This window comes from Chrysemys picta, chromosome 5, assembly GCF_011386835.1.
Source record: "Chrysemys picta bellii isolate R12L10 chromosome 5, ASM1138683v2, whole genome shotgun sequence".
NCBI lineage: Eukaryota > Metazoa > Chordata > Testudines > Emydidae > Chrysemys > Chrysemys picta.
The window spans coordinates 2112063-2688778 of record NC_088795.1 but is presented as its reverse complement, the minus strand read 5'-3'; the positions used below and the strand labels follow the sequence as shown (position 1 = coordinate 2688778).

Sequence of the window (576716 nt, the reverse complement as noted above, 5' to 3'; positions counted from 1 at the left end):
CTTCCAAACTCCCTTGTGAAACTCCCTGTTAGCAGCCCCTGGTCGCTTGTGCGCTGCTTTATAAAACCCTGGCCTGTATGAATGCCCCGCCCACTGATGAAGGCTCAGCCACTTACCAGAGGCTTCTAGCTTTCAAACCTTCCAACTGCCAGCCACAGCACACGGTCCTTCAAACAACCAAAACAAACAAACAGACTGACAAACACAAGCTCAGCACACAGCAAGTAACCCTCAAACACAAACAAACACACACTACAGACAGTCACTTACCCCAAAAGAGTGCTGTATTGCTCCTCCTTCACCTGGAGAACTCCCTTGTGAAACTCCCTGTTAGCAGCCCCTGGTCGCAAAGCTCCCTGGTCACTTGTGCGCTGCTTTATAAAGGGTTTATGTTTCAGGGCCTCAGCTTACTACATTGTCCTTTGTTCCAGTTTCTTTCAGGCATCCTTTGGGGTGGAGAGACTATCTGTTGAGCCATCTGAAGACAAAATGGAGGGGTTTCCAGGGGCTTATATAGTCTCTCTTGTGAGTGGAAACCTCTCTCTCCCCCTGTGTAGAATCACAGCTACAAGATGGAGTTTTGGAGTCACATGGGCAAGTCATATGTCCATGCATGACTCAGTTCTTTACAGGCCAACGCTATTGCCCACATGCTAGTTTGAAAGTTCCCAGGAAAGCTCAGATGTGGATTGACGTCTAGCAAGATCCATTGTCAGCTAAGTACTCCCAATTACTTGAATAACCCCTTCACACTATGTTGACCAAATCTGTCTTACGTGCTTCCTACAGCAAACACTTTAAATACAAGCACAGAGCCAACGCTCATAACTTCAGATACAAAAATAATATATGCATACGAATAGGATGAATAGGATGAATACATTCAGTAGAGCATAACCTTTGAAAGATATGTTACATGGCATATGTAGCATAAACATATTCCAGTTATGTCATATTTACATTCATAAGCATATTTCTATAAAGCATTATGGGGTGCAACGTCACAGGGTGCATGGCCCCTTTGGAGGCATGTAAGTCTTCCCTAGGTGTCCCATCCAGGTGGACTTAGTGCAGCGAGCTCATAGGTTGAACAGGGGGCTGAATGTGCCGAGGTCAGACCCAGGAAGCGCCAAAGCTGAGCGGGCTTCTTGCCCTGGTGAAAGAGTGCCCTGAGGGGGACATGCTGCACCAGAGTCTTGGCTGATTTCCTTCAGAGCGGTTCCAGAGCACCAAGACTATGACTCCATGACAGATGTCTTTCTAGAGGCCTTAGAGAACTGGCACACTGTGGAGAAGAATCTATCTTGCATCAGTTGTTTTTGCTCATGCCAGAGACATTAGGGTTACCATTCGTCCGGATTTACCCGGACATGTCCTCCTTTTTGTGCTAAAAATAGCGTCCGGGGGGAATTTGTAAAGCACTCACAATGTCCGGGATTTCCCCCAGGCAGAGCAGAGCGAGCGGCTGGGAGGGCTGCAGGGAAGTCCCGGGCTGGACTCAGGAGCAGCTGTAGAGGAGCCGGATCCGCCCTGCATTCTGAGCCGGCAGCTCCCTTGCAGCCCAGTCCGGCAGCACTGTGCAGGACCAGGGACCGGGTTTTGTTGTGCTGGGGAGCTCAGCCACGTGTCCGGCTCGGCTGCACAGAGCCCAACACTCTGTTCTGAGCAGCAGGGTAAGGAGGTCAGGGGGCAGGAAGGTTCTGGAGGTGACAGTCAAGAAACGGGGGGGGGGCTTTTTGGGGGGAGTGGAGAAAGTTTTGGGCAGTCAGGGTACAGGTAGGGGGTAGGGTCCTGGGGGGCAGTTGGGGGGTGTCTTAGGAGGGGGCAGTTAGGGGACAAGGAACAGGGAGTCTTAGGTAGGGGGTGGGGTTCTGGAGGGCAGTTAGGAGCAGGGGTCCCAGGAGGGGGCAGTCAGGGGACAAGGAGCAGGGGGGGAGTGTTTGGGAGTTCTGGGGGGGGCTGTCAGGTGGCAGGGGTGGGGACATGGATCGGAGCAGTCAGGGGACAGGGAGCAGAGGGGTTTAGATGGGTTGGGAGTTCTGGCGGGGGGCTGTCAGGGGGTGGGGAGTGGTTGGATGGGGCGTGGGAGTCCCAGGGGTCTGTCTGGGGGTGGGGGTGTGGATAAGGGTTGGGGCAGTCAGGGGACAAGAGGCAGGGAGGCTTAGATAGGGAGTGGAGTCCTGGGGGGCAGTTAGGGGCAGGGGTCCCAGGAGGGGGCAGTCAGGGGACAAGGAACGGGGGGAGGGTTGGGGGTTCTGGGGGGGCGGGAAGTGGGAGGGGCAGGGGCGGGGCTAGGGCGGGGCTCCTCCCGTCCTCTTTTTTTCTTGCTGAAATATGGTAACCCTACGCAAGAATCCAGCCTGGGAGCTGAGAACCAACAGGGGCCCCTGGGAGCTGTAGTTCCTTGGTTAGCTCCCTGCCTATAGAGCCAGCCCTGGAGCAGGGAAAGAACTACATTTCCCAGCATTCCCTTGGCCACTAGCAAGAGGAAAGGGTGGGGGAAGGAGTATGGAACTGAAATCTGCAGCTTGCTGTGAATGGTAGGAACAGAGACGCTCTAGGTTTTTGCCGCCCCCCAACCCCTGTATTGCCCCAGCCTGGACTCTCCCCCGCCCACACCCTCTGCCGCCCCAGCTCTGGCCCCCACCTGCACCCTCTTGCTCCCCCAGTCCTGGGCTCTCCCCTGCCCACACCCCCTGCCGCCCCAGCTCTGGCCTCCACCTGCACTCACCTGCTGCCCCAGTCCTGGGCTCTCCCCTCACCTGCACCTGCTTCTGCCCCAGTTCTGGGCTCTCCCCCACCCGCACCCCCTGCCGCCCCAACTCTGGCCCCCACCTGCACCCTCCTGCTCCCCCAGTCCTGGGCTCTCCCCCTCACCCGCACCCCCTGCCGCCCCAGCTCTGGCCCCCACCCGCATCTCCTGCTGTCCCAGCCCTGGGCTCTCCCCCAAAGAAGGAATTGGGGGGACTAAATGGACAGTGCACCTCTCTATCTGAAGCCTAGCAAGGGAGGTATGTGGATCCCAGTAGAATTTAAAATGAAAAGTAAAGGAGGGGAGGCTCTGGACCTGGGCAGCTTTAGATACAGTACCAGGCACTTCTGAGCCATGGAAGCAGAAATTGACTTTTCCTTTCCAGATTTAGCTAATATTCAGAAAGGGAATCTAGCACCTGCCTTCCAGATTTGAACACCTCAAAATTCAGGAGTGCTCAAGCTCAATTTGGGCAGCTGTTACTTCATTTCCCCCAAATCAAATATACTGATCCACTGTAACTTGCTGTAGAAAAAGTAGAATAAATTGAGCAAGAAATGCTTCCCAGTGGTTATTAGGACTGGAATTGCTATTTTCAACAGCCATTGCTTTTTTTTTTTAAGTTTTAGTTTTATTTGTTTAAAAGGAAGACCGTGATAGTGCATTCCCCATAGAAACAAAGAATGGAACAAAAGAATAATAAAGGCACCTCAACTTTTTCTCATTTATGTAGGACAGTCTTATAATATGCATCCAGATATCCTCCAGTCACACAAGCTGAAAATTGTTCCACTTTACTGCAGTTCTGTAACAATATGGGAACCAATCCTGTCTGTGTTCTGTGCACATCCAAAATTCCTGCTGAATGACCCGCCCTGGGAGCGAGTTACCAGTGACCCAGGCCTGGGGCGGCAGGAGGATGCAGTTGGTGGGGGGAGAGGGAGAGAGCCCAGGGCTGGGGTAGGGGGCAGCCAAAATGTTTTTTGCTTGTGGCAGCAAAAAACCTCGAGCCGGGCCTGTCTGTATGTATAAATATCTTCTGTGTGTTCCATTCTATGCATCCGATGAAGTGGGCTGTAGCCCATGGAAGCTTCTGCTCAAATAAATGTGTTAGTCTCTAAGGTGCCACAAGTACTCCTGTTCTTTTTGCGGATACAGACTAACACGGCTGCTACTCTGAAACCTGTCAATAAATTCTAGAAAATACTCTCTGACGGTCACCATTGCAGGGACATTTTCACTAGGTTCTGTTGTTGTTACAACATGCACCATTAAAGTCAGTTGATCCATATGGCTGATGTCAGGTGTGCAGTCCAGAATAACAGAGTAATGACTTGCTGACTTCAGATTTGCCACAATCTTCTGTTTGACTTTTGTTGCCAGTAACAGTATGATGTCATTTTGAATTGTTTTTCCGAGGTCGTGGGGTGTGTCCATTTCTTGGGTGGTGACTCTTCTTAGATGCTCCTGGAGTACAGCATCAACCTCAGCCATCAGCTCCACAATTTTAAGGAAGTTTCCATTGTTTGGCACATGCAGCTGATCTGAAGTGCCACGCAGTGCTAGGTTTTGGGTAGCAAGCATTCTCACAATGGCAACGAGCCTTTTCAGAACATTTTGCCAGTGAAGAGACTCTGATGCAATCTTCTCTTGATGCTGATCATCTGTGGTGGTCTTTAACCTTATTCTCATCTCAAGCTCTTTCCACCTATGGAATGCTCTCTGGTGAATTGCTGCCTTCTCATGGCATGCCAGATTTCTAGCCCGATTTTTCCAGTCCTTTGTTCCTGTAGAACCCAATGTAGCTGGAACATTAGACTGGAAGGGTTTGCAACAAAAACAGGATGCAGCATTCTAGGTTTTTGAGTACATAAGCCATGGCCTCTTCACTTTGTCACCATTGGGGATTCCACACCAGTAATGTGTTGGATGGAAGCTACTATTTTCATTGTCTTTGAGGAACATGAAGTTTTTCACTTGCTGTGGGCCATGCAGTACAAGGAAGACCCTCAGGCTCCTGCTCAAATGGGTCCACAGTCCTGGATCATCTAGATTTAACGAACTAAACTCAGCAGCAGCTGTTTCTTGCGCCTCCACCACACTCTTCTCTGATCTACACTTTTCTTCAGGAATGGGCATGGTTACACCCATTTGAGATGGAGATATGGATGCTGCAGTAGCTGCCAGGTCACCTGCACTCTGACTAACTGGAAGATCAGGCATCTCCTCACCACTCACATCCTCACTGGGGCTGGAAGGCTCATCGTGAACATTTGTGTCTGTGTATCTCAGGAGAGCTCCTTCCTGCTTAGATAGAAAAGCTTCTTTTGCTGGAACATTAGATTGGAAGAGTTTTCAAGAAAAACAGTATGCATCATTCTGGGTTTTTGAGTACATAGAAAGCCCTCTTCACTTTGTCACCATTGGAAATTTCACACCAGTAATGTGTTGGATAGAAGCTTCTATTTTCATTGTCTTTGGGGAACGTGAAGTTTTTCACTTGCTGTGGCGCATGCAGTACAAGGAAGTCCCTCAGGCTACTGCTGAAGTGGGTCCACAGTCCTGGATCATCTAGACTTAAGGAACTAAATTCAGCAGCAGCTGTTTCTTGCACCTCTACCACACTCTTCTCTGATCTACACTTTTCTTCAGGAATGTGCGTGGTTACGATATGGATGCTGCAGTAGCTGCCAGGTCACCTGCACTCTGACTAACTGGACGATCAGGCATCTCCTCACCACTCACATCCTCACTGGGGCTGGAAGGTTCACCATGAACATTTGTGTCTATGTATCTCAGGGGAGAGCTCCTTCCTGCTTAGATAGAAAAACTTCTTTTGCTTTCTTTCTTTTTCTGAATGCTGCCCCAGAGAGGTGTTTTCTTCTTTCACTAGGACAGCTGTTCTGTGCCAGCTAGAGTGGCTCTCAACACTCAGTTGAAGGGGACAAATAAGCAGACTGGTAGCAGAATCTGAGTGAGGGAAGATATCAGCTTCTTAAGGGCCTAACTGGCTCCTACTATTTCAGTTGACTGCCTGTTCTCCTCAAGTGGGTTCAGGGAAGCAGCAGGAAACAGGAAGCTCCCTGAGAAGCTGGTGTTAATCAGTCCAGGCTCCTGGGGGTGCTGGAGAGGTACACAAGAAGCTCCTCCTCCTCTCTCTCCCTGCAGCTCCTGCTGCTTTCTGTTATTCCCTCTCACCTTTTCGCCTGCCTGTTCTGTCTCTTGTGCCCTCCTTCCTCCAGCACAGCACTCCACCATCTCTGTGCATCTCGAGCACAGAGAATACATAGGCACCTGCAGCAGACACAATTTTCTGCACTCTGGGTCCTAGTGGCGCCCCCCCCACAGTCTGGCACCTGAGGTGGCCATCTCAGTTTGCCTCATGGTAAGACCAGCCCTGTCCTGTGGGCACGGAGAACCTAACTCCCATTGAGGTCAGCCAGGGAGGATGGATGTGCACATTACAGGAAATAGACTGTCAGGGCAGCAGAATCCACTGAAAAACCGCGTATTGCGAATTGCAACGCAGGCTCTCACTGGGTGGCTCTTTGTCCTGCCTCTGTTGGCTAGAGCGTGAGCAGAGCTTTATGAGACAGCTGCTGCGGCTGTAGCCAGCCATCGAAGGGAGTTTCCCATCGTCTCTCTTCTGGCCGTGGATGCTCGACTGCAGCAGCTCCGCAGAGGTCCCAGCCTCCCTCTTTAATGCCCATTCTCCCTGTGCTCGCATGGCGCTTCATGGACCATTGAGTAGCCTCATGACAACATCCCAGTTGTGGACACAGGCACCAGCAACCGATTCCCCAAGCCAAAGTCCCCTGGGCAATCCAGGGAGCCTTAGCCTGGGTTGTCTGGAGCGCAGGGTTTGGCCCCTGGTGACTGCAGACACTGCACCTGCTGCACAGCCGCCCGGTGACTCCTGTGACCCCTCTGCCCATCAGTACTCGGCTCTCCCGCATTCTGCTGAGCGCCTGAGATCTGGGGGAACAGAAACCCTTTGTTAGAGACGGAAAATCTCCTCCCAGGAACACTCTGTCAGTGGCTGCCAGAGGCCTTCCCTGTGAAACCCCAAATGCGCAGCCCCTCGGTTTCCCACTGCGGAGATCTCTGCTCTTTCATTGGTCACCTGTGGCTGCAGTCTCTGACGGGGGAATGTGGAGGGGTTTTGCCAATGATCCCTTCTACAGCGCCCATAATGGGAGGAAGTTTGGCCTTGTGATGTGAGGCCTGGGTCTGAGAATCCGGGCTCCTGGGTTCTGTGACTCTGGAAGGGGGCGTGGTCTAGTGGGTGGAGCTGGATTGGTTGACAATGAGTGAGAGGGGCTTGTGCTGAAGGACCCTGGTTCAATCCCCTCCAATTCCTGTGGTGTCTACATGTGGCCATGACTTTACTTACCTATCAGTGTAGGTTGTTTAGCCTATTCCTGGACACATTCTTACATCTGCTGCTGGCCATCCTGAGATGTAGGTCCTTCATCCACACAAGGACATGGCTCATCAAGGTCGATCCAGCAGCTCCCATCTGGTCTTCACCTCCGCAATGGATGGTGAGCTCTAACCTGACCAGAGAAAGACAGGGTGGTGTTCTTCAGGGGAATCTATTGGAGCTCTTGTATCACCTGTTCCATCTCACACCCCAACACGCTTAGGGTTTTCCAAAGATACCACTAATCTCGGATAAACAAAGCAGACTGGTTCTAAAGGAAAAACAGATTTCTCCCCTGCTCTAGGAAGATTCCCATAGGAAAAGTCTCTGATGGTGGGAATGGGGGCAATGGAAGCCCCCAGCCACTTGAATGGCAGGAAATCAGGACTCAGGGAGTGCATCAGCACTTCTCGGCATCATTGAAGCACCAGTTCTGGGCGCAATACAGGTTAACAATGCCCATGGTTCTTTCCCACTAGAACCACATCTGAACAGAAAAAGCCCTTCAGCCAATTATTTACTTACACTTTGAAGGGGTGAAATCCAGCCCTGTGCAAACAGCCAGGACAAGGTCTGTGCATCACAGCGGGTTTCAGTGGTACTTCACTGCACCGGTGCTGTGAGTTCTCCTCCTGGATTGGAACAGCCAGTGGGAATCCTGTGAGGTACAGAGCAGAGAGAGGTTTGGGCCACAACGTTCACCTCAGAGGCTGAGCTTCTGCAGACTTTTGGGATGTTCCCATCTGAGGAGGATGATTTTGGCCAGCCCTAGTTCAGACCTTTCAGTCACCTCAACCGGTGATTCTCTGGCACAATTGATCTAATGTAGCTGAACTTTTCAGGCCTTGCCCCCACCTCCGACACCCCTTGTACCTCACCATTGCCCTCTAACAGCCCCTGTCCCTTCTCTTGATCCCTGCCAAGCCCAAATACAGAGCCTAGCTCATGCTCCTCCTCTCCTAGCCCTTCTCCTTACACCATCTTCCCCTACCTCTGACAAACTGATCACCGTGCCCTTCCCCAGCTCCTGGAGGAATCATGGCTCCTCGGGACAACCTGGGAATGGGTGGCTTCTACCTCTGGGTGGGGTGTGTGGTTTTCCATCTACGCATCAGTGAGAGCCAGTACTTCTCCATTTTACAGGATGAGGTTACGGCTCCCCAAGCTGGGCCAGCTGCAGGCTGCATTGCTGTAGGCGACATGGACAGATCCCAGAACCTGGAAGGCAGAGGGGGGAGGAAACCCCTGCTCATTTCCCTGTCAGAGCCCCCTTCAAAGACGGGCCAAGAGGGGAGGAGAGGACGAAGGGCAGAAAGTGAAGCTGCCCCTGTGGAGAGGGCACTCCTGTAGAACCCACTCCAGTTCCCAGCTCTCCCCCACATTGATAGGTGTGACCTTGGAGAGGTCACTTCATCACCTTCATTCTCTATCTGTAAAATGGGGGTACTAGTCCCCGCACAAGGAGGAGAAGGGAGGAGAGTCCCATTGTCTGTGAGGGGCTCGGACACTCTGGGCCTGGATTGTGCAGAGTGAGGGAAGAGACCCAGAGTTTGCTCCCTAGACCCAGAGGAGGAGGATGGGATCAGAAGGTCAGCCAAGGGGGATGGGTCAGGAACTGCTGCAACAGATGGGACTTAGGGATTCAGTGAGTGCCAAGGGCTTTGTACCTCCCTTCAGCAAATGGCTTCCCTCTTGTCATCAGCAGACTGGACACTACCTGAACTCCTTCCTAGTGTCCTCGAGGGGCTCCCTTCATTCTTCTTGACGGTGACCCAGGTCGATAGCTGGGAAGTTCGGAGAGGCCGTTCGTAGCATGGCATGAAATCAGTGGGAAAGCTACATTTAGCAAAATAAAGGTGTCATTGGCCTTTGCAAACTCGGAACTGATCTGTCCTCTCAATCGACGGTACACGTTGACAAGGGGATGAAGCGCGCCATCGTGGTCAGGTGATCTGTGAGAGTCAGTTCCATCCTGTGGCCATTTGAATCAGTGAAATTCCTGGCAATGGTTGCCCATGGCCAGGGCAGGGTCTCCAGAGGCCTCCAGAGATGCCAAGAAGTTTGATGCGTGGTGCCTTGGTGAAAGCGCAGAAGTCACGTCAGTCAAGCTAAGTCTGAATTTCAGGCCACATCTGGCACCACCAAATGAAGCAGGCCCTGGTGGTCATAGTAGATGCGTCTACTTCCATGATGAATGCTGAGCCTCCGAATAGGTGCAGTGAGGAAGGCAATTCTGAGCTGTTTGCGGGCTTGTTGGAACTTGGGTGACCAAATGATTGTGGCCGTTATGTGGAGGAGAGCTCTGGTGGGGGTTACTGGCTCTGAGAACCCTGGGCGGAAGCAGCAGTAAAGCGGGTGAAGTCTAGGCAGCGCTGCTCTTCTTGAGGACCTCAAACTTCGTCCCATCGATGAATGGCTTCCACTTTATTTGGATCAATCGTAACACCTTCTGGGGAGAGGTTGTATCCCAAAACCTCTGAGGAGAGTTGGCCGGAGGTACGCTTTTCCAATTCCGTGTTGAGACCATGCTGCCGAAACCTCTCCAGGTTCGGGTGTGGTGCGCGTGCTGCTCTGGGTTCTCCAGAAAGAGAAGTCTGTCACCTGAATAGATGGCACTGTGTGGATCCACAATGTCCCCAAATACATCACTGATGATGTGTTGCAAGGTGAGGGGACCGTTAATTCGCTCAAATGGCATATCAGACAGTTAAAATGTCCATAGTGTGCTTTGAAATCTGGTTTCCATTTGTCCCCTGCCCAAATGAGTATTAGATTGGAAATCCTCGCAGATGAAGTTTGAGGAACAACTTTGCAGATTTCCTGTGAGCCAACAATTGTGGGATTCACAGCAGGGGGTAATGGTTCCAAACGATCACTTTTTTCAGGGGCTGATTGTCTAAAGAGAGGCGTAGTACAGTCCCACATTTCTTCTTCCCAAAAAAGGCCTGGGCACCCGTGGGAAACGCATGTTTGCTCATAAACTCTTAGGACCAGTTTTTAGAACTGTACGCAGGGAGAGCCACTAATTCTGGTTCCAACAATGTGTAAATACTGGTGAAGGCAACTTTCAACCAAGGCTGTAGGTCAATAGGGCAGTCATAGTCCCGGTGCAGAGGTAACGATTCCCTATTTCTTTCAAAGGTATCCATGTAATCCGGGCATTTATCAGGAATGCCGGGTGTCTGAGTCAAGAATGGTGGAGTAGGTCCAGGGGCGGAGGCTGGTTAAAGGAACTCCAGCATTTTCAGTCCTTTCCATTGCACAATTCCAGTAGGGGCAGCATCGGGCCAGGCTCAGGTAGTGAGGTCATTGTTCACACCTGCTGTGGTGTGAGTAGTATAAGGGCCCTACCGTAAATCAAACCATAAACCTGCCCTTTGACCCCTTGGTCCCCCCCACCTGTCACCGGAAGTCCCACCCATGGGGGTATTACTTCTGGGGTCAATAAACCACCTGACCGGAAGCAAGGTGGGTCATGTGACCCCTCTATGAACTCCCCCCACCACCCTCTACCAATCAGGAGGGGTTTCGTCCCGAAAGGACCTCCCCGAGAGGAGATTTTGACCAATCAGGGTGACTTCCAGGGCGGGGGTGACCCATCCGGAAGTGGATCGTGTGACCCCTCTAAGAACTCCCCCCACCGCCCTCTACCAATCAGGAGGGATTTCGTCCCAACAGGACCTCCCCGAGAGGAGATTTTGACCAATCAGGGTGACTTCCAGGTTGGGGTGACCCCTCTGGAAGTGAGTCGTGTGACCCCACTAAGAACTCCTTCCAAGGGCCTCCGCCAATCACAGTGCAGCACCATTACCCCATAAGTCCCAGCGCCAGACAGAGGAGGCGGCCATCTCTTACCAAGGACACGTGTTTTCGAAATCGCGGAAAGGCTGCTGAGAGGAAACATGGACTCCTTCACTACCCCCGTGAGAACTTCGGATTTTGTTTTAGCCCCAAGCACCTTTGACCATTCATGGAGAAAACGCTACATCAGCGACAGTTCCGAGGAGGAGGAGGGAGCGACCGAGGGGAGCCCTTTGGCCCAGCCGTTGCTGGATATGCCGGAACCTGACCCCAAAACCCTCGTGAGACACCCCGATGAGCGAGACGGTCTCTCTTTGTCCACCCCCTCAGAGGTGGAAGGCGATTGAGGCTTGGGGGAGTCACCGGCGGACAAGGCAAACGGAAAAGACGGCGCTCAGGTAAATGAATGATTAAGAAGCGGCAGTCGAGGAGGGGTGGGTAATGGGGTAGGAACCGGGGGTTGCGTATATTAAAAAACAAGCAGTGGGGGTACTTACACGGTTTCTTTTCTAAAAATTTCTCAACAGCTCGACGATGCCTTTCTAGAGGACCCGCAGGCCCTGGACAGCGTTGCATCAAGCGGCGAAGATGAACCGGGCCCACCATGTTTTTGCTCAACGCCGATACAAGTTGTTGAAGAGGACTCTGAGGATGATGGCTAGGAGGAGTTTAGGAGGCGGCTTGGCATAGAACTAACTGAGCCAGTGCCACGTCATGAGCGTAAAAAAGTCATGCGGACTATTGTACGCGTTGCTGTTTATGCTATCCTTAAACACTGCCTTAGGGAAAAGCTTTCTGAAGATTGTGAGGGCTGTGTCATAGATGTGCCAGGCCAAAGGCACCATGACTGTGTGACTTGGACTTCAGTGGATATAAACTGCAAGCTCCGGGGCCTGTGTGCTGAGCTGTGTTTGGAAGCTTATTAAACACTGTTATTGCCATAGGTTCTGCTATGCAATGTCTGTGCCTAACCCAAGAATATTTAGCGCAAGGGGTGACCTTGATAAATGCTGTGCAATTCAGTGCAGACCCTGACCGTGTTCTAAAGAATAGGACCAAACCGGAAGATGCCTGCTTACAGCGTTATATTGACCATCTAGTCCGCACAAAGAGTTACAGAACCCTGCTTAAGAAAAAAACTATTGGTAAGAAATCTAAAAGGATTAAGTTAGAGAATGGTGAGGGGACAAACATGCGATATAAAATTTGGTAGCTGTAAATTTTTGAAAAGGGGGTTTGTGACTATCTGTGTTTTGTTAGAAGGCCTTTGGCATTTAGGTGAGCTAAAAGGTTTTAATGAAGCAGTTTGGTTTGTTTTCAAGGAGCTGTAAGTTTTTTAAATACAAAAATAAATTGTTTGTGAGAAGTAGCTCTTGTGTTTTTGTGTGTGTATAGCAAAAAGCTGAAATGTATGTTGTGGTGGGAGGGGGAAAAAATCCTAAAAATGTGCTTACAATAAAACAAACAAGGCTAGTTCAGACAATAGAGTTAATATGGAGATATATCTATCTCATAGAACTGCCTTTACTAGCAGGACCAAATATTGATTTTTCCCCAGATCCCTAAGTAGTCCTCTCAAGACTTAAACTCACAACCCTGAGCTTAGCAGGCCAATGCTTAAACCACAGAGCTATCCTTAGTCTCTTGACCTGAATGGGTTTAACCACACACACACACCCCTCACTGAATAGCCAGGGTGACTGCAATTACTTACCCTCGTTGCTATAGGGTTACATTTGATGGGAGTTCACCCATAGTAAGGGGTGGGTGGGGGTGGATGGTGAGTTCTGCTTAATATGAAATGAAATTAAACCTCAGGAATTCACAGATGCTATTGGACAGTTTAAATATAACCCCTGGGGTTGGTGGAACGCTATTGGACAGTTTAAATATGGCCCAGGAGTTGGTTGAATGCTATGGGTCATTCTTTCTAGGCAACAACCCCACCCCCCAAACTTTAAGCATGAAAGAAACATGTTTTAAAAAACAACCAACCCCCAAGACATTCATTGATATCTGCAAAGGGCCCCCACTTGGAAATGGGTACTGTTTAATACTGTAAGACAGCCACAAATGTATTTTAACTTAAAGCGGGGGGGGGAAGCCCTGTTGTGCAGACAAAATGGTTTCACTACCCCAGATCACAAAAGGGAATGCTATGGGAGGGGTGATTAAATTAACCGGTTAGCAACTGTGTTGAAGTCTGTTGGAAACAATGGGCTAAGATGGTATAAAAACCTCAGGTATGCTGGAGCTTGTTCTTTTCAACAGAAAACTTTCTTGAATAGCTGCTGGACTGCAAAAAGAGGTAAGACTTGCTGTTTTTAACTCTGAAACTATATATTATATAATGCCACTCTTTGCCCAGGCTGTCTTAGTAAATAATGGTGCCTATGTTTATTGCAGTGTGATCTGTTTAGCATGGAACCAGTAACTTTAAACTGCATTTCACCACCAGGCCAAGGTTAAAACCATTTTAACTATAGTTGTGCTTAATACTGTTGAATTAAAAAAAAAAAAAAGTACTCCACAGGCTGTATAGGGATTAGGGTAATACTAACTAACATTTTTCCTTGTTCTTGAACCTGAAGGCCCAAACACACACGAGGGGGAACAGAACAAGCATGTGCCTGCAACACTTTATCCCATAGTGAAAGGTAACTTTATTTATTTATTTTTTTGCAACAGGCTTTTAAATGCATGTGGGTTTTTGAAAAGTGTCTGGCTGCAAACTTGGTTTGGTGTGTTTTATAAAGCTGCTGTTTTGTGTGTGTGTGTGTGTGTGTGTGTATGTGTGTGTGTGTGTGTAATATGTGTATGTATGTTTACAAGACGGTTTCATGTGTTTTATAATAATGTTGTTGTTTGCTCCACAGTACAGTCAAAACATGAGATCTTTAGACAAGAGGGAAAACAAGGTGAAAAGAAAAAGGAAAGACAGCTGAAAAGGAAAATTCACCAGCATCAGTCACTGATGGATGGATGAAGCCCGGTAAATATATTTTGCTTATTGGTTTGGTTGTTCTATGAGGTTTTGTATTTTAAGTAAATACAGAGGTGTGGGTGAGAGATGGTAAAGTTCAGTTTTGTAAAATGTTGTTGTTGTTGTTTTCCCCCTCATAGGCCTGGGCAACTCTTCTGACAATGCAGTAGTCAGAGCTACAAGGACATCTCCTCCAGAATTACCAACGAACCAGGAATCTGCTTTGAGACCTTTAACAACGCAAACCAGCATAGGAGTGCAGCTGAAGCACCCGGGCGGTCCAAACTTTATATACATCAAACCCAAGGACAAAACAAAAGACTCTGGTAAAAAACAACCATTCCACCACAACTCCAGTTCCTCAGTGGCCACTACCACACCAAGCCCTGAGGAAACTGTGAGCAAAAACACCCACATTCACAAACCCAGAGAACGCACTCTAGGGGTTCTGAATGTGCGCAAACCCGGAGCATGCGCTCTAGGGGCTGCCTTTAAAAAACCAAGGACTAAATGCTGCTGCGATGCTGAGGTAGCGCAATCACACAATCAGCACTCTAGTTCCTCAGCGACCACCACCACACCAAGCCCTGGGGAAACTGTGAGCGAAAATGCCCACATTCACAAACCCGGAGCATGCGCTCTAGGGGTTGTGACTAAAAAACCAAGAACTGACAAACCATTCTCCCAAAACCATAAGCTCGTCACAGCTTCCCCATATTCTAGTATTTGGGGAGGGTTTGATGCTTCCCTCAGAAAAGTGATGGAGGCTGTATCCTCGGGTAGTCTAAAAGAACGGGATTCTAGAAAGAAATGGGAAAAATATGATGCTTTGTTCAGAACCATGCTGAAAAACATGAGGGCTGGAAAGGGTGGCTCTGAGCAGGGATGACTAGTCGTGAAAAGGGGCCTGGGTAAAAGGGGCACCCTCCAGGGTACACATCAGCTCATGTGTAAACAAAAGAGGGGACAGTGCTAGGGGGATAAACAGATGGCTGCCAAAAAGTTCCAGGCCTGGGTTGTTGTAAAAATTTTAAAAAGGGCTAAAGAGGTAATGAGGAAAAAAAACAAAAACAAAAAGAGATGCCCCCGACTGGAGGCTCTCATACTGGCTTGTCTGAAAATGGGGAGGCGGAATCAGACTCTGGTTTAGCAAATTCCCTAGAGGGCTCTCTAGACAGGTCCCGTTCTACTCCCAATGACCCTCATGGAGGCGCCTCAGAGTCTGACTCTCAAATAGCATCTGATGTAGAAGATGCCGCTAATGATCCCGTAGAGGAACCCCCAAGTAACCCCGAAAATGCCGAGGTGTATATGGAGAGAGTTAGAAGTTGGCAACGTGAATTATCCAGATTTGGGGGGTCGGTGTATTGTGAGGAATTTCGTTTTGTCAATCTTGAGCAAATAAATTCAGCTCAGCAGGTTGTTGAAGCCATACAGCGGGGAATACAGTTAGTGCGCGATGACATTAATGGTAGAGTAGGCCCTGATGATTATGTACAGTTACGTTTAGAGAGCCGTAATTTAACTAACTCTGTTTTCGGTCAAAAGAACTAGGGATGAGCTGTCTGCTGAGGATTTCTTAAATCAGACCTCAAAGCTGCTACAGAGCAATAGAGAGTTGCATATCGATGGGACATTGTGCCTCGTTGTGACAGCTGTAAAAACAGGGGTGGGGGCGCTCGTAGAGTTTTTTTTTAATTCTATCCTTAATAGTCAAATTATTCATTAAAAGAGACCGTGTTTAGTAGACCTGACTTACACCGGTACCAATTTGTGTTTTGCGGATGGGCTCTTGGCCGTCATGTCCGTTGGTAAACCTACGGACTTGGAATTTTTAGCGGAGGCGAGAAAGTTACATGAGAAACTGGGGTGGTCAGATCAAAAAAAGGTTATGCTCAGCGACGTAGCAAAGTGTGAACAGCATTTAGGAGTTAACATACAGGTGGTGCTGTATACGGCGAAAGGCGGCTGGGGCTTTTTTAAAACGGGGGGCACAGTGTACCCCGAGACTTATTTTATCCTGTTGCACGATGAGCATTACTATGGGGTTCTGGATGTAAAAAAGTTGTTCAGAGCGAGAAATTGTGAGTTTTGCCACACAGTGTACAGCCATGACCACTCTTGCAGGTATCGTTGCCGCCTCTGCTTGAGCGTAACGTGCTCAGACGGCGTGGGCGTGCAGCAGCGGTGTCCTAGCTGTAGACTGTATTGTCGGTCCAAAGAGTGTTTAGACAGACATATCGACTGTGCATCAAAAAACCAAGTTGAATGCCTGTCTAAAACTTTGTGTGAGAAGTGTCAGTCTTGATCGGTGGTGATGTAGACGGTCACCTCTGTTTTATGGACAGCCTTAGAAAGCCCGAATCTTCAGAAAAGTATATCTTTTTTATGATTTCGAATGCACACAGGAGACCGGGTTGCACACTCCCAATTACATTTTTGCTATGTCCCTAAAGCCAGAAAAATCCTGGGAATTTAAGGGCGATGAGTGTCTTTCTGTGTTTAAGACCTTTATTGGCAAAGAGTTTCGGGACTACACATTCCTAGCACACAATTCTAAAGGTTATGATGCGTACTTCGTTGTTAGACAGTTACTCAAGGAAAAGATGGGCTAGAACTGATCACTCATGGTAGTAAACTAATGTGCGTGGAACATAAGGCCCTGGGCATTTGTTTTATAGACTCTTTAAACTTCTTGCCCATGAAGCTTAGCAAGCTACCGCAGGCGATGGGGGTTTGAAGGGTGCAAAGGGTATTTTCCACACTTGTTTTTAACACGTTCGAAAATCAAAATTACGTGGGGCCTATGCCCGGTATGGAGCACTGTGGTGTAGAAAGCATGATGCCCAGAGAAAAAGCAGAGTTTCTCGACTGGTATCGAGACCATAGCTCTGAGACGTTTGACTTGCAGAAAGAGCTCATATATTACTGTCAGCAGGATGTAAAAATTTTGAGACAGGCCTGTATCCTATACAGAAAAGAGATTATTAAAATGACGGAGAAGGGAGATGTAGTAGAGAAAGAACCTGGTAAACTCACTGAGATAAAACTGTATAGATCCATTCCGGTACATAACACTGGCATCTGTCTGCATGGCTATGTACAGGTTTGTTTTTTGGAGCCTAACACGGTAGCTCTTCTCCCTCCGGACAAGTATCACAGGCAGAAAAGAGATATTTAACCCCATCTAGTTAGTGGCTGTTGTATATCTCTCACAAAGAAAATATACAAATATGGTATGCTTTACAGGATGGGGAACTACAGGTAGGGCCCTACTTTTTAGACGGTTATGCCGATGTTGATGGGATACACACAGCCTGTGAGTTTAACGGGTGTTTTTTTCCCACGGCCGTGTCACTTGTTATTGTGAAAAAGCACAAAATCCTATGACGGGAACATCTTTCGGTTTCTTTATTACAAGATGCAGCTCAAGACCGACTATCTGAAACGACTTGGTTTTGTAGTGAGGACTCTTTGGGAGCACGAGTGGGAGGTGATGAAAGAAACAGACAGGGAGCTTGCAGACTTTTTAAACTGAGCCCAGTTACCCCAGCCTCTCGTGCCTAGGATGCTCTTTTTGGGAGAAGGACAAACGCTATCCGCCTATATTACAAGCCTAACCCCGGGGAAGAAATCCACTATTATGATTTTACCAGCCTGTACCCTTTTGTAAACAAAACCAAAGAATACCCTCTCGGACACCCCAATATAGTCTGACACATTTGGACCCCTTGCAAATTATTTTGGAATTGCAAAAGTTAGTGTACCCCCCACAAGGCCTCTTTTTCCTATTGTTACCTGTCAGCGTGGGTGGCAAGCTTATGTTCTCGCTATGCCGAACCTGTGCGGAAACCGAGCAGCGGGAGACATGCACCCATACTGACGAGGACCGGGCCATCCTGGGGACGTGGAGCAAGGTGGAATTGAACGCGGCCATAGCGAAGGGGTACGCGGTGGCTAAGATCTATGAAATCTGGAAATTTTAATGAAAAATCTGAAACTCTTTTTAGAGTACATAAAATTACACCTCCACCAGAAACAAGAGGCTTCAGGGTATCCCAGTTGGTGCACAGACGAGGAGAAACAAAATAAGTACGTTAGCGATTTCTACCAGAAAGAAGGCGTGCATTTACGCCAACACGAGATCAGATCAAACCCTGCCAAACGCCAAATCGCTAAACTGTTTTTAAATTCTCTGTGGGGTAAATTCGTCCAAAGATCCAACCTACCCAACACCAGCATCGTGAGAGACCCTGACGAACTCTTGCAGTACCTGTTCTCCCCCAATTATGAGGTTTCATCCTGCGAGTTTATCGATGATGAAACAGCGTGCATGGCGTGGAAGCACGCAAAAGAACGGTACTCTGTCTCTGGCAATACCAATGTTTTCATAGCCTCTTTCACCCCGCTTATGCCCGCTTAGAATTATACAGCCTCCTAGAAGGTTTGCAAGAGCGGTGCCTGTACCACGACACTGACTTGGTGATATTTGTGAAAAGGGAGGGTGACTGGAATCCCCCTTTGGGGGATTATTTAGGGGACCTCACGAGTCAGATCCCGCCAGATCAACACATCACCAAGTTTGTGTCGGCAGGCCTGAATACCTATGGGTATAAGCTGTTGGGTGGAAAGGCCTGTATGAAAGTCAAAGGTATTACCCTAAATGTAGCAAACTGCGAAAAGATCAACTTCGACAGTTTGAAAGATCTAGTCCTGGACTATTGCACAGGTCTGCTTTGACTTCATTATTGGTAACAAAATGGTGACCGCGCCGAAGCTCCCAACTTCCCCGGGGGCGTAATATATTTTCTTTAACGGAGCCATCGGTGTAGACGTGACTGTTACTGGTACCGTCTTTAATACCACGAGTATGAAAGGGGACACATTCATATTGACACATTTAAATAAGTTTTATTAATCGCCTGGTTTAACACAACCTTTTACAGCCACCTGTAGAAATGGATGCCATGACCCCTACCATCAGGGAGTCTCAGATGGTTCATTCTTCCATTTTGTCCTTTTCGCCTTGAGATCTGTGTCTCAGACATGAGGAAAAACAGCTGACGCACGATATATTTACTCCCACAAGGCTTCCGATGTGTAAGTTCTTAAAGGCCTCTAAAAAGGCATCGTCGACCTGTTGAGAGATTTTCAGAAAAGAAACCGTGTAAACACCCTCACTGCTTGTTTTTTAATTTACGCAACCCCCGGTTCCTATTCCATTACCCACCCCTCCTTGACCACTGCTTCTTAATCATTCATTTTACCTGAGCTCCGTCTTTTCCATTCGCTTTGTCAGCCGGTGCCTCCCCCAAGCTACGATCGCCTTCCACCTCTGAGGGGGTGGATAAAGAGAGGCCATCATGCTCATCGTGATGCCTCACGAGGGTTGCGGGGTCGGGTTACGACTTATCCATCAACATCTGGGTCAAAGGGTCCTCCTCGGAACTGTCGCTGATGTAGCGCTTTCTCCACACAAGTTCAAAGGTGCTCGGGGCTAAAACAAGTCTGAAGTTCTCACGGGGGTGGTGAAGGAGTGCATGTTTCCTCTCAGCAGCCTTTCCGTGATTTCGAAAACACGTGTCCTTGGTAAGAGATGGCCGCCTCCTCTATCTGGCCCTGGGACTTACGGGGCAATGGTGCTGCACTCTGATTGGCAGAGGTCCTTGGGAGGAGTTCTTAGTGGGGTCACACGACTCACTACCGGAGGGGTCACCCCAACCTGGAAGTCACCCTGATTGGTCAAAATCTCCTCGCAGGGAGGTCCTGTCGGGACGAAACCCCTCTTGATGGGTAGGGGGGAGGGAGTTCTTAGAGGGGTCACACGACGCACTTCTGGACCAGTCACCCCCTATCCTGGAAGTCACCCTGATTGGTCAAAATCTCCTCCCGGGGTGGTCCTATCAGGACGAAACCCCTCCTGATTGGTAGAGGGTGATGGGGGGAGTTCTTAGAGGGGTCACACGACGCACTTCTGGACTGGTCACCCCCCAACCTGGAAGTCACCCTGATTGGTCAAAATCTCCTCTCGGGGCAGTCCTATCAGGACGAAACCCCTCCTGATTGGTAGAGGGTGATGGGGGGAGTTCTTAGAGGGGTCACACGACACACTTCTGGACTGGTCATTCCCCGCCCTGGAAGTCACCCTGATTGGTCAAAATCTCCTCTCGGGGCGGTCCTATCAGGACAAAACCCCTCCTGATTGGTAGAGGGTGATGGGGGGAGTTCTTAGAGGGGTCACATGACCCACCTTGCTTCCGGTCAGGTGGCACCTTGACCCCGGAAGTAATACCCCCGTGGGTGGGACTTCCGGTGACAGGTGGGCGGGACCAAGGGGTCCAGTGGCGCGATTAAAGGGGCCAAGGGGCGGGGTTAGGGTTTGATTGACGGTAGGGCCCTTATACTATTGCTGTGTCCCTGTTGTATATGGACCACTTACTTGCGGAGAGCCTGCTTTTCTGCAAAAAGTTGCACCACCTAATGTTACATGCTGCATCTGGTAATTAGGCTCAGTGGTTGGAGCGTAGGTCGCAGGGAGGTGCAGGATTGTGCCTAGGCTAAGAGTGGTGCTAGAATCATGGTCCAGGGACACACCAGGGTCAAAACCGAGATCAGAGTCCATCGACAAAGCAGAAGCAGAGATAGTGTCCAAGTCCAGGCCAGAGGTCGTAGCCAGGTAGTCAGAGACCAAAGATCAGCCAAGTCAATGTCAAGCCAGAGTCCAGATACAGGCCGAGAGTCAAAGCCGGGTAGTCAAAGTCCGAGTGCTTGGGGAAGATCAGGAGGAGAAGGCAATGCTGGAGCGGGTCGGTGGGGTGCCTGGAGCAGGACTAGAGAAGGGCAAGGAGAATATGGAACCAGGGTGGGTAGCCAACATCTGAAGCCAAGAAGGGTCACGCCGAAGTCATAACCAGAGACCGGAGCCAAGGGTCAAGCCAGAGTCAACAGCGAGGAACCGGAGGGCAGGGCAGGGCAGGGCAGGGCAGGGTGGTGCATGCAGGCGGGAACCAGGATGACTTACAGGTTCTCCTAGGCACTGCCCAGCTGGAGCTCTAGAGCCCCCACATTGGGGGACTCCCTTCCTAGGAATAAAAGAAAGAGAGCAAGATGACAAAGATGTCTCTTACTCTGGGGTCCAAGCCCAGGGGAGCTCCCACCCCGGCATTGTGCCAGGACCCCATCACCCTCCTGGTTCCTTTCACACTCAGAGACCCCCTAGCAGGAGGGGAGAATAACGGGCAGAAAGCGAAGGTGCCCCTGGGGGAAAGGGACCAGCCTGGGACCCAGTCCAGTTCCCAGATCTATCCCCAGGAGTGTGTGACCAGGAGCACAGCCCTTCCTCTGTGTTTCATTCACCACCTGCCAGATGGGGAGGAGCTTTCCTTGTCCCAAGGTGCTAGGGGGGAGTTTCATTCCTGGCTGGGAAGGGTTCAGATACCGGCTGGGTGGCTTGGGCCCCAGGTGGGGGATGGTCAGACATTCACTGCGGCAGGGTGACACGGGCCATGGGAAGGTCTGAGCAGTGACGGCAGGGGAGGGGCTCCACATCGGGCCACCCCTCCCAGACTGCAATGGTTCCTGAGGATAACCCCTGGCTCTGCGGATGCTCTCGTTTCTGGGCCAGCCCCACGGCCCTGACAGCCTGATGCTTCCGAAACTGGCCTCTGGGCATGGGGGCAGGGACCGTAACTGGCCTGGCCCCAGCTCCAGGGGTCGGGGAGGGGCATGGTGGTGAGAGCGAGGTGCTCGGCCTGGGTATCTCTCAGTGCTGTGGGGTTTATGTCCACTCCCGCCAGCCCTTCTCCCTCAGGCCCAGTGAGACAGAGCAGTACCTGCGGCAGGGAGTGGGAGCTTCTGGTCATGCGAGAGGGGACTTCAAAGGTGTCCCACTGCGCACAGCCCCAGCAATGCTTTGGGGACCTGGCGCAAGCACCGGATGTAGAACAGGTGCGCCATGATCGTTGCGCTAACATCCTCCTGCTGAAAGGGAACAAGAATCAGTCAGAGACTAGACACCCATGGCAACGAAGGGCATTAACGGCAATGGGAACCGGCAGAATTTCCATCCCACCCCTCCCCATGTCTGAGGGACGGATTCCCGCACCCAATCCCCGAGACGAAATCTTGTCTCCTCTCTAGTGACCTCCAACCCCTCTCTCACCATTGTGGAATGAACTCCTGCCCCCATTCCTCTCAGGCCCCCCATGAGAGCTGTTCTACCTCCAAACCCAGCTGGGGGTTCAGCTCCGCTCCCCAGAATCCCCTCAGCCACCCTCGCCTCCTCCACCTGAGGGGCTGGGAGGCTCTGGGCAGTAGTGCCGGGGGGTGAGAGGATGTGGACACCTTTTCCCAAGGGACGCCCCTGTTGTTAAGATGACGTCATGGACAGTGGCTCTGGGGCATGGGGCACTTGAGCAGCCTCTGCTGACTGACTCCTCCAGTTCTCCCAGAGCAGGGGGTGGCTGGGATAACACGATCCCAGAGCCCTAGGAACCGGCTTGAGGCCCTGAGCGGTGGGAAAGGCTCACAGTGGTCACATGGGGAATTGGCAGCCCCTAGTATGAGCAATGGCAGCGTGTCGTGTTGATGTGATGAATGTTAGGAAATAGCCTTGCTGGAGAGCTGGGTCTGCTCTGCTTTGAGCTGCTCAGGGGACAAGCTGGCACCGACCAATGGCACCTGCCTGGGTTCATCCTCTCCTTGCTCCCAGGTCAGCGCGTGGGGATGGGATGGGAATGACTTTCAATGGCCTGGAGGTGAAAGACCCTGGGGCTCCCTCCCGAATTGATCCTTCTTTGGTTACCTCATCCCCTATCAGTTGGCCGGCTTCCCCCAGGATGGAGTATGTTAGCACCAGCGCAGCCTGGCTGATACGGATCTGGGGGTCATGTATTGCCAGAAGCGCCGCCTGGATGAACGATATTCTCTGGCCTTCTGAAAAGATCTGTCCAAAGACCTAAAACCAACAGCACCACAGCCCTTGTTAGTTGCCCAGAACCAGGCTCCAAATCCCTCTAGTATCTCACAAGGTGAAGAAGAGTCCTGGGGCAGCCAACCTTTGGGGTCCCATGGACCAAGGAACCCCCGTCAGTAAGAGGTTGCAGGCACTGAGGAATAGCTCTTTCTGGAGCAGGATTCACTGCAGGTGCCATGACATGCTGGGAATGTGTCTGCGCGCTCTGGAACCAGCTCACACAGACAATAAAGGATCCCTACTGCTCCCAGCAGCGATATCTCCTGCACCTCACCCGCTAGAGGAAAGGGCCTTTTAGATCTCCTTCCATTCCCGCTCCTCTCCCCACTGACATTCCCAACACCAACTAAATCATCCAACAGATTTTTGCCCCAGATCCCTAAATGGCCCCCTCTAGGATTGAATTCATAATCCTGGGTTTAGCAGGCCAATGCTCAAACCACTGAGCTATCCCTCCCTCTCCATAACACACTAACTGCAGGGGGAGACAGCTCCACACCTGAGCTGCTGCAGTGCACCAGCGGAGAGTCCTTACCTCTCCCACCCTGGCCATATTTCTGTAGGCCAGGCGCTCGGTGTCCTGGAGCCTGTCCTGGCACCACAGATGGCTCGCCTCTTGGATGTTCAACCCTGGGAAGAGAGACACACCCATTGGGGAGGGTTGGCATCCGGTTTTAGTGCCTGTTTCCTTCTGTTCCCTTTGCTGGGTGAACACTGGCCGGGGTCCTCGGGGCACCCAATGGACCAGGCGGCTAAGTAGCTGAAGGGGGATTTGTCTCATTCATCACAGCAATCATGGACCCTTATGGCCATGGTGCTCTGGGAGTGGGCGCCTGTTAACAGTGGTGTCTAATACTGAGAACCCACCCACTGAAGTCAGGATCTGGCCCTAGCTACCCAACTGGTGACCCAGCTGCAATACAAAGTTGCCCGCCTTAGGGAAATCGGAGGAAGTCTGGTGGGAGGAGAAGAGGGGAATCCATCAACATTGTCCCTTCAGCTCCCCAGCTCCTCTGGGCCAGAGCTCTGCTCCCATCCATCTGTAGGAGGCGCTGAGGGAGAGGAACTAGAGCCCTCTTTCTCTCTGACCCCAAAGGAGCTTGAAGCAAAGGGACCAGGGAAGGGCCCTCTATGAGCACTCGCTGCCAGGCTGCTCCAGAATAACAAGGGCCTTGAGGCCAGGCACGACCCTGCCAGCCCGTGGCCTGTGGAACACAGTCCCTCACGGACCCAGGCGGACCAATTAGCCAGGGGATGAGGAACTTGACTCAAGCCCTGACTCTGCAGGATGCTGGGGTCAAAGGTCACTTACGTCAAATCCGGGCAGGGAGGTGGCAAATTGGAGCAGGGCAGCGCTGCACCGTAAGGCTCTAACTCTCTCCTGTCTGTTTTTGGACTGGAGCCAGGAATGGACGTGCTGCGGGAGAAGGAGGCAGGGGAGGGTCAGCGGGCAGGCGTACATGCTCTACAAACGAGCCTCTCCCCCTCCCATGGGTCTGAGACATTGTGCCCAGGGGGGAATAGCTGACTCCTCATGTGGGGGTTCATGACACTGCCCACGTCTTGCTGGGCACAAGCTCATTATCTCTCCAGGCTGGGACAATGTTTGGTCTTGGGGCTGGTCTATTTGCTCTGAACTCCTGATCCATGAACAGCACGTCAGGATCAAGGCACATGCCCTGGACCCCAGACCCCGGCTGCAAAGGCCTTGGTAAGATGGATGGAGCGGCCGTGAGGACAATGCCTCCGGGAACTGCAGTGTCCCTAGGACAGAAGAGCTGATTCCCTGAGGCTCCTCCTGTATCTCAGGGTCTCCCTAGAAAGGAGCCAGAGACTTTTCTCAGAGGCCCATGTCCTGCATCTCACAGGGGTTTCAGTCTCTCAGTCCCCAGCCAGGCCTGGTGCTCACTGTTAGTGCGTAATGCTGCCATGCAGAGCTCTGGCTGACACTCCCAGCTCCTTCCCCTGCTCCCCCGCGCCCCCGCCCCGTGAGGCGTAAGGGTCCCAACATGGCACTGCACTGACAGCTCTGGGAACGTGTGGCCGCTTGGGTCCAAGCTGGGAGGACACAATGGAAATGTGACTCTTCTAGTCTCTCCTTTGCAGCCCTCCCACGGGGTTCAGGGGAAATTCCGCCCCAGACCCTCCCATTCTACTCACCTCCAAGAGGTGCTGCAATTTGTCTATGGTGGGGGTCTCGGTGAGCAGGCACCCGAGCATGGTGTCCAGGCCCTCTAAAAAGGTGTTGTGCAGAGCCTGCAAGAAGAGGGAGCACCCGTCAGTCATGGGACATGGGGCTACACCAGTCAGGGGACCAGGGGGGTTCTCGGGGGAGCCCTGGCCAGACCCAAAAGGCACATCCTGGCCTCTGCCATTCCCATCTCTCCAGGGACACTTAGCAAGAGTTCAGGGCCGGATGCCTGCTGCCTCTTCAATCCTTGCTCTTAGCAGTTCTCTGCGCAGGGCCTAACACCCAGCAGACTATGGAACAGCCAAACCGCAATGGGTGGGAGGTAGGATCCCCGGGAGAGTCCAGGCAGCAGAGCAGAGAATGAGGAGAGGGAAGGCTGGGTTCAGCCACAGAGGGGTAACACAATCCCCCCTGGAGGGAAGGGGCCCTCCCTGAGAGTTTGTGTTGTCCCCCCTACGCCCTGCCTGGGCCTGTTCCCAGCTCTGCTCACCCCTCCCCTATTCTCAGCAGCTCCATCAAACCGAGGGAGCAGGGACCAGAGGTGGCTCCTGCTTCTGGGTCGGGAGAAGTAGGATCATGACCTACCTCGAAGTAGGGGTTATACCGCTCAGTGGTCATGGTGAATATGGAATACATAAGAGCTCGCAGGAGGCGTGACTCCAGCTCCAGGGCAAGCGGCGGCTTCAGTTTGCTGGCAGGAGAGAGGAGCCCGTGTTATACTTGGCAGCACCGGAGTGGCACTAGCACTGACAGGGACATGACCCCCCTCCCCCGCAGTGATCCCCTCCCTACGGCCACTCTAACGTTATGGGAGTGAAATCACCCCGCAGCCAGGAAAGAGGGGAAGTTCCCACCTCCTCTGCTGGGGGACGCGAACAGCCACAGCTGGGGGTAATCTAGAACAGAGAGGATCTGGGACTCCCGGCTCCGGACCCGATCAGCACCAGGGTTAGGGCAGCTGGATGGGAGGGTCCTGGTACCTGAGGCTGCAAACTGCGGCCATGGAGCTGGAGATGACGGAGGTTGGCTCTGGCACCAGGGGCAGATTTTCAATCAGCTCCTGAGAGACCCCAAGAAGATAAAATCGCATGTGAGACTCAGGCCCCGCAGACCCACAGGCGCTTCCCAGGGAGGAGACCAAAGTGCTCTGCAGAAACAGCCAGTGTCACCCCCACCCCCAACCAGCTGGGCCCCTCATTCTGCCCATACATCAAACTTCCTTCCCCCTCTCCCATCCAATTCCTCCCTCCCCTTCCCTCCGGCCTTACAATTCCCCCACTGCCAGCTCCCGATCGGTGTCAGAATTTCCCCCTTCCCTGCTCCCCAGCCCTCAGCGCCAGGAACTACTGTCGTCTGCTCCCCACTCCAGCCCCACTAACTCTTCCTCCCATATCTGGGTCCCTCGTCCCAGGGGCCAGACACGGGGTCCCACTCACCGCAATGCTCTCCACGAGGGCCACCTTTGAGAAGGGCGGCTCCAGGGTGTCCCGCCGCTGCTGCTGTGCGAAGAAGCACAGACGTGGGATAGCATTGAGGAAGCAGAGCTGTTTGGCCCTGTCCTGCAGCAACTAGGAGTGGGGTGGGGGAGAGAGAGAGACGGTTAGGTAGGGACCTCCCCACACCACCTAGAGCAGCTCCAGGTCTCAGGAACCCCATGGGGTTGGACAGGGAAAGCCGCCCCGCTTCCCGAACCCAGTGTCGCCCTGCGCAGACTGGGGTTGTAACTGGGACAGTGTCTGCGGGGAGCGGACACCTTGGTCTGCGTGAGACAAATACCCCCACTTTGGGGTGCCAGGTAACAGGGGAGAAGTGCCCCCCACTGGGGGTGAGGGATTCTCTGGGACAAGACCCCCCTGCGTGGGTGGGGATGGAACAAGGGGCAGGACAGACTCGGGGGCAGCGCAGCTGGGGGATTTTTGTACCTCAGCTCTGCCCTGGAGGTGCCCCTGGATGACCCTCATGATCTCTTGTTCAGGGGACTCATCCTCCTCCTCATCCTCCGCCTCATCCTCCACCTCCTCTTCCGCCTGCTCCGCCTCCGTCTCCTCCTCCTCCTCCTCCGCCTCCTCCATCTCCACCAGCTGGGCACTGGGGCTGGACTCCTGGCTCCTCTGCTTCCTGTAAAGGAAGCCGCAGAGCCACCTTGCCCGGCTCCCGCCCTCTCCTGGGTTCCTCCGACGTAGCATGACCCTGGGCCACCTCCGTTTGGGACCAGAAGGTGCCTCAGGGTCTGCTAAGGGAGCTGGTGTTTTATTCTTCCTCCAGAAGGTCAGGGAGCTCCTCTGGTTTGCCAGTCCACAAGCCTCTTCCCCGCCCGTGGGGACAGAGGGGCCGCTCTCCTCCCGGAGAAGCCAGACGCTGCTCCCTGCTGGCTCTGGAGCCACCTCCCCAGCCTTCCGCCTCAGCATCCGCTTCAGCCGCTTCATTCTGGAACCGAGTGGGGAGCAGCCGTGAGTCTGGGCTCAAGGCAGCCTCTCCTTAACGGGCCTGCCTGCTCCCCTGCCCACCTCCCCTCCGCTGAGGCAACTCCCCCACACCGCACACCCCACCCCAGGGCATGGGGCTGCCGTCCACACACAGTGGCAGCAACTCACAGCACAGGCAGCTCCCAATGTTCCCCCTCACCAATGGGGCCCTGTGATACTGGGAGAGTCTCGTCCTTTCAGAGCAATGGGGCTCTCCGTTAGTTTGGACAAGCAGCTCCCTCCACCCCAGTAGGCCCCGCTCCCTCCCAGGCTAGAGAAAGAGCAGAACCCGGAGAGTCCCCAACGAAAGTTCGTTCACAAGGTGCCAGTCCTAGGAGGCAGGAGTCACCCTCAGTTCCCACTGATTTCACTGATTGCGGTTGTGGGTGTTCAGCACCTGGCAGGTTCTGCCCTTCCCAAAGGCTCTCAATGTGGGGAACAATCTCCTGCAAGGGAAGGGCTGGGAGCCCTATTGTTGGGCCATTCCCACCACACTGGGGATGGCTCTGGAGAACTCCACTCACTTGCTCTCGATGGGAAAGAGTTGGATGGAAGATGCTCTCTTCCTCAATATCCTGCACCCAGGTGGGCAGAAAGGGTGCTGCCCAATGCCCTGCCCGCAGGTAGGGGGTAGAAGCCAGGAGATCGAAACTGGCTGTGAAAACAAGATGATGGTTTATTGCCAGGCGATGGATAAATTCAGCCTAGCAACTGGGGTTCACAACACTGACCTACAGCCAGCAGGACACCTCCCATCTCCAGGTCTCCTAGTACCTCACACACATTCCTGTAGCATGATGGTCTAAGGGCTCTAGGGCAGTGTCCCCAGCCCCACTGATGGAAACAGAGGTCTTGGCAGGAGAAGCCACTGCCTCAGGGTCGCCGAGGGAGTCAGGGATAGAGTCGGGGACGGAGCCTTTGTCCAGGCTCCCGCACTAGCCACTAGAGGAACACTCCCTTCCAGAGCTGGGAAGTGCCAGCGGGACTCTATTCCCAGTCTCCCTGGCTCTGAGTGTGACTGAGGAAGGGGGTTGGGAGTCTGGACTCCTGGCTTTCATTGGCGGTTTTGCTCTATTCCCAGTCTCCCTGGCTCTGAGTGTGACCTATGGAGGTGGTGGAATCTTCATCCTTAGAGATTTGTAAGGCCCAGCTTGACAAGAAAAAAATCATCTATTTTAAATTAAGGGCAAAATTTATGACAATCTCTTAAATAATTTAAATAGAAGAGGAAAAAATAACATTAAGTGGAACATGTTCACTGCCAAGTTTTTAAGGCAGTCACACCACTGACGTGATAGCTAAGGCCCTGGAAGCAAAGTTAGCTGAAAAACTAACCCAGCTTTGGACAGCAATAGCTTCCTTGAAAGGGGTAGAAAATATTTCCTTCAGTTCTTCATTGCAGTTTATTCAAATAGTTCAGTTCAATTGACTAGTTCGTTGAAATTCAAGAAAGCCATTGGGAGTTCACAAAACAGGCAAACTGGTTTTCCTCCATCAATCTATGCATAAAAACGAGGTGTGAGGGGATGGATCTACTAGTTCATCAATCTAGTGTTGTATCCTTGGGGGCAGCAGGTTTAGGAAGAAATTACTGGAGACCAGAGAACTGTAAGCCTTAAAAAGCAACCATTTATTTACACACACTGAACTAACCAAACCAGGCAAAACTTTCCTAATAATCTAACTCAGTTGCCATAGCAACACAAGATGCTATTACCAGGGCAACCAAATCCACAACATCTAGAAACACGTGGAGACCAGAATGTATCATTTCAGTTCACTAACCACCAGGGCCGGCTCCAGGGCTTTGGCCGCCCCAAGCAGCCAAAACCAAAAAAAAAAAAAAAAAAAGCCGCAGCCGCGACCGCAATCACGATCTGCGGCGGCAATTCGGCGGGAGGCCCTTCACTCCGAGCCGGAGTGAGGGACCGTCTGCCGAATTGCCGCCGAATACCTGGACCTGCCGCCCCTCTCCCAAGCGGCCGCCCCAAGCACCTGCTTGAGAAGCTGGTGCCTGGAGCCGGCCCTGCTAACCACACATCAAATTTCCTTTGTTCAAGAAATCAGTTAGTTTGAAATGCAAAACATTTGGATACAACTTTTTTCTTGTGCTTCTCTTTCTAGCTCTAGCATGACCTCGGTGTGTGACCAAAGAGAAGTCACTTCTTTTCTCTTTCCCTCTGTATCATGGGGATGGAGAAAATTCTCTAAGTCCCAGCAGGAGAGAGATTTGAGCATGTCAGGCGTGTTAGAGCCCTTGTGCTCTAAAGGACAATGAGTGATTGTTGTTGTTTGGGGCATTACCTAGGGAGGTGCTGGAATCTCCATCCGTACAAGTTTTTAAAGCTCAGCTTGACAAACCCCTGGCTGGGATGATTAACTTGCGGTTGGTCCTGCTTTGAGCAGGGGGGTGGACTAGATGATGTCCTAAGCTCTGTTCCAGCCCTAGTCGTCTATGATTCTATGAATAGGTAGCCATTAAAACATGTTGACTTGCTGGTTTTGCAGGATACATAAAAACAAAAAGGTTGACTGAAACATTTCTTTTTTCATTTCAAACAAACGGAGGTAAAGACGTATCTCTAGTCAATGGATTGAACTGATTGTTCCTGGTCATAATTGTCCAACCAGATTTTCGAAGTACTGGTTTACATCTCCTTCTCTCTAGTGTTTATTCATATATTACAAGAAGAATAGAAGCCTTCATCCTTTTTCAACTCCCAAACAGTTTTTTAAATTGGAATGAAGTAGCTGCATCAACTGAAATGAAGAAAATATTCTTTCTGCACCTGCAGAAGAAGCTATTGCTACCAAAATCGGGCTATTTCAACAACTTCTGGACCCCCAGGTGCTTAGCCAATGACTTCCAACAGTTCAGTGATTTGACTTCCTGTGAAACTTGGCAGCAAACATGGACTCCTTTATATATGTATTTATTTAAATGAGTTTACTAGGCTAGAGCAACTCTGGGCCTTAACATAGCTTGTCATAGTTTCAAATTTGATCCCTGATAGGTTTGTTAAAGAAACAAACTGTTTTTAAATTTACATTTTAAAAATCCAGGATAAATAAAAAAAAATCCCTTTGGGGGTTTTTTGGTTTTGAAATAGCAATTGATTGGTATTCCCCTTGATTTTAGAAGAACTACTTCATTCGAGAGAATCATAAACTGCTCATATTCTCTTAAAGGAGAGGAGGCAGCAAAATTCATCTCAGTAATTTATTGTGCCTTATTGCTCAGTCTTAGGCAAACAGGTGTCCGGAACTCTAGTTAGTCTCTTTTATGGAGGCCAAACTAAGAATCATAGAATCTTAGAAGATCAGGGTTGGAAGGGACTTCAGGAGGTCATCTAGTCTAACCCCCTGCTGAGAAGTGGTAAGAGGAGCAGGAATATTGTCTCCATCCCTGAACCACTAGCAATTGCACCGGATATTGCCACAAAACCTACATTTTATTGCCAAATTGTCTAAGCCATTCCTCTTCTGCGCTTCCTGGTTTCTACGTTTCAAATCTACAAAACCTTCCCCTTGACAGTCCCCGCCCAGAAGGTGCAGCAGGCAGAGGAACCTTAGCAGTACCACTGTGGCACCAGAGGTAACTCAGCCACCTGTCGCTCACTCACTCCACTAACCCTGAGCATCAATCCTAAGCCTGAGGCCTGCCTTGGGCATCGCTCCCACGGAAACCTGCAGGTTCATTTACTGACTCATGCAAATCACCTGTGGAGAGTTCGCACTGACTGGCGGAATTCACTCTCAAGTCACAATGCCCTTCAGCTCACAGCACCAAGGTAAGGGGCACAGGTGGAAATCAGGCTTTTCTGGTGATGTTATTTTCCAAATGTCACCAAAATCAACAAGCTTCTTCCCACTGATGCCTAGAAATTCCCTGAAATTTTGGATTCAATTGGATGTAGCCTTCAAAAATTATCGCCTTAGCGACAGACAAACAAATCCCATTGAATTGAGTCTTAGGCCTCACTGCACTCAGCCAAGAGTGCCTGAGTCTCCTCCCTATTAACTCAGCAATAGCCCCACACTTGGCCGATCAGTGTGGAGACTCTCAGACCTGGAGGCGGAGCATTCTCAACACACAGGCAAAAGCATTAGTTGCCACAGGAGATCACTATGGTGGAGATCACCATCAGTGCACAATTCCAACCCCATCTCTTTGTGAGGCCTCCTACAATGACAGCTGGAGCACAGCCCCACCCTCCCCAGGAAGAAGAGCAGAGGAAAGAAATGAAAGAAAGAAAAGAGAAGAAGAGTCAAGAGGGAAGGAGGAAGAGGGAAGCAAAAAGGGACAAATTCCAAATGCCCCCAGCAAGTCTCAGATTCATAAATTCCAAGCCCAGAAGGAACCACGCTGGTCTGAATTTCTGTTTCACATCGGTCATAGAACGTCCCTCAAAATAATTCCCATAGGAATTAGAGCAGATTTTTTAGTAAAACACCCAATCTTGATTTTAAAATAGGCCAGTTGTGGAAAATCCAGCACAACCCTCAGTGAATTGCTCCAAACTCTGATGTTAAAAATGCTCGCCTTATTTCCAGTGTGTATTGGTCTAGCTTCAACTTCCAGCCATTGACTGCTCATAACCTTTATCTGGTAAAGTGAAGAGCCCATTAGTAAATATTTGTTCCCATAGGCTCACCGCTTAACCTTCTCCTAGATTGAGCTCCTGTAGTCTGTCACCACAGGGCAGGTTTTCTAATCCTTTCATCATTCTTGTGGCTCTTCTGTGAACCCTCTCTGATTTATCAGCATCTGTCTCAAATTGTGGACACCAGAAATGGACAGAATATTCCAGGAGTGGTTGCGCCAGTGCCCAGTACAGAGATATCAAACCTCTCTACCACAACCTGAGAATCTGCTAGGACAGAGTCCTCTATCTCGTACATAGAGCCTATATTTTTTCTTACCTTCTACACAGATGACGATTTCTTTCCAAAAAATCCACACAGAATGGAAAAATATCCAAAAGAATCTCAACACCAACTGTCTCTTGGTCCTCAGGGAGAGACCACGAGATGGAGGCTTGCTGCAGCAAGGCTACAAGGGTCTCCGAGGTTCCCCTGCCCCGCATCCCTGTCCTGCCTGGCTGTTGTCAAGGGAGCTCTGTGAGGTTACAGCCACCTCATCATCTTTGCCCAATAGGCTGAGTTCCTGCCAGAGGCCTTTGTGAAGTCATTGCCACACTCACCATTCCCTGGCAGGCCTGATGCCTGCCCCCGGCCAGCCCGGTTGGATGTTTGAGCTGCACCCTGGATCTCCCCACTTGCTCATTATTGATTCTGGAGAGCAACCAGGCCACCCAGTAAAACAGCAGAGTCTGTTCCTCACCCCACACTGAGTTTTCATAGAGGCATCAGTTGTGAAACAATTCAATCTCTTAATCTGGCCTCCATTTCACGGGCTATGAAATTTCATACTCTCAGCACCCTATTAAGCCCAATTGCTTGTAACACACTAAAAGGCTCCTTCCAGAATGACACCCAGTTGTGATGGTAGGACACCAGGAAACAGAGACTCCAGCTCTCCCCTGGGGAATTTGTTCCAGTGGCTAGTCTCCCTCACTGTCAAAAATGGGTGCCTTGCTTCTTATTTGAATTGCTCTGGCTGCAGCTGACAGAGGTTGGTTCTTGTTGTGCCTTTCTTGGCTAGATCGAATTAGCCCTGCCCCGTGAAATCCGATCTCCCTGTCCTGCTGGGATCCCCCCAGCCAGAGAACCCAGTACGGGCCTCCTAGCTGTTTGTCTGCCAGGCTGGGGACAGGACTTCCTCTCCGTGGGGATATCAGATGCACCTGCAGAGGCAATGCAGAAGTGAGTGCGCTGCATCAGCCCGGCGTTGGGCTCAGGGCTTTGGCCTTGGCAGCTTCTGCTCCAGTCACATCTCTGGGCAACGGCAGCTCCAGGCACCAGCACTCCAAGCGCGTGCCTGGGGCAGCAAGCCACGGGGGGCGCCCTGCTGGTCCCTGAGAGGGCAGCAGTCAGGCAGCCTTCGGCAGCACGCCTGCAGGAGGTCCGCCAGTCCCACGGCTTCGGCGGTAATTCGGCATGCCACCAAATCCACAGGACCGGGGACCTCCTGCAGGCGTGCTGCCGAAGGCCGCCTGACTGCCGTGCTTGGGGCAGCAAAAAAGCTAGAGCCGCCCCTGCTAAGAAGATGCGACTAGATTTATTTCTGTTTATTTCTTATTGGCTTGTGGACTCCTCTGAGCTAACCTCAAATGCTTTTTGTTTTGCTTGTAACCTTTAAGCTGGACCTCAGAAGGTTTTCTTGAGGTTTAAATTTTGTAAATGGGTTTTCTAAATCTAGCAAAAGCCTAAGTTCCTGATGTATTTCATTCTTTTTGTTTTTAATAACATTTATCTTTTTTTAAGAAAAGGATTGGATTTTTGATGTCCTAAGAGATTTGTGCAGGTTGTTTAATTAGCTAGAGCAACAACTAATTTCCTTTTTCTTTCTCAGCTCTTCCCCCGAGGGGGATGGGGAGGAGGAGGGGTGAAAGGGCTCGAGGGTACCCCACAGGAAGGAATTCCCAAGTGAGCCTTCCTGGGGTCCCAAGGGTTTTTGTTTGTTTGTTTTTGCCCTTGGGGGGGTGGCAGCATCTATCCCTCCAAGGTCAGAGAGAAACTGTGACCTTGGGAGTTTAATAGCAGCCTAGAGTGGCCAGTATCAATTTTTAGAATCCTTGTGGGCCCCCATCTTCTGCACGTGACGTGCCAGAGTGGGGAATCAGCCTTGAGAGAGCTGCTCTAAAATATGCCAGTTGCAGCAGCCCCTAAAGCACCATCAATCAGCAGGGCTAGCCAGAGCCACAACACGCTCTGGCCATTTCTCACCCTTGCACTCTAGTTTCTCATTGTCGTTATTATGATAGGGCCTAGAGGGTCCATCGGAGATAGTAGGCTCTACTCACATCCACATATTCAATGACAGTGCTCCAAAAAGCACACCGTCTACATAGACAAGGCAAAGGGTAGAATGGGAAGCAGAGGCACACAGATAGAAAGTAACATGATTAAGGTCACTCAGTGAGGTAGTGGCAGAGCCACGGTTAATATTCTGGACTGAGATCCACAAAAGTATGTAGATGCTTAGCTCCTTTAAAATCAATGAGAGCTGGGGGCCTAAATACCTTTGAGGATCTGAGCCTTGATCTCTCGACACCCAATCAAGTGCTCTGTTCACTAGATTATGTCTCTACCACTCCTCTACACTAGGGCTGCAAAGGAGAGGTGGGGCAGAACTGGCTATGTCAGGTTAGCACCAACTGCTAATTGGGAAGATGCAGGTACTTCTCACCACCTATGTGCCACCTGCATAGCTCACTGAATCCAATGTCTCCTCATTAGGACAAAATATGTATCAATCTATTATACCCAGAATCACCCTAGAAATATATATTTTAAAAAAAATTTAAACCCACGAATGGCCAAAAAAAAAACCACAGAAAACCACTGTCATAGTGTGTACCACTCACCACTGGTCTGGCACCACTTCCTGGTCACTCTGGAGACTAGGTCTTGGGGAAGACACCCCCTTCCATGGTTTGTACATCAGCGCTCGGATTCTCTCTCTGGTCTGCAGCCCCTCTTTCAGCCCTGGAACTGCAGCGTCCTCTTCGTGACTCCACCCTCCAGGGAGGTCACTCAGTGTTCCCCTCTTTTGGGGTTCAGTCCTTCAAATCCTATGTCACTCCCAGAGGGTCCCAGACTGTCTTCCTGTTCCCTGCTCCACTGGTCGAAGCCATGCCCTTGGTGAGCTCAGTCCTGCCCACTACTCTATGTTCCACTCCAGGGAACCTCCATCCAGCATTTGGGGGCTTTCCTCTCTCTGCCCTCATTGCTCTTTCCCTGGACTGCTTTACCACTCCTGGTTCCCCTCCTCTCTCTGTGGGAACCAGCTCCAAACCTTCAACTCTCTTCCCAAGGAGTGACTGCAGCTAATACACCTCTGCAGCACCTAAAACACTTCTCCTTCCCAGGGAGTGACTGCCCTTTCCCAGCAGCAGCCCACTTGCAATCGATTCCTGCTCCCTGGCTCTTCCTCCAGGTGTGGCCTGTGGAGTCCATATGCCTACCTGGCTACCTTAGCCTCTTCCAGTCCTGTGTCGGAGGGACACCCCATCACAACCCCCAACATCTGTAAAAAGAAAAATCCCCTAACTGAAAAAGCTATTTTCAGAACCTACTCTGAATATTAGCATGTTCTCTCATTACTCTAAATGCAAGTCACCTTAATTTCCAGTTCAAACACAGCTGACACACACATATATATAAGGGGGAGGGCAATGCTAAGATACTGCAAACAGTTACAGTTCACCCAGGGATAAACCTTCAGGGTATCACTCAATTCAGTGCCCCAGAAAATTCTAACTTTCCCACTGAGGTTAATATCGGGGACTCTGGGGTCAGCTTGTGTTGTCTCATAGACTCATAGACTTTAAGGTCAGAAGGGACCATTATGATCATCTGGTCTGACCCCTGCATGCTGCAGGCCACAAAACCGTCCCTACCCTTTCCTTGACTCTGCTGATGAAGTCCCCAAATCCTGTGTCTTAGTGACTTCAATTTGCAGAGAACCCTCCTGCTAGAGATCCCTGCCCCATGCTGCGGAGGAAGGCGAAAAACCTCCAGGGCCTCAGCCAATCTACCCTGGAGGAAAATTCCTTCCCGACCCCAAATTGTCAGTTAAGCTGGTGTAAATGCAACAACTTTAATGAAGTCACTCACTTCAGATTTATGAGAGCAGGATTTAGCCTTGTGTCTCCTTGTGCTTGATGGCAACTGAGGTAATTGTCTGTGCTCTGATAATTTTGTCGCCAATTTATAAGGAAAAACGATCCTAAATAAGTGCTCATAGGGAAAAAATGTATTAAATTAACCATAAAGGAGTGAGAATGAAGAAAGGAGATAAAAAGCCCGAGGATGCACATTTACAGGTAAAACCTTCCAAATAAAGGTATTATGCCTAGTAGAATTTTTCCGACATTTTCTGATGAAACTTAGTTGAAGTGAAATGTTTTGCCAAATTTATTGCAGAGTCGAGAAAACATTTGGGGAGACATAGGTAGGGTTCCATTCAGTGACTAGCAAACATAATACTGCCAAACATATCAGTTTCACATGTTTCACTTCAGGAGCAACTTAATAATGGTGTTTCTTGACATGAGTGTGCTTGAATTAGCAATCTTAAAATTCTTTATAACAAAGCTTGTGTGTAATTGTCTAGGGTTTCTAAAAAGCAAACAAATGAAAAAGAAAACCCAGAATTCTATCATGTAGTATCATATTGCCACTCACATGGATCATCAGCTGGTGTAGAAACTTTATATCCATTGCAAGGACCTCTGCCATTTGAGCTAGTGGTCTAATTGACAGCATTAGCAGATTGTCATATTTAATGTGGCCCAGAGCTAGAAGGGGATGGGACAAACCCTTGGCCAGTGGGCTGCAGAGGAATGGTGAGATTCGAGAATCATGGGTTCCATTCCACGCTGTAGAGAGAAGTGTGCTCTAGGGGCATGGGCCCTTCTGACAGTTCCTCACAAGCTTGACCCCTTCTGCTCCGTCCCCTCTGACCTGTCTTGGTTTCTTTCCCCCTCCAACTCCTTGTCACAGTCTTTTTGCCTACCTACCCCCAGTCTTCCCCTCCAGGCCTTCCATCTGAGCCCCAAAGTCCTCCCACAGTTCTTCATCCCAGTCTCCTTGTCCAGGAAGCCCTAGACTTGCCCCCGCCACCAGTTCCCTGACCTAGTCCCCCACCCCAAACTCCTTTTCCTAATCTACTAAGGGCAGCACTTGTATTTTCTTCACTGGAGTCAGGAATCTTCCTCCTCCATGTTGTCTGGTAGCCAGCAAGAGGATCATTGAAAGCACAGCAAAGGGCATTGCTCCTGGTTCCTGTGCTTGGCTCCACAACATCCCATAGCAGCCAGGAAAAGTAATCCCAGGGAAAGTGCTGCTCCGCCCCCATTGCCCTTGACTGTAGCGTGGTCAATCACTGTGGGGGGTTTGCATATGCACAGTCTGGTTGGCATATAGGAGCTGTGAGCAATTGGAGCGTGCTCAGTGCAGACAGGATCTTCAGAGGATTGATCTGCAAGCTGTAGTCTCTACTAAGCAGATGCAAATGGAGATTTTTCAAACCTTATAACTTGGCCAAATGTGAGTGGTTTTTCCACAAAAAGAGTGAAAGAACACATTTTTGACAGCAGGGTAACACCGCCTCTCCCCAGCCATATTTAAAGTCTATTCTCCAAAGTATGGAGGCATTAGAATTTCTCAAAGAAAAAGGCTGCCGATTTTTTAAATTAAAACATGGGCGAACCAGTGTATTTTTTTACTAACCTCTCTTAGAAATGGCTGAACTGTTTTGGCTGAAACTTCCCCTCTGTCATTCACTCTGTGGCAGACACCCAGCATGGAAAATTTCAGCCTGAACAATTAAGTCTGGACAAGTTATAAGGAACTGAAGACAGGAACTTTTAATGGGAAATGTTGGGTGATCTTAATTGTAGATCATGCAATCAGCTCTGTCTAGTATTGGAGAGTTGTAAATCTTACATTGTTTGCCTTTTTGACTATTGCTGCACACTGAACTACCCACAATGGGCCCTAGGCCATTTTCTTGCACAGTTACAGAACCCAAGAGCATATGTGAGCAATTGTTCCCTTCAGCGTTACCGTTTTGTCACCATTGTGAAAGGAATGGTGAATTTCACTCTGAGACGAGTGTATCACACACCTAAATTATATAGCTCATCACGGTTGTACATTTTGATTTTTACTGTATAAACGGTGTATCCCTTTTGTCTCTGGTTGCTAGTGGATATCTTTGATCAGTATATGTTGGATGGTATTTAGTACAAGTCTTCTGCTCTGATGCTTATGCAGAGTGGTTTGAGTTAGTGACAATGAATGGCTGACACGGGCTTTAAAATATTAACATAAATATTCATTTGCTATGTAGGTTTTTGGAGTAGTGGTAACTCACTGGTAGTAAATGTTACAGGTTCCCCTCTGGTCTCATCCACAGAGGATGGGAGTGTTCGCAGCCTTCGGCTTCAGAGCCTTGATTCTTTAGTTCCACCTACAATGGTGCATGCTTTTATCTCGAGAAGTCCCTAGTGTGCCAATCACAAACACCACGGGAATCTGAGGTATAAACTGCAGAGAAACAATCCAAGTGAACATGTGAGAAATTAGAAATCATAATTTATCCATTGTGGGGTGCAGGTCCACAGAAATGAAGGGGTATATTTTCAGTTGCGCTCAGCCTCTCCATCGGCATCTAACAGAAGAGACCATGTTTTCAAAAAAAAGTCTGATAACCAGCAACTCCCGCTGAGTTCGATGCTGAGGTCTTTTGAAAATTGACCTCAAGGTAAGTAGGTCCCTCACCTCATAAGGTTTCATAAATGCATGTTGTTCAATTCAGCCCTCTTTCTTTATCATCTGTCTTGCCTGATATCTGGGTGCATCTGAACGAGTCCCTTCTTTCCCCATTTCTTGCTTTGCTCAGATTCTCATTTTTGTCATCTACATTTTTCCAGAGATGGCCCAGAACAGCAATCTAAATCCCAAATCTCCAAAGTCTGAGGAAGTCTAGTTGCAAATTCAGATGCTGGGTTAGATTGTGGCATTAGGCAGAACCTCGAGCAAGGGACGGTATGTAAGCTGCAGTAGCCCGCCTGGTGACTCAGAGCTGGAAGGCCCACACCAGCAGCATGGCTCCGAATGGCTCAGCTGTGTTAGCTGGTCCACCAGGGGTCAGAAATAAAACTCCACCCATCCCCTAATCACCATCTGTGGCTGTGCCAGGCAACTGGCCTCTACTTACTCCAGCAGGCCCAGATCCAAGGAGCCCCCTTCATGTCACCCCTGAAGCACAAAGGGGCCACAATGGTCCCTAGGGAATTCCACTGTAGGATAAATGCAGACGGGTGATACTGTTTGCAGGTCATAAGGAGCGGTAGTAGGAGAATGAAGATCAGACCAGCCCCCGGCTGCTGTAGCCTATGTTGAGTCCTCTCCAGAGATGAAGATATATCAAAGCTACCTCTGTCTTCCCCTGTCCTTCCTTCTGGGCTGAGCTGAACTCAGCCTGGCCAGGGCACAGAATTAGGGCCAATGTACCTGTTTTGTGGTGAAACAGAGGAATTGAGTGAGCAGGGTTATAAAGCCAGCACCTTTAACAGACACTACATTCCATTAATTTAGAAAGAGAACGCCTCATGAAAACAGCTTTTTGCTATAAACCATTGAGCAAAGGCCATTTCCATCTCCCTGAGCAGCTCTGTGGGAGCCCAGAGCTCAGTAAGATTTCTGGGCTCCAGCAAATGACACACTCGGACGATCTTCTTCCTTCCAGGGATGCCAATCCATCAATGAGGTGCTTCAAAGTGGACTTCAGAGTAACTGACAATGCATAAAGTGCATATTTCCCTTCCCCTTCTCCTCCTCTCTGGCCTCAGGAAAACAGCTGTGATCTCCCCATCCTTTGCTTTACTTTAACCCATAACTATGTTAAGCTCGTTTCTGAATATTTTCTTCCCTGAACAATGGCATCCTTGGACTAAGCATTCACTGCAATTCACTTTGAAGAAGTGGGTTTTTTACCCACAAAAGCTTATCCGAAATACATCTGTTAGTCTTTAAGGTGCACCGGACTCCTTGTTGTTTTTGTTGATGTGTTACTCTCCTACATCATACGATCCTCCTTTCCCCCGATGTTGCATTACCTCCCAGGTGTTATTGCCCAAAGAGAGCACACAACAGTAATTTGTTACTGGATACAAGTTATTTTGATACCAGGATATTTATTTGCACCTCTTTCCGAGTACCTGCTAAAGCAGGAGAAATAGATCCTTGATTCTATAGGTCCCTGACCAGGTTTGCCTCTGCAGCGCCCCCTGTTGCCCACCAGGGTATGACTCACCCAGCATAAAATCTCTGCTAGCTGGACACTGTCTCTCATGGGGTCCACTGTTGCAGTGCGTTAGCCCTCCAGGCAAGACACAGTTCAGTCCCGCCCTTTCCAGGATGTTGGTCCCAAAATGTCAGGAGGAGCCACAGCTCAGAACAGGGTCAATCAACAATCCTTTAGTGGGACCCCATCGTTCTCTTCAGGGTGGGCTTAGTCCCCTCCTTTGAACTCCCCTCTCCATGCCTAACATCTGTTGTACGTGGAGCAGGGCAGGTCCAGTTGGCTCCACATCTCACATTAACCTTCTCCTTGCCACTGTGGGGCCTGTCTGCCATGATAGTCCCAATTGTACCAACCCATATGCACAAATTGTTTAGTTTAGGAACTGAGGCAGAGAGACATTAAGGTCAATAATGTCAACTCATTTGAGATTCCTTGGACCCGACCGCTCAGGTTCTTCACATTTTATAGCAATTTATATGTTCAAAGCACATCCACTCATAGACCAAATTTAAATTTTTCAGTGCAATCCACTCTGGTACCTGAGCAATCGAATGCAATTTACAGAAATCAGCATCATTCCATTCCGCTCTATTTCTCCATGGAATAATCTTTCCAGGAAAGTGGGAAGAGCCCCACAGTTTGAGGCCTTGGACTGGAATAAACACTCAGAAATAAACTGAAAGGAACAATCCCGTTCTGCCAGGATTAAGGATTAGGTCATTTGACATGCTTTTTTCTTTCCTCTCAGTGCTGTGACTCAGTGACTCTAAAGAAGGAACCACCAGCAAACAATGTGTCTGTAAGACTATTCCTTTCTGTCCCCACTTCCTTTCACCTTATCTCCTCACTTCTTCTATCTCCTTCCCCATGCAATCTCCTCATCCTCAAGAAGCCATCCCTCCATCTACCTGCCTCTCTAGCTCCAGCCCCAGCTCCTTCCCCCCTATACTCATCCAATGAACCTTTAACCACTGTGCCCTGAAGTATCCCACCTCCTGTTCCAGGAGCTCCTTGCATCAGGCTTCCACACGCTTTCCTCCACTGATGCTGCTTTTGCCAAGGTTTCTAATGACCTCCTCCAGGAAAATTCTCAGGATCTGTACTCTGCCATCATGCTCCTTGAACATTCTGCTGCTTTCTCAATCATCCTCCCCTCCTTCGTGTCTTGTGCTCCTTTGGCTTTTGCCAAACTGTTCTCTCTCGATTCTCCTCCTTCTCTGGTCATCCCCTCAGCATCTCGCTTGGTAGCTCATCTTCTCTCAGGCCTGGTCTACACTGGGTGGGGGGGTGTCGATGTAAGATACGCAAATTCAGCTACGGGAATACTGTAGCTGAAGTCAAGATATCTTATACCGACTTACCTCCCGTCCTCACGGCGTGGGATCGACGGCCGCAGCTCCCCCGTAGACTCCGCTACCGCCGCTCGCTCCGGTGCAGTTCTGGAGTCGACGGGGAACGCGTTCGGGGATCGATATATCGCGTCTTAACAAGACGTGATATATCCATTCCCAATAAATCGATCGCTCGGACATATCCTCACACTCACCATGGGAGTTTCAAAAGGCTCTGTCCTCTTTCTGTTTTAGACTCTCCTGCTAGGTGAGCTCTTCCACTCAGGTGGCTTCAGTTACCATCCTTACACTGATGAGTCGCAAATCTACCTGGCTTGCCTCTATCAATCCAATCCCACATCTCTCTGTGTCTCTCTAACACCCACACCTCAATAGAGATGCTGTCCCCGAAAATTTAACATATCCCAATCTGAACTGCTTATATACCCTCCTTAGATGCTGCTTTATGCCATTTGACAACAGTGCCACCCTCCTTGCACTCAGGCATATGTTTCCTCTCTATTGTGCTAGGCACTGTACAAGCACACAGTGGGAGAGAGTCCTTGCCCCCAAAGAGCTTCCAATCTAGCTAGCTTAGCCCTGGTCTACACTACGAGTTTAGGTCGAATTTAGCAGTGTTAAATCGAATTAACCCTGCACCCATCCACATGACGAAGCCATTTTTGTCGACTTAAAGAGCTCTTAAAATCGATTTCTGTACTCCTCCCCAGTGAGGGGATTTGCGCTGCAATTGACCCTGCTGGGTCGAATTTGGGTAGTGTGGAAGCAATTCGACAGTATTGGCCTCCGGGAGCTATCCCAGAGTGCTGCATCGTGACTGCTCTGGGCAGTGCTCTCAACTCAGATACACTGGCCAGGTAGACAGGAAAAGGCCCGCGAACTTTTGAATTTCATTTCCTGTTTGGCTACTGTGGCGAGCTGATCAGCACAGGTGACCATGGAATCCCAGAATCGCAAAAGAGCTCCAGCATGGACCGAACGGGAGGTACTGGATCTGATCGCTGTATGGGGAGATGAATCCGTGCTATCAGAACTCTGTTCCAAAAGACAAAATGATTAAGCTCAGCCAGACACCAGGGTGGTTAGACGAGCGCAGCAGGGCGCACTGTGCATCAGAGAAGCTTTGAAAACCAGTTTCATGACTGGCCAGGCTACGGTGTGAAAGTTCTGTTTGTTTCTCCCTGAAGAAAACCTGCCCCTTGGTTCACTCTACTTCCCTGTAAGCCAACCGCCCTTCCCTCCCCCCTTTGATTTCCGCTTGCAGAGGCAATCAAGTCATTGTTTCAAATTAATGCATTCTTTATTGATTCATCATATAACTGGGGGGATAACTGCCAAGGTAGCACAGGAGGGGTGGGGAAGGAGGGAAGCACAGGGGTGGGGTAGTTATAGGGGCACCCCCTAGAATGGCATGCAGCTCATCATAGAAGCGGAATGTCTGGGGCTCTGACCCGGAGCGGCCGTTTGCCTCTCTGGTTCTTTGGTAGGCTTGCCTGATATTCCAGGAGAACTGAATCTCCATTAGACAAAATTTAAAGAAGGGAATGACCTAGAGTTACTCCCATTTATGTCCAGGCACTCCCGACCGACCTCACCAAGGCCGGCCAGGAGGAACCAGGAGACAGCAGCAGACGGTACAATACAGCTGCTAACCGTCTTTGCTAACTTACAAAGGCAAGGAGCTGCTGCTATGTAGCACTGCAGTACCGCGTCTGCCAGCAGCACCCAGGAGACATACGGTGACAGTGAGCTGAGCGGGCTCCATGCTTGCCGTGGTATGTCGTCTGCACAGGTAACCCAGGAAAAAAAGCAAGAAACGATTTTTTCCCATTGTTTTCACGGAGGGAGGGGGGGGCTGACGACATGTACCCAGAACCACCTGCAACAATGTTTTTGCCCCATCAGGCATTGGGAGCTCAACCCAGAATTCCAATGGGTGGCAGAGACTGTGGGAACTGTGGTATAGCTACCCACAGTGCAACGCTCTGAAAGTCGACGCCAGCCTCGGTTCTGTGGACGCACTCTGCTGACTTAATGGTCTTAAGTGGGGACACACACAATCGACTGTATCAAATCGATTTCTAAAAAATTGACTTATATTAAATCAACGTAATTTCATAGTGTAGACATACCCTTAGACAAAGGAAGTAGTATTGTCCCCATTTAACAGATGAGGTACTGAGGAACAAAGAGATTGATCAATTTTCCCTAAGTCACACAGGAAGTCAGCGGCAAAACCAAGAACCAAATTCAGGTCTTCTAAATCCCAGAGCAAGGCCTTGATCATGAGATCATTCCTTCCTCTGAACTTAGGGTACTCTCTATGGACTTTACACCTCATGGGTTCATCCACAACAAAGACCACAAACGCTGTTGAAGCAAATTCATTTAAAATATCAGAAAAGACATTGCTGTTTTCTCCTATCTGTATTACTATCTGCACCTCACATCTTTTTATTTGTAGGGGTTTAAAAGAGACTTTCTGGGTTGTGAAGTGAAATCAGTTGGGAGTTGAATGTATAGCCACAAACACAGAACACCTGCTACACGTAGTAAAAACGTAGTTGATAAAATTCAGTGCCGTGGCATTTACAAGGACTCCTGCAATCTCTGATCCTGCAGGTTTTCCATCTTTCATCTGACACTGTCAAGGAGGAAATTCTTAACATTTGGCAGTCCACATGTGTTCGATGTTGCCTATTTTCTAAGGCATGTATATATTTGTTTCCTTCGCTTCAGGGCCGGCTCTGGGTTTTTTGCTGCCCCAAGCAAAAATTTTTTTGGCTGCCCCCCCCCCACCCGTACCCCCTGCCACCCCAGCACTGGGCTCCCCCCGAAACATGGGATCCGCTACCAGCACACAGCGGCCAAGCCCTGGCCCAGCCGTGACTCTGTCCCCATGCGGGTGGAGCTGCTGGGCGGCGCGGAGTGGGAGTACTTCCAGGTGGCAGTGCGGCTGCAGGGCGGAGAACACGGCCCCTCCCTGGGCTTCGCGACGCTGCTGGTGACCAAGGTGGATCAGTTCGTGCTCACCGCCCTCACCCCTGACATGCTGGCATCCGAGGACCTGGAGAGCCCCCCGGACCTGCTGCTCTTCGGCCTCACCGCGCCCTGGCCCAGCCCCGGCGAGCGGGAAGGCGAGGATCTCCGGCTGCGGGGCTACCTGCTCAGCACCGACGAACCCAGCCGGCCGCTCACCTCTTCACACACTCCGGGAGCCCCTCTCGCCGCCGCCGCATCCCGGGCTTGGCTCCAGGGGACTCCGCTTCCCTCCCTCCCCGGCTCCTCACACACTCTGGGCAGGGCTGCCCAGAGAATTCAGGGGGCCTGGGGCAAAGCAATTTCGGGGGCACCTTCCATAAAAAAAAGTTGCAATACTATGGTAACATGTATTTGGAAATGTAAAAAATAACTAGTGAAATAGATTCAAAAATTAATTTGTAATAATTTGAAAATACACTAAATACATTATTTAAAAACATTCAGTGCTTTAATGGTATGTATACATTTGCAATTACATAATGGGCTGTCGCTGGGTGATGGTGATGGTTGGTGCCAATGGGCTGTCGCTGCCTGGGGGTGGTGCTGCTGTTGCCCAGGGCTGGGTGGGGAGCTGGGCTCTGGGTTGGGGGGAGATGGGGTCGGGGGGTGCCCGGCTCAGAGGGGCTGGGCTCGGCGCTGGGGGTCAGGGCTGTGGGGGGATGGGGTCGGGGGGTGCCCAGTTCAGAGGGGCTGGGCTCGGCGCTGGGGGTCAGGGCTGTGGGGGGGATGGGGTTGGGGGGGTGTCCGGCTCAGAGGGGCTGGGCTCAGAGGTGGGGGTGAGGGCTGTAGGGGATGGGGTCGGGGGTGCCCCGGCCCCTTACCATGCCGCTTACCCCTCTCCCAAACATCGCTGCAGCCGCCTGGTGTCTCCAGCGGGGCCTGAGTTCCCGCCGCTCGGCCGCAGGTTGCAGCCCCGGCCCCTTACCGGCTGAGATGCTGGGGGATGGGGGAAGACGGAGGCGGGGGGAGCCTTGGACATACCCGGGGCCTGGGGCAAATTGCCCCACTTGCCCCCCCCGGTGGCTTTGACTCTGGGAGCTCCTCACGCCTCCACCGCAGCCCGGGCTCGGCTCCAGAGGGTGCCGCTTCTCTCCCTCCACGCTCCTCACGCGCTCCGGGAGCCCCTCTAGCCCGGGCTGCAGCAGCCGCGAGAAGGGCTCCCGGAGTGAGGGGGGAAAGGGAAGCGGCGCCCGGGATGCAGGGAGGGAGATGGGGTCCTGCTGCCGCTGCCGCGCCAAGTCTCCCCAGGCAGCGCTGTACAGGGCGCCGCCGGGCTGGGCAGGGGGCGCGAATCCCAGCTACCGCTGGCAGAGCGAGTGGCTGGGCCAGGGCCAGCTCCCGGCAATGCCGCCCCAAGCGAAAAAAAAAAATAAGAAGCAGGGCTGGCACTAAGCACCAGCAAAGGGAGGCCGGAATGCCGCCTCTTAGAAAGTGCCGCCCCAAGCACGTGCTTGGAGGGCTGGTGCCTAGAGCCGGCTCTGATGGGAACCCATTCTATCCTAAGAGGACTGGTGGCAGGTGGCCAACCAGCACACCAAAAGGCTCTGGTGTTGGTTGCCATTGCCAACCCAAGCAGGGGCACGGCCACAGGGGACATATGGGGATATGCTTAGTGCCACAAATTGTCCTGGGGAATGGCCAGGAGGAAATTCTTACTCCCACTGCAAGTTTTCCTCAGGGCTCTCTTAATACTAAGTACACAAATCCCATGCAACCGCATTCAAGTGTTCTTGCAAAGGGTTTCAGAGTAACAGCCGTGTTAGTCTGTATCCGCAAAAAGAAGAACAGGAGTACTTGTGGCACCTTAGAGACTAACAAATTTATTAGAGCATAAGCTTTCGTGGACTACAGCCCACTTCTTCGGATGCATCCGAAGAAGTGGGCTGTAGTCCACGAAAGCTTATGCTCTAATAAATTTGTTAGTCTCTAAGGTGCCACAAGTACTCCTGTTCTTCTTCTTGCAAAGGGTGCGAGTCAAGGCAAAGTGTGATTGCTTTTAAAGCAGCTAAATTCTCCTCTCTGTTCCCCACCACATCTTTTTGTTACTAGGGCTGTAAGAGCTACCTTCTCTTTTGCAGCCTTCCTCCATCTCATCCATTCTCCATCTATTTTCCGGTCTCATCTGACAATATACCCTTCATTCCTTGCCTGTACTGATAATCTCTGCTATTATTTGGTATTTAACTGCTAAGCATTTAGGAACCGAACTTGTATAAATAACAGTGTATAAAATCAGGCCTCCCCAAAAACCTAGGCATGTGCTGAATGGTACCCATGTGAGTAGAGGCATTGAAGTCAACATGTCTATGTAAAGTCAAACGTGCATATATTTTTGCTGGACGGGACCTACGGTTGTATCCAAACTGTATCTGCTAAAGCCAAGGACTCTCAAGCTGGGAATTGCAGCCCCAAGAAAGGGATGTGACCAAGTCCAGAGGGGCCATATGCCTCCTCCCTTACTGCAGGGTGAGATGAAGAGGCTTGGAATATTTTTCAGTTGTGACACGAGGTCACAGTATGGAAAAGATTGAGACGTTCTCCTAACCTTTAGAGATTTGTCTATCGCTAATTGTAACTGTGTTTCTGTCTTGTGTGATTTGGCTATTTCAATAGCCAACCCTTATTTGAACTCTGGGATGTTTGAAGACGTCAATACTTCATGCCACTGACCTTTTGTTACCTTCTTTTTTTGGTCCATACTAAATGCTTTTCAATCAGATTTCAGTACACTTCCAATGTCATGTAGGCTCTGACAAAGTTTAGCTGCCACAAATTTAATTTCAGATTCCAGCACAAAGCCATTGTAATTAATGTTAATGAGGAAATTAAATATTTGAATTTTGATCTTGGTCTTCAGACATAGAAGAGATGTAGTGTTCACATAGGGGAAATCACAATTAACATTCAGGTCAGACAAGACCTACAAACGGTACTGAATGTTCAGCTCTGACACATTCGCAGAGGCTGCTGGAAGCGCTAGGCATAAGATCCGTTTGCATATAAACATATGTGACAAAACTGACAAGCCAATCATGTATAATTTAAATAGTTGCAGATTACTACAAGGTGTTTAGCACTGGCAGAATTGGCCACATGGAGGCTGTTGCTATAGGAGCTGGAGTGGTGTTTACATGATGCAGAAGAAATCTGAATCAACACACATGCAAATGTATCTGCAGTTACTTTATAGGAGTAAAGTTTTATTGTCCATAAAAGAGTCTTTATAAAGCAATAGACCAGATTATCTGCTGTGGCCAAATTGTGCTCAGCACAGAAGAGAAGGAGAGGCCTTCAAGGGGCCAGTTATAGTTTCCCTGACTCTTAGCCTGGCTTTGATCCCAGCTCAGGCTTTGGAACAGGTTAGAGTAGCCTCAGGGATTGTTATAAATGAGAGGGGGGGGGTAGCTCCCTTTTGTGGACATGCAGCCAGCCAGTTGGCTATGGAATCCCTCTTGGTGGTTGTTCTCTACTTGCTTTACCTGTAAAGGGTTAACAAGCCCACAGGTAAAAGGAAAGGATTGGGCACCTGACCAAAAGAGCCAATGGGAGGGCTAGAACTTTTTAAAATGGGGGGGGGAACTTCCCTTTGTCTGTGTGTTCTGGTTCTCCAGGAAAGAGGGGAACAGGGAGCAGTTATTTTGTGAGAAGCTTAAGCCAGATATGAAAAACCATCAGATCATACCTAGAGATTGCGTATCTGAAACCCCAGATATGTAAGGAAATTAGGGAATGTCTAAGAAGCAGGGCCGGCTCTAAGCACCAGCAAAGCAAGCAGTTGCTTGGGGCGGCAGATTTGCAAGAGGCGCAAGAATCCAGCCTGGGAGCTGAGAGCCAACAGGGGCCCTGGGAGCTGTAGTTCCTTGGTTAGCTCCCTGCCTATAGAGCCAGCCCTGGAGCAGGGAAAGAACTACATTTCCCAGCATTCCCTTGGCCACCAGCAAGAGGAAAGGGTGGGGGAAGGAGTATGGAACTGAAATCTGCAGCTTGCTGTGAATGGTAGGAACAGAGCCGCTCTAGGTATTGCCGCCCCGCGACAACCCTTGTATTGCCCCAGCCTGGACTCTCCCCCCACCCGCACCCCCTGCCGCCCCAGCTCTGGCCCCCACCCGCATCTCCTGCTGTCCCAGCCCTGGGCTCTCCCCCAAAGAAGGAATTGGGGGGACTAAATGGACAGTGCACCTCTCTATCTGAAGCCTAGCAAGGGAGGTATGTGGATCCCACTAGAATTTAAAATGAAAAGTAAAGGAGGGGAGGCTCTGGACCTGGGCAGCTTTACATACAGTACCAGGCACTTAGGAGGATTTCCACTTCTGAGCCATGGAAGCAGAAATTGACTTTTCCTTTCCAGATTTAGCTAATATTCAGAAAGGGAATCTAGCACCTGCCTTCCAGATTTGAACATCCTCAAAATTCAGGAGTGCTCAAGCTCAATTTGGGCAGCTGTGACTTCATTTCTCCGAAATCAAATATACTGATCCACTGTAACTTGCTGTAGAAAAAGTAGAATAAATTGAGCAAGAAATGCTTCCCAGTGGTTATTAGGACTGGAATTGCTATTTTCAACAGCCATTGCTTTTTTTTTTTTTAAGTTTTAGTTTTATTTGTTTAAAAGGAAGAGCGTGATAGTGCATTCCCCATAGAAACAAAGAATGGAACAAAAGAATAATAAAGGCACCTCAACTTTTTCTCATTTATGTAGGACAGTCTTATAATATGCATCCAGATATCCTCCAGTCACACAAGCTGAAAATTGTTCCACTTTACTGCAGTTCTGTAACCATATGGGAACCAATCCGGTCTGTGTTCTGTGCACATCCAAAATTCCTGCTGAATGACCCGCCCTGGGAGCGAGTTACCCGTGACCCAGGCCTGGGGCGGCAGGAGGGTACAGTTGGTGGGGGGAGAGGGAGAGAGCCCAGGGCTGGGGTAGGGGGCAGCCAAAATGTTTTTTGCTTGTGGCAGCAAAAAACCTAGAGCCAGCCCTGTCAGTATGTATAAATATCTTCTGTGTGTTCCATTCTATGCATCCGATGAAGTGGGCTGTAGCCCATGAAAGCTTCTGCTCAAATAAATGTGTTAGTCTCTAAGGTGCCACAAGTACTCCTGTTCTTTTTGCGGATACAGACTAACACGGCTGCTACTCTGAAACCTGTCAATAAATTCTAGAAAATGCTCTGACGGTCACCATTGCAGGGACATTTTCACTAGGTTCTGTTGTTGTTACAACATGCACCATTAAAGTCAGTTGATCCATATGGCTGATGTCAGGTGTGCAGTCCAGAATAACAGAGTAATGAGTTGCTGACTTCAGATTTGCCACAATCTTCTGTTTGACTTTTGTTGCCAGTAACAGTATGATGTCATTTTGAATTGTTTTTCCGAGGTCGTGGGGTGTGTCCATTTCTTGAGTGGTGACTCTTCTTAGATGCTCCTGGAGTACAGCATCAACCTCAGCCATCAGCTCCACAATTTTAAGGCAGTTTCCATTGTTTGGCACATGCAGCTGATCTGAAGGGCCACGCAGTGCTAGGTTTTGGGTAGCAAGCATTCTCACAATGGCAACCAGCCTTTTCAGAACATTTTGCCAGTGAAGAGACTCTGATGCAATCTTCTCTTGATGCTGATCATCTGTGGTGGTCTTTAACCTTATTCTCATCTCAAGCGCTTTCCACCTATGGAATGCTCTCTGGTGATTTGCTGCCTTCTCATGGCATGCCAGATTTCCAGCCCGATTTTTCCAGTCCTTTGTTCCTGTAGAACCCAATGTAGCTGGAACATTAGACTGGAAGGGTTTGCAACAAAAACAGGATGCAGCATTCTAGGTTTTTGAGTACATAAGCCATGGCCTCTTCACTTTGTCACCATTGGGGATTTCACACCAGTAATGTGTTGGATGGAAGCTACTATTTTCATTGTCTTTGAGGAACATAAAGTTTTTCACTTGCTGTGGCCCATGCAGTACAAGGAAGTCCCTCAGGCTCCTGCTCAAATGGGTCCACAGTCCTGGATCATCTAGATTTAACGAACTAAACTCAGCAGCAGCTGTTTCTTGCGCCTCCACCACACTCTTCTCTGATCTACACTTTTCTTCAGGAATGGGCATGGTTACATCCATTTGAGATGGAGATATGGATGCTGCAGTAGCTGCCAGGTCACCTGCACTCTGACTAACTGGAAGATCAGGCATCTCCTCACCACTCACATCCTCACTGGGGCTGGAAGGCTCATCGTGAACATTTGTGTCTGTGTATCTCAGGAGAGCTCCTTCCTGCTTAGATAGAAAAGCTTCTTTTGCTGGAACATTAGATTGGAAGAGTTTTCAAGAAAAACAGTATGCATCATTCTGGGTTTTTGAGTACATACAAAGGCCTCTTCACTTTGTCACCATTGGAAATTTCACACCAGTAATGTGTTGGATAGAAGCTTCTATTTTCATTGTCTTTGGGGAACATGAAGTTTTTCACTTGCTGTGGCCCATGCAGTACAAGGAAGTCCCTCAGGCTACTGCTCAAGTGGGTCCACAGTCCTGAATCATCTAGACTTAAGGAACTAAATTCAGCAGCAGCTGTTTCTTGCACCTCCACCACACTCTTCTCTGATCTACACTTTTCTTCAGGAATGTGCGTGGTTACGATATGGATGCTGCAGTAGCTGCCAGGTCACCTGCACTCTGACTAACTGGACGATCAGGCATCTCCTCACCACTCACATCCTCACTGGGACTGGAAGGCTCACCGTGAACATTTGTGTCTGTGTATCTCAGGAGAGCTCCTTCCTGCTTAGATAGAAAAACTTCTTTTGCTTTCTTTCTTTTTCTGAATGCTGCCCCAGAGAGGTGTTTTCTTCTTTCACTAGGACGGCTGTTCTGTGCCAGCTATAGTGGCTCTCAACACTCAGTTGAAGGGGACAAATAAGCAGGCTGGTAGCAGAGTCTGAGTGAGGGAAGATATCAGCTTCTTAAGGGCCTAACTGGCTCCTACTATTTCAGTTGACTGCCTGTTCTCCTCAAGTGGGTTCAGGGAAGCAGCAGGAAACAGGAAGCTCCCTGAGAAGCTGGTGTGAATCAGTCCAGGCTCCTGGGGGTGCTGGAGAGGTACACAAGAAGCTCCTCCTCCTCTCTCTCCCTGCAGCTCCTGCTGCTTTCTGTTATTCCCTCTCACCTTTTCGCCTGCCTGTTCTGTCTCTTGTGCCCTCCTTCCTCCAGCACAGCACTCCACCATCTCTGTGCATCTCGAGCAGAGAGAATACATAGGCACCCGCAGCAGACACAATTTTCTACACTCTGGGTCCTAGTGGCGCCCCCCCCCACAGTCTGGCACCTGAGGTGGCCATCTCAGTTTGCCTCATGGTAAGACCAGCCCTGTCCTGTGGGCACGGAGAACCTAACTCCCACTGAGGTCAGCCAGGGAGGCTGGATGTGCACATTACAGGAAATAGACTGTCAGGGCAGCAGAATCCACTGAAAAACGGCGTATTGCGAATTGCAACGCAGGCTCTCACTGGGTGGCTCTTTGTCCTGCCTCTGTTGGCTGGAGCGTGAGCAGAGCTTTATGAGACAGCTGCTGCGGCTGTAGCCAGCCATCGAAGCGAGTTTCCCATCGTCTCTCTTCTGGCCGTGGATGCTCGACTGCAGCAGCTCCGCAGAGGTCCCAGCCTCGCTCTTTAATGCCCATTCTCCCCGTGCTCGCATGGCGCTTCATGGACCATTGAGTAGCCTCATGACAACATCCCAGTTGTGGACACAGGCACCAGCCACCGATTCCCCAAGCCAAAGTCCCCTTGGCAATCCAGGGAGCCTTAGCCTGGGTTGTCTGGAGCGCAGGGTTTGGCCCATGGTGACTGCAGACTCTGCACCTGCTGCACAGCCGCACGGTGACTCCTGTGACCCCTCTGCCCATCAGCACTCGGCTCTCCCGCATTCTGCTGAGCGCCTGAGATCTGGGGGAACAGAAACCCTTTGTTAGAGACGGAAAATCTCCTCCCAGGAACACTCTGTCAGTGGCTGCCAGAGGCCTTCCCTGTGAAACCCCAAATGTGCAGCCCCTCGGATTCCCACATGGGAGATCTCTGCTCATTCACTGCTCACCTGTGGCTGCAGTCTCTGATGGGGGAATGTAGAGGGGTTTTTGCCAATGATCCCTTCTACAGCGCCCATAATGGGAGGAGGTTTGGCCTTGTGATGTGAGGCCTGGGTCTGAGAATCCGGGCTCCTGGGTTCTGTGACTCTGGAAGGGGGCGTGGTCTAGTGGGTGGAGCTGGATTGGTTGACAATGAGTGAGAGGGGCTTGTGCTGAAGGACCCTGGTTCAATCCCCTCCAATTCCTGTGGTGTCTACATGTGGCCATGACTTTACTTACCTATCAGTGTAGGTTGTTTAGCCTATTCCTGGACACATTCTCACATCTGCTGCTGGCCATCCTGAGATGTAGGTCCTTCATCCACACAAGGACATGGCTCATCAAGGTCGATCCAGCAGCTCCCATCTGGTCTTCACCTCCGCAATGGATGGTGAGCTCTAACCTAACCAGAGAAAGACAGGGTGGTGTTCTTCAGGGGAATACAGGTTAACAATGCCCATGGTTCTTTCCCACTAGAACCACATCTGAACAGAAAAAGCCCTTCAGCCAATTATTTACTTACACTTTGAAGGGGTGAAATCCAGCCCTGTGCAGACAGCCAGGACAAGGTCTGTGCATCACAGCGGGTTTCAGTGGCACTTCACTGCACCGGTGCTGTGAGTTTTCCTCCTGGATTGGAACAGCCAGTGGGAATCCTGTGAGGTACAGAGCAGAGAGAGGTTTGGGCCACAACGTTCACCTCAGAGGCTGAGCTTCTGCAGACTTTGGGGATGTTCCCATCTGAGGAGGATGATTTTGGCCAGCCCTAGTTCAGACCTTTCAGTCACCTCAACCGGTGATTCTCTGGCACAATTGAGCTAATGTAGCTGAACTTTTCAGGCCTTGCCCCCACCTCCGACACCCCTTGTACCTCACCATTGCCCTCTAACAGCCCCTGTCCCTTCTCTTGATCCCTGCCAAGCCCAAATACAGAGCCTAGCTCATGCTCCTCCTCTCCTAGCCCTTCTCCTTACACCATCTTCCCCTACCTCTGACAAACTGATCACCGTGCCCTTCCCCAGCTCCTGGAGGAATCATGGCTCCTCGGGAAAACCTGGGAATGGGTGGCTTCTACCTCCGGGTGGGGTGTGTGGTTTTCCATCTACGCATCAGTGAGAGCCAGTACTTCTCGATTTTACAGGATGAGGTTACGGCTCCCCAAGCTGGGCCAGCTGCAGGCTGCATTGCTGTAGGCGACATGGACAGATCCCAGAACCTGGAAGGCAGAGGGGGGAGGAAACCCCTGCTCATTTCCCTGTCAGAGCCCCCTTCAAAGACGGGCCAAGAGGGGAGGAGAGGACGAAGGGCAGAAAGTGAAGCTGCCCCTGTGGAGAGGGCACTCCTGTAGAACCCACTCCAGTTCCCAGCTCTCCCCCACATTGCTAGGTGTGACCTTGGAGAGGTCACTTCATCACCTTCATTCTCTGTCTGTAAAATGGGGGTACTAGTCCCCCCACAAGGAGGAGAAGGGAGGAGAGTCCCATTGTGTGTGATGAGCTCGGACACTCTGGGCCTGGATTGTGCAAAGTGAGGGAAGAGACCCAGAGTTTGCTCCCTAGACCCTGAGGAGGAGGATGGGATCAGAAGGTCAGCCAAGGGGGATGGGTCAGGAACTGCTGCAACAGATGGGACTTAGGGATTCAGTGAATGCGAGGGGCTTTGTACCTCTCTTCAGGAAATGGCTTCCCTCTTGCCATCAGCAGACCGGACACTATCTGAACGCCTTCCTAGTGTTCTCGAGGGACTCTTGACGGTGACCCAGGTCGATAGCTGGGAAGTTCGTAGAGGCCGTTCGTATCGTGGCATGAAATCAGTGGGAAAGCTACATTTAGCAAAATAAAGGTGTCATTGGCCTTTGCAAACTCGGAACTGATCTGTCCTCTCAATTGACGGTACACGTTCACAAGGGGATGAAGCGCGCCATCGTGGTCAGGTGATCTATGAGAGTCAGTTCCATCCTGTGGCCATTTGAATCAGTGAAATTCCTGGCAATGGTTGCCCATGGCCAGGGCAGGGTCTCCAGAGGCCTGAGATGCCAAGAAGTTTGGTGCATGGTGCCTTGGTGAAAGCGCAGAAGTCACGTCAGTCAAGCTAAGTCTGAATTTCAGGCCACATCTGGCACCACCAAATGAAGTGGGCCCTGGTGGTCATAGTAGATGCGTCTACTTCCATGATGAATGCTGAGCCTCCGAATAGGTGCAGTGGGGAAGGCAATTCTGAGCTGTTTGCGGACTCGTTGGAACTTGGGTGACCAAACGATTGTGGCCGTTATGTGGAGGAGAGCTCTGGTGGGGGTTACTGGCTCTGAGATCCCTGGGCGGAAGCAACAGTGAAGCGGGTGAAGTCTAGGCAGCGCTGCTCTTCTTGAGGACTTCAAACTTCGTCCCATCGATGAATGGCTTCCACTTTATTTGGATCAATCGTAACACCTTCCGGGGAGAGGATGTATCCCAAAACCTCTCAGGAGAGTTGGCTGGAGGTACGCTTGTCCAATTCCGTGTTGAGACCATCCTGCCGAAACCTCTCCAGGTTTGGGTGTGGTGCGCGTGGTGCTCTGGGTTCTCCAGAAAGAGAAGTATGTCACCTGAATAGATGGCACTGTGTGGATCCACAATGTTCCCAAATACATCACTGATGATGTGTTGCAAGGTGAGGGGACCGTTAGTTCGCTCAAATGGCATATCAGACAGTTAAAATATCCATAGTGTGCTTTGAAATCTGGTTTCCATTTGTCCCCTGCCCAAATGAGTATTAGATTGGAAATCCTCGCAGATGAAGTTTGAGGAACAACTTTGCAGATTTCCTGTGAGCCAACAATTGTGGGATTCACAGCTGGGGGTAATGGTTCCAAACGATCACTTTTTTCAGGGGCTGATTGTCTAAAGAGAGGCGTAGTACAGTCCCACATTTCTTCTTCCCAAAAAAGGCCTGGGCACCCGTGGGAAACGCATGTTTGCTCATAAACTCTTAGGACCAGTTTTTAGAACTGTACGCAGGGAGAGCCACTAATTCTGGTTCCAACAATGTGTAAATACTGGTGAAGGCAACTTTCAACCAAGGCTGTAGGTCAATAGGGCAGTCATAGTCCCGGTGCAGAGGTAACGATTCCCTATTTCTTTCAAAGGTATCCATGTAATCCGGGCATTTATCAGGAATGCCGGGTGTCTGAGTCAAGAATGGTGGAGTAGGTCCAGGGGCGGAGGCTGGTTAAAGGAACTCCAACATTTTCAGTCCTTTCCATTGCACAATTCCAGTAGGGGCAGCATCGGGCCAGGCTCATGTAGTGAGGTCATTGTTCACACCTGCTGTGGTGTGAGTTGTATAAGGGCCCTACTGTAAATCAAACCATAAACCTGCCCCTTGACCCCTTGGTCCCCCCCACCTGTCACCGGAAGTCCCACCCATGGGGGTATTACTTCTGGGGTCAATAAGCCACCTGACCGGAAGCAAGGTGGGTCATGTGACGCCTCTATGAACTCCCCCCACCACCCTCTACCAATCAGGAGGGGTTTCATCCCGAAAGGACCGCCCCGAGAGGAGATTTTGACCAGTCAGGGTGACTCCAGGGCGGGGGTGACCCATCCGGAAGTGGATCGTGTGACCCCTCTAAGAACTCCCCCCACCGCCCTCTACCAATCAGGAGGGATTTCGTCCCAACAGGACCTCCCCGAGAGGAGATTTTGACCAATCAGAGTGACTTCCAGGTTGGGGCGACCCCTCTGGAAGTGAGTCGTGTGACCCCACTAAGAACTCCTCCCAAGGGCCTCCGCCAATCACAGTGCAGCACCATTACCCCATAAGTCCCAGCGCCAGACAGACGAGGCGGCCATCTCTTACCAAGGACACGTGTTTTCGAAATCGCGGAAAGGCTGCTGAGAGGAAACATGGACTCCTTCACTACACCCGTGAGAACTTCAGATTTTGTTTTAGCCCCAAGCACCTTTGACCATTCATGGAGAAAACGCTACATCAGCGACAGTTCCGAAGAGGAGGAGGGAGCGACCGAGGGGAGCCCTTTGGCCCAGCCGTTGCTGGATACGCCGGAACCTGACCCCAAAACCCTCGTGAGACACCCCGATGAGCGAGACGGTCTCTCTTTGTCCACCCCCTCAGAGGTGGAAGGCGATTGCGGCTTGGGGGAGTCACCGGCGGACAAGGCAAACGGAAAAGACTGCGCTCAGGTAAATGAATGATTAAGAAGCGGCAGTCGAGGAGGGGTGGGTAATGGGGTAGGAACCGGAGCAGTGGGGGTACTTACACGGTTTCTTTTCTGAAAATTTCTCAACAGCTCGACGATGCCTTTCTAGAGGACCCGCAGGCCCTGGACAGCGTTGCATCAAGCAGCGAAGATGAACCGGGCCCACCATGTTTTTGCTCAACGCCGATACAAGTTGTTGAAGAGGACTCTGAGGATGATGGCTAGGAGGAGTTTAGGAGGCGGCTTGGCATAGAACTAACTGAGCCAGTGCCACGTCGTGAGCGTAAAAAAGTCATCCGGGCTATTGTACGCGTTGCTGTTTATGCTATCCTTAAACACTGCCTTAGGGAAAAGCTTTCTGAAGATTGTGAGGGCTGTGTCATAGATGCGCCAGGCCAAAGGCACCATGACTGTGTGACTTGGACTTCAGTGGATATAAACTGCAAGCTCCGGGGCCTGTGTGCTGAGCTGTGTTTGGAAAGCTTATTAAACACTGTTATTGCCATAGGTTCTGCTATGCAATGTCTGTGCCTAACCCAAGAACATTTAGCGCAAGGGGTGACCTTGATAAATGCTGTGCAATTCAGTGCAGACCCTGACCGTGTTCTAAAGAATATGACCAAACCGGAAGTTTCCTGCTTACAGCGTTATATTGACCATCTAGTCCGCACAGAGAGTTACAGAACCCTGCTTAAGAAAAAAACTATTTGTAAGAAATCTAAAAGGATTAAGTTAGAGAATGGTGAGGGGACAAACATGCGATATAAAACTTGGTAGCTGTAAATTTTTGAAAAGGGGGTTTGTGACTATCTGTGTTTTGTTAAAAGGCCTTTGGCCTTTAGGTGAGCTAAAAGGTTTTAATGAAGCAGTTTGGTTTGTTTTCAAGGAGCTGTAAGTTTTTTAAATACAAAAATAAATTGTTAGTGAGAATTAGCTCTTGTGTTTTTGTGTGTGTATAGCAAAAAGCTGAAATGTATGTTGTGGTGGGAGGGGGAAAAAATCCTAAAAATGTGCTTACAATAAAACAAACATGTCTAGTTCAGACAATAGAGTTAATATGGAGATATACCTATCTCATAGAACTGCCTTTACTAGCAGGACCAAATATTGATTTTGCCCCAGATCCCTAAGTAGCCCTCTCAAGATTTAAACTCACAAGCCTGAGCTTAGCAGGCCAATATTTTAAACCACAGAGCTATCCTTAGTCTGTTGAACTAAATGGGTTTAACCACACACACACCCCTCACTGAATAGCCAGGGTGACTGCAATTACTTACCCTCGTTGCTATAGGGTTACATTTGATGGGAGTTCACCCATAGTAAGGGGTGGGTGGGGGTGGATGGTGAGTTCTGCTTAATATGAAATGAAATTAAACCTCAGGAATTCACAGATGCTATTGGACAGTTTAAATATAACCCCTGGGGTTGGTGGAACGCTATTGCACAGTTTAAATATGGCCCAGGAGTTGGTTGAATGCTATGAGACATTCTTTCTAGGCAACAACCACACCCCCCAAACTTTAAGCATGAAAGAAACATGTTTTAAAAAACAACCAACCCCCAAGACATTCATTAATATCTGCAAAGGGTCCCCACTTGGAAATGGGTACTGTTTAATACTGTAAGAAAGCCACAAATGTATTTTAACTTAAAGCGGGGGGGGGGGGGAAGCCCTGTTGTGCAGACAAAATGGTTTCACTACCCCAGATCACAAAAGGGAATGCTATGGGAGGGGTGATTAAATTAACCTGTTAGCAACTGTGTTGAAGTCTGTTGGAAACAATGGGCTAAGATGGTATAAAAACCTCAGGTATGCTGGAGCTTGTCCTTTTCAACAGAAAACTTTCTTGAATAGCTGCTGGACTGCAAAAAGAGGTAAGACTTGCTGTTTTTAACTCTGAAACTATATATTATATAATGCCACTCTTTGCCCAGGCTGTCTTAGTAAATAATGGTGCCTATGTTTATTGCAGTGTGATCTGGTTAGCATGGAACCAGTAACTTTAAACTGCATTTCACCACAAGGCCAAGGTTAAAACCATTTTAACTATAGTTGTGCTTAATACTGTTGAATTAAAAAAAAAAAGTACTCCACAGGCTGTATAGGGATTAGGGTAATACTAACTAACATTTTTCCTTGTTCTTGAACCTGAAGGCCCAAACACACATGAGGGGGAACAGAACAAGCATGTGCCTGGAACGCTTTATCCCATAGTGAAAGGTAACTTTATTTATTTATTTTTTTGCAACAGGCTTTTAAATGCATGTGGGTTTTTGAAAAGTGTCTGGCTGCAAACTTGGTTTGGTGTGTTTTATAAAGCTGCTGTTTTGTGTGTGTGTGTGAGGGGCCTGTGCAAGACATACTTTTTTTGTTTTTTTTTAAAGTACTTGGTTTGTTTCAACCTAACGGGTTTTTTTTTTTTTTTACTGTGCATAATGTGATGGGGTTTGAGGCACTTGGGTAGAGGGAGTGCTACTAACTAACCCAAACACACATGGCTGGGGGGACACAATAACCATGTGGCTTTTAAATGCATGTGGGATTTTTGATGAGTATTTGGTTGCAAACTGTGGGTTTTAAACTGGTGGTATGTGTGTTTCAAACTAACAAGGGTTTCTGTGCCAAATGGATTTTAAAAGCAGTTTTAGTTTTTATCCTGCAAAATGAGATGTATTTAAAAAACCTGTGTTTGTTGTACAGCCTGAAATGGATTATTTTGTTGTAAAGCTATGACTTTTTAAATAGAAAAACACCCTAATGAAGTAAATGTGTGTGTATGTGTGTAATATGTATATGTATGTTTACAAGACGGTTTCATGTGTTTTATAATAATGTTGTTGTTTGCTCCACAGTACAGTCAAAACATGAGATCTTTAGACCAGAGGGAAAACAAGGTGAAAAGAAAAAGGAAAGACAGCTGAAAAGGAAAATTCACCAGCATCAGTCACTGATGGATGGATGAAGCCCGGTAAATATATTTTGCTTATTGGTTTGGTTGTTCTATGAGGTTTTGTATTTTAAGTAAATACAGAGGTGCAGGTGAGAGATGGTAAAGTTCAGTTTTGTAAAATGTTGTTGTTGTTGTTTTCCCCCTCATAGGCCTGGGCAACTCTTCTGACAATGCAGTAGTCAGAGCTACAAGGACATCTCCTCCAGAACTGCGAACGAACCAGGAATCTGCTTTGAGACCTTTAACAACGCAAAACAGCATAGGAGTGCAGCTGAAGCACCCGGGCAGTCCAAACTTTATATACGTCAAACCCAAGGACAAAACAAAAGACTCTGGTAAAAAACAACCATTCCACCGCAACTCCAGTTCCTCAGTGGCCACTATCACACCAAGCCCTGAGGAAACTGTGAGCAAAAATGCCCACATTCACAAACCCGGAGCATGCGCCCTAGGGGTTGTGAATAAAAAACCACGAACTGACAAACCATTCTCCCAAACCATAAGCTCGTCACAGCTTCCCCATATTCTAGTATTTGGGGAGGGTTTGATGCTTCCCTCAGAAAAGTGATGGAGGCTGTATCCTCGGGTAGTCTAAAAGAACGGGATTCTAGAAAGAAATGGGAAAAATATGATGCTTTGTTCAGAACCATGCTGAAAAACATGAGGGCTGGAAAGCGTGGCTCTGAGCAGGCATGACTAGTCGTGAAAAGGGGCCTGGGTAAAAGGGGCACCCTCCAGGGTACACATCAGCTCATGTGTAAACAAAAGAGGGGACAGTGCTTGGGGGATAAACAGATGGCTGCCAAAAAGTTCCAGGCCTGGGTTGTTGTAAAAATTTTTAAAAGGGCTAAAGAGGTAATGAGGGAAAAAAACAAAAACAAAAAGAGATGCCCCCGACTGGAGGCTCTCAAACTGGCTTGTCTGAAAATGGGGAGGCGGAATCAGACTCTGGTTTAGCAAATTCCCTAGAGGGCTCTCTAGACAGGTCCCGTTCTACTCCCAATGACCCTCATGGAGGCGCCTCAGAGTCTGACTCTCAAATAGCATCTGATGTAGAAGATGCCGCTAATGATCCCGTAGAGGAACCCCCAAGTAACCCCGAAAATGCCGAGGTGTATATGGAGAGAGTGAGAAGTTGGCAACGTGAATTATCCAGATTTGGGGGGTCGGTGTATTGTGAGGAATTTCGTTTTGTCAATCTTGAGCAAATAAATTCAGCTCAGCAGGTTGTTGAAGCCATACACCGGGGAATACAGTTAGTGCGCGATGACATTAATGGTAGAGTAGGCCCTGATGATTATGTTCAGTTACGTTTCGAGAGCCGTAATTTAACTAACTCTGTTTTCGGTCAAAAGAACTAGGGATGAGCTGTCTGCTGAGGATTTCTTAAATCAGACCTCAAAGCTGCTACAGAGCAATAGAGAGTTGCATGTCGATGGGACATTGTGCCTCGTTGTGACAGCTGTAAAAACAGGGGTGGGGGCGCTCGTAGAGTTTTTCTTAAATTCTATCCTTAATAGTCAAATTATTCATTAAAAGAGACCGTGTTTAGTAGACCTGACTTACACCGGTACCAATTTGTGTTTTGCGGATGGGCTCTTGGCCGTCATGTCCGTTGGTAAACCTACGGACTTGGAATTTTTAGCGGAGGCGAGAAAGTTACATGAGAAACTGGGGTGGTCAGATCAAAAAAAGGTTATGCTCAGCGACGTAGCAAAGTGTGAACAGCATTTAGGAGTTAACATACAGGTGGTGCTGTATACGGCGAAAGGCGGCTGGGGCTTTTTTAAAACGGGGGGCACAGTGTACCCCGAGACTTATTTTATCCTGTTGCACGATGAGCATTACTATGGGGTTCTGGATGTAAAAAAGTTGTTCAGAGCGAGAAATTGTGAGTTTTGCCACACAGTGTACAGCCATGACCACTCTTGCAGGTATCGTTGCCGCCTCTGCTTGAGCGTAACGTGCTCAGACGGCGTGGGCGTGCAGCAGCGGTGTCCTAGCTGTAGACTGTATTGTCGGTCCAAAGAGTGTTTAGACAGACATATCGACTGTGCATCAAAAAACCAAGTTGAATGCCTGTCTAAAACTTTGTGTGAGAAGTGTCAGTCTTGATCGGTGGTGATGTAGACGGTCACCTCTGTTTTATGGACAGCCTTAGAAATACTTTTCTGAAGATTCGGGCTATCTTTTTTATGATTTCGAATGCACACAGGAGACCGGGTTGCACACTCCCAATTACATTTTTGCTATGTCCCTAAAGCCAGAAAAATCCTGGGAATTTAAGGGCGATGAGTGTCTTTCTGTGTTTAAGACCTTTATTGGCAAAGAGTTTCGGGACTACACATTCCTAGCACACAATTCTAAAGGTTATGATGCGTACTTCGTTGTTAGACAGTTACTCAAGGAAAAGATGGGCTAGAACTGATCACTCATGGTAGTAAACTAATGTGCGTGGAACATAAGGCCCTGGGCATTTGTTTTATAGACTCTTTAAACTTCTTGCCCATGAAGCTTAGCAAGCTACCGCAGGCGATGGGGGTTTGAAGGGTGCAAAGGGTATTTTCCACACTTGTTTTTAACACGTTCGAAAATCAAAATTACGTGGGGCCTATGCCCGGTATGGAGCACTGTGGTGTAGAAAGCACGATGCCCAGAGAAAAAGCAGAGTTTCTCGACTGGTATCGAGACCATAGCTCTGAGACGTTTGACTTGCAGAAAGAGCTCATATATTACTGTCAGCAGGATGTAAAAATTTTGAGACAGGCCTGTATCCTATACAGAAAAGAGATTATTAAAATGACGGAGAAGGGAGATGCAGTAGAGAAAGAACCTGGTAAATTCACTGAGATAAAACTGTATAGATCCATTCCGGTACATAACACTGGCATGTGTCTGCATGGCTATGTACAGGTTTGTTTTTTGGAGCCTAACACGGTAGCTCTTCTCCCTCCGGACAAGTATCACAGGCAGAAAAAGAGATATTTAACCCCATCTAGTTAGTGGCTGTTGTATATCTCTCACAAAGAAAATATACAAATACGGCACGCTTTACAGGATGGGGAACTACAGGTAGGGCCCTACTTTTTAGACGGTTATGCCGATGTTGATGGGATACACACAGCCTGTGAGTTTAACGGGTGTTTTTTTCCCACGGCCGTGTCACTTGTTATTGTGAAAAAGCACAAAATCCTATGACGGGAACATCTTTCGGTTTCTTTATTACAAGATGCAGCTCAAGACCGACTATCTGAAACGACTTGGTTTTGTAGTGAGGACTCTTTGGGAGCACGAGTGGGAGGTGATGAAAGAAACAGACAGGGAGCTTGCAGACTTTTTAAACCGAGCCCAGTTACCCCAGCCTCTCGTGCCTAGGATGCTCTTTTTGGGGGAAGGACAAACGCTATCCGCCTATATTACAAGCCTAACCCCGGGGAAGAAATCCACTATTATGATTTTACCAGCCTGTACCCTTTTGTAAACAAAACCAAAGAATACCCTCTCGGACACCCCGATATAGTCTGACACATTTGGACCCCTTGCAAATTATTTTGGAATTGCAAAAGTTAGTGTACCCCCCACAAGGCCTCTTTTTCCTATTGTTACCTGTCAGCGTGGGTGGCAAGCTTATGTTCTCGCTATGCCGAACCTGTGCGGAAACCGAGCAGCGGGAGACATGCACCCATACTGACGAGGACCGGGCCATCCTGGGGACGTGGAGCAAGGTGGAATTGAACGCGGCCATAGCGAAGGGGTACGCGGTGGCTAAGATCTATGAAATCTGGAAATTTTAATGAAAAATCTGAAACTCTTTTTAGAGTACATAAAATTACACCTCCACCAGAAACAAGAGGCTTCAGGGTATCCCAGTTGGTGCACAGACGAGGAGAAACAAAATAAGTACGTTAGCGATTTCTACCAGAAAGAAGGCGTGCATTTACGCCAACACGAGATCAGATCAAACCCTGCCAAATGCCAAATCGCTAAACTGTTTTTAAATTCTCTGTGGGGTAAATTCGTCCAAAGATCCAACCTACCCAACACCAGCATCGTGAGAGACCCTGACGAACTCTTCTCTCCTGTTCTCCCCCAATTATGAGGTTTCATCCTGCGAGTTTATCGATGATGAAACAGCGTGCATGGCATGGAAGCACGCAAAAGAACGGTACTCTGTCTCTGGCAATACCAATGTTTTCATAGCCTGTTTCACCCCGCTTATGCCCGCTTAGAATTATACAGCCTCCTAGAAGGTTTGCAAGAGCGGTGCCTTTACCACGACACTGACTCGGTGATATTTGTGAAAAGGGAGGGTGACTGGAATCCCCCTTTGGGGGATTATTTAGGGGACCTCACGAGTCAGATCCCGCCAGATCAACACATCACCAAGTTTGTGTCGGCAGGCCCGAATACCTATGGGTATAAGCTGTTGGGTGGAAAGGCCTGTATGAAAGTCAAAGGTATTACCCTAAATGTAGCAAACTGCGAAAAGATCAACTTCGACAGTTTGAAAGATCTAGTCCTGGACTATTGCACAGGTCTGCTTTGACTTCATTATTGGTAACAAAATGGTGACCGCGCCGAAGCTCCCAACTTCCCCGGGGGCGTAATATATTTTCTTTAACGGAGCCATCGGTGTAGACGTGACTGTTACTGGTACCGTCTTTTACTACCACGAGTATGAAAGGGGACACATTCATATTGACACATTTAAATAAGTTTTATTAATCGCCTGGTTTAACACAACCTTTTACAGCCACCTGTAGAAATGGATGCCATGACCCCTACCATCAGGGAGTCTCAGATGGTTCATTCTTCCATTTTGTCCTTTTCGCCTTGAGATCTGTGTCTCAGACATGAGGAAAAACAGCTGACGCACGATATATTTACTCCCACAAGGCTTCCGATGTGTAAGTTCTTAAAGGCCTCTAAAAAGGCATCGTCGACCTGTTGAGAGATTTTCAGAAAAGAAACCGTGTAAACACCCTCACTGCTTGTTTTTTAATTTACGCAACCCCCGGTTCCTATTCCATTACCCACCCCTCCTTGACCACTGCTTCTTAATCATTCATTTTACCTGAGCTCCGTCTTTTCCATTCGCTTTGTCAGCCGGTGCCTCCCCCAAGCTACGATCGCCTTCCACCTCTGAGGGGGTGGACAAAGAGAGGCCATCATGCTCATCGTGATGCCTCACGAGGGTTGCGGGGTCGGGTTACGACTTATCCATCAACATCTGGGTCAAAGGGTCCTCCTCGGAACTGTCGCTGATGTAGCGCTTTCTCCACACAAGTTCAAAGGTGCTCGGGGCTAAAACAAGTCCGAAGTTCTCACGGGGGTGGTGAAGGAGTGCATGTTTCCTCTCAGCAGCCTTTCCGTGATTTCGAAAACACGTGTCCTTGGTAAGAGATGGCCGCCTCCTCTATCTGGCCCTGGGACTTACGGGGCAATGGTGCTGCACTCTGATTGGCAGAGGTCCTTGGGAGGAGTTCTTAGTGGGGTCACACGACTCACTAACGGAGGGGTCACCCCAACCTGGAAGTCACCCTGAATGGTCAAAATCTCCTCGCAGGGAGGTCCTGTCGGGACGAAACCCCTCTTGATGGGTAGGGGGGAGGGAGTTCTTAGAGGGGTCACACGACGCACTTCTGGACCAGTCACCCCCTATCCTGGAAGTCACCCTGATTGGTCAAAATCTCCTCTCGGGGTGGTCCTATCAGGACGAAACCCCTCCTGATTGGTAGAGGGTGATGGGGGGAGTTCTTAGAGGGGTCACACGACGCACTTCTGGACTGGTCACCCCCCAACCTGGAAGTCACCCTGATTGGTCAAAATCTCCTCTCGGGGCAGTCCTATCAGGACGAAACCCCTCCTGATTGGTAGAGGGTGATGGGGGGAGTTCTTAGAGGGGTCACACGACACACTTCTGGACTGGTCATTCCCCGCCCTGGAAGTCACCCTGATTGGTCAAAATCTCCTCTCGGGGCGGTCCTATCAGGACAAAACCCCTCCTGATTGGTAGAGGGTGATGGGGGGAGTTCTTAGAGGGGTCACATGACCCACCTTGCTTCCGGTCAGGTGGCACCTTGACCCCGGAAGTAATACCCCCGTGGGTGGGACTTCCGGTGACAGGTGGGTGGGACCAAGGGGTCCAGTGGCGCGATTAAAGGGGCCAAGGGGCGGGGTTAGGGTTTGATTGACGGTAGGGCCCTTATACTATTGCTGTGTCCCTGTTGTATATGGACCACTTACTTGCGGAGAGCCTGCTTTTCTGCAAAAAGTTGCACCACCTAATGTTACATGCTGCATCTGGTAATTAGGCTCAGTGGTTGGAGCGTAGGTCGCAGGGAGGTGCAGGATTGTGCCTAGGCTAAGAGTGGTGCTAGAATCATGGTCCAGGGACACACCAGGGTCAAAACCGAGATCAGAGTCCATCGACAAAGCAGAAGCAGAGATAGTGTCCAAGTCCAGGCCAGAGGTCGTAGCCAGGTAGTCAGAGACCAAAGATCAGCCAAGTCAATGTCAAGCCAGAGTCCAGATACAGGCCGAGGGTCAAAGCCGGGTAGTCAAAGTCCGAGTGCTTGGGGAAGATCAGGAGGAGAAGGCAATGCTGGAGCGGGTCGGTGGGGTGCCTGGAGCAGGACTAGAGAAGGGCAAGGAGAATACGGAACCAGGGTGGGTAGCCAACATCTGAAGCCAAGAAGGGTCACGCCGAAGTCATAACCAGAGACCGGAGCCAAGGGTCAAGCCAGAGTCAACAGCGAGGAACCGGAGGGCAGGGCAGGGCAGGGCAGGGTGGTGCATGCAGGCGGGAACCAGGATGACTTACAGGTTCTCCTAGGCACTGCCCAGCTGGAGCTCTAGAGCCCCCACATTGGGGGACTCCCTTCCTAGGAATAAAAGAAAGAGAGCAAGATGACAAAGATGTCTCTTACTCTGGGGTCCAAGCCCAGGGGAGCTCCCACCCCGGCATTGTGCCAGGACCCCATCACCCTCCTGGTTCCTTTCACACTCAGAGACCCCCTAGCAGGAGGGGAGAATAACGGGCAGAAAGCGAAGGTGCCCCTGGGGGAAAGGGACCAGCCTGGGACCCAGTCCAGTTCCCAGATCTATCCCCAGGAGTGTGTGACCAGGAGCACAGCCCTTCCTCTGTGTTTCATTCACCACCTGCCAGATGGGGAGGAGCTTTCCTTGTCCCAAGGTGCTAGGGGGGAGTTTCATTCCTGGCTGGGAAGGGTTCAGATACCGGCTGGGTGGCTTGGGCCCCAGGTGGGGGATGGTCAGACATTCACTGCGGCAGGGTGACACGGGCCATGGGAAGGTCTGAGCAGTGACGGCAGGGGAGGGGCTCCACATCGGGCCACCCCTCCCAGACTGCAATGGTTCCTGAGGATAACCCCTGGCTCTGCGGATGCTCTCGTTTCTGGGCCAGCCCCACGGCCCTGACAGCCTGATGCTTCCGAAACTGGCCTCTGGGCATGGGGGCAGGGACCGTAACTGGCCTGGCCCCAGCTCCAGGGGTCGGGGAGGGGCATGGTGGTGAGAGCGAGGTGCTTGGCCTGGGTATCTCTCAGTGCTGTGGGGTTTATGTCCACTCCCGCCAGCCCTTCTCCCTCAGGCCCAGTGAGACAGAGCAGTACCTGCGGCAGGGAGTGGGAGCTTCTGGTCATGCGAGAGGGGACTTCAAAGGTGTCCCACTGCGCACAGCCCCAGCAATGCTTTGGGGACCTGGCGCAAGCACCGGATGTAGAACAGGTGCGCCATGATCGTTGCGCTAACATCCTCCTGCTGAAAGGGAACAAGAATCAGTCAGAGACTAGACACCCATGGCAACGAAGGGCATTAACGGCAATGGGAACCGGCAGAATTTCCATCCCACCCCTCCCCATGTCTGAGGGACGGATTCCCGCACCCAATCCCCGAGACGAAATCTTGTCTCCTCTCTAGTGACCTCCAACCCCTCTCTCACCATTGTGGAATGAACTCCTGCCCCCATTCCTCTCAGGCCCCCCATGAGAGCTGTTCTACCTCCAAACCCAGCTGGGGGTTCAGCTCCGCTCCCCAGAATCCCCTCAGCCACCCTCGCCTCCTCCACCTGAGGGGCTGGGAGGCTCTGGGCAGTAGTGCCGGGGGGTGAGAGGATGTGGACACCTTTTCCCAAGGGACGCCCCTGTTGTTAAGATGACGTCATGGACAGTGGCTCTGGGGCATGGGGCACTTGAGCAGCCTCTGCTGACTGACTCCTCCAGTTCTCCCAGAGCAGGGGGTGGCTGGGATAACACGATCCCAGAGCCCTAGGAACCGGCTTGAGGCCCTGAGCGGTGGGAAAGGCTCACAGTGGTCACATGGGGAATTGGCAGCCCCTAGTATGAGCAATGGCAGCGTGTCGTGTTGATGTGATGAATGTTAGGAAATAGCCTTGCTGGAGAGCTGGGTCTGCTCTGCTTTGAGCTGCTCAGGGGACAAGCTGGCACCGACCAATGGCACCTGCCTGGGTTCATCCTCTCCTTGCTCCCAGGTCAGCGCGTGGGGATGGGATGGGAATGACTTTCAATGGCCTGGAGGTGAAAGACCCTGGGGCTCCCTCCCGAATTGATCCTTCTTTGGTTACCTCATCCCCTATCAGTTGGCCGGCTTCCCCCAGGATGGAGTATGTTAGCACCAGCGCAGCCTGGCTGACACGGATCTGGGGGTCATGTATTGCCAGAAGCGCCGCCTGGATGAACGATATTCTCTGGCCTTCTGAAAAGATCTGTCCAAAGACCTAAAACCAACAGCACCACAGCCCTTGTTAGTTGCCCAGAACCAGGCTCCAAATCCCTCTAGTATCTCACAAGGTGAAGAAGAGTCCTGGGGCAGCCAACCTTTGGGGTCCCATGGACCAAGGAACCCCCGTCAGTAAGAGGTTGCAGGCACTGAGGAATAGCTCTTTCTGGAGCAGGATTCACTGCAGGTGCCATGACATGCTGGGAATGTGTCTGCGTGCTCTGGAACCAGCTCACACAGACAAAGGATCCCTACTGCTCCCAGCAGCGATATCTCCTGCAGCTCACCCGCTAGAGGAAAGGGCCTTTTAGATCTCCTTCCATTCCCGCTCCTCTCCCCACTGACATTCCCAACACCAACTAAATCATCCAACAGATTTTTGCCCCAGATCCCTAAATGGCCCCCTCTAGGATTGAATTCATAATCCTGGGTTTAGCAGGCCAATGCTCAAACCACTGAGCTATCCCTCCCTCTCCATAACACACTAACTGCAGGGGGAGACAGCTCCACACCTGAGCTGCTGCAGTGCACCAGCGGAGAGTCCTTACCTCTCCCACCCTGGCCATATTTCTGTAGGCCAGGCGCTCGGTGTCCTGGAGCCTGTCCTGGCACCACAGATGGCTCGCCTCTTGGATGTTCAACCCTGGGAAGAGAGACACACCCATTGGGGAGGGTTGGCATCCGGTTTTAGTGCCTGTTTCCTTCTGTTCCCTTTGCTGGGTGAACACTGGCCGGGGTCCTCGGGGCACCCAATGGACCAGGCGGCTAAGTAGCTGAAGGGGGATTTGTCTCATTCATCACAGCAATCATGGACCCTTATGGCCATGGTGCTCTGGGAGTGGGCGCCTGTTAACAGTGGTGTCTAATACTGAGAACCCACCCACTGAAGTCAGGATCTGGCCCTAGCTACCCAACTGGTGACCCAGCTGCAATACAAAGTTGCCCGCCTTAGGGAAATCGGAGGAAGTCTGGTGGGAGGAGAAGAGGGGAATCCATCAACATTGTCCCTTCAGCTCCCCAGCTCCTCTGGGCCAGAGCTCTGCTCCCATCCATCTGTAGGAGGCGCTGAGGGAGAGGAACTAGAGCCCTCTTTCTCTCTGACCCCAAAGGAGCTTGAAGCAAAGGGACCAGGGAAGGGCCCTCTATGAGCACTCGCTGCCAGGCTGCTCCAGAATAACAAGGGCCTTGAGGCCAGGCACGACCCTGCCAGCCCGTGGCCTGTGGAACACAGTCCCTCACGGACCCAGGCGGACCAATTAGCCAGGGGATGAGGAACTTGACTCAAGCCCTGACTCTGCAGGATGCTGGGGTCAAAGGTCACTTACGTCAAATCCGGGCAGGGAGGTGGCAAATTGGAGCAGGGCAGCGCTGCACCGTAAGGCTCTAACTCTCTCCTGTCTGTTTTTGGACTGGAGCCAGGAATGGACGTGCTGCGGGAGAAGGAGGCAGGGGAGGGTCAGCGGGCAGGCGTACATGCTCTACAAACGAGCCTCTCCCCCTCCCATGGGTCTGAGACATTGTGCCCAGGGGGGAATAGCTGACTCCTCATGTGGGGGTTCATGACACTGCCCACGTCTTGCTGGGCACAAGCTCATTATCTCTCCAGGCTGGGACAATGTTTGGTCTTGGGGCTGGTCTATTTGCTCTGAACTCCTGATCCATGAACAGCACGTCAGGATCAAGGCACATGCCCTGGACCCCAGACCCCGGCTGCAAAGGCCTTGGTAAGATGGATGGAGCGGCCGTGAGGACAATGCCTCCGGGAACTGCAGTGTCCCTAGGACAGAAGAGCTGATTCCCTGAGGCTCCTCCTGTATCTCAGGGTCTCCCTAGAAAGGAGCCAGAGACTTTTCTCAGAGGCCCATGTCCTGCATCTCACAGGGGTTTCAGTCTCTCAGTCCCCAGCCAGGCCTGGTGCTCACTGTTAGTGCGTAATGCTGCCATGCAGAGCTCTGGCTGACACTCCCAGCTCCTTCCCCTGCTCCCCCGCGCCCCCGCCCCGTGAGGCGTAAGGGTCCCAACATGGCACTGCACTGACAGCTCTGGGAACGTGTGGCCGCTTGGGTCCAAGCTGGGAGGACACAATGGAAATGTGACTCTTCTAGTCTCTCCTTTGCAGCCCTCCCACGGGGTTCAGGGGAAATTCCGCCCCAGACCCTCCCATTCTACTCACCTCCAAGAGGTGCTGCAATTTGTCTATGGTGGGGGTCTCGGTGAGCAGGCACCCGAGCATGGTGTCCAGGCCCTCTAAAAAGGTGTTGTGCAGAGCCTGCAAGAAGAGGGAGCACCCGTCAGTCATGGGACATGGGGCTACACCAGTCAGGGGACCAGGGGGGTTCTCGGGGGAGCCCTGGCCAGACCCAAAAGGCACATCCTGGCCTCTGCCATTCCCATCTCTCCAGGGACACTTAGCAAGAGTTCAGGGCCGGATGCCTGCTGCCTCTTCAATCCTTGCTCTTAGCAGTTCTCTGCGCAGGGCCTAACACCCAGCAGACTATGGAACAGCCAAACCGCAATGGGTGGGAGGTAGGATCCCCGGGAGAGTCCAGGCAGCAGAGCAGAGAATGAGGAGAGGGAAGGCTGGGTTCAGCCACAGAGGGGTAACACAATCCCCCCTGGAGGGAAGGGGCCCTCCCTGAGAGTTTGTGTTGTCCCCCCTACGCCCTGCCTGGGCCTGTTCCCAGCTCTGCTCACCCCTCCCCTATTCTCAGCAGCTCCATCAAACCGAGGGAGCAGGGACCAGAGGTGGCTCCTGCTTCTGGGTCGGGAGAAGTAGGATCATGACCTACCTCGAAGTAGGGGTTATACCGCTCAGTGGTCATGGTGAATATGGAATACATAAGAGCTCGCAGGAGGCGTGACTCCAGCTCCAGGGCAAGCGGCGGCTTCAGTTTGCTGGCAGGAGAGAGGAGCCCGTGTTATACTTGGCAGCACCGGAGTGGCACTAGCACTGACAGGGACATGACCCCCCTCCCCCGCAGTGATCCCCTCCCTACGGCCACTCTAACGTTATGGGAGTGAAATCACCCCGCAGCCAGGAAAGAGGGGAAGTTCCCACCTCCTCTGCTGGGGGACGCGAACAGCCACAGCTGGGGGTAATCTAGAACAGAGAGGATCTGGGACTCCCGGCTCTGGACCCGATCAGCACCAGGGTTAGGGCAGCTGGATGGGAGGGTCCTGGTACCTGAGGCTGCAAACTGCGGCCATGGAGCTGGAGATGACGGAGGTTGGCTCTGGCACCAGGGGCAGATTTTCAATCAGCTCCTGAGAGACCCCAAGAAGATAAAATCGCATGTGAGACTCAGGCCCCGCAGACCCACAGGCGCTTCCCAGGGAGGAGACCAAAGTGCTCTGCAGAAACAGCCAGTGTCACCCCCACCCCCAACCAGCTGGGCCCCTCATTCTGCCCATACATCAAACTTCCTTCCCCCTCTCCCATCCAATTCCTCCCTCCCCTTCCCTCCGGCCTTACAATTCCCCCACTGCCAGCTCCCGATCGGTGTCAGAATTTCCCCCTTCCCTGCTCCCCAGCCCTCAGCGCCAGGAACTACTGTCGTCTGCTCCCCACTCCAGCCCCACTAACTCTTCCTCCCATATCTGGGTCCCTCGTCCCAGGGGCCAGACACGGGGTCCCACTCACCGCAATGCTCTCCACGAGGGCCACCTTTGAGAAGGGCGGCTCCAGGGTGTCCCGCCGCTGCTGCTGTGCGAAGAAGCACAGACGTGGGATAGCATTGAGGAAGCAGAGCTGTTTGGCCCTGTCCTGCAGCAACTAGGAGTGGGGTGGGGGAGAGAGAGAGACGGTTAGGTAGGGACCTCCCCACACCACCTAGAGCAGCTCCAGGTCTCAGGAACCCCATGGGGTTGGACAGGGAAAGCCGCCCCGCTTCCCGAACCCAGTGTCGCCCTGCACAGACTGGGGTTGTAACTGGGACAGTGTCTGCGGGGAGCGGACACCTTGGTCTGCGTGAGACAAATACCCCCACTTTGGGGTGCCAGGTAACAGGGGAGAAGTGCCCCCCACTGGGGGTGAGGGATTCTCTGGGACAAGACCCCCCTGCGTGGGTGGGGATGGAACAAGGGGCAGGACAGACTCCGGGGCAGCGCAGCTGGGGGATTTTTGTACCTCAGCTCTGCCCTGGAGGTGCCCCTGGATGACCCTCATGATCTCTTGTTCAGGGGACTCATCCTCCTCCTCATCCTCCGCCTCATCCTCCACCTCCTCTTCCGCCTGCTCCGCCTCCGTCTCCTCCACCTCCTCCTCCGCCTCCTCCATCTCCACCAGCTGGGCAATGGGGCTGGACTCCTGGCTCCTCTGCTTCCTGGAAAGGAAGCCGCAGAGCCACCTTGCCCGGCTCCCGCCCTCTCCTGGGTTCCTCCGACGTAGCATGACCCTGGGCCACCTCCGTTTGGGACCAGAAGGTGCCTCAGGGTCTGCTAAGGGAGCTGGTGTTTTATTCTTCCTCCAGAAGGTCAGGGAGCTCCTCTGGTTTGCCAGTCCACAAGCCTCTTCCCCGCCCGTGGAGACAGAGGGGCCGCTCTCCTCCCGGAGAAGCCAGACGCTGCTCCCTGCTGGCTCTGGAGCCACCTCCCCAGCCTTCCGCCTCAGCATCCGCTTCAGCCGCTTCATTCTGGAACCGAGTGGGGAGCAGCCGTGAGTCTGGGCTCAAGGCAGCCTCTCCTTAACGGGCCTGCCTGCTCCCCTGCCCACCTCCCCTCCGCTGAGGCAACTCCCCCACACCGCACACCCCACCCCAGGGCATGGGGCTGCCGTCCACATACAGTGGCAGCAACTCACAGCACAGGCAGCTCCCAATGTTCCCCCTCACCAATGGGGCCCTGTGATACTGGGAGAGTCTCGTCCTTTCAGAGCAATGGGGCTCTCCGTTAGTTTGGACAAGCAGCTCCCTCCACCCCAGTAGGCCCCGCTCCCTCCCAGGCTAGAGAAAGAGCAGAACCCGGAGAGTCCCCAACGAAAGTTCGTTCACAAGGTACCAATCCTAGGAGGCAGGAGTCGCCCTCAGTTCCCACTGATTTCACTGATTGCGGTTGTGGGTGTTCAGCACCTGGCAGGTTCTGCCCTTCCCAAAGGCTCTCAATGTGGGGAACAATCTCCTACAAGGGAAGGGCTGGGAGCCCTATTGTTGGGCCATTCCCACCACACTGGGGATGGCTCTGGAGAACTCCACTCACTTGCTCTCGATGGGAAAGAGTTGGATGGAAGATGCTCTCTTCCTCAATCTCCTGCACCCAGGTGGGCAGAAAGGGTGCTGCCCAATGCCCTGCCCGCAGGTAGGGGGTAGAAGCCAGGAGATCGAAACTGGCTGTGAAAACAAGATGATGGTTTATTGCCAGGCGATGGATAAATTCAGCCTAGCAACTGGGGTTCACAACACTGACCTACAGTCAGCAGGACACCTCCCGTCTCCAGGTCTCCTAGTACCTCACACACATTCCTGTAGCATGATGGTCTAAGGGCTCTAGGGCAGTGTCCCCAGCCCCACTGATGGAAACAGAGGTCTTGGCAGGAGAAGCCACTGCCTCAGGGTCGCTGAGGGAGTCAGGGATAGAGTCGGGGACGGAGCCTTTGTCCAGGCTCCCGCACTAGCCACTAGAGGAACACTCCCTTCCAGAGCTGGGAAGTGCCAGCGGGACTCTATTCCCAGTCTCCCTGGCTCTGAGTGTGACTGAGGAAGGGGGTTGGGAGTCTGGACTCCTGGCTTTCATTGGCGGTTTTGCTCTATTCCCAGTCTCCCTGGCTCTGAGTGTGACCTATGGAGGTGGTGGAATCTTCATCCTTAGAGATTTGTAAGGCCCAGCTTGACAAGAAAAAAATCATCTATTTTAAATTAAGGGCAAAATTTATGACAATCTCTTAAATAATTTAAAGTGGAACATGTTCACTGCCAAGTTTTTAAGGCAGTCACACCACTGACGTGATAGCTAAGGCCCTGGAAGCAAAGTTAGCTGAAAAACTAACCCAGCTTTGGACAGCAATAGCTTCCTTGAAAGGGGTAGAAAATATTTCCTTCAGTTCTTCATTGCAGTTTATTCAAATAGTTCAGTTCAATTGACTAGTTCGTTGAAATTCAAGAAAGCCATTGGGAGTTCACAAAACAGGCAAACTGGTTTTCCTCCATCAATCTATGCATAAAAACGAGGTGTGAGGGGATGGATCTACTAGTTCATCAATCTAGTGTTGTATCCTTGGGGGCAGCAGGTTTAGGAAGAAATTACTGGAGACCAGAGAACTGTAAGCCTTAAAAAGCAACCATTTATTTACACACACTGAACTAACCAAACCAGGCAAAACTTTCCTAATAATCTAACTCAGTTGCCATAGCAACACAAGATGCTATTACCAGGGCAACCAAATCCACAACATCTAGAAACACGTGGAGACCAGAATGTATCATTTCAGTTCACTAACCACCAGGGCCGGCTCCAGGGTTTTGGCCGCCCCAAGCAGCCAAAACCAAAAAAAAAAAAAAAAAGCCGCAGCCGCGACCGCGATCACGATCTGCGGCGGCAATTCGGCGGGAGGTCCTTCACTCCGAGCCAGAGTGAGGGACCGTCTGCCGAATTGCCGCCGAATACCTGGACCTGCCGCCCCTCTCCCAAGCGGCCGCCCCAAGCACCTGCTTGAGAAGCTGGTGCCTGGAGCCGGCCCTGCTAACCACACATCAAATTTCCTTTGTTCAAGAAATCAGTTAGTTTGAAATGCAAAACATTTGGATACAACTTTTTTCTTGTGCTTCTCTTTCTAGCTCTAGCATGACCTCGGTGTGTGACCAAAGAGAAGTCACTTCTTTTCTCTTTCCCTCTGTATCATGGGGATGGAGAAAATTCTCTAAGTCCCAGCAGGAGAGAGATTTGAGCATGTCAGGCGTGTTAGAGCCCTTGTGCTCTAAAGGACAATGAGTGATTGTTGTTGTTTGGGGCATTACCTAGGGAGGTGCTGGAATCTCCATCCGTACAAGTTTTTAAAGCTCAGCTTGACAAACCCCTGGCTGGGATGATTAACTTGCGGTTGGTCCTGCTTTGAGCAGGGGGGTGGACTAGATGATGTCCTAAGCTCTGTTCCAGCCCTAGTCGTCTATGATTCTATGAATAGGTAGCCATTAAAACATGTTGACTTGCTGGTTTTGCAGGATACATAAAAACAAAAAGGTTGACTGAAACATTTCTTTTTTCATTTCAAACAAACGGAGGTAAAGACGTATCTCTAGTCAATGGATTGAACTGATTGTTCCTGGTCATAATTGTCCAACCAGATTTTCGAAGTACTGGTTTACATCTCCTTCTCTCTAGTGTTTATTCATATATTACAAGAAGAATAGAAGCCTTCATCCTTTTTCAACTCCCAAACAGTTTTTTAAATTGGAATGAAGTAGCTGCATCAACTGAAATGAAGAAAATATTCTTTCTGCACCTGCAGAAGAAGCTATTGCTACCAAAATCGGGCTATTTCAACAACTTCTGGACCCCCAGGTGCTTAGCCAATGACTTCCAACAGTTCAGTGATTTGACTTCCTGTGAAACTTGGCAGCAAACATGGACTCCTTTATATATGTATTTATTTAAATGAGTTTACTAGGCTAGAGCAACTCTGGGCCTTAACATAGCTTGTCATAGTTTCAAATTTGATCCCTGATAGGTTTGTTAAAGAAACAAACTGTTTTTAAATTTACATTTTAAAAATCCAGGATAAATAAAAAAAAAAATCCCTTTGGGGGTTTTTTGGTTTTGAAATAGCAATTGATTGGTATTCCCCTTGATTTTAGAAGAACTACTTCATTCGAGAGAATCATAAACTGCTCATATTCTCTTAAAGGAGAGGAGGCAGCAAAATTCATCTCAGTAATTTATTGTGCCTTATTGCTCAGTCTTAACCAAACAGGTGTCCGGAACTCTAGTTAGTCTCTTTTATGGAGGCCAAACTAAGAATCATAGAATCTTAGAAGATCAGGGTTGGAAGGGACTTCAGGAGGTCATCTAGTCTAACCCCCTGCTGAGAAGTGGTAAGAGGAGCAGGAATATTGTCTCCATCCCTGAACCAGTAGCAATTGCACCGGATATTGCCACAAAACCTACATTTTATTGCCAAATTGTCTAAGCCATTCCTCTTCTGCGCTTCCTGGTTTCTACGTTTCAAATCTACAAAACCGTCCCCTTGACAGTCCCCGCCCAGAAGGTGCAGCAGGCAGAGGAACCTGAGCAGTACCACTGTGGCACCAGAGGTAACTCAGCCACCTGTCGCTCACTCACTCCACTAACCCTGAGCATCAACCCTAAGCCTGAGGCCTGCCTTGGGCATCGCTTCCATGGAAACCTGCAGGTTCATTTACTGACTCATGCAAATCAGCTGTGGAGAGTTCGCACTGACTGGCGGAATTCACTCTCAAGTCACAATGCCCTTCAGCTCACAGCACCAAGGTAAGGGGCACAGGTGGAAATCAGGCTTTTCTGGTGATGTTATTTTCCAAATGTCACCAAAATCAACAAGCTTCTTCCCACTGATGCCTAGAAATTCCCTGAAATTTCGGATTCAATTGGATGTAGCCTTCAAAAATTATCGCCTTAGCGACAGACAAACAAATCCCATTGAATTGAGTCTTAGGCCTCACTGCATTCAGCCAAGAGCGCCTGAGTCTCCTCCCTATTAACTCAGCAATAGCCCCACACTTGGCCGATCAGTGTGGAGACTCTCAGACCTGGAGGCGGAGCATTCTCAACACACGGGCAAAAGCATTAGTTGCCACAGGAGATCACTATGGTGGAGATCACCATCAGTGCACAATTCCAGCCCCACCTCTTTGTGAGGCCTCCTACAATGACAGCTGGAGCACAGCCCTACCCTCCCCAGGAAGAAGAGCAGAGGAAAGAAATGAAAGAAAGAAAAGAGAAGAAGAGTCAAGAGGGAAGGAGAAAGAGGGAAGCAAAAAGGGACAAATTCCAAATGCCCCCAGCAAGTCTCAGATTCATAAATTCCAAGCCCAGAAGGAACCACACTGGTCTGAATTTCTGTTTCACATCGGTCATAGAACGTCCCTCAAAATAATTCCCATAGGAATTAGAGCAAATTTTTTAGTAAAACACCCAATCTTGATTTTAAAATAGGCCAGTTGTGGAAAATCCAGCACAACCCTGAGTGAATTGCTCCAAACTCTGATGTTAAAAATGCTCGCCTTATTTCCAGTGTGTATTGGTCTAGCTTCAACTTCCAGCCATTGACTGCTCATAACCTTTATCTGGTAAAGTGAAGAGCCCATTAGTAAATATTTGTTCCCATAGGCTCACCGCTTAACCTTCTCTTAGATTGAGCTCCTGTAGTCTGTCACCACAGGGCAGGTTTTCTAATCCTTTCATCATTCTTGTGGCTCTTCTGTGAACCCTCTCTGATTTATCAGCATCTGTCTCAAATTGTGGACACCAGAAATGGACAGAATATTCCAGGAGTGGTTGCGCCAGTGCCCAGTACAGAGATATCAAACCTCTCTACCACAACCTGAGAATCTGCTAGGACAGAGTCCTCTATCTCGTACATAGAGCCTATATTTTTTCTTACCTTCTACACAGATGACGATTTCTTTCCAAAAAATCCACACAGAATGGAAAAATATCCAAAAGAATCTCAACACCAACTGTCTCTTGGTCCTCAGGGAGAGACCACGAGATGGAGGCTTGCTGCAGCAAGGCTACAAGGGTCTCCGAGGTTCCCCTGCCCCGCATCCCTGTCCTGCCTGGCTGTTGTCAAGGGAGCTCTGTGAGGTTACAGCCACCTCATCATCTTTGCCCAATAGGCTGAGTTCCTGCCAGAGGCCTTTGTGAAGTCATTGCCACACTCACCATTCCCTGGCAGGCCTGATGCCTGCCCCCGACCAGCCCGGTTGGATGTTTGAGCTGCACCCCGGATCTCCCCACTTGGCCATTACTGATTCTGGAGAGCAACCAGGCCACCCAGTAAAACAGCAGAGTCTGTTCCTCACCCCACACTGAGTTTTCATAGAGGCATCAGTTGTGAAACAATTCAATCTCTTAATCTGGCCTCCATTTCACGGGCTATGAAATTTCATACTCTCAGCACCCTATTAAGCCCAATTGCTTGTAACACACTAAAAGGCTCCTTCCAGAATGACACCCAGTTGTGATGGTAGGACACCAGGAAACAGAGACTCCAGCTCTCCCCTGGGGAATTTGTTCCAGTGGCTAGTCTCCCTCACTGTCAAAAATGGGTGCCTTGCTTCTTATTTGAATTGCTCTGGCTGCAGCTGACAGCGGTTGGTTCTTGTTGTGCCTTTCTTGGCTAGATCGAATTAGCCCTGCCCCGTGAAATCCGATCTCCCTGTCCTGCTGGGATCCCCCCAGCCAGAGAACCCAGTACGGGCCTCCTAGCTGTTTGTCTGCCAGGCTGGGGACAGGACTTCCTCTCCGTGGGGATATCAGATGCACCTGCAGAGGCAATGCAGAAGTGAGTGCGCTGCATCAGCCTGGCTTTGGGCTCAGGGCTTTGGCCTTGGCAGCTTCTGCTCCAGTCACGTCTCTGGGCACCAGCAGCTCCAGGCACCAGCATTCCAAGCGCGTGCCTGGGGCAGCAAGCCACGGGGGGCGCCCTGCCGGTCCCTGAGAGGGCAGCAGTCAGGCAGCCTTCGGCAGCATGCCTGCAGGAGGTCCGCCAGTCCCACGGCTTCGGCAGTAATTCGGCATGCCGCCAAATCCACGGGACCGGGGACCTCCTGCAGGCGTGCTGCCGAAGGCCGCCTGACTGCCGTGCTTGGGGCAGCAAAAAAGCTAGAGCCGCCCCTGCTAAGAAGATGCGACTAGATTTATTTCTGTTTATTTCTTATTGGCTTGTGGACTCCTCTGAGCTAACCTCAAATGCTTTTTGTTTTGCTTGTAACCTTTAAGCTGGACCTCAGAAGGTTTTCTTGAGGTTTAAATTTTGTAAATGGGTTTTCTAAATCTAGCAAAAGCCTAAGTTCCAGATGTATTTCATTCTTTTTGTTTTTAATAACATTTATCTTTTTTTAAGAAAAGGATTGGATTTTTGGTGTCCTAAGAGATTTGTGCAGGTTGTTTAATTAGCTAGAGCAACAACTAATTTCCTTTTTCTTTCTCAGCTCTTCCCCCGAGGGGGATGGGGAGGACGAGGGGTGAAAGGGCTCGAGGGTACCCCACAGGAAGGAATTCCCAAGTGAGCCTTCCTGGGGTCCCAAGGGTTTTTGTTTGTTTGTTTTTGCCCTTGGGGGGGTGGCAGCATCTATCCCTCCAAGGTCAGAGAGAAACTGTGACCTTGGGAGTTTAATAGCAGCCTAGAGTGGCCAGTATCAATTTTTAGAATCCTTGTGGGCCCCCATCTTCTGCACGTGACGTGCCAGAGTGGGGAATCAGCCTTGAGAGAGCTGCTCTAAAATATGCCAGTTGCAGCAGCCCCTAAAGCACCATCAATCAGCAGGGCTAGCCAGAGCCACAACACGCTCTGGCCATTTCTCACCCTTGCACTCTAGTTTCTCATTGTCGTTATTATGATAGAGCCTAGAGGGTCCATCGGAGATAGTAGGCTCTACTCACACCCACATATTCAATGACAGTGCTCCAAAAAGCACACCGTCTACATAGACAAGGCAAAGGGTAGAATGGGAAGCAGAGGCACACAGATAGAAAGTAACATGATTAAGGTCACTCAGTGAGGTAGTGGCAGAGCCACGGTTAATATTCTGGACTGAGATCCACAAAAGTATGTAGATGCTTAGCTCCTTTAAAATCAATGAGAGCTGGGGGCCTAAATACCTTTGAGGATCTGAGCCCTGATCTCTCGACACCCAATCAAGTGCTCTGTTCACTAGATTATGTCTCTACCACTCCTCTACACTAGGGCTGCAAAGGAGAGGTGGGGCAGAACTGGCTATGTCAGGTTAGCACCAACTGCTAATTGGGAAGATGCAGGTACTTCTCACCACCTATGTGCCACCTGCATAGCTCACTGAATCCAATGTCTCCTCATTAGGACAAAATATGTATCAATCAATTATACCCAGAATCACCCTAGAAATATATATTTTAAAAAAAATTTAAACCCACGAATGGCCAAAAAAAACCCCACAGAAAACCACTGTCATAGTGTGTACCACTCACCACTGGTCTGGCACCACTTCCTGGTCACTCTGGAGACTAGGTCTTGGGGAAGACACCCCCTTCCATGGTTTGTACATCAGTGCTCGGATTCTCTCTCTGGTCTGCAGCCCCTCTTTCAGCCCTGGAACTGCAGCGTCCTCTTCGTGACTCCACCCTCCAGGGAGGTCACTCAGTGTTCCCCTCTTTTGGGGTTCAGTCCTTCAAATCCTATGTCACTCCCAGAGGGTCCCAGACAGTCTTCCTGTTCCCTGCTCCACTGGTCGAAGCCATGCCCTTGGTGAGCTCAGTCCTGCCCACTACTCTAGGTTCCACTCCAGGGAACCTCCATCCAGCATTTGGGGGCTTTCCTCTCTCTGCCCTCATTGCTCTTTCCCTGGACTGCTTTACCACTCCTGGTTCCCCTCCTCTCTCTGTGGGAACCAGCTCCAAACCTTCAACTCTCTTCCCAAGGAGTGACTGCAGCTAATACACCTCTGCAGCACCTAAAACACTTCTCCTTCCCAGGGAGTGACTGCCCTTTCCCAGCAGCAGCCCACTTGCAATCGATTCCTGCTCCCTGGCTCTTCCTCCAGGTGTGGCCTGTGGAGTCAATATGCCTACCTGGCTACCTTAGCCTCTTCCAGTCCTGTGTCGGAGGGACACCCCATCACAACCCCCAACATCTGTAAAAAGAAAAATCCCCGAACTGAAAAAGCTATTTTCAGAACCTACTCTGAATATTAGCATGTTCTCTCATTACTCTAAATGCAAGTCACCTTAATTCCCAGTTCAAACACAGCTGACACACACATATATATAAGGGGGAGGGCAATGCTAAGATACTGCAAACAGTTACAGTTCACCCAGGGATAAACCTTCAGGGTATCACTCAATTCAGTGCCCCAGAAAATTCTAACTTTCCCACTGAGGTTAATATCGGGGACTCTGGGGTCAGCTTGTGTTGTCTCATAGACTCATAGACTTTAAGGTCAGAAGGGACCATTATGATCATCTGGTCTGACCCCTGCATGCTGCAGGCCACAAAACCGTCCCTACCCTTTCCTTGACTCTGCTGATGAAGTCCCCAAATCCTGTGTCTTAGTGACTTCAATTTGCAGAGAACCCTCCTGCTAGAGATCCCTGCCCCATGCTGCGGAGGAAGGCGAAAAACCTCCAGGGCCTCAGCCAATCTACCCTGGAGGAAAATTCCTTCCCGACCCCAAATTGTCAGTTAAGCTGGTGTAAATGCAACAACTTTAATGAAGTCACTCACTTCAGATTTATGAGAGCAGGATTTAGCCTTGTGTCTCCTTGTGCTTGATGGCAACTGAGGTAATTGTCTGTGCTCTGATAATTTTGTCGCCAATTTATAAGGAAAAACGATCCTAAATAAGTGCTCATAGGGAAAAAATGTATTAAATTAACCATAAAGGAGTGAGAATGAAGAAAGGAGATAAAAAGCCCGAGGATGCACATTTACAGGTAAAACCTTCCAAATAAAGGTATTATGCCTAGTAGAATTTTTCCGACATTTTCTGATGAAACTTAGTTGAAGTGAAATGTTTTGCCAAATTTATTGCAGAGTCGAGAAAACATTTGGGGAGACATAGGTAGGGTTCCATTCAGTGACTAGCAAACATAATACTGCCAAACATATCAGTTTCACATGTTTCACTTCAGGAGCAACTTAATAATGGTGTTTCTTGACATGAGTGTGCTTGAATTAGCAATCTTAAAATTCTTTATAACAAAGCTTGTGTGTAATTGTCTAGGGTTTCTAAAAAGCAAACAAATGAAAAAGAAAACCCAGAATTCTATCATGTAGTATCATATTGCCACTCACATGGTTCATCAGCTGGTGTAGAAACTTTATATCCATTGCAAGGACCTCTGCCATTTGAGCTAGTGGTCTAATTGACAGCATTAGCAGATTGTCATATTTAATGTGGCCAAGAGCTAGAAGGGGATGGGACAAACCCTTGGCCAGTGGGCTGCAGAGGAATGGTGAGATTCGAGAATCATGGGTTCCATTCCACGCTGTAGAGAGAAGTGTGCTCTAGGGGCATGGGCCCTTCTGACAGTTCCTCACAAGCTTGACCCCTTCTGCTCCGTCCCCTCTGACCTGTCTTGGTTTCTTTCCCCCTCCAACTCCTTGTCACAGTCTTTTTGCCTACCTACCCCCAGTCTTCCCCTCCAGGCCTTCCATCTGAGCCCCAAAGTCCTCCCACAGTTCTTCATCCCAGTCTCCTTGTCCAGGAAGCCCTAGACTTGCCCCCGCCACCAGTTCCCTGACCTAGTCCCCCACCCCAAACTCCTTTTCCTAATCTACTAAGGGCAGCACTTGTATTTTCTTCACTGGAGTCAGGAATCTTCCTCCTCCATGTTGTCTGGTAGCCAGCAAGAGGATCATTGAAAGCACAGCAAAGGGCATTGCTCCTGGTTCCTGTGCTTGGCTCCACAACATCCCATAGCAGCCAGGAAAAGTAATCCCAGGGAAAGTGCTGCTCCGCCCCCATTGCCCTTGACTGTAGCGTGGTCAATCACTGTGGGGGGTTTGCATATGCACAGTCTGGTTGGCATATAGGAGCTGTGAGCAATTGGAGCGTGCTCAGTGCAGACAGGATCTTCAGAGGATTGATCTGCAAGCTGTAGTCTCTACTAAGCAGATGCAAATGGAGATTTTTCAAACCTTATAACTTGGCCAAATGTGAGTGGTTTTTCCACAAAAAGAGTGAAAGAACACGTTTTTGACAGCAGGGTAACACCGCCTCTCCCCAGCCATATTTAAAGTCTATTCTCCAAAGTATGGAGGCATTAGAACTTCTCAAAGAAAAAGGCTGCCGATTTTTTAAATTAAAACATGGGCGAACCAGTTTATTTTTTTTACTAACCTCTTTCTTAGAAATGGCTGAACTGTTTTGGCTGAAACTTCCCCTCTGTCATTCACTCTGTGGCAGACACCCAGCATGGAAAATTTCAGCCTGAACAATTAAGTCTGGACAAGTTATAAGGAACTGAAGACAGGATCTTTTAATGGGAAATGTTGGGTGATCTTAATTGTAGATCATGCAATCAGCTCTGTCTAGTATTGGAGAGTTGTAAATCTTACATTGTTTGCCTTTTTGACTATTGCTGCACACTGACATACCCACAATGGGCCCTAGGCCATTTTCTTGCACAGTTACAGAACCCAAGAGCATATGGGAGCAATTGTTCCCTTCAGCGTTACCGTTTTGTCACCATTGTGAAAGGAATGGTGAATTTCACTCTGAGACGAACAGGAGGACTTGTGGCACCTTAGAGACTAACAAATTTATTAGAGCATAAGCTTTCGTGGACTACAGCCCACTTCTTCGGATGCATATAGAAGAATGCATATTATATGCATATATGCATCCGAAGAAGTGGGCTGTAGTCCACGAAAGCTTATGCTCTAATAAATTTGTTAGTCTCTAAGGTGCCACAAGTCCTCCTGTTCTTCTTTTTGCGGATACAGACTAACACGGCTGCTACTCTGAAACTCTGAGACGAGTGTATCACAGACCTAAATTATATAGCTCATCACGGTTGTACATTTTGATTTTTACTGTATAAACGGTGTATCCCTTTTGTCTCTGGTTGCTAGTGGATATCTTTGATCAGTATATGTTGGATGGTATTTAGTACAAGTCTTCTGCTCTGATGCTTATGCAGAGTGGTTTGAGTTAGTGACAATGAATGGCTGACACGGGCTTTAAAATATTAACATAAATATTCATTTGCTATGTAGGTTTTTGGAGTAGTGGTAACTCACTGGTAGTAAATGTTACAGGTTCCCCTCTGGTCTCATCCACAGAGGATGGGAGTGTTTGCAGCCTTCAGCTTCAGAGCCTTGATTCTTTAGTTCCACCTACAATGATGCATGCTTTTATCTCGAGAAGTCCCTAGTGTGCCAATCACAAACACCACGGGAATCTGAGGTATACACTGCAGAGAAACAATCCAAGTGAACATGTGAGAAATTAGAAATCATAATTTATCCATTGTGGGGTGCAGGTCCACAGAAATGAAGGGGTATATTTTCAGTTGCGCTCAGCCTCTCCATCGGCATCTAACAGAAGAGACCATGTTTTCAAAAAAAGTCTGATAACCAGCAACTCCCGCTGAGTTCGATGCTGAGCTCTTTTGAAAATTGACCTCAAGGTAAGTAGGTCCCTCACCTCATAAGGTTTCATAAATGCATGTTGTTCAATTCAGCCCTCTTTCTTTATCATCTGTCTTGCCTGATATCTGGGTGCATCTGAACGAGTCCCTTCTTTCCCCATTTCTTGCTTTGCTCAGATTCTCATTTTTGTCGTCTACATTCTTTTTACCTCGTTTGCCCTAGATTTCCCCTTCCTCCACCCCAATATCAATCAGGTACCTCTGTCCAGAGATGGCCCAGAACAGCAATCTAAATCCCAAATCTCCAAAGTCTGAGGAAGTCTAGTTGCAAATTCAGATGCTGGGTTAGATTGTGGCATTAGGCAGAACCTCGAGCAAGGGACGGTATGTAAGCTGCAGTAGCCCGCCTGGTGACTCAGAGCTGGAAGGCCCACACCAGCAGCATGGCTCCGAATGGCTCAGCTGTGTTAGCTGGTCCACCAGGGGTCAGAAATAAAACTCCACCCATCCCCTAATCACCATCTGTGGCTGTGCCAGGCAACTGGCCTCTACTTACTCCAGCAGGCCCAGATCCAAGGAGCCCCCGTCATGTCACCCCTGAAGCACAAAGGGGCCACAATGGTCCCTAGGGAATTCCACTGTAGGATAAATGCAGACGGGTGATACTGTTTGCAGGTCATAAGGAGCGGTAGTAGGAGAATGAAGATCAGACCAGCCCCCGGCTGCTGTAGCCTATGTTGAGTCTTCTCCAGAGATGAAGATATATCAAAGCTACCTCTGTCTTCCCCTGTCCTTCCTTCTGGGCTGAGCTGAACTCAGCCTGGCCAGGGCACAGAATTAGGGCCAATGTACCTGTTTTGTGGTGAAACAGAGGAATTGAGTGAGCAGGGTTATAAAGCCAGCACCATTAACAGACACTACATTCCATTAATTTAGAAAGAGAACGCCTCATGAAAACAGCTTTTTGCTATAAACCATTGAGCAAAGGCCATTTCCATCTCCCTGAGCAGCTCTGTGGGAGCCCAGAGCTCAGTAAGATTTCTGGGCTCCAGCAAATGACACACTCGGACGATCTTCTTCCTTCCAGGGATGCCAATCCATCAATGAGGTGCTTCAAAGTGGACTTCAGAGTAACTGACAATGCATAAAGTGCATATTTCCCTTCCCCTTCTCCTCCTCTCTGGCCTCAGGAAAACAGCTGTGATCTCCCCATCCTTTGCTTTACTTTAACCCATAACTATGTTAAGCTCGTTTCTGAATATTTTCTTCCCTGAACAATGGCATCCTTGGACTAAGCATTCACTGCAATTCACTTTGAAGAAGTGGGTTTTTTACCCACAAAAGCTTATCCGAAATACATCTGTTAGTCTTTAAGGTGCACCGGACTCCTTGTTGTTTTTGTTGATGTGTTACTCTCCTACATCATACGATCCTCCTTTCCCCCGATGTTGCATTACCTCCCAGGTGTTATTGCCCAAAGAGAGCACACAACAGTAAATTGTTACTGGATACAAGTTATTTTGATACCAGGATATTTATTTGCACCTCTTTCCGAGTACCTGCTAAAGCAGGAGAAATAGATCCTTGATTCTATAGGTCCCTGACCAGGTTTGCCTCTGCAGCGCCCCCTGTTGCCCACCAGGGTATGACTCACCCAGCATAAAATCTCTGCTAGCTGGACACTGTCTCTCATGGGGTCCACTGTTGCAGTGCGTTAGCCCTCCAGGCAAGACACAGTTCAGTCCCGCCCTTTCCAGGATGTTGGTCCCAAAATGTCAGGAGGAGCCACAGCTCAGAACAGGGTCAATCAACAATCCTTTAGTGGGACCCCACCCTTCTCTTCAGGGTGGGCTTAGTCCCCTCCTTTGAACTCCCCTCTCCATGCCTAACATCTGTTGTACGTGGAGCAGGGCAGGTCCAGTTGGCTCCACATCTCACATTAACCTTCTCCTTGCCACTGTGGGGCCTGTCTGCCATTATATTCCCAATTGTACCAACCCATATGCACAAATTGTTTAGTTTAGGAACTGAGGCAGAGAGACATTAAGGTCAATAATGTCAACTCATTTGAGATTCCTTGGACCCGACCGCTCAGGTTCTTCACATTTTATAGCACTTTATATGTTCAAAGCACATCCACTCATAGACCAAATTTAAATTTTTCAGTGCAATCCACTCTGGTACCTGAGCAATCGAATGCAATTTACAGAAATCAGCATCATTCCATTCCGCTCTATTTCTCCATGGAATAATCTTTCCAGGAAAGTGGGAAGAGCCCCACAGTTTGAGGCCTTGGACTGGAATAAACACTCAGAAATAAACTGAAAGGAACAATCCCGTTCTGCCAGGATTAAGGATTAGGTCATTTGACATGCTTTTTTCTTTCCTCTCAGTGCTGTGACTCAGTGACTCTAAAGAAGGAACCACCAGCAAACAATGTGTCTGTAAGACTATTCCTTTCTGTCCCCACTTCCTTTCACCTTATCTCCTCACTTCTTCTATCTCCTTCCCCATGCAATCTCCTCATCCTCAAGAAGCCATCCCTCCATCTACCTGCCTCTCTAGCTTCAGCCCCAGCTCCTTCCCCCCTATACTCATCCAATGAACCTTTAACCACTGTGCCCTGAAGTATCCCACCTCCTGTTCCAGGAGCTCCTTGCATCAGGCTTCCACACGCTTTCCTCCACTGATGCTGCTTTTGCCAAGGTTTCTAATGACCTCCTCCAGGAAAATTCTCAGGATCTGTACTCTGCCATCATGCTCCTTGAACATTCTGCTGCTTTCTCAATCATCCTCCCCTCCTTCGTGTCTTGTGCTCCTTTGGCTTTTGCCAAACTGTTCTCTCTCGATTCTCCTCCTTCTCTGGTCATCCCCTCAGCATCTCGCTTGGTAGCTCATCTTCTCTCAGGCCTGGTCTACACTGGGTGGGGGGGTGTCGATGTAAGATACGCAAATTCAGCTACGGGAATACTGTAGCTGAAGTCAAGATATCTTATACCGACTTACCTCCCGTCCTCACGGCGTGGGATCGACGGCCGCAGCTCCCCCGTAGACTCCGCTACCGCCGCTCGCTCCGGTGCAGTTCTGGAGTCGACGGGGAACGCGTTCGGGGATCGATATATCGCGTCTTAACAAGACGTGATATATCCATTCCCAATAAATCGATCGCTCGGACATATCCTCACACTCACCATGGGAGTTTCAAAAGGCTCTGTCCTCTTTCTGTTTTAGACTCTCCTGCTAGGTGAGCTCTTCCACTCAGGTGGCTTCAGTTACCATCCTTACACTGATGAGTCGCAAATCTACCTGGCTTGCCTCTATCAATCCAATCCCACATCTCTCTGTGTCTCTCTAACACCCACACCTCAATGGAGATGCTGTCCCCGAAAATTTAACATATCCCAATCTGAACTGCTTATATACCCTCCTTAGATGCTGCTTTTTGCCATTTGACAACAGTGCCACCCTCCTTGCACTCAGGCATATGTTTCCTCTCTATTGTGCTAGGCACTGTACAAGCACACAGTGGGAGAGAGTCCTTGCCCCCAAAGAACTTCCAATCTAGCTAGCTTAGCCCTGGTCTACACTACGAGTTTAGGTCGAATTTAGCAGTGTTAAATCGAATTAACCCTGCACCCATCCACATGACGAAGCCATTTTTGTCGACTTAAAGAGCTCTTAAAATCGATTTCTGTACTCCTCCCCAGTGAGGGGATTTGCGCTGCAATCGACCCTGCTGGGTCGAATTTGGGTAGTGTGGAAGCAATTCGACAGTATTGGCCTCCAGGAGCTATCCAAGAGTGCTGCATCGTGACTGCTCTGGGCAGTGCTCTCAACTCAGATACACTGGCCAGGTAGACAGGAAAAGGCCCGCGAACTTTTGAATTTCATTTCCTGTTTGGCTACTGTGGCGAGCTGATCAGCACAGGTGACCATGGAATCCCAGAATCGCAAAAGAGCTCCAGCATGGACCGAACGGGAGGTACTGGATCTGATCGCTGTATGGGGAGATGAATCCGTGCTATCAGAACTCTGTTCCAAAAGACAAAATGATTAAGCTCAGCCAGACACCAGGGTGGTTAGACGAGCGCAGCAGGGCGCACAATGCATCAGAGAAGCTTTGAAAACCAGTTTCATGACTGGCCAGGCTACGGTGTGAAAGTTCTGTTTGTTTCTCCCTGAAGAAAACCTGCCCCTTGGTTCACTCTACTTCCCTGTAAGCCAACCGCCCTTCCCTCCCCCCTTTGATTTCCGCTTGCAGAGGCAATCAAGTCATTGTTTCAAATTAATGCATTCTTTATTGATTCATCATATAACTGGGGGGATAACTGCCAAGGTAGCACAGGAGGGGTGGGGAAGGAGGGAAGCACAGGGGTGGGGTAGTTATAGGGGCACCCCCTAGAATGGCATGCAGCTCATCATAGAAGCGGAATGTCTGGGGCTCTGACCCGGAGCGGCCGTTTGCCTCTCTGGTTCTTTGGTAGGCTTGCCTGATATTCCAGGAGAACTGAATCTCCATTAGACAAAATTTAAAGAAGGGAATGACCTAGAGTTACTCCCATTTATGTCCAGGCACTCCCGACCGACCTCACCAAGGCCGGCCAGGAGGAACCAGGAGACAGCAGCAGACGGTACAATACAGCTGCTAACCGTCTTTGCTAACTTACAAAGGCAAGGAGCTGCTGCTATGTAGCACTGCAGTACCGCGTCTGCCAGCAGCACCCAGGAGACATACGGTGACAGTGAGCTGAGCGGGCTCCATGCTTGCCGTGGTATGTCGTCTGCACAGGTAACCCAGGAAAAAAAGCAAGAAACGATTTTTTCCCATTGTTTTCACGGAGGGAGGGGGGGGCTGACGACATGTACCCAGAACCACCTGCAACAATGTTTTTGCCCCATCAGGCATTGGGAGCTCAACCCAGAATTCCAATGGGTGGCAGAGACTGTGGGAACTGTGGTATAGCTACCCACAGTGCAACGCTCTGAAAGTCGACGCCAGCCTCGGTTCTGTGGACGCACTCTGCTGACTTAATGGTCTTAAGTGGGGACACACACAATCGACTGTATCAAATCGATTTCTAAAAAATTGACTTATATTAAATCAACGTAATTTCATAGTGTAGACATACCCTTAGACAAAGGAAGTAGTATTGTCCCCATTTAACAGATGAGGTACTGAGGAACAAAGAGATTGATCAATTTTCCCTAAGTCACACAGGAAGTCAGCGGCAAAACCAAGAACCAAATCCAGGTCTTCTGAATCCCAGAGCAGGGCCTTGATCATGAGATCATTCCTTCCTCTGAACTTAGGGTACTCTCTATGGACTTTACACCTCATGGGTTCATCCACAACAAAGACCACAAACGCCGTTGAAGCAAATTCATTTAAAATATCAGAAAAGACATTGCTGTTTTCTCCTAACTGTATTACTATCTGCACCTCACCTCTTTTTATTTGTAGGGGTTTAAAAGAGACTTTCTGGGTTGTGAAGTGAAGTCAGTTGGGAGTTGAATATATAGCCACAAACACAGAACACCTGCTACACGTAGTAAAAACGTAGTTGATAAAATTCAGTGCCGTGGCATTTACAAGGACTCCTGCAATCTCTGATCCTGCAGGTTTTCCATCTTTCATCTGACACTGTCAAGGAGGAAATTCTTAACATTTGGCAGTCCACATGTGTTCGATGTTGCCTATTTTCTAAGGCATGTATATATTTGTTTCCTTCGGTTCAGGGCCTGCTCTAGGTTTTTTGCTGCCCCAAGCAAAAAAATTTTTGGCTGCCCCCCCCCCCCCCCAGCCCACCAGTGGCCCCCCCCACCCGCAACCCCTGCCATCCCAGCACTGGGCTCCCCCCGAAACGTGGGATCTGCTACCAGCACACGGCGGCCAAGTCCTGGCCCAGCCGTGACTCTGTCCCCATGCGGGTGGAGCTGCTGGGCGGTGCGGAGTGGGAGTACTTCCAGGTAGCGTGCGGCTGCGGGGCGGAGAACACGGCCCCTCCCTGGGCTTCGCGACGCTGCTGGTGGCCAAGGTGGATCAGTTCGTGCTCACCGCCCTCACCCCTGACATGCTGGCAGCCGAGGACCTGGAGAGCCCCCCGGACCTGCTGCTCTTCGGCCTCACCGCGCCCTGGCCCAGCCCCAGCGAGCGGGAAGGCGAGGATCTCCGGCTGCGGTGCTACCTGCTCAGCACTGACGAGCCCAGCCGGCCGCTCACCTCTTCACACACTCCAAGAGCCCCTCTCACCACCGCCACAGCCCGGGCTTGGCTCCAGGGGACTCCGCTTCCCTCCCTCCCCGGCTCCTCACACACTCTGGGCAGGGCTGTCCAGAGAATTCAGGGGGCCTGGGGCAAAGCTTTCGGGGGCACCTTCCATACAAAAAAAGTTGCAATACTATAGTAACATGTATTTGGAAATGTAAAAAATAACTAATGAAATAGATTAAAAAATTAATTTGTAATAATTTGAAAATACACTAAATACATTATTTAAAAACATTAAATGCTGTAATGGTATGTCTACATTTGCAATTACATAATGGGCTGTCGCTGGGTGATGGTGATGGTTGGTGCCAATGGGCTGTCGCTGCCTGGGGGTGGTGCTGCTGTTGCCCAGGGTTGGGTGGGGAGCTGGGCTCTGGGTTGGGGGGTACCCGGCTCACAGGGGCTGGGCTCAGGGCTGTGGGGAGATGGGGTCGGGGGGTGTCCGGCTCAGAGGGGCTGGGCTTGGAGCTGGGGGTCAGGGTTGTGGGGGATGGGGTCGGGGGGTGTCCGGCTCAGAGGGACTGGGTTTGGCGCTGGGGGTCAGGGTTGTGGGGGATGGGGTCGGGGGGTGCCCGGTTCAGAGGGGCTGGGCTCGGCACTGGGGGTCAGGGCTGTGGGGGAGATGGGGTCGGGGGGTGCCCGGCTTAGAGGGGCTGGGCTCAGAGCTGGGGGTTAGGGCTGTGGGGGGATGGGGTTGGGGGGTGCCCGTCTCAGAGGGGCTGGGCTCAGAGGGGCTGGGGGTCAGGGTTGTTGGGGATGGGGTCAGGGGGGTGCCCGGCTTAGAGGGGCTGGGCTCAGAGGTGGGGGTGAGGGCTGTGGGGGATGGGGTCAGGGGTGCCCCGGCCCCTTACCATGCCGCTTACCCCTCTCCCAAACATCGCTGCAGCCGCCTGGTGTCTCCAGCGGGGCCTGAGTTCCCGCCGCTCGGCCGCAGCTTGCAGCCCCGCCCCCTTACCGGCTGAGATGCTGGGGGATGGGGGAAGACGGAGGCGGGGGGAGCCTTGGACATACCCGGGGCCTGGGGCAAATTGCCCCACTTGCCCCCCCCCTCCCCCGGGGCGGCCCTAACTCTGGGAGCCCCTCTCGCCTCCACCGCAGCCCGGGCTCGGCTCCAGGGGGCGCCGCTTCTCTCCCTCCGCGCTCCTCACACGCTCCGGGAGCCCCCTAGCCACCGCGGCAGCCCGGGCTGCAGCGGCCGTGAGAGGGGCTCCCGGAGGGGGGGGGGAAGGGAAGCAGCGCCCGGGATGCAGGGAGGGAGATGGGGTCCTGCTGCCGCTGCCGCGCCGAGTCTCCCCAGGGCAGCGCTGTACAGGGCGCCGCCAGGCTGGGCAGGGGGCACGCATCCCAGCTCCCACTGGCAGGGCGAGTGGCTGGGCCAAGGCCGGCTCCCGGCAATGCCGCCCCAAGCAAAAAAATAAAAAATAAAAATAAAAAACTGGGGCCGGAATGCCGCCTCTTAGAAAGTGCCGCCCCAAGCACGTGCCTGGAGGGCTGGTGCCTAGAGCCGGCCCTGCTTCGGTTTATCTGAAACGCACTCATCATACATATATCATTGCCGACAGTCATTTTAGAAATGATCTTTCATACTGTGTCGGAAATGACTGAGAGATAAACAAGAAGTGGGGGTGGGGGATGAGATTCTGATTTTTTGATTTGCCATTTGAGAGAGAAACTATAGGAACACTGAGTTTCTATAACAAAATTTTACGCATTGGGACTGTAGCTTTAATTCTTATGCTTTTACTTTCAAAAAGAGGAGGGTGGGTGCAGCAAAGAAATATGTGTTAATGTACTGCAGAGTAAAACAATATCAACTCACTTTGCTAGCAGCTTCAGTACCTTTTAGGGTCTTTTCTTGTACCCACTGAAGTCAATAGCAAAGTTCCAAGGATAATGCCTTTAATGAATATTCACTAGAGTAGTTGTGAAAAACAATAGCATTGCTAACAAATACTTGTGTAAATATTTGCACTGGATTTGCCCTAATTGGGCTAGATTCGGCCACCCTCACTCATGATGACTGAGTAGGACCCTACTTTGCAAACTGCCCAAAGCACTCCACTCAACTCGCTCATTTTACGGGGCTGGCACAAACTAAAGAATGAGGCAACAGAAACCGATCTGATTATGGCTCCTCCACTTATTCACCCATCCTCTTGAACATCTGCACTGCACCATGCAATATTATTTTCCTGGATTATTGTTACCAAATTGCCTCTTCATTTCAGAGCTTGATGTGATGTACATGCAAAATATCATCTCACAGGAATGAAACAACAGCTCAGAACCGTCTTCACCTCTAATAATGGTGGCACTCCATTAAAGAGCCCCATAGAATGTTCCAGTACTGCAAAGAATAGCAAACATTTCTAGTCCACAAGTGTATTGTAAAATACTTTTCAGCAGAAAGGTAGTTTAGCTAGTTGAAATAACAGATGGGATAAATAGGTCCCTTGAACACAGTTTTGCAAATATTATCCTTGCTCTGTTAAAGCTTCTGTTTTGCCATAACAAGTCACTGTCTGAATTAGCAATGGTTTTCTGAGTCCACAATACACACGTTCCTTAAAATATTAGTAAGAGGAAATATGATTTTGAGGATAAAACACAGGAAAGGTTGTCAGGAGTAGATCTGAGCAAATAGTTGAATTTTCAATTTGATGAGGCAACTAAACAAACAAAAAAAAAGGTTTGTTTTGACCCCAAATTGATTTTTTTTTCTCCTTTTTTTCTCCCACACCAACATGAAAAACTGGAGCAAATTCATTTGGGCCAAACGAAACATTCCAAATATCAATTCAAAATGATTTTTTTTAAATGAAATGTTGATTCAAAACAAAATGTTAAAACAGTTCATTTTGACAGGTTTAAAACAAACTATTTCAACATGACTGAAAATGTTGTTTCCTTTTTTTTTTTTTGCCAAAATACTCAACAAATTTGACCAAATAGTTATGATGCCCTGAAAAATGCAATTTTTGGTAAATTTACTATCCCCTCCCATAAAAAAACCCAAACCTCTCTCTAGTCAGGAGATATGGGCGTTAGTCCCACTTTTGTCTCAGTTTCTTCATCTGTGAGATGGGAATAATAATTGGAGCAGGACAACCTCTTCCCCCCAGATAAAGGGAAAAATCAATTTTTGTTTGAAATTTTCAACAAACCCCCCAAAGCTTCACTTTTGTAGACGTTTGTCATGGGAAAATGCAATCATTTCTCAACAGCTCTAAAAATAACACCTTGCTACTTTCTTGGGACGTGTGAGGCTTACATCATTTGTGTTTGAATCATACTTTGAGATCTCTGGATATTTGGTGCTATAGACTTGCAAAGAGCTAAAAGAAGAGAGGGCCCCAAACTTGAGCCTCTAAACCGGACACATTCAAATTTCAGATTGTGCCCACCCCAAGTCTGTCTTGTAATAATACATCGCCCTACTCATACTAGCTTTTCCTCACAAACAGAGTTGGGGCCTTACTAATAGAAGCAAGCCTAGGGTTAGCTCAGGTGGACCTACCAACATCATCTCCAGCAACTGCTGACCCAGGCTGGGGACTGACATCCATGCTTCTGCTCACCTTCCCTGCATCACAAGTGAACACTGGATTACAGTAGCGTGTTGGATGGCGTGAAACACAAAGGAAAAAGGAGGACATCAAGGATTGAGAGTATATGTGTTAGAGAGAGTCAATAAATGTAATGGAGAAAATGAGGAGTAGGGAGGGAAGAAGCAAGTGGGAGAAGACCGGATCAATGGGAAAGGAGAGGAGGGAGAAAGTAAGGAAAAAAGAGAACAAAAGGATTGGGAATACGAGCCAGACGCAAAGCCCACTGAATTTAAAGGAATAACGCCCATTGACTTCAAAGGACTTTGAATCAGGCCCCATCAGAGGAAGTAATGGACAGCCTTTTACCTCTATGGTTGGCCCCCCACAGCTGGCAAACCCCTTTGTGCATACCTCCCTGACCCCTATTAAATCTATCCCCTATGAAACCTCCGGTCCCTGGTTTTCCACCTTGAAAATCTGGTCATTCTGTCAATAAAACCATTTTTATCTCGAAACAATAGTCTCCAACTATTAAATCATTGTAAACAGTTGCGGCAACCAGGGGCTACCACAGTGCAATAATAATAATAATTAATAACGCAAAGTCAGGCAGAGCACTCTTTCTGAGGTACCTTTCTGTTTTTGTTTGTGTTTGGTTTGGACTACAAATATATGCCAGAGTCTTGAACCTGAAGCTTTTCAACAGGTTGCGTTCCACTGATACCACTGCAAATCCAGAGAGTCTTCTTTGGATCACTGAAAAATGCCTGTCATTTTTATCAGGTTAAATTTCAATTACATCCTGCAGAAGTTCCCGTAGTCAAGCAAAGACCCATTCTATACTGTGCTGTGGGAAATCTAGTGCAGTCTGCTCTTTCCAATAAAACTAAGATTGTTCGTGGGTGACAATGATGTTGCCACATTCGCTTATCAGTGCCTAATCAAAGACTTCACTGTCACATTAGGATAAAGATTATACCTTTAGAAAGAGTGAGACTCCAGAATAGCCAAGATCCCAGTGGTCAGGGCCCGCACTGAGGGTGAGGGAGTCAAGGTTCAAATCCCTCTTCTGAATCACTCAGAGCACGGTCTTGACGCTGGATCTACCACGGGCTAGCTGAATACCCTAACCACTGGGACACTGGCTATGCTGGGGTAGGCCTCTCTCTCTGGTTTTGGACAGAAATTTCATCCTGGACCTGAAAAAACTTCCCAACAAAGTTTGCATCAAACAAACAATCCATTTCCAGAAAAAGTTTCAGTTTGGGCAAACTGATATTATCCAACAACAAAATGTTGAAAAAAATCCTGACCAGACCTAGTTCTCATATTATCTAGTCCATCCTACTATCAGAGGATAGAATTTTCCTTCATACCATTTTCCATTGATTGGATTTTACCTATTTCTGAAAGTCTTTCTCCCAAGATTCTGAGAATTTTCTGCTTTCAGATGGCTGGCAAGAACCACAAAAACAACATAACCCTTGTCATATTTTCATGCTACCAATTCCAGGAGCAATCCCTGCTGTGTATCAACACATCTTTGGTTATATTCCCAACGGGACAACAACATTATTGCCATTTATTAAATCTGATGATGTACACAGGGAAAAAAATACAATTTCATAGCTTCTCAGTTCAAAAAATGTGATAAAGTCTTCAGTGATAATTAAGACAGAATCTAGTTCCTGATGTAGGAAAAAATTCCCCTGTCTGTCGCTTGTAGTTAAGGGTGATGTAGATTGTTCTACCAAGCTGCCCTTTAAAGTGTAGTACACCACACTTCTGAATACTGATATTCAACTGCATTTTTTTAATAGTGTTCCATCTGGAACAATAAATGTATGTAGCCTCAAACATTAAACCTGCTTTAATCCTGCAGACTAAACAAGTGGTAGATTATTTTGAGAATTAGCAGCCAACTGCTAGAGCAATTCACAACCCAATTACTTTGGTTTGAGGTTTACATTTCACAACTTAACAGCCGGCCAGGTTTCCCAACAGTAGAGAGGGGAACCGGCCCTCCAAGAAGTGTGTCCCCGTCTTTCTCATCGTTCATGAACTAAGCCTGCTTGATAGTTGTCCCTTATTTAAAAGTAAAATGCGGCATTCTAGGGTAATAGCACCAAATGGAGGATTATTGCTATTGCAGGGTATAGGAAGTGTTTTTTGAAAGTGCTCACCATTGGCCTAACTTTCTTCCCATTGAAATCAAAGGGAATTTATCACTAAACTTAATGGGAGCAGATGTAGGCCAAAGTTCCTACTCTAGCATTTTGGGTCATTACCCTATGACGACAGATGTATATTATTAGAAGGGCCGGTTTCCACACAAATAGCCATTATAGGTGCTGCCATGGGAACCGGAGCATGTATGATTTCTACCCAGAGTAAAGAATACCATTTTCCACTATGGCTCCCAGCTCCAGAGGAAGATAGGGAGCGTTTAGCTGAACGATGACTGTGGGCTGAGACAAGGGCATGATGAGTCAGCATGTGTGTGATGTCTGTACACTCCTGGAAAGGCGAGGAATGGTTTGAGGGGGGTTAACTAGAAGCAATGGGTTAAAATTACGGAAGGGAAAAATGTGGCTGAATATCAAGAAAAAAATTCCTAACTTTGAGACCTATCCTGCTGTGGAATAACCATCACTTTGAGCATTTAAAATTAGTCTGGACAGTGCTCTAAAAATGCAGTGAATGGAGTAAATTTGGCTGACCTCAAAGGTCTTTCCCATCTTTTGCATTTATGATTCTGTGCTTCACAGCACTAAAGGACAGGTAGGCTTAGCATATCCTCAGATATTATTTGAGAGAATCATCTGCCTTTAGAGTTCAGCACAAGATTCATGGATTTATTCTAAGTATATTTAGACTTAGATATTTAAAAGAAAAAAAAGCCAGAACTACATATTGAATGCACTAATTGAAAATCAGGGACTACGTACTTACCATTAATTAGCAACTGTTTAGTGTTTACTTAGATGCTTGTCTTGCTAGAGCTTGTTTAGCTTGTTGCCAAAGATACTTCTGCCATGAATATGTTGCATGTTTGTTTAGAAAAGCGAGGATCCGACGTACTGCCCAGGAATGAGCCGGAAGATAATATGTCAGATATCATTTTCAGTGCCGTGCTGGGCTAGGGAAAGGAGATACTCAGTTGCCATTGTTGTTGAAGATGGGACAAGGATAATTTATTGCTAAGAGTATCATAGAATCATAGGGTTGGAAGGGACCACAAGGTTCATATAGTCTCACCTTTGCCAAGATGAAGGATTTGTTGAGTCTACACTATCTGGGACAAGGGCTATCTAGCCTCCTTTTGAAAACCTCCAATGAAGGAGCTTCCACAACCCCCCCAAGGCGTCTGCTCCATTGTCCTACTGTTCTTACAGTGAGGAAGTTTTTCTGAGATTTAATCTAAATCTGCTCTGCTGTAGTTTGAACCCATTGCCACTTGCCCTGCCCTCTGTGGCAAGAGAGAGCAAGTTTTCTCCATCTGTTTTATGGCCGCCTTTCAAATATTTGTAGACAGCTATCATATCCCCCCTTAATCTCCTCTTTTCCAAACTAAGCATACCCCATTCCTTCAGCCTTTGCTCATCTGGCTGCATTCTATCCCTCTGATCATCTTTGCCGCTCGCCTCTGGATCCTTTCCAGTTTCTCTACATCCTTTCTATATGTGACCAAAATTGGACACAGTCCTCCAGCTGAGGCCTAACCACCGCTGAGTGGAGCAGTCCTATCACCTCCCATGACTTGCATGCTGTGCCTATCTTAAAGCAAACTGAAATTGCATTTGCTTTTTTTTGTTTTTGCAACAGCATCGCATTGCCGACTCATGTTGTGACCCACTACAACTCCCATATTTGTGTCAAATATGTATTCAGGTTTTTAACATGTATTCAGCCAGCCAGCTTTCTAAGATTCTGTATCCTCTCTTTCTCCAGACTGCTTAAGGTTTTGTTCATATTCTCATCCCCTCACATCTGGACTACTATAATCAACTCCTCTCTTGCCTTGGTTCCAGCCACACTACCCGTCTCCAATCCACTCAGCAAGCTTCTGCATAGGGCCATCGATTTGGCTCATTGCTGTCACCACATCATCCTGTTCTTCACATCCATCCATTGGCTCTCCGTCCTCTTCCATACTAACACATGCTCTTTGGGTTTGCCTTTATGGCCATTCATCCTTTTGCCCCACCCTGCTGCCAGCTCTGCTAGCTGATCAAGCTATCCCCCCCACTTGCACTCTGCCTGTGGTGTCATCCATGATCACCTGCCTGTTTGCTTCTTCCTCACTTTCTCCCAGTTGGTCTCCTATACATGAGAAACACATTCATATTCATAAAGCTCAGGGCCGGCTCCATGGTTTTGGCCGCCCTAAGCAGCCAAAACAAAACAAAACAAAACAAAAAAAAGCCGCACTCGCGATCTGCGGCGGCAATTCGGCAGGAGATCCTTCGCTCCCAGGCAGAGGAGGGACCATCCGCCAAATTGCTGCTGAATACCTGGACGTGTCGCCCCTCTCCAGAGCGGCCGCCCCAAGCACCTGCTTGAGAAGCTGGTGCCTGGAGCCGGCCCTGATAAAACTGCATTTAAATCCCTGCCCAAACCTATTTCTGCCACGATGCCCACATATCACACCCATAATGCACTACTTCGGCAAGTTATAACCTGCAACTTCTGCTTTTTCGACTCAAATCTCATCATTTTGATCCCGCCCATTTCCTCTCTTTCCTCCTCCTATTTGTCAGTTGTGTCCTCCTGTTGCATCCTTTCTCTCATTTAGATTGTAAGTTCCTTCAGGTCAATGACTGGCTTCTCTGTTACATGTCTGATCTTTGACTGGCATTCCTAGGCAACACCATAGCATAAATAATAATGTATTCATCAATTGGATTTGTGATTCTCACACTACATGTTGGCTACTACTGTCTACATGTTGTCATTAATTACGTAGTGGCATGGATGGGCACCAGGTAAGGGAATTTGCAGCCCCTGTTTTATTGGAATCAGTTGTTTATTCTGGACAGGTATCTGTAACCAGAAATCCACCATCTTTTGGGCACTAACTGTCACTCATAGTGGCAGTCTCAGTACAGAGAACAAAGGCTGAGCTGGCCTGGAGAATGCTCTAACCTTTGGTGTCATTCGTCATTCCTTACCCTCCTTCCTGGATTTTGCCTTATTGTTAACAAAAATAAGAAAAGGTGAACCTCAGGCTCAGAGTTAGCAGAAACATAGCTTGTTCTGCAAAACCCTTATTCCTCTCACCCCGTTCCCTCCTCCTCCTCAGAGGGGCACACAGATTCTTGTCTAGCCTGGATTTGAGCTAATGAGTCTCATCTGATCTGGTTTCCAACATAAGTTAGCAAAGTAGTCTTGCTTCTCCCTGCAGAGAAAGCTAAACTTAAGGACAAAATCAGGGTAATTTATTCTCTAGGCCAGTTCTGTTCTTGGCCTCTCTACTGAGACCTGCAAGGAGTTTGCCAGTTCGTAATGAAATGGCTGTGAATCACCACTAGATTACTCCAGTTTTATGCCACTAATTCCAGTGATGAATTAGGCCCATAGATTCTAAGCCCAGAAGGGACCATTGTGATCATCTCGTTTGACCTCCCGCATAACACAGGCCAAAGAATTGTATTCAGTTACCCCTGCAATGAATTCAAGGCTCAGGGTCACAACATCAAAGGAAAAGTGTTTTCTCCACTTCTATAGCCAATTCTCCTCAAATATCTCCCCTTAGAGGATGAGTCTGGGTTATTTGAAACATAACAGCAACAATAATTATTCAATGCCTTCTTTATAGAGCATGGACTTTGTCTGTGGCTTTTCGAGACAACAGCGCTAAGTTTCTTTCCTTCATTTTTAATTTTAACCTTCGGTGGCAGCAAACGGCAACAACAGCATTAAAAGCAAACAAAAAACCACAGGAACAATTTTCAATTCATTTAAATGCCATCTCATTTGTTTTCCTTGGTTCTTGGCTACTCTAGCCTCAGAAATAATGGGCCTCTTGTTTAGGCAAACACAAGCTATTGGCTTTTTTTCTGAAGCAAAAAATTGCTTTCTTGCAGCCAGCATTTCCAATACGCAGTGTCTTTTATTTATTTATTTATTTATTGGTAAACAGAAAGAAGAAAAGGGTATTTATTTGGAAAAAAAATTACCATAAAAAGTATCATCTTCAAACCTGACAGAAAAGCAAACAGTGCAGCACCCAGATTTGTGTAGAAGTTGTATAGACCTCAGGTAACTTTCTCTGTGGCATAAAGTAAAACCACAGTTGCTAGACAGGGGAATGCTGCAAACATTCTGTGCTTTATCCCAACGATGTATTCACTACTGGCCTGATCATCATGGACGGGGGGAAGGAGAAGTAACCTGGAGCCCCACCCGCTGGAGTTCACCTGTGCAGAGGAAAGATATACTACGACTGCCCCTGCTTGCTAAGCAAAAAAGGAGCCGTCAGATACTCGCATGGCTGGTGCTGCTCAGAATTTCAAAGGGGGAGAAAGGGGCATGGCCTGTCCCCATCCTCATCTACACTGACTTGCAAAGGAGTTCCAAAGGTCACTGGAGAGTTGTCTGCCCCAGTGTGCCTGGGGACATTACATCTGCTTCTGGACGCCCACAAGTACCATGCTTCCAGCCGCCACGCTTGCTACAGCATGGGGGAGATTTTCAACAGCGTTCAAGGGATTTAGGAGCAGAAGTTCCACTGGAGCTTTTGACAATCTCCTATACCTTCTCCTGTGTGCACATATACACACACATCTCCAGATGAAGCTCTTGTTAATGACCACAACTGTGCTCACAGCATCAAACACGGAAGCCCTGACGTTTTCACTATACCTGATAGTAAATATTATTGCCTTTTCGGTGAAGGGTTTATGTAGTATTTATTTATTCTCATTGCTTGCTTGGATAGGCAATATTGGACTTGTAATGATCAATTACTGGCACCCGGGGACATTTACCAAAGAAACTTTTGCATCAGAAACTAATTCAGAACCATGCCATGTTTGCAGCACAGCATACAACACCATTTTACTAAATTAGAGAAATAAAATATTTATATTTGGTGACCTTGAAAAGAAATGCAGGCCACTAACTTGGCATGATTTTCCTCAATAAATATTAATGGCATAGAACTAGTAAGGGAGCGGAAAAGGAATGACTGAAATACCCATGATAAGTGTGGTGGCATTTATTATTTAAATGACCATTAGGAACACTTGTAGCCTTTTGAGCAACTGTAACAGCCCCACTAGACAGATGCTCCTGTTTGAAGCAGCTGAATGATTCTCTTTGCTCAGTGAGGAGCCAATTAATTCATCGGTGTTTCTCAGCTGTAAAGAGGAGTGAATAAAAGGAGAAAAAAATGCAGTTAGTAAGTGCTCAGTTCAGACTATGTCCAGATCTATACTAAAAAGTTAAATCAACCCAGGTACGTTGTCCAGGAGTCTGAAAAATCCACCCCCCCGAGCAATATAGTTAAGCTGAAATAAGTCCCCATGTAGACAGCGGTAAGTCAACAGATGAATTCTTCTGTTGAGCTAGCTACCACCTCTTAGAGAGGTGGACTGCCTACGTCAATGGGAGAACCCCGCCCATCAGCCTAGGTAATGGTTACACTGAAGCTCTACAGTGGCTCAGATGCAGTGTTTCAAGTGTAGACAAGTCCTAAGGCATGACTCCTTTCCTAGGTGCACAGGCTATGCACTTTGTTCTGGGTCTAGTGAGTAAAGAATACTTTCGTATACCATCGTAGCTACCCCTGCTTGGAGTAGCCTTGCTGCTCCCAGAGCTGTGCGAATACCTGAATTTTTGGTCACTGGCATTGCAAAAGAAAAAAAAAAATCAGAGAACTGAAAAGGCAAAAAAAAATGGGGTTGAATTAAATATTTTGGTTCATTTTTGAGCTTTATATTTTAAATATTTGTATTTAAATAACATTGAATACATTTTGAAGCAAAACGTTGAAACATTTCCTTTCAAAAATGTCAAAATGAAACATGTTGGTGTTGTTTTGTTTTAAACCATGAGAACTGGGCAAATTCCGTACAAATTTGTGAAAGGTTTTGGTCGAACTAAATCTTCATTTTTTGGCAACAATAATACACCCAGCTCTCGTTTCTGCTTGCAATCATCCCCACCCATGAGTGAGGCAAATGGTCAGAGGTCCCATCCTGCCTCCCATTCCCAGTTTGCCCACAGCTAGGGTCTGCTGTGTGCTGGAGGAACACACTTCCTGCATGAGCTCTCAGAATCCAGCCCAGTCCTGCTGCACATAGACCCTCCATATTTGTGGAGGCTGAGGCAGGATTTGACCACCAGGGGAGCTGTTAGCGTTCAGCACCTCTGACAAAACAGGCCACTTACTTACACTAAATATTGACTTAGATTAATAATGTTTGCCACTCCAGTTTTAAAATCTCATGCCAGATCCTCAGCTGCTGTTCATTGCATAGATCCCTTGAAGTCAATGGATCCCCACTAATTTACACCAGCTGATGATAGTACTCTTTGACTTCAGCTGACACACAGTTGATTACATTTCAAATGAACAACTATTCATGGCCTGATCCTTCTACTGTTGACTTCAATGTGCGTACAACTGGCCCTAGAGTACCATGGAAGAATGCCAAGGTAACCTAAAGATTCCAGATGAGCAAATGATATCAATAATTGACCTTGAACCTGCTCCACCATAGACTTCCTGTGTGTCCTTGGGCATGTCGCTTAGCCTCTTTGTGCCTTCTGGAAGCCATGGATAATAGTCCTGCCCAATCTCAGAGGAGTATTGGGATGGCCATGTAAGTACCATCTATAGACAGAATAACATGTCAATTAACAATGGCTTAAACAGGACTTGAAATTACACACACGTTTTATCCTCTTCTTTGTGCATTAGTCTTTTTTTTAAGTTATGGGATATTTATGGCAACAGAATTCTGATCCTGTTTCCAATGAAATTCTGATTATTATCAAAAGGTGTTAGTACTAGAGATGAAAAGCGGAACAAAATAAATTATGTCAAATGTTGTGCTTACTGGCACACAGGACAAATGGGGGGGGGGGAGGGAGCAGTGCACTCTATTGATATAATTAGTATTGCTCTCATCTCACGAAATAGTTTCCAAAATGAGAAATTGCTATTTTATATAGAAGTTTTTCAAATTGGGGGGGGGGGGGACAAAATAAGCTTCTTTGTATATATGGAGTTAGAAGACCCCGGGCTTAAAGCCACTTGCTGCTGATAAATCTTCATGAGAGAGAACAGAAAGCTGAACTCTCAGACTTTAAGATGAACAGAGAAGAGGCACATGTCTTATCGCTCAGTGCTGCATCTTCTTAGATTTGCATCTTGATTTGTGGGATTGTAAATAAATGGGATGTATTTATAAGTGGATGGTTTGTAGAAATATAAAAAGAAAAAAAAAGTAAAGGTTCTGAAATGACAAGCTTGGTTTGAAGCTGTCCAGCTCATTCCCAGAAAGTGAGCAGCAAAGTTACATGGGATAGCTACAGACTCTTCCCTTTCCCCTCCAGAATGCTTTTGATGTAGACACTGTGGCAAAATGAGGACAGGCACATGCATGGAACTAAGTGGCAGGCCACAACTTTTATTAAACTTTAACTCAAGGGAGGGTTGCTATCTGGCCATCACCCATACTCTCCTATACCAAACAACACCCCCTAAAAAGCCCTGTGGCAATGAGGGAGAGACCAGATCCGGTGCCTTAGGATCATGGTGCTTACACTATGGATTTGCAAATAGCAGTGTCGACATTCTCGCTTGGGTTGGAACCTGAGTTCTGAAAGCTGGCGAAGAGGGAGGGTCTCAGAGCCTCAGACTGAATCCATCTACCCTGCTACACTGTTCAGAGTCTGTGCTCAGGCTCGCTGATAATGGGTTTTCCCCCCTCCAGTGTAGATGTACCCTCTGTGCCTCATTTCCCCATGTGAACAATGGGGATGCTAGCATTCCCCTACCTCACAAGGGAGCTGAGAGAGCAAACACGTTAAAGATTGCAAGGTGCTCAAATACTATGGTGAGAGGAGTCAGATAAAGATCTACAGTTAGAGCTGGTTGGAAAATTTTAGATGAAACAGTTCTCTGTTGGAAAATGCTGTTTGGAGGAAAACAAAATGTTCATAAAATTGTATTGATTTTGACGAAATTTCATTTAAAAACATTGGGGGGAAAGGTTTTGAAAATGTCTTTTTTTTTCACAATTTTGGAATGAAAACTTGTAGTTTTTCATTTGGAAATGACTTTTCATTTAAAAATGTACTTTATTGTATATAAAATAAATAAATAATGGTCAAAACCAAAATAAAACACTTTTGAGATATCAAAATGAAATGTTTCAATTGACCTGAAGCTTTTTTTAGCATTGTTTTTTCATTTTGTGAAAAAATGTCCAAGTTTTGAAGTTTGTCCTGATTTGGTACAAAAACAATTCAAAATTTTGAATTTTTTTCACAGGATGGAAAAATCTGTTTCCTGAGCAGTTCTACCTACAGACCAGTTCTGCATCTACATCAAAGGGCTACCCAGCCAAAATGATCATAGACCTGGACAGCGTTTCAAAAATATAAAATATTCTGGGGTGGCTAATCTTGTAAAGCATCTCAGTTATTTTCTGTTTATATTATATAATTTAATATATATTACCCAAAGCAGTGATAATTTCCTACAATAATACAAGAGGAAAATGATGTGATACCACAACTATACCTCAAACCAAAGGATATTTTAAGGACTTATACCACACTGGGTATTTAAAGTGTCATGGGGAGGAAGAGAATTCTTAGTTACTACTCCATTTAGCCAGCCATGTGGCAGGATGACAACTTCTATAGATGCATAAAGCATCCAGAGTCTATGAGTGAGACGTCATCTTTAGGGTTTGATTTACACAAACGCCTAAGGAAGTTAGGTTACCATCTGCTTCTGATTTCCCATGTGCTCCTAAATCACTTGGGAGCACATTTCACTCATTTTGAAAATCCCACCCTTTGCCATTAATCTCACACAGGTAGCAGGAGTACTAGGGATCCCCAAGCACATAACTGTGACTTCACAACAATGCAGCAGAATGGAAAAGGCAGCTTTCTTTCCGCAGCTATACCCTCCAATACCTGCTATCTATATAAAGGGTAAGGAAGTTCTAAGTACTCCCCAGATATGCATGGAATTTGCTGCATGTCTCTGTTAGCGCTCTAAAATCCACACACAACTTACAACTTTTGTATTTCTTTAGGACTAAAATAACTGAGGATGCCCACAGATTCTGGAAGGACCAGCTTGCCACGCCCTGACTGTATTCTTGTACTGTTTGATGCAGGTGTACAGGAAAGGGAGATGTTCGGTGTTTGATGGGATATCCATCCTCAGCATCATTGCATTTGTTCTGCTGTCTGAGTCAATCACAGATGTGCAGTGGGCTTTATCACTTGGCTAGCCTTTTAACCAGATAAAAGCACATTCAGGTCCCTCCATGGCTCTCGCCCACACTCTCAGTCACAGCAGGGAGAAGGGATGCACTAAGTCACTTTCTAATGAGGCATGACAATCATTTCACATCAGTGATCAATTCCCCCTAACCAATCACCAGCTGATTCTGGACTAGAAATTCTCCTCCCAGTGCACAGCTGTGGCTCATATCAGAGATCACAGTGGAACATCACTCATTCCACATACCAACACGGACAGATAGATCTATTGTACCGTTAACTGGGAATTCTCTCCTCTGGAGTTTCTTGAGCAAGAAACAGATGAAGACACGCCAGGATGGATGTTTTGACAGTGGAGTTTTCCATCACTAGCATTAATCAAGACCTGGTTTCCTGTAACCAAAGGCCTGCCTCTGACAAATATTGGCCCATACAAAAATTGCAGCTGGGGTATAGCTATATTACCTATAGAAATAGCTCACTGCACTTTCTCTGCTTCTGCTAGTCTGTGACCAACGAGACCAGTCTTCACTGGTTTCCTGACTGCCTCTGGGAATGAGGTCTAGTTTTGCATTCATAAAGTAATGCACTGTTCACCTATACCCCATAAATGACAGTTTACGTAACTGGCGCCTATGGCCAGTGAGAAACCACCTGTTCAGATACTTCACATCTTTATTCCTCCAGATGCTGTAATTGCTGGGTTAATTCTCCTCTCTCTACAACCCCAGGAGCTTGTGCTTCAGCTATAAAGGTGGTATAAGATATTTTAAAACACAAGATAAAAAATGAATAAGGGGTATAAGGTCTCATGACATAAGCCAACCTCTAACTGCATGGGGTTAGGAAGAAAATGTATAGACCCTTACTTACAGCCTCCGGGAAATCAACCAGACCAGAGTTGGACGCCATACTCTGTTAGAGGCTTATGAAAATCTGACCCACAATTTTCATCTGAGTTATATCACAGCCCTATCAAGGAAAGGGTGTGCATGCACTTAACCTTCCAGGTTCTTTGCTTGTTGTTTTCATTTGATGTTCTGGGGAGACTCATGAGTGACTCATCTATAACCATTTCAGGCAGATCTCAGGCACAGGCAAACATCCTGCCTGTGATTAACAACAGCAGAGAATTGCTAAACCCCTGTTGCTCCCTGTGATTTAAAAGTAAGTCTACTTCTCATTAAGAACAAATGGTCATGACTTTGCAACCGGGCAGTGTGATCAAGAAAAAGGAAGGAAAATATCTTTTTAAAAAATTCTCCCAGTCTTCGGCACCTGAAGTGTGAAAGAAACTATGAGTCTGATTTGATTAATATTTTGACAACAAAAAAAGGTCGATTGAGTTCTTCACTTGCTGTTTTGTTAGGAAAACCAGTTTTGAGGTCCTATTTCAACAAGACACTTCAGTATGTGAGTACTACCATTGAAGTCAATGGATCTAATCACATAGTAAAGTACCATGAATTGGAGTCAGTAGGATTTCTAGGGAAAGAAGACACTACATCCCACATTCTTATTGCTGTTTTACTTGTTTTCTTTCTGTGAAACATGCAAGTGTCGTTAGGATTTTACTTTCTTAACTTCAGTGAATATTGTTTTCATTCACAGTACAGGTGAATATGCTGATTTATTAGTCAGATTTGGAAAGCAAAGAGACCGATTCTCCATTGCTTTCTTTGCCATTTGTGTCGTCAATTGTAAAGAGCGTATAAAATTCTGTACTTCTGATCTGCCCTGGGCAAAGCAGGCAAAAAACAAACACACAGTCCATAAGATATTGAACTCCATCGATAAAGCTGATTGAAATATTGTTACCACGTTTTTATTGTTCTTGTAAAATGCAGCGTCATTGCAATGTTTTGTAAAAACAACGCTCTTTAGAAATAATTGTTGATTTTTAATGAAAAACAAAAAACAACATGAAAAATTCATTTCCAAAATAATTGTTTAATATTGTTTTGTTCAAACTTTTTTAGGATAATAAAATTGGATTTTTCAACCACCTGTGCCCATCACCTTTTAATTACCTGTAATGAGTATAAAAAATAAGCTGTATAATAAAGAAAAGTTTTAAAAAAGTACTTTGACATTTTTTGTAACTAAAACCCGTGGGTTAATTGATCATTCTATTTTAAAGTCTGTGATGACACATTTACTTTGACTGTACCGAGACTGAAATAAATACCTTTAACAGAGAGTGATTCAGAGATAAATCTATACATGTATATTTCAGAGATGCTTTTGTCCTAAAAGCCTGTGGGAAAAAAAAAATCAAAGGATTTTTATTCTTGAATTATATTTTTTCCCTTATTCCGCATGAGCATGTTAATTCTGATGACACTCCAGTAACTAAAACATTAAATTGCAGGCAAATATGTGAAATTGTAGAATAGGCAATTTAAAACTCTTCAGAAAATCTGCCTTGATTGAAGCATTTGTGCATTGGTTATGCAGGTGACACTAAAATCAGGTTCTTGGTAAACATAGCTACTTGCAGAACTATTTATTTCAAGGATACTGTACGATTGAACTCTGTTTTCAAATGGAATTGGGCTGAACATCTATTTAGGTATTTGAATTTATCCGGAACAATCAGTTTTCTTTTGTGGTTTTATCTTACACCAAATAAAAAGGCAGTTGAAAAGCAGGATAGCCATTAAGTAGAGCCAAAAAGCATATTTCCTGCTTTAAGCACATCATATATATAAGAAAAAGAGGTGCTTCTTTACATTTTTTTTCTATCTCTGCCTTGCCTCTTTTGTCTTTCTTAAACCCTAATTCAACAAGCACCTGAGCCTATGCTTATCTTTAAGCATATGCTTAAATCCATCCCTGTTCAGCCAAGCATTTAAGCTCATGAGTAGTTCCATTGAAGTCAATGGAACTATTCACAGGCTTAAAGTTAAGCATATGCTTACATGCTTTGCTGGATTTGACCCTTGGTGGATTCATACTGATTCAACAGAGAACTCCAACGTGACACAAAAAGCGTGGCCTTCCCAAGTCTTTAAAGTGAATTCTACAGGGGAAATTCTGATTTATTTTAATAGACTCCATCTATGGGGGTTAATTTCTGACAAAGAGTTCTGTAATGACTTTCATGGTGCTTGCCAATGCAAACATAGAGCAACCCAAGTAGCTTTGCAAATGAGGGTTAATGAAACCCAATGATATACTGTATAGGACTGGCCGGTTTTAAACAAAGATTAATCCATGAATGCCCCAATAGCGGAGAGGAAAAACATTGCCTCTCAGATACTTAATTATCTTCAATGTATATGCAAATATTCAGAATTTGATGAGGTCTTTACTTTTCACCTCTAAGTACCACATCAGTAATTCATGTTCATCAGTAACTAATGTTACTGTTGAGTGCAGGCAGCAATGGAAAAAATAAGCAGTAATGATTTCAAAGGTGGAATAACTGTGCCCCTTTGAGGTCATTTTTACCATTTGAATGCAAATTGTGGAAGAGGGAACTTCACCTACTTCAGATTTCTAAAAGCCTCACTAATGAAAAGGGCAGGGATTTAGGAAATAGGAGAGCAGAACTAAACATGGTGGGTGTGTTTGTCTGGAAAGCAGGTGGCTGAGAATTAGAAATCATCAGCAATCTGGGGATGAGACTCTGGCTCTGAAGATTGGAACCATTCAAGATACTGACGGAGTTTGGGCCTCAAGACCACTTAAGATGACTTTCCTCCGGTAATTTGAACAGGTAATCAGTAGTCAGAGTAAATCAGTGACACGTAGGTAAATCACTAATGTGTTTATTAAATTTGGAATCAGCTGGAAATCTATCTAATCCCTACACACACACACACACACACACACACTGTTCCTAGTCAGAAACCATCAAGAAAAGTCTGATCATGAGAATCATCCTATTATAAGATTTTGTAAAATATTAAACAAAAGCAAGAGAGCATACCCAGTCTGGTAACAGTTCTTTTTGAAAAGGATGAAGCATTAGTTATTTAACATCTCTCCTAATAACACAATGCTAATTAAACCGCCTATCAGATGTAATATGACAGTTTGATTCATTTTCCACCTTGAAGCTATCTTTCACAAGAGCATTTCATGTAACAACAATGAAAGGAAAAAATAAGTATTCGGAAGCTAAAAAGATGGGGGTATGTCTGTTATTCATGACCTGATGGTCTCCCTCAGTTTCTGATGAATGAATTATTTGAGAATCATTCCATGCATATGACTGCAATGTATAAATGCGTCAAAACACTGGCGGTGCAAATCCGCAGCTGGTGTAATGTATGGAGCTCCGATAATTTATACCTGCTAAGGTTTTGCTTCTGTGGGTCCCCACTTTGAAGATCTGCCTTGTCCATTCAACGTGGGTGTGTTGAGAGCATGCCTCCCCAAAGATCTTTGCTCACATCTTTAACATTAAATTGGAGCATGACAACAAGTGGAATATTGCAACAAATAAACAAATGTTCCTAAGAATGGATGGGGGTAAATGACAAACCCATCTGCATGAGTTCTGGGTGGAACTGTTCACTGAATATAAGCAGCAGAGAGAGGGACAAAATGGGGAAATTGCATTTTTTTAGAGCTCTGTAGCTCTCTAAGTGGGCTCACACTATGAAACACATCACAGTGGATTTTAAGAATCACAAACACAGATGCTACAAAAATGAGATCAAACACCACTTTTTTTTTAAATAAAGGCAAAAGAGACAGCTGCACCATTTGCAACACTCGGAGATTTATCGTTCATTACGGGTCTGGCGGAAAATGCTAGGGCAGGATAAAAAGACTGCTGGCATCAGACCGGCGCGCCTGCGTTTAATAAAGTAAAATTCCTGTTCATCTGGAACAATGAAATGATCAGGGTCTGGAAAGCTCAGGGCCGAGCAAGTGGGAGCGATTTACACTCTAGTGACAAATTTTACCTTTTTCAGGACTTAAGGACCGTGGACCTGACCCTACGGCTGCTTTCTTGGCAAATAATTCAGCCACCCTGGCCAGCAGAGAGAGATCCTGGGTGTGAGGGCTGCACAGTCAAAGTTTCCAACTCCTTGTCCTTCCCTCCCAGCGACAGATCAAGGATTGCAAAGAGGGGAGTGTAGGCAAGGTGTGGGTGCAGCCATCAGACCTGGATTCAGCAACCAGCCCACAGGGCATCCCTGCAGTTTTCTCCCACCCTCTCTTGTTCTCCGGGAGGTTTTGACAGCAGTAAGTGATACGGCAGGCAAGGTTATAGGAAGGAGATCTTTGCTGAGCACGCTGAGGGACCAGGGCTTGCTCAGAAGCAGGCAGGCCTTCAGCTTGTACAGCTGCTGTCACACTTACTGAGGTGCCTCCTGAAGCCTGGCCCTCTTTGTCCAGTTCCACTTGCCACACTACACAGTGGGTGAGTGGGATTCTTGTATGGGCAGGGGTTTCAAGAGTCCCCTTCCAGATCTTCCAGTTCCAGCAATCTGTCCCTTTCCAAGTAGGGGGAGAGTGTTTCTCACGCTACTCCCAGACTGCTCCAGCTAGAGGTGGGTGGGAGTTTGTTTTCCTGTTTGTGATGATGCTGGTGCCACTTAGTGGCAGGCAACTGGGTCCCAGCTCCCTCCCGTCTCCTCTGTCCCTATCCAGCAACTGCTCTGCCGCTGTGGTGGTCCCCTTGTAAGTAGGCAGCAACTCGACCCTCCAACCAGATCAATCAAGTCCGCCTTCTTATGGGCTAACAGAGTCCAACAAAATATATACAGTGCAATGTCCCCACAAAAGAAAGGGTTTTCTACCCACCTGTATGCCCCTGTGGGTTGCCTGGCCTTGCCTCAGGGCTTACAATGTCACTATTCTCCCTTATCTCCACGGGGTATGCAAGAAGGTGTTTGTGCCCCCTTCGTGAGAGGGTAGATGATAGGGGAATCTGGGGCCTCCTTCCCCACCAGACTCCAACCTAGAGCTCTACAAGAGGCAATGATAGCAATCACCTCAGAGTACTTCAGGGCTGCATCTGTGGGCCACTTCTTACCACCTACCTTTCCAGTCCAGGGCATGCTCAAGAGATAAGGCCCAGTGGATAGAGCACTGAACTGGGACTCAGGATTTCTGGGTTCTATTTCTGACTCTGCCAACAAACTGCTGTGTGACATTAGGGAAGTTAAGTATCAGAGGGGTAGCCGTGTTAGTCTGAATCTGTAAAAAGCAACAGAGGGTCCTGTGGCACCTTTGAGACTAACAGAAGTACTGGGAGCATAAGCTTTCGTGGGTAAGAACCTCACTTCTTCAGATGCAAGTAATGGAAATCTCCAGAGGCAGGTATATATCGGTGTGGAGATAACGAGGTTAGTTCAATCAGGGAGGGTGAGGTGCTCTGCTAGCAGTTGAGGTGTGAACACCAAGGGAGGAGAAACTGTTTCTGTAGTTGGATAGCCATTCACAGTTTTTGTTTAATCCTGATCTGATGGTGTCAAATTTGCAAATGAACTGGAGCTCAGCAGTTTCTCTTTGGAGTCTGGTCCTGAAGTTTTTTTGCTGTAAGATGGCTACCTTTACATCTGCTATTGTGTGGCCAGGGAGGTTGTATTAGGGAAGTTGCCACCCCACCCAGTGCCTCCTTTTCCCCCTCTCTGCAAACACTTTGACTAGTCTGTTTAGACTGGATGTGCTTCAGAGATGGGACTGTCTCCACTGTGTGTTTGCACAGCATTTAACACAATGGGGCCCTGGTTAGGGTTACCATACGTCCGGATTTCCCCGGACATGTCCGGCTTTTTGGTCCCCAAATCCCCATCCGGGGGGAATTGCCAAAAAGCCGGACATGTCCGGGGAAATAGGGAGGCTAGGATCTCCGAATCTGTGTGTGTTGGTCGCCCGCTGTGACATCATCTCAGTGCAACACGCGGCTCCTGCCCAGGGCATGCTGGGGGCTGTAGTCCGTCCGGGCCTCACGCTCCAGGGAGAGCCGGGAGAGGGGAGCGGCCGAGAACTACAACTCCCAGCGGCCCCGGCGACGTGACCAACCTGCCCCTGTGAGGCAGCAAGCCGTCGGGGGAAGGGGGGCGCAGGCCCCTGTCCTTTGGGTGGGGGGTGTCTCTGGGCGCCGCTCGGCAGCCATCGCAGGGCTGGGGGGTGCCCCAGGGGGGTTGTGGACGCCAGCGCGTTGCGGGGAGCCGGCACTGTCCGGATTTGCGTCCCCCTGGGGCTGGAGCTGCGCCCCCGGCCCCGGGCACCAGTCACGTAGGGTTACCATACGTCCGGTTTTTCGGCAATCAAACCCCCGTCCGGGGGGAATTGCCAAAAAGCCGAACATGTCCGGGAAAAATACCGGACGGGCACTTCCTCTCCCGCGGCTGCTCTGCTCCTCCCCGGACTCAGACTTCGGCTCTGTTTAAGAGCCAAGCTGCCCGAGCCAGCGCTACCGGCTTCGGGCAGCCCCCGTGCCTCCGGACCCCAAGCCGCCGGCCGGGCACTTCCCTTCCCGGGCTCCAGCTGCTCTGCTCCGGCGGCTGGGGTCCGGAAGCACGGGGGCTGCCCGAAGCCGGTAGCGCTGGCTCGGGCAGCTTGGCTCTTAAACAGAGCCGAAGAGTCAGGGGAGGAGCACAGCAGCTGGCGCCCGGGAGGGGAAGTGCCCGGCCGGGGGCGCAGGGTCCGGAGGCATAGGGGCTGCCCAAAGCCCGAGCGCTACCGGCTTCACGGGTTTGCCGGGCAGCCTCCAGACCCTGCGCCCCCGGCTGGGCTCTTCCCCTCCCGGGCTCCAGCTGTGCTGGGGAAGCGCCGGCCAGGGGCGCAGGATCTGGCGGCTGCCCGGCAAACCGTGAAGCCGGTAGCGCTTGGGCAGCCCTTTTCGCGTGGCTGGGAGAGAGGAGGGGGAGTTAGGGCGGGGACTTTGGGGGAATGGGCGGAGTAGGGGCGGAGTTGGGGCGGGGCCGGGGGTGGGAAAGGGGTGGGGCCAGGGCCCGTGGAGTGTCCTCTTTTTTTAAATATGGTAACCCTAAGAGACATGGAACTCAAGAACACAGCGTAAGACTAAATTGAAGATTGTATCAGCTCTGAACCCAAAATAACATGGACCATGATATCCATTTTTCACAGACAGCTGTAAAATGTTGTGTTTAACCAAGTGAACCCTCTTTTCCAAGCAGCCAAAAAGCATAATAGAGCTTGGAATAGAAGCCAGGTAACAACATGGCTTTCAGACCAGGATGCTCACGTTACACAAACTGGCACGAGTCCATTTAAAAAGAAATAAGACTAGAGTATCAGATGTGGGTGCACAGTGGCAGGCAGATTTGGTGGACGTGCAGCGGTGGTTTTAAGTACAGCTTAATGATGATAGACATTCGGTCTAAGCATGGCTGGGCCTTAGCCCTAAAAGACAGGGCAGAAGGCGCAGTACCTGAGGCCTTTAGAACTATTTTGATGAAACACAAATATACCCCTAAGATTACAGACTGATCATGGAAAATAATTTTTAAATGACTTTAAGCAAATTATTAAAATGGCGTAAGAGTGGCTATTTTGTTACTAATAATGTTATGGCGGGGATCGTGGAGCAGTTTAACAGAACTGTAACATCTAAGATGTGGTGCTATTTTATGATCCGCAACACCTTTTGCTACTTTGATGTGTTCCTGCAGTTTAAAAGGAATTACAGCCATACCATAGCATGCCAAACCTGTTGAGGTTAACCGCTCAGAATCTGAAGATGTGGAAATGGTTTATGGAGTCAGTTTTAATATAAAGCAGTGTCCCCATTTAGGTAAGCACCCATTTAGATATATATATCCTCAGACGGTTCCTACCCCTGATATCCCTCAGCCCCTCAATATTTTATACCCAATTCACCTACTATGCGGCTCCATGGTTCAAATAGTGTGACACAGGCTCCCCAGTCTTTTATGAGGCCTCCCCTTCCATGGGTTCAGACAGCGGGTGGGCATCACACTTGTCAGATGGTCTAGGGTCTCTCTCGGACAGGTTCCAGAGTCTCCAGCAGTGGCTGGGCCAAAGTGATCCTCTCCTGCTCCTCCGAGATGTTGCTAATGTAGCGCTTTCCCTACAAGTCCCCAAGCACTGTCAAAGCTGAAACGAATTCGGTTGTTCTCACGGGGTGGTGACAGAGTCCATGTTTCCTTTCTCAAAACATGTTGTTTAAACAAGATGGCCCCTTTCATACCTAAAAGGCTTGAAGACTTCCAGGGTGCTACTACTAAGCAGTCAATGGCTTAGCATTAGATGCCAGATTTCTGGCCTAGAGACCCTCTCCATTTGGCCTGGGGCTTGGTGGTCCCACCACCCACAAGGCCCCACCAATTGTTTCACACTCCTAATTGGGTCTGTGTAGAGGCCTAGATTGAGACCAACTGGCAGAGGGGAGCATAGTCAGGCTGCAGGAGGAGTCATGGGGGCTGGCTCACCCCCAGAAGTAAAAGCAAACACATGAGGCATGTGCCCTGGTCAGTGGGGTCTCAGAAGACAGAGAGTTGTGATTTCTGGACCCATCTGAGGCCTGGTCTACACTACGGGTTTAGGTCGACTTTAGCAGCGTTAAACCGAATTAAGCCTGGACACGTCCACACGACGAAGCCCTTTCTTTCGACTTAAAGGGTCCTTTAAACCGGTTTCTTTACACCACCTCTGACGAGGGGATTAGTGATAAAACCGGTCTTTGCGGGTCAGAATTGGGGTAGTGTGGATGGAATTCGACGTTATTGGCCTCCGGGAGCTATCCCACAGTGCTTCATTGTGACCGCTCTGGACAGCACTCTCAACTCAGATGCACTGACCAGGTAGACAGGAAAAGACCCGCGAAGGTTTGAATTTCATTTCCTGTTTGCCCAGCGTGGAGAGCACAGGTGACCCCGCAGAGCTCATCAGCACAGGTAACCGTGATGGAGTCCTCCCAGGATCGCAAAAGAGCTCCAGCATGGACCGAACGGGAGGTACGAGATCTGCTCGCCATATGGGGAGATGAAGCAGTGATAGCTGAACTCCGTAGCAGTAAAAGAAATGGAAAAGTATTAGAAAAGATCTCCAAGGCCATGAAGGACCGAGGCCATAACAGGGACACACAGCAGTGCTGCGTGAAAATTAAGGAGCTACGGCAAGCTTACCACAAAGCCAGAGAAGCAAACGGAAGGTCCGGGGCAGAGCCGCAAACTTGCCGCTACTACGCGGAGCTGCATGCGATCCTAGGGGGTGCAGCCACCACTACCCCAACCGTGTGCTATGACTCTCTCACTGGAGAAACACACAGGGAAGACGGTTCGGGGAACGAGGAAGATGACGATGGAGGTACTGTAGGTAGCTCACAGCAGCAAGGAAGCGGAGAAACCGGTTTCCCCAACAGCCAGGATATGTTTGTGACCCTGGACCTGGAACCAGTAACCCCTGAACTCACCCAAGACCCTCAGGGCACACAGGAGACCTCTGGTGAGTGTAACTTTGTAACTATTTGTAAACATTACAAAAAAAAAGCAAGCGTGTTTAATGATTACTTTGCCCTGGCAATCGCGGCCAGTACATCTACTGGAAAAGTCTGTTAACATGTATGGGGATGGAGCGGAAATCCTCCAGGGACATCTCCAGAAAGCTCTCCTGGTTGAAATGGGGTGATTTTATTAAGGGGACATTCAGAGGCGCCTGTTCCTGTTCTTCTGACCAGAAATGTTCCCCGCTGTTAACCACGCGGTGGGGGGAGGGGTGAAGTGATCATCCCAGAGAATCGTGTGTGTGTGTGGGGGGGGGGTTTACTTGTGTTTGTGCCGCATGTTAACCGGGAAACCGCAGCCCCCTCCTTTTACATTGAAACCCCATTTTAAATGGACAAACCAATTCATCCTTGATATGGGAAATGCGCTGCTGTTTGCAACCTTTCCCGCATGTTAAGAAGGTTAAAAAAGCCAAAACACTGTGGCCTACGATGGCTGCCTGCAAGCCGAAATATGCCACCTTGTAATGAAAGAGTGTACCCATTGTTCTCTAAAATGTGTCTTTTTTAACCACCTCTCCCTTCTCCTCCGCCAGCTGCAAATGTTTCTCCTTCGCAGAGGCTCGTGAACATTAGAAAGAGAAAACGTAGGACGAGGGACGAGATGTTCACGGAGCTGCACATGTCCGCCCAGGCTGATAGAGCACAGCAGAATGCGTGGAGGCAGTCAATGTCGGAGATGAGAAAAGCCCAATATGAACGAGAGGAGAGGTGGCGGGCTGAATCGCGGGAAGAACAGAGCAAGTGGCGGGCTGAAGACGATAGGTGGCGTCAGCTTGCAGACAGACAGCAAGAGGCAATGCTCCGTCTGCTGGAGCATCAAACTGATATGCTCGAGCGTATGGTTGAGTTGCAGGAAAGGCAGCAGGAGCAGAGACCGCCGCTACAGCCCCTGTGTAATCAACAGCCCTCCTCCCCAAGTTCCATAGCCTCCTCACCAAGACGCCCAAGAACACGGTGGGGGGGCCTCCGTCCACCCAGTCACTCCACTCCAGATGATCGCCCAAGCATCAGAAGGCTGGCCTTCAATAAGACTTAAAGTTTTAAAATGCAGTGTGTCCTTTTCCATCCCTCCTCCCCCACCCCTCCCAGGCTACCTTGGCAATTATCCCCCTACCTCTGTAAGGAACTAATAAAGAATGCATGAATGTTAAAAAGAATGACTTTATTGCCTCTGCAAGCGGGAGGGGAGGGTGGGGTGGGGTGGTTGGTTTACAGGGAAGTAGAGTGAACCGGGTCGGGGGGTGGGGGTTTGGAGGGTTCATCAAGGAGAAACAAACAGAAGTTTCACACAGTAGCCTGGCCAGTCACAAAACTCGTTTTCAAAGCTTCTCTGATGCGCACCGCGCCCTGCTGTGCTCTGGCTGCGCGCACCCGCCCTGGTGTCTGGCTGCGCGTAATCAGCGGCCAGACGAGTTGCCTCAACCTCCCACCCCGCCATAAAGGTCTCCCCCTTACTCTCACAGATATTGTGGAGCGCACAGCAAGTAGCAATAACAATGGGGATATTCTTTTTGCTGAGGTCTGAGCGAGTCAGTAAGCTGCGCCAGCGCGCTTTTAAACGTCCAAATGCACATTCCACCACCATTCGGCACTTGCTCAGCCTGTAGTTGAACAGGTCCTGACTCCTGTCCAGGCTGCCTGTGTACGGCTTCATGAGCCATGGCATTAAGGGGTAGGCTGGGTCCCCAAGGATCACGATAGGCATTTCAACATCCCCAATGGTCACTTTCTGGTCCGGGAAGAAAGTCCCTTCCTCCAGCTTTCGAAACAGAGCAGAGTTCCTGAAGACGCGAGCATCATGTACCTTTCCCGGCCATCCCACGTTGATGTTGGTGAAACGTCCCTTGTGATCCACCAGGGCTTGCAGCAGCATTGAAAAGTACCCCTTGCGGTTTACGTAGTCGGTGGCTTGGTGCTCCGGTGACAAGATAGGGATATGGGTTCCGTCTATGGCCCCGCCACAGTTTGGGAATCCCATTTCAGCAAAACCATCCACTATTGACTGCACGTTGCCCAGAGTCACTACCCTTGCTATCACCAGGTCTTTCATTGCCCTGGCAAATTGGATCACAGCAGCCCTCACCATAGATTTGCCCACTCCAAATTGATTCCCGACTGACCGGTAGCTGTCTGGCGTTGCAAGCTTCCACAGGGCTATCGCCACTCGCTTCTCAACTGTGAGGGCTGCTCTCATCTTGGTATCCTGGCGTTTCAGGGCAGGGGAAAGCAAGTCACAAAGTTCCATGAAAGTGCCCTTACGCATGCGAAAGTTTCGCAGCCACTGGGAATCGTCCCATACCTGCAGCACGATGCGGTCCCACCAGTCTGTGCTTGTTTCCCGGGCCCAGAATCGGCGTTCCACGGCATCAACCTGCCCCAGTGACACCATGATTTCCACATTGCTGGGGCCTGTGCCTTGTGAGAGGTCTATGTCCATGTCAATTTCCTCATCACTCTCGTTGCCGTGCTGCAATCGCCTCCTCGCCTGGTCCGGGTTTCGCCTTGGCATGTCCTGGCTCTGCATATACTCCAGGACAATGCGCGTGGTGTTCATAGTGCTCATAATTGCCGCGGTGATCTGAGCGGGCTCCATGATCCCAGTGCTAGCTATGGCGCCTGGTCAGAAAAAAGGCGCGAAAGTAGTATCTGATGGACCAGGAGAAGGAGGGGGGGAGGGCCGAGTGACGACATGGCGTACAGGTACAGGAACAGGGAGAAACACAAACAACTGTCACACAGAATGGTCCCCCCAAAGATTAAACTGAAAACCCTGGGCTTAGCAGGCCATTGATTTCACGGAGGAAGGGGAAGCAAATGAATACAGAACAAATCTATTTTTTACATCTTAAGCTGGCAGCCGACGGTGCAGCATGAGTGATAGCCTCTCCAGTACGATGACGATGGGTACCAATCATAAAATACCATCATCTGCCAAAAGGCAAGGGGCTGCTGCTGTGTAGCAATGCAGCCCCACGTCTGCCAGCCCCACGTCCGCCAGCACCCAGCATCGCCCTCGGCCTCTTCTGGGTGCTTAGCAGACAATACTGGGCAATTGGCAGAAAATAGTATATTACGACTGGTAGCCATCATCATCGAAACAGTAGCATGTCTGCCCAGGTGGCCATGATTGACAGCCACACCAATACGACGATGACGGGTACCAGTCATAATATACCATCGCCTGGCAAGGGGCTGGTGCAATGCAGCCCTACGGCTGCCAGCCCCATGGCTATCACTCATGCTACACCGTCTACCGCCAAAAGGCAGTTAGCAGCTGCTGCTGTGTAGCAATGCAGTCCCACGTCTGCCGGCACCCAGAGGACATATGGTGACGGTGAGCTCAGCTGAGCTGAGCGGGCTCCATGCTTGCCGTGGTATGTTGTCTGCACAGGTAACCCAGGTAAAAAGGCGCGAATCTATTGTCTGCGTTGCTGTGACGAGGGGGGAGGGGCCTGACGACATGTACCCAGAACCGCCCGCGACACTGTTTTGCATCATCCGGGCATTGGGATCTCAACCCAGAATTCAAAGAAAAGGCGCGAACCGCTTCTCGGCTCTCTGAGCTGTGGCGCAAACGTAGTATCTGACGGACTAGGGGAAGGAGAGAGGGCGGGCCGAGTGACGACATGGCGTACAGGCACAGTGAATTAAAATAAAGAACGGTGGCTGTGCATCAGGGAGAAACACAAACAACTGTCACACAGAATGGTCCCCACCAAAGATTAAACTGAAAACCCTGGGCTTAGCAGGCCGTTGATTTGACGGAGGGAGGGGGAAGCAAATGAATACAGAGCAAATCTATTTTTTACATCTTAAGACGACGGTGCAGTGTGACTGATAGCCCTCGGCATCTTTCTGGGTGCTTGGCAGCAAATACGGGGCAGCGTATGACGATGGTCTTCAGGCCTATTGCACAATCGGCTGCTCGGGGAAGACTCTGCTAACGTGTGATGACCCGACTTGTAATAGGACGGCTAATAGTCGTAATACACCATTTACTGCCAAAAGGCAAGCCCCACGGCTGCCAGCACCCAGATCGCCGATGAAGGCTACCAGTCTACTGCACCGTCTACCGCCAAAAGGCAGTTAGCAGCTGCTGCTGTGTAGCAATGCAGTCCCAAGTCTGCCGGCACCCAGAGGACATATGGTGACGGTGAGCTCAGCTGAGCGGGCTCCATGTTGTCTGCACAGGTAACCCAGGTAAAGAGGCGCGAATCTATTGTCTGCCGTTGCTGTGACGGGGGAGGGAGGGGCCTGACGACATGTACCCAGAACCGCCCGCGACACTGTTTTGCATCATCCGGGCATTGGGATCTCAACCCAGAATTCAAAGGGGCGGCGGAGACTGCGGGAACTGTGGGATAGCTGTGGGATAGCTACCCATAGTGCAATGCTCCGGAAGTCAACGCTAGCCTTGTACTGTGGACGCGGTCCGCCGACTAGAGCATTTTATTGTGTGGACACACACAATCGGCTGTATACAACCGATTTCAATAAAACTGGCTTCTATAAATTCGAACTAATTTCGTAGTGTAGACGTACCCTCAGTGTTAATTGGTCAAGGGGAGGAGAGATGCTACCATTGGAAGTCCTGACTTCGCCCCAATGCATGCTTAGGGGCAGGACCTATGTCACATCCCTCTTAGCACCACCCCGACCAATCAGCGCTAAGGAGTGTGAAGAGTTTGACACGTGGTTTGAAGAAATTTGCTTAGGGATGTGAACATTTTTAACAGCTTGTGTAGTCCTAAACTGCTAACATATATATCCCCTGAGAGGAGGTATCCCATGGCGGAGTGGAATTTTGTTAAACTAATCAATGTAAAAATGGTTTAAAATGTCAAGGGACTATTTTAACATTTCATTCCAAATACACAAATAATTGTGTTTTCCCCTAGCTTTTCAAACTGCTGTCATTTTAGATATACTTTGCTAATGAAGGCACTGTCTTTATCTTCCTTCCTGAAGAATCCCTTCTAAACCTAGGGAAGACACACTAGATGCCACCCAGGAAGTAATGCACATTAGCAGTCTGTACTGTAATCAATACACTGAAGAAATTTTGTTAGTGATGCATTCCAGAGTGTGTGGTGCTTCAAATACTTCTACTAACATCTGGAAGAGCTTCTCTGCCAGCCAGCCATCAGGCCCTCACATCACTTAGAACAAATAGGAACAAAAGCCTAGTTTGTTACAAGCAGTGATTTGACTTCTATTATGAATGTATATTAAAGGTGATTTTGGCACGATGGATGAGAAAATAATTGAGACTTCAAAACTGTGGTGCTCTCATCCAGTTGCTGCCCTGGGAAAAAAACCAGCAACATTACCCTAAACTATAGCGAAGAGTTTTCTACACAAATAGCATGACTTTGCTAAGGAACCTGGTGGGTAAAAAAGCAAAGAAACATGGTATGTTGGGCCCAACCCTCCAATACCTTACACCTTAGATATTGCATAGCAGATGTTTGGTTTCACTGGTGCAGCATAGAATATCAGGGTTTGAAGGGACCTCAGGAGGTCATCTAGTCCAACCCCCTACTCAAAGCAGGACCTAATCCCAACTAAATCATCCCAGCCAGTGCCTTGTCAAGCCTGACCTTAAAAACCTCTAAGGAAGGAGATTCCACCACCTCCCTAGGATTACCATTCCAGTGCTTCACCACCCTCCTAGTGAATTTTTTCCCCCTAATATCCAACCTAAACCTCCCCCACTGCAACTTGAGACCATTACTCCTTGTTCTGTCATCTGCTACCACTGAGAACAGTCTAGACCCATCGTCTTTGGACCCCCCTTTCAGGTAGTTGAAAGAAGCTGTCAAATCCCCCCTCATTCTTCTCTTCTGCAGACTAAATAATCCCAGTTCCCTCAGCCTCTCCTCGTACATCATGTGCTCCAGCCCCCTAATCATTTTTGTTGCCCTCCGCTGGACTCTTTCCAATGTTTCCACATCCTTCTTGTAGTGTGGGGCCCAAAACTGGACACACAGTACTCCAGATGAGGCCTCACCAATGTCGAATAAAGGGGAACGATCACGTCCCTCGATCTACTGGCAATGCTCCTACTTATATAGCCCAAGATGCCATTAGCCTTCTTGGCAACAAGGGCACACTGTTGACTCATAGTGCATACATTGCGATTGTGGTCTGTGACAGATTTTCGTTACCAATCTCCCTGGGCCACAGTTGATCAGGCTGGGCCACAGGATCTTTTTTGGGGGAGGAGATGATGAGACACACCAAGTGTCTAAATTTTAAAACTTTATTGATAAAATAATAAAATAACAGCAGAGAGTGCTAGGAATGCTCCCACATCACTCAGGGGAAGAAAGAAAGCATTAATGCCCCAAGCCCTAACCCACTTTCATACTCCCACCAGTACGACCCAGACTGGCCAAGTCTGAGTGTAACGTCAGAAGAAGGGGCGGGGGGGGGGGGAGGTGTACGGGAATGCTGTCCTGGGCCCAGGCTGCCCAAGAATCTGCTGTGCTCTCCGAGTTGCTTCAGCTCTCAGGAGGGTTTTTAAGTCCTGGGTTCCTAGGGCAGAGGTCGGGGGGCGGAGGAGTGGGGGAAGGGTTCGTTCAGGGCCCTCTGTTCCTGGTGCTCTTTGTACCAGTCCAAACAGGTTTGCTGTGGCCTCTCCAGTTTCCCAAAACATCCTGGCTCCAGAGACTGTTTTCCCTTCTGTCCACCTTTGCTGTTGCCGATTCATTCGCTCTCACTGTTCTCGTGTTATATCTGCAGCTCTGCTCAACTTAGTTCTTCTCTTCGCATGGCTGGGTGTGGGGGTTGGACTTCCCCCCTTCTGTCTTGGCAGGTAGCAGCTGGTCTAGGGCTAGAGTCAGCTTCTTATCTTCGGACTGAGTTTGCTAGCTGCAGCGTTGAGTTAACCCGTTCTCTGCTTTCTTCTTTCTCCCGCCTTTCCCCTCAGCCTCTCGTAAACCTGCAAAGGAATCTTCCACTCTCCATTCACACACCTTTAACCCTCCCCAAAATGCTTTGCGATGCTTGCAACAGTGTTAGCAATATACAATGCTGATCTGCCTTCCCAAGGAACTCCCTAGAGGGAGAGGGGCCATTGGGTTGTGACAGGTCCACATCCACTTTTGTATTTGTAAATTACTAATGAGGTCAGGTGCGTTGTAATTAAATGTCAGTCTCTTCTATACTGTAACTATGACGGATATGCTCTTCTTGTTTGGTGTATGAAAGTTAGAGCTGATCAGGACATTTTGAATGACAGTGTGCGCGCAGGGGTGTGGCAAGGGAATTCGCCACAATATTTTTTGCCTTTTCTCTCACTCTTTGACCAGTTCTAATTATACCATTTTAGTTTGATTTTTTTAAGATGCTAAAGAAAGGAAGGAAGTACACTAAATGGATTTCACACTAAGCTGTAAATCGCATTCAGCTTTCACAGTGATCTGACAATGGGGAAAGTCCTACTGTTTAAACACAATGTTCTCCCCCAATTGCTATACGGTGTGGGACTTGACTCGAGCTGGAGGTATCATGGTGGTGGAGTTGTAGTACTGCCAGTGTGGTCTACTGCTCCAGGAAGCACGTATGTTCATTAAAGAACAGGACCAGGAGCCAGCTGATCTGGGTTCTCTGCCAGCTCGGATAGAGCTGTGCTGTGTGACTTGGGCCATAGGGAACCACATTCCCGGTGGTAAACGTATGCTTCTCTTACTTTTATTTCACAACACTAAGTATTTATTTACTGCTTGTCAATAAATGTTTAAATTATTCTTTCTAACCCAAAGCATTATCAGGGACACAAGTAGAAATGTCCATCATCAAAAATGGTAAATGTCCTCTTTGGGGACTGGCAAATTACCCTTGGCCTCTGGTGGGGGACTGGCTGGTAACTCTAAGAGTGTGTGCAGGGAGCATTCCTAGGCCTAATATTCTCAGTGTTCATCAACCAGAAAAAAGGGATAGCCCCAGTGACCAGCAAACATTAACTCCTGTGTAAGGACAGGCTTGGGCATAAATGCTGATGTTGGGGGTATGTGAAAGATGAGACTCACCATTTTCCGGTGTGTACTTCTACGCTCTTCAGGTCAGTGGGGAACTCCCTTCAGTTGGAGATCAATGGGGATAATTCTGTCATGTCTACAAAGCACATTCTGCAGATCCCTATAATAAGGCCAATGGCCCCAGGAGCAGTGGGCCAGGATTCTTGCCCCTTTTTGGTGTGGAAAGGCCCAGAAGGCCTACTTTGATCTGCCCACCGAGGATGCCATTGATTATTCCTGGCTGAGGGCAGAGATCCTAGCACAATCAGGGGTGACGGTAGCCGTACAGGCCCAGAGGTTCCAGGAGTGGAAGTACCAGGAGAACAAGCCTCCAATTCCCAACTATTCAACCTCATACAACTCGCTCGGAAGTGGTTATGGCCTGATGCATGCAGCCCAAAGGAGATTTTAGAGACTTTGGTCATAGACCATTACATGCGGGGACTGCCGCCAGATCTCCGCAAGTGGGTCTGCCAGAACAATCCATCCACCTACGACGAAATGATCACATTGGTGGAAAGACGGATGACAGCCAGGGAATTAACCCAACTACCCAAGGAAGGCCCCTCATGAATCAAACACTCAACCGAGACTGTGGAGGGTCGAGCGGCCAAACCCCCGGGAAGTCCTAGGTGGAAGAAGAGGGAGGCCAAAAACCAGGGCCTTATTTTGTGATCAAGAGGAATCCAGTCAGATGGTCCGACGCAGCGGAGAGAGCATTAACAGACCTATGGACTGCCCTCTGCAGTAACCCCGTATTGATAGCCCTGGATTTCACCAAGGAATTCATCCTACAGACAGATGCATCCGAAGGGGGTTAGGGGCCGCCCTGTCGCAGATGGTTGGGGAAGAGGAACACCCAATTCTCTACCTTAGTAGGAAACTCCTTCCGAGGGAACAAAAATACACAGTGGTAGAGAGAGAGCGCCTCGCTGTAAAATGGGCCATGGAAATGTTGCGTTACTACCTGCTTGGGCGCAGATTTGTCCTTGGGACCGACCATGCCCCTCTTCAATGGATGCAACGGAACAAGGAAAAGAACACAAGGGTAACCAGGTGGTTCTTATCCCTCCAACCTTCCCAGTTCCGCATAGAGCACAGAGCAGGGAGTCGCCATGGCAATACCGATGGCTTATCACGTGTACACTGTTTGGCGTCCCAAGCTGCCCAACCCCTTGGTGTTGAGCAGGGGGGAGGGATATTTGACCCAGACCAGTTGGGTACAGCAGAGTAGCAGAAGGCAGATATACTTGCCACAGGATTAGCAGTTTTCTGTTCCCTGACTGACCAGAGCAGGGGCTGCTCCAGGCTAATGAGAACACCTGACTCCAATTAATTTGCAAAGAGTCAGGTGAGGCCATTGAGGTAATGTGAACACCTGACTTTAATTAAGGCCCTTTTTGATACTATAAAAGGGCTCACTCCAGTCAGGCTGAAGAGAGCCAGGGAGTCAGAGGAGAGGAGGTGCAGCTGGTTAATGAGGACCATGGTCTGGGGAAGTGGCCCAGGGAAATGTAGCAACTCTGGCAGTGAAAGGTCAGCTGCCAACAGCTGCTGCCATTAGGGTCCCTGGGCTGGAACCCAGAGTAGAGGGCAGGCCCAGATTCCCCCCAACCTGCCACTACAGAAACACCTCCTTGGGAGGGGAAGTCAGGCCCCTGTCAGGACAGGAGGCTCAACTGAAATAACCCCCTAGGGACAACAGAGACCGTGGGAGTTCTCTCACCAAACTCCTTGCTGGCTTATGATGAAAAGGGCTCAGTAGACTGTAACCCTAGCCCTAGAGAGAGAAGGGCCACGTGGAGGGTCACAGCAAGCCACTGAGGCTAGCATAAACCACCTATAAGTGCAGGACCCACAGGGACAAGGTCAGAGCTCTGCCACTATATAGATATATATATAAAATTTTCTCCGTTTCCAATTTTAGGGGTTGTTATAAATATTGAACACACTTTATATATATACACACACACACCAAAGTTCCTCCTCTATCTTGGTGTGTCTTGCACTTATGAGGCAAGAAAATCTGCCAAGAGATTCACCATGTGGGTTGGGGAACAGCCGAGAGACCTTCCCCTCTGGGAGAACCCACAGTCCAGGTCAATTGGGAGGTTTGGGGGGAACCCAGGCCCACCTCTACTCCGGGTTCCAGCCCAGGGCCCTGTGGACTGCAGCTGTCTATAGTGCCTCCTGTAACAGCTGCATAACAGCTACAACTCCCTGGGCTTCTTCCCCATGGCCTCCTCCAAACACCTTCCTTATTCTCACCTCAGGACCTTCCTCCTGGTGTCTGATAACGCTTGTGCTCCTCAGTCCTCCAGCAGCACACCCTCTCAGCCCCTTGCACCTCTTGCTCCCAGCTCCTCACACTCCCACCACAAACTGAAGTGAGCTCCTTTTAAAACCCAGGTGCCCTGATTAGCCTGCCTTAATTGATTCTAGCAGCTTCTTCTTAATTGGCTCCAGGTGTCCTAATTAGCCTGCCTGCCTTAACTGGTTCTAGCAGGTTCCTGATTACTCTAGTGCAGCCCCTTCTCTGGTCACTCAGGGAACAGAAAACTACTCATCCAGTGACCAGTATATTTGCCCTCTACCCGACTCCTGTACCCCACTGTTCTGGGTCTGTCACTCTAGATAATGACAATACAAACCTTTTTCGGCTTTAAAAATCTGGTATGACTATATTCTGATGTTAGAAAACTGATGCAAGAGCTATTTTAGGGCCCAGCCCCCCCCCAAGTTCCTATGGCCATTGTGCTAGGAACAGAACCTGACGTGTCCAAAGCTGCTTAGAATTTTTGTGACTGCACCCAATAAATACATACTATCACTTTGAATGCAAACCATATTTTTTATAGAACCAAAATAAAATAATTAAGTGAAGTGACTTACTATCTATACTACATTAAAAATTGACCTATTTGAGAAAAGAGCAGCCAAAAGGGATCAACCGATTTTTAAACATTCATTCACAGAAATTTTATAAAATCAACATTAATACCCATTAGAATGTGTAAACTATAATTCTTTACATTCTGTATTTGCTCCCTCTTTCAATTCTTATGTAAGAATATCAACGATTCTGTTTATCTTTTTTTAAAGTCTCATATTTGCCTTCTAAAAACCTTTAATAAAATATATAATTCTTATATCACAGATTATTATAAAGTATCATTATAAATACCTAGGTCTTCACAATCCTCTCTCCAATTATTCCTGTGGGAAAACATGCTGGGAAGTTTTTTACTGACATTTTGATTTATGAACTCCAATTTTCCTTAAAAATCCTCACATATTTCACAACATATTTTTCCTCTCTCTAGCTTTGCATTTTAGCTTCTCCATGCATCCCAAGGTATTTCTTTATCATTTCGAGTTGTGGTGCTATTTATCAGTCATTAGCTTAGCTGTCCTTGCTCTGACATGAAATCCTGCTGCTTCTTCCCCTCCCAACAGAAGATGTTGAGGGTCAGAGGGCAGAAGGAATCAGGTTGGGCCCTGGAAGGGAAAGGGTTTGGGTTATAATATCACATCTGGACATCCTCATTTCCTGTGATGTCATCATCCTTATTTTATCTCTGGATCTATCTCAATTTCACTTTGACAGAAGCTGGGCATTTGCTACTGGCACGCCCTTTAGCATGCTAATCTCTGTGTTGCCTCTGCAAGATACTGGCAGATATCACAGTGGGTTACCTTGGATTCCAAATCAGCTGCCAAACCTAGGCACAGTGTTGGAGAACGTGGAATCCTTGGAGAGAAACTGCTCCCTATGCAGAGCCTTCCACATCTCTGCGTATGCACATCACATCTCACCTGCGTCACACTGCAGCATGGCTCTAATGAAATACGACAGGGCTGTTCCTCCAGCCCTTTACTGCCACTCAGGCATCACACTGAGAATATTTTAGGGAGAAATCAGAGAGACTTCATATGGAGTTCAGTGCTTGGCTCAGGAGAAAATAAGCAGGGCAGGTGCTGGAGGACCTCCAGCTTCAAGGACATTTTGAGCACATTCAAGGGGAAGTGCAATTATGCAAGCTATGCGCCTTAACCTCTCCGATTGCGCGTTGCCAGCTGCACAGCAGCAGAGGGTGGGCAAGGGATCTGGAGCAGGGCACAGCCAGGAAGGTCAGGTGCAGAGGGAGGCTGGCTAACAGAAGGAGGTTGACTGGGAGCCATGTGGGATAGCAGCAAGCACCAGTAAGAGCTACAGAAGGCACTTGTATGTGGAGCCAAGTGGGTGTCACAGCTCCACAGGATCTGTGCTAAACCCCAGCTTGTAAACAGTCCCTTGGAGGAACCTCTTCAATGTGCCGCCCCCACCCCCCAAGGGATCTCACTCTTCCTTAAGGGTAAGCCAGGCAATCTCAACACCTCCACAACTGAGCCTCTGGGCTCCAACAGCCCTGCGTCACACCATGAGCTCTGCCCAGTGAGTCCAGCTGAGACAGACTCCTGGTCGGAGACTTTGACACTGTTCAGGGACCAGTGCACCTCAGTCAGCACTTGCAGTGACACCAGGCAACCTTTTCGAAACAGAGCCAACTGGAACACAGCATCTGGAAGTCCTTAGGTTAGCATAGGCAAATAAGGATTACATCATAGTCCGCTCTGGCCAAGCCAGTGCTCCACCCAGTCAACTGGCCATGGAACGGCCATATTGACCGTTGTGGCTCTGCTTCGCCATCTCTCTGTCAGTCTCAGGTGACAGCTCTGTGTTGCTCCCAAAAGTCAACTCTTATTCTAGCCCCTGACACCTCTCAGGCCATTGTTCAATTCCTGCAGACCCATGCTGAGTTCACATGTCTGCCTGCCAGAGCTTCCCCTGGTGAGGTGTCAACTCTGCAGTCCTCAGGGGCAACCACTGGCTTCTCCATTGATATGAGTGGGTTTCAGCCAGTCCTTTAACAACCCCCGACAGTCATGTGACAGACACACCTCATGTCTCCTGCTGTGCCCAAGAATAGCTTTTTAGCCATTTTGCATCCATTGGGTAGCAATGTAAACTACCGAGGGAAACTGAGGCACACTTTAAAGCCATCATTACAATATTACAGAAAATTCCCACTTCGTCACATCAGGTTGAACCAAACCTGAAATTTTGGGGGTTCTCAATGAAAGAAGAAAAATTTTTGGAACTCCACCATATGTGGTTTTCAGACCAAAATTTGCTTGGTAGAACTGGCAGCAGCTGAGTGAAATTGACTTTCTTATCAATTTCAATCACCAGTCCCCAGGGCTCCCAAGTCCATGTGTCAGAGGCTACCTGGAAACCCTGGTGTCTCCAGCCCCAGGGCAGGATGCCACAGGCCCTGGGAGCCCATCCCAGGAGCTCCAGGTTCCCAGCTTCATGGCAGAGAGCCTGGATGCCCTGAGAGCCCCAATTCCACTCAGGGTTCTCAGGGTTTCCAGGTTCCCTGCTGCAGAGCTGCCAAACCTTTGTTAGAGTTGAGATTCCAGCCTGGAAACCCTGGAGCTCTGGCATGTCAGGCTGCCCCAGAGCTGCAAGCCCTAGAAGCGCTGGGATCGCCTGCCCTTGGGCAGTTTGCCTCATTGGTCAGTCCCAGAGCTGCGGAGCAGGGAACCCAGCAGCCCTGAGGCTGGCAGGCTTCCTGCCCTAGAGCTGTGGGCCCTGGTACACCTGCAGAAAACCTGCCAGTGTTTAGGCAAAAGTTTTCTCAAGTCTGCAGTAGATTAGATGAAACATTTCGGTCCAGCAAATCGGCATTTTCCAACTGGTCTAGTTGTGTGGCTGGTCATGCAGGGGAAGGACCTGGAGGGTGAGTCAGTGCGGAGTTTAAAGGCCAAGGGAAAGGAGTAGAAGTGGGTGGATCTCAGATGGCAAGGGAAGGAGAGGAGAGATTAATAGCTTCTCAACCCAGAAGGGACCATCGTGATCTTCTAATCTGACCTCCTGTACAACAGAGTCTAGAGAATCAAAGACGTGCAGCGCTACAAAAGATTTTCAACCCTTTGGTTACATACCCCCACCCCCACCCCAGGGTTAAATAACTCTCTCTTATAAGGTAAAGATGCAGTAGCGAAAATGAAGGAAGAAATACCTCCGTATTTTAAATATAACCTAACCCTAGACGTAAGAGTGGCTGCGATTTCCAGTAAGCTAATGCAGTATGACTGGGAAAGGATACAGGCCAAGCCTAGGGAATGATTCACAATAAGATATTTATCTGACAAATTTGACCTCATTCTGCTTCTAGAATATCATTTTCCTCCTGTGACAATGCGGTTTTGGCGGAACCCAACTGACAGTGCCAACTCAGGACAAATTGCTCAAACAGGGCAGTTACAGCCCAAGGCTGGGGTTTTTTCCACCTCTAAGGCAAACCAAACCAGCCAGACTAAGAGGACTTCGGTCTCACCCCACTGGCTAACCGCGAGTCTCACAAGCAATCTCCTTAGACACTCCAGTTTCCCAGTATTACCACCAGTACCACTCGTTATGGGGACAAATGGTTATGGAAACCAAGACCCCAGTAAAAGAAAAAGGTTCTCCTGATCCCAAAGGACCAAGCCCCAGACCAGGTCAATATACAAATCAGATCTTACCCACAAATCACGCTGTTGCCAATCCTTTAGAATCTAAAATCTAAAGGTTTATTCATAAAAGGAAAAAGATAGAGATGAGAGTTAGAATTGGTTAAATGGAATCAATTACATACAGTAATGGCAAAGTTCTTGGTTCAGGCTTGTAGCAGCGATAGAATAAACTGCAGGTTCAAATCAAGACTCTGGAACATCCCCCGCTGGGATGGGTCATTCAGTCCTTTGTTCAAAGCTTCAGCTTGTAGCAAAGTTCCTCCAGAGGTATGAAGCAGGATTGAAGACAAGATGGAGATGAGGCATCGGCCTTATATAGTCTTTTCCAGGTGTAAGAACACCTCTTTGTTCTTACTGTGGAAAATTACAGCAAAATGGAGTCTGGAGTCACATGGGCAAGTTCCTGCATACTTTGCTGAGTCTCAAGGCATATTTTCCTTCTCTCAATGGGTCCATTGTATAGCTGATGGTCCTTAATGGGCCATCAAGCACGCTAGGCAGAGCTAACACCAGTTTGTCTGGGATGTCACCCAGCAGCATAGCATAAGTTTGAAATACAGACAGTATAGAGCCAATATTCATAACTTCAACTACAAAATTGATACACACATATAGACAGCATAATCATAACCAGTAAACCATAACCTTGTCTTAGACACCCCATTTGACCCCCTTTATACAAGATTTGCGTGCCACTACAGGACCTTGGTTGCAACAATGATCTATATGGTCCCAGATTATATCAATAACGTCACACCTCCAATACATCCTGGAGTCACAGTTAGATAATAGGTTTTGGTTTACAGATGGATCATGACTATTTGAAACTCAAACTGTGTGGCTTAGATGTGATTTATCAGATCAGTCAGAGTATTATGTCAGGCCTAGCTTTTCCAGAATGGGAGGTTGAGCTCTGGTGGTCATGTCAGGCTGAACACGGCTGTATGTTGCTGCTGCGGAATGCATGCTCCCTCTCTGGAACAGCAAGCAGACTCTATGGTTACAGCTTGTGTCTCTGTGTGGTCAGAGAAGCAAGCAGAGGCTGGGGACAGCCCTAAGGCACTGCTGGGGCTGTGCAAACAGGCAACAAGCTGAACCCAACTGGCCATCAGAACATCAAGGAGCAGCAGTAGCCTTCATTCGGCTTCAATCAAATGTAAACACTGAAGATGCAGTTGACAGGCACAAGTACTCTAGTGGCCTCTTTGCCAGCCACTGATAACTGGTTTCATTTGGGTTGGATTTTTTTAATCTTCAGATACATTCTTCTTGGAAACCTTCACATATCTGTCAACAGGAACTTTGCTCAGAGATTTCATGGTGATTTAACAGAGCATCTTCTATGCCTGAACCTGATTTACAATTCAGAGTTCGTGCGTTATCTGCTAATTACACTCACTGGTGCACAGTCAGGTTAGTTTGGGGTTTGGGGATTCAGTTCATAGAAACAGAGCACAGCATCTAATGAAAGTCTTTGTGGATGTAGAGGGGATCAGCGAAACCATTACTGCATGCTGTGTCCAGCTCTGGGGTCCACATTTTAAAAAGGCTGTTGAAAGACTGGAGAGAGTGCAGAAAAACACGACAAGAGATTTGATATTTTAGGGTTACCATATTGAACAAATAAAAAAAGAGGACCCTCCACGGGCTCCTGGCCCCGCCCATTTCCCCACCAAGCCCCGCCCCAACTCCACCCCTTCCCCGCCCTAACTCCGCCCCCTCCTCCCTCCCACTCCCAGCCATGCAGAAAGGGCTGCCCGAGCGCTACCGGCTTCACGGTTTGCCGGGCAGCCCCCAGACCCTGCGCCCCCGGCCGGCACTTCCCCAGCGCAGCTGGAGCCCGGGATTGGAAGCCCCCAGCCGGGGGCGCAGGGTCTGGAGGCTGCCCGGCAAACTGTGAAGCCGATAGCGCTCGGGCTTCGGGCAGCCCCTATGCCTCTGGACCCTGCGCCCCCGGCCAGGCACTTCCCCTCCCGGGCTCTGGCGGCGCAGGGTCCGGAGGCATGGGGGCTGCCCAAAGCCCGTAGCGCTCAGCTCTTAAACAGAGCCGAAGAGTCGGGGAGGAGCAGAGCCGCCGCGGCCGGAGGCTCTGCTCCTCCCCTGACTCTTCGGCTCTGTTTAAGAGCCGGGCTGCCCGAGCACTACCGGCTTTGGGCAGCCCCCATGCCTCCGGACCCTGCGCCGCCAGAGCCCGGGAGGGGAAGTGCCTGGCCGGCGGCTGGGGTCCGGAGGCAAGGGGGCTGCCTGAAGCCCATAGCACTTGGGCAGCTCGGCTCTTAAACAGAGCCAAAGAGTCAGGGGAGGAGCAGAGCCTCCGCGGGAGGGGAAGTGCCCGGCCAGCATTTTCCCGGACATGTTCGGCTTTTTGGCAATTCCCCCCGGACGGGGGTTTGATTGCCGAAAAGCCGGATATGTCCGGGAAAAACCGGATGTATGGTAACCCTATGATATTTGAAATTCTGCTTTATAGTGAGAGACTTAAGAAGCTCAAGCTATTTATTTTTCCTAAAGAAAGGTCAAGTTAATCATGGTCCACAAGTACCTATTAGGGGACAGATTTCTGAGAGTAGAGGTTTCAGAGTAACAGCCGTGTTAGTCTGTATCCGCAAAAAGAAGAACAGGAGTACTTGTGGCACCTTAGAGACTAACAAATTTATTAGAGCATAAGCTTTCATGGACTACAGCCCACTTCTTCGGATGCATATAGAATGGAACATATATTGAGGAGATATATATACACACATACAGAGAGCATAAACAGGTGGGAGTTGTCTTACCAACTCTGAGAGGCCAATTAATTAAGAGAAAAAAAACTTTTGAAGTGATAATCAAGCTAGCCCAGTACAGACAGTTTGATAATAAGTGTGAGAGTACTTACAAGGGGAGATAGAGTCAATGTTTGTAATGGCTCAGCCATTCCCAGTCCTTATTCAAACCGGAGTTGATTGTGTCTAGTTTGCATATCAATTCTAGCTCAGCAGTCTCTCTTTGGAGTCTGTTTTTGAAGTTTTTCTGTTGTAATATAGCCACCCGCGGCTGGAAGCTGAAGCTAGACAAATTCAAACTAGAAATATGGCATAAATTGTTAACAGCTGATGGTGACTATCCACTGGAACAGCTTCCCAAGGGTTGTGGTAGATTCTCCATCACTTGAAATCAGGGCTGGATGTCTTTCTAGAAGATGCACTGTAGTTCTCACAGAAGTTATGGTGCCACAGATCTGGTCAAGCTCCCATTGTTAGCAGGGGAGCTGTGTATTGTAGGGGTGCTGAGAGCCATTGAACCAAACTATAAACCCTGTATATGATGGAAACCACTCCAAGCCAGGGGTCCTGCAGCACCTCCAGCATTTCTAGTTCCAGCACCTATGTTGCTAAGCCAGGGATAAGCAATATTGAAAGCCAACTGACACAGGGTTAGCAAAAGGTTCCTAACCCACTTACTCTGTACTCAAGAGATAAAGCACAAGAGAGCACAGATGATTTGGAAAACAAACTCTCCTGAGTGGCATGTGCCTCTCTCTAGCTCACCCTTCCCTTGGGAGTCCTTGGGGACCATCTGTGTTCAGGTAGGCAGGGCTCCCTGCAGCAGCTCCCCTCTGCTTGAGCTGGTGAAAATGGACAAAGATCCACAGCAGAACAGCTCCCACCTTTTTGTAACCTCCCAGTGTCTTTGGTCATGTGACTGCCTGATCAGTCGCAAAAGATGACCACAGTCCCCTACCAGGTGACATTGTTTCCAGGTGACTTCTCCTGATAAACCAGCTCTCCTAGGTAGGAGCCAGCCTTTTGTCTATGTGAACAGAGGGCCATCCAGATTTAACAGCCCTTTATTGTTAGCTCTGTGCCTCTATCCCTTGGTATTTCAGCCTGATGTGGAGGTAGAAGGACAATAGAGAGGGTGAACGAACCACCACATTCAAAATGGAGCTTGCAGTCTGACATGGATACACATAGACAGCCCCCAGGATCAACCAGTATTGTAAGCTGTATATTGACAGATTCCCCAGATCATCACATATGGGCATGCTGAAGATATTACTGGGTGAGGTTCTCTGGTCTGTGCTATGCAGAAGATCAGACAGGAGGATTATAATGGTCCCTCTTGGCCTTAAATCTATTCATCTGAATCACCACATGAACGAAATAAAGCCGTTCTGGGGCTTGCCATTTGCTGCACAGCTGGAAGTGAAGAAGTCCCCAGATTTGGAAATGACACCTGATTTCATAAAAGATTGTTTCCCATGTATTGGGCCAAATCTTCAGCCAGTGTAAATAGGTGTAGCTCCATTGACTTAAGCAGAGCTATGCAGATTGCAACCAGCTGAGGACCTGGCACATTACATTGTTAATGTAGGCCTGAAGGAGACAAGAACAATCCCACTGAGAGTTAAAGAAAACTAATACCTTTCAACTGAGCACTTTGCTAAATCCCCTCACATCAGAATTCTCCACCAGCAAAGAGCTACAGTGAAGTCTCCTATTACTAGGACTTTATTGCTCTTACAAAGTACACTGCCGTGTATAAAATAGAGGCCATGTAAGTATATGCTAAATAATTAAACTGCACTTACCGAATAAATGAGCAAAGTATGTTTAATGCATTATGGTCTCAATTCAGGAAAGATCTTAAGCATTTGCTGAAAGTTAAGTATGTGCGTAAGTCCCATTGAAGTCAGTCCATATTTTCTGAACCGGAAAGCTTTTCCTACATTTGCTTTTGAATCTGGGTTTAACCTATTTGCTAATCCACAAAATTCAATAATTTGCAATGAGTCATATTCAGGCAAATGAGCAAGAGTCCTTTCTAATTGCATTTGAATCCATTTCCTTTAAAATAAGAAGTGCATTTAACAATGTCACCAGACAGGACAGATATCACCACAAGGTGGTCTATTCAAAAAAAGCATCATCTTCTAAGTGGAAGGGAACGCTTATTTTGTGCAGTTTATGCACACTTGCTGTTTTGATCTGGATTAACCAAGAATCATCTTATTTTCTGGATTCAAGTATCTTTTGATACCCAGAATGCAGCCATGTTCTTTGGATGCAAAGATGTCATCCTTGTTTAAACATTCCTAAATTCTGTCTCTGTATTTCTGACTGTGGACTACCCTAGCCAGGGGATAGGGGCAAGGGGGAGTGCAGGGCAAAGCAGCTTGCCCTCTCCTGCCAAAAGCAGACAGAGAGCCTTAGAATCATAGAATCATAGAATATCAGGGTTGGAAGGGACCTCAAGAGGTCATCTAGTCCAACCCCCTGCTCAAAGCAGGACCAATTCCCAACTAAATCATCCCAGCCAGGGCCTTGTCAAGCCTGACCTTAAAAACCTCTAAGGAAGGAGATTCCACCACCTCCCTAGGATTACCATTCTAGTGCTTCACCACCCTCCTAGTGAATTTTTTTTCCCTAATATCCAAGCTAAACCTCCTCCACTGCAACTTAAGACCATTACTCCTTGTTCTGTCATCTGCTACCACTGACAACAGTCTAGATCCATCCTCTTTGGAACCCCCTTTCAAGTAGTTGAAAGCAGCTATCAAATCATTCTTCTCTTCTGCAGACTAAACAATCCCAGTTCCCTCAGCCTCTCCTCATAAGTCATGTGCTCCAGCCCCCTAATCATTTTTGTTGCCCTCCGCTGGACTCTTTCCAATGTTTCCACATCCTTCCTGTAGTGTGGGGCCCAAAACTGGACACAGTACTCCAGATGAGGCCTCACCAATGTCGAATAGAGGGGAATGATCACGTCCCTCGATCCTTCTTTCTCTCTTGGGCTTCTGCGAGTGCAGCTGATGGTGAAGAATAAACTGAACATGAAGATGTGGTCAAAAGATCTAATGCAATCTTTGGATGTATGACTATGGGAATATCAAACAGGAGTAGGGAGGTGGTTGTACTGTACTGTATATGGCACTGGTGACGTTATCACTGAAATACTGTCTCCAGTTCTGCTGTCCACACTTCAAAAAGGATGTTGAAATGTTGGAAAGAGTTCAGAAAAGAGCTACAAGGATGCCTGGCCTCTCAGTTGATTTCCAGAATCTAAGCTTTCTATGATTTAAAAAAGCAAGTCTCTAGCTGTTATGGTGGTAAAAAAACCTCTGCAAAATCTGACTGATTCAGAGATACCTCCACGAGTTTGCAGAGAGTGTGAGGTGTGATCTGCTCTATTCATTTCAATGAGGACTAAGGCAGATGCCAATGAAGATACCTCACATGTCAACGTTGTGAACTATTGCACTGCTTACCACAGCACGTAAGGAAGGAGAAGGGTCATACCATGAAGATGGGAGGGAGGAAGGGGGGGTGACTTTAGGTCTTCTCATGGAATGGAGAGAGAAGGGTTGGGGGAGCAGAAGGAGAGAATTTGAGACTTGGGGGATGAAGGAAAGGTGTTTGGGGAGAAAAAGTGAAGACTGGGGGAAAGGGCATTTGCAAGAGGGAGTCAGGAAATATGCAGGGAGGAAAGAGTTGCTCTTGGATGCTTAGTACTTTTGAATCTGCATCCCGGATCACTTCCGCTGGCAGAGCTGCCATTCTCCCCAGGAGGAATACATCATGGTTTACATGGCCTCCAACTGGACACTTATTTTCACAACTGGCTCCCAGAGAAACATCCTGTGCTCAGAAGTGTCTAGCAAGAGGAGCAAACCTCCTGCCCCTGACAGCTACTCCTCACCCCTTGTCCCACTGGGCCCCTTCTGCCCTAATCCCAGATCCAGCACTGCGTGAGCAGGTGGCTGCTGCCCAACTGATGCAGACAGGCCTCTACCATCCAGAGCCCTCGATTCCCAAGAACAGATGGAACATAGCACCACAGAATCTATGTGGGATGCACCATTATGAATGCAGAGTCTGACTCTGATTGGACAAACATTGCCAAATAACTTTATTCGTTGAATTCTGGGGGAAGAGCAGGTCCTGGGTTCTACGGAAACCAGCACCTATGAGTTCATAAAAAGTTTTGGTCTCAAAGTCTCCTTCCTTGTTTCTCAAGCATTTTTATTAGAGGCAGTCACCCTGCAGCATGTCTAATGGGACCTGGCAAATCATCACACTTGGCATCCATAAGAATGAGTGCTTTGGAGAGATGATCCAGAATAATTATCGTGCTCCATGATAGCAGGTTTCCCTTTAGCCTGGATGCTGTGACCATGATTTACATAATCTTTTTAATAGAATTAATATGTTGGAGTCAAGAGGGGAGAAATAAATTATATCTCCAGCTTTCCATGAGCACTAATTTAAGTTCACAAAAGAACAGAAACGACGGCGAAAGTTTAGGACACATGGTGTTGGCACCTGCAGCAATAAATTAGATTGTATGAATAATGCAATGCTTGTCAGTGTCATTGCAGACCCAGTTAGAAAATAAAGAAGAACTGCCCTTGGTTACACCTACAATTCAGTTACTCTCCATTAACTTGAATAGGGTTATATTTTGCTGTTGCAACTTCAGATCAGTGGGGTTGCACAGGTGTCACTGGGGGTGGGATATGGTCCATTGGTTCTGTCACCTTCCTCAGGTTACTTCTTAAGACTTCTGAATGGTAAAACTCCAGAGAGAGAGAGAAATTGTTCTGAGTGCCACAAGGGAATAGAACTAGGAGTGGATGAAATTAAATCAAGAAAGACAGAAGTCTCAATAACTGCAACATCTTTTTCTCTGGCCTTGACAAATGCATTCTTGCCCTACTCACAACCATTCAGAATGCTGCTGTACAGACCACGTTCCTAGCTCAGTGCTTTGATCATGTCACCCTTCTCTTCTTCTCTATCTTATCAAACATAAGCTACTTGTCTTCACTTTGAAGGCCCTTCACAGCCTGTACCCACCTACCTGTCATCTCTCACTCAGTATCAAAAAGTTAACTCTTGTCTCCAGTCAGCCCATGGTGTCAACCTCTATTGCCCACTTGTTCCATTCACAAGCACCTTTGTACATTCCCTCACTCCGCCCCTCATGCTTGGGAGGAGCCATTTCATTATCCTCCTTCAAATGCCTTCTTAAGAACTTAAGAACAGCCATATGGGGTCAGACCAATTGTCCGTCTAACCCAGCATCCTGTCTTACAACAGTGGCCCGTGCCAGATGCTTCAGAGGGAATGAATAGAACAGTGCAATGATCAAGTGATCCCTGTCATCCAGTCCCAGCTTCTGCCAGTCAGAGGCTTAGGAACACCTACAGCAAGGAGTTGCCTCCCTGACCATCTTGGCCAACAGCCATTGAGGGACCTACCCTCCATAAACTTATCTAGCTCTTTTTTGAACCCTGTTATACTTTTGGCCATCACAACATCCCCTGGTAACCAGTTTCACAGGTTGACTGTGCGTTGTTTAAAACTCTCCTCTGCCACAATGCCTACAAAAACTTAACAGTTAGGCTGTTGAGACCACAGCTGAACATGGTGACCAGTATTGTCTCATTGTTTCCTTGTACTTCCCCATCTGTCTGTATATATCTGTTGTCCCTTATCTCTGGGAATGTCTACACTTAAACCGCTACAGCAGCTCAGCTGTACTGCTTCAGAGCTTCAGTGTAGACACTACCTATGCCAAGGGAAGGCTTCTCCTGTAGTGTAGATAATCCACCCCCTAAGAGGTGGTAGCTAGATCGATGGATGAATTCTTCCATTGACCTAGCACAGTGTACATGGGGGGTTAGGTCGGCATAACTACATCTCTCAAAGATGTGGATTTTTCACCCTCCCGGAGACACACAGCTATTCCAATGTGAGTTCCCAGTGTAGACCAGCCCTCAGATTATAAACTCTTTGGACATGAACTGTCTTTCTGTTCTGTGTTTGTACAGCACCTAGCACAACAGGGTCTTGGTTCATGACTGAAGCTCTTAGTTCCTATGATAACACAAATAATAAATAATAATAATCTGCAGGTGAGAGTTACTGAGGTGCTAATGAATCAGAAGGTCAATAACAAGGAGAGGAGCTGTTGACAGAGAATCACATTGGTTCGAGTGATCATGAGTTAATTCAGTTTAAACTAAATGGAAGGATAAACAACAATAGATATGCAACTAGGGTCCTTGATTTCAAAAGGGCAAACTTTAAAAACCTAAGGGAAGTAGTCAAGGAAGCAGACTGGACTGAAGGACTCAAGGATCTGAATGTAGAGGACGCTTGGAATTATTTTAAGTCAAAGTTGCAGAAACTCTCTGAAGCCTGCATCCCAAGCAAGGGGGAAAATCATAGGGAAGGGTTGCAGATAGTGGCGTAGCCAGGATCTAAGAGCAGGGGGAGCAAACATAAAAAAGGGCCCCCACCCCTTTGGATCCTCCTCTGGCCACGCCCCCCTTGGATCCTCCTCCAGCCGCTCCACGCCCCCCCCCTTGGCTGGCTCCTCCGGCTGTGCCGCCCCCCGCATTGGCTGCCAGCCGCCATGCTGCACCCGCCCCCCCGGCTCTCCATCCGCGGCTGCCGGCCGCGCTGCAGGCCGCCTTGCTGCGCCCCCCCCACCCTCGCTCTGCCAACTCCGGCCGCGACCGCTGCCCTGGCCCATTGGCTGCGGGCCGTGCTGTGGGCTGCCCTGCTGCGCCCCACCCCTCGCTCTCTCGGCCGTGACTGCTGGCCGCGCTGTGCGGGCTGCCCTGCTGTGCCCCCCTTGCTCCCTTGCGGCTGTGGGCCGCCCTGCTGTACCGCCCCCTCGCTCCCCCGGCTGCGGCTGCCGGCCGCGCTGTGCGGGCCACCATGCTGCGCCCCCCCCCCATGGCTCCTCCAGCTGCGGCTGCGGGCTGCGCTGCGGGCTGCCCTGCTACGCCCCCCCTCGCTCCTCCGGTTGTGCCGCCCCCTCCCCCGTGGCTCCTCCGGCCATGCTGCCCCCCCTTGCCTGCAGGAGTTTAGCGCTGGCCGGTAGGTGCGCCGCTTTTTGAAAACGTGCTGAGGGGAAGCAGCTGCTTCCCCTGCACCCCCCCAGCTACACTACTGGTTGCAGACCAAGCTGGCTGAGCAAGCATCTCAAACAGGGTATTACGAGAAAGCAGAAAGCCTACAAGGAACAGAAGATGGGAGGGATCAGCAAGGAAAGCTACCTCTTGGATGTCAGAAAATGCTGGGTTAAAGTGAGAACTGCCAAAAGCCCGAGTGTTAAAGTCCCCTCCCAGGACCAGGCACTCGTGAGGATCCAAGGAGCCGAGGAAGGCGGATGCCTGGTGAAAAAATGCAGCCGCTCTGGGCCCGATGTCAGGGCGTAACCGTTGACAAGGTTGACCACTAGCCCCTCCATGCAGACCCAGAGGTGCAGCAGGCAGCCCTGGCACAGCCTCAGCAACCCCCAGCACCTCGGGCGATAGCTCAGGGGAGAACAGGGCAGCCACCCCAGCTGCCAACTTACTTCGGCAGCTGGATCTGTATGGGTCTCCTGCAGGAAAACCACAGAGTACTCCACCTCCCGAAGGAAGGAGAGCGCCTGGCACCTGCAGAGACCCATCCTACAACCCCAGGTGTTTAGTGTTGCGAAGATGATGGGTGCCATGAGGAGGCCTGGAGGGGATCCTCGCCGGCAGGGACACTCACGGCCCCCATTGGGCCACGCAGCAAACCGTGACCTACCCCGTAGGTGAGCAAAGAGTCACAAAGCTGCGGGCCCGCTGGTAGGCTGAGGCAGCCAGCCTCCCAGTCCCTTTACCCTCCCCCGGAATGGCCCTTACGGCCTGAAGGATTTGATAAAAGTCCCCCCAGAGCTGGAGAGCGAGCAGCACCTTGTTCCAGGACTCACTGACTCTCGCAGCTCCTCTCACAGCCTATCGGGGGGGGGGGGGTTTACAGGCCCCTGGCCATCCTGTCGGAGCCCTGTGGCCTACCGAGATGGGCAGGCAGGGGGCAGACCCCCGGCGTGGCGCCCGATGTGCCAGCGCCACAAAGCCCGCCCCAGACCCCAGCTCAGTGGGAGGCGGCGGAGGGAAAATAGCAGCCCCTATGGGGTCGGGACAGGGAAACACGAAGGCCACTCCCTGGGGGTCATCCTACGGGAAGGGGAAGGGGACGGCTCCAGGGGTGGCAATAGCAGCACAGGAGGTGGAGGGGAAGGGGCCGGGGTTGGCATCAGGGGCAGGGCAGGGGTCAGGAGCAGGGTTGGGGAGGGGGCGGAAGTGGGATCGGGGGCCCCAGCAGCCGAGCCACTGGGGGGGGGTGGCACCTCTCGATCAGGCTCAGAGGTCCATGGAGTGGGAAGGGGGCCCTCGACGATACCAGGCTCACGCTCCAAGGCAGGTGTTGTGGCCACGGCATCAATAGGTGGGGAAACAGCAGTGAGGCCCCCACCCGGGAAGGAGATCGGCTGCCCCGCGTCAAAGAGAGATGCCCCTGGTGACTCAGGCTGTGTGGCACTGGCTGTCGCCTCAGTAGGCTCATCAGCCGTTAGCGGGGGGCCATCCATGGCCAGGCTGGTGGAAGAGTCCAGGGGTTCCTCTGAGGTGGGAGCAGAAGCAGCAGTTAGGGGGAGAGAGCATGGGGGAGGTCGCCCAGATCGAGGCCCACTGGCAGAGAGTCGTCCTCCCCCTAGGTCACTGGGGTCAGACCCAGGGCCTCAAGCTCCTCAAAGATGGAGGGGAAATCACCACCCACCACTCCGGGGACATCCTCACCGGCGCCCAAAGCGACTCTCGCCTCGGAGCATGCAGGGAGTCCAGGTGGCAAGGGGGCAGGGGGGGTTCCATCGGGAGTCCCCCAGGGAGGGACTCCGGAGGAGGGGCAGTGCTACCCTCCATTGCTGCCACATCATCCCCAGCCGGCTCTAGCAGATGGGATATACCTGGGGACCAGGCAGAAGGCTCAGTGTTGGTGGCCCCCTTCCTGGTCTTTCGGAGGGCCTCCGCATCAGACGGAAGGAGCAGTGCTTGTGCCTTCTGCTTGCCCCTCTTCCCCTATACTTGGACCCAGCCCTCCATGGCATCATCCGTGGGCTGGTGGACAGGGCCTAGGGACGGTGGCACTGGAGCTCGGGGAGCTAGTGGTGCGGCAGCATGGGGGAGGGAAGATTCCCCCTGGCCCTCTCCCACGCCCGGTGGTAATCCTGCAACACCTTCCTACATAGGCCCTGCCAGACTACACGCAACGGGGCGGGGCTCTCCCGCTTGTCTGGGCGTGCTGGGGGAGGTGCCCCCAGCACCTGAGCGGAAGCAGTGGTGGGCTGAAGAGGAGGAGGGGTGGCTCCGGGCAGCTAGGTGCCGAAGTGCCACCGAAGACCCGGACTGCCGCCGGGTGAGTAGCCAGGGAAGGGATTCTCGGCCAGGGCTGCCCGGGTCCTGGGGCAAATTACCCCACTTGCCCCCCCCCCGGGCAGCCCTGGAGGAACAAGAGAACATGATGGAGGGCAGGGTCTTTGCAGCCCAGCGGGAGAGGGCTGACAACACAACAGAAATTGGTTTCCCCAGGGCAGAGAAGGCAGGTAACAAGGCAGCAGTAGGGAGGAACGGAGGTCAGGACCAACCGAAAGCCCAGGTCCTCCAGCAGCTCTAGGGGCTACAAACATGCCCCTCACCACCAGGCTCTTCTCCACTGCCTCCTGGGCGGCGGCCTCCAACACTAGGAAGAAGACGACCTTCCCGTACATTTTGGAGGCCGCCACGATGGCCATGGGCCCCACCACCCTCGCCAACGCCCGCATGTAGGTTTCTACGTGGGGCGAGGCGGGCCCCAGGAGGCAATGGGCTGCAGCAGGAGCAGCAGCAACTGAGGGTTGGGGGGTCCAGCAGCCAGCCAGCAAGCAGGTAGCAGAGAAGCGGGGGGAGTTGTCTGGGCTAGTCAGGGGAGTTGCTGGAGAAGGAGCAGCAGTTGCCTCCCACCTCCCTCCAAGCCAGAGGGCTATAGGAGAGTCACCGAGGGCCGATCTACTGGCCACTGGAGAAGCAGCAGTTTCCTGTTCCCTGAGTGACCAGAGCAGGGGCTGCCCTAGAGCAATCAGGAACCTGCTAGAACCAATTAAGCCAGGCAAGTTAATTAAGACACCTGGAGCCAATTAAGACCTTACTAGAATCAATGATGGCAGGCAGGCTAATCAGGACACCTGGTTTAAAAAGGGACCTCCCATGAGTTAGTGGGAGACACACGAGGAGGGAGAAGGTGTGCTGTTGGAGGATTGAGGAGTACAAGCATTATCAGGCTTCAGGAGGAAGATCCTGCAGTGAGGATAAAGAAGGTGCTGCGAGGAGGCCATGGGGAAGTAGCGGAGGGAGTTGCAGCTGTCATGCAGCTGATACAGGGGACATTGTAGACAGGTGCTATCCACAGGGACATTTAATATTAATGAGTAGGGTTGCCAGTTTTGGTTGGACATATTCCTGGCGGTTTCATCACATGACAACCTTTAATTAAGGATTGATCTTTAATTCCTGGAGACTCCAGGGCAATCCTGAAGGGTTGGCAACCTTATTAATGAAGCACGTGAAAAGAAGAAATTCTTTAGCTGCCTATACACCAATGCTGGGAGCCTGGATAACAAATGGGAGGAATTGGAATTGCTTGTTTAAGTTCAATCTAGCTGGTATTACTGAGACCTGGTGGGATGATTCCCATAGTTAAGATCAGTGATTATCACCTTTTTGGGAAGGACCTTGTCCTAACGGATAAAGAGGAACTGATCACAGAACTAAAAGTTAATGGTAGATTGGGTTTAAGTGATCATCACTTTATCACATATATAACATGCAAACAGAATAAAGTCCAGACCAGTAGTGTGTGTGTGTGTGTGTATATATATATATGTGTATATATACCCACCCACACACACACAAAGTGGTGCTTTAATAAGGCCAGTTTCACAAGGCTGAAAACAATTATGAGCTGTGATGGGGTGTATGAGGACAATTAAACTTAGACTGCACCTGAAGGAAACCTAGGGAGGGCTAGGGCACCACTGAGATTCTCAAAACTCCTGCTCAGCCTGTAAGCACCTCCACTTCTGCTGGTAAAGTCCCCAAGCTGCCTATGCTTCTGCCAGGCGCATACACTACTTTGTGTACGTGCAAAGTCACTTAAGGCCTGGTGCTGCCAAGCTGCTTGGCACCTCACTTCTGCCACGGGATTCTCACACTAGGCATTCCCTTGCCTATCTCCTCTCCAGTAGGCACGCTCAGAGCATGTCTACCAGAGCAGGCCTTGCACAAAGGCAGCAAGGTGTGACTGGATCAGGCACTTTGGCATTTGGCTGCATGTATCCCTTAGCACATGAACAGCCCAGTGGTTAGGACCTCAGCTGAGATGTGAAAGGCCCAGTTGTGAATGCTACACTGCTGGATTTGGAGCAATACCATCTTCAGGGGAGCACCCTAATCCCCAGGCTATTGAGACTCTCTCCTGTTGAAGCGATTCCACTTTGTGTTAATAGTCAGTCACAGTGCCTTAACCACCAGGCTAAAGAGTCACTCACCTGGGATGTGAGACCCAAGTCCCTGCTCTACTGAATTCAACGGGTGCCCAACCCCAATACAGCTCAGGGTCCCATTGTGCTGGACACTAGACAAGCCTCCAGGGAGAATTCTCTCTGCCCTGGGGAACTTTACTGCCTGACTTAAAATGAGTGACTGTAACAGGGAAAGGTGAGGAGGGAGCACAAGGGCAGTAGGAATAAGAACATGCTTTCATCTAGGCTAGCTCTGTGCATAGCTTGACTGCTTCCTGTCTTCAGGGTGGTTAAAGTTCCCTTCTGGCTCTGAGCTATGCTGCAGCAGCGCGATTGCCGAGACACTGTATAATGGCTGTGTGAGTGTCCAAATGCTTGCTTGCATTTACTTTCTGCCTGTTTGTCTGTGTGTGCACCTCCTTTCATTAACTCAAGCTGGAGCAGTAGGCAGGCACAGGTTGGGCACAGAGATGAGACAGAAGTCTCAGCATTCTAATCTGGGCTCAGATGCCAACTCCTTCTGTAGCCTTTGGCAAATCATTTAACCTCTCTGCCTTAGTTCGGCCATCTTAACATGGGTGTAACGATACTTACTTACCTGCCTACCTCACCAGGGTATTGTGAGGATTAATTAATGTAATACAATTACTTAAGATGAAAGGTGCTGTAACCTTACCAAGTATTTTTATTAGCTAGAGTTGATCCAATACAGCAAAAACAATGTTGAGTGCTTATTAGAACTTAGTTCTGCTGTGCTCATGGTACTTTTATGAGCATTCCTGTCAATGGTTTTTTGTTTGCCTGAATATCTGGAGAATGGCTGATCTTTGCATGAAGAGCCATGTTCAAATGAGTGTACATGCACAAATGAGTATTCACTCTTCTCCTGTTTGCAGCATTTCAGTCCTGCAGTCAGACAGCAAAACAATACCATGTGAGTTAGGTGGACAATCTCATTCCATGAACAGCAAATAGTCAAAGTAAACAGTTTGCAAATAACCCAATGGCTGACATTTATTTGCATAAATGCAAATAAATTCTTTAAAATCAGTCTCTGTGGCTAAATGCATGGAATAATTTCTTCACGGTGAATAATCTGAACAGCTCTATTTAGACTTGTCATGTCTATCACCTGGCTTCCCTTTCATATTTTATGATTCCATAATGACATGGAAGAAATACGGCGTGCTCCCAGACCCTGAGGGCACACAAGGGACCTTTGGTGAGTATACCTTTGTAAATATTACACATGGTTCAAAAGCAAGCATGTTTAATGATTAATTTGCCCTGGCAATCGCGGCCAGAACAGCTACTGGAAAAGTCTGTTAACGTGTATGGGGATGGAGCAGAAATCCTCCAGGGACATCTCCAGAAAGCTCTCCTTCATGTACTCCCAAAGCCAGGGCCAGCTCTAGGCACCAGCAAACCAAGCACGTGCTTGAGGCAGCACATATTCAGGGGCAGCATTCCGGCCATCTTTTTATTTTATTTTATTTTATTTTTTTGCTTCGGGCAGCAAAAGTCTAGAGCCGGCCCTGGCAGCAGCAGTGCATCGTGCGCGGGGGGCGCCCTGGGGCCGCTGAGGTTCGCGCCGCTGGGGAGCAGCGCCTGCACCTTGTGGCTGGGCCGGGCGGGCTCCGAGAGGGGGACACTGTGGCGGGGGGCCGCCCTGCGGGCCGCACGGAGCCACCTGCAGGTGCCGCAGGGCAGCCGTCCTCCAGCACCACAGCCGGGACTGGGCGAAGCGGCCCAAGCCGCCCAGGGGCTGCGGCAGGGTGGCCAGAAGCAGCAGCAGTGGGGCCATAGAGGGTGGGGTGCTGCCGTGCGGGGCCCGGGCTGCGTCCCGCTCTCCAGGGCTCCACTCCCTCTGGGGCTGCCCTGCCCCGGCTCCTCAGGCCCCTGCCAGGGCGGTCCCCCGGCTGTGCCCTCCCGGGTCCCGGTTGGTCCTGGACACGGAGCCCTGGCTGGAGGGATCCTGGGCGGAGGCGCAGCCCGAGAGCCCTGCTGCTTATCCGGACCAGCTGGAAGTGAGGGGGGAGTGGGCGGAGTCAGCACTGGTGGTGGGGAGCCCAGGGCTGGGGCGGCAGGTGGGGTGGGGGGGAAGAGAGAGCCCAGGGCTGGGGGGGCAAGGGGTGCAGGTGGGGGAGGGCACTGGTGGGGGAGTTGAGAGCCCAGGGTTGGGGTGGGGGGCAGCCAAAATTTTTTTTGCTTGGGGAGGCAAAAAACCTAGAGCCGGCCCTGCCCAAAGCCTTTGCAAAAGGTTTCTGGGGAAGGCTGCCTCATCCTGACTGCCGTGGTAGGACACTTTACCGCGCCAGGCCACCTTTATAAACAGGTAACCAGAGCTGTGGTGCTAGACTGTCACTAGACTATTATGGATGGTCCTGATCCAAAGCCGAGCAACTGCAATCTTTCCATTGACAGCAATGGACTGTGAAACAAGCCTGCTATGCTGGAATAACCCCTCTGGTTCACGTTCTAGAGCTCTGCTTACACCTCTCCCCGGTCCCATAGTCTGTCCAAGTTTTAGTCAGTCCCAGCCCTTTCCCAGATCTTTGCCTACTCAGTGTTTTGAAGCAAGGAACTATTGAGAATATTTTTTTAATGGCTTGGAATGTAATTACTGAACAATATAGCTCTACAGAGTTCACAGAACAGTGAATAAAGGAGAGCCAGTCGGTATGCTGTCATTAATCACCAACCTTTCAGAAAGGTTACAGTTCCTCCCAAGAGGCCATTAACTAGGAAACTTGGTAGTCACGTACCACACTCCGTGGAGTGATTGCTTAGATATGTGTTTAATGTGTCTAGAAATATAGGTGCTTTTTATAATAGTCTTCATATGTTCTTAGTAAAACTTCCTAAAATGAATATGCACATCCATTTGTATGCCCTCCTTTAAAAACTGTCTAATCTGTGTCTCTGTGGGTTTTCTATTGTGTCTGTCAATACAGTGCATGTGTGAACCTGTCCCAGTGTTAGGCAGGCAAGTATGTTCTAATACCTGAACACAATCCCCTTTTCTAGCACTGTCCAGAAAACCACAGACACTGAGCGCTGTTCTGGAATGCATGCTTTCCCTCTCCTTAGTTCTGCCCTTGAAGCACCAGTCCGTGGTTGGTTGAGTGATAGAGCGGATGCCATGGCCAGAGTGGCATTATGTGGGTTCTGAGATGTCGACCTAGTTAAATAACGCACAGGGGTTGGCTTGAACCCCAATCCTGGATCCAAACACTGGAGAAATTGGCACTGGATCCACATCCTGCCCCGAACTTTAGGGCGGATCCCATCTCTTTTCCACCCCGTGGCCCGCTCGGTGAGATTTCTAGGTGATGCTGCAGTGCCACACACACCACCATCTTGATCAGGATCCAAGAGGTCAGAGAACACAGTTCTGCACTGGCACCTCATTTAGGGATTAGTTCCGAGTGGGGGAGATAATGACGTGTGGCTGAAAAGGCTAGATCTGTGCTTTCTCTAAGTTGTTAATGAGCTGAGCAATAGGTGATCTCGGTTGAGGGCTTGTTCCTGTCCCTGCACTGAAAAGGATACTGAAAACCCCCTTGGAGAGGAGCCTGTCAAACATAAGTATATCCAAGTGCTGCTCAGAAGAGTAGAGACAAATTTTATTCCCCCACCCCTGAACCAGCCTGCCCAGATTTCATTCCACAGCTGTGTCTTTGCACGTTGCCACTGTGCACATAACACTGCACATTAGAGAGCTGTTTCATAAAATGAGCCTTTTATAAATGCTTTTGGGCAGCAACAGGAGAGCGCTATTCAAGGTGCTTATTACTGGGGTGTCTCATTCTGTAATTAGCAGAGCCCTCTGTGCTGCTGCTGAATGCCAAGTGGGACAAAAAGCAGAAGGAATGCTGCAGCCTGACCAGAAAAGTCAATTTATCAGGTGCCTCAGGGGGAATGAAAAGAAGAGGTACTCATTAAGTGATCCATCCCTGGTCGCCCATTCACAGCTTTTGGCAAACAGAGGCTAGGGACACCATCCCTGCCCATCCTGGCTGTGATGGGATCCCCGGGGTGCAGCCTGGGACTGTGGGACTGCTGTGCCCCCTGAACTCTCCAGCCTGGGCTGTCTCCCACAATGCCTTGCTAGTGACAACAGCACCTGGAGGGGTTTGCTGCTTATCACTCAGCACAACAGCATGTGGAGCCCCACACCCAGCTGGATTGCATGAATTCTCCCAGAGCCACTCATGAATCACACAGGGAAAGGCACCAGCCAAATCCCCCCAGCTCCCCGTCTTGTACCTTGGGAATGTACCATCTTGCGCTGCTCAAGATGAGCAGTGGAAATGTATTAATTGGTTCACCGCTTCATCAATGGAAAGTGGATATACACCAGCCTCTGTCAAACCTGAGCAGATTTGCCACACACTTCATACAACCTCACTGGTAAAGATAAACAGTACAAGAAAGATTTTTAAGTAATTATAGGTGATAGGCAAAAAGTCAGAGTTAGTCACCAGAAGAAATAAAATATAAGCGCTCAGTCTAAACTCTCAACCCTATTAGACTGGGCAACATCTAGATTAAGCAGTTTTCTCACCCCACTGCATATTGCAGTTCATAGTACACAAGTTTCACCCTTGAAACCTGGGCCAGTCTCCTCCGCTGGAGTCTTCAGTGAGTGTCCTTGTTGCTTACAGCATAGGCGGGGGCAGGAGAAAGGCCCAGCATGTGGCCACTCCTTTCTGTTTTATACCCTCACTACCATGTGCTTGGAGAACACAAGTCCAGGCATGTCTGGTTGGCAGAGCTGAGTCCACAGGCAAGGTTGATCAATTCTCCTGGTGTGGCCTAATTCAAGTAAGTCATTGCATTGTAGCTCCCTTGCAGGACAATGGCTGGTTAAGTCTGGTCAGCACCCACCTGGATGTTGGTTACCTCCCTTGTCATTGTCTCTGGAGAACTCGTATCTGGGCATGTCCCAAACCCGCAGCATATTTTAGTGACAACCATACAACACATTCTCATAACTTCAAATGCATGAATGATATACATATTTAGATAGAAAAATGACTTTCAACAGGTCATAACCTTTCCCCTGATACCTCACATGGCCTGCTTTATATGCAATATCACCATTACATATAAATGAGGAATAGGGGGACTACAGGGCACTCTCTCAAAGTATAGAATGTCACACTGGCTAATAGCCATTGATGGACCTATCCTCCATGAATTTATCTAGGGTTTTTTGTTTTTTTTTATCCTGTTATATCTTGGCCTTCACAACATCCTGGGGCAAGGAGTTTCACAGATTGACTGTGCGTCATGTAATCACTCCTCCTTCGCCTAGAGAACTCCCTCCCAAAACACCCCTTCTAGCCGCTCCTGTTCACTAGCTACTCTGGTCGCTTAGGAGCTGGCTTTTCAAAACCCTGGTCTTCCAGAGTAACCCCCTGCCCTGGTTAAGGGTTGATGGGTGTTATAGAGTTTTTTTGGGGCAGAAGGCTGGGGCGCCATTTCAGATTTTGGTGGGGAGGGGCAACTTTAACTGTGATTCCAGGGGCTACCTAGGCACTTGAAAACTCTAGTTTTTTTGGCAGATAACTTAACAATTAGCTGACAGGAGCACTGTATCTAATTCCTATATATAAGAAAGAAAATTAAATATTAGACCCACTCAGCTCGAATACTAACACTTCTGACATCTTTTGGCAAGTCACTTAAGGGAAACTGGTTAGGTTTAAAATTTTAATGTATATTCTTACTTTATTAACTCTGCAGAGAGAGAGACCCTGTCAGGACTCCTGGGTTCTATCTCCTCTCTGGGAAGGGAGAGGGGTCTATTGGGTTACAGCGGGGTGGGGGAGAGGGAAGGGGAGGAGGGCACGCAGCTACATCTCAGTTCTATATAAGAACATCAGAACTTATGTGTAAGACCAAAGGTCCATCTAGCCCAGTATCCTGTCTTCCAATGGCAGCCAGTGCCAGGTGCTTCGGAGGAAATGAACAGAGCAGCCAATCATTGAGTGATTCATCCATTGTCGTCCACTCCCAGCTTCTGGCAAACAGAGGCTAGGGATACTCAGAGCATGCGGTTGCATCCCTGACCATCCTGACTAATAGTCATTGATGGACCTATCCTCCATGAACTTATCTAGTTCTGTTTTGAATCCTGTTATAGTTTTGGCCTGCACAGTATCCCCTGGCAAAGAGTTCCAGAGATTAACTGTGAAGAAATATTTTCTTTTGTTTGTTTTTAAATCTTCTGCCTATTAATTTCATTGGTGAGCCATAGTTCTTGCGTTATGTGAAGGAGTAAATAACACTTCTTTATTCAATTTTTCAACACCATTCATGATTTAAGAGACCTCTATCATATTCCCCCTTCCCCCCGGTAGTCATCTCTTTTCCAAGCTGAAAAGTCCCAGTCATTTAAATCTCTCCTCATATTGAAGCTGTTCCATATCCCTAATCATTTCTGTTGACCTTCTCTGTACCTTTTCCAAATCAAAAATATCTTTTTTGAGATGGGGCAACAACATTTGCACGCAGTATTCAAGATGTGGGCATAGGATGGATTTATCTAGAGGCAATATATTTTCTGTCTTATTACCTATCCCGTTCCTAATGATTCCCAATGTAACCCCTCTGCCAGGTGAAGCCAACAGCAACCAGGGCCAGGTTCAATATCTGGGGGTTCCTTCCCATTGATGCAACACAGAACTAGCTCAAGCCCCCACCCAGTAATCTGGGAAATTTACACACCACCCCTGGGCACCTCTGAGATGCAATAGTTCCCCACTACCAAGCACAGAGTCTGAGTGTAGAAAAGAAACTTTTAATAAAAGTAGGGAAGTAACTCGGAGTTAATTTGGGAACACACCACGAACAGGTTCATAAACATAAACCATGAGTAAAAGACCCACCCAAGTAGGTTGGGCAGCGTCCTTTTCCCCTCAGGTGCTTAAGTCCAGCCACCCAAAAGTGCCTTTCACATGCCTGACCCTTCTCTGCACCCCACTCACAGTCGCTGTCCTTGGTCACAGTGCAGACCCAGAGTTCAAAGGTGCATCTGCAGAGTTCACCTCCCCCACCCCCCATGTGGGGTAAAGGGTACCTTACTCGCTCTGCTGCTCAGGCACTCGCTCACCAACCCTTTCTGCCAGCCACCCTGCCGCCCACTCACCAGCTCGCTGCTTCCTCCAGCCACCTGCTCACCGCTCTCACCATGCCTCTCCACCGCACCAGCCACTTGTTCACCGGCTGACTATCAGTCGCCTTCTGCTGCTACCTGCCTTTCTGCTGTGACTTCTGCACATCAGTCTCTTAGTGATTTTCATCTCTTTACAGGCTGGGCAGAAACATTGCTCTATCTCAAGTGATCTCAGCTCTGATTGGGCATTTAACATAAAGAGGCTCCTAATGAAGCCTATTTAACTCTATTCTTTGAACAATGGGGAGGAACAGATTAAACCAGTCTAGGGAGGACCCTTGAGGGTGTGCAGCTACTGGCTGGTATACCTGTCCCCACCCCTCTTACTTTCCAAAGGACTCTGACATTCGAGCCCCTGGCTTAAAAAGGTTCTTTCAACTGAGGGTGCCCCACTCATTTGGGACAGGTTAAGCACAATCCTGCTTTTCTGTATTCCTATAATAATTACAACATTGGGAACCATATTTCACTATCCCTGCATTCAGTACTAAGGTGATTTGTACCCAACACCAGCCAAAGTTGATCACTTTGACACCGCTGTATCTGCTGAATATGTAAGCAGAGCAGGAGCAAACTGTAGTTACATAAACAAACCCAAAGTCTCTTCCCCCTCCCAGCTAGCTGTCAGGGAAGCATTCATTCAGACCCTGCTTACACTCGCATGGTTCAAAAAGATACCTGAACATTTTTTGTTACAACCATTAACCACAGAGAAGTGTGAGAGATGATGTGTACATTGCTTTTTTGACTGCCACTGCACATTGAGCAGATATTTTCAGAGAACTATCCATGACTCCAAAACCTTTCTTGATGGGTAACAGCTAATTTAGACCCCATCATTTTATATGTATAGTTGGGATTATATTTTGCCATGTGCATTTCACTTTGCATTTAACATTCAATTTCATCTGCCATTTTGTTGCCAAGTCAACCAGTCTTGTGAGACCCCTTTGTAACATTTTGCAGTCAGCTTTGGACTTACAAAATTACTCAAGATAGTTTATCATCTGTAAATTTTGCCACCTTACTGTTTACCCTTTTTTCCAAATCCCTTATGACTATGTTGAACAGCACTGGGCCCAGTACAGGCCCCTGGTGAACACTGCTATTTAGCTCTCTCCATTCTGAAAATGGACCATTTATTTCTACCCTTTGTTTCCTATCTCTTAACTGAGTGCCTAGCCATGCTTTCAGGATCATCTAATGATCCTTACTTTTATTTCATGACAAGCCTTTTGTTATCTTAATCACCCTGTCTCTGTTATAAACAAACTCCCTGCCCCAAGGGCGGAAGCTGGGAGCAGTACAGAACTCCTCACATATCACACTGAAGCTGTGTTGCAGTTAAGAGCTTCATCTGGGGCTAGGGCATGGGCTGTGAGCCTACCTCCACTACAAAACTCAGGGGGGCAAGAGTCTCCCCCACTCCCTCAAATTGCACCCCTTGCAGAAGGGGTATTGCTGTGTGAATTCCATGTGTCTGGTGGAAAGGCCTTTCTGAAGAGGAAGGTTTACAGAATTTTCTAAAATCAATCAGACTCTGGCTTCACCTGGATAAGATTGATTACACTTGTATAGGAAATGTGAATCTATTAGGTTAATGTTCAAATAGATAAATATCCATATAATCTACGTGACTACATTTTTTGTCTATGCATGTTAAGAATCAGTTTAAAATGTTTTAAAAATTATCTCCAGGAGTTTGTTCCCTGGCCTGATCCCACTAATCCATTTTTTGCTGCCACAAAGGATGTCAATTGCATTTCTGTCTGATTGCACCCACCTGCAAACTGCTGTGCCTGGAAATACTTAGGAGTGCAAAATAGAAAGCTAAATGAGGCCCCTCTGAAAATGCTCTTCTTTGTGTATGCAAACAGCTAACTAGCCTGTCCATTTTCATCAGAAAACAGACCTATTCAGTTAATGTAAAAGTCTCAGGCAGGGAATTTAAGTCAATATCTGTCATGGGCAAACATTTCTAATTTGAAAGATTTGCCACAAATGAGGGTCAAATATGACTTTCTTTGTTTGATTACTAAAAATGTTTACATACAGGCATGCCAGCTATTGTGATGACCTCATTAGAAAGGCCTAAACATAAATAAATGGGATGATCACATTTGTTGAACACAGCACTTCTTCCATATTTAAAGAAGAAATACAAGGTTATCAGAGGTACCCAATAAAATTAAATGCTTAGCCATTCTTGCACTTTGCAAATTACATGATGTTATGCATGGAATTAGTTTTAATTCCAGCTGTAATTATTATGGCAAATGATCAGCCAAGGTCTTTGCAACGCTATTGAGTTCACCTTGGAAGAACCTGGCTACTCTTGGCTTTCAAACTTGCTTGGAAAAAATTCCTTGCTAATACTGTCGCCTTACTATATAGTTTGGGGCTGTTTCTCATCTAGCCATAGTTTTTCAGAGCTCCATCGGCTCTCAGTTCTGCAGGTTGTGATGCTGCTATCCATACTATTTAACACACATGCAGAGTTGTGCAGGCAGAGGGTGAAATATGCACCCTTGAAGACCCATTTCAGCCTTCCTCATCTGAGGACTTTAATGGGACTATAGTAACGCAGAGGTCCTGTGCTGGCGTTTTACATGATGATAACTTTTCATCCTTAGCACTTGGTGATGGGTTCTCTAGAACCCCAGCCAGGTACTGAGGTGCTCTGGGCTGCTGCACCATCTGTATGCCACTCCATCCAGTGATGCTTAAGGAGTGAAGTGTCTTGAGGGCATGGTGGGGTGAGGCATGAGCCTATTGTTGGATGTGTTTGCATACTTTGTAACCAGCGTTTTGCAATTTGAGTGTGAGCTGCTCCTGGGTTTCCAGCTGGTGGCAGTGGCCAGAAAAGTTTTTCCATAACTACCCGAGGAAGCATTTGTGCCCACTGCTCTCCACTCCAACCTCCCCAGTAATCCATGACTTTGACTTCTAGAACAGTGGTTATCGATGAGGGGTCCAGAGCCCCCTAGGGGTCCTCGAGCAGCTCTCAGGGGGGCCTCCAAGCAGGACCAGCATTAGACTAGCTGGGGCCCAGGGCAAAAAGCCGAAGCCCCACTGCATGGGGCTGAAGCCCAGATCCCTACGACCCAGGGCTGAAGCCTGAGAAATGTAGCTTTGTGGAGGCCCCTGTGGCATGGGGCCCCAGGCAATTGCCCTGCTTGCTACCCCCTAACACCGGCCCTGGCTTTTATATGCAGAAAATCAGTTATTGTGGCACAGGTGGACCGTGGAGTTTTTATAGTATCTGGGAGGGGGGGGGGAAGAAGGAAGAAAAACATTGAGAACCCCTGTTCTAGACTACATGACTGCAATGCATTCTGCTTTGTGATAGACCACTCCAGAACAATAGCAGCACACAATGCTTCTCCTTGCCTTAGCTGCAAGTAGCATGTTAGCCCTGTGTTGTAGAGACAGCACTGGCTTCCTATTGACTTGCAGATGCAGTTCATGGTGGTGACACTGATCTATAAAGTACTAAGCCTGGGCCTTAGCTATGAGACCACCCTTCCACCCTGTGCTACAATGGGTGTGGTCAGCTGGGATGGTTTTACTGACAAAACCTAGATTTGAATGGCTGAACAGCTGAAGAGATCTCTGAACCCTTAGCAATTATCTTTGAGAACTCATAGAGGATGGGAGAGGTCCCAGAGGACTGGAAAAGGGCAAATGAAGTAGCAATCTATAAAAAGGGTTATAAGGACAACCCGGGGAATTACCGACCAGTCAGCTTAAATTTGTTACCCAGAAAGATAATGGATCAAATAATTAAACAATCCATCTGTAAGCACCTAGAAGACCAAGTGATCAGTAACAATCAGCATGGATTTGTAAAGAACAAATCATGTTGAACCAACCTAATATCCTTTTTTGACTGGGTAACAAGCCTTGTGGATAGGGAGAAAGCAGTAGATGTAATATCTCAACTTTAGTAAGGCTTTTGATACTGCCTTATAAGCAGATGAAGGAAATATAGCCTATACAATCCAATTATAAGGTGGGTGCACAACTGGTTGGAAAAATCACACTCAGAGTAGTCATCAGTGGTTCACAGTCCAGCTAGAAGGACATATTGAGTGGGGTCTCGCAAGCATCTGTCCTGGGTCTGGTTCTATTCATTATCTTTATAAACGATTTGGATAATGGCATAGAGTTTGCAGACGATACCAAGCAGGGAGGGGTTGCAAACTCTTTAGAGGACAGGATTAGAATTCAAAATGAGCTGGAAAAACGGTCTGAAATAAATAGGATGAAATTCATAGAATATCAGGGTTGGAAGGGACCTCAGGAGATCATCTAGTCCAACCCCCTGCTCAAAGCAGGACCAATCCCCAATTAAATCATCCAACCAATTTTTGCCCCATATCCTTAAATGGCCCCCTCAAGGATTGAACTCACAACCCTGGGTTTAGCAGGCCAATGCTCAAACCACTGAGCTATCCCTCCCCCATAAGGAGGAGGGATAGCTCAGTGGTTTGAGCATTGGCCTGCTAAAGGATAAATACAAAGTACTCCACTTAGGAAAGAACAATCAGTTGCACACATACAAATGGGAAATGACTGCCTAGGAAGGAGTACTATGAAAAGGGATTGGGGATCATAGTAGATCACAAACTAAAACATGAGTCAACAATATAACACTGTTGCAAAAAAGAGTGAAACATTCTGCGATGTATTAGCAGGAATGTTGTAAGCAAGACACGAGAAGTAATTCTTCCACTCCACTCCACCCTGATAAGGCCTCAACTGGAGTATTGTGTCCAGTTCTGGGCACTCCACTTTAGGAAATGTGCACAAATTGGAGACAGTACAGAGGAGAGCAACAAAAAGAATTAAAGGTCTATAAACATGACCTTTGAGGAAAGATTGAATGCCAATGCCAGGTGCCCCAGAGGGAATGAAAGAACAGGTAATTATCAAGTGATCCATCCCTTGTCACCCATTCCCAGCTTCTGGCAAACAGAGGCTAGGGACACTATCCCTGCCCATCCTGGCTAATAGCCATTGATGGACCTATCCTCCATGAATTTATCTAGTTCTTTTTTGAACCATGTTAGTCTTGGCCTTCACAACATCCTCTGGCAAGGAGTTCCACAGGTTGACTGTGCATTGTATTGGGAGGGAAAATACTTCCTTTGGTTTGTTTTAAATATGTTGCCTATTAATTTCATTTGGTGAACCCTAGTTCTTGTGTTATGAGAAGGAATAAATAATACTTCCTTATTTATTTCCCCCAAGGGGAGAGGGATAGCTCAGTGGTTTGAGCATTAGCCTGCTAAACCCAGGGTGGTGAGTTCAATCCTTGAGGGGGCCACTTAGGGATCTGGGGCAAAATCAGTACTTGGTCCTGCTAGTGAAGGCAGGGGGCTGGACTCAATGACCTTTCAAGGTCCCATCTAGGAGATAGGATATCTTTATTTATTTATAACCAGTCATGATTTTATAGACTTCTATCATATCCTCCATGAGGTGTCTCTTTTCCAAACTGAAAAGTCCCAGTCTTATTAATCTCTCCTCATATGGGAGCTGTTCCATACCCTAATTTTTGTTGCCCTTTTCTGAACCTTTTCCAATTCTACCAATATATCTTTTTTGAGATGGGACAACCACACCTGCACGTAGTATTCAAGATGTGAGCATACCATGGATTTATACAGAGCGAATATGATATTTTCAGTCTTATTATCTATCCCTTTCTTAATGATTCCCAACACTGTTCATTTTTTTGACTGCCACTGCACATTGAGTGGATGTTTTCAGAGAACTATCCACAATGACGCCAAGATCTTTCTTGAGTGGTAACAGCTAATTTAGCCTCCATTTTATATGTACAGTTGGGATTATGTTTTCCAATGTGCATTACTTCACATTTATCAACATTGATAAATTTTTATCAATTACCATTTTGTTGCCCAGTCACCCCTTTTTGAGAGATCCTTTTGTAGCTCTTCACAATGTGCTTGGGACTTAACTATCTTGAGTAGTTTTGTATCATCTGCAAATTTTGTCACCTCACATCTTACCCCTTTTTCCAGATTATTTATGAATATGTTGAATAGGACTGGGCCCAGCACAGACCCCTGGGGGACACCACTATTTACCTCTCTGCATTCTGAAAACTGACCATTTATTCCTACCATTTGTTTCCTATCTTTAACCAGTTACCAATCGATAAGAGGACCTTCCCTCTTATCCCATGACAGCTTACTTTGCTTAAGAGCCTTTGGTGAGGGACCTTCTGAAAGGCTTTCTGAAAATCTAAGTACACTATTGTGACATTACTGATCTAACCTGTGACTGCATAGATCATTGTTGCAACCACTGTTATATATTTGCAGCAAATATTGTACAAAGGTTATCATGTAAGGTGTCTGTGGAAAGGTTATAATTTACTGGTTATGATTATGCTATCTGTATGTGTGTATCATTTTTGTAGTTGAAGTTATGAATATTGGCTATATATTTGTATACCAATGTGTTTTGATTCTAAGTAGTCTCAGTGAAGCATATGGTCAGCTTCTTAAGAAGGGACTAGTCTCAGTAAGTGCCCAGTCAGGAAACACTTAACTTTGGAAGACGCCAATCCACATCTGAGCTTTCCTGGGAACATTCAAACTAACATGTAAACAATGGCATCGGCCTGTAAAGAACTGAGTCATGCATGGATATGTGACTTGCCCATGTGACTCCAAACTCCATCTTGCTAGTGTAATTTTCCACAGTAAGAACAAAAGGTGTCCTTCCATGGGCAAGAGGCTATAAAAGGCTGCTGCATCTCCTCCATCTTGTCTTCTATTCCTGCTTCTTGTCTCTGGAGGGACTTTGCTACAAACTGAAGCTCTGAACAAAGGGCTGAATGACCCATCCCAGCTGTGGATGTACTCCAGAGACTTGATTTGAACCTGCAGTTTATTCCATCACTACTACAAGCCTGAACCAAGAACTTCACCATTGTTGTATGTAATTGGTTCTATTTAACCAATTCTAGCTCTCATCTCTATCTTTTTCCTTTTATGAATAAACCTTTAGATTTTAGATTCTAAAGGATTGGCAACAGTGTGATTTGTGGGTAAGATCTGATTTGTATATTGACCTGGGTCTAGGGCTTGGTCCTTTGGGATTGGGAGAACCTTTGCTCTTTTACTGGGGTATTGGTTTTCATAACCATTTGTCCCCATAACGAGTGGCACTGGTGGTAATATTGGGAAACTGGAATTGCTTGTATGACTTCTGGATAGCCAATGGGATAAAACAAACCAGCCCAATGGAGAAGACTTCGAGTTTGCCTTGGTGTGCACAGGAACCCTAGTCTTGGGCTGTAACTGCCCTGCTCTGAGCAATTTGTCCTGAATTGACACTCTCAGTAGTGTTCCACCAAAGACCGCATCATTACAACTATAGCCACTGGAACTCCCTTTTCCACATGCTTGTTGACCCCCTCAAATAATTCTAGTAGATTGGTGAGGCATGATTTCCCTTTACAAAAACTATGTTGACTATTCCCCAACAAATTATGTTCATCTATGTGTCTGACAATTTTGTTCTTTACTATAGTTTCAATCTATTTGCCTGGTACTGAAGTCAGGCTTACTGGCTTGTAATTGCCAGGATCCCCTCTGGAGCCCTTTTTAAAAATTGGCATCACATTAGCTATCCTCCAGTCATTTGGTACAGAAGCTGATTTAAATGATAGCTTACAGACTACAGTTAACAGTTCTTCAATTTCACATTTAAGTTCCTTCAGAACTCTTGGGTGAATACCATCTAGTCCTGGTGACTTATTACTGTTTAATTTGTCAATTTGTTCTAAAACCTCCTCTAATGACACCTCAATCTGGGACAGTTCCTCAGATTTGTCACCAAAAAGAATGGGTTAGGTTTGGGAATCTCCCTCACATCCTCAGCCATGAAAACTGATGCAAAGAATTTAATTAGTTTCTCCGCAATGGCCTTATTGTCCTTGAGTGCTCCTTTACCATCTCAAGTGTCCAGTGGCTCCACTGGTTGTTCAGCAGGCTTCAAGCTTCTGACATACTTAAATTTTTTTTGCTATTACTCTTTGAGTCTTTGGCTAGCTGTTCTTCAAATTCTTTTTTGGCCTTCCTAATTATATTTTTACACTTCATGTGCCAGACTTCATGCTTCTTTCTTTTTTCCCCTCACTAGGATTTAACTTTCACTTTTTAAAGGATGTCTTTTTGCCTCTCACTGCTTCTCTTACTTTGCTGTTTAGCCACTGTGGCTCTTTTTTGGTTCTCACTATGTTTTTTAATTTGGGGGATACATTTAAGTTGAATCTCGATTATAGTGTCTTTAAAAAGTTTCCATGCAGCTTGCAGGGATTTCATTTTTGGTGCTGTACCTTTTAATTTCTGTTTCACTAACTTCCTCATTTTTGTGTAGTCCCCCTTTCTGAAATTAAATGCTGCAATGTTGGGCCGCTGTGGTGTTTTTCCAGCCACAGGGATGTTAAATTTAATTATATTACGGTCACTATTACCAAGAGATGCAGCTATATTCCCCTCTTGGACCAGATCCTGTGCTCCACTTAGGACTAAATCAAAAATTGCCTCTTCTCTTGTGGGTTCCAGGACTAGCTGCTCCAAGAAGCAGTCATTTAAGGTGTCAAGAAACTTTATCTCTGCATCCTGTCCTGAGGTGACATGTACCCAATTTGGGGATAGTTGAGATCCCCCATTATTATTGAGTTTATTTTAATAGCCCCTCTAATCTCCCTGAGCATTTCACAGTCACTATCACCATCCTGATCAGGTGGTAGGTAATATATCCCTACTACTACATCCTTATTATTAGAGCATGGACTTGCTATCCATAGAGATTCTATGCTAAAGTTTGGTTCATTTAAGAGGGGGAACATGATAACAGTTTTCAAGTACATAAAAGGTTGTTACAAGGAAGAGGAAGAAAAATTGTTCTCCTTAACCTCTGAGGAAAGGACAAGAAGCAATGGGCTTAAATTGCAGCAAGGGAAGTTTAGACTGGACATTAGGAAAAACTTCCCAACTGTCAGGCTAGTTAAGCACTGGAACAAATTGCCCAGGGAGGTTGTAGACTCTCCATCACTGGAGGTTTTTAAGAACAGGTTGGACAAACACCTGTTAGGAATAGTCTAGTTATTACATAGTCCTGCCTTGAGTGCAGGGGACTGGACTAGATGGGCTATTGAGGTTCCTTCCAGTCCTACATTCCTATGACTCTCAGTTGGAAGCCGAGCATTTTCAGCACAGGTCCCTGAATTTGGGGATTTGCTGTCTGCGTTAGTCTGTAGTGCTCAGCCTGTTGACCTCCAAAGTGTGGCACAAATCTCTTCCCTGCCCTTGGGCTTCAGTCTGGAGAGGCTTAACATGTGATAAGGATAGTTAGGCACTGGAACAGGCTAACTGGGGAGGTTGTAGAATCCCCGTCATTGGCGGTTTTTAAGAACAGATTGGACAAACTCCTGTAAGGGATGGTTTAGGTTTACTTGGTCCTGCCTCAGCACAGGGACGTGGACTAGATGACCTCTCAAAGTCCATTTCAGCCCCCCTACGTATCTATGATTCTATAAATCATGGCCTGTATTCACATATCATAGAACACCCTCTCACATCCCAACATTTCATCACTACACACTTCATCAATCAAACATGAAATAACATTTGCAGGTAGGGGATGGTGGGCAGTCTATTTATCTCCATTCACCCAAGTTCTTACTTCTCCTTTGGATGTGATTTGCAGGAGAGACACATTACTAGAAAGCTTGCATTTTCAGAAGCCTTATTTGGTACAAGCCTGGGAGCTCAAAGTTAGGCCCTTATAGCCATATTTAGGCACCAAAATAAAGACGGCCTGATTATTCTCCAGTGGCGCTGAGCATCTGCAGCTCCCATTGACTTTGAAGGGACTTGTGGGTTCTCAGCATCTATAAAAATAGGGTCACCCATTTAGGAGCCTAAATATGGATTTAAGAGCTTAGCTTTATGCTCCTAGGCTTGAAAACTTCGGCCATGTGTACTCAACACACATTACTGCTTAAAACAGAAGAAGAGAAAAGGAGAGGCAAACATTTTCCAAGCAAATAATGTTCCTCATACTCCAGCAGGGCCGGCTCCAGGCACCAGCCTGGCAAGCAGGTGCTTGGGGCGGCTGCTCCGGAGAGGGGCAGCACGTCCAGGTATTCGGCGGACGGTCCCTCACTCCCGCTGGGAGCAAAGGACCTCCCGCCGAATTGCCGCCGCAGATCGCGATTGCGGCTTTGGGGGGGGGGGGCTGCTTGGGGCGGCCAAAACCCTGGAGCCCTGTACTCCAGTCAAGAAAGTATTACTATTTAGCAGCTTAAGTTTAAGCATGTGCCCAAGTCCCATTGGGGCACAAACAAATGCTTAACGTTAGGGATTCAATAATTTTCCTGAACTGCGGGCCTGTATTTGCAAAAGCTTCTGAGATCATGTGAATGTCACCTAGTTTGTGGGCAAAAAAAAATCACACCCCAAGTTTTCCCAATCTGTTAACAGCCCCTTCCTAAAATTAACACAATTATTTGACACTATGAAAATGTCAGAACTGGCTAATTCTCTTTATTGACAGTTTGTTTGATTATCAAGATAATATAGTAAAATTAATATCAGTTTAAAAAAAGAGAATCCAGAAGTTAATGGCATGAAGACAAATGTAGCAAGTCTTGGACGGCCTAGATAAGGCAGGCAGACGGTTGTAAAACTCTAATTATTAGATGAGCAAGAAAATTGCTCACTACGTTCATTAGTAGAATTAATGTTCCACATGGCATTTCTGCTTTTGCTTTTCCAAATTAAAAATGATAATTAATAGAAAAGTATGTTACAGTAAAGGACAGTGTTTTATGAACTCTTGCCAGTATGCATGCAAATGCAGACTAATATTTAGTAACCCTATTTGCCTGGTTTGTAGCCAGGCTACCAGCATTTCCGAAAGGATGCTTTGGGGTCTGCCCTCCCATGGCCTGGTGGGTGTGTAGGAAAGAGAAAGGGATGCAGGGGCCAATTGGGAGCTGTTCCCCACCTTTGGATGCATGTGGGTGGAAAGGGGGCGGGAAGCAAGCAAAGCTGCATGGCGGGGAGTATGCTGCAGCCTTTAAAGGGGTGTGATAGGGTCTGCCCCCAAGCCACCAGTGCAATAGGGGACCTAGGAGGCATGGTGCCTCTCAGATCTCCCTCTGGGGTAATGGCCTGCAATGCCCCTCACTGTGGGCTCTGTGCTAAACATACAGCAAGCCCTATGTAACTGAAGAAATATTGTTTTCAGTGTATTTGTGGGTGAGACATTGCAAATAGCAGGAACTATGAAAAGAAAATACAAAAAGCAAAACTCCACAGGCGATGGTGTATGCACAATAATTGCCCACAGACATACAAGTGCTATCACTAACCATTGCTGCTTCTTAGCAGGCATCAAAAGACGACTCTCCTGCTTCAAGGGGTATTGGACTAAAGAATAAAGAAGTGATGCCAAGTAGCAATAGTACGGTGGCAGTAATGCTCTTGTTGTAACAAAAAGAGATGCTGTCTTGCAGCTCTGAAAGAAAAACTAAGGGAGTTGGTTGTTGTAATGGGAACACTGGTCTCAATGGCTAAGGGTATGTCTCTATGTATAGCTGTACCGATACAGCTGTGCCACTGCAGTGCGTGTGGTGAAGACGCTCTATGCAGATGGAAGAGAGCTCTCCCGTCAGCATAAAAATCCCACCTTTGCAAGCGGCATAAACTATGTCAGTGGGAGAAGCTCTCCTGCCAACAGAGCGCTGTGCACACAAACGCTTGTGTCAGTGTAACTTACATTGCTTGGGCGGGGGGGGGGGGTGCGCCAACACAGGCTGCAGAGTAGACATGGCCCAAGATACACTGGATAGGCATTGTGCCAGACAAGGCCAATGGAATCCAGCCCAGGCACAGGACTGTTATTTATGGACCAGATTTTGAAAAGTTCAACATCCAGTAGCACCCAATGTTCATAACGGGGAAGAGGAGGCTGTCCATCTCCATGGGAGTGGCTGAGCTCTGACTCAGTGCTTTTGAAAACCTGGCCACTTCAGTTAAGTGTTTAAATGGGAGTGGAGCACTTTAAAACCTGGCCCTGCAGCACTAGGGGTAGCATCAGGCCCTCAATGACATCTGTATGGCAAGCACAACATTCAGCCTGTAAGCACCATCTTGGGCCAGTCTTAGAGAAGTGAAAACTGGCTGAAGAAGCAGTCCGAGGAAAGCTTTGGTATACACAAGCATGTGGCAATGGGTTCTCAATGTCTATGTAGGACAGTCAGAAACGCTGGGCTGCTGTAAGTGACACCGCTGCCATGAGATAGTCCAATATGGAGGGATGACTTTGCAGACCCAGTATTCTAGGGAGAATAAGGGTAATCTGACAGATTCACTTACAATTAACTTGAGTACTTCAGGGTAAATTATTAGAACCAGCTTTATTAGTATCCAAGGATGTGGGGATGATATAACTTGGGAATTCTTGTCCTGCAAAAAAATTCAGTAGTCATGCTTTAATAAATGCCAAAAAAGCTAATTTTTTTTTCTGGCTAAAGTGACCTCAGTCTGCATCCTCTGAACCAATGTTGATTCTGGGCCATGCTCACTGAACCATGCTTCACAAACTGAAACTGACCCATTACCATGCTCTGCAATGAAACATGTGAGCCGGAAAACAGGCACTCCTGACACCAAGAAGGGAGAACGTCTAACAAGCAGGCTCAAGTAGTGCAGAACCTGGGGACAGCAGCAAGAAAGCTAGAGAACAAAGATGAAATGGGGGGTAGGGGAAGACATTGGGATGTACCAAAGGCTCCAACAAAGCCTTATAAATAAAACACCTAGTAATTGTATTGATCAATCAGGAATTAAAGTGGAAGTCAGAATTTGGGGTTTATTGGACACATCCCTATTGGCTATTTCAGTATTGTTTGTGGGGTTACACATAGTTTTCTGGTCTGTGATTGGCTGACATCTTTCCTGTGTCATTTAATAGAAGATACACCCTTGTTTCACCATCACTGACATGCACACATATGGCTTGATGGTGCTCAGCTCCTGGCAGTGACTGGGATCCTCAGCCCCCCAGCAATCACATTCTAGGGAGCTGAGTGCACTCCACTTCACCCTGGAGGAGCTCAGAGCCCTTCAGGATCTGGTCTGTAGGGAACCACTGCTCGAGTGGTTACAAAGCATTGTGACTGACCTGCTATGTGTTATTGTGTGGCAGGTGGGCCTCACCCCATGTGCTAATAAAGCAGCCAGCAGCTGTACTGAACTTAGAGAAACAGAAGTGAATGCTGGCTGTTCAGGGAGAAAGCCTCCCCTCTTGGCATTGGTTGTATATGCCCTGGCAATCCTCCCCATTTCCCCAGAAATATCAAGGACCTCTCTGCTGACTACAAAGGAATCCCAGTTTGTAATATGCTCTACACACTTGTGGCACTACGTGACTATAGAATAATACAACTAAATGCATCCGCTGCAAAGGAACCAAGTGAGGTTTGAAAGCAAGGCAGCTCTTGAGACAAGGCGTGTGTTCTGGTCTGCTCTCTCCATGGGAAGAACAAGATGCCTTGGGCAAACATTGACTGAGATGCAAGCTGGGCAAGAGAGTCCTAAACAAGTTCCTGATTGACAGTCCACCTGTGAGCCACAGCAATCTAGGCAAGAACCAGCCTGCACGGAGGCTACACCTATGGGGGACTCACCTTGATGATAAATGATCTTATGAGCCATGGGGATTAGAGCAGAAAATGCTTTATCCCACTGGAGAATTAGGACCCCCCTTTTCCAGTGGGAAACAGCACTTGTTAGTCTTGCGAGAGCAAGAGTGACCACAGCTTGAAAAATGGAACACTTTGTACACAAACAATTTGAGGGGTCTAAAAATGTATTCACCATAGTTTCCTCTCCTTCCGAGTTCTATGCGCTAGGACCCATGGTGCCAGAGGAGCTCAGCTTTGCAGGTGGAGGGATATGAAAAACAATCCAATTAAATGGTTTCAGACTCACTGAAGCATTTTAACAAGTTTATTTTTCTTGTAACGTAGGTGGAGCAAAATCAGTCTGACTGTGTGTCTAGTCTAGGTGTTTGTTGTGGCACATTGATTTTATTGGCACACATTTTGATGAGCTCTAGCTCAGGACTCTTACTTGTGCATAATGTCCCACCCCAAACTCATGCCATTAAACCTTTACGTCATATCACACACTCATTCTTTCATTCTGTATATTTTGTGTACCTAGGAAACAATGTGACTTTTGAGGCATAATTTTAAATGGATTGAGGTATTTTACAGTCACTTGGAGTGGTTTTGTCTCTGTATTTTAAAGTAATAGAAAGAAATGAATAGTGAACATTAAGCATTAACTACCAACTGTGCCATTTATATCCATCATTGTGCAATTAGCTGAGTGCTGCACAGTGGAGCTCCTGCTATGACGATTTCAGTACAGTTGTGGGAGGAAGTTCACGTGTAGCTCACTTGCTAAATGTCCAAGTATTGAAGGGAATGAAGCAGTACGTTTAAACGAATGGTGATAGCAAGACTTTTTGCAACGCATTCAAGACTGCATTTGGGATGTAATTTTTAGTATACCCAGTAATCTGTGCCAAGGCATGGTCCCAGAAGAAAGATTCAGAGCACTTTCTACAAAGATTGAAGGGGATATCAATTGGCAGCTCCTTCACGGGGCTGTGGGTATGGGCGTGTTCTTGGTGTGGTTCACCCCCATCCTGGACAGCCTTTTGCGGCATGATGGAGACCCTGGCGCACCCAGGTTGCAGCTCCTATTCCAGCTCCTCCAGAACCTCCTGCTGAGGTTCTGGCTGCACTTCTCCCCACACTTGTTTATATTTTCACACCCTATCCATGGCCCCACTAAGTCACGAGACCTCCTCATCAACCTCCTCCTGGGCCTAGCCAAAGTAGCCATCTACACCACCAGGAGGAGGATGTTAGACAAGGGGGTGTTCTGCGACTGTGGGGCCTATTTCCATTCCTCCCTAGTCTCACGCGTCTGGGTAGAGTTCCTCTGAGTGGCATCCGCTGGCTCCCTTGACGCCTTCGAGGAGCAGTGGGCGCTGTCCGGGGTTCTCTGCCTGGTGCCCTGTCAGGTTCCCTTCGTTTAGCCCTATGATCTCACTCCCGTCCCTGTTATATCTTTAGTTGTCCCCCATAATTAATTGAGATCCCGGACCTTGTGGATCCTCCCTTTAGGCTTCCGCCCGCCCACTTCCAGGATCCCAACAGGACCACTCTCGTATATCCTTCTGGTCTGAGTCCGTCAGAGATGATACACGCAGGCTGCAGATTCTTAAGGGGCAAGCTGCACTTGTTTTACAGGTTGGAATCCCCAATTATTTCATTCACTGGCTAAAAATCTCTTTAGCCTGGGTCCAGCACTTGCCCCAGTTCAGTCTTTGTTCCTCAGGTGTTTCCAGGAATCTTGTGTGGGGAGGGAAGAACACCAGATGATGTCACTCCCTGTCTTATATAGCTTTTGCATAGGGCGGGAACCCTTTGTTCCCAAAGCTTGGTTCCCAGACCAGTCTGTGGAAAAACACTGACATCCCAAGATGGAGCCTAGATGGTCTGGTCATATGTCCTTGTAGAGTCATAGCAGCCATTACTTGGAAACTGTCTGGAGCATTCTGAGGAAGGCTTGCCAGGTGGAAGATAAGCTTCTCCTAAGGCTTATTTTTTATTTCTAATGCCCATTTTCCCAAATAGGCCCTTCCCCACCCACTATCTAGACTGAAAACATCTTGTCTAGTGGGCGTTACCCAGGTTTAACTACATTTGAAATACAGAGACCTAGTCAATATTCATAACTGCAGATACAAAAATGATACATGGATACAAATAGGATAACCATATTCAGCAAATCATAACTTTTCCAATGACATCTCACATGACCCATCTTGCATAAAATGCAACATAATTATGCCATAATTATATCATAATAAGATCACTGTGAAGAATATGGGATGCAGTGTCACACAAGTACAGTACTCCTGAGTTGGTGGAAGGCCCTGAATTATCAAAGGCTGTTTATAGGCTGACTCTGGGTTCTGCTTGATCCAGTGCTGCAGATTCTTCAAACCCTGCCTGCCTCCAAAGATGTTTGAATTTCAATGGTGGGAGCTTCTTGACTCATTTAAATTCCTTTTCTGGTGTACCAAAAGGCAACATGTGCAAACACATGAAGTCATTTGTGACAGGACAATGAGCTCAATCCACCTGAGTGAAATATGCTCGCTCATTTCAGTGTCAGAGCAACAACAATGAGCTATTCTAAAGGCCAGCTCCTCAGAAAGTGTACATCTGTTTAGCTTTATTGACATCAGTGGAGCTATGTAGACATACACCAGCTGAGGGTAAGCTCCAAATGTATGCACACATTGGGTGAGATCTTAATGCTCAAGTGGTCAGTTCCCAGCAGCTCCCATTGAAAGTCATTGAGAATAATGGGAGCTGCTGGGTGCTCAATGAGCACTTGAAAAGCTGGCCCTTTGTGATTTAGGGCCCTTGTAGGCCCTTTAGCCTGCCCTTGTAAGGATATCTGTGATTTCCACTGACTTTAATGTAAGCTGGGTGGAGATGACAGACTTTGGCTCATAATTTTTTTGTTAAAAGATCTGAATTGTTAAAAATTCTGCCTTTTTCTGAAAGGTTTGATCTCCTCCTTACCTTGGGCTCCCATCCTTTCTCTTTCACCATCTCTGCCTCACCATAGTTTATACCTAGGGCGTTACATCTCTTGCATAAGCAGACTGAAGTCAGCATGGTTTCTTTTCAGGGAAACAAGAGTGCTATATACCAGATACCTTCAAATCTGTATTTTCTGTGCAGAGTTTTGTAAATAAACGAAGTCAGAATTTATGTAAGCATCATGATCTAGTGGTTATAGCAGTGATGCTGGAAGTCAGGAGTCTGGGTTCTAGTTCTCCAGGGTTGTCTACACACATTTGCACTGGTTTAGTTAAACATTGTGTAACACATACACCTCCTGTGTGTGGTGTTCTGTCTCCAATAGTGGCACCAAGACCACTTAGAGATTAATGAGGCTGTTCTACAGCCTTAGCTAACAGGCAGGTGGCTTTTAGCTCATGCAGTAGAGACTCATACACTAAGCTCTAGAGGTCCCAGGTTCAATCCTGCCCGCCGCCAACCAGGGTCTGTCGGTGTTACAGTTGCACCTGTAACGTTCTGTTTGTTTGTGTTGGTATCCTGTAATAAAGGTGTGGCACAGCACTGCTGGTAAGAAAACTGGTCTGTTTTTGACATAGGCCAGGGTTACAAAAAGTAAACTTCCTTGTCACGTGATGAGGGTTAGCACTAGCACCCTCTAGCTCCAGGTGGTAGATTCACCTCAGTAGCTAGACTGACTCCTGCAGAAAGAACCCCCCTGAGAACAAGACATGTCCATGTGATTGGATCGGGGACCAGTGATACTAGTGACTGACAGATGTCTAGTAAGAGGCAAAATGATGCTTTGCCATCAGGGATTTTAGGTTGACAAACAGGAAAGAACTGCCTCAGGCTGGAAAGGGTAAGCTAATAATTTAGCCCCTGATCCTGCAACAAGTTGTTTGTTTGTGGGTGGGTCCCTGCACCTGTATGTATTCCTATTGAAGCCAATGGACCTGTGTTCATTGCAGCTTCAGGATCTTGGTTTATACCTTGTTTAAATAATATATTAATTGAAGAGTATTTAGTAGGTTGTTTACCTTTTTTAATTAATTGTAAATATGAGGTTTTTAGGAGGCTGGGCGACAGGATGGCATTAGCTCTTGAATCCACTATGTCTCACCCCACAGTTCTTTGAGGGAGACTGCTAGTTCTTTTTTGCCACTCTTCTTATACGAAATTACAGCAGACTGGACTATTATGTTACTCATTAGATAGTATACGGACATCCTAAAGTTGGCAAATGAAACAACAAAGGTATAGCCAGGCAGTCCCACATAGTTTTGTGTGAAGGACTTTATGATCCATACAGAAATGAAACTTGAGGTTAAATGTGAGTTGGTATCAGAACACGTTTCCAAGCAGAGAAAGCCCCCAAACTCCACCAAGCAACAGTAATTGCATTCCCTAAGCCTATAATGGAAACCACTTACTTGTTAGCAGTAGGATAGCTCCTGTTGCCCCAAGCAGTAAAGCAGACCATGACTCTATGTCCCCCATCTCTTGCTGCTTTTGCCTGATATTTTTATGTATATTTTTTTCAGTTAGTTTTCTGGCAGTTTTTAGGCCCTGATTCTGCAGAGACTTACACACTTGCTTAACTTTACACAGTGTTGCCTATTGATGTCAGTGGGTGAAGTTAAGCAAGTGCATAAGTCTCTGTAGGATGCAAGTCTTGTAGGGTTATCACATTCACGGGACACCAAAAAAAGACAGGTGGAGAGTGGAGCCCAGGGAAACAATGAGACAATATTGGTCAGCATGATGGATAGTTTCAGCACACCGGCAGCCAAACCGTTATCAAGTACTTTGTAGACATCAAGGAAAAGGAGCGATTAAGGAAGGATTTGAAGGTAGCTTTGCTGATGTTTATGGGAAGTGCCTCTCAAACAGGAGGGAGAGCATGGGAGAAAGCACAAAGTTGGACAGATTAGTGTATGTCACCTGGAAAGAGGTTTAAGCTCAACCAAAAAAGCCCCATCTTATAGTGGAATAGAGTGTCTACGTGGTGGGGGGGAGGTTGTGCCAGTATCACTGGTAAAACTTTCCCATAAGATAAGCCCTTTGCCCACTAAAAAACAGGTACTGTCCAATATGCTTATTGTAAAGCTAAATCATGTTGTTATGAAGAACTCATTAAATTGCAGTCTGTAAGCACTTTGCATGACTTCAATGGAACCTCATGAGCAAAAGGTTAGCAGCATGTATGCAAACACAGACAACTGTACTTTTGAGGTACACTCTTCCTTGGAATATGGGGCTGCAGCCAGAGATAAAAATGAACAGCAGTGAATGTGAAAGTTTTCAAAATGTTATTGTCTTTTTAAGTATCAGAGGGGTAGCCGTGTTAGTTTTAATCTGTAAAAAGCAAGAGAGAGTCCTGTGGCACCTTTAAGACTAACAGAAGTATTGCAGCATAAACTTTTGTGGGTGAATGCCCACTTCATCAGACGCAAGACTAATGAAGTGGGCATTCACCCATGAAAGCTTATGCTGCAATACTTCTGTTAGTCTTAAAGGTGCCACAGGGCCCCCTATTGTCTTTTTAAACAATAACGGTCCTTTAGGAAATAGTGCAGTTTTTGTGCACAGATGCATCTCATAAAAAGGATGCTGTTCATTACCTTGAAGAATATGATAAACAAAGTCAGTAGGCAGGTGTGACAGAGTGCTGAGAGCCAGTAGCTGAGCTAGCACTCTGATCACTTAAGCAATCATGAGCTCTACCAGGAAACGCCTGATTGCCTAAGCAGTCTGGGGGTTGATGAGCTAAGGAGCTAAATAATCCCACCATCTGGGGAGGCTAGTTAAAAGCACAGGAAGGCAGTGCAGAGGGAGAGGGAGTTTTTGGGTTAGTTGAGATCAGAAGCTAGTTTTGTTTCTCCCTCGCCCTGTAGGAAAGGACAAGAAACACCAAATACTGTGCTCAGTGGTGTAGCCAGCTTCTCAGTGCAGGGGGCGGGCAGCATGGCCGGACTCCAGAGGAGCCATTTGGGGGGCGGCGGACGCGGCCAGAGGAGCGAAGCGGCCAGGCTTCTCAGCCATCGCACCCAACGCTCAGCACGGCTGCCTCTTGCGGTGGCTCAGGGCTCGGCGGCTGAGCGCTCCACAGCTGGTGGGCAGATCCTCTCTCCCCGGCAGCTTCCTGCTTCCCTCGGCCCGCTGATCCCTGAACCGCCGCAGGAGGCAGCCATGGCGGCGATGTTGGGGCCGCGCTGAGCGTGGGGTGCGATGGCCGAGGAGCCGGCACCTTCGCTCCTCTGGCTGTGCCCGCCGCCCCCCCCAATGGCTCCTCCGGAGTCCGACTGTGCTGCCCCCCCACTTGCCTGCAGGACCCCAGCGGTGGCCCAGCAGCCGCTGCTTTTGAAAAATGTACTGAGGGGAAGCGGTTGCTTCCCCTGTACCCCCCTAGCTACGCTACTGACTGTGCTGTATAAATTGATTGATGGGAGTATAAATAAATTCATGGGAAGTTGCTACCTAATGACAGTATCTGAGAGGTTTCTGCAGCACAGGGGAGAGGGATAGCTCAGTGGTTTGAGCATTGGCCTGCTAAACCCAGCATTGTGAGTTCAATCCTTGAGGGGGCCACTTAGGGATCTGGGGCAAAATCAGTACTTGGTCTTGCTAGTGAAGGCAAGGGGCTGGACTCGCTGACCTTTGAAGGTCCCTTCCAGTTCTAGGACATAGGTTAGGCTATCTCCATATATTAAATCAGAGGACAGAGAGGGAGCATGCCCTGTTACTGAGGGGATGTTATTCTAGTTTTGTGGACTGACAATGTCTCTCAAGCATTAGGATGTTGAAAAAATGTGAGCTGTGGAATCAGAATGGCAGGCTGAGTGAGTGCATCCTAGCATTGTGGCCTCCTTAATGCTTTTCAGAGGCAGGATGCTGTGGGCCTGACAAGGGAATGAAATAGTTATGATGGAAATAGTATGCCAAGGTCCATTGAAGCTAATAGGATTTTGCATAGTATAGACCTTGTGATGAATTAAAAATCCTTATGGAACGAAGCTGTTCTGCATGTTGAAGCTTTCTGAACTAAAATTACTTGGCAGCTTTCATTTAACTAGCAAAAGGCAATCAGCCAACAGGCTACAGGCTGGGGACCAACTGTCTAAGCAGCAGTTCTGCAGGAAAGGACCTAGGGATTACAGTGGACGAGAAGCTGGATATGAGTCAGCAGTGTGCCCTTGTTGCCAAGAAGGCCAACGGCAAATTGGGCTGTATTAGTAGGAGCATTGCCAGCAGATTGAGGGAAGTGATTATTCCCCTCTAGTCAGCACTGGGGAAGGCCACATCTGGAGTATTACATCCAGTTTTGGTCCCCCCACTACAGAAGGGATGTGAACAAATCAGAGAGAGTGCAGTGGAGGGCAATGAAAATGATGAGGGGGCTGGGGCACATGACTTATGAGGAGAGGCTGAGGGAACTGGGGTTATTTAGTCTGCAAAAGAGAAGAGTGGGGGGGGGGGGGATTTGATAGCAGCCTTCAAGTACCCAAAGGGGGGTTCCATAGAGGATGGAGCTAGGCTGTTCTCAGTGGTACCAGATGACAGAACAAGGAGTAATGGTCTCAAGTTGCAGTGGGGGAGGTCTAGGTTGGATATTAGGAAACACTATTTCACTAGGAGGGTGGTGAAGCACTGGAATGGGTTACCTAGGGAGGTGGTGGAATCTCCATCCTTAGAAGTTTTTAAGGACCAACTTAACAAAGCTTTGGCTGGGATGATTTAGTTGGTGTTGGTCCTGCTTTGAGTAGGGGATTGGACTAGATGACCTCCTGAGGTATATTCCAACCCTAATATTCTATGATTCTGATGCCTGACAACAGACCAAAGTGAATTTTGGATGAGTAAAAGGGATAAGTCTATAGAATCATAGAAGCGTAAATTGTTACAGCTGAAGTTAACCCCTCTAATTTTAAAAAATCAATAAATAAAGAGCACTAATGTCCTAGAGAACTCACTAATACTCTCTCTCTATCCAACCTTATATGATAGCCCTAGTCTCATAGTGTTGTGTGTGTGTGAGAGAGAGAGAGACCCTCAGTTTTAGTTTATGGCCAGATTTTCCAGATCCCACCATGTGTTCAGCAAGCCATTCCTGCCTGCATTGGTTGGGTGTGGTGTGGAGCCATTCAGTCTGGATTCATCATAGGAAAGTAGAAAAAAAAATACTCTCTATAGCATGAAGAACTACCCAGACGCAATCACATGCATGACAATGGCGAAAACACATTTTGCCAAATGATTTATCTTGTTCCTTCTGCCATGAGACCGAGGGTGACCCTTGAGAACCTGGATCGACACCCCAATAAAGAATCCTCAGACAAGGGTGCAGCATAAATGCACCACTGGAATGGTTATAAAGAGGGCAATTGAACTTCTCCCAGTGAGATTCAAGTGTCTGCATCAGACAGCTGTCATATTACAGTAGGCACTCAGAAAGATTAAGGATATTTTTTTCTAAGCAGCACAGGTACTATTGTAATAAGGCATAACCTTTGACCACCTCTATTCATGATCAACAGGACTAGTACACACTTTGTAAATAAATTACACTAGAAAATATCCTGACTCCGTTTCACCTAAATTCTCTACAAACAGGAAACTGGCTTCTGGTAAGTTCCGCGTCTCTCCCCCTCACACCCCAATCTGCTACTATTCAACAGAAGGCAGCAGCCTTCTCCACTTCTGCAGACATCTGAGTTCTACAAAAAGAAGAGGAATCTTGAGTGACTGCATCTCTGGTAGTTTCCCTCCAGAGACCAGATGGACCAGCAGATGTAAATGTATCTGTCACCCAATTTAAGCCATATTTATTGCAAAACAAAATGCATGCATTCGAAAACTCTCTCCAGTGAAGTTTGTCTGATGTGTTTCACAAAAAACACATCCAAGTTATTGTTAAACTTGAAAGATAGAGACACATTGTGATGGGTACAGCAGGGCTGGCCTGAGCTATGACAATTTAGATAGGTGAATTTTCAAAAAGTAACCAATGATTTAATATGTCTCATGGCATGGCAAAATCCTTCATCACAAAGGAGATCCTCTAAAATTAACCAAAAATAATATGGGAGTGTCCCTCCCAGGGCCCAATCCTGTGAGGTACAGAGCAGCTCTTATTATAGGTTGTAATGCCCTAAACTCCCTTCCCAGTCAGAAGGTGCACAATGTTTTAGAGGATCAGGTCCTAAATGAGAGACGTCTGGCACTGCGAAGAAGAAGAACAGGAGCAGTAGAGGGCAGGAGGAAGAAGTGTCATGAGATACAAGCAAATCTGGGCCTCCCTGCATAGCTGTTGGGTCCTCCACCTGGAGTGCCCAGGGTTCAGCGTGGCACCTGCCCCGGAATACTGTGCTGTGATGATGCTGGTTGTGGATTTAGTCAGGGTGATTAGGTGTCCTGCGCTTGTGGGTATTTCTCCATGAAATTAGGGGAATGGTGAAGGGAGGGATTCTGCTGAGTAGAGGCAGTTGAGGGAGGGTGCATGGAGGGACTCAGTGATGTTCTCCCCAAGAAGGCCATGACAAAAATGAGAAGCTGCCCTGACTCACAGAGGGAGTTATCACCACAGCTCTCAGTCAGCGCACTCCTCTCTAAACAACACACCCACATTTCAATTGGTCCTTGCTAGAGTGGATAGGTTTGGCAGCACTGCCTTGAGGGTGCTGAGAATTGCTGTAAAAGGAAGTGGCTCAGGAACAAGGGTGCGATGGAAAAGGGGAGAGACAGAAAGATACAGGGGGGGCAGGAATAGCAGGGAGTCTGAGCTGGGCTCAGGGCCAGCCTTGTGTTTTATGTTGTCTGAAGCCAAAGTGTCTCTGTAAGGGGGGAGGTAGTGAGAGACTGTGATATTCTGGTGTGCAAGCCAGACCAGTGAGGGCTGTGTCATCACTTCTCTGTAGCCTGGGGTGACTCTCAATGCTTTGCTGCTTTAGCTCCCAACCTGGCTTCTGCACCAAGCTAAACAATGAAGGTTGATGTGTAGCTACAGCCCTAGTCCAACAGCTCTGACCCCAGCAGCCGGCCAGCAAACACCAGCCACATTCTAGCTCCCACAGCTTTGGTTACTATTTGCAGGGTGACCCCAACACACTCCCACTCGTGAATTTTCCCAGAAAAATATGTGTTCTGCACTGTCCAGTCCTCTTCTGGACAGTCCAGGTAGATTAGGTCAGTTGCCCCTTTAAGGGGATAGAAATACAACAGTTTGCTACCCTAAATGGAGTTACCCAAACAATTCAAAACACTGCATTAGTTTTAATTAAAGACAAAAACAAGTTTATTTACTTACAAAGTGAGAGATTTTAAGTGAGTACAAGTAAAGAGGCATAAAGTCAGAAATGGTTACAAGAAAAGTAAAGAGAAAATGCTTTCTAAACTTAACAAATTAGACTTGGTTCAACGTGAAGTACCTGACCACATTTTCAGTACGTTGATGACCAAACTCTCAGGCAAGGATCTGGTCCCAAAGTCCAATGGCTGTTTCTGTTGTCTTTTTAGGTGAAAGAGGGAGGGAGAATCTGGGGTGTTTTTGCCGCTCACTTTTATAGTTCAGTCACCTTTTGAAATGCATTTTCCTGACTGTAACCCCTAGATAGAGTTTTGAGAACACGGAGTCTGGTGGGGGGAGAAGTTTCATGCTGTTTGCTAAGATCAGATCTGTTTGTTCCTGCCCACCTTCCTTGCCAAAGAATGTCAACTTGATAGGTGATGGCTCATCAGCTTTGCCACCTGGTTGGGGTATCAACTTGTCCTTTGTCTTTGAGAAACAGATTTACCCATTCCCCAGACTTGTAAACACACTGAAGTCATGATTTCAGCTTATGTTAATGACTTTACATCTAAAATACACGTACAGCTCTGCAATGGGGTCAGGAAGGCATACGTGTCCATGTGAGTGTGCAATAGGCTCAGGTGTGTGGGGTTGTGAGTGTGCAATGGGCTCAGGTGTGTGTCCAATGAAGGCAGGAGCGTGGGCTTGTGAGTGTGCAAGGGGGCAAAGGGCACAGACTCATAGAAATGGAAGGGACTTCAAGAGGTCATCTAGTCCAGTCCCCTGCACTCCTGGCAGGACTAAGTATTATCTAGACCATCCCTGACAGGAGTTTGTCCAAGCTGCTCTTAAAAATCCCCAATGATAGAGACTCCACAATCTCCCTAGGCAATTTATTCCAGTGCTTAATCACCCTGACAGGAAGTTTTTCCTAATGTCCAACCTTTGCTGCAATTTTAAGTCCATTGCTTCTTCTCCTATCCTCGGAGGTTAAGAAAAACATTTTTTCTTCCTCCTTGTAACAACCTTTTACATACTTTAAAACTGTTATCATGTCCCCTCTCAGTCTTCTCTTCTCCAAACTAAACAAACCCAGTTTTTTCAATATTCCCTCACAGGTCATGTTTTCTAGACCTTTAATCATTTTTGTCGCTCTTCTCTGGACTCTCTCCAATTTGTCCACATCCTTCCTGAAATGTGGCACCCAGAACTGGACACAATACTCCAGTTGAGGCCTAATCAGCATGGAGTAGAGCGGAAGAACTACTTCTTGTGTCTTGCTTACAACACTCCGGCTAATACATCCCAGAATGATGTTTGCTTTTTTTGCAACAGCATTACACTGTTGACTCATATTAGCTTGTGGTTCACTATGACCCCCAGATCCCTTTCCGCAGTACTCCTTTGTGGGGGAGTCAGGGCCCTGCACCCTCCATTTCCTGCAATTTACTGTGACTCTCAGCCAGCCAGTAAAACAGAAGGTTTATTACACTATAGGAACACAATCTAAAATAGAGCTTGTAAGTACAGAAAACATGTTATACCAATAGAATAAAAACCAGCAGGATCTTATTAAGAGGGATAAGGCAAAGATGCCATATTTATTGTAAATATACTGATAAAGCAAAAGATAAAAGTAAACAACGTTGTTTGACTACCTATTTCTTATACACGCACATATATATATATAGCGAGAGAGAGTGAGAGGTTCATTCAAGTTCTGTATAGGTGTTGTAGTTACCAGCCTAGAAGTTGCTCATGCCAAGTTACTGGCCAGGTATCTTGGTCATGAGGATGGAGCCGAGTCTGTGTCAGGTGCACCTGATGCTCCTGGAGGTTGGCAGCAGAACCAGAGACTCAAAGTCATCAGTCTTTAGAGTCCATTCTTATAGGAATTAATTCCTATGTTAGTCTATGGGAATTGTTTCATCCTGCTGTTGCTGACTCAATCAGCAGATGGCACATTCCTGTCCAAAGTGGCACATTCCTGGTGGCTCCACACTGTCCAAAGTTTGTGTTTCATCCTTCCAGGTGATGGGGTTGATCCCAGTTTACCCTCAGGGGGTTGTCTGGTGGTCCTACTTGACACATTCTTCGGCCGATGGATACTCCCTTTCTAGGCTGGCACCTCCCTAACCATTTATGTACATCAAACATTCATCAACATACATTCCATATCTTAACCATATTTTAATGTACTGTCTCCACCACTTTCGGGATGTGTGCTAATTCATTTGAGACTCCCGGCCCTTTAATCACAAAGGGTGGGTGTCTGTCCTAGGAGCCGTTGAATGAAGTGAAAGTCACTTAACAGCTTATAGTGTTTGTTTACATTGTATCAATTACTTCAAGAACAAAGTCAATTAACTTGTTTGTAAGTTTTACATAGTAATAAAGTATCTTTCACAGGATAGATATAATCAATGGTTTCTACAGACAGTAGCTTACAAGTTTTAACAGAAGACCCAAGAGATTTTTGTACTTGGTGAAACTGTTGGATTTTAAAGTGTGGGGGACAAATTATGAGGGGGTCACTGTCACTTGGGGGAATCACTGTTAGTACCTTCTTTTATATCCCTACAAACAGGACCCCTCAGTCAAGTCCCTCTTGGGATGTGGGGAGCCCAGACCCAGGTTCTGGGCCTCCCCCCCCCGTCTCCCCAGCCAGCTCCAAACTGAAACTCCCTCCAGCAGTCTCACCCAGCCACACACCCAGGATCCTCCCCCAGCCTTTGTCCAGTTTCACGGGCAGAAGGTGTCACCTGGCCCCAACTCCCTCCTGGGCTCAGGTTATGAAGGGCAGCCGTCATCGGTATGTGCTGGCCATCAAGTATCATCCCTCAGTGAAGTCACACCCTTATTTCCCATCCCCATCTAGTATTGGTGCAGTACCCCAGGGAAACGGAGGCATGCCCCATGTTAGCAGAAGACAGTAAGCTAGTAAAACTCCCATGCAACATTACCAGGTTAATACTCCCTAATCCATCCCATCTCCACTATGACCCCCAGATCCCTTTCTGTAGTACTCGTTCCTCGGCAGTCATTTCCCATTTTGTATGTGTGCAACTGATTGTTCCTTCCTAAATGGAGTACTTTGCATTTGTCCTTACTGAATTTCATCCTATTTACTTCAGGGCATTTCTCCAGTGTATCCAACTCATTTTGAATTTTAATCCTATCCTCCAAAGCACTTGCACGCCCCCCCCCCCCCCAGCTTGGTATCATCCGCAAACTTTATAAATGAACTCTGTATGCCATTATCTGAATCACTGATGAAGATATTGAACAGAACCGGACCCAGAACTGATCCCTGCGGGATCCCACTCGTTATGACCTTCCAGCATGATTGTGAACCACTCATAACTACTCTCTGGGACAGGTTTCAGAGTTGTAGCCGTGTTAGTCTGTATCAGCAAAAAGAACAAGGAGTACTTGTGGCACCTTAGAGACTAACAAATTTATTCGGGCATGTCATAACTATAAAGGGAAGGGTAACAGCCCTCCTGTGTACAGTACTATAAAATCCCTCCTGGCCAGAGACTCCAAAATCCTTTTACCTGTAAAGGGTTAAGAAGCTCAGATAACCTGGCTGACACCTGACCCAAAGGACCAATAAGGGGACAAGATACTTTCAAATCTTGGTGGGGGAAAGGCTTTTGTTTTGTGCTCTTTGTTTTGGGGGTTGTTCGCTCTTGGGACTGAGAGGGACCAGACATCAATCCAGGCTCTCCAAATCTTTCTGAACAAGTCTCTCATATTTCCAACTTGTAAGTAAACAGCCAGGCAAGGCGTGTTAGTTTTTATCTTTGTTTTCTCAACTTGTAAATGTACCTTTTTGCTAGAGTGTTTATCTCTGTTTGCTGTAACTTTGAACCTAAGGCTAGAGGGGGGTCCTCTGGGCTCTTTAAGTTTGATTACCCTGTAAAGTTATTTTCCATCCTGATTTTACAGAGATGATTTTTACCTTTTTCTTTAATTAAAAGTCTTCTTTTTAAGAACCGGATTGATTTTTCCTTGTTTTTAGATCCAAGGGGGTTGGATCTTGATCCACCAGGAGTTGGTGGGAGAAAAGGAGGGGGATGATTAATTTCTCCTTGTTTTAAGATCCAAGGGGTTTGGATCTGTATTCACCAGGGAATTGGTGAAGAGTCTCTCAAGGCTACCCAGGGAAGGGAATTAGCACTTTGGGAGTGGTGTCAGCGGACCAGATCTAAGCTGGTAGTTAAGCTTAGAAGTTTTCATGCAGGCCCCCACATTTGTACCCTAAAGTTCAGAGTGGGGAAGCAAATTTGTTTGGACATAAACTTTCATGGGCTAAAACCCACTTCATCAGATGCATGCAGTGAAAAATACAGTAGGAAGATAGATAGATATATATATACACACACAGAGAACATGAAAAAATGGGAGTTGCCGTACCAATGCTAACAAGACTAATCAATTAAGGTGGGCTATTATCAGCAGGAGAAAAAAAATTACAGAAACTAAAAACTATTTCCCCTTGCTAATTTTCCCCCTACTGTTACACACACCTTCTTGTCAACTGTTTGAAATGGGCCATCCTGATTATCACTACGAACGTTTTTTTTCTCCTGCTGATAATAGCCCACCTTAATTGATTAGTCTCGTTAGAGCTGGAATGGCAACCCCCATTTTTTCATGTTCTCTGTGTATATATATCTTCCTACTGTATTTTCCACTGCATGAAACTGATGAAATGGGTTTTAGCCCACGAAAGCTTATGTCCAAACAAATTTGTTGGTCTCTAAGGTGCCACAAGTACTCCTCGTTCTTTTTACTCTCTGGGAATGGTTTTCCAAAGAGTTTTGCACCCACCTTAGCTCTGTCTAGGTTGCATTTCCCAAGTTTGTTTATGAGGTCATGCGAGACAGTATCAAAAGCTTTACTAAAGTTAAGATATCACGTCTACTGCTTCCCCCCATCCACAAGGCTTGTTACCCTGTCAAAGAAAACTATCAGGTTGGTTTGACACGATTTCTTATGTTAGACTCATAGACTTTAAGGTTAGAAGGGACCATTATGATCGTCTAGTCCAGTGGTTCTTAACCTGGGGTTCACGCACCCTCTGGGGGTGCAAGATGCCCTTTCTGGAGGTGCGAGACATGCCAGATTTTTTTAGAAGGTAAATCATTGAAACCACAAATTAAGCACAGGCACGTAAGTACAACTACTTTGTTTCATCAAACCTATGTATTTATTAACATTATACATTTTTTAATGATTACTGTAATATACAAACAAAAACATATCTAGGCTTAAGGGGTGTGAGAACATATTTTTTAGGTTTAAGGGGTGCGAGAACATAGTTTGATTTTTGATAAGGGGTGCGAGAACATATTTTGAGAACCAAAGAGGTGCAGGCTGCAGTAAGGTTAAGAACCACTGGTCTAGTCTGACCTCCTGCACAACGCAGGCCACAGAATCTCACCCACCCACTCCTGTAATAAACCCCTAATCTATGTCTGAGCTATTGAAGTCCTCAAATCAAGGGGTTTTGGTTTGAGCATTGATCTACTAAACCCAAAGTTGTAAGTTCAATCCTTGAGGGGGCCACTTAGGGATCTGGGACAAAAATCAGTACTTAGTCCTGCTAGTGAAGGCAGGGGGCTCCAGCTCTATGAGATAGGTGTATATCTCCATGGTTTAAAGACTTCAAGGTGCAGAGAATCCTCCAGCAAGTGACTAGTGCCCCATGCTGCAGAGGAAGGCAAAAAAACCTTCAGGGAATCTGCCCTAGAGGAAAATTCCTTCCCAACCCCAAATATGGCAATCAGCTAAACCCTGAGCATGTGGGCAAGACTCACCAGCCAGACACCCAGGAACAGAATTCTCTGTAGTAACGCAGGCCATTGGCATATTTACCACAATAGTCAAAGATCAATTAATTGCCAAAATTAGGCTATCCCAACATACCATCCCCTCCATAAACTTATCAAGTTTAGTCTTGAAGCCAGATATGTCTTTTGCCCCCACTGCTCCACTTCACTCCTCTGATGGTTAGAAACCTTCATCTAATTTCAAGCCTAAACCTCCTGATGGCCAGTTTATATCCATTTGTTCTTGTGTCCACATTGATACTGAGCTTAAATAATTCCTGTCCCTCCCTAGTATTTATCCCTCTGATATATTTATAGAGAGCAATCATATCTCCCCTGAGCCTTCTTTTGGTTAGGCTAAACAAGCCAAGCTCTTTGAGTCTCCTTTCATAAGACAGGTTTTCCGTTCCTCGGATCATCCTAGTAGCCCTTCTCTGTACCTGTTTCAGTTTGAATTCATCCTTCTTAAACATAGGAGACCAGAACTGTACACAGTATTCCAAATGAGGTCTCACCAGTGCCTTGCATAATGGTACTAACACCTCCTTATCTCTACCGGAAATACCTCGCCTGATACATCCCAAGACCGCATTAGCTTTTTTCACGGCCATATCACATTGGCGGCTCATAGTCATCCTGTGATCAACCAATACTACAAGGTCTTCCTCCTCCTCCTCTGTTACTTCCAGCTTATAACAAAAAATGTTGTTATTAATCCCTAAATGCATGACCTTGCACTTTTCATTATTAAATTTCATCCTATTACTATTACTCCAGTTTACAAGGTCATCCAGATCTTCCTGTATGATATCCTGGTCCTTCTCTGTATTGGCAATACCTCCCAGCTTTGTGTCGTCCACAAACTTTATCAGCGCACTCCCACTTTTTGTGCCAAGGTCAGTAAAAAGATTAAATAAGATTGGTCCAAAAACCAATCCCTGAGGAACTCCATTAGTAACCTCCCTCCAGCCTGACAGTTCACCTTTCAGTATGACCCGCTGTAGTCTCCCCTTTAACCAGTTCCTTATCCACCTTTCAATTTTCATATTGATCCCCATGTTTTCCAATGTAACTAATAATTCCACATGTGGAACCATACCAAATGCCTTACTGAAATCGAGGTAAATTAGATCCACTGCGTTTCCTTTGTCTAAAAAATCTGCTACCTTCTCAAAGGAGGAGATCAGGTTGCTTTGGCACGATCTACCTTTTGTAAAACCATGTTGTATTTTATCCCAATTACCATTGACCTCAATGTCCTTAACTACTTTCTCCTTCAAAATTTTTTCCAAGACATACAACAGATGTCAAACTAACAGGCCTGTTACCCAGATCACATTTTTTCCCTTTCTTAAAAATAGGAACTATGTTAGCAATTCTCCAGTCATACAGTACAACCCCTGAGTTTACAGATCCATTAAAAATTCTTGCTAATGGGCTTGCAATTTCATGTGCAAGTTCCTTTAATATTCTTGGATGAAGATTATCTGGGCTCCCCGATTTAGTCCCAGTAAACTGTTCGAGTTTGGCTTCTACCTTGGATGTGGTAATATCTACCTCCATATCCTCATTCCCATTTGTCATCCTGCCATTATCCCTAAGCTCCTCATTAGCCTCATTAAAGACTGAGGCAAAGTATTTGTTTAGATATTGGGCCATCCTTAACCTCCACTCCATCCTCAGTGTTTAGCGGTCCCACTTTTACTTTCTTTGTTTTCTTCTTATTTATATGGCTATAGAACCTTTTACTATTGGTTTTAATTCCCTTTGCAAGGTGCAACTCTACATGGCTTTTGGCCTTTCTCACTTTATCCCTACAAGTTCTGAGCTCAATAAGGTAGCTTTCCTTGCTGATCCCTCCCATCTTCCACTCCTTGTAGGCTTTCTGCTTTTTCTTAATCACCTCTCTGAGATACTTGCTCATCGAGCTTGGTCTACATCTCCTTCTTATGTTTATGTTCTTGATTTGTTTTTGACAAATCCATGCTGACTGTTACTTATCACATTATCTTCTAGATGTATGCAAATTGATTGCTTAATTATTCGCCCCATCATCTTTCCGGGTACAGAAGCTAAGCAGACTTGTCTGTAATTCCCTGGGTTGTCCTTATTTCCCTTTTTATAGATGGGCACTATATTTGTCGTTTTCTAGTCTTCTGGAATGCCTCCCATCTTCTATGACTTTTCAAAGATAATACGTTTGCGCCACAGCTGGCTCAGATATCGCCTCAGTCAGCTCCTTGAGTATTCTAGGATGCATTTCATCAGGCCTGGGGACTCGAAGACATCTAATTTGTCCAAGTATCAGAGGGGTAGCCGTGTTAGTCTGAATCTGTAAAAAGCAACAGAGGGTCCTGTGGCACCTTTGAGACTAACAGAAGTATTGGGAGCATAAGCTTTCGTGGGTAAGAACCTCACTTGCATCTGAAGAAGTGAGATTCTTACCCACGAAAGCTTATGCTCCCAATACTTCTGTTAGTCTCAAAGGTGTCACAGGACCCTCTGTTGCTAATTTGTCCAAGTAATTTTTAACTTGTTCTTTCCCTATTATAGCCTCTTCTGAGCCTACCTCATTTTCACTGGCATTCACTACGTTGGATGTCCAATCGCCACCAACCTTCTTGGTGAAAACCGAAACAAAGAAGTCACTAAGCACTTCTGCCATTTCCACATTTCCCGTTATTATTTCTGGCCCCCCCATTGAGTCACAGGCCTACCCTGTGCTTGGTCTGCCACTTACTTCTAATGTATTTGTAGCAAATACATGGGGCTGTGAGCGTGCAACGACGTGTGTGTGCAAACGGGTGGCAGGGGAGACTGGCAGCGGCAGCAGGGGCGAGTGTGCAAGGGGGAGGCAGGGCGTGGCGTACTGGTCCCTGCTCTCTTCACACGCTCTCCTCTCATCGCTGTAGGCGGCCTGAGGGGGCGGGGCCAGGCCGCCGTCGGGCTCGAAAAGCTGTAGTCAAACCCCGCCCCGCGTTGTTCTTCTCTGCCCCCCCCTTTTCCCCGTTCCCCACCACAACAACATACGTCACGTCCGGGCGCCCTGAGCTGCGATTGGCTGCGCCGGCCGGAAGCGAGGGCGGGCGCCGCTCCGTTGCCGCAGTGACAGGGCTGGAGTGGAAGATGGCGGCGCCGCGTCGGTCCCAGCACCATCACCACCATCACCCGCCGCCCCCCGCGCCGGCCTCTCCGCCGCGCAGCCCAGGCCTCTCCCCTGCGGGCGCCGCGCCCTCTCCGCAGCGGCACAGCCTGGCCGGGCCAGAGGGCGAGGCCCCCCCTTCGGGCGGCGGTCGCGACGCGGAGCGCGCTCTGTCGCCGGAGCAGCCGGAGAGCGCGGCCGGGGCCGCCCCCCCGCCGGCCTCCGGCTCCAGTAGCAGCAGCGTGGCCACCAGCAGCGGCAGCGCTTCATCGTCGTCCTCGGCGGCCTCCAGCCCGGCGGCCGAGAGCCCGGAGTCGCCTGGGCCGGGCGCGGGGAGCGGCGCCTTCCGGGAGCTGCTCGAAGCCTGTCGCAATGGAGACGTGACCCGGGTCAAGCGCCTGGTGGACACGGGCAACGTAAACGCCAAGGACATGGCGGGAAGGAAATCCACCCCCCTGCACTTCGCCGCGGGTGAGCGCCGCCGCCCGGCGGGGGAGGGGGGTCACTGCGCGGGAGGCGCTCTCCGTGGTGGTGGGCGGCCCGGCCCAGTCCGGGGGACCTGTCCCAGTATAGCTGCTGGGCAGTGGGGTTGGTGAGGTGGCTAGGTCACAGGATGGAGTTGAGATCCCCATGGGCTCAGCTAGAACAGATAAAGCTGGCTTGTGAGCTTGGGGAGAGCACTTCAGACTGCTGCCTTGGAGACTCTGAAACCACCTCTGACCCACCCGCCCCCATTTAAAAAAACCTTAATGATTTTTCGTCTGCTCGTGACTTGACAGGGATGTGTTAATGTCAGGTTAGCAGTGTTACAGATTGGCGAACAGAAGTTTTTGGTTATCTGTGGATGACTCTTTCTTTCCTTATCTTCCTGGTGAATGTTACAGGCCCTTTTCCTTGTAACGCAAACATTAATTTAAAAAAAAAGTTTGTAGCCCTTCAAAACAAACTGTTGAGTAGGTGTATGTCAATGGCCTTTTCCTAAAGGAAAGCAGTTTAGTAACTGTAAGCACTACTGCATTCTTAAGGTAAGCCCTCAGTGATGTCAGTAATTGCTCTCTGCCTAAGCTCTTACTTCAAACTCATATTCCTGGTGTCCGTGTGAGCCACTCTCTTCTGATTATTCTTGCTTGGAGAGATGTAGTGTCTGTGTCCTGTCATCATTTCTGGTTGTTGAGAAGGGACAGATACTATCTCCACACTGTTTGAAGAGGACTTGTGTGAAAGTAGCTCTCCAGTGTTTCAACGCCACAAGGTCCAAGACATCTTGTTCCATCTTTGTGTTAACAAGGGTCTCTTGAGCACAAAAGTTGCTTTAGTGGTGGAATCTTCACAGCACTTGAAGGTGGGGAGGCAAGTGAGAACAGACTCTTCAAATGTGTCGTCGTCCCCCCCCAAACAAGGGCAAAAAATAATACTTTGAACTTACTGGGTAAGGAGAAAAAAAAGGCAATAAAGGATCATGGAGAAACAAAATAATGATAGCCCATGAAAATGTTCTTCATTACTAGTTATACAAGAAGTTAATCCACTAGCGTGCATATAATTAGGGGAGAAAGTAACATTGGGGCACTTTTGGAACACAGTTGGGCTCCAACTTCCTTTGGGGGATGATGATCTTTGTAGTACAGTAGTTCCTAGGGCATCAGCTTGGGCCCCATTCAGCTGTGTCTGTGTGGGCATGAAGTAAAAAGCGAGATCCTGCTCCAAAGAACATAGTCCTGGTTATTGAAAATGACACAAGTGTGTAAAAACACACAAATAGGGAAGGGAATAACAATAAAATGTGCAAGATATTCAAAATAAGCCATAGCCTCAGCCCACTAACTAACATGATTTCTGGACTTGGCTCTTGTGCAGATTGTGAATTCTCTGGCACATCCTGTATTTCTTTGTACTAAGTGCTGTACATTGTGGCCTCTAGGCATTACTCTTAATAATACAAAATCTATTTGTATGTGTACACCATGATCAATATTTACATTTTAAAATGTAGTTTGGACTAACCACACTAAAATGACTTGCTTAAAAAATCAGCCCTTTTAAGGAATGTGCCCTCAAAGACTTCAAAATGTGTCCAGCTTCCTTTCCCACTAACATTGCTTTGGTTATTCTGGATATGTCAATGTACAGAGTCAAAAAGTGGTTCTCTGGGGAGCGGAGCCCACATCCTGAGTCCCCAAATGCTGCCATTATAGCTCCTGAGCTTCATATTAGCTGAATTTGTAAAAGCAGTTTATCCCCAAGGAGTATGCAGATGGAGCTTAATTCTAAAGAGCCCTGAAATGTGGGGCTTATCGTTTGCAAACTCCTTAAATTCTATAGATCAAGTGATAATTCCAGAGACCTCAACCAAGGGCTTGTCTACACTTAAATTTTATAGCACTCTAACTTGCTGGTTCAGGGGATGAAAAATCACCCCCCTGAGCGCAGCAAGTTTGAGCATGTTAAAGCGTTAGTGTAGACAGGCTCCAAGTGCTGGGAGCTAATCCCCTTGTGGAGGTGGATTACCGGGAGCGCTGGTGACTGCACTCATTCCTGCAGCAGCGCTTTGAAGTTTCCAGTGTAGACGTACCCCAAGGGTCAGCAGCATGTCCGTACACGGACACAAGTGTCCATGGTAAAAATTTTGAAGTCTGTGGTAATTTTTCAAAAAATTGAATGACTGAATGACATAACCCCCCCCCCCCCCCAATGTCAATCACTAGGTATGGTAATTTTGTCAAGTGTCCTTTGCGTGACATGGTGGTACTGGCCTCAACGAGGTCCTACTTATCCTGAATTCAAGCTTATAAAAGCTTCACCAACATACTTCATGCATGCCTAAACTCTTGAGCATCACTGGTGAAACACAGGTGTCACTAAAGTTACAAGCAAAACTCATTCGGCCACTTGGATTGTGACCATGAAAAACTCTTTTCCACTTTAACTGAGGGGGAAATGAACAAAACTTATGTGAGAGAATGTTGCCCTTTAAAACAGTTTTAACAATACTACATTCTAACAGAAGAACAAAAACTTGCTTGAAGTGCAGGACACTTACTATTGGAAGATTCAACATCAAACTTAACTCTGTTTGTGCCTGTATCTATAGACTGAGAACTGCTGGTCTAAACTGTGAGTCTAACGCCAGCCCCGATGACCCCATTAAAATGGGGTCGTGACCATCTGGGGCCCAAGGCTTCGGTGTCAGCCCTGAGCAGTGGGGGTCAGGTTACAGGCCCCCTGCCTGGGGATGAAGTGCTTTGAGCCCCCCTGCCCAGGGTGGTGGGGCTCGGGCTTTGGCCCCTTTGCCCAGAGCAGCAGGGCTTGGATGGGCTCAGCCTTCAAACACTCCTCCTGGGATCATGTAGTAATTTGTGTTGTCAGAAGGGAGTTGCGGTGCAATGAAGTTTGAGAACCCCTGGACTAGACACGTTTTAGATGCCATGTAAGTTATCATAGTTTGATAAGAATCACATCAGGTACTAGTGGATCTCGTTTATATGTTGGGAAGGTGTTAGGATAAACTTCTGTATTAGGGGGTCCTGCCTTTGAAAGTGTCGGCAAATGTCAGTCATGGACATCTGATTTCTGATGGTGATTGTGCACTAAATGCCCAAGTACTAACTATGTGGGTGAAACCAGACAGTCACTATACTCTCTTATTTTCCTGGAAAATAAACAGGAAAATAAGAGAAAAACACCAGTGGCACTGCTGATTAACATAAAAGAGAAAGAAACAACCCCCCCCCCCAAAAAAAAACAACAACCAAAAAAACCAAATCCAAAACCCAGCCTGCAGTCACTTGTATATGGATTTTGCCTCTGGCTGTTGATAAGGCTCCATTCTCCAGTCATTTTTTTCTGGGCCTTGGTCTTTTGTCCCGTCCCTGCTCTCCCCCCGCTGCCCCCCCTTCACAGTCCTGTTGACTGTTCAAATTCAGACATTGCTTCTTTAGCAACAGTGACAAATTTAGAAGAATTAATTTATTACAATAGTAGTCTTTTGGCTTCAGGTTTTTTAGTAAAAAGCATTGAGTGTTTTTTAACTTTATAAAGTTTTAGGTTCACAAATCTTTCTCTGTTACAAGGGAAAGAGAAGAAAAATAGCCCCTGAGAAAAGAACATTAGGAATCAAAATGCTTTTTTTCTTTCTCTCTCTAGTGCAAAGATTGCACAATACTCTGGAGCAATTATTTGCAAAATTCAAGATACACTGTTGAAACAATTATGTTTAATATATCAGCTTGTTTAATCAGCAAAACTATCTTTAGAGGCTTGAGATGAGTTTAACAGCTCCTTTCATCAGCAATCAATAGGGTAAAAGTGACTTTTTAGGCTGTATCTGGATGGTGGAGTCTTTCTGACACGTCAGGAGGATGGATGGTGAGTAAGGAGTCACATTTATTTCCTTATTCAGATAGCACAGGGAACATTTCTTTCTGGAGCTGCCTCTTTTGGGACTATGGACATCTTCATGGACAGGAGATGCTCTTCTTCCCACTCACCATTTGAGGAACTTCATCTCCCTGAAAGGGGAGTATGCATTTGTAGGGGGGAGCAGCAGTGGTGGCTAAGGGGCTGGCTGGGGGCCTATTAAGTGGGCTGTTGAATTTCACAAGCAGATATTCAAGAGGAGTGCATGTGGGAGTGAAAGTGAATTTTATTTGCCTGTGTTCTCTGCCTCCATTAGTGGGGAGGGTGAAGATTCTGGCTGCCAGAAAGTAGAGAAAGAATAGCTGGCAAGGACTGGATGTTTCTTAGATTATTCCTTCTGGTTTTTGTTTAACTTCTAAAATCAGATGCCAGGATAGCTCAGTGGTTTGAGCATTGGCCTGCTAAACCCAGGGTTATGAGTTCAATCCTTGAGGGGGCCACTTAGGGATCTGGGGCAAAATCAGAACTTGGTCCTGCTAGTGAAGGCACAGGGCTGGACTCGATGACCTTTCAAGGTCCCTTCCAGTTCTAGGAGATAGGATATCTCCATTAATTTAATTTAATTTTAAAATTTGTAAGCCTAGTGACAGGCTTATGTTTTGAAGGTTATATTTTTTTGCAGCAAGATGTTCTAGAGCCGAGGTGGGCAAACTATGGCCCACGGGCCACATCCGGCCCTCCAGACATTTTAATTCGGCCCTTGAGCCTTAAGGGAAACGGGGTCTGGGCTTGCCCTGCTCTGGCCAGGGAACAGGGTTGGGGTCTTGCCCCACTCCGCATGGCTCCTGGAAGCAGCGGCATGTCCCCACTCCAGCTCCTACACGTAGCGGGAGCCAGGGGGCTCCGCATGCTGCCCCCACCTCAAGCGCCGCCGCTGCAGCTCCCATTGGCCAGGAACCACAGCCAATGGGAGCTTCAGGGGCGGTTCCTGCGCTCAGGACAGTGCACAGAGCCACCTGGCCGTGCTTCCACATAGGAGCCGGAGGGGGGACATGCCGATGTTTCTGGGAGCTGATTGAGGTAAGCGCTGCCTGGAGTCTGCCCCCCCGACCCACTTCCATGCCCCATCCCCTTGCCCCAGCCCTTATCCCCCTCCCACCCTCTGAACCCCTTGGTCCCAGCCCGGTGCACCCTCTTGCACCCCCAACTCCTCAGCCCCACCCCAGAGCCTGCACCTGCACCCCAACCCCCAATTTCATGAGCATTCATGGCCCGCCATACAATTTCCATACCCAGATGTGGCCCTCGGGCCAAAAAGTTTGCCCACCCCTGGTCTAGAGACTTCATTTTTTTTTTTTAAATTAAAGCTTTAGAGTAGGTGTAGGGGAGGTTGTGAAAATGTGTATCCCTTTTGTTTGGGAACACTTACAATGTGTTTTGGTGGTAAATAGTGTGCTGGTTCTGACTGAGAGATAATATGTAAAAACAGACTTGAAATTTTTACAAGTGGTTTCTTCCCTCCTCATTCTTCCCTTAGTATGGGCCACATACAGCTGCTTTTTGAGATTGGATGTTTTCCTAAAAGATGTAAATCAAACTAATTCAGGGAAGTGCTCTGGCCTCTGTTATACAGATGGTCAGATTAGATGATCACAATGGTCCCTTCTGGCCTTATCTATGAATCTAATATTACTTGCCACTCATCAACTGAAAACCCCACTGTACCTGTCCTGTTCATTCTTGTAATTGAGCTGGAAATCCTGTTCTTTGTATACAGCCCAAAGAATTCCCTTTTAGCCATTGTGGATAGAATGAATGATCTAGAGACGGTCAAAGTATCACATAAATTTGAGCAGGGGGAGCTTTTATTTTGCTCCAACTTCCATAAAGGAGATGTATTGTGTGACTCTTTCATGGCAGCCTCCTTTCCTCTCTCTCAGCACAGAGCTGTCAGTTTGTCTGCTCATCACACTTTCCCTAAAATCAACCAAGTTAGTAGACCATCATAGGAGATACTGCTATACCCATTCATGTTGCTGCTTTGGTCACTCTAAGGTACTTCACTGTCTAACAATTTTGGAGTTTTTTTTTTTTTCCAACATATCTGTTTCCCAGAACACAATAACTTGCTGAAATCTTTTGTATAACGTGCAGAGAACTTTGCTCTGTTAACTATAGGAATTAAAGCAAAGTTCTTCATGGCAACTGATGAGGGCTTTCACTTGCTAGGATGGTACACAGTGATAGTAGGGCAGAGTTAAGGTTGGTATTTGAATCTTTTCACAATTGGATTTTCAAAATCTTAACGGAAACAAACTTTCTAAGGACATGATTCATTTGAAAGCCTCCACTATTTGTGTGATGGGATATTAATGTGGAGCTGAAAGCTACTTTTTGAGCCACTTTAACTGGGAGCTCAGACTTCTTAGGTGGGGGAGGCCATTTTTGTAGAGGCACTGACTTTAGCATGTAATATGAATGAATTACAGGCTGCAGCGATCCATCTGGTATTGAATATTTACAAGGGTAAGGTAGTGCTACAGACTCATGTGAGATTCCTCTCTAAAGTGGTGGTAGTTTCATCTCAATGAGTGTTGTTCTGCCAGCATTCTTACCACATCCATGTACCCATTCTGATGGGGCCTTATCCCACATGATCAGTGACTGGGGCTGTGTTTTAGGTGGATTCAAGTGCTTAAAGTCCACCCAACTTTATTTCTATTCATCATCTTTTTTTTGGCAGTGCTGTCACTAAAAGACCATGTCAAATGGCTGGCCATAACAAGACTCATTCAATTCATTGCCTAATAGGGGTTTTGATTTCAGACATAGGAAAAATAGCCGGGTAATCTTCACTCTGTATACTCTACAAAGCATGATTACTTGGCTTGGGTTTGGTCTGTTTCTGAAGCAGTGGTGCTCAAACATTCCTGCCCTCTAGAATATCTTTTTGGTGATCAGTATTTTTGAGTTGGCCACGCTGTAGTATTTTGCTTTTGGATGCAACTTACGGGCTATAAAAGTACCATTTATGGAGGTGTCTTCTTACCCTTCTTCTATATTTAGCATTTACTTTGTTGCCATTGGCCCTGTTCTTACTGTTTGTCAGAGTTGTAATGCTTGCTTTCTTAAACATTCACCAAGATAGTTCCCTTTGAAGAGTAGAAATCCAGCAGAAATGGTGTCTTCAGAGAAGGGAAAAATACCTTGATTCTCTGCTGCTCTGGTGAGACCTCCTTTAGAAATTTCCTTGGAGTTTGGCAGTAAACAATGTTGAGAGGAGCTGGTTAATTTTACACTGTTTTATTGCAGTGTCTCCTTGAGGCATTGAGGTTGGTTTTTTTATTTTTTATTTTTGGAGTCTTTATTTTCTGCTCTGTTATGAAGTGACACAGCACACAGTCAACCTGTGGAACTCTTTAAATATAAATATATGGAAATATACCTCTCTCATAGAGCTGGAAGGGATGAAAGGTCATTGAGTCCAGTCCCCTGCCTTCACTAGCAGGATCAAGTACTGTCCCTGACAGATTTTTGCCCCAGATCCCTAAATGGCCCTCTCAAGGATTGAACACTCAACCCTGGGTTTAGCAGCCAGCGGTCAAACCACTGAGCTATCTGTGCGCCCCCCTCCCTTTGCCAGAGGATGTTGTGAAGGCCAGCAACAGGGTTAAAAAAAGAACTAGATAAATTCATGGAGGATAGGTCCATCAATGACTATTAGCCAGGATTGGGAGGGATGGTGTCCTTCGCCTCTGTTTGCCAGAAGCTGGGAATGGGCGAAGGGATGGATCACTTGATTAACTGTTCTCTTCATTCCCTCTGAAGCACCCGGCATTGGTCACTGTTGGAAGACAGGATACTGGGCTAGATGGACCTTTGGTCTGATGCAGTATGGCTGTTCTTATGACTGTAAGGATTCAAGGGTAGTGCATCCCTACCGTTAGGGGATATCACATGTTCTTACCTGCTATCGCTGTGCTTGGATCTAAAAGCCTGAAGAACTTGGAGTACTGGATTTCAGCTCCCTGGTGCATGACAAGCAGTAGTGAAAAATTTTGCCAGAAGGTACTTTGTAATTCCGTTTCTCTGAAGATCAAGGAAAAGAAGTTTCTCTTCTAAAACTGAAATAGCTTGAAGATGAGACATACTCTTCCCCTCCCCCCCCTTTTGTAAGTGCGCTTTCACAAATGAATGAAGACGCTATAGTGATTCTGTTCTTATTAGATGGTTTACTTCTAGCCGTGTTAACTTACTTTTTGCGGATACAGACTAACACGGCTGCTACTCTGAAACCTTACTTTTTAAGGCTGCCTCTTTATGCCGAAGAAGGCCAAACAGTCGAAACCTTTTAGATCAGTATTGCAACACTTTATTTGGGCTGAGTGACTTGTTTTGATGGAATAGGTGATAGGATACCACTATTGTGGTAAGGACGGGTGAGTAGACTCTGTGCCTGGGCAGGTGAATTTTCATGATAACTTTCTGAAGTTTTCTTTTTAAGTCTTAAGATATGAAATGGACCTGGGGAGCAAACAGCTGTGCATATCTATCAGTGTTATAGAGGGCAGACAATTTGAGTTTACCCTGTATAAGCTTTATACAGAGTAAAATGGATTTATTTGCGGTTTGGATCCCATTGGGAACTGGGTGTCTGGGTGCTGAAGATAGGTGACCTACTGTGAAGTTTTTGGTTAAAGTCTTCAGCTTTGGGGGTGTGGACCAGACCTGAGTCTGTGCTGCAGCAGGCTAGCGTGTCTGGCTGAACAAGAAAGGATTCTGAAATCCCAAGCTGGCAGGGAAAACGGGCTCAGAGGTAAATTCAGCACATCAGGGGTCCCTGTACCTGAACCCGTCACACCTGCCACTCCAGAATTTGTTCTAAAATATGTCTGAGATATGATTCAGAGGTCTAAAACCTGCTTCCTTCTCTAAGTTGGAGTTCTGTTTCTTACTATGTTCCAGGATGATGTTGCACATGATTTTTGCAAGCACTGAGTTATGCAATAACTGAGGTGTGAACACCAAGGGAGGAGAAACTGCTTCTGTAGTTGGATAGCCATTCACAGTCTTTGTTTAATCCTGATCTGATGGTGTCAAATTTGCAAATGAACTGGAGCCAGGATGGGTTGTAGATCTGGACAATGATCCCTCACTTTCACAGACCTTGGGAGGCAGGCCAGTCCTCGCCCACAGACAACCCGCCAACCTTACCTCTCACCAGCAACCACGCACCGCACCATAGCAACTCTAACTCAGGAACCAACCCATGCAACAAACCTCGATGCCAACTCTGCCCACATATCTACACCAGCAACGCCATCACAGGACCTAACCAGATCAGCTACATCATCACCGGCTCATTCACCTGCACGTCCACCAATGTTATATATGCCATCATGGGCCAGCAATGCCCCTCTGCTATGTACATTGGCCAAACTGGACAGTCACTACGCAAGAGGATAAATGGACACAAGTCATATCAGGAATGGCAATGTACAAAAACCTGTAGGAGAACACTTCAGCCTCCCTGGCCACACGATAGCAGATGTAAAGGTAGCCATCTTACAGCAAACAAACTTCAGGACCAGACTCCAAAGAGAAACTGCTGAGCTCCAGTTCATTTGCAAATTTGACACCATAAGATCAGGATTAAACAAAGACTGTGAATGGCTATCCAACTACAGAAGCAGTTTCTCCGCCCTTGGTGTTCACACCTCAACTGCTAGCAGAGCACCTCACCCTCCCTGATTGAACTAACCTTGTTATCTCCACACTGATTTATCCCTGCCTCTGGAAATTTCCATTACTTGCGTCTGATGAAGTGGGCATTCACCCACAAAAGCTTATGCTCCAATACTTCTGTTAGTCTTAAAGGTGCCACAGGACCCTCTGTTGCTTTGTACAGATTCAGACTAACACAGCTACCCCTCTGATACTATGCAATAACTGAGTTATTGCAGTTAGTAAGGACACCCTTTTTGGCAATTTTACTATAAGGTCTCTTTGTAGCTCTTCACAGTCTGCCTGGTACTTAAGAATGTGAGGGATAGCTCAGTGGTTTGAGCATTGCCCTGCTAAATGCAGGGTTGTGAGTTCAATTCTTGAAGGAGCCATTTAGGGATCCGGGGCAAAAATCTGTCTGGGGATTGGTCTTGCTTTGAGCAGGGGGGTTGGACTAGATGACCTCCTGATGTCCCTTCCAACCCTGATATTCTGTGATTCTATAACACTAATAGAGAGGTATGCTCAGCTGTTTGCTCCCCCAGGTATTAATCACTTACTCTGGATGGGTTAATTAATAAACAAAAGTGATTTTATTAAGTATAAAAAGTAGGATTTAAATGGTTTCAAGTAATAATAGACAACAAAGTAAGTCTCGTGTTTTTGCTTTATTTTGCTTGGCAAGTCTAAGCCTAATACATTAAGAAACTGGTTGCAGGTAAAATCTCACCCTCAGATGTTCCAATAAGCTTCTTTCACAGACTAGACTCCTTCTGAGTCTGGGCCCAATCCTTTCCCCGGTACAGTCCTTATTAGTTCCCGCAGACATCTTGTTGTATTTAAAGTACTGCACAGGATCTTTTCGGGGGGGGGGGGGGGGAAGGCAAAGTGCCACATTTATTGGTAATACATATGTCAATCAACACTGTATCATGCATATGATATGTATTACTCTCATGCACTCACATGCACACTCTGTCTTGTTGTTGTTACCAACTAGTTGCTCCCCTTAACTTCACTGGCCAGGTGAGTTAGATGGGGGAGAGGTGGAGCTGGGCTTCTGTTGATTCGGATCCATGCTCTGATGTTGACAAGACGAGACCTGGGGTCCTCTGCAAGACACCTCACATTTATAGCAGCTTCCCTCTCATGCAAATCTATACCTGTCTGTGTCTGTGTCAGTTGGTCATCTGTGGCGCTTCCTTCTGGGTGTTATCTTAATGCTGCCACATTTATTTTCAAAGAGGGTGTTTTCAAAAGAAGGTGCTCGCTTCTAACTCCCAACACATCACTTAAGGGACAAAAAGACCCAGCTTTTGGCATATAAACTATTAGTTCATCAATAAAGGGAAGACAAAATATATGGCTATCAATGTCCCCAAAGCAACAGAGTAGACGGAGAGACACTAGAAGTAGCAAATCACTTTACCTGTCTAGGGAGTGAGATGTGTAAAGATGGTGTCAACATGCTATATGGCAAGCCATGTATATTGAAAGCAGCAAACAACTTTCCAAAGCTTGAAAAGATTTGGAAAAGTAGCATGGCTGACAGTGATACAAGTATGAATTTTTAATTTGTCTGTCCTCCTTTGTGGAGCAGAGTCATGAGAATCTCCAACAGAAATGGATAAGATCAACTCATTCTAAAGTAAAAACCTGGAAAAGGTCTTCAGAGTTCACTGGGAAGTGTCTTGCAACATCAGAAATTATAAGGAGAGCAAACTAACCAAAAGCACCAAACATGGTCAGACAATGATGGACATATTTAAGACGTGCTTTAAGGATGCCACCAGCCTGAATTCCACATCAAGTAATGTGGACACCACCTGGAAAGAGAAGAGGGTAACCTAGAGAAGCATTATGCAGAACAAGAGAGAAAGAAGCCGAATCCATCAGTATGACACTCGGAACAGATCAGCACCAAACCGAAATCAATGGTGGAATTTGGATGCCCTATGCACCGATGGTGTGGGAGGATAAAGAATATTTGAAGTATGCCTTTTTACGGAGGCTAAAACACTTCTAGAAGCCAATCCACGTCAGCAGACTCATGCCCCTATGGAGTGGACCCCGTTGCAGGATTAGGGCCTGTGAGATGGCAAAATCCCAAGGACAAATTTAATAGATCCGACAGACTTCCATTTTAAACATCTCTGATCGTTCTCAATATTTAAGTTGTATGAATTGTATTAACTTCTAATGACATGAAGCATTCTGTGCTTCAGCTATGGCCTATTTTTTGATTTCTCTGAATAGTGTGGTTTTGTACAACAAAATCATGTTTAAAATGTGTGAAGGAGGAGAATGAGAAAATACACGAACATGAACATAGAACTTAAACTCAGATTATTTATTTAGTGAAACCTGCAATTTTACTGGAAAGCTTGTACACTGCAATGAAAATATCTGATTCAGTTTCTAGATATAGGTTTCAGAGTAGCAGCCGTGTTAGTCTGTATCCGCAAAAAGAACAGGAGTACTTGTGACACCTTAGAGACTAACAAATTTATTAGAGCATAAGCTTTCGTGGGCTTCGATGCATCCGAAGAAGTGGGCTGTAGCCCACGAAAGGTTATGCTCTAATAAATTTGTTAGTCTTTAAGGTGCCATGAGTACTCCTGTTCTTTTTTCTAGATATAGTTAAGTTAATGCACTTAATTTCAGCCAGTGGGCTTAATTCTCTTTTTACACTGTTGTGAACTGGGACTAGCTTCATTTAAGTCTGTGGAGTTGTGTTGATGTAAACTAGTGTGAGGGGAAAATCTGGCTCTCAATATGCTTAACTGGAAAGACAAATTAAACTAGCCTGAAGTACCTGCATACCACGGAAACCATTCTGACAATAACATCCATTTTCTTAATAAGATGAGTGCTTGGAAATGGAGAAGTGCACATGCTCTGATGTGAACTAGGTTTGGTCCTCTAAAAAGTAATAAAATGGGATTACATTTATTCAGTGCATTTTTGCTATTTCATCTAACATAATGACAATGTTCAGATACGGATAAGCTGTACTTTTCCATTTTCTTGAGGACATATTCTTATTAGACTTTTTTAAAGAAGTGTTGGGACTATGACGGGGTTGGGACTCACCACTGCAGTGCCTCCCGCTGGCACGTCTGGGAATTAGCTCTGTCCTCTGTCGGGCGCCCTCTGTAGGTAGGGTCCCATCCGTCGTCTGCTCTCCTGTTGGTGTCCGGACCCGCGTTGCTCCCCGCTTGGCGGCATCCTCTTCAGGACACTGCCCTCCAGAAGTGCCCACTGCTCTGGTGTTATCAGCAGTCCTTCGTCTGCACCTGTTCTAGTGGCTGGCTGCAGCCTCACAGTCTAGCCCCTTTGTCACGGGGCCAGCCACAGTCTGTATCAGGCCACGCTCCTTGTCAGCCCGGTGTAGTACAAGGAGGAAGGGGGGGACCCAGGCCAACCTGCTACTCTGAGTCCCGACCCAGGGACCCTCTAGCGGCAGACTCCCTGCCCTCCTTCTCTCCCCTTGTCAGACTTTGTCCCTGAGCTGCTTCCCCTTCAGCCCTGTGCACCTGCTCGGCCCTTTGTAGCAAGGCCTGCAGCCTGGGGTTTTCCTTGGCTGGAGCTCCTCAGCTCCTTTTGCCCTTCCCCAGCCCTTCGGGGGGAGGGATAGCTCGGTGGTTTGCGCATTGGTCTGCTAAACCCAGGGTTGTGAGTTCAATCCTTGAGGGGGCCATTTAGGGATCTGGGGCAAAAATCTGTCTGGGGATTGATCCTGCTTTGAGCAGGCGGTTGGACTAGATGACTTCCTGAGGTCCCTTCCAACCCTGATATTCTAAGATTCTATGACTGCTCTGTCCAAGGTGCTACCTTTCAGCCCAGGAACCCTCCTCCTTTGGCAGTCAGGGAGAGAGGGCCTTTCCTCCTGCTAGGCAGCCTTTATATAGGGCCTAACCCAGCCCTGATTGGCTGCCTCTGCCCTGCCCTGATCGGCTCCTAAGAGGCCTCTGTTGATTGGCTGCCGGCCTGCACTGCCTCAAAGGCCTGTTCCAGTCTTTTTCTTAGGGGGTTGGGCACTGCCCCACCACAGACTAGCACAAATCTAAGAGCAAGTAATCTGTAATGTGGGAGAGACGGTAAAAGATGCAGTGAAAGTAATTGAAATAAAAATCTTTCCTAGAAAACTGAAAACCAGAGTTTATGGAAAATTGTGATCAGAGTAAAACTGAGATTTTATAGTTAGTTTAAAAGAAAATAGAACTAGCCAGTTTGGCTCACATGTTCCACGAGTTGTGCCAATGGCTCAGCCAAACAATTTGACACTCCCACATTACCTGGGATACCTGTCAAAACTAGATAGAAATTTCTGCTTTTTAGTAAGACAAGTGAAATTATACAACTACATTATCTGACTGTGTGATATAACTAGAACTTGATATGTAGCTAGTACTCTAATTGCGGAAGACATATTCTTCTTACTTCATGCAAGGGTATGGATATACTGTAGTATTTTATAACTTTGGTCTCTTACCTGCAGAAAGCACGAGGGACAAGACTTAATGACAAAGCCTAGTTAGTCACCTAAATAGGTAATTAGACTTTCAGAAGTGCTAAGAACCTACCAACTCCCACTGACTTCATTGCCTAGGTGAACTTGGTTAAAGCAGTGGTTCGCAACCTGTTTACTGTTGTGGGCCGCATATGCAGCTTTCTGTGTTATGTGGGTCACATCCACACACTATACCTGTATACTACCTGTATGGCCCCGAGGATGTCACATGGGCTGTAGCTGTGTGCTGATTGGGCCGTAAAGGGCCACAGGTTGAGAACCACTGGTTTCAAGTGTTGTTGAAGGTTCATTTTTCTTAATGTTTTGCCTGATCATCTGTGCAAGGTCTTTTAAATGGAAGATTTTGAATTAAAGCCTCAAGTTTAGTAAATTGCTAGATGGATCAACTTTCTTTCTGGAGATGCACAAAGATTTAAGGTTTAAACAAAACTCTCAGTTCAGGGCAACTGATCCTGTATTCCTCTCTGTGATGCAGCGACAGTACCCACTCTAGGCTCCCAGCTGCTTAGTTTTCACCTCTCTTGGGTGGAGACCTGTGTGTGTGTGTGTATGCGCGTCTGTCTCCCTCTTCTCCCACCATCTTCTCTGGGGGTACTTCAGGCTGCACAGTTCCCTGTCTACACTATTATTGCCAGCTAACCAGATTGCTTAATGAGGATGGCATCTGTGTTTGCTTACTCTTGAAAGACTATGAACAAAGTAATTGCCAGCAGCTATGCGTTAACACGACCCTTTTTATGCAAGCATATTTATTCTTAAGGTGAAAGCATTACAAAGAAAACATTACAAACAAATAAAGAAACCTACACACATGCTAATAAACTTACCAAAGATCACTCTTCCCCCTTCCAACTCTAGCAGGAGTCTGTCTTTCTAACCCTTCTCTAAAGTTTCGGGCTCTCCCTTGAACAGAAGATTCTGTCCATTTGCTGGATCAGAAAGAAGGCCCTGAAGTCAGTTTAAACTCGAGCTGTTTATCCAAAAGATTTTTCTTTGTCTATTGGTCTCTAGAGAACTATCTCTTTAACGATTCCAACTCTGACTCATGTGTTTTCTGAATTAAAAAGCTTCATTGATAGAACTGGAAACAGGACTTTAAAAAAGTACTAATTAGACTCTTGTTTTTAATCTTCATTGTTTAATGCAATCCATTAATTCTTGGCAAAACTGAGTGAGGGAGATGGATCTCCAGTTTACGGATTGAGTGGGTTGAGGAAGGAACTTTGCTTTGTCCAGGTGCTTGTCATAATTCGCATGTGCAAGGGAGGCTCCAGCAACACTTCCTTTCCTTTTTGTCTAACAGCGATAACTAGATTAGTCAGTGTTGACGTTAGCCACATTAAAATTTTGTCAGTTGTGCTCTTTGAAAAGGCATCGTAACATTTGAAAAAGAGTAGGATATGACCCAGGAGAGAGGTTTCCAGACCTGTTGCCCCCAATGAGAAATGAAGGAAAAGGTTAGGATTTTGACTTTTACCTTCTTAAGTTGTCTTTGGAAGGGTCCTAATAATAACTGCTATCTTCTTGCTGGGGTATACTACCTGTGTATGTGCACTTGGATTGGTGCCTTGGATTCTAGAGAACAAACCTTCTGATTGTCCATGATTTTGGGATGTGTGATGTAATGATGAGCTCTAGAAAGACGTGTTAAAATCCTCAATTAGCATTCAGTATTAAGGCACTTTGTTTCCCCTTTGATGCTGTTTTCACAGAGCCCATTGTAGGAGTCCTGTGCCCAACCTCAGAACACTTCTGAGCCATACTTGGCAGTTATGATTGCAGTTCCATCAGGTCCTCCATTGACTAGACTGCCACCTTTTAATGGTCCTTCAGTTTCTCTACCTTTTGGAGTGGTCATAGAACATATCTCTCCCTTCATCCAATATTAAAGAAACACACTTAACTATAAATAGTTTTTTATTTTGACGATAGGGTTAGGTGGAAAAGTTTTTGTTTTTACTATTTCACTCTGATCATTTCATTGAATCTTTAATTTAGGCCTTGCCCAAGATAGGGGACCCATCTAAAAGAATGGGATTATTGCACCAGCTTCAGATGAAGAGCGCTAAAGGCTGTGATGCCTACAAGGTCTTCGCAGAAAGGGCTCCAAAGGGCAGTAAGACTCTGTGCTCCAGAACCTGTTTCTGCAAGAGCTCTGGAAGCGCATGAGTTTAGGGGACATTCTTTTGATTATCTGAACTTATTTTAAATATGTCCATTGTCAGTCTAAGTGCATCTTTCAAGTGAGAAATTTGACTGTACTGAACATTCCGTGTTTATGACCAAACGATTGAAATGCTTTTAAAAATGGATTTACTTCTCATGTGGTTGTTCCTATCTCTAAAACATACTTCTTAGCCTGCATAGATATTTAACAAAGGTTTCTTTCTTCTCATAGGTTTTGGAAGGAAGGATGTAGTAGAACACTTGCTGCAGACAGGAGCCAATGTTCACGCTCGTGATGATGGAGGGCTAATACCCCTTCATAATGCTTGTTCCTTTGGTCATGCTGAGGTGGTTAGCCTGTTACTATGTCAAGGTGCAGATCCAAATGCCAGAGACAATTGGAACTACACTCCTCTGCATGAAGCTGCTATCAAAGGGAAGATAGATGTGTGTATTGGTAAGTATTTATCATTAATTGCATCAATTTACTTAAAAATGCAAACACATTAATATTGCAGTGAACTTGTATTGCTTGCAATTGTAGTGACTGTTTCCATTCCACTTGATAGATAAGGGACCAGTTGCTTTTCTCTTCCTTGTTAAGAAGTGTCTCTTTCTCTTCCCCCCTTCCCCTCTCCCAAACAAGTAAAGAGATGGTAACCTAAAATTTAGTGACGTACAGGATTCATAACACGGTGTTTTCTGAGCTTGCGGTCTGGAAAGCTAAACTGGCACAGGAGCTAAATTTTGATGGAGGAGTAATCTAATGCAGTTAATTTACCATTTTGGCAGAAACATAACATGAGAACTCTGCCAATAAAATGGAAGATTTGACTTCAGATAACATCATGGCTTTTTGAGGCTGACCCTGGCATTTGAGGTATTTTTCAAACTGTGAAGACAGGTATTTCCTGTGTTATAAGAAATGAAAGGCTAACCATTTTACTATTGTTGGAAAGCTTTGAGGGACTAGTTACGAGAAAAAGTTGTTCAGCACAGTTACATATTTTCTGCATGTGCTCTAGCCTAGAGCCAAAGTAATTTGAAATAAAATTGAACATTTCAATCATTTAAAATGTATGTAGGTCATAGTAAATACTCTTCAGTAATATCTTTCATTTTTATATATTTTCAGCCTGCTTAGTAATACTTTCTTCAAGCAGAGTTCTTTATTTTTAATTTTTAAATGTGCAAACTGGCTTGAAAGTTCCTTCTAAAGTAAGACATGTGAAATTGTCTGGTCAGTATTTCAGATCCAGAGGGGAAAAAACGTGATTATGTAGCCACATCATATTAATGATCATGGTAACAAATTTGAGATCTTAGTTGTAATCTGAGAGCACTTCATTTTATTATATGGACCAATTTTGAAAAATCTCCAGTGTTTGCTTAAAGACAGTCAACATAAAAATTTAGTAGGGAGGTTATATTACCAGTGGATATAGCACTAATGAGACCACTAATGGGAATCCTGTGTCCAGTTCTCAGTCAACATTCCAAAAAGGGTGGTGGAAAAACTGGAGAGGGTTCAGAGAAGAGCCACAAGAATGACTTGAGAACTGGAAAATCTGCCTTGTAATGAGACCTTAAAAAGAAGGTTAAGAGGTGACTTAATTGGGTCCATAAATAGCTACACAGGAAGAAGAGACCTGATGCTAGAGAGCTCATTTAGCTGACAATGGCATGACAGGATCCAGTAGCTGGAAGATGAGTCTAGATGTGCACAGGAATGCATAACAAATTTAAGTGAGGGTAATTAATCGGGGGAATATTTTGCCTAGAATCATAAAATATCAGGGTTGGAAGGGACCTCAGGAGGTCATCTAGTCCAACCCCCTGCTCAAAGCAGGACCAATTCCCAACTAAATCATTCCAGCCAGGGCTTTGTCAAGCCTGACCTTAAAAACCTCCAAGGAAGGAGATACCACCGCCTCCCTAGGCAACCCATTCCAGTGCTGCACCACCCTCCTAATGAAAAAGTTTTTCCTAATATCCAACCTAAATCTCCCCCACTGCAACTTGAGACCATTACTCCTTGTTCTGTCATCTGGTACCACTGAGAACAGTCTAGATCCATCCTCTTTGGAACTCCCTTTCAGGTAGTTGAAAGCAGCTATCAAATCCCCCCCTCATTTTTCTCTTCTGCAGACTAAACAATCCCAGTTCCCTCAGCCTCTCCTCATAAGTCATGTGCTCCAGCCCCCTAATCATTTTTGTTGCCCTCCGCTGGACTCTTTCCAATGTTTCCACATCCTTCTTGTAGTGTGGGGCCCAAAACTGGACACAGTACTCCAAATGAGGCCTCACCAATGTCGAATAGAGGGGAATGATCACGTCCCTCGATCTGCTGGCAATGCCCCTACTTATACAGCCCAAAATGCTGTTAGCCTTCTTGGCAACAAGGGCACACTGTTGACTCATATCCAGCTTCTCGTCCACTGTAACCCCTAGGTCCTTTTCTGCAGAACTGCTTCCTAGCCATTCGGTCCCTAGTCTGTAACAGTGAATGGGATACTTCCGTCCTAAGTGCAGGACTCTGCACTTGTCCTTGTTGAACCTCATCAGATTTCTTTTGGCCGAATCCTCTAATTTGTCTAGGCAATCCTCTAATTTGCCTAGGGTTAGGGTTGTGGTAGATTTTTCCATCGCTTGACATTTTTATATCAAGAATCATTGTCTTTCTCAAAAGTCATAGTCTAGTTTATGCCATATTAAGGACTTAACTGATTCCTTAGAAACCTGCAGTGTACACTTTTCTACATGTGTGTGAAATGATTCTGGTGTAGTTTGATCAAAATGTAGACAATTTAGTGTCTGGCCTGTCTGTTTTTCCCATTTTAGTACGTCCGTGCCTATTTTTATATGGGGCCCTATCTCTTCAAGTCCTGTAAGTAAATAACTCTGCAGAGCAACTTGTATACATTTATTTATAATTTAATTTTCTATGTATGGCAGAACGCTTGAGTGTTAAGAGGACATACAAATATCAGTCTGTGATACAGGTTGGAGTCTTGTTCATGCCTTAAGCAATATTTGATGGCACAGCAAGGATTCAGACTACTTGAAAATATATTTCTGCAATATTCTTAGGCTTGGAAGGATTAATTTTTATTGATAAATGTTGATTTCACTATAAACACAACAACAAATGTTTAGATGATCAAAGTTTGAAGATAGGAAAGGTAATAAAAATGCTGCTTGAGAATTTTAGTTAAAATCCAGTGATGATTTTTTAGACTTTTGAATTAGGCTTCTTATGAATGGATTCATGAATGAATAGTTTACAGGTATGCCTTGTTGATTTAACTTTGTATATTTTGACATGTAATGTTGACAATTTGTTTTAACGGCATATAAAGATTTAACTTACTTATGCTGTCATTAAATTATTCTGACATCCTCCCCCATAATTTCCCACAACTGTGAAAATTTAAACAGAAAAAATGCTTAAAAATAAACTTCAACTGGCATTATACAAAAAAATGCTGACATGCATAAAAATGGATTCTTCCAAGCCTAAGTATACTGTATAATAACCATTTTTACCCAAAGTGTAGATTACTAATATAATTGCTATATAAGAAATGGACTTGAACAACTCAAAGTGTCAGGTACTAGACTTAAACAAGTCAGGTATGCTTTATTATAAAGCATGGATTTGACAGTGTCTCGAACACTGGCACAACATATGAGAATTTATTGTTGAACTCCACAATATCTGCTGAAAACCAGCAACTTAACTTTTTAGAAACTGTCCACTGCCTTTTTTCCCCACATGCTTCATTTTGGTTCTTGTTTATTTTGAACATCATCCAAATGCTAAAATGGGAGACACTTGCCATATTTGTTCTTTTTCCTCCCATCTGCATGTCTTTGTCCATATCCTCCTTACCATGAGAATGCTGCTTCTGTAATATGGCTGGAGAGTAAACTGGTAATTGAAAAGTGTAATGAGCCAGGAAACATGGAAAATTTATTAACAGTGGTCTTTCAGAGCCACAATAAAAGCTACAAGATAGGAAAACTGGAAAACTAGCAAAAACTGGATAGTCATTACAATAGATCTGAAGATTGCTAATGGTCTCTGGGTTTTAGTTATTAAATAGTTTTAAAATGGTAAATGCACACTTCTACTGCAAATAGTTTTTATATTGCTTAATTGTCATCAAAATTATTTGCATCTAACTGGACAAGTGTGTGCACATATGAGATGTGCGCGCACACACTTCACACATTTCTTTCTCCCTAGGTAGAGGATGAGAGAGAACAAACCATATGTGGCAAGTGTAGTTCATGTTGCTTAATGTGGACTGGAAGGTGCTTGTTTACCATGGTAATAAGATGGTATAAGAATCTGTATAGAACAGAATGGAAAGGTGCACCTGTTTAGCTCAGAAAATCTGGCCCATGACTTGTAGTCTGACCTGGTCTGTCCCTTTGTCGTCTTTGTGCTCTTTATCTTGGAACACCAAGGATCCCTGAGGATGGCAAACACTTAGCAAAAGTGAACGTGGCTGGCCATTTCTTACGGGATGACTAGGCATTGAAAATTTGTTTTCATTGCTTAGTAATCAAATGTATGTTAAGTTTTGTCTGTTAACTCCATTTAATGAATGCATGTGTTTTTCAAATTGACTCAAGCATTCGAAACAAAAAATAGTTAGACAGCAAGTTGGTGATATTTATAGATCTTTGTGTTGGCTCATCTATTACTAAGACACCTGTTTAATGTCTGAGTTCTGCTCCCAGAGCTAATGAGAAGCATTTTGCTCTCAAGTATTGCTATTCAAGATCGAACACCATTTTGTTTGCTTAAGGAAGAGCCAAGCAAGAAACATTTTACTATAATTCAAGGATGAGCACTAAATATTCACGGAAGAGCACTGTAAAGTCATAGAAGTGATTGTCAAAGCTAAGATAGGGAGAACCAAGGTTTCTAGTTTGCTATGCAAGACCAAATATGAGGGAACATGAGCATAATAAGAATTCAACCTTTTTGTTTCTGTACAGTCTCAATAAAACATTGCATCTAGCTTAATATTAACTGTTTGTAGTGCTGGGTGTAGGTGTAGAGCACACATGCTTATGGCCAAAATGTAGGAAAAGCTCCTCCCCCTCCCCTTTTTTTTTCTGAAGCAAAATACTGAAAACTAACCTTGATTAATAGTCTTTGCATGTAAATCTTGATATAGATTAGGCAACTGAAATTGTATGAATTTACCACTTCTGTATGCAGCTTTTTTTTTCTGTACAACTCCAGACGCTATGGATGGAGACTGAGCATCGTAACTTGTTACAACATCCTTTGATATCTTTGCCTTTGTCTACACCAGACATATTTTCCAAAAGCTTCGCATCAGTGCTGCTAACTATTGTAAAGAGAATTCCGTTATTAGTCTCAGTAGGCATGCTTGAGAAATCTTTGGATTCTTATAGAACCCTTCTGTATGCTGGAGGCAATCAAAGTAATGAAAAGGAAGAAGCTAGTTTTCTGCTATTGAGGTACTCCTTGGTTCATTATTATAGCGGGACTTTATGTATGAGGCTTCAGCCATTCAAAGGTCCTTGCACCAAGTAGCTCTCCTAGGGTATGTCTACACTATGAAATTAGGTCGATTTTATAGAAGTCAATTTTTAGAAATCGATTTTATACAGTCGATTGTGTATGTCCCCCCTAAATGCATTGTCGGTGGAGTGTGTCCTCACTATTGTGGCTAGCATCGACTCACGGAGCGGTGCACTGTGGGAAGCTATCCCACAGTTCCCGCAGTCTCCACTGCCCATTGGAATTCTGGGTTAAGCTCCCAATGCCTGATGGGGCAAAAACATTGTCGCGGGAGGTTTTGGGTACATGTCGTCAGTCTCCCATCCCTCAGTGAAAGCAACTGCAGACAATCATTTTGCACCTTTTTTCCTGGGTTACCCATGCAGATGCCATAGCACGGCAAGCATGGAGCCCGCTCAGCTCACTGCTGCTGTTACGAGCATTGTAAACACCTTGCGCATTATACTGCAGTATGTGCAGAACCTGGCTAAGAAACGGCCGCACAAGGGCGATTGTGAGGAGGACATGGACATAGACGTTCGTGAAAGCAGAGGCTGTGGCAATTGGGATATCGTGGTGGCAGTGGGGCTGGTTGATACAGTGGAACGCCGATTCTGGGCCCTGCAAACAAGCACAGACTGGTGGGTCGGCTTGGTGTTGCAGGTATGAGATGATTCCCTCTGGCTGTGAAACTTTCGCATGCATAAGGCCACTTTCCTGGAACTTTGTGAGTTGCTTTCCCCCGCCCTGAATCGCAGGAATACCAAGATGAGAGCTGCCTTGACAGTTGAGAAGTGAGTGGTGATAGCCCTGTGGAAGCTTGCAACGCCTGACTGCTACCAGTCAGTCGGGAATCAATTTGTAGTGGGGAAATCTACTGTGGGGACTGCTGTGATTCAAGTAGCCAATGCAATCACTGACCTATGAATGTGAATCTTTAGTGCATATGGCACATAAATATCTTGCGACGCTGGTTACAACAATGCCATGCGAATGCCTGTTCTCACTTTCAGGTGACATGTAAACAGTATCTCCTGCAAATGTAAACAAACCTGTTTGTCTGTGTGACTGGCTGAACAAGAAGTAGGACTGAGTGCACTTGTAGCTCTAAAGTTTTACATTGTTTTTTGAATGCAGTTATTTTTTTGTATATAATTCTACATTTGTAAGTCCAACTTTGATAGAGATTGCACTACAGCATGTGTATTAGGTGAATTGAAAAATACTTTTTCTTTTGTTTTACAGTGCAAATATTTGTAATAAAAAATAAAATGAGCACTGTACACTTTGTATTCTGTTGTAATTGAAATCAATATATTTGAAAATGTAGAAAACATTCAAAAATATGTAAATTCATGGTATTCTATTATTGACAGCCCTAAAAATTTTCTTTAAAAAAAATCTGATAGCATGCTGAATTTGTGGTTCCTGTGATGTCACAATCTATAATAGCAATTTAATGGTAGATTTACTGGGTGTGTTCTGACCAGAGATCCCCACAGGAAGCAGCGCTCTTTGAGTGCTACTCTTTTCACTTAATCTGTCTGCTCGAATCACAAAATAAAGATTACTCTTTTTTTTCACCATATGAAACCCATCTTACAATGAGTATGAACTAATATTCTAAATGTTTCAGTTCTTGTTAATATGTGAAAGCAACATTTTTCTTGCAGAACTTTAATCCTACTTGTTAGAAAGTTGTATCTGTGGATTCAGGGAGAGTGGGAAGGAGTCACCATAAAAATAACATCCCCACTTATTTATAGAAATTGGGGAATGGAAGTGGAGGAAATTCTATGATCTGACTAATACAGTAGACGTGACTAAGACAGCATGGTTCTTTCTGGCTTTAAAATCTAACTAAAATCTAAGCTTTAAAAACTAACTTGAAAATCTAAAAGTTGACTAAACATGGAAATAGTGCATAATAAGCATTAAGGGCAAATATAGAAATGTTAATATGCCAAATAATTGAATTACATGTCTCACTGACAAACTGTTGAGAAATAGGCATGTACTGGAATGGAAGCATCAAATGACCACAACGTGAATTTAAAGTAGATCAAAGATGGCAGCACTGATTGTCATTGTATAAGAAACCACTTTACTTGGAGAGTAGATATGTCAAATTTGGTGACACTGTTTGAGTTTTAAACTGTTCTGAGCACTCTTAAAGTGGGTTTAATTCTAAAGTTTCATCACTGGCTTTCAAAAAACATTTTCTACCACCTACCTTATGGGCTTTGTAGATTTCTAATTTTGTTCTGATCTTTTTTTGAGTGAAATGTCAAGTCAGACCCGGATGCCATCCAAAGAGAATAGTTGACGCCTGTTAAGTAGAACTTTGTGGAGCATGGGTGGCTAACTACAGATCAAGGCACTCAGAATGAAAATGGGTCTATACACAGAGCAAGACTGGTTTCAAATGTAATGCTATAGTTGTGGGAAAACATAAGCAAAACATCAAAATCGTTCAAGCTTTTACAAATATTCAGATTCCTTGAAGGAAAGTGATACTGAAATACTATCTGATAACAGTGACAAGAGAATAGTGTCTTTACAAGCTATGCTTCTTGGGTGATTGTCTACACTGATTCCACCCTTGGTGCATATGTGCCCCATGTGTATGAAATCAGATTATTTTTTGAATAGCAGTACCAGTTGTGGCTGTGCCAATGCCCATCCCTCCCTCCAGAATATCATAGCTCAGGGCGTAAGGGGCAGGGGCATCCATTGCTCAGTTCCTCTGAGCTCTGGTGCAAGACAGAGTACTAGCAGTGCCCATGTTCCTTATCCGACATAACCATTTCCTAGGTCACTATTATCGGAAGGTTCAGACAAGCACACACTTTTGGGGTCTCATCAGATTGCTGAGGGGATCCAGTTGCTGGATTCCATGTACATTAAGCCTCTGGAGTCTGAATCAAGTTCAAGCATTGCCCCTAGCTTGGGGTCTCTATACGCACTCTTAGGGTCCTGTGGCACCTTATAGACTAACAGATGTATTGGAGCATAAGCTTTCATGGGTGAATACCTACTTTGTCAGACGCATGTAATGGAAATTTCCATTACATGCGTCTGATGAAGTGGGTATTCACCCACGAAAACTCATGCTCCAATACATCTGTTAGTCTATAAGGTACCACAGGACTCTCTGTTGCTTTTTACAGATCCAGACTAACATAGCTACCCCTCTGATACTCTTAGGGTGAAGATCCTCTGTCAAGTGCTCCCTTCTGAGGGTTGAGATGTCGTGGTTAATCTGCCTAGCCTGTTAGCAGTGCTGGCAACTTAGACTTCACCATAGTTTAAATGCACTGTCTCCTAGAACTCAAGCCATGTGGGTATTCTGGGCCTACAGTTTCCCTCTTCAAGGGAAATGTGGTTGTGTAGCACATACCTCACATACTTTGGACAGGATTCTGAAACATCACTGCTCTTTCCTTAAGCACCAGAAATAGAGTACAGATCATATAGAATATAAGCCTGAATGTAGTGTATGTAATGTAATGCTGCTCAGTCTTGCTCACCCTTCATTTGTGGGGCAGGGGACAACTGTCTGAATTGAGGTAGGCAAGGTTCCCCAGTCTCGTATTCCTGCATTAGCTTCCTTTTTCTTGAGGTGGTGAAATGGCTGAAGATGCAGAACTGATGTTCCTGCCCTGTATATAACTACCTTGTCTCTGTGTGAGGTGGCTCCCAGGTCAGCCTCCTCAGGTGATCCCAGATTCTTACCAGCTGATTTTGCTGCCTGGCAACCTCTTCCCTGACAAACCAGTTCTCGTGGGTTGGAGCCAGTCTATTGTTTAGGATGTTTGTGTTAGAATAGAATCATTAAATTAGGATGGTCTTCTGTCAGCCTTGTATCACAGCCCTTTGGAATTTAGGTCCAACATGATGGTGAAAGGACAACAGAAGGCAATGTGCTGCACCTTCAAAATTTAGTTTGCAGCTTGGTAAAGATACATACAGAGTTCATAATCTCAGAGTTCAGAAATTATTGCAGATTCCCTAAATCTTTCCACTACGTGGACTTTTTCAGAGTTATTCTTAGATTAATATTAGTTTGGTTATTAGTTTTATTCTTTTTACCTGTTGGCCGCTTTTTTTTTTAGTAGCTGTCTTTGGGCTGGTCTACACTATCACTGTAAGTCAATCTGAGTTACACTATTTGTTATGTAACTTATGTAACTGAAGTTGATGTAACTTAGGTTGGCTTATGGCGGTGTCGATACTGCACTATGTCGATGGGAGATGCTCTCCCGTCGACATAGCTTCTGCCTCTCAGGGAGGTGGAGTACAGGTGTCGATGGGAGAGTGCTCAACAGAGCCACTAAATTGACACCACCACATCGATCGCAGCGGGGCCGATTTAGCTGGTAGTGTAGACAAGCATTTGAGTGGGTAAATATACCACACCCCCAGTAAAGGGGGTTATTCCTTCATTATGGGAATTCCCAAATCTCCTGGTTTCAAGACCTGCCAGTTGTGTGACTCTGCCATGCCTGTTAATGATAGGTGTTCGAGATGCCTCATCTGCCTGCCTGGGAGACAGGCATGTGCCAGATTACAGCTCTTTCTAAGATGGACCCTCAAGAATAGAGAAATGAGGCTGAATTTCTTGCTGCTGGAAAGATTAATGCAACGTCCATCTCTGTCCCTGAGAAGCTTGGGAAAGATCCACTGCACCCTACCTCTGCACTAGCAAGTTGTGCCTCAGCCTCTATTTTGAAAACTGCTTCTTCTCTTAGAGCACACTGCACCTGCTTGTGTTTTTTAAAGAGGGAGGACTGAGTACCATGCCAGTCAGGCTTCTAGGTGCAGAACACCACCCCTGACCTGAAGTAAGAGGCTTAAAACTTCTCCTCTGCCTCCAAGATCCATGGCCTGGAGTTCCTTCCCAGTGCCGTGGCACTGATGGTTCTTTCACCCACAAGGACTCTGCTGCTTCAGTACCATACCTGCATCAGGCGCTCTGGCTCTGGCATTGACACAGACATATTTTGTGGTGACCACTTCACCCCATCACAGAGCACCATCTCAGCACTGACTCTTCCCTGGCACTGAAGATCCCAGCACTGAGACTCTTCTTGCTACTGGCTCACCTGTTGTCTGTTGGTCTGTTGCCTGAGTCTCAGATACTGGATTGTTTTGAGATGTTGTCTCCAAGCAACTATCTGCTACAGTCATACCTCATTTGGAACCATGTGGACCCAATACTTTGGACAGGAGTGCCCCCTCTAGAGGAGACATATTACTTCTTGTTCTCTTCATCAGCATGCTCCAAAGGCTGTCCTCTCTCTTGCCCCCAATATTCACCTTGTGTGGCCCAATGGGTATCTGGTATGGAACCTAGAGAAGAGTATACTGGAGAACATGAGACAAGTGGACTTCAAGGAGCACCTTTTGTGATATCCTCCCCTGAGTCTGCCACCCCATTTTTCTTACCAGCCCCTGGGATGTGAATCCCCACTTCAGAAGACCAATTTCTTCAATATGTCAGCTAGGATCTCCTTTACTGATGGGGCAAACCCCAACCACTCAGCCCTGAATCCTAGAGGGTGAGGAGTACATAGAATATCCTACTCCTTATCTTCGTCCCTTAATGAGGCTGTCGAACCACCCTCTTTTGTGTCTCAAAATGAATTTAAAACCCTTCAGGATCTCTTGAGGAGGATTGCAGGGACCCTCCACATTCCATCTGAGATGATACAGGAGAAACAGACTATTAGACATTCTCCACATGGCAACACTGGGTAGACCAGCAATGCCCATTAACCTTGGTCAGCTCAGAGAGATCCTTGTTATCTGGCATACTCCTGCCTCCATCCTACCTAGCTTGAAGAGGGTGGACAAAGTATCAACTCCCCACAAAGTGATTTGAATATCTTTTTCCAGCACCTGATCCTGGTTCCTTAGTGGTTTAAGCAACTCAGGAGAAGTCCAGGTAACAGGCTTTCTAAAGCACCCCTCCTGAAACGAATCCCAACTCAACCCTTCAGGAGGGACCTTTCTCCAAAAACTAGTTTTGATGTGAGTTGAGTCTGACAGAACTCTCCGTGGATCTTCCTTCTCCTTCTCCTCTGTTCATCCCTTTAGGAACTGTATTTCCTGCTTCCGAGACAATTGGATGAGGGCCCTCGAGATAAAGGGGAATCCCATTCATTTAGAGGTTTTTAAGGACAGGCTTGACAAAGCCCTGGCTGGGATGATTTAGTTGGGGATTGGTCCTGCTTTGAGCAGGGGGTTGGACTACATGACATCCTGACGTCCCTTCCAACCCTGATATTCTATGATTTAATAACAACCTTCTTGCCTCCTTTCCCATCCCTCTTCAGCTACCAGTCTCATGAGTCTCTTCAGGAACAGGAGGTGAGCTCCCTAATACAACACAGAGCTCTTGGAATAAGTACCCTTAGTATTCTGAGGGAGTGACTTCTATTGTCATTTACTTTCCAGTCCCAAAGAAAGGGAGTTGGAGACCCTTTCTTGACTTTCAACATCTCAGTGTGTTTATCTGTCATTTTTTTTAGATTCCAAATAGTCATCCTAGCTTTCACAGTCCTTTCCCTAGATCTTTTGGGCTGGTTTGTGGCTCTCTAACTTCTGGATGCATATTTTCTCCTCTCCATCCATGTGGCCCACAGCTGATACCTCAGATTCCTAGTAGAGACCTCTTTATTGATAGAGTACCATCTGTATTTTTAAATAACCTTTATTAAGGCCTAAACTGCCATCTAATTCGTTTTTTAAAATGTAAACACATGGGCTGCTAAACTAGTTGCAATCACTGGCTAAGCACTTGGAATTAGGATTTTAGTTGAAGTGCCAAACCAGTTTTTGTCAGCAGTAACCTCTTCTGTGGGGGCAGAGAAAATATTTTCTTCAGCTAATTAAATTCAATGAGTAGTTTGTTCAAAGTTTAGAAATGGATAGGAAAGCTTGTTGTCCTATTTAAATCTATGAATAAAAATGGGGTATGAGGACTATCTATTAATTCTTGAATCCCGAAGGACCTGGTGACCAGAAACAATCAATTCAGATAATTAACTATAGGTACTTCCTTTGTTTAATAAATCAGTTTTAAATGCAAAACATGTTTTGATAAACTTTTTTTCTTGTGTATCCAGCACGTTCAAAGTAGTTTAGTTAGCAGTTTTAAAACTGTATTTGTTAGTTGTTTTTGTGCGTTTTCAGTTGAATTCCAGTTTATATCACTAGACTCCAGTGGCATAAAATAAATGTAAAATTGCATGTGACACAAAATGCAGTATGCAGGACAAAAATGTATGTAGAATTTTGTTGCAGCTTGCATAAAGGCTCTTTTCATAATAGAGGTGAAGGATTTAAAAAAATAAAAACAAAACATTGCACTTTGGGAGCTGTGTCTAACCTACAAGACTGTTTTAGTCAGGGAGTTGAACTGTTAAAAAATTTGGTTCAGTTCTTGTTCAGGTTCATCAATATTTCCTAACTCTCCAGTTTGGTTCCAGTTCAGTATCTAACTTAGGATGATGGTTTGGTAACTGGTTCAACCACTCCTGTTTGAACCGGTTCAGATACATTTCTTGTAGATTAATATTATATGCTTTTATGCTTGCTTTGTAACTCCTAACAAAATAATATTTATCATTTGTATTCTTTAGGAACTTTCTCAACAGATTTCATTTCATTAAAAAATTTGTTGTCTACTAAAATGTATCACATTTCCAAATTATGAGCTGGGTTGGTGGGTTAGGATATGTTCCAGGTCATATGATATCCATTTTTCCTCTGTCACTGATTGATCCTACTCTTGTCCTCAAGGACACATGTGAGAGACTAGGTAGGCACAGCCTCAGGTTGGGCAGGGGTGAGTTAGCAGTTGGTTCTGGCTATGCTGCTGGCCTGAGCAATGCACTGTGTTTTGTTGGCTCTACTCGTTTAAGCTAATCAATTCAAAGATTTAATGCAACTGAAACATTTCAACATTTTTTTAAGATTAAGAATGAAAGAGAGCTATTAAGTAGTTAATTTTGAAATAAAAGAACCCAAAAAAGTAGCAAAGGAAAGCAACAGGCCTTAATTTTTTTTACTAATATTTCTTTACCTATATTAAACAATAAAAGATTCTACACCTTTTAAGAACTGCAAACCTTAAAAATAAAGTCAAGCATAGGGTGACCAGACGTCCCGATTTTATCGGCACTGTCCCGATATTTGCTTGTTTGTCCCGTGTCCCGACCGATGTGCGGTCGGGACACTGGACAAACAAGCAATTTTGCCCTCCCGGAAGGGCTTGTGCCCCACCCCCACCCCGACTCCACCCCCTCCATCCCCCATTGGCTCCCACCCCAAATCCCCGCCCTGGCCCCGCCTCTCCCCCAAGCACGTGGCATTCCTCCTCCCTCCCAGGTTTGCCGCTATAATGGCAGCAAGCCTGGAGGGAGGGGGTGGGGTGGCCAGCTTCCAGTTCCAATGCTGGTGAGTACAGGCACCGGGCGGGCCACGGGGCTGCTCCCCCAGGAGGGAGACGAGGGGGCTTCGGACCCCGGCAGCAACAGGGGAGAGCGGCTCGGGGCCGCACAAGTGGCTATGTAAAGTTTATCGGCTTGGGGTGGACCCCGGCTGGTCCTCGCCCCTGTAGGGGGGTGGTAAGGAGCTGAGTCCCTGCCGTCCCCCCTCATCCTGGCTCCTCAGCTGAGCCCCCCCATCTCCCTACTGGGGGAGCAGGCCCCTTGCCTGCCCGCCAGGTGTTTCCAGCTCCAGGAACTGGAAGCCGGCCACCACCCCCTCCCTCCAGGCTTGTGCCGGCATTACAGCTGCAAACGTGGGAGGGAGGAGCAATGCCGCTCAGCTGAGGAGCCAGGATGCGGGGGGACTTGGCTCCTTACCTGGCCTGCGGCGTCCGGCAAAACATGCTGGCGCGGGGCGGGGATGCTATCCCCTACAGGGCAGGGCGAGGAGCCGGCCGGGGTCCCCCCCCAGCCAATAAACTTTACGTGGTCACTCACGCGGCCCTGAGCCGCTCTCCCCCGCCGCTGCCGGGGTCCAGAGCCCCGTGCCTCTCCCGCTCCGCTGTGCTCTAGAGGCTCCTTCCCCACGGGCAGCGGGATGCGCCGAATGTGGCCATGGTGCTGCTGGGGCCTGCTAATTTCCCCAGTACCTGCAAAACGGCTTTTTTTTTTTTTTGCTCCGGCCCCTCCTCTCCCTCCCGCCCCCTCCCTCCCCCCCGTGTCCCGATATTTCATGTCAGTGATCTGGTCACTCTAGTCAAGCAATATGCAGTGTCTAGTCTAGAAAAAGACTCCTCTGTCCTAGTGGACAGAGGGGAAAAGTTCTGGACCCAACCAGCTGTTGAGGCGAGGTGACAGTGGGGTAATTAGTCAGAAGAACTGCTACAGAACCTTTCCCCCTTCAGATTGAACTCCCTTCTCTCCCTCCTCAGTCCCCTCCCTTCATTCCTCCTTTTTTCAGGTCCCCCAGAGACATTTCTTTCTTCCTTTTGCTGTCCCTCCTCTCCCACGCCCCCAGCATAACAGAATAACTTAGCCTGTGCAGGGTGGCTGGTGGAATGGCAGAAGGAAGGAACTTCAGCACCAGGGAAACAAAGCCAGAAAGACAGTGGAAGAGCAGGGGAGCTTTGCAGCCTCAAGTCAAAACAAAGGTCCTGTTTCTCTCACTCCTCCTGCCTCACCCCCAGGTCTGAGGCCTGAGTTATTGACTGCTAACAATCAGCAGGAAGTGGAAGGGGAGGGAGGTGTTCCCTTCTGTGGGCAGTCCTCTACCTGGGCATAACAGGAGAACTACCAAGCCTAGAACACCTCTCTCTGCCTCTGACCTGTCTTCTCATCTCCTCCAGTGGCTTCCTGGGAAGTGTAGCGTCTATCTCTCTCTTGAGGGTTGGACCAGGGAGAGACCATTCCTTAGCACCTAATTATTAAATCTGATTCTTATTGTTTGAACCAGTTTTTGTTTTTTTCTGGGTTCTGTTTCTATTCGGGTTCAATGCAACTCAGAGGTTTTCAGTTCGGGTTCAGTTCTGGTTCGGTGAAACATCCTCTAAACTGGTGTTCAGGGTTCAACTCGCTGCTTTTAATTTCTAATATTTTTGTTTCCTCTCCTTCCTCATGGGCTTTGAAACTCTTTATTTGGCAACTGTCTCAAAGATAGCAGTCTGAACAAGGCTGCACTCTTACACTTTAAGGCGTTTTGCCCTTCACTGTCAGTTAGTAAGGTGAGTTAACTTCAGCCTCTGTCTAAAACTTTTAAAAATAACTCCTCGACAAACAGTTAGTTTGGGGCAGCAAACCTGTACTCTTTTTAAACCTGCTCTTAATTGTCTGGCATGTCTGTGTTCTCTCTTCACCTCAGAAGGATGGTCGCCTACTTCCTCCCCCTCACCCCCTCGACTTCCCCAGCTAAATATTTTTCTCTGGGACCTTTAGCATCTACAGCTTTGTATTTGAATCCTAGATTAGAACGACAAGCCAAAGGAGAATCAGATCAAGGACAACCTTGGTTCTAGTCTTCATCCAGGGTGAAACCCTTGGGATCTCAGCTGATCCCCCAAGAACTCTTATTATGAACTGGATCTACACGTGGATTATCCGTTGGAATGGAGAAGGCCACTGTGGTACAGACTGCCTTACTGGCAACCCCAACCTTTCATTATGAATCCACAAATAGAAGGCGGTAGCTACAGCACTGTTGAAACTGACTCTCTTACATCCACATGTAATGTAGCTTGACAGTTATCTGGTGAAGGGGTACAATCTCCTTTGTGTCTACTAGAAGTGTTTCAGAGGATGAAGAGCAAGTGGCCTTTCGGGAGTTTACTGATTTGGACCCTGAAACATATGTCCAGCAGTTGCCTGTTAAAAACATGAGGATTTCATGAGCCACGTCTCTATATAAAGATACAGTAGAATTCCAAGAACTAGTACAGAAGATGGCCTCTACATTGGAACTACCTACTTGCTCTCTGAAAGAAATGCATCTAATTTTTGATTATGTGCTCAGTCTTTGGGAAGAGTATCATTACCACTTTCAGACAACCTATTGCAACTTGCAAAATTAATTTGGTTAAATTCTTCTCTGCAACCTATGTCCAAAAAAGTGGATAAAGATATATCATTTATCTCAGGATGGCTTTTATTATGCCCCGAACCTAACTCTAGTGGTAGAAGCTGCTATTCAGAGAGCCAGAGATCGGTGCTTGCATTCTACACTGTCAGACCAGGATGATAACTGATGCTTTAAGAAAGGTCTCTTCCTCCTCTACCCTGAGCTTTAGTCACTCTTACTGAGTGGACCATTCTCCATCGGTTCTGTCTTCGGGACAAAATGTCTAATTTTACTAAAATGTTACCAGATGAACAGAAAAAATTGGCTAATGTCATAGTCTTTGAAGAACAGCAGCTAGCAAAGCTGCCTTTGCATACAGTATTTGACTCTTCAGTTACAGCTGCCAGAACTCTTGTATCTGCTGTCTGTGTAGATATGCTAGGTTCATATCTTTGGGGTTGCCCCTGGAACTAAGGTGGAAGACATATCTTTTAAGGGAGAGGGATTATTCAGCGCCAGGACAGATGAGGTTTTAGAGAATAAAGGAAACAAGGTATATGGCTAGATGACTGGGTTTCTACAAAGCACCCAGAAGAAGATTGTTTAGGTATTAGAAGTTTGCCTTCTTTGTAATTTAAATGTAGAAGGAGAGGGGAGAACCAGTCTTATCGCCAACATCAGTAATCTCCTCTTCCATATCAGTATGGGAGAAAGAATAGTAAGTCAAGAGCTGCGGGCAAGGAGATGTCTTCAACGGCAATATTTTTGAACGTGCAGCTTCAGATTTGACATGCTTCTTAAGGACTGTAAACCATTCCTCCCAGATTTTCATTCACTTTCTTTCTTCTGGAAACAGACCGAGGCAATATTTCCACCAATTGTCATCCTTGACATCGGACAAATGAACATTAGAAATTGTCCACACTGGATACTCAATTCAGTTAAAAAAATATTCCTCCTTCCAATCCTTCCCTCCCTCTTCAGAGACCACCTCATTAGTCTACCAAGATCAGAGTGTTTCAGGCTTTCAGGAATTGGGAGCTATGGAGGAGGTCCCAGAAAAGTTAAAGGACAGAGAGGATTTTATTCCAGTTATTTCCTGATGCCCCAGAAGAGGGGAGTCTTTGTCCAAGTCCCAGACCTAAGAAAGCTCAACAAATCCACAAGTTCTGTTTTTGAATGTTGACTTTACCTTCCCTAATTCCCAAGCTTTCCCAAAAAATCTGGTTTGTAGCCCTCAACATGAAAGATGTTTTCACATTGCTGTAAGCTGTTCACACATCCTTCTGGCTCACCTTGGGAAATAACCATTTTCAATACAGGTTCCTTCCCATTGGACTGTTTGTTGCCCCCCTGAGTGATCACAAAATGTTTGTATACCTCAGGAGACAAGGCATTTGTGTTTTTCCTATCTGATAACTGGTTAATAAAGTCAGTGTCAACCTCTGCTTGCCAAAAGTATTCTCGATACATGCGCCCTCTTCCAGACTCAGGGATTTACAATAAATCAAAATGAATCATTTCAGTTACTGCAGAGAATCCTGTTAATAGGTGTGGTATTGGACTCCCAAGAAAACAAAGCGTTCCTACCTTGACAGATTTCAGAGTGTAACACTGGCTGTACATACCTTGTGTGAGACTAGTGTAAGAAGTGGTCTTCTGTCTCAAATCAATGGGCATGTTAGCTGCAACAACATATGTAACCCCATATGCTTGGCTAAAAATGAGGCGCCACTGGCTCTCAACAGTTACATGGACAGTATGAACAAGAGTTACTATTCTAAAGAGTGGTCTAATGCACCTATAGGGTGGACAACCACTCAGAATGTACTGGAAAGGATGGCATTTTGTCAATAGGGGTGATGTCGAATGCTTCCAAAACAGGCTGAGGAGGTCATTGCAGCAGCCTCATGGCTCAGTCTTTGGAATAATTGAGAGGAAGTTGCACATCCATAAGAGCTAAGAGTTGTCAGATGGGCATTGTGAAAGCATTCTTGCACCACCCTGCCCTTCAGATGGGTAAGTGGTAACAGAAAGAAAGAAAGAGAGCCTGAGACATAAGCCTTTGTATCGGAGGTCTGAGCTAACATAGTGGGCAAGCTTTGCTGATATAAAGCAAAGTTAACAAAAGTCAGGCTGTAAGCAGACATCAGGCTCTGCCTGCGTGCAAGTTCACAGAATCTGGCAAGAACAGGGCTGGTATTGCAAGTTGGCAGGGCGTGACGTCTGCTCACAGCCTGACTTTTGCTAACTTTTTGCTTTATATCAGCAAAGTTGCCCACTACTTAAGTTCAGGCCTCTGATACAAGGGCATATGTCTCAGACTCTCTATTACAACTACTACAGTGTTCTACGTAAAAAGCCAGGTGGTGCTTATTCTCCCCAATTTTGCAGGAAGGCTATCAAATTATGGCAATGGTGCATAGTCCAGGATGTTCACCTGATAGTAATACACCTTACCAGGGATGCAGAACACAACACACCAGCTAAGCAGAGATACATTGGATGATCACAGATGGTCTCTGAAGACCTCGATTCAATAAATTTTCATGTTTGGGTCAGCAGCCATTATGTTGCCGTCAGTTACAATGCAAAGTGTCTGAGCTCTTACTGAAGAGCAGGGAGAGACAGACTATCAGTCTCTGATGCCTGCCTTATTAAATGAAAACCTTTCCTTCTGTACGAATTGCCTCCAGTTCTGCTCTTGCAGAGAGTAATAGTAAAAATAAAACAGGACAAGGTGAAGGTCATCTTTAACTGCCTGCTTGGCCCAGGCAGCAGTGGCACCTTTCCAAGGAACAGCCTTTCTATCAGTGGTCCCAGACCTAATAACAGAATGGCAAAATTTTTTACCTAGATTTGAACTCTCTTCACTTTACAGCATAGGCAATTTCTGACAGATTTTGAACAGTCATGTTCAGTTGCAGTTCAGACCATTTTAGAGAAATCAAGAAAAGAATCTACTAAATCTATTCTAGCCTAAAATGGAAAAGGCTTTTGTGGGCAAAGAATAATCAGATATAACCTGTCTCTGCTCCATTTCAGGCTTTGTTTAAATAGTTGTACCTTTAAAGAGTCTCATCTATTCCTTTGATTTAGAGTATGTATATCAGTATTCCATCTGATTTTGAGAAGTCTGTTTAGTCATCAAACAGTTTTTAACAGGCCTTAATTTATTTCCCCCAGTAAAACACCAATCCCTAATTTGGACCTGGATTTAGTACTTCCAAGATTAATGTTCAAATTGATGTCTCCATTGAACAAGTTTTGTTTTAATTGGTAAATAAAATAGCCTTCCTTATCACAATCACATCAGCATGGCGGATAAATGAATTCAAGCTCTAATGGGTAATCTTCCTGTGATGCTGGCAGATGAGCTGCCAGCTCATGCATAGATCCCAGGTCTCACTGAACACTGACAAATGGATAGCTGGAAACCAGCCTGGCTCACCTGTTAGTATAGCTAAAATAGGTATTTGAGTTATAAGAATATGTTTAGACTTCATGGAATGCTTGTAGGATTCTGCATGTATTAATCCTACTTAAAATATCTGTATCCCATTGTCACAATGCCTGGTATGGGACACAGCTAAGAGCACCAATCTCGGGTCAGACTGCCAGAATACAGGGCATATATCCTAAACTGGTAGTATATTCTGTCATAAGATTTCACTAAGCCAGTAACAAATGTGTGCTTCCAAAATACTATACTAATTATTATGAAGCTGCAGACAGTCCCTTTTAGGCCCTGTAGCCTCTCATGCACCATCCAGACAAACCTGACTTCTGTGAGAAATAATTATTAAAACCAAAAATCACATGTATTAGGTTCTTCCAGTTCCAAAGAACCAGTCACACATCCCAGGTCAAAATGTACTTCAGATCTTACCTAAAAACTACCCACAAACTATGCTGAAAGCCAATCCTTTAGTAAACTAAAGGTATATTTAATATAAAAAAGGAAGTTATTAAAAGGTTAAAATGAATCATATACATTACTGTTGATTTCAGAGTTTGTAGATCAGGATAATAGCAGTGATGTTAATCTGCTAGCTTGTAGTAAGTCTCTCTGGATCACCCAAAAGCTTGGGGCTCCTCAGTCCATTGTTCAGAGCTTCCCTTTGTTAGAAATCATAAGCCAGAGATGTGGAGCAGGAAAGAAGCAAAGGGTTGATGTCAGTCTCCAATTTATACACCCTTTTTCCCCCCAGTCCATTTTCCTGGAAAGTTACTGTCTCAAACATGGAGTCAGGGATCACGTGTTCTACGTGCCCTGATGAATCACTGGGCCTCCATTGTCCATATGCTCACAGGGGCATCCTCGGGATGGGCCATTAAGGAGAATCAACTCTTCCAATGGGCCTATCTACCATGACTGGCTAGTCTTGATGTAAATCTGTCTTGTGGGTATTGCCCCGGAACACAACATGTTTGAGATACAGACACATAGCAAAGATTCATTACTTCATATGTAATGATAATACACACATATAAACAGGATAATAATGTGCAACAGATCATAACTTTTTCAATGATATCTTACAAGGCATACTTTGTATAATATTTATCGCAATTATGCAACAGTGTTGATACCTTAGTGTAAGCATGGTAATCTTTCTTTTTCTACAGTGTCGCACCCATGTTATAAGGTAATGTTTAAAGTTAATTTGTTCTGTAACTATAAAAATGTTCGTAAGAATGTAAATTCCTCACAGGCCAAGGAGAAGCCTTACCAAGTGTGAAATGCTAGTTCATCACAATAGGTGTTATCTTCTCCCCCAACAAAAAGGATTACAGACATCAGACAAGCCATTGTAGACAAAAGACTTTGTTTGCGTCCCCCACAGCCCTGAAGAGGGAATGCACCCAAGCCCTTGTCCCATCACAACTTGAATGCTGTTGAGAGGGAATAAAAATGCCTGTTAAGGAGAATTTATTATTCCTATGCTGCTTGAACTCTGAGGGGTGAGGATTTCTAAGCATAAGCAAGGAGTCCCCAGCAGTTTTGCCTGGGTTAGCCCTAAAGGATGTGCAATCTACTTACTATTGAAGTTTCTATTCCCTTTTGAAACCTGACACTAACGCATTTGTGTGTGTGTATGCTTACCTGTTTTAATCTTGTAAAAAACCGTCTCATTTCATTTCCTAGTTAATAAACCTTTAGTTAGTTAGTTTGTTACCAGATTGGTTACAAGCATTGTCTTTGGTTTGAGATATGAGTATAATCAACCTGTGGTAAATGACAAGTCCTTTGGGATGGGGAGGAATCTGAATATTATTGTGGGTATGGTGTGGTTTTTGTTTTTTGTTTTTGTTTTTGTTTTTTGGTGTAAAGTGATCTGTCAGCTGTGTCTGACCCTATGGCAATACTGTTACAGTGCTTTAAGAGTTCACACTTGTTACTGGGATGGTGAAATCTAATTATAGAACATACAACCACTTTGGGGTTTTTGCCCTGCTTCTTGACAGTCTGCCCTGAGGTTGGCACACTCAATTGAGAGCCATGCCAGACAGCATGACACCTCCATTCAGTTTTTCATAAGGATAAAATGGTCCTCACCCTAGGCTTCTTCCCAGGATGGTTTCAGACATCCACCTTAGTCAATTCATAAACTTATTTTTTTCCCCTTAAACCACATAAGGCCAAAGAGGGAAGCAAGTTTGCATTCATTAGATGTCAAAGGGGTTGTAACATATAATCTCGATAGAATCAGAAAGCTTATGGTTCCCCAAGAGTTTGTATCTTACCATTATCTAGATAGGTTAGATCTTGTATTTTAGAAGTGTATACATTTAGCTAATATTTCCCTTCCTGTTGGCTTAAGATCCCATTCTACGAGAGCTAAGGCTAATTCAATTTCTTGTCTTAGATATATTCTAATATTTGAGATAGGTAGAACACAGAGTTCCGTTCATGAAGCAGCATTTCCTGGACCAAGAGTTCAGATCAGATGACCGCTTTTGGAGAGCAGTATTGCAGTTGCTTCTTAATTAATGCTCCTTGTCCCACCTTTGCGATAACGCCGGCATTCTTCAAATGGACTCCACATATTCACACTCCCTGTCCACCTTCCCTTCTTTGGATTCTTAACTACTTGTGTTCTGAAAAAGCTGTAGGAAGGAAGTGAGGGCGTCTGAGTGCTATGCCTTCCCTTTTATAGCCATGCCCTTAGAATTTTCAGGAACAGATGGGGAGGGATACGAAGGGTGTGTGAGTGCTCTAATGGGCACTGCTAGTTAGGTTCCACTATCTGAGCAGCACCCTGCCACTGCATCCCAAAAGTGTGAACATGAAGTGTCCATTTAGAAGAACTCCGATTACAAGCAACCTTCATTTGTTACCAATTATAGATAAGAATTCAGGTCTTGAGTGTTTACTTAGTTAAGTCTCAAAAAAGACTTCCTTTAAAAAGTGGAAGTCAAATCCTAGTGAGGCAAATAGAAAGGAGCATAAACACTGCCAAATTAAGTGCAAGAATGTAATAAGAAAAGCCAAAGAGGAGTTTGAAGAACGGCTAGCCAAAAACTCCAAAGGTAATAACAAAATGTTTTTTAACTACATCAGAAGCAGGAAGCCTGTTAAACAACCAGTAGGGCCCCTTGATGATCGAGATACAAAAGGAGCACTTAAAGACGATAAAGTCATTGCGGAGAAACTAAATGGATTCTTTGCTTCAGTCTTCACGGCTGAGGATGTTAGGGAGATTCCCAAACCTGAGCTGGCTTTTGTAGGTGACAAATCCTGAGGAACTGTCACAGATTGAAGTGTCACTAGAGGAGGTTTTGGAATTAAGTGATAATGTTGAGTTTAACAAGTCACCGGGACCAGATGGCATTCACCCAAGAGTTCTGAAAGAACTCAGATGTGAAGTTGCGGAACTATTAACTAAGGTTTGTAACGTGTCCTTTAAATCGGCTTCTGTACCAAATGCCTGGAAGTTAGCTAATGTAACGCCAATATTTAAAAAGGGCTCTAAAGGTGATCCCGGTAATTACAGACCAGTAAGTCTAACGTGGGTATTGGGTAAATTAGTTGAAACAATAGTTAAAAATAAAATTGTCAGACACAGAGAGAACCATAAACTGTTGAGCAATCATCGTTTCTGTAAAGGGAAATCGTGTCTTACTAATCTATTAGAATTCTTTGAAGGGGTCCACAAACGTGGCCAAGAGGGATCCAGTGGACATAGTGTACTTAGATTTCCAGAAAGCCTTTGACAAGGTCACTCACCAAAGGCTCTTATGTAAATTAAGCTGTCATGGGATAAAAGGGAAGGTCCTTTCCTGGACTGAGAACTGGTTAAAAGACAGGGAACAAAGGGTAGGAATACATGGTAAATTCTCAGAATGGAGAGGGGTAACTAGTGGTGTTCCCCAAGGGTCAGTTCTTGGACCAATCCTATTCAACTTATTCATAAATGATGTGGAGAAAGGGGTAAACAGTGAGGTGGCAAAGTTTGCAGATGATACTAAACTGCTCAAGATAGTTAAGACCAAAGCAGACTGTGGAGAACGGGCCGAGGGATGTGCTGGCCGCCGCTTCCCACCGCCCCCATTGGCCTGGAGTAGCGAACCGCGGCCAGTGGGACCCGCGATCGGCTGAACCTGTGGATGCGGCAGGTAAATGAACGGTCCCGGCCCGCCAGGGTGCAGTGTATTGTTTGGATGCTTTCAAAATGCTGAGAGAAATATAGTTTGGGAATATATGATGCTCAGAGCTAGTACCTAGATTTATGTGCTACCAGGTCCTGGGTTAACAAAGTACAGCATCCCTTGTAGGTATTATCTTCTAGAGAAAAGTAGTAGAGAGTAATTTTATACTGTGATTCAAAATGCATTTGGCAAAAATGTCACCACCTTCACAGATCTACAGGGAGTAGGCTAGATTGCATTTTGACAATGCTGTTTCCCTGAGTCACCATATTGCATTGATGGATAGGGGAGAAGACACCAATTCTAGTTTGCGTGAGAGAGCTGAAATAGTCACTAGGCTGTAAAGTGATTTTAGTTTCTTGTAAAATCTCAACCTGTTATCTGTAAATGTGATTAATAGATTATAAAGCCAGAAGGGACCAATGTGATCATCTAGTTTGATCTCCTGTGTAACACAGGCGATAGAACTTCCTTCAGTTAATTCCTATTTGAACTAGAGCATATCTTTTAGAAGAAAAATCCTATCTTAATTTAAAAATTGCCAGTGATGGCGAATTCACCACAACTTTTGGTAAATTCTAATGGTTAATTACTCTCACCTTAAAAAATTGCATCTTATTTTCAGTCTGAATTTGCCTACCTTCCATTTTTTTTTTTAATATGGAGATATCTCATAGAACTGGAAGGGACCCCAAAAGGTTTATTGAGTCCAGCCCCCTGCTTTCACTAGCAGGACCAAGTACTGATTTTGCCCCAGATCCCTAGGTGGCCCCCTCAAGGATTGAATTTACAACCCTGGGTTTATCAGGCCAATGCTCAAACCACTGAGCTATCCCTCCCTCCTGGAGCTTGTTATACCTTTGTCTGCTAAATTGAAGAGCCCATTAACAAATTTCTGTTCCCTGCGTACAGACTTACAAAATGTGACAAGTCACTCTTTAAATTTCTCTCTATTAAACTGAATAGATTGAGCTCCTGGAGTTAACAGAGTGATGTTGTGGTGAAAAAGGCAAATATTTTGGGATTTATTAACAGATGTGTCATAGGTAATTGTTCTGCTATACTCAGTACTGGTGAGGTCTCAACTGGAGTATGGTGTCCCAGTTTTGGGCACCACTCTCTAAGATCTGAACAAATTGGGGAGAGTCCAGAGGAGAGTGACAGTGAAGAAAGGCTTTGAACACATGACCTATGGGGAAAGGTTGAAAGAATTGGCATGTTTAGCCTGGAGAAGAGAAGACTTTGGGGGTCATGTGGCATGGTAACAGTTTTCAAATATGTAAAAGGCTGTTAACAAAGAGGGCTGTGATTGGTGTAGGTCCACCAAGTGTAGGACAAGAAGAAATCAGCTTAATTTGCAGCATGGGAGATTTAGGTAGATATAAGGGAAAACTTTCTAACTATAAGGATAGTTAAGCACTGGAACAGGCTACTTAGGGAGGTTGCAGAATCCTGCCCTTGGAGGTTTTTAAGAAAAGGTTAGAGAAACATCTGCCAGGAATGGTCTAGGTCAGTGGTTCTCAACCCCAATTAGCACACAGCCTAAGGCTTGGTCTACACTACCCCCCCTAATTCGAACTAAGGTACGCAACTTCAGCTACGTGAATAACGTAGCCTGAAGTTCGAAGTACCTTATTTCGAATTAGTTGAAACTTACCTTGGTCCACACTCGGCAGGCAGGCTCCCCCGTCGACTCCGCGGTACTCCTCTCGGCGAGCTGGAGTACCGCAGTCGACGGCGAGCACTTCGGGTTCGACTTATCGCGTCCAGACTAGACGCGATAAGTCGAACCCAGAAGTTCGATTTCCAGCCGTCGAACTTGCCGGTAAGTGTAGCCAAGGCCTATGTGACATCCTCACGGCCATACAGTTAGTATATACATTGTGTGGATGCGGCCCACATAACACATAGAGAGGTGCAGCCCAAAATAGTAAATAGATTGAGAACCACTGGTCTTAATCCAGCCTCAGTGCAGAGGAACGGACTAGATGACCTCCTAGTCCCTTCCAGACCTAAATTTATTATTGCTGCTTTATATTTAGCTGTTAATTATAGATATCGCTTTAAAAAGTTTTTTTAATAAAATAATCTTTGCTTAAAACTTAATACAAGGCCTCATCCAATTAGAAAGCATTTTAAAGAAATAGCTTTAAATTGGATTTTAGTATTAAAAATATTAAGCAAACAAAGATCAGTGGCTCAGATTCTCTGTATTGCATGAAATTAGAACGTGTTGCAGTCCCTTTCCCAATCACAGTTAGAAATATGTTCACAGTACTTGCTGTGGTTGCCATAGTGTCTCCAAACCTCAGGGTGAAACTGGCCCAGATTATTAGATTAATATTTCTCTCTGTCCTGCTGGGGAAATAGGGTGGCTAGAGAGAGAGGTTTTGGGAGGGGTGGGGTAGATGGGAAATAGGATGGAAGTAATTAAGGAATGCCTACACAGCAAGAGAAAGACCCACGGTAACGAATCTGAGCCCAGATCAACTTACTTGGGCCACTTACTTGTGTTTGTGTTGTGGAGCTAAAAAATAGCAGTGTGGACATTTGGCCTTGGGCTGGAGCCCAGGCTCTGAACCCAGCGAGGGGGGGATGGTCTGGAGTACAGGCTGCAGCCCGAGGTCGAACATCTCCACTGCTGTTTTTAGCACTGCGGCTTGAGTCCCGTGAGCCAGAATCCATTGACCTGGGCTCTGAGACTCGCTACCACGTCTTTTTTTTTTTTTTTTTTTTTTTTGCTGTATACCCTAAGAAGAGAAAATCCCCTCCCTCCATTGCTCCCTCCCACCAAGGAAAAAATGGAGAGTAAACTAAAGGTGATGGGGAATGGGAAGGACATGAAGCATTGACCAAGATCAATACTAATGAAATTAAAATATTTGAAAAAGAGAAATGAACAAAATCAAAAGGAGCTAAAAGTGTACAATAGAAAAACATGCTGAAGACTAATTTAATTAAATCCATTTAATGAACAATAAAACTAACTCATTTGGAGTAAAATTACTTCATATGTATCCCAATTAAGGAAAAAAATACTGTAATCTGAAAACCTCTTGAGCAATAACCTTAGGGACTTCGGTGTTCCTGGATCACGTATCTTGCTAAACACTAACACTTTGTTGGCCAGTAGCCACTTCTGTACTTCCAGACATCACCTGGCTCAGACAAAATCCTCATGAGAAATATTGGTACTAAAAGAATGCAGAGGACAATAAGAATTTATGCCCATGACGTGTAAATACCTGTTCCTCTCTTGGCTAGTATCCCCAGTGCACCAAAACCATCACTTCTCTGATGTCCCCATTAGTTTTTGCAGGATTGTGGAAATTCTTTGATAGTGAAGATAACATTCTGAATGAGTCAATGCTGTATTCCTGTACTGAGACTGCAGATAGCTCTTGGATGCTGTGAGTGATCCAATTGTGTATAACTTTGTTCCATTCCTGGCTGGGTCACAGACTTTCTAGGGTGTGCTGGATGAGTCATTTAGATCAAAATTTCACAGTTGACCACTGTCGGTTCCTTGTTTCTGGTTGCCCAACACATGGAACATCTGATGCCTGATTTGCAGAAGTGCTGATTGCTCACAGCTGTAGCTGATGTAAATAGTAGTTGTGGATGCTCAGCAGTTCTTGACAGCAAGGCGGTGCATGCTGGTAGAATGAGCATAGGGTTGAAATTCAATTGGCCCTGACTCTGCCACTAGTTCACAATATGGCCATGGGCTCTTTTCTTTCAGGTTGAGGGTCTTAAATAGCTTCAGCTTCTATTGATGATAGGGTGAATGAAAACAGATTATTATTTTGATGAAAGTCTGTGTGTACAAGCCCGTAGATATTCTCTTCCACCGTATTGGAAGACTACTTCCATTTCTGTTGTCTTGTAGTTACTCGGGAAAACTTTCATTGTATCTTGCCAGGGAAAATTTGGAAAGGTAAGAATGCTTTATATTTAAATGTGAAACTATTTACTCAATATTTGTTAAAGGAAAGACAATTTTTGACAGCAAAATGATCAAGTTCAGTAGTTTTGAAAAACACCATGCCAAGTGCTTAGGCCATGTCTACACTTACAAGCTTATAGGAGCACAGCTGTACCGATACAGCTGTGCCACTGTAAGAGTGCTCTTATAAGAGTGTTATGCTGATGGGAGACAGTTCTCCTGTTGGCATAATAAAACCAGCTTTTCAGTGGGAGAGCGTCTCCCACTGACTTAGTAATGTGCACATGAGTGCTTATGCTGGCAGAAGTTACGTTGCTCAGGGGTGTGTGTTTTCTCACCCCTGAGTGACAGAAGTTTTGCTGACATAAGTGTTAGTGTAGACGTGGCCTTACTGTCATGGTTCATTCCTGCTATAACAAGTTGGGAGTAACCTGATGCACTTAGCAGCAGTTGTAATTCATGCTCTATGTAACCTTGTAACTCATTTGTTGAGGGGGAGATAGTTAACAGAAAGGTCAGATTCCTATCTGTTCTACTGATTGCTTTAGTAACAAATGTAATTAAAACAAACTTCTTATGTGTCACGTGAAGAAATGTGAGGCATCAGTGAAGACCAGGAATCTGTATAGGTTAAGGATCATAATGGTCATGAATGCACTTGAATTCCATTTTAAGCTTTTGGATAGTTAAGTTTACAGGATTTTGATTTCCTCATATTTTATATCAAGGATCAGTTAAAAGAAAACAGTTCTGTACGTTTTACAAAAGTTTGTGGAAAAGGTCTAATGGCTAGGTAATGGTATTGTTTATACCTGTTGTATTTTCACTGCCAGACTTTAAAAAATGTTTGAATTAAATACAAATTTGGAAGGGGATACTGTCTAGTGATATTTCTGTATTGTGGAGCTACAAAATGGGATTTTCACTCAGCAGTAATTCTGCATTATGACGCAGTCTTTAATTATGTGATTGCATACTAAATTTTTTCCCCACAGGACCCCTGCCTCATACAGTGCACAGGATGGGACCTGCTCTGGGAATGAATCAGGGTTGTGTAGTAAAAGAGGCAATTGTCTGTAGGACCCCTGCCTTGTGTTGCTGAAATTGGAAGGTGTGTGGTGAATGAGGTAGAAGACTACAGGAGGATGGTCTCATGATTAAGGCACCAGAGGGCAATGAGAAGCGTTTTGCCAGTGGGTTTCACAGATGTCAGCTGGTAGCAGAGCAGACTCAGACTTTGTATTCCATTTCAGGTTCTAGAGGCGAGAATAGGGAGTATACTCCAGTGGTCACAGACCCTTCTGCATTTGTCACCTCCAGTCTGTCTCTGTTCCAGTCTCTCAATCAAGTCAGTCCTAATCTCCATACACCCACCCCACCCAACCCCCGACGACTCCACCCATCACACTTTTGGGGTATGTCTACACTGCCCACGTTACAGCGCAGCTGCGGCAGCGTGGTGACATGGGTAATGTAGATACGCTTTATCGCCAGGGGAGAGCTCTCCCGGCAATAAAAATAAAAAAAAATAACCACCCTGAACGAGCCGTGGTAGCTTTATCGCTGTCTATACTGGCGCTTTTCAGCGCTAAAACTTTTGTCGCTCAGGGGGGAGGGGGGGTTCCACACCCCCCCCCCCCCGAACTACTAAAGTTTTAGCGCTGAAGGTGGCAGTGTAGACACAGCTAGCCCTTTTCTCCCATAGCAGACGCCCTATTAGATTTCCACTTGCTTCCCCGCTCCTCCCATTCCCAAACCCTGACTACCAGTCTCCCTCTTTGGGGTCTTGGTTTTGTGTCCCCTCTAACCCCTTTCCAATCTCTTCCCGCTCCCCTCCCCCCAGCTCCTTGTCTCAGTCTTCCTGCCTAGTGAGTTCCAGTCCCCTGCCCCCAACCTCCTCATCTGACCTCTCTCTCTATCTCCCCGCTTCTTAGTATTCTCCCCTCTGCTTCTCCCCTCTAGCTCCCAGTCTCGGTACCCTTTCCCTGGCTCCTTGTACCAATCTACTCCCTTCCCTAGGTCATGGTCTTGTGTCCTCTGCATCTGAGACAGGTTGCTTTTTCTTCCATGATACCTGGGCCTAGTGGGGGGAGCATTGACAGTGCAGACTATCTCTTTCCTCATTTTTTCTGCCTGGTGCTACCAGAATCAGCAGTTGCAGAGAAACGCTAAGAAGTTTCTTCTGAGCATGTGCTAAGATTATTCAAAGGCTCATAATGTGGCCAAATTTTGAGTTTCCTGCCCAGAACAGCAAAAGGCACATCTGACACCAGGACCCACACTCCCCTGCCACTTTTCAGGTCCCTGTTCTAAAGCATGAAAGTACTAGAGCTTTTCAACAAAACAGCTGTACGGGTTTAACATGGGCAAAACAACATCTTTTTTCAGTCTCATTCTTTGATACAGACAAACTATTTTTGTTGAAGCTTTCACCCAAAAATTAAGACTGAGGCAGAAGCCTGGCATAGGAAATTGCTAAACTTTAATTATTTAGGCTAAGTTATAAACAACTAAAACCGGGGTCGTCTTATGGGGACATGTCGGACAAACTTCAGTGTAGGTGGTGCTCCTAGCTCAGTCTGTAATAAAGCAGGTGTTTTCTTTGAAGAATCTCTCACTGGTTAGATATGATTATTACTGACTAGTTGGTTTAGTGCTGGATCAGTTAATTTTCTCTTTCTGGAATCCTGTCAGTTTAATGTTTGGCGTTTTATCAGTTTCAAGATGAAATACCTCCCAGTACTTTTTCATCATAAATCCATTGTAGTCTTGCAGCTTCATGACGAGCATTGTTGCTTGAGCTGCCCCAAATATCTGCCTTTCTTCTTACCTATAAGTGTCCTTGAGACTGATTCTTCACTGTCTTGGACACTCTACTATCATTCACACCTGTGTAAAGTGGGTATAAAATGGTCATTCAGAATTGGTAGCATTTTATTTACTTTGTGCAGTATGCAGGGCAGTGGACAATTGGGCTCCTGGTATTTAATACTTGATGTTGGTGTGTGGACTTCACTATTTGTCATCCCATTCTTTAGGAAATGTTTTGGTCTTGAAAGTAAATGGTCCAAACTGTAAAAAGCAACAGAGGGCCCTGTGGCACCTTTAAGACTAACAGAAGTATTGGAAGCATAAGCTTTCGTGGGTAAGAACCTCACAAGTCTTGCATCTGAAGAAGTGAGGTTCTTACCCACGAAAGCTTATGCTTCCAATACTTCTGTTAGTCTTAAAGGTGCCACAGGGCCCTCTGTTGCTTTTTACAGATTCAGACTAACACGGCTCCCCCTCTGATACTTGGTCCAAACTGTATTATTGTAGAGTTATTTCTGTTTAAGATTGGTTAAGTGTGGAATATCCATTTCTAGTTTCTTGCAAATGCTCTTATATGTGGTAATTCACTGTTGCAATATCCTACATGCCATATGGTTGTATGCTGCTCTCTGCTTCAAATATTTTTATGCAATTGAATTTTTGTTTCAGTAGAAAAAAATATTGTGGAGGGCAGTAACTTCTGAGTATCCAGACTGCAGGGTACCAGAGTAGCACATATTACCCTACTTATTACATTTTTTGGACACAGAGAGTATGTTGTGGTAAGATTTCTCTGTAAATGGTGAGCCACTAAAAGACTTGAGCATTACTACTGTTCTGAGATAGAAGGATCTGGATATTCAGCAGTAAAAGGAGCAGCAGCAGCAGCAACAGCGGTAGTAAAGACAGAGCAGGTTCCACAGTGAGCATATTTCACAGTGTGAGTCAGTGTGTACACAGCTTCCCAGATAGCTGCCTGTAGGAGGGAACCACACTGTATATTGAAAAATATTCAGGTTTCATGATTATGATGCTAAATCATGTGATTTTTACTATACCTTAAGTTGCCAAGTTAGCTTTACTCAGGAGAGGATCCTTTGCTGCAGTGTATTTAAAAAAAAAAAGGGGGGGAAATTGTGCAATGTGTGTTTATGCCTACACCATGCCGAGGAGACCCTTACCAGTAAATAATCTGTGTATCCCTGAGGTAAGATATTGTTTCTGCTTTCCCTGCACAGTGCTGCTGCAGCACGGAGCTGATCCAAACATTCGAAACACCGATGGGAAATCAGCGCTGGACCTGGCAGATCCTTCGGCAAAAGCTGTACTCACAGGTAAGAGACATAAGTTTCTATTGAATTGTCTTCTATAGTTCATTGGGTATATAACACTCTTAAACCTTGACTGCCTTTCATTTTTCTTTAGCATAAAAACAGCAAAAATGTGTGTGTCATTATCAGGTTCCTTATTGAGTTGATATAACTGCCATTAATTGCCATGCCTCCAGAGGTTTGAATTGCTTATTCCACTTATTTGAGAGAATTATGTAATTAGAAAACATCATTCATTATTCACTGCATTTTTATCACTAGCCTTCATATGGGTTGAATTGCAGCCTCCATCCCCTGGAAAAAAAAAAAAAAAAAAGTCAATTACTCAACAGTGAAGGTCTTAAAACAATCAAGGACATTTGTATTACTGTAATAGTAGCTGTGATCAGAAAGGTAACCTGCTACCTTATAACTTAAATCAATATTTGCTATGGATTTGTGTGCTGCTGTTTCTCCTCATCATTAGCCATTTAGATATAAGTGATGGGTGACTCTGAATTCTGTGGGCTATTAATCATTAAAGAATACTTTGCACATTATTTTTTACCAATGTAATGTTATTTTATATACCTGTATCTTTATATGTAATACTTATTAATTACTTTAAAAATCAATGAACATGAAAAATTAGTATCCTATGGAAGAGTTATATGTCCAAAGTTCATATGCATTTTGTGCTGGTTTTGTTTTAAATGAGTTTTAGGAAATAGAGGTTAGAAGGAGATAATTGTGGCTATAAAAGCATAATTAGGCTGGGGATGAGATTCAGCAGTTGACCCTCACTGTCAATGATTAGCTATTTTTTCCCCTAGTGTTTTATTTATCTTTGCCCTCTTCCCTCCTCTTCTGTATTGACCAGTTAATTTGTAGTTGATATGCTAATACAAAACCTGTCTCTCTCTCTCTCTCTCTGCATCCTTTATGTTTAGGAAGGGAGAATACAGCTCCCATCACATTTGGTCAGAAAACATTTCCCCCCTTTCTTTTTTTTCTCCCAATACACTGTTATGCATTATTATCTGAAGCTTTGAAATGAACCAAGTGTGTTTGTGGAACAAAGGCTCTTTAAACTCATGACTTAGTTTAATTACTCTGCCTCAAATTTAAAGAAACTCCTGTACTGTTAACATTAATGTTAACTGTGCTAATCAGCAAAAAGAAGAACAGGAGTACTTGTGGCACCTTAGAGACTAACACATTTATTAGAGCATAAGCTTTCGTGGACTACAGCCCACTTCTTCGGATGCATATAGAATGGAACATATATTGAGGAGATATATATACACACATACAGAGAGCATTCCCACCTGTTTATGCTCTCTGTATGTGTGTATATATATCTCCTCAATATATGTTCCATTCTATATGCATCCTAAGAAGTGGGCTGTAGCCCACGAAAGCTTATGCTCTAATAAATGTGTTAGTCTCTAAGGTGCCACAAGTACTCCTGTTCTTCTTTTTGCGGATACAGACTAACACGGCTGCTACTCTGAAAGCAACACTGAAAATTTTCTGCTTTGGGGCCACTGACTAATGGCAGCTTTTCAGGCTCTCCCTAAGGCCAGCCTCAGGTGTCAGGTCACCTTTGCAAAAGCTCTTCCTAAATTTACTGCTAACTATGACATGCCCCATTATCCATTTTAAGTACATGGGGATCTTTTCACAGATTTCAGTGGGCATTGGATCAGGCCCATGTGCCTTTGGAAAAAGAGAACAGTCTGTTGTAGCAAGTGTGTATGCTCTGGAAGTGGCCTTCTGGAAGGCTGTAGACTCTCCCTGGGTTAAGCATAGTTTGAAGTATGGAGCTTTCAATTGTTCTTCCTTATCTCCTAGCACAGGAGTGCCCAATTGTTGCAGTACTGAGGGATACCTTGACAAATGGATGGAAGCTAAAGGTCTGCACTGAAGCTGCATATAAACTTAAAATATAAATAGAACCAAATTTGCTTGTACTCTTCCTTTTTAGATTAATAAAATGAGTTTTTTGTTTACTCTCACTAGCAGTGAGAGCTTGCAGTTCCTCAGTTTTGTCCTGAAGGTGGCTCTTGGCTACATTTTGGCCCTTAGATTATACAAGGTGCCACAAGTACTCCTGTTCATTATACATTGTGTATCTGTGCCCTAGCTGTATACACTGGTAATGCATCACACCTTCAGCTGGCATACAACAGACTTAATAGGTTTAAAAATGTTGTAGCTGGAATCCACCTAAATCAGAACTTATTAGTGACTTTGTTTTGTGGAGACTATTCATCTGCATATCTTCTCTGTTAAGTGTCTGCTTTCCCATGTATTTCCAGTGTGCTACATCTTTAGGGGCTCTCCTCTGACTTAAAGGGATTTGACAGAAAATTTTGGTGGCTCGAGCTTCATGATAGCATTTGGCAGTGGCATCCTCTCTGAGATCAGATATAACAGTGTTTTAGAAGGTATTGTTTAGTGAGATGAGTACTAGATTATACTTCATTTACAGTATTTGTATGTTGCATGGTGATATTTTTGGAGGTGCTCAATGTTCGACTAACACTGCTACTCTTAAAGACAATGATAAAAGTCCTCCTGACTTTAATGGGAGCAGAGTTAGACTAATGCCAAGTGTATTTGAAAACTCAGCCAAGCCTTCATTATGCTTGTACCTTTAGAGAACTCACTTATTAAAGCAATGTTGATTTATTGCTGTTGTTCATGTAGGGTTTAAGTGTCCATGTGTGTAATATGGTCACTGCTGCATAGTTTGAGAGACTGAGATTCCTCTTACAAGCTCATTTATTTACCCAATGAGTTTTATGCATTGATACATGCTTTGGGAATAAACTTCTGTGGTGAACTTTTTGTGAACTACAAATTAAAGAGAAAAAGTGAATAGAGAAGTCATTAATACAGTGGCTAAGTCATAAAAGAAATACTTCAGCCAGATTTATGAAAGAAGAAAAACCCTACATTTGCTCAATAATGGAAGTTTAGTACTTTCTTCCCATGTAGATTGCATTCCCAGCAATATTAAGCACAGTGGCGGCAATTATCACATCCACAGTGATTCCATTTTCTTCATCTTCCAGACTAGGAAAATGTATTTACCACCCCGTCTCTCAGACTGGGGGAAGGGTATATAATGCAAGGCCTTCAGGGAAGACTTCCAGCTTCTCTTCTAATACATTTTCTTAAAATTGTTTTTGTACAAAGAAGACACAATGCAAATAAGGGACCAATTTTATGATGGAAATGGCATTGTAAAGTTTGCTCTAAAATTGAAACTGAGTCTAAAACTGTTTAATTTCTCTAACATCAGTTAATAAACACCCAGTTTCGGCTCCTGAAAATAGTTGCATATTCATCTAGAGGGGGGAAATGGTGTTCTGATACCTACACTCAGAAACAAGCATCCCTTCCTTCTGCAAGTAACCAAGTCATCCCTGCAATGACACACATTTCATGCCAGTAGTTACCTCATTTTTTTTAAACTCTTATGCCTTTCTTAGGAAAGTACAGCCGTCTCTATCTGTTCCACCAGGTTGACTGAAGAAGGGTTTTTATCACTCTGACAGGGTGTACCTTGCACCAATCCCAAAAAAGTTCATTTGGCTTTGCAGGCTGAGGAAACCCACCCCTCCGACTCTGCTGAGCATGCTCAGCCTGGAGGCAAAGTATAAAAGGAAGCAGCCCAACTCAGTCTGGGCGGGCTGCTGAAGGGGTAGGATGCAGACTGCAGGCTCTCTCCAGGGAGCTGCTACAGGCCCTGATTACAGAGCCACGGCACACAGAAGTCCAGGCGGACTCCAGGCTGCCTAATGAGCCCAGAGAAGGGACTGTGCCGGCAGGAGCTACGCCACTTGACGACCCCAGACACCCTGGGGAACAGTGGAGCATCGCTGAGGGAGAAAGGGGACTTAGACTTTTCTCCAGTGAGTGAACTGGGGAGCCAGTTAGCATGTTATGGGAGGATCCCCACTGACTTGGTGGTGAGCATCCCCACCATCGCCAGGGCCCCGGGCTGGGACTCGGAGGAGCTGGGATGGCCCAAGTCCCCCTACCCTGGGCGCCACATACCCCTAAGTGGTGCCCCACTTCCCCAACGGGCCATGCAATCCCACAGAGGTGGGTTACTTTAATGACTCAGGCCGTTAGGCCATGCTGCCCTGCTGGAAGGGCCGCTTATTGTCACCGGCCATTGGGCCACGCTGCCCTTAGCAAAAGGGCTGCTTTACTGACTCTGGCCATCATGCCACGCTGCCCTGAGTGGAAGGGTCACCTGTATGGATTCTAGCCCTTAGGCCACACTGCCCTGAGCAGAAGGGTTGCTTTATTGACTCAGCCACTAGGCTGCACTACCATGTTTTATAGTCAGGATCATGAACACAGGACCTAACTGGCTGCTGTGCAGATTTTTCCCCTTCTTCTCACCATACGTGACCCGGCACCTGGGACAGAGTGTACCTACCCTGCAACAAACACACCTTTCTTTTGGGGCTAACATTTCTGTATTGTCTTTATACCAGTATTGCTATAAAAATTAAATACCCATGTCTAAACAACTGGTAAGGTTATACACATCCTGCAGCCTTTTAAAGAAGCTTTCTAGTTACCTCTTCCTTAAATTGCTAAACAGTTTTTAGATTATTAACTCTTTGGAACAGGGACTGACTCTTAATCAGTGTTGGTACACTTCCTAGCACAATGGGCCCTAATAATGAATGCGACTTCTGGGAGATGTATTGCAATACAAGTCCAATAAGTAACAGCCTCTAATTATTGCATTGTTCTACCTATTTCCATTTTAAATGTTAATATGTTTTTATTTTTCTTGTATGATGTCATATAATTAAAATGAATAGTGAATTTTCTCAGTTAAAGTTGCTGGTGTTATGAGCTTCACTACTCCTACTCCTACTCCTACTGCTTGCTATTCTGAGTTGCTTCTTGCATATGAATTGCCCATCAGTGCACTTGTGCAACTTCCAAAGCTATTAATGGGAGTTAAATACGCAATGAGTGGAAAGTATACACTTTGATAGGTGTGGGTTCCCCTAGAAATGAAAAGCCCAAACCTGAATGCCTCAGACCCTTTCCCCAGAAAAAAGGAATAATATTAGGGAAAACAAATTTCTTGTTCATGAACTGAATCAACTTTCCAAGTTAGAACAAAGACAGTACTTTATTATGGAAATAAAAATACCCCACTTTTCTTTAAATAAATAAAAAAAAAAGTGTTGCTCAAATCATATATTCAGCTTTTCTCACCCTCAGCTATTTTCTAAAAAGATGTTATGTTAGGGACACGTAGATTGGTAGTGATGAAGCTGGGCTAACACTACAAAAAAGTGTTAATGAGCATTTATATGAATAAGCCTTTAGTTTATTTTGGCATTTGATCCCTTTTTGTTAGTTTTCTATGAACACTCACAGGAGTGATTTTTGTTTTGTTTTGTTTCAAAGAATGTACATAAATGTTCATATGAAGATTTGCACCAAGTGTTTGTGCAGCCATTCTGAAATCCTCTTTGATTCTTTTATTTATAAATGTTTGTCAGTCACTCAGGGAGCAGAAACGATGACATGTGCTGTGTTACCTTCTTAGTGTAAGCAAGTAGTTCACACACAACCTATAGGCTGAGATATGTTTACATAAAATGTACACATTTGTACAAAGAAATCCCATCAATGGATAATTTATTATTAGAAAAAAGGGCAAAATCTGCTGGATATTTTACTGCAAATAATTTACCAAGGTTTGGAGAGTTGGAGAAAGGACTTGTGCACAACCTAACTGACTCTTTCATTTTAAGTAAGAAGCTTCAAAAGAAGGGGATACATTGTCATTTCTTCTTCGAGTGCTTGCTTATGTCCATTCCATGGTGTGTGTGTGCGCGCGCGCACCATTGCCGGAGATTTTCCCCTCAGTGGTATCCGTCAGGCTGGCTCTAGCACCCGTATGTTTATGCGCTGGTTTAAGGAGCCTGACTAGCCCTACATCCTCTCAGTTCTTTCTTATGTCCCGTGAGAGTCGCTGGAACAACTTCTCTTGTTTCAGCAATGCGTTCAATCAGTGATTCTGTAGAGGATGCTTGCTGGAACCGAGAAAGGATAAGGAAAGGAAGTTCTGTGGAGTGTGACCTGCATTGTGCCCCTCCTCTAGCCCCGCTCCATAAGTGGCACTGTCGATTCTACCCTGCTTGTAGGTGCCGTTGAGTCCAGTGCAGGACCATCCATTGACACTGGGGCGGGGACACAGGGACATTGTGGCATCACCGGGAGTGCGACCTGACCTTCTACATTGAAAGAACCAAGCCATTCCATAAGTCCACACAGTGTTTTGTATCAGTAGCAAACAGGATGAAAGGCCTACTGGTCTCGGCTCAGAGAATTTCTTCCAGGATCTCTTCCTGCATTCGTGCTACGAGCAGTCGGGCGCCCTACCACCTATCATCTTGCTAGCCCATTTGATGAGAGCTCAGGCTTAATCAGCAGTGTTTTCTGGACCAGGTCCCGATTCAAGCTATCTGCAGAGCAGTGACCTGGTCGTTGATACATACGCTCACCTCTCACTATGGCATCACCCAGCAGGCTAGGGATGATGCCTAGTTTGGTAGCAATATTGCAATTCACATGTCCGTGATCTCCGAGCCCATCTCAGCAGGTACCACTTGGGAGTCCCCTAACGTGGAATGGACATGAGCAAGCACTCGAAGAAGAAAAAACAGCTACCTTTCTATAACTGTTGTTCTTTGAGATGTGTTGCTCATGTCCATTCCACGACACACCCTACTGTCCCTCTGTCAGAATTAGCTGGCAAGAAGGAACTGAGAGAGTCTGGGGCTGGCTGGGCCCCTTATACTGGTGCATGAACACGCAGTAGAAGAGGGCGCGAGAGCCGGCCAGATGGATACCACTGAGGGAGAAATCTCCGGTGATGGTGCATGTATTATTTAGCATCTGTTTATAAGAGTTAAAACTTTGCAAAAAGGTTGATCAGGTATTGTATGTTTTGTCAGTCCCATCTGTTGTGCATTATGAGTGTATGTTAGATTAGCAAATAGATTCTTTGGTATAATGGAGCCATGCAAAGCACAGCTTTTGATATAGTGAGTGTTCGTTCATATCCATGAGTTACAATAGCACCAGAGCTTTGCAAGCTTCTTATTTTATATATACTTTATTTTACTTTGAATGCTAACACTTTATTTTTAGGTTTCAGAGTAGCAGCCGTGTTAGTCTGTATCCGCAAAAAGAACAGGAGTACTTGTGGCACCTTAGAGACTAACAAATTTGTTAGTCTCTAAGGTGCCACAAGTACTCCTGTTCTTTTTACTTTATTTTTAAGCCTCGATGGTTCTTTTGTTGCTACCATACTTGAATAGAGAGGTACAGCAATTAACTTTTAATAATACACATACATTTTAACAGTCCAAACCATCTGTTCAAGAGTGCCTGCCTATTTTTGCTTGCTCTCTGGTTCCACCTTCATTTTTTTCACTGTATCTGTTACTCTTTGCGCTCCAAGGAGAGGAGAGGGACTTTCTTTTGGCATCAGTTAGGCTCTTAGCCCTGGTCTACACTACGAGTTTAGGTTGAATTTAGCAGTGTTACATCGGTTTAACCCTGCACCCGTCCACACGACGAAGCCCTTTTTTCCGACTTAAAGGACTCTTAAAATCAATTTCTGTACTCCTCCCCCGATGAGGGGATTAGCGGTGAAATCGACCTTGCTGGGTCGAATTTGGGGTAGTGTGTTCGCAATTCGACAGTATTGGCCTCCGGGAGCTATCCCAGAGTGCTCCATTGTGACTGCTCCGGACAGCACTCTCAACTCCGATGCACTGGACAGGTAGACAGGAAAAGGTCCACGAACTTTTGAATCTCATTTCCTGTTTGGCCAGCGTGTCAGTCTGCAGGTTAGTGCAGATCTCATCAGCAAAGGTGACTATGATGGAGTCCCAGAAGCGCAAAAGAGCACCAGCATGGACAAAATGGGAGGTACGGGATCTGATCGCTGTATGGGTAGAGGAATCTATGCTATCAGAACTCCGTTCCAAAAGACAAAATGCCCAAATATTTGAAAAAATCTCCAAGGGCATGAAGGCTATAACAGGGACCCGCAGCAGAAACTTTAGGAGCTCAGGAAAGCCTACCAAAAAACCAGAGAGACAAACTGCCGCTCTGGGTCAGAGCCCCAGACACGCCGCTTGTATGATGAGCTGCATGCCATTCTAGGAGGTTCCCCTACAACTACCCCACCCCTGTGCTTTGACTCCATCAGTGGAGTAGCACGCAACAGGGATGCGGGTTTTGGGGACAAGGAAGATAGCTCACAGCAAGCAAGCGGAGAAACAGTTTTCCCCGACAGCCAGGAGCTCTTTCTCACCCTGTACCTGGAGTCAGTACCCCCCAAACCCACCCAAGGCTGCCGCCCAGACCCACCTGGTGGAGAAGGGACCTCTGGTAAGTGAACCTTTGTAAATATTATACATGGTTTAAAAGCAAGCGTGTTTAATGATTAATTTGCCCTGGCATTCGTGGCCAGTACAGCTACTGGAAAAGTCTGTTAACGTGTCTGGGGTTGGAGTGGAAATCCTCCAGGGACATCTCCATAAAGCTCTCCTGGATGTACTCCCATAGCCTTTGCAAAAGGTTTCTGGGGAGGGCAGCCTTATTCCGTCCTCCATGGTAGGACACTTTACCACGCCAGGCCAGTAGCACGTATTCTGGAATCATTGCATAACACAGCGTATGGTCCTGGTGTTTGCTGGCATTCAAACAACATCCGTTCTTTATCTCTCTGTGTTATCTTCAGGAGAGTGATATCATTCATGGTCACCTGGTTGAAATACGGTAATTTTATTAAGGGGACATTCAGAGGCGCCCGTTCCTGCTCGGCTGTTTGCCTGTGGCTGAACAGAAATGTTCCCCGCTGTTAGGCATGCAGTGGGGGGAGGGGTGAAGCGATCATCCCAGAGAATTAATTGTGTGTGTGTGTGTGGGGGGGGGGGGGTGGGAGGTGTTAGTTGGGTTTGTGCTGCACGTTAACCCGAAAACCGCAGCCCCTCCTTTTAAATTGCCAACCCATTTTAAATAAAGAGTCTACCCATTGTTCTCTAAAATGTCTTTTCAACTACCACTCTCCCTTTTTTTCCCTCCACCAACTGCAAATGTTTCAACGCTCAGACTATCTTCTCCTTCCCAGAGATTAGCGAAGATTAGAAGGCGAAAAAAACACACTCGCGATGAAATGTTCTTTGAGCTCATGCAGTCCTCCCACACTGAAAGAGCCCAGCAGAATGCGTGGAGGCAGACAGTGTCAGAGTCCAGGAAAGCACAATATGAACGCGAGGACAGGCGGCGGACTGAAGATGATAGGTGGCGTCAGCTTGGTAACAGAAGGCAAGAGGCAATGCTGAGGCTACTGGGGAACAAACTGATATGCTCCGGCGTATGGTTGAGGTTCAGGAAAGGCAGCATGAGCACAGACTGCTGTTATAGCCCCTGTGTAACCAACTGCCCACCTCCGCAAGTTCCAGAGCCTCCTCACCCAGATGCCCAAGAACGTGGTGGGGGGGCCTCCAGGCACCCAAACACTCCACCCCAGAGGACTGCCCAAGCAACAGAAAGCTGGCATTCAATAAAAATAAGTTTTAAAGTGCAGCGTGGCCTTGTCCTTCGCTCCTCCCCCACCCCACCCGGTGCTTCCCTCCTCCCCCACCCCTCTGGGGCTACCTTGGCAGTTATCCCCCTATTTGTGTGATGAATTAATAAAGAATGCATGAATGTGAAGCAACAATGACTTTATTGCCTCTGCAAGCTGTGATCGAAGGGGGGAGGGGAGGGTGGTTAGCTTACAGGGAAGTAGAGTGAACAAAGTGGGGGAAGGGGGTGTTTCATCAAGGAGAAACAAACAGAACTTTCACACCGTAGCCTGGCCAGTCATGAAACTGGTTTTCAAAGCTTCTCTGATGCGCACTGCACCCTCCTGTACTCTAACCACCCTGGTGTCTGGCTGCGCGTAATCAGCGGCCAGGCGATTTGCCTCAACCTCTCAGCCGACCATAAACGTCTCCCCCTTACTCTCACACATATTGTGGAGCGCAAAGCAAGCAGTAATAACAATGGGAATATTGGTTTCGCTGAGGTCTATCTGAGTCAGTAAACTGCGCCAGCACGCTTTTAAACGTCCAAATGCGCATTCTACCACCATTCTGCACTTGCTCAGCCTATAGTTGAACAGCTCCTGACTACTGTCCAGGGTGCCTGTGTATGGCTTCATGAGCCATGGCATTAAGGTGTAGGCTGGGTCCCCAAGGATAACTACAGGCATTTCAACATCCCCAATGGTTATTTTCTGGTCTGGGAAGAAAGTCCCTTCCTGCAGCTTTTGAAACAGACCAGAGTTCCTGAAGATGCGAGCGTCATGTACCTTTCCCGGCCATCCCACATTGATGTTGTGATCCACTAGTGCTTGCAGCAGCATTGAAAAGTACCTCTTTCGGTTTATGTACTCGCTGTCTTGGTGCTCTGGTTCCAAGATAGGGATATGGGTTCTGTCTATCGCCCCACCACAGTTAGGGAATCCCATTGCAGCAAAGCCATCCACTATGGCCTGCACATTTCCCAGAGTCACTACCCTTGATATCAGCAGCTCTTTGATTGCGTTGGCTACTTGGATCACAGCAGCCCCCACAGTAGATTTGCCCACTCCAAATTGATGCCGGGCTGCGAGTAGCTGTCTGGTGTTGCAAGCTTCCACAGGGCTATCGCCACTCGCTTGTGAACTGTGAGGGCTGCTCTCATCTTGGTATTCTTGCACTTCAGGGCAGGGGAAAGCAAGTCACAAAGTTCCATGAAAGTGCCCTTATGCATGCGAAAGTTTCGCACAGCATGAACCTGCCCCATTAACACCATGATGTGCACATTGCTGGGGCCCGTACTTAGAGAGAAGTCTGTGTCCATGTCCTCATCACTCTCGACACCACGCTGCTGTCGCCTCCTCGCCTGGTTTTGCTTTTACAGGTTCTGGTTCTGCATATACTATTTACAGTGCTTGTGATCTGAGCGGGCTCCATGCTTGCCGTGCTATGGTGTTTGTACTGTAAAAAGGTGCGAAACGATTGTCTACTGTTGCTCTGACGGAGGGAGGGACGACTTGGCTTACAGGGAATTAAAATCAACAAGGGGGTGGGTTTGCATCAAGGAGAAACACACAGAATGGCCCCCTCAAGGATTGAACTCAAAACCCTGGGTTTAGAAGCGCAATGCTCAAACCACTGAGCTATTCCTCCCCCCCCCCCCCCCCCCCATTCAGGGAGAGAGAGAGAGAGGTTGGGAGCAAATGAATACCAAACAAATCTGGTCTCTTTTTTGTTTTGATCCACTCCATCTCTCTTTTATACATCTTAGACTGGCAGCAGACGGTGCAGTACGACTGCTAGCCATCGTCGTCTCCTGGCTGCTCGCCAGTACGACTGCAGGCAGGACTGAATCTCCATGAGATGAAACTTAAATAGAGAATCACCTGGAGTCACTCCCATTTACCTCTAAGCGCCCCTCACCGAGGTCGGCTAAAAGAGCACCCAGGAGATGACGACGATGGCAACCAGTCGTAATGCACCGTCTGCTGCCAAAAGGCCATGAGCTGCTGCTGTGTAGCAATGCAGTGCCATGTCTCTCCAGCACCCAGGAGACGTACAGTGATGGTGAGCTGAGCGGGCTCCATGCTTGCCGTGGTATAGGGTCTGCATGAGTAATCCAGGAAATAAGTCTCGAAACGATTATCTGCCATTGTTTTCATGGAGGGAGGGAAGGAGGGGGGGGGCCTGATGACATGAACCCAGAACCACCCGCGACAATGTTTTTGACCCATCAGGCATTGGGAGCTCAATCCCGAATTCCAATGGGCGGCGGAGACTCCGGGAACTGTGGGATAGCTACCACAGTGCAACGCTCCGGAACTCGACGCTAGCCTCGGCACTGTGGACGCACTTCACCGAGTTAATGGTCATGGAGTGGGGACATACACAATGGACTGTATAAAATCTATTTCTAAAAAATCGACTTCTATAAATTCAACCTAATTTCGTAGTGTAGACATACCCTTAGCTTCAGTTGCCTTTCTTGGTAATTTCACTCTGTTTGAAATAGTTCTACCTCCAGTGTGAACCAGCGACCTCTTGGTGCCACCTGGCAGAGGGCACAGAGGGTTTGGTAAAGTGTGTCATGTAAGGTCTCTAATAAGAGCCTGTGTCAGATTTGTCCTCATAATCGCAATGAAATATATGTAGGGGTAACGGGTAAGGATTTGTGTGTATAAATAGTGAAAATTATGTTCTTAAGATCTGTGACTTGGGGCTGGTCACCAGAAAAGGTGAGAAACAAGTTTCTTTCAGGCAAGAGATATTTATCTATCTGCATGTACATTGAGTATAGTATAGTTCTCAATGGACACCCATTTACAGTCTGAACAAAATGCTAATCAGGTGATTGTAAAATCTCCCTGGAAGACCCTAGAGAGGAAAGCGCAAAGCAATGGAGGTTATCCTGTTTATTAAGGCACACAATAGATTTTTAGGCTATAACTAGAGACAGACAGATTCTGGATCTTTCCACTGAGGAGGCAAGAGTGTGATGTGCTTGTTTCCTGAACAGAAGATCACAGCGAAGTCTGGCTATAATATGTTTGGAAGGATTTTGGGTGTGCTTTTGCTCTGATGACACGACAGGGGCTTATTGGTTAACTTTAGGTTCTTGTATGCTTGTTTTATTTTGTGCATGTCCCTTCTTTCCACTATTTCTACTTGCTATCATTTGAATCTCTGTTCTTTGGTAAATAAGCTTATACTTCTTTTCTCTATAAACATATGTAAGTACTGTGTGTTAAGCGGAGCTCTGTTCTACAGTATAACTGATAAACTGTGGTGTTGTGTTCCTTTGGGAGCAGAGGATCTGATAATTCTGTGAGAGTCTAGTGGATTAGGGGCTGGGCACTCCAAGGAGATGTTCAGAGGATTCAGGGGTTGGAGTGCACCTATTGGTTAACCTGTAAAGAGACAGTGGGGCCTGTGGCAGCCTAGAGGGCCGCTCTAGTGTTGCCAGAGACCGATGGTGGTGGTGGGGAACTGACCAACAGCAGGCACAGATGAAGATTCCTCATGCTAAGAGCAGGTGGTTGTGAGGTGCCTCACAACCCTAATACCTCCAAAACATCACAGTCAGTTACCTTTTGCTCGTAATGTTCTGACTTTTAGATGGTCCTATATTTCTTGATTACCGTGTACTTCTCTGAATTTTATAATTCTCTTACAACATAGAAGTTTTCAATTCTTCAGAGGTGTAAGTTGTAATAGAGTTCTCATTCTTAGGTTCTAGACCTATGCCGTTAGCTGTTGAAGCTGACTAGCAATCTTACTGAATTTAGGAGTGTCATTTTTGTGACTCAGGTGGGCAGAGGCTCTAAATGGTGTTCCAGTACTTAAACTCACACATTTCCATCTCTGGCACTTTCAGATCTTTAAAAAATATTTTTCTAGCATTTTAGCCTCTTGTGGGTGAATAAAATATTTTTTTGCTATTCTGTTATGTTGTGGGGGGAAGGGTAGAAATGGGAGGGTGGGTAGGTGGACAATATGAATTTTCTTCCCACAGCTCATTCTAATGATTTTCTTTAAAATCAAATATAAAAAGGGGAAATAATAGAATTGTCTAATGTACTTAATAAACTCTCTTAAATAATTCATTTGGTAGCACTTTAAATTCCAGTAATAACCAATAGGCCATTATTTTCTTTATCTCACAGTCCTTAGTTGGTCAGCATAGTATCTAAACTGGGAGGAAGCATTCTTCCTTCAGATGTAGATAGTTTCCTCCTGTGTGACCAACGATAGGGCACAGTGCCTATATGGAAGCAGATGGCAAGAAGAAGTTTGAATGGAGACTTTTAGATGGCCTGAGAGTGGCCTTTGACTACAGTTGTTACTTTTGTATGGTATTAAATACAGTGTATGCTTCCTTAATAACCCTCTGGCTTCATTCCTAGGCTAAGAATGCAGGTGGTAGTATTACAGGTATGTCCTAACCACAGTTCTTGACCAAGGGGAAGTAGCTGTAGCTCTTGGATTTAGGAACGTAAAGGGGCTGTGAACAGAATTTCCAGTCCATTTGCAATGGACAGTGAGGCCACCTCCTCTCTGGTAAATTCACATTCTACAAAAATAATGATGATTTCAGTGGCCACCCTCACATTCAGGGGCTCTTAATATGAACTATATATATTTTTTTAAAAGAGCGTTGGTTGGCTTGTAAGGTCAAGCATTCAAAAATGAGCAAATGCCATATTAAGGTTTCCTGTGCAATTGTAACTCATACCCCTTGCACCCATGCATTATGGTACATTCTGTGTTTACATGGTCATGTACTGTTTCCTCAACAGAATCCTTGCCTCATGTGGTGCACAGAATAGATGTTGCTCACTTAATGATGCAGGCAACTTTCACTCTATGCATCCGAAGAAGTGAGGTTTTTACCCACGAAAGCTTATGCCCAAATAAATCTGTTAGTCTTTAAGGTGCCACCAGACTCCTTGGTGTTTTTGTAGATACGGACTAACACGGCTACCCCCGATACTATTCAATATATTGTTCAGTGTATGGCCCCAGGTCTTATTTACTGCACACTACACACTATTCAAACCCTATGTTGAATATCAAATTATTAATTTCCTCACTGGCTTTTCTAAATTGCTTATCTCTGTATTATCTGAGTTCTTCACAAACACGGATGAATTTATCTTTACAGCACCCCTGTGAGGTAGTATTACTCCCATTTTATAGATGGAGGAACTGAAGCAAAGAGAGATTAAAGTGCCGCCCCTTTCCATTGACCGCCCCAAGCACCTGCTTGCTGTGCTGGTGCCTGGAGCCAGCCCTGCTACTTACAGACACTGCTCAGCACTGATAAATGTTTAGGGCTCTTTGCACCCCTCCAGCGCACAGTATAGAAGGCTGCTAACGCACCTGAGTGCTAGCAAAATGCAGTCAGGGAGGAGCATGGGAGGAGAACAACCACTGTGCAAAATGCTTCCCGAGTCCTGGAGCCAACAGCACCTCCTTCAGATGACAGAACAAGGAGCAATGGTCTCAAGTTGCAGTGGGGGAGATTTAGGTTGGATATTAGGAAACACTATTTCACTAGGAAGGTGGTGGAATCTCCTTCCTTAGAGGTTTTTAAGGTCAGGCTTGACAAAGCCCTGGCTGGGATGATTTAGTTGGGGATTTTCCTGCTTTGAGCAGGGGGTTGGACTAGATGACCTCCTGAGGTCCCTTCCAACCCTAATATTCTATGATTCTATGAACTAACTGTGTGCCCAGTCTGAGACATCTAAAGTCTGATTTTGCAGATTTTGCGGTATATTTTTAGCCCTTTCTGTTCAAAGTACAGCTCCCATTGACTTAACTTGCATTTCAGCACTTCTACAAATCAGGCCCATGTATGTCAAGTTTGGCACAGAGAAAATGAGGAATGCAATTCGTGGCTACCTGTGAAAAGCTTAGTTTTAAGTGACTTGCCAAGCATCAGAAATTTTGTGGTAGAGCCTGGGAAGCACTGGCGTTCTCCTGTGTGACAATGCGTTATTTTAACCACGACACCATTCTCTCTTCCTACAGTCCCTTTGAGCCTTCCAACTTCTGCAACAAATGATAAGGGTCCAACTGACAACAGCCTCATTCACTGCACAATCCAGATTGATTGCTTCAGCACTGTCCATTGCGTGCAGCGAATGAGGCAGATGTCCTATGGGGGAAAAATGTCATCAAAATTGTATCAGAGAGCATATGCACAAGATATTTGAGTTAAGGTTGCACAGACACCATATTCTAGGCTTTGAAGAGGAGTGTACTCTAATAGCAACAGACTCTGTGCTTCTCTCTGTTAGCATGTCTCCATCCCCCTTTACTTCTGTCCATCTCCTCACTCAGCCTGTTCCCCAACCAGTAGAGCCCTGTACGGATACACAAATATGTATCTGCATCCGATCCATTATCTGCAGATATCCGCGGATTTTCAGGGCTGTACACTGGGGGCCGGGCTGAGGCTCCGAGGCATCCCCCGCTGGAACCTGGTCGGGGAGAACCGGGTGGGAAGCTGTAGGGAGCCCGCACGGAGTCATGGACCCCCCAGTTGTCCTCAGCCAGGCGTGGAGCCTCGGGGGTGGGGACACTGCCGGGGGCTGCTCTCAGCCCCCCTCCAGTTCCCCTGCACCTCAGGCAGGTGGCGGGTCTGCTGTGGCTCCCCATCTGGGCTCAATGCTGGCCTGGCGGGGGGAGAGGGGAGACCTGTGGAGCTGCCTGGGGGCTGCTTGGGCCCCACGTAGGGCAAGTGGAGGGTCCGCCGTGCCCATAGCTGCCTGTCCGGCTCTTACCATGGCTGGGCTGCAGCTCCAAGCCGTCCCCCTCCCCCGGCCAGACCCAGGTCGGGGAGAGCCACGTTGCCAGCTGTGGGGAGCCGTGACAGACCCTCCACCTGCCCTGGGCAGGGGGCCCGAGTAGCCCCGGTTCCTGTCCCCCATCCAGGGCAGGTGGGAAGGACCCAAGTTCCCCACAGGTGCCAGTGCGGCTCTCCCCAACCTGGCTCCGGCCAGGGGAGTGGCTCAGAGCCACCAGGTGAGCAGCTGTGCGGAGTTGTGGCGAACCTTCCACCTGCCCTGGGCGGGTGGCCCGAGCAGCCCCCACCCAGTGGCCCTGCCCTCCCGGTCCCCCCTACCCCCCAAAAAACCCCACTCTTTCCCTTCTAGCAGTACTCTGTATGTTTGTATATTCTCTTTATATTTGGGATCTGCAGCATTCGGGTTTAAGTGCTTCCAGAATTTTTGATCTGGATGCTTTGATTTATAAATCTTCAGTCAAAGGGTATACCCCATACAAGATTTGAAGTAGGCGCTCCAGGTAAAGAGTAATGCATTTCTGACATATGCTTTCTGATTCTGGAAGAAGTTGGGTTGACCTCTACTATACTGAAGGTGTGCCACACTTCTTAACATTGTCTTTAATACACAGTTAATCAAGGAGGAGGAGATAATACTACTGATTTTTATGTTTGACTTAAAATACTACTACTCATGTATTTTAAAAGCCTTAAATTACTATCAGAAGAGCTGTTGATTTCTACTAATGTGTGAAGAGTCGTCTTAATCTGATATCACTGATTGAATGGATTTTTTTAATAGCTGTGTCTGAACTGACTACATTTTCTACTCAAGTGGATATTTCAGTAGTGACTATAATTATGCATATTAAAACATTGTAACAGGCACATTTTAAAAGTCAGATTTTAATGTAATTCACAATGAAAGCAGCATGATTACATTGTAATACAAAACCACCTTAAGACGCAAGTGGAGGAAAAATGTTGTTGGTAATTTCCTGTTATAAGAGTCAACTGAAGGTAATGAATGGGGGGAGGGATAGCTCAGTGGTTTGAGCATTGGCCTGCTAAACCCAGGGTTGTGAGTTCAGCCCTTGAGGGGGCCACTTAGGGATCTGGTGCAAAAATCAGTACTTGGTCCTGCTAGTGAAGGCAGGGGGCTGGACTCAATGACTTTTTGAGGTCCCTTCCAGTTCTATGAGATAGGTATATCTCCATATATTATTATAACTTCTTGAATACTATATATTTTTGTGCAGTTCTAATTTATAGAATGGAAATTTGATGGGGGAAAATTCACTTACTTTTATCACACGTCACTCACTGACAGCAGTTCTGGGGAAACGTCAGATTTCTCATATTCCATCTTAAGAGGTGGTTATTTATCTTGGGTATGTGATGACAGGTTATGATTTCTTACATGGAAAAAGAAACATGAAAGTCAGTAGGCCGTTTTACTATAATGTACATGTTATCTTATTTTATCTCTTCTTCAACCTGCCAATCACTAAAAACAAACAAAAACCTGGTTCATAATGTATAATTTAAAAAAATCCACATAAATTTTCCCTTGGTGAGAAGAAGGGAGAAAGAAGGAAAGAACTGCCCATAAAGATGCTTTATGCAGAAGAGTTGTAGCTGTGTTGGTCCCAGGAGATGAGACAGACAAGGTGGGTGACGTGATATCATTTATTGGATCAAGTTTGGTTGGTGAGAGAGACAAACTTTCGAACTTACACAGAGCTCTTTTTCAGGTCTGGGGCCTGGTCTATGCTACAAAGTTAGGTTGACAGAAGCCATGTTAAGTCGATCTAATAATGTACATGTCTACACTACCTAGTTCCTTCCACTGACCTAAATGGCCTGTAAAGTTGACTTCTATGCTCCATCTCCACAAGAGGTTTAGCACTTGATTCAACATCCACAGGTCGACATGGAGATAGTTTAGACACTGCGTTGTGTAATTCAAATGAAATTGGCTTCCAGGAGGTGTCCCACAGTGCTCCGCTGTGAACGCTTTGCAGAGCACTTTCAATTCCATTGCACGTCAGCCAGGTACACAGGAAACAGCCGCTCCCCTGTTAAAGCCCTGGCAACTTTTGATTTTTCATTTCCTGTTTGATCAGCATGGAGAGCTCGCCTGCACAGCTGATCATGGGGACTTAAGGCTGCAAACGCGTTCCAGCATGGAGTACACAGGAGGTGGTGGATCTTATTGCTGTGTGGGGAGAATTGCCTGTGCAGGCAGAGCTCCGATCCAGCAGAAGAAACACGGACATCTATGCCAAGATGGTGTGGTGCATAGGGGAGAAGGGCTACATGAGGGACATGCAGCAGTGCCGCATAAAAATAAAGGAGCTTCGGCAAGCGTACCAGAAGACAAGGGAGGCGAATAGTCGTTCTGGTTCCGCCCCATAGACATGCCACTTTTATGAGGAGCTGCATGCGATTCTCGGTGACGACCCCACCACTATCCCAAAACTCTCAGTGGAGACCTCCCAGGAGCCCCGGTTGACCTTGAGCAACAACGAGGAGGACATTGTTGATGAGGAAGAGGGGAATGAGAGGCAGGCAAGTGGAGGATCCATTATCCCCGACAGTCAAGAACTGTTTTTAACCCTGGAGCCCATCCCTTCACAGGACTAGTTGGCGGCTGGGTATTAATGGGTAGTGTGTGATGCTGGGTAATGTACCTCTGGTGAGTACACATTTCCAATCAAACTGTAGGAGTTACATGCTATTATTTTTAATGTTTAATCTGAACAAAAAAGTAGGTGTAGTGGGTATTGGTGGCCACTCCAGCTATGTCTCGGAAAAAAACTGTTTATGTTCACGGGGATGGCCTGGGAATCCTCCATGGAGATCTCTAGGAAGCTTTCATGGAGGTACTCTGCAATCCTTTGCAGAAGGTTTCTGGGAAGGGCTTCCTTATTTCGTCCACTGCGGTAGGACACTTTCCTGTGCCACTCCAGTATGAACTCTTCTGGCATCATTGCAGCACAGAGCATTGCAACATAAGGACCAGGTCTGTACCAAGACGCTTGTAGCATCTGTTTCCTTTCTGCCTCTATTCCCCTCAGGAGAGTGGTATCGCATAGAGCCACCTGGAAGAAACGAGGTAAGTTTTCAATGCAAGCCCTTGAACCACAAACAATTCAACAAGTAATCCGACCCCTTTGGTGAAATCTGGGTCACACACCCACACTTCTCCAAACGTGCCGTAGCTGTGGTTGGAAGGGATCGCCATGTATTGCAAGCAGCATGGGGGTGAGGTGGCTTCCTGTTTGTCTCCCTTCCCCCCAAAACCCGGTGCCACTTTTGTTAAAAAAATAAACAAACCTATTTGGGAGGCTTTAACTTTGATAGACACTAAAAATCATGGTCTGAATAGAGACACTGGACTTACGGCTTATTACAACAATCTGTGACCAAACCTCCTCCTCCTCCCCTCCCCCCTCCTCTCTATGAGTGGAGGGATATTAACAGGGCCACTTCACATCAAATGGTCCCTTGAAATATGTGTTAACTACTTATGCTAAACAATCTGTTCAAATCTTGTATTTAGCTGTGACCCTTGGGGTATGTCTACACTGGAATCTTCAATGCTCCCGCAGCAGCACTTTGAAGTGCGAGTGTGGTTGTGCGTGAGATCTGGGAGAGAGCTCTCTCAGCACTCCTGGTAATCCACCTCCACAAGGGGATTAGCTCCGAGCGCTGGGAGCTTGTCTACACTAGCGCATTTAAAGCGCTCAGACTTGCTGCACTCAGGGGGGTGATTTTTCACACCCCTGAGCCAGCAAGTTAGAGCGCTATAAAATGTAAGTCTAGAAAAGCCCTTTGAGTTAGTTTCCCAAACCTGAAGAAGAGCTCTGTGTAAGCTCGAAAGCTGGTCTCTCTCACCAACAAAATGACAGGTTTCAGAGTAGCAGCCGTGTTAGTCTGTATCCGCAAAAAGAAGAACAGGAGTACTTGTGGCACCTTAGAGACTAACAAATTTATTAGAGCATGCTCCTGTTCTTCTTTTCACCAACAAAAGTTGGTCTAATAAAACATATGACCTCACCCAGCTTGTCTCTCTCATATAGTTGCTTGTCATGTTGCTTAAAACTACTGGAAGGCCCTTCAGGTGCTATGGTGATAGGGGTGGTGTGAGAACCTGAATACAATAGAGTAGAATTTATTTTTGGTGATATTGTTTAGAGATTTTTAGTACTGTTTTAGCAATCTAGCCATGTTCTGTGGCATTTCAGTTCTTATTTCTGGGAAGACATGCTTAAAGTTTAGCATGCTGGTGCAGAAGTGCTTTGTTGGGTTGGGCCGGAAACTAACTGGAGGTGTTTAGTGCATTAACTAAAACTTCATCTTGTTTCTTCTGTGGTCCTGCAACATGGGGAAATGGGATCCTGGGAGGAAGCACAAGCAGGAGAGCGCAAGAGGGGAGGACCCCTGTCTCATGCTGAGAAAGAGGGACGATCATTGAGTTATCTTAAGTGCCTATACACAAATGCAAGAAGCCTGGGAAACAAGCAGGGAGAACTGGAAGTCCTGGCACAGTCAGGGAACTATGATGTGATTGGAATAACAGAGACTTGGTGGGATAACTCACATGACTGGAGTACTGTCATGGATGGATATAAACTGTTCAGGAAGGACAGGCAGGGCAGAAAAGGTGGGGGAGTTGCGTTGTTGTATGTAAGAGAGGAGTATGACTGCTCAGAGCTCCGGTATGATACTGCAGAAAAACCTGAGAGTCTCTGGATAAAGTTGAGAAGTGTGAGCAACAAGGGTGATGTCGTGGTTGGAGTCTGCTATAGACCACCAAACCAGGGGGATGAGGTGGACGAGGCTTTCTTCTGGCAACTAGCAGAAGTTGCTAGATCGCAGGCCCTGGTTCTCATGGGAGACTTTAATCACCCTGATATCTGCTGGGAGAGCAATACAGCGGTGCACAGGCAATCCAGGAAATTTTTGGAAAGCGTAGGGGACAATTTCCTGGTGCAAGTGCTGGAGGAACCAACTAGGGGCAAAGCTTTTCTTGACCTGCTGCTCACAAACAGGGAAGAACTAGTAGGGGAAGCAAAAGTGGATGGGAACCTGGGAGGCAGTGACCATGAGATGGTCGTGTTCAGGATCCTGACACAAGGAAGAAAGGAGAGCAGCGGAATATGGACCCTGGACTTCAGAAAAGCAGACTTTGACTCCCTCAGGGAACAGATGGGCAGGATCCCCTGGGAGAATAACATGAAGGGCAAAGGGGTCCAGGAGAGCTGGCTGTATTTTAAAGAATCCTTATTGAGGTTGCAGGAACAAACCATCCCGATGTGTAGAAAGAATAGTAAATATGGCAGGCGACCAGCTTGGCTAAACAGTGAAATCCTTGCTGATCTTAAACGCAAAAAAGAGGCTTATAAGAAGTGGAAGATTGGACAAATGACCAGGGAGGAGTATAAAAATATTGCTCAGGCGTGCAGGAGTGAAATCAGGAAGGCCAAATCACACTTGGAGTTGCAGTTAGCAAGAGATGTTAAGAGTAACAAGAAGGGTTTCTTCAGGTATGTTAGCAACAAGAAGAAAATCAAGGAAAGTGTGGGCCCCTTACTGAATGAGGGAGGCAACCTAGTGACCGAGGATGTGGAAAAAGCTAATGTACTCAATGATTTTTTTGCCTCTGTCTTCACGCACAAGGTCAGCTCACAGATTGCTGCACTGGGCAGTACAGCATGGGGAGAAGGTGACCAGCCCTCTGTGGAGAAAGAAGTGGTACGGGACTATTTAGAAAAACTGGACGTGCACAAGTCCATGGGGCCGGATGCGCTGCATCCGAGGGTGCTAAAGGAGTTGGCGGGTGAGATTGCAGAGCCATTAGCCATTATTTTTGAAAACTCATGGCGATCGGGGGAGGTCCCAGATGACTGGAAAAAGGCTAATGTAGTGCCCATCTTTAAAAAAGGGAAGAAGGAGGATCCGGGGAACTACAGGCCAGTCAGCCTCACCTCAGTCCCTGGAAAAATTATGGAGCAGGTCCTCAAGGAATCAATTATGAAACATTTAGAGGAAAGGAAAGTGATCAGGAACAGTCAGCATGGATTCACGAAGGGGAAGTCGTGCCTGACTAACCTAATTGCCTTCTATGATGAGATAACTGGCTCTGTGGATGAGGGGAAAGCAGTGGATGTGTTATTTCTTGACTTTAGCAAAGCTTTTGATACTGTCTCCCACAGTATTCTTGCCACCAAGTTAAAGAAGTATGGGCTGGATGAATGGACTGTAAGGTGGATAGAAAGCTGGCTAGATCGTCGGGCTCAACGGGTAGTGATCAATGGCTCCATGTCTAGTTGGCAGCCGGTTTCAAGTGGAGTGCCCCAAGGGTAGGTCCTGGGGCCGTTTTTGTTTAATATCTTTATTAATGATCTGGAGGATGGTGTGGACTGCACTCTCAGCAAGTTTGCAGATGACACTAAACTAGGAGGCGTGGTAGATACACTAGAGGGTAGGGATCGGATACAGAGGGACCTAGACAAATTAGAGGATTGGGCAGAAAAAAACCTGATGAGGTTCAACAAGGACAAGTGCAGAGTCCTGCACTTAGGACGGAAGAATCCCATGCACTGCTACAGACTAGGGACCGAATGGCTAGGTAGCAGTTCTGCTGAAAAGGACCTAGGGGTCACAGTGGACGAGAAGCTGGATATGAGTCAACAGTGTGCTCTTGTTGCCAAGAAGGCTAACGGCATTTTGGGCTGTATAAGTAGGGGCATTGCCAGCAGATCGAGGAACGTGATCGTTCCCCTTTATTCGACATTGGTGAGGCCTCATCTGGAATACTGTGTCCAGTTTTGGGCCCCACACTACAAGAAGGATGTGGAAAAATTGGAAAGAGTCCAGCGGAGGGCAACAAAAATGATTAGGGGTCTGGAGCACATGACTTATGAGGAGAGGCTGAGAGAACTGGGATTGTTTAGTCTCCAGAAGAGAAGAATGAGGGGGGATTTGATAGCAGCCTTCAACTACCTGAAGGGGGGTTCCAAAGAGGATGGAGCTCGGCTGTTCTCAGTGGTGGCAGATGACAGAACAAGGAGCAATGGTCTCAAGTTGCGGTGGGGGAGGTCCAGGTTGGATATCAGGAAAAACTATTTCACTAGGAGGGTGGTGAAACACTGGAATGCGTTACCTAGGGAGGTGGTGGAGTCTCCTTCCTTGGAGGTTTTTAAGGCCCGGCTTGACAAAGCCCTGGCTGGGATGATTTAGCTGGGAATTGGTCCTGCTTTGAGCAGGGGGTTGGACTAGATGACCTCTTGAGGTCCCTTCCAACTCTGATATTCTATGATTCTATCCAGTCTCCTGTCATCAAGCTGACTTCCACTTACATACAAGCATGGATTATACTGGTGACAACATAGATACCAGAGACCTCTTCTGGAGCGTTTACAGTACCTGACCTCATCTAGGTTGACTCCATGCTTTAGTGAGATTTTAATTAATTATGACTGTCAAGCTATCTGGAATAGCTCACGAGTGTGAGTGCCAACCTCAGGGCAGACTGTCAAGAAGCAAGACAAGTCTGTATTCAGTAAGTATTCAGGTTGCTCCCAGTCCCAAAGCACCAGGTCACTTGCACCTTAGATCTCACACCAAAGACCGTGCTTGTAGTCAATCTTATTATAAACTAATTAAAGATTTATTAACTAAAAAAAAAAATATGAGAGATATCTACAAGGTTAAAACAGGCAAACATAGCTACAAATGAGTTAGTCGTAGGTTCCAAAAACTAATAGAAGCTGCTGCGATATGCAAGCTTTCTGTGTACTTTAGCGCTAACCCAAGCCAAGTGGCTTGGGATTACTTGCTTATGCTTAGAAGTATTGCCATCTCCAAATTCCAAGCAGTATAGTAATACAATTCCTTCTGGATTTTTTTCCTCCTTACCAGCGAGTTCAGACTGGTGGGACAAGTGTTTGTGTCCATCTTCTCTTCATGGGTGTTGGGGGGGGGAGGGGGGAAGAGGGCGCAAATCAATAAAGTCTTTGTCCTTTGCTGTTTCACACTGGCTCATTTAGTTTCAGTGGACCTTCTTGTGGGCAGGACCAGCACTTTACATTAATTAATACTTTCCTGTTTGGGGAGTTACACAGAGAGGTTTTCAATGCAAACACTCAATATAACTTTATACCATGGGCTACAGATATTATATGCAACATCCTACAAGCATTTCATCAAGTCTAAGCACTAAACACATTCTTACAACCTTAACGTCTGTTTTCACAATGCTAACACAAAGGAGGGCCAGACTGGTTTTCAGCTCTGCATTTGTCAGCGTTCAGTGAGGCCTAGGGGCCTTGTCATGAGCTAGCACCTGGTCTGCCAGCATCATAACGATATCACTGGCATTCTGGGGATGTCATGTTAGAATAGTGTCTTGATATCAGTGTCGTGTGTGTAATTGGGTAACTTTTACTTCGTTCTGAATATCCTCTTTATTCTAATTAGTGTGGGTATTCAGCATCTACTGCTAAATGTGAAATAATTTTGTTAATACTATTTTCAGCTCCTGCTCCTCAAAGCATTATAATTGAACAGAACTGAAATGTGGTGTTAAGTGGTCATATTTGATATAATACTCTGGCTGTCTACACTACAGACCTTACAGCGGCACAGCTGTAGCACTACAGCTGCACTACTGCAAGGTCTCCAGTGTAGCTGCTCTATGATGACGGGACAAAGCTCTCCCGTCGGCATAATTCAACCACCCCCAACAAGCAGTGGTAGCTACGTTGGCAGGAGAGCCTCTCCCACTGACATAGTGCTGTCCACACCGGCGCTTTTGTCAATGAAATGTATGTCAGTCAGGGGTGTGGTTTTTTTCACTCCCCCCCCCCCCCCCCCGACTCACAAAAGTTTTACCGACAAAAATGCTAGTGTGGACATAGCCTGAGTGTGTCTTGTATACTTTATCTTGACAACAGAAAACACTGCCTCTAGTGGCAGATGTAGAGTTAAGTAATTGTTTACAAAATCAATCATCTTTGAGAAAATTGTACACTCTGCAACACTTCTAGGGTATGAAATCATAAGTCAAAAACTAAGGCAACTAAAGTCTGAAATATAGTTATCAAACATATAGGACTTGGGGCTGCAGGTAGGGATGATTTAATAATGGATCAATAAAGCTAAAAGGTCAAGACTATAATTTATTTTCCTTGGTATTACCCAGTTACTCCAATGCATATATTATGATTATTTCAGCTAAAAATAAGTTTGTGCATGCAAACAGACAAAATATACAATAGAAAATGATGCTATTAATAGTAAACTACTAGGGACAAATGGTTGAAAACATATAACTTTAGAGAATACAGAATTCTTCAAAGATGCTCATAATTATAACTGCCGTATATACTCATTCATTAGCCCGTTCATTTATAAGCCGACCTCTCCAAGAGGGATAGGTAAAAATAGCAAAAACTGTATGACCCTTTCATAAGCCGACCCTATATTTCAGGGGTTGGCAAACTTTGGCTCCTGGCCCGTTAGGGTAAGCTGCTAGTGGGCCTGGACATTTTGTGAATGGCATACCACGGCTACTGGGAGCTGAGGGGCTCTGTGCCTGTGAACGCTCCAGGTAAACAAAACGTCCCAACCCACCAGCAGCTTATCCTGACGGGCCGGGAGCCAAAGTTTTCTGACCCCTGCTATGTTCTAAAAGTTGGCATCACAAGAAACCCTCAAAAGTTTTGCTAGAATTATTTTAATGTAATCGAACGAAAAACCTGTTATAATAATTGAACAAATATGTATTCACCTTTAAAATTACAGTCAATATTTAAAATCAGTAAATGCATATTTAAAACCAGTAACTTAGAACAATAGGAGACTTTAAAAAGTCTTAAAATCCTTCAAAGTCTGAATCAGTCTCTGATTCACCAAACAGTTCATTAAACTCGGCTTCAGTCAGAGCTGCACCTGCATTGTCATCGTAGATGTCGGCAGTGTCGTCTTCAGACTCAGATTCCTTCTCATCATCAGCCTCTGTTGTGTCATCATCAAATATGGCATCATCTTCTGACCCATTGAGTGCATTGCTGATACAGCATTTCCGAAATGATTTTTCTATCATTTCCAAGGGAATGGACACCCACTGGACGACCAGATTGATTTCGGGCTTCATAAGATTCCCGCCTTTTGTCAGCTTCGCCATGCCTGAGCACATCCATTCAGACCACATTTTGCGTAGCCTGTCTTTAAAGGGTTTGTTCAGGCAGACATCAAGTGGTTGTAGAACTGAAGTTAAGCCTCCAGGTATTACAGCCAAAGTAGTTTTCATATTTTTGGCAACATTTTTCATCTCATCTGTCTTGTGTGCCCTGAACATGTCTCAAACGAGCATAGCAGGTTTCTTGAAAAGTCCTCCTGGTCTCGTATTCCACACTTTTTCCAGCCATTCAATAGTCCCACTTTCATCCATCCATCCCTTTTTGTGTGCACGTACGATGACACCAGCAGGAAATATCATGTTTTTAGGCAAGGTTTCTCTTTTAAAAATAACAGGAGGGAGCTTTGATCCATTTGCCAAATGCGATAAAACTACTGTAAAATGGCTTTTTCCTGGTCAGTGGTTTTTTCACCAACACTGGTTACTGTTGCTCGGGAGATGGAATGTCATTGGTGTTTCGTCCATATTTCTTATTTGTGACTGTTCAAATGCATATTCCTTTCAATATTTTATAATAAACCTTTGGAAAGATTCGATTTTTTTCTTCCAGATCTCTCGGCAGCTTTTGCGCTATCTTTGTTCACTGACGAAGACAGAGAGGATGATGGTTCATGGAGCGAGTACACCAACTCGCTGATGCGACAAACATTAATGGCTTTACTGACTTGTATTTAGTATCAGAGGGGTAGCCTTGTTAGTCTGGATCTGTAAAAGCAGCAAAGAGTCCTGTGGCACTTTATAGACTAACAGACGTATAGGAGCATGAGCTTTCTCCTACGAAAGCTCATGCTCCTATACGTCTGTTAGTCTATAAAGTGCCACAGGACTCTTTGCTGACATGTATTTGTCGTCTTTTGACATTTGCAGAGCACGCAGATGAATTCCAGTTCTAGTGACAATGTACCCATTTTGTCAACATTCAACAACCCAATTACTGAGATCTTTCTCCAGCTCAGGAAATGAAGCACACCTCATTGGACATTTTCTCTTGCTTCTTGGCATGTCTTTTAGTGTTGTTTTATTTTTTCGCCATTCTCTTACTTGCTTCTCATTGATACAGAATTCACGAGCAGCAGCGCAATTATTGTTTGCTTCTGCATATTCAACAACTTTAAGTTTGAACGATGCATGATAAGCAGACCATTTTCTTTTGATTTCACCATTCATGAAAATAGATGATTTTTTATTATTATTATTATTATTATTATAGTTATAGATTTTGTAGGACTTTATATAGGAATGTCACCTGCTTTATCACTGTCTTATTATGATTGTTCTTTGTTTATTTCAAAGCAGCCCTGTAGATTGGCATGCTGTGGCAATAACAGGCTATTTAAATTTTATTAGAGATTCCATCGATTCTGCACGTTATATTTTCATATTGGCTCCAGACTTATGAGGTCCATTGGTAGAAATGCATGAAGAGATCAAATTACACAGTAGCGGACTGACACCAGTGCTATAGTATCATTCATTGTATTTTTCTGATTGGCTTGTAAGGTGTAACATTTTGTGAAATGCATGGGTCAAATGTCATGCAGATCTGCAGCACTGCTTTTTTAGTATTCATTTCAAGCCAATCTAGTCCACTAAACAAAGCCTTTGCAATTTTAAAAGGCTGCAGTATTGACATCAATAAATGGGTCGGCAAACTTTGGCTCCCGGCCCGTCAGGGTAAGCCGCTGGCAGGTCAGGACATTTTGTTTACCTGGAGTGTCCGCAGGCATGGAGCCCCTCAGCTCCTCCCTGTGGCTGCGGTTTGCCGTTCCCAGCCACAGCTCCCATTGGCTGGGAGCGGCGAACCGCGGCCACAGGGAGGAGCTGAGGGGTTTCATGCCTGCGGATGCTCCAGGTAAACAAAACGAAACTTCCACTACATACATCTGACGAAGTGGGTATTCACCCACGAAAGCTTATGCTCCAATACATCTGTTAGTCTATAAGGTGCCACAGGACGCTTTGTCGCTTTTTACAGATCCAGACTAACACGGCTACCCCTCTGATACTTGACAATGTATTAGATATTCAATCCACAGATTCCATGGAGTTTAAAATAATCAAATTTTGGTGTAGACCCATTTATAAGCCGACTCCCGTTCTTTGATGCATCATTTTTTTACCAAAAATATTCGGCTTATGAACAAGTATATATGGTAATTATTTTTTTCAGAGGAGAAATGGGAAATTGTTTTCACTCTAGTTTTCAGACATTTACCCCAAATTTTCTTAGTATAGTTTTAATTTTCCAGAAGTACTTTGCTAATTATCAGTTGTCAAATCCACAAACCTGATAATTGCTTCAAACCCAGTGGACTTGCCCAGTTTCTCAGCAAAGATTTAACAGCATAGTGCTGTAGTGAGGTGCTAGATTGCTGAGACTTGATTACTGTTGTAAAATATCCTTCACTAAATTTAATATTCTTCATTGTGAAGAACTCTGAATAATTAAAACTAATCTGAACTTGTGCAAACTATAAAATGAAGTATGCTTGGTATGTCTTCCTTGAATTTGTTCTTAATAACACACTAATTTCAGTATTGAAGTAAATCTTCGTCATTTGTGTACATTTAAAATTCGCAATGCAATTTCTAGTGCAATGACTGTTGTTCTTGATGATTAATAACCAAGTGTTAAGATTACAAAGGATACAAAATCTGTAGAATCAAAATATAAAATATATTAATTAGGCTGTCAATTGCAGTTAACTCAAACGATTAATCAAAACAAATTAACTTGATTAAAAATTAATCATGATTAATCGCAGTTAAACAATAATAATGCCAATTTCAATTTATTAGAAATATTTTTGGATGTTTTTCTACATTTTCAAATATATTGATTTTAGTTACAACACAGAATACAAAGTGTACAGTGCTCACTTTATATTATTTTTGAATGCAAATATTTGCACTATAAAAAAGATAAAAGAAATAGTATTTTTCAATTCACTTCATACAAGTACTACGGTGCAATCACTTTAATCGTGGAAGTGCAACTTATAAATGGGTTTTTTTTGTTGCATAACTGCTCTCAAAAACAAAAAAAATGTAAAGTTTTAGAGCCTACAAGTCCACTCAGTCCTACTTCTTGTTCAGCCAATCGCTAAGACAAACACGTTTGTTTACATTTACGGGAGATAATGCTGCCCATTTCTTATTTACAATGTCACCTGAAAATAAGAACAGGCATTCACGTGGCACTTTTGTAGCTTTCATTGCAAGGTATTTATATGCCAGATATGCTAAATATTTGTATGCCCTTTCATGCTTCAGACACCCTTCCAGAGGACATGGTTCCAGGCTGATGATGCTGGTTAAAAAAAAAAAATGCATTAATTAAGTTTGTGACCGAACTTCTTGTGGGAGAATTGTAGGTCTCCTGCTCTGTGGTTTTACCAGCATTCTGCTATATATTCTATGTTATGGCAGTCTCAGATGACGACCCAACATATGTTCGATTTTTAAGAACACTTTCATTGCAGATTTGACAAAACGCAAAGAAGGTACCAATATGAAATTTATAAAGATAGCTAAAGCACTCAACCCAAGGTTTAAGAATCGGAAGTGCCTTTCAAAATCTGAGAGGGACAAGGTGTAGAACATGCTGTCAGAAGTCTTAAAAGGAGCAACATTCTGATTCCGAAACTACAGAGCTTGAACCACCTAAAAAGAAAATCAACTTTCTCTTGGTGACATCTGACTCAGATGATGGAAATGAATGTCTGTCAGGCCTCACTGTTTTCGATCGTTATCGAGCAGAACCCATCATCAGCATGGAAGCTTGGTCCTCTGGAATGGTGATCGAAGCATGAAGGTGCATACAACTGTTTAGTATATGTGGCACGTAAATACCTTGCTACACCGGCTACAACAGTGCCATGTGAACACTTTTATTCTCATTTTTAGGTTTCATTGTAAATAAGAAGGGGACAGTATTATCTTGTGTAAATGTAAACAAACTTGTTTGTCTGGGCGATTGGCTGAACAAGAAGTAGGACTGAGTGGATGTGTAGGCTGTAAAGTTTTACATTGTTTTATTTTTGAGTGTAATTATGCAAAAGGAATAATTCTACATTTGTAAATTGCACTTTCACAATAAAGAGATTGCACTACAGTACTTGTGTGAAGTGAATTGAAAAATACTATTTCTTTTGTTTATTTTTACAGTGCAAATATTTGTAATTAAAAATAATGAGCTCTTTGTATTTTGTGTTGATTGAAATCAATATATTTGAAAATGTAGAAATATCCAAAAATATTTAAATAAATGGTATTCTATTATTAACAGTGCAATTCAAATTTTGATTAATCGCTATTATTTTTAATCTCACGATTAATTTTTTTTAAATAGTTTGACAGCCCTAATATTAATTAATATTAGGTTGAAAACTATTGGATCGTGTAGGTAAATATGTATCTTAGGCAATAAAGTAATTTTAAGTTTTGCGGAACATGCATTGTCATTTTACTTCATGTATCTATAACATCTAGCATAGTTGGACCCTGGACTCTGATTGGGGCTCTAGACTGTCCTTGGTTAAAATATTACTTATTTGTTGCTTTCAAAGTAATTTGTTTACTTTCAGCAATACCTAATATGTCTATTGAATATATTTTTCTCTTTTCCTAACTCTAGTAATTAAAATTTTTATTTAAATCCTTTATTATACTAGAGTGAAGACAAACCTTTAATTATGTAGATAAAGTAGTCTCACTGTGCCTTTCATTATAACTTAGATTTTTCTAGGCCACCTAAAATTAAACAAAACTAAACCCACCTGCCAGGGAATTCTGACTTTTTTTTTAAAGACTGGATTGTAATCAGATACAGCAATATTCTGAGAAGATTGTTAAAAAGGTTTTCCTTTAGGAAAAGTTTCCTAATGCGTTTGTTACCTCATAACATGAAAACTCCAAACTTTACTTACTGTGTTGTTTATCAAGAAGAATTTTTAGCGGGTTTAGTAGAGGAAGTTTGCAGACTCATGGCTTGAATTTGTTTAATAACTCTTCAGAAATGGATGCACCCGCTGAGTCAAGGTAATTTGCAGACTTTATTAATTCCATAGAACGAGAGAAAAACACTGGGAATGAGACTTCTGTGATATGTGTGCTTCACAAGAGAATGATTACAGTTGGTGTCTTCTCAAAAGTAGCCAATAATATCAGGCCACGTATTATGTAGCTTCCCAATTATGGATTTCAGTTCCTGTTTTGAAAATTTGGGCCCTTTTTCTTGTCGAAAATCTTTAGGCTCAACAGATACACTTTCAAGTTTTCCCACAGTGATTCATTGTGATCATTAAATAATAATCAGGGCTATTTTTGTGTCAAGAGATCACTTGTTATACTTAATTTTTCCACTCAGAAGAATAACTGTTAGCATTGAAATAGCTAATTTCTGACTGCACATATCCTTAGGGCTCAGTCCGGCCAGATGTTAAGCACTCTGCTTCAGATCCAGCAAAGCTCTTGAAGACAGTGTGTCTACTAACATGCTTAAATGCTGTGCTGGAGTGGAGCCAAGCGTGTTCATCACCTTGTAGTATCAAACATTGGGATAATTCCCCTGGGGGTCTCTGTAGGCCCTGCCGTGATACACCTAATACCTACTGAAGCCAATGGGAATTACTCATATCTTGAGCAGAGAGAATAATGTCCCAGAGGTTTAAAAAAAAAAAAAAAAAAAAAAAAAGGCAAAAGCCATAGCTGTTTGATTAATGTGCTTTGCTCTGCATACAATAATTTTAAAATAATTATCCTGTACAGTATAATCTAATAAAACACCAGGATTGTCACTGTGTGTCTCTCTGAAGCCTAGAATGTGTGAGTCAATGTGAAGTGATGGAAGTATCTACACTACGGTTACCATATGTCCGTTTTTTCCCGGACATGTCCGGCTTTTTGGTAATCAAACCCCTGTTCGGGGGGAATTTCCAAAAAGCCGAACTGTCCGGGAAAAATACTCCTTGGCTTACCTTAGAATGTGCGCCGGGGACTGCTATGCTTCCTGACTCCTGGGCTCTGTAAGAGCTGACCTGCCTGAGTGCTACCGGCTTCGGGCGGTCCCCATGCCTCCGGACCCTGCGCCACCAGCCGGGCGCTTCCCCTCCGGGGGAGCAGGGTCCCTAGGCATGGGGGCTGCCCGAAGCCTGTAGCGCTCGGGCAGCTCGGCGCTTACAGAGCCCAGGAGTTCAGGGAGCACAGCAGCTGCCGGAGCCCGGGAGGGGAAGTGCCCGGCTGGGGGCGCAGGGTCCGGAGGCAAGGAGGCTGCCCGAAGCCCGAGTGCTACCGGCTTCACAGTTTGCCGGGCAGCCTCCAGACCCTGCGCCTCCAGCTGGGCGCTTCCCCTCCCGGGCTCCAGCTGCGCTGGGGAAGCACCGGCTGGGGGCGCAGGGTCTGGGGGCTGCCCGGCAAACCATGAATCTGGTAGCACTTGGGCAGCCCTTTCCCGTGGCTGGGAGGGAGGAGGAGGAATGCGGGTGCTCAGGGGAGGGGGCGGAGTTAAGGCGGGGACTTTGGGGAAGGGGCGGAGTTGGAGCGGGGCTGGGGTTGGGAAAGGGGCAGGGCCAGGGCCCCGTGGAGTGTCCTTCTTTTTATTTTATTTTTTAAATATGGTAACCCTAATCTACACGTATGGTTAAGCACTCTTTTTGTTCAGATCAGGTTCAATAATCACCGTCTGTTACCATAAATTTTTAAGTTCTCAGCCATTTTGACTTTATAAATTACACTCATACAGTGTACAGACACAGTAAGGCATGTATCAATGCCATGTCCAGAGTCCTAGACCATTGTGATAAGACTCATCCAATTACCATCCTTACTCTGCAGCTAATTTGCATGCATCAATGTAATAGTTCATAGATGGGAGACTGCACATATGAAGGATTGCTTGCCCCAACTGCCACATTCGTATGACAGTATGGGCTTTCAGCTACTAGATTAATTGCAGTTTTAAGCGCATTGTTAAACAATAGAATACCAATTGAAATGCATTCAATATTTTTGACAGGTTTCAGAGTAGCAGCCGTGTTAGTCTGTATCCGCAAAAAGAACAGGAGTACTTGTGGCACCTTAGAGACTAACAAATTTATTAGAGCATAAGCTTTCGTGGACTACAGCCCACTTCCTCGGTATGCATCCGAAGAAGTGGGCTGTAGTCCACGAAAGCTTATGCTCTAATAAATTTGTTAGTCTCTAAGGTGCCACAAGTACTCCTGTTCTTTTTGTCAATATTTTTGGATTGGTTTTCCACATTTTCAGATATATTGATTTCAATTACAACACTAAGTGTACAGTGCTCACTTTATATTATTTTTTATTCCAAATATTTGCACTGTAAAAATAAAAGAAATAGTATTTTTCAGTTCACCTCAGACAAGTACCGTAGTGCAGTCTCTAGCGTGAAAGTGCAATTTACAAATGTCGATCTTTTTTGTTACATAACTGCACTCAAAAACAAAACGTAAAACTTTACAGCCTATAAGTCTGCTCAGTCCTACGTCTTGTTCAGCCAATCCCCAAGATAAACATGTTTGTTTACATTTACGGGAGATAATGCTGCCCGTTTCTTACTTACAATGTCACCAGAAAGTGAGAACAGGCATTTGCGTGGCACTTTTGTAGCTGGCATTGCAGAAGATAATTCTCACTTTCAGGTGACACTGTAAACAAGAACAGGCATTTGCGTGGCACTGTTGTAGCCGTTGTCGCAAGATATTTACATGCCAGATGCGCTAAAGATTCATATGTCCCTTCATGCTTCGACCACCATTCCAGAGGATATGCATCCATGCTGATGATCGCGCTGACGATAGATTCTCCTTGATAACAATCCAAAACAGTGCGGACAGATGCATGTTCATTTTCATTATCTGAGTCAAATGCCACCAGTAGAAGGTTGATTTTCTTTTTTGTAGTTTGGGTTTTGTAGTTTCCGCATCAGTGTGTTGCTCTTTTAAGACTTCTGAAAGCATGTGGCACATTTCATCGCTCTCAGATTTTGGAAGGCACTTCAGATTCTTAAAGCTTCGGTTGAGTGCTGTTGGTATCTCTAGACAGGGTCGACTTTAGGCGATACTTTAAAAAAATTACTGTTACTCTTCCACGTAGAGGGGAAAAAAAATAAATTCATGAACTTTAGCTAGCATATTTAATGTTTGAGGAAAACGGTGCACAGTGAGACTACATATTGGAAATTTTATTTCCTGGTGCTCTTCCATTATTGCCCCCTCTACAGTGATTTTCAACAATTTCCAATGGTTTTAGAGGGCCTAATGCTTAGCAAATGATACTCAAATCCTTTAGCATCTCTAGCATCACAGCTAGAGCCAACCTTAGAATTGTGGATTTATTTGGGCATAAGCTTTCGTGGGTAAAAACCTCACTTCTTCAGACGTATAGAGTGAAAGTTACAGATGCAGGCATTATATACTGACACATGGAGAGCAGGGACTTACTTCGCAAGTGGAGAACCAGTGTTGACAGGGCCAATTGAATCAGGGTGGATGTAGTCCACTCCCAATAATAGATGAGGAGGTGTCAATTCCAGGAGAGGAAAAGCTGCTTCTGTAATGAGCCAGCCACTCCCAGTCCCTATGCAAGCCCAGATTAATGGTGTCCGTATATAATGCCTGCATCTGTAACTTTCACTCTATACATCTGAAGAAGTGAGGTTTTTACCCACGAGAGCTTATGCCCAAATAAATCTGTTAGTCTTTAAGATGCCACCAGACTCCTTGTTGTTTTTGTAGGTACAGACTAACAATATTTCAGGAGTGGGCTGAGCAATGTTGTATAAACAGATAATACCGTCCATTGTTTATACATGCAAGGATCACATTAACTCTATTAGAGTCTGCACCACAGTTTGGGTAGGCATATCTGTGCTTGCTTTAGTCTATCCAGCACAGCTAAAAATAGCAGTAAAGATGCAGCAGCATTGGCTTTAGTGCAAGCCTGCCCAAAACCCAGTATGTACTTGCCTTGCTAGCTCGGACTTAAGCCCATACCGCTGCATCTTCACCACTCTTTTTAGCTGTGCTAGCTAAATAGCAGTTCAAGTAAGGCATACCCATGCTAGTTTTAATTGTATCTCCAATTTTCAGTGTATACATAGCCTTTTTAGATACAGTAACTCGCTTAACGCTGTGGTTATGTTCCTGAAAAATGTGACTTTAAGTGAAACGATGTTAAGCAAATCCAATTTCCCCATAAGAGTTAATGTATATGGGGGGGGGTTAGGTTCCAGGGAAATTGTTTTCACCACACAAAAAACTATATATTATATAGATATACACATGATATACATTTTAAACAAACAATTTAATACTGTTTACCGCTATGATGATTAGTATCAGAGGGGTAGCCGTGTTAGTCTGAATCTGTAAAAAGCAACAGAGGGTCCCGTGGCACCTTTAAGACTAACAGAAGTATTGGGAGCATAAGCTTTCATGGGTAAGAACCTCATTTCTTCAGATGCAAGTAATGGAAATCTCTAGAGGCAGGTATAAATCAGTATGGAGATAACGAGGTTAGTTCAATCAGGGAGGGTGAGGTGCTCTGCTAGCAGTTGAGGTGTGAACACCAAGGGAGGAGAAACTGCTTCTGTAGTTGGATAGCCATTCACAGTCTTTGTTTAATCCTGCTCTGATGGTGTCAAATTTGCAAATGAACTGGAGTTCAGCAGGTTCTCTTTGGAGTCTGGTCCTGAAGTTTTTTTGCTGTAAGATGGCTACCTTTACATCTGCTATTGTGTGGCCAGGGAGGTTGAAGTGTTCTCCTACAGGTTTTTGTATATTGCCATTCCTGATATCTGACTTGTGTCCATTTATCCTTTTACATAGTGACTGTCCAGTTTGGCCAATGTACATAGCAGAGGGGCATTGCTGGCACATGATGGCATATATAACATTGGTGGACGTGCAGGTGAATGGGCCGGTGATGTTGTAGCTGATCTGGTTAGGTCCTGTGATGGTGTTGCTGGTGTAGATATGCGGGCAGAGTTGGCATCGAGGTTTGTTGCATGGGTTGGTTCCTGAGTTAGAGTTGTTATGGTGCGGTGCGTGGTTGCTGGTGAGAATATGCTTAAGGTTGGCGGGTTGCCTATGGGTGAGGACTGGCCTGCCTCCCAAGGTCTGTGAAAGTGAGGGATCATTGTCCAGGATAGGTTGTAGATCACTGATGATGCGATGGAGAGGTTTAAGCCGAGGACTGTAGGTGATGGCCAGTGGAGTTCTGTTGGTTTCTTTTTTGGCCCTGTCTTATAGCAGGAGGTTTCTGGGTACACGTCTGGCTCTGTTGATGATTGTGAAGCTTGGTTGTGGTGGTGAAGTTAGAGGGTGGAAGAGGGAGGGATATTTCCCAGGGAATGCCTTGTTGCTAAATGATGAACTAGCACTCGCTGAGCCCACATTATTGTTAATGTAGCCTCTCACACAAGGCAGCACGAACATGAGGGAGGGGAGACAGCATAGCAGACAGAGATAGACACACACCAGAGATGTATACTACCCCTTATAGTAAGTTGACCCACTCTTAAGTGCATTGTCTTTTTAAGTGGATCAGGAAGTTGACAGCAGCTGGTGCCCCAAGCTCTCTCTGTCTCTCTCCGTCAGTGTCCCCTCCCTGCTCTATATGGAGAAGGGTTAAGCAGGGTGCAGGACCAGGGGGATACCCTGACATTAGCCACCACCCCTTCCTTCCCTGCACAGCAAGCAGGAGTCTCTGGGAGCAGCTCCAAGGCAGAGGGCAGGAGCAGCACATGGCAGTGGGGGGAGGGACAGCTGAACTGCCTTGATAGCCTGCTGGGCAGCTGCAGCACACGGAACTTAGGGGAGCGGGGAGCTGATAGGGGGGCTGCCAGTCCACCCTAGTTACAAGCCCCCACCAGCTAGCTGCAATGGGCTGCTCTTCCTGCAAGCATTGGACAAAGCAGGCAGCTGCCAAGCGACGTTAGAAGGGAGCATTGCACAACTTTAAACTAGCATGTTTCCTAATTGATCAGCAACATAACAATGAAACAACATTAACCTGGACGACTTTAAGTGAGGAGTTACTGTACAGCATTCTATTGAGAGCTCTCCTTATTTGACGTGACTCTTAAGTCCTTTTCAATGTTCCTAGTTTCCAGGATACAGTTCTCCATCCTGTAACAATAGCCAACATACTTTGTTCTTAGATGTATATCCTAACATTTGACTCTACCAAAAGTCTTACTCCTTACTCAAGAAACCTCAAGTGGAGATAGACTATATGATGGCGGCTGAGGGCACCAAAGTCCTTATAAAGGGGGATACCACCTGTAAAAGTCTGACTTTCAAGTAATAAAACTCTCCTTTATTCCAAATACTCTGAAATAGTAGGGGTACTCCAGAATCATGTGCATTCTTCTACAGGAGACATAGCACTTTCACTTTGATACACAGGAGATGTGTTCACCCCTGGGCTGAAGCTCTTGTTTTTCTGCTTTAGTACCATATTGTCCTAATGTTACTTCTATATTTTAGGGGTTTGTCACAGCTCTTTACCTCACTGTCTCCCTACTCTGTTCAGACTTTTCCATACACTTGGCAGTTACTGATGTAAGTCTGTGAATGTAAATACCTTCCAGATCCTCTGTAATAAGCAGCGCTGCCTGAGATCACTGATGTGTTTGTTTGTAACAGTTTTTGCTCTCCTTTATGAATACAGACAAAATATATTTGAATATAAATTCCTCCAAGAAATGTTACCAGAGTGAAACATATAGATGTCAGTGTATTAAAATTTTTCTTTTACAACTGTTACACCCTCTATCTCAGGAAAAAAATTACAAATAAATCATAATCACTGTACTAGAACAAGCTTTTAGGTTCCTTATCTTGCTACTTCCAAATTAAGTTGCATGAAGAGTAAGGTATTTAGGTTGGAGAATTTCTTAGTTGAATGACTTACATCAGTATAGTGACTGACTTAGCTGTATTTCTTCTGGGCTACACAATTTCTCTAGGTATGACTTCTTGGTCCTTCCTGGAAGACCCTTTAAACCTGTCAAGAATCTGATTAAGGATTAAAGTAACTGAATAATTTAATTTTTTCTTGATTGTAACATTCAGGCATTCAGTAAAATATTGCCTTGAAAATATTCCTGGGTCAGATTTAAAATTCATTTTAGATGTTGTATATTCATTAGCCATTAGATTGAAATTCATATTGACCCAATACACCTCTACCCCAATATAACGCGACCCGATATAACATGAATTCGGATATAATGTGGTAAAGCAGCGCTCCGGGGGGGCTGCACACTCCGGAGGATCAAAGCAAGTTCAATATAACACAGTTTCACCTATAACGCAGTAAGATTTTTTGGCTCCCGAGGACAGCGTTAAATCAGGGTAGAGGTGTATATCCAGTTTCTTTGATCTTTGAAAAGGTCTTTTGTGCTGGTTGGTGTCTACGTTGGCGTCTGAGACAGGTGTTTTAGAAAAAAATCTAATTGTGTAGATTGTAAGCTTCTTTGTTAGGTAATTGGTTACACTCCACATACGAAATTGTCCCAAATATTTATATTTGAATGACCTGCTTCCCTGCTGTACTCAGAATATTTCTGAGCTGAGCAAACAGGGTGCAGTTTTCCTTTAAAAATGCTTTCTTTGCACATATTGTCTTCTCAGTACCCCTTCTGCATACATGAGACGTCTGTATTTTATGCATTGGATATTCTCACACGAAAACTTTATTTTAAAGTATTCCAAAGCATTAGTTTGTCCAGTAACATTAGTGCAGGATAAATTTGTCACCTCCCTTTAGGCGATAGGTAGCTTAACCTTACTGCGGTCAAAACAAACAAACAAATCAATTTTAATGCTTGCTGTAAGGCAATTGGAAGCTGTTTTTTAACCAAACTTAGTCCAACTGACACTTGCTCAAGGTGGTCCTCTTCAAAACTTCATTGGGCATATAAAGAGTGACATTTGTCACAAGGCCACTAAGGAGTCTAGATTGAGATTCAAGTAGGCACACTATGTAATCTACAGAGACAATTTCTGAGAATGCTTTATATCTGTTTTGAGCCTCTCTCCTGTTGACTTAATGTTCCCATTGCAAGTAATAGTGCTTCAGATTGTGCTTTGTGATTGTCAGCCCCCTAAATGCTTGTCCAAGTGATGAACATTAAGCTCAACAGATATGGTAGTTAAGAGCAAGGAAATGTCATTGTGCAATGCTGTTTAAAACCGGGTTTCCTAATGAGGGTGTTCAGACTCACTTGTTTAAATACAAATATACTAACAGCAGTTCACAGTCTCATTTCTTCCTTCCCAATCTTCACTTGCCTATGGACTCAGCAAACAAATTAAACAAGCTGAGAACCAGAATTGCCCTGTTTATGCTCTGAGATTCAGTTACTAACACTTTGTTTAAATGTACCATAAGACATCTCTACACATAAAGTTAGTGTATTTATTACAGTTTGCTGCTTTTCTCTTTGTATATTTATAAAACTGAAATTTGGCTTGGAGTTGTTCATTCAGAACCAAATTGTGCCTGGTTCTTGTGCGTGTTTCTGTGTGCTTATCCAACGAACTCACCCTGAACCAGGGACCAAACACAATTGCAGTCTCTGCGTCCTGTGTATGCTAAGCATTCTAAAGGGGAAATGAAGGAGATAGGGCTATGGCCTCCATAAACACTCCACTGTCCAGCATCTGCCTAAGGGAGAGTGCATTGTGCACATTTGTGCTTAATGTCAGGAAGCTTTCTGGAAGGCACAGCACTTCCTGGAACTCCCAATGGATGTTATGATGCTACACTCCTGCCGATGCAGGCGTGTGCCTTAAAGACACAATCTGTTCTTCAGTGTCTACAAAATTGTACTTTTTGGTCAAGCGAAGTAAGGTCTTATGCTCAGCTTGATGGCATTTCTCAGTCATTGCACCTGACAGCTTGGGTTTTGGCTGATTGAGCACTGCTGACAGAGACTGCTTGGTACAGGTTTTAAACATTCGCATACAAAACAGGAAATCCTCCACCAGGAAGACTTATTGCTTGAAGTGGAAAAGATTCTGTATTTTTTTGTGTGCAAATCAGAACAGTTTGATCCAGTGGAGACCTTGATACCATGCTATATCTGAATCAAGAGGGACTAGCATTTAGCTCTCACAAGGTCCAGCTGGCAGCAATATCAATGTGTCACACTTTGGTACAGTCACTCTTTTTTATTTTATTTTATTTTTTTACATCCAAATGTATCAAGTTAAAGACCCCTCTGGTTAGTGTCTAGACTTCCTCATGGACCTCAGTGATGTCTCTCCATGCCCCATCTTACCAACAAGATGATCTTTCTGATTGCCATTCCCACAGCTCAGAGAGTCAGCCAGTTCCAAGCTCTCATGGCCAGACTGCTATACACATCCTTCCATGGGGGACAAGGTGGTGTTGAGACCATGCCCCAAGTTCATCCGTGTGTGGTCTTGGGCCTTCACTGGAACCAAATGATTACCTTGGCAGACTTCTTCCTGAAGCTGCACTCAGCATCATGAGAGAAGCTGCATACTCTGGATGTATGCAGAACTTTACTTTATTACCTTAATACGATCAAGTTGTTTCAACCATCTCCCTGCCTTTGTGTCCTTTCTGGTATGTCCAAAGGCCAAGCCATCTTGGCACAGATTATTTCCAAATAGATGACATAATGCATTTCCAGCAGCTAACACTTGGCTCGTGAGCCTCTCCATCTGAATATCAAGACACACTCCACCAGAGCACAGGCTAAATCTGTTGCCTGCTTTAGAACCATTCCACTGTCTGAGATCTGTAAGGCTGCAACCTTGAGTAAATGACTGACTTTTGGGAAACATTATGCCCATGATGTAGCAGCCAGAGCAGATGCCAAGTCTGGGAAAGCAGTACTTCAACTGCTTGACTAATTCAGTTAATATGCCTCACTTCCACCCGCTTGCCAGTTACCTGTAGTGGAATGCACACTGACATACTCAAAGAAGAGAGAACTGTTACCCTATAGTAATTGTTCATGTGGCACTTGCGACCCACATGGGAGTTGGGAAGTTTTTCTCTAGCAATGTCCTCTAGGGGTAGCATCCCTCATGCTCTCCTGCTCCGCCTCCTGAGAGCTTAAGGGTCACTTAACCACCAGCCGCTTCAACCTTTTGGTGTTCCTTCTTACTACTCATTCTTTGACTCCCTTAAGGAACTGGTGGGCAGGATCCCCTGGGAGGCTAATATGAAGGGTAAAGGAGTCCAGGAGAGCTGGCTGTATGTTAAAAAAGCCTTATTGAAAGAATAGCAAATATGGCAGGCAACCAGCTTGGTTTAATAGAGAAATCTTCGGTGAGCTTAAACACAAAAAGGAAGCTTACGAGAAGTGGAAACTTGGACAGATGACTAGGGAGGAGTATAAAAACATTGCTCGAGCATGCAGGGGAGGCCAAAGCACAATTGGAGTTGCAACTAGCAAAGGATGTGAAGGGTAACAAGAAGAGTTTCTACAGGTATGTTAGCAATAAGAAGGTGGTCGGTGAAAGTGTGGGACCCTTACTGAATGCGGGAGGGAACCTAGTGACCGATGATGAGGAAAAAGCCGCAGTCTTCACAGACAAGGTCAGCTCCCACACTGCTGTCCTGGGCAACACAGTATGGGGTAGAGGTGAGCAGCCCTCAGTGGTGAAAGAAAGGTTAAGGACTAATTAGAAAAGCTGGACATGCACAAGTCCATGGGTCTGGATGCAATGCATCTGAGGGTTCTGAGAGAGTTGGCTGATGTGATTACAGAGCCATTGGCCGTTATTTTTGAAAATGCGTGGTGATCGGGGGAGGTCCTGGACGATTGGAAAAAGGCTAATGTAGTGCCCATCTTTAAAAAAGGGAAGAAGGAGAATCCAGGGAACTACAGAGTTGTCAGCCTCATCTCAGTCCCCGGAAAAATCATGGAGTAGGTCCTGAAGGAATCCATTTTGAAACACTTGAAGGAGAGGAAGATGATCAGGAACAATCAACATGGATTCACCAAGGGCAAGTCATGCCTGACCAACCTGATTGCCTTCTATGATGAGATAACTGGCTCTGTGGATATGGGGAAAGCGGTGGACGTAATATACCTTGATTTTAACAAAGGTTTGGATACAGTCTCCCACGATATTCTTGACAGCAAGTTAAAGTAGTATGGATTGGATGAATGTACTATAAGGTGATGTAACACTGTGGACTCACCCCTGCGGCGCCTCCTGCTGGTTGTCCATGGGAATTAGCTCTTCCAGCATCCTGGAGCGCCCCCTGCAGGCTGGTGATCCGCCTTACCACTGGCCCCCGTGTTCCTCCCAGGACCCCAGTGCCCCTTTCTCTGTGTTGCTGCCCCCCTGGCAGTACCCCCACACTCTGGGTCTCCCCACCCAGGGGAACTCCAGCCCACTCACCCCACCTCGCCTCAGTGTAAGGCTACTGCCAGTCACCATCTAGCTCCACTCCCTGGGGCAGACTGCAGTATACGCCACTTATCACAGTCAAGGTTGGGTTGGACCTGCTGCCTCTCTCTATAGCTGGGCTGCCCCTCTGCAGCCCCGGTACTGGTCTTAGGCCCTCAGCTAGGGGCTGCCCCTCTGCAGCCCCGGTACTGGTCTTAGGCCCTCAGCTAGGCCCACAGCCTGGGGGTTTTCCAGGCTGGTGCTCCCCAGCTCTCTAGCCTTCCCCCAGCCCTGCTCCACTCCCAGTACCCTGCTCAGCTCCCTTGCAGCCAGGCCCTTCTCTCTCTACAAGCAGAGAGAGATTCTTTGCTCCTGATTTCCCTGGCCTTTATAGGGCCAGCTGGGTCTGTTTGGGGCATGGCCACAGCTGAGGCTGTTTCCTCCAATCAGCCCAGCTTTTCCCCCTGCCACAGCCCTATCGAAGGGCTGTTTTAAGCCCTTCCGGGCAGGGGAGCGGGTGACCACCACGCTACAGGTGGATAGAAAGCTGGCTAGATCGTCGGGCTCAACGGGTAGTGATCAAAGGGGTCGGTCCTGGGACCGGTTTTGTTCAACATCTATATTAATGATCTGGATGATGGGATGGATTGCACCCTCAGCAAGTTTGCAGATGACACTAAGCTGTGGGGAGAGGTAGATATGCTGGAGGATAGGGATAGAGTCCAGAGTGATCTAGAAAAATTGGAGGATTGGAACAAAGGAAATCTGATAAGGTTCAACAAGAACAAGTGTGGAGTCATAGAATCATAGAATATCAGGGTTGGAAGGGACCTCAGGAGGTCATCTAGTCCAACGCCCTGCTCAAAGTAGGGCCAATCCCCAACTAAATCATTCCAGCCAGGGCTTTGTCAAGCCTGACCTTAAAAACCTCTAAAGGAGTTTCCACCACCTCCCTAAGTAACCCATTCCAGTGCTTCACCACCCTCCTAGTGAAAAAGTTTTCCCTAATATCCAACCTAAACCTCCCCATCTGCAACTTGAGACCATTACTCCTTATTCTGTCATCTGCTACAACTGAGAATAGTCTAGATCCATCCTCTTTGGAACCCCCTTTCAGGTAGTTGAAAGCAGCTATCAAATCCCCTCTCATTCTTCTCTTCTGCATACTAAATAATCCCAGTTCCCTCAGCCTCTCCTCATAAATCATGTGCTCCAGCCCCCTAATCATTTTTGTTGCCCTCCGCTGGACTCTTTCCAATTTTTCCACATCCTTCTTGTAGTGTGGGGCCCAAAACTGGACACAGTACTCCAGATGAGGCCTCACCAACATCAAATAGAGGGGAATGATCACGTCCCTTGATCTGCTGGCAATGCCCCTACTTACACAGCCCAAAATGCCGTTAGCCTTCTTGGCAACAAGGGCACACTGTCGACTCATGTCCCGCTTCTCGTCCACTGTAACCCTTAGGTCCTTTTCTGCAGAACTGCTGCCTACCCACTCGGTCCCTAGTCTGTAGCAGTGCATGGGATTCTTCCGTCCTAAGTGCAGGACTCTGCACTTGTCCTTGTTAAATCTCATCAGATTTCTTTTGGTCCAATCCTCTAATTTGTCTTGGTCTCTCTGTATGCTATCCCTACCCTCCAGCGTATCTATCACTCCTCCCAGTTTAGTTTCATCTGGAAACTTGCTGAGGGTGCAATCTATGCCATCTTCCAAATCATTAAGGAAGATATTGAACAAAACTGACCCTTGGGGCACTCCGCTTGATACCGGCTACTAACTAGACATGGAGCCATTGATCACTACCCGTTGAGCCTAATGATCTAGACAGCTTTCTATCCACCTTATAGTCCATTCATCCAGCCCATACTACTTTAACTTGCTGGCAAGAATACTGTGGGAGACATATCAGAAGCTTTGCTAACGTCAAGGAATAACACATCCACTGCTTTCCCCTCATCCACAGAGCCAGTTATCTCATCATAGAAGGCAATTAGGTTAGTCAGGCATGACTTGCCCTTGGTGAATCTATGCTGACTGTTCCTGATCACTTCCCTCTCCTCTAAGTGCTTCAAAATTGATTCCTTGAGGACCTGCTCCATGATTTTTCCAGGGACTGAGGTGAGGCTGACTGGCCTGTAGTTTCCTGGATCCTCCTCCTTCCCTTTTTTAAAGATGGACACTACATTAGCCTTTTTCTAGTCATCCGGGATCTCCCCCAGTTGCCATGAGTTTTCAAAGATAATAGCCAATGGCTCTGCAATCACATCCTCCAACTCCTTTAGCACCCTCGGATGCAGTGGATCTGGCCCCATGGACTTGTGCTTGTCCAGTTTTTCTAAATAGTCCCGAACCACTTCTTTCTCCACAGAGGGCTGGTCACCTCCTTCCCATACTGTGCTGCCCAGTGCAGTAGTCTGGGAGCTGACCTTGTTCGTGAAGACAGGGGCAGAAAAAGCATTGAGTTCATTAGCTTTTTCCACATCCTCTGTCACTAGGTTCCTCCCCCATTCAGTAAGGGGCCCACACTTTCCCTGACCACCTTCTTGTTGCTAACATACCTGTAGAAACCCTTCTTATTAGTCTTAACATCCCTTGCTAGCTGCAACTCGAAGTGTGATTTAGGCTTCCTGATTTCACTCTCGCATGCCTGAGCAATATTTTTATATTCCTCCCTGGTCATTTGTCCACTCTTCCACTTCTTATAAGCTTATTTTTTTGCGTTTAAGATCAGCAAGGATTTCACTGTTAAGCCAAGCTGGTTGCTTGCCATATTTGCTATTCTTTCTACACATCGGGATGGTTTGTTCCTGCAACCTCAATAAGGATTCTTTAAAATACAGCCAGCTCTCCTGGACTCCTTTCCCCCTCATGTTATTCTCCCAGGGGATCCTGCCCATCAGTTCCCTGAGGGAGTCAAAGTCTGCTTTTCTGAAGTCCAGGGTCCGTATTCTGCTGCTCTCCTTTCTTCCTTTTGTCAGGATCCTGAACTCGACCATCTCATGGTCACTGCCTCCCAGGTTCCCGTCCACTTTTGCTTCCCCTACTAATTCTTCCCAGTTTGTGAGCAGCAGGTTAAGAAGAGCTCTGCCCGCAGTTGGTTCCTCCAGCACTTGCACCAGGAAATTGTCCCCTACACTTTCCAAAAACTTCTTGGATTGTCTGTGCACCGCCGTAGTTCTCTCCCAGCAGATATCAGGGTGATTGAAGTCTCCCATGAGAACCAGGGCCTGTGATCTAGTAACTTCTGTTAGTTGCGTGAAGAAAGCCTCGTCCACCTCATCCCCCTGGTCTGGTGGTATAGAGCAGACTCCCACCACAACATCAGCCTTGTTGCTCATACTTCTAAACTTAATCCAGGAGAGACTCAGATTTTTCTGCAGTTTTCATACCGTAGCTCTGAGCAGTCCTACTGCTCTCTTACATACAATGCAACTCCCCCACCTTTTCTGCCCTGCCTGTCCTTCCTGAACAGTTTATATCCATCCATGACAGTACTCCAGTCATGTTAGTCATCCCACCAAGTCTCTGTTATTCCAATCACATCATAGTTCCTTGACTGTGCCAGGACTTCCAGTTCTCCCTGCTTGTTTCCCAGGCTTCTTGCATTTGTGTATAGGCACCTAAGATAACTTGCTGATTGTCCTGCTTTCTCAGTATGAAGCAGGAGTCCTCCCCTCTTGTGCTCTTCTGCTCGTGTTTCCTCCCGGTATTCCACTTCCCCACTTACCTTAGGGCTTTGGTCTCCTTCCCCTGGTGAACCTAGTTTAAAGCCCTCCTCACTAGATTGGCCAGTCTGCTTGCAAAGATGCTCTTTCCTCTCTTCGTTATGTGGAGCCTGTCTCTGCCTAGCACTCCTCTTTCTTGGAACAGCATTCAATGGTCAAAGAATCAAAAGCCTTCTCTCCGACACCACCTGCGTAGCCATTCGTTGACTTCGATGTTCTCTACCTGGACCTTTTCCTTCCACAGGGAGGATGGACAAGAATACCACTTGCGCCTCAGACTCCTTTATCCTTCTTCCCAGAGCCACATAGTCTGCAGTGATCCACTCAAGGTCATTCTTGGCAGTATCATTGGTGCTCACGTGGAGAAGCAGGAAGGGATAGCGATCTGAGGGCTTGATGAGTCTTGGCAGTCTCTCTGTCACATCGTGAATCTTAGCTCCTGGGAAGCAGCACACTTCCCGGTTTTCCAGGTCGGGACAGCAGATAGATGACTCGGTCCCCTTGAGGAGGGAGTCCCCGACGATCACCACCCTCCTCCTCCTCTTGGGAGTGGTGGTCGTGTAACCCCCATCCCCGGGACAGTGCATCTAATGCCTTCCAATCAGTGGAGTCTCCTTCTGCTCCCTTCCCTCAGATGTATCATCTAGTCCACTCGCCGCATTAGTACCTGTGGAGAGAACATGAAAATGGTTGCTCACCTGTATTTGCATTGCTGGTACTTGGACGCTCCTCTTTCTTGTTTTGGAGGTCACATGCTGCCACATTTCTTCACCGCCCTTCTGTCCTTGCTGCACAACCTGCTCTGATTCTTCAGAATGTTGTGCCCGTAGAAGCATATCCTGATGTCTGTCCAGGAAATCTTCATTTTCTCTTATGGAACGCAGGGTTGATACTTGTTTCTCCAGACGTTGAATCTTCTCTTCCAATATGGAGACCAGCTTGCACATTGTACAGACAAAGTCGCTTCTGTTCTGTGGAAGAAAGACAAACACAGCACATGCTGTGCAGATCACAGCAACTGATCGCTCACCATCCATATTACCTTCCTTCTAAGAGCTTCCTTAGATGTTGCAGTAACAACTCAGAGAAGCCTGCAAGATGAAAGCCTCAGTGGGCTCTCCCCAGGCGAACTCCCAGACAAACTCCCTTTGTTAGGCTCTCTGCTGTTCGCCACTCAGCTCATTCGCAACTGGCTGCCTTTTTATAACAATCAGGCCCACCAGCACAGCCCCCCTAATGCAGCACTTAGCATACCTCCTCTCAGACAGATCCCAGTCAAACTCCCTCTGTTAGCCTCTCCGCTGTTTGCCGCCATGAAGATTAGAATTTAGGATGGAAGAATCCTATGCACTGCTACAGGCCTCCTTGCTTGGAGTGTTCCCCTGTCTTCTCCCTTCTGGTCCCAGCCAGCAACTGATCTGCTCAGGCCCTGCAGCTCCTTTTATGTGGGCTTGCTGCGCTCTGTTGGCTACTTCCTTGCTTCTGGGGTGGGGTGTGACAGGACTGCAAGATCTCCAGGCGGGGGCCTTAAAGCCTGGTGCACCCCATCACAGTTCCTCAGCACTTTGATGAGAGTTTCAGCAAAGGTGCCATTGTAGACAGCTATCCACTAGGAACTGGACTGAATTACTAATGAATGCATTCCAAACAGGCCAGCCTCCGGAATTCACCAATGAAGCACCTCTTCCAGGAAAACACTCTCCTTACTCTCCTGAAGTTGAATCTCTTCTATGGCCCTTACTTTGTGGATTCAGGGAATCCAAATCTGTATCTCCACTGTGTGACTGCAGAGTGAATCTGCCCTATTATTGATAGACTTTTCTGGGGTGAAGTTGAACCAGTGATCTGGAGGTGAAAGATCCTGTATCTCATTATTGTTTCCCTCAGTCATCCAGTCTACTGGAAGTCTAGTTTAATGGGAAAGAAACTCTCTCTTTTCTTGCTTTAAGTTATTAGCCCAAAAGATAGTATCTTGCAAAGATGCCCTGGATAAGTGAAGAGAGATGACTTTCTCAGCGATATACTTACCATTTCACGTGTGGTTTTGTTACTAATTTCTTATCCTCTGCTGCACTGGAAATGAAAGGTATATTGTCTATGACAGGACACAGAAATGAGTCGTGTTTTAAAAGGTTATTGAAGTGCCAATGACAGTGACTGAACACAGAAGCAATCTTTTCTCTGAAAGCAAAACTGCAAATGCTACTTAAATTCCTGCAAACATAACAAAAAGTCTCTTATCAATAGCGTTTCCAGTCTATAGCAGATAAAGGGAGATGGTATTTTTCCACAACTAAAAAAACAAAAGGAAGAAAATAAATGTTCAATAATAAACTTTATCACTCAAAATTTATTATGTATGAAAGAACAGAGTGAAACATATTGTGGAATAATCTACAGTAATTTATACATTAAATTTGATACTCATATCAGAATGCAATGTAATAACCGTTCTCTGTTAATGTTCTTATTCATTTAGCTCACTCACACAAATTTAAAATACAGAATGTAATGGAGATTCCTTTTCATTTGCCATAATATCCTTATGGAATGTGGTGGAAGCTCTCTACAGGGTTCCAGAAATGTATTCCAAAGCTGTTGGTCTAGTTATTGTCCAGTAAACTCCATCTCCCCACCCTTCCCTGAATCACTTTACTTTTGACTGAAACTGGCCATACAAAAAAGTGCTATCCAAAGCATGAAATAACCAGCCAAAGTAACACAATACCTTTTCTCTAACTCTTTCAGTGATGATAATCTCAATATTATAGGGTCTTGTGAGAGTGTGTGGAAGGAGGACTCCCCCTCCCCCATAGCAACCTCAGCATCATTGCCTATGCGTCCTCTCCTTGCCTCTTCATTCCCTTGGTGTGTTAATGCACCCAGCTAGTCACACAAACTCACGTTCCTGCTTAGTTGCCAGTGAGCTAGTGTGGGTTTCGAGCCTTGAAAAGGAACTGTTGCCTCTGCTTAACAGAAGAGGAGGCCAGGAAATGTCCTGATGAGCAACCACTGCTAGCCAAACAAGGAGCAGATCAGGTGCTGCACAGCAGCAATGAAGCAGATTCTGATCTTGCCGGAGGATGGGAGATGCTTCCCAGAGGCATGGGAACCACCCAGCAGGAATGCACCGCAAACCTAATTGGGTCATAGCCAGACTCAGCTCCTCTCACATCCCTTGAACACAGCACTGCTCAAGGTTCCAGGGTTTAAACTTTCCCTGGATTAAATGGGAAGTTTGCTTGGCAAAGGGTACTAATATAAAATTAAAAACAAATTTTTAAAAAGGTGTTTTTCAACTTCTAGTTTTTAGTTGTTTGAAATCACCAAAATTCAGGTTAAAAAACCTAACAAACCTGCTTTTTTCCCTTTTCTATTCCCCAGCCAGTGTTCTCCTTTCCTGGGCAAGAAGTCTAGGTGTAAAGGTATTTATGAGGCTTCACCTCTTCAGGGGAGTCTACTGAGGCCCATCAGTGAACTCTTCCTTTGCGCCCCAAGAGGAGAAAAGGGCACAGCAAGTGCTCTGCCAACTCCTAGTCTCCACAGTAAGAAATTTAAACCTTTGCCAAGCTCCTCTCCCTCCTCCTTTTCATTGCCATCAAAAGGGGGCAGGAAAAAGAGCAGCACTTAGGAAAAAGACCCCCTGTTGCCAAGAAAAAACATCCCAGGGTCAGCAGGAGGGATCTGCTTCTCCTGTAAGGAGTCTGGCTCAAGGGATCATGTTACAGAGCACCTTGAGAAATGCAGGACAAAATCTGTTTCTTGTAAGCAGGATGAGTCTCACTCCACTTGTTAGGAAGATGGCTAGCTATCAGACTGTTGCAGTGCCCAAGGAGAAGGCTCAAGACAAGCTTTTTCAAATTGAATACTGAAGGCCATACTCAAAAAGTGCAGCCTCAGTACTTGACTAGGCTCTGCAGGACAACCCCACGGGTCACAAGGAGTTAAAACAAGCTAGTAAAGAAAACAACACCACAAAGAAGTACTATCCATTTGGTTCCAAACTTGAACCACGTGTCATGTACCTTTAAAAACAATTATCACAGAGGACTGGGATTTCCTGACGCATCAAAAAGGCTAAATAAAGTGCCCAAGCAGTGTTACAGTGTGTACCAATGTAAATCAAGTCTTGTCTCCCTTCTTAAGGTTGTTGCAGCCTTGTCATCTCTCATAAAGGACACTGCTGTTCCCACAGATGGAGTCTTATCACTTAAAACTCCACAGTTAGGAGTGACAGCCCTGAAAAATGTTGTTTCCATCAGGCCTACTTAGGGCTCTATGTACTTTCCAAGGCAGCATCAGCCTGGGCTGCCAGTATGTCTGACTCAGTGTTCCTGACATCTGGAAAGGCATCCTTTCTGTGTCTGGATGCATTGTTAAAGAAGATTTCTGTACCTGCGACCTCAGGCTATGGCTACACTAAGGGTATGTCTACACTACGGGATTAATCTGAATTTACAGAATTCAATTTTTGGCAACAGATTGTATAAAGTCGAATGTATGCGGCCACACTAAGCACATTAATTCGGCGGTGTGCGTCCATGTACCAGGGCTAGTGTCGATTTCCGGAGCGTTGCACTGTGAGTAGTTATCCCGTAGTTCCCACAGTCTCCTCTGCCCATTGGAATTCTGGGTTGAGATCCCAATGCCTGAGGGGGTCAAAAACATTGTCGCAGGTGGTTCTGCTTACATCCTCTCCCTCCCTCTGGGAAAGCAACGGCAGATAACCGTTTCACGCCTTTTTCCTGGGTGAACAGTGCAGACGCCATACCGCGGCAAGCATGGAGCCCGCTCAGCTCAAGACAGCAGTCATGAACAGTGTAAACACCTCGCGCGTTATCATGCAGTTTGTGCTGAACCATAATCTGCAAAACCAGGCGACAAGGAGTAGGCTATGGCAGCGCTTCGACGAGAGTGATGAGGACATGGACATGGAATTCTATCAAACCGCGGGCCCCAGCGCTTTGGAGATCATGCTGTTAATGGGGCAGGTTCATGCCATGGAACGCTGATTCTGGGCCCAGGAAACAAGCACAGACTGGTGGGACCGCATAGTGTTGCAGGTGTGGGACGATTCCCAGTGGCTGCGAAACTTTCGCATGCGTAATGGCACTTTCATGGAACTTTGTGACTTGCTTTACCCTGCCCTGAAGTGCTAGAATACCAAGATGAGAGCAGCCCTCACAGTTGAGAAGTGAGTGGCGATAGCCCTGTGGAAGCTTGCAACGCCAGACAGTTACCGGTCAGTCGGGAATCAATTTGGAGTGGGCAAATCTACTGTGGGGGCTGCTGTGATCCAAGTAGCCAAAGCAATCACTGAGCTGCTGCTACCAAAGGTAGTGACTCTGGGAAATGTGCAGTTCATAGTAGATGGCTTTGCTGCAGTGGGATTCCCTAACTGTGGTGGGGCGATAGATGGAACCCATATCCCTATCTTGGCACCGGAGCACCAAGGCAGCCAGTACGTAAACCGCAAGGGGTACTTTTCAATGGTGCTGCAAGTACTGGTGGATCACAAGGGACGTTTCACCAACATCAACGTGGGCTGGCCGGGAAGGGTTCATGACGCTCGCGTCTTCAGGAACACTACTCTGTTTAAATGGCTGCAGCAAGGGACTTACTTCCCAGACCAGAAAATAACAGTTGGGGATGTTGAAATTCCTATAGTTATCCTTGGGGACGCAGCCTAACCCTTAATGCCATGGCTCATGAAGCCATACACAGGCAGCCTGGACAGTAGTCAGGACTTGTTCAACTACAGGCTGAGCAAGTGCAGAATGGTGGTATAATGTGCATTTGGACGTTTAAAAGGTTGCTGGCGCACTTTACTGACTCGCTCAGACCTCAGGCAGATCAATATTCCCATTGTTATTGCTGCTTGCTTTGTGCTCCACAATCTCTGTGGGAGTAAGGGGGAGACCTTTATGGCGGGGTGGGAGGCTGAGGCAAATCGCGTGGCTGCTGATTACGCACAGCCAGACACCAGGGCGATTAGAAGAGCACACTAGGAAGCGCTGCGCATCAGAGAAGCTTTGAAAACCAGTTTCAGGACTGGCCAGGCTACCGTGTGAAAGTTCTGTTTGTTTCTCCTTGATGAAAATCCACCTCCTTGATTGACTCGTTCTCTGTAAGCAACCCACCCTCCCCCTTCGATCCCAGCTTGCTTTCAAAGGAAATAAAGTCACTATTGTTTAAAAAGTGTGCATTCTTTATTAATTGATTATAAAAAGAGGGAGAGAACTGACAAGGTAGCCTGGGTGGGGTTTGGGAGGAGGATAGGAGGGAAGGAAAAGGCCACTAAAAAAATTCAATATAATGACAGCCTTTTGGTTGGGATGGAGTGGGAGGGTGCACAGAGCCTCCCCCCCCGCGTTCTTACACGTCTGGGTGAGGAGGCTATGGAATATGGTGAGTGGGGAGGGAGGTTATACAGCGGCTGCAGCAGCAGTCTGTCCTCCTGCTGCCGTTCCTGAAGATCCACTAGACCCTGGAGCAGCCCCAGCGTTGCAGCCTGCCACCTCTCATCTTGAGCGTCCCTCATGGCCTCACGTTCACTGGCATCTTTCCTGTACTTTGATACCGTGTCCTTCCACTCATTCAAATTAGCTCTTTCATTGCGGGTGGATTCCATGATTTCCGAGAACATTTAGTCTCGCATCCTTTTTTTTTGACGCCTTATCTGAGAGCCTTCGGGACAGAGGAGGGAGGCTTGAAAAATTTGCAGTTGCGGGAGGGAGGGAAAAAAGGGAGAGAAGTATTTAAAAAGATACTTTTACAGAACAATGTTTATACTCTTTCTCGGTGAGCAACACTATTCACATTACATAGCACATGTGATTTCGGTACAAGGTCGCATTTTGCATCTTAATATTGAGTGCCTGCGACTTTGGTGTTAGAGAGCACAGACGCAGGTCCGGCCAACAGAATTCGGCTTGCATGCGACCATGGTAAGCCATTGTCTTTCGGCTTCTGCAGCTTTCCTACAAGCAGCGCCCTCCTTTCCCACATACCAAGCAAAGCCCGTTGAGTGCTGCGGTTTTCCTGTTAACGTGCAGCAGCAGAAACCAAACTAACACCCCCCCCCCCCCAATCCAATTCTCTGGGATGATCGCTTTATCCCTCCCCCCCCACCGCGTGGCTGGTATCAGGGAAGATTTCTTCCCCCCCCAGATTACTTGCTACCAGCATGGCGTGGTCAAGTGTCCTACCATGGAGGACGGAATAAGGCTGCACTGCCAAGAAACCTTGTGGAAAGGCTTTTGGAGTACCTCCAGGAAAGCTTCATGGAGATGTCCCTGGAGGATTTCCGCTCCATCCCCAGACATGTTAACAGACTTTTCCAGAAGCTGCACTGGCCGTGAATGCATCCCAAGTCCTCAGGGCAAATTAATCATTAAAAAATGCTTGCTTTTAAACCATGTTTTATATTTACAAAGGTACACTCACCAGAGGTCCCTTCCATGGCCTCATTGTCTGGGGGTTGGGAGGGTGCTTTAGTCAGGCTGAGAAAAAGATCCTGGCTTTGGGGAGAACGGAGTGCTGTGTGCTCTCCGGAAGCTCATCGTCATCCTCCTCCTCCTCATCTTCCCCATCCGCAGAATCCTCAGGCATGGATGAGATTACCCCCGCCTCGGAATCCACGGTCAGACGTGGGGTAGTGGTGGCGGCCCCCCCTAGAATTGCATGCAGCTCAGCGTAGAAGCAGCATGTCTGCGGCTCTGACCCAGAGTGACCGTTTTCCTCCTTTATTTTTTGATAGGCTTGTCTGAGCTCCTTGACTTTCATGTGGCACTGTAGTGAGTCCCTATTGTGGCCTCTCTCCATCATGCCGTTGGAGATTTTTTTCAAATGTTTTGGCATTTCGTCTTTTGGAAAGTAGTTCTGCTAGCACGGAATCCTCACCCCATATAGCAATCAGATCCAGTACCTCCCGTATGGTCCATGCTGGTGCTCTTTTTCGATTATCAGCCTGCATGGTTACCTGTGCTGATGAGCTATCTGTGGTCACCTGTGCTCTCCACGCTGGGCAAACAGGAAATGAAATTCAAATATTCCCGGGGCTTTTCCTGTCTACCTGGCCAGTGCATCCGAGTTCAGATTGCTTTCCAGAGAGGTCACAATGGTGCACTGTGGGATAGCTCCCAGAGGCCAATACCGTCGAATTGCGGCCACACTAACCCTAATTCGAAATGGCAATACCGATTTCAGTGCTACTCCCCTTGTCAGGGAGGAGTACAGATATCGATATTAAGAGCCCTTTATATCGAAGTAAAGGGCTTTGTTGTGTGGACGCGTGCAGGGTTAATTCAGTTTAACGCTGCTAAATTCAAGATAAACTCCTAGTGTAGCCCAGGCCTAAGAGCTAGGGGTGTAATTCCTCTGGTAGTTACATATACTCAGCTAGCTCTCACTGAGCTAGCACCAGTATTGCAATGTTGCCATGGTAGAAAGGGTAGCAGTTGTGGTGGCATGGTTTAGCTGTGCCAAGTACATACCCACTGCATGTACATCCTGCTAACCTCCCCACTTCAGCTGCTGGGAAAAGGGAGGATCTTGCTTGAGGGACTCAGTCTTTTGTATCTGCTTGTGGCTTGTAGGTGTCTGATGAATCTGAAGCTTGTCACCCCAACCCAATTTGGCTGCATGAAGCATCCTTTCTTTCTATTCCTCCCACCTTGGAGCCTCTTGTTTTCAGTAAGGGTAGTGAGCTTCCACTACTTCAGCCCTCCCCCAACTTTGAGTCCTTAATAGCGAATAGCTTCAGTACTGGTCATGACTTTCCCAAGCAGCAGAAGAGTAAAATTGATCAGAAGAGCAGCAGGGAAAACTAATGGGACATCTTATAAGTTTTTACTCTGCAGCTGTTGGAGAAGCTCTGGGCTGCGTGAGAGGCAAGGGAGCTGACTGCACATTGCACTGCATCACTACACTTGGTTCATATTTGGAAGTTTATCTTCACAACCATAAGGGATAGAAATGATTCTGCAGACGCTGATGGCACTCTTTTGGGAAAGCTTTCTACTCACTGGTGTGAATGGCCTTTTCAAGTCCTTGTTTGGAGTCAGTTTGAACCTGGAGTTTGCAAGGATCTAAGTCCCTTTCCAACATTAATCTTCCTTCTGCATATTGTACACAGAAAACAGTTTTGGGTGAGTGGTCATGTAGAAATAATTAAGGTTCATTGTATTTTAACAGGGTTATGTCAGCATAATAAAAAGACTCCGATACGACTTACATTATAGGCATATGCTCAGCTAAGCAGAAGGAAGTTCATTTGCTTGGAGAACAACATAAATGTGACTTTCTTCAAATTTTATTTTTTACAGTAGTAAGATGGCATCGTAAATATGTTTTGATAAACTCAGATATTAAGTGACATATTAATTGAAACCTAATTTTGTTTTGAAACTTGGAATTTTACTGCTAGAACAAGTGGCTATTTCTGCATCTTTTTCTTTACAAAAGAGAGACTTCATGTTCATTTTTATACATTTACACTAAAATCAAATTATGGATTACTGCTTACCTATCTTTGGTTGGCATAAAGGCTGAAAATGTGTGACTTTTGGAGCCCCACATGGAAGCTCCTTATTGTTTGTTTTTGTTTTGTTTGCTTTTTTAGTTTAAAGTTTTCATAGTTACGGGGCTCGTTGCAACCCTGTCCTGTTTCTGGACTCTGAGTGCACACCCTCCGGTATCAGGCCTCAAGCCTTTGCCTCTCCTGTGGTGGAACTCAGCAATTCACCCATTGTTAGACTGAGCCCTGGGCTACAGTACCCTGTCCTTAACCAGCAGGTCCAAATGGATTCAACACCCGTGGTTCATTCTTTCAGGAGTCTGACTGGTGTTATCTAGTGACAAAACAGTCTTTTAAAAACAAAAATATTATTTATTTTAACTGTAGAAATGGCATGTAGAGAAAAAGGATTTTAAAACAGTCTACATGTATGATCATCTTATCTAAAGGTTTTCCATCACCTGATGCTTATGTAGGCAGGCCTATCTTCTTCAGACATCTCAGTGAGTGCCTGTGTCTTAGTCTGGTTCCCCGCAACAACTCTCCTTCTCTCTCAAGAGAGAGGAGAGTTCCTTTTAAAACTGCTATAGTCTTCTTGATCTTTTATTTCCTGTTCGTTTCCTGTCTTGGCATTGTCTTTTAACCCTCAAGTGGTTGCAGAGAAGTGGCTTTATCTTGTCATTCTCTTCGTGCTTGTTTGTCTTTTGCAGCCTGTATTAAACTAACCCAATATATTCATACAGTAAACATCCCAGTAACCAGGTCTACAGTATTCATACATTATTACAGGTTAGCTCCACTTTTGTTGCAAAAGTTATCCTCTGAAATTGCTGGATCTCTGCAATTCACTTCAGGGACTCCGTATGGTTCTGTGGTGATGTCTGAATGTGCAGAGTTCCTGTAGAACTACATAGTTGCCTTCCTGGACTTATTTCAGGGCCCATGATTGCTGCTATTTGGACACCTTCAAAATAACCCATTTATGGACTGGAAGAATCTTCTAGTCCAAGTTTTAGCATTTGAAAAGATGATTAATCAATTAATGCATATATAATATGATGATATCACTATAGAAATACCTAAAAGGCAAAGGAGGTTGAAATGGTAGCTGGCAATAGATTTTCATTGTTTTGAGATGGGGGAAATACTATAACTCTTGGGCTTTTAATATGAGTATTATAGATTATATAATAAAAATGTATTGTCAGATCCACATACTTGGAAGTGTGAAAGCCATGGTGCATCAAGGAGGACTAGGAGGGAAAATCTGAAAGAGAGCTCTCTATCTCTAATTCACCATGTGACCTCACAGGAGTTAATGAGAGTTGGCATGTGAACAGTTTAATTTCATTAGTCTTTCAGATAATTCAGACTTGCCATCACCTTCACTCTAAAGCTCTTTAAAATTGGGGCATTACAACATTTTAAGGATAGGTTTTGTATGATTACTCTGGGCTATAAATTCAGTTCACCACCACTATTCATTAGAGTGATACCCAGAAATAACTCAGAAAAAGCTACTTTCTAAAACTAAACAATTTTCTTTACTCTCTTCTCTGGATTTTGCTGGCACTTCTCATCCCTCTGCCCCTTTTGTGTGTTTCAGGGGCTTTTTGTCCTTTGAAGGCACATCTATCTGTCCTTACTATTGGCTTGTATTCTGCCAGGCCAGTAATCACAGAGACTATAACTGAAAGCTGTTACTTGCAAGTGGGCACCCATGGCCCCATCCGTCTGCATTCCTCCTCAGTCGGGGCTGTTTGTTTGTATTGCAGTTGTGCCTAGAGGTACAAATCAAGGTCCATTGTTCAGGCACAGTACAAGAACATAGTGCTTCCCTTGAGTCCCTGCACTGAAGAGTTCACAATCTAAGGATGGGATTTTCCTAATGGGTTTAGGAGCAAATTAAAAACCTCATTAGCTGTTGCTATTAGTCATTCAGAACTTCAACACAATTCTTTGTTCAGTGGCTTTGGTCTCCAGAGCCTTCCAGCCTATAGCATGTCTGATCTTCAGAAAGGAAATCTCCTTTTGCTTCTCCCCTCAGGGCTTGGCTTGCCACTGTAGGATTCACTGAACTAGAATGCCTGACCCAAGTATTTGGGAGCAGAGACCATCAAAGACGATTTCAACAGAAGAGGAAGTTCACATGCAAGAGTGAATTTTTTCCCCATGTCTTCCAAGGAAACAGTTCCCCCTGTAGTTGAGGAGTTACATGTTATCAGCATAGATAAGTCAGATAACCCAAATGGGGGGCACTACCTAAATGGGCAATGTTTTACAAAATACATGGAATAAATACTAGCAGATCTTGTGGGTAGATTATTTATTATATTCTGTGCAAGTGCACCAGGCTCTTTATAGGATATGTGAATGGTCCTATTCTAAGTTATGCAAACATTCTGTGAGTTTTTCTCTCTCTCTCTCTCACATGCGCGCGTGCGCGCGCACACACACACTCTAACATGTATACTAGATTAAATTGTTTGCTTGCAGGTAAAGGAGCCATTCAATTCTCTACGGGTGACTTCTTTCTAAAAAAACCTTCATGGATAGAAAAATAGAAGCATCTCTGAGAAGGCACTCTGCAGCAGCTACCATACAAACCTTCCCCGAACTGTGGTTGGATGGTATAATGAGATGTCAAGCACAGAAGATGCATTAAAATCCAAGAACTGCAAGACTTCTCCAGCTGCTGCTTTGTCCCATATGCTTCCATGGACATTGGAGTTTTCCTACAAAATAGTTTCCAGGATATAACTATAACCCTTGAAAGTGAACAAAACTTAGCAGCTTCAAATTTCTGTAATAGAGAAGAGGCCTTTAGAAAAAAGATGGCTGAATTTGTCTGTAAGGCTAAGCACATCTTGTCTCCTACAAGTGGAATAGCACATAGTGGGAGGAGACTGGAACTTTCACCAGGAAAAAAAAATCCTTTTGTTCTTATAACCAAAATGTCTTGAAAAATTGTGTGGCCCCTCCGCTACCCCAACTTGTTCTTCAGGATTGCTGCTGCTGCTTTGGCTTACAGCTCAGAGGTGTCAGCTGATTAAATGTCAAGGTGGCCACTTGAGCTTAAGACATACTTTTTACCAGTCACAATACCATCTTGTCCTCTGATGCTGAGGATGGCAGAGTGGTCCCATTGTGCTAGAGATGTTTTTGAAAGAGTAGAGGTTCTTCTGTTGTATCTTTCCTCTAAGTTACTTCTCTTTCTGGGACATCGCTACTGCTCACTTCTCAATGGGAAGGCTTGCCAGAGATGCTTTATAAAAAAAGAAGACATTCTAAGTTAAACAAGTAACTTCCTTTGCTCAAGAATTTATGCCTGACAGCCCATCCCTTTTTAGTCTTCAAGCTAGCACTTCAGCTGGAACTGTTTTTTCATACAAGGTTTGCCTGGTTGCTGTCGTTTTTCTATATTTTACAGCTTCAGATGAATTCTTCTGAGGAGGAAATAGAAGAGAGCAGAGGGCCTATCCCTGCTTGACAACTCGAGCTGAACACAATCAAGGGTGAAGATTGCTTGATATATATGCCTCTTGAAGAAAGTACAATGAAAAATAAGATTTTCTTTTCTCCCTCTTTCCCTGGCTTATCTTGCTTCAGACTTTTTGTTGTTTTTGTTTGAAACCCCTTCCTTCCTTTCTGAATTGGGGAGGGAGGGAATATTTATTTTGGGATTTCTCATCTCTCTTTTCCTCCTTAAAGCATCTTCTGTTTTGCACTTTGGCATATTGTTTCTCTCTGCCAAATTTAGACACCTTTCAAGAATAGTGAACCATGTAAATTATGTTATACTGAAGGATTGCTTTAATGGTAAAAAGGCTAACATAAATAAAGTATGTTTTGTATATAGATAGTGGCAGCACGGTGGAAATAATCTGAGACTGATTCCAATGGATTGATCTGCATGTAACATATGCTGGGAATGGGCAGCTGTAACATGTCAGATAAATCTTTTCATGCAGAAATGGAATGTTTAATAATGCAGTTCTTTGGCATCAAAACTAAATCACAGCAGCTTAGTAAATTAAAGGATTTTGTCTTTAATTTATTAGCTTGTTTTTTTTCCTCCTGCCAGTCTGTTTTCTGAGGAGCTAAGCTTTTATTTATACTAATATTTTCAGTGAAGTATATTGTCATACAGGATAAAGTTTAAAAAAAAATGATTGGTTGCCTTATCCTGATATATATCTAGCCTGTAAATCACTGTACATTTAACAAACACAAAACAACATTTATGTTAATAAGTAACTATGGTGCGTACTGGCACGCGGGCCTGAAGATGTTTAGGCAAGTTCAGTTGTAGATACGAGAAAAGTCCTTCATTCTCTTTCCAGTGAAGGATGAATTACATAATCCTTTACAGCTAGATCTTAAGCACACTTTTATCCCATATTACTGTAATATTAGCCACCATTTGCTGTATTTCTGCAGCAGCATCAAATGATACCAGTATTTAAATATCAGGCAAATTTTATCATTTTCTGAGCTGCCACTTGAATAGAATACTTTTTTTTTTTTAAAGTGAGAATCAATAGGTTGTAAAGAATCTAAACTTGTGAACAAAATTCTCGAAGTCTTCCCTACAGAGCTCTCTCAAGCATATCTAGTACATATTACTTTATGTTCTTTTTTTTAACTATGATGTAACTTATTTGAGATATGAAGAGGGGTATTGGGTCCAGGTAATATGCAGTGGTAATTGAATATTAGATACTGTAGCAAATAGTCAATCAGTGTTATACCACCTAATCTATTGCCTGTTCTCAAAAAATATTTTGTTCCCAATTCTTTTCCTATTTGTTAATGGCATGCTTTTTGGCTTGTAACTGACAAATATCCTAGTTAGCCAGAGGGAAGAAAGGTTTAATGAATCATAGCTGCAGCTAGGAGGTAAAATTACTTTTGAGTTTTGTGGCTTTTAAAATAAATGTGGAAAAGCTGTTTTGTTTTTTTCTTTTGTTTTTTACTGTGGGAAGCATAATATTTTTCTAAATACTTTAGAGAACTGATTTATCAACAGTTCAGTTTTTCTACACAGGATAGTCAGTTATTCATTATAGCAAAAACTATTACCTTTGTTCTGACATTCTTTTCATGATAAATTGCTTGCTGTAGTTTGCTGTAAATGTTACATAAAAATATGAAGTTGTCTTTTTTCTTAACAATTCCAGCAACTTGGTAATGAGGACATGATGCAGTCTATTTTGTTTCTGATTTTCTTCAGCTTCCAAAATACCCTGTTAAGAAGTTTTCATTGTGACATGCATCCTAAGTTAGAGAGATCTCCCTTGTATATTTCTCCTCTGGCAAAACAGAGGAAGATCTTTCCAGTTTTTGACCAAGGTGTTTCTTAACCTTTTCTGTCACTGTATTAAAGAAAGACACATAACTGTATTTCACTGATAATTGGAAGTATCTGGAAGACTCTCTAACAAGAAGGTTCTTGAACTATTGCAACAGCAAAGTGGAACTGATTTAATTCTGGCCAATTTTATGGTGTAGATTTTGGTGAATCACTCTGCTGCTGATGTTTGGATGACATTCTTGGCAGAAGTGGGAGTAGAGACTAACATTTGTCTTCCCTCTCACTTTTAATAGGAGGAGATTTTTCAGGTGCTGCTCCTGCTGAGCTACACCAGAGAATTAACTAAATTCTTATTGGCTTCTTACTGTTTTTGCTGGGTTATGTGTTAAGGGCAGCTGTGGCCACACAGGTGCAGTTCTGGGGAGGCCACTTAGTTCTCCCAAGCTATAAGTATGTGTTCAAATACTAGAGATGTCTCCAGATATACAGGAAAAAAATGACTCTTCAGTAATAGACTTTTAAGATTCGAAAAAGGCAAGCATGTACAGTACTTGTCCCAGTTGTATATATTCCCCAGTAAAGATTACCTTTTACCTTCCAACCCTTCAATTTGTATAAATTACTAGTTCCAAGTCCCCCAAATTCATCACATACTGCTGTTTTTATATTTTAATTTAATTTAATATATGTAGCTTTTTATGTAAAAAACAGCAATTTTGAAGCAAGCTGCATGCTTAAAGCAAAGACCCTGTAACCAGATAGCTAACACGTTTTCTAACACAACTCATTTTTCCAGTGTAGCTGAAGCCTATTTCATCAGTGTACCATCTGTTCCTATTTAGAAGATTATTGTAACTAAAAGTAGAGCCACAGTTTTTTAAATGAAAGATTAGATGCTGGAGCACAATTCCTTGGCAAGGGATGGGTTCTTCTGCAAATTCTGTTGTCACAGAATCAGAGTATGCAGGAGTCCTGGTTTAAAGTAATAAAATATATTTTAATGTCAGTATTAAAAATTCCTCATACAATAAGTACAAACTCCCCTTTTTGTATGTGACAGCCCTCCTAACAGTGGATAATCCATTGAAATAGTCTTCTTTCTCTCCCTGAAAGTCTGTAACACAAGAATGCCAGATATGCTTTTGGAGCAAGGAAGAGTGAGGGCAGAGTGGGGAATAAGAATAATCTGCTTATTCTCCCTCCCACCCACCACCCACCCCCGTCTTCCCACTGCTTGCTGCAGGTGTCAGTTAGGAGTGTTGTGTCACTGGCATGCTGTACACTGAGTGAGGGAGGCAACCTAGTGACCGAGGATGTGGAAAAAGCTAATGTACTCAATGATTTTTTTGCCTCTGTCTTCACGCACAAGGTCAGCTCACAGATTGCTGCGCTGGGCAGTACAGCATGGGGAGAAGGTGACCAGCCCTCTGTGGAGAAAGAAGTGGTTCGGGAATATTTAGAAAAACTGGACGTGCACAAGTCCATGGGGCCGGATGCGCTGCATCCGAGGGTGCTAAAGGAGTTGGCGGGTGAGATTGCAGAGCCATTAGCCATTATTTTTGAAAACTTATGGCGATCGGGGGAGGTCCCAGATGACTGGAAAAAGGCTAATGTAGTGCCCATCTTTAAAAAAGGGAAGAAGGAGGATCCGGGGAACTACAGGCCAGTCAGCCTCACCTCAGTCCCTGGAAAAATTATGGAGCAGGTCCTCAAGGAATCAATTATGAAACATTTAGAGGAAAGGAAAGTGATCAGGAACAGTCAGCATGGATTCACGAAGGGGAAGTCGTGCCTGACTAACCTAATTGCCTTCTATGATGAGATAACTGGCTCTGTGGATGAGGGGAAAGCAGTGGATGTGTTATTTCTTGACTTTAGCAAAGCTTTTGATACTGTCTCCCACAGTATTCTTGCCACCAAGTTAAAGAAGTATGGGCTGGATGAATGGACTGTAAGGTGGATAGAAAGCTGGCTAGATCGTCGGGCTCAACGGGTAGTGATCAATGGCTCCATGTCTAGTTGGCAGCCGGTTTCAAGTGGAGTGCCCCAAGGGTCGGTCCTGGGGCCGGTTTTGTTTAATATCTTTATTAATGATCTGGAGGATGGTGTGGACTGCACTCTCAGCAAGTTTGCAGATGACACTAAACTAGGAGGCGTGGTAGATACACTAGAGGGTAGGGATCGGATACAGAGGGACCTAGACAAATTAGAGGATTGGGCAGAAAAAAACCTGATGAGGTTCAACAAGGACAAGTGCAGAGTCCTGCACTTAGGACGGAAGAATCCCATGCACTGCTACAGACTAGGGACCGAATGGCTAGGTAGCAGTTCTGCTGAAAAGGACCTAGGGGTCACAGTGGACGAGAAGCTGGATATGAGTCAACAGTGTGCTCTTGTTGCCAAGAAGGCTAACGGCATTTTGGGCTGTATAAGTAGGGGCATTGCCAGCAGATCGAGGAACATGATCGTTCCCCTTTATTCGACATTGGTGAGGCCTCATCTGGAATACTGTGTCCAGTTTTGGGCCCCACACTACAAGAAGGATGTGGAAAAATTGGAAAGAGTCCAGCGGAGGGCAACAAAAATGATTAGGGGTCTGGAGCATATGACTTATGAGGAGAGGCTGAGAGAACTGGGATTGTTTAGTCTCCAGAAGAGAAGAATGAGGGGGGATTTGATAGCAGCCTTCAACTACCTGAAGGGGGGTTCCAAAGAGGATGGAGCTCGGCTGTTCTCAGTGGTGGCAGATGACAGAACAAGGAGCAATGGTCTCAAGTTGCGGTGGGGGAAGTCCAGGTTGGATATCAGGAAAAACTATTTCACTAGGAGGGTGGTGAAACACTGGAATGCGTTACCTAGGGAGGTGGTGGAGTCTCCTTCCTTGGAGGTTTTTAAGGCCCGGCTTGACAAAGCCCTGGCTGGGATGATTTAGCTGGGAATTGGTCCTGCTTTGAGCAGGGGGTTGGACTAGATGACCTCTTGAGGTCCCTTCCAACTCTGATATTCTATGATTCTATGATTCTTTGTGCTGAAAGTTCACAGCCCCTGTTTGAATGACTGTGATTAGTGTTTTCAGGAGGGATGAGGGTTATTTCTCTCCTCCACTCTCTCCTTAAAATCTGGTGGAAATACTGGATCAAATTGGCAAAACAGCTCTCATCGGCCTTTCTGGCTTTCAACAGGGCAGTGGTCACAGTTTCTCTGCCTACTGACTGACCTCTGTATGGTCAACCTTCATATAGTTTTTTCTGTTCCATCTGCCAGAGAGGAACATCTTGTCACTTTCAGAAGTCTAGGGTGCATATTACTGAATGTGGCCAGAAGCTTGTTTTTGTTGGTCATTTTTGAGTCTTTTAATGTCCTCTTCATCCACTTATTCCCCCACCTTTGAACAGCCAAGTGGGAACAGAATAAGGTAAGCAAGTTCACAGCGAGTCCCCTGGAGTAGATGGAATAAAATAGAGAAGTAATTTCTATTCCTAATTTCAAAGGTCGGTTCTCATTCTGAGGAGATATGCAGATCATCTATGCATTCTACTTACTGGCAGCCCTACATATTGGTGCACTCACCTTGCTGTCAACTGACTGTCACTACTGTAGCATGGTTTCACAATAATTCCAGGACATTATATATGTGTGTTTGTCAAATGCCAGTAACTCCTGTTTGATAGTACAGCTTAAAGCAGAAAAGTGCATTCATCAATTAAATTGATCCAGGTCTCTCTCCAAAACTCGCAAACCTTCTCATGGCTATACTTGTCCATTCCTCTGCTCCCAAAATTGCATTCAAAGTTGAAAAGCCATGAATGAGAAGTTTACCTTGAGGTTACTTCACTACCTGTCTGATCCACCAGGGTTATTTGGGCATTGATCAAGAATATGCATGTGGTCATAGCTGCCATTATCAAGCAAATTTTCCCAGGGAGATGCCAAGGTCTGAGTAGTTCGTGAGAGTTCACAAAAGACCTCAGTTAAATGTGGGGGTTGGGGGAGGAATGATGATGTTTCTGGTTATCTGCACAGTGTGTTCTTGTTTAACCAAAATAACATGGTTGGGGCGCATAAGAATTGCCAGACTGGATGAGACCCAAGGTCCGTGAAGTCCAGTATCTAGCTTCTGACAGGGCTAGCACCAGATGCTTTAGAGTCCGGTGCAAGAACCATGCAGTAGGCAGATGTAGGTTAATAACAGCCAACCCCCCTCTCTCCCCCCCTCCCCCCATTTAGGTCTCAAGCCAAATCCTGATCTCTCATAGATGGAATAAGTCCTGAAGCACATGGTTTAATATCTTTTCCAACTTTTGGTTCATTGGGATGACTCTGGAACAGAAACTATAACATTCCAGTTGCATTCTTCACTTTCATGATGTGACTTTCCCAAGGGCTATATATTTTGCTTACTGTTTTGCTTCCAAATCTCATGCCTGTGGTTTAACCCTAAAAGTGTTCACTTCCCTTTTTAGAGAACCTGACCTTACTGTGTGAGAACAGCTGATTGTGCCACTTGAGAGGCCTGCTCAGGAATGGGCTGTTCAAGAGGACATGTTAACATGAGAACTGTTTATTGCTTAGTTCCTCAGGAGCTATTCCAGCCAGCTGAGGTTGAGAATCAAGTGCTTGCAAGCTGATGCATTGATGGACGTGTAGCAGGAGAAATACTTACGTAACTCAGGGTGTGTCTACATGTAGGGGGATTCTGAGGGGGGCGGGAAGTGGGAGGGGGCAGGGGTTAGGGCAACACCCCATGTCCTCTTTTTTGATTGTTGAAATATGGTAACCCTAAGGTTGGGCCTTTTAGTGATTCCCATATCCATGTTAAATGGGGGACTTAAACTGCATCTGAGTATTAATAGTAATAATATTGTCACATCTCTTATACATAGTAGATGACATATATGCATTATGTAGCAGATTGGTAGAACACTATTACAGAAATCTCTTCTTGGCAGTGTGTGCAGAAGAGGCCTCTAGCATTGCTTCCTGTTAGGCCTTAGGTGACTTCTGACTTTCAATTTTTTTAAAGCTAAATCCGGAGCATTGAACTGCACTTGAATTCAGGTTCTGTATAAGAAACTAAAGGTTATTAAAAGTACCTGTGCTACCAACAAAGTGGCTTGGCAGAACTGTGGAGTAAAACCAGGCCATGACTTTTCCTTTTGAAGTCTGTTCTCAACAGTGCTTCACTGTTAATTGAGCCATATTTTATATCAAGTTTCAAAACGCTTAATTAAGAAGCCTTTTAAATTACTCCCTAGTCAGCTTTGTCAGAAGAGACTAAAAGTTGAAATACTATGCAAGTGTTGTTGCAGGCAGGGGAAACGTTTTGAACTTGCTCTTCCAAATGCTATCTGCATTTTTCTGCAATTCTTAAAACAAGATTAGTATTGGCTATTTTTTGGTTACAAAGCTTAAAATGGGGTGCTTACTGTACTCCTGATCTAGCCTATTAAATAAACAGTTTATAGTAGCAGCCCAATTGCCTGTGAGAAGGAGAGGGGGCAAGAGATATGATGGAATATAGGAACCCAAATCTACATGGGGAGGAAGAAATGAGGTAATTTCTATACTATATATGTCTTCCTCTACTGCTTCCTTCACCTCACTTGTTTCTTGCATTTTTTCACTGAGAACTCTTTTTCACACAGAGAGAGGATATTACCCTAAGACACTTTTTACAAGCTGTTATATTTTTAAAGTTTTCACTAGGGCTCTAAGGTGATTTAAAAATTAATCGCTATTAATCGCACTGTTAAACAATAATAGAATAACATTTATTTAGATAGTTTTGGATATTTTCTACATTTTCAAATATATTGATTTCAGTTACACCACAATACAAAGTATACAGTGCTCACTTTATATTTATTTTTGATTACAAATATTTGCACTGTAAATATGATAAAAGAAATAGTATTTTTCAGTTCACCTCATATATATACATTAGTGCAATCCCTTTATCATGAAAGTTAAACTTACAAATGGAGAATTATGTACAGAAAAAGACTGCATTCAAAAATAAAACAATGTAAAACTTTAGAGCCTACAAGTCTACTCAGTCCTACTTCTTGTTCAGCCAGTCGCTCAGACAATCAAGTTTGTTTACATTTGCAAGAGATAATGCTGCCCGCTTCTTGTTTACAATATCACCTGAAAGGGAGAACAAGTGTTTGCATGGCACTTTTGTAGCCAGCGTCACAAAATATTTATGTGCCAGATGCACTAAAGATTCATATGTCCCTTCATGCTTCAACCAGCATTCCAAGGGCCATGCGCCCATGCTGATAACGGGTTCTGCTCGATAACCATCCAAAGCAGTGCAGACTGATGCATGTTCATTTTCATCATCTGAGTCAGATGCCACCAGCAGAAGGTTGAATTTCTTTTTTGGTGGTTTGGGTTCTGTAGTTTCCGCATCAGAGTGTTGCTCCTTTAAGACTTCTGAATGCATGCTCCACATCTCATCCCTCTCAGATTTTGGAAGGCACTTCAGATTCTTAAAGCTTGGGTCGAGTGATCTAGCTATATTTAGAAATCTCACATTGGTACCTTCTTTGTGTTTTGTCAAATCTGCAGTGAAATTGTTCTTAAAATGCACAGCATATGCTGGGTCGGTATCCGAGGCTGCTATAACATGAAATATATGGCAGAATGCAGGTAAAACAGAGTAGGAGACATACAATTCTCCCCCAAGGAGTTCAGCCACAAATTTAATTAATGCATTTTTTTTTAACGAGCATCATCAGCATGGAAGCACGTCCTCTGGAATGGTGGTTGAAGCATGTAGAGGCATATGACTGTTTAGCGTATCTGGCAGGTAAATACCTTGCAATGCCGGCTACAAAAGTGCCATGCGAATGCCTGTTCTCACTTTCAGGTGACATTGTAAATAAGAAGCGGACAGCTTTATCTCGTGTAAATGTAAACAAACTTGTTTGTCTTGGGGACTGGCTGAACAAGAAGTAGGACTGAGTGGACTTGTAGGCTGTAAAGTTTTACATTTTGTTTTGTTTTTGAGTGCAGTTCTGTAACAAAAAAGTCTACATTTGTAAGTTGCACTTTCCCCATAAAGAGATTGCACTACAGTACTTGTATGAGAAAAATACTATTTTTTTTGTTTGCCATTTTTACAGTGCAAATATTTGTAATCAAAAATAAAGTGAGCACTGTCTACTTTGTGTACTTTGTTGTAATTGAAATCAATATATTTGAAAATGTAGAAAAACATCCAAAATATTTAATAAATTTAATTTGGTATTGTATTATTTAACAGTGATTAAATTGTGATTAATTTCTTTGAGTTAATTGTGTGAGTTAACTGCGATTAATCAAAACAGCCCTAGTTTTCAGCCATGTAGTATTAGAACACTACCACAGCCTCATGCTTCCTGGACTATTAAAACACCTTGTCATGATTTAATGCTGTATTTTACTTTCTTTGCTTGCTTTAGAGCAGGGATAATCATATGGGGAAATGGAAATATTTTAGTGGACTGGTTTCCATCTCTCCCTGAAAGAGGTTACAGAGAGAATAAACTTTGAGGTTTTGTGGGAAAAAAATAGATTTTTATTTTTTTTTCTAAAAAGCCAGCTCGTAGTCTGTGTCAGGGCAGTAATTACTCCCATATTTAAGAAACTAACATTCATTAAAAGAATGTTGCATGTATATTTGCCCATTACTCGCATCTAGGTCTGCAAGATCCTGAGATATCAGACTCTAAAGTTTATTGCCTTTTTGGGTTTTTTTGTACGTATTGGTATGTCTTCTATAAGCCCTGTGTTCTTGGACTCATGGTAACTAAGACTAATTTACGGGTAGAGAGACACAAATAATAGTTCCAATAAATCTTTTTAAAACTTTATGAAAAATTCCTAGAATACTTTTACACATATGATATACCGAATACATGAGTTGTGTAAAAGTTTTATCATCACTCATTTAGGAATAAGCAACAGAGGGTCCTGTGGCACCTTTAAGACTAATAGAAGTATTGGGAGCATAAGCTTTCGTGGGTAAGAACCTCACTTCTTCAGATGCAAAGTGAGGTTCTTACCCATGAAAGCTTATGCTCCCAGTACTTCTGTTAGTCTTAAAGGTGCCCCAGGACCCTCTGTTGCTTTTTACAGATTCAGACTAACACGGCTCCCCCTCTGATCATTTAGGAATGATATGCATAACTCCTTTGTAACTTCAGCACTTTTGAATGGTGTCCATTCCAAACTGTGACTGATAAATACTGCTTAGACCAGGCCTGCACAACTCGTAAAGCGGCAAGGGCCATATTACTCCAAAGAAAACAGCTGAGGGCCGAAACCCCCCGAACGTCGCCAATGCCCCCCCCCAGCGCCACCCAGCCCCCCCGAAACACAACACCCCCCCCAGCGCCACCCGCCCCATGGAAACAACCCCCCAGCGCCGCCAAAACACATCCCCCCCACGGCGCGCCACCTGCCCCGTGGAAACAAACCCTCCTTCCTCAGCGCCCGCCCCACCGAAACAGCAGTATATGTTATAGCAGGCCCCTAAGGTAGTATAATTAAGGTAAAAGAAAAATGTCTTTTTGCTAGAAGTAGAATAAGATCTTCCCCCCCACTTTGTAATCAATTGCCCTGTGAATGAATGAGGTGTGAATGAGGAAGGCAGGCACCTCCAGACAGCTGCAACCCTTGAAGAGTACAGGGCCGGCGCTAGGATTTTTGCCGCCCCAAGCAAAAAAATTTTTGGCCGCCTCCCCTTTCTTTTTTGTGCCCTTCTGCCCCCAGCCCCACCCCAACTCCACCCCTTCCCCAAATCCCCAGCACCGCCTCCTACCCCGGCGTGCCACATTTCTCCCCCCCCCCCCCATTGCTTCCTGCGGGCCCCCTGTGACCTCCCGCCCTAGCTCACCTCTGCTCTGCCTGCTCCCCCGGGTGTGCCGCCGCTCTGCTTCTCCCCCCTCCCTCTCAGGCGAGGGAGGAGGGAGAAGCGGAGCAGCGGTGCGTTGAGGGGAGCAGGCGGAGCAGAGGTGAGCTGGCGGGGGGGGGGGGGGGGGGGGGCGCAGGAAGTAATGGGGAGGGTAGAGGAACCGCTCCCCGCTCCAGCTCACCTCCGCTCCAACACCACCGCCTCCCCCGAGCGCCCACAGCTCGGCTTCTCCTCCCTCCCAGCCTTGCTGCGCAAAATAGCGGTTTCACACTGATTTCAAACCTGGAAATCCTGGACATCCCATCATCTCGGGCATTGGCACTCTCACTGAAGGACTGTCTGGATATGTGGACTCCCTACTCAGACCCTACGTCACCAGCACTCCCAGCTATCTCCGTGACACCACAGATTTCCTGAGAAAACTACAATGCATAGGTGACCTCCCAGAAAACACCATCCTAGCCACCATAGATGTAGAGGCTCTCTACACAAACATCCCACACACAGATGGAATACAAGCTGTCAGGAACAGTATCCCTGATGATGACACAGCACAACTTATTGCTGAGCTCTGTGACTTTATCCTCATGCACAATTATTTCAAATTTGGTGACAATATATGCCTCCAGACCAGTGGCACCGCTATGGGCAACCGCATGACCCCACAATATGCCAACATTTTTATGGCTGACCTGGAACAACGCTTCCTCAGCTTCCGTCCACTCATGCCTCTTCTCTGCCTACGCTACATTGATGACATCTTCGTCATCTGGACCCATGGGAAGGAGACCCTGGAAGAATTCCACCATGATTTCAACAGCTTCCACCCCACCATCAACCTCAGCCTGGACCAATCTACACGGGAGGTCCACTTCCTAGACACCACCATACAAATAAGCGATGGCCACATTAACACCACCCTATACCGAAAACCCACCGACCGCTACGCCTACCTTCATGCCTCCAGCTTCCACCCCGGTCACACCACACGATCCATCGTCTACAGCCAAGCTCTGAGGTACAATCGCATCTGCTCCAACCCCTCAGACAGAGACCAACACCTACAAGATCTTCACCAAGCATTCTCAAAACTACGATACCCACACAAGGAAATAAAGAAACAAATTAACAGAGCCAGACGTGTACCCAGAAGCCTCCTGCTACAAGACAGGCCCAAAAAAGAAACCAACAGAACTCCACTGACCATCACCTACAGTCCTCAGCTTAAACCTCTCCAACGCATCATCAGTGATCTACAACCCATCCTGGACAATGACCCCTCACTTTCACAGACCTTGGGAGGCAGGCCAGTCCTTGCCCACAGACAACCTGCCAACCTTAAGCATATTCTCACCAGCAACCACGCACCGCACCATAACAACTCTAACTCAGGAACCAACCCATGCAACCAACCTCGATGCCAACTCTGCCCACATATCTACACCAGCAACACCATCACAGGACCTAACCAGATCAGCTACAACATCACCGGCTCATTCACCTGCATGTCCACCAATGTTATATATGCCATCATGTGCCAGCAATGCCCCTCTGCTATGTACATTGGCCAAACTGGACAGTCACTACGCAAGAGGATAAATGGACACAAGTCAGATATCAGGAATGGCAATATACAAAAACCTGTAGGAGAACACTTCAACCTCCCTGGCCATACAATAGCAGATGTTAAGGTAGCCATTTTACAGCAAAAAAACTTCAGGACCAGACTCCAAAGAGAAACTGCTGAGCTCCAGTTCATTTGCAAATTTGACACCATCAGATCAGGATTAAACAAAGACTGTGAATGGCTTTCCAACTACAGAACCAGTTTCTCCTCCCTTGGTGTTCACACCTCAACTGCTAGCAGAGCACCTCACCCTCCCTGATTGAACTAACCTCGTTATCTCCATACTGATTTATACCTGCCTCTGGAGATTTCCATTACTTGCATCTGAAGAAATGAGGTTCTTACCCACGAAAGCTTATGCTCCCAATACTTCTGTTAGTCTTAAAGGCGCCACAGGACCCTCTGTTGCTGATTTTCAAAAGTGGCTTATCATGCAATAGCTCCCATTGATACATGTAAACACTCTTGGGTGCTCAGCCGCTCTTTAAATCAGGCTCAGGAAATTATTCCTGTTTCGGGCAGTCAATGGGACTTTATGCACTCATTTAATTTGTGTGTGCGCTTAAGCTTGTAAATAAAGCCCTTAATTCAGCAAAGCACTTAACTGTGAAGTGAGGAGTCCAGCGTTAGGCATCTAAGTTTGAAAAATCTTACCCTTTTATAACACCAACACATCCTATATTCTCAATAGATAAATGCATGTCTGTAACAAACCACACAGAAGTGATCAAATCCATGCTGCTAAAAGCCAAAACAAAGTCATCTTTATTGCAACATTACAAAATCAAGAATTCAGATTTGGGAAATAAGGAAGGTCCTGAATCTACAAGAGCAACTGATTTCTCTGGTGCTATATGTGCATGGGTTTCCTTCCAGGATTGGGGCTACGTCTGCATGCTTAACTCTGAATCTTTGTTTGAATGTCTCAAAAATGCACTCTCATTAAAATATGTACAATAGTACAGACATTTCGATTATTTGGAATTTCAGTCTTTTGTTTGGTTTAAAGAAAACTATTCAAATTTAAAATCAACATAAAGGAAAAAAGATATTGGATTTTTATTTTGGTTTTGAATATTTGAAGGAATTTTCTTTCCTCATCCTTGTTCTCAGATATTAGTGAGCTGGCGTCTTACAGTGTATTCATCTTGATGTTTATAAAATTAAAATAGGGATTTATACATGGGGTAGATCTGACCAGGAAAAGCGGCCTAAGCTTTCAGTAATATGTATGGCATGGTTGTGGTATATAGTTGCAATAACATATTATACATATTTAATGTTTTTTTAATCCCACTTAATTTTTCAATTCCTAGAAAAACATTTTAATCCATGTATTTTCTCCATCATTCATTGCTGGGTTTTTTGACTGCCTGTAACTGCCCGGTTTCATCCGTAACTGATCTGTCGCTAGTCTTTACTCATAGACTCTAAGGTCAGAAGGGACCATTATGATCATCCAGTCTGACCTCCCGCATGATGCGGGCCACAAAAGCTGACCCACCCACTCCTGGAAGAATTCTCTCCCTTGACTCAGCTGTTGAAGTCCCCAAATCATGATTTAAAGACTTCAAATCGCTGAGAATCCTCCAGCAAGCGACCCCTGCCCCATGCTGCGGAGGAAGGCGAAAAACCTCCAGGGCCTCTGCCAATCTACCCTGGAGGAAAATTCCTTCCCGACCCCAAATATGGCGATCAGCTGAACCCCGAGCATGCGGGCAAGATTCTCTAGCCAGACTCTTTATCTGGATGTTTTTACAAAATCTAGGTGGTTTTCTTCAGTAGGAAAAGCTAACATGGTAACTAACTCCTAGTATAATCCTAATGTTGTCAAGGCATTTGTAGTTTTTAGCTATGTTAGCAAGTAAAGGTAAACACTAGTGCTAACATGTTAAAACTGCAACTGCCTTGTCCACACTAAGATGTTTACAGTCTGTTAGCAGCAGTAAAATACAAAAGAAAACATTCCCCCCCTTAGTGTGGACATACCTTAAAAGGCACACAAGAGCACTAGTCTTATCCTATACATACAGACAGTTTTGCAGCTAGCCCAAAATGCCGTTAGCCTTCTTGGCAACAAGAGCAGTTGGGTAGCTATAGTTGTATTCCTGGCTTTACTATCAGTATCTAACCACCATAATACTCTCAACCTTGGTTCTTGCACTTCACTTCATCCAAAGCGTTGCTGTCAAAATCATCGGCACTGACACTGTTCCTGGAAGGACTTTTTCTTTCTTCCAAAGCTGAGAATTACTAAGGAATTTGAGAGAGCAACTCATGGTACACTATATCTAAACTGGGGGCGGAAGGGGGTCGATCTAAGTTACGCAACTTCAGCTACGTGAATAACGTAGCTGAAGTCGACATACTTAGATCAACTTACTGTGGTGTCTTCACCGCAGTGAGTCAACTGCTGCCGCTCCCCCATCGACTCTGCCTGCGCCTCTCGCGGCGCTGGAGTACAGGAGTTGACGGGAGAGTGCTCGAGGGTTGATTTATCGCGTCTAGTCTAGACGCGATAAATCGATCCCTACTGGATTGAGCATTACTCTGTGAAGTTCATTTGTTAGTTGAACCCAAAGTTCATTTGTTAGTTTGGTCCAAGTCTGTCCATTTCTTACAATTTTTAAAAATCATTATGCAAGGTGGATGGTCTGAATTTTTGTATTTTAATTCCAAACTTTAATGTTTAATAACATGAATATGTATATTCTAAAAATAATACTTGGCAAACACATTTATCACTATATACATGTGACTAAATCGTGCAGTCTGTGTCCAGGTTTTCTTATACAAATTGATGTAGCAAGTGCTTACATCTTTTTTGGATCATAATTCATTGCAAAGCATACCATTCATAGTAGATAAGTTTCTTAGAACAATGAAGTTGCACTCATTTAAAGAGGATTTTTTCCCTAATGCATATCATATTGCAGGAAAATTGTGACGAATTTTAAGAATCCCTTGTCTTGGTTTTGATATCGAGACCTCTTATCTGTAAATATCTCTGATTTTATTAAAAATAATTCATGTGCTTAGTTAAGGTTAAAGCACCTTTTGTTTTTAAATCAAGCTATCTAATCCTTGATTTCTCCCTGTTAGAACTATTTCTTGGTATTCAAGCTCTTTGGGATAGAGATAGGCCTCATGTTTGAACAGCATCTAGCAAAATATTATTTAACTTTGGAGCCTTTGGATACTACTATGAATCCAATCAAGACTGGAGCTCCATTGTGCTAGGCACTGTACCAAAACTGATAAAGAGTACACAGTCTACAAGGTGGGCCCTCAATGTGATTAGTGCTGGTATGTATCACTGATGTAAATGATATGATGTTTGTCCATCATTATCGATGAAGACCTCAACAACTCATTCTTTCGATGACCGGGCTCTGTGCATCCGAAGAGCGGCATGGAACGTCCTATCACACATCGGGCAGACATGTAACGGCACTGTCGATGATGTATGAGCAGCTCTGGACTTGCGCAGCTCACGCTTTTTTTTCAGCCTCAGCAATACGCCTCGCCTCAGAGGTATTACTGCCTGTGTGAATGAGGCTGCACCATGCTGGATGGTTCAGTGCGAAGGTTTCCCATGTGGTGGTGTTGATCTCAAAGGACTTCAAAGAGGTCTTCAGCGTGTCCTTGAACCGCTTCTTTTGTCCTCCATAGGAGCGCTTTCTCTGAGTGAGTTCTCCGTGGAAGAGCTGTTTAGGAATGCGTTTGTCTGACATTCTCACGACATGTCCGGCCCACCTGGTCTGGGCTCCATCAGCAATGTGTGAACTGACGGCAGACTGGCTCTAGTAAGGACATCAGTATCAGGCACTTTGTCCTGCCATCTGATTTTTAGAAGCTTTCGCAGACAGGAAATGTGGAAGTGATTGAGCCTTGGTGCATGACTCCAATAACACTGGTCTACAATTTTTGAGAAGTCGTCTGCTTCAGAGATAAAATGTGCTATTTATTATGTATTTTGATGTGCTGAATTCAAATATGACAATTAAAACAAGTGATTGGCTACTGTTTCTAAGATATTTAAGTGTTTACATTTTATGTCTATGTATATTGTGTAGATAGAGTTTTAATCATAAATTGTAAACCTAGGTCTTTTCATGTGTTAATGGTTGCTTTACATGATAATATTTCACCTGTCCTGTTTATGTAACACTTTAAAAATCAGCAAAAGGGTTATATAAATAAAATGTATTATGAAACAAAAGGCAAAAAACTATTATGTACATAGTTTAGTCCTATTCAGTGTCTACTCGGCGCTTCTTGGCTTGTCTCTTGTATTCATTAAATGGAGCATCTCTTGTCACTGTCCAGCAATAGTCTGCAAGCATTGATGGGCTCCATTTTCCCTGATAGCGTTTCTCCATTGTTGCAATGTCCTGGTGAAATCGCTCGCCGTGCTCGTCGCTCACTGCTCCGCAGTTCGGTGGAAAAATATCTAGATGAGAGTGCAAAAAATGTATCTTTAGTGACATGTTGCAACCAAGGCTTTTTGTATGCCTTGAGGAGGTTTTCCACCAACAACCTGTAGTTGTCTGCCTTGTTGTTTCTGAGAAAATTTATTGCCACGAACTGGAAGGCTTTCCATGCCGTCTTTTCCTTGCCACGCAGTGCATGGTCAAATGCATCATCTCGAAGAAGTTCACGAATCTGAGGACCAACAAAGACACCTTCCTTTATCTTAGCTTCACTTAACCTTGGAAATTTTCCACGGAGGTACTTGAAAACTGCTTGTGTTTTGTCAATGGCCTTGACAAAGTTCTTCATCAGACCCAGCTTGATGTGTAAGGGTGGTAACAAAATCTTCCTTGATTCAACAAGTGGTGGATGCTGAACACTTTTCCTCCCAGGCTCCAATGACTGTTGGAGTGGCCAGTCTTTCTTGATGTAGTGGGAATCTCTTGCACGACTATCCCGTTCGCAGAGAAAACAGCAGTACTTTGTGTATCCAGTCTGCAGACCAAGCAAGAGAGCAACAACCTTCAAATCGCCACAAAGCTGCCACTGATGTTGGTCATAGTTTATGCACCTCAAAAGTTGTTTCATGTTGTCATAGGTTTCCTTCATATGGACTGCATGACCAACTGGAATTGATGGCAAAACATTGCCATTATGCAGTAAAACAGCTTTAAGACTCGTCTTGGATGAATCAATGAACAGTCTCCACTCATCTGGATCGTGAACGATGTTGAGGGCTGCCATCACACCATCGATGTTGTTGCAGGCTACAAGATCACCTTCCACGAAGAAGAATGGGACAAGATCCTTTTGACGGTCACGGAACATGGAAACCCTAACATCACCTGCCAGGAGATTCCACTGCTGTAGTCTGGAGCCCAACAGCTCTGCCTTACTCTTGGGTAGTTCCAAATCCCTGACAAGGTCATTCAGTTCACCTTGTGTTATGCGGTGTGGTTCAGAGGAGGAGGATGGGAGAAAACGTGGGTCCTGTGACGTTGATGGTTCAGGACCAGAAGTTTCATCCTCTTCCTCTTCCTCGTCTGACTCAAGTGAGAATGATTCTGGTGCATCAGGAACCGGCAGTCCTTCTCCGTGGGGTACTGGGCGTATAGCTGATGGAATGTTTGGATAATGCACAGTCCACTTTTTCTTCTTTGACACACCTTTCCCAACTGGAGGCACCATGCAGAAGTAACAATTGCTGGTATGATCTGTTGGCTCTCTCCAAATCATTGGCACTGCAAAAGGCATAGATTTCCTTTTCCTGTTCAACCACTGGCGAAGATTTGTTGCACAAGTGTTGCAGCATATGTGTGGGGCCCACCTCTTGTCCTGATCTCCAAGTTTGCAGCCAAAATAAAGGTGATAGGCTTTCTTAACCATAGTGGTTATACTGCGCTTTTGTGATGCAAAAGTCACTTCACCACAAATATAGCAGAAGTTATCTGCACTGTTCACACAAGTACGAGGCATCTCTGCTTACTTTGGCTAAACAGAAATGTGTCCCTTTGCAAAATCAAACACTGACAAGTCAAGGGTCGTATATACTGACCCAATAGCATATCTTGAAAACTAGAGCCAATCAACAATTTTAAGCATCATTTTCGTTCTCAGTGACCCAGAATTAGTAAAGTTTGACTACATTTATTTCAGAAGCATTTTGGCTGTAGAGCAGTGTAGACAGTCCACGTCTCGCAGGCGTACAGCAGAGTTGGAAGCACAACTGCTCGGTAGACCTTCAGCTTCGTTGGTAGGCTGATCCCTCGACATTCCCAAACGTTGGAGCGCAATCGGCCAAATGCAGAGCTGGCTTTAGCAATTCTGTAGTTTACTTCATCATTGATTGACACTGCTCTGGAAAGGGTACTGCCCAGGTACGTGAAGTGGTCCACTGTCTGAAGTCTCTGTCCATTTACAGTGATGGATGGTTCTGAGTACGGAGCGTGGGGAGCTGGCTGGTGCATGACCTCAGTCTTCTTGATGTTAATAGTGAGACCGAAGGTGTTGCATGCAGTTGAAAACTTGTCCATACTGGTTTTCATTTCTGGCTCTGTACTAGCATTCAGAGCACAATCATCGGCAAAGAGAAAGTCTCGAAGTACAGTTTCCTTCACCTTGGTGATGGCACGCAGTCGGCTCAGATTGAATAGTTTCCCGTAAGTTCTATACTTCAGGCCTACTCCTTCAGTGCAGTGTTGAAAGGCATCAGTCAAAGTGGCAGAGAATATCATGCTGAACAAAGTGGGTGCTAAAACAAAGTCAGATGTTTTCGTGAGGTCCACAAAAGTTGTGTAGAGTTCACGATTCTGCTCTTGACATTTCTCCTGTAGCTGATGCACAGCGAAGATCATGTCAATAGTCCCACGTCCCTTGCGGAAGCCACACTGTGATTCTGGCAGTAAGGCCTTCTCCAGGTGAGTGATCAATCGGTTCAACAGAACCTGTGCAAGAACTTTCCCCGCTGTAGAAAGCAGCGAGATTCCACGGTGATTGTCGCATACCTGACGATTGCCCTTCCTCTTATAGAGGAATTCTTGTGGAATGGTTCCCTGCTTCCAAAAGGACTGAAACAGCTCAGTGAGTTTCCGTAGCAGCACGGGTCCACCGACTTTGTACACCTCTGCTGGTATGGCATCTGACCCTGGGGCTTTGCCACTTGACAGCTGATTGATAGCTTTCTTCACTTCGTCCTCTTCTGGTGAAGCATCCATGGAGTCATTGACTGCAACCTGGGGCATCTTGTCAATGGCCTCATCATTGATGACTGAGGGACGATTGAGAATTGCTTCAGAGTGTTCAGCCCATCTCTGGAGAATCTGCGTCTTCTCTGTAAAGAGCATAGTACCATCAGAGTTCAGAAACGGAAAGCTCCCAGAAGACTGTGGACCATAGAGTGTGTTGAGGGCTTCATAAAACCGCTTATAGTCGTTCCTGTCCGCATATGCCTGTATTTCATCTGCTTTGACGCTCAGCCACAAGTCTCGCATTTTGCACAGTCAGTTCTGTACTGTTCTGCGAGCGTTGATAAAGGCGGTCTTCTTTGCTGCTGAGGATGGATCGTTTTGATATGCACGGTGCAGGCGGTGCTTCTCAGCAAGTAAGACCGGGAATTCTGCATCATTTTCATCAAACTAGTCTTGCCGCTTGCATGTGGAGGGCCCCAAAACCTTCAATGCAGCTGTATGGACAGTGTTGCGGAATCGCTCCCAGTCTTTCTCAGCGTCATCCTCAATACGAAGATCAGCAAGCTCATTCTCTAGGTCTTCCGCTAGATTTTCAGTGATGCGGCTGTTCTTCAGCTTCGACACGATCCCTTTGAGAGCCTTACAGCCTTGTGGTCGTCTCTTCGGCATGATACGGAGCTTCATTTTGGATACTATGAGCCTATGATCCGTCCAACAGTCAGCGCCACACATAGCTTTTGTAACCCTGACATCTTGTCTATCCCTTCTCCTGATGATGACATAATCGATCAAATGCTAGTGCTTGGAACGGGGATGCATCCAGTAAGTCCTGTTATGGGTAGGAAGGCGGAAGACCGTATTGCTAATCAGAAGGTCATGTGCTGCACAGGTTTTCAGCAGTAACAGGCCACTGCTGTTACATTTCCCCACTCCATTTTTCCCGATGACTCCTTCCCAGGCTGCGGCATCGCATCCGACTCTTGCGTTAAAATCGCCAAGTAGAATCAGCTTGTCTGTGCAGTCCACTGACGATAGCAGAGTATCTAGTTCTTCGTAGAATTTATCCTTCACACCCTCTGGGTTGGTCATTGTAGGAGCATCTGCGCTGATCAAAGTAGTTTGTTTTCCTTTTTGAAGCGGAAGCTGCATTGTCATGAGCCGGTCATTCATACCCTTGGGGGAACTGGCAAGTTTCTGAACAAGATGATTCTTGATGGTGAAGCCAACTCCAGATTCGCGACACCCATCACTGCTGCGGCCACTCCAGAAGAATGTATAGCCACCGCCTGACTCGGACTGGTGTCCTTTATTAGCAAGGCGAGTTTCGCTAAGGGCTGCAATGTCAATGTTGTAGTGTGCAAGCTCTCTAGCGACAAGTGCTGTTCTTCTCTCCGGTCTGTCTGCCGTGATGTCCAGTAACGTGCACACATTCCATGTGCCAATAATGATATATAATAATAAACAACATCAAGACATTTTTCTAGTGGCCAGAATTTTTTGTCATTATTGCTTTATTTGTGTAACAAAATGTAAATTATTTGATTCAGAAGTCAATCAGCGCTTTTGATTCTGCATTGATTAGAAGTACTGTAATTATGCCCAGTGTTTTGTTTACACTGTTCTAAGACTGAAGCATATGTTGTGTCCTGGCTTGAAAAAATCATGTCACCAGTGGTAACTAGGAAAATTCTCTGGGTGAATTTGGAGAGCAGCAGGGAGACTTAGCCATTGTTTTTTTGCAGATTCAAATCTTCATTACAAACATGTTTCTGTGAATGTTCCAAAAATGAATCTAATCTTGTTTTTCTAAGTCTGGCAGCCAGCTTTAGTGCCTCTGCTGGTGATTTTAATTTTGTAATTAACTAGACTTGGTCCATTACACTGCTGCTATTCAGAATCCTATAGGCAGCCATGAAACTGTAAAGAACTGTCAGTTTCACTCTGATGCTGGTTGGAAAAGCTAAAAGTGATGGCAGAAGTAGACACTAAGCTGTTCACAAGGGAAGATGACCCAAGCACTTCTCCCAACAGTTAGGGTCTGGGTTGGGGAGGGAGAAAAATAACTCAACTCTTCTAGGGGACGTTGATTGGCATCTTCCTACTTATCAGCTGCTTAGGGTGGGATTTTCGCAGATGCTCAGTGTAGGTCTGACTGCTCGCATTGAAGTTAACAGGAGTTTCACCAGAGGCTGGTATAAATAAATGTGGGTGGTAGTAGGCTTTTTAGCAGGGCCTTGCCTTCATACCTCACTCGTGCAGGAGAATGCGATATCCCATTTTTTCGTATCTGCCTTTGGGTGGTTGCTTTAATCTTCTGGCTACTAGGAGTCTAGGACATTTTCCAAACCCCGCATTAAGCATTCCTGGGATGTCCTACTTTCAGAGGGTTTGCTGAGGATGTTTAAAAGTGAATTTTCTAATTCTGAATATAACTTCACTTAGATTTAACAGCCTTTAACATGTATAGTTGTGATTCAGCTTCACTGAATGTCATCTCATTTGCAGTTAGGTGCCAGAACAGCTCATCTCCACCGTGTGCTCTTTTCACTTAAAATATTCAGGAGATTCAATTTTGAAGTGTACCACAACCATTCATGTGATGTTTTTTTTTTTATATTTATGATTTAAGAACATGCTCACTGCAATTAAATGCAAGTTTGAAACTACAACTTTCAGAGGGCTTGTGCCCTTTTGGGTATATTTTATGATTTTAAAGTGAATGGTTTTCCTGAAGTCTAGAAAAGGTTTCAGAAGTTCTGATTTTTGTAATTTCCTAAGCCATTATGAGCCATTGCTGTTTGTAAGGACATTGAATAATAATATTGAACTTCAAAAATAAACTGCCTTTAAAAGGTACAAATTACCAGTTTCTAAGAGCCATAATGCCTTGCTTTTGTCTCAGAATGTATTATGCTTCAGAAGTATACTGTGTCATTCTGAATGGGAAAGTGGGGGAGGGGACATTGTCTTCAGCTGGCATGCTGTTATCAGAGGGAATGTGTTTCTGGACACAAGATTTAGCATTCATTGGTTGTCTGAAGAAAGCCATTTCATCTGAGGATTGGATAAGAAGCTATGTCAATTTGCTGCCCGTCTCCAAGGCACTGGTGATGCTGCCTTCACAAGCTGGCTAACGTCACAGCTCCATCACCCAGCGGGGTGTGGGCTCTTTTTTTCTCCTCTTCTCTGTTTTAATTCTGTATTTGCTTCCTATTGCATTTCTTAATCTATCTTCTGCCAAATGCTAACAGCATGATATTTTGTAATCATTTAGGTGAATACAAGAAGGACGAACTCCTGGAAGCTGCTAGGTAAGTGCTGCTTAGAATACAAAGCATATTTTGGAGATGGGAAGAGATGAGGAAAAGGCGCTTTTATAAACTGTAATGTTTTGCATTGCCTTCTATGAAATGATGCAGATAAACCAGTTTATTAGAATAAATCTCTTTGGACTTTACAATCTGTTATAAATAGAAAAGTCTATTTGTTTAATTGAAATCTCCCAACATGATGCTTATAAGGTTAATATTAATTGTGTTCTTGCCTTAAGCTGCTAGAATTCCTATTTACCATTTAGTGATTGTCCTTTTTAGGTGCAAATTACATATTTTTGGAGTATTTCCCTTTTTGTTTCACCACCTGAAAGCTTTATTTTCAAAACACAGCCTAGAGAAGCAAGAGCGAAAGGTGTAAAGTTCAGTCCAATATTCTAGAAATGATTTTTTCCTTCGTTGTCTGACAGCTTGTAAAACAGTCATTCTTACACTGTATTTTCCCTTTCAGTCACATTTTAAAATGTTATTTTTAGCAATATATACTGGTATTTGGCATGTGATCTGAAGAATAAGTTAACTACTAATTCAGAAAATGGCTTTCAGCAGATCAGTAAAACGGGCTAAAGGAAAGATCCTATTATAAGGCTGAAGAAAGAGATGTTAAGACATTTTTTTGCATGAACTACTGTGGATTTAATAGCAAATAGAAGAATATTCTGTATTTTATCAGCAGTTCTAAAACACTTGTGAGATATTTTGCAAATTGATGTATTTTCCACTCTGCTTTGAAGAATAGCAATATATACTACATTAATATGAAACTTCTTATCAAATCTTTTACAAAGGGACATGTCTCTCTTCCCCCCCCCCTCCCCCGCCCTTGCAGGAGCGGTAATGAAGAAAAACTAATGGCTTTATTGACTCCTTTAAATGTGAACTGCCATGCAAGTGATGGGCGGAAAGTAAGTTAATATCTATTTAATATTTTTACAGTTTTAGAGAGGTAAATGTGAACACTGAAATGCAGATATATAAACCAGAACAGAGTATATAGCTAAATTCTAAATTATGTGTTTTCATCATGAAATTAAATGCTGCCATACTTGATACTGGCAGTTGTGACAGGTGGACAGAGCCAGTGGACCATGGATTTCAAGCATGTCTTTTCTTTTAAATGTCAGATACTGTGTTGTATAGAAAATGAGATGGCAGAATCTTCAATAATAAGAACAAAATGTACCATTTTAGACTGTTAATAAATAGCTAAAGGAACAGAGGATCATTTACTATCTCTACACTATACCGGGGTTCTCAAACTGTGGGTCATGAGGTTATTACGTGGGGGGTCACGAGCTGTCAGCCTCCACCCCCAAACTCCGCTTCGCCTCCAGCATTTATAATGGTGTTAAATATATTAAAAAGTGTTTTTAATTTATAAGGGGGGGGGGTCGCACTCAGAGGCTTGCTGTGTGAAAGGGGTCATCGGTACAAAAGTTTGAGAGCCACTGCATTACATGTTGTGGCTATCCCATTTGGGGGAGAGGAGGGATTCTTCAGTAGAGGAAGTTGGCTCTCATAGGCCCTAATACCTTGCCAGTTAAAGCTGACAGCGTATTAATGAGATAAGAAAATTCAGTCAGTGCTAAACTTAGACATTGCATTGTTTGGCTTGGCTGTTTTATTTATTAGGGATGCTGAATGAAAGAAAATAAGGATTATTTGGAATTAGGGGAAGGGAAGAGCATGTACAAAGAAGCAGAATGCTGGCAAGACTTTTAGGATATGTTAATGTAAATTACATAATGTGCATCTGGCTACTTAATTTCTATGCTTAATGTCCTTAGGGTTTCATGATTTATGATGTTAGACATTCACATTAACAGACACAGATTTGTCTAGCTTTCTAGGCTTACAAACTTTGGTGGCTATTTTTAAGTATGTGTTGGAATTTTCTTAATATATGTAGATTAGAAAATCTGTCACATGCGATTGTACATCACACTCTGAAGAGTTTGATTTGATCCAGTAAATAGGTATTTCAGACTGAAAAGCATGTGTTTTAAATTCTTACTGTTCTTAAAAGTATTTTCAATGCAATTTTTTTTTTAAGTGTAATAAAACTGCTGACCCAGATCTGCAGCTGGGGTAAAATAGGCACAGCTCCATTGAAGCCAATGGAGTTATGCTGATTTACACTAGCCAAGAATCTGGCCCACTTTATTCATAGGGAAAATATCCCTTGCCTTCCCATTGCAGAGTCCCTGGGGTTTGCTATTAGAATGTTGCTTTGTTTGTTAAAATATGCTGACAGACCTTTACAGGCATCAGTGTGATTAACATTTGCTTAAATGAAACAAGTAACTTTTTAACAGAAAAATTTTAAATATCTTTGAATTGCAATATCTAGAAATGTTAAAAAAATAGAGTGTTTTATTTCCACAATCCGTATTTTAAATGTTAAAGGTTGTTGTCATTAATTGAACCCTTCTGAATCTTGGTAGAGCAAGCTATTTAAGCAATTAAGTTTAAGACCCATTAAAAAATATAAGAATGGCCATACTGGGTCAGACCAAGAGTCCATCTAGCCTAGTATCCTGTCTTCCAACAGTGGCCAATGCCAAGTGCCTCACAGAGGGAATGAACAGAACCGGTAATTATCAAGTGATCCATCCCTTGTTGCCCATTCCCAGCTTCAGGCAAACAGAGGCTAGGGACACCATCCCTGCCCATCCTGGCTAATAACCATTGATGGACCTATCCTCCATGAACTTACATAGTTCTTTTTTGAACCCTGTTATAGTCTTGGCTTTCACAACATCCTCTGGCAAGGAGTTCCACAGGTTAACAGGTTAACGGTGCGTTGTGTGGAAAAAATGCTTCCCTTTGTTTGTTTTAAACCTGCTGCCTATTAATTTCATTTGGTGATCCCTAGTGTTATGAAAAGGAATAAATAACACTTCTTTATTTACTTTCTCCACACCAGTCATGATTTTATAGACCTCAATTATATCCCCCCCTTAGTCGTCTCTTTTCCAAGATGAAAAGGCCTAGTCTTGTTAATCTCTCCTCATACGGAAGCCATTCCATATCCCTAATCATTTTTGTTGCCCTTTTCTGAACCTTTTCCAATTCCAATATATCTTTTTTTGAGATGGGTTGACCACATCTGCACACAGTATTCAAGATATTGGCGTACCATGGATTTATATAGCGACAATATGATCTATCCCTTTCTTAATGATTCCCAACATTGTTTGCTTTTTTTGACTCCCGCTGCACATTGAATGGATGTTTTCAGAGAACTATCCACAATGACTCCAAGATCTCTTTCTTGAGTGGTAACAGCTAATTTAGACCCCATCATTTTATATGTATAGTTGGGATTGTTTTCCAATGTGCATTACTTTGCATTTATCAACATTAAATGTCATCTGCCATTTTGTTGCCCAGTCACCCAGTTCTATGAGATCTCCTTTGTAGCTCTTCGCGTCTGCCTGGGATTTAACTATCTTGAGTAATTTTGTATCATCTCCAAATTTTGCCACCTCACTGTTTACCCCTTTTCTCAGATCATTTATGAATATGTTGACTAGGACTGATCCCAGTATAGAACGCTGGGGGACACCACTGTTTACCTCTCTCCAGTAATGCAGTATTTTGTCCTGATACGCGGGGATCTATGATGTACTCTCTATGTATTATAATAAAGATATAAGTCACAGTTTGTGTTTTTAAAAAGATAAGACAGACCTGTTCAGATGAAATATTATTTAAATGTTTATAAAATACCGTTTTGTCATAGTTAAGTACTAAGACACACAAATCAGCAACACATTTCTGGTTGAGCATTTGAGCCCCATCTCTACTGATATGAGGCGAAAGGTAGGATTGCTACTTTTGTCAACAAGACCAATGATCCCTCAGAAATATACTGTCTTGAATTTGTGTTGCCATGAAATAAAAATTAGATGTAAGGAAAAAAAATTGGTTAGTAGGCATCATTGAATGGTATGACAGAACTTGAGTTAACACAAAAGCTTAATTTAAGTCCAAGGTTCAGAAAGCACATCAGAGTTAGAATTAAACAATGCTGACATTTAGAGAATACATTGGTTTGTGTGTTTGTCCAATTCTTGTCAGTAAAAGAACTAGTTGCTAAAAGCATTTTAAGCAGTCAGGTGGTTTACATCCAGGTAAGGTTCTGTTAATCGTTAGGACTATGTCCTTTTTGTAATAGTAGTCAGTATCATAAAAATGTGTATCATCGAGTCTGTTTGCTAAATAAATTGAATCCTCTCACCCACAGACAAAGCTATTTTATTTTATATCGCCACCCAATATAACACGAATTCAGATATAACGCAGTAAAGCAGTGCTCCGGGGGGGGGGGGGGGGGGGGGCGTGGGGCTGCGCACTCCGGTGGATCAAAGCAAGTTCAATATAACGTGGTTTCACCTATAACGTGGTAAGATTTTTTGGCTCCTGAGGACAGCGTTCTATCAAGGTAGAGGTGTAATTACAACTGATGGCACATAGACTGTTGTGAGCTAGTGTCTCACCTGGTTTAAGTTGGAGTAGGTACATTGACTCCAATTGACCTACATCGATTTACACCAACTGAGGAACTAGCACATTGGTTTTTTTAAATGTTTTACTGTATAGATAATAGACTGGTTTTTCATTCCTTAATGTTTAGTTTCAGAAAAAACTCTTGTGTATTTCTCTTATTTTAACATACCATCTCTGTACTAGCTAGGCACAAATTTAATTGTAGGTGAGCAAATTTACGCTAACCTCTGTACTTTTGTTTGTTTTATGTTACACAAAAATAAAAATAGACATCAATAGGTTCCATACATTGTGCTCTTTACATTTTAGAATCTGCATACTAAGAGTTGTTGCATTAGACCTACTACTTATGTTTTCCCAAACATTTTTCCTGTAGCCATTATTGTCAGAATGTATATAAATGCTTGCTATAATTTTATAGTTTACCCATTTTTTGTCTGTATAATTTTTACGCACCATAGACAAGATCCACTGTATGTGTGTGTGTAGGATACTACACAAGTAACTAAGCTGTGCAGTGCACATAGTAAGTTTCTTGACAAGACAACTGAAAGCATTATATAGTAGCAAGATTTCACAAGAAAACAAATAATATTAAAATATCCCCTGGTATGCATGCTTTTCAAAAATTCTGTTGGTTAGAGACACAAGTCAAGTAGGATCTGTTCTTCCACATCTGTGCCTTCCAGATGGCTGGATACCTCATATCTCTGTAACCCCTCTTCTAGAAATGGATGCAAGTATTCATCTACAGATAGCGCTACTTGAAGCGGCATCAAGGTCAGCGTGAATGTTTGCTGCCTTTTGAGGGGACTACCCCAAATAGAAGCTTTACCTTTTACCCACCACGGACTCAAGGAGCCTGTTCCCACAGATTGCATAGAGAGGTTTCCACAGGGCAAGCAAAGAGGAGAAATGATTCTATGAAAACAGCGCTTTTGGCCTACCCTCACCTCAAGAATTGCCTAAGAAACAATGTCCACCCATGTTCCAGAGGTGGCCATATAACCTTTAAAATGTACTCCACCTGAAGCTGACTAAAACACTCTTTCTGAAAGAGAACCTGAGTACCCTGCTGAGGGGGAGACAGAGTGCATGTGCGCATGTGTGCGTATACACGTGCATGCGCGCGCACACACACAAGCAGTTTCCCTTTCTTCTTGTTCTTGCTCCTCCCTTTCCCCATGGCTTGTTATCTTTTCTTACTATGATATCTGTCTAACTTAAATTTTTTCTTTTTTTGGAGCAGGGAAGTAGTTGTCTAGTCTGTAAAATGCCATGTACACCTGTGGTTCTATATATAAATTACAAAAAATGTTACATTAAAAGAACACTGTTAAGGTTGCAAATCCAAGCACTCCAAAGTTAGGAAATGCCAGAGTTAAGATTACCTGATCACATGCTTTTTTTCCATAGAACCCTTGCCTTATTCAGTGTAAAGGATAGACCGTGCACACATAATGAGTAACTACTCTGTATTTTGTTTTATCCATATAGGTCAGTGTGTGGCCCCATGCCTTATTTACTGCACACTATTCAAACCTTGCTCTGCAGACAGTATTATTAATTTTCTCAGGTGCTTTTCCATGGCGTTTATCATGGTACACCTCTACTCCAATATAACGCTGTCCTCGGGAGCCAAAAAAAATCTTACCACGTTATAGGTGAAACCACGTTACATTGAACTTGCTTTGATCCACCGGAGTGCGCAGCCCCACCTCCCCAGAGCACTGCTTTACCGCGTTATATCTGAATTCATGTTATATCGGGGTAGAGGTGTAGTACCTGAGTGCCCTTCACAAACATTGATTAATTTTCTCAACTCCCTGGGGGATGAGGGATGGCATTATACCCATTTTACAGAGGGAAACTTAAGCACAAACACATTAAGGTGAAAAAGTTTCCGCTAATTTTGGGTGCCCAGTTTGAGAGACTTTGGGCCTGATTTTTCAGAGTACTTAGCATTATAAGCTTATTATGATATGCATCTAATTTAGCTGTTGTGTCCTCTGGAGCAGGGAAATCATCTGGTCTGTAAAATGCCATGCACAGTTTATATATGCCAAGCACAGCTCCTATTGACTTCAGTTGCAGCTGTGCATGCTCAGCATTTCTGCAAATCAGACCCCTGGATCTCAAGTCAGGCACCCAGAAAATGGGGAACACAATCAGGGACCCTGTGAAAAGCTTGGTTTCATGTATTTGCCCAGCATCACACACAAGAACTATGTGGCAGAGCAGGGATGTAACCCATTTCCCTAGGGCAGCATTCAATAGCTTTAACCATGAGGCCATCCTTTCTTCTTCCTGCAACCCCCTGCCTCATTCACTACATACCTTCAATCCTCTGCAACAAATGAGACCAGTCCCCTTAACTGCACAGCTTTGATTAGTTCTCAGAGCACACCTACCATCTAGAAGAATTAGTATGTATAGTGTACACACACAAAGGCCCTCCTCGTCCAATTTCGGTCTAACCTACTCCTTTACTGCCAACCCTAATGTCTGTCCCCCAATACATCTGCCAGCTCCCAGTCCCAGTCTCCCCCCACCAGGCTTCTTGTCCTAATATACTCCGTCTGCCGCAGTGCCCCATCTCCTCAAATCCAGCATTTGTCCTCTATGTATTTGAGTCAGGCTGCTTCTTCCTAACCCAGACTCCCCTGTCATAGTGGCACAAGAATGCTTTGCCACACAGGGTGGAGCAGGATTTCTGGATTCTATATAGCAAATGCACAGTAAGAAGTCCAGCTCTCGGGAGGGTCCCATATATGCCACTGTGTAGCACCAATCTGTGTATGAGAACAACCCACCCAGTATAGTGTGTGCTTGTACTGGGGGGCAATGGTGTGGAACCTACTCCAGTTCTGAAGCTCTAGCAACATCTACAGAGCAGCTGCAATGCTGTGGAGTGACCTTGTGAGGGATGGTGGGAGATTACATCTCTTTCTGCTTCCCATCCACTCCTCCCACCTTCACTGCCTGACTGCTCAGGCTGTAGTATGCACAGGTCAGGTAAGCAGAAAGTGAACTGTATAAAAAACAGATGAATTATTCCCTAGCTCCCCAGGGAAAGCTTCCTAGTTGCTGTTGGTAAATTGATTTGCCAACTCCTGACTTAGAATACTCGAGTGAGATTAACTTAAAATTTAGGAAATGTAAAAAAATAATAAATGTTGGGTTCTTCTTCGAGTAGTGTCCCTATGGGTGCTCCACATCAGGATGAGCATTTATCTGTGTATTCCTGATCAAAGATTTGTCAGCAGTGTCTGCACCTGTGTCCATGACACCCCTGTGCTCTGGTACAAAGGTATAGAGGGAGGAAGTGGACCACCTGCCATTCCAGTTGCTTCTCAGTTGCCTGCTGCTTGAGATGGAGTATCACAATGTCTGTTAGATAGCTATGCCGTTTACTACCCCTCTCGCTTAATTTTTTCTTTTTCTCAGTATTGTTTTTTTATTTTGTTAGCACAGATTGTGCTTTTTTAGGAGGAGGTTTCCCCTTCCCTCCTTTTGCACGGGGATTTGGGCCTTTATTTTTCTTGGGCCTTGACCTCCGACCTCGAGTAAGGGTTATGCCCGAGACCACACACTTCAAACCCTGCCAGACCTGCCACAGGTCTTTCCCTCACAGCAGCGGACATTCAGACTGCTTCTGCTGCCTGGGAGAGTCTCACATCTTCTTCATATGTAAGGTCTCCTCAGGTTTCAAAAGCAGATCTAAGGATTTTAGGGAGGACAGACTAAAACTCTTGTTAGTGGAGCACTCACTGAGACTGATGGTATCTGAATGATGACACCCCCTCATTCCCCCCGTACATTGGCCCTCCAGAGAGTCCTGGTGACCATCACTACTGAGACAGTGAGCAAAGACCCTGGGTGCCCTTCAAAACCATCTAGACCAGTGGTTCTCAGCTTGCGACTCGCAGGCCACTTGCAGCCTAATCATCACAAACCTGTGGCCCATGTGGCATCCTCAGGGCTGTACGGATAATATATATTGTGTGGATGCGGCCCACGTAACACACAGAGATCTTCATATGTGGCCACAATGGTAAATAGGTTGAGAACCACTGATCTAGACCCTCAAAGAAGAAAGAAAGGGGAAGACATCCTCCCCCTCCCCTGGTCTGACTCTAGGGAGACTCTTGCGTCTGTTACAGGTACTACTGAGGCTTCTATATCTTCCAGTATTGAGATCAAAGCACTGTTTAAGACCATGCTGCATGCTGAGAAGCCATCAGATAACCACCTAGAGCGGCACTTACATGAGCACCAGATTTTGTGGCTCCGAAACTCAGGAACTCCAGGCCACGTCAAAATCCTCATTGATATACCACTTTCAATAGCCAGACCTAAAGGATGCACCAATCACACACTTGGGTACTATCTCCTGTACCACCTGACATACTGTCTCCTGAGGTTCCCTGTCTGGCGCCTTGGTACCGTTGAGTCTCCTATCCCATGAGGGCCTGGAATCTTGGAAGAACATGAATCACCATTACTGAGGGATACCAAGAGACATTCCCCACTCCTACCATGTCACCTCCCAGAGCCTATTTACTGACACTGTCACAAACACCTCAAAAAGTCTTTGTGGGTACAGAGAGACCTTTCTAGCTGGTACTGACCCAACATGCTCCAGTGCCGCCATGCCAACGATAACGACTTCTGGTACCCATGCAATTACAGGGCTCTTTTCTGGTCCTAAGACTAACTCAACCACTGGTACCCGAAGCCATTTCCGCCTCCAGTAGGCAGGGGAGATAACACCTCATCTGATTTTGAGGTGTTTAGACAAGATTTCTCCACCTTTTAACCTCCCTCCCTTGAAGTATGCCATGAAGTGGAAACTCCCATCAGGAGATAAAGCTGGCAACCCTGGTATGGACAACCATGGGAGTCCTTCCTCCTTACCTTTATGCCCCATCACAGTGGGCTTGTTGGAATCAGTGGACCCTTTATGGTGACCAGTTTTGCAAGGTCCTATGTTGTAAGGGGGCACATCAGGTGCAACAACCGTCATCCTTCGGTCCTGCTATGCAGCAGAATCTTCTAAACAAGCCAGAATTACCTGAGGAGGAAGAAATATCACCCTCTGAGATCCTCCTTCTCACTAGATGAAGCGGTTAGGCTCTATCCCTCTCACCCCTATCCCCCGTCTTATGCTGACAATTTCAAGGCCTTATGAAATGTATAGCAGAGACCCTGCATAGTCTGTTGCAGGAGATATAGGAACCCCAGCATTCCCTGTTGGACATCCTTCATACATTCCCTCAGGACAAAATTGCCTTGCCCGTCAATGATGTTCTGCAATTATGTTCCGTGTAACAAACTCCAGCCACTATACCACCTATGTGTAAATGGGCTGACAAAAACACTGCATCCCACCCAAAGGCTCAGGATATTTTTTTCTCACACAACTCCCTAGTTGTAGAGAGTTAACAAATGCAACAGGCAAAATTGGATCCGTTTGATGCCAACCAACGAAGAGCTAAAAAGACTGGATCTTCTGGCATGCAAAAGCTACTCCTTGGCCTCGCTGCAGTTCAGGGTAGCCAATTACCAAGCTCTGATGGCAAAATATGACGATACAAACATTTCCAGGTTTTCATCTTTTATTGAACACCTGCCACAGGATCAGAGAGAATAGCAGGACAGACAATTGTCAAAGCATCTCCCCAAGCCTCGCTCAATGCTGCTGACGCAGTTGCATGCATCCTGGCTACAGCACTAGTCATGCACCATCCATCTTGGCTGCAGTTGTTTGGTCTGCCCCAGGAGGTACAAAACACTGTTGGGACATTCTCTTTGAGGAACACAATTTTTTTAATGACACTGCAGATGAGTCCCTTCACTCTTTTAGAGACTCCTGGTTGACACTATGATTTCTGTTCATCTAAAGCCCTGGAGCAAAATAAAAAGGACAGTAGACCACAGACAGCTCAGTGATTCTCGCCCTGTCCACTACCAATCCATGAGAATGGCCACACCTCCCAAGAAGAAGCTCACATTCACTAAGAAAGGACTGTTCTCTACAGCAACTGCCTAGTCAGCAACATCCTCAAAGTGACCATTTTGACCCTGTCAGGGGTCATGAACTTTCTCCTGCTCTGGATCTTATGCTGCACCTATTCCCCCTCATGCTTATGGGGATCATCTCCTATTTTCTACCTTCTTGAGAGCTCATCACCTTGACAGGTGGATACTGGAGGTGATTTCTATAGGTTACTGCATCCAGTTCAGCTCCTTTCTGTCCCCCCCCACCCTCTTCAGGGACCCCTCTCATGCGATTCTTGTGAGGCAGGAAGTATAATCCTTCCCAATACTAGGGATGATTGAACCTGTTCCATTGGTCTTTGTCGAATAAATATTCTATTCCCAGTACTTCCTGGTTCAGAAGAAAAATGGAGGGGATGTAGAGACCAATTCTGGATCTCAAGACATTGAGCACCTTTGTTCACTCTCAGTGGTTCAGAATGGTAACCCTAACCGCCATAATTCCCTCTCTGGACCCAGGAGATTGGTTTGTCTCTCTCGACTTCCAGCATGCTTATTTTCAAATCGCCATGCATTGCTTGCACAGATGCTTCCTACGCTTTGTGTGGGCAGAGACCACTGCCAGTATCACATCCTACCTTTTGGCCTCTTCATTGCCCCACGATTCTTTACAAAAGTCCCCTTAGCCACCACAGCCCATTTTTGCCCGATGGGAATAATTGTTTTTCCTTACAATTGGCTTCCGAAAGGCCACTCGTTTCTTGAGGTACAGACAGCAACCAGGATGCCCCATCTCTGTTCAATTCCTTGGGCCTCTGCCTCAATATGAAAAAGTTTACTCTCTCATTCACCCAACAAATAGACTTCATTGCGGCCACTCTGGACTCCTCTACTGCCAAAGCATACTTGCCCCAGGACAGATTTGCCACTAAATCCAGCCTCGTCTCAACAATACAACAGTCCGCAAATCACAGCAAGGGTGTGCCTGCAACTTCTGGGCCATGTAGCAACCTGCATGCTTGTGACACCCTTAGCAAGAATACCCTTTGTGTCTTCAGGCCTAGCTGGGAGCAGTATACACCCCCAACAAACAGTCTGTCCAAGTGGAAATCGTACCTCAGAGAGTCCTTGGTTTTCTACATTGGTGGAAGGTGTGTATGGGAGTTCCATTCTTGCAGCCTCCTCCCACAAGGATTATCACTATAGACACCTCCCTAATTGGCTGGGGTGCACACTTCTAACATCTCATAGCTCCTCAGGAGGCGATCCTCTAATACATTGATATGGAGCTCAGAGCAGTTTGCTACACTTGCCAGCACTTCCTACCCCATATAAAGGGCCACTTGATCAGAATAATGTTAGACAACAGAGTAGCAATGTATTATGTCAGTTGTTGAGGACAAGGAGTGTCCCAGTCCGTGTGTGCCAAATCCATAAAACTACGGAACTGGTGCATATTACACTGCATACAGATCTCAGTGGCTTATCTACCAGGACTACAGAGCACAGTGTGGTCTCCCTTAGTACGCATTTCAGCATCGACTATGAGTGGGCTCTGAGCAAGGTATCCCAAGATACTTCTTACCTGTGGTCTTGCACAGATAGAGCTCTTTGTGACACCATCCAATGCTAAGTGCAGATGATTCTGCTTGAGGAGAGGGGCACAGTCACAACTTGATGAGAGATGCCCATGTCATTCCTCAGCTTTGCGTATTGCTATATGCTTGTCCCCTGACTCCCTTACTGCTCAAGGTCTTGAACAAATGTAGGCAAGAAAAGTTAGAAGCCATCCTCATAGCACTGTCATGACAGAGTTGGTCTTTGGGACCACTTCTTCCCCTGCCGCTGACAGAGAATCCCCTCATTCAGGAGTCGAGATCCATCACCCAACCAAACCTCTCGGTGCTTCACCTCAAGGCATGGCTACTAAATGACTTTCTGGGATAGGTCAAGACTGTTCCCCAGAAGTACAAACAGTATTGCTTCAGAGCAGAAAACCCACAAGGAAAACTGACCTGCAGAAGTGGAAATGCTTCCAGACTTGGTACAGTCACTGATCTATATCTTCTTTCGAGTCTCGTCACACACACACCTACCTACCTACCTACCTACCTACCTGTAAAGTAAAAACTACAGGATTATTGCTGAGTTCCATTAAAGTTCCCCTTGCTGCCCTCACAGCCTTTCACACCCCTACCAAGGGATTTTCAGTCTTCACCCACCTCACCACTGTGAGGTTTATCAAAAGCCTGTTCAACCTCTTTCCTCCTGTCAAGGAACCATCTCCTCCTGTGGGACCTCAACTTTATTCTCAGTGCACTGTGGAGAACCCAGTTTGAACCTGTTCTCTACTTCATCTGGCCCTTAAGACCTCTTTTCTTATAACCATCACTTTGGTCAGGAGGGTAGAGGAGCTTGTAACTTTGATGGGGCTGATCCATCATACACTGTGTTCTATCATGATAAGGTGACACTGTGTCCACCCCCTTGCTTCCTACATAAGGTTTCTTCAGAATTCCACATTAATCAGGAAATCCATTTGTCGGTGTTTTTTCCCAAGCACCACTCTTTGAGAGAAGAAACGAGTCTCCATACACTGGATGTAAGACGAGCACTCTCTTTTTATCTAGATAAGACTAGGCCCTTCAAAGGCTTCACCAAGGCTTTTCATCTTGATTGCAGATTGAATGAAAGGACATCCTTCTTCCACTGGAAGACTGTCCAAATGGGCTGCAGGATGGATCTATGAAGCCTCAGGGGTTTACTCTCCTCCAAAAATGATTGGGTCCTGGTGGAATTAACAATTTACCTCTGTAGCCCTGCTGACATACATACCAATCTCAGACATGTGCAGGGCAGCGTACGTTTTTCTAGCACTACACTCTCGTACTTGCTTCCAGAGCTGACACTGCTTTCGGTGATACTGTTTTACAATCTGTCCTGATTCTGGCTCCTCGGCACTCTCCTTCGTAAATGAGGTGCTGCTCAGGAATCTCCTGACATGGAGCACTCCTTGAAGAAGCAGGAGAGGTTCTTGTGCAGTAACTGGAGTTCTTCCAGATATGTGCCCTATGGTTGCTCTGCTTCCTGCCCTCCTTCTGCCTCAGTCTTTTGCTTTTGTGACAGAGACGGAACTCAAGTGGTGGTGGGTCTACCCTGTCCCAATAAATACTTGTACTGGAGCACAAGAATGTCTGGGGCACAGGTGCGGTCCTGCAGACATTGCTGACAAAATCTCTGATCAGGAGTCTATAAAGTGCCACTGGATTCTTTGTTGCTTTTTACAGATCTAGACTAACACGGCTACCCCTCTGATACTTGTCCAAAGTATTTCTCTATTTGCCTTCTGTTTTCTGAACCTTTAGGGAACTCTCAGTCCACATTTTCACACTTTTTTCTGCAATTGTGAAGGCTAGAAGCTTTTTTTACATGAGAACGTCAGCCTTTATTTAAATCAGCTGTTTAGGAGGTGGGGCTTCAAGAAAAAAACCCCAAATATTGCAAGTTTTGTGACAAAATCACGAGAGGGGGAACACTGAACCTTTTCAATTTTGTGCATTTTTCCTTCTGATTGTACAAATAAAAGTCAAACCTTTTAAATTAATACCACATAAATTATCTTTTAAAAAATTGCACATGTAGTGAAAGACTTGTGAACAAATACCTGATAGGTAGTATATTTTACTGTGCCCCCAGGGTATGTTTAAATATTTGGATGTGTTGGGTATGTGTGTGTATATTTAGATATTTGACGTGCCCAATATATTTGCAATGTCACTTTCTAAATATAAGTCACATTATCTTTACTCTGACTAGCTTTCTGGTGGTTAAATATTTCTTTGTTATTGTTTTTAGAGGTGCTAGGGCAGGGGCGGGCAATCTTTTTGGCCTAAGGGCCACATCAGGTTTCGTAAATTGTATGGAGAGCTGGTTAGGAGAGGGGGTCGTGGCCTCCTATCTGCCCCCTCCCCCGGGACTCCTGGCCCATCCAACCCCCTTGTTCCCTGACGGCCCCTCTGGGACCCCTATCCCAAACATCCCCCCCCCCCCGCTCCCTGTCTCCTGACCACCCCTGGATCCCCGCCGTCCCATCCAACCACCCCTTATCCCTGTCCCCTGACTGCCCCCGGAACCCCTGCCACTGACTGCCCCCTGCCGCCCCATTCAACCCTCCCTCCTTCCCCCCAGGACCCTGCCACCATTAACCCTGTTTCCCCCCGACCACCCCGACCCCTATCCACACCCCCGCCCCCTGACCACCACCCCAAACTCCCCTGCCCTCTATCCAACCCCCCCCCCCCCCCCCCCGCTCTTTGCCCCCTTACCGTGCTGTCTGGAGCACCAGTGGCCAGCAGCGCTACAGACATGCCGCCCAGCTGGAGCCGGGCCACGCTACCGCCACCGCGCAGCACAGAGCACCGAGTCAGGCCGGGCTCTGCAGATGCACTGCCCCAGGAGCTCGCAGCCCCGCCGCCCAGAGCGTTGTACCGGCTGCGGGTGAGCGAGCTGAGGCTGCGGGGGAGGGGGGACAGCAGGGCAGGGGCCAGGGGCTAGCCTCCTGGGCCAGGAGCTCGGGGGCTGGGCAGGACGGTCTCGTGGGCCGGATGTGGCCCATGGGCCGTAGTTTCCCCACCTCTGTGCTAGGGTTTCTCTTTTTCTTAACTCTGTGGGTCCTTTTTAGGACAGGAGGTGAAGTCTGTGTTCGACTAAAGTACTGAAAAAATACTTCTTAGGGTTGGGATACGTGGGGATTTGTGGCCATATCTAGACTACAGAAAGGGGTCCTAGTCCATGGCTATGATTCCTCCGCTCTATGTTAATACAAATAGTAATAAAGAAATGTTCTGGGTTAGCTAGTACACTTGCTAAACTAAGGTTGACCATGACTTGCTCTCACAGTTGCATCCAAAGAAGTGGGCTGTAGCCCACGAAAGCTTATGCTCAAATAAATTTGTTAGTCTCTAAGGTGCCACAAGTACTCCTGTTCTTTTTACAGTTTTTAAAAACAATTGTCTCTTTGTCTATGTTAGGTGCTAAGTGGTGTTTCAAACTTGTTAATTAAACGCATTTTATCTGACCCATTTGTTAAATGTGTCTCATTTTCCTAGGCTAGACTGGGCCTAAGAGGCTTCCTTAATCCCTATTGTGTCATATTTCCTCTCCCTCTTCGGAGTTAAACTATTTTTATAATAGGTTATTTTTACTGCTTAATATTTATACTTAAGGTAATGCCCGGAGAGCCCCATTAATAGCAGACCCCTGTTGTACACACACAGGAAGACATGGTCCTGTATTCTTCTAATTTATTACAGTTCCTGTTTTTGGGAGGTGGGGGGACAGGAAAAGGTCTGTTCTCACCCTAGAGCCCAGAAAGAGATGCAGTGATGCTCTTTGTATGTTAGAAGGCCATGTCAAAGTTTATCTAGCCTTTTCTTTAGAGTTCAGGAAGTCTCGTTTCCTTTGTCTCATTTGAGAGTCCTTGAAAAGGGCGACAGATTTGTCAAGGACATGTTCCTTTAGCTGGTTTGTTTCCTCATGGTGATTGCCCTCACACAGTAAAACTCTGGCCCTACTTCTCTAGAGTAGTGCCCTTCTCTTGGCTGAGAGGAGAGACGTTACAGCAGATGATTAGTGCGGAGCTGCCATTTAGTGCTCAGTATGTTAATCAAGCACTGCCATCTGGATTTGGCTGCATCAGAACATGTGTGGAGGACAGTTCTCCTGCCATGGACTTCAGGCTGCCTTTTAAGAAAGGTCAGTGATTATCATTGGGGCATACATTCTCCTCTCCTTGTGAGTACCTCCCTCCTATTATTCATTTCAGCCTAGTCCAATTAGCTGACCTGACACCCCCATGAGTCTGGGTAGTGCTAGTCAGACCCACCATCCACATTGATTTCAGCCAAGAGATGGAAGAAGCAATATTTCCGTGGCTTGGTAACACCAGTGTGGGAACACCTCCGGGAAGCCCATGTCAGATGATGGAACTGAGTCAAGGGAATATCATCAGAACCAGAGTGATTCAGGATAAAATGGGGCATGGAGATGTATATCCCAAGAAGAATCTTCTTTACCTGGGAAAAGAGAAGAGTAGAAGACTCAGTCCACTTGGGAGCTCATCTTGCAGACCTAATTTACCTGGGTAAGGTAAATTCACTTGGATGTTATGATAGTGGGTGCTAGAGAAAGTATGAAGATAAGCAGTGTGGAGTACAATAATGCCTGTGTATCTCAGCCTTGGAAGTCTGCTGGAAGAATTTGGAAGGGAAAAGGAGTTGGCCTAAAAATCTTCCATTCTGATTGGATGGCACTCTACCTGAATGTCAGATGATGGAGATCATGATCATTATGGTTGTTGCCAGTCATAGAAAAAGATTAGCAGCTAAGAATAACTGGGGTTTTTGGGGGGGGGGGGAGGGCGGAGAGAGGGGGGTTTGATGGTTGGTAGGGACCAGTTTAACCCTAAACAAAGAGAAGCACAGAGATAATGCACAAAGAAACATATTCAGGCGTACAATGCAATGTACATATAAACCATTTCTAAAACTAAGTTTTATATTGTATTCTTTTGATGAGCAGTGAGATGAGAGTGCGGATACCAAACAAAATGTCTAGCGCAGTGGTGCCAATTCAGATACTTCTTGTGGGGAGAGGCAAAATCCAATGTTGTCTGCTTCCTCTTCCTCTTCCCTGGGACCCTTGGTCTGGGAATCTCTCCCCTCTCTTACCCACATAGTGCAGGAGCCGGGGCCACCAGGAATTGGCAAACTCCCTTGTGCTACACCATGGAGGAACAAGTGCCAGAGGGGTAGCCGTGTTAGTCTGGATCTGTAAAAAGACGTATTGGAGCATAAGCTTTCATGGGTGAATACCCACTTTGTCAGACGCAACAGACTCTCCCTGCACCAGGTCTCAACACCATTTTGCTGTACAGAAGGGAGCCCGGGTCAGATTTCAGTGGCATTTTGACCTTGCAGCCTGAGTGATGCTCTGGACCACGGTGGTGGCAGCCATACTGATTTAGTACAGGACCCCAGGAGTTGGGCCATGGCCTTCCTTGGTTGCATAGCCTATGGATCTTTGAGCACGTGCAAAATGCGTGGGGTGGGGGGTATTTGCAGCCCCCTCCACCACTTGTTTGTGCCAGTGGTCAAGAATCCTCATGGTATCATAACTCTTGAAAAAACAGAATGTCAGTGAATAACAAGAACATAGAAAAGACTGATCAGATAACCCCTAAGCATAACATTAATTATAAAACTACATTAACACCTCGCAATAGAAACCTATTTCCTGTAGACAAAATTTACTATAATCTGCAAATTCTCAACAATGGTAACTGTTCAATTTTGAAGCACAATGAAGCTAACTATAAGAAGAATGATCTCTTCACTGCTTTTTTCCCTTTTGCAAGGCTGCATTAGTTCTGCGGTGGAACAATGTGATCTACTTCCCTGGATTATTAAGGAATTAAATTATACACCTCATAAATAACCATTTTTGGTTTGAAAAAGAGCATTTGGTAAAATATTTTTTTAAAGTATCTTACATTCTTTAGATTAATTTGGTCCCAAAATATCAGGAACGAACTTGAATATTTATCATCTTAAACTAGGCTGTTCAACACTAGTGCTTTAGGCGTCTAAATATTATATATGTGTTGTACTTGGTACAGTTTACTTTGAGGCCTTACATAATGACATTTATTCTAAAATGAGTAAAGTGCAAGAGAACAATCTTCTAGCAATTCCTAGCAAAGGAATGGACAAAATGATCTAAAATTCTTTCCCATTTTTCCATTAATATGAAAATGCTCTGAATTGCAGGCTGAAATGTTTAAAATGGTGTGGGATAGGTAAAAGAAAAACCAGTGTGCAAAGATGGTAGGGGTTAGGGGGTAGAAAACCATTTTAAATGTATAAAGAAAGTGAAATGGGTCCTATTGGGCTGCATTAGTAGGTGCATTGTCAGCAGATCAAGGGAAGTGATTATTCCTTCTCTGTTCAGCACTAGTGAGGCCACATCTGGAGTATTGCGTCTAGTTCCTTCCCCCTGCTACAGAGAGAATGTGGATAAATTGGAGAGAGTCCAGCGGACGGCAACGAAAATGATTAGGGGACTGGGGCATATGACTTATGAGGAGAAGCTGAGAGAACTGGGCTTATTTAGTCTGCAGAAGAGAAGAGTGAGGGGGGATTTGATAGCGGCCTTCAACTACCTGAAGGGGGGGGGTTCCAAAGAGGATGGAGCTAGGCTGTTCTCAGTAGGAGCAGATGACAGAACAAGGAGCAATGGTCTCAAGTTGCAGTGGTGGAGGTCTAGGTTGGATATTGGGAAAAACTATTTCACTAGGAGGGTGGTGAAGCACCTTAGGGAGGTGGTGGAATCTCCATCCTTAGAGGTTTTTAAGGCCCAGCTTGGCAAAGCTCTGGCTGGGATAATTTAGTTTGGTGTTGGTCCTGCTTTGAGCAGGGGGATGGACTAGATTACCTCCAGAGATCTCTTCCAACCCTAATCTTTTATGATTCTATGATTAGCCTGCTATGATAGAAAAAAAATCCTGATGACAACTAAAGGTTAAGAAAAGAAGACAGCACAGAATCATGGAGAGTTGGATTGATTCCTTGTTCCAGATGGCTTCTATTTCTAAATGTTTTAAGATTGTACACAATCCTTTCCCGATCATTTGGGGGGAGTAACCATGAGTTAATGTTTGTCATGCTACCACAGCAATCACTAAAGTACTCCATTAAAAAGAGGGTAAAGATTTCTTGTGAAATATCTAATGGTTGGGCTTTTATTGGGCTCCAGTGTCTACACTGGGGTTCTAGACCTGCCTAAAAGGACACAGATGAAAATGTGTAGATTTGTGTTGGTGCAGAGAAGAAGGTGATTTCATCCTAATCCCTTTATAGGGACTAAAAACCACTACACCACACTGTTTGAGAAGATTAACAGGAGGATGATTTAGAGGCTTACAGACCCTGTTGGTAGGACTCAGATGCACTGGAAAACTGTGGAGAAGCTTGCTACCTCAAACCAAATTAATTCATAAATTTAAATACAGACCTGATTGGACAAATAAAGCATCAGACTATTGAAATAAAAATCCTTAATATCTACGTCTTCAGTCTACCAACCTAGACCAGCTTGCTGTCTCTGGTCAGAGAGGGTGCACTGCAGCTGGGAGTGAGCCTTCCAGCTCGGGTAGACACTCTCATTAGCTCAGCTCAAGTTAGCACACTAAATATAGCACTGTGGAGGTTGCAGCTGGGACTCTCATGCCCACCTGACCCCATTGGTCTGACGTCGGGTGGCTAGCCCATGTCTCCACTGGAGCCACAAGATCCACACTTTATTTTTAGTGTGCTAGCTCTAGCTGAGTCTGAGTTTGTCTATCTGGACTGAGAGGCTCACTCCCAGCCGCAGTGTAGACATACCTAGAGTGGCCAGCAGGCATCAGCAACCACTGTAAGAATGCTAGATGTTTGGATATCCTTTAGTGACTCCTGTTAATAACAATAACATTTCTTCTCTGTCTTACTTCCACCTCAGCAAGAGGAGATTATGCTTCAGTTTTAAAATGTTTCTGATGGCTCTTCTAGACTGCCAGAAATAAATAAATTAATATAATGGTTTCTTCCATCCTGGGAAATAGTACTGTAAGCTATTCCTGGTAGGACTCTGCCATAGTTTCCAGGCAGTATAAATCTCCATTCTGTATTGAAGGCAATGGCATGCCAAGATTCTGTTAGGAAAGGGAGAATTTGGCATGAGTTCTGCTTTGATTTTTTTCCCCCCCCCCAGCCCAGCAAGTCAGTAATAGAGTAGCTCAGCTGCCAGAATCTCATCCCAGAAGAGTGGAATCTGTTAATCTATTTCAAATTCCGCACCACTGTGATATACTGGCTTCTCATGACCAGTTCTACCAGTTTCAGATTCTTCTTCTAGAACCCCAAGGTCAGGGCCCTGCACACAGATATCTTTGCCTGGAACTAGGGTAGGGAACTGGTATACTGTTTCTCTCCTATTCTTCTCCCAAAGATGCTTCCTAACTATTGGGCAGAATAAGGCTTTTGACAGTTTGCTGGCTCTTGGTGACCTCATCCTTTTTGGCTCTCAGACCTCCAGAACCTGGCAGTGACACAAGCATGGTGTCTCCCTGAGATTTCTGAATTTCTTTCTCAGACGCTGATGTTCCACTCCTACCCCAACCCTTTCAAGCGAACAGCATGGAAACTGCATAGAGCCACTTCCTTGTGTAACCGACACACCTCCTGGGTGTAGTGTTCTGTCCCATTGGGGGCGGGGAGAGAGATTTTTAAAATGTGCCTGCTCTACAGCCTTAGCTACCAGCCAGGTGGCTTTTAGCTCATGCAGTAGAGGCTCTTGCACTAAGCTCCAGAGATCCCCGGTTCGATCCTGCCTGCTGACGACCAGGGTCTGTCCGTTACACTTGCAGAAAAGGTCTCAAAGGAAGTTGTAGATTGAATGGTTAGGAAATATTCCACTTCCTTGACATGCTGTCTTTCCTAGACATGTGCCAAGAAGAACCCAAAACTCTGCACTTTTTGTTGTCCTGTTTTAAGAAAAGACTAAAGGTCAACACCGTTTTCCAATCATAGGCACCTGCTGAAATCCTTGGACCCTTTGGAGGCTAGGACATTGGTTTCCATCCAGCTAGTAAATGTTTTTTTTTTTTGTTTTTGTTCCTAGTCATTACAGAGACCCTTTAAGCAACTGGTTACTCAATAGGCCCTGTCCCATGTTCTTCCAATATTTATGGGACCACCCTTTGAACCATAGGCCTGGTCTCTGAATCTGCTTCCTCTGAAAGTGACACTACAACTGGAAGCAACGTAACTTTGGAAGATTCAGGAACTGTTATCCCTCTGCTGTATCTGCTGTTTTTCTGGATCAGATTGAACTATGCTTTTCTATGGAGTTTATTCGTAAAGTGAACACAGAGTTTCACCTCGACTAGTCTGTTGTTCTTCTGTCTTCTATCCTAGCTCAGTCACCCCTTTGGTAGGAGTTTTGAAGGGTGATTTATCTCATTCTGAGATGCTGAGAAAAGTGAGTTATTTCTGTTTTGATGGTCACAACAGGCAAAAACAGCTTCTAAGGCTGTTGTTGCTGGATAAAAGATTACATTTGTCTTTCTGGCGTTATCACCCTCTTCTTAACGTCAGGAGTCAGTCTCAAGAGAAATCGCCACTTCTGGGCAGTGACTGCTGGGGCTCTGTTATAGAACTGAGTAAGGCTTCCACATGGTCTTCACTACGCACCTTTCTTCTGTCTGCACTGGATGCCTCCTTTGACTGAATGGAGCTGCAGGTAGCATTACTTACCAGTAATTCTTATTGTCCTACTTTTCTTGTCTCCCAGCCTACTCCTTATCCTCCTCCCCTTTGAGGAAAGGTGCTGCGGTCTTGGCCCCTCCCTGCTTTCTGTACCTGTTTCTTGCTTTGCTTTGGAAGTATTTAACTAAAAGGGGGGATGGGGTGACTTGGCTTTCTGTAGGAAGCTACATACACATGCACCCCTTTGCTTTCATGTAGGGAAAATCAGTTATGTTTTGGGGAGTATGTATTACTGGTTGCAAAGCACCATGGGAGGTTCTTTTAGTAGTAATTGTTATGAATTTTACCAGACTAAAATTATTCCGTTCAACAGCACAATTAATTATTGCTAGCTGTGTTCTGAAAATAATGTGATTTCTATTAAATTAAATTTAAATTACCACTGGTAAATGCAATCTATATGGTAAACCTGAAAACAGATTTACCAGTCAGAAAACAGTGTAATAGGGATTGTTTTAGTCCTATATTGTGCTATCTGGCTCAATGACCAAACGTTAATTTGTAGTTCTAATCTCAATATTAAGATTAAACATTCACAGTTGAGTGAGAAATGTGTTCTTTGCTTAGTTTTAAAATCTTGTAGTCATTAAGGGTTGCCTTTTTTATTCTTCACACAATTTATAGAAATTAATTTAGCTCTGTAGCTGGTATGGTTGTCATTTCAGAGTTTACACTTATTACTGTTAGTCCGTTTACATTCAGCAGCAAGACATAACTTGCTTTCATGGAGCTACATTTAAAAATTTGTCCTTAATGGATAATGGTCAACTGTCCAATTAGAGAGCACATGACTGCTATGAAATGATTGGGGGGAAATGTTGCAGTTTGAATAGTTGCGGATTCCAAGCCACGTGGCTGACTAACATGTCTGCATGAACTCTTGTCTAGTCACGGAGAATCTAATTCCATTACTTAGATTTTTTTTAAAAGAACAGGAGTACTTGTGGCACATTAGAGACTAGCAAATTTATTTGAGCATAAGCTTTCGTGGGCTAAAACCCACTTCATTGGATGCATGCAGTGGAAAATACATTAGGAAGATATATATATATATATATACACACAGAGAACATGAAAAAATGGGTGTTGCCATACCAACTCTAATGAGAGTAATCAATTAAAGTGGGCTATTATCAGCAGGAGAAAAAAACTTTTGCAGCGATAATCAGGATGGCCCATTTCCAACAGTTGACAAGAAGGTGTGAGTAACAGTAGGGGAAAAATTAGCATGGGGAAATAGTTTTTACTTTGTGTAATGACCCATTCACTCCCAGTCTTTATTCAAGCCTAATTTAATGGTGTCCAGTTTGCAAATTAATTCCAATTCTGCGGTTTCTCGTTGGAGTCTGTTTTGGGTTTTTTTGTTGGAGTATTGCGACTTTGAGGTCTGTAATTGAGTGACCAGGGAGGTTGAAGTGTTCTCTGTCTGGTTTTTGAATGTTATAATTCTTGACATCTGATTTGTGTCCATTTATTCTTTTGCATAGAGACTGTCCGGTTTGGCCAATGTACATGGCAGAGGGGCATTGCTGGCACATGATGGCATATATCCCGTTGGTAGATGTGCAGGTGAACGAGCCCCTGATAGTGTGGCTGATGTGATTAGGTCTTTGTGTCTTTATACAGCACTTAGCACAGTTGAGCCCGGATCCTGATTGGAGCCTCTGGGCACCACAGTATAAATATTAAGTAATTATACTCTATTTGCTATCAGGAATTTAAAATTTTCAAAGTAGCACTCATTTCATTATTATTTTTATTGTGATAGTGTCTAGCGTTCTCAGCCCCATTGTGCTAGGCAGATACAAACACATTACAATAAGGTGCTCCCTGCCCTGGAGAGCTTACAATCTAACATAAGAACATAAAAACGGTTGTACTGGGTCAGACCATCTAGCCCAGTATCCTGTCTACTGACAGTGGCCCAGAGGGAGTGAACCTTACAGGTAATGATCAAGTGATCTCTCTCCTGCCATCCATCTCCACCCTCTGACAAACAGAATCTAGGGACACCATTCCATAGCCATTAATGGACTTAACCTCCATGAATTTATTCAGTTCTCTTTTAAACGCTGTTATAGTCCTAGCCTTCACAACCTCCTCAGGTAAGGAGTTCCACAAGTTGACTGTGCGCTGTGTGAAGAAGAACTTCCTTTTATTTGTTTTAAACCTGCTGCCTATTAATTTCATTTGGTGACCCCTAGTTCTTGTATTATGGGAATAAGTAAATAACTTTCCTTATCTACTTTCTCCACATCACTCATGATTTTATATACCTCTATCATATCCCCCCTTAGTCTCCTCTTTTCCAAGCTGAAAAGTCCTAGCCTCTTTAATCTCTCCCCATATGGGACCCGTTCCAAATCCCTAATCATTTTAGTTGTCCTTCTCCGAACCTTTTCTAGTGCCAGTATATCTTTTTTGAGATGAGGAGACCACATCTATACGCAGTATTCAAGATGTGGGCATACCATCGATTTATATAAAGGCAATAATATATTCTCCTTCTTATTCTCTATTCCCTTTTTACTGATTCCTAACATCCTGTTTGCTTTTTTGACTGCCTCTGCACACTGCATGGTCGTCTTCAGAGAACTATCCACGATGACTCCGAGATCTTTTTCCTGATTTGTTGTAGCTAAATTAGCCCCCATCATATTGTATGTATAGTTGCGGTTATTTTTTCCAATGTGCATTACTTTACATTTATCCATATTAAATTTCATTTGCCATTTTGTTGCCCAATCACTTCGTTTTGTGAGATCTTTTTGAAGTTCTTCACAGTCTGCTTTGGTCTTAACTATCTTGAGCAGTTTAGTACCATCTGCAAACTTTGCCACCTCACTTTTTACCCCTTTCTCCAGATCATTTATGAGTAAGTTGAGTAGGATTGGTCCTAGGACTGACTCTTGGGGAACACCACTAGTTACCCCTCTCCATTCTGAGAATTTACCATGTATTCCTACCCTTTGTTCCCTTTCTTTTAACCAGTTCTCAATCCATGAAAGGACAATTTATGTTCTGTGTGTCTCAAAATTTTATTCTTTACTATTGTTTCAACTAATTTGCCCGGTACTGACGTTAGACTTACCGGTCTGTAATTGCCTGGATCACCTATAGAGCCCTTTTTAAATATTGGCGTTACATTAGCTATCTTCCAGTCGTTGGGTACAGAAGCCAATTTAAAGGACAGGTTACAAACCATAGTTAATAGTTCCGCAACTTCAAATTTGAGTTCTTTCAGAACTCTTGGCTGAATGCCATCTGGTCCCGCTGACATGTTAATGTTAAGTTTATCAATTAATTCCAAAGCCTCCTCTAGTGACACTTCAATCTGTGACAGTCCTAAGTATAGGACAAGAGACAACCGCTGGATACATTATTGCAAAGTATTTCCTGTAGCCTCACTTTTAAAGCTGCTAGTTAAAAACAAACAAATACGTATAGTGTAAAAGTTTAGGAATGTCTGCTATAGATTTTAGCTTGGTTCCAACTTGTTCTCTCATTCTTGTCAATCAGTATGATAAAGTGGCAGCAAGAGGTGCTTTGCCTGCATTTGGAACATGTTCCTGATATACGTTCATGAGTGATGCAGTTGGTTTTAGAGAAGGCTGTAAGAGAACAGCATCAAATAGACCTAGGCTATTGGGATTGGAAAGAGGCTCTGCAGCATAAATTCTAACCCCCAGAGGAGAAGGTTTGTTGTCTGCCCAGCAGCTTTTGCTTAGTATACCAAATTCAAATAATCATCTTGTCAGGAATCAGGACATCTTTCAAAGTAGTCAGCTGTATGTAAACTATGAAACTGAGACCTTTTCTCTGATTAGAAACCCCACTGTGCATCCCATAATTCAAAGAAGGTAAAACACATACAATGCTTTGAGGGAGCTTCTAAGACACACGTTACAAGTGCAAAGTATTATCGTTATTACTGCTGTTCTCTGCAGGCAGTACATTCTGATTTGAATAAAGGTAACTTGTAACATATGATAAAAAATAAGTGAGAATTTTGCACTACTGCTTGCATTTTCTAATTCTGTTCAGACTGTGCTGACTTTTCCCACGAAAGCTGCATGTATAAAATGTAGTATTTCCTCTTCTCCCTTCCTCAGAAAACAAAAACTTAAATGTATTTTTTTGTTTTTAATGTACACAATAAAATCCACAGGATTGCAGTATAACAGAGCTAAAAATAACCAGCAAAGAAGAAAATTGGGCATAGTCTCTTTTCTTTATGATTTATGCAGAAGTCCTGAAAAGTGTGGGTTCTTCTTCGAGTGATTGCTCAGGTGTATTCCACAGTAGGTGTGCGTGCTCGCCATGTTCACCGGTGCCGGAAGTTTTTCCCTTAGCAGTACCCGTAGTGGGGGAGCCCTGCTGCGACCCCTGGAGTGGTGCCTGTATATTGCGCCATAAAGGGGGCTGCGTGCTCCCCCACCCTCAGTTCCTTCTTGTCGCCAGTGAAGGTAGTTGGAACTTTGTGCTCCAGCCTTGGCTACAGCGATTCTATCCTTAGTGGTACTTGTTCGTCAGTGGATAGTTTCTCTAGTTGGTAGCCTGGCATGCCCCAGGCTTCAAGTCGTGTGACTCCTGTCGCAATTCCATGCCCAGAAGCGATCCACACTCCGAGTGTCTTTGCTGTCTGGGCAAGGCTCACATTAAGTGAGCGGTGTAAAATTTGGAAATCTTTTAAGCCCCGGACTAAACGCAAATGTGAGATCTGACTCTGGGCCCTACTTATGGAATTGACATTGGCCCTGGCACCGGTGTGCCGCGCCAACCCGACTTGGCCCCGGGCACCGCGTCCTCGGTGCGGAGCAAAGCCCCATCCACCAGTCGGCACCGCTCCCCGGCCAAGAAGCAGGGCAAGTCCGTTGGACTCCCAGCCCTCACCGGCCACATTGGTCATGGAGACGTCCACTCAATCCGCCGGGCCCTCCCGTAGCCCCCGACAGACCTCCACTCCGTTGTCGGGGTCGCCTGGGAGCGAGTCGCCTGAGTCGTCCTCGACCCGAAGGGGCAGCAGGCGCCGGCACTGAAAGTGTCAACGCTCCGCGACGAGTGATAGCGGGTCTCGACGCCGACGACACCGCCAGTCATATTGCGACGATCGCCATGTTCAGAGTGCATCCCGGCACTCACCGGCACCGTGGCGTCGCGCCCGGAGTCACCGAAGGGACTCCAGGGATACTGCCTCCAACGTCTACTCTTACTCGTCATCGAGGTCGAAATCCTGGGGCAGGACCCGACGTGGACGGCACCGGTCGAGCCGCTCCTACGGCACTGTGCGATCCTCGGTCACCTCTGCCTTGGCTCCCAGCCGCCCTTCCCCGGGCCGCGCTGTTCCCCAGGAACAGATAACCCTGGTGGGACCCCAGACGGCGCAGTGGCAGGGGGCGCCCTAGCAAGGACATTGGTGCCAGTGGGCACCGTGGCCCCAGACGCCCGCACCACAGAGGTCCTGCTCCGTGGCTGGGGCATCCCAAGCCCACTCTGTGTCCCCACCTCGGCACCGAGGTCAGTCCTTGGGTGCCGCACCACCGACACCGCACCCGGACTCTGACGAGGAGTGTGGCCTACCGGCACTGCCCGATGCACTGAGGACCATCCTGGTCGCCCTGCCGACAACAGATGAGTCCATAGCGGCACCGCTCCCTCCTTCTCAGGAGGATTTCAAGGCGCACCAGGAGCTCCTCCGGCGTGTAGCCACCAATCTACAGCTGCAGGCAGAGGAGATGGAGGAGCCATCGGACAATCTATTCGATGTCCTCTCCTCCTCAGCACCGGGCCATGTGGCACTCCTACTTCACCAGGGGGTGGCCAACATCTCCACAGGCCTATGGCAAACCCCGGCCTCACTTCTCCCATCTCCAAGAAGGCGAACATAAATACTTTGTGCCAACAAAATGGCATGAGTTTCTCTATACTCACCTCACCCCGAACTCATTGGTGGTGGATTCAGTCAACCACCGTGAGCGGCATGGTCAGCCTGCACCAACCCCTAAGGATAAGGAGGCCAGGAACCTGGACACGTTTGGAAAAAAGGTTTATTCCTCAGCCAGTTTCCAACTCAGGGTGGCAAACCACCAAGCCCTCCAGAGTCGATTTGACTTTAACTTGTGGGGATCTTTGCCAAAATTTGAACCCTCCCTTCAAGGACAGGACAAGAAAGAGTTCAGGGCGCTGCTCGATGAGAGTGCGGCTATAGCAAAAGCAGCTCTCCAGGCTGCCTCGGACGCAGCTGACACGGCGACTCGTTCGATGGCTACAGCGATCTCCATGAGATGGGCATCTTGGCTTTCCCTCTTGGGGCTGTCAGTCGAGTGCCAGGCTCTGATGCAGGACTTGCCATTTGATGGCAAAGCGTTGTTTGCGGACCAGACTGACACCCGTCTGCATGGGATGAAGGATTCCCGCCCCACCCTGCAGACACTCGGTCTGTTCGTCCCGTCGGCCAAGGACAAGCCCAGACCGCAGCCCTTGGCTCCCCCTGCACGGGGCAGATACGAGCCCCCGCCCAAGAGGCCTAGGGACCAGAGGCGCAGGTCTCCGCATCAGTCTGTTGGCCCCACCCCCCGGACCCTCGAAGGGCAAGAGGCAGGGCAAGAGGCGGTTTTGACTGTTTACGGGGGGCCACCGGGCCTGTTGCCAGGGAACCCCCCCCCCCCCAGTTAATAAAGTTGTTTTTTGGCAACCGCTTATCAGCCTTCGGGGTACATTGGTCCCGTATAACGTCGGACCGGTGGGTCCTCAGTACCATCTCCGAGGGGTACAGACTGCAGTTCGTTTCCACCCCACCGAACCACCCTCCGCCCCAGGATGCCCCGGGAGACCCGGAGCATGCCCTTCTGTTAAGTCAGGAGGTGTCGCGCCTCCTCACCCTGGGCGCGGTGGAGAGGGTACCTCAGAAGTTTTGGGGCAAGGGGTTTTACTCCCGGTATTTCCTGATCCCGAAGGCAAAAGACGGGCTCAGGCCCATCCTCGACCTGCGGAATCTCAACCAGTTTCTGGTTCGCTGCAAATTCCGTATGGTGTCCCTGGCCTCTATTGTCCCGTCCCTGAATCCGGGAGATTGGTTCACAGCTCTGGACCTCAAAGATGCATATTTCCACATCCATATTTTCGAGGGCCACAGGTGCTTCCTTCGCTTTCTGATGGGGACAGACCACTACCAGTTCACGGTCATCCCCTTTAGTCTTTCTACGGCCCCCAGGGTTTTCATCAAATGTATGGCGGTGGTCACAGCCCACCTCAGGAGGAACGGGCTGCAGATCTTCCCCTATCTGGACGACTGGCTGCTCAAGGGCAAGTCCCGGTCCCAGGTGCAGGCACAGGTGGAGTTCCTGCTAGACACCTGCTCGAGTCTAGGCCTGGTGGTAAACGAGGAGAAGTCCACATTAGTCCCGGTTCAGCGCATACACTTCATAGGGGCGCTGTTAGATACTCTAGGGGGCCACGGCCTCCCTCCCCGGGGACAGGTTCGAGACGCTCAGAAGTCTCATAGCCTCAGTCACGACCTACACTGTGACCACGGTAGGAATGTGCCTTCAAATCCTAGGTCATATGGCAGCCTGCACCTTCGTGGTGCGACATGCCAGGCTCAGGATGAGGCCCCTCCAGCTTTGGCTGGCCTCCCAGTACTCCCAGGGACGGCCTGGGCAAGGTGGTCACGCTGCCTCCCCATATAGTTGCGGACCTACAATGGTGGTCTCTCCTGAGCAACGTGCTCCAGGGCATCCCCTTCCGGGAACCCCCTCCCTCACTAGATCTGGTATCGGACGCTTCAGACCTGGGATGGGGAGCCCATGTGGGAAACTTCCGAACACAGGGCAGATGGTTGCCCTTGGAATTGTCCCTACGCATAAATGTCAGGGAACTCAGGGCGATACGCCTGGCATGCGTGGCCTTCCGCCAGCACCTGGGAGGGAAGGTGGTCAGAGTTCTCACGGACAATACGACCGCGATGTACTATATCAACAGACAAGGGGCTACACGTTCAGCAGCTTTGTGCCAGGAAGCCCAGCTCCTGTGGGAGTTTTGTATAGCCCACGACATCCGCCTGAGGGCTTTTCACCTGTCCGGCAAGCGCAATACGCTCGCGGATCACCTGAGCAAGTCTTTCTCCCAACAACACGAGTGGTCTCTACACAGGGAGGTGGCCAGACAGCTCTTCCTACACTGGGGCACTCCCCAGGTAGATCTGTTTGCCACCACCCAGAATCGCCTATGCCCACAATTCTGCTCCAGGGCGGGAGAGAGTGAGGGGGGCGATTTCGGATGCATTTCTGTTAACATGGTCGGGCCCCCTGCTGTACACCTTCCCACCTTTTCCCCTGATAGGCAGGGTCCTACAGAAGGTAAAGGCAGACGGGGCACAGATTATCCTCATAGCCCCGGATTGGGCCCGTCAGCATTGGTATGGGACCCACCTGCAGCTTTGGTATGGGACCCCCACACAGGCTGCCGCTTTGACGGGACCTCCTCTCTCAGGAGGGAGGTCGTCTCCTCCATCCCAACCTGGCCACCCTCCACTTGACAGCGTGGCTGCTCCATGGTTGAATGAGGAGGAAGGGAGGTGTTCTGAGGAGGTTAGACAGGTCCTGCTCGAGAGCAGGAAACCATCCACACGTAGAACCTACTTAGCAAAATGGTATCGGTTCTCCAGGTGGGCGAGGGAGAAGGGTGCTTCCCCCTCCTCAGCACCTCTCCAGCTCATCCTGGATTACCTCCTCTCCCTTAGAACCTAAGGGCTGGCGCCCTCCTGAGTCAGGGTGCACTTGGCGGCTGTCTCGGCCTTCCACCGCCCGGTGCAGGGCTACTTGGTGTTTTCACACCGCATGACGTCCCAGTTCCTAAAAGGTCTGGATGGGGCCTTCCCATATGCTAGACCCCTGGTTCTGCTCTGGGACATGAACCTGGTGCTCTCCCGCCTCACAGGGCCCCCCTTTGAGCCCTTGGCCACGTGTTCTTGGTCCCATTTGTCTTGGAAAGTGGCATTCCTGGTGGCTATTACTTCAGCCCGCCGAGTCTCGGAGCTCAGGGCCCTAACCTCTGACCCTCATACACGGTCTTCCATAGAGATAAGGTCCAGCTCCGCCCACATTCGGCTTTCCTGCCAAAGGTGGTCTCGGCTTTTCACATAGAACAGGACATTTTCCTCCTGGTCCTCTGTAATAAGCCCCATTCCTCTAATGAGGAATGGTGCCTGCACATATTAGATATGTGTAGAGCTCTGGCTTTTTACCTAGACAGAACCAGGCCATTTAGAAAGTCCCCCCAGCCATTTATTGCGGCGGCCGAGAGCATGAGGGGGCGACCGGTTTCCACCCAGCGGATTTCCCATTGGATCACTTCGTGCATACGCACATGTTACGACCTGGCAGGGGTTCCCTCGCCTCCTATAGTGAAGGCTCATTCCACTAGAGCTCAGGCCTCCTCGGCTGCCTATGTGGCTCATGTCCCTATTCAGGACATATGCAGGGCTGCTACTTGGTCCTCGGTCCACCCCTTCTCTTTGCATTATGTGATCGTCTCCCAAACGTGGGATGACGCCGGGTTTGGTAGGGCGGTACTCCGCCCGGGTAACCTTTAAACTCGTTCCCACCTCCATCACGTATAGCTTGGAGTCACCTACTGTGGAATACACATGAGCAATCACTCGAAGAAGAAAGGACAGTTACCTGTTCCATAACTGGCGTTCTTCGAGATGTGTTGCTCAGGTGTATTCCAAATCCCGCCCTCCTTCCCCTCTGTCGGAGTTGTCTGGCAAGAAGGAACTGAGGGTGGGGGGAGCATGCAGCCCCCTTTATGGCACGATATACAGGCACCACTCCAGGGGTTGCAGCGGGGCTCCCCCACTACGGGTACTGCTAAGGGAAAAACTTCCGGCACCAGTGCACGTGGCGAGCACGCACACCTACTGTGGAATACACCTGAGCAACACATCTCGAAGAACGCCAGTTACGGAACAGGTAACTCTGCTTAGTTTCTACATAGGAAATTCAAATCTTGTCTGTCCTGTTTTTCCTGAAAGACTGTATGGGTAACTGTAGAACCAGTAGGATTATAACATCCAAGACATGATGTAAGTGAACCAGAATAACAGAAAAAGAACAGGTTTCAGAGTAGCAGCCGTGTTAGTCTGTATCCGCAAAAAGAACAGGAGTACTTGTGGCACCTTAGAGACTATCAAATTTATTAGAGCATAAGCTTTCGTGGACTACAGCCCACTTCTTCGGATGCATAAAAAAAAGAACGTGATTTTATTCACTGTTCAAAACTCCTTGTTCGTTTACTATTGAATATAATTGAAAAACAAGGAGCAAAGTGGTTCTTATTAAGAATTCAGCATCCCTGCTCCTTCATTTAAGAGCAGAGAGCTCACAATTCAAATCTGAGACCTCCAAGGAGCTCTCTAGCAAAACTAGTAAAGAACAAGCTTGATCTTTTGATATTTCTTACTAAACAGCAGGCAATACACCTCTCCCTTTTTTCTTAAATGCTTCAAATTGTACATGATAGAAGAGCAAAAAGGGGATATAAACCCTGTCTCTTTCCCCTCTCCCTTTCTTTGTAGGCCACCTTCAATGTAGCCAGTGCAGGGATAACTACCATTTCAATTATTTGGGTGCTGTCCTCTATTGGTAAAATGTCCACCTTAAGTCAGTGGTACAATTTAGAGCATCAGCTGAAACTTGTTTTGGGTGTCAGAGTTGGCTCTCAAAATCAGGGAGCTGGAACTGGCTTCCTGAGAGCTCTGGAACACACAAGAATCTGCCCACTGGTTCTTTATTAACACTACTGTTTAATATTAAAATCCTGGGTCCGTGAAGCTAGGCCAAATCATAGATATTTAGAAGCACAAGAAATGTATTATAACTGATAGCCTACCTTTTGAAACTTCTGTTTCTTACAAGAATGCCTTAACTGTGGAACAACATATTCAATGTTTAAAGTAATTCTTTTCTCTCCAGCAAAATCTAAGTTACAAAGAGAGACCACATCAGCATGGAATTCTGCTGGCTCACCCTGTCTAAAATTAGAGAGATTTTAAAACAGTAGACTAAAGGCCAACAGGTTGTGAACTAGAAAAAAGTATTCATTACAATTACTGTAGAACACAGCAATACTGAGACTTCTGTTGCAGAAAGCAAAAAAGACAATTTCAGTTATGCTTAAAAAAAATTGCTGCAGCAATTCAGTTGCTGATATTGAAGATAAATGTCCATTTTAGAATAGTGTGGAACTGTGAAGCTATCGTTTTCCCTGTGTTGCCAGCATTTTAACCAGCTAAACCAAAATTTAAAATACATATAGATAGAAAATTACTTCTGTTCAAGGTAGTGCTGCTTTCAGTAATCTGTACATTATCATTGCATAATGGGAATGTCTTTCCAGATTTGTTCCTGCCAATACTGACTAGAATAGTAAGGGTATATCAATTTAATGTTTAAGTTGGGGGGCGGGGAGGCAAGAAAAACTGTCTGCTGAATCATACTCCTAATACTTTTTCTTTTTTTTTCATGTCTGTACTTCCCAATGATAAAACATTAGGATCTTATCATGCAGATACTCTTGCATATATATATATAATTTTATCCAAGTGGCTTTAATGGGACTGCTCAAAAGTTTCGGCCATATGTACGTGTTTGCAGGATCAGGCCCTGTATAGTAATGAGTAATCCTCTTCCTTAACTGTTAAATACCCTAAATCTGTAGAGTTAAAGTTTAAACTCAAATTGTTTGCTTTAGAAGAATTAGTGTTGTAATATGGTGTTATTTCAAACAGTCATTGGTTCACTGGCATTAATAATCTGGGACATATTCATAATTGTTTAAGAACCTCAGGTTTAAAATACTTGCTCTCTAAAGATGCTGTCTGCTAGGATTCTCACATATGTTCTCAGTTCCTCAGTGTGAGATGGGCAGAAATCCTTGAGAAATATATTAGTCCCCAAGGATGGAGTGTGAGCTAGCCCCTGTTGGATGTTGTGTACCATATTTTGAGTTTACCTACTGCTCTTAGAACCTTCCAGTAAGTTCCTTCTTGACCATATGAAGTAAAGGTTCTCTGATGATCCTCCAGTTCCTTATCTTGCTGGCCAGATTTGAAGGCATTATGCATCTTTTTCTCTGAGTTCTGCCTTTCAGTGAGGTCCGAGTTCCATGTTCAATTCTATGTATGTTTAGCACTTTGATGCCTTTGCCTCACTATGTCTTTTGGTGCCTTGCTCAGGTGCTTGAGCACTTCTTTCCCCCAGCACTACAGTGCACTAGTCCCAGTGTTTCTAGTATTTCAGTATGTACGTTGCCATGCTGATAACTGTTTCCAGTGCCTGTGTTTCTAAGACTTTGGAACCTGTGTTGGCATTCTGACTAGAGCAGGCTGGAAAATGGAATTCCTGTTCAGGAGGAAATTCTGAAATTAAAAAAATCACTCTGAAATGGAACAGAACATTAACATTTCCAGTGATAGAAGAATTCCAGAATTTTGTTTTGAAAAATTCAAAATGACATTTTGTTTTGACCTTTTTGACACATTTCTAAGGCTCCCCTAGTTGCCTGGAATCCCCCAGCATCCCACCATACAAAGAGCATGGCAAACCTGGAAGCCGGGCATCTCTGGGAGCCTAGAAGCTGAGATTTCTGGGCTACTGATGAGCCTGGTAGTAGGATGTCTGGTAGCCCAGGCTTCTTTGCAGCCTACCAGGTGCAGGCTGCAGGGAAGTGGGAGAGCCACATTGCTGGAAATGATTCTCCAAAGAAAATCAAAAATTTTCCAGCAAATTTGAAAACTTAGATTTTGTGGGACATGAAGTTTGTGACAGCGCACCCCATCACAGTACCCAAAAATTCCTGTTGCAAAGTAGAAGTTCAACTATGTCCACCACCCATGCTGGGAGAGCTCTTGACAGTTTTACCAGAAGATCAAAGGCCGCTGTCAAGTCCAAGAAAACAGCTCCTGTCTTCAAACTCTGTTGAAACCCATTTCCTATATATGTAGCAAGGGCTGGGACTTGGTCGCATGTGGTTCAACCCTTCCAGAAGCCAGCCTGGTCGACGCTGAGAGTTGCCTCTACTCTGGCGATATACACTGGAGGATAAGCCACTCCAGGACTTTTAAGATGACAGATAGCAGAGAGTTTGGTTGGTAGCTTGCCGCATTATGTGGGTCCTCTCCAGGTTTTAGAAGGGTGATCACTTTTCACATCCTCCAGATCCTTGGCAAGTTACTCTTATTAACAAGCTGTGTCAGGATTTTGGATAGCGTTGATTCCAATTCTGGCAAAATAGTGTCATATCCCGACTTCGTTCTGGGTTTGATGTTGCTTAGTACAGTCTCTAATTCAGTACTTGTGAATAGGGCAATGCACTGAGAAAGTGTCATCTGAAATGCCGCTATTCATCTGCCATTTTACAAGCTTATTCAGGGGAACTTTTACAACCTCAAGCGAGTGGCTAGTGACTTGGTTTGGAGTGACAGGAGGATAGGGCATCTCTGGTGGTTGTAATGCAAAATGGTCAGGAAGTAACTGGAGGGTGTTCCAATGGATTAATGCCATATGACTTTGTATGTACTGGGCTCTCAGTATCCCATCTCACTATCAGCAGTATTTGGGGGTGCTTTTATATATCTTTATATTTTTACTGCATTTCTTAGAAATTGATTTACCTTAATTTACTGCAAATGCAGTTTTATAAGAAGGTTAAGTGAAAATAACATCAGTCCCTGGTACATTTCTTTACTTAAAACATTGCCCTACTTCTCAAACTCCCAAGCAGCTCATTTTCAAAATGTTAAAGGAAAACACAAATCTGGTGTATAGAAGCTGGCAGTGATTGCCATCCTGTGTACAATGATCTCTGTGCTGCCTGCTTTTCCTGGCTTACAGAGACCATAAAACTTTAAAATAACAGGAGCATCTTACATAAGCATTTACTTTAGTTTTGTAAAGTGGAGTTACACCCCTTTTAATTACCCTAGCCATTAGAAAATGACTTGTATGCCTTGGTATATGGCATTGGTGTGCGCCTCTATGGGGAGCATGTAGGGTTACCACCTGGCTGGTATTTCACCAGCCTGGCCAGTTTTTTTATAGATTTGCCAGACAAATAATTTAATCTGCCATGGTTTTTTTTTACATGGATCTAAAGATTTGCAGCATTCTCCTAATACAGTGGGATATGTAATGTTAAAAGATTGTGTGTCCAGCTAAAGGTGCTGCAGTGTTCCCACTTCCACAGTTCAAGCGATAACCAATTGTAGTGGTGTGGTGGTTGTCTCTCCTCCTCTGGATCAGAGAGAGGCCACACTGCCTTACTACATCGTCAGGGCCTCCACCTACTATCAGGGGAATTAGCGTTAGGCGTTAACGTTCCGACCAGTCTAACAGGCTAAGCAGCCAACTGTTTATAGCCCTCAGGCCCTTCAAGCCGAGGCTGCGCACAGCTTAATGTGGCAGGGCTCAGAGCCCAAACGGGACAAGTAGCTCCAGGCCCTTCAGCCAGGGGTGGAGCAAACACAGTAGTCGATTAGCTCTGGCCTCTGGAGGCAGAGACAGAGGAAACCCCGCAGTCAGTTAGCTCTGGGCTCTAGTTGCAGGGCCAGAGCAACCTTAGGAGTCCATCAGCCCTGGTCCCTTGGTGCAGAGACAGGGCAAGCCAGCAGTCAATTAGCCCAGATCTCTTAACGAAGAGACAGGGCAACACCAGTAGGCAATTAGCTCTGGGTTCGGGTTTCAGCACCAGAGCAAACCCAGTACTCAATTGGCTCTAGGCTCTGGATTCAGAGACAGAGCACACCGAGCAGTCAATTAGCCCTGATCTCTTAAGGCAGAGACTGAGCAAACTCCAGTAGTTAATGAGTTCCGGTCTCTAGCTGCAGAGACAGAGCAAACCCCAGGGGTGAGATGGCCTAGCTTCGGGGGACACCCTATGAGTGCAGGCCACTGGCCACCCTACTCCACCGGACCCCAACCCAGGGCCCTAACAGTTGCGGAGTGGTCCGCCACTGGGTCAGCAGGGATCCAGCCACAACACGCCGACCGTGCCTCAGGCAGAACTACAGCCTCACTGAGGTCTGCTGACCCTGGGCCACTTCCTCCCTTCCCCTCCGGGTGCACCAGCGCAGCATCCTCCACCTCTTCAGCGTAGGTGGCAAGCAGCAGTCCCAGCAGGTCTGTGGCAGAAGCAGGTTCCCTAGTGCGTAGGGCGTTGCTGGGCTCAGCAGCAGGGTCAGAGGCCGGGAGCGAGCAGGGTCCGTCTGCCTCCTTGAATGTCCATCTTCCAACTGAGTGGGAAGCCCCAACTTCCTTTCCCAGTGATGTACTTCCTGCGGGAGAAACAGAGCAGGCCTGGCTCTCCCCACTTGGGCAAGGAGGGTGGTTCCTCCCCCTCTGGCTCAGCTGGAGGCCACACCGCCTCACTACACAGATCAAAACTGTTGAAAATACAGCAGCTGTCTGCCCACCAACACACAAGCGCATTGCGCATGTGTATGTAAGAGAGGATTTGAGTCACGCAGGAGTGAAGAGACGTGTGATGTTACCAATTTTGTCTATATGTGTCATCTCTCTAGATACTGTGAGTGACTGTTGAAAGGGGGGTTGCAGAGTTGCCTTGTGGTTAGGGGATGGGGTTGTGACAGGCTTGCCATGTCAGGGGCGGGAGTGCCAGTTTGTTTAATTTCAAAGGTGGTAACCCTAGGAGCACAACAAGGTTTCCAGGAGTGTGTAAGGGCCTGATTGTCCTCTTAGTAGCTGGGTCTCCTGTTGCAGTTCTTGCCACAGCTGCCAGGCTGGAAGAACAAGGAGAAGGGGGAGGGTCAAGGAGTGAGAAGACATGGCCTCTCCAGACCATCCTTCATCCACAAAAATACTGCTTCTTAGACAGAGGGGGGCATGAATGGGGCATGAATCTCCAAAGGGGGGTGCAGCAAAAAGGGTTTGGAAACCTCTGGCATATGGTAAAACATATGTAACCATAATTCTGTGAAGATAAGTGCTATCTAAGGATTCCTAATTGTAGGCCACTTGGCTTCCAGTGCAAAGCATTGGGAAGACAGTGAATTCATAGAACAATTAAGTCTTTTTCTGAAAGTAAAACCATTAGATTAAAATGTATACCTTTAGAGGTATAGTACGATATACAATATTGCTACTCATTGACATGATAGCTGGTTTCTGTTCCAACAGCATCTGGAGACTAATCCATCAGTTTCACCTAGTAGTCCATTTATTGCAGTATTTTACTGGTTCTTTCCTTGATCCTAGCAAATTGTGTAATGATCAGGTTCTGTTGTGTGACATTATCTTGGTAGGCCTTAGTTTAATTAATTAGCACGTGTGTATAGTAGGCATTGTTAAATGTTAAATCCACCCTATTGTTTCAAGACAAACAGTGGAACAAGGAATGTAGGCCATACTTACAGGATTGGGACTCTATCCTGGGAAGCAGGGTCTCTAAAAAAGATGTGGGGATTGGGGTGGATAATCAGCTAAGTATGAGCTTCCCAAAGTGACGCTGTGGCCAAAAGAACTAATTTGTTCCTGGGATGTATAAACGGGAATCTTGAGTAGGAGTAGAGAGGCTATTTTACCTTTGTATTTGGCACTGGTGTGGCCAGTGGTGGAATCCTGTATCCAGTTCTGTTGTGCACAATTCAGGAAGGATGTTGATAAATTGGAGAGGGTTCATAGAAGAGCCACAAGAATGACTGAAGAATTAAAAAAAAAAGTGTTTATAGTAGTAGATTCAAAGACCTCAGTCTAGTTAGCTTAACAGAGAAGATTCAGGGATGACTTGATTACAGTCTGTTAAGCAGGGCCGGCCTTGGGGAAAATAGCACCCTGAGCAAACTTGTATTTTGGTGCCCCGGGCCCCAACTGTCTCCCCATTCACCCCCCCATTGCCCCAGCCCCTGCCACCTCTCCCCCCCCCCCCATTGCCTCGAGCTCCCTTCTGTGACCTCGCACTCCAGGCCCGCCCTGCTTTTTGCCTCTTAACCACAACATCCCCCTGACCATGTCACCCACTTGTAGGGCTAGCCCTGCCTTGTAGTGGCTCACATCTGGATGCCACGGTGATGGGCATCATAGGAAATCCCACAGCAGTCACTTTGACCCCCCCCTGCCAGTGCTACAGGGAACCCTTATCTGCTCATTGAGCAGGACAGCCAAGACGATGTAGTGGGCGGTCTGCTGCACTCTGACAGGGTGAGTGGGCTCTGGGGCAGAGTCGTATCTCTACTGCACCTGCCAACCTCTCCCACTCAGCACGGCATCCAGCTCCTCTGCCAGAGCCCCAGAGGGTCGGCAGCCCAAGGGGAGGCACAGTGACAGGAGGGCACCAGAGGACTGTGGTGGCAGGGGCACATGGTGACCTGAGAGACCCAGAAAGGCGAGAGAGAACCAGAGGTGTATAGATATTCTCACTGGTGTGGGGATGCGGGGAGGGGGGGCAGTGACATGGGGGCTCCAGAAGGGCAGATCTCTCCCCACACCCCAATACTGAGCATCCCCAGTATTCAAGTGCCGCTCCCCAATCCCAGGAAAGGTGGGTTATTAGGTGGGGGGGGGGGAGGTGTTAAAATGCAAATGCTCCAGTGCACTGGAGGAAGCTAGGGTGGGTGGTGATGGTGGAAGTTTCACTCCCAAAATATCCCCACACCCCTGCACTTACACCTCCCTTTGGGATGAGCAAGAAAAAGGGGGAGCCCCTGAGAGCTGGGGAGCATGGGGAACTGTGAGGGTCAGAGTGTGGCATTCAGGAGGGGGATCTTGAAGATGTGAGGGACACTCTGAGAACTGGGGGAGGTGGGAGCTAAGAACTGGGAGGCTGGGGGGCACAGGGAGGGGCCCCCGGGAGCTGGCGGGGCTGGGAGCTGGGACACAGACTGACTGCAAAAAGAAGAACAGGAGTACTTGTTGCACCTTAGAGACTAACAAATTTATTAGAGCATAAGCTTTCGTGGACTACAGCCCACAGACTGACTGGTGTCTTTGCACTGCAGTTTTAGCTCCCTTGCCTTCCCCTCCCAACCCAGAAGAGCAATTTCCAGCTCCCATTGGCCAGCTGAGATGTCATGCTCACCTTTCACTGGGTGGCATTGCTTTCATTCAAGCCGACCATGGAAGGAGGAATGGCCAGGTTGGGACAGTCAGTGGGCGGGGCTATCAAGAAGGCCAGGGCTTTATAAAGCAGTGCGCAAGTGACCAGGGAGCTTTGTGACCAGGGCTACTAACAGGGAGTTTCGCAAGGGAGTTGGGGAGTGGAAAGGGGGCAAGGTTCACTTGCCATTCTTTAAAACCTGTAAACTAAACTACATTCAAAACTTTTTGATTTAAACAAAACCCTGTCATTAACTTAGGTAGCTGTAGGAGCGAATGCAGGCAGAAGTCCAGCAGCAGAGTGTGGGCTATCAAGTTTATTGCGCTGAGTGCAGCATGTATGATTACCTGCCCTGTGGGCGGGTGGAGTATGTCTGCATTCGGTGCAAGGAGCTCCTGGCCCTCAGAGACCGCATACAGGCTTTGGAGGCCAGGGTGGCGGAACTGGAGAAGCTAAGGGAGGCAGAGAAGTATGTTGATGAGGCTTTCCGGGACACAGTAGAATTGTCCCACCTCCGGCAGACAGCTGCGCTGTTGAGGAGGATGAAAGGCCCAGGGAAGGAGAGCAGTCAACGGGAGCAGAGGGAAACCTTCCCATAGTGTTAGGGTATCCTCTCGCACTGAGGTTACCTCTCCGGGGGAAGGAACTCCAGTCACTAGGAAAAGGCAGGTGTTAGTAATGGGAGATTCGATCATTAGAAACATAGATAGCTGGGTTTGTGATGACTGGGAGAACCATATGGTGACTTTCCTGCCGAGTGCGAAGGTTGCAGATCTCTCGAGGCATCTAGATAGACTTATGTGTAGTGCTGGGGAAGAGCCAGTGGTTGTGATACATGTATGTACCAATGTCATAGGGAAGGGTAGGAGAGACGGCCTGGAGGCCAAATTTAGGCTGCTAGGGAAGAGACTGAAATCCGGGACCTTTATGGTGGCATTCTCAGAAATGCTCCCAGTACCACGCACAGGGCCAGATAGGCAGGCAGAGCTTCAGAGTTGCAATGTGTGGATGAGACGATGGTGTAGAGAGGAGGGGTTTAGATTCATTAGGAACTGGGGAAACTTTGGGGATAGGGGGAGCCTATACAGGAGAGATGGGCTCCACCTAACCAAAGTGGAACCAGACTGCTGGCACTTAACATTAAAAAGGTTGCAGAGCAGTTTTTAAACTAGGTGATGGGGGAAAGCCGACTGCTGCGGCCGAGCATGTGGATCAGACAGAGACTTCTCTTAGAGGAGCGTCTATTAATAGAGATTCTCTAGGTTTTAGTCAGGAGGAGAGGATGGAAGAGGATAATGTAAGGGCCAGATCAGACAAGAAACATTCACATAAAAAAGAATCTGACACATCAGAAAAGGGCAGACAAATAAACAGTGACAAGTTTTTAAAGTGCTTGTACATAAATGCTAGAAGTCTAAATAATAAGATGGGTGAACTAGAGTGCCTCGTGATAAAGGAGGATATTGATATAATAGGCATCACAGAAACCTGGTGGACTGAGGACAATCAATGGGACACAGTAATTCCGAGGTACAAAATATATCGGAAGGACAGAACAGGTCGTGCGGGGTGGGGGGAGTGGCACTATATGTGAAAGAAAATGTAGAATCAAATGAAGTAAAAATCTTAAGTGACGCCACATGTTCCATAGAATCTCTATGGATAGTAATTTCATGCTCTAATAAGAATATAACATTAGGGATCTATTATCGACCACCTGACCAGGACAGTGATAGTGACGATGAAATGCTAAGGGAAATTAGGGAGGCTATTAAAATTAAGAACCCAATAATAGTGGGGGATTTCAGTTATCCCCATATTGATTGGGAACATGTCACCGCAGGACAAATGCAGAGACAAAATTTCTCGATACTTTAAATGACTGCTTCTTGGAGAAGCTGGTACGGGAAACCCACAAGGGGAGAGGCAACTCTCAATTTAGTCCTGAGTGGAGCGCAGGAGCTGGTCCAAGGAGCTATAACAGGACCGCTTGGAAATAGTGACCATAATATAATAACATTTAACATCCCTGTGGAGGGAAGAACATCTCAACAGCCCAACACTGTGGCATTTAATTTCAAAAAGGGGAACTATGCAAAAATGAGGGGGTTAGTTAAACAGAAATTAAAAGGTACTAAAGTGAAATCCCTGCAAGCTGCATGGACGCTTTTCAAAGACACCATAATAGAGGCCCAACCTAAATGTATACCCCAAATTAAAAAACACAGTAAAAGAATTTAAAAAGAGCCACCGTGGCTTAACAACCATGTAAAAGAAGCAGTGAGAGATAAAAAGGTTTTATTTTAGATTTTAAAAATCCTAGTGAGGTAAATAGAAAGGAGCATAAACGCTGCCAAATTAAGTGTAAAAATGTAATAAGAAAAGCCAAAGAGGAGTTTGAAGAATGGGAAGCCAAAATCTCAAAAGGTAATACCAAAATGTTTTTTAAGTACATCAGAAGCAGGAAGCCTGCTAAACAACCAGTGAGGCCCCTGGATGATCGAGATACAAAAGGAGCACTTAAAGACGATAGTCATTGCAGAGAAACTAAATGGATTCTTTGATTCATTCTTCACGGCTGAGGATGTTAGGGAGATTCCCAAACCTGAGCTGGCTTTTGTAGGTGACAAATCTGAGGAATTGTCACAGATTGAAGTGTCACTAGAGGAAATTTTGGAATTAATTGATAAACTTAACAGTAACAAGTCACCAGGACCAGATGGCATTCACCCAAGAGTTCGAAAAGAACTCAAATGTAAACTTGCGGAACTACTAACTATGGTTTGTAACCTGTCCTTTAAATCGGCTTCTGTACCCAATGACTGGAAGATAGCTAATGTAATGGCAATATTTAAAAAGGGCTCTAGAGATGATCCAGGCAATTACAGTCCGGTAAGTCTAACGTCAGTACCAGGCAAATTAGTTGAAACAATAGTAAAGAATAAAATTGTGAGACACTTAGAAGAACATAAATTGTTGGGCAAAAGTCAACATAGTTTCTGTAAAGGGAAATCGTGTCTTACTAATCTATTAGAGTTCTTTGAAGGGGTTAACAAACATGTGGACAAGGGGGATCCAGTGGATATAGTGTACTTAGATTTCCAGAAAGTCTTTGACAAGGTCCCTCGCCAAAGGCTCCTACATAAATTAAGTTGTCATGGGATAAAAGGGAAGGTCCTTTCATGGATTGAGAACTGGTTAAAAGACCCGGGAACAAAGGGTAGGAATAAAGGGTAAATTCTCAGAATGGAGAGGGGTAACTAGTGATGTTCCCCAAGAGTCAGTCCTAGGACCAATCCTACTCAACTTACTCATAAATGATCTGGAGAAAGGGGTAAAAAGTGAGGTGGCAAAGTTTGCAGATGGTACTAAACTGCTCAAGATAGTTAAGACCAAAGCAGACTGTGACAAACTTCAAAAAGATCTCACAAAACGAAGTGATTGGGAAACAAAATGACAAATGAAATTTAATGTGGATATATGTAAAGTAATGCACATTGGAAAAAATAACCCTAACTATACATACAATATGATGGGGGCTAATGTAGCTACAACGAATTAGGAAAAAGATCTCGGAGTCATCGTGGATAGTTCTCTGAAGATGTCCACGCAGCGTGCAGCAGCGATCAAAAAAGCAAACAGGATGTTAGGAATCATTAAAAAGAGGATAGAGAATAAGACAGAGAGTATCTTATTGCCCTTATATAAATCCATGGTATGCCCACATCTTGAATACTGTGTACAGATGTGGTCTCCTCATCTCAAAAAAGATATACTGGCACTAGAAAAGGTTCAGAGAAGGACAACTAAAATGATTAGGGATTTGGAACGGGTCCCATATGAGGAGAGATTAAAGAGGCTAGGACTTTTCAGCTTGGAAAATAGGAGACGAAGGGGGGATATGATAGAGGTGTATAAAATTGAGTGATGTGGAGAAAGTAAATAAGGAAAAGTTATTTACTCGTTACCATAATAGAAGAATTAGGAGCCACCAAATGAAATTAATAGGCAGCAGGTTTAAAACAAATAAAAGGAAGTTCTTCTTCACACAGCGCACAGTCAACTTGTGGAACTCCTTGCCTGAGGAGGTTGTGAAGGCTAGGACTATAACAGGGTTTAAAAGAGAACTGGATAAATTCATGGAGGTCCATTAATGGCTATTAGCCAGGATGGGTAAGGAATGGTGTCCCTAGCCTCTGTTTGTCAGAGGGTGGAGATGGATGGCAGGAGAGAGATCACTTCATTACCTGTTAGGTTCACTCCCTCTGGGGCACCTGGCATTGGCCACTGTCAGTAGACAGGATCCTGGGATAGATGGAGCTTTGGTCTGACCCAGTACAGTCATTCTTACGTTATATTCTTATGTTCTAAGATGTTCTCTAGGCAGCCTGGTGCAGAATCACCTCCCTCTCAGGTGTCTCAGGGTAGGGAAACACTTCTGATCTGTTTCAGAGGCTCATCTTCCTGGCTCCGCTGCTGTGCTCTTCTTTAGGCTCATCAGCCTATGCTTCTGGCTCCATCGAACAGTGTAGAGCATCAATTAGCAATTCCATGTAGGGAAAGTCAGAGAGCAAGAGGCAGCTACAGGAAATGTCCCAGCAGGGCAGAGCCAGAAAACCAAATGGCTGTAGCAAAATGGCAAATTCCATTCTATCTTGGGGGAACAATTAGGTATTCTGTGGTCATGGAAAGGTGGAGTCGATGGGGCCTTGATTAAGAAGACGGAGGCAGTTCACATTTTTGAAAGCCATTGTTGTAAATTGTCTACAGACTCAAGGTTTGTCTAGATCAGGGGTCTCCAAACTTTGAGACGAGGGCCATATTAGATTTTTGAAGGGGCTTCACGGGCCGAAATGACTGTGAAAGAAATTAAATATTGCAAATATATACAAAATTGTTAAAAAAACAACACTACTCTAGGTTTCAGAGTAGCAGCCGTGTTAGTCTGTATCCGCAAAAAGAACAGGAGTACTTGTAGCACCTTAGAGACTAACAAATTTATTAGAGCATAAGCTTTCGTGGGCTACAGCCCACTTCTTCGGATGCATATAGAGTGGAACATATATTGAGGAGATATATATACACACATACAGAGAGCATGAACAGGTGGGAGTTGTCTTACCAACTCTGAGGCTTGGTCTACACTACCCCCCCTAATTCGAACTAAGGTACGCAACTTCAGCTACGTGAATAACGTAGCTGAAGTTCGAAGTACCTTATTTCGAATTAGTTGAAACTTACCTTGGTCCACACTCGGCAGGCAGGCTCCCCCGTCGACTCCGCGGTACTCCTCTCGGCGAGCTGGAGTACCGCAGTCGACGGCGAGCACTTCCGGGTTCGACTTATCGCGTCCAGACTAGACGCGATAAGTCGAACCCAGAAGTTCGATTTCCAGCCGTCGAACTTGCCGGTAAGTGTAGCCAAGGCCTGAGAGGCCAATTAAGTAAGAGAAAAAAACTTTTGAAGTGATAATCAAACACTACTCTACTGTGTCAGTGTTGCATTAAATTCTAAATCAGGTATAAAAGTTATTTGATGCAGGTACTGTGAAATCACAAAATATTTGTCAATACATTAAAAATCATTTCACATTTTTTTTATTTTATTTCTAAAAACTCACACATTTGTATCATACAAACACTGTTTGGTTCTATTACTGTTGTAGTTAAAATTTAACTATTATGAAATTGTTAACTTCCATCTTCTTTACTCCATTTATTGGAGATGTAATTAAGCATCTGGCTTGTATTTTTACTCTAAGGCAGGGGTCCGTGCCTGTGCTTGGCTGCAGCAACAACTCTCCCCTAAGTTGGCTCCCCTTTTGGGGGGACACTGGCTCCCGGGGGCACTCACCCCTCTGCACAGCTCAGCTGCGCTGCTGCCCCGTGTGAGTTGCTGCCGGCGGCCCCTCCCCCTGCCTGCTCGTGCCTGCTCAGCTGTTCGCTTCTCCCCTGTTGGTTGGAGGGCCGGACAAATGGAAGCCCTGGGCCGTAGTTTGGAGACCCCGGTCTAGATAGTAACTTCGCTTACTTGCCATCTAGACAAGCCCTCAGGCAGGCAACGCTGCATTCATTTTGTTCATGTTTTCAACAACCATGAAAGCTGGAAACTTTGTTTCCATGAAAACTGGAACACACTTCTGTGGCAAAGAGATAAATTAAGTGGCAGATACCACAGCCACAGAGCTGCAGATTACATGGCCTCTGCTTGAGTCATAACTTTTTTAAAAAGCCTTTAAGCAATGAAGGAATCTTGACAAGAGGCCTGGTCAATTAGTTATTCTTTGTTGAGAACATCCTATTAATCCCACTTAATATGAGTGAAAACGAACTTTGCAATGTGGCCATCATTATAGTATGCAGATGAAAACTGAGGCAATTACTTCCATCAAAACTAGGCTGACAGATCCTGCTGTGGTCCACATGTCTCAGTCCAAGATCTAATCTTGGCTCCAGGTAGCCCAGGTAGTTCAGACCGTTTGGTATATTAGGACTATTCAACAGTTTCCATCAGATGCCTTCCAGTGGTGTTTATACTATACCAATTGAGACAGTTAGCACAAGATATGCATTCTTGAAGTACACTCTGAAACATCAACCATGATGACATAGCATCTGCGATGTAGTTTATATCCATGCTATTAATGTTTTTGATACACAAAATACCCATCATTTTACAATGGTCTGTTCTGGGGCAGACCCCCATGAAGTTAATACATCTTACTTCTGTTCAAACTAGGGTGACCAGACGTCCCGATTTTAGGGGACTTGTCCCGCGTCCCGACCTTACATCGGTCGGGACGCACTTTGTCCCGATATCGGGGGGACCGCGGCAAGCCGGCACTGCTCACGTCTTCTTCCGGGCCCTGGGGCAGTGCAGTTGAGTTTCTGCTGGGCTGGCCGGCAGACGCCTGTAGAGTGCTGCAGCCCCACTCCCCAGGCACGCACAAAGGCAGGGGCGGGGCTTGTAGGCACCAGCAACGAGCCCCCGCCCCCCCCCTCAACCTGACCCGTGCCGGAGCTATGCAGACAGGAGCCAGAGGGACGCTCCCTCCTCCCCCCGCTGCCAGCCCTGTGAACATGGCTGCAGCACGGCCCCGCTTCTCCCTCCTGCTCCTCGCCCTAGTTGCCCTGCTCCTGCCCGCACAGTGGCCCCTCTGCTTGGCCGCCAAGCACCTGGATCGGTGCTACGCCGAGTGCAAGCGCTGCACCGACCCAGAGTGCAGCCGTAAGTGGGTGCGGGGTGCTGGGGTCCCCGGACGGGACCTGCCTGCTGGATCCTGAGGCTAGCACTGCAGGGGGGGGCTGTGCCAGGCAGGCTCTGGGAGGGAGGACGGGGGGGGTCCGATGCTGCTCTGGGTAGCCCGTGCGGGGTGGGGTGATGATGCTGCAGGGACTGGAGACCCATGGGGAGGCCGGGGTGGAGGCAGTGCTCTCGGGGCCAGCCCTCGGGCAGGGCCATGGGGCCGCACTTGTGGGCACCGCGATCCAGCCATGAACCGGACGTTTCTCCGTCCCTTTAAAGGGCTAGTAGCCCAGCGTCCCGTCGGGCGGGTTCTCCCACACGGAGCGGGAGGGGAGGCAGTTGGCCGAGAGTGGGTGGAGGGAGGGGGCTGGGGGACGTGGGCTGAGCGCACCCTCTGGTGCTGGGGGGGGGGGTCCAGGCGCGCACAGGGGAGGGGCTTGTTTTTTGCTCCACCCCCACCCCCCCCCCGCGTCCCGATTTTTCACTTCTGTCATCTGGTCACCCTAGTTCAAACTGTGAACTCAATGAAGAAAAGCAGAATAACGTCCCAGCAATTTCAAGGACATAAAATTTGAAGAATTGTTTTGTACTTATAAGGGACTAAAGAAGAGAAAGTACTATAGGTTACTCTCCCATATCTTTTTGAAGTTTGTAATAAAATGGATGGCTCAGGTTATTGCTTCTAAATTAAGAGCTTTACATTTGTTGTTTAGTGTGTACAGTGTAATGAACTGTGAAAACAAAATAGATAATTCTGCAGGTATATGTCTAATACAAAACTACATAACTAGTTTAAAATCCAAAAATTAAAATCTAGCAAGTGGTAAGTGCAGATGTTTTTCCTACAACATGTGAGTGTTGTTACTTCAAACAGTACAAATGCTAGCTATGTCCTCAGGGAGACATACAGATTTACAGCTAAGTAGTCCAGAGCAACTATTGTCCCTGAAATGAAATATTGGAACTATATTAAAAACCTACTCCAGACTACTCAAGTAATGTAATAGTCCTAAATCTGAATTAATTTCTGAAAACACGTACTGTATGTGAATGTGCAATATTTTCTGACATTTTATCACAGAAAGCAGTAATAATAGAGTGCAGTTTGGCTGGATGATAGAGGAAGTATCTTAAATAGAACCTCTAATACTGTATATATTAAATGTTAACATTAAATTATAGGTCTTATGGCTAAACAAAGAATATTACATGACTTGCAACTCTCATTAGATGTTGGTGAATATCTGTTTCTATGTACGATATTACTGTCTTTGAATTATCTTTTGAATTGTGTGGGGAAAAAAATGAAAACAAAACAAAATCTCCCAAAATTAAACCCTCTCTCATATTGCCAGCTCTAACTCAGAGGGAAGATGGGAATAACATCACCCTTTTCTGTAGGTGTACATGCTCCTTCAAATGAAGAAAAGTACTCAAAATTTTGCTGCTGAATTCAAAGCTTTTAAGGTAGTTAAACTTCTGATCAGTAAATAAAAGTGGGACAATTGCACTTAGTTAAAATGGCATTCTTATTGATTAGGTGAGGTAAAAGGTATGATTTTAATTGGGCAGCATTTAAGTAGCAAAATGTTTTGCCATTTAAAATGTAGAGTTTGCAAAAGAATTGGACATAGTGGGAGGAAACTACAAAGTATATACAGTTTGCTACGGGGTGGATTTGATTTAAATCGAATTGATTTAAATCATGATTTAAATTACTAGTCAGGAAGACTCGATTTAATCATAGATTTCTACATAAAAGTGCATTCTTTTCTTGTTGGTTGTTACTAACCTGAAGATCCTGCATGTTCAGACATGTTCCTTTCATCATCTTCAATGCAGCTTCCTTCTGAGAAGGAACACTTTTGGGCAACCAGGCCTTGCCTTGTTTCACTGTTTGCATTTTGCACTCGTGCCTGTCTTACCCACAGGTAGAGGATCTTCATTAAAATATTCCCAAACTGGGTCTCTTTTACGACCTGCTGCCATTGTAGGTTTTCCCTTGTAGTGAGAGAATGGTATGGTAGATCTCAAATCAACTAAGGTTACATTCAGAAAGACCTCAAGTCTTCTGGAATACGCTGCTCAAACAGTTTCACTTTGCTTCTACTGCCTGTCCCTCCCTTCTCACATTTATTTCCAGACGACTTCTTCTTGTCCAGATCTATTCTGCCCCCAACAATCTTCTATTCACTGAAGTTTTTGAAACTTTGCACTTTTAAAGAGATGTAAGGGATTGACTCTGTGTACACAAATTTGCAGAGGGACAATAGGGTTGAGGTCTGTTATTTCTCACCTCTATATATTATTTATTTACTTATTTGGTTATTTAAAAACATTTTTGCTCTTAACAAGCATGTTATCTCCGGAGACACAAATCCACAGTGAGAACTGCAAAACTAAGCATCTCTGATGGTACCTTCTAGACTGAGCACTGAGTCCCATTGGGTAGATAGAAAGATTAACCTAAATAATCTATACAGAAGCCCCTGAAATCCCATAACATTGGGTCCCTAATCCATTTACAAAACTTTTCTTAAACTTTCTTAAACATTACATGAATATATTGTCTCATACTATAGAATTAGAATTTATAATCCCTATTCCATGATGAGAGATCTTTGAGTTATCATGTATCTTAATTAAACTATCCTTAGATAGGTTTTTTCCTCAAAAAGCATTTTATCCAAAAAATCAATTTTTTTTTTTATTTTTATCCACCCTGGTTTGCTGTATATTCATGGTTATGTACATAAGCATGATGCACCAAGACGCCTGCAGTCCTTGGGCACAGAGCCAGAGAAAGACAGCCCTCCTACAAAAGGAGCACAGTCCCTTGTTCTACATGTTGCACTGCACCTCCTCCCCCAATTTTAAAATGTTTGACTTTTTGTAGTCTGAATTAAAAATATTGGCACACGTTTTAAAAAATTAACATGCATTTCTGCATGCATTCAGGTTTCATGTATGTATGCAATTTCCCAGCCTGCATATATGCACTGAGCATTGTGTACACAACTGCAGATGCATTTCTAAAAAATTAGGCCATTATTTAGTTAGCACCACTATGAGAGGGTGATCAGTAGCTGTCTGGATCTCTCCCCCTCCCTCCATTCCCCCCCAAAGCATTCACCTTACTTATATGGATTGTCATCCACAAATACATCCACTTGGGATGGCTCGTAACAGCTGTGGGAGTCAGTTGCACCAGTTCAACCTATCAATTTAAAAAGAAACTGTAACAGTATTGCTATTATCAAGTGTTGAGAAATCCTGAGACAGGCCCCCAAAATCATGAGATTGGCTTGAGTCATGATTTTAAGAATCGACAAAGAGTCCTGTGGCACCTTATAGACTAACAGACGTATTGGAGCACAAGCTTTCGTGAATACCCACTTCGTCAGATGCATGATTTTAAGAATAATTCATTTGAAATTCATTTTATTTGCCTTCTGGCTTTTGAATCCCTATGGTTAATTTTTTCCAGTTTCTTGGAGATTCTGGTATAGTCACATGACTCCAGGGTCTAAGGCTTCAAAAAAAACCATCAGATATTGCAAGCCTCACAATAAAATCCTGGGCATTGGCAACACTAGGACAGAAGCTTCAGTAGAAATGTGGAGTAGTACTAGCCAGGAATTTATTGTTTTCTGGTAAAAACAATTTTTTTTTAACAAAAATGAAAGTAAGTACTTTTCTCCTTTTTCTACAATTTTCTCTGAGTTTTTGTTGATAAAGCAGAAAACACAAAAAATGTGGCCACTCTGACAAAATGTTTGGTTTTACAGAAAAGTTTCACCTGACTGGCCAAATTTTTTATTTTCAAAATTTTGTTGTTTTTAATGAAAACCCCCAAAATGTTTAAAACAGACATTTCCTTCAAAAATTACTTGTTTGGGGGTGTGTGTGTGTGGAAGCCATTAAAAAAACAAACCAACAAACATTTTGAACAAATAATGTCAACCAGTCCTAGCTAGGAGTGTTAGCCAAGGAGCACTGTTCTGGAGATGGCTAGAGAGCCAAGGTCCTCAGGCTGTGTAGGGAGTCTGGTATTGTTGATATCCCATGCTATGTTTTGTTTTGTTTTGTTCATTTTCTTCATACTGTTGTGCGTGTGAAGGACACCTTATTCTCTCCCCACCCTCCGCACTCCCTCCCAATAAAAATCCGACACCTACCCCAACAATAAAATCCAGACAACCTCTTAGTACAACAGTCCACCCTGTTATGACCAAAGATCTTCATGTCACTTGCAGTGAGGTTAAGATAAAAGCAGGAAGCAGACCTGTAGAAAGGTAAGGATAAAAGAGGTAAAAAAAAAACCCCCAAGGGTGATGTCATGATAGGTGTCTATTATAGACCACCTAACCAGGAAGAAAAGATGAATGAAGCTTAAAAAAAAAAAAAAAAAAAAAAAAACTAGTAAAATCATCAGTAACGCAGGACTTGGCAGTGATGCGGGACTTCAACTACCAAACATGTGTTGGAAAAATAATATAGCAGGGCACAGATTATTCAACAAGTTCTTGGAATACATTGGAGACAATATTTTTTTTTTTAATAACAGAAGATGGAGAAAGTGAGTAGGGGAGAGGCTATTCTAGATTTGATTTTGACAAATAGGGAGAAACTAGTTGAGAATTTGAAGGTGGAAGGCAGCTTGGGTGAAAGTGATTATGAAATGACAGAGTTCATGATTCTAAGGAATGGTAAGAGGGAAAAGAGCTGAATAAAGATAATGGATTTCAAGAAGACAAACTTTAGCAAACTCAGAGAATTGATGCATAGGAACCCATGGGAAGGAAGTTTGAGGGGGAAAAGAGTTCAGGAGAGGTGGCAGTTTTTTAAAGAGACGTCAATAAGGGCTCAAGAGCAAAGTATATCAATGAGTATGAAAGATAGGAAGTATGGTAAGAGACACCCCCCCCCCCCCGGGCTTAAACAGAGATCTTCACTGACCTGAAACTCAAAAAAAAGGGTCACACAAAAAATGGAAACTACGTTAAATTACTCCCTTAGGAGTAGGAGTACTTGTGGCACCTTAGAGACTAACAAATGTATTTGAATATAAAATAAACACAAGCACGTAGGGACAAAATTAGAAAGGCGAAGGCAAAAACAAGATTAAACTAGCTAGGGTCATAAAGGGTTACAAAAAACATTTTACAAATATATTAGAAACAAGAGGAAGACCAAGGTTTTTGATACTGTCTTACATGACCGTCTCATAAACAAATTAGAGAAATATAATCCAGACGAACGTACTATAAAGTGGGATCGCAATGGGTTGGAAAACCATACTCAGAGACAAGTTATTGATGGTTTGCAATTAAGCTGGAAAGACACATTGAATGAGGTCCAGTAGGGATCTGTCCTGGATCTGATACTCCATTTCTTCATACATGATTTGGATAATGGCATAGAAAGTACAATGACAAAGTTTGCAGACAAAAGTATGAACGCGAAGTACTACGCTTGTGAAGGACTAATTAATTGCACAAATACAAAATGGGAAATAACTGCATAGGAAGGAGTACTGCAGAAAAGGATCTGGGGGGTTATAGAAGAACAGGAGTACTTGTGGCACCTTAGAGACTAACAAATTTATTAGAGCATAAGCTTTCGTGCATAAGCTTATGCTCTAATAAATTTGTTAGTCTCTAAGGTGCCACAAGTACTCCTGTTCTTCTATAACCCCCCAGATCCTTTTCTGCAGTACTTCACAAACTAAATATGGATCATCAATGTAATACTGTTGCAGAAAGACTAAACATCATTCTGGGATGTATTAGCAGGAGTGTTGTAAGCAAGACACAAGAACTAATACTTCTGCTCTACTAGCAATTTACAGTCTAAATAGAGATGCACAAATAACAAGAGATCATGCTTGGTGTGGGGAAGTTTGGGGGAAGATGGAGAGATAGAACAAGGATTAGATATTGCAGAGGAATATGGATGTGCTCATGGGCAGCAGATCCTGAATTATGCACTATTTTGTTAGTTGGAATTGGATTTTTTTCAGTGAATCTCTCGTAATTAGTGAAAATAACTTGTATGGTAGATCATCCTAAACTGTTCAGAACCTCCTTTAAGGAGTAATTTGAGTGAAGGAAATATGATCAACTGGAAACAGTTTGAAACTGAAAACAAAGTTTGAAACAATTCCAAACTTAACGTGCACCATGGAAGAAGGGGTAGCTGTGTGAGGAACAAACAAAGGGAGTAGCCAAGTGTCTGGCTTATACTGAGTGAAGGCAATGAGTGGAAAGAGATAAGATCAGAAATGTAAGCGGAAGCAGAGTATTTTTAGAACCTTTAAAGCAATGATGAGAAACATGAGGGGAAGGTGTCTTTTGGCAGCAGCATTTGTATGGGCTGAGGCCTTCCATGAGAACTGACCCAAGGTACAGAGAAGTGTTGACACTAAGATTTGAAGTAAGGTTAGATTTTTAGATCTGTAGAGGAAGTAGTAATAGGGTGCGTTTGGGGGGGTGGGGATTATATGCTGGTGTTTGGGGATTGTGTGGATAGTGAAATTGTGAACAATTAAAAAAAAAAAAGGAGTGAGGGGGGAGAATTAAGGGAGGTGGGAGAAGATGAGATCAGTTCTGGTGATGTTGGGTTTGCATTGGCAGCAGGACATTCAGGATTGAGATGTTTTGGAATCAGATACAAGACAGGTTTTTAAAAAATTCTGAAGTACAATGAAGAACTTTAGTTACCAAATTATACTAACATCTCTCATAACACTTTCATTACTAACTCATGTAGTGTACAAGGAGTAGCTACTTGAAGATGGAAGTAGATGCTTTAATTTCCCTTTGATTGGCATAAAGTTGACTGCTATCTATCTCTTTAAAAATATGGGAGAAGTTGTAGTCTCCCAAAATCTTTTCTCATGGATTCCCAGAGTCACACATGCTGACCTGGTGGCAGTAATTTGACACTCTGTAGCTTCATTTCTTAAATTTAAGAACTATAGCCAAGATGTCCAGAAATAGGATCTTAAAGTTAGGCTTCTGAGTTTATACAAAACTTCCTAAATAAGTTACTTTCAAAAGTGTTGAGCACCGAGCAGCTCCCACTGAAGTCAGTGGGAGCTGCATAGGGTTGCCAACCCTCCCAATTTCTCCATGAGTCTCCATCTCCCGGAGGCTATTGAAGCCAATCCGGGAGATTTTAGGCTGCTAAAAGTCTGGCGGCGCAGCGAGGCTAAGGCAGGATCCTTGCCTACTCTGGCCCCACGCTGCTCCCAGAAGCAGCCAGCATGTCCCTGCAGCCCCAGGGTGCAGGGTCAGGCAGACCCTGCAGCTCCCATTGGCTCCCCAGGGTGCGGACGCAGGGACATGCAGGCCACTTCCGGAGGCAGCACGGGGCCAGGGCAGGCAGAGAGTCTGCCTTAGCCCCGCTGCACCGACAACCAGGATCCGCCCAAGGTAAGCACCACCCAGACGGAGCCATACCCCTTACCCCCTCTTGCACCCCTGCCCCAGGCTCAGCCTGGAGCCCCCTACCACACTCTGAACCCCTCAGCCTCAGCCCACACCCCCCTGCCCTAGCCTGGTGAAAGCAAGTGAGGGTGGGGGAGAGTGAGCGACAGAGGGAAGGGTGATGAAGTGCGTGGGGCGGGGCCTCGAAGATGGGGGCAGGGTGTTTGGGTTTGTGTGATTAGACAGTTGGCAGGGTGTTCAGCATTTTGAAAATAAAATTGGTGACTTGGCTCCTTTATTTAAAAGAAATTGCCTTTTATTAAATGACTCTCAGCCTTTTTTATGCATTAGTTCTGGTATTAACTTTGGCTGCTTCTCTCATTTTGTGGGCTGTATAAATTACAAAACGTATATGCATTCTATCTCCCTGTCTTATTTTTCGTTGTTTTTGCTTGCAGTCCACTCCTTTGCATCTAGCAGCAGGCTACAACAGAGTTCGAATAGTCCAGCTTTTGCTTCAGCATGGTGCTGATGTTCATGCAAAGGACAAGGGGTATGTATATCAATTTTTATTTCATTCTCTGGTTTCACTAGTTAGTTACCTTTTACGAATTATTTTTATCATGGTTCTGTTGTATGCTGTAATTCTGTCTGTATCTGAAAATGAGTTCATCTAAAATTAGAGATGAGAATTGGGGCACAGTTGTTTCCAGAATCAAAATTTATTTTTGTGGTAAATAATCTTTTGTAAGAGCCCCAAGTGAGGATTGAAGTGGGATGGTGTGTTCCTTAGTTATGTAGATCTTCTATTTTATGGATTATTCCTTCATTAAATAAGTGCATTTTAAAATCTATATTGCTTGGTTCTTTATGGGTCCGCTGTGGTGTTGGAAATTCTGTGCACAATTTTGAGTGTTCATAGACTTCTGGTATTATTTTGGCAATAAAAAATTAATGCAAGGTGTTAGACAAAAGGCATATTTAGTTACACTTTTCTGCGACCTGATTATCTTGTCAGGTATGTATGGCAGCTCCATGAGATTTGCACGTGCACAAGTGATGAGATAAACAAGCACCTAGTTTCACAGCTATTACCAGCAGTAAACATCATATGAAGAGAAGAGAGCAGAGCAGTCTTTTCTAAAGTGAATTAACATGTTACTCAAGCTAGTTAAGTCCAAAGCTGACTGCGAAGAGTAACAAAGGGATCTCAAAGAACTGGGTGAGTGGGCAAGAAAATGGCAGATGAAGTTCAGTGTTAAGTGCAAAGTAATGCACAGTAGAAAACAAAATACCAAATAAATATATATATATACACACACACACACACACACTGTGACAAAGTTCCTCCTCTATCTTGGTGGGTCCTGCGCTTATTGGCGGATTTTCTTGCCTCAGAGATTCACCATGTGGGTTGGGGAACAGCCCAGAGACCTTCCCCTCTGGAAGAACCCACAGTCCAGGTCAATTGGAAGGTTTGGGGGGAACCCGGGCCTGCCCTCTACACCGGGTTCCAGCCCAGGGCCCTGTGGACTGCAGCTGTCTGTAGTGCCGCCTATAACAGCTGCATGACAGCTACAACTCCCTGGGCTACTTCCCCATGGCCTCCTCCAAACACCTTCCTTATTCTCACCACAGGACCTTCCTCCTGGTGTCTGATAATGCTTGTGCTCCTCAGTCCTCCAGCAGCACACCCTCTCACTTCCAGCTCCTTGCGCCTCTTGCTCCCAGCTCCTCACACTCTCACACTACAAACTGAAGTGAGCTCCTTTTAAAACCCAGGTTCCCTGATTAGCTGCCTTAATTGATTCTAGCGGCTTCTTCTTAATTGGCTCCAGGTGTCCTAATTAGCCTGCCTGCCTTAACTGGTTCTAGCAGGTTCCTGATTACTCTAGTGCAGCCCCTTCTCTGGTCACTCAGGGAATAGAGAACTACTCATCCAGTGACCAGTATATTTGCCCTCTACCAGACTCCTGTACCCCATTGGTCTGGGTCTGTCACATATCCCTCCCCCCTGCTCAACACCAAGGGGTTGGGCAGCTTGGGACGCCAGACAATGCACACGTGACAAGCCATCGGCGTTGCCATGATGGCTCCCTGCTCTGTGTTGCACATGGAACTGGAAAGGTTGGAGTGATAAGAACCATCTGGCAGAGGCGTAGCGAGCGCCCTCCGTACCTTCCAACCGGAGGGGGCCCTGCAAGGAAGGGGGCCCCTAAAAGTGGCAAAAAAAAAGTAAGGTATAACTAGGTAAGTGACATTTATTGACGCTATTGCACAATCCATGTCGGTTTTACTGACAAAACCATGAAGTTGTTATGATATATCATAATGCTATTGGCTACATCAGTTGTCTGTCGGTCAGTTTCGAATTTTAGTTGGACCCATTCAAAGAATGTGTATTTGCGTTCATAATGGCGGTTGGCGGATAAATGTTATTAATTTAGTTGTTTAATTTTTTATCGTTTGAAACGATTCGTTTCCAACACAGAAGCGTGCTTTGTGATGTCTAAGAGAACGTATAAGAGCGGAGCTAGTAAACAAAAGGCAGCAAAAGATGCCGAGAAGGAACTTGAGAAAATTCCAAAGTTGTCAACGTATTTTGCGCTGCAATCCAACGTACAGGTACAGGCACATGAAACGGACAGCGCTAGCAGCGACGAATCGTATCCAGAAGTATCCAGAAGTGCTTCAAGTGAGGTCGAAGGTGAAGCCAGTTTTTCTACCAAACAAACTGTGACAGATATTCCAGCTGCTGCTGGGAAAGAAGTATCTGAATCTGAACCACTAACTGATGATCCAGGAGATTGGCCGTCTATAATATCGGACAGGCAAGTGTGTGACATTGTTGCACATGGCCCACCACAGCAGAATGAAAGTTACGAATTTCCATTTAACGAGGAAAGACGGAGGTTCACAAGTACTCATTTCTATCGAACCATGGCAAATGGCGAGAAAATAAGACGTTCATGGTTTATGTACTCGGTTCAGAAAGATGCCATTTTTTGTTTTTGTTGTAAATTATTTGGCACTGGCGACATACCGCTATGTCAGGCCTGCACAACTCGTAAAGCGGCGAGGGCCATATTACTCCAAAGAAAATAGCTGAGGGCCGAACCCCCCCGGCCGTGCTGAAACAGTCCCCCCCTCCCCCCCAGCGCCACCCAGCCCCGCCGAACCCCGTCCCCCTCCCAGCCCCCCCCAGCCCTGACCCCTAGCTCCGAGCCCAGCCCCTCTGAGCTAAGCACCCCCCAACCCCTTCCCCCAGCAGCCCTGACCCCTAGCTCCGAGCCCAGCCCCTCTGAGCTAAGCACCCCCTGACCCCATCCCCCAGCTCCGAGCCCAGCCCCTCTGAGCCAGACACCCCCCTGACCCCATCCCCCCTCCCCCAGCCCTGACCTCCGCTCCGAGCCCAGCTCCTCTGTGCTGGACATCCCCCTGACCCCAGCCCCCGTGAGCTGCGGCTCGAGCCCAGGCCGGGTGCCTCTCCCCTCGCTCGGACTTACCGGCTCTGCCTCGTGCCCAGCACTTCCCGCCTCAGCAGTCCCGGAAGTGACGCTGGACGCCAGGCAGGAGGAGCAGGAGACGGAGACGCATGGGGGGGTGACCTCACAGCCCTGCGCGCCGCACTCTGACCGCCCTGACAGTCAGAAGCACGGCTGCCGGGTTCGCCCCCTGCCCAGGGGCGGGGGAGGTCGGGCCCCCCTGAACCGGCAGGGGGCGAACCCGGCAGCCGCGCTTCTGACTGTCAGGGCGGTCAGAGCGCGGCGCGCGGGGTTGTGAGGTCGGGCCCCCCGGGCAGGGGGTGAACCCGGAAACCACCCCCACCCGCTTGCCCACGGGCCGCGTGTTGTGCAGGCCTGCGCTACGTCATGGAACATCTGTTTGGAAAGCACTGTCAAAAAGACTTCAGCAGCATGAAACAGGCAAAGGTCATCAAGACTGATGGTGAAATGGTTTGACCTTCGGTCAGGCATAGTAAACCGTACATCTATTGATCAATTCGAATTGCAGGCTTTTCTGAAAGAAAGAGATTTCTGGAGAAATGTTGTCAAACGCATGGTTGATGTCGTTATTTTCTTGTCTGAAAGAAACTTGGCATTTCGAGGAAGTAATGAAAAGCTCGGCGATCCTTCGAATGGCAACTTTTTGGGACTGTTTGAATTGCTTGCAAAGTATGATACTGTCCTCAGCGAACTTTTACAGAGGATAAGAAGGCAGAGACACATGTTCAGTACCTCAGTCCACAGATCCAAAATGAGCTGATTCAGCTTGTTGCCAGTAACATTCAAAAGGCCAACATAGCGCAGCTTAAAAAAGCAAACTATTATTCAGTTATTTTGGACTGTACTCCCGACGTGTCACATGAAGAACAGATGTCTGTGGTGTTACGCTTTGTTGAATGCAACGGTGAAGATGGTGTCAATATTCGTGAAGCGTTTGTTGGTTTTCTTAATGTTCATGATACAACTGGTGAGGGAAGCGTTTCTTGAAAAGGCAAACAACTTAGGAATAGACATTGCTGACATGAGAGGCCAAGCTTATGATAACGGCGCAAATATGAGAGGAAAGAATAAAGGAGTTCAAGCCCGCATGCTAGAAATAAATGACTGTGCCTTGTATGTACCATGTGGAGCTCACACTTGGAATCTTGTGATCTCAGACACGGCAAAATCATCGAAATATGCCGTTGACTTTTTCGGTCTGATTCACAGAATATACGTTATCTTTTCTTCTTCTCCTTCACATTGGGATATACTTCAAGAACATATGCCAATATCTGTTAAAGGGTTACCGTCACTCGTTGGGAGTCGAGAATTGATGCTGTGAAGCCATTGCGTTATCACCTTGAAGAATTGTGCAATGCTTTGTCATCTTTGCGAGAATATGTGCTCGAAAAGAAAGATGGCAATACAGCAACGGAAGCCGGTGCGCTTTTAGACCATGTTACTACGTGGCCTTTTGTTCTGACTGTGTACACGTGGTACGATATACTATTTCACGTCAATAAAACCAGCAAATTAATTCAGTCACCAGATGTGTCAATTGACGTACTGCAGGCAGAAGTCGGTGCTACAAAGAAGTTTTTGGAAGACTATCGAAATACAGGATATATCTCTGTGGTCACAAATGCATGTGAAATAGCAGAGCATATGGGTATTGAGCAGGTGTTTCCAGAAACCAGGGTGTGACGTAAGAAGAGAATGTTTGATTACGATGTGCTGATGATTCGAGTCGTCTTTCTGCCGAAGAAAAAATTCAAATCACAGTTCTTTCTTGTTCTCACTGATCAGGCCATATCTTCTGTTTCGTCGCGATTTGACCAACTCGTGGAGTGGTATAAGTTGTTTGGATTTCTGTACAACGCTAACAGCCTGAAGCAGTGTCACAGAGAAAATGAACTGGAGAATCACAACAAAAATTTTGAAAGAAAAATGGGAGACGTTGATGCCAACGAACTCATAATGGAATTGAATCGTTTTATTTATGTCATCGAGAAAGAGAGAGGACTTGTCATGGCAAACAATTTTTTAACGTACATATACAAGAACAGCCTTCAGGAGATATATCCGAATCTTTGCATTTGCATCAGAATTCTTCTGACCACACCAGTTACTGTCACTGGTGCTGAAAGGAGCTTCAGCAGAATGAAACTGATCAAGAATATCCTGCGCTCAACCATGACAGATGACAGGCTTTCTGCGCTTGCAGTTATCTCAATCGAAAACAAGATTGCCAGATCTCTGAACTATGACGCATTGATTAACCAATTTGCAGAGAACAAGGCTCGAAAGAAGCGCTTTGCGTAAATACGGAATACATGTACACTGTAATCCTATGTATACATAATATGAACCCTGTATATTGTATAAAATAAATACCGCATTCCAGTTTCTGCATTGTAAGGGGCCCCACCCGGACATATGTTCGGAGGGGGCCACGTTCTTTGTTGCTACGGCCCTGCCATCTGGTCACCCTTGTGTTCTTCTCCTTGTTCCGCTGCATCCATTGAAGAGGGCCATGGTCGGTCACGAGGACAGATCTGCGCCCAAGCAGGTAGTAGCGCAATGTTTCCATGGCCCATTTTACAGCGAGGCATTCTCTCTCCACCTCTGCATATTTTTGTTCCCTTGGAAGGAGTTTCTGACTGAAGTATAGAATTGGGTGTTCCTCCTCCCTGACCATCTGTGATAGAACGGCCCCCAACCCTACTTCCGAAACATCCGTCTGCAGGATAAACTCCTTGGTGAAATCAGGGGCTATCAGTACGGGGTTACTGCAGAGGGCAGTCCGTAGGTCTGTGAATGCTTCCTCTGCTGCGTCAGACCATCTCACCAGATCAGGTCCACGGGCTTTCACTAGGTCTGTCAGGGGGCTTGCCCTTGTGGCAAAGTGGGGGATAAATCGTCGGTAATACCCCACCACACCTAGGAACGCCCGGACTTGTTTCTTGTGACTTGGTCGGGGCCAATTTTGGATGGCCTCTAACTTGTTCACTTGGGGTTTTACCAAACCTTTACCTACAATGTAGCCAAGATATTTGGCCTCTGTAAACCCTACAGCGCACTTGGCAAGGTTTGCTGTAAGGCCAGCTCGCCTGAAGGTATCGAGGACTGCCTCCATCTTCTCCAGGTGGGTTTCCTCTACACCGGGTTCCAGCCCAGGGCCCTGTGGACTGCAGCTGTCTGTAGTGCCGCCTATAACAGCTGCATGACAGCTACAACTCCCTGGGCTACTTCCCCATGGCCTCCTCCAAACACCTTCCTTATTCTCACCACAGGACCTTCCTCCTGGTGTCTGATAATGCTTGTGCTCCTCAGTCCTCCAGCAGCACACCCTCTCACTTCCAGCTCCTTGCGCCTCTTGCTCCCAGCTCCTCACACTCTCACACTACAAACTGAAGTGAGCTCCTTTTAAAACCCAGGTTCCCTGATTAGCTGCCTTAATTGATTCTAGCGGCTTCTTCTTAATTGGCTCCAGGTGTCCTAATTAGCCTGCCTGCCTTAACTGGTTCTAGCAGGTTCCTGATTACTCTAGTGCAGCCCCTTCTCTGGTCACTCAGGGAATAGAGAACTACTCATCCAGTGACCAGTATATTTGCCCTCTACCAGACTCCTGTACCCCATTGGTCTGGGTCTGTCACATATCCCTCCCCCCTGCTCAACACCAAGGGGTTGGGCAGCTTGGGACGCCAGACAATGCACACGTGACAAGCCATCGGCGTTGCCATGATGGCTCCCTGCTCTGTGTTGCACATGGAACTGGAAAGGTTGGAGTGATAAGAACCATCTGGCAGAGGCGTAGCGAGCGCCCTCCGTACCTTCCAACCGGAGGGGGCCCTGCAAGGAAGGGGGCCCCTAAAAGTGGCAAAAAAAAAGTAAGGTATAACTAGGTAAGTGACATTTATTGACGCTATTGCACAATCCATGTCGGTTTTACTGACAAAACCATGAAGTTGTTATGATATATCATAATGCTATTGGCTACATCAGTTGTCTGTCGGTCAGTTTCGAATTTTAGTTGGACCCATTCAAAGAATGTGTATTTGCGTTCATAATGGCGGTTGGCGGATAAATGTTATTAATTTAGTTGTTTAATTTTTTATCGTTTGAAACGATTCGTTTCCAACACAGAAGCGTGCTTTGTGATGTCTAAGAGAACGTATAAGAGCGGAGCTAGTAAACAAAAGGCAGCAAAAGATGCCGAGAAGGAACTTGAGAAAATTCCAAAGTTGTCAACGTATTTTGCGCTGCAATCCAACGTACAGGTACAGGCACATGAAACGGACAGCGCTAGCAGCGACGAATCGTATCCAGAAGTATCCAGAAGTGCTTCAAGTGAGGTCGAAGGTGAAGCCAGTTTTTCTACCAAACAAACTGTGACAGATATTCCAGCTGCTGCTGGGAAAGAAGTATCTGAATCTGAACCACTAACTGATGATCCAGGAGATTGGCCGTCTATAATATCGGACAGGCAAGTGTGTGACATTGTTGCACATGGCCCACCACAGCAGAATGAAAGTTACGAATTTCCATTTAACGAGGAAAGACGGAGGTTCACAAGTACTCATTTCTATCGAACCATGGCAAATGGCGAGAAAATAAGACGTTCATGGTTTATGTACTCGGTTCAGAAAGATGCCATTTTTTGTTTTTGTTGTAAATTATTTGGCACTGGCGACATACCGCTATGTCAGGCCTGCACAACTCGTAAAGCGGCGAGGGCCATATTACTCCAAAGAAAATAGCTGAGGGCCGAACCCCCCCGGCCGTGCTGAAACAGTCCCCCCCTCCCCCCCAGCGCCACCCAGCCCCGCCGAACCCCGTCCCCCTCCCAGCCCCCCCCAGCCCTGACCCCTAGCTCCGAGCCCAGCCCCTCTGAGCTAAGCACCCCCCAACCCCTTCCCCCAGCAGCCCTGACCCCTAGCTCCGAGCCCAGCCCCTCTGAGCTAAGCACCCCCTGACCCCATCCCCCAGCTCCGAGCCCAGCCCCTCTGAGCCAGACACCCCCCTGACCCCATCCCCCCTCCCCCAGCCCTGACCTCCGCTCCGAGCCCAGCTCCTCTGTGCTGGACATCCCCCTGACCCCAGCCCCCGTGAGCTGCGGCTCGAGCCCAGGCCGGGTGCCTCTCCCCTCGCTCGGACTTACCGGCTCTGCCTCGTGCCCAGCACTTCCCGCCTCAGCAGTCCCGGAAGTGACGCTGGACGCCAGGCAGGAGGAGCAGGAGACGGAGACGCATGGGGGGGTGACCTCACAGCCCTGCGCGCCGCACTCTGACCGCCCTGACAGTCAGAAGCACGGCTGCCGGGTTCGCCCCCTGCCCAGGGGCGGGGGAGGTCGGGCCCCCCTGAACCGGCAGGGGGCGAACCCGGCAGCCGCGCTTCTGACTGTCAGGGCGGTCAGAGCGCGGCGCGCGGGGTTGTGAGGTCGGGCCCCCCGGGCAGGGGGTGAACCCGGAAACCACCCCCACCCGCTTGCCCACGGGCCGCGTGTTGTGCAGGCCTGCGCTACGTCATGGAACATCTGTTTGGAAAGCACTGTCAAAAAGACTTCAGCAGCATGAAACAGGCAAAGGTCATCAAGACTGATGGTGAAATGGTTTGACCTTCGGTCAGGCATAGTAAACCGTACATCTATTGATCAATTCGAATTGCAGGCTTTTCTGAAAGAAAGAGATTTCTGGAGAAATGTTGTCAAACGCATGGTTGATGTCGTTATTTTCTTGTCTGAAAGAAACTTGGCATTTCGAGGAAGTAATGAAAAGCTCGGCGATCCTTCGAATGGCAACTTTTTGGGACTGTTTGAATTGCTTGCAAAGTATGATACTGTCCTCAGCGAACTTTTACAGAGGATAAGAAGGCAGAGACACATGTTCAGTACCTCAGTCCACAGATCCAAAATGAGCTGATTCAGCTTGTTGCCAGTAACATTCAAAAGGCCAACATAGCGCAGCTTAAAAAAGCAAACTATTATTCAGTTATTTTGGACTGTACTCCCGACGTGTCACATGAAGAACAGATGTCTGTGGTGTTACGCTTTGTTGAATGCAACGGTGAAGATGGTGTCAATATTCGTGAAGCGTTTGTTGGTTTTCTTAATGTTCATGATACAACTGGTGAGGGAAGCGTTTCTTGAAAAGGCAAACAACTTAGGAATAGACATTGCTGACATGAGAGGCCAAGCTTATGATAACGGCGCAAATATGAGAGGAAAGAATAAAGGAGTTCAAGCCCGCATGCTAGAAATAAATGACTGTGCCTTGTATGTACCATGTGGAGCTCACACTTGGAATCTTGTGATCTCAGACACGGCAAAATCATCGAAATATGCCGTTGACTTTTTCGGTCTGATTCACAGAATATACGTTATCTTTTCTTCTTCTCCTTCACATTGGGATATACTTCAAGAACATATGCCAATATCTGTTAAAGGGTTACCGTCACTCGTTGGGAGTCGAGAATTGATGCTGTGAAGCCATTGCGTTATCACCTTGAAGAATTGTGCAATGCTTTGTCATCTTTGCGAGAATATGTGCTCGAAAAGAAAGATGGCAATACAGCAACGGAAGCCGGTGCGCTTTTAGACCATGTTACTACGTGGCCTTTTGTTCTGACTGTGTACACGTGGTACGATATACTATTTCACGTCAATAAAACCAGCAAATTAATTCAGTCACCAGATGTGTCAATTGACGTACTGCAGGCAGAAGTCGGTGCTACAAAGAAGTTTTTGGAAGACTATCGAAATACAGGATATATCTCTGTGGTCACAAATGCATGTGAAATAGCAGAGCATATGGGTATTGAGCAGGTGTTTCCAGAAACCAGGGTGTGACGTAAGAAGAGAATGTTTGATTACGATGTGCTGATGATTCGAGTCGTCTTTCTGCCGAAGAAAAAATTCAAATCACAGTTCTTTCTTGTTCTCACTGATCAGGCCATATCTTCTGTTTCGTCGCGATTTGACCAACTCGTGGAGTGGTATAAGTTGTTTGGATTTCTGTACAACGCTAACAGCCTGAAGCAGTGTCACAGAGAAAATGAACTGGAGAATCACAACAAAAATTTTGAAAGAAAAATGGGAGACGTTGATGCCAACGAACTCATAATGGAATTGAATCGTTTTATTTATGTCATCGAGAAAGAGAGAGGACTTGTCATGGCAAACAATTTTTTAACGTACATATACAAGAACAGCCTTCAGGAGATATATCCGAATCTTTGCATTTGCATCAGAATTCTTCTGACCACACCAGTTACTGTCACTGGTGCTGAAAGGAGCTTCAGCAGAATGAAACTGATCAAGAATATCCTGCGCTCAACCATGACAGATGACAGGCTTTCTGCGCTTGCAGTTATCTCAATCGAAAACAAGATTGCCAGATCTCTGAACTATGACGCATTGATTAACCAATTTGCAGAGAACAAGGCTCGAAAGAAGCGCTTTGCGTAAATACGGAATACATGTACACTGTAATCCTATGTATACATAATATGAACCCTGTATATTGTATAAAATAAATACCGCATTCCAGTTTCTGCATTGTAAGGGGCCCCACCCGGACATATGTTCGGAGGGGGCCACGTTCTTTGTTGCTACGGCCCTGCCATCTGGTCACCCTTGTGTTCTTCTCCTTGTTCCGCTGCATCCATTGAAGAGGGCCATGGTCGGTCACGAGGACAGATCTGCGCCCAAGCAGGTAGTAGCGCAATGTTTCCATGGCCCATTTTACAGCGAGGCATTCTCTCTCCACCTCTGCATATTTTTGTTCCCTTGGAAGGAGTTTCTGACTGAAGTATAGAATTGGGTGTTCCTCCTCCCTGACCATCTGTGATAGAACGGCCCCCAACCCTACTTCCGAAACATCCGTCTGCAGGATAAACTCCTTGGTGAAATCAGGGGCTATCAGTACGGGGTTACTGCAGAGGGCAGTCCGTAGGTCTGTGAATGCTTCCTCTGCTGCGTCAGACCATCTCACCAGATCAGGTCCACGGGCTTTCACTAGGTCTGTCAGGGGGCTTGCCCTTGTGGCAAAGTGGGGGATAAATCGTCGGTAATACCCCACCACACCTAGGAACGCCCGGACTTGTTTCTTGTGACTTGGTCGGGGCCAATTTTGGATGGCCTCTAACTTGTTCACTTGGGGTTTTACCAAACCTTTACCTACAATGTAGCCAAGATATTTGGCCTCTGTAAACCCTACAGCGCACTTGGCAAGGTTTGCTGTAAGGCCAGCTCGCCTGAAGGTATCGAGGACTGCCTCCATCTTCTCCAGGTGGGTTTCCCAATCTGGGGTATGAATGACCACATCGTCCAAGTAGGCAGCAGCATAACTGTTATGCGGGCGTAATAGCTTGTCCATGAGGCACTGGAAGGTAGCTGAGGCCGCATGTAATCCAAAAGGGAGGACAGTATATTGAAAAAGACCCTTTGGTGTAGAGAACGCAGTCTTTTCCTTTGCGTCTTCTGCAAGGGGAATCTGCCAGTACCCCTTTGTCAAGTCTAGGGTAGTCAAGTACCGGGCATTACCCAGATGGTCCGCTAGCTCATCTATGCGAGGTATGGGGTACGCGTCGAACAGGGATACTTCGTTTAGTCGCCGGAAGTCATTGCAAAATCTTGTGGTGCCATCAGGTTTGGGCACCAGCACGATTGGGCTGGACCACTGACTGTGGGATTCTTCGATGATCCCCAACTCCAGCATTTTTTTTACTTCTGCTTTTATTTCCTCCCTTTTTGCCGCTGGCACCCGACAGGGCCTCATTGTTACTCTGGCCCCAGGGTTCGTGACGATGTGGTGATATGTCTCGGTTGTTCGACCCGGTTTTGTCGAGAACACATCTTGGTTCCGGAAGATCATCTGAGACACCCCATTCTTCTGGTCTGGTGTTAAATCAGGAGACACTCTCACCTGTTTGGAAGGCTTGTTTTCCTGGGTTAGGTCTTTTTGGACCGTTGTGCATGCCTCTTGTGCATGCCAGAATTTCAGAAGGTTAACGTGATAAATCTGTTCTTGTTTTCTGCATCCTGGCTGCCACACCTTGTAGGTTACTTCCCCCACAGGTTCAACCACCTCATAGGGCCCCTGCCATTGGGCCAGAAGCTTGCTTTCTGTCGTGGGTACCAACACCATAACCCGATCCCCTGGTTGGAACTGTCGCACTTTTGCCTGGCGATTGTAATGGGTTTGCTGGGCCTCTTGTGCCTTCTCCAAATGTTCCCGTACAATAGGGGTAACCCGGGCTATCCGGTCTCGCATCTGCATTACATGCTCTATTATATTTCTCACCTCATTGGGTTCCTTTTCCCAGATCTCTTTGGCGATATCTAGTATGCCACGGCGGTGACGCCCATATAATAACTCGAAGGGGGAAAACCCAGTTGAGGCCTGAGGTACTTCCCGGATAGCGAACCTAAGGTAGGGTAGTAGGGTGTCCCAATCCTTCCCGTCCCGACTTACCACCTTCCTTAGCGTAGCCTTGAGGGTTCGGTTAAACCTTTCTACCAACCCATCAGTCTGTGGATGGTAGACCGAAGTTCTCAGGGTATGTATATGGAGCAGCGTACAGAGGTCCTTCATTAGCTTCGACATAAATGGGGTTCCTTGGTCGGTTAATATCTCCTTCGGTAGCCCCATTCGGGCAAAGATCCCCACCAGTTCTTTGGCTATAGTTTTAGAGGCCGTGTTCCGCAGGGGTACGGCTTCTGGGTAGCGATTAGCATAGTCCAAAACAACAAGTATATATTGGTGTCCCCGAGCTGTCTTCTCCAGGGGTCCCACTAGGTCGATGGCTATTCGCTCAAAGGGGACCTCTATGATGGGAAGGGGTACTAAAGGTGCTCTCAAGTGGGGACGGGGACTGTGTAGCTGACACTCCGGGCAGGAGGCACAGTACCTCCGCACTTCTTCTTGTATTCCGAGCCAGAAGAGCCATCGTAGGACTCGTGCCAGGGTCTTCTCTACCCCCAAATGCCCCCCAAAAAGATGACTATGAGCAAGACTTAATACAGCGTTCTGGTGGTTTTGAGGTACTAGGATCTGCTGTACCTTCTGCCCCTGTATTGGTGCAACCCGGTATAAGAGATCCTTCTTCATTATGAAGTAGGGTCCTGGTCCCTGGGTTTTCCCTTCCACGGGGACCCCATCTATTTCAGTCACCTCCTTCCTAATGTTATCATACCTTGGATCTTCTGCCTGGTCCCGTCCAAAATTTCCTCTCCCGGGGCTAATCTGCCCAAGGTCTAGGGGCCCAGTCTCTGTTGCCTCTACTGGTTCAGAAGCATTAGGGTGGGGGTCAGATTCAGGTGCTTCTTCCTCCTGCGTGGCCTCCTTTTCAGCTGCGTGGGTCTGCCTACCTACAAGAGCAACCCTCTGGCTTTGGGTCAGTATTCAGGTTTCCAAGGTGTTAGCTGCTCTTCTTTCCCTTTTTGTCTTTCTACCCTGTCTGGGAGTAGAGAACAAATCTGGGGATATTTCAGAAAAGATTGGGGGTTGACCATCTGCTGTGGATGCCTCACCAATTTTTGGGTCCCCATCTTTCTCCAGTCCCCTACTGGGAGTAAGTTTCCAAACCCTGGGAAATCCCTCCCTATGAGCCCCGGGTATGGGAGTTTAGGGACTACACCTGCTGCTACCTCAGTAGTGTTCCCTTGGATCTCGATTTTTATTGGGATGGTGGGGTAGTAGCTAACTGTCCCATGGACACATGTTATCCCCGTACGTTTAACCTGTAGCAGCTGATTACACTTCACGAGCTTCCCTGAGATAAGCATGATAGCACTCCCCGAATCAACCAGTGCCGTGGTCCCTACCCCATTTAGTTTCACTGGTCTGGTATACATACGTGGGGTTAGTGAGACCCCCACAAGGTGGATTAGGGAGCATGGATCTGCCCAGTTCCCCAGGTTACACTGCATAGGCTCCTCAGCATTGGGACACTGTGCAGCTATGTGTCCCCACTCCCCGCAGGCATAACATCTGTATGGAGCCCTAGGCGTTCCCCGGTCTCTTGGTTTGGGCAGTCTAACATCACGATCCTCTTCTCCCTCAGTGCTCTGACTCTTTGTGGCCTCTGATGGGCCTTTAGCCTCTCTCTTTTTCCACCTGGGCCCTCCTGGTGGCCCAATCACCCGAACTTTAGGGCTTGGTGCTGCTAGTTTAACCCGGGGTGCATCTTCCTTAACTGGTCGGGTCAGCTCCCTCGCTGTCCTTCGCCTCTCTGCCAGGGCGACAACCTCGTCATAGGTGGAGGGTTTGTTCTGGCTTACCCAGGCATGAAGGTCTGGTGGTAGTCCCCTCATGTATCGGTCGATGACCAGAACCGCTAGTATCTCTTCCGGACTCCGGGACTCTGTTTGCAACCACTTTCGTGCGAGATGGATGAGGTCATACAATTGGGATCACGGGGTTTTGTCTTCCTGGTACCTCCAACCGTCATACTGCTGGGCCCGCACTGCTGTCGTTACCCCAGATCTGGCCAGGATCTCTGCTTTCAGCTGGGGGTAGTCTGCCGCAGCCTCTTCAGGCAGATCATGGTAGGCCTTCTGGGCCTCCCCACACAGGAATGGGGCAAGGATGCCAGACCACTGATCTCGAGGCCAGGCCTCCTGTAGGGCTGTCCTCTCAAAGGACAGAAGGTATGCCTCTACATCATCCTCCCGTGTCATTTTCTGCAGCCAATGCCTAGCCCGTATGAGCCCCGTCCCATCATGGCCACGATTCAGCTCTGTAAGGGACTTTACCTGGTTTACCAGTTCCCGCAACATAGCTCGGTCTTGAGCAGCCTGGTCCATCAGCAGGTGATTAGTCTCTTGCTGCAGCCGCACTGCCTCCTGTTGGGCAGCTGCCTGGACACAGGTAGCCTCCTGCTGGCCGCCGTAGCTTGTATCAGTGCCCACACTACGTCATCCATTGTGGTGAAAAAAAAATAAACCCTTCCCTTTTTTTTTTTTTTTTTAAATCACCCTCCTTCTTCCGCCGTGCTGTGCACCCCAAGATCCCACCCCTGACACCAGTGTGACAAAGTTCCTCCTCTATCTTGGTGGGTCCTGCGCTTATTGGCGGATTTTCTTGCCTCAGAGATTCACCATGTGGGTTGGGGAGCAGCCCAGAGACCTTCCCCTCTGGAAGAACCCACAGTCCAGGTCAATTGGGAGGTTTGGGGGGAACCCAGGCCTGCCCTCTACACCGGGTTCCAGCCCAGGGCCCTGTGGACTGCAGCTGTCTATAGTGCCTCCTGTAACAGCTGCATGACAGCTACAACTCCCTGGGCTACTTCCCCATGGCCTCCTCCAAACACCTTCCTTATTCTCACCACAGGACCTTCCTCCTGGTGTCTGATAACGCTTGTGCTCCTCAGTCCTCCAGCAGCACACCCTCTCACTCTCAGCTCCTTGCGCCTCTTGCTCCTAGCTCCTCACACTCTTGCACTACAAACTGAAGTGAGCTCCTTTTAAAACCCAGGTGCCCTGATTAGCTGCCTTAATTGATTCTAGCAGCTTCTTCTTAATTGGCTCCAGGTGTCCTAATTAGCCTGCCTGCCTTAACTGGTTCTAGCAGGTTCCTGATTACTCAAGTGCAGCCCCTTCTCTGGTGTCTCAGGGAACAGAAAGCTACTCATCTAGTGACCAGTATATTTGCCCTCTACCAGACTCCTGTACCCCACTGGTCTGGGTCTGTCACAATACACACAATATGATGGGATCTAAATTAGCTGTTACCACTGAAGAAAGAAATCTTGGAGTCATTCTGGATAGTTCTCTGAAAACATCTGTGCAATGTGCAGCATCAGTCAAAAAAGCTAGCAAAATGTTAGGAACCATTGGGAAAGGGAAAGGGATAGAAAATAAGAAAAGAAAACATCATATTGTCTCGCCATAAATCCATGGTTCACCCACACCATGAACATTGCATGCAGTTCTGATTACTCCTTCTCAAATGAAATATATTAGAGTTGGAAAAAGTACAGAGAAGGGCAACAAAAATGATTGGGGGTATGGAAAAGCTTCTGGATAAGGAGAGATTAAGAAAACTGGGCCTTCTTCAGCTTAGAAAAGACGAGTGAGTCTGTAATATCACTAATGGTGTGGAGAAAATGAATAGGGAAGTGTTAACTTACACCTTCATGCAGCACAAGAACTAGCGGTCACCCAATGAAATTAATAGTCAACAGATTTAAAACAAACAGACGGAAGTACTGCTTCATACAACACACAGTCAATCTTTGGAACTCGTTGCCAGGGGTGTTATGAAGGCCAATGATATAAAAAGTTCAAAAAATAATTGTGTAATTTCATGGCGGGTAGGTCCATGAATGGCTATTAGCCAAGATGATCAGGGATGCAACCCTATGCTCTAGGTGTCCCTAAACCTCTGCCTGCTAGAAGCTAGAACCAGACGACAGGGATGTATCACTTGATAATTACCCTGTTCTGTTCATTCCATCTGACACTGGCCACTGTCAGGAGACAGGCTATTCAGCTAGATGGGCCATTGTTTTGATCCAGTATGGCCATTCTTATGTTCTTATATGGTAAGTGTGGTAGTTATATAAAATTCTATGGCGGGGGGCGAGGGGGCGGCACATGATTTTTGTTCTCTTGGTATGTTGAATCTGTAGATTTATTTCCAGAGTGGTTCTAAATGATGGTCTGATGGGATTTTTTATTTGTAGTCAAGATCAGCACCCTATTGTTGTAGGTGCTGTATATATACTTAGTAAAAGTCACTCTTGATCCCAAACAGCGTACTTTTATATTTATAGACTTTATATTTATAGAAAAGGAGCTGTCAGGCCATCTTGTCCATCTGTCTGTCAACATGGGAAATTCTCTGGTAATTATCTAATGTTATCTCCAGTGTTAAATGAGAACTTTAGCCCCCAGGTCTCTTAAATGAAAAGCTCAGTTTACTTTGGGCATGTTTATACTACATTTTAAAACCTGTGGCAGCAAGTCTTAAATCTTGGATCTACAGACTCGGGCTCACACTACAGTGCTAAGAACAGCAGAGTAGACATTGCAGCACGGGCTGGAGCTTGGGCTCTGTAGTCCATCCTGGGCTTCAGAGCCCAAGCCTCAACTTCGATGCTGCTTTTTTTAGCACCCTAGTGCAAGCCCATAGACCTTGGCTCTGAAACTTGCTGCCATGTGTTTCAAAACTCAGCGTAGACATATACAAAGTCTCTCTAAAACAATTCTAAGTTTATTGGAACATTTGGAGATTGATTTGTAGCACTTTCATCTGTATATTTGCTTCTATTTTCTGTCAAAGAAGTTATGAAACTAACTATGGAGCATTGTATATAAAGTTTCAAAATGAATAATGTTTAAGGTGAATATTCTGTATACATGCATGTGGTGGTAAGCATTTTTTTTTAATAGTGTTACACCATTCCAAACGCTAATCAACCAAGAGAGAATTTCAGGATAAACAGACTTATGAACAATGGTCTGAAGTTAGAATTATCTATTTGAAAAATGTATTCTAGGTACAAACTAGGTGGCTTGAGAGTTGGTATCAGTAACTTACCGTAGTATACATTACAGGGATATGTTGCATTTATTCCAAAAACAACTATTATAAACATAGGAAATTCAGAGTCGAGTCAAGTTTAAATTTAAAGTAATCTAAACACATTAAGATATGTTAGGGCACCCAAACAACGTTAACTTTGCCCTTTAATGACACCATGTGATTATGATTGACATATTTTAGTGTTTGTGGACCTAGATTAGATTTTTATGAACACTTTTCCAAATGTATGCTGTCTCCGATTGTTCTCAGCGAGGACTCAGGCGAAGGGTTCTCCTAGTCAGGGGCGAGACTGTTTTTTTGCCGCCCCAAGCACAGCAGTCAGACAGCCTTCGGCGGCATGCCTGCTGGCGGTCCGCAGTCACGCGGATTCAGTGGTGTTTCTGCAGGTGATCTGCCAGTCCTGTGGCTTCGGCATACCCACTGCCGAATTGCCGCCGAAACCGCGGGACCGGCAGACCTCCCGCAGGCACGCCGCCAAAGGCCGCCTGACTGCCGCCCTCACAGCGGCTTTCCGTCCCAGGCACATGCTTGCTGCGCTGGTGCCTGGAGCCGCCTCTGCTCCTAGTTAAGATGCCTGTCCATTGCGTCCCAATTAGAATGAAGTCAAGCTGCCCCAGGGAAGATAGAGAAAATATGCAGTCAAAAGACAGATAGGGACACTGAAGAAGAGCAGGTGAATATGGGCAGTAGTCCTCTTTACTAAGGGCACCTGGTGGTCTCAGTCCTACTGAGAACACTAGAAGATGGCAGATATTTTGAAAGATAGCAATTTTTTGCGGAATTCTCTGATGTGGAAACTTATATTCTTCAGCCGCTATTTCTCAACTTTCAAATATAAAAAAATAACAATGGAAAATAACTGAGAATTCTAAAAACATTTCTTCAAAAGTAGCTTATGTTCAAGAGTTTAGTGATCTTTAACTACCTGGGAAGTTTGAAGGGTATGCATTGTTCCTCTGTTAAGATAAGTAGGGACCGTGGATGCTATATTTATTAAATAACCTAATTCAAATTAATTTAAATTCCTAAATGAATGATTTTACTTGTAAATTTTCAGAATATTTATTTGATACTCAGAATAAGTGCTGTAATTTTGGAGAGGGTATATTTCATACATAACAAACAGGTTGATCTTCTGCTCTAAGTACAATACTCAACCATATCTGTGGAGCCACAAATGCCATATGAATGTTTGGTCCATCTAGCCCAATGGTCCATCTAACCCAGTATCCTGTCTTCCGGCAGTGGCCAATGCCAGGTGCCCCAGAGGAAATGAACCGAACAGGTAATCCTCAAGTGACCATCCCCAGTCTCCCATTACCAGCTTCTGGAAAACAGAGGTTAGGGACACCATCCTTGCCCATCTTGGCTAATAGTCGTTGATGGAACTATCCTCCATGAATATATCTAGTTCTTTTTTGAACCCTGTTATAGTCTTGGCTTCACCACATCTTCTTGCAAAGAGTTTCACAGGTTGACTGTATGTTGTGTGAAGAAGTACTTCCTTTTGTTTGTTTTAAACTTGCTGCCTATTAATTTCATTTGGTGACCCCTAGTTCTTGTGTTATGAGAAAGTGTCCCATTTTGGTTTACCTGCACACACAATTCATTTTGTTTTATTGCTTGTCACTTTTGCCCTGGTTTTCAAATTTATGGATTTCTCATTATATATAGCCTTTGCTTATGATTAGACCCATGTCATTTGCTTTACCACTTTCATTTTCAAGTGCAGACTCCAGTGACGTTACTGTACAGAAATTCCAATAGCCCCCAAATAGGTGTGAAATTTCTACAAGTATATATTTTTAAGTGTATAACTTCAGAAAAATGCAGCAGTCAGCTCATCCCATAGTCTGGAGTAATTATATCAGTCCGCTGCCTACAATATTTGTACATCTTCATAATACACCTAGCAGCTAGATAACCTTATATGGGGACTTCTCCCTTAACATACCATTTGAAATAACTGTGGTTGTACATAGACCAGAGTACTTGCCTTCACCAAGATTAAAATGTAATGTAGCTTTTTTTCCCTTTCTGGCTGCAAGAAAGATCATTCTGAATGCAATGAGTGCTATTTCTTAACAGTAATAGATGGTAGATTAAACACCTATGTTACATTACTCAAAAATGTTTTTAATGCTATTCTTAACCAGTGCATTATTTTGGAAATAAATGTAAATGTATTTGGTTAAGATTCCATTTGATTTTGAAATCTGCTAATTTTACAGCATGAAAATAGTTCAAAAATCTTTGAAAATGCTTCCTAGAGATGTAATTTTATTTTGTTTTATTTAATCTAGCGGACTTGTACCTCTTCATAATGCATGTTCGTATGGACATTTTGAAGTCACAGAATTGTTACTTAAGGTAAGTGGAGAAATGGAAGAATACGTACGCATTGCAATATTGCAAAATTATGGAGAGAGATGGTTACTTCATACCATAGTTAAGGCTGTAGCCTTATTTCTGTTTAAAAAAGAAATCCTGATTTTCACACCTATAATAAATTATTTCAGTGGTGTGGGGCTTTGGGGCTTTAGACATACACCTGTACCACTGAATTAAGTATGTGTTTTTCCGCATAATCTCTGCAGCCAAGCATTAGAATTTAATTAACTAGAATTTTTTTGAAGCAAAGGTGTCTTATTAAAAATTAAGTTCATTGCAAATTTCAGATTTTGGTAGATGAAGATAAATCAGTAATTTTTCATTCCATTTGAAAATAACTTAACGAGTGTTAAAGTTATTAAAATTTTGTGATCTTTGTCATGGTTGTTTTTTTTTTTTTTACTAACATAAACATTTCTTTCCCACTCCTAGCATGGAGCCTGTGTTAATGCTATGGATCTCTGGCAGTTTACCCCCTTACATGAAGCTGCTTCCAAGAATCGTGTAGAAGTCTGCTCTCTGTTGCTTAGTCATGGTGCAGATCCAACACTGGTCAACTGCCATGGCAAGAGTGCTGTCGATATGGCTCCAACACCTGAGCTAAGGGAGAGACTGACTTGTATGTGAAAAAATTATCAACTGTGAAATAATTATTAATATAAACTGACTCACCTTTCAGCCCAGTTCCTTGTTAGTAATGGGAAAATGCAAAACAACAGGGTATAGAGGTCTCCATTTCTCATTTCTAAACTTGTAGAGAGCTATACACGTTCTCCTTCATGAAACTGCCTTTATTCATAGAGTTTAAGGCAGAAGGGACTGTTAGATCGTCTCTGACCTTCTGCACAACACAGGCCAGGGAATTTCACTTAGTTACCCCTGTAGTAATCCCTATAACCAGAGGCAGATTAAGGTTTCCTGGGGCCAGAGCAACTGTGGGGGGGGGGGAGGGGCCCTCCTTCTGCCTCCTCCAGCCCGTGCTGCAATGTCTACTCTGCTGTTCCACACAAGGGTCCCCCTATTCTCCCCCTCCACTGCAGCCCTGCAACCCCTTTTCCTCCTTTCTCCCCTTTCTCCCCTCTGCGGCCCCAAGACCGGAGAAGCTCTGTCCCCGCACCATGGCCCTGGAGCACAGCAGGGAGTGAGAGCTCCTCCAGTCCCAGGGCTGCAGTGGAGGTCTGGGTGATGAGGCTCAGGGCACTGGGGTTTCTCCCCCCTCACCCTCTCCCCGGTGTTTCTGCCAGAGAGCAGGGTTCTGCTGTGAACATAAGAACGGCTGTACTGGGTCAAACCAAAGGTCCATCCAGCCCAGTATCCTGTCTACCAACAGTGACCAATGCCAGGTGCCCCAGAGGGCGTGAACCTAACAGGTAATGGTCAAGTGATCTGTCTCCTGCCGTCCATCTCCACCCTCTGACAAACAGAGGCTAGGGACACCATTCCTTACCCATCCTGGCGAATAGCCATTAATGGACTTAACCTCCATGAATTTATCCAGTTTTCTTTTAAACGCTGTTATAGTCCTAGCCTTCACAACCTCCTCAGGCAAGGAGTTCCACAAATTGACTGTGCGCTGTGTGAAGAACTTCCTTTTATTTGTTTTAAACCTGCTGCCCATTAATTTCATTTGGTGGCCCCTAGTTCTTATATTATGGTAACAAGTAAATAACATTTCCTTATTCACTTTCTCCACATCACTCATGATTTTATATACCTCTATCATATTTCCCCTTAGTCTCCTCTTTCCAAGCTGAAGAGTCGTAGCCTCTTTACTCTCTCCCCATATGGGACCCATTCCAAATCCCTAATCATTTTAGTTGTCCTCTGAACCTTTTCTAGTGCCAGTATATCTTTTTTGAGATGAGGAGACCACATCTGTACACAGTATTCAAGATGTGGACATACCATGGATTTATATAAGGACAATAGGATATTCTCCGTCTTATTCTCTATCCCCTTTTTAATGATTCCTAACATCCTGTTTGCTTTTTTGACCGCCTCTGCACACTGCGTGGACATCTTCAGAGAACTATCCACGATGACTCCAATATCTCTTTCCTGATTAGTTGTAGCTAAATTAGCCCCCATCATATTGTATGTATAGTTAGGGTTATTTTTTCCAATGTGCATTACTTTACATTTATCCGCATTACATTTCATTTGCCTATAATTTGGGTTTGACTAAAGCATATCTTCCAGAAAGTCATCCAGTCGTGATCTAAAGACTTCAAGAGATGGAGAATTCACCACGTTCCTTGGTAATCTGTTCCAATCACCCTCTCTGTTAAAAATGTGTGCTTTAATTCTAATTTGAATTTGGCTGGCGTTAACTTATAGCTATTGGTTCTTGTTATGCCTGCCCCTGGTAAATTAAACGGTCCTTTGGTACCCAGTATTTTCTTCCCATGAAGATACTTATACACTGTAGTTAAGTCACCCCTGGATCTTCTCTTTGACAAGCTAAGCAACTGAGCTCTGTTAGTCTTTCACACTAAGGCATTTTTTCCAGCCCTTGAATCATTTGTGATTCATCTCTGCGCCCTCTTCAAATTTTCAGCATCCTTTTTAAAATGTGGGTGCCAGCACTAAGCACGGTTTTCCAGTATCTGTCTCACCACTGCCGTCTACAGAGGTAAAATCACCTCCTCGCTCCTACTCACTGTTTATACATCCAAGAATCTCATTGGTCCTCTTTGTCACAGTATTGCACTGGAAGCTCATGTTGCGTTACTTCTCCACTATGACACCAAAATGCTTTTCATTAGGGCTGTCAAATGATTAACAAAATTAATTGCGATTAATCGTGAGATTAAAAAATAATTGCAATTAATTGCAGTTTTAGTCTCACTGTTAAACAATAATAGAATATTGATTGTTTAAATATTTTTTGATGTTTTCTACGTTTTCAAATATATTGATTTCAATTACAACACAGAATACATAGTGTACAATGCTCATTTTATATTATTTTTCCTTACAAATATTTGCACTGTAAAAAGATAAACAAAAGAAGTAGTATTTTTCTATTCACCTAACATGAGTACTGTAGTGCTCATATCAGTTGTGAAAGTGCGACTTACAAATGTAGAATTTTTTAATTTTTCTTTTACATAGCTACACTCAAAAATAAAACAGGGTAAAACTTTACAGCCTACAGATTCACTCAGTCCTACTTCTTGTTCAGCCAGTCACCAAGACAAATACGTTTGTTTACATTTACAAAAGATAATACTGCCTGCTTCTTATTTACTATGTCACTTGAAAAGGAGAACAGGTGTTCACATGGGTCTGTTGTAGCTGGCATTGCAAGGTATTTATGTGCCAGATATGCTAAATATTTGTACGACCCTTCATGCTTCGACCACCATTCTAGAGGACATGCTTCCATGCTGATGATGGGTTCTATTCAATAATGATCCAAAGCAGTGCAGACTGATGCACATTCATTTCCATCATCTGAGTCAGATGCCACCAAGAGAAGGTTGATTTTCTTTTTAGGTGGTTCGGGTTCTGTAGTTGCTCTTCTGAGACTTCTGCCAGCATGCTCCACACCTCGTCCCCTCTCACACATCAGTACTGGCAAGGGTGGCTCTACCAATCAATGAGGCCATTCTTTAACTGGCATGCGCCATGTGGCATACCTTGATCATATGCACACTGACCCCGAATGGGGGCCAAGAAAAGATGGGCTGAGAGAAGATACTACGTCCCCCCTAAGGGGGCAGAATTTCTATTTTCATACCCTCCACTTAACTCCTTGGTGATACAGGCTGAGTCAGAGTAGATGAAACAACACCAGTGCTCCACCTTTGCAGACAGGGAGGGTAAGACATTGGACTTTATGGGTTAGAGGTCTTCTCGGCTGGACTACAGTTCTGGACCTCTAACTACTTGGCACTGAGGTTAGAGGCTGGCCATGGGGTTAGAGGAAGCACCGATTAGCCCGATTCTTATGGTACCGGCGGATCTGGAGAGATTCCCTTGGTCGTCTCCAAATGTTGCCATGTCATCGACACCTTCCTCGCCACAAGACGACTGACGGTTTCAAGAGCTGATACAGAGGATAGCCAATGCTCTCGATCCTACTAGAAGAAGTGCAGGACAGTCAGCATCAGGTACTAGAGCCACTTACATTCTGTGGGCATTTATACACTGGCACCAAATAGAAAACGTTATTGCCCACCGCCAAGCCAGTGCTGTAGAACACCACATTTCTATCACCAATGAGCCTATGAGCCTCCTCAGAAGCGCCATAAGGTGCACAGAACCCATCTGCCTGTTTGGGCAACACAGACCCCTGCACAACAATTCAATTGTTGTGGAAATGGTATTTCTGAGTGTGGTTAAAGAGCTGTCAGCCACTCCGTATACCAATGTTCCTACCATCAACCTCTTTTGGGGGGGTCATCTCAAACTCTTTCTACCAGCATGGAGAGCTATAGCAATGGACAAGCGGGTCCTGGACATCGTTCGACGCAGCTACACCCTCGAGTTTGATGAAATCTCCTCCACATCCCTCCCTAACCTTCCTGAGATCACTCTACATGATAGTATTCTTACTAGGGCTGTCGACTAATCGCAGTTAACTCCCGCGATTAACTCAAAAAAATTAATCGCAATTAAAAAAAATTGTGATTAATCGCACTGTTAAACAATAGAATACCAATTGAAATTTATTAAATATTTTGGATGTTTTTCTACATTTTCATATATATTGTATTCTGTGTTGTAATCGAAATCAAAGTGTATATTATTTTTGATTACAAAAATTATCACTGTAAAAATGATAAACATAAGAAATAGTATTTTACTCATACAATACTGTAGTGCAATCTCTTTAATCGTGAAAGTGCAACTTGCAAATGTTTTTTTGTTATATAACTACACTCAAAAACAAAACAATGTAAAACTTCAGAGCCTAAAAGTCCACTCAGTCCTACTTCTTGTTCAACCAATCGCTAAGACAAACAAGTTTGTTTACATTTACAGGAGATAATGCCTCCCTTTTCTTATTTATGTCACCAGAAAGTGAGAACAGGCATTTGCATGGCACTTCTGTAACTGGCATTGCAAGGTATTTACATGCCAGATATGCTAAACTTTTGTATGCCCCTTCATGCTTCGGTCACCATTCCAGAGGACATGCTTCTATGTTAGGATGCTCGTTAAAAAAAATTGCGTTAATTACATTTGTGACTGAATTCCTTGGGGGAGAGTGTTTTTGTACATAATTCTACATTTGTAAGTTCAACTTTCATGATAAAGAGATTACACTACAGTACTTGTATTAGGTGGATTGCAAAATACTATTTCTTTTGTTTTTTACAGTGCAAATACTCGTAATCAAAAATAAATATAAAATGAGCGTGGTACACTTTGTAATCTGCATTGTAATTGAAATCAATATATTTGAAAATGTAGAAAACATCCCAAAATATTTAAATAAATGGTCTTCTATTATAGTTTAACAGTGCAATTAATCATGGGATTAATTTTTTTAATCGCTTGACAGCCCTAAATCTTACCCTTGAGATGGACTCCCTCCTGCAGAGATGAGCAGTGGAATGAGTCCCTACACCCTTTCAGGACACCAGGTTCTATCCCAACTACTTCCTGGTACCCAAGAAGAAGGAGGATGGAGACCCATTTTGGATCTCCAACTCCTCAACTGCTGAAGTCACAAGACATCATTCCCTTGCTAGAAAAAGGTATGTAGTTTATGGCTCTTGATATGCAAGATGCCTACTTCCATAGGCCCTCGACACTTCGAACACAGGGTTCTCCCATTCAGTCCTTGTCTTCCTCTATGTGGATGACTGACTGCTAGCAGAGCAGCGCAGTCCAGAGAGCAAGCTCGAGCATTAACATCTCAGCTTCTTCGACTCCTCCCTAGGAGTGAGCACTAATGTCAAAAAATCGACTTTGCACCTTTTTCAGTCCCTGGAATTCATAGGAGCTCACATCGATGTAGCTTCTTCACAAGTTATCTGCCATGGACAGATTCCAGAGCCTACTGGACCAAATAGTAACCCCTAATCCTTTGGTTTCAGCCAGGACCTGCCTTTCCCTCCTAGGGCACATGATGTACACATATGTCACGCCATTTGCCCAGCTGTATCTTTGATGTCTACAGCTATGACTGCAAAGGATTTACTCTCTCATACAGCAATCCATGGACACTATACTCATTCTCCTGCTGGAAGACATCTCCTCACTTTGGTGGTGGAGAGACCCGCTACAAGTCTGCTCCAGATGCCCTTCCTCCCATCTTTGTTGAGTGTGACAGTCATAACGGACATGTCACTCGCAGGTTGGGGTGCTCACATGGGAGATCACATGGCACAAGGCATTTGGATCACGCAAGAGGTCAGGATGCACATAAACATACCGGGACTTCGGGCAGTGCACAAAGTATGTCGTGTTCTTACCAGCTATCTGTTATCACCACATCCTCATCACATCAGACACCACCACCACAGTATACTACATAAACAAACATGGAGGCATAAGATGCCCAGCACTGTGCATGGAGGCGATATGCCTGTGGAAATGGTACATAGCATATCATACCCTTTTATCAGCAACCTCCCTGCCTGGCATCACAGAATACCAAGTGCACCCAGTATTGCTGAAGAGGGGACACGGTCCCCACTCACAGGGTGACACTCTGGTCGTCAGTCAGTTGGACCGAAAGAACTATGCTTTCTCCTCCATATCACTCCTATCGTGTTCCCTCCACAAACTCTGTCAGGAGAGAGCGATGGCCATTTTGATGGCCCTGTTCTTGCCTTGGCAATTCTGGTTCCGTCTTCTTCTCCACATGTCAAAGCATTCTACACTCCCGCTCCAGACATTCCCAGAACTGCTGATGCATCACAACTGCAGACTCAGGCACCCAGATCTATGGACGCAACACTGAAAGCTAGGTTTTTGGCTGAACGCCTCCATTAGCACGAGAATGCCCATTAGCAGTGCAAGACGTCCTCTCCAGTAGCCAAAAGGAATCCACGAGATGCTCCTATAAGGCCAAATGGAAATGTTTCACTTCCTGGGCTGAATGGCAAGGCCTTATCCCCGCAGCCGTGGGCATGCAGATACTCTTAGTCTGTTTTCTCTATCTGAAAATCTTGGGTCTCGCTCTCAGTTCCATCAAAGTTCATGCAGATGCCATTAGCACTTTCCACCCTCTAGTGGATGGACATTCAATTTTTATGCACCTCTTGACTGCCTGATTCTGGAAGGGCCTTTTATGTAAATACCCGCCCATTCAACCTGTTGCTACCCAATGGGACCTCAACCTAGTCTTCCTCATTAATGATCCCCTGGCCTCCTGCTCTTTCTCTCCTCTCCATGAAGGTCACTTTCCTTGTTGCCATTACTTCAGCGAGGTGCATTGGTGAACTGGGAGCCATGGTGGCAGACCCCTCCTCCTTTCATTGCATTCCATAAAGACAATGTCTCACTCTGATTGTATCCAAGTTGCTACCAAAGGTGGTTTTCTGATTCCATCTCAATCAGCCCATACATCTACCTACCTTCTTCCCCAAACCACACGTCTTTATGGGGAACGGCGACTTCATTCTCTTGATGTGCTTGGGGCCCTGGCCTTTTCCCTATAAAGGACAGAGCCATTCCGAAAGTCTCCCAGGCTATCTACTTCCTTTTGTTTGTTTTAAATCTGCTGCGTATTAATTTCATATTTCCATCCAGTGAATCTTTAAATGGGTTTCCAGGTACATTACACATTGCTATCAATTGTCGAGACAATCCCCACCAGGTGGGATAGGCTCACTCAAGGAGAGTGCAAGCATCAGCCACAGCCATGCATCACGATGTGTCCCATGCAGATATATGTAAGACTGCTATGTGGAGTTGGTAGACACTTTTTTCTCCCACTACGCTCTAGTATGTGATTCCACAACAGATGCCTCATTCAGCGCGGCGGTCCTCCATTCTGTGATTGCATCATCTTCCTTGCATTCTCCTCCTAACTACAAACTGCATGTCAGACACCCTCAGTGGAATACAATAGGGACCATCACTCAAAGAAGAAAGAGAGGTTGCTTGCTGGTAACTGGGGGTTCTTCGAGATATGTGGTCCTTATCTTTATTCCAATCCCAGCCTCCTTCCCTGCTGCTGTGTATCTGATAGGTCTGTGGTAGAGAAAGAACTGGAGACACTGGCAGTCCACCCTGCCCTTTATCACCTCAGGCGAAACCACGAGGCAATACATGGGCGCATGTGCAGACCACCAAACAATACTACTTTCAAAGGTTCTGGCTCCAGGCATATGGGGCATGCACATAACCCTCAGTGGAATACAGATAGAGACTACACATCTCGAAAAACCTCCAGTTACAGGCAAAAAACCTCCTCTTCTTCTTTCCCTTTAGTAAAGTCATATGTTCTAATTTGGGAACCCTACCCTCTCCACTTTAATCAAACTCAAGACTTATTGTTTCATTATTAAATAATAATTAAGAGCAGAACAGAGTTCAGGAAAATAATTTTAATTAACTTTGTAAAGCAAAAACATGACTCTTAGACTTCATTCAGAGATTTATCTGTCCCTGCAAATCAGCCTGTGCTAATCAACGAATGTGATTGATTTTTTGCTTTTGCAAACTAATGACAAAGGAAGAGAGGAGACGCATCAATGATGCTTTGTTTTCCAGTATTCTGTAAGGCCTGGTAGCATTGCTGGGCTATCTGAATCTCACTGCACTATGCCAGGCTTATTCTTGGACAGGAGAAGATGGCTTTGACAGAACCAGTTCAATACTTTTTGGCACAGATGGGTGTGAAGCAGTAAAAAGGCTTTTGATTTGTTTTGTCATCCAGTTTCATATATGTGTTCTTCCTGGGCTGGGAAGTTAGACTAATCTGTTGAAGCATGTCATCAGTTTGACGTAGAAAATGCTGGCATGTGGCCTTACAGGATGAAGTTGCCACTGATACTATAGCTAATTCTCGCAAAGGTATTTAATTATTTGGAATTCATTCTCAAATGCTCTTGATTACTTCATGATGGTCAGTGTTCTAAACTTAGGCATTACAGTATAAAATATAACTATTCTAGAATTCAGTTTGGTTGTAATTATGTTACCAAACTGCTGATTCATCATTTCTAATTTAAATAAAGAGCTGCTTTCCACAAGAGCCTTCATTACTCAGTCTTGTTTTTCTAAATTTTTTTTTTTTTATATCAGAAAACCAAACAAAAAGGATTCCTCCTAAGCCCGGTGGTGGGAAAGCTAAATCCTAACCTTGAGTCTAAATTTCTCTCACTTATCTGTTTTTGTCTCACTCTTATAACAGTGAAAGACAATGAAAACAAGTTATAAAGTTACAGAAAACTGCTAATTCCACAAGAAATAACTGCTTAAATAAGTTAGAAATTTTGTACCTGCTGACTTTCGGTTTTGTTCATCATTTATTAAAGGGTACTTTTATTATTAAAGGATATTAATATATCCTGCTCTCCTTACTCTCACCAGTGATCCCAGTGTCATCAGTGGGATTACTTGCAGTAACAAAGTGAGCAGGATTTGATGCTTGGCCATTTTTATGTTAAAGAAGCAATATAATGGTGAGATTCTATGCTGCACCTCCAACAAGTGCAATACTGAACTCTCAGACTGGGGGGAGAGGGTTAAGTAAGGTGGCTTTAAGCCACCTTTGTCCCCTCTTGGTCCTGGATTGGTCCTATTTCACTAGGAGGGTGGTGAAACACTGGAATGCGTTACCTAGGGAAGTGGTGGAGTCTCCTTCCTTGGAGGTTTTTAAGGCCCGGCTTGACAAAGCCCTGGCTGGGATGATTTAGCTGGGAATTGGTCCTGCTTTGAGCAGGGGGTTGGACTAGATGACCTCTTGAGGTCCCTTCCAACTCTGATATTCTATGGATTGATCTGGAGGCTGGAAGGTCCACTGGTGTAATTTGGGCCTGAAATCTCTGTAGTGCTGTGTGACGCAACCCCACCCTGGCATGCCCCCTATGCTGGAGCTTGTGGTAGGGCTCTCGGAAGGTGGCCTGGCAGCTGTTTTCTGTGGTGCTGGTCCCAGAAGTCTTCTCCTCTGGCTGGATACAGAGTTTTTAGGGATCCTTATAACACTCTTTATCTTGGGGCTGGAGAGGGGATGAGGGTTTTGCCCTGGAAACTGGAACTTTCCTTCCCATCTCACCCCAAGAATATATTTCTGCCTTCACTAGGACAGAGTTTAGGATTCTGTCATCATAGCTGATGTTATTATTTAGGGCAGTATAGAAAATTTTTCTTTCCCCTTTGGTTAATTGTAGTTAGGTTTCTGAAATAAGATTTATAAATCTGATGTGTTGCTGAATATTAAGTATGTCTTATTTCTCCAACAGATGAATTCAAAGGACATTCTTTACTGCAAGCAGCCAGAGAGGCAGACCTAGCCAAAGTGAAAAAGACACTTGCTTTGGAGATCATTAATTTCAAACAGCCACAGTCACATGAGACAGCTCTGGTGAGATTATGTAGTCAATCCTTTTTTTTTAATGATATATGTGGAAGTAGTGCTAGTTGAAGAGTTTTTTATTGCTAGACTATGAAAATGTATTCATCTAAAATTGAGGATGTGCCAGCAGGCATCTTATGTGTTAAAAGTAAATCACTGCTATAGAAGAAACATAGTACATTTTTTTTCACCCTTGAATTCAGTTTTTATGCAGGATTTGTCCAGAAACCTGCAATTAAGTTACTGCTCATTTCGTCATGTTGAACCTGTGTGTTCTCCCCACCTGATTATCTTCCCTGTAGTGACAGCTGCTAGAGGGTTTCTCTGTGTTCTGCTATCACTGCAGTTGTCTTGTTTTTTCTCTCTATCTTGTCTTATGTTTTATGGACACTTGTTGCAAAAAATGTTTTGGGGTGGCAGAGGGCTGAGATGAGGCAGGCAACAGAAACGTATTGTGCTGGTTTATGGGGGATTGGAATAAGTTAGCAGGTTGCCCTCTATCTTTCATCTTTTATTTTTTAAATCAAATTTTTCACTGGAATCCCAATTAGACTTGCTTCTTGATGAAAATCATTCTCCAACATTCCCACACAGATGAGATTATTAATAATACTTAATTCTTTCAACATCTGATAGAGGTTAGTAGTGAAATGTTTGATGCCATTCCTGCTGTGTAAGGGCTTTCTGGCTCCCACTGACTGACCAGTTGTTTCCCTTGTCCAGCTGATCCGTATATCTCTCTGATGGCAAAGTATATTTGTTAGGATATCTCCATTAATTTATTTAATTTATAAATGAATGCTATCACATCTCCTAGAACTGGAAGGGACCTTGAAAGGTCATCGAGTCCAGCTCCCTGCCTTCACTAGCAGGACCAAGTACTGCTTTTGCCCCAGATCCCTAAGTGGCCCCCTCAAGGATTGAACTCTCAACCCTGGGTTTAGCAGGCCAATGCTCAAACCACTGAGCTATCCTTCCCCCCCACCCCCAACATTCAGACTTGTCTAGTATTACATAAGAACATAAGAGTGCCATACTGGTCAGACCAAAGGTGAATTTAGCTCGGTATCCTGTCTTCCAACAGTGGCCAATGCCAGGTGCCCCAGAGGGAATGAACAGTACAGATAATCCTGTTGCCCGTTCCTAGCTTCTGGCAAACAGAGGCTAGGGACACCATCTCTGCCCATGCTGGCTAGTAGCCATTGATGGACCTATCCGCCATGAACTTATCTAGTTACTTTTTGAACCCTGTTATAGTCTTGGCCTTCACAACATCCTCTGGCAAGGAGTTCCACAGGTGGACTGTGCATTATGTGAAAAAATACTTCCTGTTTGTTTTAAATCTGCTGCCTATTAATTTAATTTGGTGTCCCCTAATTCTTTGTTATGAGAAGGAGGAAATACCACTTCCTTATTTACTTTCTTCAGACCAGTCATGATTTTATAGACCTCTATCATATCCCCCCTTAGTCATCTCTTTTCCATGTTGAAAAGTCCCAGTCTTATTAATCTCTACTCAGATGGCAGCCGTTCCATACCCCCAATCATTTTTTTGTCCTTTTCTGAACCTTTTCCAATGTGGGGCGACCACATCTGCATGCAGTATTCAAGATGTGGGTGTACCATGGATTTATACAGAGGCAATATGATATTTTCTGTCTTCTTATCTAGCCCTTCCTTAATGATTCCCAACATTCTGTTCACTTTTTTGACTGCTGCGGCACATTGAGTGGATGTTTTCAGAGAACTATCCACAATGACTCCAAGATCGCTTTCTTGAGTGGTAACAGCTAATTTAGACCCCATCATTTTATATGTATAGTTGGGATTATGTTTTCCAATGTGCATTACTTTGCATTTATCAACATTTACAGTTGTTACTGGATTTGCCTGTGGTTGTTGGCCCACCTATGAGTCTTTGACATGTAACACTGTTAAATATCACACGACGCAAGGCACCCCAGCAGTATGCTGAACTTTGTGCTCGCTGTGGTCATGGCATTACCTAGCAGGGGGCCTTCTGTATGAAGGTACAGTGTCAGTTGTGTGTATTTTTGTGTGTTAGTGACTTCACTGGAGTTAGCCTCTGTTCACAGTTCATCATTTGAGCTAGCAGTGAAGTCAAAGAACATAGAGCCAATGTCCCAGCAGTCTTTGACATAGACATAAAAAGTGAAGTGGGATGGAATTGATGATCCCATTCAAATCAGTGTGACTATGTTGTTTTACTCTGAGTGTTAGAAGAAGGAATTCTTCACAGCAATAAGATAACTATTATGTATGACTTTTGTGCTTGCTGTTTAAAACCCTGTGGCTGGGCTCAGAAACATCAGAAGATCAATAGGCCCTGTCTTACAGGGACCATAGCATTTGTCCAAGATGGTCTCTCATCCTAGTGGTGGTCTCTTCCAACCGTTACTCTGGAATTTAGGACCTGATTTTCAGTCACTTGGAATTGTGGGTGCTCAGTTTCTCTGAAAATCAATCCTTTGGCATCTCAATTTGGGGCCCAAAATTAGTGGACATGTTTGAAAATTTGTGTCCGGGGGTGACTGGCCCTAATGCAGTGGTACAAAGGAGTAAGAGGGAGCATGGCCCATCACCCCGCCCTACCTGAAGGCATGGCTTCATGGGCAAAACAAAGGCTGCATGCCCAGTACTCTGCAACCCTCCCCACAAACCAGCCAGCAGAGTTGACCCACACAAAGAGGAGAGAGGGAGTATATTGCACCTAGTAAAGGACTAGCAAATTGTTCCTGTCTTCCCCTGGGAAAGGGAGGTTATGGAGGCCCTTGCTTCCAAGACACCCCACTAAAGATACCTCTCACTTGGAACATTTAATAAAACTATTCCATGCAGAATGCTTTTACAGATGGTGACTTAACCATTTCTCATGTGTGACTAATAGTTATAAAATCAAAATTGTTTTAAACGCAGCATGATTTAGCTTTAAGAACTAGCTTACATTTAGTTTGGTGTATTTTATATTGAGGCAGAAACGTGATACATTTCGGTAGGATTCTATTTGTAAGCTTCAGTCTAATGTTCAGTAGGATATGTAAAAATGATGCAGCACGCATCATGAAATATTGCATAGTCTAAGTAGTAGATAATTTTTTTTGCTTTGTTTTGCAGCACTGTGCTGTCGCTTCCCTGCATCCTAAACGGAAACAAGTTACAGAGCTGTTGCTCAGGAAAGGAGCTAATGTTAATGAGAAAAACAAAGAGTAGGTATCCGAAAATTTAAGCCAAATTTTACATTTCCAAAGGACTAGGTAATACAGTATTTGGATGATAAAACTAACGTCTGCCATTTTTCACCTAGCTTCATGACGCCTTTGCATGTTGCAGCTGAAAGAGCTCATAATGATGTCATGGAGGTTCTGCATAAACATGGAGCAAAGGTAAATATAGTCTAAATAAAGTAGTAGGAGGTAGATGGTCTTGAGGTTAAAGCACATGGCTAGCAGTCAGGAGAACTATTGCTTTTTCCTTACTGTGCCTTACACTTCCTGTGTGACCCCAGAAGTGTGCTTCTATTGAATCAGTGGGAAATGTTGAGTTCTCAGCACTTGAAATTCACCCATTGCGAAGTCACCCATTTCTTTAAAAATCTTGCCCTGGATTTTCAAAAATGCCAAACACTTGGTGGGGGCTGTTGAGTTCTCAGTACTTGTGCAAATCAGGCCAATTTTAGTTAGATGTCTAGCTATAGATTTTTGAAAACTTTGTTCTCAACCTTCAGTAATTAACTCTGTTCTTGTTTTCCCATCCAAAAAAACCTTTTATTAATTCACCCTTTTGCTATAAAGAATGACCACTACCCACACAAGTCATTTGTAAGCTCACTGTGAGTTGTGGTTTTAAAGGTCATGTCTTGGAAGTCGTAAGATTACAGGAAAAGATGAAAGTGTAACCCCACAATTAGTATGTCTTCTAAGCATCTTTCAGATGTGTCTCTTTGTCCCTTCAGAAGTGTCCCTTTTGGACGACTGTAGCAACTAATTAGACAATTGTTATTGTGATCATTATCGTTTTGCCACTTACCTTCTCTCGAAGACATTTTCTGAATGAAAGGCAGTTAAAATTTGAACAATCTTATTTTTGCTTTTAGGGTAGTTCAGTTTGCTATAGCTGAGTCTGCATCCAGGTAGCTAGAAATGAAGACGTATACCTGTAATAACAATCTATAATGTCACTTCTGAAGTACTAGGAGGTGAGAGCAATGTAATTGAACATATAGTTAATACAAATCTTTTTTATTTTAAGACAACTGAATTACAATTTAGGTGCCCATTTTAGAGCTAATTTGCAGATCTCCGTATCTGACTCACTTCCAAAGATGTTTAATAGAATCATAAAATATTTTAATGACTGTACCATGGTGCAGTGTGTCATGTTCTAGAATTCTGAGACAGCTGTAGCTCACCTAAGACTTTTCCAAGGAGATTTTTTTTTGTTTAGGGAAAAACTTTTACACTCATTCAAGCGGTTAATTACAATCCTTTTCTCACATTGTCTCCTGATAATATAGCTATGTGCTAGAAACAGTAATCTCCTTTGTGCTTACAGCAGCAGATTGAGATTTCATAGGGTTATGGGCCAGATTTTTCAAGTGTTCAGTATCAGCAGATATTGAGGGGCGGGGAGGGAATAACAGCATTGGGGAGATTAAAATGATAGCTATCCTAGAACAGCTCTCTGGTATCATCTAAGAACAGTAGTTTTGATAACGCATGGTTAGGCTTGGAAGGATTAGATCTCTATCAGTAAATATCAGTAAATGTTGATTTCACCTTACACACACACACCAACAAAAATATTTTCATCAGTAGTAATCAGGAATTTTCAGACAGGCAAAGTATGAAAAATGCTGCTGGAGAATTTATTAGAGTTTCATGTAAGGATATTTACTTTGTCTGGTATTAGAGGGATAGCTGTGTTGTTCTGGATCTGTAAAAAGCAACAAAGAGTCCCATGGCACCTTATAGACTAACAGAAGTATTGGCGCATAAGCTTTCGTGGGTGAATACCCACTTCGTCAGACACATGACAACTTTGTATGTTTTGACATGAAGTGGACAATTTGTATTTTAATGATTATAAAGCTTTTTTTTTTTTTTTAAATCTCTGTGTCTATTACATAATTGTCTGGTTCCCTCCCCCCCATAATTTTTCACAACTGTGACAATTTAAATCAAAAATTGATTTTTTTTTTAAACGCTCAAAAATAAACACTGAAATTATACACATCTGGAGGTGGGAGACAAATGTGTAGGAAGCACTAGAGTACCTTGGGTCAGGGCCTTCATTTGAGATGACTTGGCACTATTTTATACATTAAGTGAAAGCTCTTCTGCTCTGTGGGGAGTAGCTGCAATGTGTGTAAAATTTTGTGTTTCATTAAAAAATATACCGGACATAGGTATGATGTACTTGGGCAGCTATTTGGGTGGGCAGGGGACGGTTCTTTTTCTTGTGTGGGGGTGGGGAAGAGAAACTGATTGTATTGCACATTTAGGGATCAGTCCTGCAAGTTGCTAGGCACTCTAGCCCTAATCCAGGAAAACGCTTAAGCGGGTGCTTAATTTTAAGCATGTGAGCAGTTCAGTGGGACCAGATCAGAGTAAGAATGGTCAGCACCTTGCTAGATTGAGCCCTAACTGTATGTATTTTTTAGATTAAACATAGAACTTTTTTAAAGTGCAGGAATGTGATTTTTGTTTTGTGTGTGTGGGGCAAGATCTAAAAACAGCTTGGTTGGAGACGAGATTCCAACAGACACCTTAGCATTTGTGTTCCCTTTTTGATGGCAGAGATTTAATTACCTTTATTCTTAACTCAAGGTGAACTACAAAATTGTTGATGTTGTTGACTGCTCAGGATCAAATGGCAAGGTGAAGGCTGTGTTTATAGTAATATATTTTGTCTGGTTGATCTATGTAGGTACCCTTCATTTATTTTCAAAGAATAGTTGTAAACGCCTCAAAACCACTGAAATGTTCATCATCAGCTAAAATATTTGAAGAGTTTGCCATAAATATTTTGGCAAGAATTACATAACCAGCTGATCTTTTGTCTACTTCATTCCTTGTGGGATTGAGAAACACAACAGATCTAAACTAAGAGCAGGAAAAAGTCAAACACTCCTTCCATAATATTCTTACAATGAGCTGCTAAGTATGCCAGATATGATTAGTCATACCATGCACGTCCACAGTGTGTTGGAACTGCTTTGTGCCCAAAGGTGTCATTTAACGGGAATTGGTCCTGCTTTGAGCAGGGTTTTGAACTAGATGACCTCCTGAGGTCCCTTCCAACTCTGATATTCTATGATTCTATGGAGCAGCCGTCCAAACTGTCTACTTCCCCTTTAAGCACAACGTACGGGTAGACTTCATTCATGCTTGGTGGCATGTTTTAGATGGACACTGTTAAGTCACATGGACTTCTCTGCCAGGAAGTTCAAATGAGCACTGTGATTGGTATGGCAATTTCCTACAATATTTTTGGGAGACCTTATTGAATTAAATACAAGTGTCTTTGGAGTCCATTGTATTAAATGAATGGTTTATGTCTTATGGGCCAGGATTGTATACAAGCTCTTAAGGTAGGGTTACCATATTTCAGCGAGCAAAAAAGAGGACGGGAGGAGCCCCGCCCTAGCCCCGCCCCTGCCCCTCCCACTTCCCGCCCCCCCCTGACCTCCCAACCCTCCCCCCGTTCCTTGTCCCCTGACTACCCCCTCCTGGGACCCCTGCCCCTAACTGCCCCCCAGGACTATCTAAGCCTCCCTGCCTCTTGTCCCCTGACTGCCCCAACCTTTATCCACACCCCCACCCCCAGACAGACCCCTGGGACTCCCACGCCCCATCCAACCACTCCCCACCTACTGACAGCCCCCCCCCAGAACTCCCAACCCATCTAAACCCCTCTGCTCCCTGTCCCCTGACTGCTCCGATCCCTCTCCGCACTCCTGCCCCCTGACAGCCCCCCCAGAACTCCCAACCCATCTAAACCCCTCTGCTCCCTGTCCCCTGACTGCTCCGATCCCTCTCCGCACTCCTGCCCCCTGACAGCCCCCCCCAGAACTCCCAACCCATCTAAACCCCTCTGCTCCCTGTCCCCTGACTGCTCCGATCCCTCTCTCCACTCCTGCCCCCTGACAGCTCCCCCCCAGAACTCCCAGCCCCCTACCCCCCCCGCTCCTTGTCCCCTAACTGCCCCCTCCTAAGACCCCCCCCAACTGCCCCCCAGGACCCTACCCCCTACCTGTACCCTGACTGCCCAAAACTTTCTCCACTCCCCCCAAAAAGCCCCCCCCGTTTCTTGACCTCCACCTCCAGAACCTTCCTGCCCCCTGACCTCCTTACCCTGCTGCTCAGAACAGAGTGTTGGGCTCTGTGCAGCCGAGCCGGACACGTGGCTGAGCTCCCCTGCACAACAAAACCCGGTCTGGCCCTGCACAACAAAACCCGGTCTGGCCCTACACAGTGCTGCTGGACTGGGCTGCAAGGGAGCTGCTGGCTCAGAATGCAGGGCGGATCCGGCTCCTCTACAGCTGCTCCTGAGTCCAGCCCGGGACTTCCCTGCAGCCCTCCCAGCCACTCTCTGCTAATCCCGGACATTGTGAGTGCTTTACAAATTCCCCCCGGACGCTATTTTTAGCACACAAAAGGAGGACATGTCCGGGGAAATCCGGACGTATGGTAACCCTACTTAAGGGGGAAGATATGACACATGAGACCCGGGGGTTCAAGGGACTATATTAAACAATGTGCCAAACAAGGGTGGACTTTTGGAACAAAAAGTGTTAAGGGGTTTTCCTGGGGAATCTCTAGGGGGAGGTGAATGTAAATTCCCCACCTCTGGTTATGCAAAAGCCAAGCTTTTTGAAGCCATGTCCTGAGGTTTGGGCCATTGTCTGCTGATAACCAGTTACATGAGGCCGGGTTCAAAGGCCAAGCTGTATAAAGGAAAGATTGAGCTATTCATGTTTACTCTGGTTATGGGTTTTGAATGACTCACACCTACCAGAGCCCAGTGTTGGAGTTGGGGTGATCTCTGGTAAGCTTTTTAGCATGCATGTAGATTCTTTTTTAATATGATTTCTCTGTAATGGTTTCATCAAAGAATAAATGTGCTTGCTTAGAAAGTGCTGTGTGGTAACTTGTAATTGCGGGCAATACACTGGGCATAGCCTCTGGAAAGAAAGCAAAGTGCAGATGCTGGCTTTTAGTTAGTTTGGCATGCTGGGCATATCAATGTGAGCAGGGAATCATGCAGCCTGGAAAAACCTTGGTCGAGAGAGAGAGAGGCGCAGGTCTCCACCCTAGAGAGGTGATGGCTGAGGGGGCGGGAGCCTAGAATGGGTGCCCTCTGTGGACCACGTAAGGGGAATACAGGTGTAATTGCCCTGTAACAAGTACTTTTAATAGAGAGAATGGTATATTTTTACATGATTGCCCACTGGCTGATATTACAGCAGCTTCATTTAAATGAAAATGTTTCTGCAGTGATATTCCTGTAAGCTGAGCTATCCTAGCAGAAATAGATTCTCGCTGAAGATACTGCGCTGCATCCCAGCACCATCTTCCTTTAGCCACTCTAGCAGCTCAGTGGGGAACAAGAGCTGCCCCAAGAGGGAAACTGTGGATTCTCTAAAGTAGGGGAAATCCTTATGTAGCATAAAATCAGTGTAGCTATTTGCACCCACCTTGCATAGCCAGATGGAGTGGTCCCCACCGTAGGGGACTGCTCAAGCTGTGACAGTTTAGAAGAGCGGTTCCTAAGCTGCTGTAGGTAATGTGAGGAACAGAATATTAAGGTTGTTTAGAGCCACCTTCCCCCTCCCCACTAGCTCCTGTGCACCCGTCCCAGTCTGTCCCCACACTAGCCCTTCTGAACCCCAGTCTATGTGACCCCCCCCCCCAGCAGTCCTGCGTGCCCCAGTCTGTCCATCCCCCGCATATCCCATGCCTCCTAACCTGGCCCGGTGAGCAGGGCACTGTGAGGAACGTAGCCACTGTCCCCCCCCTCTCCGTGGCTGGCTTCTCCAGCCCGTGAGCCAGATACCCTATCTTCTGGCACCACAGCAGCCCCTGGTGAGCAAAAGGTATAATTGCAGCATCTCCCTGGCAGAATCTATTTTCTGCAAGGGGAAAAAAAAAATCTGTTGGGGGACATGAATTGTGTGTGTGTGCAGTGGCACAGAATTCCCCCAGGAATGAATAATAAAAATCCTAAATGAATCAAACTGTTCCACAGAATCTTTATGGATAGACATTCCAGGCTTGAATAATAAGAGTATAACGGTAGGTATATACTACCAACCACCTCACCTCACCGGGATGGTGGCAGTGATTGTGAAATGCTATAGAGCGGCTATAAAAACAGAAAATGCTATAAGAATGGGAGGTTCTGGTTATCCCCATACTGACTAGAAACATGTCTTCTCAGGATGGGATGCAGAGATAAAATTTCTAGACACCAATGACTGCTTCTTAGAGCACACAAGGGGAGAGGCAATTCTTGATTTAGTCCTAAGTGGTGCACAGGATCTGGTCCATGCTTTGGGTGTCCCTAAACCTCGGATTGCTAGAAGCTGGGACTGGATGACAGGGGATGGATAACTCGATAATTGCCCTGTTCTGTTCATTCCCTCTGAAGTGTCTGACACTGGGCTAGGTGGACCATTGGTCTGATCCAGTGTGGCATTCTTACCCTTACCTATCTCGAGGAGAAAGAGAAAATCAACAGCTTTAAACATTGTACCGAAGAGGCCACATGGTGTCCTGCTTCACTAGGGATGAGTGCTGCATTTGGTGTCTGGGAATCAAACCAAATATAAGACAAATATTGTCAGCCAAGGTCATGAGATTGAAATGGAAGCACCTGAAATTCCTTTTTAGATCTTATACCCTGATGAAAACCAGGGTTCTGGATTAGTGCCACACATGCCAGCACAGACTCAGCAACTCAGTAGGCAGTACCACTTCTGCTCTTTCTGAAAGCAATCTGTTATCTGACAGCTCAAAATCCCTGGAGCCAGAGGCTCCAACTCTGTGGGTGCTCCAGGGCTCTTCCCCCTCCCTCCAAGCGCCTCCCGCCCGCTGTGGATCAGCTGTTCCACAGCATGGAGGGGGTGTAACTAGGAAGAAGAGGCAGGGTGGGGACTTGAGGGAAGGGGTGGAATGGGGGCGGGGCCTGGGGCGGAGCAGGGGTGGAGCACCCCTGGGGCAAAGAGGAAGCCGGCGGTGCCTGTGCCTGGAGTGAGTCAAGCCTTCAATGCTCAGAGCCGGCTCTACCATTTTTGCTGCCCCAAGCAAAAAAAAAAAAAAAAGCCGCTCGGACTGCCGCCCGAACTGCCGAAGGGAAAAAAAAAAAGCCACCCAGACTGTGCCGCCCCAAGAATGGACGGAATGCCGCCCCTGAGCATGTGCTGCCCCAGGAACGTGGAGCCAGCCCTGCAACTGCTATAAGCCCTCAGCCACAGACAGCTTCCTGTTGAAGTCTCTGGGTACTCCACTCTTGATAGACACATGGTCAGTATTCAAATCAGAGGATTCCAGGCTGCAGCAGCAGCAATGCTTACTCAGTGATCCATTAGTCTCTTTCATTCAGACTATTGTCTTTATGATGGTGGCTTACTGTAAACAGCACCGTTGACAGTTAGGAGCATTGCCATGATAAAGAGAGAGTTCTTAGCACCATGATAGCATTGTTAGAGCTGATATGGGAATTCATTTCCTGGATTCCTGTTCTATCAGTGTAGCCTGCACCAACATCCATATTAGCACAGGCAGTGTGATCCCTGCTTTATTTTGATCACAGCACAACCAATGTTGATGTTTCCTCCCGCACCATAGACTACCCCATTCCTCATTGTCAACGCAACATATTGAGACACACACTTCTAAGGAGTCAGTGGGACAGTGCTGATACTCGGATACCATGCATGAGTGTAAAACATCACATTGGAATTGTAGGAGAAAAACTGAGATGGCTAAATATTTTAGAGATCATGTCAAAAGACGTTTAGAATAAGAGGATATTTCTACTAAGATACAACTGGGTCAGTCAAAAGTTTGTTGGTCTTTGTGCTGCTGTTCTCCCGAGGAGTTAGGAGGATTTTGCAAACTTTCAGCATTTGACACTGACAGAAAGCTGATATTGTGATGATACACTGTCAAAATGTTCCCTGAGCAGATCCCAACTGTTGAGCTGGCAGTATGTAGAAATATTGGTGTAGCTCTGGATTCTACTCTACGTGAGACAGCAGCAACGCAGTGATGATGAAAATGTCTTCAGTGCTGGATAGTACACATCTGTTTTGATTTTTTCTACCAGATGGTCTCATGATGGAAGCACTGAAATGAAAAGAATAAAGGGAAATAACAGAGAGAGCAAGAGAGATTCCTGCAATGGAAAACCATTGATAGGAACATAGGTTTTTAAATGCTTACTCAAAACACTTTTCTTTGACAGGTAAATACGGTTTTAAAATGTCATGGTTAGAACAGAGGTGTGACTGTTTACATGCTAAATTGAGGAAATTGGATCCAGGATGATTTCTATAGAATAAAAGCTGTCAAATCTGTTGTGTTGTCAGTTGAGAGAATTGCTCACAGGGGGGAAATAGCTCAGTGGTTTGAGCATTGGCCTGCTAAACCCAGGGTTGTGAGTTCAATCCTTGAGGGGGCCATTTAGGGATCTGGGGCAAAAATCTGTCTGGGGAGTGGTCCTGCTTTGAGCAGGGGGTTGGACTAGAAGATCTCCTGAGGTCCCTTCCAACCCTGATATTCTATGATTCTGGAAAGCAGTTCAGAGCTGTAGCTGTCTGATTTGAAAGTGCTCAGGAGGAGAATCCACATGGATGACAATCTCATTTATTTGACTAGTGCAGCTTGAATGATCCTGCGGGTCCACTAGCACATATACAATGATAGCTTGGATACTGTATATTTTCTCACTTAGAGTTGGAATTTGAAAGGACACTTTTTTAGATCTGAAATTGACAAGTAACCCAAAGAGTTACCTTATCAGGTTGGACTTACTGTAAGTCTCAATATATTTTTCTGGAATTAAAGACTTGCATTTTATATCTGATACTTGTAGAACCTTTCCTGGAAATAATGGGCTTTCAGTTGTGAACAAACGAGTAAATACACAGTCTCCAGCCTTAAAGCTTGTGCGTTGTTTTACAGTACAGAATGGTTCCCGAAGTAAAGTGCTGTCCCTGGGATTGTTTGGGATGAGAATGCTGTATAGCTTTGAAGGCAGATTGGCTTTAAGGAGACCACACTCCCAACTTTAAAGATGGAAAGCAAGTGTACATTCTGTTAATAGTGCTCTAGGGACCCAGAATAACAACTAGTTCACATCCTGCTTACCTCCCCAGTCCCCTTCTGTCCAGGAAGTGAGCATTACTTGTTAGGTTTGCTTCTGTTTGTCTGCTGCAAGGATTGGTTGTGGGGAAAATTAGTTATTTGAGAACTAAGGAAAGATTTGCATGTCATATAACAAAAGGGCTAATGTGATTTTAGGATGCATAAATGGGAATCTCAAGTTGAAGTAGAGAGGCTATTTTACCCGTGTATTTGACACTGGTGCAGCCACTACTGGAATTCTGTGTCCAGTTCTGGTGCCCACAATTCAAGAAGGATGTTGATAAATTGGAGAATGTTCAGAGAAGAGCCACAAGAACGATTAAAGGATTCGACAACATAACTTATAGTGTTAGACTCAAGGAGCTCAATCTATTTAGCCTAACAAAGAGAAGGTTAAGAGGTGACTTGATTACAGACTATAAGTACCTACATCGGGAACAAATATTTAATAATGAGCTCTTCAGTCTAGCACAGAACGGATGAACATAATCCAGTGGCTGGAAGTTGAAGCTAGGTAAATTCAGACTGGAAATAAAGCATAATTTTTTAACAGAGTAATTAACCATTGGAACAATTTACAAAGGATTTGGTGGATTCTCCACCAGTGGCAATTTTTAAGTCAAGATTGGATGATTTAGTTGGTGTTGGTCCTGCTTTGAGCAGGGGATTGGCCTAGATGACCTCCTGAGGTCTCTTCCAATCCTAATATTCTATGATTCTATGATTTTCTAAAAGATATGGTCTAGGATTTATTTGGGGGAAGTTCTCTGGCGGGCCTTATACAGGAGGTCAGACTGGATGATCACAGTGGTCTGTTCTGGCCCTGGAATCTATAATTCTGTTAATAGAGTCTTCTGTGACAGTAAACCTGGTCACATAATTTCATTCATAAACTTACCATTCTTCTTCGAGTGATTGTTCACGTCCATTACACATTAGGTGTACGCGCGCCGCGTGCACGGACATCGGAAACTTTTTCCCTTAGCGGCTCCCGTCGGGCCGGCAGGGCCCCCTCCTTCCCGCCAGAGCGGCGCCCCGCTCCAGGGTATATATATCCCTGCCGACCCGACCCCTCCAGTTCCTTCTTACCGTCCGTGGCGGCGTTGGAACAACTCTGTCTCTCGTCTGAGTGTGTCCCTTAGCATAGTCATTAGTGTTATTTAGCAGTTATCAGTTATTTAGTAGTAGTGTTGAGCTTAGTAGTTAACAGCTCATTAGGTACTTAAAGTTCCTGCTGTGGTTGCTTAGTCAACCCCGGCACCGGCCCTGGGCAGCGGGGCATGCCGCACGCCCAAGGCTTCAAGGCTTGTGCCACGTGCCGCAAGCCTATGCCATTGAGCGACCCCCACGACTCGTGTCTCCGCTGCCTGGGGGAAGCTCACCAGAAAGAGCGCTGCAAGATCTGCAAGGCCTTTAAGCCCAGAACTAAGAAAGAGAGAGACTTTCGCCTTAAGCAGCTGCTCATGGAGACGGCGTTGCAGCCCTCCACTTCGGCGGCACCGTCTGCCTCCGTGCGGAGCGCCCCGGCATCGGTGCGGGAACTGGCACCGGCGGGTCACCCGAAGCCCACGGCACCGACCCAACGGGGGCATGTACGACGCCGGTCGGCTTCGCCGGCAAAATCGAAGGGCCAACCCAAGGCCCGAGGACGCTCCCCGCATAAGAGGGCGGCGCCGGTGAAGACCTCGAGTGCGCCTAAGGCCGGTACGGCCCCGGCACGGACCCCGGTAGTGGCTCCGGCGCCGAAGGGCCCGTCGAGCCCCGGGATAGGCGCGTCGAGTGAGGATGAAGGGCTGGAGGAGCTCTTGGAACAGCCCTCCACTCAGGACACATTTGAGGCAACTAAGGACCTCATTGCATTGTCCGTTGAGGCCCCTACAGGTACTGAGGACGCTCCGCCGAAGCTGCCACACAGAGGCAAGCCGGCGATGGTGCGCCCATCACGGTCGCCGTCTCGGCACCATTCAGGGAACCGGTCCCGGTCGACCTCCACCTCAGTGGACTCCCGGTTGCCCTCGGCGCAGGAAGCACCGCAGCAGTTGGGCTTCAACAAGCGGTCGGCACCGACTCAGCAACCAAGCACGAGTCGGCACTGCGAGGCGTCGGCGGTACGTTACCCGATGCCGACTAGCCGTAGTCGTTCCCGGTCCCGCGATCACCGGTACCGATCCAGGTCCAGGTCGGCGAGACACGGCTCCAGGTCCTGGTCGCAGAGGCGCTACTCCCCAAACCCGGACCGGCACCATCCTACGGCTCCGCCGTGGCCTTCCAGGTCACCGTCCGTGATCTCGGAGACTGACTCGGGCCGGTACGGCGGGTATGCCCATAGGGCGCAGGCCAGCAGGGACTACGAAGCCTATGGCCATTCCCAGTGGGGCCAACCGAGCCAATGTCCATTCTGGACACCCTGGGCCTACCACCAGCAAGGGCCCCCATCGAGGACCTCGAGATCCGGGCCATCAGGGTACTGATCCCGCTCCCCGCGGTACCGCCCGCCATCGCATAAGGAGGCAACGGTCTCTAGACCGCCGGAGCGGGAGGGAGTGGACTCGGCACCGAGCACGGTACCGTCCCAGTCCCACACTGTGGGTCAGGCCCCAGGGGAGCAACCGGTCGATGCCGGGTTGCAGGAAGATGAGGATGGGCAGAAGGCCCCGACCTCTTCCTCCTCGCCGGACGAGGCAGTAGCGGGCACGACGGTGTCCGGCCCTCCCCCGATTGACCATCGGGCGCACCGTCGGGTAGCCCTCAATCTGGGCTTGCAAGCGGAGGAGACTGTAGAACAGGAGGACCCCATGGTCGATATCCTGAGCCCGGAGGGGCCCTCCAGAGTCGCTCTCCCGATTATACGGACAGTCCAGTCCAACTATAAGACGGTGTGGCAAACGCCGGCCTCCAGTGCACCGACTGCAAGAGGCGTGGAGAGGAAATACTTCGCCCCATCTAGAGGGTTTGACTTCCTCTTTTTACACCCGTCCCCTTGTTCACTGGTGGTCTCGGCGGTCAACGAACGAGAGCGTCATGGCCAGCAAGCTCCTGCGCCCAAGGGCAAGGAAGCTAAGCGATTAGACTTGTTCGGGAGGAAAGTCTATTCATCTGGGGGCCTTCAGCTGAGGATCGCTAATCAGCAGGCGATTCTAAACAGGCACAATTTTAACTCTTGGGCATCAGTCTCCAAGTTTAAGGACTCCCTACCGCCTGACGCGCATCCTGAGTTCACGGCCCTGGTGGACGAGGAGATGGCGGTGGCCAAGACCTCATTGCAGGCCTCCCTCGACTCAGCCGACGCAGCGGCTAGAACAATCGCGTCAGGGGTAGTGATGAGGCGCTCGGCATGGTTACAGGCTTCAGGCCTTCTGCCAGAGGTGCAGACCACACTGCAGGACCTCCCATTTGAAGGTTCGGGCTTGTTCTCCGACCAAACGGACGCCAGGCTACATAGCCTTAAGGACTCGCGAGCAACCCTTAAGTCGTTGGGTATGCACACCCCGGTGACACAGCGCAAGCCCTTTAAACCTCAGCCACCCCAGAGGCAGTACCACCCTCGCCCTCTGCACGAACCGTACCGCCGTCGTGGCAGGGATAACAGGCGGAGACGTAACAATACGCCTAACCAGGGCCAAGGTCACGGCCAGGGCAAGCCGCAGCCAGGGAACAAACCAGGCTTTTGAAGCTACGCCCGAGGACAGCGTACCACATTCTATACCGGATCCTCCTCCAAGTTTCAAGGACCGCCTGTCCCATTTCTACCGGGCATGGTTGCGCATAACATCGGACCGCTGGGTCCTGCGCACAGTGAAGGCGGGCTATACCCTTCAGTTTTCCTCGCCCCCTCCCTGCCATCGCCCTTCCCCGTCCCTCTTCAGGGACCCCTCTCACGAGCAACTTCTCATGCAGGAGGTACAGACCCTTCTCGCAGCAGGAGCAGTGGAAGAGGTCCCACCAGACCTAAGGGGAAAAGGATTCTACTCCAGATACTTCCTGATCCCCAAGGCAAAGGGGGCCTCCGTCCTATTTTGGACCTGCGCGACCTAAACAAGTTTCTGATCAGAGCGCGTTTCCGTATGGTCTCCCTTGGAACCATTATCCCATCCCTGGATCCGGGGGATTGGTACGCTGCCCTCGATATGAAAGATGCCTATTTTCACATCGCTATCACTCCAGCCCACAGGCGGTTCCTGCGCTTCGTTATCAACCAGCGCTATTTCCAATTTACGGTCCTGCCTTTCGGCCTGGCATCAGCACCACGAGTATTCATTAAATGCATGTCCGTGGTAGCGGCCTTCCTTCGAAAGAGAAGGATGCGTGTGTTCCCGTACTTGGACGACTGGCTTCTCGCGGGCAGATCGGAGGCCGAGGTCAGATCTCACGTGACGCTGGCCTTGCAGACGTTCGACAGACTCGGCCTCCGGGTCAATGTGCCCAAGTCCACGTTAGTCCCCACACAGAGACTGGACTTCATAGCCGCGACCCTGGACTCGGTGACCGCGAGGGCAAGCCTCCCAGAGTCACGGTTCCTGACAATTCAGAGGGCCGTAAGCTCAGTCCAAAAATTCCCCACGACAACGGCAAGGTGTTGCATGCAGCTCCTGGGGCATATGGCAGCTTGCACACATGTGGTCAGACATGCCCGCCTAAGGCTCCGGCCTTTGCAGTTGTGGTTTGCCCAAACGTACCGCCCCAACAGAGACCCCTTGGATCGAGTGGTGACGATCCCAGATCAGGTGTTGGGCTCGCTCCGCTGGTGGCTCGATCAACAGCAGGTCTGCGAAGGGATCCCCTTCGCTGCCCCACAGCCCACTCTGACGTTGGTAACAGATGCATTGGACCTGGGTTGGGGGGCGCATCTGGGGGAACTGCGGACCCAAGGGCTGTGGTCCAGAGAAGACAAACTGCTTCACATCAATCTAAAGGAGCTAAGAGCGGTTCGCCTCGCCTGTCAGACCTTCCACGCCACCATAGAAGGTCACAGCGTGGCAGTCCTGACGGACAACACTACCGCCATGTTCTATATAAACAAGCAGGGAGGGTCCCGGTCTTCTCCCCTCTGTCGCGAGGCACTCCAATTATGGGACTTTTGTATAGCCCATGCGATCCACCTCATCGCGACGTATCTTCCGGGGATCCAAAACGGCTTAGCGGACCGCCTCAGCCGATCCTACCGAATGCACGAATGGACATTGAGGCGAGACGTCCTGCATTCAATCTTCCGGAGGTGGGGCTTTCCCCGGGTGGATCTGTTCGCCACCAAGGACAACAGTCAATGCCCTCAGTTCTGCTCATTCCAGAACCTCAACCAGGGATCATTAGCAGATGCCTTCACGATCCCATGGGGAGGGAGCCTGAGGTATGCCTTCCCTCCGTTCCCACTCATACACAAGGTTCTCCTCAAGACCCGCAGGGACAGGGCGACAATTATACTCATCGCCCCTTCCTGGCCATGCCAGCATTGGTTCACGACCCTGCTGGAATTGTCTATAGCCGACCCGATCACCCTCCCCCTCCATCGCGACCTAGTCACACAAGACAAGGGTCGCCTGCTCCACCCGAACCTGTCTTCGCTACATCTCACGGCGTGGTATCTCTCTGGCTGAACGATGCAGAACACAGGTGCTCTCACCAGGTTCAACAAATCCTCCTTAGTAGTAGGAAGCCCTCTACAAGAGCGACCTACCTGGCCAAATGGAAAAGGTTCTCCCACTGGTGCGAGCCTCAGCACATACAGCCTCTACAGGCCTCAGTTCCGTCGATCCTGGACTACTTACTGCACCTCAAGCATCGAGGGCTTGCGCCCGCCTCGATTAGAGTGCATTTAGCCGCCATTTCGGCTTTCCATCCGGGAGAGTTGGGAGTGTCAGTGTTCTCCAACCCCACAGTGGCCCGATTCCTCAAGGGGCTGGAGAGGGTGTTTCCCTACTCGCGCCCGCCTGTTCCTGCGTGGAGTCTGAACCTAGTCCTAACAAAGCTCATGGGACCCCCCTTTGAACCCCTAGCCACTTGCTCCCTCATGCACCTCTCATGGAAGGTGGCGTTTCTCGTGGCCATCACATCGGCCAGGAGGGTATCGGAATTGAGGGCCCTCACTTCGGAACCCCCTTATACAGTTTTTCATAAGGATAAGGTGCAACTGAGGCCGCATCCCAAATTCCTTCCGAAAGTGGTATCGCAGTTTCACATGGGGCAGGACATTTGTCTACCGGTGTTCTTCCCTAAACCCCATACGGACCCTCACCACCGCAGCCTACATACCCTTGATGTTCGAAGGGCATTGGCATTCTACCTGGAACGGACCAGGTCGTTCCGCAGAACACCTCAGCTGTTCATTGCCATTGCGGAACGTATGAAAGGCTTACCCATCTCGACACAGCGCTTGTCGGCATGGATTGTGCATTGTATACGCACGTGTTATGACCTCGCCAATGTTCCGGCCCCAGAGATCCGGGCCCACTCGACTAGGGCCCAAGTGTCCTCAACGGCCTTCTTGGCGCAGGTCCCTATCCAGGAGATCTGTAAGGCGGCCACCTGGTCGTCCGTGCATACGTTCACAGCCCACTACGCGATCCATCATCAGACCAGAGAGGACGCGATGGTCGGACGGGCTGTGCTACAGTCAGTTGTACCTTGACTCCTACCCACCTCCAATGGTAAGCTTGGGAATCACCTAATGTGTAATGGACGTGAACAATCACTCGAAGAAGAAAGAACGGTTACTTACCTTCTGTAACTGTTGTTCTTCGAGATGTGTTGTTCACGTCCATTACACTTCCCACCCTCCTTTCCCTCTGTCGGAGTCTCCGGCAAGAAGGAACCGGAGGGGTCGGGTCGGCAGGGATATATATACCCTGGAGCGGGGCGCTGCTCTGGCGGGAAGGAGGGGGCCCTGCCGGCCCGACGGGAGCCGCTAAGGGGAAAAGTTTCCGACGTCCGTGCACACGGCGCGCGTACACCTAATGTGTAATGGACGTGAACAACACATCTCGAAGAACAACAGTTACAGAAGGTAAGTAACCGTTCTGTCTCCATCCTAAAACCAGCTAGGTTTCTTGCCCCCACTACTCATATTGGAAGGCTATTCCAGGAACTCATGCATCTGATAGTTAGAAATCTGCTGTAATTTTCAGTCTAAATTCATTAATGGTCAGTTTATACCAATTTGTTCTTATGCCAACATTATCCTTTTGCAGAAACATCACTTCTCTCTCCCTGGTATTTACCCCACTGATGTATGTACTGAGAGCAATCATACTCTCGCTCAGCTTTTGTTTTGCACCTGGTACATCCTTTTATTGCATTTGCCTTTTTTGCAGCTGCATCCCATTGGTGACTCATAGTTTTCCTGTGATCACCTAATATAACCAGGTCTTTCTCCTCCTCTGTCACTTCCAACTGATGAGCCATTAGCTTATAGCAGAAATTCTTACTAGTCCTTAAGTGCGTGACGTTACACTTTGTACTGTTAAATTTCATTCCATTTCTGTTACTCCAGTAGTAGATCTGATGACTTTGCCATTGTCCCTTTCATGTGTGCATTATTTTCATGTGCAGTGTTGAGGCTGAGGGATACAATATAGCTGCTATGATTCTGTTATTCTGTGCTGTCAGTCACAAAGTATAGAAATTAGAGAAAGGGAAGGCCTCTGCTCTAGTTCATCCTTTTGGTCAAAATGCAGTATTATTGCCTACAGTCACTTCACCTTAGTTTAATTTTATCCTAACCTTGCCATCTATAACGCTGGCAGCCATAAACTCCTTGTTGTACCCCTTGTCGATGGTTATGGTAATCTTGGGTTCCAAGTCAGAAATAAATCTTCTGTTGAATAAAACTGTGGATTTTAATTTTCAGTGCCTGGTTTGTGTTTATGGTTTGTCTAATCTTTTATAAAAGTCTTTTTGGTAAGTGAGCATGAAAGGGAGGGACTTAATAGCACTGGTGTGAGTCAAACCTGTTTGCAGGTGGATGTTGTGCAAACTCCCTATTCGCTTTCTGTAGATCATTGAATCATAGAATATTAGGGTTGGAAGAGACGTCAGGAGGTCATCTAGTCTAATCCCCTGCTCAAAGCTGGACCAACCCCAACTAGATCATCCCAGCCAGGGCTTTGTCAAGCCTGACCTTAAAAACCTGTAAGGATGGAGATTCCACCACCTCCCTAGGGAACCCATTCCAGTGCTTCACCATCCTCTTAGTGAAATAGTTTTTCCTAATATCCAACCTAGACCTCCCCCACTGCAACATGAGACCATTGCTTCTTGTTCCATCATCTGCCACCACTGAGAACAGCCGAGCTCCATCCTCTTTGGAACTCTCCTTCAGGTAGTTGAAGGCTGCTATCAAATCCCCTCCTCATTCTTCTTTTCTGCAGACTAAATAAGCCCATTTCTCTCAGCCTCTCCTCATAAGTCATGTGCCCCAGCCCCCTAATCATTTTTGTTGCCCTCCGCTGGACTCTCTCCAATTTGTCCACATCCTTTCTGTAGTGGGGGGCCCAAAACTGGACGCAGTACTCCAGATGTGGCCTCACCAGTGCCGAATAGAGGGGAATAATCACTTCCCTCAATCTGCTGGCAGTGCTCCTACTAATGCAGCCCAATATGCTGTTAGTATTCCTGGCAACAAAGGCACACTGTTGACTGTCATCCACTGTAACCCCTAGGTCCTTTTCTGCAGAACTGCTGCTTAGCCAGTCAGTCCCCAGCCTGTAGCAGTGCCTGGGATTCTTCTGTCCTAAGTGCAGGACTCTGCACTTGTCCTTGTTGAACCTCATCAGATTTTTTTTTAGCCCAATCCTCCAATTTGTCTAGGTCACTCTGGACCCTATCCCTACCCTCCAGCATATCTACCTCTCCCCCCAGCTTAGTGTCATCTGCGAACTTGCTGAGGGTATAATCCATCCCATCATCCAGATCATTAATGAAGATATTGAACAAAACCGATGATACTGGCTGCCAACTAGACATCGAGCCATTGATCACTACCTGTTGAGCCCAACGATCTAGCCTGCTTTCTATCCACCTTATAGTCCATTCATCAAATCCATACTTCTTTAACTTCCTGGCAAAAATACTCTGGAAGACCCTATCAAAAGCTTTGCTGAAGTCAAGGTATATCACGTCCACCACTTTCCAATCTACCAATATATGTTTGAGCTGAAAAACCTCTGGTTTACCAGTCATGAGTGTTTCATGAGCACTACTTTCAGTTGTAGAAGAAGAAATTCATGCAGTATCAGATCGTGAAGTAGTCATTTGTTCTTCCTATGGAGAGATCCAATAGACTTTAAAACATATTATTGTGAATAAGGCTTCATTTATCCTGCCCAATAACAAATATTCTCTGTATTAGGTGTGCTCCTAATTATTGTTATTTAGTCACGGTTTAAATTAAGATGTGGATTCCTGTTTTTACTTACCTGCTGTGGAAGTGAAGCACGACTTGCAAGCAGGACTTTTAGTCAGGAATTGAGGCAAAAACTTTGTTCTATTCTACCAAGGTAAAAATTTGGGAAAGTCAGATGGGAGTTCTGTATAGTAATTACATCTGTGATGCATGCAGCTCAAAGCCTGGAATCCTTACAGTTGGAAGGTGATGGCAAGTTATTTGTGACAATGTCCAAACAATATAGGGCAGTTTGTGTTTCCTAAATTGGCCAAAAAAACCCAAAGCTGTTGGATATCTACATTTACATTTGCCATGAACAGCCATTAGCTACAAAGGTTCTACTGAAAATCTTTTTAAAGTGTGTCTTGGGTATTATTCTCGTACTTTCTCTGTGAACGTTCTGCCTAAACTCCAGATGTTTAGGTTAGCTTATTATATTAGATCTTGTCAGACAGGTAGGTTTCCATTAGATGAGACCTTTTTATTAGGTCACTTGGATATGCCTATTCATTGCTTTATGCTGAGCTCCTGCATTACCTAATTCCTTGTTGCCTGCTTATAAATTCTTTTTGTTAGTCTTAGATTTCTATTTCATTAAAAGAATTAACAAGTAACAAGATGATGGACTGAATTTGTGATAACTGAATTTAGGTTTCAGGGTTGCATTTTTATCCCTGAAGAATTCTCCTCAATCTGACCTCTTTAGATGGGTTTTTGAATTATTGTTATTAGATAATGTTGAGTTATTTCTCCTCTGAGGATGGCAGATGGTAATTTTCTTGCAGCTTGGCCCTGCATGAAATTCTTATGTTAGATGTAAATATATTAACCAATCATCCACCATGTATTAGATTTTTGCTCATACAGTTACTTTTGTTAAAGGGTGATTTTTTTCAAAAAGATTAATTTTTCCAAGTGAACTTTGTTGAAATATTCAATAAAGTTCTAAAGGACAGATTTTTCTGGTAATCCTATTTCATTTTATGAGCAACATACATTAATAACTGCATTATATAAGAAGTTAAGAAATGTAGTCTGAAATAATTAATTACTTTTAATTAGGAATATTTCCATTGATACTCCGTTATTTTGTCTTAATAATGTGGCAAGGCAGTGGGGTTTATAAGTAAATTAGCATACGCTGAAATTTTACTTGTTACTATTCTTTGATATTAAGGTTGTGGGATGGGGTGGAGGCTTGCAATTATAAAGATACTTATTTTTATATTGCTTAATGATTTTTCAGATGAATGCACTGGACACACTTGGTCAAACAGCTTTGCATAGGGCTGCTTTGGCAGGTCACTTGCAAACCTGTCGCCTCCTGCTGAATTATGGCTCTGATCCCTCCATCATCTCCTTACAAGGTTTCACAGCAGCACAGATGGGAAATGAAGCAGTGCAGCAAATTCTAAGTGGTGGGTAGAAATAGACTTCATATTTTAACATTACCGTCTCCCTCCAGTTGTAATGACTTAAACGTGATTTCTCTTAAACAGATTCTTTTGGTGTTATATACAGTTTTGTCTTCCCTCTGCTACTGCACCACGCGCACAAATGTCTGCAATTTACTTTGTGTTTGATACATTTTATAAATATCTGCTCTAGTTCTCCAGTTATTTTATGTAATAAAACACTGCCCAGTAGACATTTAAATGTAACCTGCTACATTGCAAAAAATCAATATTTGTTGAATGACCTGAATAACCCAAGGTAATAAGAATGGCAGAGAGCATATTTCTCATTTTAATTTTATTTATTTCTTCTGTCCCAAAGTACAGCCCTGTGGATTGCTAGCTACAGCTGCCCTCTGCTGGGGATGTAATACCTACTAGAAACTGGACCCTGCCTATAAAGATATTTGAGTCCCATTTCTAACATTTTGGATTTTTCTAAAGCTTTTAATATTGGTAGTGGGAAGACTCAAAATAAGAATACTTTAGTAAATGTAGGCAGGTATATTTTGCATGTGAGAGTCATATCCTCTCCAACTCCACCCCCATTTAACTGTCCTACAGATGATCTCTCCAGACATTAGCAGTGTCTGTTGTCACTAGAGTACATGCTGCGGCATCATACCTAGTACGATCTATCACTCCAGAGAGCGTCTCTACAGATATGAAAGTGGGGTTCCCATTAAATGTATAAATATGCTCGCTGCTTATCTTATCTATAGTCATTTGGGGTATTCAGCATATAATTCTAAAGGTTGTGTTTTCTTATATTTGTAAGTTACTTTTAAAAAGTTCAGAAGTGTTAAAAAAGCACAGATCAACATATTAAAATTACCATTCAGAGGAATTCCTGAAAGGGCACGAAGGTTAGATTGTTTTTTCTAAATTGCAAACAAACAATTTTTGGTTTGTATGATACAAAATTATCCAACAGGAAAAAACTTGTTTAAATATATTGAGCAGAGTTATTTAAATAGTGTTTAAACTCCTAGTGTCTTTAGAAACACTAAATATTTCTTCTTATTTCTGTCTTGAGGTATAAGGCATGAACAGAAAAATATATCAATAGTTGTAAAAGCAATCGAACTCCCACTTCAGATGCTTTGATTGTTTAGTAACAATACACTTTCTCTATTCAAAACAACTCACTGGATGTGATTTATAAAATCAAAGTTTATATCAAATACAGAACAGCGAACATATTGAAGAGTATCACTGTTTTTCAAGTACACCTTTACCCCGATATAACGCTATCCTCGGGAGCCAAAAAATCTTACCGCGTTATATCGAACTTGCTTTGATCTGCCGGAGCGCGCAGCCCCACCTTCCCCCCCAGGAGCGCTGCTTTGCCGCGTTATATCCAAATTCGTGTTATATCAGGTCGCGTTATATCAGGGTAGAGGTGTAGTTCATTAAGAACGTCCATCTTTTTATGCATGTGCCTTTTTGCATGCCTGTATATATTACACCATTATTATTTTTATTTGTACAAATTAAACAACACTGGGTAGTGATTTTTTATGCTGGGATTTGCAAGGAGCCAGTGAAAGCCAGTAGGAATTGGGCACCTATTTCCCTTAGTCTCCTTTGAAAATTGCAAACTTAAATGATACCATGGACCGGGTGTTTTCTAGCAAAAAACAAAAATCTTCATTATGAAGGGGGTGCCATTTTAAAAACCAAAGCTTGTAAAGTGTGTGTACATAAAGGAGATACATACCTATGTATACATTAGATATGTATATTATCTCTCTGTTTGTGATTTTATTTATATATATTAGAGAGAGAATCAAAAAGAGAAATAAAAATGTAGGGAATAAATGTGGGGACAGTAATTAATCATGTTTCCCTTACTGTTAAAGAGATTATAGGAATTTAATTTCAAGAAGAGGTAAGGCAAAGCTTTAAAATTAAGCATTTTGAAAAGTAAGCACTTATTTGTCTTCTGTGGAAACTTTAATTTCTGACATCATGCAACACTGTTTTTCAACACAGAAGGCAGTATCTTTGCACCTATTTCCCTCCTCCATATACACACACAAACCCCCCCAAAGATTGAAGCTGACATGATGCATGCTAGTGCTTTCTGTTGTCCTCAGAACAACAAAGGGTTATTGAGCATTGTTTTGTTCTGTGTTCCAGGCAATCAGATGTCTTAATCCTGTTTTATATTAAAATCATATAAATATCTCTGCATATTTTTGTTATGTTGGATTGGTTTGAAGAATATTTTTAAATATTCAATTTAGCTTGATGTAAAGACTCTTATTTAGCTCCGTTATTGCATTACTGAGATTTATTGGTTAAAATTATGTTGGAATATTCTTGATTTTTCCCCCACACACATTTGCAAGCAGCGATATTTCACAGCTATGAGATCACAACCGTTCAAACAGCTTTCTGATGACCTCATGGGCAGGAGGTCTGGCTTTACTCAAACTGGTATTGAGATTTTGGTTATGACCATGAAATACAAATTTCTAATGTATGAAAGTTTATAAAATGGGCTGATTAGAAAGTTTTATAAACTCCTGTTAGAAAAATGCTGTTTGTTTATCTTCTCTTAAAGCGTAAGTACCTTTCTTTCTTTGCTCAGTTCAGCTTCTCAAATATTCAAAGCCTTTACTTAATCAAATCTCAATCTGATGGATTTCCAAATTTAATTAGATTGTATTTCTGATTTTTGTGATCCTACCTTCGTTTCCCAGTTGAAGTCAGTTCCTGGGCCATATTGTGGTGTTAGAGGTCAGAAGGCCAGAGAGCAGATAAGGAAACAACAGTTGAAGAGTCAAGTCCCAGGTGGTGTTCTGTGACCCTATCAAAGCAGTAAGATACCCTCCATTGCAGCCTCCCTACTTCAAAGCTTTGAGGAGGCTGTGGTCAGGTGAACTTCAGCAGCTGTTGGTGAGAGGAAGGGAAATGGGGTAATAGACTCACACTCAGATCATTACTGGAGGGAGAGGGCTAAAATCTGAACCTTCTAAAAATGAATTTGGTTCATGCCATGATCTGCCCAGGACTGCTCAGACTAGCAGTGGGCCTACTGCATCCCCTTCCAGCAGCTTTTGGCACATCGCTTACTAATGTCCATGCTGGCAGCTGCCAGTGCTGCTAGCTGCCTGGGTAGGCTCAAGAGAAAGACTTAGCATTCCTGGACACAGCAGAGGTGCTGATCCCATTCCTAGATGGTTAAGATTTCATGAGTTTCCTCTGCCCTGGCTCTTAGTGAGCATTTCCCCACCTTTGCAAGTGGGTTCCTAGGTTCTGCCTTTCACCTTCCCCCAGAGCTAGCACTGGCCATCTCTCTCCCCTGCCTTCCCCCCATCCCCAGCATAGAGACAAAGGGGAGGCAGATTAATTTACCTTTGTAGCAGGGTCCAAGAACAGCAGCTGGGATATCTTCTGCCTGTGTGCTTTACAACCTACTGCCTGCTATATCATCACAGGATGTGTCAGAAAGAGAAAACAGGGTATACAAATGGGAAATACAACCTCAGATTGAACTGGCAAATCAATATACATACATAGCACAATTTCACAGCTAGCTGGGAATTCAGATGTCCATTCGTACTAGTTGTGCTCTCCTGCAAACAACTGATTTCACTAACTGGTTAGAAATAGCAAATAAGTGAGAATTGTGTAGGTTTTAATGACACCAGATCACTCTCTTTGGGTACTTGCAGAAGATGCTTGTTGGGTTAATTTTCTTAATGATAATGAAAGTTTTATACACATTTTTAAAGCTTTCTTTTTGTCCTTCAAGAATTATCGCTGCAGACCCACTTTCTTGTGAGCATACTCCTTGGCACTGCAAGCTCTGAACAGTCTAGAAATACCGGCCCCTGGGGCAGTGTGCCTGCGGTTTGAGGGCATATAAAAGACCCCATCCCCAAGTGCTCTGTCCCTTTTGGCCTGAAGGAGGAAATAGTCTCAGAACCACCAATTAGGCTACATTACAGAAATAATTATTCTTCTTCGAGTGCTTGCTCATATCCATTCCATTAGGTGTGCGCGCGCCGCGTGCACGATCGTCGGAAGATTTTCTACCCTAGCAACACCGGCGGGTCGGCTGTGGAGCCCCCTAGAGTGGCGCCTTCATGGCGCTGAATATATACCCCAGCCGACCCGGCGCCCCCTCAGTTCCTTCTTACCGCCCCTGACGGTCATTGGAACTGTGGAGCGCGGCATAGCTGTCCTCCACTCTCCCTAGCTTATTTTGTTGTATCACAGTTATAGTTATAGTTATAGTTCTAGTGTTTGTAGTAAATTAGTTAAGTAGTTTTAAAGTTGTTCTAAGTAGTCCAGGGGATTAAGGGGGTCGTCTCCCCCTTTCTCCCCCGGCCGCGGGCCCGGGCTCATGCCCAACGCTCCCGGCTTCAAGCAGTGCGCCTCCTGCGCTAAGCCTATGCCCACGAGCGACCCGCACGACTCCTGTCTGAAGTGCCTGGGAGAGTCCCACCAAACAGATAAGTGCAAGATCTGTAAGGCCTTCAGACCAAGGACCAAGAAGGAGCGGGACTTTCGGCTCAGGCAACTCCTGATGGAGGCGGCACTTAGCCCGGACACTCCTTCTACGGGCCAGGCTCCGGCGCCTAGCACCTCGGTGCGCAGTGCCCCGGCGGCACAGGCTATGACGACCACGCGAGTGGCGTCAGACAAGCCTCCCCGGCACCGGACCTCGTCGGCACCGCAAGCACAGCAAGTGCCTCGGCGCCGGTCATTATCCCCGGGGCATAAAAAAGCCCATAAGACGGGGACATCCGTGCCGAAGACGCCGGCTCCCCCAGTGCCGGGGGTAGAGCCGCGTCCGCCGGTGGAGCAACGAAAACAGGTGCCTCCAGCACCGTCGACTCCGGCGCCGAGGCCGTTGAGTCCGGTGCAAATAGCGTCTCCACCGAGGCCGGCGGTGATACAGTGTCTCCCGTCGACTCCAGAGACCTTCGCGGCGGCGAGAGACTTAATAGCTCTCACGGAGCCGGCACCGCCTCAACCACCGGCACCGACTGCACCGTTGACTCGCCCGGTCCAGTCGAGGGGGAAACCTGCCTTGATGCGCCCTCCATCACAAGGGCTGGAACCTCGGCACCGATCCAGGTCCCGAAGCAGGTCCCCACGCCGCTCGCAGTCCCGGCACCGAATATCGTCTCGGCACCGGTCGTACTCGCGGCCAAGATCTTCTTCGCGGCACCGCTCTACGTCTCGGCACCGATATGATCGTCGGCACCGATCAACGTCGAGACGTAGTTCTCGGCACCGCTACGGTCGACGCTCGACGTCGAGGGGCCGCTCCCGGCACCGGGCATACTCCAGGTCCTCGTCGAGGTCCAGATCCGACTCCCGGCACCGACGAGGTCATCGGCACCGGTCGCGGTCCCGGCACCGATCGCCGGCACCGCGCAGAGATAGATCATCTCCGGACCGGCACCGTGCGGCACCGCAGCCCACGGGGATCGTTTCATCTCTCTCGGCACCGCCATGGCCGTCAAGATCGGTGTCTCGCTCCTCGGAGGACCTGTCGAGATCGGCATACCCCCCTCAAGGGCAAGCCGAGGAACGAAACTTGGGCCATTGGCAGGAGATGGCAGAGGACCACTCTCATGGACCATCTCACTGGTCGTTTTGGACCCCGTGGGCGTACCACCAGGAGCAAGGGGCTCCAATACCATCGACCTCTCGCTCGGGTCACTTGGTCAGAAGGGCCCCAGAATCCACCATCTCTCGGCCTCCGCCAGGAGGCATGGAGGCTTCCGTGTCCACGCCACCCGACACCATGGACCCAAGTGCAGGTGATGCTCCGGCCCAAGAGCAGGGGGATCAGGACCCCCCCTTGGATCCAGTACCACCGGAGGCATCCTCCTCCTCCTCTCCGGATGAGGCAGTGGCGGGCACTTCATGTACGGGTCCCCCTCCGATAGATCTTCGGGCTCACCAGGATCTCCTGCGTAGGATGGCCCGTAATATGGACCTGCAGGCGGAGGAGATAGTGGAGGTGCACGACCCGATCGTGAATATCCTTGGAGCGGATGCCCCATCGAGGGTGGCGTTACCCCTGATCCGCACGATCCAAACGAATGCGGATACGAAATGGCAAACTCCTGCCTCTATTCCACCCACAGCGAGGGGGGTGGAAAGGAAATACTTTGTCCCGTCTAAGGACTATGGGTACTTGTATACCCACCCCCAACCGTGTTCACTGGTGGTGGAATCAGTGAATGCACGAGAGCGCCATGGCCAGCAGGCTGCAGCGCCTAAATCAAAAGAGGCTAAGCGGCTCGATCTGTTTGGCCGTAAGGTTTACTCAGCCGGAGGGCTACAACTTAGAGCGGCAAACCAACAGGCGCTACTGAGCCGCTACAATTTCAACTCCTGGAACTCTATGGGGAAGTTTAAGGAGTTGATTCCCCAAGAGTCCAGGGAAGAGTTTGGAGCCATGGTAGAGGAGGGCAAGAAGGTGGCTCGGACCTCCTTGCAGGCCTCCTTGGACATTGCAGACTCAGCTGCGAGGACCCTGGCTTCGGGTATCGCTATGCGCAGGATCTCCTGGCTTCAGGTTTCGGGTTTGCCTCCGGAGCTGCAGCAAACCCTACAAGATCTGCCCTTTGAGGGTCATGGATTGTTCTCAGATAAGACGGACTCTCGCCTGCAGAGCCTCAAGGACTCGAGAACAATCATGCGCTCCCTGGGGATGCATGTTGTGGGCCCTCAGCGCAGGCCATTTAGGCCGCAACCTCAGCGCTTCTACCCCCCCCCCCCCGCCTCGTCAGAGACAGGACTCGGCCCGGAGGCGAGGGCGAGGTGGTAGAAGAAGGTGGACCGGCCCTCAACCCGGCCAGAACCAGGGGCCACCTAGACCACCTTCAGGCCCCAGGCAGAACTTTTGAAGGTGCGGTCGAGGACGGCGCCCCAGTCATCCCCCAGGATCCAGCCCCCTCCTTTCGGGATCGCCTCTCCCGCTTCCACCGTGCTTGGTCCCTTATAACTTCGGACCGTTGGGTCCTCCGCACGGTGGAGAGGGGATGCGCTATCCAGTTTTCTTCAATCCCCCCCTCCTCCCCCCCTTCCCCGTCCCTCTTCAGGGACCCTTCTCACGAGCAACTTCTTATTCAGGAGGTTTCTACGCTCCTGGCCATGGGGGCCATAGAGGAGGTTCCGATAGAGTTAAGGGGCAGGGGATTTTATTCCCGTTACTTCCTGATCCCCAAGTCCAAAGGAGGTCTGCGGCCCATCTTGGACTTGCGCGGACTCAACAAATTCGTAGTAAAGTTGAAGTTCCGCATGGTCTCTTTGGGGGCCATTATCCCTTCCCTCGATCCTGGAGACTGGTTCGCCGCCCTCGACATGAAAGACGCATACTTTCACATCTCAATTTACCCACCTCACAGACGCTTCCTGCGATTCGTGGTAAACGCGGTGCACTACCAATTTGCAGTCCTTCCCTTCGGCCTATCCTCGGCCCCAAGAGTGTTCACGAAATGTATGGCTGTCGTGGCAGCGTACCTTCGTCGACAAGGGATACAGGTGTTCCCGTACCTAGACGACTGGCTGGTACGCGGTCGCACCAAAGAGCAAGTTCAAGCTCACGTCCACATAATAGTGCACACATTCAACGAGTTGGGCATCCTGCTCAACAAGGACAAATCCACTCTGGAACCTACCCAGAGAATAGAATTCATCGGCGCAGTTCTAGACTCCAGACGTGCACAAGCCATCCTGCCAGACAACCGCTTTGGCACCATCACGAGCCTCATTCAAGGGCTCCAGGCCTTCCCAACTACCACGGTGAGGTCGTGCCTTACCCTGCTGGGTCACATGGCTTCCTGCACGCACGTAACCAGGCATGCCAGACTTCGGCTTCGCCCACTCCAGACCTGGGTGTCGTCAATATACCGCCCACATCGGGACACTCTGAACATGGTGGTCACGGTCCCGATCTCGGTCCTGACCTCCCTCACCTGGTGGCTAGATCACAATGTGGTCTGCGAGGGGATACCATTTCACGCCCCACAACCCTCTTTGCACCTGGTCACAGACGCTTCATCTCTGGGTTGGGGCGCCCATCTCAACGAACACCATACCCAGGGCCTGTGGACTGCATCCCAGCTAGCCCTGCACATCAATGTTCGGGAACTGATGGCGGTACGACTGGCGTGCCAGGCATTTCTCAACCTCCTACATGGCCGATGTGTGTTAGTTCTCATCGACAACACCACGGCCATGTTTTACATCAACAAGCAAGGAGGAGCACGTTCGTCAATTCTATGCCAAGAGGCCATTCGCCTGTGGGACTTCTGCATCGCCCACTCAATCCACCTCACGGCATCGTTCCTCCCTGGAGTCCAGAACACTCTAGCGGATCGACTCAGCAGGTCCTTCCAGACGCACGAGTGGTCTATCCGTCCGGACATTATACATTCCATCTTCCAGAGGTGGGGGTTTCCCCAGATAGACCTGTTTGCATCCCGAGACAACAGGAAGTGCCACGTGTTCTGCTCCCTACAAGGTCGAGCTCCGGGCTCCCTCTCGGATGCGTTTCTCCTTCCCTGGAAAGACCACCTGTTTTACGCCTTCCCTCCGTTTCCTCTGGTCCACAAGGTACTGCTCAAATTGCGCAGAGACCAGGCACAGGTAATTCTGGTCGCTCCAGCGTGGCCGAGACAACACTGGTACACCACACTGTTAGAACTCTCGGTTCAGACACCGATCCCGCTTCCGTTGTATCCGGATCTCATCACGCAGGACCACGGCCGGCTGCGTCACCCCGACCTGCAATCACTCCACCTCACGGCGTGGCTGCTCCATGGTTCACCCAGGCAGAGCAGCAATGCTCGCACTCTGTTCAACAGATTCTGCTGAGCAGTAGGAAGCCCTCAACACGCACCACGTACCTGGCCAAGTGGAAGCGGTTCTCCTGTTGGTGCGAACAACGAGCCACGTCCCCGTTGCAGGCACCTATTCCTCTCATTTTGGAATATCTCCTCTCCCTAAAACAGCAGGGGTTGGCGATATCTTCAATTAGAGTTCACCTGGCCGCTATATCGGCCTTTCACCCAAGGGAACTCGCGTCCTCGGTATTCTCTAATCCGATGGTCGTTAGATTCCTCAAGGGCTTAGACCGGATGTACCCACAACAGCGTCAGCCCGTTCCGACGTGGGACCTCAACCTGGTTCTCTCCAAGCTCACAGGTCCTCCATTCGAGCCACTGGCCACCTGTTCACTTTTGTACCTATCCTGGAAGACAGCCTTCCTCGTAGCCATCACCTCAGCAAGGCGCGTTTCTGAACTCAGGGCGCTTACATCCGAGCCCCCTTACACAGTTTTCCATAAGGATAAAGTGCAGCTTCGTCCACATCCTGCCTTTCTCCCTAAGGTGGTTTCTCCATTTCATATCAACCAGGATATATTTCTCCCGGTCTTTCACCCTAAACCACATGCTACTCGCCAGGATCAACGTTTGCATTCCCTGGACGTGCGAAGGGCCCTGGCCTTCTATATTGACCGCACAAAGCACTTTAGAAAGACGACGCAACTCTTCGTCGCAGTGGCCGACCGAATGAAAGGCTCACCGGTCTCTTCACAACGCCTATCCTCCTGGATTACGTCTTGCATCCGGACTTGCTATGACCTGGCAGGTGTCTCAGCACCGCACCTCACCGCTCACTCCACGAGGGCCCAAGCCTCCTCGACTGCTTTCCTGGCACATGTTCCGATACAGGACATTTGTAGAGCGGCGGTTTGGTCATCAGTCCACACGTTTACAGCTCACTATGCACTAGTGCAGCAGTCCAGGGACGATGCTGCCTTCGGGTCAGCGGTTTTGCACACAGCAATGTCTCACTCCGACCCCTCCACCTAAGTTGGGCTTGGGAGTCACCTAATGGAATGGATATGAGCAAGCACTCGAAGAAGAAAAGACGGTTACTCACCGTTGTAACTGTTGTTCTTCGAGATGTGTTGCTCATATCCATTCCAAACCCGCCCCCCGTCCCCACTGTCGGAGTAGCCGGCAAGAAGGAACTGAGGGGGCGCCGGGTCGGCTGGGGTATATATTCAGCGCCATGAAGGCGCCACTCTAGGGGGCTCCACAGCCGACCCGCCGGTGTTGCTAGGGTAGAAAATCTTCCGACGATCGTGCACGCGGCGCGCGCACACCTAATGGAATGGATATGAGCAACACATCTCGAAGAACAACAGTTACAACGGTGAGTAACCGTCTTTTCCTCAGCTCCTTAAACTGAATGGGGGATTAAGCAGTGTGTCCTCTCACTCTGAAAAATAGTCTCCGGTAAAATGATAGGGGAAAAGAGTACAATTGCCAGAAATGTTTGTGGCACAGATGCCACTTTCAACTAATATTTTGTTGTAAAGCTTGAAATATTGAAGAGTTTCCAATTCAGCAGGCAAAAGTGGCCAGAGGACAATAAACTTTCCAGTGTCAGCTAAGATCCCACTCCTTTCCATCCAGCCTCTTCCTCTCTTCCCAACTGACTGTCTTTCTCACTCAGGTGCCTCAGATCCGCACAGCTCTCTCTTGGGAGAAGAGGAAGCAACATCTGGTCAAGATGGGGAAGGAAGGGGTACAGTTTATGGCTGGGTTTGGAGCTAATGCCTGTAATTTTTAACTATCAATTAAAAACAAGGAAAGGTATATTTAAAATGCATCTTTTTTATTACCTCCTCATTCCCATTCACTTTTTTTTAACTGACCCAGTAAATAGAGGCAGAGAGATTTTGTTTTTCAATTTGACAATTGGTGCTGTTGTGACAGTTGGGCCTACAAATTTACCCAGATTGTTAGTTTAACTGTAAAAAGCATGTAACAATTCAGAAACTGTTACAGTAATTATAATAGCAAATGTTGAAGGTCACAGTATTAAAGGAATGCAAAATAACTCTGTTAGTCTAAACAAAATATCTAAGTCAATATCATTCAAAAAATGATTTTTGCTATCCCTCACTTTTTGGGTCCTTAAAAGAATGACATTGTGTGGGGAAAGTACAAAATAATTTTTTAAAAGCACACTTGAAAGAACAGATGGAGGCTACTGGAGCAAGCTTCACCATCATGGCTGCCACTTCCTCTATTTCTTGGGACCCTGGGCCTTACTTATCCTGATCTTCAGAAATGTCCTGGCCAGGCCAGGCCAGGGAGAGAGCGAGGGAGCCAGATTACAACCCAAATACCACCTGGGATGAAAGAACTTTAACAGCAGCAGCAATAAAAGCAGCTCGAGCCCATGTCAACTAACATTTTCTCTTTTTCTAAAAAAGAACAGTTATTAGCATCTTTGATACCATCAAAGAGACTGTCAAACAAGGAGTTTTTCTTTTTAAAACTCTCTCCAAGTAAAGATCTAGAAAACAAAAAAATTAAAATGAGTGCCTTATTTAATACTTTGTTTCAAAGGTGTTAACTGTTTCTCCTTCTTTTCTACATCTTTAATAAAAAGTTTAAAAAGATTTTTAATAGTATATTTGCCATGGTGCTAAGCAGGCTGAGATCTCTGTACACCAAACCCCGGACCTTGTTTAAAACCGTTTAATATTAGGCAGCAACTTAGTTATGTTAACACCTCTGGCCCATTTATTCCTTCTAAATTAATATAACTGTGTACAATTGTTACATCATCAAGAAATCCCACCTAGCCAATCAGAGTGCACCCTGCACAATCATTGCCCAAAACAGATTCTAGAGTCCAGTTCCTTCTCCCTTTTGCTGTGTTGGCTCTCCAATACTACCAGGAGTAAAAAACTGTACAATCCTATTCCAGTCTCTAAAGTCAGCAGCTCTGCGCTTTATTGCCTAAGTGATTTTTGAAAATGGGACTTAAGCTGTGCTAAGTTGCTTAAGCACTTTAAAAAAAATTGTGCCTGTAGTCTCGTTGGTCAATTTAGAAAATGTGTGAGGCTGAGTTTGAGTCAGTATAATGGCATCTTAATTGTATAGCCCTACACCAAAATACCTATCGAAGTTTCTTTTCCTTTCTATAGAAAGTACACCTGTACGCACTTCTGATGTGGATTATCGACTGTTAGAAGCGTCCAAAGCAGGAGATTTGGAAACTGTGAAGGTAGGTTTGTCTAGGTGATACTTATCGGATGGAAAGTATTACTGAGCAAAACCGTCTTTGCTAGGAGAAGGTGGAATGACCTAAAAATCAAAAGGGAATCCTACAAAAAGTGGAAAAATGGACAGATTGCTAAGGAGGAATACAAAAGAATAGCATAAGTATGTAGGACAAAATCAGAAAGGCTAAGGCACAAAATGAGTTGCACCTGCCAAGGGACATAAAAGGCAGTAAGAGGTTTGTTAAATACATTAGGAGCAAGAGAAAGATCAAGGAAAGTGTAGGTCCTCTACTTAGTGGAGAAGGAGAACTAATAATTGATGACCTCAAGAAGGCTGAGGTGTTTAATGCCTGTTTTGCCTCAGGGTTCACTAAAAAGGTTAATGGTGACCAGATAGTCAACCCAATTTAAAATTACCAACAAGGGGGAAGAAACGCCAGCCAAAAATGGGGAAAGAACTGGTTAAAGAAATATTTAGATACGTTAAATATATTCAAGTCTACAAGGCCTGATGAAATTCATTCTAGGGTACTTAAGGGACTAGCTGAAGCAACCTTGGAACCATTAGCAATTATCTGTGAGAGCTCTTGGAGGATGGAAGAAGTCCCAGAGGGCTGGAGAAGGGTAAACAATAGAACCTATCTTCAAAAAGGGGAACAAAGAGGAACTGGGGGATTACAGTTCAGTCAGTCTTACTTTGATACCTGGAAAAATACTGGAACATTTGTGAACACCTAGAGGATAATAGGATTATAAAAAATAGTCAGCATGGATTTGTCAAGAACAAATCATGCCAAAACAACCTAATTTCTTTCTTTGATGGGGTAACTGGCCTAGTAGAGGGCGGGAAGCAATAGACAGGATATTTGACATTATTATAAGCAAATTAGGGAAATGCGGTCTAGATGAAATTACTATAAAGTGGGTGCAAAACTGGTTGAAAGACCATATTCAAAGAGTAGTTATGAATGGTTTGCTTTCCAACTGAGAGGATGTATATAGTGGGGTCCTGCAGGGATCAGTCCTGGGTCTGGTATTATTCAATATTTTCATTAATGACTTGGATAGTGGAGTGGAGAGTATGCCTATAAAATCTGCAGATGACATGAAGCTGGGTTATGAGCATTTTGGAGATTAGGATTAAAATTCAAAATGACTTTAACAATTGGCTAATTGGTCTGAATTCAATAAGATGGAATTCAATAAAGATAAGTACTTTGCAGTACTTCACTTAGGAAGAAAAAATGAAATGCACAGCTAGAAAATGGGGAATAACTGGCTAGGTGGTAGTATTTCTGAAAAGGATCTAGGGGTTATAGTAGATCACAAACTGAATACGAGTCAACAGTCTGGTGCACGGGAAGTAATTGTCCCACTCTGCTCAGCACTATTCAGGCCTCAGCTGGAGTACTGTGTCCTATTCTGGGCACCACACTTCAGGAAAGATGTGGACCAATTGGAGAGAATACAGAGGAGAGCAACAACAATGATCAATGGTGTAGAAAACCTGACTGAGGAGGAAAAGTTTTTTTAAAAGGGGGGGGAGGCGGCATGTCTTGCATGTCTTGAGAAAAGAATCTTTAAATGTGTTTATAGTTCTCTATGTCCACTGAAGGTAGAACAAGAAGTAATGGGCTTAATCTGCAGCGAGGGAGATTTAGGTTAGATATTAGGAACATTTTCTAACTATAAGGATAGTGAAGCTCTGGAATAGGCTCCCAAAAGAGGTTGTAGAATCCCCATCATTAGAAATGTTTAAGAACAGGTTGGACAAACACCTGTCAGGGATAGTGTAGGAATACTGGGTTCTGCCTCAGCTCAGGGGGCTGGACTGGATGACTTCTCAAGGTCCATTTCAGTGATTCTGTGATCATGGTTCTGTCACTGCTTTCTTTTCAATGTTCAGAAATGTTGTTTTTCCTTGTTCCTGTAGAATGACCCCACCGTCCCATGCTTGGGCGCTTGGGCACATATAAGTTCAGACACACACACCATAATGTGATCATAATATGGTATTTTCCCTATCTAACCACTGTTTCTTCCATTAACTGTGAAATGCAAAGCATCCGTGAGCGAGTATTCATTAATGCCAGTGCCTGTAAATGTGGTGACTGTACATAATTTGTTTTATCTAAAAGAACGCCCACAAAAGTCAGATCTGGCACATGGCACGTACCATAATTATGGTTTAAATAGAATTTCTCTTTTCAGTGTTCTCCACCAATCCAAACTTTTGGGATTATAGTTCCTCCCAGCCATATGATGGAGACAAAGCACACATGCTTTTGAGAATGTCACATGTAAGGGTCCTGATATCCCTTAGCCATTAGTAGGTAGAGCACACTGTGTCCCCAAGCAGGCTGCCAGAGGAGAGAAGAAAGAAGTAGGTCCTTGAGACCTAAAGGAAGCTGCATGGCACACGTTGGTGTGTGGCTGCCATAACAGCACACATGAGGCATTGAAAGCCAGTGAGCCTTAGCCCCACGTGCAGGGCTAATGAGAAGGGGAGAAGAGGGGACAATTATACTGGGGCCCCAAGCTCAGGGGCCCCCTAAAATGTCTTTAACTAGGGTGAAATGGGAGTGAAATTGGAGGGGTGGGGTCCCAGAGAACATGATAAATTGGGGCCCCGAATTTTTCTCGACAGGCTTGCCCATGTGTAACAGGGAAAGCTCCACCCCTTTACTAGATATCCAGCATGGTAGACCCTAGCAAGAGAATGAGGCCCCAGTTCAGGGCTGGGCGCCAATTTTGCTAGCATTGCCAGACCCTCCTCCTACATGAAGTGCCAGGGCAGCTTGGGCTTGAGAGGGGTGAGCAGGGCTGAGTGGCCCCCCAGAAAGCCCCGTAAAGGTAGGAAGCGCCACACCAACACTTGGCCTCTTTAGGGCAGGAAGGGAGTCAGGAGCCCCACAGCAGAATGACTGCTCCTTGGACCCAGCATCTCCAGCTCGCAGGATAAAGAAAAGGGGTAGAAAACAGGAACAGATCCAACTCTGCCCCTTCCTTGGGCAGGCACAGCACTTGCCTTGAGGAGGGACACTGGTCCTAGGAAAGCCCCCTGTAGCTTTCACAGTCATGTCTTGGTTTGAGTCGCAAATTGAACTGTCTTGGATCCTGAGCGCCTTCCACCCACACCCATGCCAGCTGATGAGCAGGTCTAGCAGCAGTCTTCTTCCTGCAGAAGATTTTCTCTCTACCATGTAGCAGAGTGTACCGGCAGCCGCAGCCCCGGGAATCAACTTCCCACACACACACTATTGCCAAGCAGACTGGGGGCAGAGAGGAGAAGCTGATCCAGCTCTTCTTAACAGCACTTTAGTCCTCATAGAAAATGCAGGGTGGGAGCATCTTGCTGGAATGTAGCTCTGCCTGCAGATGCTCATCAAACCCCGTCAGATCAAAATTCCAGCTCCCACAGGGGCAGGTAGGAGATTAAGGACAAAGAGCAACCACCATTCTGGGTTACTCCTGAGGGGGGAAAGGGATGAGCTAAGGAAAGGAAGCAATGTGCTCTTCCCTGTCCATGTCCCCAACTGACCATGCCCCGCTTGGTTCCACATGGGCGGAGACACTGAAGAAGAGAAACCTCTATAGCTGTCACTTGGAGCAGGACCACACCTCCAGCTGCCTCCTCCTATTCCTCCCGGTAGGGCTCCCCTGCTGTTCAGTCCAGACTTCACAGAGATTTGGGGCTTTGCCTTTTGGTCTTTAAAGAGCAAGCCAGGACAGAGACATCAGGAGAATGCAGCCCCCATCCACTCCTTTGCAGAGAAGAAATAGCTGAGTCCTGGTCACAGAATACCACTCAAGATGTCAGTCCAGTCAGACACCACTCAGTCTGCAAGGCCTGGCTGAGGAGGAGGTCGAGCAGTGAGAAATAGGCTTCCCCAATCTTAAGAGAAGGCTGAACCCCTTACGGAGGGGACCAGACAACATTGTTAGAGGTTGGCATGTACTTGGGAGGTATTTGCTGGGGCCAGGGTACTCTTATCCTCCTCTTACAGGGCTCTATCCCCATGTTGGAGCAGAGACATGCTGTTGGGGCACCCTAGACAAAACCAGCCCAACAATGCTCTCTGACCTCTGGGTGTCAGACATGGAGGTGCTCCTTTAGAGCCTGAGAGGTGGATGCTGCCATGTCAGAGGTGGCAAGGAGAACAGCAATCCCTGAGGAAGGAAAACTAGCTCTCAAAGATCTTCTTGACAAATGAGGTATGCCTGATAAGGTCCTTCATGGTTACTATAGCTTAAGTACATACGACATGCACCTCCCACGGGACAGTGAGGTAGCTACTGAAGCTTGGAAGGTTTCCAGAGGCCAAAAATGAGAGCTCTGAGCAGGCCAATGCTCTCCCAGTTATGCACTCAAATATGTTGTCCATGTATGACACTATACTGGATCCTATCAATGGGAGCCTTAGCAGAGGGCCGGGGACCCCTGCAGCTAAAACAGTGTGTAGCATATCCTACCTCCAACACCAGGCTAAAAGCCGTGCCCTTTTTCAAGGCAGGCTTTTTTCAGGAAGAAGTTGTAGATGATCCACTAGCTCTTAGTGTCGTCAGAGAATCGAGGTCCAAGAGATTCCCAGAAGGTCCCCAGAATTTCAGATCAATAGGTGCAGACCCAGGGAGACGAGGACCTACTGTCCAGTCTAATAAAAAAGGCAGACTAACAAAGGGATTTGCTTTTTATGTTACCAAAGAAGAGGTAACAGACTGCAGGAAACCCCTTCAGGCTTCAGATCGTTACAGTACAGTACAAGGGCCTGAGCGCAGGGTCCCAACATCACAGGAAGGCTGAGGGATTTCTTCCACATATGGGTCCCACCATGGGTCCATGGACATAATAGACCAGTATGCCTAGTTAAGGGCAATGTGAAATGATCCGGGGACTTTTGTCGTTTTGTTGCCCTGGTGCCATGTCAGTTACAGATACAGGCCAATCCGCTGAGCTGGGGAAACGAGGGGGACACAAGGATCTACTTAATTGTCTCCAAAACAGTGGGGGAGTCTGTGTCCAGTTTTGGACTTGAAAAGAGTCACCTCCTTCCTCGAGATTCAGGATGGAGCCACTAATGCCTGTTGTTCAATCTGAACAGTCTCCAGGATATGCCAATCTTTGAATCTCACCAGAAGTATCTGAGATGCACGGAAACAGGAGCAAATGGAACAGATATCCTGGAAATACTCTAGACCTTGGATTTATTGTACATTTAACCCCTTCTTCCACCCATGATAGTCAGAGTATTACAGAAGTTTGCCAGATCTAGAGGAGCCTTTTGTAGCTCCAGGATGGCCAAGAAGGCAGTGGTACCTGGAATTGGTGAAGATGTCTGTGTCCCGTTCCCCCCCGAGCTTCCCAGCTCTTGTTAATTCTGTACCCAGGGATAGTGTCCAGTACTTCATGAAGGCCCAGCACGGTTTGTGATCTCAGTTGAGGCAACACTGCCAGTCATCCTGGATATCTTGCAAGCTTGTGTAACTTTGAGCCTGAGCGTCAGATATATTCGAGTTCAGGTACTGACAGTCAGTGTTCAGAGGCTCAGAGAGGTATAGTCTCAGTTGGCTATCACCCCAAAGTTTCCAGGTTCCTGAGGGTAGTGGATAAACTGAGAGTAATAGTTCATTGTCCGAAGCCTGCATGGGGCTTGAATCTGGTGTTGAGTGTTTCCATGGTTCTCCCTTTGGAACATCTGAGAAGTATTTCTCTGCAATGACTATCCTTAAATCTTGTTTGTAATAGCATTATGTTCAGCAAGAAGATAGGGGAGCACAATCCTTTTCCTGCAAACAGCTGTATATAATTTATATAATTTTTCTAGGACAAAGTCATGCTCAAGACTTGGCCAGAATTCAGGCCCAAGACATTGTCTGGCTCTCACCTGAACAGAGAATTTGCCCTACCTACATTTGGTCCCAACCCCGAGATGGCTACATTGCTCAAGCCCTGCAGATTTGTGTGGATGGGACAACAGAGTTCAGGCAGACTCAGAGCCTTTTCATCACGAACCAGGGTTTAAAAGTCAATTGCTGTTCAGATCTGCTATCTCTGGATGCATCAGAGAGGCTATATGGCAGGAAAGAAAGTACACCTGTAAAGTTCATTCTATCTGATAAGAAGGATTTGCAAGGTTACTTCCCACATCTTTGTCAAACTTCATGGAATAAGCTTGCAGATGTGCCCTTTGTCAAAATGTGTTGCAGGCAGTGGTCTAATGATGATCTCACCTGTAATAAAATGATTAACTTCTTTGCGGAAGTCTGAAGCATCTTCACTGCTGTAGAAGAGAGAAGGGGAAAGTTTCCTTACCTGTTTTCTTTTTTGAGCTCTTCTATACCAGTTCCTATAAAATGCTGGTGCCTGTCTCATTCCTGAGCAGGTCCGGCTCCAGGCACCAGCTTGGAAAGCAAGTGCTTGGGGCGGCTACTCCGAAGAGGGGCGGCAGGTCCAGCTATTCGGCGGCAATTCGGCGGACGGTCCCTCACTCCCGCTCGAAGCAAAGGACCTCCAGTCGAAGTGCCGCCGCAGATCGCGATTGCGGCTTTTTTTTTTTTTTTTTTTTTTTGGCTGCTTGGGGCGGCCAAAACCCTGGAGCCGACCCTGTTCCTGAGAATGTTAATGCAGAGGCCCTGATATGATCCAATTGCTACTGTTACTACAGTTATTTAGTGGTTTTTAAATAGCATCAGTCTAAATTTTTCTTTAATACTGCTTTCGAAGTATTCAACTGAAGGCTGAGTGATGATAGACCTTGATAGCTGAGTGTATGGCATCCTCAAAAGTCTCAATGTTATCCTTTGAATGACTGTGCACATATACATTGCATTATGCGTGTATGTGCTCCCAATGCACTCAAGTTGGAGACTTTTGCCAGCAGTATCACTACACAGCACGTGTGCCCCTGCTCTCCTTGTGCTCTCAGGCAAGGACATAAAAGGGGTGTCCCGCTGGCCTCCTGTCAGGCCCTTCTCATTGCCCATGGCAAGAGTTGGAGCTCCCCAAAGCCTTAGCTTTGGTCAGCCAGCTTTAGAAAACTTTGTCCATAGTTGTTATAGTTATATTGTAAGTGTAGTTTACTGTGTAGCATATATTAAAGTACAGAATAGTGTAATATAGTTATGTATATATAGTTCTATTAGTACCTGGAGGATTTACTATGAAGAAATCCCCAGTTTTTAAACAGTGTGCCACTTGCAGGGTCGTTATCCCTTTCACAGATGGGCACAAGAGTTGTCTGATTTGTTTGAATGAGGGGCATGTTAGGGTCAAATGCCTTATTTGTACCTCCTTTCCCACCCAGACTAAGAAGCAGAGAGAATCAGACTGTTGCTTGCAGGCTCTCCTCACAAAAGAGGTGATGTGACTTGCCTCTGAGCCGTCTCCCAGTTGTGATCCTGGGGCCTCTGGATTGACTCAGAGTGCTCCTCCAGCTTCTTCTGAGTCCAAAGATAAGTTTGGGAGCAAACATCATGCTTCCCCATTTCTGTCTGGGCTGAAGAGTTCTAAATGTTCAGTATCTCACAAGACCTCTAAATCTAGGTCTTCTCCCAGAAATGCATCTAGTAAATCCTCCAGCACCCCTGGAAGGTGGGAGCACAGAGTGTGGCATAGCCAGAGGGCTGTGTTCTGAAGAGGACGCCGCGATCCTTGGAGCGACACAGGTCGAGAAGCAGAAGTGATATCACCAACAGTCAGCGTACCAACCTGTGGCGCTGATCCACAAGACAACCAGCAGGAGGTGCTAGCGCAGTGAGTCCCACCCCATCACAGGGTCTGAAAAAACAGATGATACTATGCACATGGTTCAGTGGTAACAGCCGACACATCTGTTGTTTGGACATTCAAATTTTCCCTTTCCTGGACAATTGGCCAATGCAGGCAGCAGCGTCAGATGAGTGTTATCATCATTATCGCTTATCTAGGCTTGTCTCAGAGAATCTTTCACTAGATTTCTGACTGTATCAGACTCTTATACCAGCTTACTAAAGTCTCTCCTCCATCAAGAATGACAGTTCACTCCACCAGAGCTCAGCTTTCCTGGGCAATGTTCCAACAGCTAATATATGCAAGGCAGCAACATGGTTTTCTGTACTTCTTCTACTGATTATGCCATTGCACAGGCTCTCTCGATGATGCCAGTTTTGGCAAGTCAGTGCTACAGTCTCCGTTGTAGTGATCCAAACTTCCTCCATCTACATTGGAATGTATATGAGCACAGTCAATCAAAGGAAAAAAGAAACCGTTACTTACCTTATAATAACTGTTCTTCAAGACATGTTGTGCACATATACATTCCAAGACCCTCCCACCTTTCCTGCTGCTTTGGTCATTGCTTACAGTGGTGTTAAGGAGTGGAGAGGGAGGTGGTGAACATGCCTCTTGTATGCCTTCACCTGAGAGCAAGAGGAGAACACCCATATTGCTGGCAAAAGTCTCCGACTTGAGTGCACTGGGCGCACATACACCTACAGTGGATGTTTAGGTACCCGACACGTCTCTAAGAACAACAGTTACTGTAAGGTACGTAACCATTTTTTCTGTCTCTGTCTGTTGATTGGAGAAACTATAACCCCCAAGTGTCTGGACTAGTACAGAAGATCTCAAAAAAAGAACATTAACAGGTAAAGAAAATTTCCCCTTGCATTACAACTGCCCCTCTATCTCACCTTCTCCAACATACCCCCAGCTTATCATAGCTTTGGCAAACATAATTGTGGCTGAAATACTGCGCTGTTGGTTTTCGACACAAGGTATCGTAGAAAAATTGAGCAAAATTTGTTCAACCTTGTATGTTGTCTGGTTTGTGTATATGTGTTATACAAACATATGAACACTTCCCACACTGTGTTCCAATAAAAAATGTTGTGTGTGCACTAACTCAACAGATGAACTGGCTTTGTTCAAGCGTGCCTTGTTCTGTATATTGCTCTGAGATCTATAGAACAAACCAAGTCTGAAAAAAATGGGTTCATTGGTTCTTAAGGTAAAAATTGAAAGGTTTTTCATACATGTGTAGAATTTGTGGCAGGGGAAGTCAATTCAGCCTAAGGCTTACAATGTTGGGGTTGAATATGCACAATAGACTGCCAGTAGAATTTGTGCTGCGGAGGTTACCGAACAGAAGTGTCAGCTACAGTACTGTGGGGATTTCCCTATGCTTTAGAATAGACTAGAACATTGTGTGGTTATAGTTGGTAAATGTTTACTCTTTAATGGTGACTACTGTAAAGCTAAGGCAGGTTTGGATGTTAGGGCCACTGTGAATATTTTTAGCTTGATCTAAACTTGCAAGAGTTTTTAAAGCCTACCAGACCTTACAAAGACTTCATCATTTCCCAGACTATTTTGTGTCTGAAGAGGGAGACAGAGGGGTAATGGTGCCTCCCCCTTCAAAGCAAGTGACCTAGACAAAGGAGCACATGGCTGAGACAAAAATTCAAGAGTTCTTACCTCTGCCACTTAGTGGCCTTAACCTTTCATTTTTACGTAGCGCTTTACAAGTATTGTTTAGCTAGATCTCGCAACATTCTGTAAGAAAATAGCATCTTATTAGATGGGTTAATAGATGGGTTAACTAAAGTAGAGAGGTTGTGATTTCTTCAAGATGATACAGCAAATTGGTATAAGAGCCAGGATTAGAGCGTAGCTCTCCTGACTCCCCATTCCACTATATGCCAGTGTTTAATTCACTAGACCACAGACCTCCCTAAACAAGCCACTAACATGTCTTTCTGATTCCCCATCTGCAAAATGGGGATAATACCTGCCTGCCTCATCTCTTGACCCAACTAGACTGGGATTCTATTTACCAGTATTCTATTTGTGGATTTGGAGAGGTGAACTCAAAATATACTGCCTTAAAATAGGGGGGAAAGTCGTCAAATTGAAGCCATGAACAGTTAGGAAGTGCCCATTTTCAAGTTTATGAAATGGCCCATTATCCGAAAGGAATATTTTATGTACTTTTCAAACTTTAATTAAGGGGGAAAAAATGAGTTGAAAACATAAACAAGTTTCAAACTGTGATCAAGTTCTGTAGTAAACGTTTTGTTTCCTCTTTGATCTTAACAGCAGCTTTGCAGTCCTCAGAATGTGAATTGCAGAGATTTGGAGGGACGTCATTCAACCCCGCTCCACTTTGCTGCAGGTTATAATCGTGTATCTGTAGTAGAGTATCTGCTGCACCATGGGGCAGATGTGCACGCCAAAGACAAAGGGTAACTTTTCAGTATTGTTTCTTGTTAACCAATGCTCCTCACATTCATTGTGGGAGAGAGTTAATAGTCTTTTCAGTAATGTTTAGCTTTCTGGTATTACTGGTATCAAAATATTAGACGATAGTCTTCTAGTTGGGATAACTTTACTTCTTTAATCTCTGCAGCTTTTTCCTCCTCTGGTCTCTTTTTTATTTGTTTGTTCTTTCTGCTTAATAGCAGTTTATCAAATATTTTGGAAGGTCTAAAATTAGCTTTTTAGTTATATGATATGAAATAGCCAGTGTGAAAGTAGAATGAATTATATTGTAAAAATAGAAAGGATTAAAGAAATGCTGTATGTACCTTTAAGCAGAAATAAGGAATGCTGAAATACAGGTGTCAGGAAAAGGAACATTTAAGGCATAAACAATGAGTCCGCTTAAGCTAATGGTGAAACATCAGCCGGAGATCTGTAAAAGTTAGTAAGAAAATTGAATATGTATGTCTAGCCTCGGGTAAACTTGTCAGTTCTGCTTTCTTTGTTCTCTTGTTAAGTTCGCGCCCTTTTTATCTGTATAAAATAAGGTAGTGTGGGTCTTGGATAGTGCTCACATTATTTGAATGTTATTAGCAGAGCGCTGTGCTAATAAAACAGAGTGGTCTGACAAACTGTGAGCCCTGAGTCTAACTTTGACACCAGGATGAACTCTGTACATTTTTCTCTTCTTCATAGATGGTTTATATTAATGCAGAAAGCTAACTTTTAAAAAGTTAATGATTGGTCTATATAACTATTATATCATGTTTTCCCCCTTTTAAATCAAACTATCTGGAAAGGCTAGAAATACTACACAACCTCTTTATTATTTCTAACCTTTCTGGACAGTTTGATTTAAAAGGGGGAAAACATGTCACAATAGTTAGAGAAACCAATAATCAACTTTTGAAAAGTTAGCTTTCTGTATTAATATAAACCATCTATGAAGAAAGAAAAATGCACAGAGTTTCAAGGTTAGGTTTAGGTCCTAAATGTCCTGAAGTTTTAAGCTCCTTCCAGATGGAATTGAGTAGTTTTTTTCCCACAATATTACACGTACAGGGCTTACTAATGCCCAAATGTTACATGTCAGATGGGATTTTAGCCACCCACCAAAAACCGTTTTTTGAAATCTACACTCAAGTGTCCAAAGTCAACATTACGGCAGTGATTCTTGCAACATATGGGTACTGATAGCAATATTGATATGGCCTGTTTATAGAAATTATTAATAACAACAATTGGTCGAACATCATCAGTTAGGAACATCATTGGCAAGAGCTGAAGAAAAGCTGTTTTCATTCGTTGCCTGGAAAAGCGATGTTCATTTCATAGGTACCTCAATAGCAGGGCATGTAAAGCTGTGAAATTGGGGATACTAAAAGATGCTGATAGCCTCAGAGGGGGGGAAAGACTGTTTTATCCACTGGAGCTTTGTAAACTTGTATTTGAATTCGACTTTCTGTGACTATTAAAACTTTCTTTCTCTTTAATTAGCGGCTTAGTACCCTTGCATAATGCCTGTTCGTATGGACACTATGAGGTGGCCGAGCTATTGGTGAGGCATGGGGCCTCTGTCAATGTGGCAGACCTGTGGAAATTTACCCCGCTGCATGAAGCAGCAGCAAAAGGAAAATATGAAATCTGCAAGCTGCTTTTAAAAGTAAGTCGTTTACAATTACCAAATGTATTTTTAAATGTGTGTTGTTACATTTAAGATCTGAAAAAAATCATTTTATTATTTTTCAGAGAGTTAATTTGAATCCATTTTCATCTTAAATTTTACTGTGATATCTGGCGGTTTCTATATTGAATGTAAAGATGTTTGAAGTGCCTTTCAGAACGTATTCCACTCCATGCATCTGATGAAGTGGGGTTTAGCCCACGAAAGCTTATGCTCCAATACATCTGTTAGTCTATAAAGTGCCACAGGACTCTTTGTTGCTTTTTACAGATCCAGACTAACACGGCTACCCCTCTGATACTTTCAGAACAAGTTTACTTTATTAAAATTCATCAGTACAGATGATTTTTCAAGTCAGTGTTTTAATTTATTCTGAAATATTCCTCTTAATTCATTCAGTAATGTCAGCTAAATAACATTTGCTTCATACAAACTGAAACAAATGGAATTAGTTTTAAGGATACAAAAAATGAACTTTTACTTCTGGAATAGTTTCTACAATTGAATAAACTTGCATTGGTATTTGTGCAAGTGTACAGAATACAGCAATAATCAAATGTCTTTAGAAAATCTCTTATGTATGAGAAAAGCCCCAAAGGAAATGTAAATTAAGACAGTTTGGAAGAAGCACGATAATCATCAGGAGTGCTCAAGCTAGCAGCCCTTGCTTTAAACAAAAACTCTTAATGAGAATGTTTAAAATAAGCTTGACAAAATTGCAAGAAATTAATAGGGAACTTACTCTCACACATTGTTTTCATCATAGGCGTTTATATACTTTTTTAAAGGGTAGGCAGTTGTTAGGCTCTCTTCACCCCTTTTTACATGGTTGCTGCTTAGCCAAGCTATTCCTACTCAACCTTGTTAATTTTTCTGAGGACTTTTGCACTTTAATGGAGGACCACCACAGCAATTTAAAATCCTGCTGCAGTAGAAACCACAAGCCTCACAGAGGTCCCAGGGCTGTGCTTAATGAGGGCCCCTAAAGTGACATCTGATTACAGAAGTTACCACAAACTCTCAAAATCAGTTTTCTTTTATCAGCACTGGAGTGCTCTGCAGCCCAGCTATCGTTCCAGTGGGGGGTTAGCCGTTCTTGCACTCAATCTCAAAAGATCCTCAACAAAAGTCAGTTCCTTAATAGACACATCACAGAAGACTTAGAAGTACTCCCTAAAGTCCCTAGGAGGTTGAGATTATAATACCTGTTGTAAATCAGACTTTGCATCCAAGAGCTAAACGTGCTCCACTGACACACCCTTAAAATTTGCACTGTTGGTTTTTAAAACTGTTGGCCCTGGGTACATTTGAGACAATTTCCTTGAACCTTGTACTGGTTGTTATTTGTGCTCATAGCCCACTTGCTATGAAGGGTTTCTGCTGTTCTGACTGGCAATAATGCCTTTGTTTTGGTGTGCACTGTGCTGCAGAATTTGCACCCTCCTGAAATCTGCCTTACTTTGTTCCACTACACTTGAATTTAAAAAAATTAAAAATAAAGCTGTTTTTTCAAATGGATTTTTGGGATGCGTGCTGTTGGCCTTATCTCGTGTGACCTTCTCTTCCATTACCTTGCTTTGAACTGCATCCTCTCCTTTGCTTCTCTGTGCTTGTAGGTGAAGAGGACTGTCTTTGTGTTCCTTAATTTTTGTCTGTTTCTCAGTAGCCATGCCAATAGCATTCTCCCTGTCTGTTTATATATGGCCCTGTCAGCATATATCTGAGCCAATGGATGTGTGTTTTGTTTGTCCTCCAGAAGGAGAAAAGTTCCACTTTGAAACCTTTCACATTAGTTGTAATTTTCAGAAGACTGCAGTAGACATTTTAAACAATGTGCCACAGAGAACACTCTCCAGAAGCTGCCTGGATGCATTAGTGCCAATCTCTGCCCGCTTTTTCAATTCACATCCTTACTCTATACTCCTGTCTAATATAGACACAGCCTTGGAAGCAGCACAATGGTAAACTTCCCCCCCCAAATTGCCCACCTTAGCTAATAGCAGGGCTGCTTCGCTGGTGCTAACAACTGTTAAACTGCTCTGAACATTGCTATACAACAGTGGGTAATATGTTGGCAGTTGCCAGCACCTTGTGTATTGCAGCTCTCCCACTGTTATGACACCGCAGGAACTGCACCATTGTTAGCAATGGCGGGAAAGTTAAGGGGAGAAAGTAATGTGGGGAGCTAACCTTTGGTGAAAACGTTCCCTACTGTAGATTCGCATTCTTCTCCTGAATCTCAGCTTTGCTACATTGTTGCCATTAACAATGGTGCAACTCACTAAGTTGTAGTGATGCAATACATTCCTATGGGCCATCCTGTTCTGAGTGCTCCATTGCACTGCATCAACATTCAGCACTCCTCCATCCTTTCCAGGACCAGTACACTGGGTACCGATTCTGCAAGGCCCAGAGGCAGAGGTTTGTGTGTTAGAGAGACTGTACTAAAAGCTTTTAAATGTGGATTGTAGAAATCAGCATTTTGTATTGTATAAAAATATATACTTAAGTTTTGGAACAAGAAAGCCTTTATGTGGCAGTGCAGCAGCTTATAAAGCACGAAACTCAGAAGCGGCAGTAGCTCAAAACAGAATTATCAGGGTATAGGAGGAAACCTGCACAACCTACAGAGTGGATTGCCAAAGGGGTTACAGGAGCATTGTCAGATTGTACAGAAGTGCTTACGACACCAGTGCTTTTAGATTGTGCTAGCACTGCAACTGTGAAGAATGACCACATGCAGAATACAACTGGGATCAGGGCCAGCTTTAGGCTGATTCCCTGCGCCTAAGAGGGCCCTGAAGAAGAACGCCTAACTTTTTAATTTGTATTCACTCAGCGGTGGTCCGGGTCTTCGGCGGCACTTCGGTGGTGGGTCCTTCACTCACTCCGGGTCTTTGGCGGCATTTCGGCGGCGGGTCCTTCAGTGCCATGGAAGACCCAGAGCAAGTGAAGGACCCGCCGCCGAAGACCCGGACCGCCGCCGGGTATTCGAATCAGGCCCTGCACTTCCTAAAGCCAGCCCTGGCTGGGATGAGCTTTGCTCCAAGCAATTGCCTTTACAATGATGCAGTGCCAAAACTTTTGAACCATAGCAAGCTGTGTAGTGTATGGATGCAAGAGGTTACAAGTGCAGTGTACGTTTAAAGAACCATAGTCCTCTAGTATAGACAAGGCTCTTCAGACCTGTAAGGTTGCTTTGTAGATTAGCAGTTTGGGTTTAGCTTTCATAATGTATATTCTGTTCAGTGGGTATCCACTAAAGTACATGGCTGTTAATTTATGAAAATGGGTTGCCAAAATCTCACTAGCTTTGAGAGTATTTACAGTGCTATGCTGCAGAATGCAGTCCATGAACTGACATACCTAAGTATTGCACTCATGTATTTGTGGCAATAACATGTAGAGTTGTTATTTGTAGCATGGAGCAGATCCAACAAAAAAGAACAGAGATGGTAACACTCCTCTAGATCTGGTGAAAGAAGGAGACACAGATATACAGGACTTGCTGCGGGGAGACGCTGCCTTGCTAGATGCTGCCAAAAAGGGTTGTCTGGCAAGAGTGCAGAAGCTGTGTACACCAGATAATATCAATTGCAGAGACACCCAAGGAAGAAATTCAACACCATTACATCTTGCAGGTAAGCAATTTACCAGAGCTTCTAGACTCTCTTATCACAGTTATGCAACATAATCAACAAAAACCAGAGCATGTTATAAGGAACTGACATAGTAATAGTTTCACAGCGAATTGCCTTGGTTACTATGCCAGCTCTCTAGACAGATTTAAATTTTATTAGAGAATATTTTAAAAAAAAATAAACGATACAGAAAATTTGAAGCGTTAGTTATTGGTCATTGGGGGTAACATACAGAGTATAGGGGTATGTTGGTGTTTTGGGGCTGGGCAGCACACATAGTATATACACACTGCAATGTCCCCAATGAGGGGTGGGTAACCGGTGGGTGGGATCAGGAGACAGTCGATAAACGGTGAGGGTCTATCACCCATACGGGAGGTAGAGACAGTCATGGGTATAAGTAAGCGGGCTGAGTAATGGGGATGGGGTGACCCTCACGTGGCGGGATTCAGCTAGGTTTGGTGGGTTTAGGGCTCAGGGGATAGGGTCCAGCAGGGTGTGTGTGTAAAGTAGCTTGCAAAAGAGGTGCTATTGAACTCTAAAAATCAAATAGTTTTAGCTTTCCCACCTTCCCAGTTTTTCTGTTAGCTCTACTGATGCTCTATTTTTTTTCCTTTTTGTAGCCGGCTATAATAACCTGGAAGTAGCTGAATACCTTCTAGAGCATGGTGCTGACGTTAATGCTCAAGACAAAGGAGGACTAATCCCCTTACATAATGCAGCATCCTATGGGGTAAGTATAAGCATTTATACTTGTGATTTACAGTGCTAAGCTTCTAGTAATTTTGTAATATTTTTAGTACACAAAGTAGGGGGAAGTCTTTCAAGTGGTTGCATCTAAAGCAAAGTATTGCGACAGACTGTCTTATCTGGAACGAAGTTTGGTCTCCGTAGCCATGAGAGAATTATTGGTCCACGTCACTGCTATATCATACTCCCACAGGTCTCGGTGGCTTTCATACAAAAGCCCAACATTTGACTAGGAGGGGGATGCAGTTGGTACTACTGTATACAGGGTCACTTACAGAAATTTTGGAATACCATTGAAACAGTAGTTATTATGACAACCAAACATTTGTAGCAAGTTGGCATAATGTTTGGCACCTCTTGTTTTTAACCAAAGAAATCTCTCCAGCAGTTGGCAAAGATTCAGATGGTGATTAAGAGTTTGAGTGGGAAGGAAGAGAGAGCAGTGTCTGTGGATCAAGCACAAGTTCATTGTGGAGCAGCATTATTAGGACGAGTAGTCTTTTAGTGATCTCCCTTCCTTCCCACCCTCACAAAAGCAGCATTAACATACAGAGAATCAAGCATCTTTATGTGCAATATCTGCACAGATGTAAGATGGACCTTTTCCTAAAACACTACATGCCACTTTACCTTGTGGGTGAGTTCAGAAGGAAATCTATTACAAGCAATTGCGTGAAATCTGTTCTTGACAGAATCCCAGGTAGATGAAAGACTACATACATGACACTAAGTTAATACCAGATTTGTTTGCCTCTTCCAGTTGTGTTTTCCTCTACTTCCTCCCATTATTGTAAATGCAATTTCAGCAACTAGAACACTGACAAAAATAACCGCACTGGAGATCAGAGGGGAAATGGCTTGAATGCGATAATTGAGTCCAAAATTGTTTTGACATTTATACCAAATGCAAGTTAACAAATTGCATATATTTAATTGTGCTGTTGTGATGCTATATTTTATGCCTGTTTGTCAGTGGTTATTTCAGATACTGTACCAGATCTGTTGCAATACCTGGGTGTATGATGGGAAGGATTAACAATGGAATGCAAGTCTCTAATCTGATTCTTCCTTTTGTTAGGGATCATTTGAAGTCAAAAAATATTCAAATAATGTTAATAAGTCTTATGCTGCAGGTGTATTTTCAAACTTTAGTAAACTAGCTCTTTTCCATCTTTGCAGAACAATCCCTCACAGCTCAGTACATTTTCTATGTCTTCGAGGTCAATCCTTTGCTTTTAATATATACATTTTATATAGTTAAACTACAGATTACACCGCTCTACAGCCAAAATGTTTCTGAAATAAATGTAGTCAAACTTTACTAATTCTGGGTCACTGAGAACAAAAATGATGCTTAAAATTGTTGATTGGCTCTAGTTTTCAAGATATGCTATTGGGTCAGTATATACGACCCTTGACTTGGGAATGGCGGAGGATAAGTGAGTTATAAAGGGAAGGGATCTCAATTTAAACCAGAAATGACTAAAATACATCTTTGACTGGATCTATGAATAAATCTATGACTGGGTTTGGACAGTACTTGCTTTTTAGGCAAAACAATGAATGATGCAATCTGAAGCTGGTATTGCGTCATACATGATATGAATTGCATCATGTTATTCCTAGAAGTCATGGATGATGCAATCATAACGAAGCTTACATCACTCTGCTGAACAAATTGCCCTATATCAGCTCTAGAAATCATACAGTGTCGTGCTCTCTTATTTGTCAGTGTTTGATTTTGCAAAGGGACACATTTCTGTTTAGCCAAAGTGAGCAGAGATGCCTCGTACTTGTGTGAACAGTGCAGATAACTTCTGCTGTGTTTGTGGTGAAGTGACTTTTGCATCACAAAAGCGTAGTATAACCACTATGGTTAAGAAAGCCTATCACCTTTATTTTGGCTGCAAAATTGGAGATCAGGACAAGAGGTGGGCCCCACACATATGCTGCAACACTTGTGCAACAAATCTTCGCCAGTGGTTGAACAGGAAAAGGAAATCTATGCCTTTTGCAGTGCCAATGATTTGGAGAGAGCCAACAGATCATACCAGCAATTGTTACGTCTGCATGGTGCCTCCAGTTGAGAAAGGTGTGTCAAAGAAGAAAAAGTGGACTGTGCATTATCCAAACATTCCATCAGCTATACGCCCAGTACCCCACGGAGAAGGACTGCCGGTTCCTGATGCACCAGAATCATTCTCACTTGAGTCAGACGAGGAAGAGGAAGAGAATGAAACTTCTGGTCCTGAACCATCAATGTCACAGGACCCACGTTTTCTCCCATCCTCCTCCTCTGAACCACACCGCATAACACAAGGTGAACTGAATGACCTTGTCAGGGATTTGGAACTACCCAAGAGTAAGGCAGAGCTGTTGGGCTCCAGACTACAGCAGTGGAATCTCCTGGCAGGTGATGTTAGGGTTTCCATGTTCCGTGACCGTCAAAAGGATCTTGTCCCATTCTTCTTCATGGAAGATGATCTTGTAGCCTGCAACAACATCGATGGTGTGATGGCAGCCTTCAACATCATTCACGATCCAGATGAGTGGAGACTGTTCATTGATTCATCGAAGACGAGTCTTAAAGCTGTTTTTTTTAATGCATAATGGCAATGTTTGCCATCAATTCCAGTTGGTCATGCAGTCCATATGAAGGAAACCTATGACAACATGAAATAACTTTTGAGGTGCATAAACTATGACCAACATCAGTGGCAGCTTTGTGGCGATTTGAAGGTTGTTGCTCTCTTGCTTGGTCTGCAGACTGGATACACAAAGTACTGCTGTTTTCTGCGAATGGGATAGTCGTGCAAGAGATTCCCACTACATCAAGAAAGATTGGCCACTCCGACAGTCATTGGAGCCTGGGAGGAAAAGTGTTCAGCATCCACCACTTGTTGAATCAAGGAAGATTTTGTTACCACCCTTACACATCAAGCTGGGTCTGATGAAGAACTTTGTTAAGGCCATTGACAAAACACAAGCAGCTTTCCAAGTACCTCCATGGAAAATTTCCAAGATTAAGTTAAGCTAAGATAAAGGAAGGTGTCTTTGTTGGTCCTCAGATTCGTGAACTTCTTCGAGATGATGCATTTGACCATGCACTGCATGGCAAGGAAAAGACGGCATGGAAAGCCTTCCAGTTAGTGGCAATAAATTTTCTCAGAAACAACAAGGCAGACAACTACAGGTTGTTGGTGGAAAACCTCCTCAAGGCATACAAAAGCCTTGGTTGCAACATGTCACTAAAGATAAATTTTTTGCACTCTCATCTAGATTTTTTTCCACCAAACTGCGGAGCAGTGAGCGATGAGCACGGCGAGCGATTTCACCAGGACATTGCAACAACGGAGAAACGCTATCAGGGAAAATAGAGCCCATCAATGCTTGCAGACTATTGCTGGACAGTGACAAGAGATGCTCCATTTAATGAATACAAGAGACAAGCCAAGAAGCGCCGAGTAGACACTGAATAGGACTAAACTATGTACATAATAGTTTTTTGCCTTTTGTTTCATAACACATTTTATTTATATAACCCTTTTGCTGATTTTTAAAGTGTTACATAAACTGGACAGGTGACATATTATCATGTAAAGCAACCATAAACACATGAAAAGACCTAGGTTTACAATTTATGATTAAAACTCTACTATCTACACAATATACATAGACATAAAATGTAAAAACTTAAATATCTTAGAAACAGTAGCCAATCAGTTGTTTTAATTGTCATATTTGAATTCAGCACATCAAAACACATAATAAATAGCACATTTTATCTCTGAAGTAGACAACTTCTCAAAAATTGTAGACCAGTGTTATTTATCACATTTGTTAGCCTTGCATTTCATTTACTGTGTTTTGTCACAGCTGTATAGGATAGTTCTTTTAAATTCTTAAGAACTGAGCAGTACTTAATCCTTGCTGTTTATTGCTCCCTCAGACATTTTGTGAGCAAATTTAACAAGTTTGGTTTTCCCAATTGCTAAACAGTAAATCTTACATAAAGAAGGCAGAAGGAAAAAAGGATATCAGAGACAGACATGGTTTTTTATATGCCTTTGACATCTCTTACCTCTGGCATTTACAGATGTCCACAGTCTCTGATTTAGTGTTGTATTAGAAAACTTGGTTTTAGAAGTGGGATACAAGGGAGAAAAGTGCCGGCCTATCACAGTTACCACAAAGATGTTTCATTTTCAATCAGTATAAAATATTTATCTAGCCAAAAAGGTCTGATGATCATGGAAGGAGAACTGGGAACTACTATCTCCATGTTTTTCAGAGAGTGGAAGTGAGTGGCAATATGCTTTGTCAAAAGTCTAATGACCTTGAAGTAAAATGAACAAAAATTGGGAGAGAGGGTCTTAGTGCATTGAACTGACCATGGATTCCAAATGAAAATAAATGTTGTGATTTCTGTCTTATTCTTAATGCAGAGGACTATACGTTTACCCTTAGCTAACACCCATAATTTCAGCATCAAATGTTTTAATCTGCTGAAAGAGAAATTGGAGGGTATTTGGAATAGAAAATGGCCAATAATTGTTTCACACTAATAATCACTTTAAGAAATCATAATTCCAATCTAATTCAGTGTCACCTTTTCTGTGAGGTTAATGAGAGTTGTGTTTAATGTTTTCATCAGCTTTTTAAAAAAAAAAGTATATGTTCTCCTTATTGTATATTAGCCATCAGCACCTCTTAATCTCAGTGATATGGCATAGATTAGCTGTGAAGGGAAGAATACTTTTGTTGTTGCTCCTGAATTTTTATCTAATATATTCAACGTTTTGTAATTCCTTCGTTAAAAATGCGTTTTCCTTTAGTTCCCCCATCTTAATGTTGGATATACCCTGCTTATTTACCATATAATTAGGTAGTGTCTTTTATACCATGTGGCAGAAAAATATGGGAAATACCAATTGCTCTGAAAGTTCAGAAGGGGAGAAGTGAGATTAGCAATCTTTTAAAACAATATTTATTTAGTGATAAAGTCAAGCCTTTTTGCGAGAGGTTGGTAGCTACTTTAAAAAAAAACTGTAGGGAAAGATGAAATCTGTCAGTGTCATGAATCTTTGGGTTTGGGTCTGTGCTGACTATTTCAAACAAGTTTTCATACTTTAATCTGCTATTTTTTTCGCTGAGCGTACTGCTTTTGCCTTTATGCAATGATAAACCAGTTAGTAAAAACACTCATAGGAAGGTGATACAGGGAGTAATTTTTCCCTATAATTTGTTTCCTTTTCTTCTTTTTTAATTTGGATGATGATTTTAAATGGTTTGTAGTTGTAAGGGTGGGTACAAAAACAAATTACATATCTGTTAAAATGCCCCATCCGTACCCTATGGAAATAAATGTAGCTGAGGGAAACTACCAGCATAAGTTTTGTTAAAAGTATGTTTTGTAGCTCATTGTACCAAATAATGAAATAAAATCTCAAGGGCCAGGTTTTTAAAAGGGTTTATTACCCAGCAGCTGCAACTGAATCCGAACACTTATTTAGGTGCCCAAATGGGAGCACTTCTTTAAATGTGGCCCAAGTCACTAAGATGCAATAACTGACACTATATAAACGACAATAGTTAGAACACAGAAAATAATATTGATATTCTGTAGATCTTTAACCGTTTGTTTTCTAACATTGGGTGTAAGTCAATGAACTGCTAAGCAGATCAAAAACAGCGTATGAAACGTGTTCCTTTATCCCTGTTTATACATATTTAAAATCTACATCAGGCCATATTAGCTACAGCAATCTGAAGAAAGATGGTACTTGTTCTGCTTGTCAGTATCTGGAATGTTCTTCCTGCTCCCAGGGACTTCATAGTGGTATCTGAGCTCCAGAAATAAAAAGAACAGTTCAGGAGTAAACACACTAACTTTCCTCAGCAAAGTCCCAGTCCTATAAACACTTACACACTGGACGTCACACACAGTAAAGCACATTTGTAAATATGTGCAGGATCAGGGTCTGAAAGTATAAAGAATTCTTCTTAGAATAAGATAATACAAATCTAAAACTCCACATAATCATCTCTTTCTGTAGCATCAAGCAAAGAAAATCACCTAATCTCATTATTCTGGAGCTGAACTGCTTAATAGCTTATATACAGTATAGCTAAACCACATGATTAAATGCAATCCAAAACAACTCGCACAACTGATTCCCTTGAGAGAATTGGGAAGTTGGGGTTTCCTTAGCACTTTCATATTTAGAGAAATGTAGTTTATTCAGCTAACAAAATATGGCCTTGTGCTGCCTTACACAGCTTTGAAATTGCAAAGCTGAGCTCAGGAAGAGGAAAGAATGTCCATCATTGTTCATATGCCCATAGCTGATGGGAACGATTTTCAGTCTGACTGGAGGGAAAGTTGTTGTGACATAGGCAGGTGAGTGGTGGAGGTGGGAGTAAACAAAGGGAGGGGGAATGAAGAGGATCTCTGAATATCCATATTATCTCTACATAAAAGAAATGGAGATGTGGCTTAACAATATCGCATTGTATGGCTTCTACATTGCTGTACCCTGTAGCAGCTACTCTATACTTTAATGATAAAAGTATTGTGGGTTTTTTTCAGCATGTGGATATAGCAGCGCTCTTGATTAAATACAGCACATGTGTAAATGCAACGGATAAATGGGCATTCACACCGTTGCATGAAGCAGCACAAAAAGGAAGAACACAGCTATGTGCTCTGCTACTAGCTCATGGAGCAGATCCAACCATGAAGAACCAAGAGGGTCAAACACCTTTAGATCTGGCAACGGTACGTTCATATTGCAAAGCATCAGAAACTGTTATAAAGAATTGGCTTTATGTATTAAATGACACTCAGTGCTTCCACTGTGCCAGTGGTCCTCAGCCTTCTCCAGTCTGGGATTTGGGAAGGGTAGGGTGGCCAGGACTTCTTGACGTCCATGCACAACCCCTCTGTTGGCGGCAAGCCCGTGCACAACACGTAGGATGAGATTCCGGTATCTCTTAGGTAAGGTTTAAAGTACCAGTTTCATTCCCAGCACTTTAATTTTACCCTAACTGAACCTATCCACCTGAAATGTTACAGATGTGAGCTTTAGCCAGCACACACTACATTACCTGAATCCTTTCAGAGAAATAGATGAGACTTTGAGGAAGTATGAGTGTTCCAAAAAAGGTATTCTCAGTTCTTAAATAATTTTCTCCCAATAATTCTCAACCAATTTTATGGCACAACGTAACTCCAAAACAATGTGGCTAGAATGAGCCAGAACCTCCAAACTTGTTGTTAGCTGTAGGTCTTCTTGAATACGTGTCTTTGACTTGGGTTTTGTTAGTGGCAGGATTAGTTAAAAATAGTTTCCACATATCTTATAGGGCACACAGAGTTTATAAATTCCAGGTGACTCCATTACTGATGGTTGCTATGTGGGGAGAACTGTATAATAGACTAGTTTGGAATAGAGGGGGGAGGGAGTAGGAGAGTTTGAGCCACAGTCAGGGGTGAGGAGGCTGGTCTGGGGAGGAAAACAGACTCATGGAGTAGTCTAGACACCATTCCCCAAATAAATCCACTTTACATGTTCCCCCTGCACCTCCACACATGTTCCTGTCCGGTAATCCTGGAAAAAATCATGGAGCAGGTCCTCAAGGAATCAATTCTGAAGCACTTAGAAGAGAGAAAAGTGATCAGGAACAGTCAGCATGGATTCACCAAGGGCAAGTCATGTCTGACTAACCTAATTGCCTTCTATGATGAGAACTGGCTCTGTGGATGAGGGGAAAGCAGTGGATGTGTTATTCCTTGACTTTAGCAAAGCTTTTGATATGGTCTCCCACAGTATTCTTGCCGGCAAGTTAAAGTAGTATGGGCTGGATGAAGCTGGCTAGATCATCGGTCTCAACGGATAGTGATCAATGGCTCCATGTGTAGTTGGCAGCCGGTTTCAAGCGGAGTGCCCCAAGGGTCGGTCCTGGGGCCGGTTTTGTTCAATATCTTCATTAATGATCCGGAGGATGGCGTGGACTGCACACTCAGCAAGTTTGCAGATGACACTAAACTGAGAGGAGTGGTAGATACGCTGGAGGGTAGAGATAGGATACAGAGGGACCTAGACAAATTAGAGGATTGGGCCAAAAGAAACCTGATGAGGTTTAACAAGGACAAGTGCAGAGTCCTGCACTTAGGACGGGAGAATCCCATGCACTGCTACAGACTAGGGACTGGATGGCTAGGCAGCAGTTCTGCAGAAAAGGACCTAGGGGTTATAGTGGACGAGAAACTGGGTATGAGTCAACAGTGTGCCCTTGTTGCCAAAGAGGCTAATGGCATTTTGGGCTGTATAAGTAGGGGCGTTGCCAGCAGATCGAGGGACGTGATCGTTCCCCTCTATTCGGCATTGGTGAGGCCTCATCTGGAGTACTGTGTCCAGTTTTGGGCCCCCCACTACAAGAACGTTGTGGAAAAATTGGAGAGTCCAGCGGAGGACAACAAAAATGATTAGGGGGCTGGAGCACATGAGGAGAGGCTGAGGGAACTGGGATTGTTTAGTCTGCAGAAGAGAAGAATGAGGGGGGGATTTGATAGCGGCTTTCAACTACCTGAAAGGGGGTTCCAAAGAGGATGGATCTAGACTGTTCTCAGTGGTAGCAGATGACAGAACAAGGAGTAATGGTCTCAAGATGCAGTGGGGGAGGTTTCAGTTGGATATTAGGAAAAACTTTTTCACTACGAGGGTGGTGAAGCACTGGCATGGGTTACCTGGGGAAGTGGTGGAATCTCCTTCCTTAGAGGTTTTTAAGGCCCGGCTTGACAAAGCCCTGGCTGGTATGATTTAGTTGGGGATTGGTCCTGCTTTCAGCAGGGGGTTGGACTAGATGACCTCCTGAGGTCCCTTCCAACCCTGATATTCTGTGATTCTGTGAACAGTGACTCTGAAAAGGACTTTAGGGATCATTGTGGAAGCCAGCAGACCATCAGTTCCCATTGCAATCTTATGGCGAAGAGGGCTAATGCAGTGCTTGGATTTATAAACAGGAGAGCATCAAGTCAGAGTAAGAAGGTGCTCTTACCTTTGTACACAGCAATAGTGAGACTATTACTGGATATTGTGTCCAGTGTTACTGTCCACATTTTTAAAAAAATGTTGAAAAATTGGAGAGCGTTCAGAAAAGAGCTACAAGAAGAATTTGAGGTCTGGACAGCCTGACTTACAGTGAGAGACTTAATTGAACTTCTTAAGTTTCTCCAAGAAAAGGTCAAGAGGTGAGTTGACCATGCTCTTCAAATATCCACATGAGGAAGAGATTTCTGATAGTTGAGGTCTCCCCAATTTAGCAGACAAGGGCATAATGACATCCAATGGCTGCAAACTGAAGCTAGACAAATTCAGACAATAAATAAGGTGCACGCTTTTTGTAAAAGTGAGGTAAATTAACTTTTGGAACAGCTTACCAAAGGAAATGGTAGATTCCTCATCTTTCGAAGTCTTTACAGTCAAGATTGGACATCTTCCTATGGGCTTATCTAAAGGAACATTTAGTTTGCAGCAAGTTAAAAGTTCTCCAGTGTGCTCTAATCTCTTCCTGTTTCAAACCAGGAACTTTTAGTGCACAGCAGCAGGGTCCACACACACTTAATGCACAGCAAGTTAGTGCAGGATAGACTTACACTTCAGCTTGCTGCAAACTGTGGCTATGTCTACACTTGGAGCTACTGGTGTGATTCCCAGCTCATGCGGACACACTCTCACTAACTCATATCCAGCTAACAATTTAAAAATAGTAGTGTAGCCACAGTTGTGCAGCAGCGGTGAGCAATGACAAGGGCTAGCCATCTCAAGTACGTACCTGTGGGGTCTCAGCAGGTTTGTACTTGGGACTGCTAGTGTGTGCTAGCCTGCTGTGCACTGAGTGTCTGTGTGGACCCTGTTGCTGTGTACTACAAATTTTGTAGGGTGCTTTGATTTATGCTGCTTTGAAATGGGAGTATATTAAAGCACACTAGTGAACTTTTAGTGCGCGGCCACAGGCTCCATGTGGACAATTGCTGCAAACTAAGGCTATGTCTACACTACAGCCTACGTTTGGGGGTGGAGGGATAGCTCAGTGGTTTGAGCATTGGCCTGCTAAACCCAGGGTTGTGAGCTCAATCCTTGAGGGGGCCACTTGGGGATCTGGGGCAAAATCAGTACTTGGTCCTGCTAGTGAACGCAGGGAGCTGGACTCGATGACCTTTCAAGGTCCCTTCCAGTTCTAGGAGATGGGATATCTCCATTAATTAAATTATTATGGTGCTCAGGGGTGTGAATAAACCACCCCGCTGAGCGACATAAGTTACACCAACAACTGCCAGCATGGGCAGCGCTATGTTGGCGTGATACACTCTACAGCCGACAACTACCGCCACTCATGGGGACTGGCGTAGTTAAGCTGTCTGAAGAGCTCTCTCCCGTCGGTTTAGAGCGGCTACATGAGAGAGCTTACAGCAGCGCCACTGCAAGTTCTCTAATGTTTAGACAAATCCTAAAATAGGTGCTCTAGCTCAACCAGCGATTACAGGATCGAAGAAGGAATTACATGGTGGAATTGTCTGATCTGCTATGCAGGTCTGATGAAATTATTATAATGGTCTTTTCCGGCCTTAAAATCTATAAAATCACCCTGCCGCGAGGAAAAAAATTAATTAACTCTCTAATATATAATAGAAAATAGACCTGGTCTTAAAAAGTTCTGTTAAGTGCATGCAATTTTTGTATTTTTCTTAGATTTAATCCTGTAATAGTTTTTCTTCAAAATGAATTACCTATGTTATGAGATTGTTGGGAGTTTTATTTAGATGGGGGCCAGGGATAAGGTTATCCACTGAATGTATTTTTTTCCTTCCTTTGTAAATGACTAGATGGTGATTTTAATGACAATAAGGCCCTATGTGAATGTCCTTTCTGTCTTTCAGGCTGATGATATCAGAGCTTTGCTGATAGATGCAATGCCTCCAGAAGCCTTGCCTACCTGTTTTAAACCTCAGGCAACTGTAGTTAGTGCCTCTCTAATCTCACCAGCATCTACTCCCTCCTGTCTCTCTGCTGCCAGCAGCATAGATAACCTTACAGGGCCTCTGGCAGAACTTGCAGTGGGAGGAGCATCAAATGCTGGGGATGGAGCAGCAGGAACAGAAAGAAAAGAAGGAGAAGGTAATTTTTCCGCTGGGTAAGACTCCGTTGCTTTCTATACAATAAGAAGGTGCTTAGCATTGCATTCTGCCTTACTTGATTCTGAAGATGTTGAATATAAAAATACTCCCATCTCAAAGGAAATGTGAATTGCTCTATTTCTCCTGTTTTCTGCCTCTGCTCTTTGGGTGACTGTTCCTCTTAGTTATCGTTTTGTTCATGATTAGCTCAGAATCCAAAGGCAAGGGTCACTGACTAAATGCACAGATTTCCGCTGTTGCTGCTGGACAAAAATTCTAATGGGTATCATTTTGATTTGGGGAAACATGATGGGTGAGATTGGTGGGAGGGGGTTGTTAAAGTTTTAATCCTTTGATTAATATTTGAAATACATGCTGCCTATCAGCATCTGAAAGATTGTATAACAAAAATGCACCTGTCTTCATCTGTAGTCCTGTGTAACTTGCCGTCCAGTTTTACTGAAATCAGATGTTGCTGTTTTAAGTGGTGGTTTTTCATGTGCGTTTAACATTCAGTTTTTACTGAGCTTTTGTATAGTCTGAGGTAGATTATAACCTATAATTATTTGGCTGAGGACTATAGAGAGCTGTGTTTTGAAACTGAGGACAAGCTGACATTATGCTGGATGTTGGATATCTTCTACATTGATCTGTTTCTTTCATTATAGTCGCTGGTCTTGACATGAATATCAGCCAGTTCCTGAAAAGCCTTGGGCTTGAACACCTGCGGGATATCTTTGAAACAGAACAGGTAACGAGTGAGCCTCATATATGGCACACTTGTATGTTCATTTATAGTGAATGCAATATATACTCAAGCAAATTTTGATTGCATCTGTTGTTTCCTAACTTTTTTTAAATGACTGTTTAACATCTGTGAAAAACAAAAATAACAAAGAAAACTACAAATGAGTCCTCTAATACCTTAAAGTGAGGTTCTACTCAGAAAAAGATTGAATCATAGAATGTCAGGGTTGGAACAAATGGCATCATAGTTATTTGAGTCTGGTATCAAGTTTGCTCAGTTTACAAGTAAAATAATTTTTTTTTTCCTAACTACCAGCTCTGCAAATTCATCCCGGGATCTGAGTCACGATTGGTCCTTTGATCTTGAGCATCATTACCAATAAAGGTTTTGCAGGACAAATTAGACCCTGAGCTACAATGTTCTTCCCCATTCATAAACCCGTTAAAGGTTTTTTTTACAAGGAAGAGGAAGAAAAATTGTTCTCCTTAACCTCTGAGGATAGGACAAGAAGCAATGGGGTTAAATTGCAGCAACCTAATGTTTAGGCTGAACATTAGGAAAAACTTCCTGTCAGGGTGGTTAAGAGTGGAATAAATTGCCTAAAGAGGCTGTGGAATCTCCATCATTGGAGATTTTTAAGATCAGGTTAGACCTGTCAGGGATGGTATGGATCAGTGGTTCTCAACCTTTCCAGACTACTATTTCAAGAGGCCGATTTGTCTTGCATACCCCAAGTTTCACCTCACTTAAAAACTGCTTGCTTACAAAATCAGACATAAAAATACAAAAGTGTCACAGCACACTGTTACTGAAAAATTGCTTACTTTCTCATTGTTACCGTATAATTATAAAATAAATTGCCACCCCCAGGTTGAGAAACACTGATATAATATATAGAGCAGTATAAACAAGTCATTGTCTGTATGAAACTATAGTTTGCACTGACTTCGCTAGTACTTTTCATGTAGCCTGTTGCAAAACTAGGCAAATATATTGATGGACCACGTGGAAGACCTGTGTACCCCCAGGGGTACACATATCCGTGGTGGAGAACCACTGGTCTAGATAATATTTAGTCTTGCCATGAGTGCAGGGGGCAGGACTATGACCTCTCGAGGTCCCTTCCAGTCCTACAATTCTATGAAGCCTGTGGAAGCCTGTTGCATTGAACAGAGTTATTAAAGTGAAAGTCATTAGAACTTCTTCTTTGAGTGATTGCTCATGTGTAGGCATGCGTGCTCGCCACGTGCACCAATGGGCGGAAGTTTTTCCCTTAGCAGTACCCGTACTGGGGGAGCACCGTGGTGACCCCTGGAGTGGTGCCTGTATATCGCGCTATGAGGGGAGCCACGCGCTCCCTCCACCCTCAGTTCCTTCTTGCCACCAGTGAAGGTAGTCGGAACTTTGTGCTCCAGCTCTGCTGCAGCCTTTTCTTCTTGACCTTAGTGGTACCATTCGTGGATTGTTTCTTCAGTTGTTAGAGTGGGCTCAGGGCATTCACACTGTGCCCCAGGCTTCAAGTCGTGCGACTCCTGTCGCCGTTCTATGCCTAGGAGTGACCCGCACACTGAGTGTCTCCACTGTTTGGGTGAGACTCACATCAGCGACCGTTGTAAGATCTGCAGGTCGTTCAAGCCAAGGAACAAGAAGGAGAGAGACATTAGACTTCGAGCTCTCCTGATGGAGTCGGCGCAGGCCCCAACTCCGGCGCACTGAACAGACTCTGCACCCGCCGCCGCATCGTCGGTGCGTAGCGAGGGGTCCCTCGACCAGCCGGCACCGCTCTCCCTCCAAGAAACACAGGAAGGGCCGTACCTCGCAGCGGTGCCGAGACAAGGAAAGAGGGGAGGCTGATCCCGGGTCGGGCAGCCCTCGGTCCCCCCCGGCCTCCAGGCCTCCGACTCGTGTTGAGCGTAGCAGCCCGGCGTCGTCCGCGCGCGCATCCCCACTGGTACGGATGCCGTCGACGCCGGAGGCGATGCAAGTTGCAAAAGACATTATGAGCCTGCCGGTTCCGGGCATGCAGCCGGGGATGGGCCCCTGGTCCCGCGGCAAGCCTCCTTTGGGTGCTCACCAAGCCTCCCCAGTGGGACGCAGTTTCCACTCTGAGGACTGCTCTTTGCGGACCAAACGGACGTCAGGTTGCATGGGATGAAGGATTCCCATACCACCCTGCAAACCTTGGGCCTCTACATCCCTCCGGCTAAGGTCAAGGCCAGGCCGCAACCGTCAGCTCAACCGGTGAGGAGCAGATACGAGCCCCTGTATAAGAGACTGAGGGATCAAAAACACCGGTCTCAGCGGCAGTCCCACTCCGCCCTGCAGCCTGGACCCTCTAAGGGCAAAAGGCAGGGAAAGAGGCGGTTTTGACTATTTGCAGGGTTGCACCAGGCTAGTTGCCAGGGAGACCCCCCAGTTAATACAGTTTGTGTTCTGCAACCGTTTGTCTGCTTTCCACATGGCGTGTTCCTGTATAACATCGGACCAGTGGGTCTTCAGCACCATTTCCAGGGGCTACATGTTGCAGTTCACCTCACCCCCACCAAACCACCCGTCCTCCCCGGTAGTCCCGGGGGACCCGGAGCATGCCCTCCTCCTGGGTCAGGAGGTGGACTGTCTACTGCACCTGGGGGCAGTGGAAAGAGTACCGGTAGAATTCCAAGGCAAAGGGTTCTACTCCCGGTACTTCCTGATCCCGAAGGCCAAAGGGGGCCTCAGGCCCATCCTGGACCTCCGGGGTCTAAACTGTTTTTTGGCCCCCTCCAAGTTCCGCATGGTGTCCCAGGCCTCTATTATCCCCTCCCTGGACCCGGGGGACTGGTATGCATCCCTGGACCTCCAGGACGTGTACTTTCACATCCATATTTTCGAGGGGCACAGACACTTCCTTCGCTTCCTAGTGGGGTTAGACCACTATCAGTTTGCGGTCCTCCCGTTTGGCCTATCTACGGCACCCAGGGTTTTCACAAAGTGTATGACTGTGGTAGCGACCTAACTCAGGAGGGAGGGGGTCCAGATTTTCCCATACCTGGATGATTGGCTTCTCAAGGGCGACTCACATTCTGAGGTAAAGACCCACGTGGGGCTGCTCCTCTCGACAGGCGCTGGTCTCGGCCTACTGGTGAACGAGACACAATCAACCTTAGTTCCAGTTCAGCGCATAGAGTTCATTGGAGCACTACTGGACTCCTCGAGGGCCACAGCCTCTCTCCCCCTAGACAGGTTCGAGGCACTGAGAGATCTCATCGCCTCGGTCACGGCCTTCCCAGTGACAAAGGCGAGAGCGTGCCTTCGAATTCTGGGCCACATGGTGGTCCGCCATGCCAGACTCCGAATGAGGTCCCTCCAGCTCTGGCTAGCTTCCCAATTCTCTTAGGCCCGGGACGGGTTGGACAAGGTTCTCACGGTTCCATCTCCGATAGTGGTCTTACCCGAGCAATATGCTGCAAAGGGTTCCCTTTCAGGATGCCAGCCCGTCTGTAGACCTGGTGACCGACACGTCGGACCTGGGTTGGGGAGCCCACACGGGGAACACGCAGACTCAAGGGACATGGTCGAACCTGGACCTGTCCCTTCACATAAATGTCAAAGAGCTCAGGGCAGTGTGGTTGGCGTGCGTGGCCTTCCACACGTATCTCTGCAGCAAGGTGGTCAGAGTCCTCACGAACAACACTGCCGCCATGTACTATATCAACAGGCAAGGCGGGACTCACTCCCTAGCCCTCTGCCGGGAAGCCCTGAGCCTATGGGAGTTTTGTATAGCCCACGATATCTTCCTGAGGGCCGTACATCTCCCGAGCATCCACAATACACAGGCAGATCGCCTCAACACGGTTTTCTCCCCTCAATACAAGTGGTCGCTCCACTCGGATGTTGCTCACTGGCTCTTCCGAGAGTGGGGAGTTCCCCGGGTTGACCTCTTTGCAACCCGCCAGAACCAGTGTTGCCCACAGTTCTGCTCCAGAGGAGGTGTGGGGAGCGATCTCCGATACGTTCTTCCTACGGTGGTCGGGCCAGCTCCTTTACACTTTCGTGCCATTTCCCCTCATCGACAATGTCCCACAAAAGGTAAAAGCAGATAAGGCGAGAGTCATCCTCATAGCCCCGGCGTGGGCCCACCAACACTGGTACGGTACCCTCCTTCACCTCTTGGCGACCCCCCTGAGGACGCTGCCACATCGCCCAGATCTCCTCTCCCAGGATGGGGGCCGTCTCCTCCGTCCCAATCTAGCCGCGCTCCACCTGACAGCATGGTTGCTCCGTGGCTAGACGAGGAGGAGGGCAGGTGTTCGGAGCAGGTAAGGTGGGTCCTCTTGGAAAGCAGGAAGGTGTCCGCACACCGGACATACGTGGCAAAGTGGTCCAGGTTCTCCAAGTGGGCGAGTGAGCGGGGAGTTTCGCCCTCCTCTGCACCTCTCTAGCTTATTCTGGACTACCTCCTGTCCCTTAGGGCCCAAGAACTGGTACCCGCCTCGGTCAGGGTACATCTGGCGGCCATATCGGCCTTCCACCCGCCAGTGCAAGGGCACTCACTCGGTCTTCTCCCACTCTATGACCTCCCATTTCCTGAAGGGCCTCGACCGTTCGTTCCCGTATGCTAGACCCCCTCCCCCCCTCTCCCGCTGCAATGGGACCTAAACGTGGTTTTGTCCCGACTCACGGGGCCTCCCTTTGAACCCCTGGCCACGTGTTCCTGGTCTCACGTCTCATGGAAGGTGGCCTCCCTTGTAGCAATCACGTCGGCCCGATGGGTCTCGGAACTTGGGGCCTTGACCTCAGGACCCCCCTATACGGTCTTCCACAGGGATAAAGTCCAGCTTTTCCCACACCCGGCGTTCCTCCCAAAGGTGGTCTCCGCCTTCCATATGGAACAGAGCAACTTTCTTCCCGTGCTCTGTCCTAAGCCCCCCCATTCCTCTAACGAGGAGCGCCGCCTCCACACGCTCAATGTGTGTAGGGCGCTGGCCTTTTACCTGTATCGGACCAAACTGTTCCGGAAATCCTCGCAACTCTTTATTGCCTCGGCTGAGCGGGTGAAGCGGCAACTTATCTCCACCCAGCATCTTTCCCGCTGGATCACCTCGTGCATACTCATGTGTTACGATCTGACAGGGGTTCCCCCGCCACCGATCATTAGGGCACGCTCTACGAGGCCTCATCAGCTGCCTACGTAGCCCATGTCCCTATCCAAGACATTTGTAGGGCAGCCACTTGGGCCTCAGTTCACACATTTACTTTGCATTACGCGATCGTCGCCCAGTCTAGGGACGACGCCGGATTCGGCAGGGCGGTACTCCATCCCGGTCTATCGTGAACTCCTACCCACCTCCAACAGATATTGGTTGGAATCACCTACTGTGGAATACACATGAGCAATCACTCGAAGAAGAAAGGACAGTTACCCGTTCCATAACTGGTGTTCTTCGAGATGTGTTGCTCATGTCTATTCCACACCCCGCCCTCCTTCCCCTCTGTCAGAGTTGTTCGGCAAGAAGGAACCAAGGGTGGGGGGAGCACGTGGCTCCCCTTATAGCACGATATACAGGCGCCACTCCAGGGGTTGCTGCGGTGCTCCCCCAGTACGGGTACTGCTAAGGGGAAAACTTCCGGCACCGGTGCATGTGGCAAGCACGCACACCTACTGTGGAATAGACATGAGCAACATATCTTGAAGAACGCCAGTTACGGAATAGGTAACTGTCCTTTAGCAAACAATGCCGTTGATGGACTAGGCGGAAGAGAAACTACTTTACCCAGGCCTTGTCTACACTAGAGAATTTCAGAAAATAGTTTCCTACTGCAAACAAGACTATAATCTTAGCTGTTTTGGGTGTCTAGGGTTAAAGACTAAATAGTAGGAAAAAAGTATGTTACTAAACTCAGCAGTAGCTCTGGATATGCAAAATGTATTGTAAGAAGTTACCATGTTTATGGTCAGTTTTTGGAAAAGAATAGCATTTGAATGTACTTGTTAATTCTTTTTCTGAACAGCTTCTTGGACAAACACATAATTTACTAGTGTGAACTAAGATATAATGTGAGGGGAGGGGAATAAGACATATTAAGCTGTAGTGGTCAGTCAGAGAACAAACACTTTAAACATAATGTGTTGGTTATGAAAAATCTCCAGACTATTGTATGAAGTGTTAAGAGTTGTCCTTTGCTTCCCAGTTCCTGTAGATATGACAGTTTTTCTTTAATCTTCATTTACATTATGTATACCTCTTCTCCACTTCAGCATGAATTGTAATATTTCTTGGCTACCTTTTTCTTCTTACCTAGAAGAAGTGTGCTTTCCCTATATTTAATAGAAGTTTATGTTCTTCTTTGAGAGATGTCCCTGTGGGTGCTCCACTACAGGTGTTGGTGCGTCCCTGCGCCTTTGCTCGGAGATTTTTGCAGCAGTACTCATAGCGGCCACGCATGCTCAGAAGCTGCCCCCCGCTGTGAATCTAGGTTGATAGTACACATGCGTGGCCGGTCTCCTCAGTTCCTTCTCAACCGTCCCCGGCCTGAGACGGAGCTCAGCAGACTCATTAGAAAATCCTTCACTCTTGCTACAATTACCCTTTAGTAACCAGTTGTTGTCAGTTTTCTCTGTTAGTATAGTTAATTACCCCATTTATCTGTTTAAAAAAAAAAAAAAAATTCTGTCAGCCGCGGCTATGCCGGGCTCCACAGGCTTCAAGCGCTGTGCTACGTGCAAGGAAGCTATCCCATTATCGGATGGACACTCAAAGTGTATAAAATGTTTGGGGGAAGCTCACATTCCCCAAAAATGTGCCCATTGCTGTAAACTCAGCTCCAGGGCACGGAAAGACAGGGAGCTTAAACTTAAACTGCTCCTCCTTCAAAAGTCAATCGGGTCAGTTTCAGACCCAGGCGTTGAAGCCGGCTCCGCTGCCCGCCACAGCCCCCCCGCCTCAAAGAAACTGAAAAAATCTACGAAGAAGGGGCACCCTTCTTCACCAAACAAGGCTATGAGGCACAAAGTCTCTCCAGGCAGATCAACGATCTCTCTGCCTGTGTTCCCTCGCCTCAGCAACTTTCATGAGCCGGGCTCTTCGGGAACCGCGCAAAAGCCGCCTGAGGCTCCGGCGGCGGCGCGAGGCTCCGGTGCCGAGGCATCAGGCTTCCAGTTGCCTGCCTCTATTACGGCACCGTTCAGCACCGCGAATGATACGGTGCCGCCATTCCACAACATGCCTGACCCCAGGCAGGCTGGTATTGCCCGCCCGGCACCGACCGCGGCACCGACCCCTGCGGTGCACTCTGACACAGAGATCACAGGCAGAAACCCGATCGCAGGAATGCTCCTGTGCGGCAGCCTCTCCCAGCTCAGTTTTCACCTCCCGCAGGAGCTTCATTACCTCACTTTACCCAGACAGCAGATCTCCTGGTATCACCTACCCTGCAGTCTCCCCTGATGAACGAATATTCTTCTCCAATGCCTGACTCAGGATCTGAGCAGTTTTCCCCCAGTGAGGAGGAAACAGATCCACAGGGAGTTTTTTCTCCATATCATGACTCCCAGCCCCAGACCCGGGGCAATAGAGGTTATGAGAAAATTACCTCATCCCACTCTCAGGACCCTGCCCCCTGGGGGGTGAACCCCTGGATGGCACCACCTATGCCCTACCCGCCACCATGGCAATACTGGACACCATGGGCATCATACCCTCGGGAATACATGCCCCATGGCCACTCGACCAGGCGCAACACTGATCCAGCGCCGCCTCCTAACGAATATGCCAGTGACACGAGACGCCTGGCAACACAGTCACGCTTCCAGGATAAACCTAGCCCTACTCCTGTTCCAACAGAGCTGGAGCTAGCACCTGAAGAAGCATTACTTCCCCTTCCTCCAACTCCCTCGGACGAATATGCAAAATTCCAGGACCTCTTTAAAAGAGTTGCCAGTGACCTGCGAATTAACTTGGACGTGGTCACCGAACAACAGCATGAGCTAACGAACATCCTACAGCCCCCTTCTTCCTCCAGGGTGGCACTACCAATTAACGCAGCCCTTTTAGAACCCGCTAAGTCCATCTGGCAGACTGCAGCGACAAGCCTACCTACCTGCAAGCAAGCAGACAGGAAGTATTTTATTTCTCCAAAGGATTCTGAATTCCTTTTTACCCACCCAGCACCAAATTCATTGGTAGTAGATGCTGCGAACCAGAGGGCTAGACAACAGTATTCTCGTTCCGCCCCACCCAACAAGGACAACAAACTATTGGACCTTTTTGGTCGCAAAGTATATGCATCCTCCACCCTCCAATTTCGTATAGCTAATTATACTGCAGTCCTGGCAAAATACGACCATAAAAACTATAATAAGTTAATGGACTTTATTGGTGACATTCCAGAACAAAGAAAACAACAGTTCAGAGCTGTGGTTTCTGAGGGACAAGCCATATCACGCACCACTCTCCAAGCAGCCCTCGATGTAGCCAACACAGCGGCAAGATCGACCGCTACAGCGATAGTCATGCGACGGGGCTCATGGCTCTCCTCCTCCTTTTTTCCTCGCGAAGTTCAGAGCGCCATTGAAGATCTTCCCTTCGACGGTGACAAACTTTTTGCTTCTACCACGAACGAAGTGCTTCATTCAATGAAGGACTCAAGGACAACCCTCCGGTCTTTAGGTCTCCAGACACCTACGACCAGAAGATGGCAATATAGATACCAACCGTACCACCGGCCACGTTACCCCGCATTCACACAACATTCCCATAGACCGCAGGAACAACAACAACCACAACGTCAAAGACCAAGATTCCAGCGACGTCGCCCAAAAAGCAAAAGTTCAAGATGGTTACCCTCACTACCATAATCCCAGCGCTGGAGCAGGGCGACTGGTTTTCTGCCCTCGACCTACAAGATGCCTATTTCCATGTCACTATACATCCGGCCCACAGACGTTTCCTCCGATTTACCCTCGGTTCGACACATTTCCAATACAGGGTACTCCCCTTCGGACTATCCACAGCCCCCTGTGCTTTTTCCAAGCTTCTAGCTGTAGTCACTGCCTACCTCAGGAAACAAGGGGTCATAGTATTCCCTTACCTCGACGATTGCCTCCTCAAAGCTTCAACATTCGACAAGGCGCTCCGGTTCACACGGCTCACAGTCGATTGCTTTCTATCTCTCGGCCTACAAATAAACAGAGACAAATCCACATTACGCCCCACCCAGCACCTGCAGTTCATAGGCGCAGACCTCGACTCCCGGACGGGGTTGGCATCGCTCCCACCCGATCGCTTCAATTCCATAAACCAACTGGCCACAATTATTCGCAACAGTCCACAGGTGACTGCCCGAGACTGCCTGCAACTACTAGGTCACATGGCCTCGTGCACTTTTGTCGTCCAGAATGCACGCCTATACATGAGGTGCTTCCAAGCGTGGCTGGCAACGGTCTACAAACCGAATATGCACTCTTTAAACAAGACTCTCTCCCTGCCTGCTCCAGTCAAAGATTCGCTACATTGGTGGACCGTTCACTCCAACCTCTGCTCTGGAGTCCCGTTTCTCCAGCAGGCCCCATCACTCATCCTGACCACCGATGCATCTATGACAGGTTGGGGTGCACATATGTCTCATCACACAGTACAGGGGCTATGGTCACCAACCGAGACCTCCCTGCACATAAATGTTCTAGAACTTCGAGCCATTCGCAACGCGTGCCGTCACTTCCTGCCACTATTCAAGCATCATCACGTACGCATAATGACAGACAACATTGCATGCATGTTTTACGTAAACAGGCAGGGAGGAGCTCGATCCCATTCGCTGTGCACAGAGGCTATGAAGCTCTGGAATTGGTGCATTGTGAACAACATTCGGGTATCAGCAGCCTATCTTCCCGGGATCATGAACACCACTGCCCTTTATGTCCTGCTCTTAAATCAATTTTCTGTTTCACATCTTATTTGACATCCTATTTTATTACTTCCTGCTTTAGCCAGTAATCTCTATGACCTTGAAATGCAGCCTTGTCAAATGCTTTGAGGAATCTTAATATATTACAGCCAGTGAATAGTCCTGATCTGTCATCATGACAGTCATTATTTCTAGGAACCTTAGGTTACTTAAGCATGATTTAACATAGCCAAATCATGTTTGGAGACACACACACACCAAATAAACACGAAGTGAATGTTTTAGAGAATCTGTAATGGGATCAATGTAGGATGTGTTACACATTTTAATAAGGACATAACAGCAAAAGAATGGGAAATTATCAGGCTAAAATGAGACAGAACTTTTATTTCCATGTTGTATGTGGTGGAAATACATGTATAGGTATTTGTGCAAAAATGTAAATCTTGCTACAGAGTGCTTTAAACTGTTGCTATGTTTATAGTGCTGATGTACAGCACCACATTAATCCTGACCCCTTGATAATCTTGACAGGAAAGCTGTTGTCTGGGATTTTTTTCTTACTATTTCTGCTATCATTCGTGCAGCTAGCAATGCTAGCAATGGTGGGTGTGTTAGCCAGAGTGCCATGTAACCCTCCTCAGAGCAGTTCTAGATAATACAATGACTGTGTACAGTCGTCCTTGATGTGTTACCACCAGTGGAGCTCCATCAATAATACTTCAGTACAGGAAATTATTTTAAAAAATCCAATATCGGTAAGGCCAGTCACTGAAGGGGAAGAGTTATGATGCACCTAAGGGACAAAGGAACGCAAGTCCCACTGATTTTTCAGTGGGGCATATGCACCTAAATCCCGTAGGCACACTTGAAATCTCCTATCAGTTTTAAATTAAGCCTTTTATTATTCCTTTAGCAATATCAGATCCAGACTAAATTATTTTCCTAGTAATATTTGACTATTGTTTCAGTGCATTCATTAAATGGTTAGAAATTATTCCCAGTTTGGTATGGAGTCTTACCATGAAGGGAGATGGATGAGAAATTAAATAGCTTACTTTTTAACTGTTATGCTAAATTACCTTTCCCTGTTAGTTTTTGGAAGAGAGAGGTATGTTCTGTGTTATTTACACACATTCTGCAGCAGCCAGCATAAAGCAGCTCTCTGCTGTCTCATGATGGGAAGAGCCTGTGATATTTACTTGGGCCAGCCTCAGACAGGAAGGTGGCAGTCCATTAGATTGTAGGACCGTCATAATAAAATTAAAATACATAAACTGAGGGATTCTACTCCTAGCATGAATGCAGTGTAAGCACAGTATAATTTCTGTAACAATGGGACTTTCATTTTTTCCTTAGGAGGTAATGAAGGCTTGGCTACTAATTTTTGTCATGGTTTCTCTTTTCAGATAACTCTTGATGTATTGGCAGACATGGGGCATGAAGAGTTAAAAGAAATTGGCATTAACGCATACGGACATCGTCACAAACTAATAAAAGGTGTAGAGAGACTTCTAGGAGGTCAGCAAGGTACATATATCAAAACAGCCGGCCACACCTGTTAACTTTGAGTTATGTACACCTGGACCTGTCTGAAAATAATTTTCAGCAGGCTTTCAGCATTTGCCTTGTAAAAGCAATGCTCTTAGATCATCCCCAGGCTTAGACCATGACTTTAAAGAGTCCATGTGTGGTTAGAGGCGTTCCTGCTTGCAGAATTAACCAAATTCTGGCTAGGCAGCAGAAATAAAATGGCTAGAGACAGAGGACTCTTTCAGTGCAGTGGTGCAAAGATGGGGAGGAGCCATTGTCTTGTCTCCTCTCCACCCCAACTGGGGAATGCACAGCCCATGGAGGGGAGGAACCCCTATGCTGCTCTTAGCACAAGGCCATCATTCCGGAAGGCTCCAGCATGAAGTGCATAAAGCGGGAGCAGCTCTTTGTGTACCTACGTAAGGGTCAGTCACAGTCTGGTGCAGTGGTTTGTTCCAAGATTAACACACACAACTGTTAGTTCCTAATAACTAATTCCTGAATGGATCACATTCTAATTGCAAACTGTTGGAATTGTCTCTATCACACAGGCTTCAGCTGCTTCACTTGAAAGCAGAAATTGCTAGATAAGTTCATCTCCCACATAAATTTTATTCTTTTAATATTTTATTCTATTTTAATACTCTCTTTTAATGCCTGCTGCTTTTCAAGCATTTGATCTAATTTAGGTTGTATTTCCTTTGTTTGCTTCCTGTATTGGACTTGCTCCTGCTCTGAGGTTATTTAACAAGTAATAATAGTAAGGCTGGGTAAAAATACAGCTGGTATTGTTTCCTACCGTTGATTTTTACTTCTTAAATTCTTCCCTTTTGCAGGCACCAGTCCTTATTTGACTTTTCACTGTGTGAGCCAAGGGACTATTCTCCTAGATCTTGCTCCCGATGATAAGGAGTATCAATCAGTAGAAGAGGAGGTATTATAAATACAAATATTTTTGTTTTAAAAATTGGCTTGTGTTTGCTGCTTAATGTCTGTCTTGGAAGTTAGTGTGGTTCTACACTGCAAAGTGATACTCTCAAAATAGCATTGGTGGGTTCCACGTTACTGCCACCCAGTGATTACAGATCAGATGTGATCCCTGATTGCCAGGTCTTCAAACTCAGCCTAGGAACTGAAGGTCAGACTAGGTTCTTTTCCTCTTACACATCCCCAGTGCTCTGTGGGCCCAATTCCACACCCAGATATACCTGGGCTAGTCACATTTTTCCAGATTATGGCCTTGGTGATACCTCTGCAACCCTCAATGCCTTTAGTAGAGCTCCACAAGTGTGTCACTGACTTAAAATAAACAAGCAATGCCTTTGGTGCTGCACAAAAAGAGATTCCAGCCCTGCAGCACCAAAGCAGTTAACGGGAATAAAAAAGATCTGACCCCAGGGCACTCAGGGAGCAGTAGGAAAGAGCCGTTTTTATGCAATCTTTTTTGACAAGCGGAGCAACATCAAGGTCCTCTGTAGTGTGGGGGGAAAGAACCATGCCCCCACAGCTCCATGGGGACAGACCAGGCATCAGCATCACTTCACCCCCAAAGACAGCAGTCAATCCTGCAGCTCCCAAAAAATAAGCCGAGAGTAATTGCAGGTGGAGGCTGGAACAACCATGTCTCCCTAGAGTCCTGGTGGGAGTAGGACAGGTCATACAACAGCCCCATGATCTCCTTAACATGGCATTGCCTCTTGCCCCAAGAGAGACAGGTGCTGGGTGGGGTTCCACACACAATCTTCTGCTGATGGGGACAGTGGTGCACAGAGAGCTGCAGCTGCTTTCGTTGTTGCTGGGTGACTGCCCAAGTTCAGATCTTCCTTGCTCTGTCCACTGTCTGCCAGCCAGGCTAACCCAGTGCTTCTCCCTGCCTTGCCACAGTCTCCCCCTCAGGTCCTGCCTTCTCCACAGGTTTCAGAGGGGTAGCCATGTTAGTCTTATCAGCAAAAACAACGAGGAGTCCTTGTGGCACCTCAGAGACTAACAAATTTATTTGGGCATAAGTGTTCGTGGGCTAGAACCCACTTCATCGGATGCATGGAGTGGAAAATACAGGAGCAGGTATAAATACATGAAAAGATGGGACTTACCTTATCAAGTGTGAGGTCAGTCTAACGAGACAATTTCAATTAACGGTAGGATACCAAGGGAGAAAAAATAACTTTTGTAGTGGTAATGAGAGTGGCCCATTTCAAACAGTTGACGAGAAGGTGTGAGTGACCGTAGGGGGAAATTAGTATGGGGGAAATTAGGTTTAGGTTTTGTAATGACCCAACCATATGATGGCATATATCATGTGCCAGCAATGCCCCTCTGCCATGTACATTGGCCACACCAGACAGTCTCTACGCAAAAGAATAAATGGACACAAATCTGACATCAGGAATTATAACATTCAAAAACCAGTAGGAGAACACTTCAGTCTCCCTGGTCACTCAATAACAGACCTAAAAGTGGCAGTTCTTCAACAACAAAACTTCAAAAACAGACTCCAATGTGAAACTGCAGAACTGGAATTAATTTGCAAACTGGACACTATCAAATTAGGCCTGAATAAAGACTAGGAGTGGTTGGGTCATTACAAAACCTAAACCTAATTTCCCCCTACGGTCACTCACACCTTCTCATCAACTGTTTGAAATGGGCCACTCTCATTACCACTACAAAAGTTATTTTTCCTCCCTTGGCATCCTACTGTTAATTGAATTGTCTCATTAGACTGACCTCACACTTGATAAGGTAACTCCCATCTTTTCATGTATTTATACCTGCTCCTGTATTTTCCACGCCATGCATCTGATGAAGTGGGTTCTAGCCCATGAACACTTATCCCCAAATAAATTTGTTAGTCTCTAAGGTGCCACAAAGACTCCTTGTTGTTTTTCCTTCTCCACGGAGACACTCAGATGCTAAGGTGATGAGTGCCAGGATAAGAATTTAGATAAGGTAGGATGGCTGCTGTATGCTGTGACCCTTTACACTTACCTGTAGGTGGTATCCAGATGTGTATGCTCCACAGGGCCACGTGCTTGCACCTACCTTCATGAAAGTTGTCAGTTTTCCCCTTTTTTAGCTAGGGTGTTTGGGAACATAGGTTAAAATAGAACCAAAGGGATTGTGCTCTCCTTCATCCCTTTCCCTGTGGCTTGTATCCACTGCTTCAAGAGGCAGCTCCTTATGCTTCTTGAAGCCTTTTGGAAACACCCACTGAACGTGCTGTGGGTCTGGGTCATTAACTCCTCTTACAAAATGTATTTTCTTGGAGAAGTGTTCAAAAGGCTCATATGACAGATCAAAATGAGGAGGGAGATTTTGTGTGTACTACTTTATGGTTTTAGCTGTTTAAATGGGAAAATAAACAGATTCCATTGTAAAACCTTTGATCTTGAGCCCTAAACCTTCGTGTGTGATCTGTCCATTTCTGTTAGTAGGAAATCACATTAGGACATGCAGGATCAGTGACTCAGGGTGCTATTTTAACAAATTGTTTGCTTAGTTTAATAAGGAGGCATAGTATGACAACCTCATCGTGTCCTATCACCTTGTCACCAGTGAAATACTGATGCCAAGAGTCTGCTTCGCCACCCTAACAGCTTGCTGCCCTAGAAAAAGAGTCAGAACATCGACTGCAAAGTTCACATGTATTTATTAGACTCTCTTGCCTCTTACTTTGTATAGTTTATGTTGATTTTCTGACGTAACATTGCCCTAGATTGTAACTGTTTCTCTGCTGTGCTAGTGTTTTTTTGTTTTGTTTTATTTTTAAAGTAAGTTGAAAATGTTTAAGCTACTTCTTGCTTAGACAGGCAAAAGTTTGGAAATCCAGAGTTCATATAGGATTTCATATAGCTTGCGTAACAGACAGGGTCAACTGCCAACAGAGTCAAATACAATATTTATTTGGGCTGTTACTTAAAGTGTAATTGTCTACCAAAAGTCACTTACCTGTAGATGAAATTATACTTCTTGATAGCAGGTAATAGTAATGTATAAACATCACAATGTATTGATCCCCCCCAGAAACCAAAAAATGGAAAATTATATACCTTAGTTATACATTCTTTATTATGTCAACATGGTCTTTCCATAAAATCTTTCTTGCTTTTTTGTAACGTTATAATTGGAATTTTTGCAATTCAATGTCCATGTCTACTTTTGATAGTAAATTCCAATGTGCTTATTTTCTTACCTGGAGTTTTATTGACAAGTTGGGTCATTGGATTTGTTCTCAGCCAATATCCTGGAGCAATATGTTCCACTAGGACTTTCAGCACGCGAACAAATAAAAGAACATAGCTGTATTCGAATTTGAGGTCTCTTAATTTTTGAGTTTCTTTGATCATTCTTAAAACAAATAAGATTATATTTAAGTATATTCACCATTCCTCATGTTTTGGCCTTGCTTAAATGAACTCCCTTTCCAGCTCATTAATATTATTAGCAGGTGTCAAGTTTTCTGTTTGAGAATTCCATTTGATATTTTTATGCAGATGCAAAGTACAATCCGGGAGCACAGAGACGGTGGCAATGCTGGCGGGATCTTCAACAGATATAATGTCATCAGGGTAAGTCTCAAAGACTTCAGAAAATCAGAAGTAAAATAAGTGGTAATTATGCTAACAGTTGGAATCATTTTGATATGCTGCCCTGTCATTATATAATTGCATACAAAAATCCACATTACATGAATGTTAAAGTTGCACAGTCAAGCACTCAGAAGATAAGAAATACCAAAATTAAGACTGTACAATCATGTTGTGCAGTGAAGGAGGCAGGAGGTGACCATGTAATTACAGAATGCATACACACAAAGGCGGCAAATTAAAGTAGAACAGGCAATCTTAATTCTGGCTTTTGATTGCTTGACTTTGCAGCCTTAACGTTTTGTTAACGTGGGGGGTTTTAATGTAATGTCCCCAATTTTTTTTTACAAAACAAACTTTGCCCTGCTTCATATTGCCTTGGTGTCAACAGGGATAGTGTTGGGAGCACAGACGAGACACCTGCCCTGCTTTCAGTTCCTGTGCCCAGTGCCACAGGGGCCTCCTACAGCTCCTGGGATGGAACATGTTCAGTCGCACTGCGGGGATGGCCAAGCACAGTCCTGTCACCATTAGGAGCTGTGAAGGGATGGAGCACGCTCAATATGGATGGAATCTTCAGAGTGTTTAGCTGCCAGACTCTGACAAGTCTCTACTGAGCATGTGCAAACTGAGATTTCTCAGAGGCTCATAACTTGGCCAATTTGGGTGGATTTTCCCACAAATGGCAAAAGGCACATCCCTGACACTAGGCCAAGCTGCATCACCACCACTAAATTTCAAGTCCCTGGTTGAAAGCACTAGACTTGAGCTTCACAGAGAAATAGTATTAAGAATGTTTTCATATGCACAAAACAACACATTTTCCCCTAACTTTTTCTCAGAAATGGCTAAACAGTTTTGCCTAAATTTTCTGACAAAATTCTGCCTGATGGTAAAATGGTAAAAGTTTGGCAAAGGTATAAGCAACTGAAAACAGGATTTTATAATGGGAAGTGTTGGGCTACCTTAACTAAAGGTGGTGCTACCTGCTCTGTCTGTAATATTTTTTACCAATTTTGTTTTAAAAGCAAAAGATTAGATACTGAATCACCCCAGATATTTGTTATACAGTTCAAACCTCTTGCTACAGTTTCCCTATACTGTATAGAATTACATTTCATTAGAAGTGAATTATGGTTTTTTGTTTATACTGTAGATTCAGAAGGTTGTGAACAAGAAGTTGAGGGAGAGATTCTGTCACAGACAGAAGGAGGTCTCAGAGGAAAATCACAACCATCACAATGAGCGTATGTTGTTTCATGGTGAGGAACTGGTCTCTGTTTCTAGACTTCACTACTTCTTAAAAAAAAAAAAAAAAAGTAGGGGGGAGTAAATGTTAGTGTTAATCATTGTACATTGTTTTTGTATTTCTGCTCACTTTCCCCTCCACCATCAGAATGTATGCGAGTGTGTTTTGATAAGAAAAGCTACACTTCTTCAAGAAGTGTTCCTGTGGGTGCTTCACTTCAGGTGTTTATGCGCCCCTGCACCTTTGAGCAAAGTTTTTTGGAAGCAGTGCCCGTTTGGCCCTTCCATGTGCCCTACACATTCTCGTGCCCTGTTCCGAGGACATATCGAACCGCATGTGGGAACAACCCTCCGTACTTTTTCAGCCTGAGATGGAGTGTAGAGTTTGCCTGTCCTCGTCAGCCTAGTTCTCGTGTATAGTTAGTGTTTAATGTTTCCGTGTTAATTGTTGGAATCACGGTTCCCTCTTTTTTCTTTGTTCTCCATGTTAAGGGGGATTTTTTGGACTTTGCTCTGGGGTCTGACTGGATCTCCTAGTTTTAAGAGGTGTCTTTCCTGTCAGGAAGCTATCCTTATCAGTGACAGGCATCCTCAGTGTCTCTGTCAATTTGGGAGACACTCATATCCCCAGCAAGTGCAAGTTCTGCACCTCATTCAAGAGCAGATCTCAAAACCGTAGGGAAACAAAGTTTAGATTAATGATGATGGAACAAGCCCTAAGACTGACTTCTGACCTGGGTACCGAAAACCTCCATGTACACAGGGCTTCAAGTGCCCCATCTACTTTGAGATCCTTGTCATTGAATGTCTCAACATATACAGGCTGTGCTGCGCTGCTTACCTCTGGGCATCAGTCACCAAAAGTCTCAGCAGACAGAGCTTCTGTGTCAGAAGTCCACAGTACAGAGAGCTGTGTTACCTAAGCTTCTGGTTACTGATAAGAAGAGTAGGAGTACTGGGTCTCCTAGAAAATCTTGGCCACCAAATCACAAGAAGACTGCAGATCTCAGGTCCCAAGGGGAGTTCTTTAGATGCTCCATGTGGTTCAGGTACCAGGAAGGCCTCTAAGGTGTCCACTAAGAACCAGACTACAAAGAGAGACTGGGTACTGAGGTCATCTACTTCGTACCCAGACGGGTAGAAATCTCAGAGGACTACACCACCAGACACTGAAATTGAATTTCTGGTACCAACATGGCATTGGGAGGAAGGGTCCCCTGCCTAGTGGTTAGCACCCAAGGTGGCAGTCACCCCCAATGGGTGCAGTTAGGGTCAGCAGCTCTGCCTAATGGGTGCAGTTCAGGGGTGGCATCTCTGCCTAGGGGATACAGATCAGAGGTGGCACTGGGTTTATCTGAACCCAAAACTATGGTAACTAGTCTCTGTTTTCCAGGTAGTGTCAGGAAATAAATCAGTGAGGGATGCAGCACTTCCGTCTGATAAACTATTAGTTCGCACAAAAGTGCTTCCACACAAAAACCCTTGTTTTTATTGAGGACAAAGCACACATCAAAAATAGCAATAGTCTAGAGCACCCCAGATAGATATAGTTCTTCTTCGAGTGATTGTTCACGTCCATTACACATTAGGTGTACGCGCGCCGCGTGCACGGACGTCGGAAACTTTTTCCCTTAGCGGCTCCCGTCGGGCCGGCAGGGCCCCCTCCTTCCCGCCAGAGCGGCGCCCCGCTCCAGGGTATATATATCCCTGCCGACCCGACCCCTCCAGTTCCTTCTTACCGTCCGTGGCGGCGTTGGAACAACTCTGTCTCTCGTCTGAGTGTGTCCCTTAGCATAGTCATTAGTGTTATTTAGCAAACAGTTATCAGTTATTTAGTAGTAGTGTTGAGCTTAGTAGTTAACAGCTCATTAGGTACTTAAAGTTCCTGCTGTGGTTGCTTGGTCAACCCGGGCACCGGCCCTGGGCGGCGGGGCATGCCGCACGCCCAAGGCTTCAAGGCTTGTGCCACGTGCCGCAAGCCTATGCCATTGAGCGACCCCCACGACTCGTGTCTCCGCTGCCTGGGGGAAGCTCACCAGAAAGAGCGCTGCAAGATCTGCAAGGCCTTTAAGCCTAGAACTAAGAAAGAAAGAGACTTTCGCCTCAAGCAGCTGCTCATGGAGACGGCGTTGCAGCCCTCCACTTCGGCGGCACCGTCTGCCTCGGTGCGGAGCACCCCGGCATCGGTGCGGGAACCGGCGCCGGCGGGTCACCCGAAGCCCACGGCACCGACCCAACGGGGGCATGTACGACACCGGTCGTCTTCGCCGGCAAAATCGAAGGGCCAACCCAAGGCCCGAGGATGCTCCCCGCATAAGAGGGTGGCGCCGGTGAAGACCTCGAGTGCGCCTAAGGCCGGCACGGCCCTGGCACAGACCCCGGTAGTGGCTCCGGCGCCGAAAGGCCCGTCGAGCCCCGGGATAGGCGCGTCGAGTGAAGATGAAGGGCTGGAGGAGCTCTTGGAACAGCCCTCCACTCCGGACACATTTGAGGCAGCTAAGGACCTCATTGCATTGTCCGTTGAGGCCCCTCCACGTACTGAGGACGCTCCGCCGAAGCTGCCACACAGAGGCAAGCCGGCGATGGTGCGCCCATCACGGTCGCCATCTCGGCACCGTTCAAGGCACCGGTCCCGGTCGAGCTCCGCCTCGGTGGACTCCCGGTTGCCCTCAGCGCAGAAAGCACCGCAGCAGTCGGGCTTCAACAAGCGGTCGGCACCGACTCAGCAACCAAGCACGAGTCGGCACCACGAGGCGTCGGCGGTACGTTACCTGAGACCGACCAGCCGTAGTCGTTCCTGGTCCCGCGATCACCGGTACCGATCCAGATCCAGGTCGGCGAGACGCTGCTCCAGGTCCTGGTCGCGGAGGCGCTACTCCCCAAACCCGGACCGGCACTGTCCTACGGCTCCGCCGTGGCCTTCCAGGTCACTGTCCGTGGTGTCGGAGACTGACTCGGGCCGGTACGGCGGGTATGCCCATAGGGCACCGGCTAGCAGGGACCACGAACCCTGTGGCCATCCCCAGTGGGGCCAACCGAGCCAATGGCCGTTCTGGACACCCTGGGCCTACCACCAGCAAGGGCCCCCATCTAGGACCTCGAGATCCGGGCCATCAGGGTACCGATCCCGCTCCCCGCGGTACCGCCCGCCATCTCATAAGGAGGCAACGGTCTCTAGACCGCAGGAGCGGGAGGGAGTGGACTCGGCACCGAGCACGGTACCGTCCCAGTCCCACACCGTGGGTCAGGCCCCAGAGGAGCAACCAGTCGATGCCGGGTTGCAGGAAGATGAGGATGGGCAGAAGGCCCCAACCTCTTCCTCCTCGCCGAACGAGGCAGTAGCGGGCACGACAGTGTCTGGCCCTCCCCCGATTGACCATCGGGCGCACCAAGACCTGCTTCGCCGGGTGTAGCCCTCAATCTGGGCTTGCAGGCGGAGGAGACTGTAGAACAGGAGGACCCCATGGTCGATATCCTGAGCCCGGAGGGGCCCTCCAGAGTCGCTCTCCCGATTATACGGACAGTCCAGTCCAACTATAAGACGATGTGGCAAACGCCGGCCTCCAGTGCACCAACTGCAAGAGATGTGGAGAGGAAATACTTCGCCCCATCTAGAGGATTTGACTTCCTCTTTTTGCACCCGTCTCCTTGTTCGCTGGTGGTCTCGGCGGTCAACGAGCGAGAGCGTCATGGCCAGCAAGCCCCTGCGCCCAAGGGCAAGGAAGCAAAGCGATTAGACTTGTTCGGGAGGAAAGTCTATTCATCTGGGGGCCTTCAGCTGAGGATCGCTAATCGGCAGGCGATTCTAAATAGACACAATTTTAACTCTTGGGCATCAGTCTCCAAGTTTAAGGACTCCCTACCACCGGACGCACATCCTGAGTTCACGGCCCTGGTGGACGAGGGCATGGCGGTGGCCAAGACCTCATTGCAGGCCTCCCTCGACTCAGCCGACGCAGCGTCAATCAGTCGCGTCAGGGATAGTGATGAGGCGTTCGGCATGGTTACAGGCTTCAGGCCTTCCGCCAGAGGTGCAGACCACACTGCAGGACCTCCCGTTTGAAGGTTCGGGCTTGTTCTCCGACCAAACGGACACCAGGCTACATAGCCTTAAGGACTCGCGAGCAACCCTTAAGTCATTGGGTATGCACACCCCGGTGACACAGCGCAAGCCCTTTAAACCTCAGCCACCACAGAGGCAGTACCACCCTCGCCCTCGGCACGAACCGTACCGCCGTCGTGGCAGGGATAACAGGCGGAGACGTAACAATACGCCTAACCAGGGCCAAGGTCACGGCCAGGGCAAGCCGCAGCCAGGGAACAAACCAGGCTTTTGAAGCTACGCCCGAGGACAGCGTACCACATTCCATACCGGATCCTCCTCCAAGTTTCAAGGACCGCCTGTCCCATTTCTACCGGGCATAGTTGCGCATAACATCGGACCGCTGGGTCCTGCGCACAGTGAAGGCGGGCTATACCCTCCAGTTTTCCTCGCCCCCTCCCTGCCATCCACCTTCCCCGTCCCTCTTCAGGGACCCCTCTCACGAGCAACTTCTCATGCAGGAGGTACAGACCCTTCTCGCAGCAGGAGCACCGGACCTAAGGGGAAAAGGATTCTACTCCAGATACTTCCTGATTCCCAAGGCAAAAGGGGGCCTCCGTCCTATCTTGGACCTGCGCGACCTAAACAAGTTTCTGATCAGAACGCGCTTCCGTATGGTCTCCCTTGGAACTATTATCCCATCCCTGGATCCGGGGGACTGGTACGCTGCCCTCGATATGAAAGATGCCTACTTTCACATCGCCATCAATCCGGCCCACAGGCGGTTCCTGCACTTCACTATCAACCAGCGCCATTTCCAATTTACGGTCCTGCCTTTTGGCCTGGCATCAGCACCACGAGTATTCACGAAATGCATGTCCGTGGTAACAGCCTTCCTTCGGAAGAGAAGGATGCGTGTGTTCCCGTACTTGGACGACTGGCTTCTCGCGGGCAGGTCGGAGGCCGAGGTCCGATCTCACGTGACACTGGCCTTGCAAATGTTCGACAGGCTCGGCCTCCTGGTCAACGTGCCCAAGTCCACGTTAGTTCCCACACAGAGACTGGACTTCATAGGTGCAACCCTGGACTCGGTGACCGCGCGGGCAAGCCTCCCAGAGTCACGGTTCCTGACAATTCAGAGGGCCGTAAGCTCAGTCCAAAAATTCCCCACGACAACGGCAAGGTGTTGCATGCAGCTCCTGGGACACATGGCAGCCTGCACACATGTGGTCAGACATGCCTGCCTAAGGCTCCGGCCTTTGCAGTTGTGGTTTGCCCAAACGTACCGCCCCAACAGAGACCCCTTGGATCTAGTGGTGACGATCCCAGATCGGGTGTTGGGCTCGCTCTGCTGGTGGCTCGATCAACAGCAGGTCTGCGAAGGGATCCCCTTCGCTGCCCCACAGCCCACTCTGACGTTAGTAACAGATGCATCGGACCTGGGTTGGGGGGCGCATCTGGGGGAACTGCGGACCCAAGGGTTGTGGTCCAGAGAAGACAAACTGCTTCACATCAATCTAAAGGAGCTAAGAGCGGTTCGCCTCGCCTGTCAGACCTTCCACGCCACCATAGAAGGTCACAGCGTGGCAGTCCTGACGGACAACACTACCACCATGTTATATATAAACAAGCAGGGCGGGTCCCGGTCCTCTCCCCTCTGTCGCGAGGCACTCCACTTATGGGACTTTTGTATAGCCCATGCGATCCACCTCATCGCAACGTATCTCCCGGGGATCCAGAACGGCTTAGCGGACCGCCTCAGCCGATCCTACCGAATGCACGAATGGGCGTTGAGGCGAGACGTCCTGCATTCAAACTTCCGGAGGTGGGGCTTTCCCCGGGTGGATCTGTTCGCCACCAAGGACAACAGTCAATGCCCTCAGTTCTGCTCATTTCAGAACCTCAGCCCGGGATCGTTAGCAGATGCCTTCACGATCCCATGGGGATGGAGCCTGAGGTATGCCTTCCCTCCGTTCCCGCTCATACACAAGGTCCTCCTCATCGCCCCTGCCTGGTCACGCCAGCATTGGTTCACGACCCTGCTGGAATTGTCCATAGCCGACCCGATCACCCTCCCCCTCCATCGCGACCTAGTCACACAAGACAAGGGTCGCCTGCTCCACCCGAACCTGTCATCGCTACATCTCACGGCGTGGTATCTCTCTGGCTGAATGATGCGGAACACAGGTGCTCTCACCAGGTTCAACAAATCCTCCTTAGTAGTAGGAAGCCCTCCACAAGAGCGACCTACCTGACCAAATGGAAAAGGTTCTCCCACTGGTGCGAGCCTCAGCACATACAGCCTTTACAGGCCTCAGTTCCGTCGATCCTGGACTACTTACTGCACCTTAAGCATCAAGGGCTTGCACCCGCCTCGATTAGAGTGCATTTAGCCGCCATTTCGGCTTTCCATCCGGGAGAGTTGGGAGTGTCAGTGTTCTCCAACCCCACAGTGGCCCGATTCCTCAAGGGGCTGGAGAGGGTGTTTCCCTACTCGCGCCCGCCTGTCCCTGCGTGGAGTCTGAACCTAGTCCTAACAAAGCTCATGGGACCCCCCTTTGAACCCCTAGCCACTTGCTCCCTCATGCACCTCTCGTGGAAGGTGGCGTTTCTCGTGGCCATCACATCGGCCAGGAGGGTATCGGAATTGAGGGCCCTCACTTCAGAACCCCCTTATACAGTTTTTCATAAGGATAAGGTGCAGCTGAGGCCGCACCCCAAATTCCTCCCGAAAGTGGTATCGCAGTTTCACATGGGACAGGACATTTGTCTACCGGTGTTCTTCCCTAAACCCCATACGGACCCTCATCACCGCAGCCTACATACCCTTGATGTTCGAAGGGCATTGGCATTCTACCTGGAACGGACCAGGTTGTTCCGCAGAACACCTCAGCTGTTCATTGCCATTGCGGAACGTATGAAAGGCTTGTCTATCTCGACACAGCGCTTGTCGGCATGGATTGTGCATTGTATACGCTCCTGTTATGAGCTCGCCAATGTTCCGGCCCCGGAGATCCGGGCCCACTCGACTAGGGCCCAAGCGTCCTCAACGGCCTTCTTGGCACAGGTCCCTATCCAGGAGATCTGTAAAGCGGCCACCTGGTCGTCCGTGTATACGTTCACAGCCCACTACGCGATCCATCATCAGACCAGAGAGGACGCGATGGTCGGACGGGCTGTGCTACAGTCAGTTGTACCTTGACTCCTACCCACCTCCAATGGTAAGCTTGGGACTCACCTAATGTGTAATGGACGTGAACAATCACTCGAAGAAGAAAGAACGGTTACTTACCTTCTGTAACTGTTGTTCTTCGAGATGTGTTTTTCACGTCCATTACACTTCCCACCCTCCTTCCCCTCTGTCGGAGTCTCCGGCAAGAAGGAACCGGAGGGGTCGGGTCGGCAGGGATATATATACCCTGGAGCAGGGCGCCGCTCTGGCGGGAAGGAGGGGGCCCTGCCGGCCCGACGGGAGCCGCTAAGGGAAAAAGTTTCCGACGTCCGTGCACGCGGCGCGCGTACACCTAATGTGTAATGGACGTGAACAACACATCTCGAAGAACAACAGTTACAGAAGGTAAGTAACCGTTCTTTATACAAAGTCTGAGATGGTATCGAGTGGCAGCGCAGGGTTCCAGTGGCTGGCTTTCCTTCTAGCCAGTGGGGAGATTGATTTCAATGTCTCCTTGCTCATAGAAAATCCAAACTTCTCCAGAGTATTCTCTTTAACTAAACTTTTTATAGGTTTTTTTCAAACAAAGCACATTACTCATAATGGCCCCTAATACGCTAGCAATTTCGCTAGCAACAGCAAATAATAATTCTTTACTCTACTTATCAGCAAAGCAACTTCAGCAAGAAATTTTACAGACACAGGCACCTGGACCAAGGTCAGCTCCCTTCCATTCTCATGAATGCCATTTTACTTTATCTATCCTTGTTAGTAACACTGCAGCTTGTGCAGCTGTTTTTGTCTGCCTAAGCAAGTCCAAATTCTTCCTCTCTACATGGTATCCTCGCTTCCAGTTGGTGGTTAACTGCACAAGAAGGCTGCGGGTTATGGCAAGTGCAGATTATGTTAAGTCCAGTTCTTTCATAACAGGGCTCCTTGGATGCAGCTGGTGCTGCAGCCAGGTCCATCTCCACTGCGATCGTAATGCAATGAGCATTTTGGCTTTCCTAGGGAGATGGAGAATACTGTTGAAGATCTCCATTGTGACAGCCATTAATTGTTTTCCAAGTCTACACATGACTCCCTTCACACCTTGAATGACCGAAGACCAAACACAGATCCTTTCGGGTCTATCACCAACATAAAAAAGAAAGTTTAGCAAGTCACAGTCAGCACAGAGATCTTGCTCGGCCCATTTTTCCACCTTCCGTAGGCCACCCAAGCCAGGGGCCAGGAGGCCTAAATATTCAGAAAGGAAGCCGGCGGCTGCCACAGCTTCTTCTTCCCAATCTTCCATGTAGTCCAAGCACCAGTTTTGATGGCTTCGTCAAAAGTCTAACTCACCCACTGAGACTCACTGTTGCACCATCCTATCCTCCTCCTCCCCTTTAAATACTTCCTCTCCCAGTTTCAGACTGCATGGGAGACCATAACATCCAACAGATGGGTGTTGGAGGCCATTACATCTGGTTATACTATCCGTTCCACCTCCATCCCCCGTCCCTCCCTTCCCCTGTCCCTTTTCAAAGACCCATCTCATTTGCTGAGACAGGAAATTGCCTCACTGCTATGCTTAGGGGCCATGGAACCAGTTCCAGTTCAGCTCAGGGGAAAGAGGTGCTACTTCAGGTACTTTCTGGTCCCCAAAAAGAATGGGGATGGGAGTCAGTATTACATCTCAGGTGCATGAACAACTGTGTAAAACAGCAGAAATTCAGGATGGTAACCCTTGCAGCTATAGTTCCCTCCCTCGATTCCAGGAATTGGTTTGTGACTCTCAACTTTCAAGACATGTATTTTCATGTGGCAATTCATCCCTCTCATGAGATATTTCTTCACGTCATAATTGAATGCGACCACTATTGGCACCACATGCTCCCTTTCAGCCTTTCCTCTGCCCCAAGGGTATTCTCATAGATCCTCCCGGTCATAGATCCCCACCTTCATCGCCTGGCGCTAATGGTCTTCTCTTATCTTGACAATTTGTTGACTGGGGCTGATAATATCAAGGGGTATTATCAGCAGTACAAGCGATGAGGTCGCTATTCCACACTTTGGGCCTTCGACTCATTCTCAATAAGCCAATTTTTACACCAGTACAGCAGATGGACATCAGAGGAACTTCTCTAGATGTGTTAACAGCGAGGGCTTACCTCCCTATGAATAGGTTTTTCACCCTGCAGAATCTCATTTCATTGCGACCCTCAAATCCCAGTAAAAAATTATCTTCAACTGCTAGGGCACATGGCAGTTTGCATCTTTGTATCTCAACATGCCAAATTATATCTTCAGGGCATCCAGGAATGGGTCAGGACAGTCTATATACCAAACAATCAGAGTCTGGACAAGCCCCTGTTCCCCAGTAGGTTCTGCAGTCATTCAGCTGGTAAAAGGACACTCACTGCTCTCAACTCCAGAAGACTGATGTGAAGAAACTGCTCTCGGAATGACTATTTTCCCTGGATTATGTGCAACCCCCCAAATGTGCCCCTCTATCCCAAGTGTGGTGTGTCTGATGTAATGATGATAGTGGGAGGATCTTGAACAAACAGGACTCCTGAACACCCCTTCCAACCGTTAGCTACATGTTCACTTCTTCACCTTTTCACAAAGACAGTCTTCTTGGTGGCCATCACTTCCGTCCACAGGGTCCAAGAGCTGGGGACTTTAATAGCAGATCCCCCTTTATAATGTTTTTCAAAGAATCATTATAGCCACATCCAAACAAAGATGGCGCCTATGGTGTCTTCCGAATTTCATATAAACCAGACCATTCATCTCTGTTTTTTCCCCCAAAATCACATCAGACTCGGTAGGAATCTGCCTTCCATATGTTAGATGTCAGAAGCCTAAGGACATCAGCCTTCCATCTGGATAGAACCAAACCTTTCCAGAAGACCTCTAGACTGTTTCAGTTGCAGACAGATCCAAGGGACCCACAATTTCCAACCAGAGGCTCTCAAGATGGATCTTTGGGTGCGTTATTTCATGTTATGACTCTGCTCGCATTCAGCCTCGTTCAAGAGGGTTAGCCCACTCTACAAGATCACAAACTACTTCTATGGCATTATTTAAGAATGTTCCAGTTGTTGAGATTTTCACACCTTCAACCTGGACTTCAGTACATACTTTCTCCAACAATTATGCTGTGGTTCATGCCACTAGATCGGATACTGCGGTTGGCAATGCATTTCTGTCTTGAGTACTGAGCTCCCTCCTCTCTGTGGGATTAGTGCTTGGCAGTCACCTGAAGTGGAGCAGCCATATGGACACTACTTGAAGGAGGAGCAGTTACTCATCTTGTGCAGTAACTGGAGTTCATTGAAATGTGCTCTCCTACCCATCCTCCTTCCTCTCTGCTTTGGAGTTTTGAGCAGGAATGGTGTCCCTAGCCTCTGTTTGCCAGATGCTGGGAATGAGCGACAGGGGATGGATCACTTGATGATTACCAGTTCTTTTCATTCCCTCTGGGGCACCTGGCTCTGGCCACTGTTGGAAGACCGGATACTGGGCTAGATGGACCTTTGGTCTGACCCAGTAGGGCCATTCTTATGTTCTCTTGTGGGACTTTGTGGTAGAGAAGGAACTGAGGGTGCAAGAATGGGTAAGGTGCATGCATGGGCTGAACAGGCACTGCTACCAGAAATCTCCGATCAAGGCACAAGGGCGCGTGCACACCTGAAGTGAAGTCCCCATAGGGACACACATCTTGAAGAACTCCAGTTGTTGCACAAGGTGAGTAACCTCGCCTTTATAGTTCAGACCTGCTATTTCTTTGTTAAACTATATTCAGTGCAAGCTACTTTGCTGGACCTATTGGCAGCTCTTAGGAAGGACATTTAGTTGGGGTTGGTCCTGCTTGGAGCAGGGGGTGGGACTAGATACCTCCTGAACTCCCTTCCAACCCTGATCTTCTATGACATTGCATTGCCATGAGAGATGCAGGATGTCAGAGAAAGGAGGGGAGCTGCACCATGCCAGGGTAGGTCAGGGAGCCAGAGAGGATGGAAAGAACAAGGAGGACCTCAAAAGACTCTGGAGAACTGCTCAGAAATGCTTGCAAACTACAGCCTCCTGAATAGCTTAAGCAAATTGCACAAGCCCCAGTAAAAGTTGGTTTAATGTAGCAAAACATGTTGTCAGGATAATCAGACAAAAGCTGCCTGTCTTAGGTGGAATTAACTGCTGAAGAATGATTACATTTGGCAAGATAAATTGCACTGAAGTTTGAGTGGGGAAAAGATATGTAATGAGATTTAGTAAATGAATAACAAATATCATGAGTTATATGTAGGATTCTGGTACATATGATAAATCCCTTGAGTTGATTGAATTTATTTTCAAACATTTAATTTACATATTACACAAGTACCTCTTATCAGTAAAAGTCTACAGTAAGTCTGAGCTCTAACCTGCACAAAAGCTAACCCCCCACCCCCTCTTTGTGTCTTTCTGTTCTAGGGTCTCCTTTTATTAACGCAATTATTCACAAAGGATTTGATGAAAGACATGCATACATTGGCGGGATGTTTGGAGCTGGAATTTACTTTGCAGAGAACTCCTCGAAAAGTAACCAGTATGTGTATGGAATTGGGGGAGGGACCGGCTGCCCAACACACAAAGACAGATCCTGTTACATTTGTCACAGGTAAGTTTCCAAGGGATTTGCCCACAGGAAAACACACCGTTTCACTCTCCTTTATACATTATAGCTCTGGCTATATGGATATGCTTCAGAGAAAGACTAGCCATTTGGGCTTGGACATGGCATGAAAATTCAGTTTATACTTTGTCAAGGCTGAACAGAAAGGGGCCCAGCAAGCCCTAGAAAGGATTTGAAAAGTATATCTAGACATTGAGTTTACAGGGAGTATAAATAAAACAGAATGGTGGTTTATGAATAAGGCTTGAAATATCAGGACTGAAACTGAGTAGATTATGGTAAATAATAGTGATTGGATTCCAAGCAATCTTTAAAGTTGCTTGTGCCTCCATATAGTGTCTTCTGCTGGCAGAACAAAACTGGGATGCCAAGATTTATTGCAGCTTGACCTAAGAGCAGGGTTTTTGTAGAGAGCACAAATATTCATGGATTTTGTGTGTCATTTATTCAAGGCCTTGCTTGTCAATGAAGTACATCAAAAAGCTCTGCAGTGGTTCATAGGCTAGTGGCGTTGGCCTTTCTCCCTCTCTGAACCAGTCATTGGGTGATAAGAATTTAAGATGCCTGCAACCATACAGTTTAAAATAAATTATAACGTAGATCATCACAGCCTGCATTTTACCAGATGTATGTTCACATGCACCGTTTTTATGAAGGTTTTCCTTTCATTCTTGTTTTTCATTTTTAAAAATGTATTCTTAATTTCCTTATATGAAGGCTCAGGGAAATGGATTTTGATAACTTAAACAAGTTCCTAAATTTTGAAGTCATTCTTAAGGTTTACAGTAGTCATCTGCTCCCAGTAAGATCTGATTTGTCTGTTTTGTTTTTCTCTTAGACAAATGCTTTTCTGTAGAGTCACTCTTGGAAAATCCTTTCTGCAGTTCAGTACAATGAAAATGGCTCATGCCCCTCCCGGACATCATTCTGTAATTGGCAGGCCAAGCGTGAATGGACTTGCATATGCTGAATATGTTATCTACAGAGGAGAGCAGGTATGTGGATTATGAATAGGGCCTTTCATTTTCAGTTTTTATTTAATTTTGCCCAGGAATTTATCAGTGTTTATTACCACAACAAAAGCATGTGAAAATCAGTGCAAAAAACTATTAATAATTTTTCTGGGTAAATATCAGTGTTTATTTTGATGGACAGAAAGATGGGAAAAAAGTATTCAGTAGATTAATGCTTTAAATTCCGCTCATCAATGTGGTTTGCTGCAGCACCAAAACAGAACTCAAAATACAATACCACCTCTGAGTTTAAGAAAACAATATCTCTCTAATCCCCACATAAAACTTTTCATTTGAATAAATAGTTTACTATTGTAGACTTAGAACTATTAGCCTATAAATATTTACATTTAATAATTGGGCCACACCACTTGCAGCGCATACACTCAACTTCATCCTTTTCTCCTGTTTTTTTATTTTTTTTTAATTTTCGAATACTTATGTTCTGAAACGTGTTCTGAGACAGATTTTTGTTTTCGTCTCATTTTAGTGTTTTAAATCTTTAAAATGTTATCTGCTAGTAGCTTGAAATGTGTACGTGGTGGGCATGAGATTCATCAGTACATTCAGATGCGCACGCACTTCAGAGCTCGCGTGCGTGCCTGTTTGTTTATTGTGTGTATCTTCTAGCCTGGTAATACATAGCCTTCCATCAAAGGCAGCTTTGCATATACACCCAGACTAATGTATTATCGTAACACATGTCTCATGCAATATATTGTATTTTCCTAATAAAACAAGTTATTTATATATTTGAATGATACAAAAGTAGGGTGAAAATTGGGGGGAAAATGAATAATTCTGTTTGTGAAACCCAGGATTTTTTGGGTAAAAATCAGTTTAAACTGAAAACAAAGGGGCTTAATTATAAAGCATCAGAGTAATGGAATGTGCAAAATTTGTAGTCAGTGTAGTCAGAAACATGTCATATACCAGGTACTGTGTGCTTGTCTGATAACAATCTAGATAAAGTTCCCAAATCATGTACCAGTGAAGGCTCTACAAGTCATTTGAATACATAGTGGTGGCCAGATCCCCAGCTGGTGTAAATCAGCATAGCCCCCATTGACTTCAGTGGTGCTACACAGTTCTACAGGTGAGGATCTGGCCTTTGTGTCTATATAATCCCTTCTGTCTGGTGCTACTAAACAAGAGCCTCTTCAAATATGTGATTGGCCTTGGTAGCCACAGCAGAGGGCACTGATTCTCCATGACCTTGGCTCTATTGCAGCGAAGGCAGACTAAGTGGGGACAGCTGTGTCTTATTCCATAGATTCCAGCTAGTAGTTGCATTGGCTGTTGCTGCAAAGTATACAGTTGCCATCCAAAAGGGAGTTGGGGAGATTCCTCGTGTGACTAAACTTAGTCTTACCTTTGTGCCAGCATAAGTAGTATTCAAGACTTGTTTTGAATAAAAACAGTTCAGATAAGACATTTGCCCTGGGAATAAAACTTTCCATTTACATGACATGTTTACTGTGAGCACCTGCAGGAGGGTTGTCCCCAAAGTCCACGGCTCAAAGGAAGCCGTGAAGTTCCAGAATGCTGTATCCTGGAGCAACACAGCCAGTGCAGTGCTGTGCCACAAGGACCTGCAGTGAGGGACTGGCAGGGCAGTTATATTATGTGCTCAGTGCTCATTCAGTAGTTACTTTACTCTTAAAATGTTTGCAGGTCACGAAACAGATCACTAACCAGCACTTAGTTAGGGCCACTGACCAGTCCAGTATTGCAGTCTGTATTCTGTTACGCTCTTGGGGGAGGTGCACATGGGAACTTCCCATGGTGTTAACTCAGGAAGAGAGAAACTGTTGGGTCCATTCACCCATGCAGTGGTAATGCCCACTTGGACCAAACTCCTTTTTATTAAGACTTGTTGCCTCATTTCAGGAGAGCCCTGAATGTTTGAAAGTTTGGAACCATATGTGCATTAGTGCTCGGCACCCAGCAGCTCCCGTTGTTCTCAGTGCTAAACACTGGAAAATCTGGCTCTTATTATGAGCTCTTTCTGCTATGCCCCCACTGGCATAGACATCTAGTTCTCCTGCTGCTTTCCTCTCTGCTCTCCTTCTCTGGTAGCTTTGCTCAAGAATTCTGGTGCTGTGACTAACGGGAGGTAAGGAGAGCAGTGTTATAGTCTTCCCTACTGAGGAATCTCATTGATCTCTACAGATATCAAGGGAAAGCTAAAAAGCAAAGAGGGAGAGCCGATGGGAGGAGGAAGATGTTTATATTGAAACATCAGTATTACAGTAATAGACATGTAATAGCCTCCATGGTCTAACGTCCTTTTGTAAGGGACTGGGTCACAGGTGGTCACAGCTGCACTGGGGTCTGCACACCAGAAACGGTAGTTGCTGAGCAGGAGTCGGAGGAATCACAAGAGCCAGATTCAGTAACCTAGAGTCGGGAGAAGAGTTGGAGTTGGAGACCAGAGGTCAGAGGTAGTACCAGGCTGGAGTCAGGATCAGAGTCAGGCTGTGATTGGAGACCGGAGGTCAGGTGAAAAGGCGAAGTCCGGAGTTGCAGCAGGCCAAAATCTGTGTGGCTGCCCAGACAACTTCCTGTAACAACCCTGGGGTTTAATAGGGGACTTGGCCAATCAGAGGGCCACCAGGATACTGTCACTCTGGCTCCCTTGGGTCGTGCTTCCTGCTGCAACTTCCTGGCCATAGCTCTCCATAGCCTCCTGGTGGCTCTGTGGGGACGTTAGCCGTCCCAGGCTCTGCAGACCCAGGTTCTAGTCCATGGACCCTTACAAATAAATGAAGTGTGAAATTGTAATTTACTGTCCATATTTTTCAGAAAAGCATTGGTTTGTTTCTCTGCTTATTTACAGGCTTACCCAGAATATCTCATTACATACCAGATCATGAAACCAGAAGCTCCCTCACAAACTGCAACTGCAGCAGAGCAGAAGACCTAGTAAATGTAGAGTGGTGAAGCAAAATATGATTTAAATCTTGGACTGGATGACATTTTGTTTCAGAAAATCAATATCATATAAAATTCTTGACAACCTGGAAATAAGCTGTATGTCTTTTATAAAGCATTGCTATATTGACAAGTATAATATGAGTAACTGATACATACTCAACTGCTACTGTTCCTTTTGAGGAAATGTTTACAAGGGACTGCCTTTTTACAACATATCTCAGGCTCATTCTCACCTCAGTTACCAAGTGTAAAACAACATTGCATTGATCTAGACTTTGGGAACATTATGCTACAAGCAGAAAACATTACCAGTACAGCTCCATATGTTAAAATTTCATAGACTACTGTTCTCGTTATTTTTATTTACAGATAAATTGCATTAAACCCATCATTTCTTTTCAGCACACAAAATTCAACTTATTGTTTGGAGAGATCTTAGTCAACTATTTATTTTACTTCTTTTGTATTCTGAAATTGAGCCGGAACCTTCTTAAAGATATTTTGCACAAAGTCAAGTTGGCTAAAATCATTAACAATGCAATATGAGTTTCTTATCCAAGAAGGGGCTAGGTCCAGTTCTTCAGCTTAGGGGTTTTTTGCACTTTTATGAGCAAACGTTGCTACAGGCATAACTTTAGGGTGGAAACAAATCAAGTTTCAATTTGCTGCTTACTCTGTCAGTTTTCTAGGAGAAGTATTAGTGAGTATCGTGAACTTCATAAAGCTGCCTCTTGTGTTTGGTAAAACTTCATGAAGCAGGTCAGTGCCCTCTGCGGACTAAAATATAAATATCGCTTTATGAATGAAAGGTTAAAAAGACTGCTAAAGTACAATGCAGACTGTGAAATGTTCTCAAGTGACAGTGGCATATAATTCAAAAGAAGCAACTCTGCGAGGAGATGAAAATTAGTGGGTAAAAAGCCAGAAGATTGTGTGCAGGAGTATGAAGTGCAGTTCCTTAAAGACACACCCAGCAACTGGTTAATTTAAAGCAACAAAAATGGATTATATTATGTCGAGTTCATGTCGTATCTTCATGCACAACATCACAATTGAAGTGCACGAGTGATGTACAAAAAAGGTACAAACATTTATTTCCACCAGTGTATAATTGTTCTAAACATCAATTAGTGGGGACTGGGTTTATATGAAAACAAAGCCAGGCTTTGTCCTTTCTAATCATCCTCCTACAATGTTTTGTTTTTATTTTGTCTGGGTAGGGGAAGGTTACTTTCAAGCACTGTGTAGCATAATATAAAATGGTTTCAAATGTCCAATACCAAGGGTGCAAATGTAACCCAAAAAAAATCTTGACTTCCTTTTGCAACTTTAATTTTAGAAAGACGGAGGAAGTTGAAAATAAAACCATTTTAAGATTCCTTTTTTAATAGGCTGTATCAACAAGAGGCACAGCAGCATTTATTGTGCAATGACTTTGGAAAATGTATGTCTGAGAGAGCTACACTTTTTATGAGTGCATAACAGCCAGCGATGTTAAATTGCTCATGTTACAATTCTTGCATTAATGCCTTTTACCTCCAGAAAGTATTGAAATGACAGGTTAGTGTATTGCCTTTAGTTACAAAAGAAAAGAATTGTCTACTTGCAGAAATCTGCGGATAAAACAATCAAAAAAAAAATCCGAACAGAGATTTTCAATATAAAAACAGAAGAAATTCTGCAGAGAGATTCTTGTGGAGAACAAATGTTACCACTTGTAAAATTGGTAATTTGAGGCAGGCTTGCTGAACTGCACACCATCTTTTGCAGTATACCTAGAGAAAAGGTTAGAAGCAGCAGTTCCAATAAACATCAAACTTTTCTTTGTTTTGCTTAAGTCTCCTGTGCCGGCACTGGACATATGGTTCTGAGTTTGGTTTTGTGACTCTAATATGCTTCGTCAGTCCAAACCAGAAGTAAGACCCAGCTGTCCCTTTTAATTAAATTTCATTGACTCAAGTTGAGTGTTTGTGTTTTGGCTACTTGTTTAATAGTGTTAGAATTCAAATGATAACAACTAGGCTTTGAAGTTTTGTATTCATTTAGAGGGCTTTTTATTTTTATGTTATTTAGTTAATCAGGGGTTTGGGATGTGCCATCTGCAGTAGTTTCAGATAGCTGTTAAAATGCATATTACCTGCCATCTCTCATTAGACATAGTTTTAAATGGTAACACAGTTGTGCATCTTAGTTAAGCGAAACAGTTAACATGGGTGTAGAAGTTCAAAGCTTTATAGCTTTAAAAAAAACCCTATGCCTGATTCTGTTGTTGTTTGTTGTTTCCAATGTACTAATTGAACTAATGGCTGCTCTAGGATTCATCTGGAGCTCTAAACTTCTAGAAGACAAAAATGTGGTCCAATATCTTTTAACTGCCAGTGTTATGTATCTGATGTTCTGTGCAGAGTAAAGGTGCTGTGTGAGGAAATCATTTGCAGTGGTTTTTGTCTTGTAAATCACTTGATTTCGTAACTCTTCCTGGCCAAAAGTTGAAGACTGGGCATGCCTAGTGCACCTGCTCAAAGCCATTCACGTATCACAGAAGCCGAATATGGTTCTCGCCAAAAGAATAAGTAGATCCTCAGATGTTGTACATTGTCAGAGCTCCACTGACAGCATAAGTACATAAGAACGGCCATACTGGGTCAGACCAAAGGTCCATCTAGCCCAGTACCCTGTCTACCGACAGTGGCCAATGCCAGGTGCCCCAGAGGGAGTGGACCAACAGGCAATGATCAAGTGATCTCTCTCCTGCCATCCATCTCCATCCTCTGACAAACAGAGGCTAGGGACACCATTCCTTACCCATCCTGGCTAATAGCCATTAATGGACTTAACCACCATGAATTTATCCAGTTCTCTTTTAAACGCTGTTATAGTCCTAACCTTCACAACCTCCTCAGGGAAGGAGTTCCACAAGTTGACTGTGCGCTGCGTGAAGAAGAACTTCCTTGTATTTGTTTTAAACCTGCTGCCTATTAATTTCATTTGGTGACCCCTAGTTCTTGTATTATGGGAATAAGTAAATAACTTTTCCTTATTCACTTTCTCCACATCACTCATGATTTTATATACCTCTATCATATCCCCCCTTAGTCTCCTCTTTTCCAAGCTGAAGAGTCGTAGCCTCTTTAATCTCTCCTCATATGGGACCCGTTCCAAACCCCTAATCATTTTAGTTGCCCTTTTCTGAACCTTTTCTAGTGCCAGTATATCTTTTTTGAGATGAGGAGACCACATCTGTACGCAGTATTTGAGATGTGGGCATACCATCGATTTATATAAGGGCAATAATATATTCTCCATCTTATTCTCTATCCCCTTTTTAATGATTCCTAACATCCTGTTTGCTTTTTTGACCGCCTCTGTACACTGCGCGGACATCTTCACACCAGTTGAGGATCCATCCCCAAATGTCCAACCCTCTGGGCTTGTCTTCACTACCGGGGTAAGTCGAGCTAAGTTACGTTACTCCAACATAGCTGGTGTCGATGTAACTTAGGTCGACATACCCCAGTGTCTTCACTGCGCTGTGTCGACAGGAGACGCTCTCCGGTTGACTTCCCTTACTCTTCTCAGGGAGCTGGAGTACCGGGGTTGACTGGAGAGTGCTCTGCCGCCGATTTAGCCGGTCTTCACTGGATCCCCTAAATCGACCCTTGCTGATCAATTGCAGCAAGATTGATCACCCCATAGTGAAGACCAGCCCTCAGAGTTGCTTTCCTGAGAGTAAGCACTAAAACCGCTTGCCATGTTTCTGGTGGAGGAGCCAAACACTGTGATTGGAAGGAAAGCCTTTTACAAAAGGCATTAGTCGAGCAGCTTAATTTCATGTCTCTTAATTTTTTAAAACAGCACCCAGGTACTTGCGCCTCAAATGTGGCCCATTTACCATTTACCTACTCACATGGCCCTAACAACGAGAAGCCTCATTGCTCCAGAAGGAGGGCTGCAAATGTCTCAGTGTGTTTGTCACTGAGCAAACCCATTCTCAGCACACCCAGAACACTGCATGGCTGAACTCCTGACGCCCAGCGGAGGCATGTTCGAAATTCAGAGTTCAGGGCATGTAACTGGGTTACCCAGATGAAGAACAGCCTGAGTCTGGCCACCCCTTCAGCTGTGCATGTGCCGCTTCCATTGGCGGGAGTGGGAATTGTGCATGCTCAGCTGGCAGAACAACCTGGCCCAAGCTGTTCAGACTCTAGCAGACCTCTTTCTGGAATGCACTCAACATTTACAGAGCCCGTGCGCCCGCTGCCTGGGGACTTCAGGGCTGTCAACCTTTAGCATTAACCCTTTTGAGGCAATGCATTGTGAAACTTCTGGACCCTCAAAAATAAAACAACCACTTACAATGAAAGTGCTGATTTTACTTTCCATTACTGCGTTTGTTTCAATGAGACAGATAAATTAGGTAACTAATGTACAATACCACAATATAATACTGCAGTCTTGATTGCTGTAAACAAAAATTCTATTAGGATAAAACAAATAAGAGTACAATACCTTAATAAGGTATTTTTCATTTTGATTTTTTGTGTCTGTTTATCTCTACATCCCAGCTCTATTGAAAACTATTACAAATTCTGCATATAATTTTCACCATTTTGGAACACCGTTGTTTTTGAATCGCAGAAACAAGAATGGTGTCTTTCTAAACTCCTCCAGACTAGTCACGCCTCCTGGGATCAAATCCCCTTCCTACAGAGCAACCAGGGCCGGCGCCAGGCACCAGCCCACCAAGCATGTGCTTAGGGCGGCACCTGGAGGGGGGCGGCGCGGCGGGGCGCTCCGGCCCGAGAGTGGGGCCGCGACTGGGCTCGCCGCCCTCCCCCAGCGCTCCGGCCGGTGGGGGAGAGCGGCCCCGGCCAGGCTCACTGCCCTCCCCATAGCGCTCAGGGAGAGCGGGGCCCCGGCCGGGCGAGCCAGCCAGTCGGGGAGAGCGGAGAGCCGCGGCGGCCTCGCCGCCCTCCCCCCAGCGCTCTGGCCGCCGGGGAGAGCGGAGAGCCCCGGCTGGGCTCTCCGCCCTGCTCCCGGCGCTCTGGCCGCCGGGGAGAGCAGAGAGCCCCAGCCGGGCTCTCCGCCCTGCTCCCGGCACTCTGGCCGCCGGGGAGAGCAGAGAGCCCCAGCCGGGCTCTCCGCCCTCCTCCCGGCGCTCTGGCCGCCAGGGGCTCTCCGCCCTGCTCCTGGCGCTCTGGCCGCCGGGGAGAGCGGAGAGCCCCAGCTGGGCTCTCCGCCCTCCCCTGCCGCGTTGGGGGTGGGGGGGGCGGCATGTGGCTTTTCTGCCTAGGGCGGCAAATAAGCCAGAGCCAGCCCTGAGAGCAACCCCATCACCATATGTGGCAGAAGCTCATTCATTGTTTTACTTATGGACTTGTACTTTTGTTGTTCAACACTAGTTGGCATAAGCCTAAAATTAAAATTCTGTGTTCAAAAAGAATCGTGAAACTCTCTTCTGTCAACACTGGTGAGAATGGAAGCAAATGCAGAAGAAGCACTTGATGTCTGAAGCTGAACCGGTGTTGGAGAAAAGAATTCCCACTCACTCCCAGTGCAAGAATCCTAAGAGTCTCACTGCTGGAGATCGCAGGCAGGGAGAGTGTCTGCCTCCAATGGGAGTGTGAAGCCTTGCTGAATGCTAAAGCTTCATGCAACCATGTGGCCTGACAGATGCTGCAAGGAAGCTGCCCATATAGGACATTGTTCGTGATGCTGTAATTTCGTTTTAGAGTCTTGTGCCAACTGCAGACCATTGTAGCTTGCTATAAAACTCATGGAGAGCAGTGTGTACATAATTCCTTATTTTAATCTAGAATTCACATATGATCGCTAACAAAATATCACCCATTTGTACAAATTATGGAAAAAATAAAGGGCACTGAACAAGACACAGTCTAATTATTTGTATGCTCAATGAGAATTACCTGGAATTGGGGTTTGGGAGAGAGTGTTGGGATCTGATCACTTTTTGCAGGAGATTTGTCTGCTTCCTTGCTGCTGTTGGGCACCAGTGTACCCAGGTACATGTGCGCACACAGCTCAAAAATCCAGCACATAAAGTATCTGACCAATGTCTCAAGCCATTTTTAAAACAGTACTTCAATTTTGCTGGGTAAGAAGTTGGTTAATAGAGATTCATACACCATATCCTAACCATGGCTTGTAGAACGAGTGACTTTTGCAGTGACATAAGAACAGATTTGACCAGTGTTCTTGTTCCTCTTGAGTATGGCTCTCCTTCCCATCTCCTTTCTCTTCCTCCTTTTTTTCCCTCCATCTGTCAACATCCACACAGACTTAAAATTCAAGAATTCTGCTGTTCTTTGTTTCTGGACTTGAGTCCGCTAACATAGAACTACGGATGTTTAAGGAGTTCATCAGAAGGCACTCTGATGATATTTTAAAATGGAAAAGCTACAGAACAGTGACGGAGAGATACTGTTCCCTACAAATCTGAACATATGGCATATAAGTAAAACCTACCAGCTCTGGGACAACATATCTGAAAAACTGCTGGAGAAAGCTGAATGAGCCTCATGACTCAACAGGTGATGAGGGGAGGCAAATTATGCATTTACATGACATAAACAAGTATACCTGAGTGCTTATTATCTGATTGTTTTGATACATCTATTTCTGTCTCGCTGAATCTTTTGGTGGCAATTTTTAGTGTTGGTTCCATTCATTACTGATGTCACGTGATTAGAGTATGTGATACATGGTAATTTCAGTTTTCTTAACACATGCAGAACTTTCTTCAGCTTTGGGACCTAATAATGGTGACACTTTTTTGCAACAAGTCATTAGGCTTTGTGTGTTGATCTCTGATCTTTCATAGAAGGAAATATTACAACATTATTGTGCTTTGGGTTACCTACCTTCATTTATAACCAGTTCCTGGTTCTGAGCTAGGAAGGAGATTGTTCAGGTCTGCTTCTGGCTCCACCATGTACCACAGCATCTAGGATTGGGCAGTGTCTTTGGTAGACCCCTGTATGGGTACTAAAAGTAAATTGGGGCACCCATCGTTAGCTTTACCAAGCCTTCCTTGGAACCAGTAGAGCACTTGGGTCCAATGGAGCAGTTGGCCCAGCATTTCACAGGGTCTCAGTAAATACAGCTTTGATTCCTCCCATCTTGAAAGGAACAGCTTCAGCTAAAAGTTAAGCCATCCATCACCTACACTTAGTGGTGTGAGAGGTTTGTTTTCTGGCCACATTGTGACTGCAGTTTGTCACCTATCAGACACTGTGGACAGTAGGACTGTGTGGCGTTGGCTGAAATGCTCTGGCTGTACTAACGCCCTGAAATTCATCGTATTCGCCTCTGGGGTCCAGAACTCTTCCCAATTTCCAGAAGTATTCCAGGGATGCTCCCCCTTCTGTGTCATGGTCACATAATCAGTAAAACCCAACCTTACCGCTAGGCAGCACGTGTTCCATTCCATGTCTGGCTGCCAGGACTATTCTTCCTGAACAGTTCAGTGTCTGTGTATAGACCGGACCCTCGGTAGAGTGTCTAGATGGTTCTTCCCTAACAGTATGCACCGACAAGGGTGCTTTCATACCCATGTAGATGATGTGCGGTTACTAAAGCCTTGATGTATCCAGACCTGCAAACTTCCTTGCAGTGAATAGGTTTCTTACTCAGGCAGTTACGTGATAGCTTTAATACCAAGCTATATCTGAGGCCTCAGCAGGGCTCCTCATGGGTCTAGCACAGTTTCTTGACACTAGGAACACCTGAGCCACAATGTCTCAGTATTTTCCAGATCCCTTATTTTGTAAAACAGGAGGACCGTGCCCTTTAGAGAGTTCCCTTATCACCTTCCTGCCTCTACAGTAATAGTCTTAAAGGGTGTAAGGGATTCTTCACCTTGATTTCCATCCATGTCCTGGTTTGTGATCTCACTGGGAGATGTGAGACATAAAGGTACTGGAATTAAGAGCATTTCTCTGACTTGCAAGGTTATTCTCACCTTCCTAAAATCCGATCTGTCTAACTTCTGATGAACAGCATAATGATGTAACCTATCATTTAAATCCGCTTCTGTACCAGATGACTGGAGGCTAGCTAACGTGATGCCAATTCTTAAAAAGGGCTCCAGAGGTGATTCCCAGCAATTACAGACCTGTAAGCCTGACTTCAGTACCAGGCAAATTGGTTGAAACTATAATAAAAAACAATATTGTCAGACATATAGATGAACATAATTTGTTGAGAAAGAGTCAATCTGGTTTTAGTGAAGGGAAATCATGCTTCACCAATCTACTAGAATTCTTTGAGGGGGTCAACAAGCATGTGGACCAAGGGGATCCAGTGGATATAGTGTACTTAGATTCTCAGAAGGCCTTTGACAAGGTCCCTCACCAAAGGCTCTTACGCAAAGTAAGCTGCCACGGGATAAGAGGGAAGGTGCTCTCATGGGTTAGTAACTGGTTAAAAGATAGGAAACAAAGGGTAGGTATAAATGGTCAGTTTTCAGAATGGAGTAAATAGTGGTGTCCCCCAGGGGTCTGTTCTGAGACCAGTTCTCTTCAACATATTCATAAATGATCTTGAAAAAGGAGTAAACTGAGGTGGCAAAATTTGCAGATGATACAAAATTACTAAAGATAGGTAAAACCCAGGCAGACTGCAATGAGCTACAAAAGGATCTCTCAAAACTGGGTGACTGGGCAACAAAATGGCAGATGAAATTCAGTGTTGATAAATACAAAGTAATGCACATTGGAAAGCATAATCCCAACTATACGTATCAAATGATGGGGTCTCAATTAGCTGTTACCACTCAAGAAGGAGATCTTGGAGTCAGTGTGGATAGTTCTCTGAAAACATCCACTCAATGTGCAGCGACAGTCAAAAAAGCTAACAGAATGCTGGGAATAATTAAGAAAGGGATCGATAATAGAACAGAAAATACCATGTTGCCTCTATATAAATCCATGGTACGCCCACATGTGGAATACTGTGTGCAGATGTGGTTGCCTCATCTCAAAAAAGATATAATGGAATTGGAAAAGGTTCAGAAAAGGGCAACAAAAATGATTAGGGGTATGGAACGGCTTCTGTATGAGGAGAGATTAACAAGACTTTTCAGCTTGGAAAAGAGATGGTTAAGGGGAGATATGATTGAGGTCTAAAATCATGATTGGTGTAGATAAAGTAGATAAGGAAGTGTTGTTTACTACTTCTCATAATACAAGAACTAGGGGTCACCAAATGAAATTAATAGGCAGCAGGTTTAAAACAAATAAAAGGAAGTATTTCATCACGTAACGCACAGTCAACCTGTAGAACTCCTTGCCAGAGGATGTTGTGAAGGCCAAGACCATAACAGGGTTAAAAAAATAACTAGATAAATTCATGGATGATAGGTTCATCAATGGCTATTAGCCAGGATGGGCAGGGATGGTGTCCCTAGCCTCTGTTTGCCAGAAGCTGGGAATGAGTGATAGGGGATGGATCACTTGATGATTACCTGTTCTGTTCATTCCCTCTGGGGCACCTGGCACTGGCCGCTGTTGGAAGACAGGATACTGGGCTAGACGGACCTTTGATCTGACCCAGTAGGGCCATTCTTTTGTTCTTAATGCAAGCACATTATGCAGACCACCCAAGAAGGCTTTGCTCTGGTTGGTTTTGTTAGGGAAATTTCCTATTCAAAAAGTTCCATATCCTCACTGGATGGTCCAATATCTCATCTACCAGGGAAAGAAGAGGTATTGATAGTCTTTGAAAATAATTTTGACTCATAGGTACAAGTGCTCTTGCAAGGGAGGCCATCTTATCATATCTTGTTCTACAGGTGGGGTTAAGTCATTTCCCAACAGAACTATACATGAGCAGGTCCGAACATTAATATTGCATTTCTTTCCTGCACCACCAGAAACTTCTCAGTATGTTGCCCTTGATTCTATTTAATTCAGAAGTTTTTTAAATGTTGGTTCAGACAGTGCCAAGGTTAGAGATCGGTATGATATTAATATCCATAAAGTCCTCTTTTCCAAACTATTGGGTCTCCTGCCTGTGAGATGAGGGGGGAGTCTCCACCAAGGTTTGAAATTTTTTCTGGTCAGCATCTTGACTCCAGATTGCTTGGCCTCTTGATTATAAGTGTTATGCTGAGGTCTAAAAGGCGCTAATGAAAAGCATGAGTTTTTGCTCAATCAAGACCTACTCTGTGGCTTGAAATAGATCTCCCATCTGAGCACCTCCTCAGTGAATAGACCTGATAATGTCCTCCTTCACTGTTATTTTAGAATATTTAAATGGAGATGCCATAATTGTTCGGCTCGTATCTCAGTAACGATTTCCATTAATTTGTATCTTTAGAGAACAGATAGTCCATCCCACATCTCCATCTAAGATTTCCATCTCTTGCAGTCTACTAGAATGTCTGTATGTCCCTGGATCTCCTTTACATTCAGGGAGGCAGGTATCTTACTTTTTCGTAGATTCTAGGACGGGAAGGGACCTCAAGAGAACTTTGTCATTATTTGTATCAAGCCAAAGCTTATCTATGGGTTCCTCAATCCCTTGTGGAGATGGAGCAGACATGAGGAGCCAGTCCATCACGGTCCAGAGGCTGGCTGTCTATTATTACCTGACAGGGCTTCAGCTTCTCATCAAGGAGAAAGGCAGCATCCGTGGCTTGGCCTCACACTCTCGTCATTGCATCACTGATACTGCAGCAATTTGTGCGTGACAGTCCCCTCTGGTGTTATCTGGACCGGTGATCTCCTAGGTCACTCCAATCCTTGATTCTGGGAGCCAGCCTTACCTTGCTCTGCTGTGGCATGTAAGCTGATACTAGCCAATATCTCCAGTCCCAGACACAACCCTAGGAACCTCCGTCTTGCAGTGTCCAGTTATGCCTGCTCGACGCTGCAAGCTTATATGAGTTTGTCAATTTAACAAAGAAATTGATATGTACCAGGCTTGTTCTCCCAAGGGGAGTCTCTGACATGCTTCAAACCAAATGCACTGCTTCAGGTAGAATAAATAAACAGATTTATTAACTATAAAGATAGATTTTAAGTGATTATAAGTCAAAGCACAACAAGTTCAATTTAGTCAAATGAAATAAAAGCAAAATACATTCTAAGCTGATCTTAACACTTTCAGTGCCCTTACAATTTAGATGCTTCTCACCACAGGCTGGCTGGTTGCTCTTCAGCCAGGCTCTCCCCTTTGATCAGTGCTTCAGTCGCTTGGTGTGGTGTCTGTGGAAGAGAGAGGAAGAGCATGGCAAACGTCTCTTCCTTTTATTATGTTCTTTCTTTCCTCTTGGCTTTGCCCCGCCCCCCTTCAGAGTCAGGTGAGCATTACCCCATTGCAGTTCCAAACTGACCAAAGGAAGGGGGGTGACTTCCTCGAGAGTCTAACAGATCTTTTTGTTGTTGCCTAGGCCAGCGTCCTTTGTTCCTGTGAGGCTGGGCTGGGTTTGTCCCATACAATTTTGCCACCTCAGTTTACTCCTTTTTCCAGATCATTTATGAATATGTTGAAGAGAACTGGTCCCAGATGAGGTGTGAACTGCCTCTCTGTTCTTGGAGAGTTTTTGAATGGGCTTGCTTTAAGCCATGAGGATACATTTTCAGCCTCAACTATACACCTGAAATTATAACCTATAACCTTACTATAACATTACTGTAACAACAATGCTCAGTGCATCATGAGCCTTCCGAAGATACCCAACATGACAAACTTTCCATTGGATACCACACAGTCATTTTACAAGGATAAACATAGGGGTGCTGGGTGTTCCCCCGAGGTACAGAGTGTCACAATGTGTTTTTAGCAAAAATGTTCCTTCAAATGACTTGTTTTGGGAGAGCAAGATCAGTCGCTTATATCCACGCCTAATCTGGTCTCCTGTGCTGATGCTTGTTGGGCAGTTCTGTCCTTGATTACCAACACTCCTGAGCCCCCCTAACTTGGGGGCTGTACTGCTTGCTAAACTCCCCCCACCGGGACTATACAGAGACCACTTAGAGAAGAAATGAAGGTTACTTCTCTGTAACTAGAGTTCTTTGAGATTACGCCCACTTCCCCTGCTTCAGAGTCTCAGGTTAGGAATTCCTGAATTAGTGGAAAGAACTGAGTGGTGGTTGGCACCACTCCCCCTGTTATGCCCCCCAGAACCCTCCAGGATGGCAGGGAGAGGGAGGGGCGAGTGGCCCCAATGGACGCGGCTTTCCAGAAGGTTCTGGAAGCTCATGGTGCAGGTGCCTGGATCCCTCAAGTGTGAATATGCAGAGTCTCATCTTGAAGAACTCCGGTTGCAGGCTACTCACCTTCATGCATTCACCCAGCTCCACTCACATGCGAACAGGAGTTTGGTGTTATTCTGGTCCCCGTTTATGCTCACCACGATCAGATCACCACCTAATTGAGCACAAACACTGTGAGGGTGGGGATAAGCCATGACCAACCTGCTGGCCTAGTGGAAGCCACATGAAGAGACCATTTGGGTTCACGGAGTCCAAGGCCAGAAGGGACCACTGTGATCAGCTACTCTGACCTCCTGTATAACACAGGCCACAGACCTGCCCTGGACTAATTCCTGTTTGAACTAGAGCAGATCTTTGAGAAAAACATCCAGTCTTGATTTTAAAATGGCTAGTGATGGAGAATCCACCATGACCCTTGGTAAATTGTTCCAGTGGTTAATTACCTTCCCCTCAAAAATTATGCCTTATTTCTAGTCTAAATTTGTTTTGCTTAAGCCATTGGAGTGTGATAAACCTTTCTCTGCTAGACTGAAGAGCCCATTATGGTTAATCCCTTAATAAAGGATCATTCTGTAGAATGCTATCTAGAAAAATTGTATGATGGAAAAACTATCAAAACCATCTGGTTACTGGGTGAAAAAGAAAGGGACTATGGTGTGTTTATAGGTGATACCAAGGGACTGTGAGAAACTGGTCAGCAGGGGGAAATGCAACCATATATGCCTGACTAACAAAACCCCCCTTTGTGAGCTGCGTTACTCTGGGTTGGATAACATGGGCGCTGTGCTTCCTGCTGACTGATCAGAAATGGGCACCGGTGACAGAGGAGATGAACCTAGCCCCCGGGAGGTTGGTAGCTATCTCTGACAAGTACCCACGGGGCTGGTTCTAGTGCTTGGCAGGCCCAGGTGGCCATGCTGAATGGGAGTACAAAAGCTTGAAAGTGATTTTGGGGAGGAGCCAAGGTGGAGCGACTGATGTCTGGGATTGGGGCAGGGCTAGGAAGTTTATTGCCCCTCTCTGCACCCAACCCTACAGTTTTCTGTCTGCCAGCTGACACCTGCTAATGCCCCCAGTAAGCACAGTGTAGAATCTGGAGAAGACGCTGCAAAGCTTCCGCTCAAGTGGTGGTGTGACTTGCAAATGGACACATGGGAAGCCGATGCCGTGGGGGGGTGGAATGGGGACAAGGATGTTGTGGTTGCCTAGGGATGGGCCTGAGCTGGCCACAGAGGAGGCAGGGAAGGTACCCCATCCCATGCCACGCCACAACACGGTGGGAGAGCAGCTCTGCAGCTCCAGTGCTTCCCCTCATCTGCTGAGGGGTGGGGAGTGGGCCCAGGCTCTTCTCTCCACCCTCCTGCAAGGTGGCCCAGGAGAAGGGCTGGCACAGATTGCTGCCCCCATGGAACAAGGGGTCAGCAGCCACCCAGTCACAGTCAGTCCCTGCTGTGCTGCGGCAGCAGTGCCCCTTGCTCGGAGCAGATGGCCAGGGGCCAGTGTCGCTCCTGGAGCGGAACATGCCCACATTGACAGTGTCTGTGCCGTTCTGACTGCTGTGAGCAAAAGAGCCCCTTAGCAGATTGTAATGGGGCAGGTGCAGGTCTCCTGGCCGAGAAGGGCTGGGAGAAGTCAATCCACCACAGCAGGACCAAACCGGGGAAGCTACCTGTCCTAGCCCATAAATACCACAGCTCTGCCCATGCACCATGCAGCTGGGGGAGCACACCTACGACCATCCCTGGGGAATAAACCTCAGGAACACATCCCAGGCTCCTCCTGGCCCTGCTGCACACAGAAAGGCAGCGTGCGGTGACCAGCCAGGCGGACAGGCTCTACGTTCCATGCTGTTTCGGTAGCAGTGCTATTCCGGCCACGCTGCTCAGTGTATGTGCGTTAGTAAAGGTGACACCATACACCGTGCATGTGCCACGTGCCATTAACTCCCCTTTTGTGCCCAAGTGCTTCTAAAGTAGCCTGTGAACAAGATCGAGGACTGGTCTCAGCGCTCCCCCGGGCTGCCGACCCTCGTTTCCTCTCCCTCGTTCCATCGCTTGCAGTGCTGAGCCAGTGCCTAAGCTGACTACTCCAGTTTGGTGCCTGTAGGGCTGTCTACACACCCGTGCCCTGGTTTAGTTAAACTGGTACAAACGGTGTCATTTGTTTCAAATGGGTGATTTCAGTTTAGCGCAAACCAACTCATAATCAACTTCAGCTAAACCAAAGTAAGCCTGATGTAAACGGAAATGAGCATCAGTGTGGCCTTTTGCACTGCTTTACCTCAATCACTTTCACTTCTCCCCTACCACTAGTGTAAACCCAGGACCGGGTGCAGTTAATGAGCTACATGGGTGTACATCAAGCGGCTTGGAGGCTGTGGTGTTCTCTCCACAGCCGAAGGGCCATGGGGGGAGGGGCAGAACTGATCACAGCTGTGTTATAAGCAGCTTTCCACAGGCCATCCCAACAACTCAGGGCCAGTTCTGTGACGAGGCTGACTCTGCCCTTGTCTGCTCTGGCCCAGCTGCACTTGTTCATAGAATCATAGACTATCAGGGTTGGAAGGGACCTCAGGAGGTCATCTAGTCCAACCCCCTGCTCAAAGCAGGACCAATCCCCAACTAAATCATCCCAGCCAGGGCTTTGTCAAGCTGGGCCTTAAAAACCTCTAAGGCTGGAGATTCCACCACTTCCCTAGGTAACCCATTCCAGTGCTAAAGTCATGTGCCTCAGCCCCCTAATCATTTTCGTTGCCCTCTGCTGGACTCTCCAATTTGTCCACATCACTACTGTAGTGGGGGGCCCAAAACTGGACCCAGTACTCCAGATGAGGCCTCACCAATGTCGAATAGAGGGGAATGATCACTTCCCTCAATCTGCTGGCAATGCCCCTACTTATACAGCCCAAAATGCCGTTAACCTTCTTGGCAACAAGGGCACACTGTTGACTCATATCCAGCTTCTTGTTCACTGTAATCCCCAGGTCCTTTTCTGAGAACTGCCGCTTAGCCAGTTGGTCCCCAGCCTGTAACAGTGCATGGGATCCTTCCATCCTAAGTGCAGGACTCTGCACTTGTCCTTTTGAACCTCATCAGGTTTCTTTTGGCCCAATCCTCTAATTTGTCTAGGTCCCTCTGTACCCTATCCCTACCCTGCAGTGTATCTACCACTCCTCCCAGTTTAGTGTTATCTGCAAACTTGCTGAGAGTGCAGTCCATGCCATCCTCCAGATCATTAATGAAGATATTGAACAAAACTGGCCCCAGGACCGACCCCGGGGGCACTCCGCTTGATACCGGCTGCCAACTAGATATCGAGCTGTTTATCACTACCCGTTGAGCCTGACAATCTGGCCAGCTTTCTATCCACCTTATAGTCCATTCATCCAGCCCATACTTCTTTAACTTGCCAGCAAGAATACTGCAGGAGACCGTATCAAAAGCTTTGCTAAAGTCAAGATATCTCACATCCGCTGCTTTCCCTATATCCACAGAGCCAGTTATCTCATCATAGAAGGCAACCAGGTTGGTCAGGCATGACTTGCCCTTGGTGAATCCATGTTGACTGTTCCTCATCACCTTCCTCTCCTCCAAGTGCTTCAAAATGGATTCCTTGAGGGACTGAAGTGAGGCTGGCTGGTCTGTAGTTCCCCAGGTTCGCTTTCTTCTCTTTTTAAAAGATGGGCACTATATTTGCCTTTTTCCAATCATCCAGGACCTCCTCCGATCGCCACAAATTTTCCAAGATAATGGCCAATGACTCTGCAATCACATCAGCCAACTCCCTCAGCACCCTTGGATGCATTAGATCTGGACCCATGGCCTTGTGCATGTCCAGCTTTTCTAAATAGTCCTTAACCTGTTCTTTCACCACTGAGGGCTGCTCACCTCCTCCCCATACTGTGTTGCCCAGTGCAGCAGTCTGGGAGCCAGGGCCGGCTCTAGGCACCAGCAAACCAAGCACGTGCTTGGGGCGGCACATTTTCAGGGGCAGCATTCCGGCCATCGTTTTTTTTTGCTTAGGGTGGCAAAAGCCTAGAGCCAGCCCTGCCAGCAGCAGTGCGGGGGGGGGCACCCTGGGACCGCTGTGGTTCGTGTCGGGGAGCAGCGCCCGCACCTTGTGGCTGGGTTGAGCGGGTCCAAGCGTGGGACACTCGGGCTGAGGGCCACCGGGTGGGGGGAGTTGCCTGCAGGTGCCGCAGGGCGGCCGCCCCCCAGCGCCGCAGCCGGGGCTGGGCGAAGCGGCCTGAGCCGCCTAGGGACTGCGGCAGGGCGGCCAGGAGCAGCAGCAGCAGCGGGGCCATAGTGGGGACCAGTGCCCGGGGCGCTGCCATGTGGGGCCTGCATCCCGCTCTCCGGGGCTCCACTCCCTCTAGGGCTACCCTGCCCCAGCTCCTCAGTCCCCTGCCGGGGCGGTCCCCCGGCTCTGCCCTCCTGGATCCCGGCCGGTCCTGGAGGCAGGAGCCCTGGCTGGAAGGACCCTGGGCTGAGGCGCGGCCCGGGAGCCCCGCTGCTTACTCCAACCCTGCCAGTGCCGGACCGGCTGGAGGTGAGGGGGGAGCGGGCGGAGTCAGCACTGGGGGGAGCCCAGAGCTGGGGAGGCAGGAGTGTGTGGGGGGAAGCCAAAAATTTTTTTGCTTGGGGCGGCAAAAAACCTAGAGCCGGTCCTGGTGGGAGCTGACCTTGTCTGTGAAGACCGAGGCAAAAAAAAGCATTGAGTACTTCAGTTTTTTCCACATCATCTGTCACTAGGTTGCCTCCCCCATTCATTAAGGGTCCCACACTTTCCCTGACCTCCTTCTTGTTGTTAACATACCTGTAGAAACCCTTCTTGTTACCCTTCACATCCCTTGCTAGCTGCAACTCCAATTGTGTTTTGTGCTTCCTGATTACACCCCTGAATGCTCGAGCAGTATTGTTATACTCCTCCCTAGTCATCTGTCCAAATTTCCACTTCTTGTAAGCTTCCTTTTTGAGTTTAAACTCACTGAAGATTTCACTGTTAAGCCAAGCTGATCGCCTGCCATATTTGCTATTCTTTCTGCACATTGGGATGGTTTGTTCCTGTGCCCTCAATAAGGATTCTTTAAAATACAGCCAGCTCTCCTGGACTCCTTTCCCCCTCATATTAGCCTCCCAGGGGATCCTGCCCATCAGTTCCCTGAGGGAGTCAGTCTGCTTTTCTGAAGTCCAGGGTCCGTATTTTGCTGCTCTCCTTTCTTCCTTTTGTCAGGATCCTGAACTCGACCATCTCATGGTCACTGCTGCCCAGGTTGCCACACACTTCTACTTCCCCTACCAATTCTTCCCTGTTTGTGAGCAGCAGGTCAAGAGGACCACGACCCCTGGTTGGTTCCTCCAGCACTTGCACCAGTAAGTTGTCCCCAACACTCTCCAAAAACTTCCTGGATTGTCTGTGCACCGCTGTATTGCTCCCCCAGCAGATGTCAGGGTGATTGAAGTCCCCCATTAGAACCAGGGCCTGTGATCTGGAAACTTCAGTTAATTATCCTAAGAAAGCCTCGTCTACCTCATCCTCCTGGTCTGGTGGTCTATAGCACATGCCCACCACGACATCACCCAGGCCCGTCCCTAGCTATTCTGGGGCCCTACGCAACCCCCAGCACTCACCGGCAGCGCAGCGGGGGCCGGGTCCCTGCACTTCCCGCCGCCGGTGAGTGCAGGCCTGGCCCTGCTGCAGTCCGCAGGGGCAGGAAGAGGCGGGGCTGGGGCAGAGCAGGGGTTGGCTGGGGCAGAGCAGGGTGGGGGCTTTGGGGAAGGGGTGGAGTGGGGGTGGGGCTGGGGAGAGCGAGGTGGGAAGCGGCAGGGCAGGGGCTGGAGCATTACGCAGCTGCGCAGGGCACCAGGAAATTTGATGCCCCAAGTTTTCTGGTGCCCTACGCAGCCGCGTACTTTGTTAGGGTTACCATATTGCAGTCCTGGAAAAAGAGGACACTCCAAGGGGCCCTAGCCCCGCCCCAACTCCGCCCCTTCCCCACCCCCTTTCCCTGCCCCAACTCCACCCCTTCCCCCAAAGTCCCTGCCCCGACTCTGCCCCCTCCCCTGAATGCTCTGCCCCCTACTCTTCCCCCTCCCCTGCTTCCTGTGAATCAAATGTTCGGAGAACGGAGTGGTCTCTAGTAGTCAAAGACCCTTCTTCCCCGTCCCCTCCAATCTATGTCTATCTTATTGCTGTCTAACCCCCCCCCAGCTCCTCATCTGATTTCAACTGTCCCCCACTACCACTCTGGATTCCTTGTCCCAGTTTCCTGGTTCTGTCTCACTCTCCTCTCTCCCCGCCCCCATCCCTCAGATGGGATGTTCGTTCCAGACTGGCAAAATTATAAGGCTTCCCAACATTTCAACACTTCCCATTCTAAATTTTTGGTTGCTTAACTATAGGCTAGTTCTGCCTATAACAAAGCATATTGTGACCAGGTGTCCAGTTTTCAAATGGAACGCCCAGTCGAAAAGGGACCCTGAAGGCTCCAGTCAGCATTGCTGACCAGGATGTTAAAGGTCCGGTCGGCGGTGCTGCGGTGCTAAGGCAAGCTAGTCCCTACCTGTCCTGGGGCATGGTGCTACGCCCCGGAATCAGCCAGCAGCAGGTCCAGGTCTTAGGCGGGGCGGCCACTGGGCTCTGTGCACTGCCCCCACCCTGAGCACTGGCTACACACTCCCATTGGCCAGCTTGGGGGGCGATGCTTGTGGGCAAGAGCAGCGTGCACTGGGGAGCATCCTACCCTGCCCTGCCCCACCCCACCACGCCTAGGAGCCAGATTGCTGGCCGCTTCCGGGGCGCAGCACCGAGTCAGGACAGGCAGGCAGCCTGCCTTAGCACCGCTGACCAGGAGCCGCCCACGGTAAGCCTGCGCCCCAACCCCGACCCTCTGCCCCAGCCCTGAGCCACCCCCCAAACCCAGAGCCCCCTCCTGCACCCCAACCCTCTGCCCCAGTCCAGTGAAAGTGAGTGAGTGTGGAGCAGAGGGAGCCACCGAGCGAGGGGAATATAGTGAACGGGGGGTGGGTCCTTGGGGAAGGGGCGGGACTAGGGTGTTCAGTTTTGTGCCAATAGAAAGTTGGCAACCCTACTGCCACCCCTACCCCCCGCCAACCTGGGGCTCCGCGCGGGGCGGTAGCGGCAGCTGGGACCCCAGCCACAGGCAACAGAGCCCTGGGCGCAGGCCGGCAGCCAGGATAGCTGGGACCCCGGGCGGAGTTTAATCATTAACAGAAATTGATAAGCATCAAAAGTATCAGTTAACCGGTTAAACTTTGACATCCCTAGTTGGAGGGCAGTACCTGCAGCAGCCTCCAGGGACTAAAGCTCCATGAGCGGTTTCCGTTCCTTCCTAGGGAGGAGAGCGGGCTAATCCCCAGCACTAGGCAGCCACAGCCCTTGGGAGAGTTGACCCTGGTTTCCTCTGCCACCAGTAGGGCCAGTTCTTACTCCCCTCCTGCAAGGAGCAGAGGGGGAAAGCGTAGCTGTGTGCTCATCACCTGGGCCTTTCGCCTGGGTCACTAGCAGGGAAAATAGACCCTCCCACCCCCTGCTTTGGGGGAAGGCCAGACCTGCCTCTTGGTTGTGAAGGGCTGGACGCTTGCTCAGCGTTAGCTGCTGTTTCTGGATTGTCAGACTGGAAGTCTGACTTGTGAGCCAGAGTTCTAGTTACAGTCTGACCCTCTGCCACTGTTCCTGATGCATCAGTATTTTATCATCCCGGCTGGCACAACTGGCCTTCGGGCAGGGGCTGGCCCAGCTGGTGGTTTATAGAAAAGCCGGAGACTGATCACCCATTCACTAGCATGACACCTGTGGCTGTCAGTGTTTTACAGGCTGCGGCTACTCTCCTGTCAGAGAAACTTGGTGTTATCCAGGCTGTTCAGCCAATTCTTGACTACCACAGACCCCAGTTAAAATGAATCTCTCAAAGAAATGCACTGAAATAAACGAATGCTGTCATGTCAGTCTTCATATTGCTCTTTAAATCTGACTGGAGTGGGGGTGGGGCTAGTAAATTACGCTTGACATTCATGTCCCTGGAAGTGGCCAAGAGGAAATGAAATGTGGGCATGATGCTTCTCAGACAAGCTCTCGCCTTAGCCAGCTGGAAAAATGGGGCCATTAGCTGCAATTCCGTAATGATTTGAGGTGGAGGAGGGGTGAAAGTCAGGGGTGTGTTATCAGCCCTGAACTCCCAAGCCTTGCAAAGCCCATGGCTAGCAAACAAAGGCAGGCTCAAGCCCTGCACTGGGTGCAGAGATTTTAGGGCTCTCTCTAGACTGCAGCTTTGAGCTGCACCGTTAGCTAGGTGCCAGCACCATGTTCTTGTGCAGAGGGCTTCCGACTAAGTGGGCAGCTAGTCCTGTACTTCCTGCAGGAGTTGGCTGGTTTGCAAGAGCTGGTGCTCTAAGCATTAAGCTTCAGAGTTGCTGTTGGGAACATCTGCCCCATAATGCCCATTCCCCCCTCGTCATACTCCTTTAAGCTGTATATGGCTGTACTAATGTACCCAGGGAGTACAGGCCTAGGAGTGTGAGCAGCAGCAACGTTAATTCAGACACGACACAGTAGCCCACTGGTCAATGGTGATCCCACCTCAGTGTGGCTGGTGAACTGCAGGGGGGGTGCAGTACCACCTGCTGCACATAGACTACAGGCAGCGGAGGGATGGGGGGCACTGAGCAGTGCCATAGACTGTGGCTTTGGGTTCAGCGCCAGAGCACAGATCTGTCTGTACATGTGCCCATCTGCTCATGCTCCTGCTATTCCACACCCAGCTTCCTTCCTGAGTTGGGGGTAGGGGAAGTGTGCTCCCCTTGGGGGGTAGCTCTGAGCTGTGCCAAGGTTAGCCAGGAGGCATGGCCTTGGTGCAGCTGTCAAGGCTAAATCCCCACTCTGTCACTCCCAGTGCAGGAAGTGGGGGCCCGCAAGGATTTTAAACATTAATACTGGCCACTCCAGACTTGTATTAAACTCCCACGGTTACAGCTTCTCTCTGACCTTGGCTTGGTAAATGCTGCCATCACCCAAATGCAAAAAACCCCTTTAAACCCAGGTAGGTGCACTTGGGAATTCCTCCCTGTGGGATACCCTCAAGCCCTTTCACACACACACACCCCAGGGGGAAGAACTGAGAAAGAAAACAAAGGAAATTAGCTGTGGCTACCAGCTAATTAAACAACATGCACAAACTTCTTAGGACACCAAAAATCCAATCCCGTTCTTAAAAAAGGTAAAATGTATTAAAAACAAAAACAAAGGAACTACTTTTGGAACTTAGGCATTTTGCTAGATCTTAAAAGAAACAATTAAGCATCAAGATAGCTCTCTTGAGGTTTAGCTTAAAGGTTACTATAAGGTGGATAGAAAGCTGGCTAGATCGTTGGGCTCAACGGGTAGTGATCAATGGCTCCATGTCTAGTTGGCAGCCAGTATCAAGCGGAGTGCCCCAAGGGTCGGTCCTGGGGCCGGTTTTGTTCAATATCTTCATTAATGATCTGGAGGATGGCGTGGACTGCACTCTCAGCAAGTTTGCAAATGACACTAAACTGGGAGGAATGGTAGATACGCTAGAGGGTAGGGATAGGATACAGAGGGACCTAGACAAATTAGAAGATTGGGCCAAAAGAAGTCTGAGGAGGTTCAAGGACAAATGCAGAGTCCTGCACTTAGGACGGAAGAATCCCATGCACTGCTACAGACTAGGGACCGAGTGGCTAGGCAGCAGTTCGGCAGAAAAGGACCTAGGGGTTACAGTGGATGAGAAGCTGGATATGAGTCGACAGTGTGCCCTTGTTGCCAAGAAGGCTAATGGCATTTTGGGCTGTATAAGTAGGGGCATTGCCAGCAGATCGAGGGACATGATCATTCCCCTCTATTCGACATTGGTGAGGCTTCATCTGGAGTACTGTGTCCAGTTTTGGGCCCCCCACTACAGTAGGGATGTGGACAAATTGGAAAGAGCCCAGCGGAGGGCAACAAAAATGATTAGGGGGCTGGAGCACATGACTTACAAGGAGAGGCTGAGGGAACTGGGATTGTTTAGTCTTCAGAAGAGAAGAATGAGGGGGGATTTGATAACTGCTTTCAACTACCTGAAAGGGGGTTCCAACGAGGATGGATCTAGACTGCTCTCAGTGGTAGGAATGACAGAACAAGGCGTAATGGTCTCAGGTTGCAGTGGAGTTTCAGGTTGGATATTAGGAAACACTATTTCACTAGGAGGGTGGTGAAGCACTGGAATGGGTTACCTAGAGAGGTGGTGGAATCTCCTTCCTTATAGATTTTTAAGGTCAGGCTTGACAAAGCCCTGGCTGGGATGATTTAGTTGGGGATTGGTCCTGCTTTGAGCAGGGGGTTGGACTAGATGACCTCCTGAGGTCCTTTCCAACCCTGATATTCTATGATTACAAGCAAAACAAAAGCATCTGGGGTTAGCCCAGAGGAGTCCATTAGCCATAAGAAATAAACAGAAATAAACCTGATCACATCTTTCTAAACATTTCTGATCTACTTATACATTTGGAGTTTCAGATAAGTAGGGTTGAGGTATGATTTGATGTTGTTTCATAGCTGGTTTTAAAGCTGCTTACAGCAATGTTGCTCTGTGTCTCTGCTCTTTCCCAAAAAAAGAACAGGAGTACTTGTGGCACCTTAGAGACTAACAAATTTATTAGAGCATAAGCTTTCCTGGGCTACAACACACAGACAAAGGGAAGTTTTTCCCCCATTTTAAAAAGGTCTAGTCCTCCCATTGGCTCTTTTGGTCAGGTGCCCACTCCTTTTCCTTTACCTGGGGAACTTTGTTAACCCTTTACAGGTACAGCAAGCAGAGAACAGCCACCAAGAGGGATTTTATAGCCAACTGGCTGTCTGGGTGTCCATAAAAGGGAGCTACCCCTCCCCCCTCTTTATTTATCACAGCAGCTAAGGACTGGGCCTGGATTGGAGGGGGCTGCCTGGCAAGTGGGGGGGGGGTCAGAGCTGGCAGCAGGAGCATGGGGGATTGGAGTTGATTGGGACACAGGGGGCCGTGTGAAGGCAGTGGGGATAGGAGAAGAGCTACATGGAAATGGGTGGCAGTGCTAGTATTTTTCTCCAAGCACCAGCTCCTGGAGCCAAGTGATTATGGGAATCTCGCTGCTCGCAGTTTAAAACAGCTGCTGTGCTGCGTGAGTGCAGAGTAAGGATTGCCGCATTAAGTTTCAGCTGCCCTTGTTGGGGCAGATTTCTGTCTGTGAGGTGGCATTGGGGGTGAGCACCCTCCCCCCTGGGTTTTGGACAGCTGCTTTGTGCCTCAGCTTCTCCACCCATGTCCAAGGGCTAATGACCACATTCCCAGCGTGGCAGGCTGTATTCATCACTGTGCTGGAAATGCACTGTAGCATTTACTAAGGGGCTGGCGCCCCCATTAGAAAGAGTCCCTTGCTGCCCCAGGGCTCCTCCACTTGCGAGCACCCCACCCCAGCCATTCCTGGCTTCCCCCAGATCGGGGCTGTTCCTGGGGGAGCTGGGATGTCTAGGACTGGCTTGAAGCGCTGGGTGTCGGTGCGGCAGCCAGGGCTTGACTGGTGAACCTTTATCAGGGGCCAGACCTGTCCCTCCTGGTACAACGGGAGCCAGATCACAGGCACCTTAAGCCAAGAAAACCACTTTGGCCGTAGGCAGAAATGAAGGCTTCTCCAGCCCGACCCTCCTGCTCCCAGTGCGGGCCCAGGGTTACTGCTCCTGCCAGCTCCCACCAGCCAGCGCCCTTCCCTCCCCCCCCAGCAATGGTCCAGGCTCCCTGCACGAAAGGGGTTAATTTGGAGGCCTTGCAATAGGGTTTGATTGCTCCCAGTCTCATTTGGACTCGTGATGTTTGCATGTTCCTCCCGCTGCACTGTTCTCCTCGGCACTCAGCCCCCACACTGGACCAAGAGGCCGCTGCAGAGCTGACCCCGGATTGCACTGGCTCTGGTGTAGCTCTGTGTTAGCCTGGTGTAAAACCCACGAGAACGGTGCCTCAGGCCCACCCAGCCTGCCTGCAAGAGAGCAGCAATGCAAACATGCTGCTAAGAGCTTCATGGCCAGGCTTGGGGAAGAGCAGCGCAGCCTGGGGACACCTCCAGTCTGGCTAATGTGCCTGCAGCACGCACGGAGAGGGACGGGGGTGGGTATAACTGAGCTCTGTGACCCCATGACTGGTGTTGCAAAAGTGACTAGGGAGGGGTTCGTTACCTCGTCACTTACCACATGAACGTGTCATCGCTTTGCTAAGCTGACTATTCCCAGTCTTTTTAATTGCTCTGCCTACGGCAGCTGTGCCCTGCCCTAAGCACTGGTATCAGCCGGTGTTGTGCCTTTTCCAGTTCTAACACAGTGTGACCAGGCCGGCAGGTAGTTGTCAAGGTGTGGGCCTACCATGGTTTTATATCGTGGCAGCACACTCGTGTCTGGTTTTAGTCACTGGCTCTTTCCTAATGGGGCCTAACTTTGTGTTAGCGGGTTTGCCTGCTGCTCACCAGTGGATGTGTTCAGGAAATGCTCCCCGCTGACTCCAAGCACTCTGGATAGTTGGGATTAGTTTTTCCAGCATGCATTATTTTGCATTTAGCTACGCTTAAGTTCAGCTGCCATTTTTCTGTTGCCCAATCACCCACTTGCGTGAAAGCTCAGTTTTGGACTTAACTATCTTGAGTAATTGTCTATCGGCTATAAATTTTGCCACTTTACACCTTTTCCCAGTCCATTTACAAATATGTTGAACAGCACAGGTCCCAGTACAGCTCCGGGGGGGGTGAGGGGGAACACCTTTATTTATCGCTCTCCATTGTGAACACTGACCATTTATTTATACCCTTTGTTTCCTAGCATCTAACAAGTTACTGAGCCATGACAGACCTTCCCTCTCATCCCATGACAGCTTACTTTGCTTAAGTGCCTTTGGTGAGAGACCTCATCAAAGGCTTTCTGAAAATCCAAATACACTAGATCACCCGGCTCATCTTTGTCCATGTGCTTACTGACTCCCTCAAAGTCGTCTAGTAGATTGGTGAGGCATGATTTTCCCCTTACAAAAACAGTGTTGACGCTGCTTCAGCATAGTGTGGTCATTTATGTAGGTGATGGTTTTGTTCTTTAATAAAATGTCTCCTAATTTAACTGGTACTGAAGTTAGACTTACCAGTCTCTAACTGCCAGGATTGCCTCTGGAGCCCTTTTTTAAAACTCAGCATTTTATTAGCTAGCTGCCAGTTGTTTGGTACATGTGGTTTAAGTGACAGGTTACATGCCACAGTTATTCTGCAATTTCATAGATGAGTTCCTTCAAAACTCTTGAGTGAATTCCCTCTGGGCCTGGTGATGTACTACTGTTTAGTTTGGCAATTTGTTCCAAAACTACTTCTACTAGCACCTCTAGTCGAGCCAGTTCCTCAGACCTGGAACTAAAAACAATGGCTCAGGTGGTGATTCCCCCTGCCCACCCCATCGCTTCTACAGTGAAGCCTGCTGCAAATAATTATTTGTTGTCCTTAGCAAATTGCTGTTCACATTCTTTCCTAGCCTGCCTAATTATACTTTAACACTTGACTTGCCAGAGTTTATGCTCCTTTCTATTTTCCTCAGTAGGATTTGACTTCGTTTTTTAAAGGATGCCTTTTTGCCCCAAACTGTCTGTTGTATTCTGTTTAGCCAGCGCGCCATTTTTTCTGTCCTCTTATTTGCGGTATACATTTAGTTTGAGCCTCTAGTGTGGTGGTTTTAAATAGGCTCCATTCAGTTTGCAGGCATTTCACCCGTGTACCTATTCCTTTTAATTTGCATTTTACTGACTTGTGCAGTTCCTCTTTTTGAAGTTAAATGCTACTGTAGTAGGTTTGTTTTATATGTTACCCTATACAATGATGTCACATTTAATTACATTATGATCACTATTAAGTTGTTCAGCTATATTCATCTCTCAGACCAGATCCTGTGCTCCACTTAGGACTAAATCAAGAATAGCCTCTTCCCCTGTGGGTTCCAGGACTAGCTGCTCCAAGAAGCAGTCATTAATGGGGTCTAGACCTTTTTTCCCCTCTGTATCCAGTCTTGAGGTGACATGTTCCTACTCAATAGGGGAAATCCCCAGCTATTACTGTTTTGTAACCTCTAATTTTTTTGAGCATTTCACAATCATCAGTCTCGTCAGATGGTCAGCAATATATTCCTATTGCTCTGCTCTAATTGTTCAAGCCTGGGCTGTCTCTCCCTAGAAATTCATTTGTCATTTAACTCTCTGCTTTCTTTCCCATATAGTAGCACTCCTCTACTAGCACTCCCTACTGTCATTCTGACCTATTTTGTACTGCTATTACCCTGTCTCATGGATTTCCCTCATTGCACCAGGTTTCAGCAATGCCTATTATATCAATAGCCTCATTTAATGCCAAGCTCTATCTTAATATTTAGACTGCTGGCATTTGTACAGCATGTCAATAGTGACTTGCTTATCTCCATGTTATATTTAAATGGACTCTTTTTTGGTTAACTGTCCCTCACTAGCACCTACCTGTCTTTATCTTAGTAAAGAGGATTGGAAAAAGTTGGTAGAGTTCCCTTTTAATAAATCCTCCACTCAGAGATGTCTCTATGTAACCCATTCACTCCTCTGCACGTGTCCGGTTTCCCTTAGCCCTTAGTTTAAAAACTCCTCTATGACCTTTGTAATTGTACATGACAATACTCCTCTTTTGTACACCATTGGCTCATCCACATATTGGAATCCTGGTCCTCATGGATAGAACACTGGATTCAGGAGACATGGCGCTGCCACTGACCTTCACCTGGCTCTGCCTCAGTTTCCCCATCTGTAAAACAGGGATGATATTGACCTCTGTTGCAAAGTGCTTTGAAATCTGCTGCTGGAAAGCACTGTGTAAGAGGAGTAGGAAACAGACAGTGCTGTTGAAAACGTATTTATTTTTCTCCAAATGATCTCTCAGGCAATAAATAAAAACAAACATGTCAACTTTCTAAAAAACACATACATATGTACATCTGACACACCTACAGACATCTGTAGCAAGAGGACCACTGTGAGTGAGGGGGCTGGGCCCAGAAATTATTGCATTGCTCTCTGGATTTTATCCAAAGCTGCCTCCTTGCTGTACCCTTGGAGAAGCATCTGTGGCCACCTTGGTCAGAGAGGGCAGCCAGCTGGACAGATACTGGGCAAACATCAAAAGCAAGGATGCTCTCCTATGGTGGGCCACGGTATTTTGTTACTTAAAGTGCAGGACAAAAGATCAGCGGCCATTTGAGGAGCCGGTGCTAAAGCAAATAACGCACCCTCATGTGTGTGTGCCCAGACAGCAGTGAGACTGTGGGACCAGGGGAGCATTGAGGCCAGGCCACCCATACCCAAATGGGCTGAAGATAGGGCACCACCAGCTGGAGCTGCCATCTTGTGGATAAAGTGTTAACCTGAGGTCTTGCTTGTTTGGGGCCCATGCTCAGTGAAGACCTCCCGGGAGCAGGAAAGGCCTGGTGATGGGAAGCCTCCCCTGCCAGGTAGAGCTGTCCCTGAAAGTCAATACCTGCTGTGATGCCAAGGGGTTAACACCTGTCTCTCCCCCCCGATGGCACCGGCACCAAGCTCCACTTCTCTCTCTGCCCTGCTACAGTGGCCTGGACTAGGGAATCAGTATTAAGTGCTCACTGCACACAGCACTGTCAGCCACTCACCCCTGAGCTCCAGCGTTAGCTGGCTGCCCCACAGGTGCTGAGGGCAAGGTGCTCACCTCTACCACACTCCACCTGGAAGAAACTGCAAAGATGACAGAGACCCAGTGACACAACAGGTCCAGCTAGGTTTGAATGGTTTCTTGCTCTTGGTAAACAGTGTATTCAAACAGATATGGGCATAGATTCCCTCCCTACAAACACTAAATACAGTAGTTAAAAAAAAAAAAAGAAAAGGGAAGGTGATGGCAGTTTTGAACCCTGCTCCCAGGGAAGAGGTTACAGACTACATGGTGTATTTGCATTAACAGCAGAATTATGAGAAATGCAATTTTGCTCAATGCTAACTGCAGGCTAGTGAGAGTGCTTGGTCTTTTAATTGATCAGATCACGGAGGCCTTGGCTTGGGGAGGAGTTACCATTTTGGTGTGGCACATACAAAGGGACACATTTTCCAAAACCCAAAACTATGACTGCAAGACATTGGCACATGCAAAAGTCAAAGCCGCTGGAATGTGCAAGTACCCAATGTTGACTGGAGCTCAGAGGTGCAGCTTAGCTGCCTATGTTGAACATTTGAGCCGAACTTTCATTTAACAGACTGGTTTTTAATGCAAGGATGAATGTTCTACTTCCCCTGATTGGGCACTGAGAGTTTATTCCTTTAATGGGTAATTTTAGCACATTCCAACCCAGGCTGAGTCAGGGGCCAAGCTGGTATTTAAGGGGGGCTGAAAGAAGAGAAACCTCTGCTCAGAAAGGGTTGGTGGGGGCATTATTGAGATACCATTTTGGCAAACATTATTGCTTCCTTCTGTCATAAGCAGCCCACCACAGGGCAGAACAGTCAGCTTGTCCAGCAGTATTTAGGTCTGGGGAACTGATGGTTCTCAGCTGTGCAACTGCTCTGGGGAGAGTTTCAAACAGAACTAAGGGACAAATCCCATGGAGAAATCAACACTGCTAGAAAGGCAAGGGAAGATCTGTCAGCAGTGAAAAGTGTCTGTCCCCAAGTGGCCAGAATGGTCCAACAGCCCAGACACAGCAGAGGAAATCGCTCCATTAGCTGCTGCTTTGTTTTTTATTTCAATCATCTGCGCTGGAAAATTGGGCTTGCTGCCTTGGACCCCATGGTTGTCTCTACACCACCCAACAGAAATAAAACCCAGACTTGTGGCTCAGAGTTCCCAGGTTTCAGAGCCCAGGCTCCAGCCCAAGCTAGAATATCTACACAGTTGTTCATACCTCCCAGACCAAGCCCAATTCAGCTGACCCAAGCTCTGAGATTTGCTGCTGCAGGGTTCCTGGGTTTTTTTTGGGCAGTGTAGACATACCTTGTTAGCCCCAGATTTCAGTAAAATAAATGGGAGTTGTGCCAAGGGGACCAGGATCTGCATGCAGCTAGAGTGACACTAGGGACATTGACAAGGGGACAAAAAGCTAGTAACCACTTTACCAGCAAATGCAGTCTCAGGCAGGATAGAGTCTTAGTAGAGCTGGATTCATTCCTGCCCATGAGTCCAGGTTTAGAGCAGGGCATTGCAGACTCATGGCTTTAAATGATGGGTGCCCACTGACTGACACCATCCACACCCAACTGTACTGTACATTCAGAGTGGGAAAGGCCTCCTGCATCCACAGACAGGACAGTGACCCTGCCCTGCCAGAGCTGCCAAGTTTCTTCCCTAATGGAGAAAGAACACTGCTCTAGTGGAGAAAAAGGCTATTCTGATTTGGGGGAATAACATTGTTGAGGCAACCAGAGCAGCACCCTACTGTCACTGATGCTTATGAATTACTGATCACCATAGCATGCCATGGTCCCAAGCTCCCAGCATGGCACTGTTACCTTATATCTTCAGAGGCTGGATCCCAAGAAAGCATCCAGGAGCCTCAGCACAGAGTCCCCATCAGCTCATGCCAAGATGAACACAATGTTCCAGGAGGAGTGTGAAGAGTGCAAAGCATGTGTACAAGTATTGGCCATGCCCAAGTAAAGAAACCACCCCTTTTCTGATGCAAGATACAAGCAGGGCTAGGAAGGAGACAGGATACTACCCGTATGAACTACCCACTATGCACAGAGATTGTTCCTTGGATGGAAGAGTCCATGGTGCAGTGACTGAGTGATTTGAACTCACTTGTGTCCAGCCTGGAAATGCACATGTTAATCCCTGTCCCCCCCGACACAGGAGAATGGTACAGTATCCCCACGCTTTTCCTTGCAGGTGTGTGATAAGATGACTTGTTCTCTAGCTGCTTTGAGACCTGCATGCTGTTGTGCTCATAGTTAAAACATAAATAGGTTATAGAATCACTGACAGCACAAATGTTGCATTTCAATACTCAGAGGAAAGCACTGCAATAAATCTCAGTCTCAAACTTTGTTTTTAGCAAGTCCATGTTTTAAAACCAGAAGTCTCCTGCCCAGGTTAAAAATATTTCTGCTGGGTGTTTGTTTTGGGGGATTTTATTAAAGAAATATTAATGAAAAAAATCAAAACCAGGCACTTTGGGAAATTGTAATTTTCTCCCCCAAAACGAAACTGGTCAGACACATTGTCAGGATTTGTGGAATTCACAACTTCAAGCCTTACTGCTTTAAAAGAAAAAAAATAAATAAATAAAAAAATGAGGTAAGAAGTTTCTCTATGAAAACAAGGACCCCTACAGGCAGCTTGAAGCCAGCAGCAGACCAACCGTTATTGCTTGGTGTCAAGGTGAGAGTGGTGGGGCTGGCTAGCGATGCCAGTCAGTTATTGCAGTCTCATGGCTGGCAACAGCTGTGAGGTCAGCATCCCTTGTGCTGGAGGCACTGCCCCAGTGCCTTAATTAGTGCCAGGCACTAACAGCTGGGTGAGGTGGTGATGGGGCTGTGCAGGTAGGGGATGCTGCTGGGGGTCGTGTGCATGCCCACGGAGACCGGGAAGCTGAACACAAACTGGGAGGTTGGCGTGGAGGAGGCCTTGCCCCGTTCTCTCAGCGTCCCCGAGGGGCTGGCAGCCTCGGCAGCACAGGAGGTTGCCAGTACTTGGGACTCAAACTGCAGCAGCTGACCCATGAAACTGAAGTTGGGGGAGATGATGCTCCTGCGCTGTTTGACAAACTCGAAGGCCTCCTCTAGCTTCACACGCTTCTTCATCATCAGGTAGGCCAAGCAGATGGTGGCAGAGCGGGAGATGCCAGCCTGGCAGTGCACCAGTACCCGGCCATGGCAGTCCTTCACCAAGTCTGGGGGTGAGAAGGGAGGAGGTGTGAATAGCTCATCCTGCTCACACGGACAGCTCAAGAGCCTCCCCTGCTGACAAGGGGCCACTGACACCATAGACAGGAGTTGTCAACAGACCAGGCCACAGGAATAGGGCGTCTGTAGGGAGCAGCAGCCACAGCCCTGCTGGTGATGGGGGAGCAGGGTCACAAGCTCCAGACAGCTGCTTGCCATTGGGCACTGCTGGCCGAGGTCTGAGCACTCATCCCTCTGGAAAGCAGGCCCCAGAACTGGGCCACAGCAGGCACCCAAAGTGAGTGGGTGCTTTAGGGGAGCCTTTCCAAACCAGTGTTCAACAGACAGTGGGGCCTGCCCCACTGTTGAGCCACGGGAAGGTTCTAGATAGGACACGGAGCCCTGGGCAAATGTACACTTCTCCTGGCCCAGAGGGGAAGCCCCTGGGAGAGAATAAGCCAGCCCTCCCCGCACCTCAGTATCTGTCTTCCTCCACAACCACCACACAGCTTCCAGGCTTAGCCATTAGAGCACACATACCTATATACTCTATTGCTTCCATGAACCAGGAGCTGATGTCGGCCTTGTGGTTATCCTCCACTGGGATGCACTTGTACTGATAGTGTCCTTCGAAGTGATTGGGACAGTCCGACGAGACGTTCAAGAGGGCTGTGATGCCCAGTGTGTCCAGCATGTCCCTCCGGGCTGCGTGATACGCACTGCCAAGGTAGAGGAAGGGAAGGATTTCGACTGGGCCTCCCTGTTTCCGGAGAGAGCAACACAAAGGTCACTGTTAGAGGGGAACATGGCTGGGAGGCCAGGGGAGAACATCACAGGCAAAAGGGGAAGGAGGCTGGGAGCAGCTACCAGCAAAAGCCAGCAGAGCCTGCATCTTCAAGAGTGACGCAGGATTCGGGGAATCATCTGTTTGAGTGGCCTACTTGGGGCCCTTTGAAGGGGCCTGGTTCCCAGGGTCTCATGTCAGGCCACTAAAAACAGACATGCAAAAATCACTGAGCTTCTGGAAATGTAGGCTTTGGCACCCAGTGGGCAAATAAAACCCTCCAGCTCTGGTGTGAATCCCAAGCATCTCCACTGAAGCCAGAGTCACTCTTGGTTCAGGCCCATGTAACAGCAGACCGCACACAGCCATAACAGACTAGTCTCCAGAGCGGCACCCATTACAGCAGGCCTTCCCAAATGGGTTACCTGCTCAACCCTGTTGGAATGGATTGTTTCTTCCCAGGAGCCTAGACAGCATGGGGGACACCCTTTGGAAGAGCAAAATGGTGTCCTGTGCACAGCACGATCTCACATGCACTGTACATGTGAGGTCATGCGATGTGGCTCACAAGTGATGAGCCAGGAGATGGTGGTTTAGGCTCTTTTGTAGAGACCCCCGCCCTGCTCAGGGTGGTATAAATTTCACAGCATGTGGGAAAACGCTTTAAAACACTGTGCCAAGGTCAGTGTGCATAGTGCTCAGAGCAGGGCTGAAGGACAGGGAAGCTACCTGATCATGCAGGGGGGTCCCACAGGAGCTGCACCCTAGTTCGATTGGCTCCATGCTGGTTGGTGGAGAAATGCTGCTCAGGGATTTTGTTTTTGCACAGAATTCTGGGTACTCCGAATAAAACCTCTCGTAACCTCCTGCAATTAAAGAGACAGGCATGAAGGGTCACCCTGGAAAAGTGATTTCATTAGACAAATCTGTCTACAGAAGGCAGCCTGCATTCCCTGCCAACCTACAGATCCCAAGGGCTGACAGAACGCAGACACACGGCCGAGCTGCTGCAAAACAGCTCTACATTTGCCACTAGATGTCACTGCTGCAAGGAAACTGCTGCGGGGGATGGCATCAGTCATTTCTAGTCTCCATCTCATTGTACCTGGCTCTCGGGGCAATGCTACCAGTGCACAGGGACGGGGAGGGGTTGCCTAGGACTGCTAGACTACCTGAGGAACATGGCACGTCACCTTAAGGAGCCATTCTGAGCTACTGACCCCACAAGGGGCTATGCTTTGCCCCTCCTCTGGGCTCCCAAGGAGGCATCAGCAGCTCCAGGAAAACCACTGAGACAAGAGCATTACAGCAGCTCAGCACTTCCCAGGATTGGGCCCTTGGCTCCCAAAGTCCCTGCCCAGGGCTAGCTTTTCCCAACCCCCGAGTGGCCCTTGTGATCAGCAGACAGCATCTCACTTGAAATCCTGCAGCCAAGGGGTGGGGTGAGCACTGTGTCATCAATACACTTCTCTTCTCAGTGACACGTGCGTTCCCATCACCCAGCAGAGGAGAGACCCACTCGTTTCTTCCTGTCTGTCACAGCATACCTCCTCCCCACACTGAAGCTACATAATAACCACTGGGCTGGTAAAATCCAGCCCCTTGTCAGCATTTCTATAATTCACGTAAATAACAGAAGCGCCATCCTGGTACCCACGCTGGGCTCAGACCATTGCAAGCCCCCAGTGCACACAGGGAAGTTGCCATTGACACTGGTTGATTGCTGTCCCATCCCCACCCTGCAGGGACAGAGATAATTGGTCCTCTCCTGGTCTCCTTGCACTAGTGACACTACACTAGTGGCAGTTATCAGGGCAATCCCTAGTACAGAATCGGTCTTGGATTATTCCATTTTGTGGGTTGCAGCACCATGGCAAGCCAACGCTGACCTGCTCCCACTGAGGTCAGTGACACAGGATGGGGCTCTATGTGAGTGTGGGTACATGCACTCAAAGGGCAACATTCCCAGGGACTCACAAGACTGCCCTTGCCATGCATGCAGCATGAGAAGACACATGCCCAGTAGCCTTGCTGCAGGAAGGGCCCCAGTCTGCTGTTACATGCCAGAGAGTTCCCTGCAGCAGAGCTGTGTCCAAGGCACAGCTGGGCACAAACTCATTTCTGATCCAGCTTTAGTCCAGGGTCTGATTTGCAGACCCTGCCAACGCCATCATTCACACCCTCTGCACAAGCCTGGCCTCTAGTATCTGCCCCCTCCCCCCCCCAAACACAAAAATCCCACATGGGGCAGTTCTAATCTGATCCCCATGGCTGCACTGCACTCCACATGGTTACAGCAGCATAACACCAGGGATGGACCAGAACCGGATGTCAACCAACCTTGTGTCACAACCTCTGTTCTGAAGGGATGGTTTTTGTGGGCCTGCAATTTATACTGCAGAAGTTCTGCACCAGTGGAGCATGACCCCAACCCTTCCAAAGGGTATCACTGTGTCTGAAAGAGGGTCACAACGTGAGGTCAGCACGGGGCTGAGAATCTCTGGTATAGGGCATTAGTAGCCAACTGTGGCCACAGTAGTAGCCTGTCTAACCCTCCCCACCAGTTGGGGAAGGGGTGGGGCAGACTCAGTGCTCATTTATCAATCATCACTCTTAATTATTCATACTGCAGCAGTGCCCAGAGTCCCCAGTAGTGCTAGGTACTGTACATACACATAAATACAGCCCCTGCCCCATCAAGGTGACAAATCCAGATTTCACATCTCATTTATAATTTCATTTTGCTTAAAGAAATTTGCCCAAATGCAAGTATAGCTCTGGGAAGTGGTTAGGAGCAAACTAGCACCTTCACTCTCTCAGGGCTGCTAGAATCTTTCCCCAGGTTGCTGTGTCTTCAGGCTGAAAAATCCTGTTGATCAGTTAAGTATCTTTTAGCTTGGAAGGGGGCAGGGAAGCAAGATTTTGCCAGAGTAGATAATAGGAGAATGTCCTGCCATCCTTATCTGCTCAAGCTCCCAAAAGAAAGAAAGACCTCGTGAAGGCAACTGTTCTGAGTTGTTTATACCAAGGGGAAAAAAAAACTGACAGTTTTGAAGGGCAAAAAACTAACATCTTCAAAGGCGTCATACTCCAGAGACTGAAAAGCTAGCTGGACAGAGTGCCGGAGTAAAACAGTTGAGTGCTAGTTCAAGTGATAATGGAGAGTAGAAAACAGGTTAGTGCCAGCTTTCAAAATTAAACGGGTGGGGCCACGACTGGGTAGTTTCTGTGTCACTGTCTAAAGGAGGCTACATTTGCAATGTCTGAGACTTCTCTTTTCAAGCTACATTGGCCTGCTACTCTCTTCCCATTTACACTTTTCACTCTTGTTCCAGCCTCTTGGAAATGGGACCACGTTGGAGTTAAGGTTTTTATCTTGGACTTGGGGTGGAAAGTACAAAACCAAATAAACTCACAACCCTGTGCTTAGCACCAGATCTAACAAGAGTTATATGAATGACTAGGGAGGTGGGAGGAGGGGAAAAAACAAAAAACCCCAGACTGTTTACTTTGCATCTCATGCAATAATTTACACTTGTGTGAAGCAACTGAAATTCACCTGGTGTAGTCACTTACACCTATGCAAGTTAGGTTTGTTACCAGATCAGGATGATTTTACATGGTGGGGGAAATGAGATGCTTATTGTCAATAAGCGCTGGATCTTTGCTGCTCTATGTCAGCACAAGTCTTGTTCATGCCCTTTCCCCACACTGCAGTCTTTTCTCTGCTCAAAACAGCTTTTAAAATTAACACTTGGCCCAGTTCCCCCATGCCTTGCAGTTTATGGAATCAGACAGACAATGCTTATCCCTGTGAGCAAGGGTTTGCTGTATCACACTTACATATATTAAAAAACCACACAAACACAGATCTGATGATGCTGTGGAAACAGCTTGTTGGTTTTCATAATTGTTCATATGATTTTCAATCACAGATGGCTTCATATTTTCCTACCAACAGACAAAACAGAACTGTTATTGATTGGCTCTCTAGTGCAGGGAATCTCAACGTCATCTGTTTACCTCCAGGGATATTTCTCTTTTAAACACTAGTGATCTTTGAGTCCTTGTAAATGTTGACCTCTGTTTAAAAATCCATATTGTGCATGTAATTAAGCTGTTTTATCATCACTGCAGGAATCTAGCCATACTAGGGCTATGTCTACACTATGCACCTTTTAGCAACATAGCTGTGCCACTAAAAGGTGTGCTGTATAGCTCCTCTTTGTCAGCAGGAGAGCTCTCCCGCCAACAAAAAAATCCCCTCCTCCCCCAATGAGTGGCGTTAGGAGCAGTCTCCTGCCCACAAAGCACTGTTCACACCAGCACTTTTCGTTGGTAAAACTTTTGTTGCTCAGGGTGGGTGTTTTTTCCCCCCACATCCCTGAATGATAAGTTTTACTGACGAAAGTCCAGTGTAGACAATGCTTAAGGACTATGCTTTCTAGGCTAGTTGCTGAAATCTTAATCCACAGATGTGTTTTGTCCCAGCCAGACTACTGCAGTTCTGGGTTTGCAGGTCTTCCAATTACTGTTCCTTGGTGGCAACTTCTATAAAACCCAGCAGATCGATTACTGGGCCTACATTTCTCCTTCCAACATACTGCCCCATATTAGACGCACATTCACTGAAATACAGCAAGAGGTAGATTTCAGGCATGCTTAGTTATCAGGTCTTTTAGGCCTCTAAAGAGATCAACACATCAAATTCTCATGTACCCTTATTTTTGTAGATCTCAGGCTCTGCATTTTCCCTTGTTGCCTTTGAGGTGTGACTCTGTAGCATAGGCAGCAGCAAAAAAGAATTGCAATAAGAAGATGGACGAGCACCCACTGTTCAACACCCACCGCACAACAGGTGAGCTGACAGCCTCTGCATTCATAGAAACTCATGCTCTGGAAGGAATAGAAAAGGGTAGTACGACAAATCATGGAGTGCTGGTGGGGGTGTTACATGACCCCTTCTCTTTACAACTGCTAGACTTCCACATGAGGTTACCATTTTGCCAGAATTCTGGTTTCTTTTCTTGTTTGATACCTATCAACAGTTTTCATGTTTTAAGACTATTTTAACTAAGTCTTTAGGGCTTGGACCTTGAAGTCATCACACCCAGGGGAAACTCCCACAGACACTGGTGCTGTGTCTCTCTCAGAGGATAGAGCTGAACTGCAGCATCAGGCCACAGGCCGTCCTCCACAGTCAGCTTCTAGATGGCACCTCTGTCTTCCATACATAGGAACTGACAAGGGGTGAAATCCTGGCCCCACTGAATCAAAGGGTGTTTTGCTATTGACTGCAATGGGGCCAGGATTTAATCTCAGATTCAGATCTCAGGTTCATTTAGGCTGGAGTGACTAACAGCAACGAAGTACACCTCTACCCCAATATAATGCGACCTGAGAGAACATGAATTAGGATATAACGCGGTAAAGCAGTGCTCCGGGGAGGGGGTGGGTGCATGGGCTGCGCGCTCTGGCAGATCAAAGCAAGTTGGATATAATGCGGTTTCACCTATAATGCGGTAAGATTTTTTGGCTCCAGAGGACAGCGTTATATCGGGGTAGAGGTGTACTCACAATCTGGCCCTAAACTGTGAGCAATGCTTCTTGGCTGTGCAATTCTTTATGTATTCAATCCCGAATAAAGGTTGGGATTTAGATCAAGTTTGATTGCACTGGTAAAAAAAAACTGAACTGGAAATTTGCATTGATTGTGTGCACCTAGTGGGGAACAGGCCAGTTTCAGCAAAGCACTCAAACAGGTTCTATTGTATGCACGTGCTTAAGACAGAACCCAAGACGGGATTACAAGCAATATAAAGTCAGATTGTTCTACAAGAACATCATAGCGGTGATTACAGCAGCTGTGGGATGTGGGCAGGCAGAATGGTCTATAGAAGAAAGGTTTGTGGAGCTGCAGGTTCTTGGATCTTAATTGTAATTTAGCCACTGCTTCAATAGGTGTTTGGAAAGACATTTTGATCAAATTGTACTCCAGTTAGCCCAGCTGCACAACTGCTTTAAAGCATGGTTTTACTATAAAGCAGGTATTACATGTCAACTCGAATGACTCCAATTATATAACAGTAACCCATGCACAATTTTTAAAAAGACAGATTAAAGTGAATTTAACATAATAGATTTGGGGTCTGATATTGCTCCCATTAACTTCATTTACCCCCACCCCTGGGTCTTAAATGCCATACAAACACCCTTAGGTGTAATAGGTCTTTCTTGGGAAAAAGGTTTGAGAAAGGAGCATAAACACTGCCAAATTAAGTGTAAAAATGTAATAAGAAAAGACAAAAAGGAGTTTGAAGAACAGCTAGCCAAGAACTCAAAGTAAATCAGAAGCAGGAAGACTGCTAAACAACCAGTTTTCAGAGTAGCAGCCGTGTTAGTCTGTATCCTCAAAAAGAACAGGAGTACTTGTGGCACCTTAGAGACTAACACATTTATTAGAGCATAAGCTTTCGTGGGCTACAACCCACTTCTTCTATATGCATCTGAAGAAGTGGGTTGTAGCCCACGAAAGCTTATGCTCTAATAAATTTGTTAGTCTCTAAGGTGCCACAAGTACTCCTGTTCTTTTTAAACAACCAGTGAGGCTCCTGGACGATCGAGATACAAAAGGAGCACTTAAAGACGATAAAGTCATTTAGTTTCTCCGCAATGGATTCTTTGCTTCAGTCTTCAGGGCTGAGGATGTTAGGGAGATTACCAAACCTGAGCCGTCCTTTGTAGGTGACAAGTCTGAGGAATTGTCACAGACTGAAGTGTCACTAGAGGTGGTTTTGGAATTAATTGATAAACTCAACAGTAACAAGTCACTGGGACCAGATGGCATTCACCCAAGAGTTCTGAAAACTCAAATGTGAAATTGCAGCACTATTAACCTATGGTTTGTAACCTGTCCTTTAAATCAGCTTCTGTACCCAATGACTGGAAGATAGCTAACGGAACGCCAATATTTAAAAAGTGTTCTAGAGGTGCTCCCGGCAATTACAGACCAGTAAGTAACGTCAGTACCGGGCAAATTAGTTGAAACAAGAGTAAAGAACAAAGTTGTCAGACACATAGAAAAACAAATCATTGGGCAAAAGTCAACATGGTTTCTGTAAAGGGAAATCATGTCTTACTAATCTATTAGAGCTCTTTCAAGGGGTCAAACAAACATGAGGACTGGGGGGATCCAGTGGACATCGTGTACTTGGATTTCCAGAAAGCCTTTGACAAGGTCCCTCACCAAAGGCTCTTACGTAAATTAAGCTGTCATGGGATAAAAGGGAAGATCCTGTTATGGATTGAGAACTGGTTAAAAGACAGGGAACAAAGGGTAGGAATGAATTGTAAATTCTCAGAATGGAGAGGGGTAACTAGTGGTGTTCCCCAAGGGTCAGTCCTAGGACCAATCCTATTTAACTTATTCCTAAATGATCTGGAGAAAGGGGTAAGCAGTGCGGTGGCAAAGTTTGTCGACGAAACTAAACGGCTCAAGATAGTTAAGACCAAAGCAGACTGAAGAAGTTCAAAGAGATCTCACAAAACTAAGTGATTGGGCAACAAAGTGGCAAATGAAATTTAATGTGGATAAATGCAAAGTAATGCACACTGGAAAAAAGTAACCACAACTATACAAAGAATATGATGGGGGCTAATTTAGCTACAACTAATCAGGAAAGAGATCTTGGCGTCACTGTGGATAGTTCTCTGAAGACATCCATGCAGTGTGCAGCGGCAGTCAAAAAAGCAAACAGGATGTTAGGAATCATGAAAAAAGGGGATAGAGAATAAGACCGAGAATATCTTATTGCCCTTATATAAATCCATGGTACACCCAACATCTTGAATACTGCATACAGATGTGGTCTCCTCATCTCAAAAAAGATATACTGGCATTAGAAAAGGTTCAGAGAAGGGAAACTAAAATGACAGAACAAGGAGTAACGGTCTCAAGATGCAGTGGGGGAGGTTTAGGTTGAATATTAGGAAAAATTTTCACTAGGAGGGTAGTGAAGCACTGGAATGGGTTACCTAGGGAGGTGGTGGAATCTCCTTCCTTAGAGGTTTTTAAGGTCAGGCTTGACAAAGCCCTGGCTGGGATGATTTAGTTGGGAATTGGTCCTGCTTTGAGCAGGGGGTTGGACTAGATGACCTCCTGAGATCCCTTCCAACCCTGATATTCTATGATTAGGGGTTTGGAATGGGTCCCATATGAGGAGGGATTAAAGAGGCCAGGACTTTTCAGCTTGGAAAAGAGGAGACTGAGGGGGGATATGATAGAGGTATACAAAATCATGAGTGGTGTGGAGAACGTGAATAAGGAAAAGTTATTTACTTGTTCCCATAATACAAGAACTAGGGGCCACCAAATGAAATTAATGGGCAGCAGGTTTAAAACAAATAAAAGGAAGTTCCTCACATAGCGCAGTCAACCTGTGGAACTCCTTGCCTGAGGAGGTTGTGAAGGCTAGGACTATAACAGGGTTTAAAAGAGAGCTAGATAAATTCATGGATGTTAAGTCCATTAATGGCTATTAGCCAGGATGGGTAGGGAATGGTGTCCCTAGCCTCTGTTTGTCAAAGGGTGGGGATGGATGGCAGGAGAGAGATCACTTGATCACTCCCTCTGGGGCACCTGGCATTGGCCACTGTTGGTAGACAGGATACGGGGCTGGATGGACCTTTGGTCTGACCCAGTATGGCCATTCTTATGTTATGTTCTTATGACTTTACATATAATCTGAGACTGGAGAACCAAAGGGTCAGTTTTACAGGAAGGAATAATTCAGTCAAAAAAGTTGAAAGAAACCAGGTCAGGCCCAACTTTAACTTTTACGTGTAAAAAAAAAAAATCTCGTCAGTGATTGTATTGAAACAAACTAGCATTTTCAGTTTGCAAAAAGACCAAACATTTATACTAGGTTCCATTGCTATGTAAATGTTTATTCTTAGAAAAGCTCCTGCTCTTTTAACTGTACCCAGTACAATGTAAATGTCAAATACAGCGAAACCCCGCTATACCGCGATGTTTGGGGTCCAAAAAGTAACACCGCGCTAAATGCTGGGTATAGCGGCGTTTCAAGCCCGTCAGTGGTCCCGAAGGCGGTGCATTGATGTGCAAAGCCTAGTGCCCAGCAGAGGAGAGAAGCTGCGGCCCCGCGCCTGCCAGGGACAGTGAGCACCGGCACCCGCAGCCCTGGAGCTCTCTGTCCCCGGCAGGTGTGGGGCCGCGGCTTCTATCTGGCTTCAAGAGGAGCCGTGGCCCCGCACCTGCCGGGGACAGAGAGCTCCAGGCTCCTCCCCACCCATGGTTCCACCCCTTTCTGCTCCTTCCCTGGGGTGCCACTCAGGGTCCCCGCATTCTACCCCCCTCCCCACAGCTCCTCAACCCGTTTGCTACCTTATGTCCTCCCACCCCCCACTGTGGCCCCCCAAGACCGGAGATGCCCGGTCCCCCCATCACAGCCTGAGGCTGCAGTGGGGAGTGAGTGCCCCCCCAACCTGAGGCTGCCTTCCGGGGCCGCAGTGTGGGGAGGATCCCAGTGCTTGGGCTTCCCCTACCACCCCCTGCACTTCTGCTGGGGATGGGTTGGAGCGCTGGGGGCTTCCCCTGCCCCCTCCCCACCTTCTGCTGGGGACACTGTCAGGGAGGCGCGGGTGGCCCCCAGTTGACCACTGCCCCGGGCGCTTTGGCAGCGCTCTGGCCACTTTTTTCCTTTTTTCTCTTTTTTGCGCTTCAGCGGTGCTCTGCGCCCCCCCCCCCCCCGTTTTTTTTTTGCTTGGGGCAGCCGGAGCCACCTTATGGCCGCGTTACATCCGAATTCGCGTTATTGCGGGGCACGTTATACCGGGGTTTCCCTATATTATGTTTAAACAATCATCTAATGGCACACACAGATTGCTGTAAGTAAAACCAAAACATTAAAACGCGTTAGCTGTAAGACAAAAATGTAATTCCACTGGGGGCTCACATTACCTAAACAAACATGGAAGTAGAAGAATTTTTAATTTTTTCTTCCCCCAAAAAAAGTCATTACTGTCAGTCTGCTTTTATAATAGTGACTATTGGAGGTAGACTGTTTATTAAAAACATCAGCAGCCTATACAGCCCAGTTCCAGAGGTTTCTTTCTACTACAATGAACCGCACTTCAGACTACTTTGCTACAGCAAAATCTGCCTTCAGCAATCCAGCATCCCAATGTGAACAATTTTTTTTTAATTTGATTCAAATTAGTTCCATCTACCCAATCTAAAGATCTGCATAGCTCAGTCATTGAGATCAGTGGGAGATGGATTTGTAATCTGCTTTAAAGTTGGACATAGCTGAAGAACACCAGGAAGACAGAATGTATTCTAAATATCGAGCTTGGTTGAGAACAAAATTCCTGAAATTGTGTATTTTTTTTTTTAAATACAAACCACACATGCATGTGGATCCCATCTGGTTTATCTTAAAATGCATGCTTTGCCTTTAAGAGACCCTTTGGAGCTCAATGTCAATGCTATACTTTAAAAAATAATGTAATAGTTCAGTTTAACTCATGAAACAGAAAATTGACTAATTATAGCATTGTTCTTATCCACAAACCCAGTTAGTTAGCAAAATCAGCACAGACCCAGTCTGACCCAGGGAATGACTCTAGAGGGGGGTGGGAAAGGACATACAGGAAGGGGCACCAGAACCCTTCAAGAAGGGGAATTAAAAAAAAAAATTACATTATTTCTTTATCCTAAAAACACCACAGAAAGCAGACAAATTGAGAAAGTGAAATCCTCCTTGTGCACAGACAATTTTCTTTTGTCTTTAGATAGTAATTGTCTGGAATAATGTGGCAAACATAAAAATGGTTTTATACAGAAATAAAACACAGTTCCCTTCAAGAAAGCACATTCCATCTGCCACACCAGGATTGTAAACAGAAGCGAGTCTGGCTGGCGCACGTCTAGATTTCATTTTTGTAACAAACACCCAGCTCAGGTGGTTCCTCCTCCCCAGGTAAAACGTTAACAAGGGTGGGGGGGTGGAGAGAAGAGAAAACCAGACAACCTAAACCGAAAAAAAAAAACCCCTGCAAATCGCCTTCGCAGTTCAACCAAAGGTCACCAGTAGCATTTCCCCCAACAGCTGACCAGTCAAATGGGCAGGAAACAACTGCAGCACCCAATAAAACCCAGTGTGTGTGTGTGTGTGGGGGGGGGGGGGGGGGGGGAGACACCATAAGCCACAGGCGTGCTGCTTAGCTAGCTAGGCAGCCTCCAGCTAACAAAGGGGAAGGAAGGCGAAGGGGTGGGAGTCCTTCGATTAGATTAACCCTCCCGTCCCCCCGCCCCACTGAAGCCTGACTGGGAGTGTGAAAGAATGAATGGAATGTGCCAATGAATGGAAGGAAGGAAGGAAATCCCCCCCCCGCTCCGCACTACACCCGGAGCAGCCGCCGGCTCCCAGCGCAGGCCTTCTCCCCTCCAGGCAGCTCCCCGCGAAGCCTGCTCTGGCGGGGGGGGCTGTCTGGTAGAGCGACCCGGCCCCGCACACGCCACAGCCCGCTGCGCTAAGAAATGCGGCAGGGCGCTTCGCACGGGTGTGCGCAGACACAGGGCGAACCCAGCAGTACAGTCCCCCCCCCCCCCCCGCCGTGGGGGGAGCAGCCCAGTCCGCCCCACTGCAAGCCAGGTCAGACCCCCGCACATAAAGTCACAGATCAACGGCGGCCCGTCTGGCCCACAATACCGCGCCGAGAGCCAGAGACCACAGGGGACTCTGCCTGCCAGCCTTGCAGCCTAGGAATACAGCCCCCGTCGCCCCCACATGGGTCACACTCAACCTCTTGTAGCCGCAGAATTTATGCACCCCCCCCGGCACAGCCCCCCCATGCGCGGAGCTCCCCCCACACACACACCCAGCCCCCCATGCGCGGAGCTCCCCCCCCGGCACGGCCCCCCATGCGCGGAGCTCCCGCCCCGGCATGGCCCCCCCATGCGCGGCGCTCCCCCCCACACACTCACCCAGCCCCCCATGCACGGAGCTTCCCCCCCCGGCACGGCCCCCCATGCGCGGAGCTCCCCCCCCAGCCCGTGCGCACCTTTGAGCAGGCGGATGTCGGTGCGCGCCGTGTCGCGCCGCAGCGCCCGCACCACCAGCCAGACAGTGCTGTCCTCCCGCAGGCTCTCGGCGCGGACGCTGCGCTCGTCGTACACCACCACGGCGGAGTAGAGGCCGGAGCGCAGGCGGGTGCGCACCTCGGCCTCGGCCGGCAGGATCTGCTCCAGGCTGACGGCGCCCTTGGCGCGGCGCCGCACGATGCTGTTGCAGCGCACGTTGAGCGCGCCGCGGATGTAGCCGGCGCTGTGGGCCAGGAAGGGCCGGCAGTCCAGCAGCAGGCAGCGCCCGGGGCCCGGCCCGCCCGGCTCGCGGCGCAGGAGCCGCCGCAGCGCGCTGCCCTCCACCTCGCGCAGCTCCCCCATGGCGGGCCGGCTGGCAGCCCACACAGAGCGCGCGGGCCCGGCCCGGCCCGGCCCTTTACAGCGCCCGGCCCCGCCCCGCCGCCGCGCGCCGCCTGCTGAATGGAGCGCGGGGCTCGCCCGCGCCACGTCACCGCCCGCCCGCCTCCATTCATAAAAGCCAGCCAGGCGGAGCGGAGGGGGCGGCGCTGCTCCCGCTGGTGAATGAGGGCGCGGGGCACGGTTCCTCTGCTCTGCTGGGGGTGCTAGGGCCTGGGTGCTCTGCTGGGGTCTGCATTAAGGGGACATAGCTAGTGTGGAGAGCACTGGGGGTGGGCGGGAAAAAGGCAGAACATTCCCTCCAGGCAGCCCTACGTGTATGTTTCCCAACCCACCAGGGCCGTAGCAACAAAGAACGTGCCCCCCTCCGAACGTATGTCCGGGCGGGGGCCCTTACAATGCAAAAACTGGAATGTGGTATTTATTTTGCCACTTTTAGGGGCCCTCTTTGTTGCGGGGCCCTCTCCGGTCAGAGGGTATGGAGGGTGCTTGCTACGCCTCTACAACCCACCTACCTAGGCCTTCCCCCAAGGATCATCTCCTGTACAAGGGCAAGCAGGTTGAAAACCCACTCCCTTCCTCAGGGAGGATGCACCATCCCTGTTTGTTTTTGAAATAACTCTCCTTCTGCATAATGCTTTGCAGCTGAGTAGGCCAGCATCATCCTTGCCTTTTGCCACAGATGTCCCTCTTTATAGCTTTGTGATGGGGGGGGATGTTTTCTTCCCTGGTCATTCAGTCCCCACATTGCCCAAGGAGCTGGCATGAATTGCATCATAGTGATCCTGAAAGGAGTGATTTGGGTATCATTTTTAAAAGCAATGGATGCTGAGATCCTTTGCATAGCTGGGCTTTTATTTTTAATGTGAGAGTAGATGGGGGATTTCATTTGGAACAAGATTGTCATAGGACCTCTCCCCCTGACATTGCTTGTAATGCCATGGATGAGTGATGTCAACTTAACCTAGAAGGAAGCCTAAAGTGTGGGATTTAGTGATTTTTTTTTAAAGGAAAAAAGCTGTATGCTGACATCCCTCCTCATACCCATGTGACTAGGTTCCTGGCAACAACTAGGCTTCCATTTCCATGTTCCTTCTGTGGGGAAATTATTATTTCAAACAAATAAACCAGTGCACCTGATTCTGTGAGCATTCCATGCACATACGGAAATGCATCTGGCAGGTCAGCATTTTTTCTTGCTATTACTAAAATCAGATTACTAAAATATCAGTGACTGCCAATATGTTCTTAGGAGTTCAACAGCTTTGCAGGAGAAAAAAGAGAAACACTTAAGCTTTTGTTTGAGAACTAAACAAAACCTCTTATATTTAAAATGTACATGCAGAACTAACTTGTTATTGTAACTGACCTTCCCTGGCTATCCACATTCCTTCTGTATATTTTGGGAGATTTCCTGAACTCATTTGGAATGGTGAGATCATGACATACTGGAATATTAGAAAACCACTTAATCACAACATGAGAAATCATGTTATAGGCTAACCAATGGATACATAAATTATGGGGTTGAGGTTGGAGAAAAGCTCAATTCACCAGAATCACTGGATGGAATTATGGCACCATAATTCAAATGCCTCCTGTTTTCTTACCACTAAGATTAAGGCACTGCTCCTCTACAGCGCCCTTTCCCTTCTCTTCATCATTCTGTCTCTTCCTTTCACCTGCCTCCCATAGGGTTTTATCTAGGGCTGGACAAACATTGGAGGGGTTCAATTTACAAGGGGCTCCTGAACAAAACCCAGCAGGGTGGATCTGCTTGAAAATTTTCCTCGGGGGCAATTTTTTGTTGGAAAATTACCATTTCGCTGAAATTGAAACTTTCCTGGGGAACATGTCGATGTCAATGAAATTATGTTTTGATACATTAGAAATGGAGCATTTTGATTATGTTGAAGACTCTGCATCATGACATTTACTTTATATTATAAATTAAAAAGATATGAAAGTCAAAATTGAATCAAAATATTTTGATAGAAACAAAAGTATTCCCTCCCCCCCAAAAAAATTTCATTTCATGGTAAATTTTTGTGCCAACGAGGAATGAAAACAAATGTCAAAAATGCAGAATTTCCTGTGAAATGGAAATTCTGGTTCCCACAAAGCTCTAAGGCAGGGCATGATAAATAGTTAGTTTGCTTGGAAGTCCAGGTTCTAAACAAGATCAAGTTGCCAACCTCTGATGGCCTTGGGAAAAGGCCACCCTACAAGTAAGATTTAAGTTGGGGCATGTCCCAGGGACTGAGGGAGATGGTAGAAGAAGGCACACCGAATGCAGAGGGGTTTTGTAAGCATTCACATACCTGGGCTGATTGTTCTTGGGTAAACAGTGCTGGAGAGTTCAGAACAGAGTTCAGTTCTCTAGCCAAATTATGTGGCTATTGCTCCTTATATCATCTGTAGGCTGCAACCGGAAGGCAACAAGGTGGTGTGTGCAGGCTGCTATAAAGACATTCCTTCCCGCAGGGGGCAGTGTTTGGAAGGACAGACTAACAGGGGGTCTGATTCTCTACACGCTCTGCAGTGATTACCTGTGAAAAGTGGCTTTAAAGCGCTATCATTGAGGTCTGTGAATGGAGAATTCTGCTTTGGTAGCATTTACACTCGAGTCAATAGCAGCACATGGCGCAAGCAGCAGTGAGGAGTCAGGCCCATGGATACAGATGGTTCCCAAGTCCCAGACATGTGGTGTGAATAGGCTCCCTACCCCCATTTCCCTGCTGCTGCCCACTCCCCTTTTTGACAGCTCCTGCCTGCTACACTGTTGACTTCTGTGCTAGCCAGTGGGTTTGTCTTACCCTTCAATAATTTACCATTTGCTGCCATAAGAGTGCTTCCATTGATAAAATATAGTCATTCATTTACATGCCTTGGGTGCAGTGTGTTTAATACCCTCAAAGAATGTATTCCATCCCACATAGAAATAATTCATTGTAAGAGAAAGTTATTTTGTCACATACACAAAGTGCAACTTTTTGAGAGGCAGCCAGGAAAGAGTAAGTCTACTACTACAGGTACTGACATACAAGATACCTTGAGGCCTTGCCCTACAAAGAGAAGTGACAGAGGGTTGTCACATTTCCCTTGATGTCCAACATAAAGCCCATCCTTAAACCTTGAGCTTTGAAAAGAAAAAAGTAAAATTTAGTGTCAGATTTCAACATAATTTAAAAATTATATTCAAATATGAGCAGAATTTAAATCTTAGTTTGGACCATAAACTGCACCTTTCTGCTCAGGAAATTCTCACTGAAATAAAAGGAAGGTTCATTTAAAGAACTGATGCTAAGATATAGGCCTTTGTGCAGGGAAATGTTTGACACTTGCCTACAATAAGGAAACCTTTTTGTAGGAAATCTAGAGTGCATACTCCCAGCAAGTGCATACTGTGGCATCATGTGGAGCACATCCAGGTGCATGTTACTATCTTGGACACCTTAAATACTAATTACATCTGGTTTTATATTAACATTTCATGATACAAGGAGTTCTCGCTCTGTACCTGGCAATTATTGTGTATGACTGGCTCCCATAATTGCCTCAAGGCAATTCACAGAAAGGTGTGTGGGTGTGTGTACGTGCATGCTTACCTCCCAAATTTACAGGTAGGATGAGTCTGTTTCAAGTGTCAGTTCCTGTTTTAAAATACACATTATAGAAAGTGAAAGGTATTGTGCTGTGTCAAAATGAGTACAGAAAATGATATTCAGCAGTATAAATATCAGCAAAATAGATAAGATCAATATATTTCATTTGTCTATACAGTTAGTATAAGCTGTCTGTTATGTTCATTGGTGGCTGACTTGTACCCAATATTACTCAAATTCATACAAGAATTTCAATTTTCCTATACTAGTAATAGAGGAAGAGATAAAACTTGACTCCAATTGGGCAGGTTTAGTGGAGTGACTAGCCCCAGCTTAAATATTTCCAAACCCACACTTTTGGCCAAAACAGCTCATGCACAGAATGGATTAAACAGAAGAAAATGGGGACAATGCAGGTTTTGGAATGCAGCCATTTCTGGGGTGAAATGCAGCAGCTCTTTAACAGCAGACAGTAACTAGTAACACAGCAGTTCAGGACAGAATGTGAAGAGTAACACAGTAGCTACTGGGGAGGTTTGAGTGAGCCAAATATGGTCAGTGGTAAATCCCAGTGTAAAGAACAGTCTATGAATTCAAGTTACCATGATTCTGCTCACTCTGGTAAATCAAGCAGATCTGAACAGACATTTCTGTTACCACCAATTATTAGTCACTGTCGGGCTCTCATGTGACACTGGCACTGCACTTAGTTTCCATTTAGGAAGTGGTGAGGTCTAGGTCTTAAAGCCGAGAGCTAGAGATAGAGGTGAGTAATGGATTTTCTAATCTAGTTTTGAGCCTCCAGCTCCTGGTGTCCATCTGAGCTGGCCTTTCTCGGTAACTACATTACAAAGCAAAGCAACTGGTGTGTTTGGCACGGGGTGGGCAATGGAAAGTAGGGGCTGCTACACTATGTCCAAAACTGTTCTAACCAGCTTTGAAGAACGTGTGCTAGCCACAGCTGGTCGCTTGGGTGCGGCTGATGGGCTCGATGGATTCCTCAAACATGACCGGGTTAATGAGCAGAAGGAGTTGCCTGCCCAGTGGGGAATGGAGCGGCTTGTTTGCACCATAGGCTGGGAGTCACCGCTGCTGCGGGACCCTGGCAGCTGTGCCAGGAGTCGGGGGGGGGGGGGGAATCTGTCCCAGCACTGAGCGTTAGGAGGACACAGGAGTGTGTCCGCCCTGCTCCATGTGGACTGCGGCTCTGCGGCCAGAGAGAAAAGGAACAGTTCTTTTGAAAGGCTTCTTGTGTTTGTATGGACCCAAGCTGGCACGTTGATCTGACCCCGAGCCTCGGACCTCCTCTGCCCCTCCGGCCAAACCATCCTTGCTGTGGGGGCAGAGCCTGACCCCCACCCTCCTCAGCCTGCCCCTGACAGGGGAGTATTTAACTTGAACGTGTTGCTATATCTCACCTGTGTGGTTTGGAGCGAGGGTCCAAACTCCTGAGGGGAGAGGAGGGAAAGATGGATCACATGAAGGGTTGTCTGCAGGGGGGAGGAGGTCACTAGCACCTCATAACCCTTCTGCTTCTGGAGTGGGGGAGTGGAGCAGGGCATCTCTTTCTCTGCTCCCACATGCCCGGAATCAGCCAGCTGAGGGCCATGCCAGCCCCACTGGAGCATAGGAGTGGATACTGCCAAAATCAGAACTTGTTACTAACATGACTTCCAGATCTAGCCTTGATTATAATAGGACATTTTTCAAAAATTTGCCCCCACTCCCCGCTAACCTGGTTCAACTCCACCAATGGTGATAGCCTTGGGACGCTGGCTGTAGACAGGACTCCTGCAGAAGCACCGCCTCGAGTAGTCCTGCTCTGAGCACAGGAGAGGTGCTTGCAATGAATGGTGGCAGCCAGAGGCCCATCTTCACTAGGGAACAGTTATTAGAAAAGTCCACATCTTCCATGAAAAGCAGGTGACCCGGATGCCCATCCCTGAGCTTGGGTGAGTCGAGAAAACCTATGGGTCTGGCACTGAGTTCAAGAAGATAGAGACCATCTACACTATGGCATTGTCGAGAGACAAGGTGGGGGAGGTAATATCTTGTATCAGACCAACTTCTGTTGGGGAGAGAGACAAGCTTTGGAGATTACTCAGAACTTGTCTTCAGGTCTGGGAAACTTACGGGGCGAGCGCTCAGGTGAACAGGGTGCTGGAGTTCCTACAGAAGTGTCCAGAGATCTTGCTCTTGCCAGCTGACACTTGGCACAGAGGTAACAACACCAGCAGATACTTTTGCCCTGTCCATACTAGTACTCCCACCTGTGGTGCTGCACCAGTGACAGTGGGTGATTTTAAGAAGGCCTTGAGTCTCGTCTTGCCAGCATGTGCTTGTAATGCCGTGGCCATGTCCTGACATGAGTTTAGTTTAATCATGTAGATGGGATAACAGGTTACAGAGCCACATTAGGGAGATGTGTGGCAGCTCAGCTCTATAACTGCGTTATCCCATCCACATGGCAAGCAAATCCCATCCCCACTAGCACTGCCTTGGCAGGCCCCGTGAGGTGTGTGGAGCCAGAGATGCACTTTGCTCCCTGCTCAGTTGCTGGCCCCCAGAACAGATGGGCAGTGCTCTCCCAGTCCTGCCCAGCTTGTGACTCAGTTCAGAGATCAGTCAGCTCTGCAGACAGTCACTACTCTTTTTCTTTATAGACTTGAGACAATGAACAAGTTTCTTTCGCCTCAGGCAGCTCCCATTTATCATCTTCCTTCAAAGCGATGAGTGTTAAAACCCCCACTCTGCCTCAAAGATGCTCTAGCAGTCTGGGCTGATCACTAAAGTCACATCTTCTCTGCGGAGGCTACTGATTCACCCCCCCATGGAGTACAGTTATCTGCACTGGGAAGGCACAGTGACTCCCACCAGCAAGCTAGCCAGAGGGTGGCTTATTTGCAGAGAAGGGAGAAATGATTTAACCTGCTGGATAAGCTGCACTTCATAAGATGAACAAAAAGTTGATTTTTTTTATCCTTGCGTAAGGGGCAGCACGTCACTGCTCTGCCCCAGGAGCAGCAGGGGAAGGAACAGCCACTCAGAGTCCTTGTGGATGCCAGAGATGGGAGGAGCCCTTTTAAGGGTGCAGCTTACTGCCGACTCATGCCTCGACAGCTGCACTGGGCAGCAAACAGGGTGGCACTAGCCGAAGTGGAGTGGGGGGAAGTACGAAGAGACCAGGAGCTGTGCTCCTCACCAAACCTGCATCCAAAGGGCTGTAGGCTGAACAGGGATGTAGGGCTTCCCTCCTCTGCCGAGCCAGGGCAGATAAGGGCACAGTCTGACCCAAGGTCATTAACCGAAACAAGGTCATTTGGAACTGTGAGAGCGCCTAGCATCTCTGTGAAACGTTCCTTGGGTTATAGCTCCTCCGGCCTGCTCTACCCTGGGCTTCATTTCCAACAGTTTCCCACTGCCACTCAGTGGCTCACCCTGGCAATGCTAGCAACAGTGGGGAGCATGGGCATCGACAAGGCACTGGTGTCTCCTGCTTTCCCTCCCAGGTTGCCCTGGACCTCATTTGAGCATGGTTAGAGGACATAGGTACTATAATGCCAGCAGCTATCCAGCACCTTGTCTGAAATAGCTGCTATCCCCACAGCACTACCCAGGGCTAAGGTTGGGGTAGACCCATCCTGATGCACCTGCCCTCCTGCCATCAGGGGGAAAATCCGGCCTACTAACACCAGCCTTTGCTGCCCCTATTAACCCCTGCTCTAGTGAGACGCTTCACTGCTCAGGTAACAAAGGTGAGGATCCTGCAGCCCAGCATTTAGATCCCTACTTGCCCCAACCCTTTGTCTCACATTCATGGCCGTGTATTTATATCGATTAGCACAGATGAGCTTGGGATTTCTTCTCTTTAAAGTGATCAGCAACACTAAACAGCAAGCAGCAAGGGCGGGGTCTGTCCCTGCCCTTTGGGATGGCACTGAGAACTGGGGGGGTCCCTGTGTCCCCCCCACCAGGCCCGTGCACTGTCACTGTGCACATCATTCAGCCTTAACTAGCTCTCCCCATCAGCAGAACTCCAAGTGCTTTATACAGGAGGTCACACTCATCAGCCCCACTTTACAGCTGGGAGAACAGTAAAGCCCAGCGCCCTGCTCCCTGGTCAGAGCTCTCCCTGCACACGGTACCTGCCCAGCACAGCCTCTGCAGTCTGGTCCATGTTATCCGAGAGAAGCATGGAGCTTGGTGGGGGTGCGGTGGACAGTCTGTCCTGAGTGTTTCCCATAGAGCGTAGCCCAAACAACGAGTTCTGTATAGCTCCTTGAACCTGGCTGGCTGGCGTTTGTTTTCAAGGTGACTGAGAACAAGTCCCAGAGAAGAGTCAGTGAGACATTTTAGGAGACTTAGGGCTGCCTGTCCAAAAGAGCTCAGTTCCCAACACTCCTGTTGTTCTTAGTGTGTGTGGGGGGGGGGAGCAGGTGGTGGTGAGGAATTCTCCATTGCTGTCAGCCTGTGTGTGATGAAGAATTCTCTCTTGGTGGCAGCGTTGGGGTGGCGTATGAGGCATTCTCCATTGTTCTCAATGTGTGTGTGGGGGAGAACCTCCACTGTTCTCAGTGTGCATGGAGGGAATTCCTCGTTTTCTCACTGGGAGCTGCTAGTTACTGAGCACTGCTGAACACCTGGCCCTCGGTGTATTGGCAATGTAGTTCTATGGGGGGATGTCTAAACTGCAATTAAACACCCCGGGCTGGCCTGTGTCAGCTGACTCGGGCTTGCACTGTGGGGCTGTAAAATTGCCGTGTAGCCGTTGGGGCTCATACTGGAACCCGAGCTCTGGGACCCTTTTAATTGGAGAGTAGACTCACCCATAGGGACCAGAGACCCCTTCCAGCAACAGCAGCAAGCGTATCTGGGAATTACAGAGACTGGCAATTTGTTAGCTTGTTAGGGTCAGACACAAAGCTTAGGGAGTTGGTATTTGTGGTCCAGCTTTCTGTGAGCTCTTAAAATCAACAGCATCCAATAACCCTAGGAAGTCTCTCTGGAGCCAGGGCCATGGGGTCTAATCAGTAATTAAAGAAAAGATTGAATTGCAATACTGCATGTTATGCCCTATGAACTAGGAGGGGTGAAAACATGAGGAGATGCTTAAGATGGGGTAGTGGCTTGTTCTCCTGTAGGCAAGTCACATGCTCTCTAGTGAATGAGACTGATGCTGCTAGCACAGTGTGTTGTGGGCAATCACTCGGTGAAATTCAGTGCCATGCACAGAGCCCACACAAGGCACCACTTACATCAAACTTCAACCCTAGGCATCACTGGAGTTCAAGTGATGCCTAGGGCTTTGTGTAGGCCTTGCACACAGTAGGAATCCCACCCAATCTGCTGAAGCCAGGGATCACAGGGGAGCTGCCTTTCTTGGATGAGAATAGAATCAGATAAAAGGTCAATTTAACCATTCTGCTGCCGCTCTTCTGCAGCTGCAACTCTTTGCCAGAGGATGTTGTGAAGGCCAAAACTATAACAGGTTCAAAACAGAACTGGATAAATTCATGGAGGATAGGTCCATCCAGTCTGGTCCTGGTCCTGGCTATTAGCATGCTCTGAGTGTCCCTAACAACATGCTCTGAGTTTGCCAGAAGCTGGGAATGGGTAACAGGGAATGGATCACTTGATGATTACCTGTTCTGTTCATCGCCTCTGTGACACCTGGCATTGGCCACTGTCAGAAGACAGGATACTGGGCTAGATGGACCTTTGGTCTGACCCAGTATGGCTGTTCTTATGTTCTTATGTAAAATTAATTATAATATAATAATAAAAATGTTTAGTACAGAAACTCCCCAAGATAACGATCTCTCTAGATAGAGACGATGTGAGATAATGACCTTGGCAAATAATGCATTTTTAAAATCTTGGCCTACTAGGAAATGTATATTTATAGAAGTTTCCCAGTCACAGATCTAGTATTCTGGAGCAAAGTCACTAAAACATAATCCAACAAACAAATGTTCCTTTAACGTGCCCCTCCCTTCTTCCTCCACCGCACCCCACTCATAGTTGTTGTCCTGGGTCAGTGAAGACCCAGAGTTCAGAGGTGCTCTCGCATGAGTTCAACTCCCACCCTGGAGGGGAGAAGGCACCTTGCTCATTCTTTCAGCCACTCACCACTCGCTCCAGCCGCTCGCTCTGGCCACTGTTGTTCATCGTGCCACCGTTCACTCCTCCGCTCCATCGCCAATGGCCCTGAGCCATCAACTTCCGCTGCCACCTGCCACTGTGACCTCTGCAGACTGCGAGTTGGTCTCTTGAGGTTCCATCCAGCTCTCAGTGATTTCAGCTCTCAGTGGGAGAACCTCACTGCTAGTGCAGGCTGGGCCGTCTCTTCTACAGAAACACTGTCCCAGAGCAGGTCTAAGCACTTAGACCGGATTATCAGTGATTTCAGCTGTAGTGGTCACTTAGCAAAACAAAAGACTCTCTATGGAGTCTAATCAGCCACAAGTACTCCTGTTCTTTCTATGGAGCCTAATCAGCTCTATCTTTAAACAGGGCACATGCTGGGATCCTGGAAGTGCGAAAGGACCTCCCCCAGCATAAAGGGAGGATCCACAAGGTCTGGGATCTCAATTAATTACAGGGGAAAACTAAAGATATAACAGGGATGGGGGTGAGGTCACAGGGCTAAATGAAGGGAACCTGACGGGGACACTGAGCAGAGAACCCCAGGGAGCCAGCAGACGCCGCCCAGAGGAACTCTGCCTGGATACATTAGCTGACGGAGGATTGGAAATAAGCCCCACAATAGCAGGAAACCCTGTCAGCAAACCTCCTCTCCCTGGTCTTGTAGATTGCCATTTTGGCCACTGGTAGGAGGAGGTTGACAAGGAGGTCCTGCGACTTTCTAGGGCCATGGATAGGGAGTGTGTAGATAAGGAGGTGAGGAGGAAAGTGCAGCCAAAACCATAACAGGGTGTCTAAGAGAATCATAGACTATCAGGGGTGGAAGGGACCTCAGGAGGTCATCTAGTCCAACCCCCTGCTCAAAGCAGGACCAACCCCAACTAAATCATCCCAGCCAGGGCTTTGTCAAGCCGGGCCTTAAAAACCTCTAAGGAAGGAGATTCCACCACCTCCCTAGGTAACCTATTCCAGTGCTTCACCACCCTCCTAATGAATTTTTTCCCCCTAATATCCAACCTAAACCTCCCCCACTGCAACTTGAGACCATTACTCCTTGTTCTGTCATCTGCTACCACTGAGAAGAGTCTAGATCCGTCCTCTTTGGAACCCCCTTTCAGGTAGTTGACAGCAGCTATCAAATCCCCCCTCATTCTTCTCTTCTGCAGACTAAACAATCCCAGTTCCCTCAGCCTCTCCTCATAAGCCATGTGCTCCAGCCTCCTAATCATTTTTGTTGCCCTCCCCTGGACTCTTTCCAATTTTTCCACATCATTCTTGTAGTGTGGGGCCCAAAACTGGACACAGTACTCCAGATGAGGCCTCACCAATGTCGAATGATCACGTCCCTCGATCTGCTGGCAATGCCCCTACTTATACAGCCCAAAATGCCATTAGCCTTCTTGTCAACAAGGGCACACTGTTGACTCATATCCAGCTTCTCATCCACTTTAACCCCTGGGTCCTTTTCTGCAGAACTGCTGCCTACCCATTCGGTCCTTAGTCTGTAGTAGTGCATGGGATTCTTCCGTCTTAAGTGCAGGACTCTGCCTTTATCCTTGTTGAACCTCATCAGATTTCTTTTGGCCCAATCCTCTAATTTGTCTAAGTCCCTCTGTATCCTATCCCTACCCTCCAGCATATCTACCACTCCTTGCAGTTTAGTTTCATCTGCAAATTTGCTGAGGATGCAGTCCACGACATCCTCCAGATCATGAATGAAGATATTGAACAAAACTGGGCCCAGGACCGACCCTTGGGGCACTCTACTTGATACTGGCTGCCAACTAGATATGGAGCCATTGATCACTACCCGTTGAGCCCGACGATCTAGCCAGCTTTCTATCCACCTTATAGTCCATTCATCCAGCCCATACTTCTTTAACTTGTTGGCAAGAATACTATGGGAGACCACATCAAAAACTTTGTTAAAGTCAGGAATAACACGTCCACTGCTTTCCCCTCATCCACAGAGCCAATTGTCTCGTCATAGAAGGCAATTAGGTTGGTCAGGCACGACTTGCCCTTGGAGAATCCATGTTGACTGTTCCTGATCACTTTCCTCTCCTCTAAGTGCTTCAGAATTGATTCTTTGAGGACCTGCTCCATGATTTTCCAGGGACTGAGGTGAGGCTGACTGGCCTGTAGTTCCCCAGATCCTCCTTCTTCCCTTTTTTAAAGATGGGCACTACATTTGCCTTTTTCCAGTCATCCGGGACCTCCCCGGATCGCCATGAGTTTTCAAAGATAATGGCCAATGGCTCTGCACTCACATCCGCTAACTCCTTAGCACCCTCGGATGCAGCGCATCCGGCCCCATGGATTTGTGCTCATCCAGCTTTTCTAAATAGTCCTGAACCACTTCTTTCTCCACAGAGGAGCTGGAATAGGGGCTGCAACCTGGCGCACTCCAGATATGCGTGAGCCAGGTTCTCCCTCACACCACATAAGGGGCAGTTGTCCGGGATGGGGGTGAACTGTGCCAAGAACATGCCCATGCTCACAGCTCTGTGAAGGATCCGCCAACTGACATCCCCAGCAAGCTTTGGGACCAGGGTGGAATATAGGCTGCCCCACCGGGGTTCCTCACCCTTCAGAGGTGGTAGGACATCCCACCACTTTGTGTCGGGGCAGGACACGAGGGTGAGGGCGTGAAAGGTGTGGAGCACGAGCATGTACAGATGTTTCCTTGGTGTGGTCTGGAAACGAGCCGGCTGCAATTCGTGCAGCCAGTTCACGGTGAAGGGATGGGATTGCCGGGTGGGGGCAGGGGCCCGATGAGAAGGTCCGGAGGGCCTGGGGTGTAGGGTGGGTGGGGGGGGGGGCGCCCTCCCACAGGATCCAGTCAAGGTAGGCCCGAGCAGTGGGCAGTAAAGCGGCCCTCACCTCCTGAAGTATGAGCCAGGGAGTACAAGGGCTGGAGAGCCCCATGTGCTGAGTGAGCATCAGGGGATCCAGCCAGTCTCCCCGGTCATAGTCCAGGAGGTCTCCGACTCTGGTGACTTCTACCAGGACCAGCCTCTGTCGCACCGAGGGGGACTCCGCCACCTGCACATGGAGCTAGGGATTGTGTAGCAGGGGCTCCGCGAGGAGATCCGCCCCCTCGGTGGCTGCCACGGACCTGGTCACTGCAGACGACCCCTCGGACGGAGATAAAGGAGTTACCGGTTGTATCGCAGCCCTCAGAAGCGGTGCAGGAAGATGTGCTCCAATATGTTCCACGCCGGACTACCCGCACCATAAAGGAGCCTCTGCAGGGCCTGGAGGTGGAAGATGTGGACCTGAGTGCACAGGCACTTCGGACCCTGCCCTCCCTCCTCCAGGGGCAGGTGGAGGATCCCTGCAGAGACCCAGTGCAGTCCTGGCCAAAAGAACTCCAGAACCAGCAACTGAAGGTTGGCCAGGAAACTTGGGGCCGGGACCAAGGTGTTGAGCCAGTGCCAGAGCATGGACAGGACTAACTGATTGAGCACCAGTGCCCTCCCTCGGAGGGAGAGGCACCAGAGTAGTCCCATCCACCTCCGCAGTCGCTTCGACACCCTGTCCTCTAAACCTTGCCAGTTCTCTGGCAGAGACGGATTCGTGGCAGAAAGGTAAATGCCAAGATAGAGCAGCAGACCTGGACTCCACCGGATGACCTGAAGTGCGGATGGGAAGGAGCTCGCCTGCCACCTGTGCCTGACCACCAGGCCAGACCTCTTGACCCAGTTGACCCAATGGGGAGAGGGGCAGGTCAAATGGTGCCTGTGACTCTTAGGCAGCGCCCACACTACCAAGCAAAACACCTGCCCCCACCCTCTCTCTCTCCACTGGGATCTGGCATGCAAACCTCCTGCTTAGCGAGTGCAGTTCAGTTGATGGTGACCAGTGCTTAATTTGTAATGAAGGAGGTGCCAGGGTTCCAGCAATTAGGTACCAAGGCTCAGGCATATTTTTTACATTCATCACTGATGCAGCAAGCCTAGAGGTCCCGGGGCTATTAACTGGCAAGCCTAGAGGTGCCAGGGTTCAGCCTGCACTGAGGGTGACCCACTCATTCAGGCAGGCTAAGCACTGTTCTCCTGCCCTTTACTCATACAATAAGGATAACAACATTTCATTACCCCTACAATCAATACTTAAGTGATTTGTAACCCAACACCAGCCAAAATTGATCACTTGGGCAGCACAGCTGTGTCTGCTGGATACCTAGGCAGAGTAGGTGTGTTCATGTAAATACAGACTAGTCCTGAAGCTTCCCCTTTCCCCCACTGTTCATCACTAGATGTCAGGGGAGAGCTCATTCAGACCTTGCTTACAAATAATAATTTGAAATTATATGATTGGCCAATATTGCTGAAACAAATGCGCCAACATAATCATATACAACAACAGCTGTGTGAGGAAGCTAGAGTTTGTTCATACTTTGTTGGACTAGATGACCTCTTGAGGTCCCTTCCAACCCTGATATTCTATGATTCTATGATACTTTTCAAACTCATTATACTTTTTCAGGTACAAGTATTTTATCATATACTGTATATGCTTTTAAAGAGTGTATTAATGGTTCAATTTCCATTCAAATGTTCAACCAATGACTAAATTGGTAACACTGCATGTAACCAGTTGACCCCTGGAGCGGTGATGGGGAAATCCAGGGCAGGTATAGGGAAATTCCTGGAGGCATCTGAGCCATTAGCGATTATCTTTGCAAACCCACGGATGACGGAAGAGATTCCAGAGGACTGGAAAAGGGCAAATACAGTGCCAATCTATAAAAAGGGGAATAAGGACAACTTGGGGAATTACAGACCAGTGATCTTAACTTCTGTACCCAGAAAGATAATGTAGCAAATAATTAAACAATAAGTTTGCAAACATCTAAAAGATAATAAAATGATAAGTAACACTCAGCATGGATTTGTCAAGAACAAATTGTGTCAAAACAACCTAATAACTTTCTTTGACAGGGTAACAAGCCTTGTGGATGGGGGGAAGTGGTAGACGAGTTGAGATGTGAGGGAGATTCCCAAACCTGAGCCATATCTTGACTTTAGTAAAGCTTTTGATACAGTCTTGCATGATCTTCTGACAAACAAACTAGGGGAATACAACCTAGATGGAGCTACTATAAGATGGGTGCATAACTGGTTGGAAAACCGTTCCCAGAAAGTAGTTATCAGTGATTCACAGTCAAGCTGGAAGAGCATATCAAGCAGGGGATCAGTTCTGGGTCTGGTTCTGTTCAATATCTTCATCAATGATTTAGATAATGGCATAGAGAGAACACTTATAAAGTTTGTGGACAATACCAAGCTGGACAAACTGAAGTAAATAGGATGAAATTCAGTAAGGACAAATGCAAAGTACTCCATTTAGAAAGGAACAATCAGCTACACACATACAAAATGGGAAATGACTGCCTAGGAAGGAGTACTGTGGAAAGAGATCTGGAGGTCATCGTGGACCACAAGCTAAATATGAGTCAACAGTGTAACGCTGTTGCAAAAAAAGCAAACATCATTCTGGGATGTATTAACAGGAATGTTGTAAGCAAAACACGAGAAGTAATTCTTCCGCTTTATTCCACGCTGATTAGGCCTCAACTAGAATATTGTGTCCAGTTCTGGGTGCCACATTTCAGGAAGGATGTGGACAAATTGGAAAAAGTCCAGAGAAGAGCAACAAAAATGATTAAAGGTCTAGAAAACATGACCTATGAGGGAAGACTGAAAAAACTGGGTTTGTTTAGTCTGGAGAAGAGAAGACTGAGAGGGCCAGGATAACAGTTTTCAAGTACATAAAAAGTACGTCACCAGGAGGAGGGTGAAAAATTGTTCTCCTGAACCTCTGAGGACAGGACAAGAAGCAATGGGCTTAAATTGCAGCAAGGGTGGTTTAGGTCAGACATTAGGAAAAACTTCCTGCCAGGGTGGTTAAGCAGTGAAATAAATTGCCCAGGGAGGTTGTGGAATCTCCATCACTGGAGATTTTTAAGAGCAGGTTAGACAAACACCTGTCAGGGATGGTCTAGTTATTACATAGTTCTGCCTTGAGTGCAGGGGACCGAACTAGATGACCTACTGAGGTCCCTTCCAGTCCTACACTTCTATGATTCTGGGGCTTGGCTGTTCCCATGAAATCACAAGAGAACATCATGAAGAATATGGCCCTTTCAGGAGCAGTGAATTAGGGGAGCTGCCATTGTGCTGAAATGCCCCTGCTCATACAAGTGCATCATCATTTAAAATCTCTATAGATGCTTTTAGTTTGTCTGTAATAATTAGAGATGGGCCTAATCCAAATCCCCACATCTGAACACTTGCCAAAACAGAGCTGGTTTAGATACAAATTGGAACTTCATGTCTGGCTCTAATGGGCCAAACCCAAGCCTCTGGCTGCAAATGCTCTCCAGCACCTTTGGGGAAAGGCCTGATCTTGATTTTGTGACTCAAGCCCCTCTTCAGCAATATTACAAGTTTCATAGATTCCAAGGCCAGAAGAGACCACTGTGATCATCTAGTCTGACCTGAATAACACAGGCCAGAGACCTGCCCCACAATAATTCCTAGAGCAGAGCTTTTAGAAAAGAACATCCAATCTTGACTGAAAAATTGTCATTGGTGAAGAATCCACCACGACCATTGGTAAGTTGTTCCAATGGTTAATTGCTCTCACAGTTACAAATTTACACCTTATTTCCAGTCTGAATGTGACTAGCTTCAACTTCCAGTGATTACAAGCTGCATGGAAACTTTTTAAATACACCATAAAAGAAGCTGAACTTAAATATATACCCCAAATTAAAAAACATAGTAAAAGAACCAAAAAAGTGCCACCATGGTTAAACAACAAAGTAAAAGAAGCAGTGAGAGGCAAAAAGGCATCCTTTAAAAAGTGGAAGTTAAATCCTAGTGAGGAAAATTGAAAGGAGGATAAACTCTGGCAAATGAAGTGTAAAAATATAATTAGGAAGGCCAAAAAAGAATTTGAAGAACAGCAAAAGTAATTGCATCTGAAGAAGTGAGGTTCTTACCCACGAAAGCTTATGCTCCCAGTACTTCTGTTAGTCTCAAAGGTGCCACAAGACCCTCTGTTGCTTTTTAGCAAAAGTAATAGCATTTTTAAAAACACATCAGGAAGCCTGCTAAATAACCAGTGGGACCACTGGATGATCTAGATGCTAAAGGAGCACTCAAGGATGATAAGGCCATTGCAGAGTAACTAAATTAATTCTTTGCATCGGTCTTCACAGTTGAGATGTGAGGGAGATTCCCAAACCTGAGCCATTCTTTTTAGGTGACAATTCTGAGGAGCTGTCCCAGATTGAGGTATCATTAGAGGAGGTTTTGGAACAAATTGATAAACTAAACAGTAATAAGTCACCAGGACCAGATGGTATTCGCCCGAGAGTTCTGAAGGAACTCAAATGTGAAATTGCAGGACTTACTAACTGTAGTCTGTAACCTATAATTTAAATTAGCTTTTGTACCAGATGACTGGAGGATAGCTAATGTGATGCCAATTTTTAAAAAGGGCTCCAGAGGTGATCCCGGCAATAACAGGCCAGTAAGCCTGACTTCAGTACCGGGCCAACTGGTTGAAACAATTGTAAAGAACAGAATTGTCAGACACATAGATGAACATAATTTGTTGGGGAAGAGTCAACATGATTTTTACCAGGGAAATCATGCCTCACCAGTCTATTGGAATTCTTTGAGGGGGTCAACAAGCAGGTGGACAAGGGGAATCCAGTGGATATAGTGTACTTAGATTTTTAGAAAGCCTTTGACAAGGTCCTTCACCAAAAGCTCTTAAGCAAAGTAAGCTGTCATGGGATAAGAGGGAAGGTCCTCTCATGGATCAGTAACTAGTTAAAAGATAAGAAGCAAAGGGTAGGAATAAATGGTCAGTTTTCAGAATGGAGAGAGGTAAATAGTGGTGTCCCCCAGGGGTCTGTTCTGGGACCAGTCCTTTTTAATATATTCATAAATGATCTGGAAAAAGGAGTAAACAGTGAGGTGGCAAAATTTGCTGATGATACAAAACTACTCAAGATAATTAAGTCCAAAGCAGATTGCGAAGAGTTACAAAGGGATCTCAAAAAACTGTGTGACTGCGCAACAAAATGGCACTGCACATTAGAAAACATAATCCCAACAATACATATAAAATGATGGGGTCTAAATTAGCTGTTACCACTCAAGAAAGATCTTGCCGTCATTGTGGATAGTTCTCTGAAAACATCCACTCAATGTGCAGCGGCAGTCAAAAAGGCAAAAAGAATGTTGGGAATCATTAAGAAAGGGATAGATTATAAAACAGAAAATATCATATAGCCTCTATATAAATCCATGGTGTGCCCACATCTTGAATACTGCGTGCAGATGTGGTCACCCCATCTCATAAAAGATATAGTGGAATTGGAAAAGGTTCAGAAAAGGGCAACAAAAATGATTAGGGGTATGGAACGGCTTCCGTATGAGGAGAGATTAATAAGACTGGGACTTTTCAGCTTGGAAAAGAAATGGCTAAGGGGAGATATGATTGAGGTCTATAAAATCATGATTGGTGTAGATAAAGTAGATAAGGATGTGTTGTTTACTACTTTTCATAACACAAGAACTAGTGGTCACCAAATGAAATTCATAGGCAGCAGGTTTAAAACAAATAAAAGGAAGTTTTTCTTCATACAATGCACAGTCAACCTGTGGAACTCTTCCCCAGGAGATAGTGTGAAGGCCAAGACCATAACAGGGTTTAAAAAAGAACTAGATAAATTCATGGATGATAGGTTCATCAATGGCTATTAGCCAGGATGGGCAGGGATGGTGTCCCTAGCTTCTGTTTGCCAGAAGCTGGGAATGAGTGACATGGGATGGATCACTTGATGATTCCCTGCTCTGTTCATTCCCTCTGGGGCATCAGGCATTGGCCACTGTCGGAAGACAGGATACTGGCCTAGATGGACCATTGATCTGACCCAGTATGGCCGTTTTTATGTTCTTATGATTATGTTATACTTTTGTCTGCTAGACTGACAAGCCCATCATCAAATAGTTGTTCCCTATGTAGATACTAACAACTGGTCTACACTAGAACATTAGGTTGACCCAGCTATGTCGGTCGGGGATGTGAAAAATGCACACTGCAGAGCAGAATAGTTAAGCAGACCTAAGTCCCTATGTAGACAGCACTAGATTGATGGAAGAATTCTTCTGTTGACCTAGCTACCACCTCCGGGGGAGGAGGACTACCTACACCAATTGGAGAACCCCTCCGGTCGGCATAGGTAGTGTCTACACCAAAGAACTACAGTGTCGCAGCTACAGCGCTGCAGTTGTGCCGCTGTAGTGTTTTAAGTGTAGACAAGTCCTTATAGACTGTAACTGAGCCACCCTTTACCCTTCTTTTGCTGAGCTAAATAGACTGAGCTCCTTCAGTCTCTCACTAGAAGGCAGGCTTTCTAATCCTTTAATCAGTCTTGTGGCTCTTCTCTGACCACTCTCCAATTTATTAACATCCTTTTGATAGTGGGCACCAGAACTGAACAGAGTATTCCAGCAATGTTGCACCAGTGCCCAAGACATGAGTAAAATAATTTCTCTGTTCTTCTCTGCCAGTGGCACCATGGTACCAGGCCCAGAGTCAGAAGGGGCCCGGGCCAGCCCGATCCCCCAGCTGTCTGAACTGGCCAGGAAAGCTGCCCCCGCCCCTGCTCTGTTCCCGCCCCGTCTCGCCTCTTCCCACCCAGGACCCAGTTGAAACACAACCACTCAGTGATGATTCCCCATTTACAATTACATTTTGAGACCTATCTATTGCCAATTTTTAATCCATTTAATGTATGCCATGTTATTTTATATCATTCTAGCTTTTTAATCAAAATGTCATGTGGTACCTAGTCAAATGCCTTATAGAAGTCTAAGTATATCACATCAACACTATTACCTTTATCAACCAAACTTGTAATCTCATCAGAAAAAGAAGTCAAATTAGTTTGACAGGATCTCTTTTCCATAAGCCCATGTTGATTTGCATTAATTATATTACCCCCCTTTAATTCTTAATCGAGTGCCATATCAATATTAATTGAGTCCTGTATCAATCGATCCATTATCTTGCTCAAGATCGATGTCAGGCTAACAGGCCTATAATTACCAGGGTCATCCCATTTACTTTTATTAAAAATTGGTACAACATTAGCTTTCGTCCAGTCTTCTGGAAGAGTTAATCTTTCTTGTTCCTTGTTAGAACTAAGGAATTATATGCCAAACATTTCCAGCAGTGCTTCTCTCTAGAACACCTGCACCGTGGGGATTTTCAGTAAGATTCCCTTGCATACATCCAGCCTTGGACACTAGCTGAGATGTTAAAAGGCCATCCTCTGCTTGTGTTACTATAAAATCCTAAAGAAAGTAAAGGGTTAATTGTCTCCTTCTGGGGAGTATCTATATGGTAATTAACTCGAAGGGAATTCTGTTTAACTTTGTCTGAGAAGGTGTTAAGATGCAACAAAAGCAAGTCAATTGGAAATCATGCAAAGGTCCTGTGTGTTGCAGGGCAAGAGAAGTGATTTAATTACCAATGAGTGTGTCACCTAATTTCCTGACTTTTAAAACTCTGAAAGTGTGAAAGATAAGATTCACTGCAAAGGGTGCCCAGATGGTGCTTAATGAAATATATCCTAACAAGTGATTCATTTCCTTCACAACAGACTCAAACAGTCATCTTTTATACAGTCACGGCCAGGAAAGCAATCAAGAAAGAAGTTTGGGGGAAATGAATTGTCAAAGAAGATGCATATTTGTATGATTAAATGTCAATATGTACTTTGAATTAAGGAAAAGAAATGTACACCTCTTGTAATTGTGCCAGCTAAAATCCAATGAGGAGGGGCTATACATTCAAGAGGCACACCAATGCAAGGTATGTTCTCCTAAGAACACATACCATGGTGGTGGGAGAAGAGAGGAGAGGGCTGAGCGGAGATGACTCTGTCCAGACCTAAAGGGACAATCTCCTGTCCACAACAAACCCACCCATATTGAAATACTTTCTTTCCCTTGCCTACGTGGACAGAAAAAACATACAGTATGATCAAGTTTAGGAAGCCCGTGTGTCTAAGAGGAGTATAAAATGTTTTTCTTCTGTCCACACAAACAGTGATTATGAAATTGTTTGACCACAGCTGTGTTTTACATTGATTATGTGTGTAGTGTAAGAGCAACACATACCATGTCAAGGGAGCAGGTGACAATACTGTCATGTCTTAATTGGCATAAAGAGGTTTGGGTTTCCCCCTATTTTACAGCTCCACATTCTTGTTTCTTCCCTTTGCATATTCTCTCTCCTCGTGTTTTGCAGGGGAAGGCCCCAGACGTGATCATAGATTCTCCTTCCAGTCATGAGCGTGGTTTCTCCTTCCACCTTACCTGCTTCTCCTGCTGTTATGAAGCCAAACATGGCAGCAGAGAGAGAGAGAAAAAAGTGAAGTGGGAGGTTTTCACTTTTCTGCCATTCCATTTCCCTCCAGCCTCACATCACTGTCCAGAGCCAAGATCAGTACACACCCCAGTAGCCATGGGTGGGGGTGGCTGTGAGCGTGGGTTCCAGGGCGAGTCTGTCTAGGGGGCATTGGAAGCTGCAGTCCTTTGAACCCAAACTGGCATGATGAATGAGAGCTCCAGGATCGTTTCTAAATCCATTCCCCTGTAGGAGAGTACAGCTCGGCCATCAACCCCCTCCTAGCGAACACAGGTCCGTTCTACACTGCACAGATAACGACAGGGTTACAAGATGGTTCCATATTGTGGTATCCATCCACAATGACAAGACAAGACAGTCTAGCATGATTTGGCCATAACCATGTTACACAACAAGGTGCCCAGGCCTAGGTTTTGGGCTGTCACAGGGCTCTGCGTGGGCACAGCAATCCATTTGTGTGTAAAACATTGTGGGATCATGGCCTAATTCTGAAGCATGGATAAGTGTGTACAGATACTCCTTGAGCTCTGTAAACCCAACGTACGCAAATCTGAGTTTACGGAAAAGTTCCGTAAGCTAGAAATAGGAATGGTTTTTGTATTTTTGTTTTTTTTGCGTAATGGTCGGAGATACGTTTCCGACTTACACAAAATTCGAGTTACGCAAGGCATTCCAGAACAGAACGCTTGCGTAAATCAGGGAGTGTCTGTAGTGTAGACAGAGCTTTGTGGCCCATTTACACTACAGATACAAGTCTGTCAGGAGATCCAATGTTGGTGCATTTATCCCTGGGACAGGTACTGCATGCTCCCACTATCAGCATAGCTGAGACCTTACCATCGGCTAAAGCCTTGAACACAATTGCAATCTTGGCTACACTACTAAGTAGAACTGCTTTGTCACCAGGTGAGGGCATAGTCATGCTCAGCTGGTCCCCTGACTAGCATAGATGGGTCCTGACTGAAAGCTTTAATTCCCTTAGACAACAGAAGATTATTCATTCTCCCTCTCCACCAGAAAACAAACCCATGGGTCAAACTAATTGCTGACTCACACCCAGGCAACTCCACTGAGTCAGCAATTCATCAAGCCTCATCTTTGAAAATTTAGAGAACTGGGTCATAGAATATCAGGGTTGGAAGGGACCTCAGGAGGTCATCTAGTCTAATCCCCTGCTCAAAGCAGGATCAATCCCCAGACAGATTTTTACCCCAGTTCCCTAAATGGTCCCCTCAAGGATTAAACTCACAATGATGGGTTTAGCAGGCCAATGCTCAAACCACTGAGCTATTCCTATGGAAGGGCATCAGTGAGTGTGAGCACAGGATGTTACACATTTTTATATGGGGTGGGAAAGGATTTCTCCAGTAAACAGTAAAAGAAATTGCTCAAGTTGGACTAGGACCAGCACACACTCTATTCATGGGGAAAAGAGATATGGGAGCTTCAATTACCATTAGCAGTTAGCAATTTGGGCCAAAATTTTCAAACCTGGTGCCCAGTTGGGCCCCTAAATCCATCTTTAGGCACCTCAATATAAGTGGCTTGATTTTCACAAATGATGAGCACCTAAAAATCCCATTTAAGACATAGGACTGGATGGGAGCACCTGGGTTATTGAGTCTAATCCCCTACAATCACAGGCAACCCTGTTATATAATCCCATTCATAAATTTATTAAGATCCATTTGAAAAAGAATTAGGCTTCTTGTCCTTACTATGGAAGGTTGCTCCAAAACATTATTCCTGTGATGGTTAGAAACCGTCTAATTTCCAGCCTGAATTTATTCATGGCCAGTTTATACCCATTTGTTCTTGTGCCAACATTGCCTGTTAGCTTAAATAGCTCGTCACCCTCTTGGTATTTACCTTCCTCGTGTATTTATAGAGAGCAAACAGGATCCCCTCTCACCCTTCATTTTGCTAGATTAAACAAGCCAAGCTCTTTTAAGTCTCCCCATGTAAGTCAGACCTTCCATTCCCCTCATTATCCTAGTAGCCTCTCTCTGTACCTGTTTCTGTTTGAATTAATCTTTCTTGAACACGGGTGACCAGAATTATATACAGATTCCTGATGAGGGCTTATCAGTGCCTTGTACATTGACATTACCACTTCCTACCTCGACTGGAAAAAAGGCAACGAGAGCTGCTGAGTGCTCAGCATTACTGAAAATCAGACCACTTGTATTTCAGAAAACATCAATGTAACTTTGGAAGCCTAACTTTGGGGACCCACATTTGAAAATTTTGGCCTGGGTTTTACATCTCAGGTGAGAGACAGAACTGTGCCTGTAACACCAAACTGGGACATTTGTTCAGCAGCGATTCAAAAGGAAGAGTTCTACCTGCTGAATCAGCACAGCAATCCCTGCAGCATCTGGGTTTTCCTCGCGGTTACCCCCATCCAAATATTTACCACATCTGATTAGTTTAGCAGCTGATTAGCTTAGTTAAGATTAGTTTGGGTATATTTTATAACAATATGATAATATCCCTGCACAAAGTGGTATGGCTGCAGATTATTAATAGTCACATTCTCTCTGGGGTTCACTTTTGTCCGAAGGATAATAGGATGGTATATGTTATAGTCACCTGGGTGTACAGCTGAACAAAGATCAGTCCCAGTCTTGTAGCTCTTTGGTACTAACTCCTTCATGTCACACGCACTGCTCTTATTGTCTGCACCGACTAGGAACATTACTGTCCTCTTAGGGTATAAATCTAGGTCACTTGAAAAAGAAAGTGCATCTTTTGCCCTTTTCACCATTCCAGAACCCCAGCCACCTTCATACTGATAAGAACAGGAGTACTTGTGGCACCTTAGAGCCTAACAAATTTATTAGAGCATAAGCTTTCGTGGGCTGCAGCCCACTTCTTCGGATGCATAGAATGGAACATATAGTAAGAACACATATATATATATATACATACAGAGAACATGAAAAGGTGGAAGTAGCCATACCAACTCTAAGAGGCTAATTAATTAAGATGAGCTGTAATCAGCAGGAGAAAAAAAAACTTTTGTAGTGATAATCAAGATGGCCCATTCCAGACAGTTGACAAGAAGGTGTGAGGATACTTAACATGGGGAAATTTATTTAATTTGTGTAATGACCCAGCCACTCCCAGTCTCTATTCAAGCCCAAGTTAATGGTAATGGTTAATGGGTCATTACACAAATTATCACTACAAAAGTTTTTTTTCTCCTGCTGATAATAGCTCGTCTTAATTAATTAGCCTCTTAGAGTTGGTATGGCAACTTCTACCTTTTCATGTTCTCTGTATGTATATATATGTTCTTACTATATGTTCCATTCTATGCATCTGATGACGTGGGCTGCAGCCCACGAAAGCTTATGCTCAAATAAATTTGTTAGTCTCTAAGGTGCCACAAGGACTCCTCGTTCTTTTTGCTGATACAGACTAACATGGCTATTACTCTGAAACCTTCGTAGTGATGTGACAGCTGACACGGGTGTCCGTGTGGCTAATAAACGACCAGTTCATTTGAAAAAAAAAGTTACCTTTGCACAAGCAGTTCCCAAATGGTAACTATCTGACTGTAATTAACTAGCCATTTCAGCAGGGAGGAGAAAGAGCCTCAGGAACTTGGCGAGGTGGCTACAGTCACTGAAGTTTAAATAATGCATTTCTAAAGTTTGAGTGAGCATAAATATTTATCTTTAACAGATGGGGTAACTGCAGGGGCACCTTTCAGATTTCAATGGAGGGCACCAGCTTCAGTGGGAGTCAAAGGGCCACTTTGGATGGGGGCAGCTGGGCCAAATTTGAGTGGCATTGTGAATCCATGGGCACCAGGTCCCAATGCCACTCAAATTTGGGATGGCAGGCAGGTAACCTGAGCCCCTTCTTAGCAAAGTTCTGGTTGCACCCCTGGCTCAAATATTGGTGTGGGGGGGGCATTTTCCAGAATATTGGTGGGGCCCACATAACACTACTAAGATAACATGTGAGAGAAAGAGGGGAGGTGGGAGGGACTGCCTATCCAGCACCCCTGGATAACTAGGGTTCCAAAGAGGATGGAGCTTGGCTGTTCTCAGTGGTAGCAGATGACAGAACAAGGAGCAATGGTTGCAGTGGGGGAGGTCTAGGTTGGATATTAGTAAACACTATTTCACTAGGAGGGTGGTGAAGCACTGGAATGGGGTTACCTAGGGAGGTGGTGGAATCTCCTTCCTTAGAGGTTTTTAATCATTAAAAAGGGGATAGAGAATAAGATGGAGAATATCTTACTGCCCTTATATAAATCCATGGTATGCCCACATCTTGAATACTGTGTACAGATGTGGTCTCCTCATCTCAAAAAAGATATACTGGCATTAGAAAAGATTCAGAGAAGGGCAACTAAAATGATTAGGGGTTTGGAACGGGTCCCATATGAGGAGAGATTAAAGAGGCCAGGACTTTTCAGCTTAGAAAAGAGGAGACTAAGGGGGGATATGATAGAGGTATATAAAATCATGAGTGGTGTGGAGAAAGTGAATAAGGAAAAGTTATTTACTTGTTCCCATAATATAAGAACTAAGGGCCAAATGAAATTAATGGGCAGCAGGTTTAAAACAAATAAAAGGAAGTTTTTCTTTGAATGATTGCTCATGTGTATTCCACAGTATGTGTGTGTGCTCACCACGTGAACCGGTGCCGGAAGTTTTTCCCCTAGCAGTACCCGTAGGGGGGAATGCCCCCTGCGACCCCTGGAGTGGCGCCTGACTGGTGCGGTATAAGGGGAGCTGCGCACTCCCCCCACTCTCAGTTCCTTCTTGCTGCCAGTGAAGGTGCGTTGGAACTGCTCAGCTCCAGCCTTGCTGCAGCTTGTCTCCAGAACTTCGTTCAGCAGTACCTGTAGTCAGTTAGTTTTCAGTGAAGTTTAGTTAGTTAGTGGGCCCAGGCCAGGGCATGCCCCGTGCCCCGGGATTAAGTTGTGCGGCTCCTAGGCATTCTATGCCAAGGAGTGACCTGCACACAGTCTGTCTGTGCTGCTTGGGAGAAACCCATATCAGCGAAAGGTGCAAGATCTACAAGTCGTTCAAGCCCCGGACTAAAAAAGAAAGGGACATTGAGGGGGCCACTTAGGGCTCTGGGGCAAAAATCTGTCTGGGGATTGGTCCTGCTTTGAGCAGGGGGTTGGACTAGATGACCTCCTGAGATCCCTTCCAACCCTGATATTCTATGACTCCAGGCCATCCTGATGGAGTCGGTGCTGGCCCCGACACGCCACTCTGATCCGGTACCCGGCACCGCGGCGTTGGTGCGCGGAGACCCTCCGGTACCCTTGACTAGTTGGCACCACTCCCCTTCCACGGGGCACGCCAAGAGGACCGGAAAGACTCCCTCTTCACAACGGCACCGAGGGAAGTCTGGGACAGAGGCTAGGCCCAAGTTGGGTAGTCCTCGGTCCCCATCGAGCCCTAGGCCTCTGACTCACGCGGAGCGGAGTAGCCCGGCACTTTCGGAGCAGGCCTCTCCAGATGTCTGGATGCCATCTACACCCGAAGCCCTCCAGCCGGCTAAGGATGTCATGTCCATGCCTGTTCCAGGAGCGCCGCCAATGTCGGCCCCACACTCCAGAGGCAAGCCGCCGCTGGGATCGCCGCAATCATCACCGACCCTGCACCGGTCTCAGTCGAGGGAACATTCCCGACACCGCTCACCGCCCAGTGAGCGTTCAGGGCTCAGTCCATGTGGATCCCCTAGGCTGTCTGGATGGGTGCCATCCGATCGGGACTCCTGGCACCACTCGTCTTCACGGAGCGAGCACAGATGGGACCGTGGCGGACGTCACCAATGGTCCTTGTCTCGAAGGAGGTACTGAAGTTGGTTGCGGCATGACCGTCGACTCTGTTCCCACTCGGAATCCTGCTCAAAGTCTCCACCAAGGCGCCGTCGCGAGTCCGCCTATCGAGACCGTCAAGAGCAGCTACTACCGTTAGTGCCATTCTCCCGCCTCGAGGTTGTGGTCCCGTGGTCGACGTAGATCCCGGCACCACTGCCACTCCCGGTCCGGAGGCAGCAGCGGGTCGTACGCCAGCCCGACCTCCGCTCACAGTCGCCCGTCTACAGGCCAGGCTAGCGTCGCTCCCCACAGGAGGACTACCAGGCCCATCAAGACTTACTGAAAAGGGTGGCAGCGAGCCTCCGTCTCCAGGCTGAGGAAATGGAGGCACCCTCAGACTTCCTGTTCAATGTTCTGTCCCCCTCAGCACCGGGCAGGGTGGTCTTGCCGCTCCATGAAGGGATGGCGAAAATTTCAGATGCCCTGTGGCAAACACCAGCCTCGTTGGCTCCCATCTGTAAGAAGGCGGAGCGCAAGTACTTTGTACCCACGAAAGGGCACGAGTATCTGTATACCCATCTGGCGCCCAACTCTTTGGTGGTCGAGTTGGTCAACCACAGGGAGCGACGGGGCAGCCAGCCCCGACCCCAAAGAACAAAGAGGCTGGATGCTTTCAGGAGAAAAATTTATTCGTTGTCAAGCTTCCAGCTGAGAGTAGCAAACCATCAGGCTCTCCTGGGTCGCTACGAGTTTAATCTCTGGGGATCCCTCCCCAAGTTCGAGGACTCCCTCCGGGAGTGCGATAGAAAGGAGTTTAAGGCACTCGTTGAGGAAGGGGCAGCCGCCATAAAGGCGTCCCTGCAGGCCACTTCGGATGCAGCGGACACGGCTGCACGGTCCATGGCCTCGGCAGTGTCCATGAGACGGGGATCCTGGCTTCTGCTCTGGGCTATCCAGCGAAGCGCAGTCGTCGATGCAGGATCTCCCTTTCGATGGGACGGTGCTGTTTGCGGAGGAAACGGACACAAGGCTGCATGGCATGAAAGACTCCTGCACGACCCTAGGCCTCTATGTCCCTGCTCTGGCAAAACCCAAGTTTAAGCCACAGCAGGCCCCCGCCCAGGCCGCCCTCCCAAAATACGAGGCCGCCCATAAGAAGCAACGGGACTATAAGAAACGCCCGCAAAGGCAATACCGGCATGGCCCCCAGCCTGGGTCCTCTAAGGGCAAACAGGTGGGTAAAAGGCAGTTTTGATGGGACGCTCGGGGGTATCCCGCCAGCTTCCAGCAGGGATACACCCCCAATAAAGCTCCCTTTCTCCAATCGATTGTGTGCGTTCCTCCCGGAATGGTCGTGGCTTACCTCGGACCGTTGGGTCCTCAACACCATCTCCTGATGTTAGTTAGTTGAGAGGGCTGGAGGTGTGGTTGGTACAGTCCGATCCTGTTTCATCCCAGGTGGTGTTTGGATTCAGCTGGAGCCAGGAAGAGTGGCGATGTCAGCTGGGCCCCTCTCTCTGGCCCAGTCTGGTCAGAACATCCCTCAGGATCAGGACGAAGAAGGTCCACGGTCCCGGGCAATGGAGAGGATGGCAGAAGCTCACTCCAGTAGCCTCCGTCTGTTTTTTTGTTCTTGCCCCCAAAGTCTTTTTCTTTAAGGACTTAAAAGGAGAGTGAGGGGTGGAACAGCCCATCCTCTCATTATATTGTCCACCAGTTAGGCCTAATATCCGACACGCCAATTTTTGTTCACTAATTTCCAGTTCCACATCTTCTGTTTCTACCAAGCATGGTTCCAAAATAGTCCTTGAATTATATCAACGTGGCCTTTTGTTTGGACTAATTTAGTGTCTGGTTCTCTTGCACCCAGGGCTGGCTTTAAGCCAATTCGGCCGATTCCCTGGAATGGGGCCCAGTGCCTAAGAGGGCCCTGCAATGTCCGGGGCTGCCGGCAGAGGGGGAAAAAAAAGGGGGGGGAAGGGGCCATGTGCTCAGGAGTGCACTCACAAGCTTGTACCTCCTATAAAGGCCCTTCGCCCGGACCGCCTGGCCAGTGGTTCGCCGCGTTGCATTCCATCGTGCTTCGGGAAGACTTACCTTCATCGCACCGTCCATCGCTGTGCTGTGGGACACTTAGCTTGAAGGATCCTGACATCTCCAGTGCTGTGCCTGTCCTGGGAGTGTGAGTGTGAGTGTGCCCCTCCACACTTCTTTTGAGCTTAGCTATCGGTATAATAAACGTGCTGCTTTCTGCAAAACTCTGGTGGGTCATTAGTCCTCCCTAAGCTTACTAGCCAGCCCAATTTCGGGTAACATTTCCCACCTTTCTGTGAGTTCTGATTTTGGTAAACTGACCTGTTTAGAGTGAACATCATTGCCTTCCCAGTGAGTGGTTTAGCAATTCCCTTTACAGAACCCAGGCAGCGAGTGCGATCATAACTTATCAGTTCCCTTCACTTCTAGAGCATTATGGCTGCCTCGTGCCTGCGCCTTCACTCCCCTCCATGCAGGGGTGCAGGTGCTGGGTGTGGGACATGACTGCTCAGAGCAGCTCTGACCCATGCTCTGTTTCTGAGCCCACGCCCCGAGAGAACACACCGTGGGCTGTGGTTGCCTTCAGACTCCTACTGCTTCTGAGCCTGGCTAGTGGTGTGAAGCCTCAGCACTCAGCTTGTTTGCAGAGGAGCTTCAGCAGGACCCCAGGGAGTGGAAGAAACCATCTCCATTGGCTTGAAGGTCTCTCTTCCCTTCCTGACTCAGCTGTGCCCCTCTGCTCCTACCACCTTGAGCTGTCTGGCAACTAGACCCAGAGAGAATGTGAGGGTCTGTCTGTGCTCAATAGCCTACCTAAACTATTCCCTTATACCCACCACAACCCAGCCCTGTCTGTTTTCTGCAGTGGGGTGCACCAGCTCCTGGGCAGTCAATGCAGACATGTCTCTTGGAGGAGAAGGATTGGGTAGCTTCTTTACTTGCATGTGACCAGCACTGCCTCACAGGGCTGAGACTAAAATTGGAGGGCACCTGAAGTGTTTCCTCTTGACACACTGGCCAATGCTGCATGACAGGCGGGGGAACAGGGCCTCAAGCCAGCGTGGACCTGAGGCTGATCTGACACCAGCATTACCCCCGTGTACCTCAGTGGACTCACTAAGAACGGGGCCCTATGCATATCGGAAGTGCAGGCTGTTCCCAGGTCCCCTGAATGGAAGAGGGAGGTGAGGAAGGTCAGGGGCACTAGACCTGCAAACATATCCAGGAGGAGGGCAGTGAAGAGAGAGAACTTGACCTTTGCAAACAGAGATGAGGCTGCCAGGACAAAGCGATGCAGGCCAGCTGCTCAGGCTTCAAGGCACATTGAGAAATTCGTTCCAGGCCTGCACCAAGGGGAAGAGCAGAAACCTCATTCGGAGCCTCCTGCCCAGAAGCGCAGCACCAAGGACATCAGCGTCAACAGGGTGGAATTCATTCATGTCTCAGAGTAGCAGCCGTGTTAGTCTGTATCAGCAAAAACAACAGGAGTACTTGTGGCACCTTAGAGACTAACAAAACACGAAAGCTTCTGCTCAAATAAATGTGTTAGTCTCTAAGGTGCCACAAGGACTCCTGCTCTTTCATTCATGTCGACCACAAACCCGACTGGGGAGTGCTTGCCTTTCTAGCCAGCGTGTGTGTGTCAGAGAGCAGCATCCAGCTGCATTCGGAGGGCAGCACTGTTCCCTGGCTGGGGACCCAACAGCAGGCATGAGGTGCTGCAGGGAGTGGACAGGAAGGACTGAGGGGGAAGGAAGAGCAGTAACAGGGTGCAAACCCAGCTGGGAGTGGCCGACTGGACAGCAGGGGCTAGTCTCTGTCTCTATATTGAGTGGGGGTGGGGGGGGGTTCATTTTTTGATGTTGAGAAAAGTCTATAACCAAAGCAAATTTGCCCTTTTACTCTGGCAGGCAGGTATGAAATAATTAGTGATTTTCCCCCAGAGCTGGATGATAAATATGCCATATTAACCAGCCTAAGCCAGCTCTTTAACAGCACTTACCCTTTCACTTTCTCTGGTTTCCCCCCTTCTTTGCCACAACAGTATGGACCCATGTGGGGATATTCAAACTCTGGGTTCATTATTAGCGGGGGGTGGGGGTAGTAATCAATTACCGTGCAATTCCCTCCTCCTCCTTGTATGGTGGCTCTTGCCATGGGTTTGCTGGCCCAGCAGCACACGCCGTTCTACAGGAATGCCAGGGTGTTCTCGTGTCAGGAATCTCTGCTCCGCTTCTGGCTCGGTGGCTGTGGGGAAGCTGCCAGAAGGTGACCCTGAGGGGTGAGAGGAAAGAAAGTCACTGGGTGTTTTCCCTTAGCAGCTCCATGCTGGTGGCGCTTCCTGCTCTTCTATGGTTCTCATTTCCCGGAGGTGCAAGAAAAGGCACAAAACCTCAAGCCTGTGTAAATCAGCTGCCATGGATGAAGTTTCAAACAGCTCTTATGTGCATCTACCCCCAACAGTGTCTTACCAGCAGTTACGTTCATGTTTAATGAAATGAGCTCTCTGGTTCCAAGCACCCATATTACACAACCCAGATGCAGCGTCTTCCCTAGGAAGTTCTAGCTATCCTAAGGCTTTTTAAAATAAACCCCTTTTTATTAAACAAACAAACATGTATCATAGACATGTCGTATGCTGGGAAGCATGTGAACTGAAATACAAGTGTGTGATACATCCATCTGAACAAAAGCAGGAAACATAATGCACAGAGACTCATGGAAAGTAGGCAATGGGCTATGGAGCCAGCCTCACCACCAGCTCGTTACCTGCACTCAAGCTCAAGTTGGGAAGGGCTGGCAATCCCTACCCAGGATAAGCTGTTTGGTGGCCATGGGAAATGAAATGGTGGCGTTAATCAGCTTCCAACAAGCATGTGTGAACATTGCCAAAACCACGCTCTGAGCCCTGCTGGCAGCCTGGGCAAACAGGCCAAACACTGACTGGCACTGAGAGCAAATGTTCCTTTTGCCCCCAGGTGGGCTATCTAGCTGAAGGATAAGTCAAACTGCTAGGGCAGTGTGTGGGGCTTTCAAACTGCGGCTGCCAAGGTGGTGTGTGTTCTGAGCAACAATATAGGCCTGAACTCTTCGGGGCTGGCAGGCCGGCACTTTCTGTCAGCCCTAGAATCATAGAATATCAGGGTTGGAAGGGACCTCAGGAGGTCATCTAGTCCAACCCCCTGCTCAAAGCAGGACCAATCCCCAACTAAATCATCCCAGCCAGGGCTTTGTCAAGCCTGACCTTGAAAACCTCTAAGGA

General features: G+C 46.3%; 3 protein-coding genes and 2 long non-coding RNA genes across 6 annotated transcripts; 4 read left to right on the top strand and 1 right to left on the bottom strand.

Annotated features, from left to right (window-relative positions):
• Positions 1–12659: 12659 nt before the first annotated feature.
• Positions 12660–17129, top strand: LOC135983504 (uncharacterized). Its single transcript, XR_010601180.1, has 4 exons — positions 12660–13440; positions 13568–13633; positions 13853–13968; positions 14100–17129. It is a non-coding gene; the product is annotated as an uncharacterized LOC135983504 (long non-coding RNA).
• A 41308-nt stretch (positions 17130–58437) lies between these two features.
• LOC135983503 (uncharacterized) lies at positions 58438–61741 on the top strand. The gene is made up of 4 exons (XR_010601179.1): positions 58438–59113; positions 59394–59459; positions 60092–60207; positions 60339–61741. It is a non-coding gene; the product is annotated as an uncharacterized LOC135983503 (long non-coding RNA).
• A 54229-nt stretch (positions 61742–115970) lies between these two features.
• Positions 115971–118092, top strand: LOC135983502 (uncharacterized). Its single transcript, XM_065595812.1, has 2 exons — positions 115971–116895; positions 117490–118092. The coding sequence occupies exons 1-2, from the start codon at positions 116355–116357 to the stop codon at positions 117990–117992; spliced, it is 1044 nt and encodes a 347-aa protein (XP_065451884.1). The 5' UTR covers positions 115971–116354; the 3' UTR covers positions 117993–118092.
• A 64088-nt stretch (positions 118093–182180) lies between these two features.
• On the top strand, positions 182181–502386 carry TNKS (tankyrase). 2 transcript variants are annotated; one of them, XM_065597439.1, is made up of 28 exons: positions 182181–186546; positions 203088–203312; positions 235095–235190; positions 317725–317761; positions 318612–318687; positions 372899–372993; positions 392781–392847; positions 393301–393487; positions 403239–403360; positions 406487–406578; positions 406677–406755; positions 409198–409248; positions 426366–426537; positions 438563–438642; positions 448716–448861; positions 450375–450540; positions 453983–454202; positions 454826–454935; positions 461542–461730; positions 465895–466132; positions 466800–466882; positions 478174–478294; positions 479134–479231; positions 482791–482865; positions 484040–484145; positions 495807–495993; positions 496847–497003; positions 499861–502386. In XM_065597439.1, exons 1-28 carry the CDS (start codon positions 186060–186062, stop codon positions 499945–499947), a joined length of 3849 nt encoding a protein of 1282 aa, XP_065453511.1. In that variant the 5' UTR covers positions 182181–186059; the 3' UTR covers positions 499948–502386. The 2 variants fall into 2 exon arrangements, with proteins under 2 accessions (XP_065453511.1, XP_065453512.1); XM_065597440.1 differs by lacking the exon at positions 409198–409248.
• A 24737-nt stretch (positions 502387–527123) lies between these two features.
• On the bottom strand, positions 527124–544436 carry DUSP4 (dual specificity phosphatase 4). The gene is made up of 4 exons (XM_005296486.4): positions 543997–544436; positions 532642–532778; positions 531669–531888; positions 527124–531136 (listed from the first exon to the last, which is right to left on the bottom strand). Exons 1-4 carry the CDS (start codon positions 544376–544378, stop codon positions 530751–530753), a joined length of 1125 nt encoding a protein of 374 aa, XP_005296543.1. The 5' UTR covers positions 544379–544436; the 3' UTR covers positions 527124–530750.
• Positions 544437–576716: the final 32280 nt, after the last annotated feature.

What these genes read in the sequence shown, in the direction of transcription:
- DUSP4 (XM_005296486.4), bottom strand. Translation starts at nt 544,378, where the DNA reads ATGGGGGAGCTGCGCGAGGTGGAGGGCAGCGCGCTGCGGCGGCTCCTG. An exon ending in GGACCCCCCTGCATGATCAG is followed by an intron (nt 531,889 to 532,641) that starts GTAGCTTCCCTG and finishes CTCCGGAAACAG; the next exon opens with GGAGGCCCAGTCGAAATCCT. An exon ending in GGAAGCAATAGAGTATATAG is followed by an intron (nt 531,137 to 531,668) that starts GTATGTGTGCTC and finishes TCTCACCCCCAG; the next exon opens with ACTTGGTGAAGGACTGCCAT.
- TNKS (XM_065597439.1), top strand. Translation starts at nt 186,060, where the DNA reads ATGGCGGCGCCGCGTCGGTCCCAGCACCATCACCACCATCACCCGCCG. An exon ending in GTTCATGCAAAGGACAAGGG is followed by an intron (nt 372,994 to 392,780) that starts GTATGTATATCA and finishes TATTTAATCTAG; the next exon opens with CGGACTTGTACCTCTTCATA. An exon ending in AGTCACATGAGACAGCTCTG is followed by an intron (nt 403,361 to 406,486) that starts GTGAGATTATGT and finishes TTTGTTTTGCAG; the next exon opens with CACTGTGCTGTCGCTTCCCT.
- LOC135983502 (XM_065595812.1), top strand. Translation starts at nt 116,355, where the DNA reads ATGGAGTCCTCCCAGGATCGCAAAAGAGCTCCAGCATGGACCGAACGG. An exon ending in GGGCACACAGGAGACCTCTG is followed by an intron (nt 116,896 to 117,489) that starts GTGAGTGTAACT and finishes CTCCTCCGCCAG; the next exon opens with CTGCAAATGTTTCTCCTTCG.